General features: G+C 41.6%; 3 protein-coding genes across 10 annotated transcripts; 2 read left to right on the forward strand and 1 right to left on the reverse strand.

Annotated features, from left to right (window-relative positions):
• Window positions 1–22,331: 22,331 nt before the first annotated feature.
• On the forward strand, window positions 22,332–266,555 carry LOC126413773 (regulator of G-protein signaling loco). 7 transcript variants are annotated; one of them, XM_050083293.1, is made up of 14 exons: window positions 22,332–24,753; window positions 226,197–226,313; window positions 226,718–226,939; window positions 238,030–238,227; window positions 244,446–244,679; window positions 245,286–245,474; window positions 247,488–247,685; window positions 247,828–247,915; window positions 248,086–248,216; window positions 253,165–253,248; window positions 254,571–254,709; window positions 256,407–256,498; window positions 256,791–256,889; window positions 264,652–264,788. In XM_050083293.1, exons 1-13 carry the CDS (start codon window positions 22,747–22,749, stop codon window positions 256,866–256,868), a joined length of 3,777 nt encoding a protein of 1,258 aa, XP_049939250.1. In that variant the 5' UTR covers window positions 22,332–22,746; the 3' UTR covers window positions 256,869–256,889; window positions 264,652–264,788. The 7 variants fall into 7 exon arrangements, with proteins under 7 accessions (XP_049939250.1, XP_049939251.1, XP_049939249.1 ...); XM_050083294.1 differs by lacking the exons at window positions 256,791–256,889; window positions 264,652–264,788 and adding an exon at window positions 264,463–264,548; XM_050083292.1 differs by lacking the exon at window positions 256,791–256,889 and having other exon boundaries at window positions 22,335–24,753; window positions 264,652–266,555.
• A 16,989-nt stretch (window positions 266,556–283,544) lies between these two features.
• Window positions 283,545–384,551, reverse strand: LOC126413865 (probable 39S ribosomal protein L45, mitochondrial). 2 transcript variants are annotated; one of them, XM_050083301.1, is made up of 8 exons: window positions 384,440–384,551; window positions 384,283–384,349; window positions 351,221–351,337; window positions 350,540–350,743; window positions 313,688–313,839; window positions 313,543–313,591; window positions 301,848–301,997; window positions 283,545–283,924 (listed from the first exon to the last, which is right to left on the reverse strand). In XM_050083301.1, exons 2-8 carry the CDS (start codon window positions 384,334–384,336, stop codon window positions 283,661–283,663), a joined length of 990 nt encoding a protein of 329 aa, XP_049939258.1. In that variant the 5' UTR covers window positions 384,337–384,349; window positions 384,440–384,551; the 3' UTR covers window positions 283,545–283,660. The 2 variants fall into 2 exon arrangements, with proteins under 2 accessions (XP_049939258.1, XP_049939259.1); XM_050083302.1 differs by lacking the exon at window positions 384,440–384,551 and having other exon boundaries at window positions 384,283–384,391.
• Window positions 384,448–441,639, forward strand: LOC126413849 (protein krasavietz). The gene is made up of 11 exons (XM_050083300.1): window positions 384,448–384,594; window positions 384,994–385,065; window positions 386,278–386,454; window positions 397,416–397,519; window positions 398,537–398,719; window positions 415,115–415,236; window positions 416,217–416,319; window positions 427,892–428,032; window positions 439,182–439,401; window positions 440,703–440,825; window positions 440,945–441,639. The coding sequence occupies exons 2-11, from the start codon at window positions 385,005–385,007 to the stop codon at window positions 440,971–440,973; spliced, it is 1,263 nt and encodes a 420-aa protein (XP_049939257.1). The 5' UTR covers window positions 384,448–384,594; window positions 384,994–385,004; the 3' UTR covers window positions 440,974–441,639.
• The last annotated feature ends 34,743 nt before the right edge of the window (window positions 441,640–476,382 follow it).

The following is a 476,382-nucleotide window of genomic DNA, read 5'->3' on the forward strand; positions in this document are numbered from 1 at the left end:
ATTTCAATCAGGGAAAAGCACAGAATCAGCAACAGCACACCTCACAAAACACATTCTAGAAGCATTAGATAAAGGGAACTACACAACAGGTATATTTCTTGATGTAACTAAAGCATTTGATACAGTAGACCACAACATATTGTTAAATAAGTTAGATGAACTGGGAATTAGGGGACTTGTGAAAAAGTGGTTCCAGTCATATCTAAAAAATAGAAGACAGATAACTGAAATCTCGCATATTTCAAGTTGCTCAAACTATATTGTAAAGTATACTTCAGACCCAAATTATGTAAATATAGGTGTCCCACAGGGTAGTGTCCTTGGCCCAATACTATTCCTCATTTACATAAATGACTTCCCACAGAGCATCAAGCATGGACAAACAATATTGTTTGCAGATGACTCAAATGTTTTAATCAGTGACAAATCACCATATGCACTGAAAGAAAAAGCCGAACAAACAGTAAACAGTGTACGTGAGTGGGCATCCAATAATAAACTAACACTAAATTAAAAAAAAAAAAAAAAAAAAAAATGCTGTTAACTTTATGTCTGCAAAAACCCACACTATAACAACTTTAAGTTAAACGACGAAACTATAGAATGTGTGGACTACACAAAATTTCTTGGTATGCATGTTGACAGTCAGTTAAAGTCGGAAGAATATATTAAAATACTTAGTAACAGAATCGCAACAGCATGCTAGGCTCTTAGAATTCTGATTGCAGTGTGTGATACTACATGTGTCAGATCTGTACATTTTTCTTATCCACTCTGTTATGGAATAATATTTTGGGGAGTCAACAGTAAAAATATTCAAATAGTTTTCAAATTACAGAAAAGAGCAATTCGTATAATAACCAAGAGTGGCAGTAGGGCTCACTGCCTTGAACATTTCCAAAAGCTGGAAATCCTAACTGTCCCCTGTGCATACATTTTTCAAAGTATTATGTATGTAAAAAAAAAATTGACTGTTATATGAAAAATTCTTTAGTACACAGCTATGAAACTAGAAACCAGTACAATCTGCATTTAGAGAGTAAAAATAAAGTTAAAACTCAGCAGAGCTTATTGTACAATGCCATTAAATTATATAATAAATTACCCCAAAAAATAAAAGATATTGACACAATTGGACAGTTCAAAACAAAACTAAAAAATTTTTTATTTAACAAAAGTTATTACGCAGTAACGGACTATCTGAATTAAAACATGTAGTGTAATTAAAGTAGCCTGCATTGTAATACATGAGGAAATAATTATAATATGAAATCCAGAATTGTACAGTGCTATAAGAAAATTACAAATTACATCAGGATATAAAACTAATTTAAGATACCTCAAAAATGTGTGTAAATACTAATTTTATGTGTATAATTGTAGGTATATTGTTTTGTATATGATTTTGCTGACAAAATCCACACAGAGTAAATTGTTAGATTAATAAAGAAATAAATCAATATATAAATAAAAGCTGCAGAGGTGAATGGCACAATCTTCTGTTTGAGCTTTGGCAGTTCTGCTGCTTCTACTGGAACTTCCAAAGTGATGTTTGATACGATTATAAAGGATGGAATAACAAAAATGATCATGACGAGATACCACTGCCTCACATTTACAGATGCATTTGAGAACATAAGCTTTAAGAAACTGTGTTTTGAAGACATGAGGCCTCTCGCAAAAGTCAACGGATAGATTTCAGAGAATTAGTTTCATGCATCCTGCCAGGGGTGACTCAAGATGACTGTATGGACAAATTATCAGGTACCACTTTCCTTGAGGACAGGACCTCAGCTAGCTTCCACAGCACAGTTTCAAAGTTGAGTATACAGCTTATACACAGTTAGTTATGGCTGCTAACAACTTGCATATTCAAACTTATGTATGATGTGTCCAGAATTGGATCTCAATATGAACAAGAAGGTTCAGTGGAGCTTTGTAGTACATGACATCAGAAAACCTATCATTGAGGCTGATTTTCTCCACAACTTTATGTTGGCAGCTGATCTCTACAATGGGAGACTCCTGTCATTAGCACAAGTAATCAACCCTCTTTTCGACTATATTGTACCAAAATTTCTGGAGATCATATCCACAAAGAAGTCAGAGTGTACATGTAAACATGATACAGTGCATTATATTCAGACATCATCCAGACCACTAGTTCCACCTAAACCTTGCCAACTATCTTCAGAAAAAAGTTTGGCAGCACAGAAGGACATAAATAGGCAAATTCAGACAGGTATAATGGCACCCTCTGATAGTCACTGGGCCACACCACTCCATAACATTCTGAAGAAAAATAGAATACATGGTGTTTGTTCAGCATCTACAGAGTTCTAAATGCCTGGACAGTGCCCAATAAATATCCTGTTTTTAATGAGATGGACTTCAACATGCAATTATGACAGCACATGTATTTAGCATTATTGATTGTGGAACAGCCTACTCACAAATACTGGTAGCTTCAGAAGATGGCAAAAAGACAGCCATCACTACCCCATTCGGCCTGTTCAGATGTAACTACATGCCTTATGGGTGTAAATCTGGCAATGATGCAGCCACTAAGTCTTCGGGACTTGGATTTTGTCTTCTGTTACATGGATGATATTTTGGTGTTCTTGACTTCATCAGAATAGACAAGATTCAGCTCCAACGGATTTTTTAATACCAACAATAAAACATCAACAAGACCAAATGTAGCCTGGGTAGAGACAACTTGAACTTTCTCAGATTTAACATGTCTGCAGCAGGCATATCTCCTATGCCAGAAAAAGTCTCAAACATATGAGTAAATACCAGGCCGGAGCCGCAAACTTACAACAATCTGAGACATTTTTTAGGGATGCTTAATTACTACAGATGGTGTCCGTCCAAAGCTGCAGAACTGAAAGCACTGCTAAAGGAAATTTTAAAATTCAAATATACATCATGCAGAAGGTGAGTGAAGTGGACCCAAGAGAAACTGACTGCCTCCCATGAAATCAAGGAATATGAGACTCACATTGTGCTCCTCATGCATCCCCAGTATGGCACAACACCATCATTAACATGGATGCCAGCCAGATATCCACAGGAGCAGCATTACAGCAACTGCTAAATGGAACCTGGCAGCCTCTGCCCTTCCCCCCCCCCCCCCCCCCCCCCAAATGGTTATGCCAGACCAGCAAAAGTGGAGTGTGATAAATAGAGAAGTGTACATGATCTACACTGTGATACAACACTCCAGAGGCTGCATGAAAAGCCAATATTTCACTGTCTACATGGGCCATGCTCCTTTAACAGCTCTTTTTTCAAAGGTCAAGATACATGGTTCACCTAGACAAGTCAACACGCAGAGTACATCTCTCAGTTCACCACCGATGTGAGACATATCAGTGGCAGTAAAAATGTTGTGGCTGGCTCTTCTCATAACTGCTGTGCAAGCACAAAAGTGATTCCTTGGAAACATATAGCAGAGCAACAACAGGATGACAGTGACTTACATCTGCTGCTTGCACAACAAACATCCAGTTTCCACCTCTCACAAACTTCATTGTGGTGTGACACATCCCAAAACAAGCAGTGTGCATTTATACCAAATAGTATTGGTGCCAGGTATTTGAGGATTTCCATAACTTACAATTAGTGGAGCCAGGAGTAAGAGCTACTCTCAGGTTGCTTACACATCAGAACGACCAGCTACCATTCCACAACCAACAGGATGGTAGAAATGTTTCACAGAACTTTGAAGGCATTACTGTTGGTTCTGTTAAGACTGTGAACAACTCTTAAAGAGGATCTAGACTGTTCCATAACACAATTGGAAAACATCTATGACTTCTGGCCGAGCTAATTTCCAACAGACTTAGACATCTTCCAAACACAGGAGCACAAAGAAGTTTATCCAGTATCTACAGAAAAGAATGGCTCAAATTCAGCCAACAGCATTACAACTAACTGGAGATAAATCAATCTTCAACCATAAGGACCTGCTGACAATGATGCATGTGTGGCTGAGGAATGACAGTATACTGTTACCTTTAAAACCTCCATACATGAGACCATACAAAGTTCTCCAGTGACGCACCAACACATTAGAAATAGAATGGAAAGGTAAGGTCGAGACTGATTCCACTAAATGCCTGAAACCAGCCCTCTTGGTAGAGGATACCCCAGTCATGGTGTCTATCCACATGAACAGATTTACCAATGAACAGACAAGGTTGGTGTAGTGACCTCAGTGATCAACCTATCAGGCACGAACAATGAAACATACTTAGTGGGTGATATCTTTAAGATCACTGTCTTTAGTTCTAGCTGCTTGATGCACACTTCTCTCTGTTACTTGCTTCTGTAGATGTTAAATTGTTGTGAAATAAATGTGGGTTATTCAAGACAGTGTTTGATTTAGTTAGAGTAGGTGCCTGCTTACCTTAAAAGCTAAAAATCCTACAAATATATACACACACCCAGGCATTCCACTTTATGCACATAATGGGGAACAGCAGGGAAATTAATGAATTCCATGTCTCACATTACAATCAACAATGAGAAACCTGCTGCAGCTGTCATTTCAGTTTTTCCACGACTTAATATTAGACTGCCCACTGTAAAACTTGAGACATTTTCTGGAGATTTTGAGACTTAGGCTCATTTTTGGAAACAGTTCCAGCAACTGACTGATATCCACCATTTATAAATACATATTTTTGCACAGCTGCTTAAAAGAGGAGCCAAAATATTTAGTTGACGGAATCGCAGTGTTCTCCGAAATTATACAAAGAAACTAAGAGATTCCTCGTGGTACACTATGGCAATAAAAATAGAATTCTACAAGCTCACTTGGATTATTGGGAAGCTATTAAACCGATACACTTTCCAAATCCAGAAGCACTTAATTCTGCATTTATAAATAGCAGCTGCCACATCCAAGGTTTGTGTGTGCTTGCCAAAGATGTAAATGGTAACAGTATGCATTAGCAGGAACCTTTCCTGATGCTAGCTGTCGGTGCTGGTTTTTCATGCCAAGTAAACCTGTCTTTCAGAAGGGGACATACTTCAGTCGAATTAAAATAGACAGAGCACTTGCTTGACAGAAGAGCCACTTTGATGATAAAATGTCACCTTAAACTCCCATGGATGCAGCCCTTCATGTCTGCAATAATCTGAAACATTACCCAAGGGCAATAAAGATTACAGTCCATTTGGCATCTTTAACATGGCCATTGGGCTCAAGAATTTAATAAAATTATCAACGAACAAAAATAGAAACTGAAAAGTACTAACAGATGTTTTCTATGCATAAACAGAGAACATAAAGTGTCAAATTGTAGGAAGAAGGTTAGGGCATTTTGTGTTAATTGCAAAAACCTGCAAGATCTCAGCATCAAAGAGCAATGTTACCTCTGCTAATAAAACATATGCAACACCACACATCATTAAATTCTTGCAAACAGCTCAGGTGTGCATTGTAGGACTAATTAATCATATTCAGTGTGTGATAGACAATGAAAGTCAAGCATCCTTCACAGTGAAGTCATTAATAGAAGATTTGAAATTGCCTGCCTCTGACCAAAGACAACATAGTGTCTACACCTTCAAATCTCATACAGGTCCTCATGATGATATAGCCTTGTTACTTTCAAAATTAGAGGAGTGTGGACTAGTCCTATGACTTACATCAGCAAACATGAAAGTGACCACTGCCTCAGACCAGATTTCCATAATATATTAAGAATATGGCATATGTCTGCACGCTGCACTTAGCTGATCCACAGACAGATTCAAAGAACATGTGTCCATCGAGCTTTTAACTGGTAGTGACCATTACTGGAAAACTGTCACCAATAGTCTACTGAGTCGCATTTCTAAATCCATTGTTCTGTTCCCCAGCATATTCAGCTGGATCCTCAGTGGGAGCAGATCCTCCATCTATTTGAATTTAGCTATTATTAATTTTGTACTTCAGGTTCATATGCCCACTGTTGACCAGTTGAGACCATTCTGAGATCTAAGAGACATTTGGCATAACTGCACTTCATGTTACAGCAAAGACCAATAAAGATTCTGTCCTCCTTAAAGAATTGCAAGGCATCTTATCTTGTGAGTGATCATCAAAAAGTCATTCACCTGCCCAAGAAACAAAATATTATTCTGTATTGTACAAACTGACTGACGCCAAAAAGTAGATTTCATGATTTACGTAAAAGATTTCTTGTCAAACAAAGAACCATGTAGAACTTGTTCTGCAGTAAAGCAGGCAGGGACCCAATCCCATTTTGTTTTTTTTTACTTGCCACTTTAAAAGCTGTTTTTTGACTTTCTTAATCATTAGTGTAAGTGAGAGCTGTACCACAAGATAAAATTATTATCCTGTAACTGAGTATAAGACCAGGTGCAACTTTGCTAAATTGCATTATTCTGAATAATTTCCTAATTAATTTGAACCATTTCAAGTAACTAGTTTTGCTACAAGTCAGTTCAATTAACTGACAGCATTTATTTCCTATTCCAGTCAATTTGTTGACATTTAAATATGTAATTACTATGTTTCTCATAGTTAGGAAAAAAAATCCATAGAAATCCTTCAAGCATTCATGTAGCTAATTTCCAAAACATAGTAGGAACATTGGTACTTAATTAGTTTCTCGGTAATTAACACTTTCAGTTGTGGTATTGTTTATTGATCTATTTTTGCAGTTTTGCCATCAAGAAGGCTAATTTCAGTTGTAACTCTTATTGTAACATAGATTTCAGACCAAAACCAATTTTTCTGCGCTATTCAATTAATCTGAGATGTAAAATTCTAACTGTAAATTATTGAATTTTTGGAAAGCTGTATAAGCACTAGACCTCAAGCTATTTTAAATCAGTCTGTTCCAAGATTTTGATAGTAGACAGTGTGTCAATTAGAACTGTAATAACATAACTGTGTAATGATGTGGTGTTGTGAATAAGAAGACAGACATTGAAGTAGGACAGTTAACAATGCTTACTGATTAGCTTGTATATTAAAGGGCCACACATATTGTTCATTTGAGTCTGACTGTTGGTCGGTTAGGTTATACTGCACAGTGACTATTATCAAACAATTAGAAGCTGTAGTATGTGCATACCTGGTAAATGAGACTTAACTCTGTAATTAAGACACTAACTAGCCATAACTAATTCAACGTGGGGAGGTTTGATGTCTATGGAAGTAAGACCTGTGAAACCAAATAGGTGTTTTTTGCCCACATTAGTGGATATAGATAATGCTGTACCACCCATATTTACAGCCAATTTTTCATTATTATCACTGTCACTGAGGAACTACAAGCTGATTTATGACCAGATATGTCACAGCTCCTCCTGAAGACCTAAGTAATATCATATTTTACCTTCTACATCAAGCAGTTATGAAGGAAAAACTTGGCAAAATAGAAAGTGGATGACCATTTTCTGCATGTCTTGTCTTGATATAAATGCACCCTCTCCCAAAAACACTTTAAAGGTGTGACCAAATCTTCTACCAGAAATACTTGCTGTTCTGTTAAGGTTCCAGTAACAGCCCATGGCTATTATTAATAAGATTACTCTACGTAAATGATTACTCTAGACAACAGGAATATACTGCAACCCCCTATGTATCACTCACATAGAGATCACGAGGATAAGATTAGAATAATTGCTGCATGCATAGAGACAGTCGGACGTACCATCTTCCATGCAGCTCATGGTGGTTTGCAGAGTATGGATGTAGATGCAGATTTAATATTACACAACCATTCTTGCAGCTTGTCTTGCGTGAAGAAGAAGAGATTTGACAATTTCCTATGGCACAATATTTTTCAAGATAGTCACTGAAACTACCATACCATAAACGCAGTAATGACTTACCGTTTCACTTGATTTCCACTGAGCTTGACATGCATTCCATTCTTGGTGTTGGTAACACTGAAAGACTTTTAGACATGAGACTGCACTTCCCATCATCGCACAAGGACTTCTACACAACAGTAATTTCATGTATGACTTTGTATTTGGTGCAGATAATGACAATGAAGCTGTCACTATGTATTATGAACTAACAGCCCCCTGAAATTATTGGACTCTCAATTAGCAAAATGGACCAATACTTCAATACAGTTACAAGACATATGGAGGACTGAAAAGCAAGAGATTACTGTAGATACTCAAGATTTAAGTGTCTACTGGAACATGGCATTTGACAACTTCTACATTAACTCAGATGATGTCACAGAAAAATTACCTGATGGATATACTGCCAAAACGAAACTATTACAGACTATGGCTAAATTTTATGATGTACTAGGACTATTTTCTCCTGTGCAAATCATGGCAAAATTCTTATTCCAAGAAACATGGTGTACGGAAATCAACTGGAATGAATTGCTACCCAAGCATCTGGCAACACACTGGAATTTTTGGGTTTCCACTGTATTGTCTTGCATTTGTATCCTGGGTTGAATATCAACTACTAAAAATCATTATGTTTAGATTAACATATTTTGTGATGCTCCAGAACAAGTGTATGGCAGCTCTGTACATCCTCAATGTTTTACATACTGTTTGGTACATTGACCTAGGTTTCAACTCCTCTATCAATGTCTTCATCAGAATGAAATTCTGAGAAACTCTAAAATTACATTGTGAGGAAGCAATGGTCAGAATTAACGGCAGTTACACTCAACTCAAAAAATAAAATAAAACATGTTCCAGCCTTTGGCAGGCGTGCCTAGCTAGGAACATCAGTCTGATGTGCCCAGCTAGGAACAACACACGTGCCAAAGGCTGGAACGTGTTTTATTTTATTTTTTGACTTGAGCATATCTGCTCTCAATTCTTAGCATTGCTTTCTCACAGTGTAGTTTCACAGTTTCTCAAAATTTCATTCTGATGAAGACATCCATAGAGCCATCAAAACCTAGGTCGGTGTACCAAACAGTTATTCGCAACTGGTTAGCTATATAATCCTATGTTGAAACTAATATACGATTGCTGAGAAACAGCCATGTTTAAAACTGTACAGCCATGTCTCAAACTTCCAAGTACCCTTGGGAGAGCATGATTACTAAGATATTTCTGCACAGCTACAGGATACGACATTACTCACTCACTGTAGTGGACGGGTGCTCCAGAGATCTTAGGCTGAATATACCGTGTTGCTAATCAGTGGAAGACTTTATATTTAACAGTGTGACAGAAATTCATACATATACATTATCTAGTCTGTGGAGGCATTACCTTCGACATGATAACCCAGCAGATCACCTAATACAGGGACTTTCTGGCAATTTAATCCAATCTGCACATGTTTGGTAGAAAGGACTGCCCCCATGTTTGGCATCATGATCTCCTATAAGAGGAGAGCTAGGATTGCACATACTGTACTTCCCAGCTTCATAAATGTTTCCAAATTCAGTTCCTACTTGGGACTGATTAGTGCAACTGCTGGATCCTTTGCTTCACGCATATGATTCATCACAAAAGATAATTTTTTTGGAGAGTTGACAGCAGTTGAGCTCACAAGCACATGCTCTTACTGGATCAAAATAGTCCAAAGCCAATGCTTCATACAGACCATTCTACATCAAGTCAGCCAGAGGTCGCCACGTGAATGACTCCAATTTTGTTAAAACTTTTCTATAGCTGGAGGTGCTCCTCAAAGAAAATTCTGTACAGTTTTAGTTCAAGATATGGTGGCATAGTTCACAGCAATTCAGGTAAACTAGGAAAAAATCTTACCTTCACAGTCTCGGATATTATTGAATTTACCACATGTTAAAATGAAGGTCTAAGTAAGGAACATGTATTTTATGTTTTCTCCAAAAACAATTCTGCACCAAGGCCCTCCAAAGATTACACTGCACATACCATTTTAAAGATGCAAATTTTGAAAAAAAAATTAAAATGCTGTATTTCTGGAACAGTTCTAGATATTTTGTTGGGACTTTTTTTTATTTGAAAAATAATTGCTTTATGATTACAAAGAAATCATCCATTTGGACCTATCAATTAAAGTTCTATTACTATAGCATTCTGAACTTTTTTTTATAATTTATGGAAAAACTTTTCAAAAATGCCAATCCATAAAATGTTGATTTTATTTCTGTTGATTAGTACCATATAGTTCTACATTCCCTGAAAAGGAGAGCTTCCACTTTTAGGTTGAACAGGTTTAATGCACAACTGAAATTTTTGCCATACATAAAACCTGTTTTATTACCATATTATCACATAACGGGCTCATAAAAATCAAAAACTAGCCTTATTTAACATAATTTTAGTTTAGAAAGATGAGTAAGAGACTCATTTTTAAGCATTTTAAATGTTTCCAAAATGTATGTGAAAGGTCCAAAGACTTAAAAGTTTCAATTTATACAACTTCAGTGCACTCTGTTCTGTACTAAAATTAGTCAGTCAATTAACTAAAATGTGTTCCACTGCTTCAGTAGCCTCCTTTGATTTATAGTGATGCCTTCCTGCTGAACCAATAGGAACTGGAGCACTTACAATCTTCAAAACATTATGAACAGGAAGTGAGCACTGATGGTGTTGTTGCTGACCAGCTGGAAACCTACATTCCAGCAGCTGGTCCATGTGGTAGCATAAAGTTCACTACAATTTTGTTTAACTCATAACTGGTGTCTATAGTCTCTGCAATCCACCAGTCACACTCATACAAACACGCCACAAACAACCCCCTTCTCAGGTTGTGAAGCTGAATATTATCATGCTGTTTCTGAGGTGTTGGCCAAATGAAACAAATTTCTTCTTTCTTGCTCTTTAAAGTGCATGCAATATTTCACCCATCAATTTGAGTCCAAAAATGTGTCTTCTGAATTCCTTTCACAGGAGTGTTTTGTTTGGGCCATTTTTTCTTTTTTCTGCTCACGGAATTCTTTGCTTTCCTCTTTGGGCAAAAGAATGAGGGCTGTGGATGTGTAAGATTTCACGACTCTCGTAAAATGCTCAGTATTCTGAATCACAGCTGTATTTGGTCTGGAAAGATTATGTTTTGTAGCATGGTGCTTCAGCAGGCCTCCTACACCATCACAAGGCCTCTTCCCATGACCAGTAGCACTGTATACCCAGTCAGTTGGCACAAGCGACTCTCTTGAAACAGCTGGTAACGATTTTTAAAATGACTAGGAGTACCATCAGAAATAATGATGATCTTCTCTGCCCCCATTTGCAGCTGAAGAATTTGGTGCATTGCTAGCAAAGCATGTGCTGAGCCATGTCCTGTGTCATCACTTATAGCTGCAACACTTGTGGTCTTGTTTTGAAAATATGTCACTCCTATAAAAATTGAAACCCGGTCATTACTCCAATGGTACCCTTGTACTTCGTGTGGCAGAATTACAGACCGGTTCTCAGCAAAATGGCAGTGAAGCACTAAACATAGTTCCTAGCCTGTACACAACCTTTCACTTCTGCAATGTGTTGCTGTTGCAATTTCTTAGATGCTGGTGTGTTACTGCTTTCACTGAGCATTTACCAAGTTCATAAATGAAACTGTCAAAGGTAACAGTTTTCGTAATTAGTTTATTTTCCTCCCCTGTCGCAGATGTAATTTCTGCAGAGTTATCTGCTACGGCTTCTGGGCCAAGTGTCAGTAAAGACAGTCCCCCCTTTCCAGGGCAGCCACCAAATTCTTGAAACAAACTAGTCTCTTGTTTTACATCACAGACTACTAATGACTTCACACGCCCAACCAAGGTGTCATATGTCAAGTGTTCTAGTAAGTTCTTCAAAGTTACCACACAAAGTTCAAAATTCGCACAGTACACACATAAACAGACATATCTAGGTGGGTGTGGAACTACCCACTTAGGTTGTAGGGCATAAAATTTTGATCTTCCGATATATGAAGTTGTATAGTTGCTCTTATAAATAGCAAAAGTTTCTTTAATACTGCGAGTTGTGTGCCTCTTCACTTTCACTAATTTATTACCTTCAACTGATACAGTTATAGTGTCCTTTTTGTTGGCACTCAGGCTAGAACAGTCCCATTTATCTTCCAGATAAAATGACTGCACTATTTGAACTTGATCTGCTTCTACAGGATGATCATGATAGGGATCTGGTCTTCCAGAGGCTTCAACTGCTGCCTCAAAGTGGTAAGAAGAAGAAGAAGAAGAAGAAGAAGAAGAAGAAAAAGAAGAGCATACCACACCCACACCACTGCACTTTCAACCATTGATACCTTCAGTCTAAAACCTTTCTTTGTCAAGATATTTGTTTTTTTTTCCATCTTCCAAGAACGTTGATATAAAATCACAAGATAAATACTAACTGTCAAGCTTGTTTTGTTACTGAGATATTTGGACCTAGACCATGTACCTTAAAATTAATCATCAAATTTGGCCAAAGTTAGAGGACAGATATCTCAAAATGGTAGTCATGCATTTTTTTTTTCTAGCTAGTTCCAATAGAAAGAGAAGATTTTTCTCTCATAGACACTTGTTTTTGCTTGTTGGCATTTTTCTATGAGATAATATTTAGCTTCAAAGATAAGCAACTTTGACACAGTTAACAAATACTTATGTAAATCCAGACACGAGATTCAGTTTATTTTTAAGGATTTTGATTTCACAAATGAATAAATAATCATTATTTTTTTCTTTGCAGTCATTGACTTCCAAATTTTAATTGATAATTTACACTATTTAGTCACCTTAATTAGCAAGCTCAGTTATTGTGAATTCCTCATTTAACTGGCCCTACAGTCCCAAGATGTGGAAGAAACTCTGTCACGGATCCATGTTCAATTAGACTGGTAAGTGGTTCAACAAAGTGTCATTTGAAAGTGTTTTACTCAGGACGAAATCAGTTTAAAACAATTAGCGAATTTGTTGAAGATGAATAGGAATTGATTATGCATCACTCTGGAATAAAGTTTCATAAAGAGACAAAAATTTGCTAACATCATGAAGCCATATTTTTAACAAGATATGAATCTCAACAAATAAATTGCTGCGGCCCTTTTTCGAAGATGAACCACAATATAAGGAAAACCTATAAGCAATCAATGATACCAATGGCAAGAAGCTTGAAGAATTGACAAAGAAATGTTTGAAGCCAGACCAGAAGCTTTGTACAGCACCAACAGCAAGCAGAAAAAAAAGAGGCAAATGCTAAACTGATATCAATATCTGAATCAGATTACAATGATGATATGGAAATAGCTGAAGCAGTGAATGTAAGCTTGATAGGGCTTAGTGCTTCTCCCATCAAGTTTCAGAAAGTTAGCAACAGAGATTCACATGGTTAAGCAAAGCCTAAGACCATCCTTGAAGCACAAGCTCCCATTAGTAATAAAATTGCATATGCTGGTGGTTTTGATCTAGATGAAGTGATGCAACCAAGCACAAACCATGTATGCAAAAGCTGCCTTGATTTTGACCATATTATGGAAAGAAAACCTGAGTACCAAATCAAGGCAAACAGCTACAAATTTTGACACTATAACCAAGAAGCTGGACAATGGAAGAAAATAAGCATCCACTTTCAATGTCCCAGTAAATATGGTGAAGATTTCCAGAAAGTTAAAAAAGGGAATCGGAATTCTTGTACTACCTGAAAGGAAACAAGGAAAGAAGATTTCAGACCAAATAAAGTCAAAAGTTCTACAATTTTATGAAGATGTGGGGGTAGCAGAAAGTGTCCCAGGATTCAAAACTGTGCTTCCATTAGAGTGGAAGGACAGAAGACCAAAGAGCAGTAATGACTCTTACTTTGTGGCCTGAAGAACTATTCAACAACTATCAAGACTGCAATGGACCTCTCTAAATTACGTGAATTACATCCATAATGGAATGAGCCTGTTAGTTCTTCCAGAATATATTCAGTTTGTGTTTGTCCAATACATCACAATGTTAAGCTAATGATGGACAAAAGTCCAATACAAGAAGATTACAAGATTGCATGCACCATCATTATGAAAAATGCTCTGGGTGAGAAACATCAGAGCTATTTTTGATGGACGCTTTCAAAAATAGTGATCCTGAAGGTATTATTGAATTCAAGCAGTGGGTCCACACTGATAAAGAAACACTGGATGCAAAACAGCTTGCAAATGAAGATTTTATTTCAGAATGACAGGAAAAATATGGAACCTTTCATGCCGTCGCTACACCGTGAATAATCAAAGCCATCATTTGAAGATGATCAAACACAATTTGAAAATGGAAGGAACTGTTGTTTTGATGGATTTCACAGAAAACTATTCATTTGTGATGCAGAATGCTGTGCAGTCCTTCCACTGTGAAAAAAGCCAAGTCTGTTTACAGCCATTCGTAATGTATGACAGAAGTGCTTAAGGTATCCAAAATTTGAAAATCTGTGTAATCAGTGATCCCCTCATGAACGACACTGTTGCAGTGTATGTTTATTTGACAAGGTTGATCAAGCACCTGAAGAACACCATTCAGGAAATCATTTATTGTATTATGTCAATGATGATTCTGCTGCTCAATACAAAAATTTCAGGGACTTTAGCAACTTAAATCATTGTGAAAATTATTTTGTAATTAAGGCTGAATGGAACTTCTTCAGGAAAAGCCATGTGATTGGTGGTGAACAGCAAAAGGACCAGCATGTGCACGCTTTTGGTGGCCAAAGAAAAACCAAATTTTGACAACATTTGACTCATTCACGATTTGTGATGAGCACATGAATAGGATCGAGTTCTTCGTCATTGAAAAGTCTGAAGTTGAAACTGCAACGTTGACTGAAGAAGAAAGGTTTGAAAGTGGCCAAACCATCTCTAAAATGAGAGACAATCACCAATTTGTGTTGATCAATAAAAACTGAATTTGTAAAAGCAAAGTTTCAAATGAAACAACATCTTTTATAGCTAACATTGACCAGCCTACCGCAAGCTCCTTTGGAGAAAAGATTTTGATTCTCCAGCCAGGACAATACATAACCTGTACTTATGACAACAAATGGTAGATTGGAAATATCTACAATGTATCACTGAACACAATAACATGTTAATAGACTTTGTGCATTCCAATGTCATGCACATTTATTTTACTGGCCAGATAGATAAGACTACTGCTGTGTTTCAGAGCAGCATATTATCATCAACATTCCCACTCAACCCATAACTTCAACAGGACACCAGTACAAGTTCCCTGAACTAACTTTATTCACACTGAAGAAAATTCAAGTCTAGTCAACAGTAAAGAGCAGCTCAGGCTTGGGAAGCTGATAAGAAACCCAGCAGTATGCTTGGGAATCTGGCAGACACACACTTAGGCTTGGAAGCCTGATTAAAAACCCTGTAACAGGTTGGGAATCCGACAGAGTAGTCCAGTTCACACATGGGAACCTGTATGGAAAAGATGGTCAGATAGGGACCACTTCAAAAATTGGTTGATTTGACATAGAATGACCGTGTGGGAAATTCATGCATTTCATAATGGCAAAATGATCCTGTATGACTCTTTCAACCATTCATTGAAGAAGGATTTATTCATCTGAGAGGTAGATTACAGTTTTCAGACCTCACCAGTGAGCAATGACATGCAAATACTCCTTGATGGGTCGCATCACCCTCTGCAAGACACTTAATTGTGAACTGCGAGTAATCTTGTAGATGCGGACATAGATGAGATTTGTCATCGACAACCTCAGAGACCCGTCGCTTCCTTGCCAAAAATGTAATAACCCTGAAGTACATCGCACCATGAGTGTCTCGGTGGGGAAGATCCTGGGAGGACAGCAGGTAGCATTTCTGGTTAAGTTGATCAACCACCTGTAGATTAACCATCAGGGGAAAGATGTTGGAAACTGATGCAGTCAAGACATCTGTATCTGTGACTGGTAATGTTGATTCCTAAGACATAACTTGTTATAATCTCTTTGTCATATATGTTCTGTAACTTACAAATAAAGAGTTGTGTTGGACTGCAAATCACTGCCTACTGCTGTCATTCACCACATATAGTATTATTAGTTGGCAAATTTGCAAGTACCAACAGAATAATGGCATGATGCACTCTGTGCAAAACTGCTGCAAGAAATACAATCGAAGCATCAATCCCTGTTAAGCTCGTTTAGTACCGTTCACAAGGGAGCATATCCAGGACATGTAAAGGAATCTCGGGCCCTATGACAACATGCTACCAGTAGAGGAGTGTGAAGTACCGGTATCAAGGGGCTGATTGCAAAACTATCATGAACTCACAAAAGGTGCTCTTATGTAGCATTATCATAACTTTTTTTTAGTCCAGCCCAGGATATATTTTTTGAAATCATTTAGATCTCTAAACAGATTCCTGAAACATTAAACTTCATTTATTAAGTTGTATTTATCACTAAAAATTACTTTTTTCATAAAATGGTTTGTTTTAATTACATCATAACATTCATAAATAAAAAGTGCTGTATTAATTTTAACATTTAGCAGATGTTTAACAGTAAACCCAGAAAGTCTACTCCCTTTCTGCAGATCAAATGTTCCCAATGATTGAAAAAGCTTTTTTCAGCTGGGGCAAATGTCCCAGGCAAAGACACCACAGACTTATCCATTTTAGAAATATTGCAATATGAAAAATCAGTCTTTTGAAACACCTTCAAAATTACTCTTATGTTTGGTGGGGCAGTATCATTACTAGCAATCTTATGTTTAGCTGTTTCAAGTTGTCTTTAATATCACCCTTTCCTTTACGTACAACAGAAAATTGTCCAGTACATAGTGTCCAATGAACATGTTCATTGTTACGGTCATTACACAATTTCAAAAATTTGTATTCCTGTCGCACTGTAACATTAAACTCACAGTTTCCTTTGCCCATTTTTAAGTGATGAGACAAAAAGAGAATAGAGATAAAAATGATAAAAAAAAAACGAGTTACTTCACACTTGAAAACACTGTAACACATTGCCATTGTTGTGTTGCCAAATGACTAAAAAAATGTTGTGGCAGAATCAGTAGCCACACCTCACCATCAATCAACACTTGCTCCAAGGTCGCCTGAGAGAAGCACAGCAGTAATAATGTTTAAAAACGTTATGGCAAACATATAGGTCTAATATTTAAAAAATTCTCTCCAGTCACAAAATTCTCAAAACTGAACATTTTTGCAGTCCTGGACATTACCCAAGACAGCACTGAAAAGTCAAAACTGTTTGGGCTAATCCAAGACTTAGTAAGCCTGCTCTTATGTTCACTAGAAGGGCCTGTGATAAAAACTGGGGTCTAAGCCTCTGTAGATCAACAGGATATACACCTATGTAATAAAAAATAAAACAATTTTCTATGGTGCTACAGTATGGTGGAATAAAGTACAACAGAAGGTGGCTGCTGAGGAGCTTTGGAAGGTACAGAGACTTGCCTACTTAGCCATAACAGGTAGAAATACAAATAGGCCTGACCTTATCAACAGTGTCAGTATAGAGGCATGGATTAGTGATTATGATGTCTTCACAGTGGCAATGGTTTCCTAAGCCAATAAATCCATCAAGAAGGCTAGGAGAGTATTTGTGCTAGAAATAGCAGACAAACAGTTGTTAGCATCCCACTTACACAATAAATGGACATCATTTAGTTCTGACAATATTAGGAAAAGGACAGATTGTTACTCACCATAAAGATGATCCATTGAGTTGCAGATAGACACAACGGAAAGACTGCTACACATTATAGCTTTTGGCCAAAGCCCTTCTTCAGCAAAGGAAACACACACAATCACACAACCAAGCACACCTCAGACACACATGACCACAACCACCGGCAGCTCTGAATCAAATGCAACTGTCACATGAGTAGCAGTCTGGAATGGGGTAGTGAAGGAGGGTGGGGCATAGCAGGGTGCACATGGGGGAAGAGAACAGTGCTGCCTGGTGGGGCGTGCAGGCACCAAATGGTGACTTGATGACACTGATAGGCACAGTGTCAGGAGGTGGAGTGTGGGGGAAAAAAATTGGGAGCAGAAAAGGAGAGAAGCAGGGAAAGGAACAGACAGGCAGGTGCATTGGCAAAGGATGGTACACAATGAGGGTGAGGGGTCATGAAATGGGAGGAGGTGATAGGAAAGACGGAGCAGAAACTGTTGGGTGGAAGGTGTGGAAACAGTCGGTTGCCACAGGTTGAGACTGTTATAGCTTCGGGACTGGAGAATGTGTTGTAAGGATAACTACCATCTGTGCAGCTCAGAAAAGTTGATGATGGAACGGAGGATCCAGATGGCCTGGTTTGTGACACAGCCACTGAAATTAAGCACATTATATTCAGCTGCACGTTGTGCCACATAATGGCTTACTTTGCTCTTGGCAACAGTTTAGCAGTGGCCGTTCGTCCTGATAAACAGTTAATTGGTAATCATACTGATATAAAAGTATCTGCAATAGTTGCAGTAGAGTTGGTATACGAGGGCTGCTTTCACAGGTGGCCCGGCGTTTGATGGAGTAAGACAAGCCTATGTCGGGACTCAAATAGCAAGTGTTGTATGGGTGAATTGGGCAGGTTTTGCACCTGGATCTTCTACAGGGATATGATCCCTGTGACAAGGAGTTGGGATTGGAAATGACATAGGACACACTAGGATGTTGTGGAGGTTGGATGGGCAACAAACAGCACCATAGGAAGGATGGGTAAGATCTTGGATAGGAAGTCCCTCATTTCACACAATCTCAGATTGGAACAACTGAATCACATCCTTTGTCAGGGCTTTGATTATCTACCATCGTGTCCTGAAATGGAATACCAGTTCAGTTTTACAGAGAGTACACTGTACCATTGACCCCCTACTTAGCTTGCATTTATCGTGAATCTCTCAACCAGCACAAAGCCCCAAGCAACAGCAAAAAAGCATATGTGACTCTCGTATATAAGAAGGGTAAAAGAATGGATCCACGTAAGTACATATCATTATATCTAGCTTTGGTTTATCAAAGTCTTACAAGGATAGTAATTTTTTTAAACAAAAAAACTTCTGTCAACCAATTAGTACACATCTAGAAAGCACTGCTCAGGCAAAACTCAGTCTTTTCTCGCGTGACCTACTACAAACCATGTACGATGTGCAACAGGCAGATTTCATATCCTACATTTCTGGAAAACATTTGACACAGTGCCCCACAGTAGACCGTTATTGAAGGTATAAGAAAACAGAAGAGGCTCCTATATATGTGAACGGTCTGAAGACTTCTTAAGTAAAAGAGGACAGTATATTGTCCTCAACAGCGAGTGTTCATCAGAGACAAGGATATTGTCAGGAGAGCCTCTGGGAAGTGTGATAGGGCTGCTCTTATTCCTATATACATATATGACCTGACTGATGAACATCAATCTGCAGCTGTCTGCTGCTGATATTGTGGTGTATGGGAAGATATCGATGTTGAGTGACTGTATGAGGATACAAGATGACTTACATAAAATTTAGAATTGGTGTGGAGGGTGACAACTTGATCTAAATGTTGAAAAATGTAAATTAATGCAGATGATTAGGAGAAAAGAATCCCGTAATGGTCAAATAAGCATTAGCATTGTGCTGCTGGACACAATCACAGGGATTAAATCTTTGGTTTAACACTACACAGCAATGTCAAATCGAATAAGTACCTAAAAGCTGTAGCAGAGAAGATGAATAATGTAGTTGAATTCAGTTTCTTGGAGAATTTTAGGAAACTGTAACTCATCTATAAAGGAGACACTGTATACAACACTAATGCGACCCATTCTTGAGTACTTCTAAAGTGTGCAGGAACCCCTACCAGAGCAGATTAAAGGCATGTCCACACACAGCCTCTTTCTTTGTAAATAGTTGTAGATGCACAGAGATAAAAGGGCATGTACATAAATTTGTGGAAAGAGTGCATGTATGTATAGGTGTTCTCATGTCCACCTGTTGCCTCATTGCACAAGCTGTCTGCTATGGCGACCCTTATTTGCATAAGAGTTGATGCTGTGTTTATTGTGATGAAAAGGCAAGATAAAAAGAAATGTAAAAGTGATTGTAAGTAAAGAAGTATCTAAATAACATAGGTACCAGAAATACAAAGTGATGACAACATTTTGTTTGCAAATTTTAAAAGGAGATCACACCAAGATTTCAGATTTTCTGCTAGGAAACTGCAGCAATAAAGCAGGCAATGACATTTTGTTGGCTAGTAACTGGCGACTTACCTAACAGTCTGAACTAGTTATTTCGCACAAGTATTCATTTGGATGCTGATAATACTTTAAAGTGGTGTAAAGATTGGTAACTTGCTTTAAAACTGTGTATTACACAAAATGAAAAAATGTAGTATCTTAAGCTTCACAACTGGAGCCAGTTAACTCGTACAAATATCTGGGTGTAAAACTTCTTAGGAATATGAAACGGAGCAATCATATAGGTTCACTCGTAGGTAAATTGGGTTGCAGAGTTTGGTTCATTGGTAGAACACTATGGAAATGTAATCACATCTAAAAAGGAGATTTCTTACAAAATGCTTGTACACCCCATCCTAGAATACTGCTCAAGTGTGTGGGACACACATCAAATACAGCTCACAAGGTATATTGAACATATGCAAAGAAGAACAGCACGAGTAGCCACGTTTGTTTGACCCATCGGAGTATATCACAGAGATGGTGAAAAAATGCTTGACGACAGATGCTAACTACCCCACAAAAGTCAATGCTGTAAGAACCAGCTCTAAATGAAAAATCTTGGAATATATTACAGCCTCCTATGTATCACTCCCACAGGAATCATGAGGAAAAGATTAGTCTAATCACAGCAATCCTGAAGACAATTAAGCAGTCTGTCCTCCCATGCTCCACATATGAGTGGAATGAGCAGCATCCCCAATAACAGGTACAACGTGAAAGTACCCTCTGGCATGCATATCACAACTGTTTACAGAGTATGAATGTATTCATCTTTCTACGACATTGACCATATATGCAAAAGAGTAAGCTCCATTTCTTCTACATTATATAATATACTTAAGTACATATATAATTACAGACATTTCCTTGTACATTTTGTATATTAATGTACATCCATATCTGTAAATAAAAAAATTCTGTTATATTATAAAACAGAGATCAGCCCACCAGTTCTAAAATTTCCTTTGAAATAATTTCCAAGAAATGGACCATACTTAGTGGTAATTTATTTCTATTTTTTTGGGAGCCGACTCTTGATCGGCTGCTGGAAATTTCTAGACAGCCAGCTCCTAGCGGGTGGCCAGCTTGGAAAATTCATTTAGACGTAGAACATTGTATGATAAAAAGATAAATACACCTTTTTTCTTCACAATTTTGATAGCAAGGGGTACAGGATCATAACATATTGAACCCTTAAGTTACTTATCATTAAGTTACTGACTATAGTGCATGTATTTTGGGGCGATTCTGAGGTGCTTTAGTGTGTTATGTTTTATTCCATAGGACCAATGAGGAACTGTAGCAGGTTCCTGTATCATGTCATCAGTACCGAAGTATGTCAATAATCGCCAAATACGTATCATGATAATGGCTATGAATTAAAATTACTTATGTCTATCAGGGCATTTAAATCAGAATAGTTGAGACTATAGCCATGAAATAACGAAAGATAATAAAAACATTTATGTTAGTAGTTTTCTGTACGGTACTTTATTCCTTGATTATCATTCATTCTTGAATACACCTGTGTTGTTATCCAGAAATGCTAAAAACGAGAAATAATATGGTTCAGGGAAATCAGATGTAACTCTTTCCAAGGAGACGTCCTGTCTCTCAGTAACCGACATTTAATGAAATCTGTGTAAATCTTGCACTATAGAATCCTTCTTGCATAAGGGTTACGGCAAATATTATTTATTAAACATTAACTGCAGAAAAACTGCCACTGGACACGACGCTACAAGCAAAATTTCAGTCACGAAATAACTGGGCAGTTGTGTAGCGGAAAATGTGTCGTAAGTTCACACGAGACAATGAACATCTTTAACGTTGCATTAATGAATAATAATATCACGCGAAGTATCGGACGGTTAAAATCGTTAGCGTACATACAATATCAACTTGCAGTCTGCAGAATGAGTGTAGCACTGCAATCATTCAAATCATAATCTGTCATATCTTACTTATAGTGTCAGAAAAAACGGCCAAAATACCAGTTTACATAAAAGATGTAAGAAACAACTAAGTTTCTTCACAACGATTAATTTCCTTATTTTCTCAACAGCAAGCAGTTTTCCGTAAGTAAATCTATTTTCATCCGCAATGCCTGCAAAGCAGAATGTAAACTAACCAATGAGCAATGACTATCAGCAATATTTACGAGTGTTATATCTTTAGTGTTGAAAGCCTTGGTTTCGTGTCAAATATTTCTGTACAGATGGCGGATGTGGCCTTTTGTTTTTAATTGCCATAGTCTGACAAGTTCAAAATGGCTACAGTTGTATTAGATGACACAAGACGTAAATATTTCTTTTGTTGACACTGTGCAGTGCATGGATGGGAGTGGTGAAGAGGAACATCAAGAAGGAGATGAAAGATCAATCCAAATCTGGTTCGTCAGGCTAAGTGTTTGAAAGTCGTTTCAAATATGAATACAAATCATGTGTGACAGATGTAAGTGACTTAACCATTTATGCTTTCGTGCCAAGTTCAGAGACTGTAGCGGAAATTAAACACAGATATTTGTATTACGTGGAATGTGTGATGCACGTGCCGGTATTTCGTAAATCGGAAGCCCAAAATATTCCAGAATGGGTACGAGAATTTAATATTTCAGAACGCAGTGACATTTGACATAACCAGTATCCATCATGCATCCAATCAGGCGCCGTAAAAAAAGGCCAAACTACGGAGTGCGAACGGTAGAAGTATGCAGAGGAAAAAATGGATTTGGATTTACGATATCGGGCCAACAACCATGTATTCTCAGCTGCATAGTCACCGGTAGCCCAGCGGAGAAGGCCGGCCTAAGACCAGGCGATTATTTGGTTGCTGTCAACGGTCAGAATGTAAGCAAGGTTCCACACGACGACGTAGTTCGCCTTATTGGTGGCTCTTCTGGAATCTTAAAACTCCAGATTGCGGAGAATTATTATTCTGACAGCTCGGATGAAGATGTCATTGCACCAGCGAGACCGAAACCCAAATATCCGCACAAACCACGTAGTGGTGGTCAACATCATCGACCTGTTGCGATACCTCAGCAGAATCGTGCAGCCAAAGTTGTTAGAGATCTACGGACAGGAGCAATGTTTGAAGAACATCAACAATTGGAGGTTGCCGCCATCCCTTCTAGTGCACTTATCCGCCCAGTGAGTAAACCTAGTATTCCTCCACTTCAGCGTTGGGAACCACCTGTCCCATTCCCAGTACCACCTCCACGTTTATATCCTCATCCACAAGTTGAAAAACCTAGAGAAACGGAGAGAGTCGAGTATCAGGCTCTTGTCGGGTACCTGGGCACAATTGAAATGCCTAAAGAACTCCAGCCTGGATCCAGACTCCAGGTAGTACGTGGTTGTATTAGACGACTTCGTGCTGAAAAGCGAGCTCACACGTTAGTGTTGATGAGTGTGCATTCTCATAGTCTTACCCTGAAAAACTGTCATCAAGCAATAATTGCTGAGTATCCAGCAGAACGTGTTACATTCTGTGGCTCCAGTTCAGATGATGAACATCGTTTCTTTGGACTTGTTACAGCTGCAATTAGATGTGTGGATGATGAAAATGACAGTGGAGAGACAATAGCATCTAGTTCCTGCCATGTTTTTGCCATAGAGCTAAGACTCCATGGCGCACATTCCGTCCATGCTGCAAAGGCTGAAGCCTTTAAGCTCAATTGTAAGACTGACCCAGCAACAGGATTGTGCAGTGAATTTCCATCCTCCTCAGACCCTGTAATTGCTGCTATAAAGGTTCTGTACAGTAACAGGTATGAAAGAGGTAATGTTGAAAATGAAGAACCACTGTTAGCAAATTCACCCCAGCCAAGCAATGCCAGCAGCACTAACACAACAACATCAAGTAACAGTGATTCTGGTATTGGTTTTAGAGATGATTGTGGTAATCAGTCTGATCGCATACTCATGGTTGATGTGCAGAATCAACGATTACATATTCAGCAGGTTGGTGAGGTCCAGGTTCCCAAACCACGTGTTTATGCGCTAGCAGGAAGAGTCAAAGACAGTGCTAATGCGAGGTTGACTGTGCGTGCAATGCCAGATCCTGCTATGAACAGTGGAGGTGCAATGGTAGCAAGTAGTCGTAGCCGATCACCACTTAGCAGTAGTTCTTGTGATGATGGTAGTCGTAGAGTATTTGCAGAACGTGTGCCAAACATTCCAGCTTACAGTTTTCCTGTTGCAAGATCAAATGATGACATGAGTGTCAGCAGTGGAACAAACAGGAGTCAAGACCACTTGGCTTTACCATATAAGCCTGAACCTTATGAAACAGTGAGGGACTTTCACCCACATTTTTCAGATAAGTTAGATCCTGAGTGTTACTCTGTGCCTGGTTTCAGTGGTTTATGTGGAAAAGGTGTAAGATCAACTGAAGCTATGAGTATAAGTAGTGCACAAAGTCAGGATCCTCTCCTGTCATATAAACTAAGCCCAAAAGTATTTGGACTTCCTAGGCCTGTTACACACAGCCTTGAAGACCTGAAAGTTCCAGACCCAGCAGGGTTAGAGGACAGTGCAAGTGGGGTAGCTATACTTTCACCCAATAGCCAAAGAGGGCAGCAATGGGGCAGTCTGCAGGAACTTCGGAGCTTTGTTGCTAATTGTTTTGAAGCTTCACCAGTCCCAGAACACTTGGTGAGTAGATTTTTCCTTCACTATCGTTACTTTTAGTACTGATGTATGGGTATCTGTAACATGTACATGGGAACATTTTCTGTCATGAGCACAATCAAAAACTACAAAGATATGCAGCCATGTACTGGTATTTTGGAAAGGATGTCTGAAGTATCACATGAATTGAACTGCATTTCTTTTAAATATTTGAAGTGTACAATGAAAGAATTTTTAGGAGAAAGCTTATGCATTATCTGTTGTCCTATATTAAAATGTTTGAAATTTTCTTGGAAGGAAGAAAATGACTAACCACATTCACTATGAAATGTTTCTCTAAATTTTCTATATTTGCTTCACCAAGATACGATAAACTGTCTTCATTCATACTGGCTGACATCTAGTACCACTGAAACTCTTCAGTGTATACATCAGTGGTAGACCTGAAGGAAAAGACATCAAGTGACTGACTTAGATTTGTTGCATTTGGTGGCATACAAATAAATTTTATGTCTTGAACATTACAGAGCCTGAACTAAATAATAAATTGTCTCCAAGAATAATTTTAATGTCTTCTATATGTCTGGCATGTTGGAGAATAGATCCACCAAACCAGTCCATTAATGTTGTGTTATAAATCCACCATGTGAAGTTTGACTGTACTGAAACCCAGCAGCACAACATGATTTTTTGCAGCAAGGATGACATTGGTTGCCATTTTGTACCCAATGCTTTTGAATATGCTCACCACTGTATGTCGCCTAGAGAGTGAGGAAGGCACCAGTGACTGACCCACAGATTATGATTATGATGATGATGATGATGATGATGATGATGATGATGATGATGATGATATTCGTTACAGTTTTAAGATGACTGCATATCTTCTTCATTCAATCTCTGTAGATCACAAGTGATTTTCTGCAGTCATAACTTTTGCTGATGTTATAATTGGACAAAGTGGATGGAGGGACACAAGGTTATCTTAATAAATACAATATGGTTAGATGATTTGGAAAATGAATGTTATGACACATATAAAATGCAAAATACTAGCTATGTATGTATGCATTGCAGTATTTGTATTGCACTACAGTATGATCAGCCTTACCCCATAAGAAAAATGTATCACATTGGAGATAACAATAAAGATAACTATGATAATTAAGAAACAATAATATTAAAGACTATATTCAAACAACAGGACATAAAAACAATTTTCTCTTACATTCCGAAGTATTTAGCCACACAAAAACAGCTGAAATTGTAATCAAATTTTATCGTGTTATCACGTTACAAGGAGCAATGTTAGATTTGTTCGTATGTTGGATTCTTGTGTAAATACATTCATGTTGCCACCAAGATGAAGAAATCTTATCATCTGTCTTCATTTTAACGTGAAATTAATTACCTGACAGAGAACTGTTAATGATCAAACTCACTCCTTACTATCAGCCTCAATGACAAATGTCAACTTTTCAAAACACAAAAAATTTCTTTGAAAATGTGCAGCTAATATCTTGATGGCAACTGGAAATGAAGTTCACGTCTGATAGCAGTAGTGATATATTTATGTTTGTAGCCCTGACTGTTATGGAATGGCAGGAGATAAAAATATTTGAAAAATTTGTGTGAAAAATGAAGAAAATGAACACAACCAGGATGGTGCACTCTTTCACTAAATTTGCAGAATGGAAAATGGAGAAGAAAAGGGCCAACTGAACCTACCAACATTGAATGTCAGCTTTGCCATGTAGTTTAGTGATGATGTGGCATTTTTAGTGGCATAGATGGACATACTTGGATAGACAGAAGAAGAACAGAACACTGGCAATTTTTCTTTTACTTCTATAGTTTTTTTTAATGTAGGCTCTAATATCAGACTGATATGTTGCACAGCTCAAACCCTACATTAGGCTGGAAGGTGACAGGTTGGTTGTTAGTTAGGAAAGCCAACAAATGTGAACAATAAATCTTAGATATGATTAAATAATGATCTGTAGTGTGACCTGAGGTTTGGGTTGCACATTGAAATGTGACAGCTTGGTTTTGAATTGTCAAAGCTCTATTAATCTGAAGGAAAAAAAGCAGATTAAGGAATCAAGAAGGAAAATTGAGTAGACTCAGGGAAAATAAAAAAAAGAGTGAAAATGCGAACAAAAGAGAACAGATTGATACAAAACATAAAAAATAAGAAAACAGTACAGTCTTGGATATTACTATTTCTCAACAGAAGTTGCATTAAAGAGACTGCTAGAGGGGAAAGCAGTCTTTGTCCACAATATTTTGAATTGTAATATTCAGAGCTACAAATATAGGTGACATAAGAAGCTCTAGGATTTTCTGCTTATACTAAAAGAGTATTTGTTGCTTAAACAGTAACTTATTGCTATCACAGGCTGAAAGTATGCATTCATCATCCTCGCACCTGTCACTGTTCTGAACACTGTGTGTATGTATAGTTACATAAGAGCATATGCCTTTCACTGCTATGGCATTCATTTTAACTACTAGTGAAGAATATCAAGAACTACATAACTGTATCCACTGACATCTATTGGTCCAAATGATATGGTTCAGTACCATGTTTTCTTTACTTGTCAAAAAATAAACAATGCAGTTTTCTCTGCTCGCAGAAGAAGTAGTGAGACTGCATCTGGTTGAGCATTATAAGGTAGAAATGATTTGTGCTTGGTGCTTGCTTTCAATAGTAACATGCCATTGTAGAGGACAGGTGGGTCAGTCTTTTATTCTGTCAGCAGATGGTATCCTTGTCAGGGAATTGGAATGTATTGTAAATTATATTAGAAACAGGCCAATTAATATCATCAGAGCATAGTTTAGAAATAGAATTACATCTCATTAACACGGTACATGTGATTCTGTTAGAATGTAAATTTATTTCTTTATGCATATGTCCGATCAATTAAACTGCACTTTATTAGACTTTAAGAGTTCTGTGAAAATTGAGAAAAAATCCTTAAAGTCACATAATTTCTGATTTTATGTCATACTGTCATTATCATGATAGTAACATGTGCAGGCACTGCAATTGACATACATGTCCATTATAATTATCCGAGCTGTTATGCCATGGTCGGTTGATGAATTCTGTGTCAATTCCCAACGTTTCATCTCCGACTGCGGGAGACATCTTCAAGGGGGTCCATAGCTCGATGGAAGGTCCAACACACACACTGGCCAGTAGCGAGCCAGTGGGTGTGTTGGATTTGAAGATGTCTCCCGCAGTCGGAGACGAAACGTTGGGAATTGACACAGAATTCATCAACCGACCATGGCATAACAGCCCGGATAATTATAATGGACATGATATTTCCGGCCGTGAAATTCTACATTTTAGTATAATTGACATACAGTTATCGAATCAGAATATGACATTTATTTAGGCCTATTACATTTTGTGCTCACGAGTCCTAGATGATGTTGCTGATTCATGTTCATTGCTTGCAATCTACTTTTCTCAATGACATGATTTCTTTCTTTATAATGTATTTCTAGAATGTTCATTTTATGCGAAACACTAATTGATCTTGATCTCTAAGAAAATGGGACAAAATATTTTTTCCTCCCATAAGAGTGATGGTAAGATGACAAACATCTGCTGAAATATCATCTCATAATGACATGTACCACGGAACTTCAGTTCTGGTGAGACCAAGGGACGAGAAATCAGTTGCACCAGATGAGGAGAAATAGTGACCATCTCAAAACATGGTACAGTTTAAATCATTAATAAGTTGGTTCAGAGAAAAGTTGTGCAAAGGCCTACTGCTTGTTTACAAGTAGAATGGTTATGTAATGATGCACCAGTAGTTTCGAATGTTGAAATTTTAAGTTTTGACTATAGATATTCAACTGCTGTTTTGTCAAAATTACTAATGTTTCTCCTTTTCTTTTCATGCATCAGAAGCGCTTGCTTTTGTGGTATGTTGTAGCTCTTTAGGGAAATGTTTTGGAAATCTAAATTAAGTGTTAAATTGAATTAATGTTTCACTTTAATTAAATATCTCTAGTTATGGAATGAAAATGAGTGAAAGTAAAGAATAAATTAGTTTGATTTTAAGATAAATGGCATAGGATTTACTGTTCAATAAACAAGTTATTCTGGCGACTGGAATGAGGAATTTGAAAATGCACTTATTTTTATTCTAAATCTAAATGATGTCCTTCTAAAAACATAATTAAAGAAGAGAAACAGGTACTTTATTCTGCACTGCTCATAAATTTTCATTGATGAATAAAATACTAAATGTTTGTTTATTTTTTCATCCAAGGATCATCTCACAATGATCTAGGATTTGTCATCATAAGACAATGAAAATAAATACCACAAAATGTACTTACAAAATATATTAAGTCGTTATGAGAGTAGGACAGGTGGAATGGCATTGATGTTGCTGAAGGAACCATCCCAGCATTTGCTTGAAATTATTTAGGAAAAACCATGGAAAATGGGAATCAGTATGGCCGGACAATTCAAAGTCCATCATAAGACATAGCTTCACACTTCACATGTGCGCTATCTCCAGTTTGTTCTGTTTTTACTCGTCCTTTCTAATATGTGTTTCATGACATTAACTGTCCTTCTATTTTGCATATTATTATTATTATTAATTGCAGGATCATGCCCAAAGATATAGGAATTGTTAATGTAACACAATACAAATCAGTAGCTCCAAACATACAAGACGCACATCATGTAACTTGCTTCAGGAGGCTAGGCAGGAGCTCTGTGAGGATAGGACAGGTGGTCATCTAAGGCCTTGATTAAGGAATCATCCCAGCATTCGCCTAATTAGTGATTTAGGAAAACCATGGAAACCCAAATCAGGATGGGCGGACAGAGCACCTCCACTAACCTGTATATGAGGTCAGAGTCTCAATAGCTGCATTGCCCCACTCCCTTGGTCCCTATTGTGTAGTGTTCCTTGATATACATACAATTTAAGAGAACTTGTAGTACATAACACAGCTCCGTTCATCATCACCGAACACACCAAGGACACCCACTAGGGACTCCTGTTATACTGAAGTGCGTGTTTGAGCTTCATGCTTCAAATAGAGCATGTTATCGCTAAAGTGCCTTTTTTGTGTCCCCACAGCGAAGTACTTCTCAGTGCATTGCAGATTTTGTGTATTACTGACAGAGTTCTCCTCATTTGCTCTACTATTTTATAGTGGAACATGAGGTCTGTGTGCATATTTATTTATTTTTCTGAAGACGAGAGTACCAGAACTCCAGCGATTCGAGTGCATTAACCATGATGACTGTTTGGCACTCGACCACAAAACAGCCATTCCGAATCCCAAAAATTCGGGATAATATTCGTCATTGGATTGTGGTGTGCAAGATGAAGTTCCGTGCGGTTCCACACTAGACCTGAGCGCTTCCGTCACGAATCTCTGACATCTCTCCAGTCCCTATAGAGTGATAACCGCAAACAGTTAGCGATGACCTCGAACAGACGGTGGTTGTATGCTTTGAACCTTCCATGGTGATTTTAGGAGGGTAACAAAGACAATCGATCACTACTCGGATCTTAGCTGCGCAACATATGCTACACACACTCCCTCTTTCGCTCTTCGGAAACACCGCATCCAGTAAAAAAAAAAAAAAAAAAAAAAGCTAAAACATGATGGATTCGTTTTCGATGGCGCAGTTATACAGATGTTAAGTGTAATATTCTGCAGAAATTTTATGTATAGCATGGAAGTCAAAGAAATCTGTCAGCAAGTCGGACAATTATTCGTACTAATAACCAGACTAATTCCCACACAATGTGAAAGTTATCTGCACCTGTTGACTCTTGGTAATTTTTTATGTACTTCGAATCATTCTAATCATTTCAGGTGGCAATGTGGAGGCTTTTTTTTTTCTATTTCCGCCTTCCTCATCGTTACGCGTGTATCGCTGGACCATCATATTTGTATCTGTTCAGCAATTAATCCGCCTGTAATTTGCTAATTTTTTCCCCCTGCTTTTCATTTGCCAGTAGCCCGTACATAAAGTTACCTCAGCGCTTACGGAATTATGTTTCATTTCTCTCGCCCTTAACAACGTGAACATCGTCAGTTTCACCTCCTCGTCCGACTCTTCTTCCTCTGCTGCTTCTTTTTCTTCTACTACTCCTTAATCTTCTTACGCCTTTGTAGTAACACTGTAAAGCTCAGACTTTTACAGACAGATGCAAAGTTGTGAAATTAAAATAATTTCACGCAGAATAGTGAATGCTTAATGCATTTATACTTTAATGTACTATGGCTTTCAGAACACTCGCCATTAGCTGAGATTTAGTATGTGCAGACTGGGTTCGCTGATAATGCTTCAGATCCACTGAAAGTATAAAGACAGCCTATTCATATCGAGGGAAAACGTCGCGCACGAACTGTATGTTACTAGACCATGGCCTGTTTAGCTCCATAAACTGATTATACGTATATAAATTCTACTTTAGTTGTTTCAGTGCTACAGGCCCTTTTTTATTTCGCATACAATAAACTTGTTGTCTTTGTCCTGTCTCTCTCGACCAAATTATATTGGCCATCCATCAAACACAAAGTCTGCGCTTTTTACATAGTAATTACCTAGGCTTTGAAAATCACCCTAGAGACAGAGGCAAATTGCCAAGCATCTTATGTTTTGAAACAATACTACTACTCCTTGAGACACCCGCTGCGCCTTTCATACCAGTTACTGACTTCCGTTCCACAAGATTCGCTCTGCCCTTGCGCGCAGGAAGCAATTTGATTGGAGGCTGCCGCTCGAGTTTACTGTCACGCTTCATGTCATGCAATACGGACTTGCTTGCCTCAGGATTTGCTTTCTGACTCTTTGCCAGCACATCGCAGCCGAATAGTGCGTCCAATCCGACTTCACTCTTTCAGAAGTTGCAGAATTTTGCTATTACCCGAATAGTGAGCCAGTAATGTCCGTGCAATCGTCGCTATTGCAACAGCAGCATTTATCCAAAGACTTGAAGATTATGCAGTGTGAGAGAGCGTTATAAGCACCTAGTTTAAATTAGTGCTCTTCTACTTCTTCACCCGACGTATTTGAAGTGATTCATCGCCTTGAAGCCTACGGAAGTAAAACTACTGGAATGACAGAGAACTATTAACCGAAGTAAAGCTGAAAGGCCGTTGTTGTTCTCTTATGAGTTAGAAGGCTCAGATTGGAGTGAACAATACCATTCTCTGTGTCGATTTTGCCTAGATGTTCGAAATCATTAAGAAGCTGTACACTACGGTTTTAATAATAAAAGGTTTATAAATAATTTCTGCCAACACCTACGCGCTTTTTACGTTCAAAGTGACATTAACTCGTCTGAGCTTATGCAAAACGCTGGACGCATATGCGTAACGCACCCACCTCCTTTTAAGGAGAAGGCGATGGTTCTTTCATTACTCCCTAACGCTGAAGAGATGACCGCAAATACCTTTCGTAAACATAAAACTCGACGCGACCTAGTTGTGGTTTATACACTAGACTCGTTATTTGCAAGGAAACGATTGCATTCGCCGCTCCCCATCCCGTCTTGAGTTCACCGTGTTTTTATTGATTGCTTAAGTCGAACTCCAGGCGATTCCTTCGCCTTTCTTCTCCATCTCGAGTTAGCCGTCTCTGTGACGTCATCGTGGACTGCACACCAGAGTGATTCTCTTATTCATTGCAGTTTGTGATCTTTCGCGTAGATACAGACGCATTTTCATCTCTGAATTTCTAGACTTTGTTCTGACCTTTAAAGGACACTGTATAATTAGAAAGCCAGTATTCTTACCCCTTTCGCAGGCTTTAGTCATAGCGACTGGTTTCGTTTCTAAATTACTTGGACATTCTGCAACACTATCAGACTCATCATGCGATCCGTCTGTCTCTTAGGTCGTCAGGACACACTTCTGTGACCTTTATAAAGTGTAAATGCTAAGCATTTGGAAGACTCCCTATTTCATTGATTTTCATCTGTTGATAGATTTTCTGTAATTGGTAAGATAATTAGCTATTATTTTTATTAAATGAAACTATATCATTCCAGAGACCTTTTCAAATCTCAAACTCAAATGATGTATGTATGCAGACAAGGTACTAATGAAAATCGGTACCAAGGTCTGGATTCGAACCCAGATCTCCTGCTCACTAGGCAGATGCGCTAACCACTACGCCACCCGTCCCGGGTTCGATTCCCGGCCGGGTTGGGGATTTTGTCTGCCCGGGGACTGGGTGTTAGTGTTGTCCTCAACATTTCATCATCATCATCATCATTCGTGACAGTGACTAGATTGGACTTGGTAGAAATTGGGGCCTTGTACGGGTGCCGATGACCGCGCAGTTGAGCGCCCCACAAACCAAACACCACCACCACCACGCTACCCTGGCTTTGCACAATGGCGCAGACTACCTAGCGCGCCTCCCTCCTCGACCCAAGTTCCATTCGCGCCTCAGCCCACCTTAATATTCTCCCCTAAACTCGAAGAGCATTGCAGATTCTCTCCAGCCGTATTCGAATAGCACCTCAGCATCGAACGAAACGGGGGCTCATTCCTAAAGCCGAGGCACAGGTGCTTTAGTTCAATGAAACTAAATGGTTCCAGAGAACTTTTCAGGTTTCAGACATTTGTGGTACAAATTTTCATTTGTCGCTTCAGTCTGCATATATTCAATTAGCTATTGGTTTAGGTATTTGGAACTATGTATGCACCAGTCATATGTTATAAATCTCCCGTTGTCGGGATCCAAGCTTGGTGTTTAAAAGTCATTTCTTTCGTTTGCCTTTTAATGTTTTGGAGACACTCTGAGGGAGGGTATTAAATCGGTATTAGCCCGAACCAGGAAAGTGTATGCCTGGAAGCTTAGTAATCGATATGTAACTTGTATCAGATTGCACATTTTATCACTACTTACTCTTTGACCACAAGTGATGCGCCTGGTGAGCGATGAGACCAGGGAATAAGTGAAAGCAGTTGTGCACCGACGACGACAGGCGTTAGGCAGAGTATAATATGAGGCGATGTGATCGTGGACCTTGATGCTTCATATATGCTGAAATATTGTTTTATTTGTGTTTCTTTAAGCTTCCAGAAGTACAGACTGTTGTCGAAAATGTGACAAACTATCCTATTGCCGTTGCTAAAGCGTACACGCTCTAGTGCACAACTAGTTGCCAGTACTCATTAAATAGCTGTGCCTATAAGGGCGACGTTTCTGATGATTATTTTCCTTTGCCATACAGGAGTGGTACTGCGTGGTAAGAAGTATCGATCACTGATTTTTGCGGATGTTTTCAGTGGTCTTTGCTATATGTGGCAATGTCATGCTGTAAGATTCCGTGGGGATGTTCAGTCAAGTAATTGGGAAAGCTTTCTTACTTTGGCACATCTGTTTGGTACAAGCGAGTACCTGGAGTCCGGGTAACCGATACGCTGCAAGAGTATCCGGTCGTGAGATTGTAGGCTCGCAGTGTTTGGGATGGCGACCTGAGAGGCACGCGGGCTGGGGTCACGTCCCGGCAGCCGACAGTCCCGTTGCTGTTGCTTCGTGTTGCGTTTGTGCCGAATGCCAGCGGCCTGCCAGGCCCAGCTGCAAGGACACGCACTCTCTCTGCAACACGCTCAGTGCCCTGTGTCAGCGCTGATCGCTTTGAACAGGCGAGGCTCGCTGCCTGCAATGAAATGTGACGCCACTCCGAGTGCTTCAAAGAGAGCAAAAGTTTTAAGATACACTGACGGGAAATAAAGTCCCAACATCAAGAAGGGGCTGTGCGTCTTAAACGAAAGTTGGTAGGCGCATTTTTACCTCTGGAAGGTGACGACTAGTCAAATTTCACGCTAGTCGCATAAGAGCGGCGCTAGTAGCGCCAATATAGGGATGCATTGGAAATCAGGTTTGCTTGAAATGCACGCTGCAACGGTCGTAAGCATTAGTTACCTTTGAGACCGAGCGTGATGAGTTGATGTTAGTCAAGAACGCCACGAAGGCGACAAAGACGCCACTATCAACACCTTGCTGAGTTTTAATGAGGTCGTGTAATAGGTCAGGAACGTAGCCACTGTACATGATTGCTGGCAGCGATGGTCACGACAATCTACGGTCGTTACGAGACCAGGCTCAGGACAGCCACGTGGCACTTCCGAGAGAAAAGACAATCGTTTTCAGCTTATGGCCCTGTCGCATCATACTGCATCTGCAGTAGCAATTTGAGCAGTAGTTGGCACAACAGTGACACAACGAACTGTTACAAATCAGTTACTTCAAGGACACCTCCGAGCCAGACGACTTTTAGCGTGCATTCCAAGGACCCCAAACTATCGCCATTTGCGACTTCAGTGGTGTCAAGCGAAACCTCATTGGGGGGGCAGAATGGAAGTCTATAGTGTTTTCTCACTAAAGCTGATTCTGCCTCGGTCTCAGTGATGGCCGTGTGTTGATTAGGAGGAGGCCATTTGAGGGCCTGCAACCAACCTGTCTGCGTGCCAGACACACTGAACCTACACCTAAGAGTTATGGTCTGGAGTGCGGTTTCGTATGACAGCAAGGGCACTCTCGTGGCTATCCTGCTCACCTTAATGTCGGTCTGGTGATTCGACCTCTTGTGCTGTCATTCAGGAACAACAGTCTAGGAGGTTGTTTTCCAACAGGATAACTCTCGCCCACATACGGTGTTGTAACCCAACAGGCTGTACAGAGTATCAGCATGTTCCCCCTTGGCCTGCTGGGTCACCAGATCGGACGACAACTCCGGCGTCATCCACAAACAGCATTAACCGTCCCTGTGTTGACCGACCAAGTGAAACAGACATGTAACTCCATCCCCCAAATTGACATCCGGCACCTGTACAACACAATGCATGTTCGTTTTCATGCTTGCATTCAACATTCTGCCGTTTACACCGGTTATCAATGTACCAGCGTCTCACATTTGCAATGGCTTGTCTCGTCCTGACGTTAACCTATCATCTCGCAATGTTAATCACTAAATATGTCACCTAGACAAATGTATCCCCGAAATTTCATTACTCTGCATGACCTATTTTGTGGTGCTGCGATTTTTTACGCATCAGTATACATGTAATGTCTACTACTTCCTAGCATTACCCAGTGGTCAGAGGTTTCGGTTTGTGGATCAACATTCGCCATTTGTTTCGATACAGTTCGTCTTCTAGACGCCTATCTTCAGTAAATGTATCCATCCAACTCTTACTCCATTTACAATGAGCTAGGACTAAAACTTTCTCATGTGCCTTTTGCTGCTCTCTGTGCATTATAACAGTAAACGGCTCCACAAAATTATTCAAATTAAACTTTGTCGTGTATTGAGAGCAAACTCTGATTGCATCGTAATCACATTGGCACTCCACGCCATTTACGTTGTGTATGTGTTTTTTGTTCTGAGAAGACGTAACTATTTTAGCGAAACCTGTTGTTTAGTGTACGTTTTTAATTTTAGAATAGGGCAGTCGGGCTATTGAACACCAACAGGGTTCGTACGCCACCACACTAAGCGCTGTAATAATAATAATAATTAGTCACATACTCAGGCAATGACCGTAGGGGGGGTAGATGCAAGAATCCTGCATCGCTGCTCATGACAAAAAGAAACAGGAGTGGACAGAGAAGAGATTGTGTATCCAGTATTAGAATCATAAGTTAAAAGAGCTTTGGAAAAGATCAAATAAGGCAGAATGAATAGATAATATTCCATCGGAATTTCTAATATCATTGAGGGAAGCATCAATAAAAACATTATTCACGTTATTGTGTAGAATGAGATAAACATCAGACGAATTACCCCAAAAACTAATACCATATGACATAAGCGTATGAAAATATGCGAAGTATACTACTTTTCGTGTTGAAATGTCACTTATTTCAGATACTGTTCTAATGGTAAATAAAGCGGCATTTAGTTTCTGAACAAGATCCTGAACATGGGCTTTCCACAACAGCTTACTATCTACAGATCGAAGAAGCAGTGACAAAAATAAAATAAAGGTTCAGGAGTGGGATTAAAATTCAAGGTGAAAGGATATCAGTGATTTGCTGATAACATTGCTATCTTCAGTGAAAGTGAAGAAGAACTGAAGGATCTGTTGAATGGAATTAACAGTCTAATGAGTATAGAATATGGATTGAGTGTAAATTGAAGAAAGACGAAAGTAATGAGAAGAAGCAAAAATGAGAACAGAGAGTTAGTGATAACGACGTAGACGAAGTTACGAAATACTGCTGCGTAGGCAGCAAAATTACCCATGACGGACGGAGGAAGGCCAGCAAAATAACCCGTGACGGTCGGAGCAAGGAGGACATAAAAAGGAAACTAGCACTTCCAAAAAGCGCGTACCTGGCCAAAAGAAGTCTACTGGTATCAAACGTGGGCCTTAATTTGAGGAAGAAATATCTGAGAATGTACCCTTTGAGCACAGCATCGTACGCCGGTGAAATATGGACTGTAGGAAAACCGGAACAGAAGAGAATCGAAGCTTTTGAGATGAGGTTCTACAGAATAATTTTGAAAATTTGGTGGACTGATAAGATAAGGAATGAGGTGGTTCTCCGCAAAATCGGCAAGGAAAGGAATATGTGGAAAACGTTGACAAGAATAAGGGCCTGGATGATGGGACATATGTCAAGACATAAGGGAATAACTTCCATGGTGCTAGAGGGAGTTGTAGAGAACAGAAACTGTAGAGGGAGACAGAGATTGGAATACATCCAGCAAATAACTGAGGACTTAGGTTGCAGGCGCTACTCTAAGAGGAAAAGGTGGGACAGAAGAGGAACTTCTGGCAGTCCGCATCAAACCAGTCGGAAGACATATAACAAAAATAATATGAAAGGAAGGTAGAGGGTGAAACCCGGTGCCGGCACATAGGCTGCTCTTCTCAAAAAGCACCACGAGGACCGCCAAGCTTAACGTCCCCATCCTACGGACGGACCACCAACAGTCCCTCGTTTCATGAGACACAGGAGAGAGGTTTTCAATTTAATCCTGGACATTGGCGCAAAGAGTGGTGATCGGAAACCTTACGCCACGACCTCTCCTCTCCAGGCCAGCTAAATACTGGCAGTGAAAATTTCATCACCAGGATTCGAAGCGGCTTACCTCCGAGTCGAGCGCCACCCACAGATGTGTTCAAGTGACCTCGGCTAGAGAGGCGATATAAACCACCCGAATAACAAGGCAGCGACACACACAAACGAAAAGAAAAATATAAACTTATTACAACTCTTGTACTGAATTTAGATTACGCTGTTACTTAATTGCGGATGGCACTGACAGATTATTATTTAGAATAAAGTAATCATACTGAATTTTGATTACGCTGTTGCCGGCCGTTGTGGCCGAGCGGTTCTAGGCGCTTCAGTTTGGAACCGCGCGACCGCTACGGTCGCAGGTTCGAATCCTGCCTCAGGCATGGATGTGTGTGATGTCCTTAGGTTAGTCAGGTTTAAGTAGTTCTAAGTTCTAGGGGGACTGATGACCTCAGATGTTAAGTCCCATTGTCCTGAGAGCCATTTGAACCATTTGATTACGCTGTTGCTTAAGTGTGGATGGCACTGACAGATTATTACTATAAATAAACTCGTAATTCTTCAATCGAGAGGGTCATACAAAATAGAAAAAAAAGAAAAAGGCTCATTCATACACTTTCACTCGGATTTTTACTTCGTTAATAGCAGTAATTAATATCCCTTGTTAATGCCATTATAGTGCTGTGTGGATTACTGTTCATCATTCCATCAAACGAAACAAAATTAAAAAACATAGCTGTTCTCACATTTAGTAAATTAAGTAATGTATGGCAATGCAATTCATTAATTTTCGTACTGACAAAGTATTTCGTAAAAAAATACTTGAACAATTAGTTATTATTGTCAGCAATCAGGAATAGGCATTGTTAAATTTCAGTAGGGTATGTAATACTAAAAAAGTTTATTTTTATCGCAAGGTAATTAGCGTTGTAGCAACGAGTGCCTTCAGACACTGCAGGTGAACATCGCGTAGTCGTCCTCCAGTTTCCGTATATGTCGCTCGTGATGTCATTTGCCCATCATTTTAATTGCCCCATCTTGTTATTGCCACTACAGTTAACACCAGGCATTTTCTGGCCTTAACACATTGGCGTTTTTACGTCTGAAACTTGCACCTTACTGTTCTACAGTTACCACTCGACTGCGAGAGATCGTTGCTGTACTCGTGCCCTGAAACATTAACTATGGTCATTTTAACATTTCTTAGATACGTGTAACTCTGCCCCTCACGCAGATTACATCAGTCCATGTAAAGTACTTTTTTAGTCTTTCAAATATTATTACATTAATAGGTAATGTGTGAGTGATTTCCATATCGTGAATTCAAACGAAAAGGGAGAAGTCCTATTATGGGAAATGAAAGACAGTGAGGTTACATGTCCATACCATGCAAGGCAGTTCTCTCACGTTTTCGCGATGACAGGTGCCACGTTCATATCAGTTGTCTGACGATGATGTTTTTTAAGCAGTCTGTCAGTCAACTCTTTTATCCGACGCATCATTCACTTTTCCATGAAACTGAGGTCTTGCGTAGTTGTTCAGTCATTGGCCAACACTGTGCCATGCACAGCTAAAGGCCCGTACCACGGGCTTTCTAATTTCACTTGCAGTGGAATTATTCTGCTACATAGAATCCTTTGACTTTGCATCATTTGAGTTACGTTATTTAACAGAAAAATTGAACACAAGTATATCGGAAAAGGTACGTTCTATCGGTGCATATGGTGGCAATCTCGCGCAGTTCACATCCAGTCGATATGCTAGTTCTTCCCATACTTTGAGCCGGCCGGAGTGGTCGAGCGGTTAAAGGCGCTACAGTCTGGAACCGCACGACCGCTACGGTCGCAGGTTCGAATCCTGCCTCGGGCATGGATGTGTGTGATGTCCTTAGGTTAGTTAGGTTTAAGTAGTTCTAAGTTCTAGGGGACTTATGACCACAGCAGTTGAGTCCCATAGTGCTCAGAGCCATTTGAACCAATACTTTGATCAACAAGTATGAAGTAACTGACTGTTCCACGATTGTTCCAACCGTGATTATCCAGTCTCGTAGATCAGCTGGCAGCGAAATCCCATACATACAATTCATGAGAAGAGACAAATAAAGAAGTCACATGGCGTAGGATCGAGTGAACATGGAGAACACGGTAAGCGAGCCATGATGACAGATCTCTTGCAGCCAGACCCGCAGTTGTGCTTATCAAGATAAGCAATTCTATTCACATCTGCTTCAGTAGAGAAAACGGCCCATAAACTAGACTTTTGAAGTACCGGAATAAAAAGCATTCTGTTTTGCACTTTCGCATTGAAGAAACTCGTGGTAATTTTCTGATTCCCAGATACTCATGTTGTGAGCGTTTACTGTTCCATAAACATGAATTCTTGTTCCAGAACCAAAGACGATACGATAGAGTCCACTTCAAGCACGAACACTACGTTTGTGACAATGGTACACGAACCGTTGTCGTAGGCTTGAGAGCTAACGATTAAAGACGTTACGGACGTAGTTGCAAACGCTTCCTAAAAATTAATTTCCTTGTGCATGGCTTCATCGTTGCAGTAAACTATTTGAAGATTACAACCAGTTACCCACTTACAGCTGTTTAATACATTTAAAAAGAATTTTTCATTTACTTGGGCTTTGTTTGATCATTTCGGCGTATGACCACTATCAAGTGCTTTCGGAAGTATCCACCACAACGAGGAATAACGATAATGTAGTAGCGATGAAGGCAACGAACCCAGCTCCGCAATACTAAGCCCTCATATAACGTTATAAAGAAATTGTACCAGTTCCCGTTATCAGTGCTGTACAATTATATTTATTCTTCGTTGTGTTGGATGTTTCAGGAAGTACAGCGTAATTGCCAAGTATCGTAATCAGCTGGTACTGTACAAGGGAATGTGTTTTAAACATATTAAACAACGTAAAGTTACAAAATGGTCAAAAAGTTTTATTGGAACACCTCCACGTGGTACGAAACCCACTAACCCACCTCCCAAGAGATTTCGCTCAAAATACGGTTTCTCACGATCATTGCACCGACTGTTTTGAATGGATTACACCATGTACGGATGTTATCGCGCGGGGATCACACTCAAACGTATTATGGAACGCTCGCTGAACTATAAGGACGTAGTCGCTGATAGCGAAACAGAGAAGGCTTTCGGTTTACGACTCGCCTTCTTTGTTTACGACCCTTTCAAACGGCGTGCTGTGAGAATAGATTACGTACGTGGACACAATTTAACTGGCGTATGTGTCATTTTACGGAAGCGTTGAATTGTTACCGTATACCACATCTAAGAGGTGCAGAAAACTATGAACCTTCCATTGTCTTGAATTATCTTGTAGCGTTTGAAGCTGGAACGACGTTAGGGAGATAGGAACTAGAAATTTCATATTTTTCGACCTCATATTTGCCACTATTGGTGTGAATTAGTTTGTGAAAGTCTTGACACGAACGATGTGCTCCCTTAAGCACCGATATCAATTCTTCACGTTCCTTCATTAGTGCAGTCAATGACCAGAAGGGCCCAAAGGTGCTCTGTGGTTAGGTACAGGGATAGGGAGACGCGATGGTAAGTTAGGTGTTGTTATGTTCTATACTATATCCGTTCAAGATATCCATCAAGTTTTTATCTCTTAAAACAACTTTTCAAACTTCCTAACAGATTGCAGGTCGTGCAATTCGCGTAAATAACTGGCCGCTAATTTGCTTACGTGTTGATGGCGCCCGATAGCGACCTAGATGAGTTGCATAGGCTTTATATCAGGCGAATTTGGTCACCGAGACGTCAACGTGAGTTCACTGTAAAGCTCGTCAAACCACTGTAGCAGGGTTCTGGCTTCGAGACACGGGCAGTTATACTGCTGAAAAAGGACATCATCGTCGGGAGAGACAAAAAACATGAAGTGATGCAGTTGGTTCGCAGCTGTCAGCGTGACTTCGATTACTACTACAGGTTCCATCTAAGCGCAGGAGAATGTCTGTCATAGCATGATCCTGTTCCCAAGAGCAGCGCCCGTGGCGCGCTGCACGTTTCGAACCGCCTTTCACCTCGATGACGGCGTTCGTGGAGACGACCGTCGACCTAGTGTCGCATAACGTGATTCACCCAAAGAGCCGACATGTTTCAATTGATCGATGGTCGAATCCCGATGGTCCAGAGGGGGAGGAGATTAGTGTTTAACGTCCCATCGACAGTGTGGTCATTAGAGATGGAGCGGAAGCTCGGATTAGGAAGAATGGGGAAGGAAATCGGCCGTGCCCGCGGCTTTTGCCTGAAGCTATTAAGGGAAATCACGGGAAACCTACAGAAGGATGACCGGACACTGGTTTGAACCGTCGTCCTCTCGAATCCGAGTCCAGTGTGGTAACCACTGTGTCAACTCGCTTGGTGATAGTCCCGTCGCCACTGCAATCGTAATTGACGATGTCGTCGGGTCAACATGTGAACACGTAGGGGAGGTCTGCTGCGGAGCTCCTTGTTCAATAATGTCGGATGAACGGTGTGCCCCGAAACACTTGTGCTCTGTGCCACCGATGTCACTGATCACCATCATTCCTACTTTACATAGCAGACAAGCCTCCGAACCCCATGTTCTATGAGGAGTCGTGGACGCACAACCATCTAGCGCCTAGTGGTAGTTTCACTATCCTACCTCATTCCGTAGATTCTCACGACAGTAGCACTTGGAAAATTCGAGCAGCTTCGCCATTCTCGAGACACTCGTTCACAGGCTCTGCGTAATAATACTGCCCCTTTGTCAAAATCGCTTATCTTATGTTACAGCGTCACGTACTTGCAACGCCACCAGGCGCCATCCAACGCCACGGTGGGCAGTGGCCATAATGTTTTGGTGTATCACATGAACGTTCTTTAATGCAAAGATTGGGGCGTACCGTCGATTCCTTTAGTGACATCCAAGAATTAATAATGAAATTGTAGAACATTTTCTTGTATTGACCGTACAGTTTCCGTTCACGGTATGGAGAAGAGCGTGTTGTTTGTGACACGGCAGTACGCGTGAGAAAAGAAAGCGGCTGTGTTGTAGGAGTGTAAGCCACGGCGGCGCATTCCGTCCTTCAGCGATAATCGTGGCTCGTTGAGCCGTGTCAGAGGGCGGCAGTAGCGGCTCGGCGCCCGGCCGCGGCGATGCCACCATGTTCGGCTATGTTGTCTGCAGCGTACACGGCCTCCAGCAGCAGGTACGTGCCACACCAAACGCCTGTATTCTTCCCTCGACTTCTACCTGACACGACGCTTTGCCGCGTCATCGCGGGATACAGGTAATCACGCGCGCGGTAATTCGTGGATCCTGCTGAATAACATACGCGGAGAGCCTTAGGTTACTGCGTTCCCAAGTCGAAGAGATGTTCTCTGCGGACGCGAGCACGATTGCAATTTCTTGCTCGTAAATCCATTATATAGTAACCCCGCGCAGCTGCTGCGTCACGTTGTTGAGAGTCGCTGATGGAGAGGAACCTGTCATTCGTATAGGCGTGCTCTGGACGCGGTAGGTCTTCGAAACTGGCATTGGATGTTTCCGAATTGGTTTCTTTAGTGGAAAAAAAAATGCAGATATGGACAACGCTTCATTATCTGAAATAGTTACGGGCCGTTTTTCGCACTGTGCCGCGTGAAAGCCTATTATAGGGAACGTAGGATATTCAGTTTGTTAGTGCTATGTGTATAAGCTTCCAGTAATCACATTCTAGCTAACAGTTGTGAGCATAAGAAGCAGGTATCGCTTTTCACGTAATAACAGTTTTCTTTTATCGTCGATACTGCTTAGTGTAAAGAGACTCTATGTAAGAATGTGATAGAGATGCATCATTTGCAGTTTTTGAGCGCCTTAAAAACTTACCCTAACCATGGCTGTCGAAGAATGGCCATCTCCAATAGGCTCGCTGTTCAAAAAGTACTTCATTTTAACAGCAGCTTGCTTGGAAGTTATTCGTAAAAATCTTCATTGTATTTTATGCTATTAAGTAATTTGACCTGGTTTACAAACTGTGGCTTCGGGAAATTTTTACAATAGGAGTACTTCTGATCTACTATTTATACTCTTTAAAAACTCATCGCGAATCACACTTGAATCATTATTTAATTGTAGTTCGCGATGAGTTAGTAAAGAGTATAGATAGTAGAGCAGAAGTACTCCTATCGTAAAAATTTAAACCAGCGTTTTAAAATTTCCCTTTGCGGTAGCGTGCAGAATTGATAGATAGAACTTCCCAACAGCTCAGTAATGTTACATAGAGAAAATCTAGTTTTTGGTTTTCTTTTTTCGAATAGAAAATTATTACGAAGGGTGAGAAACTGCTCTCAGTACTTTAAATGAGAAACATCGCTTATCATATAATACTTTCGTTGCTTGATTGAAATCTCGTAGTGTGGTGCGATGACTATGTGTGATAAAATATGAAAAATTTCACGCTGGGTTTCAGCTCGAAGCAAGGCGAGCGCACTTCGTCATCGCAACAAGTCCACTAGAGCACGGTAGCGTTCGAAGCAGACGTCATATTCATGACTGCTTCCATTTTTGTTATGTCGGTAGTGCATTTTATTTTCCTTCGCATCATAGTAAAGCTGCCTGTTTAACAATGTGTGATTGATCTACGACTTGTAAGCAGTCTCAAATGTTATTGTTCAAATGGTTCAGAGCACTATGGGACTTAGCATTTGAGGTCATCAGTCCCCTAAAACTTAGAACTACTTAAACCTAACTAACCTAAGGACATCACACACATCCATGTCCGAGGCAGGATTCGAACCTGCGACCGTAGGAGCCGCGCACTTGCGGGCTGAAGCGCCTAGAACCCCTCGACCACAGCGGCCGGCTGTTATTGTTAATCGGAATAGAAGTATAAGCTTCACTTTCCAGCACTAGTTAGCATACAAATCAAAAGGCACTTTATAATTAGTAACAATATTTTTAGATAAACGTTAGAAGATTTCGGTCATTCATAAATAAGATTGTTGAATAAAACTGGAAATGTCTGAACTACTAACAGCGTCGATCTATTTTCTGTAGATTTTGAAACCAGTTAACATGTTATTCTAGCATCCGGGTTAAATCGTACGCTCTGTGTAAGTTTCCGCTAGTGAAATTGATTTCTTCGGACGGAAACAACTGCGCGTTGTCACTGTTTGGAAGTTCATATTGTTTTTTACATTTTGTTTTGTGCACTCGTAATGTGGTTTTCTCGTAGAAGCAGCCTGAACTTCCGTTCCTCACTGCTTTTCCTTTTGTCGGCAATGACCTCCATAAAACAGTTGTTCTTCTTCCAGGAGGCGTGATTCATACTTCCGCTGAAACGGCTAACAGCCTTTGTGGCCACCGACAGGAACGCCAGCTTCTCCGAAATGAAAATCAGGGTAGTTCATCTTTGCGTGGGAGCACTGCTGTTCGTAATGTAATTGCTGGCCATTGATAAACTTAGCGAACTCATTATATCCTCTTTGTTACACAAGACAACGGACTGATTGAGATGTTAACAAATCTTCATCCTGGGAGTGATTAGAAACTAATTGAACTTCGTACCTCATGTTTGCTAGAGTAGGCGAACACGATAATAAGAATCTGCCTCATAGAATGTTGAACTGAGACAGTCACTATTCAGATCGATGAGGATGCAGCTAGTATTTTATTTGGAAAAAATTTAACTACGTTTAGAAAAACGTAGTTAGGTCTAGTATCCAACTAACTGTGCACGAACTTATAAAAGTACACAGAATGTAGATTGAACCACGCAAATTAACAACCCAACGCAGACATCTTCAAATAGTAGAGTCTGTTCTGAAGTCGTTTGATCACTGCGCGATGCCGGCACCTGTGGCCGAGCGGTTCTAGGCGCTTCAGTCCGGAACCGCGCTGCGGCTGCTGCTGCGGTCGCAGGTTGCAATCCTGCATGGGCATGGATGTGTGTGATGTCGTTAGGTTTTTAGTAGTTATAAGTCTAGGGGACTGATGACCTCAGATGTCAAGTTCCATAGTGCTTGGAGCCATTTGAACCACTGCGCGATGTTACTTATTGGTAGCAGACGAAATAGAGATGATATTACAAGGGTCTCAACTAAATTTTCAACAAATGAGCACTAGATGACCACGTTTGGATGTGACAATACTATTGTTTTTAATTTTTTTATTATTAATACAGTGGCAGCATAGACACTGTGAATAGTTTGTTTATAATGAGCGTATGGGAACAGTATATGGCAGTCTCACAATTTCGTATTCGAGTAATCCTAATTCAACAATAATTCGTTGAACTGCTACATCCAAATGTTAGGTAATCAGTCGCCTTCAGGAAACACTACATACAATTAGTTTGCCTCTTAGCGTTACGAAGATCGATCACAATCGACTGGTTAAAAAAAAAAAAAAAAAATTGAAACTTGGCTCAACGTATTGTGTTGGTAATTATTACTTTGGACCATCTGTTATTCACAAGGCAACATCAGTGGCCTGAAATACATATACCATTTTGTCATACATGTTGAACATTGTTGAGGTTATGTACAGTTCGATATTTTCTGATTTTTTTTAATGACGTAATAATAGTGTAAATGAGTAACTACAGATTTTGTAAATGTTTCTCTACATGTGTTCTTGTTCCGGTTTAGAGCTGGTCTGCTTACTGCCATTCGAAATTTCACTTGCACAGCACTCACAAATAAACTCATTTACTTGATATGTGTTTCGGATGTTGATGCCAACTGTTGAATTGCGCCAACTACGGAATATGCCTGTGTGATATCTGTGCTCTCTCTCTCTCTCTCTCTCTCTCTCTCTCTCTCCGTGTATGTGTGTGTGTGTGTGTGTGTGTGTGTGTGTGTGTTTTATATTGGTACCTTCTGTCCTATTGTATCGTTTCTTTAATTAAGTTTAGCAAATGTTGATGTGTGTCTGGTCGTGTGTCACCTGTTTGCTCCCTGCAATGGCTTTCTGGATATGATAATTTTCTGCATTCCTGTGCTCAGCAGGATGAAGAGGGTCGGCACGTGACTTGCCGGAAGATACGGCAAGCTTCGGCATAAATCGAGGATTGTCGTACAGTCTAAGTTACATTAACATTTAAGCGTGAAAATGATTCGTTCCCCACAATTTTATACACGTCGACTGTAGCTTAAAACAGACTCGTGTCAGTTGGTGTTAGGAAACGCTCAAAAAATTCGACGAAGTTAATGCATAATCCGTGTACAACATCTTATGAGGCGGTAAAACTTGGATATATTCGTAGAGCCGAAAACTAAGCAGCAACAATTGTTTGGATGCTCCAATACCGAAAGTAACGCGAAATGTCCGTGCACATGCTTCCAAGAAAGTGATGGAAGTTTTCGTTGGTTACTATGGACACGTCGCAACCATTGCTTTATAGGATCAAAGAAGAGTTATTGCTGTGTGATGTATATATATTTTTCACATAGCACGACAAACATTTATTATTTGACCGAGAAAAACATTGATATCTCATTGCCTGTATTGACCTGATTTATCGCTTAGCTAATGCAAATCTGACCAAAAGTAACTGGTCACCATTACTGAACGTTAACGTGGAGTGTACCCATCCTTCGTCTTTATGACAGCTTATTTTTGCTGGGGACACTTTCAGTGCCGTGTCGGAAAGTCTGTGGAGGAACGGCATCCTCCGGAGCCGAAACCAGTGATGGTTGGGGCGTTGGACGTCGAGGTCTGGAACGATCTCGACTTTCTAACTCATCCCAAAGGTGTTCCATTTCGTTCTGGTCGAGAGTCGAGCAGACCGGTCCATTTTAGGAATGTCAATGTCTGCAAACCATTGCCTTTAGGACAGGGTGCATTGTCATGCTGATGCAGTTGTTGTCTCCTCTGCTGTACGCAATACACAGTGCTGTAAATTGTGTTCAAATTTTTCTGCATTTAGCGTTTTCTAAGCTCAGTAAAAGGACGATATCCTAACCATAGTATTGTAATACCACTTCGCTGTTGGTGCTGCACACGTAACGTTTCGCGGCATTCGCCGTACCTACACCTTTCCATCGGATTGTCACAGAATATAGCATGATTCATCACTCCACATCACTTGTTTCCAGTCATTCACTGGCTAATGGGGTCGCTCTTTACACCATCTCAAGCTTCACTTACCACTGACAACAGGAATTTGTGGTTTATGAGGAGCTGCTCGATCATTGTAACCCATTCTTTTAACTCCCTACGTACAGCCATTGTACTAGCTGGACAGCTGGTAGCGCTTTGGAACTCACGAACGATTCCTTCCTCTGACTTCAGGCGATTTTTTTACAGCCACTCTCCGCAAAGCTGTCCGCCAGTACATGAGATGCGCCAGGGCTTGGTTAAGCTGTGCTTCTTCCTTGGCGTTTCCACTTCACAATTACGTTACCAACTGTCGGACAGCTTTATAAGGGTTGAAATGTCTCTGATGGATTTGTTACTTGTGACGTTTAGTGACGAGTACACGTTCGAGGTCACTGGCGCTCCTGCTGTTACTGCGTCTGCCCTCCGGAGTGGCCGTGCGGTTCTAGGCGCTACAGTCTGGAGCCGAGCGACCGCTACGGTCGCAGGTTCGAATCCTGCCTCGGCCATGGACGTGTGTGATGTCCTTAGGTTAGTTAGGTTTAATTAGTTCTCAGTTCTAGGCGACTAATGACCTCAGAAGTTAAGTCGCATAGGGCTCAGAGTCATTTGAACCATTTGTTACTGCGTCTCTACTGACAACACAATATCACCGCGTCCCTTCATACTAGCCTCGCGTGATATCTAGTGGTCATTTCTGTATTACATAGGATGTCCCTATACTTTTGATCAGATAGCGGTTTTTTTTTCCTTTTCATCCTGCCTGTAGAATCTTCAGAAAGCTGTTTAATCTTTCCAAAACCGTATTTTTGGGGTACCAGTGTCAAAGCGAAAGAAAATGTTTCCAGAAATGGATCGAACCGATGTAAATGTATATAAATTTGAAAGGCGAATGTTTTGACACCATATAAACTGATTTGTACCAAAAATGTTTTCATTCGTTGTTTTGTAAAAACTTACAAGGGAGCGCTTTTGCTAATCCTATGTTATCTTCACCCAATCTGTACCCGGAGAAATGACGCGTCGTTCCGATGTTGTCATACCCACTCGACCCAGATTCACGGCGTTCTCGTTAAAGCCAACCGCAAGATGAAATTTCGAGGGTAACTTCTGCTTGCTCACATTCCCACTGTTCTTACAATGGCTGCTTCAGTCAATTAAGAATCCGGAAAGTGCAGGGAAACACAGGAAGTGTTTCACTGTTGTTTACAGGTGGGTGCGTCGCTAGCTGATTAGATCTGTGTTCCTGATACAGTCTGGTTCTTCTGTATAACCTAAACTGCGCCCGCGACTCTACGCTGTTTTACCCAGCGTTGAACTTGAAATGTTCCTGCGTGCTAGATCTGCACGTAGTAGCTGCACAAAAAATAATTTCGTCTTTACATTCCAGGCAATGCTCTACGCTTCCCTTTATTGTGAATACATCGTACAGCAACTTTCGCAAATCCAATAAAAGTGATACAGTCGTAAATTAATAACCACGCCACTTCAAAACCGTTGTGTACCCATCAGGCCAAAATTTTAGGAAACAGGTTGGAACATGGAACAGAACATAACTAATTGGTATTTAAACAAATGTTCAAATTACACGCACCTGCATGAAGGAGACATCAAACAACGACGAAGAAACACACTGCACGAGACGAACAGAAGATTAATATAGCATCTGCAAATAGTAGGTACCGACGTCGAAACTGACTATAGTAACGTAAGCTTTCTGATTAAATCTGTTAGATCTGTTTTGGCTCAACACTAGAGCGATGTCGGAGACCCTTTACCAGGGAAGAAAAGAAAAAGATAGATGCAGAGATCTTGCGGAAATTGAAAATACCAATAATTGGAAACAACATACAGAAAAAAAGCTTCGCGCAAAGAAATTAGTTGGGCCGGCCGAAGTGGCCGTGCGGTTAAAGGCGCTGCAGTCTGGAACCGCAAGACCGCTACGGTTGCAGGTTCGAATCCTGCCTCGGGCATGGATGTTTGTGATGTCCTTAGGTTAGTTAGGTTTAACTAGTTGTAAGTTCTAGGGGACTAATGACCTCAGCAGTTGAGTCCCATAGTGCTCAGAGCCATTTGAACCATTTTTGAAAGAAATTAGTTTGAACAGTCTAGCGTTTCATTATCGTAATGCAGCAAATCGATTTCAATGTACGTTGCTGATTTTAACATGGAGTATGGTATCCATGCATTCAGTGTCGTCGCAGAATGTTGTTTTGCTTGTGGCATTAGCTACAGAACCCACCTTTGCAAAGAATATTGTGTTTACAGAAATTTATCGTACTACTGTATCATGTTTATGGAATCATTGCGCAAAATCTTACTAACATACTGTGTCGGTCAGCCTCCTAAACGCTACGGGGAGACATTTTCCTGTGTGGGAATATTTTTCCAAACCTTAGGAGATGGTGTCGCTAAATTAATGTAGATAGCGCACTTTTGTCTTGTATATCTTTTTGTTCTGCTTTTATGTATTTTTCATTTTGTGTCCCTGCAACTAACTGCCACTTTTTAAAAATAGAACTGATGAAAAATCAGTATGTTGAACATTTTCGTTTTCAGAAGGTACAGAGACCCGTGGAAAGAATGATGTGTGATGTACTTCGGACGCCTATGAGGAATTGGCGCCCTGTCGTTGATTTAGACGTAGGAGTTTTACAGACATCGCTTATGGTGTAATAAAATTCAGCACGACCTTTAAAGCAGATGCAATCGTTCCACACTATGGTGGTGCTCGACGTAGTTGCGGTCTCGTGGTGTGTGTGCCTATCGATTAAAGGTTGATAGCCATTTTTCTTTTACTTTCTCATCAGAAGAAAACACGATGCTTTTTTTGTAGTAATACCACGGTGTATTTGGGGCTTATTGAAGTCACGTGGCTGTTTATTTTTGATGAGATTTAATGACGTTGGTTGGCTCGGGCTAATTTAAATATTTACAGGACGCAGATCGCTGAATCGTAATGAAGCACGAGGAGAGGCGCAATGTGTAGCTACACTGAGAAACTTCTCGAATTCATCATGCGTGCTATTTATGGATGGAAATCACTGCGTCGTGCACGGGGACGAGGAGACGTGATGCCCTCTGGTGCGGCGAGACTGCGGCAGGGAGGGAAGTGGTTGTTGTGTGCGGGATGTAGGTCGGGACCAATATCCTGTCTGGCCGTGCGTGCGACAGGGCCCCCACCGCCAGCCACGGGCCGCAGCCCGCAGCCTGCTGGGAAACGCCCACACAGCTGCCTGCGCTGCCGCCTCCTGGGAGCATCACGCAGCGCGCTCGTCTGCATTCCAGCGACCATATGCAACTAGTATGAGGCGTTTGGTTATTCAACATTACGTCGAAGGTTTACGCCGGGATGACAAATGTCATGGGGTAGCGGTATGCGCATATACAGATGGTTGTAGTATCCCGTACACATGGTGTAAAAGGGCGGTGTATTGGTGGAGCTGTCGTTTGTACTCAGGCCATTCACGTCAAATTATTTACGTCGTGATTATGGCCATACGGTGGGAATTCAAATGGTACAAATGGCACTGAGCACTTAACTTCTGAGGTCATCAGCCCCGTAGAACTTAGAACTACTTAAACCTAACTAACCTAAGGACATCACACACATCCATGCCCGAGGCAGGATTCGAACCTACGACCGTAGCGGTCACGCGATTCCAGACTGAAGCGCCTAGAACCGCTCGGCCACCACAGCCGGCACGACGGGAATTAACGGACTTTGAACGCGAGATGGCAATTGGAGCTAGACGCATGGGACAATCCATTTCAAAAATCGTTAGGGAATTCGATATGCAGAAATCCACAGTGTCAAGAGAGTGCCGAGAATACGAAATTTCAGGCATTACCTCTCACCACAGACAACACAGTGGCCAGCGGCCATTACTTAAGTAACGAGAGCAGCGGCGTTTGCGTAGAGTTGTCAGTGGTAAGAGGCAAGAAACGCAGCTTGAAATAACCGCAGAAATCAATGTGGGGCGTAAGACGAAGGTAGCGGTTAGGACAGTGCAGCGAAATTTGACTTTAGTGGGCTATGGCAGCAAGTAATCGACGCGAGTGCCTTTGCCAACACTCCCGATTTCAGTTGATAGGAGCTGATGGTAGGGTTCGAGTGTTGCGCAGACCCCACGAAGCCATGGATCCAAGTTGTCAACAAGGGACTGTTGAAGCTAGTGGTGGCTCCATAATGGTGTAGGCTGTGTTTACGTGGAATTGACAGGGTCCTCTGGTCCAACTGAACCGCTCATTGACTTGAAATGGTTATTTTCAGGTACATGAAGATCATTTGCAGCCGTTTATGGGCTTCATGTGCCCAACCAACGATGGAATTTTTCTGGATGACAATGCGCCATGTCACCGGGCCGCAATTGCTCGCGATTAGTTTGAAGAACATTCTGCAGAGTTCGAGCGAATGGTCTGACCACGCAGATCGCTTGACATGAATCCCATCGACCAAGCACATAATGCAACACCGGCAACGCTTTCATACTTACTGACGGCTGCAGATGCTGCATGACTCAGTATTTCTGCAGGGGACTTCCAACGACTTGTTGAGTCCACGCCACGTGGAGATGCTGCACTACGCGGGCAAAAGAAAGTCCTACACGATATTAGGAGGTATCCCATGACTTGTCACCTCAGTGTATTTCATATAGCTGTTCTTAGTGGCTCCCAAGCATTGAGGATTTCTTCCAACAGAATGCGATGTTGCTGAGAGGTTAAGTTGTAACTTGCAAGGGCACGGGTGATACATTCTGACCCGAAATCTGCGGCCGTTTGCTGATGATCCTGTGGACTACGGGAAGGTGTCGGTGTGGAGTGGCCGTAGGAGGATTCAAGATGACTTATACAAAATTTCTAGTTGGTGCGATGAATGCCAGCTAGCTGTAATGTAATTGTAAATTACTGCGGATGAGTGGGGTAAACGTTCCCGTGATGTTCGAATACAGTCGCGTCGATTAAATATCCAGGTGTAACGTTGCAGAGTGATATGAAATGGGATGAGCATGTGTAAGGATTGTACTAAGGAAGTTGAATGGTCGACTCCGGTTTATTGGGAGAATTTTAGGAAAATGTGGTCAATCTGTAAAGGAGGTTAGATACAGGACACTAGTCCGACTGCTCGAGTAAAACTTTTTACACTCCTTGGCGTAGTTATACAGCAACCAGTATGTACAGTGGGGAGAAGAAAACGGAGTTGATTGCGATGTTGAAATTACTGTTTATTTATTCATCAGTGACGCGTGTTTCGTCTAAGTGAAGGCATCTTCAGATTGGCTGTAAAATGTTAAGGTATGGATAACGACGATAAAGCATCCGCAAAAAATAAATTGCCCTCGTCATGCGCAAGAAAAATAGTCGTGGCAAATATATGCCCCGTCATTCATTAAAAGCATAGCACCCGATAACCTTGCTGGGACGCGTAATGTGGTCTGGCTTCTTTCACATGACGAGGGAAATTCATTTTTGCGGATATTTTGTCGTCGGTATCCATAACTTGCTTATCAACATTTGTCGGCCAATTTGAAGATGCCTTGAATTAGGTGAAACGTCCGTCATTTCTGAATAAATAAACAGTAATTTCAATACCGCAACCAAGACTTATTTCTTCTTCTCCTACTGCTCGAGTCTTTGGGATCCGCACCAGGTCGGATTAAAGAAAGACATCGAGACAATTCATGGGCGTGTAGCTGGGGTTGTTATCTGTAATTTCGATCAGCAAGCCTTACGGAGATGCTTCGTGATCCCAAACGGGAATCCCTGGAGGGAAGAAGGCTTTAGGACAGTCGTTTTCGTTTCTTCTTCTCTCTGTTTGGGAGTGGAACAGGAAAGGGAATCATTAGTAGTGGTACAGTGTACCCTCCGCTATGCACCGTAAGGTGACTTGCAGAGTACGTACGGAGATGTAGATGAAATAACATATGCTTATAGCTGTACATTCCTCGAATAATTTTTTGTTTTGACATTATGCCTTAAGCACCCTAGATATGTACATGGTGAATCAAAAAGGACATTACAGGTTTGGAATGATATAGAAATATATTGAGATAACTTACAGACTCGGTAGAAGTGTTCTTTTGCAGTAAACAGTCGCAAGTTTGTCCGATGTGACTACCATTTGTGATGCGGCAAACATATCATCGGTAATCAGTTTCATTCCACACTCGTTGCAGTAAATCTCGAATAACTTGTGCAGCGGCAGATTCAGTTTTCAGGTCGGCTAAATTGTTTGGTAGGGGGATAACATACAAACGGTCTTTAACGAAACCTCAGAGAAAGATATCCAGTGGTGTCAAGTCTGGGTGCGAGGGGGGCATGCGATTGGCCCTCCATGGCCAATCAACCAACCTGGGAAGCTGTTATCGAGGAAACCTCGAACCTCCGTGAGGGGCCGGCCGGTGTGGTCGTGCGGTTCTAGGCGCTTCAGTCGGGAACCGCGTGATCGCTACGGTCGCAGGTTCGAATCCTGACTCGGGCATGGATGTGTGTGATGTGCTTAGGTTAGTTAGGTTTAAGTAGTTCTAAGTTCTAGGGGACTGATAACCACAGATGTTAAGTCCCATAGTGCTCAGAGCCATTTGAACCATTTTTGAACCTCCGTGAGGAAATGAGGTGGTTCACCGTCTTGATGATAGTAAACCATCCCATCTCGGTCATCTTCATCGATCTGTGGAATTAAAAAACTTTTCAAACATTTCCAGATAGACAACACCAGCGACAGTTTTCTCCAGGAAGAAGCAAGGGCCGTACACTTTCAATTTGCTAAGGACACAAAACGGAGTAACTCTGGGACTGTCACGAACGTGTTCCACGGTTGCACGTGGAGGTTTTCTGCGTATTCGCTGCGAAATTTATTACTAATAATTATTGCAGAGTTCGTTTCATGAAACCAAAGCACTCAGGGCGTACCCTCCGCACCATTGAAAAGAGCTATTTTAACTGTGGACTACGCTGTCACTCCTGGTGGCGGAATGGGGTACTGATGGACTATGCTAATCAAACTTAAGTTTGTTTGCTACAAAATGACACATCTACCTTATCTGTAATTTATCTCATTAAATTTCTATATTTTTCCAAAGTTGTAATTTTTTTAAACTTACGCTGTAACCATCCGATCTTTTTCAGCCTAGCGATGAGCCCACGTGTGAAAAAGACCGAACTCTCACGGCCAGCCAAGTCTCGAGAAGCACTTCTTTCTGAAATCCGCCCTTCGCGCACCGTGACTTGTTCTCGCCTATTACTCCCACTCATGGTCTGACACTGATTCAGCCTCACCGCCTTCCACGGAGCACACGTTTCGGACCTGCCGAACGGTGTCGTCGGATCAACAGAAACCTCGTCAAGCAGAGAGGCTCGCTACCGCATCGGAATGCAGAATTCTGTCGAGTGTCCGCTTATTTTGCGCTTACTCTCTGTATGAGTGAAAAGTCGGTGCTGGTGAGACGGAGAGATAGTCCAGTAACGGGTACTTTATGCTTGCAAAAAACGAGATTTTATTTTTTAATGGTGTGTATATGTTTTAGAGTACGTTTAATCAAAGTTTTCTACCTTCAGTTCCCTCGGGACAACTTTTTGTGGCCAAAAAACCAAGAAATTTAGACACTTTTTTCAGGTTTTTTCCCTATTACTCGGAAAGTATGCGTCCTACCGGAAAAGGTACCATAACCAAAATTAAGGAACATTAAATTTTGCGTCGAATGACGTACTTAAATGTCAAAATCGGTGCAGTTGTTTCGCCGCAATCGGTTGTCAAAATTCGTTCATTTTTACCAACTTGGCTAAAATGTCGGCTCCAACGCCTGTAACTCATTAAAGGCTACTCCAAATAAAGAAGTCAGGTTATCAAAGTGGTAGAGCATGAAATTTCATGTTGCAAAAGCATCTAGTTTTCCAGTTTTAGGTGCTATTAAGTGGTCATACACTTGGAAGCCAAAGTAATTCTTTTTTTATGTCAAAGTTATTCACTAAATGAAATTTCCAGTGTGCAGACGGCTCTCTTGGAGCACATATGTTTCCTATATTAATGTGTATTTTTATTCATTTTTATGCACGCCAAAATTGGTAAGAGTGGTTTGCTAAAATGAAAACCAAGTACATAATAATGACCAATATGTATTTACGTATGACTAATATAAATATTTGCACAAATGGACAAGTAAAAGGGTATGACAATAGTAAAAAAAAGTATCAGACATTCATATTTTATCAAATTTCAATACCATCGACGTCGTTTAGGAGATTGCGGCAGGTCCCATTCCAGCATCCGATTTTCAGGATACATTGCGGCATCTTCACCAATATATCTTCGATCTCGTCCTCATACTCGTCGGACGCAATTCCTGTTGCCTTATAGCAGTGTCTTAACGTCGAAGAGCAATTCAGTCCACCTTGCGACAACCACATATAGTTATGAATCCTGTTTTGCATGAGCAGAAATCCATCTTCAGTAGCGTGTGGTGCCGCATCTTTCGTCATCGTCACGAGAAACAAGCGTGATAAATTTTTCTTCCAGCCCCACTGCCATGAATCAGTTTTCCTCCCCTGTCAAGACTACACCTGATGGTAGTATCACAATGATGCCATCTTCCTGCCTCCGAATTTGGCAGCAGCCTGGCAAGTTTGAAAGATTTTCTGGAGGCAGTATTTACAAATTCTCCTACCTGAGCTCGTCCAAAGTCGCGCAGTTGGAATTCCCATAACATCAGCTGTCTTCCTTCATGTGGATTACGTCTTGAGAGACTGCTGCTTAACAAATTCAGCAACTTGCACTTTGAGATGTGGCTGTTGCTCGATAAGGCTTAGTAATTTCCCTTTGGCCAAAAAATAGGATGTGATATCTCGTCTTGTGAAAGTATAGTTGAAAACGGCAAATGCAGGATCGAAATTGAAAGAGTTACTGAAGTACCACACTTTTGCTGATTTCCCTCTCCCGGCTTATGGAAGCAAAGCTGTTGCAATTGTTTCCTCGACCCGTTACGAGAATAAGCAGGTCAGCGTCCTCACTCACGATTGCCGGACTCAGCAACTTGGGAAATAGCTGTTTCTACAACTGAATGTTTTGCACGAAGGTCGTCATCACGGATACGTTCCAGTAATTTGCGAGCCTCATCACCTCGCCTTTCAGCTTCCCCAATGACAGTATCTCTTAATTGAAGTTTCATCACTTAGAGTTCGATGAGGATGAGGAAGAGATCAAAGATATGTTCCAGTACGAGGAAGTTGGTGAAGGTGCCGCAATGAATCCTGAAAATCGGATGCCGCAGTCTCCCAAACGATCTCGAAAGAATTTAAATTTGATAAAATATGAATCTCTGATACTTAAATTGTGTTTTTGTACTATTGTCATGCTCTTTTATTTGTTCATTTGTACAAATTTTTATACTAGTCACAAGTAAATACATGTTTACCACTACTATGTTCTTCGTTTTCATTTTAGCAACCCACTCTTAGCAATTTAGGCGTGGATAAAAATGAATAAAAATACAAATGAATATAGGAAACACACATATGCTCATTAGAGAGCCGTCTTCACACTGGAAATTTCGTTTCATTGGATAACTTTGACTTTAAAAGAAAAGGAATTACTTAGGCTTTCAGGTGTATGAACGCTTAATAGTACCTAAAACTGAAAACGTGCTCTCAACTACATGCACAAGATTAAAAAATGAAGTCTTGTACCTCATTTATTGCAAGCAAAGCTCCCTTTTTGTGATGCCGTTACTGGATTAGGAAGAGAGAGGGAAACTGCTCAAGCACAATCAGCAATTAACATTATTTCAATACCAAAGACTTCCTTTAGTTCACATCCAATATAAATTCCGCGTCTTCTTAAAACAAGACTTCCCAATAAAGTCACAGTGATATGTCACCGGACAAAATATTAGTCATCGCCCTTTTTGGTCGCTTTGCAGCCTGTAGGTGGTGTAAAACTATGCCAGATGCTCATGCAACGCTCCGCAGCTGCCGTGGGCAATGGCAGTGAAATGTGTATGTGCCAGCCGATCGGTCTGCGTAGTAAGAGACATCGACGTGAAGACGTGACAGAATGGCAGATTGGAGCTAGGGTGTTTGAACACACACACACACACACACACACACACACACACACACACACACAAAATTAGTCAGATTACGCTCTTGTTTTCCAGGGCTTCTCTAAATCACTTGAATGTCAAGGCTGTTGCTTTGAATAGGCCAACGCAGATTTCCTTCGACGTCCTTGTCGAATCTAAGCCCCGACTTTAATTACATCGTCATCGACCAGACATATAACTCTAAACTCTCTCTCTCTCTCTCTCTCTCTCTCTCTCTCTTGGTTCTGCTGTCTGATATTATATTCGAAACTTCGTGACGCCGCGCTCGCGAGGCCGAGGATATGAATTCTGTTAGCTGTATGCGTAATATGTGCTTCCTAACAACTCCAAAGAATAGAAAATTGTTTGCACGTACATGGGCTCGCGTTGGTGCCTTACTTTTTTTCTTGCCAGTCGGTAAACGGAGGAGTTGAAGATGGTAACAGTCCGTGTATCACAGCTTGCTACGAACCGTAAACGTGTGTTGGTTCCTTGCCTGCCTTTTCACTGCCTTGTTGACGGGCACCATATGGCTGCAGTTACGACCACTCGGAGTAGCCACGTGGCCCCTTCGCTCTCACGGGCCGGCCGTTCCATTCAGTGGGAGCCACTTGGCCTCATTTCCTTTACCAGTCGGTTGCCTGTTCTCGCGGCCTCCGCCCTTTCCCGGATACCTTGCACTTGGTCGCATTCTGCAAGGCTGCGCTGGTTTTCTAGTATCAGCAGTTGTAAAGAGCTCGGTAGTCTGTGCTGTTGTACCTGTGTAAAGCCGTTTGTCTTCGGCACACTTCATACCGTAAACTACTGTTTGTAAAAAGTGAAATGCTCAGAAGCAGTGGTCTGCTACACGCCATTATAAAAGAACGTTTAGAACCGCGGAACTATAATAAGTGATGGAAATGGAAATGAGCTTATGACATCGTTGGCCGGGCTATTCGTAAAGTTCGGCCGCCAAGTGCAAGTCTTATTTCATTCGACGCCACCTTCGGCGACTTGCGCGCCATAACACAACACCCAGTCCCCGAGCGAAGAAAATCTCCAACCCGGCTGGGAATCGAACCCGGGCCCGCTTGCATGGGAGGCGAGCACGTTGCCACCCAGCTAAGCAGGCGGACATAATAAGTGATTTGCATGGCAGAGAAGTGGCCTGCACGTAGGCCCACCAGTGAGCTCTTTTGTGTGACCGTATAGGTCAGTGTTACGCAACACTCAGTCGGTGCGGACCGTCATACGTTGTGGAAATGTGTAACCATGTGCCACTGTGCCTCGCCGACGTCTCGGAGTGGAATATCGGCATGTGCGTGCGTTCGAACGGGGACAGGTGATCGATCTCTGGGAGGCGGGACTGTCGTCCCATGACATTGCTGCTCGCACAGGCCACATTGCTTCAACAGCGAGGCGTATGGAGAACCAATGGAGAGAAGAGGGCCGAATACAGCGCCGACAGGGTATCGGACGACACAATGTGACCACAGCGCGGGATAACCGCCAAACGTAAAGGACTGAACGGCTTCGTCGACAGCGTTGGCGCAACGGGTGTGGACAGTTCCGCGTCGACGGTTCGACACCGTCTACTACGAACTGGATTGATGGCACGTATGTCACTGAGTCGGCTTCCATTCAGCAGAACCTACCAAACGCCGCAGACCGCAATTCGCACGTGAACGCCGATTCTGGTGTGCTGAGTATCAAAACGTAGTGTTCTCGGACGAGTCCCGCTTCAACTCGTCCTACAGTGACGGTCGCAAACGCGTTTGATGGCGCCGTGGTGCACGCACTCGGGTAGACTATTGCTGAGCAGCATAGCGGACAAACTCCATGTCTGACGATTTGGAAAGCTATTGCCTATAAAATGTGATCTCGCCTCCTACGTCTTACGGGCAATCTGAGAAGCTACCGCTAAATCAGTCCGAGGCACTGCCACTCCTGCAGGCCGTTTAAAATGCTATATTTCAGCAGTTGTGTAGTACCATCGGTGGAATAAATTTCATTGTGATCACATCTCGCAGTCTTGTTGTTTCACTTTTCCAAACAGTAGTTATTATTTGGGTCCGTCTGAATTGACATTCTTCTTCTTATTCTTGTTTATCAGCTTTTCCTCTTGGTAACAAATCGCCCATTTTCGAGGCGCAAATGGTTTTTGTCAACTTCTTCTCCAGCTCCCTTTTTACAGGTTTTGTTGGTTTCCCTGCTTTGAAGCTAGCGGAAAGAGCAGCTACACCAAAAAAATATTGTGGGCAGCAAAGCATGACAACATTAATAAAAAGATTTGAAAATGGGTTTAGACAAGGGTGACCAAATCATTTTCGGAGAAAACCGTGTCCAATGCTGCGGCCCGCCACCAAAAAAGTACCCAGGTTTTTTTATATTTTTAATATTGTTTTGTTAATACACTGTGTGATCAAAAGTATCCGGACACCCCCAAAAACATACTTTTTCATATTGGGTGCATTGTACTGCCAGGTACTCCATATTAGCGACCTCAGTAGTCATTAGACATTGTGAGATAGCAGAATGGGGCGCTCCGCGGATCTCACGAACTTCCAACGTGGTCAGGTGATTGGGCGTCACTTGTGCCAGGCGGCCGTAAGCGAGATGTCCACACTCCTAAACATCCCTAGATCCACTGTTTCCGATGTGATAGTGAAGCGGATACGTCAAGGGACACGTACAGCACAAAAGCGTACAGGTCAACCTCGTCTGTTGGCTGATAGAGACCGCCGACAGTTGAAGAGGGTCGTAATGTGTAATAGGCAGACATCTATCCAGACCATCACACAGGAATTCCAAACTGCATCAGGATCCACTGCAAGTACAGTTAGGCAGGAGCTGAGAAAACTCGGATTTCACGGTCGAGCGGCTGCTCATAAGCCACATATCACGCCGGTAAATGCCTAACGACGCCTCGCTTGGTGTAAAGAGCGTAAACATTGGACGATTGAAGAATGGAGAAACGTTGTGTGGAGTGACGAATCACGGTACGCAATGTGGCGATCCGATGGCAGGTGTAGGTATGGCGAATGCCCGTGAATGTCGTCTGGCCGGCCTCTGTGGCCGAGGGGTGCTAGGCGCTTCAGTCCGTAACCGCGCTGCTGCTACGGTCACAAGTTCGAATCCTGCCTCGGGCATGGGTGTGTGTGATGTCTTTAGGTTGGTTAGGTTTAAGTAGTTCTAAGTCTAGGGGACTGATGACCTCAGATGTTAATTCCCATAGTGCTTAGATCCATTTGAACCTCTTTTTTTAATGTCGTCTGCCAGCGTGTGTAGTGCTGCCAACATTAAAATTCGGAGGCGGTGGTGTTATGATGTGATCGTGTTTTTCATGTAGGGAGCTTGCACCCCTTGTTGTTTTGCGTGGCACTACCACAGCACCGGCCTACATTGATGTTTTAAGCACCTTCTTGCTTCTCGCTGTTGAAGAGCAGTTCGGCGATGGCGATTGAATCTTCCAACACGGTCGAGCACCTGTTCATAATGCACGGCCTGTGGCGGAGTGGTCATACGACAATAACATCCCTCTAATGGACTGGCCTGCTCAGCGTCCTGACCTGAATCCTATAGAAGACCTTTGGGATGTTTTGCAACGCCGACTTCGTGCCAGGCCTGACCGATCGACATCGATACCTCTCCTCAGTGCAGCACTCTGTGAAAAACGGGCTGCCATTCCCCAAGAAATCTTCCAGCACTTGATTGAACGTATGCCTGCGAGAGTGGAAGCTGTCATCAAGGATAAGGGTTTGCCAACACCATACTGAATTTCAGCATTAGCGATGGAGGGCGTGACGAACTTGTAAGTCATATTCAGCCAGGTATCCGGATACTTTTGATCACATTTTTGCTAACCCGATAACTGCTTACTTACTATGGGTAAAGAGGATAAAAGCAGATTTATTCTGGTTTATTTGTACAATATCTATTTAATTAATGATATCTAATGTACATGATAAAAAATAAATTTGATGTGATTTTTCAAAAATATTGCAGCCTTAGCGTTGTCAATAAACTAATATTAATATAAACGTTCACTGTTACTGAGCGCTTGTAGCTGAGGTTGATTATCCTTGGAGAATAGTGTATTTTTCACTGCTTCTAACCTTCTTGGAGAAAAGGATATTTTTCACTGGTTCCAACCTTTTTCATTATGTTGTTTTATTGTGGAATAGAATACATGCTGTTGATCAATACATATACTTGACGGAAAATATTAACCATCTGAAGATGGGCATGGTAGCCGAAACCGGTTATGGCACTACAAATAAAACATTTAAAAAATATTTGTAGCTGGTTGCGCCATTCACCGGTTTTTTGATCATGTCTTTGTTCCTTGAAATGTAGTGGTGAAATTCTGCACAGTCGATTTTGCAGTTGTGAAGGGTCCGTAGAATTCCTCCAAGAGAGAGCACGCCTCCATTGTGATCCTTTTATCAATACACTGTATAATCATGAACGAAGATATTCTTTCTACATTGACATTATGGGCTGGTATGGCAAATAAATACTTTGCAGTTATTACCATCTCAGAGAAGGCTACTGCTGAAGATGGTCGCAGCTTTTAAGAAACTCACCCATTTCTCGTGACACTGTAATGATGCTTCATCTTCATCCTTCCATATGTGAAGATTTTCTCAACGAAATTTGTCATTATCCCGAAGAGATCAAAAAGAACGGAGTCATTGATTTAAACTTTTTTCACCTTCAAATAAGAAGATGTCTCTTCAGCACCGTCCCATTTCGGCACTCTACCGCCACAGTATCACTCAAAATAATTACTCTTTCAGTGTCTCAGTACTTATGTTGTGATTACAATGGGACTATGGAGTTTGGAGAAATAAACTAAAATATGTTAATTTATCGTGTTGTATTCTGTTTAATCAATCGGAATGTCAGTAAACTAATAGAATTCCTTAAAATATATTTGAAAACCCGATTCCGAGGCTTTAGAACGTCCCGAAACAATTTTTCGGGACACCCTATGTTATGACGAAAATCCAGGACCGTCACGGTTTTCCGGGACGTTTTGTAACCATAGTTCAGACTGATGTTTGTGAACGACCTAACTGGCGACGACATGGCACAACCAATTGCAGTCTGTCGAGCTTTGTGGGCGCTATTTCCAAATCCCGTATCTCGCTCTATAGTGTTATTTTCCGATGAATGTGTGATATATCGCAGTTCACACAGTAGAAACGTGGTTTTCCGGTCCAAGGGCAGCCCTTATTATGTGCAAGAGTTGGAAAGGAGCCAGCCTCCTGAAACGATTTGATATGGGCCACGATGTGTTTATCACAGTACCTGTTCAGAACATATGCTTTTAAGAGGTATGCAAATGGAAATTGTTATTTGGACATATTGCTTAAGTGCTTAATACCACAGAGCGAAGGCAAAGGCCGGTAGATTTGCAAATTCATCAGCCCCATTGGACGGGTCTCCATGAAGCTCGGACGTTACCACGACTGTCAAGACATGTAGAATAATAAAGTCCCACGTGGCTCAACGTCGGCTGCGCTTAAGTGTTGAGCAAGTCAGATGTGCTCCGCCAGATGTATAGGAAATGAAGACGCATAGATCTCTGCGTAAGGCATGACGTGCATACAGATCCACTAGAAATATAGTTGTTAGGACTACTACTGTATGCAATATACTGTTTTCACTTGAGGGGACTGAGACGCTAGGACACATTTTATGTTTCTGTTGGTCATCTTTTTTCTCCAATTAGTTTGTAAATCCATATCCTCTTTCCACTCTGCTCTCTTTCTCAAAGTCTCTTCGCCGTCACATCCGTGCATTGTCAGACTTGTCTCCTACGTCTCTTACAATTCATTTACTTCCACTGTCACCGTGGTTAGCTCCCTTCTGATATTAATCATTCCACTGATTTACGTCAACATTAACGCGCAACTCAAGGCTTTTAAAACTTGCCGTAACTTAAAAGGGAGTTTCCTGTGTCATACCTCGGTGCCCGCTGCTAACACCAATGTACAGACCTTCACCTTCGAACTTTCTCTCTCTAGATTAAAGTTTTTTTTGCTTGCCACGCATTAACTCAAGTGGGAATCTTGACTTTCTGCGTTTTTCAGTCCGTTGAAGACTGTTACAAGCTATAATCTAGTCTGTGTTTATGTGAATATTCAGCTTTGCCTGTTCACTTTTTTGCTTCTCCCTTCTAGGGTCTCGTATCGTTATCCTAGTATCTAATTATTTCACTCTTTGGTCAGGCAAGAAGAACAGTGACAGATACTGATATTTTAACAAGTTAACTAAAAACGATATATTGAGCTGCAATACTCAAGTAGAACGGTGGCGCAGCGCCAACTGCTAAGTCTACCTGACATCAGTGTGTGTCTGCCGTCCGTTCTATATACTCGTAAATTAGCTTTTCCATTTTCTTCTGGGTGAGCACAACGGCCTCGATAAAGTTAGGAGACATTATTTCCGCAGCCTGTATTTCAAATAACTTTATTTTGGTTTCGGGCACTGCTCATTATCAAGTGCATCTAAAAACGTAACAACGCACTATAAAGAAAAAGGAGAGCTGCAGTATAAAAGTCTTACAGCTACATGTAAAACACCACATCTAACCGGAAACACTAAGAAAAACCTTGTAATGTATAGCTATAACAGGCACTCACACACACTTGTTCATGGAACTGAACGCGCGCGAAAATTATAACTGCCAATCAAATGGCTCTGAGCACTATGGGACTTAATATCTGAGGTCATCAGTCCCATAGATTTAGAACTGCTTAAACCTACTAACGTAAGGACATCACACACATCCATGCCCGAGGCAGGATTCGAACCTGCGACCGTAGCGGTCGCGCGGTTCCAGACTGAAGCGCCTAGAACCGCTTGGCCATACTGGCCGGCTAACTGCCAATCAGAGAGTGAAAATAAGCAACAACTTACATTACTATCAATACCATTTCAGAGTACGTACATTTGTGTCTTGCACTAACAGTTTTGTGGAAGACATGGAAACTTATCTACGAATCGGTGTCAGAAGCAAGCACTGGCACAGAAAAGTTTTTGTAGAAATGTCAAGACGTAATTCACAAACAGAACATGAGTATTTTTACCGTATACGCTGTCCAGTCATATTAATTTGGCTGTCACAACCTGAATAACCATATTTTGCAGCGCTGACCACTGCGAGACGTACAGGAAGAGAGTCAGAGAGGTTCTGGAAGCTGCCGACGGAAATGTGGAGCCATGACGACTCCAATGCCGTGGCCAGCTTCGCAAAGTTTCTCGGTCGAGCATCCAAGGCGCGGACGTCCAGATCGTTGTGGCCCCACAGATTCTCGACTGTGTTTAAATTCGGGGAGTTTGGTGGCCAAGGGAGTACGGTAAACTCATCCTGGTGCTCATACAGTGTAGGCTTTCACTGCCGGTACTACCTTGACTTAAAACTTCCGATGCTTAAAACTGTCTCAAAACGTTCAATGCGGGAGACACCTTCAGAGACAAAGCGGCGAACAGCAACTACAGCTTAAGGGAGTGCAGAATATATAGGCAATGTAGAGGACAGTCCATCACGTGAATTCGGCTACGAGGTTATCTTTAGTAATGCCAACCTCTCGATTGAAAGTAATCGATCGTCATTTTATACGGTGCAACGTTGACATTCAAATTTTAATCTAATTTAACACCCTCCACTTTTCTGTTGAAAGCAAGTGGACGCGTATCCTGATGAGCCAAAACATTATGACCATCTGCTTAATAGCTTATTTGTCTGTCTTTGGAACGAAATACATCACAGATTCTGCGTATCAGGGATCCGACAGTTTGTTGGTAGGTTTGTGGAAGTATGTGGCACTAGATGTCTACACACAGGTCATGTAATTCGTGTAAATAACGGGCCGCTGATTTGCGTGTACGGTGGCGGCGCCCGATAGCAACCCAGATGGGTTCCATAGGATTTACGTCAGGTGAATTTGGTCGACGAGACGTCAACATGAGTACACTATAATGCCCATCAAACAACTGAAGCACGGTTCTGGCTTCGAGATGGACAATTATACTGCTTAAAGATGACATCGCCGTTGGGGAAGTCGTCAAGCATGAAGGGATGCAGGTGGTTCGCAGCTATCGGTGTGTCTTAGATTACTACCACAGGTCCCATACAAGCGCGGGAGAATGTCTACTGCTGCCACCAGCCTCCGTACGTGGTGCGCTGCACGTTTCTATCCGCCGTTCACCTCCATGACGGCCTTTGTGGAGACGACCATCGACCTAGTATAGCAAAAATATGATTCACCCAAAGAGCTGACATGTTTCCATTGATCGACGGTCGAATCCTGATGATCGTGCGCCCAGTGAAATCGTAATTGACGATGTCGTTGTCTCAGCAAATGAACACGTAGGAGTGGTCTGCTGCAGAGCTCCATGTTCAACGAGGAACGATGTACTCCGAAACACTTGTGCGTGCACCAGCACTGTGCTCTTTCGGCAGAGATGTTACTTTACAGAGCACACAAGCCTGTGGACCCACGTTCTGTGAAGAGTCGTTGACTTCCAACCATTTAGCGCCTAGTGATAGTTCCACTGTCCTTCTACCTCTTTCCGTAGAGTCTCACGACAGTAGCAAGTGGACATTCGACCAGCTTCGCCATTTTCGTACACAGGCGTAATAAAAATCTGTCCTTTGTCAGAGTCGTGTATTCAATGGATTTCTCCACTTGCAGCTCATATTTTTGCTAGGGTGATTCCCCGTCCGCGTCTGCTCCGCTTACATATTGATACTATTATTGCGTCACTTGCCCGCAATGCTGCCAGACGATATCCAAAGTTGCGGGCAGTGATCATAATGTTTTGGCTTATCGTTGTAGAAAAGCCACGCATACTGATCGTTAATTTCATAATGAGCAGTGCGATTTAAGTCTTGGTAGATAGACGCACCAAATTTATGAACCGACCTTTTTAAACTATATTTGCTGTCGAGATTTAAAAAAAAATGGTCATTGTAGCAAGGAGATAGATCGACAACCTCGCCCTAGAAAGAGAATCAGGATCGACGAGGAATAAAGTCCTCCCAAGGGGAAAGTTTTCCTTCCGTTCATTAGTAAGATAACAAATCGCATTGGGAAAGTGTTGAGCAAGTATGGTGTGGAAACTATCTTTAGACCAAAAGAAAAGAATGTTGAAGATCGACGAAAGATATACGGCGTCCTTTGGCTACACGGGGTGTGTACAGTGTGATTTTTTTCCACCGTGTACAAACTAGGGATTGACCGATGAAAGGAGACGGAACAAAAAATATCCAGTGAACTTAGATCCAGAAATGCGTGGTTTCCATGCTAGAACCATTTATTCAATCATACTTTGTTACAGAGATTGCGGTCTAATACGCGCTGTACCTTACAGCCACAGTTAAGAGTAAGCATGCTTTCCTCCTAGAGGGTTGTACTGTTACTCATACGTCCTGCCCTAGCGCCCTCTCCTGCCATAGTAATTGGTAACGTTGTGTCCGATCCACTTCTCTTGCTGACTCACTTTGTAGTGGATGTGATACAGCGTTGTAGACAATGGTTCCGTATTTGAATCGAGAGGCTGCCGACACGGTGTTTGCTTACGGAAAGGCAAATGCCAACGGACGGTGGGCTGCAAGATAGTATCAGGAGCCTACCCCCGCCGACGACAACAGCCACAGCTTTCAGTGTTTGCAACAGTGTTTCGCCGTTTGTGTGAGACAGTGTCGTTTCAGGAAGCAGGAAATCATGAAGGACGTACCCGAAATGTTCAGACACCAGACTTGAAGAAAAATGCGATTAACACTGTGGAAGGCTACCGCCGTTTCAGTACCAGGCAGTTGGCCCGTCGGTACAGGGTATGCCAGACGACCGTGTGGAACATTTTCCATGACAATTGTTATACCCTTAATACTTACTGCGTGAGCAGACTTTCCACATCGGGAGCAGTGGTGCTACTGAATTGACAGCCAACATACTGTGCTATAGAAGCAACTGTTGACCACTCCAGTTCTGTAAACAACAAATAGGGTAAAGTGGTAACACGATGTTTTTTTTAATGACGAGTTAACACATGTTAACTAGAATCGGCGACTAATGTTTAGTGAAATATGAAGGAAATATTCATGGAACTGTCCATAACATTATCGTCAGTTGTAAGGATAAACAAGCATAGGCAATTTGACAACCCTCTGACACGTCCAAAAGTGGGAACATCACCGCACAAACAATGTATCAGAGATGAATAAAGAGGGAGGACACCACACCAAAAAGAAAAAAAAGAAACACTAGAACAGAGCAAGATACCAAGTTTTGTCGTCTAATAATGGTGCATAGGGGGTAATGCAAAAACTTGTGTCCCTAAACTAATCCACTAATTAGACTGAAATATCCGTAATCCATATGAGTTCGTGAGGCAATGGTGATCTGATTGCATCACACACACACACACACACACACACACACACACACACACACACACACACACGCACGCACGCACACACAAGCGCGCGCGAACAGTTGCACTAACGATATAACAAACAAGTTTATCAAATGAAAGGTTCCAGCTTGCACAAAATAAGAAAAAAAACGCCGAATAGGATACCCCTACTAGTCTCCCCGCCAACGCTGTCAACCGACTTTATTTTATGGTTCGGCGGCATCCTTTTTTACCGCTCTTGTAGGCTGTAGGAGGGGACGAGTTAGCAGTGATGTAAACATTTTTCTTGGCTGTCGGCTGGCTTACTGCCGACCCAAATGTTTATCTCGTTTCTCCGTCGTGACACAACACACCTGCAATGAACTTCTTGTTATACCCACAGCTGGCAGCTTCGTAGCAGGTGTAGAGCGCCCGGAGAAATGTGCGCCAGGTAGTGGGATCACATTATCGGTATTGTTCCGAGCCGTGTTCTCCAGAGGAAACCAAAAATTAAGTAAATGTTTAGCCGTAGGTGCCTTTCAGCTTTACAGAAGTCTCGTGATGAACTGCGTTATTCACATACTCGTATACAGGCGACTATCTTAATTTTCAGGCTCGAATATGGTACCTGACTACTTCTTTTATTACTCTCCCAGCCTTATTCACGTATATCTCCCCACACACGCACTGTTCACTAATTCTGTTATTGATGTAGAAGATTCGTAATTCTATTCCATTTGAAACGCGTTTCAGTGCACTTTTCCGGTCAACACAGTTGGCATGTAGAAAGAGGGATCAAGCAAAGACAGTTCACCTTAACATTACCGATGCTCTCCAGTTATTAAGAATACTAATGCACTCCAGTTATATATTTTAGTCAAGTTTGTCATTGCATCGTAACCAGTATCCAAAAATTTTTCCTTCAGACGTACCAAGTCTACGACTTCGTCAGTCATGCAGAGTACACTCGTATAAACATTACTTAGTTACATATACCTATGCCTAGTATTTTACCACAGTTTGTTGTTGCTTAGTTTAGCTTGTACACTAATGCGCCATGGACCCAATGTCTCGGTACGCTTCCCATACTACGTACATCAACGAGCTTACGTATTTTCGTTAGTATTACACAAAAAAAATCTCTCTCTCTCTCTCTCTCTCTCTCTCTCTCTCTCTCTCTCTCTCTCTCTCCATTCAAGGGAGCTGACTGATGTGCACTAGACTTAATACATATATACAGTAATCGAGGTGTCGCAGTGGTCAGACGTTGTACTTGTATTGGGGCGGACTGAGGTAGAAACATGAAAAAGAGTAGTTTTTACAAACCATACAAACGCTGCATTTTTACATTTGGCACTGTACCATTACAATATGAACACAATAGAACTCATCTGAAGCCATGTTAAGTGAATTGTCGCAAGAAATAACAAGACTGTTAAGCTGCCAAACCTACTGGAACTAATGCAAGCAGCTTTTTCAGGTGTCCCTGCTGAACGCTGGCGGGATTAGAACAGCATGTCATAAAAGGAGAAAATACGGCGCCTGGTTGGCTTCGTGGATTCCGTTGTCGATCGACTCGTTATCATTGTAACAGATGACAATTCCAGAATGTATATCTCGGATTCAGATATGGAAGGATCTAAAAGATTACCAGACGACTGACTGTAATTAATAACTTCAGTGGTTAAAGTATTCAACAGTACGGTTAAACCCCTGCAGTATGCTTATGCATCACACTTAACTCGCTCAGAAAAATTACCCCGTGTTTAAGTTAGGAATTTTCATCACTCGTGCTTGTAACTAGAGTACTATGTCAATGCTTTCCGTCTAATCACGTAAGAAGCGCGCCGTGGTGCTGGAGTTTTGCCGAATATTATTTCGTTCCCTTTAAAAATTAAATGACATTCGAAGCTATATTGTTTCTTTGCTTGTCTCGTTTTACGTCTGAACCGCAACTGCTCACATCATTGCAGGTTAGTAGGACCGCTGGCTGGCCAGTTTAATGCGCCGGTAAAGCTTTTGTCCCGCATTATAGCTCAGTCTGTGTGCGTGTAACACGGCATAAAACGTATCCTTATGGTCGTACTTGACTGTACTGGTGAAATCGTGGCTTCCGCTTCACGTGAAACGAAATCCAATGAGATCCAAGCAAACGCGGAAGAATACATGGTGTAATGTTTCCATCAGGTTTATTCTTATGATGAACAGATTACAGCGAGGCAGTGCGCATATTGACGAGCCAGTTCAGCAACACGTCAATAAGCACCTGAAGATGACGGGCAGCTGTCTCATTGAAATTTTGTGCAGCTTCCAGAAAATTGTCCGACGCGACGTCCGTGAAGCAGTTATTTAGGTCGGGAAAGTCACAAACAGCACCATATACAGTGCTGTTTTTGTACTACACCACCCAAGAAAAAACCACCCATCCAGGAGATGTGGAGGAAACAAAATGAAATTTGGCGGGTTGATACTCAAACGATAACTCACCCACTGCAATTTTGTCGGATTCACCTCTAGTGGGACTATCACATAGGCACTGAAAATAGCTGGGTATCTTAGATGTGTTACTCCCCCTAACTGTCGTTTTGTGCCCTCGGTGTTGGCGTTCTGCTGACAGTCTCTATGTTTATGCTACTCTGAATTCACGCTTGCAAAGGGTACAATACGCTTTAGAATTGTTTCCTTTGACAAGATTAACCTGTAAACGAGTTTCTTCCTATTTCTTCTGATACGTACAGAAGTACTTTCCTAGCTTTTTATGTGCAGTTTTGGATTCTTCCATTTCGCGTAACTCGGTTTAGGTGTAACGACAAAGAAACAAGATAACCGCAACGTGACTCGCGACACCATGTTATGTTTTGTGTTCCCTACATATAGATATACTAACTGTATCGATAATACTTTCTCGTATCAATTAATCGATGTTGTAACGAACGTCCAGCAACGAGATTTGAAAAGTATGCGGCAGGTTTAAATCTTAATCGGTGTCATTTTCTCAAATACGGGAGATTGTTTGTTATAAAGACGTTGCATCCTTTCCTGGCGCAAGCTGTAAATTTTGTTTGATGTTCTGCATGATAGCACTGTGCAGAATTGACGTCTGTGCTGGTCCCTCCCAATGTTCTGTTGGGGACAAATCTGACGATCATGCTGGTGACGAAGTACCTCTGCATCACGTATACAAGTCACAGAGAAATATGTCATGTGTAAACGCGCATTGTCCCATTGAAAAATGGCGTTAAGATACTGTCGCCTGAGAGGTAAGGTGCAGGATGTACGTGAAGTACGTTGTACAGTCAAACTTACTTCAAATCACTACCAGCCGTGCCCAGAAGTCATACGCAGTGGTCTTCACACCATGATGCCAGGAGTAACATCGCTGTGCCTCTCCAAAACATTGTAAGAATGGGACATCTACCCTGGCCGACGACGGTCATCCGGGGTATTGCAGAACCCGGATTCATAACAGAACACAATCCGCCGTCCTTTGTCAGCAGTCTGTGCGTCCCTTTCGCTGTACCACACCAGACTCAGCCGCTTGTGTTGTGACGTTGACGGCAGCCTACGCATGGGGCGGTAAGTCCCTAGTCCGGGTTCGGGTGCAGCTAGTCTCCGACCGGCACAGAATGCTGGAGTACATTACTTGTTCTAGCGTGGCAGGCGCTGCTGTGAAAGGATTACGATGCGTGCGGTGCGCTATACTGTGATCTTCCCCTGTGGTGCTTAGACGTAGTCGACCGGGACATTGACGACGAGCGTGCCTGCCTTCACGTCCCTATGCATTCCAACATCGGGCCACTGCCATATGTGATTGCCTCGCAAATTTAGATATTTCACGTTTCGAACAGCCAGCCAAATGAAGAAGTACCACAGAGCGGCCCATTTCAAACTCTTGCAGAAACTGACAACGCTGTCTCACACGAGTACGGGGCTCTCCGTGTCCATCACAGCGATCGTTCAACATCTGACGCAGTTCACGGTGCTTATAATATCCCACGAAGCCTGCTAACAGTAAATACGGACAGCACTGGTGCTCTCCTGGTAGCCGTTCTACCTGTCACAGAGAACTGGAAATGCAATCATATACATACCCACCGACGGTGTGTACGTGTAGGAAGTTACACCGACATCCGATCATGTCTTCTGGATGTTTCTCTTTTTTTTCAGTCAGTTTATTTTGTGTTCCGAACACCTTGCATGCAGCGATGCTACAACATCTAGACTATTTCTTCCGACTGTGCCCTAGTGTTCGCTGTTATTATTACCATTAAGTCATCGGCGTCTACTCCTGAAGTCTCGCTGCTGTCTACGAGCACGAATGCCGGACATTTGCCTTGCCGGACATCTGCCACTCGGATATTTGCCACACTTGCCCTTTCGCGAGGTAGCGATCCCTCAGGTAAGGAACGCCCTTCCTCGTGCTTCTTCTGTCCGGTTTCAAACCGCCGTCTCCACATCTTACTCGATACAACCAGTACCTAAGGGACCTTCTTCTTCGACATCTTGGCGAAATATAGAGCTTCTTTTCCGAAATCGAAATATTTATAACTTTTGGGAAACGAAAGCAATACCGGCGATTATGTCAGTATGTAATTAGTTCTGCCAAGTATAAATATAGATCCCTCTGTCTGTACGGTAGCTTCGTTTCACGCTTACTGATTGCAATAGAAACAGTCCGTCGGCAAGGGAGCAACAAGAAAGGAACGATGTAAAGAGAATGCGAATGCACGCTAATGGTTGCTTTTTGATGACTGCATTTGTGCCGAGTTCAATTACTACAACTGCCCTAGTTCAATTACTACAACTGCATGCCAAAAAGACAATAAGGAAAGAAGAAATTGGAATGTGAATGTTTGAAAAGAAGAACGACGTACTTGATATTAATTTAGTCTCTAAATCTGATATCCCTGCGGCGAAACATTAGTTGATAAAGTGTAGCGGGACAATGTTCAAAACATGACTGAAAATACGTTCACTAAATAGAGATAAGAACATCTATGATTGTCATGTCATCAAAAGTTGACGTACAATTTTAAAATGTTAGAAATAAGGAAATGAAGTAATACGGAATGCTATGCTTGTAACGTACGTTGTTGTTCTACATTGTTTAACTCTGGTATTTGCAGGGTCACAGAGAAAGCACCCTAGGTTTTGGAGGGAAAAGCCGTAATTGTAATGATCTGCACTACAGCAGAAACAAGAACCACTACTCAAGGAAAAATAATGTAATCTGTGTTTCAGCTCATAAGCGACATTGAAGCAGATAGTTCATGTGACTCGGTATCGGCAGAGGTTATATTCGACAACCGGAATAAATTAATAACTGGCTCCTTTTACCGAGCCTCGGTCTCACATGAAATAGTTGCTGAACAGTTAAAAAAAAACTTGAGTCTCATCACAAATAGATACACTACTCATACAATTACAGTTGGCAGTGACTTCAATCTGCCTTCCGTATGTTGTCAAAAATACATTTTCAGACCCTATTGTAGATAGAAAACAACTTCCGTAATTGTTCTAAATGCTTTTTTAAATTATTTTGAACAATTAGTTCACGAGACCATTCAAATTGTAAATGGTTAGGAAAACACACGTGACCTCTTAGCCACAAATAATCCTGATTATCACGACGGTTTCAGGGATTAGTGAACACACAGTCTAGCGAGGCTCAATTCAGACGCGAAATATATCTATTTATAAAAGCAGCTAAAAATTCGGTTGACGTCTTTCTAAGAGACAGTGTCCAATCCTTCCAAACTATGTAAGCGAAGACCATATGTGGCTTAAGTTCAAAGCAATAGTATCAACAGCACTCGAGAGATTCATACCAAATAAATTAATAAGAGACGGAACTGATCCCCCATGGTATGCAAAACACAACAAAAAGCTGCTGCAGGAGCACCGAAAAAGGCAAGTATAATTTAGACGAACGCAAAATCTGCAGGATTGGCGAAGTTTTACTGAGGCTCGAAATTTGGTTCTGATTTCAATGCGAAATGCATTTAATAGTTTCCACAACGAAAGTCTCTCTAGAAATGTGGCGGGAAATCCAAAGAGATGCTGGTCCCATGTTAAGTAAACCAGCGGAAAGACTCAGTAAGTACCTTTACTGCGCGACAGCGATGAGGAGGAGGAGGAGGAGGAGGAGGAGGAGGAGACAAGGGACCCAACCCCTCGGAGCAGGTAAAATCGTGGCAAACGTCCGGCGTGGCAAACGTCCGCACACCACGAGCGCTCCCAAGAGCAGGCGCAGGCGCGCGGGAGCAAGGGCCCAGGCTACCCGGGCGTCACCCGCCAGAGATTGGGCGCGCCAGGCGCGCGCGGCATGCGGGTCACTGGCATACCGGCTGAGGATCTCGCCGGGTCTGCTCCAGACTCACACCAACTCCGACTCCCTGTAGAGCCAGTGTTGCTCTCACTCGCCAGCCCGAATCCCGTGGCCGACGTGAAAGGAGCCGTGCGATTGCCTCGGGACAAATGAGAGGTTTCCAGTGGTGGGCCCCGAACTGTCTGTAGTGCCGTAACATCGTTAATACTTGGCAGACACCAAGGCGCCACGGCGCAATATCTATATCTACATACATACTCCGCAAGCCGTCGCATGGTGCATAGCGGAGTGTATCTTGTACTGCTAGTCGTTTCCTTTTCTGTTCCATTCGCAAATACACTGAGATGCAAAAAGTCATAGGATACCGTCTAATATCGTGTCGAGCCTCCTTTTGCCCGGCGTAGTGCAGCCAACTTTTCTCATAGTACGAGGGTCACTCCAAAAGAAATGCACACTATTTTTGTAAAAATACAGTTTTCACTCTGCACGTGTGAATAAATCCTTCCCGCTTGTTTTTAAACTTGGTTCAAACTGTTCCCGTGAGTGGCGCCGTCACAGCATGTCTTCAAGATGGCTACTACACTTGACGTTCGTCAGAAGCAACATGCTGTCATAGAATTCCTGTGCTGTGAAAACGAGACAGTGGGAAACATCCACAAGAGGTCAAAAAAGGTGTATGGAGATGCTGCTGTCGATCGCAGTACAGTTAGTTTGTGGGCAAGCAGGTTACGTGATGAAAGCGGGCACGGCAATATTGAGGATTGTCCTTGCAGCGGCAGGCCTCGTACTGCACACACTCCAGACAATGTGCAGAGAGTTAACAAATTGGTGACTGCTGACAGACGCCTCACAGTGAACGAATTGTCACGCTACATTGGGATAGGGAAACTGAAAGACTCTTTTCGTGGAACAAGGTGTGAAGATGATGACTCCCTTGTGGACGCTGCCAACAGTGGCTCCAACAGGTTGGTCCAAAATTTTACCGTGCCGGGTATACAGGCGCGGGTTCCAAGATGGCGTAAGGCAGTTTAGAGGGGTGGAAATTATGTGGGGAAATGAAAGTATTGTTCCTAAAGGATGTATCTACACACTGTAACACTCTCAAACATGTAGAATAAAAGATGGATTAAAAAAAAATAGTGTGCATTTCTTTTGGAGTGACCCTCGTATTCGTCTCGAGTGTAGCCTCGTACGGAAGTGGAACATGGACAATAAACAGTTCAGACAATAAAATAATACAAGCTTTTGATGCGTTGTGCTACAGAATAACGTTTGAAGAGTATGTGATTGCAGCGGTTATGCAATAAAGAAGCGTTGAATCGATTCGGAGAGAACGGAAATTTAAGGCGCAACTGGACTAAAAGAAAGGGATGTCACATCCTGAGGCATCAAGCTATAGTTAATTTGGAAATGGATGGAAGTGTAGGGGGGAAAGTCTTAGAGGGATGCCAAGAGTTGAATATGATAAACAACTTGAAATGAATATAGTTTACAGTAGTTATAAAGATAATAAAAGATGTGCGCGAGACAGACTAGCTTTGAGAGCGGCATCAAACCTGCCTTTGGACTGTTGATCTAATACAGCAGTTGCTATCGTTCTAAGTTAGACAATCCCGAGCAACATGTAAGAGTACGCGTGAGAGATATGGATACAAAACTCCACTAATACGCTGCATGTTACTTAACTTTCACGCACTTACGTAATTTCATAATGACTGAGCCCCAGGTCATTTTGCACCTATTGTCTCACATACAAGTACATGCGATGTTCCCTGAAAAGCGAATAGGAGGAGGTGGTGGTGCTGTTTCGTGACCATCTCTTTTACCTAATCCGACCCCACTTTATTTCTTCTTGTAGGCTCATATAAAAATTCTCCTGTATACATCGTGTGTCGTGTCTGAACCGGATATCCTGACAAGAAATTTTCTACTTGAGGCATTGTTCGATCAACACCGGCCGTTTGAACTGGCACGACAGAATTTTTTGTGATGACGCCGTGCTTGCATAAAACTAGCAGACACATCATTGAACAACTGTTGTGAATATGAAATCAACGTGTACGTTGGTCATATAAATGAAATTATTACGTGGATGCTCCTATTTTTATAATCTTGATCAGACGGTAAATATGAAATTTTCTTACTTTGCTTATAAGTGTTGGTCCAATAGTTTCCGGCCCGGGCTTCCCTGAATCAAATCCTGCATCAGCCCTGATAGTTAATCATCAATATGGAAATACCCTGCGTAAACTATTTTCTGCGGAACACTCTAAAATTCGTGGCAGAAGGTACTGCCTGTTGTCCCACATGCTGAGGCTGCTTTCCATTCACGGATGGAGTATGGGAAAAAAGTTGCATATTTATTCTTGTGCGAGCTGTTATTAGTCGAATTTTGTCGTCATCTCTCCGGTTTTTGTAAGTGGTAAAACAGTATTCGAAGTTTCCGACGTGAAAGCTAATTCTTGCAGTTTTGTAAACAGGTTTTTACGAGAAAGGGCGTCTTTTTTGAGTATTTTTGTCACACTCCCTCGTCAGTCAAAGAAGCTTGTTGCCACTTGGACACCCCTTCGTTGCGTACATTCGGTGTTCTAGGTTAGACCGACCTGATATAGATCCCAAACGCTTGAGTAGTATTCCAAAAATGGTTCAAATGGCTCTGAGCACTATGGGACTTAACATCTATGGTCATCAGTCCCCTAGAACTTAGAACTACTTAAACCTAACTAACCTAAGGACATCACACAACACCCAGCCATCACGAGGCAGAGAAAATCCCTGACCCGCCGGGAATCGAACCCGGGAACCCGGGCGTGGGAAGCGAGAACGCTACCGCACGACCACGAGATGCGGGCAGTAGTATTCCACTATGATTCGTGTGCACAGGCTGACATTTTGTTGAAATATGACTGAATATTACCAAACATTGTAAGGGATTAAAATTAGGTAAACACGAAATCTGCGGAAAACTGGAGGCTGCAGTTAATCAAACTCTACATGCATCCTCTATAGACCACTGCAGCGTGTGTTGCAGAGGGTATTTACCTTTGTATGACTCATTAAGGTTTCTTCCCATTCGTGTTTGTAGCACGGGAGGACTACTGAAATTAACTTCCGCCGATGCATGGGCATGATGATAATATTAAATACGACACGCTTGTCCTATGATCTGCAAAATGTTATATTTTGATCCCGAACCTGACTATGGCCTAAAAAGCCGAAAGCCGGTTTGTAATTAAATAAACAACAAATTTGCAGAACATCAGGATATTTTGCTGGAACGCCTCTGTACGCTCTGTGACGGGTCAAATCTTACCTTCGCGGATCCTACGGAAGCGATACGCAGGCCGCTGCAGCATGTTCCTTATTACTTAGTACCGATTTTTGAAATTTTTTAAATACACTTTCGTTGGATAGTTGACGTCTAACTGCAGGCGTCTTCTAGTTCAGATTTTTCAGCGATTTGTGACGCTCTGCCATCGATCAAACAAACCTGAAACCATTAATGCTGCCCTTCTTCGCATACGTTCAATATTCACTGGTAGTTCTGTTTAGTATGGGTATGACGAGTGTTCTGTAACGCTATCTTCTTTGTAGAGAATATTTCCGCAGTATCCAACCAGTGAACCGAACTCCGCCACTTTGTTTACAGCTATGGAACCTACCAATATTTCATATCTCGTCAAATTCTGTTACTCGAGTGTAAAACATCTTACAACATGAACTGCAGTAGTCCTGTTCCATGTGCCTACGACGCACCAAATATTACCTGCGCTTCTCTAGATCGTCTTCATCGAGGATAACGTGCTGCGTTTTGCCTCCCAAGTAATTACAAATCCAATAAAAACTTGATTCCATATCCCGTAGGAATGTACTTTAATTCGATGTCTCTGTGGTATTGAATCACTTTGCGGAAGTTTGGGACATCAAATCTATCAACTTACCTCTGCTAATGGGTCTTATAATATCTTGTGTAAATAGCACGAAGTAGATTCTATATGGTCGATATTATCGAAATCCTTGACGTTTTCCAAGCAGACTGTCACTTCGTCCCAGTTGCGGTAATAATGTTTGAATTCAGAATCTGTTTCTAGATCCTCCCCTTTATTTCAACCAGCTCGTTTCTAAACCCGTCTGAAAGAATCTGCAGTAGACTGTGAACGAGAATGTAGCCACTTTATTCATAAATTTTGCTTAGAACTTAGGAATTGCTTCGAACCCATGGCGTTGTTGAATTTTAGCGATTTCGGCATTACTGTTTGTACTGGTTACTCCACAATTCCTCTTTGCTGCGTAGCGTCAAACAAATGGCGGTAGCATTTTTTGAATTTTTTTTCTGTATGAAGAAATTCCTTTACAGACACTCTCGAATGTCGTTAAAATCTGCGTCGTTCGAACTAAAGTGTGACAGTGTTTGGCAAATTAAAACGTTACGAATATTAATAATATAGAATATGGGCAAATACTCTGCGGTTTGTTTAATAGTTATTTGTGGGGCTTGGTGGAAAAGATGAGTATGAAGCATGTGGCTTGAATCAGTACTCCAATATAAAATGATATCGTCGATATCACGCAACATGGAAAGTTGTATAGTAAACAAAGCAGTTATGGGTGACTCGTCGCAAAATTGGCTTATCTTGATGACTGCTGGAGAGCCTCTCGAACTACGCTGACGAGAAAAAAATAATTGAAGCACCAAGGAGGAGTTGTGCGTCACTATGAGGATGCAAATCAGTTCGCTTTAAATACACGCTGTAATGGTTGTGAACGTTAGTTACCTTTGACATTGGACATGGTGAGATGATGTTGTATGTTAACCGGGGACATAGCAACGACGGAGAGGCTTCGTCCCAGCCGCAGCCGCAGTGATCCTCAACCCCACGACGACTACCGCAGTCCACTTCACCCCTCCGTCGCCGCACACCTAACCCAGGGTTATTCTGCGGTTCGGCCCCCAGTGGACCGCCAGGGAACGTCTCACACCGGACGAGTGTAACCCCTATGTTTGCGTGGTAGAGTAATGGTGGTGTACGCGTACGTGGAGGACTTGTTTGCGCAGCAATCGCCGACATATAGTGTAACTGAGGCGGAATAAGGGGAACCAGGCCGCATTCATTGAGGCAGATGGAAAACCGCCTAAAAACCATCCACAGACTAGCAGGTTCACCGGACCTCGACACAAATCCGCCGGCACTCCTTCCCGCCCGGAAAGCCGTACGTTAGACCGCACGACCAACCGGGTGGGCTGTTGTGAGATGATGTTAGTCAAGAATGCCTTTAAGGCGACATGACACTATTATCGATACCTCACTGAATTCGAACAGTGTCGTGTGATAGGGCTACAAGGAGCTGGATGTACCGTCTGCGATATTGCATAAAGACTTGGCAAGAATTAGCCACTGTGCACGACTGCTGGCCGCGGTGGTCTCGACAATTTACAGTCGCAAAAAAAACCGGGCTCCAGACGGCCACGTGGCACTACCGAGAGGGAAGACCACCGTGCTCGACATTTGGCTCTGGCGCATAGTACTGCTTCTGCAGTAGCAATTTGAGCGAGAGTTGGCACCCAGTTACACAACGAATTTGGTACTTCAAGGAGAGCCCCAAGCCAGGCGCCTTTCAGCGTGCGTGCCACTGATCCCAGGCCACTGCCATTTGCGATTTCAGAGGCGTCAAGCGAGAGCTCATGGGAGGTGAAGGTTTGTATGTTTTGTGATGAAAGCTGTTTCTGCCTCACCGCCAGTGACGAGGGTGTTTGGTAAGGAGGAGGCCAGTTGAGGGCTTGCAACCAAACTGTCTGCGTGCTGGACACACGGGACCTACACCTGGAGTTAAGGTCTGGGGTACCATTTTGTATGACAGCAGGAGCAATCTCGTCGATATCCCCCGCACCCTGACCGCAGATTTGTACGGCTTGCAGGTGGTAAGACTTGTTGTGCTGCCATTCATGAACAGCATTCCAGGGGGTGCTTTCCAGCAATATAACGCTCGCCCACATACCGCTGTTGTAACCCAATATGCTCTACAGAGTTTCGACATGTTGCCTTGGCCTGCTCGAACACCAGATCTGTCTTCAGTCGAGCACATATGGGACATCATCGGACAATTCCAGTGTCATCCACAAGGAGCATTAATCGTCGCTGTATTTACCGACCAAGTGCAACAGGAATGGAGCTCCATCCGATGAACTGACAACCGGCACCTATACAGCAAAGTGCATGCACATTTACTTGCTTGCATTCAACATTTTGGTGGTTACACCGGTTATTAATGTACCAACATTTCACATTTTCAATGGCTTATCTCACGCTTGCATTCATCTGTGATTTTGCAGTGTTCAGTCAGTCAGTCAGTCAATCAATCAATCAGATCGGCGATCGAGGACCCTGTAGATCATGCGCCGACCTCACAATGCTCCTCCATGGACGGCGATGGTGTGTACTTTGGATCCACTGCTGCTGCTTTCATCTAATACTTTCCCCTCTTTGGGGAAGTGTGAGGGGGAGTTTGTAGCCTTTTGGCTTTTACTCCCCTGTGTACATGTGTGTGTGATTTTTCTATATATTTATGGTGTCTGTGATATGTGATGAATTGTTGTGAGTGTGTCTGGTACTTGCCTGAGGTAGGCGAGATGATTGGTGATATATGGGAAGGAACTGGATTAGGGATTGGGATTTTCTCTTCGACTTAATCGTCGAAGATCGTCATAGGGCGCTTGTGTTTATCGCGGGACATGTCATACCGACCTAGGGAGTGGATGAGTGCATTTCCGGATCTGGAAGTACCTTCATAGAAGGCCCTTGCCAGATCCTGGAAACGCTCTCTCAGGAGTGGGATTTCGGCTGCGGCGTGCAGGTCGTCTGTGGGGAGTCCGAGAGGTAGATGCAGTGCCCTTCTGAGGGCGCGGTTTTGCAGCCTCTGGAGTTTGTCCAGGTGCTGCTTTGCCGCGTATCCCCAGACAGGGCACGCATACTCCATTACTGGCCGGATCAGGGCCTGGTATACATTTACTGCTACTGGGCAGGGAAGGGAGCTGGTTGTGTTCAGGATAGGGTATAGGATGGACATTCTGGCGCAGACCTTCCTGTGGACCTCGTCTATGTGGGGTTTCCACGTAAGACGAGAGTCCAAGGTTACGCCAAGGTACTTGGCGGTTCTGCGCCAGGGGAGTTGGGTTCCATTTAGGTGGAGGTGGAGGGGGGGGACGGTGAGGAGGTTTGCGCCTTCCGAGCCTGCGGGTAATCAGCATTGCCTGCGTCTTCTCCGAATTGATGGTGATGCGCCAGCGACGGGCCCAGGTTTCTGTGTCGTCTAAAACCCTTTGTAGCGTACGTATGACCAGGTCCTTGTTCGCATTTCTCGTGTAGAAGGCTGTGTCGTCTGCGTACTGCGCGGTGTGCACCAGGGGGGCCGTTGGAGTGTCCGCAGTGTACAAGCTGTACAGTACGGGCCCCAGGACCGATCCCTGTGGCACCCCGGCACGAATACGCCTTCTGGTGGAGGTGGCAGTTTTTACTTTGACGGAGAAAGTCCTATTCGTGAGGTAGATCTTGATTAGCTGAACTATGCTCCCCGGAAACCCTTGTGAGTACAACTTGTAGAGTAGCCCTCTATGCCATACTGAATCAAAGGCTTTGGCTACGTCTAGTAGCACTATCCCGCAGTAGCCTCTGTGGTTGAAGCCCTCTGTGGCTGCTTCAATCATTCTCATGACCTGTTGTGGGGCAGAGTGGTTCTGCCGGAATCCAAATTGGAAATCCGGCAGAATTTGCTCTCTGGTAATATGTTCTTGTATGCGTTTTAGCAGGAGGCGCTCATAGATCTTGCTGAGTGTTGGCAAGAGGCTAACCGGCCTGTAGTGCTGCGGGAATAGAGGGTCTTTTCCTGGTTTGTGTATCGCGACCACTTCCACATGTTTCCAGCAAACTGGGAACTCGCGGGAACGAGTAATCTCGTTGAGGACGTTCGCGAGGTGTGTGATCGCTGTGGGTGGGAGTTTTTTGACTAACTGGTTTGTGACACTGTCGTGCCCTGACGCCTTTTTTGTAGGGAGGGACCTGATTACTCTTGCCACGTCCTCGGGGGCAAAAAGTATGGGTTCGTCCTCTGGGTCCTCCTCAGCATTGAGGAAGACGGCCAGTTGACGACTGACGACCTCTTCATGCTCTTCATCCTGGGGTTCTGCCGTTTGAAACTGCTTCTCGAAGGAGTCGGCGAGGGCGTTGGCCTTCTCAGCATTGCTGTAGACCAGTCCCCGCTCGCCGTGCAGTGGCAGCATCCTAGCGCGTCTTTTTGTGAATTGTTTGGTTGCTTGCCAAAGTGTATGATCGTCTACTTTGAGAGCTGTGAGGCGGTTTTGCCATTGCTGGTTTCTGTGCTCATTGAGCGCTACCTTCAGTTCTCTCTGTAGACGATTGAGCAGCCTCCTGGTGGCCTGATTTCTGGTGATCTTCCACTCTTTTGCCACTCTGTTCTTGTGACGAATTTGAGCTAGCAAGTGTTCCGGGAGCTGTATTTGTGGTGGAGGGCCATCCCTTTGTGGTGGGGTGGCCTCTTCCGCTGCCTGCAAGATGGTGCCTGTCAAGTCTAGTAGCGCTTGTTCAACTGTTTCGGCAGTAGGTGGCGGAGCGCGAGCGATAACAGAGGCGACAGTTTCTTGGTATCGCTCCCAGTCTGTGCGTTTGTAAGACGTCTGGTACCGTGGGAGTGCTACCCATTCTCCCACATCGACTTCTAGAATCACTGGGTTGTGGTCGGAGGACATTCTGTTGATTGTCCTTGCGGTCACAAATCCTGCGATCCTCCTAGTGAGTGCTATGTCTAACACATCGGGCCTGCTTCCGTTTTTCGGAAAATGTGTGGGCTCGACTGGACCCCATGTTTCGAAGTGGTGGGTGCGCGCTAGTTGTTGCAGTTTGGCGCCTGCTCTGGAGGTTACTCTAGAATTCCAGTCAGGGTGTTTGGCATTGAAGTCTCCCCCTATTACGAGTTTGCCTTCAATTTGCGCTAGAGCAGCTATGTCTCCCTCATCTATCTGGTCATGTGGGGGTCGGTAGACTGCAACAATTGTTAGGGGTCCAGTGGCAGTGGTTACTTCCACCGCCACTGCTTCGATTTTATTGGTAGCTGGTAAGAATACCTGGTGGTGGGGGATCCCTCTTTTTATGTATATGGCCACCCCTCCGCCTTGGGTTGGCCTGTCTTTGCGATAGCTAACGTAGTTGGGGACTGTCGCTTTTATTCCCGGTTTTAGGTGGGTTTCCCCCATCATGCATATGTCGATGGAGAACTCCTTCATGAGTTCTCTGAACTCGACCTCTTGATTAACAATGCCGTCTGCGTTAAAGACGCACATTGTCAGGCGTTGGATGTTTGGTCGTCTATTCATGATGGGGTTACTTTGGATCCAGTTGTCACGGACTCCTAGTTGGTAGAGGTCTTTGTGTAGCTCATCCTCCCATCGCTTCCTGAGGCTTCCGATTGGACGGGTACGATCAGGTCTTCCCATATAAGTACGGCTTTTGCCCGATAGGTGTCTGGTCTCGTAGCAATGTGGCCCCCCCAAGCTTATCAAATGTTCAAATGTGTGTGAAATCTTATGGGACTTAACTGCTAAGATCATCAGTCCCTAAGCTTACACACTACTTAATCTAAGTTATCCTAAGGACAAACACACACACCCATGCCCGAGGGAGGACTCGAACCTCCGCCGGGACCAGCCGCACAGTCTATGACTGTAGCGCCCTAGACCGCTCGGCTAATCCCGCCCCAAGCTTATTCTCCGCGCTTTCAGTTTTTGAACGATGTTTCTTAGACAAATGTAGTCCTGAAATTTCAATACTCTACATTAATTATTATTAGATGTTTCGATTTTTTTCTGTCAGCATATTTGCCGTTAACACCTTTGTGACGGAGCTACGTGTTTTTCTTTTGTAGTCAACGTCTTAATGGACTGCACGTGGGTCGTCGAAACATTTGTTTTTTATTTATCTTCAAATGACAGACGGAACATGTTTCGTTTTTCGTTGTCGTTTCGGACGTATCTGTTGACCCACTAGTTGTTATTAAGCTGTCTGGGTGCTGACCTTGTGCTATGACAAAGTTCTGACAAGATCGCCTATCCGTTATGCTACGTATGTTGCAGTGTTAGCTAACAGGAATAATCATTACACATGCCAGCATAGTATTTCTCAAAACAGCAGCATGCTTTTAAAATTTTTTACTTTAATTTTCTTGTGGTGTTTCAGTCTGCGCCGACATCCAGGAAATAAGAAAATACCCCCTGAATCAAGATTAGGACGCCAACGTATCGGACGCCGAAGTGGTTTATCGAAACCGTAGAAACGACGAGTATGGCTAGACAATAACTGAGTCACACTTGTTTCAGTAAGGCTTGGCTGTAAGGAAAAAGAGTCGAGCAAGAATGGCGTAAGTTTGAACAGAATAGAATGAATCACTCACTTGAGCTAGCATCTTTCTTTAGTGTAAAATCAAACTGTGAAAAGAGAAAAAAGTCACACCGTTTATCGAGTGTTTTATACTGATCACTTAACATTGTAAGAATTGATCATCAGTTACATTACGTAGTACCTCATCTGTCGTAGTACTGTCCTTTGCTATTGAGCTGTCTTTTAGGTATTTTTTCTGCTATTGGAAAATTATGCTCACCACTGAAGGAAAATTGCTATAACTTCCCGCCGAGAACCGCTGAAACAGATTCTGCGATTACGCTAAATCTTTCTGCTTCGAAAAGCATGATACTACATCTGTAAGTTAAGTAAAGTACAGCTGGTAATGATTCATAGTTTCTTGCTCGTATATGGTTGTAAACAGCCCTTGCTAAATTTTAAATTTATAAAACAACTCCCTCCATCCATCCATCCATCCATCCATCCATCTTTTTTGTAACTGCCCGGAGGAAAATACTGGCTCGCTTTGTACGAGGATAAATAGTCAAATTTCTATGAAATCAGACATCTCGGAAGTGACTGATAAGGAGAGGTCACAACGTTGGGCTCACAGATTTATTTCAAACTTTGTACACCTTCAGTAGGGCATTAAATAACATAATGAGCAAGTAGTAAGATGCACTACTCTCTCATTTCTGAGAAAATCGCAGGAGAAGTTTAACTCGTCTATTATGTAACTGTTCGTTGGAGTTTGTGGTGGTCAAGTGTTTAGCGTTAGAGCTTCGTAACACGAACGTGTGAGAGACGACTGTTGGACTGTCGCTCAAACTTAATTTTTAATCTATATTTTTTTCATCACTGGTCATATTATTTAATTTGTACGACATTTGAGGGATAACAAAATTTAAAAAACCCGCGTATTCCCATGAAGTTTTAGTGAATTTCTTGTTATTTGACTACTTACTATTTTTAATTAAATTTAATTGTTAGAACAAACATATTTATAACTATCAACAAGTGAACGAAGACACGGTTAGAGTTTTCCTGAAAATGTATGTATGTAGGGATTTGCGAAATCCCCTATACATGCAATCTGGTAAGGGACCCGGAACTATTTTTGCACTTCAACGCTTCGAGCTGCAGACACAAAGGCAGGCCCCATTTATCAGTTAACCTGCGCAGCGGTGAAACGTTAGTAATGTAGCAAGAAGGAATAGTGCAGGTGCAATTTTTTTTAGTATCACAGAATTTACACCTGCACTACAAAAATGATGGTTTGAGCGGGCGTCGAACCGTCGCCTCACACTCGTTCGTGTTACGAAGCGCGAACGCTAACCACTTGAACACCATTAACGTCCGGCACCTACGCACAGATACACCAGTTACATAGCAGACGCGTAAAACTTCTGCTGCGATTTTCTGAGAAATGCCAGAGTCGTGCATCTTACTAGTTGCTCATTATGTTGTTTTAATGGCCTACTAAATGTGTACGAATTTTGAAGTAAATCCGTGATCCCAACGTCATGGCCGCCCCTTGTGAGTAGCTGAAGAAAAAGAACAGTAACAATTCTTAATAAGAAAGGAAGGAAGATTTGTGACTGTGGCAGGAATGGGCGTCGTGAACCAGGAAATTAGATACACCTGTAACTTACTGTTAACAATACCGATCTGTTGCGGTTTATTATCGGTTGCCCGACGGAATTGTCTTCCCATCATGATAAGAGGCCACAAACATGTAATGAGGGACATGTCGTATCTCGAACTAACTATGACATTAAGCTGTATACTGATATATATATATATATATATATATATATATATATATATATATATATATATATATATACTTTTTACTAAGAGAATGCATCATTGTTCAGTATAAACAAATGTTAATATCCTGTTAGGGTCTGGCTACATATGCTTGATGAACGTGATTGGATGTACCTTTTAAAGTGTAAATATCATGTATTGGAGACTGGCTGAATGGTTAGTGTTCAAAGGCCACAATAAATTTTTGTAAAAAAACCTAATGGAGACACAAACATTGTGTTCTAGAGTAGTCGTAGGTTTCGAAAGCATGTATGGAAGAAAACTACAAGAAATAATTAATCTAAGGTGACTATCATTGCTCCTGATTAAAGCATTGGAGATCTTCGGTATGCAGGCATACATAAATGTTCATGTAGAAAGAAGGTGAGATGTTGTCAACAATAAAAACTAACATGTGGGAGGTTACGACTTGGGTGTAGTTTATCAGTTCTGTTTTTGATTTATATCTTGACAATACCATTACATAATGAGGGACGTAGCACGATCCTATAAAAGTTTTCTATAAAAATTATTGGACTGGACTGCTATGGGGGAAGAGACCAAACAGCGAGGTCATCAGTCTCATTGGATTAGGGAAGGACGGGGAAGGAAGTCGGCTGCGCCCTGTCAAAGGAACCACCCCAGCATTTGCCTGAAGCGATTTAGGGAAATCACGGAAAACCCAAATCAGGATGGCCGGACGCGGGATCGAGCCGTCGTCCTCCCGAAAGCGAGTCCAGTGTGCTAATCACTGCGCCATCTCGCTCGGTATATAAACATTATTGCAAATTTTATCTATAATATTTACAGCTGGTCATGTTACCACACCATATCATCATCAAACAATTTCACAACCAGTACTTCCTAAATCACATAATGTTACAGCCAAGCTCTGCCTCTCTACATGTAAAATTGTGAAATCAAGAAATGTCCTTTGCCCGATCTTTATTGGTAGGAACTACGCTAACTCTCGCAACAACTACTAGTGACTAAGTTAACTGACTCAATTTTCTGGGTTCCTGCACGCGTTTCGTTCAAGAAGTATATTTTGACTATAAACTGGAGTTATCAGATCACTGAGAAAAGAACTGGGAAATACACAATAATCGAATTTCACAAAATAATCTCTGTGACGAACTACTTGAGAACAACAACGATCACTAAAGAAAGTGCAATAGATTACAGAAACAAATTGTTAGATTATAGCAACAAATTGTTTTGCTAAATACAGAGGTTGTCCGATGGAAAATTATTTAACTGGTACTCCAGAACTATCCACAAGTAAGGAGAAAAGCTTTCAGAGCAAATACAAGATTTATACAACGGATGCAGAATTGAAAACGCAAGGGATCATTAGATCCCCTGCTTGCTGGAATGAGGAGGGTTTGAGAGGCTGTCTTCCGTTGCACAGTTCCGCGTTACCCTGCCGAGGTAGATATTCAAATGTTAACCATTGCTTTGAGCACTCATGTGCGAAGAATGTGGCTTGGCGCGATTCAGAAGGTCAAGGAGGACTGGCGCTCGGGCAAGGGGGCTCGTTAAACCGCGCGACGGGTACGCGGCGTGCTGTATGCGGCGTGTCAACAAAGAGCCGGCGACAACGTTAATGTTTTTGTCACGGTCTCGACACAACATTTACAATTGTCGGAGGAATACTGTACCAAAATTAATAATTGCTAAGAAGAATAAAGACGTCTCGCAAATGCGGACGCTAGTTGGCCATTGGATCGCTCGTAGTGTGGCTTCTTGAGGGACGAAAAAAGGGCAGTATGCAGCAGCTGTGATCGCGTTATTGCGCTCCCTGGCCTTCATTGGACCGCAAGATTTAAGGGGAGTTGGAATGCCCTATCTCGCCAATGTTAAATTTGCTAACTTTGTGTACCTTTTTCTTTGGAACTATTATCTTCAGAACTTTGAAATTCTGGCAGAGGTTTTCAGCATATATTGTGAGCCCACTGAACTAGAACCAATGTTTTCTTTTTGTTGGTATAGTATTTATGAATTTTTTACCATTAAGCCATTTTTTATTGGAAAAAGTATAACATAAACTTCCCTAGTTCAGAGAATAAGCCAGTTCTTGTCATGATTCTAGTTCAGTGGCCTCTTTGAACTGTTTTGCAGCATTTCTGAAAATTTGAATGTTGTTGGTTGAGTGGTTTATGAGATAAAGGTACATGTAACACTAAAAATGTCAAATGCCAGAAAATGCGATTAAAGTAATTTATTATGAAAATTCACAAATACCTTTTATTCTATTATCAAAAGTGTCCAGCAGAGTAATCAGGGTCATCTTCTAGTTCTTCTTCTTCACCTAGAAGCTTTCTTCTCCTTGCTGCCCTTGCTTTTTTTGTATTAAATTCAGCTGCATACTGAGCCTTCCTTACTCGCACGCTGTCCAGAAGCTGAAGACCTCTGATGGTGTTGATACCAGGAGCAATGCCGAGCCTTGCCATGACCTTTAGCCTACCCATATGACCATCATTGAATGAAATAACAGCATCACTGACTCCCCATTTCAATGTTTTTATCCCAACAAATACATTCTTAGGTACACGAGTCCAAATGAGGTTGTTGAACGACTCGTTTTGATTCTGGGTACAACCATGAAGACATTTTCGCAGAAGATCAGGATGCCCCAAGTCTCTATATATTGGTTTAATTACTTCCATAACAGCCAATGGAATATAATTTTTATGGTGATAAGGATCCCCAGTAGCTTGAGATTTTCTATAATTGCACCATGACTGAGGACCATCTGGACAAGCAAAATGTTGAGGATTATCATCAGTTGATGATCGATGTAAATATGTGGCCCATACAGCTTGTCTCATTTCCTGCAAATTATTTGCATTATTTCTTATTGCCATACCATAGTATTGTTGTAATTCATTTATAATTTTATCTGACAGGCGACCTCTAATGGTTTTACCATCTGACAAAATTTTGTCCTTCAGATTCTGTTTCAGTTTCCTTAGACGAGTGCCCATTCGTTTCTGAACATGACCGACACATTCTAGTTTAGTTATTGTCTTATTGACATATGGCATGGATTCTGTAACACTTTTGTATGCCTTGGAGTCCCCATCTCCAAGGAATTTTGTGTAAAATACTCCCCGTTCTTTTTCTGATCTGCTAAACATTTTCACAGCAGCGGCAGCCTCCATGCCTCCACTCGTACCTTCATAATTCTTGCTACATATGTGAGCTGCTTCTATCTTACCAGATGCACAATGGTAACAATGTTTAGTGAGCACTTCATAGTCCAAAACTTTACCGCTGTCCACACTAGTAACAGTAGCAACAGCATTTTTGGATGTGTGACCCCTTTTCTGCCAGGTTCCATCAAAAGCAACAGGGATATCTGGGTTTCCTTCATTTATATATTTTGCTTCACTGGCAGCAGCTTTCATTGATAAATCTGCTACAGACTGAACAGCATCTCCTATCACTTCAGTGTAATTGTCAATTTTAGCAGGTGGAGGTGGAAGATTCATTATGGCACAAAATGTTTGAGCAGCAGTATGTCCTTTACCAATTGCTCTCATTGCATACATTAGCCTGATATTACTCTCAAACAAATTGCTACTGCATGTTTTAGAGCTCCAAAAACAGGTCTCATTTTCACAACTGGCACAAACTATAGCAATTTTGCAGGAAAGTCCTATAGATTTTGTTATGTTCATATCAAAAGAACCTCCACAAAGATTACAACACAAACATTTCTTCATAAACTCAGTAAAAACAGGAAAGTCGACTAAAACATATTGTTCATTAGAAGCTTCATCTGTAATTTCACTTGCACAGTTTGATAACTTCTTTTTTGATGCACTGGTGGGCGTGTCTCCTTCACACATCTCAGCTGTACAAACGTCAGAACTTTCACCAGCATCAACAGGTGCTGAAGCAGAATCACTTGAACAAACGTTATTTGTAAATCTATTACCGCGAAACTTTCGCTTTTTAAATAATGATGCACTCCTAGGCATCGTAGAAACTACGCACTCACCACTGAAAGTCAAAACAAGACAGATAACAAACTCCAAATGAGCGACAAACTAAACTCGAGGCTCAAGACAAACACTCACAGATCAAAAACTGAACAATAAACACAGCTAGTCGTAAAAACAATGGTACCTATGGAAGGATCAAAGATTCTACAACTGAAGAGTGAAATCCACAGCCTTCTATATGTAATGTTTTCGGAAATGCGAAGATTTAAATGTGTACAAATCACAAGATGGGTAACTTTGCTGGGCGCACATGTAATTTTGAAAAATTAAATAAAAATACTTCCAATTGGAATTTCTTAACAAATTTTGCACCATTTTAAGCAGAAAATTTCAAATTAAGTTATAAGGTTAAAAACTGAAAATGTGAATTTTTTCCATTTTCCGGCATTCCAACTCCCCTTAAGGTGTGAAGAAATTAGACACTACCGGTTCCGATGCAGCTTTTAGGTGGGGACAAAACCTGGCACTGTTGCTCCGTGGCAAAGTGTCCGCAGTCCAATCCTCAGTCGATGCAGTGATCACTTAACGCTTCTTTCTTGTCTCACAATGACTTCTGTCGGTGAAAGTACAGAATTACATCGTGGTTCGGAGTCCACGTTTAACTGTAGTTACTCCGGTGATTACCTGGGCAAATAAGTTCAAATAACGGAGGAATGCAAGAGCAAACCAGTAGAATACTATCTCGCCTAGTAAAGCAATGTGCTGAAACGAACCTTCATGTTGATGTAATGACATCTATACCCTGAAACAGGGAAGATCATTGGTTCATCATTAGAGGAGCATAAGCCATGCGCTGGCTTCATTTTTGAACCCTGAATTTTTTCTAGTGGAAGGAAAAATTTTCTTTATGTGGCAATGCTCTTACGTGATTTTTTAATGATTTTACGTGCAAGATTTAGTCAAAAATATCTATCCCTTTTCGGAACATACTTTGTACGGTTGGCTTTATTTTGTGGACTAAAATAACTAATTAGAAATATTCTCTATTGTAATAAATAGCAAAACGATAATTCAATAATATCCATGCAAAATAACAGTAACAATATTCAGTTATACAATGGAATATAGCGAACTAACCACATCCGTGTATTTTGGTAGTCATGAGCTGCTGCGCAATGCTACATTGACTTGCTGATATTTTCGTAGTGATTCCCAACTGTTAGCACATGTGCGTGATGAAAAGTCTGAACATTCACAAATGTTTACCTCAGGTTTCCATAAAAAAAAGAAAAAACAAAAAAACTTCCCTTGCAGCTAAGACACGGTAAAAGTTAATGGTCTGAAAAGGTTAAAGTTATTCTCATTTTTAATTTGCATTTTTATCAGCGCTCGCATTGCAATCATTCTTACGAGCCAGTTCCATTTTCGACTGTGTACTGATTTCCATTAATCAAAGTAAAATTTGAATAATAAAAAAATATGTACCAGATATCATAAAATATTGAACGAATCGTTCGTATTTAAAGAAAGTCTAGATAGTTCCCTCAGTTGCAGGTCCAAACCGCTGTTAAACTGAGTTGATAACACATAAATTGGAGTTATCGTATGAAAATCACGACCTTATTCGTAGAAGGACTTTTGTTTGTGGGAAGGACTATGACATGATTGATATTCTTAAAATGATTGCCGATATCCAACTTTTACTCAGTGCAAACTAATATGTTGTAACATTGTTCACCGGCTTAGTTAATAAACATGATAACGTTCCGTTATTTCTCTTAGACTAAAACCTGTGGAGGTACCAAATTACAGCCGTCTTTCCGTAAAAGCATCTACGCGAGCTCTACAAAACATCAGTGACCGTAAAAACGCAAAATAAATTAAGTCATAGAAGAGTGAGCAGAGTTATTCCATAGGGCTTTATCTTGTAATCATCATAAATTTAACATAGTATTACACAGTTTGTAAAGTTATTGCAGTATACTGGAAAGGCATGTATTTACTCACAGATAGAAACACTAGGAACGTGTCAGTATGAAATAGGCCCATCGATGTCTAAACTATTGTCATATTTGGAGGTAAGTAGAGACAGCACCTCTGTAGTAAATCTTCAGTAGTCATACTTATTTACAGGCATTTTTTTAGTGTTTGCCGGTAACAGTGCCTCGTCCACCAGTGGAACTGGTTGGCCTTCCCCAGTGCCTCGTTCACCAGCGGAGCCGGTTGGCTCTCCCAGCTATCTTTCCTCGATCTGTAAGATAAATTACGGCCTATACTAAAAAAAAAAAATGCAGAGTTGTTAGCGGATTACAGTCTCACTGATTTCATGCCGTACTGCTACGATAGCAACACACTGAACTTTCGTGCCCTATGCTTTTGTTTCCTTAGTATTTGGTTTCCCTAAGTTATGGAAACCAATGCAGTATTTAATTTAGCTAACCTACGTAAGAACTACAGGTAAAGAGCAACCAATGGAGTATAAGTTTAATCACTTTCCGCCGCTGTTTCTGGCCTTAGCAGTGAGCAGTCTTTCGTAATCCCACAACCGCGGCGCTTTTGTAGAGAACACGAGGCGAACGTCAGAGCGACTTGTTAACCTTTTCACTTGAGTGATATTCACGTGGATCTCAATTAGAAGAGAGCCGCCGGTATTCCCTGACAAGTAGCCGAGATGTCAATTACGTGCACCGGTTGCAGACTACGTCGCGGTAATCAGCTGAGGCCTTCCGCCTCTTTCGGACGCCTCATCCACGTAATCCCTTAATAACACCTTCGCATATGAAATTAAAGCAGCGCTCGGATTGCACTCGAATCGCTGTACCCAGACGCCTGTTGCATGGCGGATTAGAGACAGTGAACGCGTCTACACGTGACTACAACTCTCTGAAACAAAAGCGAACTTCCGACAACGACTACCGGTATGTTAGACACACACATTAGGCACGCAGATCTTCCTGGATGTTCTATAATATATCACCTGAGTTACTTCGTAAGCAACGAATGTAAACTTTATTCTGAAGTTATACAACCATCAATAAAAATACAATAGTGCACAGAAACCAAATACGACATGGATTCAAAAACTAATGGATATTTTGTGATTTCACGTGTTGGATCAGTCTGACTAGCGCGATTTTTTTTTTTTTTTTGTGAACATACGTGAAAAATGTCTGTGCATTGTCAGTAATATCAGATATTTAATTTGAGAACGAAGTCTTTCGCGACGGCACTATTGTATAAAACATTCTCGGACTTCCTGCCGCGTCAGTTCAGGGTAAAACCTCGAGCTTTCGACGATTACCTCCACCTTCTTCGTCAGGAGCGGCTGACTGACAGTTGTTCCTGACGAACACGATGTAGGTAATCGTTGAAAGCTAGAGATTTTACCCAGAATTGACGCGGCAGGAAGTCCAAGAATGTTTTATATAGATACTAAATGTGTTGTCAGCTGTCAAAAAGGCGACATTTGGTTTCGTAACCTAGTATCCCTTGTTATTTGTTTTGAATAAAAATGGATTAGGGAATGTGTATTAAATTTTGAAATAAGAAGTGAGTAAAGAGCAGAAAAGTTTTAGAAATACGAGGAGTATTTTATAAGTACCATTTTGAAATTAAAAAAGCCGTGCTAAGATATCTCAATTTTATTTTTACATGAAAGCCTGTACCTTAATCTACCCACTGACGCCATTACAGTCTGATCCTTCCTTGTTTACGTTGTGCACTGAGTGTTTAAGATGCCTCCGATAATCGTGAGTGTTTAAGATGCCTCCGATAATCGTGAGTCCCGCCGACTGTGAAGATTTCTTACTGCTAAAAGCCTAAAAGCGATCGATATTCATCGTGAGATCTGTGCAGTTTACAGAGAAAACATTATGAGAGATGGAATGGTAAGAAAGTGGGTGAGAGCATTTAAAGATGGCCGCACAAATGTGCATGATGAACAACGGAGTGGGCGTCCTTCGGTCGTTAATGAAAGTTTGCTGCAGGAAATGGACAATAAGGTGAGAGAAAACAGGCACTTTACGATTTCCTCCTTGCGGGATGACTTTCCTAATGTTTCTCGTAGTGTTTTATATGGAATTGTGACGGAGCACTTGAATTAGCGAAAATTGTGCGCACGTTGGGTACCAAAAATGTTGACGGATATGCACAGAACCAAACGTTTAGGCAGTGCATTAACTTTCCTTTAGCGGTACCACAACGACGGTGATGATTTCTTAAGCCGAATTGTTACGGGCGATGAAACATGGGTGGCCTACGTCACAGCAGAATCAAAGCAACAGTCCATGGAAGTTGAGCAAGGGCATCGTTTTGCTGCAAGACAATGTCCGTCCGCATGTGGCGCATCAGACCAAAGATCTCATCACATCTTTTCAATGGGAAACTCTAGATCATCCTCCGTACAGCCCCGATCTTGCACCCAGTGATTACCATCTGTTCCTGCACTTGAAGAAACACCTGGGCGGTCAGCGTCTTCAAGATGATGACGAAGACAAAACAGTGGTGATGGAGTGGTTAACGAGTCAGGCGGCAGACTTCTGTGAGGAGGGTATTCAAAAACTGGTACAACGTTATGACAAGTGCCTCAATATTGACGGAAATTATGTAGAAAAGTAGATTAAGGTACAGGCTTTCATGTAAAAATAAAATTATTGCGATATCTTAGCGCGTCTTTTTTAATTTCAAAACGGTACTTACTTAAAAAACACGCCTCGTATTAAGTATTGCTTTTGATGACGCTGCTGAGTAAAACACGGATTTACCAACAGTAGAAGCGTTTCGAAGTGGGCCATGAAGGCTTTGAAGATGGCGAGTGCGCTGTACGCCCCAGCACATCATCAGCCGACGAAGTGGCGGAAAAAAAGAAAGAAATGATGATGAGCGATCGGCGAAACATGGACGGTGACAGGATTGAAAATTGTTGGATTTCTAACAACAGCAGCGGCAATCGCAAGTTGCTCAGTTGTCGCTAGATGTCGTCAGCAACGGGGCAGAAACGTGTCATAAGAGCCGATGAAGCTTGGGTTTACGGTTCAAATGGCTCTAAGCACCATGTAACGTAACATCTGAGGTCATCAGTCCCCTAGACTTAGAAATACTTAAACCTAACTAACCTAAGGACATCACACACATCCATACCCTACCGCAGAATTCGAACCTGCGACCGTAGCAGCAGCGCGGTTCCGGATTGAAGCGCCTAGAACCGATCGGTCAAAGTGGCCGGCTAGGTTTACGGATGTGAGGTCAACTAAGGATGAATTGTCCCGGTGGAAGCATTGAGGATCGCGAAGACCGAAAAAAGCTGGATAGCTGCCGTCAGATGTGAAAGTTATGCTCACTGTTTTCGTGAGTTTTAACGACGTGTTGAAACAGGAGTTCTTAACAGAGAGTCGAACGATGAATAAGGAGTACAACTTAGATGTTCAACGTCGTTTGCGTGAAGCAATCCGAATAAAAAACACCCGGATTTGGGGCGAAATAATTCATGGTTTTTGCACCACGATAATGCGCCTGCTCACTTTCCATTGTTTGCTCGTGAATTTTTAACTAAAAGCAATACTGCAATGATGCCCTAGCTTAAGTATTCGCCAGACATGGACCCATGGACCTTTTCTATCGCCAGAAGTAAAGATAACGTTAGAGGGTCGTCGTTTTACAAGCATAGATGAGATTAAAAACTAATCGCCAAGATAGTTAAAAGCTATCAGAAGCTCGAGTTCTAGAAGTGTATTGGAAAAGGCCCTAACACAAGTGTAGAATATGCAGTTGGGTCTATTCTGAAGGGTATTATAATCATGTAGGTGAATAAATGAAAAATAGAAACAAATTCCCTTATTTTTGAACAATCACCATCCTCTAAAGATTTTTTCACTTTTTATCTCTAATGTTACGCTCCTCACACACTTGACAGTCGTCGTTCTCCAAGGCCAGCTGATATGATAGGCGTTGTTTTTTTTTATACTGTAAAATTGATAAACATAATATGACGGGAAAATCCATGGTTTGTATTTCTTCCTTAGTTCGCATTTTCAGAATAAAATATTACTCTAGAACTTCGCTTTGGTTTCGTTGATGGAGTGCCTAAACTTGCAATTTTAGGACCCTTCCGTAATTTGTGTTGCGGGCGGAGGGACAGCAATGCCCAACTTATGAGTCATATCATTTAGAACTTCGTTCATCCAAGGAAATGCTTTGTGCGTAATAAAAAAAGGCCAGTTGCCAATAAGCCGCAACAAATCCGTCTTATTAAAGGCAAGTAAAAGGTGTACCTAATTTCCTGGATCACGGCGCCCATTCTTGCGATAGATTTCGCGCTGAGTTCTAGATCCCACTACGGATAGGTAGACAAGCCAGCTCACAGATCGGAGGAAGACAAGTGCATACTATGTCCAGTATAACCAGACCTAGTAAAGCTCTTCTGCGCGCAAACTAGTTTTCAGATTGATGGACAGCCTTCCTTCCCGGCTAGCAGATGGCCAGGTTCTCCGTGATAGTGTGATTTAAACGCATCATAACGTAATGTGCAAATGCATAAACGTCCTCAACGGTCTTAAAGCGAAGTCAGAGGGTACATTATGCTAGGAAGAATAGCCAAGAGTAAAATAGGAGGACACAGACTAAGGGATGCGCATAAAATTAGTAATGACATTTGAAATGAAGTAGTGGGGAGACGCTTTCAACGTATGGTCGTTGGGTATAAGCTACAGTAACTGGATTTAGTGTGTTGTCATAATACTGGACGTGAAACATGGTGTAGGATAAGGACTGGTGGTTTGCTCTTCGATAATTATTTCCCGAAAACACTGCCTTAATTTATTTAGCTACTTTGAATGAACAGTTTTTATATTAATTATAACGATGGATATTTGACTCCTTTCAGATAATTTTTTTGTTCTGTTACATAATGTTTGTTCTACTGTTAACAATATTCATATGAACATCCGAATTCAGACTCCAAACGGCGTTATTTGCTATCTCACAACATGCAACAGAGCTAAAAATCGACGTAGTCCTGATACGTACCTATTCCTTGCGTGTTCTATTGTCTCTTGTACAAGCAGCTTAGGGGAAATATTCAAACTGTCTACCTCAGGGCACCCTAAGACGTCAGACGAGTTCGGAAGATCTCCATAAATCGATCTGTTTCCAGTGAACACTGTACCTTGTGGGTATAAGGGATAATCAGCTCGATTACCAGCTTGCCAAAAACGATCAGCATCTCCCACCCCGTATAATATCCATTCCATACTGTCAGTACTGTTGACAGTTTGCAGTTTACGCAAAGGAGGAATCGTTATCGTTATGTAATGAGCAATTTAACTTCAAAGCAAGTTGCACTGAGCTGTCAGACAGCACAAATCTCATTCCCTGTGGTTTTGTAATTCTCTTCTTAAGCGGAACGAAATTGTCACCATTAATAGATTAAGAGCAAGCCACATGGCTACCAACCAGACGAAACACTTGTTACAATTAACACTCTCTCTGAATTGTGGTTCCTGTACAGACGAAGAGGATATCCTATATTTTTTATTGGTGTGTGTGTTATATATATAAAAAACGAAGGAGTAAAATACTCGATGCGGAACTCAGAACTGTTGATTACTTCCCATTCCGATTACACTTTATTCATCTCTTATGTGTAAAGTAACCACGATTTCATTTTGCCTCATGTGTCAGAATTTGTTACTCGGTTATAGGGGCTATTGCCCGAAGCTGTTTCCAATAAATAATAAATAAATTACCTATCTCACTGCCACATTTTCTTCAGTTCGATTTCATCTTCTCACAAACGGCTTCGTTACACTTCGGCATGCAATTGTGTCTGCTACGAAATATGGGATAGCGAAATTACAGCTGTGTGATACAGCGTGGTTCTGCTCGGTTACGGACCTTGACTGACTTATTGCTAATTGCGTAGCCATGCCCGAATGACTCACTTTCTTGCGCAGCAGTGGCTATAAAACTGGAACGATTTCATGTCCTTTCAGGCCAGTATCGTTCGGTTCCCGCAATCAGTTACAATGTCCATTATGTTGTTGTGGTCTTCAGCCCAGAGACTGGTTGATGTAGCTCTCCATGCTAACGTCCATTGTAGTAAGATGCCGGCGGGGATCCAAGCAAGGGTTATTGTTTTCATCTTACGTCCATTATAGTAAGATGAAAACAATAACCCTTGCTTGGATCCTCGCCGGCAATATGCTAAAATGTATGAGTTCACATTATCAACTGAATGAAAGTTCCGTAGTCGTCCTTACGCCGCGTGCTGTACATTTATGCACCAGTTGCCGACTTGGTGTCAGTTAGCTATGTGACAATCTTTTTCGTTCGCGAATGTTGCGCGAAAGAAGTGTTTTAAATTTCGTTTTAGTTGTCATTGTGATCGACTGGGGTTACATATGATAAAAACATGAAGTACAGTAACATAACCCGATGACAGCTTTAAATCTCACAGCCATAACTTGGTCCTGATATGAATGACATTCCTGCTAGCCCTTAACTCGCGAGGTGAATTTTCTGTAACGTACACCACGAGGTGGGCTCTTTGGGACCCCTATGTTCAAACCGAGATTTAAGGCAAAAATCATTTTAAATTTTAAATTTATGCTATATATCATTTATTTTTACAATTATTTTAGTGTTGTTTAAATGCTTCTAGTTTATTTTATTGCACTGAACAAAACTTACAGCATTTTACTATTTATCACACAAAAGCACATAATTTTGTGTGGTTCTTTTAAATAGTACACATAAATAGACTGTTAGAGTACTAAATTTTACATTCTGAAAAATTATACAATCTCTGTAGCAAATAAATTTCCAAATAAAACTAAACTCCAGGGTTTAAATTTGAACTTAAAAATTCCACCCGATAGGTACAAAAAGAAAGCCTGTCAAATTGACAATCATTGCTGGGAGGTACATTCTTACCAAAACTGAGAACACATTCGATTTTAACAGACACTTTCAGTATTTCATTGAAGAAGCAGACAGGTCCCCATCACAATTTTCCTAACGTTCTTCCTCTGAATTATAATCTTGTTCGATAGCAGAACAGTGATCACTGGCTAATGTAAAGTCGTCGTCTTCTTCGTTTATTTCTTGATCTATATCACTGACACCTTCCTCCATAGACCGGCACGAGGCGCGGTCTAGGAGACTCCAACACCTATCAATAACACGTGTCAACAATAAACACAGAAGGCGATAACGCAACTGACAACAAAACATTGTAGGCTTGGCAACTTAAGGACGGTAGGGGGAGTATAGAAGCATTCCACCACAACTTGCCTTGGAGAGCGAGTTCAAAATTTTCGCGCGGTCTGAGAGACCACACCTCGTGAGTTAAGGGCTAGGGAAGTTTTGCAATGCGACGCAACAAGTCGCTGCATTCTGAGAAGACTTGTAGCCGCTGTGCCAAGCCTGTGGCCGCAGTCGTTCACAGGCAGGGTTAGCAATGTTACCTGTCGCATCGTGGTCACGAAGTGAGGTTCGGACAGTTTTGCGATACAACTTCGCGCTTGGTTTAAATATAGGCCAGTGCTTTGAAGAAATGACTGTTGCACTCGGTGATGTTTGTCGAGATCGTACAACTATAGTCAGGTGGTACAGAGAACTGCAAAGAGGCTCTGGAGGACGCTGAGAGGACGGGAAGGCCACGATGAACAGTTACGGAGGAAAACATGGATGCTGTGAGGAAAATGCTAGACGAAGACAGGCTAGTGACCTATAAGCAGATAGAGAATACTTTAGGGCTAAATGCACCAGCAATTGGTTCGATTCTGCATGATCAGTTACAAGTAAAGAAATTTTGTTGTCTCTGGGTGCCTCATAGACTGACGGAAGAACAGACTACACGATGTGTGACTTGGTGCCGGGACATGTTAAAAAAATTTCTAAGGGACGTTTCCGGTATGTGAATAACATCGTGACTGGTGACGAGACTTAGCTGGATTGTGGAGCGTGTTTTGTACACACAGAAGACAGTCACAGCCAAGTGGTACACTGTGCAGTGCCTGCCCAAAGTCATCCAATTTTTAAGACTCTGTGACTGAAGTCAAGAATAGGTGCTTCGTTCCTCCATCACGACAACGCTCGATCTTACCGCGCCAAAATATGCCTCGAATATTTGCGGGGTACAGAACTCAAACTTCCTGAGCACCCTCCTTACAGTCCAGTTCTTGCTCACAGCGACTTTGCACTGTTCCCGTATGTGAAAACGAAACTGCAAGGAGTGCAATTTCCAAGTAATGAGTACCTCCTGAGGGCTTGGAACAACGAGTGTGCCTTACTCCCTACAGAAACTTGTGAGAACTGGTTTAGGGACTGATGTTGAAGGATGGAGAGGTTTATTCAATGTGGCGGAAATTACTTCGAAAAAATTAAACAATAGCTGTAATGCAAAACTGTCCTAGTACCCTTTGTTTTGTTCAGCGTTGAATACGAACATTAGCAGGACTTACTAATACGATTTTACAATCTTCTGTAAAAATCAATTATCCGTATTTTGTGAATAGTTCTATACGCCTTACACGACAACCTTACAAAGTCTTTCAATCGTTTGACAGAAATGGAGGCAGGTTGGGCTCGCATACGGGAGACCGGCAATTCAAATCCCTGTCCGACAATCCAGATTTATGTTTTCCATGGTTTCCCTGTATCGCTTCAGGTAAATTGCAGGATGGTCCCTTCCTAAAGGCTGCGGCCGAGTTATTTCTTCCAGTGCAACGCTATGCTCCGTCCCGTATTATCTTGTCATCGAACGGCTCGTGAAAATCTAACCTCCCTTTCCCCGTTTTTTCTTACTGTGTTTGCATTGCTTTTGCGCCTATAAAACAATAGCTTTAACTTTTCCGAGCCCTTTAAATTTGTTCAGTCTTGTCGAATTCGCAGGAATTTCAGACAAAAGCCCCATACACAATGATTGTACCTGACATCATTCATATTAAGCTCAACTTTCTCGAATTTCTGCCGGTGTACCGCAGTCAGGTATTTCCCTTCCCCAGCGGGATTCGTCTATCATACTGATTTCTGAACGATCACGCCAAAGTATTTGTCAGCGTCAGCAGTTTGCATAAGTTACTACTAACGCTGTGCCTAAACAATACCATCAAATTTGATTGCGCAAATGCGTACCGCTGTATTTGCTTGTACGTAGTTTACCAGTCATAACAGTAAGTATTCCCGAATTTCAAAGTAAAATTCTCGTATTCCACCCTCTAACTAGCAACATTGTATGCGATCTACATTAGAACCAAAAATATTATTTACAAAGTCATTGATCGTTCATGAAACAAAACAGCTGGTACATGTAGACGTTTCCAAGTTCTTGTCTTCTTTGAGTTTGGGAGATTTCCGAAGTGTAGTAAGTATAACAGAAAAGAAGTCTTACCAGTCTGTTAAAATAGAGGACAGCTCCTGCATTCGTATATTTGTGTAGACTTCGTTCACGCAAATGCAATGGACATCACTGTATTGGAGTGTCACACATAAACACCAGCAGTGCTCCCAGTTCAGGGTAGGTTTAATGAATCAAACTAATTCTAAACTGCGGAATGCAGACCACTTATTACCGTCTTAATTCTCTTTTTGTTTTAGACCTACGAAATCCATCGATAACAGTAGGGGCATCTGAACGGAGCAACGATTCTAAATTAATATGGAAACTGTTTGCCTTTTTTTCATGTTGTACTTGACTTCTTGTATACAGGGTGTTACAAAAAGGTACGGCCAAACTTTCACGAAACATTCCTCACACACAAATAAAGAAAAGATGTTATGTGGCCTTGTGTCCGGAAACGCTTAATTTCCGTGTTAGAGCTCATTTTAGTTTCGTCAGTATGTACTGTACCTCCTCGATGTGGACATGTGTCCGGAAACGCTTAATTTCCATGTCAGACCTCATTTTAGTTTCGTCAGTATGTACTGTACTTCCTCGATTCACCGCCAGTTGGCCCAATTGAAGGAAGGTAATGTTGACTTCGGTGCTTGTGTTGACAAGCGACTCATTGCTCTGCAGTACTAGCATCAAGCACATCAGTACGTAGCATCAACAGGTTAGTGTTCATCACGAACGTTGTTTTGCAGTCAGGCAGTAGAGGCGGACCAATTCCATGGCCTCCACGCTCTCCTGACCTCAACCCTCTTGATTTTCATTTATGGGGGCATTTGAAAGCTCTTGTCTACGCAACCCCGGTACCAAATGTAGAGACTCTTCGTGCCCGTATTGTGGACCGCTGTGATACAATACGCCATTCTCCAGGGCTGCATCAGCGCATCAGGGATCCCATGCGACGGAGGGTGGATGCATGTATCCTCGCTAACGGAGGACATTTTGAACATTTACTGTAACAAAGTGTTGGGAGTCACGCTGGTACGTTCTGTTGCCGTGTGTTTCCATTCCATGATTAATGTGATTTGAAGAGAAGTAATAAAATGAGCTCTAACATGGAAAGTAAGCGTTTCCGGACACATGTCCACATAACATATTTTCTTTCTTTGTGTGTGAGGAATGTTTCCTGAAAGTTTGGCCGTACCCTTTTGTAACACCCTGTATAGCTTCTATCGGGAACACGCTGATGAAGGGTCTGCACATCAGCAACTAGTTCAGCATACACAACGCTTTTCATATTCCCTCGGAGGTAAAAATCCAAGTGGTTTAAGTCCGGTGTTCTAGAATGCCATGCTACAGGGCTTCCGCATCCTATCTAAGGTACGGAAAAGGTGTTTCGGTGTCGGCGAACTGTAATGCGGAAGAGGGGTGGTGCTCCGTCATCCAGGAACCACATAACGTGCCGTATTTGCCAAAGGTACATTCTCAAGCAGCCCAGGCAGAATATTCCACAGGAAGTCCAGGTACTTTACTCCGTAGAGACTTTGTGGGACAATAACCGGTCAAGTGTGCGGTCGGCAAGAATCCTTGCCCACGCATTGATGCTAACGATGCTGATGAGACGCCTCAACCATTGTAAGAGGATTGTCTGTAGCCCACATATGACGATTATGCAGATTGGTGATACCAGTTCTGATAAAGGTTGCGTTGTCGTAAAGAGGACTGAAGACAGAAATCCCGTAATTGTGATGATCTGATGTAAAAACCATCGACAAAATCCTTTCCATAGACGGATATCCGTTGCTGATAACCCTTGCACAGGTTGCCGGTGATATGGATAGTAGCGGTTGCTGTGCAGGTTACATATAATCGTACTTTGGCGTACACCATGTTGGTGGGCCACATGCCTGGAGCTTGTACTAGGATTCGTCTCATTGTCCGGTCCTCCAAATCTTGTATACACACAGTCCTATATCCCAGCAAGTTCGTCTGTCTGAAAGGATCCATGATCACACATTCACTCTATTAGGACTTGGAATGTCGTGTGATGTGGTTGGTGTCTCTGAGGGTACTTGTTTAGGTATATCCGCGCAGCCTCTCAGCGGTTTCCATCTGCTTGACCGTACACAAACACTATATCGTACTTCCAGTTAGTTTTATTAATGTTCATCCTGTGTAGCTAACCATACTGAAGAGCGTTTCCTCTGAAAGTATTTCGTAGCTTCTACATTTCAAATGTATCTTACATGTTTGAAGCACTGTTACTTCTTTTAATCCACAGTCATTCACACATTCTCTATCAGTCATCAGTCAGATCATCACATCAGTCACTTCAGCTTCTCTTTGCGTCAGTGACACCTCTAATTTGCGAAGTACTTGCAATACCGATTATGTTTTATTGTCTCGTCCAAGATCAGTATTTCTAGTAAACTTCACTCTCCAAACGACGTACGAAGTGTGATCTCTCAACACGCCATAAATTAATGAAGTATTTGATTCAGTGTTTGTAAAAGTGTTTCTTAAAAATGGAGGGTTTTCTGCAGCGCACCAAAGAACAAGTATGCCGATTAACCGGACCACGTATCAGCTGAATAATTGATACAATATTGTTTAAGAAATTATATGTTTGTCACATTACATTGACCTTATATTGGAAATTGAAAGAAAATGGTTGACCTGCTGGTAGATTAGGATATTTTTCGTAATTAGTTTATTATTTTGTAATATGTTATTTAATCCATGTTGGGTCGTGTGAACTCCGCGGCCGTTAATAATAGTTGCTGAATAACGCAACAAGCCACAAATACTATTTAAATGCTTTCCTTTAGTGCCATAAGCGGTTTTGGTCCACCATACCCTTCTTTAGATGGCAAATATTTTCAGTTACATAGATATTTTGATCAATAGCATGTCGTGTGCTCGTACATTGCACAAGAATATTTATATTTTTAGTGCCACTTTGTAAGTTGTTTCATTAATAAAAATACGCGATTAATGAAACAACTTATAAAAGTAGCACTAAAAATTCAAATATTCTTCCTCAGTGTAGGAGCAGACAACATGCTGTTGATCAAAACATCTATGTAACGAAAAATATTAGCCATCTGAAGATGGGCATGGCAGTCCGAAACTGGCTATAGCATTAAAATAAAACATCTAAAAAGTATTTTGCAATATTTTATTCCAATTTTGTAGTACTTACTTATGCAAAACTATTGGAAGCGTTTAACTGTCTTCAAAGAAAACAAGTTTAAACTTTCAACTGTGTCATAATTAGGAATAAACATCTGTCTTTCACGATTAATTTTCAGCTTTGAGAGGGAAAGTTTGTCCTTTAACACAACGCACGCTCGCTTCGAGCTGTTGTTCTAGAACTCCTGCAATATTCCACTTAAGGCCGAACCATTAGTCGCTAATTTATTACTCTTCTGTCTTTCCCCTCCATTTACAATTACTTACCCACGATGTGCTGGCTGCTGTCTAATGCCCCCCCCCCCCCCCCCCCGCTCTTTTATTCACCATCCCCTAACATTTAACAATAGGGATCCCTTGCCAGGCCGGTGGTGGAAAGGGGAAAGGGTAGGGAGGGGGGAGGGGGATAGGACAGCTGCGAACCAGTTGCCAGCTTTCGATCTCGTGCTTCCTGACCAATGAACGCTGTGTGCAGTTCCCGCCCTGTTTTTCCCCTGGATACAGACAGTGTGTAATAGTCTTCATGACGAAGTTGTGAATATAACGCGATTAGTGTACAGTGTTTATTTGCACCAGGCCTCGTAGTTGCCTTTCGCTTCCGGAGGTGAGTTTTCGTTCCTTCCATTCGTGAGGCAGTCGCCCTTGATTTTCGCGGTAAAATTGTCGATAGAATCGTCGTTTGTGACTACCTTTTTCCTTAGGGTGATACGTTACCATTAGTACTACTAAGAGCAGACGTTTTATGTCGCTTTCAGAACTGGTTGTGGGAAATGGAGAGTGGAAGACCCAGTGAAGCATAGTGTGTGTTGTGATGACTTGTGCTGCGTGAAAGTCGTAGAGCTCCAGTCTGCCCACAGGATGTTGCCAACAGTGGAGAGGAATGGCGCTCACATTTTGTGCTCCGTTCACGACGGCTGCAGAGGTCGAGACCAACACTTTTATTGGAGAGCTATTTTATATAGTGATGGATTTGATATGCTATCCATCTCACGTAACTAAATTACGTTAGTGACATTTATTAATCATAAATAATGCACGTCAGCGTAGCAAACAGCAGTTGAGCAGGCCAGTTAAATTATATCACTTAAGTACCACATTTACAATGCTCAACTGCTGTTTCCTATATATATATATTTATGATTAATATATATATATATATATATATATATATATTTCATAACCTTTTTTCGGATCACAACTAAGCTACATAATACATTGCTCCTCAGTGTTTCAACAAAAACGTCTTTCAGTCACATATTTTAAAAACAATGATTTTCGGAGGGCTGTTCAGAAAGTAACGCAACGTTTAGCTACTGCGCCTAGGGAGATGGAGTTTGCTTCCCTATCTTGGTGTCGGAGTGTCTACTGAATCATTAGGCACCTGGTTGTGATCGTTTGCTTGCCTCAGCTTTGTTCACTGTGAACGTTTAAAATGTGTACTGCAGTAGAAAATGTCGCGAGTTGTGAAGTACGACCAGCGATTAGCCTTTTTTGTCGATATACTGAGACCAGTTATTTATCGGCAACTTTGTACGGTGTATGGAAACAGCGTGGAGCCACGCGAGTTCTCTCAGGAAACAAAGGTACTGTTTGCAAACATTGTTTTGCAAGAAAAATCATGTTGACTGTTTTTAGGGATACAGACGGCGTGATTCTGGTGTATTTCCTTGAACGCGATGAAATACTGAATAGTGAGATATGTTGTGGAACAGTAAAGAAATTAAGAAGGGCAAATACAAAACAAGCGTCCAGGGAAGTTGCGTTCCAAGACTTATCATCATTATCATTTTCTTTTTCATTTATAACAACCCCACATAACCATTCATACTCGACGGATCTTGGACAGTTTCGGAAGGGAGCACTTTGGTCACCCACCGTGTAGTCCGGATCTATCCCCGATCGATTTTAACGTGTTTCTACACACGAAGACCTGGCTCGCAACACAGCTCTTTAATGATCGTTAGAGACTGTATGCTGGCGTCTGTACATGGCCGCAGTCTCGGACGGCTACATTCTTTGACAATGTAATACCATTATCACGGCTGGTGTACTATTATGATAAATGTATTAATTTAAAGGATATTTTCGTGAAAAATAGCTTAACTGTTTGCCTGTAAACTGTAAGTAATGGAAAAGTTTCATTTTTACTTTAAATGCGAACATTTTAGGTTAGGCTTTACCGTGACTGTTATTGACATTAAATGAAACAACAAGTTTACTGTTACCAGCCACCGTTTTATATATTTCCACGACGCGTTTCAAAGGTTTAAACCTCCATCATCGGGTGGATTTACGTTATTTGGTATGACATTTGAGTGTGTGTGTGTGTGTGTGTGTGTGTGTGTGTGTGTGTGTGTGTGTGTGTGTGTGTGTGTGTGTGTGTGTGATTCCAGACGCCATATTTGTTTACAGATGTGACAGTATACATGTATGTCTTAAGACAGCGAATAGGAACCTGTGACCACTCGAGGCAGTGCCACAAGTTCCTCGAAAAATCGTAACACAACACACACACACACAAATGTCATACTACATAATATAAATCCACCCGATGATGGAGATTTAAACCTTTGGGACGCGTCATGGAAATAAATAAAACGGTGGCTGGTAACAGTAAACTTGTTTTATTTAATGAAAAATTCATTTCGTTTTATTAGTATTATTTTAATTCTAAAACATAAGCTATTTTCTGAATAGCTCTCGTATTAATGTTAATCGTAGGAAATTTTTGGTGGGTTTTAGTTATTACTTCAAGACAATCAACACATTAGCAGAGAACCTTTTACGTGGTTATTTAATTTCGTTACCTGGCTGTTTCTTCCCAGTATATTGGAATGATGATGACACAGATAACAGGCGTCAGCTGTTATGTGCTTGCTGCAAGTCGACAGGACTGCACCCGCCGCTTAGCAACAGTCACACCAAGTGATCGCGTACACTCACAGCCATAGTCTTGAGCGACCTTTTCAACAGGCGTAGTAGCAAAGCGTACCGCAAATTTGTGTCCCCTGGGATTCTGCAAAATTCTCCCTGGGTGTGGTGTTTATTTACGAAGGGCCTTCAGTAAGTAATGCAACTTCTTTTATTCTGAAAGCAGGTTGGTTTTATTCAGGATTCCAAAACACCATATTATTCTCCCCTCTTTTGTCTGAAAAACCCTATTTTTCAACATAATCTTCGTTCAATGCAACGGTCTTACGCCACCTAACTGAGAGGGCCTGTATGCCCGCATAATACCATTCTACTGGCCGTCGTCGGAGCCAGCATCTTGCTGTACCATAACCTCCCCGTCATCCGCCTACTGCTTCCTGTGCAGTGCATCTCTTATGGGCCAAACAGATGGAAAAGTCGGAAGGTGCGAGATCCGGGCTGTAGCGTGGATGAGGAGAAAGATTCCTGTGAAGTTTCGTGAGCTCGGGTGCGCAGGCTTGTATGAGGCACTTCGTTGTCGTGGAGATGGAGGAATTCTTTTGTATTTTGTGTTTCTTAGTATCCTGAGTGTAGCACAGTACACTCCAGAGTTGATCATTGCACCAAGAGGGAGGACATGAAACAGAATAATCCCTTCAGAGGCTCAGAAGACCGCAGCCATAAATTTACCGTCTGAGGATGCGGCCTCGAACCTTTCCTTCGGAGAATAAGTGGTGTCGCCGCACTCCATGGATTTCCGATTTGTCCCCGGTTCAAAGTGCTGAACCCATGTTTCATCGCCTTTGATCGTCTTCGACAAAAAATTATCAGGATCAGCCACGTAATGCGCAAACAATTTCGCACAGATGGTCCTTTGCTGCTCTTTATAGTGTTAGGCGGCGAGGAGGCCAGCAGGCATACACCTTTGAGTGCACCAATTGGCGGAAAAGTGTGTCAGCATTACCAAAAGAGACGTCCATCTGAGCAGCGAGGTGTTTGATTGTCATCCTTCGATCACCTCGACCGAGAGTGTCCACTAATCGCAACATTGCAGGAGTCGTAGCTGTGATCGGCCGGCCGGGACGTGGAAGATCGGACAGGTTTGCGCGACCTTGTTGCGATGATGACAGACGCCTTGCCCAACGACTCTTCATGGTTTTGTTCACTGCCACGTCTACGTAGACATTCTGCAAGCGCCTATGAGTATCTGCGATGCTCTCGTTTTCGCCAAAAGAAAATAACAGCTCTCTACTTGGAACGCACCTCTGTTACATACCCCATTTTGAAAACTACGTATAGCACTCTCCCACCTATTGGAAGTTCATGAAACTGTAGGTACTGAAGCGGGAATATTCCACGATGTATCACAACAAATTGCAGAGTTCTTTAAGCGAAACTGATCGAGAAAAACGTGTTGCATTACTTATTGAACGCCCCTTGTAGATTTGGCATTTCCAGTTTTTCTTCTCAGCATTGGACTTATTTTTATTAACAACTTTCGTTGCTCTTCAGCAGCGCCCTTTTTGCTTTTTGAAAACAACACACGTGCCAAAAGAGTGTCCCTTTAATAGCATTGCGAGGCAAATCTTTGCTAGCCGATGTACCTGCTGCAGTCAACGAATTCCGTGCCATATAGGATCGTTAAGCTGTGAGGTACTTCGGCCAGAACTCGACCCCATCTATTTTGCCTTATTGTTGCTACCGTACAGCCGAAACTAGTTGGGGGGGGGGGGGGGGGAGCGGCTGCGGGAGCGGGAGCGGGAGCGGGAGCGGGAGCGTGCCCTCCTACGTTGACACTTGGGGAGCCTCGCCTGTAGCGACGTTGTGTGTCGATATGTTTCCTTCCCTGTCTTCAACCATGCCCATGTAAACTGCGTGAACCCGAACTCCACCCACAAAATTTCGAAGATTGTTCAGGATTTCTGAGCATTTTGGTACAAGCGACCTGTGGTCTCCTGTGGCTCGTCACAGAGAAACTGCATTTCATTTGATTTCTTACCTCCTTTCGTCTTTGTGTCGGTACTACACTTAAAATATCCGCACACCGGCAGTTTCAGCAAGCCAAAGCGCCGGCACACTTTGCACTTCACAGCAGGAACCACATTGCTGTACGGTGTGAACATCAGTGGATTGACCACGGTGGTCCAGTTCCATGACCAACTCGATCATTACAGATGTCATCAATCGACTACATCTTCAGATGGCTTGAGTAGAGCATGGTTTACGAGACTCCATCGATAGTGACAAAGTTATTGCTGCTGGGATTGTCGCAGCCGCGGAAACTCCTGGGTACTTGAAGGCGTAAGACAGTCGATGACGCGTCGGTGGACGTTATACTGTGGTCATGTAGGACGACATTATGAACAGTACCTGTAAGGGAACAGTTTTACGTACTGAGAGAACTGATTGACAACACTAAGATGAAACTGTACGTGTTTCGCTTCACCTTATTACCGTATTTTTCACTGTTGTTAGGTATTTTCACATATTTGTTTTGGATGTAGACATTCCACAGCTACCTGTTTTTCTTTTATTCATTTATTTATTTTTTTTCTCGTTCCTGCTACTAGTTTCTGGGGTGCACTCACTTTCAAGCAATCCTGTATAAGCATAACACTTGAAGTGTGAGTCTCATAAAAATAGTATTTTCGTAAATTTGAATGTAACAGCATTAACGTGTCATTAATTTATGTAATAGACAATCGGAAGGTTAAAATATACAAAGCGTAAAATGTAGCTTCGTCGGAGTAGTACAGTAGGTATGATGCACTTACAGGTAGTGAAGCTATCAGGGACTGGTAATTTAAACCATACAGTCAAAATAAATTTGTAATAAGATGGCTCTGAGCACTATGGGACTTAACTGCTGTGGTTATCAGTCCCCTAGAACTTAGAACTAATTAAACCTAACCAATCTAAGGACATCACACACATCCATGCCCGAGGCAGGTTTCGAACCTGCGACGTAGCGGTCGCGCGGTTCCAGACTGTAGCGCCTAGAACCGCTCGGCCACTCCGGCCGGCTAAATTTGTAATCAACGTCAGCTATTCTGAGCTGTATTTATCGTGAACATCTTGACAGTTTACTACACTATTCAGTATCTCTTTTATTGATCATACGAAGCAAAGCTATTGCTCATACACTGAGTACTTGTTTGTTACCTAAATTACATTTAGTGTTGTCTGTTACGTAAACTGATGGCAGATTAATGTTGTTATAATCAAATTTACATTTTTATGATGTGACTCGGTTTTTTTACAATTTTTATACCGGATTGCTTGAAAATGTGGCACGACCGCAAAACTAGCAACAAGAACTTAAAACCATTTTGCCTGTTTTTCGACCGTGACTGTCTCAAGAAATATGTAAAGGTTTTTAACTACCGCTACCTGTCACAAATTTATTAGCTAATGTCGCACAATAAATAAATATATAATACGTTAGTTAACATTTTGTGACTGGTAGCGATAATTAAAAATCTTTACTAGCAGCAAGAACGAAAGTAAAATAAATGATGTAGCTTGTAGCTTCGATACACTTTTTCCAATGCAAATTCTTCATCAGGTACGGGCCCGCAAATGAGATTATCCTTGAAAAGTAATGGAGAGGATCATGTATATTCGCAGAAACAAAAGTAAGAGGGATATTGTTTTTGTTGTTATTGTGGTCTTCCGTCCGAAGACTGGTTTAATGGAACCCTTCTTGCTAGTCATTGCTGTACAAGCTTCTTCGTCTGTGCATAAGTAACGCAACCTACATCCATTATCCATTTTAACCTGCTTATTGAATTCAAGCCATGGCCTCGCTCTACAATTTTTACCCTCCCTCCCTCCCCGCTCTCTCTCCTCTCTCTCTCTCTCTCTCTCTCTCTCTCTCTCCTCTCTCTCTCTCTCTCTCTCTCTCTCTCTCTCCTCTCTCTCTCTCTCTCTCTCTCTCTCTCTCTCACACACACACACACACACACACACACACACACACACACACACACACTTCATTCCGTTACAAAATTGGCAATTCCTAGATGATGCCTCGGAATGTGTCCTATCAACTGGTCTCTTCTTTTAGTCCAGTTGCGCCATGAAATTCTTTTCTCCCCACTTTGATGTAGTACCTCCTTATTTGTTATTCGATGTGGCCATCTAATAATCAGCATTCTTTTATACCACCACGTCTCAAAATCTTGTAATCTCTTCTTGCATGAGTTGTCCACGTTCAACTTCCATACAAGGCTACACTCCACACGAATCTCTTCAGAAAATTTCTAACATTTAAAACTATCCAGAATGAGATTTTCACTCTGCAGCGGAGTGTGCGCTGATATGAAACTTCCTGGCAGATTAAAACTGTGTACCCGACCGAGATTCGAACTCGGGACCTTTGCCTTTCGCGGGCAAGTGCTCTACCATCTGAGCTACCGAAGCTCGACTCACGCCCGGTACTCACAGCTTTACTTCTGCCAGTATCTCGTCTCCTACCTTCCAAACTCGCGAAAGGCGAAGGTCCCGAGTTCGAGTCTCGGTCGGGCACATAGTTTTAATCTGCCAGGAAGTTTCATATCAGCGCACACTCCGCTGCAGAGTGAAAATCTCATTCTGTAAACATCCCCCAGGCTGTGGCTAAGCCATGTCTCCGCAGTATCCTTTCCTTCAGGAGTGCTAGTTCTGCAAGGTTCGCAGGAGAGCTTCTGTAAAGTTTGGAAGGTAGTAGACGAGATACTGGCAGAAGTAAAGCTGTGAGGACGGGGCGTGAGTCGTGCTTCGGTAGCTCAATGCTAGAGCGCCCGCGAAAGGCAAAGGTCCCAAGTTCGAGTCTCGGTCGGGCGCAAAGTTTTAATCTGCCAGGAAGTTTCATTTAAATCTATATTCGATGTTAATAAATTCCTCTTTTACCGAAATGCTTTCGTTGGTATTGCCTGTCTGCGTTTTATATCTTCCCCGCCTCGGACATCAGATATTTTGCTGCGCCCAAATAGCAAAACTCATCTATTACTTTTAGCGTCTCATTCCCTGATCTAAACCCCCTCAGCAGTATCTGATTTGGTTCGATTACATTCCATTATACTGGGATAACAAAGCGAATAAATCGTAATAACATTATTACTCTTTCATAGAACTTCGGTATAACACGGGTCTTTTATAACAAAATATGGAGAAAATATCCCTGACAAAATCCAAAACTTTGTCGGCCTAGGAGGGCTTACCTTCATAGCTGGGCACAAGACCGTTAATCGTTAATTAACGAAGTTAACTTTTCGAGCAACAGATTAACTTTTAAGTTAATTTTCTTTAACTTTCTTAGAGTTCGTTCATCATTAATCAGGTAGTTACAATTTACGACAAAAATGACGCCGCGACGATTGCGGAAATCATGTTCTGACAAGTTCGGATCATGTAGGTGTGTGGCTGCGCCGGGGCGCGGGCAGCTGATGTAAAAAATCGAAAATAACTACAGGTGTTGGTTGTTTGTTGTTGTTTCTTTACTGAGTTCGCGTTAAGTATTTCTTTTTGTTGGTAGATTGACTGAGGAAACTAAAACATAGAATGGAATTCTAGCTCCACAAGTGATGAAAATCAGTGGCCGTGTTTAAATGGTTACGTTAATTTTGTATCCAGATCGGGAGAACTGTTTAATACTTTTCGTTAGTAAAGTGTACTTGCGTAAAAAATCAGCAGTTAGGGCACACACTTTGGGCCTTAACAATTTGAAACAACACTTAAGGAAAGCACATGAACCGCTGTTATGTCCAGTTTGAAGAAACAGTGAAGACAGGGTCCGGCCGAGGAAAACCAAAAAGAAAAATCCATCTTTGACACTGAGATATCGGCAGCTACTGGCTCAGTATCAGTAATCCGGTTAAAAGAATACAACAGAGAAGTACTGAGGGTCTCTTTTTGGCATTGCAGCAATTGGCAGCGGTGTGTCTCATGCTAGTGTGGACTAATGCATGCCGGCCGGAGTTGCCGAGCGGTTAAAGGCGCTACAGTCTGGAACCGCACGACCGCTACGGTCGCAGGTTCGAATCCTGCTTCGGGCATGGATGTGTGTGATGTCCTTAGGTTCGTTAGGTTTAAGTAGTTCTAAGTTCTAGGGGACTTATGACCACAGCAGTTGAGTCCCATAGTGCTCAGAGCCATTTGAACCATTTGACTAATGCATAGCTGCTGCTGTTGTGGTGTTCAGTCCTGAGACTGGTTTGATGCAGCTATCCATGGATACAGTAAAGCTGCATGCCCTCGTGAAAAATTACGGCTGTAGTTTCCCCTTGCTTTCAGCCGTTCGCAGTACCAGAACAGCAAGGCCATTTTGGTTAGTGTTACAAGGCCAGATTTGTCAATCATCCAGACTGTTGCCCCTGCAACTACTGAAAAGGCTGCTGCCCCTCTTCAGGAACCACACTTTTAATGTATTTTCGATGTCCTTCGTGAATTTCCCGAACCAAAACATTTTTATTCCAGCAACCGTAATACGTTTGATTCACTTCTGATTTAACTACACACACAACATGAAATCTACTACACTGAAGAACCAAATAAATTGGTACACCTGCCTAATATCGTGTAGGGCCTCAGTTAGCACGCAGAAGTGCCGCATCATGACGTGGCATGGACTCAACTAATGCCTGAAGTAGTACTTGAGGGAACTGACACAGTGAATCTTGAAGGGCCGTCCATAAATCCGTAACATTACGAGGGGGTGGAAATCTCTTCTGAACATTTGGTGGCCAGCGGAAGTGTTTAAGCTCAGGAGAGTGTTCCTGGAGCCACTCTGTAGTAATTCTGGACGAAAGGGGTGCTACATTGTCCTGCTGGAATTGCCCAAGTCCGCGGGAATGCACAATGGACACGAATGAATACAGGTGATCAGACAGGATGCCTTACGTACGTCTCACCTGTCAGTGTCGTATCTAGACGTATCAGGGGTCCCATATCACTCCAACTGCACACGCCCCACACCATTACAGACCCTCGACCAGCTTGAACAGTCCCCTACTGACATGCAGTCTCCATGGATTCGTGAGGTTGTCTCCATACCCGTACACGTCCATCCGCTCGATACAATTTGAAACGAGACTCGTTCGACCGGGCAACATGTTTCCAGTCAACAGTGCAGTGTCGGTGTTGACGGGCCCAGGCGAGGCGTAAAGCTTTGTGTCGTGCAGTCATCAAAGGTACATGAGTGGGCCTTCGGCTCCGAAAGCCTGTATCAATGATGTTTCGTTGAATGGTTCGCACGCTGACACTTGTTGATGGCCCAGCTCTGCAGCAGTTTGCGGAAGGGTTGCACTTCTGTCACGTGAACGATTCTCTTCAGTGGCCTTTTGTACAGTTCTTACAGGATCCTTGGATCTTTTTCCGGCCGCAGTACTGTCGGAGATTTGATGTTTTACCAGTTTTCTGCCATGGGGGAAAATCACAGCTTCATAGCTACCTCGGGGATGCTGTGTGCCATCGCTCGTGCGCCGACTATAACACCACATGCAAACTAACTTAAATCTTGATCACTTCCCATTGTAGCAGCAGTAACCGATCTAACAACTGCGCCAGACGCTAACTTGTCTTCGTTAGGCGTTGCCGACTGCAGCGTCGTATTCTGCCTGTTTACATATCTCTGTATTTGAATACGCATGTCTATACCAGTTTCTTTGGCGCTTCAGTGTATTATGAGTTAAAAATTAACTTTAGCTTTAGATAAATCTCCTGTAAAGTAAAGCAACTACCTTTTTTTAGTAACGGATTAACGATTAGCGAAGCTATTTTTTTTTTATTAATGTTGACCGTCTCTGGTTACCACGTAGTGAGAGACACTACAAACCCAAACTGCCTGAATGCTTTACGTTTTAACGGCGAGGATAGCCGCGCGGGATTAGTCGAGCGGTCTAGGGCGCTGCACTCATGGACTGTGCGGCTGGTCCCGGCGGAGGTTCGAGTCCTCCCTCGGGCATGGGTGTGTGTGTTTGTCCTTAGGATAATTTAGGTTAAGTAGTGTGTAAGCTTAGGGACTGATGACCTTAACAGTTAAGTCCCATAAGATTTCACACACATTAACGGCGAGGATAGAAGTTGCGAGTGGACAGCCGCCAGCTGCTGGCCGAGGGTGCAAGCAGATGTGAAGGGGTGGGTAGTGTGAGAGGACAGGGCCGCGGCAAGTGCTCCTAATTGTGGGTAACGAGCGCCTTGGCGACGGTCCCGGGCGTCCCTATTGTCGCCAATTTGGCGGCCGCTGACGTGCCACTTGTGGCATGTTCTTGCGCGCGCCACTGCTGCTGCTGCTGCTGCGTCGCGGACCCGCGCCGCGTCGGTCGCTGAACCACAGCGCGGCACTGCACAGCGGGCGGTTTTCTATGACGGCTCACCTCGTCGCGAAAGGGGAGACAAAAAAGGCCGGTCGCGAACAGCAGCTCGGCTGCTCGGCCTTGCTCCTGCGATCATCGCCGGCGCAGTGCCTCGGCCGCCATGCGCGCCGTGCACACGCGCTGGTGCGTTACCAGGCTCGTCAGGGTCAACGGCTGGTTCCTCTTCTGGGTGAGTAGGCCCGAGGCCCACACACTTGCCTGTAGTTTCGTTCAGCTCTCGCATTCAAATTTTTTCGAGATTTGCCAACGTCAGGAGCGTACGTCACTGGTATTCATGCATACGCACTAATTTGCGCGCATTTTCCGCGCACAGAGAGGTGAATTACAACTTGTACTTCTGTGCTTGGGATAAACTTGTTGAGAATAACTACCTGCCAATTAAGAATGTTTGACGGTGGGAGGGGAGGAGGGGGCGACGACGGTTCAGTCCCGCTTCCGGACATACAGATTTAGGTTTTCTGTGATTTCCCGAAATCGTTCCAGGCAAATGCCGGGACGGTTCCTTTGGAAAGGGCACGGCCCACTTCCTTCCCCATCTTCGACGCACTCCGAGCTTTTGCTCCGATTCTAATGATCTCGATGTCGACGGGACGTTAAACTCAATCTTCTTTCCTTCCAGAATCTTTTCGTTTCGCGCGCAAATGCTCGACCGACTGAGTCATTTGTCAAGACTCCTAAACTATGGAAATCGCTTGGGGAGGGATCGGGACGGTTTGTAGGATGTATAAGGACTTCCCATCGAAGCTTCTGCTCGCCCACATGTTGCCGAGGCTGTTTCGAGTATACTGCTGAAGTTTCCTTGACCAAGCCATTTACACATTGCCCATTCAGCATCGATCTCTCCCCATGCGATTACCATACTTTTGGGGGCCTGGAGAAAGACATTCACGGACGTCGATTTGCTTCGAACGAAAAGGTACACGCCTGGGTACAGACACGGTTCCGTGGGCAACTGCAAACATTTTTCCATGAAGACATTGGCCGTCTTGTCTCGCAGACGGATGATGTTTTAATAGTTATGGTGATTACGTTTGAAATAATAAACAGTTTATTTACTCTTTTCCATATGGCTCGTTTTTATTTGATTTCCCCTTATATTTCTGACGATTGCCTATATAATGACTCATTCATCATCATCAAATGATGTGGCCTCTTCGAGTCGTGGATTCAGGTAGGCTTTCAGCAGTCTTCTCCAAGTGGGACGGTCTTGGGCAGTTCTCTGCCAGGTGATACCAGCGATCTTCATATGCTATAATGACTCATTGTAGCATATGAAAACTATATCACATTCCGTATTACGTTTTACAAAACTTCTTCATTAAAATTAACTGTTTTCTGCTCTGTTTTAGCTACATAACTCAATGTTATTGAGCGTGAATGATTTTTCGAATGCTGTTGGCAAGTTTTCAATCAGATACCTCGCTCCCTTTGTAGTGATTGTTTACATTACGTAACCTCCTACAGCAGACGAGTTATTTATTTAGTTGCTGTCAGTTGCTTCAGATTTTACTTCATTAATAGTAAAGTTCTGTGCCATAAATAAACATTGACTTACAGAGTTCTCAATAGCAGCAACGTACTTTCTTGAAACCGATAAGTTTCGGTCAAAGGTGAGAGAAATTTTAGAGAAGGCACACGATGCAATGACACAGTCTCGCTGATGCCGCAATAAGGTATGCGACCGCCGCTACACGAAGACAAAATGTCTACTGTTTAATAACCTTATATACTATTACTACTGCTACACTAGTGGCCATTAAAATTGCTACACCACGAAGATGACGTGCTACAGACGCGAAAAACGACACGAAGAAGATGCTGTGATGTGCAAATAATTAGCTTTTCAGAGCCTTCACACAAGGTTGGCGCCGGTGGCGACACCTAAACGTGCTGATATGAGGAAAATATCCAACCGATTTCTCATACACAAACAGCAGTTGACCGGCGTTGCCTGGTGAAATGTTGTTGTGATGCCTCGTTAAGGAGGAGAAATGCGTACCGTCACGTTTCCGTCTTTGATAAAGCTCGGATTGTAGCCTATCGCGATTGCGGTTTATCGTATCGCGACACTGCTGCTCGAGTTGGTCGAGATCCATTGACTTTTAGCAGAATATGGAATCGGTGGCTCAGGAGGGTAATACGGAACGCCGTGCTGGGTCCAAAAGGCCTCGTATCACTAGCAGTCGAGATGACAGGCATCTTATCTGCATGGCTGTAACGGATCGCGCAGCCACGTGTCGATCCCTGAGTCAACAGATGGGGACGTTTGCAAGAGAACAACCATCTGAAGGAACAGTTCGACGACGTTTGCAACAGCATGGACTATCAGCTCGGAGACCATGGCTGCGGTTACCCTTGACGCTGCATCACAGACAGGAGCGCCTGCGATGGTGTCCTCAACGACTAACCTGGTGCACGAGTGGCAAAACGTCATTTTTTCGGATGAATCCAGGTTCTGTTTACAGTAACATGATAGTCGCATCCGTGTTTGGCGACATCCCGGTGAACGCACATTGGAAGCGTGTATTCGTCGTCGCCATACTGGCGTATCACACGGCGTGATGGTATGGGGTGTCATAAGTTACACGTCTCGGTCACCTCTTGTTCGCATTGACGGCACTTTGAACAGTGGACGTTACATTTCAGATGTGTTACGACCCGTGGCTCTACCCTTCATTCGATCCCTGTGAAACCCTACGTTTCAGCAGGATAATGCACGATCGCATATTGCAGGTCCTGTACGGGCCTTTCTGAATACAGAAAATGTTCGACTGCTGCCCTGGCCAACACATTCTCCAGATCTCTCACCAATTGAAAACGTCTGGTCAATGGTGGCCGAGCAACTGGCTCGTCACAATACGCCAGTCACTACTCTTGATGAACTGTGGTATCGTGTTGAAGCTGCATGGGCAGATGCACCTTTACACGCCATCCAAGCTCTGTTTGACTCAATTCCCAGTCGTATCAACGCCGTTATTACGGCCAGAGGTAGTTGTTCTGGTTACTGATTTCTCAGGATCTATGCACCCAGATTGCGTGAAAATGTAATCACATGTCAGATCTAGTACAATATATTTGTCCAATGAATACCCGTTTATCATCTGCATTTCTTCTTGGTGTTTCTATTTTAATGGCCAGTAGTGTACTACTACTACTACTACTACTACGTCGGCTACGCAATCCGCAGTCGGTCTTCCGCCTCGCCAGTCAGCCTTCTTCTTCGACCCATGTATTCCTGCAAGTCCCATCGTACTCATGTCCTCTGTGATGCCGTCAGTCCGTCTCAGCCGTGCTTTTCTCCTCGCTCTGCTACCTCTGATGCAATCATCCTGCACCTGCCTGGTGATCTGGCCTTCTCGACGCATTACGTGCCCTTACCAATTGAGTCTCCTCCCTTCAGTCACTGCCGCAATGCCCAGCGATTTGTACAGCCCCGCAGCTCGCGGGCATATGGTAGGATCGGAATTTGATGTCCAGTTAGTGCAGAATACGCCTAATGCAGTCAGCAGTACATGTCTGTTTCAAGTTTATTTCAACAGAGCGTGCAAATTTACTTTATCCTGCACATACAAACACGTAATATTCGCGAATGGCCCGTACAGCCGGGCGGCTTCTCTCTCTCCAAGCGTCAAGCCTTGTTGCTTTGAGGTTTGGTGTTGGGAAGCCCTTCAAACGGTCATTAAGATTTCTTGTCTTCAGGTCATCCCTTTGTGTGCGTTCCTCACCGTGTTAATCTGCAATAAATGCTGTAATCATAATATATGGTCCGTAAGGTACTATACAGTGCACGGATGAGTGTGCATCGTACCTACGTTATGATTTCTTTTCCATCCCACTCGCGTATTGGGCCAGATAGAAAAGACACTCTACATGTCTCGGTACGAATCCTAATCTCATCGTATTTTCATGATCCCTATGCTACGATGGGGGCAGCATAATGATTGCATAGTCTTCTTCGAATACGGGTTCTCTACATTTACGCAATAGGTTTCGCGAGAATGACATCGTCTCTCTGTCAAGAATTCTGATTTAAGTTTCCCTAGTATTTCTGTTAATCTTTCAGAAGGGCTATACTACCCTATTTACAATCCTTGGAGCGCGTCTCCGAATTTGTTCTATGTCTGTTCTCATGTCTACTTCATTTAAGAGATACAATCGCTGGAACAGTACTGTAGTCCGGTCGCACTAGCGTCTCGTAAGCGTTTTCATTTACAGATGTAGCGCATTTTTCCCAGAACCCTTCCAGCAACGTAATACCGAGTTTACATTATCGTCCCATTTAATATCGCATCTTAGTATTACCAATACAAGCACTGTCTGATCAAAGGTATCCGGACATCTAGTACTGAACATTAATATAGGGCGTGTCCTTCGCCTTCCTGACGCCTTGAACTCTGACGGGGACGAGTCAGTCAGGTGTCTGCTTGTCTGTGGAGGAATGGCGCCCCATTCTTCCTGAAGAGCCGAGACGAAGGAGGTAATGATGTTGGACGGTGGAGTCTAGACCGAAGTGGACGTTCTAACTCATCTCCAAAGCGTTCCCTTCCGTTCAGGTAGGCTTTCTGGACAGGACAGTCCACATCAGGAATGTTATTGCCCCAAACCATTGCCCCGCAGATGCTGCGTTATGGTAGCGTGCAGTGTCAAGTAGATACGAAGGTCGAATGAAAGGTAATCCCTCCACCTTCGTTAATTGGGTTTGGATGGGAATATTTTAATAAATCAAACGCAGAAATTATCCTTACAATGTGATCTTTAATTACCAGTAATCACTTTTCCACATAATCACCAGCCAATTGGATACATTTCCGCCAACGATGAACAAGTTTTCTGAAGCCGTGACGGAAGAAGTCGACACTCTTTTTCCGCAACCACAGTCTCACAGTCGCTCAACGTCTTCATCAGAAGTATAATGATGTCCCCGCAGATCGTCTTTCATTATCGGGAACAGATGGAAGTCAGACGGTGCTAATTTGGACTGTATAGAGGATGCCGTACTGTGGTGAGATTCAGTCTCTGAAGTTCTGCTGTGGTGGCACGTGAAGTGCGTGGTTTGGCATTGTCATGCTGCAGGAAGCCTTTTCCTTTTCGTTTCGGAGTTCGCAGCGTGTGATGTAACGCTCAGAATTTATTATTGTTCCACGATCAAGGAGATCAACATGGATAACACCACATCTGCGTCCCAGAACACTGTGGCCATGATTTTTCCAGCTGAGAGCTGCGTCTTGTATTTCTTTTTCTGGGGCTAGTCTTTGTGTTGATATTCCATAGACTAACGTTTCGTCTCCGGGTCGTAATGGTGGTCTCCTGTCACAGTTGGATGTAGAATGGTGTCACATTCGTTCTCGTAACGCGAGAGGAGCTACTGGCAAATCTCAAGTGTGTGCACTTTCATTTCAGGAGTCAGTGTCTGGGGTACCCATCTTGCACAGATCTGCCGATAGCCAAGCAAAGCAATAATGTGACTCATACGTTCTTGTGAAATGCCGATTGTACTTGCAGTTTCTATCTGAGTGCTGCGACGATCGTCCTGAATCAGTCTGTCAACATTTTGCTTGTGAGACCCGGTGCTTGCTATCACAGGACGTCCAACTCTTTGTTTGTCCCGCAGGTCGGGTGTTCGCGCCTCAACATCTTTAAACTTACTCGCCCAACGACGCACAGTACTAACATCAACATAATCACCATAAACTGCTTTCATTCTCTGATGAATCTCCTGTGGGGTGACACCTTCTGCTGTCAAGAATTCAATGACTGCACGTTGCTTAAATCGCACTGACCGACCGTCTGCGTGGGGTTCCGTACTTCACACTGCTACAGCACAACCGTTCAATTCTAAGTCTTCCCGCCAACTGGAGCTGTAGAAAAGAGGCTACGGAACGGGCCAGTACCTGCCGCATACTAATGCTGCCAAGTGTTGAAGAGTTACGAAGGTGGAGGCATTACTTTTCAGTCATCCCCTGTACAAGGAATTATCGTCTCCGAACTGTAGCTCTACTGTATACAGTACACAGTGCTGTAAAATGTGTTCATGTCTTTCCGCATGTAGCGTTTTCTTAAGCGCAATAAGGAGACGACATCGTAACCACGAAAGGCACCCGCACTCCGTAACACCAACTCCTCCGCGCTTCATTGTTGGCACTACACATGATGGCTGGTAGCTTTCTCCAGAAATTCGCGTAATTCGAACCTTTGTGTGGGATTGCCACAGAGTATAGCATGATTCGTCAGTGTGGTTTGTGTTATATAGAAATCTCACAGCTGTGGCCACCCTGCTCAGCTTGCCTCACCAAGCGGCGGCTTATGTCACTTAGGCCCTAAATCGGCGCTTGTAATGGGTTTGTTTCTCAGGTGGCATCCAATGACTGAACCTCGTTTGCCGGCCGCGGTGGTCTCGCGGTTCTAGGCGCGCAGTCCGGAGCCGTGCGACTGCTACGGTCGCAGGTTCGAATCCTGCCTCGGGCATGGATGTGTGTGATGTCCTTAGGTTAGTTAGGTTTAAGTAGTTCTAAGTTCTAGGGGACTGATAACCACAGCAGTTGAGTCCCATAGTGCTCAGAGCCATTTGAACCATTTTTGAACCCCGTTCCAATTCTCTGATCTCTCCTGGCCAAACCAATTTACTGTCACTGCTTCTCTGCGCCTTCTTTTATAGTGGCGGCTCCACCTCTCGTGACAGGTAGTGGTCAACTTCACATTATATGGGGCTGTCCGGATACTTTTGATCAGATACCTTACTTACACGGTGTGACATGTTAAATTTGTTCGCTACTGATCTTTTAATCATATAGTATCGGCTTCTTTCTCTTCGTTGTACGCATTCTCTCACGTTTATCCACATTTAAAGGGATGAGCCATTCACTACACAATCAAATGTAAAATATGTTTTGCTTGAGGCTTTCCCGTCGGACTAGTTGTAAATATGGTTGTGGTGCGGACATAGGATGTCGTCGTGAAATTTCTACAGTATTTCGTCGGCGCATCTAACTGACATCTTCAGGTGCGGCGAACACACAGCGGAGGTTGTGACCGAAGGCTCCTGTTTATGGAAGACTCCTAATTATGACAGTCTGAGAAGAAACTGCGCTGGAGTGAACGCGCCAAATTCGGTGACAAACACCATATCTGCGCTATTGGGCACCAAATTTGGTGCATTCACGCCTGTGGAGTTTCTTCTCAGACTGTCATAAATAGGTTTCGGTCACAGCCTCACCAGAGTATTCGCCTCACCTGAATGGATCAGTTGCGCCGATGAAATACTGTATGTAGAAATTTCACGAAGACATCCGAGCACCATATTTGCAAATGTAAAGTAGTTGTTAACCGAGCTTGGGTCGGGAGCAGCACTGCTACCTGTGGCCAGGTGAGCGACACACTGGAGCCGAGTTGCAGCCTGCTGCGGGACGAGTAGCAGACAGGCGGCAGCGAGTTCCTTTGTTAGAGCAAAGACGCGCAGTGCAGTGCAGCGCAGCTGGCGACGGACGCGGACGGTTTGCGCAAGGCGCGCCGCGCGCCTGCACCTGATTGTCTGCCGTGGCGGGCGGGGCGTGCCCCACAGGCCCGGTTCCGGGGCGGCCCCGCCGCGTCCGGCCGCCGCGCTGGCTGAGGCGCAGATGCGCCACTAGCTGCGGTGCGCTCGCGTACTGCGACCCTAGAGCGAAAATATGCGAAATAGGATTTACAGAAGAAAAGCGAAGGAACGAACATCGAAAATACGGGAAGCATTGAATTAAAATTTGTGCCACAGCCGGGACTTGAACCTGGATCTGCTGCTTACTAGGCAGATGCGCTAACCACTACAACTACTTTAGCATTGTGGCTATCACAGCTGCACAGACCAGCGTAGTCCAGTGGCCTCACGAACTTCAGTTCACACCTTGCGCCCGTTTTCCATTTTTTTAATGGTCAGTATTGTCAAGGCTCTCCGACACTGGAATAGCGCCCCGGCTTTGTACGCGCCCCAGCTTTGTACGTGATGGAGAAATCGTGCTTGTACCTCAGGCACAGCTGATATTTTAGCAGAGCGATGTAAGAAGGGGAAAATGGGCTGAATGTGTGAATTGAAGTTCTCGTTGGGAAGGGCAATGGACTAGGGTAATCTGTGTAGTTGTGGTACCCACAATGTGTTGCGGTTACCACATCTGCCTAGTAAGCAGGAGACCCGGGTTCAAGTCGCAGCTGCGGCAATAATTTTAATTCATTGCTTCAGCTTCTGCTCTTATCGAAGACAAAGTTGGAGTCTCATATGTCACCAGGAAAATGTAATTCCGTCAGACCAACAGGACATTGTAGCATGTTATGTATATTATTTTTTAACACTAACGTTGTAGCAATAAAACTGATTAACTTATATTGCGTCCAACGTATTATAGTCGCAAAGGAGAACAGAAGCTTACAACTTGGCGTAGGTAATGAAAAATTAGGTGTCGTAATTTGTATGAAAACATGAAATGCGTGGACACAGTCCACGTAACACTGAATTGTAGCCCCGGTTTTCCTTTATCATTGATCCTGAACAATGCACGTAGCGGTTGCTTATAATTAAAGAGCAGCTACTCAGAGGGGTCCAGTGAAACTTGGTAGATACGCTAATGTCTTAACGTGCAACCGATGTACCTTCGAATAAAATTAGTTCAAGTTTTGGCCTCCAGGTGCAAACCGGGCGCTGCACAGCGTCTCATCGAGCGAAACATGCACTTGTTCGTCCGAAGCAAATCGACGTCCACGAATGTCTTTCTGCAGAGGGAGCCCACATGTTGCCAAGGATGTTTCGACCAAGCTCTAGAAGTTTCGCTGCGAAGCCCTTACACATCTTCCGTGCAGTCTCGATCTCTCCCCATGCGATTCCATGTTTTTCTAGCCCGAAGAAAGACATTCATGGCCATCGATTCTCTTCACTCGAAAGTTTGTACCCATGCGTACAGTCATACGTTCTTTAGGCAACCGCAAAAAATTTTTGCACAAAGGCGCTGACCGTCTCGTTTCGCAGTGGGATAAATACAGGGTGGCTTTTTCCACCGTGTAGAAACTACAGGGATTGATCGATGACAGGATACGGAACAAAAAAAGGTCTAATGAACTTAGGTCCGATAATGCATGGTGTCCATGCTATAAACCATTTATTCAATCCTGCTTTGTTACAGAGACTACAATCTAGTATGCGCTGTACCATGCAGCAACAGTTACAGTATATTTTGAAAATGATTTCCTTGTGTTCAGTCTCTCACGTTCACATCGGCCAGGCTGCATACGAACAATGCCAAAGGCAGCATGAATACCCTGCTCCAGTGTCTCCACATCTGGAATGGATACACGATACTTTTGAGATGGCCCCATAGCCAGAAATCGCGTGGGTTGACATCCAGTTAACGAGCAGGCCATGCAACTGGACCCTCTCGTCCGATCCATCGACCAGGGAAGACACGATTGAGATGCGTCCGGGCGTTATGGCGAAGTGGGCTGGAGCACCATCATTTAGCAGCCACATAACCCATCGAATCATCAATGGCACTTCACCCAGTAGGAGAGGTGAATCAAGAAGCGCCGATGGTTCCGGCTTGTTAGACGACGTGAAAGGAAGACTAGTCTCAAAATATCGTCGCCAGTTATCCCGGCCCACACATTCCGGCTGCACAGATGCTGATGATTCGCTATCGCCATACCATAGGGGATCTGCTTACTACGCCACAGATGACTGTTATGAAAGTTGAAGTTACGACTGCGCGTAAAGGTGGCCTCATCTGTGAATAGGTGGATGACGCAAATCCCGGAACCGTGGAAACCAGTTACAGAACTGCTCTTGATGTGGAACGTGTGTCGCTAGTAAGCCCTGCAAAGGCCGTAACTCATAAGGGTAGTTAACAGTTGTCATGGAGAATATTCCACACGGTCGTTTGGCTTACCCTGTACTGACGAGCCAATTGCCTGGTACTGACACGGCGGTCGCCTTTCACATTTTCTTCCAAATCTGATGCCCGGATATTTCGGGTACGTCCTTCATGATTTCCTGTTTCGGACAAACGGCGAAACACTGTTGCAAACACTGAATGCTGTGCGTGTTGTCGGCGGGGATAAGTGTCCTTATACAACCTTGCAGCTCGTCGCCCGTTGCCATTTGTGTTTCTGTAAGTAAACACCATGTCAGCAAGCTCTCGATTCGGATACGGAACCATTGTGTACAACGCTGTGTCACATCCACTACAAGGTGATTCAGCAAGAGAAGTGAATGGGACACAACATTACCAACTACTATGGCAGGAGAGGGCACTAGGCCATGACGTTTGAGGAACACTACCACCCTCTAGGAGGAAACCATGCATACTGCTACCATGGCTGCGTGGTACAGAGCGTATTAGACCGCAGTCTGTGTAACAAAGTATGGCTGAATATAGGGTGGTCTCAAGCATGGAAATAAGTTCATTAGACCTTTTTTGTTCCGTAACCTCTCATAGATCAACCCCTAGAGTTTGTACACGGTGGAAAAAATCACCCTGTGTATCAACAGTTACGGTGATTGCTTTTGGAGTAAAAAACGTTTATTTACTTCCTATCCATCTACCTCGTTTTCATTTGACTGCCCCTTATATATATTTTTTGTCAGCAACATTACAGTCTCTTCGGACCACTGCATCGCTCGTGCACCTCGTGTCAACAACATCAAAAGTATAGAAGATAGGAAAAAAAAAAATTCTGTGGCTGCTAGCGCCGAAGCTTAGGGGGCTCTAATTTCCTTTAATGATTCACTGATAAACGGACAGCTGGCGGAACACTAACGAGCAATTGCTAAAGCGAACCAAACAGCGAATGCTAGCTTTTACATAATGGAGAATCCTCGTTCGCTGTTGCACGTTCACGTGTGATCGCTTCGATGTAAAAAGAGGTTTTATGGAGAGCATAAACAACGTCGTCGGACAAAATATTTGTCGCCTCTTTAAAGGGGGACACTGGTCGCTTTGGAACGCTGTCGCTAGTGCATAACTTGATACTAGGCGGTCTCGTGGCCGCCTACAGCTGCCTTAACTCACGGCGCAGTAAGATGGGTCGATGTGGGGGCGTGACAGAAGGCAGAAAGCAACTGTGGTCTTCGGACGTTCCCAGGACCACACCGTGAATAAAGTCGTCCAATTTGTTGATGCATCAACGCATATTGTCCATCTTGTAGACAAGGAATGGTGTACTGTTCGCAGCCCTATAACACTGCGAAAATACACTAGTCATAAAAAGATCCTAGACGATTGTCGTATTCAGCCTAGAAAGGAACTGCTGCTGGTAGTTAATGTAGGTCGATCCCAAAACCAGCTGCCGAACGGACATTGAACTGGGAACTACATGCGATGGACATTTGGAGTCGGACATGGCTCACAGCAGCTCGTCTTCGAGGGTATAACAATGCAATTACCTCCGTTCAGTGCGACGACTTTACGCCGCCTTACTGGGAAGGCCTATACGCCCGTATGGTGCCGTTTTAGTTTTCGACGTCGGAGCCATCATCTTGCTGCATCAATAAGCTCCCTATCATCCACGTACTGCTTCCCTTCATTGGTCCTAACAGATGGAAATTGGATGATGCAAGATCGGGGCTGTAGGGTGGATGAGAAAGAAAAGTCTAATGAAGTTTTGTGAGCTCCTGTTGGGTGCGCAGACTTGATTGAGGCCTTGTGTTGTTATGTAGAAGGAGAAGTTCGTTTGCATTTTTGTGGCGACGAACACACTGAAGTTATTTGTTCAATTTCCTGAGGCTAGCGCAATACACTTCACTTCATGGAGTGCCGCTTTGCTTCCAGTTAGGCATAATGAACCCACGTTTCATTGCCTGTGAAGGTGTTTGACAAAAATTGTCACAATCGGCCTCGTAACGCGTAAGCAATTCTGCACAGATGGTCCTTCGTTGCCCTTTATGGTCTTCTGTTAGGCGGAGAAAAGTACCACAATTGGTAAACTAGTGTTTCAGCACTACCAATAGAGACGTCCAATTGTGCAGCGAGGTTTTCGACTGGGATTCCTCGACACCTGGAATGAGTGTGTCCGCACGTTCCAACATTACAGGAGACGCAGCTGTGTGCGGGAGATCTGAGAGATTTGTGCGACCTTGTTGCGATGATGACAGACGCTTCGCTCAACGACTCTACCGTGCTTTTATTCACTGCCAGGTCTCCGTAGACGTTCTGCGAACGCCTTTGATTATCTTCGATGCTCTGGTTTTCCACCAAAAGACATTTAATGAGAGCTTTCTGCTAGGAACGCACTCTGTTACAGAGGCCATTTTGAAAGTTATGTACAGCGGCCGCCACGTATGGGAACTTCATGAAACTATTGGGCCTGATGTCGGAATATTCCACGATATCCCACAACCCAATTTTCTCAACCGAAACTGGCCGAGATAAAAAATGTGTTGCATTACTTATTGAACGCCCCTTGTAGCTGTCTACATTCCCTCTGACGAGTTTTGCCCTTTCCTCTGTGGTCTAGCGGTTCTAGGCGCGCAGTCCGGAACCGCGCGACTGCTACGGTCGCAGGTTCGAATCCTGCCTCGGGCATGGATGTGTGTGATGTCCTTAGGTTAGTTAGGTTTAAGTAGTTCTAAGTTCTAGGGGACTGATGACCACAGACGTTAAGTCCCATAGTGCTCAGAGCCATTTGAACCTTTCCTCTGTATCTTCTTGATGACTATGCATTGGACCCGCTTGTCCTCCAAGATGACGACAGCGACAGCCGTGTTGACAGTGCTGCACGCATACATTCCTGGTTTGCGAACGTTCAGGCAAACAGCATCTCGACGTTCAATTTAGATTCCGTAGGAAATGTTTAGGACCATTTTAAACAACGGGTGAAACGCAACGATCAGCATCCCCGCAATTTTGTTGCTGTATAGTGTATAGGATGTGATCATCATCGGTTGGCTACAGCGGGATGTGGCACTGCTTTAGAAACTTATAGACTCTTTTACTCGCCTAATTCAGCACGTAATCAAGGGTAGAGCCGGTGTTACACAATATTAACGTGACATCTCCTGAGCGTAACTCTTTTTTCCGGTGTACTTAATTGTAACATCTTGGTACAATTTGTAAACAGTCAGTGTGTAAGCTAACATGTAAAGCTGTCGAGGAAAATATGCTACGCAGATCCATAGGACTACAGAAATCTAAGTGGTTGTCTTCCAGGGTTTCTGCCTAACTAAAACCGAAGCTGTCTCCTGAATTTCAAGCAAAGTCTCCGAATCGCGTCGTTTTTGAAGGGTTAAAGTTTAGTAACTGATTACGTGGTGTGAATTTATTTGTAGGTTAAAGGACGCTTCCATCTAGTGTTTCGTAAGTGTAACCTGATCACTGATGCTCAAGTGGTACACATAACGACTCAAACTATTTCAGTGCGGTTTTCTGTGTGAGGCGGTCGCCAAAGCAACGAGCGTTTTCCGGTACTGTCAACTTCCTATTTACCTGTACATTGGATGTGTCTCGTAAGAACTGTCGGGCGCATTTTTTCTATTTTTGCAAATTCGTTTTTGGTATGTGTAGATGACGTCAGCCCTAATAAACACTGCTTATTTCGCATTTCATACGACTCTCTGTGTCCAAAGAAAACGAAGGTTTATTTTTCGTTACATACAGTTTGTTTTTGAAGTGGAATTGTTTGTGATCTAGTAGTACACCGCCCCCAAAGTAATCTAGTGCGTTATTCAGTCTAACAATGTCTGAACCAGGGACAGCAAACCACGATAAATAGCCAGTAGTCGAGCAGCGCCTGAGTAACGTTACTGTGTGGCGTTACAGCAGACACGTAGTGCGGTGGGATCTGACATTCAAGTTGTGGCAAGTCGAGTAAGGAAGAGGTGGCGAACAAATCTTAGCCGAACTTTGCCTGTTGTTATGGATTGATTTAGAGTGTGGCGGAGCGCGTGCCACTAAGCCATAGCATTAGTACATTTCAGAGCAGTATCGCTTTCCAGACATTTTCGCAGGAAGGCTTGTTGTTTCATTCTCCATACCCCTAAGACGATATTATCTATTTTAGTGTACTGTTCTTTTAAAGAACAGCCGTCTCGAGCGTCCTGTAACACTCTCCACATTGGTAAACATTTGTTGCTCACACTGCCGTCATCTACTGTGAAACTGATGTAGCGGTCAACAATGCTGTTGCCAACACCTGTTTGTAAGTGATTAATGATGGTAGTGCTCTGTTCACTACTAAAATCTGTGTCAGGATGTGAGCGCCGGCGGCTGCCATACTTACGTGTACTGAGTGAAACCGAGCACCAGCGACAAAACTTTGGAAGCTGCTGAGGGACATTTTCTGAGTATTTTGGTACTAGTTCCCTGTGGCCATCTGAAAATATCTTCACAGCATTGCAAATGTCGACGGTATTCGCTGTGTTTCTTGTTGGCAAACAAACTTGGCCCATCCGCCGCTGCTGTTGACAGCAGTAATGTCCACTTTACTCTTCGCTTCTGTTCACTGCTGCTGGATTCTGTCTCGAGTTTGTTGTCCGATAGTGCTAGTACGTTAACAGTAATACGCAACGATATGTATAGGTTTACAACAGCTTTGTGTGGCTCAGTTGCCTGGTGCAAGGACGCCACTTCTGCTACTTGCGTGTCCCTAACCTACCCCAGTTACCCAACCGGGGAAAGGGGACGTACAGTTTAACGTGGTCTAGTGGCTAGCGTTGCTGCCTCTGGATCAGAGGGTCCCAAGTTCGGTTCCCGGAAGGGTTGGGGATTTTCTCTGCCCGGGGACTGCGTGTTTGTGTTGCCCTCATCATTTCTTCGTCATTCGTGAACGTGGCGATAGTGGACTGCGTAAAGATGGGAACTTTGTACAGGCACTGATAACCGCGCTTTTGGGCGCCACACAAACCAAACATCGTCATCGAACAGTGAATCGCTTCTGGCAACGCGTCACATCGTTGAGAGGTGATGGTTGTGTTGAAACCAGAGTGAAGAATCGAGGCCCGGCAGGGATTAGATCCCGTGATCTCTCGGTTAACAGGGACACGCTCCTGCCCCCTTTTTTCTCTGCATTTGGTCTGGGCGGATGTCACATGACGCCTCTTCAAGTTCATCGTTGACTACTTCAGTCATTTATTTATTTATTTATTTATTACGGAGCGTAGGCAGCACTCGCATCGAAGACGCCGAGCTACCGCGCCGGCTACCGCTAGAGCACCAGGCCCGACAGGTTTACTGATGAGATTCCCGATGTGCACCTCTTGTATTGCTTCACTAAATGCAGTGGAGGAGCATCTAAACGACTCTATGCTGAACTTTCCTCGCAACGAAGGCAACCGTATCACAGTAGTTTTGCATTGTTGTATTACTCTGTATTTTATGTTAACGCTTCTGTGTTTGTGTATTGGACACTTTTCCACTAGCGTGAAGGTATTTTCAGTGAATCCAAGTAATTGAGATAACAAACCGAATAAATTATTACTTTGTTACGAGCCACCGAAGAGCTTCTGGAAAAGCAGAAAGCGTCCCTGAATAACCTCTGAAATATTGTCGGAGTTTGGGTTCACCCTGTAATTGAAGATATAATTTGCACTTTACCTGGCTTTCTCTAACGTATCCGATCACTTAAAAATGGCTATAGAGGTAGCTATCACCTAATAGTGTAAGATATGTAGACCTTTGTCTAACAACTACAACAAAATAAAGGAATAATGACATCCCGTAATGATTCATTAGTAGTGTTGAATCGAGTCTTTTATTTTCACACGGTTCGAGCGGCTCCTCCCCGTCGGAGGTTCGAGTCCTCCCTTGGGCATGGGTTTGTGTGTTGTCCGTAGCGGAAGTTAGTTTAAGTAGTGTGTAAGCCTAGGGACCAATGAGCTCAGCAGTTTGGTCACAGAAGAATTTACCACAAATTTCCAAAAAATTTCACACACACACACACACACACACACACACACACACACACACACACGCACACACGCACGCGCGCGCGCGCGCGCGCTGACGCTAAAAAATATCGCAACACCAGGGAGTTGTGCGACATAAACGATAGTTGGTTGGCATGTTTCTGGATTTGAAAGATGATGCCTGTTCAAATTTTGCGCCAGTCGCATAAGAGTGGTGCTAGTTGCGCCAGGATGAAGGTGCAAATCAGGTTCGCTTTAAATACATGCTGTAACGGTCGTGAGCGTTAGGTATCTTTGAGATCGGACGTGGTGAGATGATGATAGTCAAGAATTTCTCTAAGGGAACGTCATTATCATCACCTCACTGAATTCGAAAAGGGTGTATAACAGGAGTACGAGAAGCTCGATGTTCCTTCTGCAGTATTGCAGAAAAACTTGGCAGGGATGTGGCCACTGTACGTGATTGCTAGCAGCGGTATTCACGAGAATGTACGGTCTCAAGGGGATCGGCCTGCGGACGACCACGTTGCAGCAGCGGTTGGGTTCAAATGGTTCAAATGGCTCTGAGCACTATGGGACTTAACTGCTGAGGTCCGCCCTGGTAGCTGAGTGGTCAGCGTGACAGACTGTCAATCCTAAGGGCCCAGGTTCGATTCCCGGCTGGGTCGGAAATTTTCTCCGCTCAGGGACTGGGTGTTGTGTTGTCCTAATCATCATCATTTCATCCCCATCGACGCGCAGGTCGCCGAAGTGGCGTCAAATCGAAAGACCTGCACCAGGCGAGTGGTCTACCCGACGGGAGGCCCTAGCCACACGACATTTCCATTTTTTCCATTACTGCTGAGGTCATCAGTCCCCTAGAACTTAGAACTACTTAAACCTAACTAACCTAAGGACATCACACACATCCATACCCGAGGCAGGATTCGAACCTGCGACCGTAGCGGTCGCGCGGTTCCAGACTGTAGCGCCTAGAACCGTTCGGCCACCCAGGCCGGCTAGCGATTGGGAAGACCATCGTATTCGGCGTATGGCTCTGTCGCATCGTACTGTATGTGCAGCAGCAATTTGATCAGCAGTTGGCACCACAGTGACTGTTAGAAATCGGTTGCTTCAAGGACAGCTCCTAGCCAGACGCCGTGTATCGTGCATTCCACTGACCCCAAACCACCGGCATTTGTGACTTCATGGCTTCAAGGGAGAGCTCATTGGAGGGCAGTGTGGAGGTCTGTTACGTTTCCTAATGAAAACTGGATCTGCCTCTGTGCTAGTGATGACCATGTATTGATTATGAGGAGGCCAGTTGAGGCTCTGCAACCAGCCTGTCAGCCGATTAGACGCACTGGAGATACACCTGTAGGTGTCGTCTGGGGTGGGATTTTATATGACAGCAGGAGCCCTCATGAGCAGCATTCCAGGGGTTTTTTTCCAACAGGGTAATACTCGCCTACATAGCCTTATTGTGACCCAACATACTTTACAGAGGGTCGACTTGTTTGCCTTGGCCCGCTCGATCACCAGATCTGTCTCCAATCGAGCACGTATGGGCATCATCAGACGACAATTTCAGAGTCATCCACAACCAACATTAAGCGTCCCTGCATTGACCGACCTAGTGCAACAGGCATGGAACGCCCTCTCACCGACTGACATCCGGCACCTGTACTACACGTTTGCATGCACGTTTTTTTGCTTGCGTGCGACATTCTGACCGGTACTGCGGTTATTAATGCACCATCAATTCACTTTTGCCGTAATTTATCTCGCGCTTTTATTAACCTTAGATGTTGCAATGTTAACGACTTAAATATGTTACCCAGACAAATGTGTTCCCCACTTTTCCATTACTGTTCATTGTTTATTTTGTTGGAGTTGCATCTTTCTGTCAGTGTATTTTCTAAATAATAGCATCCCCTTTTAGTGATGTAGATGAATCGACATGAAGAGACGTACGTTTTCGTATTTGTCTCGCTGTAGTATGGGAAGTAGTTTTGACGATAAACCGTTTCGTGTTTGCAAATGTAAATTAATGCAGGCGAGGACGTTATCTTGGCGTAGGCATTTGCCGTTTTATGGCGCTCTTTTTAATTGCCCGCAATGCTTCCGACGGTTACGGTTGCGGTACTGTAAAGCGTTCCTGCCGCGGACGCGCCCGAGTCCCCCAGCACTGAGGTGAGGTGAGCGGGGTCGAAGATCCAATTACTCGACCGACGGCAGGTACACGTGCGGTCGGAGTCTGTACGGCCTCGAGCGTCGGAGAGACGGCTGGTGCGTATCACCCGTTCCTCCATATAGAGGGCAGTGGCTCGCCTTTATCTCCAGGGCTGTTGCCCACGTCCTCCCGTCACCGCCTTCTTTTATTTCTGTCTGGCCGCGGACATAGGAGATTCCAGGAGTTCATTGGATACAAAGACCACTTTTTCTTGTAAGATGAAGATCTTTAATAGATCTGCCGCGACCTCGGGTAGTGTTACTTAGTGACTCAGCAAGGTAAATTTCCTAGTAGCCGATTTTTAGCGTAACAACCGTCTGTGGGATCGCTGAATATGTCGCCAAGAGGCAGCTGTGTCAGTCAGTCACCAGTGACTCATTTCATCGATGACCTTTAGAGAAACTGTACACGGCATGCAGAATATTATACGTTACACGCAGTTACCTGAAGATTGCTCTCTGAAGTTTTTAACTTCGTCCAATTTCATAGAAAATTTACTTCCGAATACCAGCTAATTTTTTCTTAGTTTCTTAATTTAAATTGCTCCTTTTTTCCAAATTATATACCACATCAATAACGTGTCGTCATGCCCTAAGATAACTAAATGTGTTTTCACGACATCTAGATGAACACTTCTCTAACTCCCTTACGTGTCCTGTTCGTTCCATTAGACAGCACAATTAATACCATTGTAAGTTGCGCGAAGTTACTGTCGAATCATACGCCTATTCACATCGTGACACCTGGGAAAGCAGCACGCGCACACACCCAGACTCGAGTAGGATTTCCCATGTTCTCTTGCGCCCAAAGACAGGCGTCGTGAAATTCACCATTAGAATGTAGTGTCGGCGGCATGATGTTATGGCGTGTCCTCAGTAACGATGTAAAAATAACATAGGCGTGTATGACAATAACAATTTCTTGAAGCTACTTCTTGTATGATACAAAACAGCTTGAGCAGATAATAAAGCCATGACTAAGTTTAAATCAACGTTGTTGTTGTTGTTGTTGTTGTGGTCTTCAGTCCTGAGACTGGTTTGATGCAGCTCTCCATGCTACTCTATCTTGTGCAAGCTTCTTCATCTCCCAGTACCTACTGCAATCTACATCCTTCTGAATCTGCTTGGTGTATTCATCTCTTGGTCTCCCTCTACGATTTTTACTCTCCACGCTGCCCTCCAATACTACATTGGTGATCCCTTGATGCCTCAGAACATGTCCTACCAACCGATCCCTTCTTCTAGTCAAGTTGTGCCACAAACTTCTCTTCTCCCCAGTCCTATTCAATACCTCCTCATTAGTTATGTGATCTAATCTTCACCATTCTTCGGTAGCACCATATTTCGAAAGCTTCTATTTTCTTCTTGTCTAAACTATTTATCGTCCTTGTTTCAGTTCCATACATGGCTACACTCCATACAAATACTTTCAGAAACGACTTCCTCATACTTAAATCTGTACTCGATGATAACAAATTTCTCTTCTTCAGAAACGCTTTCCTTGCCATTGCCAGTCTACATTTTATACCCTCTCTACTTCGACCATCATCAGTTATTTTACTCTCCAAATAGCAAAACTCCTTTACTATGTTAAGTGTCTCATTTCCTAATCTAATTCCCTCAGCATCACCCAACTTAATTCGACTACATTCCATTATCCTCGTTTTTCTTTTGTTGATGTTCATCTTATACCCTCTTTCAAGACACTATCCGTTCCGTTCAACTGCTCTTCCAAGTCCTTTTCTGTCTCTGACAGAATTACAACGTCATCGGCGAACCTCAAAGATTGTATTTCTTCTCCATGGTAATCAATATTGTAAGTGAATTTTGCGATATTCTTCCGTGTGTAATATGTGTGTGCGTGTTTTGGTTGGCAGCTCTCTATCTGGGTCTCTTGTAAGCTAATTTCTTTATTTCTGCATAATTAAAGACTCCGGCGTTATGTATAGCTTGTTTACAAATACCAGTGGCGGCATTTCTCGCCGTACATTAGTATTCCTTCTAGGACACTTGCAAGTAAATGGTTGTGTCGTATTATGTGACCAGTCCATTCCCGTCGTTATGGCTGTTATTCTCCTGAATGACCTTTCTTGACCAATTCTTTGCAGGACTCCTGGTTGATGGTATTATCTATACACTTTATCTGTAACAGCTACCTCCACTGCCGTACCTCAAGTGCTTCAAGAGATTTCATTTTATTTTTGCCTGTTGGCCATATTTCAGAGCCACACAGTGCTTCGCTCCAGATGCATGTCGTAACCACCTTTTTCCTCGCTGAAGTATATCTTTGTTAATATCTACGTTGTCGGGCAAAATATTTTTTTTTTCTCTTAGTCACGAACGTTGTTTTGCTTCACTGATTCCTTATGTATTTTTTATTTCTCCCTTCTTCAATCATCTTACTCCTTAAATATTTGTGTGATCATGTTTGTTTTGTTTTCTTTTGTTTCCTTTAATTGTAATGTCTTCTTTCAGAAATCGAATATTTAAAGTTACATTTTCAGGATTTATTATTTGAAGTGAATTGTATTTGTAATTTGTATGGCTGTATGGTATTTATCCAGAAAATTGCCAAATAAAATAAATACTTTCACTATAATTATTGGAGGTTTGCTGTGTACACGGGCACATTGTCATGACGTCATACGCCACGGTCATATTCTTGGCCGCCATTTTTGCAGCTTCTCGAAATCATTTGGTAGCCATACCGTTGTATGTAACATTGTAATCTGTCAGAGACAGTAGAAGACGTGGAAGAGCAGTTAAATGGAATGGACTGTGGCTTGGAAGGAGGGTATAATATGAACATCATTAAAAGCAAAACAAGGATAATGGAATGTAGTTGAATTAAATGAGATGATGCTGAGGCAATTAGATTAGGAAACGAGACTCTGAAAGTAGTAGATGAGTTTTGCTATTTGGGCAACAAAATAACTGTGATGGCCGAGGTAAAGAGGATATGAAGTGTAGGGTGGCAATGGCAGGAAAAGCGTTTCTGAAGAAGAGAAATGTGTTAACGTTGAGTATCGATTTAAGAGTCAGAAAGTCTTTTCTGAAAGTATTTGTATTGAGAGTAGCCGTGTATAGGAGTGAAACATGGACGACAAGAATAGAATGTTAAAATGTGTGTGAAATCTTATGGGACTTAACTGCTAAGTTCATCAGTCCCTAAGCTTACACACTACTTAACCTAAAGTATCCTAAGAACAAACACAGACACCCATGCCCGAGGGAGGACTCAAACCTCCTCCGGGACCAGCCGCACAGTCCATGACTGCAAACCCTAGACCGCTCGGTAATCCCGCGCGGCAAGAGAATAGAAGCTTTTGAAATGTTCTACTATAGAAGAGTGCGGAAGATTAGATGTGTAGATCACATAACTAATGATGAGGTACTGAATAGAATTGGTTAGAAAAGAAATGTTTTGTACGACCTGACTAAAAGGACACATTCTGAGAAGTCAAAGGGGTCACCAATTTAGTATTGGAGAGCAGTGTGCGGGATAAAAATAGTAGAGAGATACGAAGAGATGAAAAAAGTAAGCGGACTGTAAAACGTGTAGGCTGCAATACTTATTCGGAGATGAGTAGGCTCGCACACGATAGAGTAGGATCTGAAGCTGCATCAGCATCAAACCAGTGTTCGGACTGAAGACCACAACAGAAACAACAAGAATTATTGTGTATCACTAATCGACGACGGTCTTCTGGTTTTATTGAGGTGCAGTTCAGACACCGTCAGTTTTCGAGGAGAAATTTGCTGTTAAGTTTTCCCCTGAATTTAAACCGAAGTGTTCACGTCAGAAGACGAGCCGGAAACTGGCTTATCGAATTAAAAGCAGCCTTCAATGGTGACTGCGTGCTATCGTTTCAGTAGAGCATATAGACGTCAGCTCGTCTAGGTGGCCATTTAAGCCTTCGTGGAAGTAGCGTAATGGTGAAGTGACTGACGTTGACACTCTCCCCCCCCCCCCCCCCCCCCCCCCCCCCCACCCACCCGATCCCCTCGAGCGCGACCGCCGCCGCGTTTCCGCCCCGGCAGGTGCAGCAGCTGCGCTTTCGGGACGGCCTGGCGACAATTAGTATGCGCCTCGTTGCCAAGGCCGCCCCTCCCCTGCCGCGGACCACGTGCTGCGCTGCGTCTTCTTGGGGCGCGCCGCCGCCGCGGGCAGCCAGTGGTCCGCCAGTGCCCACCGCCGCCGCCAGCGGGATGCGCGCGCGAGTCGCTCTGCCGAGGCTGCGCCGGCCGCACTCCGTCTCCTCGCCCGGATACGTACGTATCTAGCAGGCGGGCGCCGCTGTGTCTGCCGTGGCGCAGCTGCGAGTCCACCCGCTACTGGTAACTGCGAACGACTGTAGTCGTACGTCGCCACCACCGTCGCATTGGGCAGTATAGATTGTCATCTCTACTACTAGTACAAGGGGACCTTCCGGACTGCTCTGCTCTCTTCCGAGTTTCTTCACAGCAATCGGATCTCAAGGTCTTTGCCCGGAAGTCAGTTTCCTGAGGCAGTATGCCGCAATTCTCAACGAAACTTTAGATGATTGCGTTTGAAGATAAGAAGTTTTCCGATTATAAAACACTTGTGCGTTATTAACATATTTGGTGGTAGCTGATTGCGTAGAAGACTTGTAATCGCAGACTCGCTGAATCGAATCTCGATACTAGAAAAGTTTTTTTTTTTTTTTTTTTTTTACTTTGATTTGAATTCCTGAATACTAACATGAAGAAATGTCAATAACCAGATATTGAATCATAATTCATTAGTAAAAATAGCGTCTTTTTATTTTTAATTGTTAATGAAACGAAAATAAATTAAATTTTGATATAGACATGCGAAATGTCTTATTGTTAAATGAAAAAGAGTTACATACCTGAGTAATCAATCTCTGGAAATTAAAAATTATTTTCTCTATGACGTTTCGCATTTTTGTACAAAATTTTTAATTACTGTGAATTCTGGTATTTTCATGCGATAAGTAATTAACATTAAAAGACGTTAGTTCTATGTAAAAATTATGGTTCAGTGCTTGTTGATTAATATTTCTGTTCTTTATCAATATCGAATTTAAATAAAAGTAAGAACAACGTTGCGATGAATGAGATTCGAACCAGAGAGTTCACCATTAGAAGACTTTTACGCTATTCGTGCAGATACAGACAATTGTGTCAGTATGGCAGAAACTTTGTTTGTTCTTTTACATCGAGACACTGACCTTCAAATCCAGTAATTATGTAGAAAACGACAGCCAATCAGGAAGTGAAATAGAGTGGATACACTAGGATAGAGTTCACCGAATGCAGCAAAATTTGACAGACCAGCAAAGGTCGTAAATGCGCCCTTGTGGAACAACGGCCATAAGGCGACAGCCTATCAACATCGCTTGCGTCGAAATGTGTGCATTTAAACTAACTTGACCCCGCTGATACTTATTAAGGTAAAGAGCGCAGTTACTCAGTAAACTAACTCAAGATAATGAATTCAGCTGAACCGTCAAAACGAGGCAAATTCGTAGCCCGTTAAATTAGACACAAATTATCTGTAATGATGATTGTTGGGTAAAACTTGGCTATGAAATCAACTACCATAACTATGACACAATGAGATTAATTTGTTAAGAAATATGTTGTACTATATAAACAGCATTGTAGTGAGGTATCGGACATGTGGTAAACCTACTGTGAGCTGCAATTTTACTGATGTCAAAAGCCCACACGTTTTCATTTTTGCTAATGTACAGAGAGCATGAGTGAACTACCATTCTAACAAGTACGGTATACCAGCTAATGAGAACTAAGACAACTGTGAAAATGAAAACAGAAGTGAGTTTTGAAATACTCATCACTTTTTTTAATGCTCTCAATTCCTGCCTGCAACAAAGTCGGCATCGTTGTAGAAATGACTGGCAAACCCTCTCGAAAATTCTTGTCATATTCCGAATGATGTCGCGGCCTCAGAAATTCTACACTATGCGCTTCACGGATATTTACTACTGCAAGCTCCCCGCTGATTGGCTGCTTTTTGTGGCTGTGACTCCACAGTTGTGCATATCCCGATTTCTTGCCTGCTGTTTTGTGGCTGTAACTTTATGATTCTGCATTTCCAGACTTTGGTATGTGCCAAAGCTTTGCTCAGTTCGACATCCCGTACCCCGAGGGGACATTATCAGGTGGTTTCCCTCCACCCTTGAACTTGTACATATTCACGTATATTACCTTTCAGTTCAGGATGGCGCGTGAGATGAGATGGACGATGGTTGATACCCCACGAGCTGAAGAGATTCGTAGCTTTAAAACTAAAAGGTGATTTTCAGAATATTCAAAGAAAAAGAAAACAAGATACTAGGTTTCTTTCTTCAGGTGACTAACAGACGAGATTTTTCTCATTTCTGTTGCACTCAGCCGCGTAACAAACAAGTCTCTGTGCATTCGCTGTTTTCTCCCGGTTAGTCCCATCACAATTTTCTCTTGCTTTAAATTTTTTAATGTTCGTCCTGTGATCTCTCCAGGGGCTTTGTTTCCACTTAGCTGTTTCTGTGCTCCGTTAAATTCTTTTCGCGATATTATACCTTCCAACTTATCTTTACCTTCTTCCTTTTCTCTTTGTCCTCACGTTTGTTTGTCGTCTACAGGGTGATTCCGTGAGGATATTAGAAACTTTGAGTGACGATGGAGAAGGGTGACTGTACCAATTGGAGGCAAGGGACCCTGGTTCGGAAGCGACCCAGTCAAAAGCGAAAATCGTTGTGATACATCCGACAGTAGACTACTTCTACCGAAAGCTGTTTGCTTTCCATATTTTCGGAGGACATAGTATGCGCCATAACAAGGAAAACTATCAGGAAGCATTGGATCTAAGAAACCTTAAGAGCTACGAGCAATTGTTCATCTTTGCTACTGTGAAACTCATCTCTTCTACTCAACAAGTGCTCATTGTTCTTAAGGTATGCACTTTAGAGGACATGTTTGCTAGGCAATATTTTCTTGTTTCGACACACATTACCTCCTTCCATGGACAGTAAAGAGCTTGCAGTAGAAATAGTCCACTGTCAGTGGTATCAGAACAGTTTTCTCTCATCGATTTCGACTCCGTCGTTTCCGGCTCAAATTGATAGATTTACCTATCATCTCTGAAAGTTTGTAACATCATCACGGAATCACTCTATGTAGATCCTCTTTTTGGCATAATACTTGCTTGCTATCTGAGCTCTTGATATTAATACAATTCTCTTTTCTTCAAAGGTTTCCTTAACAACTAATTTTTTTTCTTATAGACAGCGTCAGTGTTTCTTCTGGTCATGCAATTTTTTTTCATCTGTCTTCTAGCCATCCCTGTTTAGCCATTTTGCATTTTCTATCAATCTTCTTTTGTAGGCGTCTATAGGCCCTTTCGCCTGATTCATTTGGTACATTTTTATATTTCCTCCTTTCATCAGTCAGATTGGTGCAAATGGTTCAAATGCCTCTGAGCACTATGGGACTTAACATCTGAGGTCATCAGTCCCCTAGAACTTAGAGCTACTTAAACCTAACTAACCTAAGGACAACACACACATCGATGCCCGAGGAGTCAGATTCAATAACTGGCGTGTTATCCAACGATTTATGACGTTATTGTAGACTGTTTGTTTCGGAATATACGAGAAGGTATGAACAACAGTTTTGAAACAGTGTAAAGCTATGTAATGACCTTGGATCTCGAAACGTTGCTTGTGTGAAATAAAATAGTTGTGAAACATTTCAGAAAACGTTTTTTGTGTTAGAATTAAAGTATGTCGTCAAGAAGCCAAAATCAGCTCAAAATTTAAAAATATTTCCACCATTACAGTGCGTTACTGAGGATGGTGTAGAAGTGACATCTTCTGGCATTTTAACCGGGTTACTTCGACAGCTTGGCGAACGCACACTGTACATTTAATGTTGCCTGCAGTGGGATTTTTCCTGGGTTGGACAATACTATAATTCCAAAGGAAAATTTGGAGTACCCTGCTCGTAAATCTTAAATGCCTTTGCTGTCATTCCACCAGCGAATATCCTAAAAGGAGCAAAACTAGCCGTAAAACTTTAAACTCGATACCACGAGAAAAAATACCAGGATATCTGTTGTTCATTATGAAAACAGAACGATACAGACTGATTGCAACTTAACGTCGATATTTCTTCTTCTTTTTTTGCTAAAATTAAGATAATATGATAGCACTAATATCTTTAATGTATTTTACTGAGCTGCGCTGTCTGTTTACATTCGTTTGTAGTGTTTTTACTGTCGTGAACGGCTAGCGCAGTTAGCTCCACGAAAACATCTTCACAGGAAACAGGTTGCTGATATCTCTTCTCGCGTTACGTCAGTTCCTGTAATATCAGTTACACGCGGTCATGCGGAAACCGTGCGACCACTGCGGTTGGCGTTTGAGGGAAGAAGGTGCTCATACCGCTCCAGATGATAAACAAGATTTCTGTTTTAAAAAATGCGTCGTCATTTGTCATTTAGCTGTTTACTTGGTGCTGTCCATATCCTGCTACCTGGTGATAATCTTGTGATCTCGCATACGTAAGACTCTAGGTATTCTGCTTTACAATCTCCTTCAGTCACTAATAGTGTCTTGCAGTGCAGCTCCTTCCCATAGTAAATTTAGGATTCACTAATTGTTTATCCGTGCCTCTTTTTCTGGTGTATCTACATGTTTGCTCCGCAGATCACCTTTTTATACATTTGTCACTTCCCCCTTTCCTGTTCTAGTCACGAATGTTTCGCGGGAAGAACGATTTTTGGTAAGTCTCCGACTGAGCTCGAATGTGTTTAATTTTTGCGTCATGGTCTTTTCGCGAGATGCACGTAGACTAAAACACTATATCGGTTGACTCTTGCAGGTATGTACGCTCTCGGAATTTCAACAGTAAACCACACCGTCGTGCAGAACGCCCCTCTTTTCGTGTCTACCAATGCGGTTGGCTGAGCATCTCCGTGATAACTAAATGAACCCGTAACGAGACGCGCTGCTCTTCTTTGGATCCTCTATTTTTCCTCCAGGATACCCAGCTAGGTACGAATCCCAGACCAACGCGCAAATTCAAATGTTGGTAGAACGAAGGTTTTGTAAGATACCTTCTATATGAATGGACTACATCTCCTGAGGAATCTTGAAATGAATCTCTCTGTCTGCATCTGTTTTACCTATGATTAGTTTTATGTGGTCGTTCTACCATTAAAGGACTCCATACGAATACTCCTAGATATTTTAGGTGCGTGATTGTACTACAGTCTAGTAATCATACAGTAATGGGCCTTTCTGCCTATTTATGCGTAATACATTGCATTTCTTTGTGTTGTGAGCCAACCGTCTACATGCACCAAGCGTCGATCCTCTGCAAGTCTTTCTGCATTGCTTTAGAATTTTCAAGCGTTACCACGTCTCTGTAAACATCATCATCCACGATAAGTGTATAAGTTGTCCCCTAGGTCATTTACATACACTGCGCTGCTAAAGAAGTAAAGCACCCAGAAAAGCAGGAGAAAATGAAACTTCGTGTGTGTAGTGGGTATATGACGTTAATTCAGTGATTATAAAATAGTAAAATTTGCAAAGAACTTTGTATTAGGAAGAATACTGTCGGTGGAACATCCGCAACTGAGCATTATAACAAAGGTTGAAAAATAGCGCTACAATTGAAAGGTTCTTTTATTTATGACACGTCCGTCTCTGGTAGCTGAGTGGTCATAGCGACGGAATGTCGTACCTAACGGCCTGGGTTCGATTCCCGGCTGGGTCGGAGATTATCTCCGCTCAGGGGCTGTGTGTTGTGTTGCCCTTATCATTATTTTCATCCCCGTCGACACGCAAGTCGCCGAATTGGCGTCAACTCTCAAGACTTGCACCAGGCGAACGGTCTACCCGACGGGAGGCCGAATTTCCATTTAGAACACAGCCGGTTTCCGGCTCTTATACGCCCAGTTTCAGGTGTTATTAGTTCTTTCTGTGACCCTGAGCACCCCGGTAGACTAGTACAGGACGCGGTGTATTACCAGCGAGCGCAGAGCATTCCGCATCCTGTCTGTACTAGTTACCGCGACGCTCCGGGTCACAGCACGAACTAATAACACCTGAATATTGGCGTATAAGATCCCGAAACCGGTCGTGTTCTAAATAAAAGAACCTTGCAACTGTAGCGGTATTTTCAACCTTTGGTAGTAGGCGTTCAGTTGATCCCTCCTGGGCTGGCTAAAAGGACTGATCCGTATTGGTAGGGTGTCATAAAGCAGTTGTATCCTCTCCTGAGTCTAGCTGGCCCACAAGTGCTGTAACTGATCGTTGATACCCTGGTTACTGGCCCTGGGACGGAGTTGACGTCCGATCTGGTCCCACACGTGTTCAGTCGTGTACTGAGCTGGGGACCTTGCTGGCCACGGTAGTAACTCAACATCACGTAGACAGTTCATAGAAGGAAGCGTCAAGACAGGACGAGCATTGTCGTGTTGGAAAATGGCACTACGATACTGTCGCATCAGAGGTAACGCATGAGGACGCTGGATGTCCGTGTGGCATCGTTGGGCCATCAAAAATTCCGTCAATCACTGCCAGTTGTAACCTGAAATCATACTCACTGGCTCCCTACACCATGACGTCCGGAGTAGCACCGCTCTGTCTCTTCAAAACATTGAAGTGCATAACCGCGATTCATCGCTGAATACGGTGTGACGCCATGCGGCCCAGTCGCGGCAGCACTCCAAACGCAGCTGTTTCTGGCGTAGTGATAAACGGCAGCCTCCGCGTGAGACGATAATTCTCTATTCTGGCTGCTTCTAGTGTCCGGTCAGTAGTGCGGGATGACACAGAACATTGCAGGGAGTCCATTACTTGTTCTCGGATGGGAGGCGCAGATGAGAAATGGTTACGATGTGCTTGGTACACAACACGGCGATCCTGCCTTGTGGTGGTCAGATGTGGTCGACGGGTTCATTGAGGACAAGTATGAAGTCCAGCATTGGACCACTGTGTAGCCAGATGCCCCATAAATCTGGACACTGGACGTTGCACGATTCGGCCAGATGGAGACACACATTGAGGACATTTTCAAACTCTATCAGGAGCTGATAAGTCTCACACGAGTATGCGGCATCTAGTGTCTAGATAAGCTCAAGTACTGTGATATTAATGGGACAGCGCTCAAACAGTTTAAATCATACCTAACTGGAAGAGTGCAGAAAGTTGAAATAAGCAGTTCACATAATATGCAAAAAACTGGTGATTTCTCAAACTGGGGAACAATCAAGGGGGTGTGCCGCAAGGTTCGGGCTTGGATCCTCTACTGTTCTCTATCAATGACTTGCCATTATATTTTCACGAAGATGCAAAGCTGGTACTTTTTGCCGATGATACAAGTATAGCTATCACACCCAACAGACAAGAATTAACTGGTGAAATTGTAAACGATGTTTTTCAGAAAATCATTAAGTAGTTCTCTGCAAATGGGCTCTCATTAAAGTTTGACAAAACACAATACATACAGTTCCACACAGTAAATGGAATGACACCATTAATAAATATAGACTTCGATCAGAAATCGGCAGCTGAGGTAGAATATTCAAATTTTCTAGGTGCATGCATTGATGAGGGGTTGAACCGGAAAAAACACACTGAAGATCTGCTGAAACGTTTGAGTTCAGCTACTTATGCTATTAGGGTCATTACAAATTTTGGCGATATACATCTCAGTAAATTAGCTTACCACGCGTATTTTCATTCTCTGCTTTCGTGTGGCATCATATTCTGGGGTAACTCATCATTGAGTGAAAGAGTGTTCATTGCACAAAAGCGTGTAATCAGAATAATTGCTGGAGCTCATCCAAGATCATCCTGCAGACACTTATTTAAAGAGCTAGAGATCGTCACTGCACTTATGAAATTTGTTATTAACAATCCGAACGAATTCAAAAGTAATAGCAGTGTACATGGCTACAACACTAGGAGAAAGGGTGATCTTCACTATTCAAGGTTAAATCTAACTTTGGCTCAGAAGGGGTAAATTATGCTGCCACAAAAGTCTTTGGTCACTTACCTACTAGCATCAAAAGTCTGACAGGTAGCCATATAGCATTTAAAAGAAAAGGAAATTAAAAGAATTTCTTAATGGCAACTCCTCCTATTCATTAGGTGAATTTTTGAGTACAGTAAGTGGGTAATTTCCCCAACCCCCACAAAAAAAATATTAAGTGTCATGTAATATCTCGTGTAATGTAATATCTTGTGTAGACACCTTTTATTAACTTGACGCATTCCACATCATTACGAAGTGTCTTATTCATGATCTATGGAACAAGTACTAATCTAATCTACAGTCATCACTCAACGACTGACGTTATTCGTGTCTGGTATATACCTCACCAGGCCTGGTAACAACACTAAACACTAACAACACTAAAGCACTACCTGTCACAGAGAACTGCATCTCAATCATTTAAATTCCCGCCGACGGTGTGTACGTGGGCGAAGTTACATTGACATGATCTACTGGGTGCTTCACTTTTTTAGTCAGACAGTGTACGCTATGAAAAGTGGTGGTCCTGTAACCCTCTCTTGGGATACGCCCGAAGTTACTTCTACGCCTTAAGATTTCTCACCTCTGAGAATGACATGATGTATTCTGTTTGCTAAGAACTCGTCAGTCCATTCATTCAGCTTGTCTTACATTCCTTTCGCTCGGTTTTTTGTTCATTAGGCGGGAATGCGGAACTGTGCGGAGACTTGAGTGATGTTTTTGTGTGACGCTCTGCCTATTGACTTTCAGCTGAATTTCTCTTTTTTTTGTTGTTGTGATTTTAGGCAATAGTTATTAGCTAAAGTTAAAGACGGTGTGTAGAACTGCTAGTCGTGTACATGGGGAAAGATGCATAAATTGTACCACTTTTGAGATTTTATTTAGTGCTGCCCAAACAGTAAGCTACAAAATTATTTAAACAATGCATCCTCTTCTGTAGGACGTTGTTCTTGGTATTTGATTTAAAGAATGGAAATTCTGAGAAAAATAAGACCACTCCACTTCATTTTCTGAATGTCTTGGAAGTTCTAAGTGGTTTGCCACTTACTTTACCAGGTAGTTAACCACTTATTATTGCAGATACTAATTTGTCTACAACCTATATTTTTGCTACAGGTGGTTTGCTACATGTAAACAGTGACCTAAAGAAAGTTCTTAAAGTTACAGATGCTCTACTTTATAGTTACAAGCAGTGTTTACGGTTAATAACCCCTTTTAGTCATTCGCGGTCGGATAGTCAAACTTGTAATTATTTCACACAGCTTATGTTATATTTACTTCACGAAGCGTATTTAGGACTTCGTACACATTTCTGTACTTGGTATTCCACTGTAACAAAAGTATACAATGATGCCTATGTTTCCTTTCTCCTGTTATTATGTTTCACCCCTCCTTTTGGCCACTGACTAGGAATAGTTTCTCCATTTATACTCGAGTTAATGCTTCTCGCCCCTTAGTGCATTTCGAGCTCTGTTTGCGCGGCCGTTTTTCCTACTAGCGTCTTACTGACATCTCTACACCAGTTCAGCGATGTGTTCTAAAGTTTACGGTACCATACAATTGGTGTGAATGCAGCTAGTTAAAATTCTTTCACGAATAGTACTTTCGACCTGCATATATTCGTTGTTTCACTGTAATAGAACTATTCAATTGTACACACGCTCCCTTTCCTCTGTCGTCGCTTTCCGACACTTTAATATTAGCCAGTGATTGAGAATTGACTCTCTACTTAACTCCAGTTGGTTTCCAGCCCCATAATTTCCTTCGCACTTCGTTTTTGCTGAGAGTTTCCTTGATAGCATGCTACTGACGCCATTGTAGCTGTTTGGAGATAAGTTCCCAAATTTTCCAACAGTAGCGCCACTTGTCGTTGGAATTAACTTATTTATCATTAGGGATTTTTTGAATATATTACTTATTATGGCCGACCGGGGTGGCCGAGCGGTTCTACGCGCTACATTCTGGAACCGCACGACCGCTACGGTCGCAGGTTCGAAGCCTGTCTCGGTCATGGGTGTGTGTGATGCCCTAAGGTTAGTTAGGTTTAAGTAGTTCTAAGTTCTAGGGGACTGATGACCTCAGATGTTAAGTCCCATAGTGCTCAGAGCCATTTGAACTTACTATGCTGTTTATGTGCACTTCGTTTAACCTTATGCCAACTATAGCTGTATAAGGCTACGTTTTCTTATTGTATCGTACTTTTACCCCCCCCCCCACCCTGAGACCAACCTCAACGTATGCATTTCATTGGCTGATTGCCTCTATTTATAGCATGATGTGTGCACTGTTTTTAGTCTCCCTTATATCATTTTTGTACGGGTCGTATGAACCATATGTAATCATTTACAAGCTCTTCATGTATCAGTGGATTCATTATTGTATTACATATTTGCTCTTGCATTTTTTAGGCTGGATGCATCTTATTTTTGACACTTGCAGATAATGCGATAGGTATAAGTATGTGCCATTTTTTATCTTTAAATGTTTAAATTTTTTAAACTTCTTATTCTTAAATGTTGATATTCATATCCAATTTCTACTTATTTGTGGTTTACTGATCAGCCGGAAAACATTATGGCTACCCACCTAATAGCCCGTATGTCCGTCTTTGGCACGGATAACAGCGACGACGCGTCTCCGCATGGAAGCAATGAGGCCTTGGTAGGTCGCTGGAGGGAGTTCGCGCCACCACCTGCACACACAAGTCACCTGACTCTCGTAAATTCCGGGGAGGGGTGGCATGGGCTCTGACGTGACGTTCAATCACACTCCAGATGCATTCGATTGGGCTTAGGTCTGGCGAGTTCGGGGCCAGCACATCAATTGGACCTCGCGCATGTTCCTCAAATACTCCATCGCACTCTTGGCTTTGTGACATGGCGCATTATCGAGCTGAAAAATGCCACTGCTGTTGGGGAAACATGATCGTCATGAACGGCTGTACGTGGTCTGCAACCAGTTTAGGATACTCCTGGGCCATCATGGTACCTTGCACGAGCTCAACTGGCTCCACGGATGCCTACGTTAATGTTCCCCAGAGCGCAATGGAGCCCGCAGTACAGGTGTCAGGGAGGTGTTCCCCTGGAAGACGACGGATTCGCGCCCTCGCATCGGCATGATGAAGATATCGGGGTTCATCAGACAATGCAACGTTCTGCCACTGCGCAAACGTCCAGCGCCGATTGTCACGTGCCCGTTTCAGTTTTAGGTGCTCATATCGTCTTATTAATATTGGCACATGCATGGATCGTCGACTGCGGAGGCCAATCGTTAGGAGTGTCCGGTGCACTGTGTGCTGAGACACACTTTTACTCTGTCCCGCATTAAAGTCTGATTCAGTTTCGCCGCATGTCCTCTTTTACCAGTCTGCCCAGCCCACGACGTCTGGACGTGGTTTCGCCACGTGTTGAAGACGCTTACCATAGCACTCCTCGAACACCCGACAAGCAGTGCAGTTTCCGAATTGCTCGTGCCGAGTCTCCGACCCATCACAATCTGCCCTCGGTCAACTCAGATATACCGCGCGCCTTCCAAGATGCTCACCGATACTAAACCCACCGTGCGTCTGTCTGACTAGCAGTTATTCCTCACTACTATAACTTCGACGGGTTTATTTCGGTAGTGGTAATGTTCTGGCTGATCAGTGTATATTTTTGTTACAACCTTTTGAAGAAGGGCACTAGGCGCCTTAACCGATTAAGGAAATAAAATCTCTTCTTCGCAGCTGGTTGCTGATTATTTCAATAAATCTGAAAGTGGTACAGATTAGGAATCTGAATTCCTTATCTGTACTAGTGGCTGCGTCAGTTTTACCACTCTTACAAACTACTTCTCTGAGCAAAGAGGTCTACGAACAGCAGTCCAAGTTTGAGGAAATATTCCACATTTTAGTTCTTACATCACTATTTGCAGGCATGCGATATAACTATTTTGCTCCTTCCCCATCCTTACACACTTTGCAAGATTCCACATTTTGAATTTCATGGAGCTGTTCATTTATTCCATTCGATCTTCGTTGCACAAATTGCTACACCATTCCTCTGTTTTACGGATGAGCCTGTGCGGTGGCTTCCCCGCTGAGTCTCGAAAAACACTTCCGTGTCACAGGTGGAGCTGTAGTTCAAAATTTCTTCTCTTTTGCGTGGTTGGCTTTTTTGTATAGTCCGCTTGTCAGCTCACAGGTTCCTTGGCTAGGCCTTCAAGTATTGCGTGGAGCTTTCATCATTTCCCTCGGATTCGGCGGTGTTTCTTGCATACACACCTTCATCCCACTTTTTGCTTTCAATGGCTTCTCCTGCATTGAAATTATGGCGCAATCCGTTTCGTTCTACAGTGTCAAAAGCAAGTTTTCTTACGTCCGACGTGCTGAAACCGAACGCCATCTCTTCAGATATAGGAATACGCTCTTCGAATTCGGTTTCAGCTTCGTTAGAAAACACTTTACGGCAGGCAGAAATTTTTGTATCCCCATTTACATCTTCGTTTTTATTTTCATCATGCCTCTCGCTTGTTGGCTTAGGCACATCTTATATGTGTACACGCTAATTTACTGCAAGGGCTTCATTTAGATATATTGGGATAGCTAAATGGAATTCATCTCTGCTCCACTTCCATAATGACTTTCCGTTGCCACTCTGCAATAAAAAATAATTATTTAATTAATATTTTTGAATAAAGAACGCATTAAATAATTCACATCACTTATAAATATTATGGTACACTAATAATACTTAATACATTTTTCTAAGCTCACAATGCGAGCAAGCTTCTTAAATTTTGCTGGTACGGTATTGGAAATTTAACAGTGGTAAGCATAGGAAACGTCATGTTTTCTCTTTGTCAGCTTCCTACAAATGAACGACGACGAATGCACATTCATCTCTTTTGAAAAATAAGGTTATTTCTTTTACATTCACCCATAAATAAAACGTTATGTTGCCGCTTACCTTCTAACGAAACTCACAGAACTCATAACTGACAATATGACCCAAGAAACACACATTTCACGCTCTCGCGAAACGTCGGGTAATGCAGCAGGTACGAATTCTATAGCAGTGGTGCAAATCAGAAGTCTCCATCATTACAGCGCAGCGGGCGGATCCATGAGTCTTTCTGAAAGGAATTGGATTGCTACAGGACTCTGATATTGACATTAGAGTAGTGAGAAGTTTGACCATGCTTCGTGGTTCAAAGCGAGATTGGCGACCCTTATTTATATTGATTTGGTGGTGGAGCAGTGCAGACAGTTACTCCAGGTCCGCCAGCAAACGTTCGCAATTGAAACAGCACGTCGCGTAATTTGTGTCCGCCTTAGGGATGGAAAAAACTGACCAGTTAAAATCGATACCGGCATATTAGTTCTGAGTAACCTTTATTTTTCGGTATTTTTTTAGTCTCTTTCAATAACAGGTGTTTTTACTGCTTCTAATATCCGGGTAAAAATACCTAAATATTAATTAGCCATGCCAAGTGCTAATTCTTTTTGTTTTTAAATAAGCCTTTTTTTTAAGTAGGTAACGTTGCTTCGTAAAATTTGCATTGCTTTGAAATGTTGCGTCTTTCAAGAAAATGGGAAAAGCGATCAGTGCTGTTTTAATAACATTTATGACAGAAATGAGCAACAAACACATGGCAGAAGAATTGCCACAGATTTGCTGAGACAGTAAGGAGCCTGTTAGTATGTGGTGTGGCCTGTTAGATGGTACGCGTGTACATGCAGTGTGCAAGACTTGCCCCTTCTGTTCTGTGTGGTAGTCGTCCGTTGTACATCACAGCGGCACCAATCCTAGTGTGGAAATGTTTACGAAGTGACGCCGCAATGAAGTACAGTGCTTCATTTGCTTTTAAAAGATTAAACATTTGCCTGGCATTTCTATGATATAATGAAAGAGAAGGGAAATTATGGTAACAGTAATAAATTTGAAACTTAACAACCATTCGTTCACAATAAAAAACAGAAAGAAGCTGATCTGCTGCCTGTGTCTACGCGGCGTGCCCTTACCTGCTTGTAGCCATTGAAAACGGAAAAATCAACACGAAAAATAGTGTTCTTCAACCCCAGTTTTCATTCTTTCCCAATGACTATTCGTAATGCTCAAATAGTGGTATGATCCCTTGGCAGATTAAAACTGTGTGCCGGACCGAGACTCGACCCCGGGACCTTTGCCTTTCGCGGGCAAGTGCTCTACCACTGAGCTACCCAAGCACGACTAACGATCCGCCCTCGCAGCTTCAATTCTGCCAGTACCTCCTCTCCTACCTTCCAAACTTTACAGAAGCTCTTCTGCGAACCTTCAGAACTAGCACTCCTGGACCTGGAAGAAAGGATATTGCGGAGACATGGCTTAACCACAGCCTGGGGGATGTTTCCAATATGAGATTTTCACTGTGCAGCGAAGTGTGCTCTGATATGAAACTTCCTGGCAGATTAAAACTGTGTGCCGGCCCGAGACTCCAACTTGGGCAACTCAGAGGTATAGCACTTGCCCGTGAACCAGCGAAAGGCAAAGGTCCAGAGTTCCAGTCTCGGTCCGGCACACAGGCTTAATCTGACAGGAAGTTTCATATCGGCGCACACTCCGCTGCAGAGTGAAAATCTCATTTCGGCATGAACCCCGTTTACAAAATGATTTGTGGGCAGAGTTTCAAAAAATTGGAATCAGTTGGAGAATACTGGTGATTTTTTGTAATATTCAACCACGCATCACTTCTCGAGCAAATCAGCGAACGGTGGACGGATAAAGTTTTCTTTTATTTGCTTATTTAATCTATATTTTGATTCTGTGTGTCTTGAAACTGAGGGAGTCAAAATTTTTCTATCTTTGCTTAATAGAGATGGGGCCCCTCCACGCTCGCACCAACGTGGTGACCAAACCAAAAGTTCTGCTGTCACCTCCGTAAACATGTTGGTTATCTAGTAAGTGGCTCACAGGATGCTGGGCTGTGATGTTATCCGTGCGTCTGGGTAAGACTACGCATTAACACGGTCCATCAGGTGATAGATAGTGGACGAAACGCGAGTGAGGGTAGCGATTTGAAGAGCAGAGGGAAAAAGGTGCCATGGCTCGTGCCGTGGGAAAAAAACCTCTGCGACACTGGGATGGGTAGTAAGAGCAGTAGTGGCTTACTAGCTGCGACAGTTCATGCAAGGTTGGATTTGTTAGTACAGGTATCATGCATCATTACCGTGGCAAGCGATGGCGATGTATCCCAGTTGCTGCAGCCGCTGCATTCCTGGAACAATCAAGATCGTTAGACAGTAGTGGGAGATCGGCCATAGATCATCTCACTGTGTGGGGGATGTGTGGAGCTTGTCTGCATGCCGTGTACGGCACGGCTTCCCTGCGTGGGGCCAGTTATTCGGCAGTGTATTCCAGCTGGATATCCAGTAATGGCGTCTAATTAACAGGGGCTCGCCTGTACCGTTATGTTTGCGTATGCTTGGCCATAGATGTTAGGTCCTTACAAGTATGTCTTTTGGTCTTTTATGTTCCCATCTATGGTTGTGGTCGTAGTTCCCCAGATTCAGAATAAACGGGTTCTGCGAATGTCTGGAGTTTCTGTATAGTCTTGTGATGAGTTTGTGGATTACCTCCGTGAGAGTCTCAAGTCGGTATTCCCGGTGAAGGTCCGCGATGCGTGTGTGTCGCGGAGCATTGCTTATGATTTTGAGTACTTTGGTTTGTATGAGCTGCAGACGGCGCAGGCGTGTAGGCTCAGCGTATCCCCAGACAGGAGCTGCGTACGTCATCAGGGGTCGGATAAGTGTCATGTACATCGACCTCGACACCCTTCTGTTCAGTGTGCTACGCCTGTTGAGCATAGGATAGAGCTGTTTGAGCCTCGCGCTAGCTCGGTTGGTCATGTGTTGGATGTGGTCCCCCCAGAGTAATTTCCGGTCCAGCCAGACACCGAGGTATTTGACTTTCTCGCGGAAACGTATTGGACGTGCACGTAGAGTTATCGGTCTGCAGTAGCGGTGTTTGCGCAGTTGCTTCGGTCTTCTAGTGAACAGAACGGCTTCGCACTTGTCGACGTTAACTCTAACACGCCGTTTGTCCAACCAAGGCTCAGCCACTCTGAGTGCAGTCTGTAGGCGTGACGTAATGTTTGATGGTTTCCAATCTTGCGCAAGAATGGCTGTGTCATCCGCGTAGATTGTCATCGTTGTGTTGTGTGTGGTTGGGAGATCGTTTATGTAGAGGTTAAACAGTAGGGGCCCTAGGATGCTTCCCTGGGGTACTCCCGCGTGTATACCGTGTCGTATCTTTGCTTGATTTCTCCGTTTATTGTAGGAAATAATAGGAATAAAAAACAAAAAATCTGTTTTTTCAGAAACCGATTATTTTGAGCTGTTTCGACAGTTAGGTTATCTGACGTGGAAAAAAACAGGTTTTTTCAGTGAGAACGGCCATCCCTACATGTTCCCTGGTAATCGGCAGAAGTGCGCTGACTCAGACCGGGGCCACGAGTGTGGCTGCGCACAACACGAAGGCTCCGCGGCTCCGGAGAAAGAAACGTTTCAGTTTTGAAAATACATTTATGTCCGTATAGCGTAAAAACGGTGATTGTTTTTAAAGGACAGGCCTCTTATTTGCGTCGACAACGAGGGAATTGCATTTTTCATTCCAGTTGCTGTTCACTCTCCCGACGCGATCAGAATTTTATGAGCGCCTCAGGCCACACCCTAGAAGAGCGTACTAGGGCATTAATAGATTTATGGGGCCCAACGATTGTCCACTTATCTTGATATTGAAATGATATAATTGAGTCTCCGTAAAGAAAAAGTTGTGAAATAGTAATTACAGATTCGCTTTTGCATCACCCCTTTGTTGCCCGCATTCATCACAAATTGTTACTAGATATCCATCTAGTATGCCGTTTTCCTAATGTTTGCTTGCAAATAATCTGATCCAGCCGGCTCGCGCCGGCACATGTTAAGTGTAAAATGATCAACAGCGACATACAAAAAAATAAATATACACTGTCTTGATAGAAACACAGGCGTCTGTTGCGCCATGAATAATGTGGATGATTTGCAACATAACGGCGTCTGTTGCGCCATGAATAATGTGGATGATTTGCAACATAACAACAACACTCAGAGAGTATCTGATGTAAGATGAGTGGCATACATATGAAGCACATCTCATCGTTTGCATACATACGAAGCACATCTCATCGTTTGCATACATATGAAGCACATTACATCGTTTAAATGTTTGGGGTGGGTACTAAGAAGAGAGACGAAATACGCGAACACGTAAAATCTAGCTAAAAGTCTTGGATTTCCGGTAAGGGTTATGAAAAGACGCAGAGCATCACAGACGCCCTGCATAGAGCGTAACAGGTATACCTCACAGGAAATCGCAAGAAGTACGTTCGAGGAACTTGAATGGGAAGTTTTGGGAGAAATATGACGTTGTTCTCGCGAAAACCTGTTTGGTAAATTTAGAGACCTGGTATTTCAGAAAGACTGTGCGACAATCCAGCTAGCACCGTTGTTTACCTCGCGAACGGACCACGAGAGCACGATTAGTGTGCCGGCCACTGTGGCCGAGCGGTCCTAGGCGCTTCAGTCCGGAACCGCGCGCCTGCCACGGTCGCAGGTTCGAATACTGCCTCGGGCATGGATGTGTGTGATGTTCTTAGGTTAGTTAGGCTGAAGTAGTTCTAAGTCTAGGGGGCTGATGTTAAGTCCCATATGCTTGGAGCCATTTTTGAACGATTAGTGTGTTGACGCCGCATGCAGAGGAATATAGATTGTTCCTCAATACGTGAATGGAAAAGTGTAGGAAATCGCAGACGTTGTAAAGTACTCTTCACCGCGCACTGTGTAGTGGATTGCAGAATATATGTGTACCTGTGCACACTATATGGTCAAAAGCTTACGGACACGCCTATGTAATGCGGAATTCACCACTAGATGCCACGAAAGGCGCACCCGCCAGCATAAGAGATCGGGGATTGTGTTGTCGGTAGAGGAGCGATAACGGAAGAATGGGTCGGTTAGGGGAGTTCGGTGACTTCGAACGTGGACTAGTCATTGTATGTCACCTATGTAACAAATCCATCACAAACATTTCATCCCTCCTAAAGCTACGCATATCGACTGTCGATGTGACTGTGAAGCGAAAACGCGGAGACATAACAACAGCGAAATCAAGACCTGACAAACTTCGTGTATTGACTGTCAGGGCCCACCGGCCATTGCGGATCGTGGTTGTAAACAATCCATGAGATCAACAGAAGGAATCACTCGGGAGTCCCACAGCACTACTAGCTGTCCCCTAACACAATGACTGCTCGTATGTAGTAGAAAAGAATGGTCGAGCATCTCCTCATAAGACACACGGTTCTATACTCAATGCTAGCGATGTTTGAGGAGGAACAAGAGCGGTGCCTCTGGACAGTGGATGAGACTGGAAACGAGTGATTTGGAGTATTGAACCACGCTGTGCCCTGGGGCGTTTCAATGGAAGGGTTTTGTATTTGGCTAATGCTGGCAAGAGCAGTTCTACCTTACCTGGTTTCGTGTCTTGATGAAGGACAAGCTGCCATTGCTACACAGACATTCAGACAGCTCATTGAAAGTGTCCCCAGTAGAGTTCAAGCCCCCCTTATTAATGTCCACTGATAGTTGTCCGAATACTGTTGACTAGATAGTGTACATGTAGATGAAATATTAATCTGATTTATTGTGTACCATCATCCCTATCTAGTATCACAAGCCGAGTTGGAGCAAAGTGAGTCATGGGAAACAGATGCAGATGCAACCAGGACATTTTTTACACGCAGACAAACACACGCCCTATTAGGCAGATCCCATCTGGGAGATTCTCCAGTGACGTGTAAGAGGGATTTAGCGTGATGAGGTCCTGTGACGTGCTGGGCAAGTCAGCTGTTCCTGTCGCGTAAGCGAGTGGTGCGGAACAGTGGCACCGCTTCCAGAGAAGACAGTGGCCCTCTTAATAATGACGTTGCAGCTAAGCAGGGTAATCCCTGGCTGTCGGGACCAGCAGCGGAAGCGGTCGGCCGGTCACGTCTGCAGCTGCGGCTGCGGCGGCCTTCCTGCCTGTGGCCGGCGGCCGGGCGCGCCGCATCCTCCGCCGCGGCCGCGGTTCCACGCCGCTGCCTCGCGCCGCAGACGCGTCGTTCCCACACTCCGCCTGGCCGCATTCTTCCAATTCTCTGCCGCCCAGGCCTGCCGCATACTTGCTTTCCTCTCCTCTGTTATATCCACATCTACATACATACTCCGCAGTCCACCGTCCGGCGCGAGGCGGGTGCTACCCCGAACCACTACTAGGCATTTTCTTTCATGTTCTACTCGCAAATAGAGCGAGGGACAAAGACCGACTTTCTAGTATCTTATCTTGGTGGTCCTTATGTGCATTGTACACTACTGGCCATTAAAATTGCTACACAACGAAGATGACGTGCTACAGACGCGAAATTTAACCGACAGGAAGAAGATGCTGTGATATGCAAATGATTAGCTTTTCAGAGCATTCACACAAGGTTGGCGCCAGTGGCGACACTTACAACGTGCTGACATGAGGAAAGTTTCCAGCCTATTTCTCGTACACAAACAGCAGTTGACCGTCGTTGCCTGGTAAAACGTTGTTGTGATGCCTCGTGTAAGGAGGAGAAAATGCGTACCATCACGTTTCCGACTTTGATAAAGGTCGGATTGTAGCCTATCGCGATTGCGGTTTATCGTATCGCGACATTGCTGCTCGCGTTGGTCGAGATCCAATGACTGCTAGCAGAATATGGAATCGGTGGGTTCAGGACGGTAATACGGAACGCCGTGCTGGATCCCAACGGCCCCGTATCACTAGCAGTCGAGATGACAGGCATCTTATCTTCATGGCTGTAACGGATCGTGCAGCCACGTCTCGATCCCTGAGTCAACAGATGGGGACGTTTGCAAGGTAACAACCATCTGCACGAACAGTTCGACGACTTTTGCAGCAGCATGGACTATCAGCTCGGAGACCGTGGCTGCGGTTACCCTTGACGCTGCATCACAGACAGGAGCGCCTGCGATGGTGCACTCAACGACGAACGTGGGTGCACGAATGGCAAAACGTCATTTTTTCGAATGAATCCAGGTTCTGTTTACAGCATCATGATGGTCGTATCCGTGTTTGGCAACATCGCGGTGAACTCACATTGGAAGCGTGTATTCTTCATCGCCATACTGGCGTATCGCCCGGCGTGATGGTATGGGGTGCCATTGGATACACGTCTCGGTCACCTCTTGTTCGCATTGACGGCACTTTGAACAGTGGACGTTACATTTCAGATTTGTTGCGACCCGTGGCTCTATCCTTCATTCGATTCCTGCGAAACCCTACATTTCAGCAGCATAATGCACGACCGCATGTTGCAGGTCCTGTACGGGCCGTTCTGTGTACAGAAAATGTTCGGCTGCTGCCCTGGCCAGCATATTCTCCACATCTCTCACAACTGAAAACGTGTGGTCAATGGTGGCTGAGCAACTGGCTCGTCACAATACGCCACTCACTAATCTTGATCAACTGTGGTATCGTGTTGAAGCTGCATGGGCAGCTGTACCTGTACACGCCATCCAAGCTCTGTTTGACTCAATGCCCAGGCGTATCAAGGCCGCTATTACGGCCAGAGGTGGTTGTTCTGGGTACTGATTTCTCAGGATCTATGCACCCAAATTGTGTGAAAATGTAATCACATGACAGTTCTAGTATAATATATTTGTCCAATGAATACCCGTTTATCATCTGCACTTCTTCTTGGTGTAGCAATTTTAATGGGCAGTAGTGTATACTGGAGGCAGCGGAATCGTTCTGCAGTCAGCTTCAAATGCCGGTTCTCAAAATTTTCTCAATAGCGTTCCTCGAAAAGAACGTCCCCTTCCTTCCAGGGATTCCAATTTGAGTTTCCAAAGCATCTCAGTAACTTTCGTGTTGTTCGAACCTACCAGTAACAAATCTAATAGTCCGCCTCTGAATTGCTTCGATGTCTTTCTTTAATCTGACCCCAATCTTTCGAGCAGTACTCAAGAATAGGTCAGACTAGTATCCTATACGCAGTCTTCTTTACAGATGAATGAAACTTCCGTGGAATTGTCCCAATAAGCTGAAGTCGCCAATTCTCCTTCCGTGCTACAATCCTTACATGCTCGTTCCATTTCATATCGCTTTGCAGTGTTACGACCCAATATTTAAACGACGTGTCTTTGTAAAGCAGGACACTGTTGATGCTGTATCCACACATTACAGGTTTCTTGTTCCTACTCATCCACATTAAACACTTTCCCATATTTAGAGCTGGCTGCTACAGTCACTCAGTTTTGACACATTACCGTACACCTCAGAATTATCAGCAAACAATCGCAGATTGCAGCCCGCCCTGTCTGCCAGACCATTTTACACACAAAAAGTCGCCATGTCACACTTCTCTGGGGGACTCCTGACGATTCCCTTCTCTCTAACACTCGCCGTCGAGGACAATATACTGTCTTCTGTAACTTACGAAGTAGTCGAGACAGTCTTATATGTGTAAACCTGTTCCATATGCTAACAGCCCGCTATGGGGCACCATGTCCAACGCTTTCCGTAAATCTAGAAATGTGTATTCTGCCTGTTGCCCCTAATACATAGTTCGCAGTATATCATGTGAGAAAAGACCAAGCTGAGTTTCGCACGAGTGATGCTATCCAGTATCCCTCTAGTACTACACCTTATTCTTATTTAAATGCTGTTTTTGCTCTGGTACAAATTATATGCAATGCAGCTGGAGTAACTAAAGCACACAATTTAATTGCCTTCCAAAAGGCTCCGCAGGAACCCTTTGCGAAGTATTGATACGTACTCGTACGGAAAAGAAAAGTATTACACCATGAAGCACCTTTCCAAATTGAATCAAACTTAATGGAGATGTTCACCACATATAGTAGTAACGTTAATTCCATTCAGAAGTGATGTCCGTCAAAAACATGAATACGAGGTGTGACCGTCATGCGCGCGAATACTTGTTTGTATGTGCAGCGACCAATAAGTAATGCAATTTTTTTTTCTTCTGAAAGCAGGTTGGTTTTATTCAGGATTGCAATACACCAAATTATTGCCTAGTCCGCTGGCTACAAAACCTTATTTTTCGCCGTAATCTCCTTTCAATGTGACGGGCGTAAACTACCTTACTGGAAGGGGCTGTAGGCCTTCATGGTACTCGTCGGAGCCAGCGTATTGCTGCATCAATAACCATGCCACGGAGTGCTTCCTTCATGGGGCCAAACTGTTGGAAATCGGAAGAAGCGAGATCCGCGCTGTACGGTGAATTAGGAAGAACAGTACAATGAAGTTGCGTCAGCTCCCCTCGGGTGCCCAGACTTTGGTGATGCTTTGCCCTGTCATGGAGGAGTAGTAGTTCATATGCATTTATGTGGCACATCAAACAGAATAACCTCTTCAGAGTCCCAGAAGACCGTCGCCATGACTTTACTGACTGAGGGTGCGGCTCTGAACTTTTTCTTGGAGGAAAGGTGACTTGGCGCCACTCTGTGGATTTCCGTTTTATCTCCTTTTAGAAGTGATGAACTCTCGGTTCATCGGCTGTGACTGTTCCTCACAGATGGTCCGTCGTTGACCTTTACGGTCTTCTGTTAGGCGACGATTAACGCAGCGTGCACACAGCTTTGAGTACCCCATCTGGGGGACAAGTGTGTCAGTACTACCAACCGAGACGACCACTTGAGCAGCGAGAATGAGTGTGTCCACACGTTCCAACACTGCAGGAGTCACAGCTGTGTGCGTCGAGCGGTATGAAAGTATACGTCTCTCATCGCACTATGCGTGACCTGGACCGGGCAGCCAGTCAAGGATCGGTAGACACCACAGGTGGGTTGGTCTGATGTAACCCTGCTAGAATACACTGATACCGAAGTCACGAAGGCGTGACAACGGGATGTGTCATTTTGCTACATACTGACAAGCATCCAGCCTCTTTTCCACAGTTATCTAATGAGTCCTGTTGTAGTACCCAATCGCTGCCACCTGTGAGATTTCACTAGGTCGTCTATGGACACGTTGGCGTCGATCTGTCCGCCACAAACAGAAGCGAGGCTCATTGCTAAATATCACAGAGTGATACAATGTTCTTGTTGACTCTGGCTGTGCGCCACGCAAGCCTCTCTGGTACAATTTAAGCGATGAATGACGCATGTCAGGTTGAAATCTCAACCCAGCGTCCAGTAATCTATTTCCGAGGGTTCGCGTGACTACCTGTAACCTCTTCTGGGATTTCCGTTGTCGTCATCCACATATTCCTTAGTCAACCGAACAGTCCTAAGTTGTTCTACTGGTGTAGTCCCTTTGAAAGGACTCAGGCCTACTGTTCTTGCCAATCTGTTGTCCTGAGTCTATCCCGTTATCACTTGTTCTACAGTCGCCGCGTTACAACCAACTGTCTGTACCATCTGTCGGTATGACGCTCCCATATTTCTCATGCCAGTGATTCTCCTTTCCTCAAACTCACAAAGAGGCGATAAGTTGCATGTGCACAAATATTGTATGCTGCGATCTACATCTACATGACTATACTGCAATGGACACTGAAGTACTTGTCAGGGAGTTCTCCGAGCCACCTCCAGACTGTTTCTCTACCGTGTCACACACTAACAGCGCATGGGAAAAAGAACACTGAAATATATCCGTAATAGCTCCGATTTGTCTCATTCTATTACGATGATTTCTGGCTATGTAGGTTGGTGACAAGAAAATGTTTTCACATTCAGCGGGAAAGCAGGTGGTTGAAATTTTGTGAAAAACTCTCGCCACAACGAAAAATGCTCTTTATTGTATTGGTCGCCACACCAACTCACCTAACATGTCCGTAGCACTCTCCCCCTATTTCGCGATAATTTAAAGCGAGTTGCCCTTCTTTGGACGTATTCGAAGTCCACCGTCTATCCTATGTGATCTCTTTGAGAAACGGTTTGATCCCTTTTTGCAAATAAAAAGCTAATTGTGTTTCACAGGAACGATATTTTCCGAATCCGTACTGACTATTTGATAATAGATTGTGTCGATCACAGTATACGTTCCAAAATCGTACAGCAAATCGACATCGGTGATATAGATTTGTAACCCATCGGAGTCTGAAGAAGATATTCCGTTGTTTCTTAATTAAAATGAAATCTAATGTTTATATAAAGCATTGTCCTGGGGAACACTATCAGTGAAACATAAAATCATCTACCGCGAAACAACATAACGTTCCTCATTCCCTTTATTTTGTTTTTTGTCGTTTGTCGAATAAGTTGTGTGTAACATCGTTGTTAACGGTTATAGTTACGTGTTTTATACAGTAATTACCGCCAGTAAAACTGTAATTGTCGCCATCAATTGCGAACACTTCAATAACCCATAGTCGCTCCAAAACAAAACATATAGGCAAGGGAGAGCTGCTGCAAAGGACATTTAGCAACAATAGAATTTCGGGTTTCCAAATAGAAATAAGGTCTTTTTTTTATTCCGTAGCGTTCATTAGTACGACGGCTTGCTGAAAAGTAATGCCTCCAAATGTTTTATGTGAAAACTCTTAAAGCTTTTTGAATATAACAGACGTTCTTAACATTCTACATCTTTATTCTTCATGTCTAGATATTTGGAGCCGTCTGCCGCTAGAGGGCTCCGAATTGTAGCTTGTAGTATGAGGGTGTGTAACGTAACTACGTCAGTGCGTTAGAAATACAGTGCTACAATCGAGTTTCGAATCCGAAGAGTTCGTTCACACATGGGGCGCCCTCTCCTTCAGCATGACAGTGCCCGACCACATACGAGTGCTGCGACATCTGCAACAATCCGGCACTTTGAGTTCACTGTCATGGATCATCCTCCGTACAGTCCTGACTTGACCCCATCCGATTTTTATCTGTTTCCAATCTTAAAGAACACCTTCGACGACTTCAGTTTGACAGAGATGAATCGGTGTAGGTGCTAGCGAGGTGAGGTTGTGGCTCCTCCAAGTAAGTCAGACTTGCTACAGTGACGGTATCAAGAAACTGTTCTCTGATTGAGAGAGACTATGACGAAAAATAAATATGTATGCGTGAGGAATAAAGATGTAGAATGTTAATAAGGTTTGCTTTATTTAAAATACTTTAATGTTTTTCACTTAAAAATTCGCAGGCATTACTTTTCAGCACGCCCTCATATCTGTCAGTTCTTCAAGCAACTATTAAAGGTCAGAGTTAGCGACGACATGCAGTGTTCTTCGCTCGACTTGGGGCCGGAGATGGGTTGTCATCAGCTTTCCATAGATCATTTTCTGTATTTGTTAATGACTAGACACTAGCTTCTTAATTCGTGTGATCGGAAAATGATTAACGAGGTCTCCCACTAGACAAATCTTCGACTTTGTTACGACCAGTGTTGTTGTCATGCCCAGAATGCTGCTTTGTAAAAGGTCCCCAGTGGTCCTCCGTGAACTGCGACCGTCGGCGTGCAGCAGAGACGTGACGCAGGCACCGCGCCCCGCGGTGTTCCCACACTGGTGCACACGAGGCCCTCTGTCGGGCTGTGACCAGCAAGCAAAAAGGACGTTTCGTGTCCAGCTGTCGGGACCCACGTGACGGGGGCGCTAATGGCTGTGGCGAGAATCGATAGCCGGCGGGCGCTGCGAATTTTAAGGCTACTGTCTCGTTGACAGGACTGATGTCGAATAACGGCGTCTTTGTAACTGCTACCCCAGGTTGCTACTTATTGCGAACTAAACCTTGAAGAACCATTAGCTGAAAATAATTTACATACGAAAGCTAGAGAAGCTGGGAAGGAACAGAGGAAATATTTACACCACTAGATCCACACCTGCCGCAGCATATACAGAATAATACCTTAGAAATATCACCAATCGTCCTCACCCCATATTCTTTAAAGAATCGAATTCCCATCTGGAAAATAATTCAAATGTGTAATTACTTTAAAAATGAGTTAATGCGTTAGATACTTGACGATAAGCATGTAAAACCTTTATGGCTGAAGACGTAAAACTCTAAAGCTCAATGTTTATGACGTCGTATCTCCTGAACGATGTATCGTGCAGTGATATAATTTTGGAGAAGCTATCAGTGGTGTACTGAGAAACACATCTCTTCTACCGAACAAGTCCTCAAAGCTGTTAAGGTATGCCTTTTAGAGCCATGTTTGCTGGACTTCTTTTTCTTGCTTTGTCACATACTACATAGCAACAACGGTGCCGTTACACATATTCCACTAGCAGAAGTACCTGAACGATTTTCGCTTATAACTTACGACTCTGCCGCTTCCAGACCGATCCCTTGCCTCAGCTTGATACGTGTACCCTTGACCATAACCACTGAAACTTGAGACGGCCTTACGCCACCTTACTGGGAGGGCATGTATCCTGCAGTGATACCACTCTACTCGTATTGTTGCAGCAGTAACCTCCCCATCATTCACGTGCTGATTCCCGCGGAGTGCATCATTGGACCAAACAGATGGAAGTCGGAAGGTGCGATATCCGGGCTTTAAGGCGGATGAGGAAGAGCACTCCAATGAAATTTTGTGAGCTCCGTTCAGGTAGCAGACGTGCATGTCGCCTTGCGTTGTCATGGAGCAGGAGACGTTCATTCGCATTTTTGTGCCGACGAACACGCTGAAGTCGTTTCTTCAATTTCCAGAGGGTAGCACAGTACACTCCAGAGCTGATCGTTGCAGCACGAGGCAGGAGATCAAGCATAATAACCTCTTCAGAGCACCAGAAGACCGCACGCATGACTTCACCGCTTGAACCTTTTATTCAGAGGAGAGGTGGCGTGGCTCTACTCTATGGTTCCCCTTTTGTTTTCGGTTCCAAGTGATGAACCCATGTTCCCTCGTCTGTGACGGTGTTCCAGAAAAAATTGCCACGGTTAGCCTCGTAACGCGCAAGCAATTCCGCACAGATGGTTCTGCGTTGTTTTTATTATGGTCTTCAGTTTGGCGGCGAGAAACGCGTCAGGCACACATCGTTGAATACCCCAACTGGTGTCGGCATTACCAATAGATGCCCAGCTGAGCAGCGAGGTGTTCGATTTTGATCCATCGGCCTCCTCGAATAAGAGTGTCCGCACTTTCCATCATTGCAGAGGGTGATGTGAGAATATTCCACGATGTCCCACAACAAATTCCGCATTTTTCAACCTAAATTGGCCGAGAAAAAAATGTTACATTAGTTAAGGAACTTCCCTCGTATATACAGGGTGGGGCAAATAAAAGTGACCCAAATGAGTTACGTTTTACAGCGACGGTGCCTTTAAAAGGCCGAAAATTAAAAGGATACTACTTCGTGAATCTGAATTTACTCCCTTCGCACGTATTACGTTTTATAAAATTGGTTGTCTGTAGTTAGATGCTGTGGATAGTAGGTAAAAAGCTCTTACGAATCCATTGTAGAATGACCATCCTTTTTCACTGTTATATAGAAGCATCAGGATTGATGTACTATGTTATATAATCATTTTTAGGGTTCCGTACCACAATCGATAAAAACGGAAGGCTTTTAGGGCCAATTTGTTATCCGTCGGTCCGTCCGACCGACGGCTAAGATCTCTCTTTCTCAGGAGCATGTTAGTGTACAGAGTTGAAATTTGTGTTACATGCTCAGGGCTACGGTCCTTCAGTGATGTAACGAGCTTAAGCTTCTATAAGCCATTTATGCCTCGTATTTCGAGACTCGGAAACTCACTCGTCGAAATCTGGAGGGTACTTCCCCTTGATCTACAATCATGAAATATGGCGAGAAGTAAAGCTTCATACGACAACTAAAGGAAAAAATCCAACAACACAGAATCATGAAATTCGGCAGGAAGCAAGGTTTTACAGTAAAAGTAAAGGAAAAAATCCGAAAATGATTAATTTGTAATTTCTTTCACCATTTGTTATCCGACACCAAACTTAAACCGTTGTGGAAAGTCTTGGAATTATTAATGTCGACAATAGCCAAAAACGTCGATTTCTGCATCCCCGGGATGGATGAACTGCTTGTACTCGTAATTAATTTTATACGGAAGTCTCAGAGCGCGGGTCCTGCAGGCACGTGGCAAACTTTTTCACTCGCCCATCATGATACGAAAGTGTGTCCAGTGCCCACTCTTGGCCCGCATTACTTCACGAGGTAATTTTGCCATGCTCTGTCAGTTGGTGATAAGACGTCACGATGTAATCGATATACATGATAACGTCCGCGGGGGATGTGCGTATATTGGGAATTCCGCTTTTAACCGTAACTAAGCACACTCCTTGACCACGGAAACTCAACCTAATGAAGGGTCTGCGACATGGAAGATTGAGTACGTTCAGCGAGTATGCCCCTGTCTCTCACTTATACATGTACTTTTATATGTATGCGTTGGACATGTTTCACCATTTCGATTAATTTGCATCTGGAGAATGAAATGGCCATTTTCTGTTTTATAACAATTTTAATCAATTATTGAGATAGTTACATGTTCCATAGTTCCTGTTCATAATGAACTTGATGTGCAACATGCTATTTATGTAACTTCTACACACATTGTATTGAAAATTACGTGGTTACATGAGTTCTATTGCATGTTCATAACTGGTTAGTTACTTGTGGCAAAGAACTCTTCTACGGTGTACAACTAGCGGTCAAGGAAAAATAACTTCACTCTGATTATAAACATATTTCTGCTGGCTGCCGCAAACACACACACGCACACGCACACGCACACGCACACACACACACACATACACACACACTGATTTTTCTGAAAGTAGATTATCAGACCTTTCTAGATTTTTACTTCGCTCCATTCCAAATCAAAGTTAGGTACCAGATTGATTATTGAAACGCGATAAATACGCAGATTGAAACTAAAAACATACATTGAATCCGATCAAAAGAATATATATGCAGAGGTTCAGCTGGACGCTTTGAATTTAATTGTAGAGAAAGGTATGGTTCATAATTTCCTCCATTATGAATATTTCTAACTTTGCGAATGTAATGATTATTTCTCGTAAGGCTGGTTGCTGTGACAACTTTCTTCAAGAAAGATCTCGGTAGTATGGAAACTGCAATAATGTACACACATTTCAGGAGTACAAGAAAACAGTTCAGATACAGTAATACTAAAGTCACCTTCGACTGACACAGTTTCTCCTCATTTTACAGACACTGTCACTGCTGCATATTCTTTTTCAGTCGCTGTCCAAAACTATGATAGTGTAACTGATTTTCTGCGGTTCATAACATCCCCGAGAAAGAAGTCCAGCGCTGTTAAGCAGTGTGAAGGATTTCCAAACGCAGTCCTATTCAGTGTGCTAGAAGGTAATGAGAGAGGCAAATGACTTGGCGACTGAGTTCACACTGGCACTCAGTAACATGTCACATTACTGCTACTGTCTTTCGTAAGATCAAATTATTTCCCCTACGAAGTTCTTCCTCGCCCATTCACCTACCTGGATATCGCGCAAAATTCTGCATACTCTGACATGGCCACCGTGCATTTGATGCATGCGAAAGTCTTGGGACGTACGTTTTACTGGCTGCTTATTGAAGAAGTAGCTTCAGTTGGTTCTGCTAAACGCACTCTCAGGTACTGGTGTTGACTGTGCAGAATTGTCTGACACAGCCGATGACGCGGGACTTTTTTCCGTAGAAGCTAATCTAGGTCTCACCTAGTCCGAATTGTAGATGGCGCCATTAGTGTCGAACTTCTAACGACCGAATATAATTTTTTATCGTGATTGTGCGCTAATATACCATACTCTCACGATAATTTTTGAACTTTCACAACATTTTCAGTTTTCCGAACCACTTCAAAATTTGTTCTCGTTGTTCCAAAGACAATCGTATCGATTTACCATTCACACTGCAACGCTACTGCATACTGTTTAATTGATACCTGTTAAGAAAACATCATTCTGCGAATTAATGTAAAAGTTTGTGAAAATTGCGTCAGAAAGAATTATACACCTCACTGAAAGGAAGTCTATACAGATGACTAGGATTACATAACTTTACACAATTTTTATTTTATTTTTTATTGTTTATCCATTTTCCACTTACAGCCTAAAATCTAGGGAGCTAACATGAACTATACATTTTCACCATTTACAGTTTTTTGCAAATCACAGTCAAATTGTCTGATGTCCTACATATTCGTAACGCCTCGTTTAGTAATAGTGTCTAGTAGGGCACTATCGATGGATCTGTCATCCGCTTGACCTCATGGTAAACCTGGTGATTTCTAGTTTTGAGGTTGGTAATTGCGATAGCAACTTCTTTCCGAGCAGAAGGTAGCACAAACATTTAATTGTATATTACTTATCAAGTTTGTTTCGGAGCTTTAAATTTCTTTTCAGAATCTGTGTGTGTATTATCATCAGGAAGTAAGGCTGTTAGCTGGTGTTCAGTTGGCTCGTTCCATCCGACCGTCATAGCGGCTTCCTCTGTACAAATTGTGGACCGCTTAATCTTTTCAGTCGACAACTTAAACAGCCTTCTCCATATGTCAAATTGCAATTTTCTCTGGAGAAACTTTGTCCAGTGTATCATTTTGGTATCATGTGGCAGTGCATCTGAACAGCTCTGTATTCATGGAGCCTCATAGTGCCCTCTGGTCAGTTTAAAGTGCGTAGATAAGCTCGTCTTCTCGATCTTCCTTCCACGCCAAGATGGAGAGTTCTGGGCTCCACAGGATTGTAGCGTGACTGTTTGTCATTTTCTTAGGGATGTAAATGTCCTGTGATCTTTATAAGAGTTCGGGTAGTAGCTGCTTGCCAATGTCTGAATAGATTGGAAGGGATTCCGTTGGAAATGCTGCAATAAAGGCAGTTAAGCCATCCCAATCTGTTTTCTTGGTATCTAGGCCAATCATGGTTTCCTCTGCTTGTCTCCCTTTATTGTTGCCACTTATCGCTTGCGGGCAATTGCATTATGGTCATTGCATTTGAGCACTCGCCAGCTATTAATCTTAGCTGCTGCCATCCGGTTTGCTCAAGTGAAATCTGTGTTCACGGTAACACCTGCTCATCCTTCGAATTCATTCGTCTGACTCTCTAGATTTAAAACAATAAAGTCCATTTCCTGTATTGCATTCCCAGTATCTCATCTAGTTCGTCAGTTTGCCTACGGAGTGGATTTTTCATTCGCATCTGGTGCCACATGGAGACACGCACCTCATCCATAGAGAACTACCTCCATGAAACTTATCTGGAAAAGGTTCGATAGAATAAGATAGGATGGTTACTGCTACCCATTTTGTCCTTCACGTCTTTTGTGACTATAAACTTGTCACATGGCTGTGCTACGTTTATCGCACTGGGTTTCCTACTTTTGTAGTCCGATCCACCAATGATAGCGATTCGCGCAGCTGGAGACACGGACAGGGATTGCATTGCTGCCCGTCCCAAGTTACTGTTACAGTACGCGCATACACGTGCTTCGCAAAAATTCGCGCTTGGAGATAGCGTGTCCACAGCAAATTGTCTCTCTCGCTTTCTTGTGCAGAATTTGTCGTTTACCACCACCATCTGCCGTCACAAATCGCAACAAATGGAATAAAAATCCACTAAATAACTCGCTACGATCACATTTCAATGCCCATAATGGGTACGACATTCACAGCAAAGTGGTGAAAACATTACCGAACGCTCATTGGTTACCGTAGAATGCGTGACGTAGATGCACAGAGCAAGCCTAAACTCGACCACCATAGTTAGTGGCCCCAGCTGATAATAACCTCATATCCGCAGGATATTGTAACAATACTGTTTGTGACTTAGATATTTCAGTATGGTGAGAAGCTTTAACTTTGCTATCATAATTTCTGAACGTGGTAGCATGAAGTCAAGGGGAGCCTGAACATGATTCTTTGGAACCTCCCTCCTTACGGTTTGTATCTGAATCTACGAGACAAGAACTGAGTTTGCTCGAGTATCGTGATGAACAAATGTCCCGCCAATCACTTCTTAGACATCTTCTCTGGGCAAGGTGGTAGGCGTACATTCGGCCATGGAATCGGCAGTGCCGATCTTTCTTCGAAGAAGGCTTGCACTTGTCCATCCACATATGGCTGGGCATTTTCTAACTGAAATATAGTAATCGGAGTTGCCTGAAGGAGGGTCAGTATCCCAGGTGCAAGAAACTTCTTACTATTCAGAAAGCCCTCAGTATGTAGAAAAGCCCGCCCAATCGGCCGCACTTGATGGCTGGCTTACCATATTCCCCAATTATGCACGCTACTAGACTGAGAACATTTACGGTAACGACCAAACTACGCTGTAGAAAAAATTGAAACGGAATTAGCGTTTTACCACTCAGCGCGTTGTCTGTGGCGATCCTGGTTCCCGGACAGTGAAAGCTAACGCAGTGAGATGGATACAATCAGTACAGCCCCCAGTAGATTGAGTCGAACTATCGACGCAGGCGGGTCCAAGTCAGTTGCAGTGCTCAAGAGTCGAGCCGACACGAGTCAAGCTGTACAGATAGTTACGGTTATAAGAACTACGTTGCGACAATTTCGCGCTGTCGTCACATTGTGTAGGTGCCATGCTCGCTCTTGGCTGTGTGCGACCATCTCCCATCGGTTGGTTCTACAAATGCGTAAATCACCAAGCAACATATGTGCAGGAATGCCCTGAAATGGTAGGTAGAGTTTCCATAGACCCTTCAGCCCATCATTATATCCCGTATAAAGACACGTGCTGATATTATCTCCTACGATATCGACGGAGGCGTACTGGCGTTTGCTTTCGCGTTCCCATATCGTTTGGCGTGTCTTCAGTGACTAAGCTTAAAGGACAATTATCTTTATCGTGAACACAAGAAAGGATGCAGTATGGTCCACCTGTACGCCATTTCTCTATCTGCCACAATGCCTCCGAGTTTTGATTCATCCAAGACAGAATATGCAGCTTAATGAATGATAATTAAAAGCTTGATGCAGCTGGCATTCTGTACTTTAAAGATAACACTTTAAATTCTGGGAATTTAGGTGCAAACTAATTGCTCTGTTGAATCTCCGAGCATATTTCGCCATATTTGTGCCATCATCAGTGGTTACACTTATTCAGGACTTATTCTCTGGAATTTTAGCTACTGTAGAAACTTCTGTAAATTAAGATTTTTGATGAGATGGGGCTTTACAGCTGTCAAATAATTGTGAAACTTCATTGTAGGTGAAGATCAGCTGCTTACTTTTATGCCCACTGCTACCGGTTTCGATCAGTAGACCATTATCAATCCGAAGCAAAGCTAACCAGCTTATCACTGCAACATTTGAAGTGAACAACTTCAATGTAGGTGGAAAAACATAGCTTATGTTACAATAAATAATCTCCAAAAGACTGATATGCAGGAGATGCACACAAGACGATCATACATTTCAAACATGCTTTACTGTCATTAACATAGGAGAACAGAGTAGATTAGTAGATGATAGACGTTGTTGGCAGGTCCAGTTTGTAGGCCAAATGGCTTTTCATTTTTTTTCGTGGCTCTGTGGTATCGTGTGCGCGGAGAATTTGTATTGGAACTTCGGAACGTTGAAGGCGATGATGTTACCGTTGAGGAGTTCCATATTTGGTATATTTGTGTTTTTCTTGTTCAGTCTAGTTCTGCTTGTTACCTCGATGAGTCTTTGTTGCAGTGGTATGGTGTTTGCTGTTTCGTAAATGGCGTTGTTTGTTATTCTTGGGGCCGGCCGAAGTGGCCGTGCGGTTAAAGGCTCTGCAGTCTGGAACCGCAAGACCGCTACGGTCGCAGGTTCGAATCCTGCCTCGGGCATGGATGTTTGTGATGTCCTTAGGTTAGTTAGGTTTAACTAGTTCTAAGTTCTAGGGGACTAATGACCTCAGCAGTTGAGTCCCATAGTGCTCAGATATTTTTTTTTTTTTTGTTGGGCTGGATCTCGTTACTACTCGTAGGATTTTCTTTCTGTGTTTAGGATTCTGCTTGTCTGGTAGTGGTTTGTCATCCTTACAGGTGCTGTATATTCTAGTACAGGTCTGATTAATGTTTCGAATGTGTACACTGGGAAGTCGTTCGAGGCTCCATTTATATGTCCTTTTATGATTTGTTATAAACTTAAGTCATCTTGTGGCTTTTGTTATTGTACGTGTAAGAGGTGTTTCCAGGATAATGTTGAGTAGATATTTAGTCCGAGGTACTTGGCTTTCGTTTTGGCAGTATTTCTTACTCTCAGCGTTTTAATTTTACGTTGTCTGGTGATTTTTGTTTGTTGCTGCTGAGATTTGTACGACTAAAGACAACTGGGTGCTTTTTTCGGGCATTTGGTTAAATTACCCTTTTACTGAGCCATTGTTGCAATTTGATTATGTATTGCATGTTTGTATGTTGCAATTCGTTTGTTGTCTTTCATGACACCAATGTAATGTGTCATCAGCATACAATAATAGGCCTTCGTTCAATCCTGTAGGTTAGGATACGCCCCCTGTATGTATGCTGTATGCCAAAGGTGACAATATGGCTCCTTGGAGCACCCCTGTTTCTGGGGTGAAGATGTCTGATAGCTTGCCGTCTATCGATACTGTTGTGGGTCTGTTGTCTAGGATGGTTCTCAATAGCTGCGTTATGTGGAAAGAGATGGCAAAAGTCTTCAGTTTGTAGTACAAGCCTGGGTGGCAGCTTTGTATAAGCCCTTTCGATACCTAGAGAGAGGGCTGATGCGCAGTTTGTAATATTTATTGCTCTTCTTATAGTGCTGGAGGTCCTTAGGACTGGGTTTGTGGTGGAGTGGTGTTTTCGGAATCAGACTTGTATGTTGGGAATGAGTTTTTGGTCTTCTGTGTGTTGTTGTAGGCGTCTGTTGAGGATGGTTTCAAAGCATTTGCCAGTTACTAGGAGAAGCGTGATGGGTCTGTATGACGTGGGATTGTTTAGGGGATTTGCCAGTTTTGGCAGCATTATTACTTCCGCAATTTTCCCTTGAATCGGTATTTGTTTCAGTGTCGGTGCTCGTTGAATAGGTGGTTGAGTGCTTTGTTGATCTCTGGTCTTGGTGCCATGTAGGTGTCGTCTGCTTATTCCGTCGGTGCCAGGGACACAGATTTTTCCTGTGTCCGGAGCAAGGTCTATTTCCTCTTCTGTTATGTTCCTTATGTGTGCTGCTTGTTGGCCGTTTAGTACTTCTGCTTCTGTTAAGATTTTTTCTGTGTTATTTGTTATTGCATGTCAGTGTTCGCTGTCGAAAAATGGATCGTCTGTTACCCTGTGGGTTTCCTGGAGCACATCAAGGAAGATTTGAGCTGTTCTTTGGCTGTCAGTGAACCGCCTTATTGTAGTGGTGGTTCTGTTTTTACTTTGGAGCCTGTAGTGTGTTTGAAGGTGTTCCAGAATCTGGTTTATTTCTGTTTGGTGCAAGGTTCCACATGTTTACATACATTTTTGGATACGGAATTCAGCTAGTTGTCTTTTAACTGGGTGTTCAATCGGTTCCGTTCTATCCTAGCTGGGTTCTTTTCGTACGTCGGTATGTTTTATCAGTTAGGCGGCGCTGCCTCCTTCTTTTATAGCAGCCGGCACATTACACTTCCGGCGAGTGCGGGGTCCGGCCCATTTATCCGTTGTGCTCGCCCCCTTCCGCTCGGCGCCCGTACCCCCTCCCTCCCACGCAGCGGCGTGACGTCACGCGCCGTGAGTCAGCTGTGGCCGCAGAGACGGGCGGCGGCGCCACCAGTTGCTCGCCTCCTAGACCCACGGCTGGCCGCCCGCAAGCGCTGGCCGACGCCGCCGCCGACGCCCGCCATGGGCCCCTTCCTCGCGCTCGATGTGCCCCGACACGTGAGTTTCCGCTCTGTTTCTCACTCCGTCTCAGGCAGCGACCTGTGCGGAAGCCCTCGTATTCATCGTCTGCCCGCCTTTTCCGTAAACAACACCCGTCAGTGCTCTACGCTCACATTGCGCCCACAGCGTTTCTTCGCACCTTGATGTTCCTCTTGTTCGACTTGTTGGCTCGTAAACTGTGTACAGTTGTGAAGTCGTCTCGTCTTCCTGAAGGATTCGGCGTAGCAGATAAACGCAGTGCGTGCCAGTTCTTCATCACCAACTGTTGAGGTGCTTATGACGTCTACTCGGATGGCGAATTGATCTGCAAAGATAGAAGATGAAGTAATGAATTAAAATTCATACCATTGCCGGGAGTTGAACACATCTCTCCTGCTTGCTAGGCAGATGTGCTAACCACTTCATCACCGTAACATTGTGGCTACCCACGCTGCACGGACTGCCCTAGTCCAATGCCCTCCGTAATACAAACTTTAATTCACGTCTTTAGCCCATTTTCCCCTTCTTAAGTCGTCACTATTGCCGAAGCTTTCCGATATTGGAATGCCACCCCAGCTTTGTAAGTAAAAGGGGCAGCCTGAAGGGGAAAATGGTCTGAAGGCGTGAATTAAAGTTTGTATTAGGAAGGGCGTTGGACTAGGATAGTCCGTGCAGTTGTCGTAGCTACATTGCTACGGTGATGTGTTGGTTAGCACATCTGCCTAGTAAGAGGGAGACCCGGCGTCAAGTCCCGGCTGTGGTACAAATTTTAATTCATTACATCAGCTTCTATCATTATCAGAGATTCGTATGCCTCCAGGAAAACGTAATTCCATCAGAATTCCTCTGTGTTGGGAACGTACTTCATCTCAGCCAACTAAGCTGCCATACGAGCTTCCGCTTTCAAGTGTCTGCTGTAGTGCACCCCTGACAGTTGCCGCGCGTGAGTAAAGAATTGCATTGAGTAGCATTTCCTTGTAGCGTGACGTCGATCACTAGTGCCGACTGCAGAAGTCACTGTGGTAGTCGGCGGAGTGTATGACGCTCACCGGGAGGAATCTGAATTTCATTCGTCCTTGAATTCGAGCGAAGTCGCTCGTGTGTCTGCCGCGGAAATCCGGTCTGTGCAAAGGCAGAGCTTTTGCTCGCTTGTCCTGTAGCCGACCACGATGTAGAAGCAATCGTAGTAGTGTTACTCATCCGTGGATCGCTTTTACAAAGGTACTGGACGTGTCATGATATTACAGATTAAGAACAAAAACCATGATTCATATACACAAGCAAATCTGGTTTGACAAGAATGGAACAGGTATCCCGGCGTCGATTTAGAGTAGAAACCATCCCGCCAGTTGCCTGAATTAATTTAGGAAGTATACCGAAAACTATATAACTCTTTTCAGAAATCAGCAGTTCATCTTTCGATGAATGTCATCAGCTATGACCTTATAGCCACATTTAGTGCGGTAATAGTTGAGGATTTTTTTTATTGTTAATCAGTTTGTTTTGTAGGAAGTGTGTCGAAGGAAATTACTTTCCACGATAATTTATCCTTATTGTCTAAGCAGTTCTTTCCGTTTCAGCCATTCATCTGTTATTGACCGCAATACATTTAAATTACAAAAATGGAAACAAAAGGTTTCCATTTCAAAACAAATAGATAGTTTCATTAACTATTTCATATATAATTCCTTAGTTGCTAAAATTGCACACTTACGCTACGATAGTGTAAATTCGTAAGATTAGTGAAAGACGTTGGATTATAAGTGGAAATTTAGGATTAAGCAACTTATTAGCTAACTTACGTTATTTCCTATATCGAATCAGTGTATCAAATAGCCAATCATTGCAGGATGACTTCTGTGAAAATTTCTTTCTAACCAAATCAGTATTTAGTCGTCAGTCAATGCATACTTTGAGGTAATAGTAAAACAACAGTAATATATGTAAAGAACGTTGCAAATGCTGCTGTGGATTCTGCAGTCGTTAAGTAAGTATCCGTTCAAGTTTAAAACAGTATTTGCACTCCCTTTTTTTTTCAGAAAACGAGCTTTAGCTATGGAATTTGTGAATCTCTGGGACTACAGAAAACATGACGATATTTTCGACGTTTTACGGATTGGTAGCAAAGCGAAGAATCTCAAACTCATCAACAAACTGGAAGCTATTTACAAAGAGTTTTTAGTAATTTAGCAGAAATATTTTCGAATAACAGGGATCTTGACAAGAAACCGTCAACACGTAACTGATAAGACACATTCCGAAAGGTTACTGTCAAGCTGCTATCTCTTCCCTGGAACCAACAAGGAAAGAAAACCTTTCGACAACTGTTTTACGACCGGTAAATGGCATCTCGACCGTGTGTAAGAACCGACAAGCTATGTGAACTTCAGTACTGTAATTACCTGAGCGTTCTTATATTATAAAGCCACCAAAACTCAAAGTAAATAGTGTCGGTGAGCAGAGTTGCACCTGTCAGGTTTGAAATCGCTTACATTAACATAACATATGTATGCAGTAGTGAGAGCGATTTTTCCTAACAGGTAGAGAAACTGTACAGATCCAATATATATTTTCGTTTTTAATACAACAAATGCCTCATTTGTGTATCCAAAGGGTTTAAAACGCATTGTGGAGCAGTTAAAAAAAATTGTCTGAAATCGACGTTCATTTTTCACCGAAATGTGTTACAAAGCCACTTGTTGTAGCTCTTGACAGCCTGATATTTACTCTATGGACAAGGTGGAAAGCAGGTTATAGCACCAATGTGTCAGTCTTACGGAGTATGCAAATGTAATAACTAGCGTGCGTAATTACAAATTAAGTTGATGAAGATGTTTCAAAGCAGTATGACATTCACATAGACTTCTTTTTTTTATTTATTGAATCCTCACATAGCAGCCTGTTAGCTGTAATTGAAATACAGGCTATATTCATTCATACATAGGTAAATAATATCCACAGTTAATATTATTTTCCATACTGCATTCACACAGCGGCAAAGGCAAATACTGAAAATACTCGTACACGTATGGAAACGTAATGGAGGGGACTCCTTGGTGAAGACCTAATCAGCCTAGAAATTACTTTATTGATAGGGCAAAAATATGCTAAAAATTTTTAAACTAATAATTGCACACTTTGTTTTCATAAATATAAAGACACTGAACGTTGTGACACTCAAGAGTTAAGCTTTTTATGAATTAATAAATTCAGGAGCCAAATGGATGATAAATACAAACATAAAATATTTTTAAAGATCCCTTCTGCAAAGTATAATGATTTTATAAACACATTTGCAGTTTTGACAGTTCAGCGAACTTAGAACTAACCAGGGTGAGAATTAATCAGCAGTTTGGAGTTGTTCATATAGAGTTTTCTCGCTTCGTTTTGTATATTTTACACACTCCAATAAAAATGCAGGGTATCTTCGTCAACTCCGCGATGATCATAATTTGGAGAGGATACTAACTTTAACAGTTGTTTCGTTTTGTTGGTACCCTCGTGGCCTGTTCTTAATCTATGAATAGTATCAATTTCCCTTCGCGTGAGTCCGGAATTGAACGAACGCGGGAGCTTGCTAAAAACAGACTCCCGAAACCTGCTGGAAGTATTTTACAAAAGAATCGCACGACTGCTTCAGTGTGGAGGGCGACGGAAATGAGGAGCAAATATTAGACTTTACTGGGCATGTTGCCCGTGCGTGTGTTTGTTCCTGCAGAGAGGCCTGCGACAAGAACGCTGTTGAATGTTAGTCTAGTGACTGTATGATTTACGGCCCGGCCACATGCTCGTCAGAGGACCGTGTTTGGCTCAGCCATTGTTTATGATGCGAGTTCCGGGCGCCGGCTTTGATTATTCCGCGCAGGTGTGTGCGCTTCTCCAGAGCCGATTCACGGTGTGACGTGCGAGCTGAAGAATGGATGCGCAGCCGTGTCTAGTTTTAAACGCAATGTACGCGCCGAGCCCAGAAAGGCAGACCGACGTCACTCGCCGCACTCGTAGCACGGGATCATTCACCGCCACTGCACTGTCATCCCCCACTCGCGTGTTGCCACGCTTCTCGAGACCTTTGTTTTAAAGGGCGTTTGTTTGTGGTCGCGAGTGAAGTAATACTATAGGATGTGCAGTCTTTGTCTTTTTAATGCACGTTGTTCGCGTGCATACCTTCATTTTGCTGTTCTCCGAGTCACATGTTACCTTTCTGCAGCACCACTTATGTGTAGCCTTAATATGTCTGCAGGTGAGCAGTTTTTAATCGTTAATCACTTTCTTATATCTTTGTTCAACCTCCAACGAAATGGGTGAATATGAGGAAGATAGAAAAGTGGCGTATCTTCCTAGATGTGTTCAATACCAAGATTTGATGCTACAGAACATTGTAAAAACACGAATATTCTGCCTATTGTATTCTCCGTCTGTGCGGTTGTGGGAAGCAGATCGTAGAAAAAATCCATGCAACATGAAAGTAATTAACTAACTTATCTCGTTCATAACTTCGGACTGCTTTGTCGCGGCAGAATTCGCCGTGACCTGGATCTTCAATTCCATTGTCATATAATGAGGTGGAATGCAGATTCGATGCAAAAGATAAGGTCGAGGCAACAATACCACCACCAAAAAAATTTGATAGATCAGCTGAAAAAGAAAACATGGTTCAACCTCTTCGTAAGAAGAGCTGAAGATAGATAGAAGCCTCTGGAAGGCTTCATATAGAATGCTTGGGTCATGTCGCTCAGATGTGGGTGAAGCGAACGTAAAGAAAGAGTTCGGCACACGTGTAACTGCTAAATCCTATGAAATGCAAATGTCCGCTTGTAAGGAGTGTCAGTTATTTATTACTCTTCTCGTTTACCTCATGGAACATAAAGGACGACTCCCTGAAAGGACTAGTTTTCGTAAAAGAAGCTCTGCTTCGGGAAGAGGTGTTTCACAGACGTAGGTAAAAACAAACACATTTATCCGCAACGTAGTGTGTTGATGTCCAATTAAAAACTTGTTAAAAATCCTGAAGATCTACAAACCTTTTTTCAGGGAAGTCAATTATTAACTTAGTGGCACAACAAAATTAAACTGGATCAACCCAGTTTACTGCTCGCACGGCTTAATTCATTGTACAATATTCGTTTGAAGTCACTGAACGGGAAAAAATAATCGTGTTATTACTAAACTACTTAATTGTATTCTCACGTTTAGATTTGCTACGCTGATTCCTAGAGTTTGGCCTCTCTTGAATGAGATCTAGACATTCCTGGTTGTGATTTTTTCCCCATAACTTTTTCAAATTATTACTCTTTACACACGCATCATCTGTTCGATAGACGCAAACTGTTTGCCATTTGACCTATCTCAAAGCTACATAGTACTCCTAACTCACGTTCACGTTTGCATATTTTATGGTAGTGGTGTTAACCCCGCTCCCAATTTTCTCAGAAAAGAGGAAACCTACTTGAAACTTCGTAACACTTTGGCGTCGTAAACCAAACCGGTACTAGAACCAGCCTTCCGCGGCTCATGTGTTAACAGACAACTATGGTTCAAATGGCTCTGAGCACTATGGGACGTAACTGCTGAGGTCATCAGTCCCCTAGAACTTAGAACTACTTAAACCTAACTAACCTAAGGACATAACACACATCCATGCACAAGGCAGGATTCGAACCTGCGATCGTAGCGGTCGCGCGGTTCCAGACTCTATTACCTAGAACCGCTCGGGCACTCCAGCCGGCTACAGACAACTATACCAGCATCTCTAACGGAGCAAGCCGGAGCTTTCTTAAGCCAATACTTCTGTCTCCGTCTTATCAGATGCCTTTCTCCGCATACCTACGTTCGAGTCCCTGTTCGGTGAAATCAGGAAGTTTCCCTGCAGTGTGTTCCATAAACATAACAACTTAAACGCAGTGTTTTTTTTTTATTAATATGTAGCGACCGCATATGCTTCATATATATTTTTCTTGCGTGTTCGTGGCCGCAGTAGCCGTGCAGAAGGAACGCAGCAATCAAGGAACGAAACAGGTGGCTCCTGCTTGACGTGTACCAGCCGGTTGAGGACGTGTAGTGTTCATCTGTTGAAGCTCAGTGCCAGCTGAGCGAGTAGAAACATCTGCTCAGAGTTTCGTTTGAAAAACACAAACACACACACACACACACACACACACACACACAGAGAGAGAGAGAGAGAGAGCGAGAGAGAGAGAGAGAGAGAGAGAGAGAGAGAGAGCGCGAGCGAGCGACAGCGCCGAGGCGATTTCCCACCGGAAGTGCGCTAGGCTGTGCGGCGGTTGCCGGTTGCAGCCGGCCGCACGACTTCCTGCGCTCTCTCAACGGCCGCACCTGACTGCTTTCGCTCCTGGTAGCAGAGCACTTGCGCCTCGACAAAGGAATCTCAAGCCACGGCCAGATAAACGTTAGACTATAACACGTTACGTGAAGGACGTACTGTAAATACGAGGGGGCGCTGGCAAGTCCTTGGCTTTGTAAAGAAAAAATAATGTTGTTGCTGTTCTCTTTAATCCAAACACTGGTTTGATGCAGCTCTCCATGCTACCCTATCCTGTGCAAGCTTCTTCATCTCTCAGTACCTACTGCAGCCTACATCCTACTGAATCTGCTTAGTGTATTCATCTCTTGGCCTCCCTGTACGATTTTTACCCTCCACGCTGCCCTCCAATACTAAATTGGTGGTCCCTCGATGTCTCAGAACATGTCCTACCAACCGATCCCTTCTTCTAGTCAAGTTGTGCCACAAGCTCCTCTTCTCTCCAATTCTATTCAATACCTCCTCATTAGTTATGTCATCTACCCGTCTAATCTTCACCATTCTTCTGTAGCACCACATTTCGAAAGCTTCTATTCTCTTCTTGTCCATACTATTTATCGTCCATGTTTCACTTCCATACATGGCTACACTTCATACAAATACTTTCAGAAACCACTCCCTGACACTTAAATCTATACTCTTTGTTAACAAATTTTGCTTCTTCAGAAACGCTTTCCTTGCCATTGCCAGTCTAAATTTTATACCCTCTCGACTTCGACCATCATCAGTTATTTTGCTCCCCAAATAGCAATACTCCTTTACTATTTTAAGTGTCTCATTTCCTAATCTAATTCCCTCAGCCTCACCCGACTTAATTCGACTACAGTCCATTATCCTCGTTTTGCTTTTGTTGATGTTCATCTTATATCCTCCTTTCAAGACACTATCCATTCCGTTCAACTGCTCTTCCAAGTCCTTTGCTGTCTCTGACAGAATTACGATGTCATCTGCAAACCTCAAGTTTTTCTTTCTTCTCCCTGGACTTTAATTCCTGAACCAAATTTTTCTTTTGTTTTCCTTTACTGTTTGCTCAATATGCATATTGAATAACATCGGGGAGAGGCTGCAACCCTGTCTCACTCCCTTCCCAACCACTGCCTCCATTTCGTGTCCCTCGACTCGTATAACTGCCATGTGGTTTCTGTACAAATTGTAAATTGCCTTTCGCTCCTTGTATTTGACCCCTGTCACCTTTAGAATTTGAGAGAGAGTAGTCCAGTCAACATTGTCAAAAGCTTTTTATAAGTCTGTTACGGGTTTGAAAAAATGTATTTACTCAGCGTCTTCCTCCCAGGGGATTGTTCCAGCTTCTTTAGCCCAAAAGATTTCGATTGTGCCGCAAACCACTCATCCGCAGTGTTCAAATGTCGTCTTACCTTGAGATGTTTCTTGAGGTTTGGGAACAGATAATAGTCTGAGGGGACCAAGTCAGGTGCATGGGGTGGATGTTTGAGGATGTTGAAGATCTGCCGAGTTCTGCTGCGTGATGCCCGCCTTGTGAGAAGGGGCATTAGTATCACACGTAATGCAGAGAATAAGGTTTAATTCTGATCATTAGAGTAATCTAATTCATGTTAATCAGGAAAAGCTAAGAACTTAACTGGGCCCCCTCTTATTATTACTGTCATGATAGTCTGTTGCGAGTTTCTCTTATCGGTAACGTCCGCCTTTTCGATGGAGTAAAAAGCTAAAATGATACATTATGTTCCGTCATCTTCGAAGTAGCTTATGTCATTGATCGCAGCATTCACAGTATTTCGAAGCACAGCTGCACCGTCAGATCTTGAGTCGTGTGCAGCTTCTTCGCACGTGGCAACACATGACTCTCGCAGTTACCCACTTCAATCGCTTTGCATCAATAGTAAACTGGAAACATGCTGTTGAACATGTGCTTCTAAATAACCAGAGCTATTGCAAAGATATTACAGTTTAAGGCTGTCGACAGCTTTCTCTTTCAGTTCTTCGTATATCTCACTGACCTGACTGTACTGCTACTAATTTTGAGATGTGGGAGAGGTTGCTATTCAGTTATGCCAACTTCCTCATTTTATTTGACACGCTCACAAGATGTACCAAAATTCGTGCACAGCGTGATCTGTTTCAAACTAACAGTACAAAGAAGTAACAAAAATTCGTTCTGTGCATATTTTCGGTAGAAAAAGGACATCAGAGGAATCCAATGGCAACATTGTACTCACATATACGACAGGTATATAGTTTTGTGGCTGTGTTGCTTAGTTAATACAGTGGGTAAAGTTTTACGTTAGAATACTCGAGTTCGAGAATTCGATTCCAGGTCTAGATGTAACTTTTTAATTTTCGGCTGCATGATATGACATCTTGGTTCCTAATCGTTGTGTTACATTGTACAGCAATTGTAGCACAACTTACACAAAGCACATTCTTTTATTATTCTGCTTTTAAAGACGTATTTGCTCTGTAACACTCCATGTTTTCAGGTCCATTGTTACCATTGCCTCCATTTCTTCAGTTGTATCCCTTCCCCCCAAGGTTAAAAAAAAGCTTCATACTACATCTTCTTTTTCTTTTTGGTCTCTCTCTGCTTCTTTTGTCCTAGTAGTTCTAGAGCCATTCAAAGCACATAGCCGTTGTTTCGCACTGCTACATCGACTACATTCAAATCCAGCTTCCAGTATACCATCCTGCCATTTGTTTTGTCGATTAGCACAAGTGTCATACTTATCGCTCTCATGCCTATTACTTTTCTCTAGGACTTCTTGTCACCTGTAGGTGTAGCAACCCGCTTAATGAGTAACTGTTCCGTTTACTCTGCTCCGCCGATAAATGAGCAACCCGCTTAATGAGTAACTGTTCCGTTTACTCTGCTCCGCCGATAAATGAGAAGAATTGGTAGCGCGCTCTTGTGACTGCGGACCAACTGTGCTGTGAAAAATTCAGTGAAGCATGATCCATAGAATTGCTAAATGTTTGAAGGTGCATGGAGGTCTGTTTGAGCATCTGCTGTGAAGATTTTATGTTTTGTGAAAATCATGCTTCCCCTGCTAGTATATTTAAAATATCACAACAGGTTGCTCTTACTGAATCTAATATTTACGTTGAAGATCTCTATATTGATGAGTTTTGTAGGCTGTACTATGACTGGTAATTTATTTTTAACTGATTTTCACTCTTCATAGATATTTATGACTAAAAATTATTTTCAAAGTTGAAAAAAAAAAGTTGTCGTAGGCTGTTCATTGTTTAAGAAACCCTATCTCCTACGGATTATTGGGCAGAAAAAAAATACACCTAGATCGGGAGTCGAACTCGGGTACTCTAACACAAAACTGCGCTAACTGGACGGTATAGCTATAGTGTGTACAATAAAGATACGAGGGCTATTCGGAAATTAAGGTCCGATAGGTCGCGAAATGGAAACGACAGTGAAAATCCGATGAAGCTTTGCAAAGCTGTTTGGGGTAGTGTCTCTAGTATGCCAGTCGATCGCGTCACATCGTTGTTTTTCAGTTCTGACCACAAATGACCTCGTAAAGGTGTCTAGAACAGGTGTGCCTCCCGCCAGGTATAGATGTCCGCCGAGAGGTTTCGCCCGATTTCATGCAGCCCCACATAAAGTAACTGTCATGCATTTCCTTCTTCATGACAATAATTCACGGCCGCACACTGCAGGCGCCATGAGGATTCCCCTGCGAAGTTTTCGGTGCGTAGTATTTATTCACCCACAATAGGTAATGTTTGGTCACTCACAATAGAGCTCGGGCTGGGCTCCCTCTGACGTTCATCTCTGCTCACATGAACCGCTGGCTAAGAAGACGTTTTGGTGCAGGCAACAAACTGCAGGCCCACGTAGAGAAGTGGCGGAAAGCACACGCGGCTACCTTCCGTGAGGAAGGTATTGAAACGTTGGTACAACGCTAGGACAAATGTCTAAGTCGGTGACTATCTAGAGAAGGTGTAGCAAACTGTTGCAAATATAACATTTATTTTCTCTGTGGTTTCCATTTCGCACCCAATCGGAACTTACTTTCCGAGTAGTCCTTGTACTTGTCGCACGCGTGATGCTGTAATTGCGAAAGTTCCTTTCCTTGACGTTAATTTTCTACCGAGACTATGCACAGAACGAAATTATGGTAACGAAATGTTTGTACTTAAGCAAGGAATCGCCCTATGTCGTCCAAGCCTCAGAGTTTTGGTTCGTCCTGTATAATACGCGTGTAATAAATTAAACAGCACACCAGGCATCTCCTTTAACAGAACTGAAACGTAATCGCTATTTGCATCCACAAAATCATTCGAACTTGTAATACATTCATCGAAGATAAAGTTGCTTACAGCAGTCTGAACTTCCGAAAATCTCCCAGTAAAATGTGTATGAAATATGTATTCATTTCTCGTCGTCTCTCTAAAATCCAGGGACCAAAGAATCGACAAAACAACTTTCAAGTGTTGTACTTAGAACTTACTTGCTGTATACTGGAACTTAATAAAGAACATGGAGGTGCATTATGCCTCCCTGGTAAATAATATGGTAATACAATCGTCTCACAACACTTCCCGCAAACGCTCCGTCATTTTGACAATCGATGCGGTAAAATCGACAGTCGATGCGATAGGCGTCTTATACATTTTGGCATATTTAGTTGTTTTGTTTTATAACGTGCAATTTGCCGCTTCAAGACAATGGCGCATCGAAAATGTATCGCAAACACGTCACCCTTATCATTAAATGTCAGTTAATAATGCATCAACGATACTAGCCGTCAAGATATATTGTGATACGCGAGACATGAAACAAAAACGAAATGACTAAGATAATATGGTTTACTTAGTTGAAGGATGTAGGTTCGCATTCTGATACACGCTACTATTTGTTTCATCTTAGTATTTTTAACACATTCTGGGAAAACGTATGAAAGTGATACAAGTATGTTGTGCAATATTCGATATTATTTAACATTTGAGTCTGATTAAAGAACGAAGGATGAAGTAAATATTTAGCTGTTTATTTTTGAATATGTGGTGATTTCCGAGTGTGTGATTAGGCAGGAACATAAGAGGACAGCTTTAACTGCTGCTGAAACGAGCAGAAATAAAATTCATATTCTTCCTTGTTATAAATATTACGCTGTTTACTTCCGAATATGTGGCAATTTCCTACTGTGTATCCAGAATGAAATTTTCACTCTACAGCGGAGTGTGCGCTGATATGAAGCTTCCTGGCAGATTAAAACTGTGTGCCGGACCGAGGCTCGAAATCGTCACCTTTGCCTTTCGCAGGCAAGTGCTCTACTGTATCCTTTCTTCAAGAGTGCTAGCTAGTTCTGCAAGGTCTGCAGGAGAGCTTCTGTGAAGTTTGGAAGGTAGGAGACGAGACTGACGGAATTAAAGCTGTGAGGACCGGTCATGAGTCGTGCTTAGGTAGCTCAAGTGGTAGAGCACTTACCCGCGAAAGGATAAGGTCCCGAGTTCGAGTCTCGGTCCGGCACACAGTTTTAATCTGCCAGGAAGTTTCCGCCTGTGTAGTTAGGTAGGAACATAAGAGGAAGGCTTTTATTGCTGCGGGTGAAACAAGGAGGAAATTCATTGATATTCTTTCTTGTCACAAATATTTCGCGGGTAGCACTCATCTTACAAGCTTTTCTGCAAACAAGTGGCACTTACAGTTAGGATATTTGTTCTACTACCAGCAACACGCGTGAGCTGTTTGCCAGAGAGGCCCGCGTCAAACGCTAACGAAAGGCGATAGCAGTTCGATATTGTGAGTGACGTCAGAATTACATCACATTTGCAGGAAATGAGTGTTACTCCTCCCCCCTCCCTTAAAAGGCGGGAACCAAAGAATCTACATAACTTTTGAGGGCCACTTAGAACTTCCTTTCTGTATATTGGAACTTAGTAAATAACGTGGAGGTATATTACACCACTCTGGTAAATAATATCATGCTGAACGACAAATGACAATTATGGCATGTTCAATAATATCTCGATTTAACCTTTCTCTGTCAGCATCCATCTCCATAAGGAGATATATTCTTTTGTACGGCGTAGAATTTGTTCTTGTGTTAACGGTGCATCTTACTAATTTTGTGTAGTACATTTACGAGTCTCGTTGTTTATAATGTTACATGTGACTAAGTTATATGTCAAAGATTGTTTTAATGGATGCATTCTGTGTATATTTGCCGGCAACATCTTCCAGGAAGAGGATTACACTACTCAAGCTGATAGAAACGTTGTAAGCAAAGTATCAACTCTGCATGCCCTGTCTTGCTGAGGAGGTACCTCACTCGCATTTGAGAGGAGTGGGGTTCAAGGTTTTGAAGATCCGTGTTTCAATTTATCTGTGGCTTCTGTAAACCTCTTATCTCAATGTCGACCGCTCTCTTAACACCTTCTCGCCGGCGCTGAGAATTAGATTTCTCCCTATGGGACGGTCGCGTACGAGGGTGATTTGATAATTCTGGTAAAAAAAAAAGCAAGAAAAAATGTTTGTTTTGTACACAACTAATCTTACTTAACGACATAGTGTCTTTGAGGGCTATACGCGTGGTTCAGCGACCCTCCAGCGTTTTGATTCCAATGGAAGTATAGGTTCTGTCAGACTCTGCAAAATACTCGTTGACTGCAAATATCACTTCCCCATTTGATGAAAATTTCTTCCCAGCAAGCAAAAGTATTAAGTTCCGGAACTGGATGAAGTCACTTGAGGGCTAAGTCTGGTGAATAGGGTGGATGAGGAATCTGTTCAAAGCGTATTTCATGCACTTCCGCCATTGTTATCGGTGATGTGTGGGATGGTACTTATCATGCTGAAAGAGCACTTTTTTGCGTGCCAACGCAAGTTTCAAACAATCCAACAGTGAAGCATAATTGTGTCCAATTATGATTATTCCCTTTTCCAAGTATGTATGAGGGTTATTCCTTGAGAATCCCAAAAAAAAAAAAAAAAGAAATCATCTCTTACTAGCTGACAGAATGGTCTTTCACCAGCCTTTGTCCATTGTTTTGGCTGTCATTTGAACCCTGGCCTGAAATGATTGGTCCGCAGAAAGTCGTGCGGATTAAGATTAAACATCGCCAGACATTGTCTTTAAATGTTGTGCCGGGTGCGCTTTTGGTCGAGTGTGAGCAACCGCAGCACCCACCTCGCTCACAGCTTCTTCATAGCCAGTTCTCCGTGCAGGATATGCACTCTCAGCAATCTTATGAATTTTTCTTCGGCGGTCTTGCTTTACCGTATGATGGATTTTGTCGATGGTTTCCTTTGTGGAGACCTCAGTTGGACGGTCTGAGCGCGCTTCACCTTCTGTACTTCTGCGACCACGTTTAAATTCATTAATCCAAAAATAAATGGTCTTCAGTGATGAGGCAGAGTCTGCGTGAACTTAATCCAATTCTGTTTTGATTTGTGCAGCAGTCCAACCTACATATGAAAGTGTTCATTAACAGCACGGTATTCGGTTTTCTCCGTTTTCAATCATAGTCGACACACTATTTCAGACGGGTGTCAACAATGAACCGTACGCTGTACGCTGTTGAAATTCTTCATATGATCCACAGAGTAATCAGGCTTGCGGAACCATGACGGCGCAACAAAAATGTTTCATCCTTTCAAGGAAGTAACGCCCTAGGTTACTATATTAATATTCAGTACTGACCTTTTATTTCGGGAATGGCATACTCGTAAGTCAGTTTCATTTAAAACACGGAGAGATCACAGAAGACAATTTTACACTAAATTAGTCACAAATTGTGCGATATCTCATTTGTTCAGCTATCTCTTTCCTTGGAGCCACACAGAATTATATTCGCAACTGTTCCTTGCACCTAGTTAATATTTAATACTTCATACCGTAGTGTGTTACTGGTAGCATAATTGGTAGAGTGGGGAGTGAGCAACCGGTGGTATAAGCCACCCAATAGAAGACTCTAGCGTGAGCCACCGGTGGGACACGCTGGCGTGAACGTGTTACAGCTCAGACCTTTCTTTCTGTGTACTGCGGCGGTAACATATCGAGGCGCAACTTTTTGAGAAGACTTTGCTGTTAATAGGACCGTCCCCTCAATCTTTGCTTTTTGAGCGTACGACCGGTGAGCATCGCACATTCCGCACACTGCAAAAGCTTTTGGAAGTGGTTGTGAAGTAATATATAAGGCGCTCGGGATGGAATTGGAAAAAAAGATCACTCTTTTCCCATTATTTTTATTTGTTTTATTTGATGTCTTCGTTTTTACTCACCTGATTTTTGGGTCGCCTTATTATTCTTATCATATGTTCTTTCAGAATCATACGATTTGATATTGTTATACAGAAGGTCATACCTTTACTCATTATCAAAGTCTGACACCGTAGTTTTAGCGAAGAAATTTGCTAGAAAGCATCCACGTGGTTCACTTCTTACTACGAGGTTCATCCCAAACTAAGGACTAACTATCTAGAAAAGACACAGTTGCTCTTCGTGCGCGAATTGCTGAAGACAGTCGTATTACATCTTTTCCTTTGTTGGCTTACGAATATAAACTATCGCACTGTTTAATTTCATTTATTGGTGTTATTCACGACCTGAACAAGCATTTATAAATGGCACCACTACCAGTGCTTGCGTGTTAGGTTCCTTCAGCGCAAGTGTTTAGCGCAGACTTGCGGAGTATGTTGTTGTTGACGATGATGATGATGATAATGATGATGATGATGATGATGATGATGATCATCATCATCATCATAATAGAAGGTAGAGATACCAAGCAATACTCTGAGGATGCTTCCAACCTTGCAATCCCACACATGGATTAATAATTTCTGAAATTGTAACAAACATTAAATGATAATTTAACCTCACGAAACTTGGGCTACAAAAGTTGTTTCTCCCCTGAAAAGCAAGATGTTAACAAGAAAGAAGTATGCAGTAACATGTACAGTGTGTTCAGAAATTCAATGGCGAAATAAACAGCGATGACGGTGACAAAAACAAATATATTTCGTAAAGGAGCCATATGTCGGAAACGCACATTGTTGGAGTAATAAATATGCAGGAGATTATGGCGTGTGATTGAAAATAAAACGGTGTTAAACGTTTTCAATTGCTTTATTGTTCTGATCACTATTGCTTTACAATGAATGTTCGAAATGAGTACCATTGACCTGAGCGCAGAGCCGGTATCGACGTAGCAGTGTGTTTCGTGTTCGCTAGAAAATGCGTGATGTGTTCTGTAAGTGTGTGACTGCCACAAGAATTCTTGCAACTAATTCCGTCTCCGAGTCAGCAGAGGTCACGTGGCCCGGAGAAAGAAGTCTAATGAGATGGGGCCCGGAGATCTTTCAGGCCGATGTACAGGTCCTCCGCGGCCGATCCTCCGATTGCCAAAAGTATTGGTTATTACTACTCGGACTGGTTCTGCAAAGTGAGCTGGGATGCCATCATGATGAAACCACTTCCTCCTTCTGGTACCTAGGGGTACTCCCTCCGATAACGTCGGAAGGTGAAGTACCAAGAACACACTGTAATATTGACCACCAGAGCCGAGCAGGCAATGTGCAAAAGAACTGTAATACGTGTTTTTTTTCGACTATACATGCGAATTATGACTTTTAAATGCCTTCCCGAGTAAACTGAGCCTTATCTGTAAACCTAACAACTTCAGGAAAACCAGATTGCTCAGTAGCCTGTTGCTGGAACCAGTGTTTGTATACTAAAGACATGAAGTCATCTGGCCCCGTGGCCTGTACTCTCACAAGCCGATAAGAAGGAAACAGCTGTTCGTGCAATACATCCCATACTAAAAGTATGGTGAATACCGAGCAAGCCGGCCGAAGTGGCCGTGCGGTTAAAGGCGCTGCAGTCTGGAACCGCAAGACCGCTACGGTCGCAGGTTCGAATCCTGCCTCGGGCATGGATGTTTGTGATGTCCTTAGGTTAGTTAGGTTTAACTAGTTCTAAGTTCTAGGGGACTAATGACCTCAGCAGTTAAGTCCCATAGTGCTCAGAGCCATTTTTGAATACCGAGCACAGCAGCAATTGCTCGTGTACTTGTCTCTGGATTGTTCTTCCTCAACGTCATGTGTAGGCTCCGCATTAGCCCTGCTTGCCATCAGTGTCCTGGTTTTTTCCACCCGATTGTACGACTGTTACCTTCAGCCCCACCATAAACAAAGTGTATGTCTCGCAGTTCTCGCAGCGCTCCATGTTGACATTTCAACTGTAATGCAGGCACTAGTACTATCCGCATGACATCACAAAGGACTTCGTATCTCAAACTAACGTTTGGTGTAACGTTAGACACGACGACTTGTTTCTGCTCCACTCGTGTACTACCTACGCATGCTCAGTGCTCACGCAATACGGGTTCCCGATAAATTGTTGCTTTACGAAATATATTTGTTTTATCTCTTGGATCATCCCTGTTAGTTTGGGCACTATTTTTGAACACACTATATACTAACATCACTATTATCATATACCGGGTGGTTATAATTAAACTTCCCTATTTAACACATTATAACACGGAAACTAATTACCGTAGGAGTACAAAACGTGGTAGCATTAATGTCCAGAGTATGGAGGCATGATTTCCATGCGTCACAGCGCCATCGTCTAGTTCCAACTATTGCCAGCAGGTGCCGTGATCAGTCATTGTGCTTCATAATCTCACACTCCTGACCAGTCTCAGTGCACTTGTTGATGTATCAACATGAGCTTTGACAAAAGGGGCAGGGCGTTATTGGTGAAACTCTATGATCAAAACAACTGTAATGCTGCAGCTAGACTTCGAGAATATCGCCGGCTGAAAGGATTACGGAAGCGTCATTTTCTCCAACTGCTGTGCGGAACATGATGAAGTAGTTCGAATCAACTGAAGAACTGGGCGTCTCTCTGGGAAGAGGCCAGACGCACGGTTGCACCACAGGTGGTTGATGAAATCGCTGTTGCTATGGCAGACAATGCTTCACGCAATTTCCCGTAGTCAGGCAGTGCGCGTGCTGTGTCACGACAGTTGAACATACCGTAGTCCACTGTACGGAAGGTGCTTCGAACCATTCTAAAATGGTATCCGTACATGATCCATATTATACAGCAGCTCGCACCACAGAGCGCACAACGGCGTATTGTCTTCGCTCACCACTTTCTCGCAAGGATTGAAGTTGATGAGGGCTGTCCTATGGACAGACGAAGCTCATTTTTCTCTGATGGGTGAGATAAACACACAGAATTGCCGAGTGTGGGGATTTTCATCTCCAGTCACGGTGCATGAAGTTCGTCTGTATGGTGAACGTGTCAGCGTATGGTGTGGCCTCACGGTTACGTTCATCATTGGCCCATTCTTTTTGAACAAGTTGGCGCTCAAGGAACAAAACGTGTAATGTGACCGGCCAGTGTTACTGCGATACGCGTCGCCAGCATGTCATACCCGCCGTACAGGAGAGAGACGCATTGAATTCAACTGTTTTCATGCAATAAAGAGGCCCCAACGCACATCGCTCGTGAAATTCACTTGCTTCTCCGAAACATAATTGAAAGCGATCGAATTATCAGCCGATCGTTTCCAAATGCTTGGCCGGCACGATCACCTGATCTCACTCCCTGTGATTTCTGCTTGCGGGGCTACCTGATGGACAGGGTTCACCAGGGGAACATTCGCACATGTGCTGATCTGAAGCGCAGCATATCAGCAGAGGTAGCCAGCGTACCTGTGTTGTATTGTATGTTAACCGGGGACCTAGAAACGACGGAGAGGCTCCGTCCCCGCCGCTGCCGCAGTGGTCCACAACCCCACGACGACTACCGCAGTCCACTTCACCCCTCCGTCGCCCCACACCGAAACCAGGGTTATTGTGCGGTTCGGCCCCCGGTGGACCCCTCCAGGGAACGTCTCACACCAGACGAGTGTAACCCCTATGTTTGCGTGGTAGAGTAATGGTGGTGTACGTGTACGTGGAGAACTTGTTTGCGCAGCAATCGCTGACATAGTGTAACTGAGGCGGAATAAAGGGAACCAGCCCGCATTCGCCGAGGCAGATGGAAAACCGCCTAAAAACCATCCAGAGACTGGGCGGGTCACCGGACCTCGACACAAATCTGTCAGGCGGATTCGTGCAGGGGTCCAGGCGCTCCTTGCCGCCCGGAAAGCCATGCGTTAGACCGCACTTCCAACCGGGCGGGCGCCAGCATACCTACTCACATGCTTCGTTCTGCTGTGCAGAATTCAATCCTGCGCTTTCAGACTCTTCTGGACACTGCTGGGCGGCATGTTTGAGCCCCTTTTGTAGCAGTAATGGTACCGGTATGTAATGGTATGATGTACTATAGCAGCACATTAAAAGTGTTTCAATTGAATTGATTCTGTATTATTTCTCTTTCCCATGTCCTTGACATTAATGCTACCAAGTTAGGTACTCGTACGGTAATTATTTTCCGTGTTATAACATGTTAAATAGGGAAAGTTCAATTATATTTTGCAGTAAACATATGATCTGATATCGTGGGCGACCACTTACTTTGGCCTTACACGTTGCCTGCTCGGCTCTGGTGGCCAATATTACAGTGTGATCTTGGTACTTCACCTTCCGACGTTATTGGAGGAAGTACCCCCAGATACCAGAAGGAAGAAGTGGTTTCATAATGATGGCATCCCAGCGCACTTTGCAGAACCAATCCGAGTAGTAATAACCAATACTTTTGGCAGTCCGAGGATCGGTCGGGGGGACCTGTACATTGGTCTGCAAGATCTCCGGGCCCCATCTCATTAGACTTCTTTCTCCACGGCCACGTGACCTCTGCTGACTACATAAAACAAATTTATGTTGCAGACCACTGAAGATGCCTCACAGATAAAAGAAACGAAACGTGTGTGGCACAAAACAGACTGCCTTTCATTTAGTTACAAAGACGAAATACACCTTCATATTTTACATTCAGTTTACGAAATGATTTCACAGTTTTGATGTGAAGCACAGGCGATTTATATTTCAGTGGCTGCCACTGTTTTGCGCAGCGAATTGACCCCGTGACGTAGACTGACGGAGCAATTAAAGAAAGCCGGCGGACGGAAATGGCTGTAGACGTGTCACGCTGCCGAGTGTTCCGGCGAGACATGCTGGTGGTCACGCGAGCTGCCGCAGTTGTGCAAGAGCTGGCGCGTCCGCAGGAGCCGCCCTCGCTCTTCGTGCAGCATACTGTGAGAAAATACAGACCACGTTCGCACCGTAGTAGCGGACCTGGGGTTCTGTGGGTCGTGCTGCCCCACCCCAATATAAATTGCCAGCACCCTACTTTTAAGGAGCCACAGGTGCCTAACATTTGAAAAATAGCAACACTACAGTGTTATTACAACAACAAAACATGTAATATAATTTGTTTGCATCAGTGCCTTAGTGTAACTTCCAAGAATTTGCAGTTCTTATTCTTAAGAAATTGTTTTTAAGAACTGTCGAAGTTCCATGCAGCTTTTCGCGGATGATGATGTAGTATACAGAGAAATTGCAGCATTAGAAAATTGCAGCGAAATGCAGGAAGATCTGCAGCGGATAGTCACTTGGTGCAGGGAGTGGCAACTGACCCTTAACATAGACAAATGTAATGTATTGCGAATACATAGAAAGAAGGATCCTTTATTGTATGATTATATGACAGCAGAACAAACACTGGTAGCAGTTACTTCTGTAAAATATCTGGGAGTATGCGTGCGGAACGATTTGAAGTGGAATGATTATATAAAATTAATTGTTGGCAAGGCGGGTGCCAGCTTGAGATTCATTGGAAGAGTCCTTAGAAAATGTAGTCCATCAACAAAGGAGATGGCTAACAAAAAATGGTTCAAATGGCTCTAAGCACTATGGGACTCAGCATCTGAGGTCATCAGTCCCCTATACTTAGATCTACTTAAGCCTAACCAATCTAAGGACATCATACACATCCATGCCCGAGGCAGGATTCGAACCTGCGACCGCAGCGGCCGCGTGGTTCCAGACTGAAGCGCCTAGAACCGCTCGGCCACCGTGGCCGGCCGAGATGGCTTACAAAACACTCGTTCGACCTATACTCGAGTATTGCTCATCAGTGTGGTATCCGTACCAGGTCGGGTTGACGGAGAAGATAGAGTTGATCCAAAGAAGAGCGGCGCGTTTCGTCACAGGGTTATTTGGTAAGCATGATAGCGTTACAGAGATGTTTAGCAAACTCAAGTGGCAGACTCTGCAAGAGAGGCGCTCTGCATCGCGGTGTAGCTTGCTGTCCAGGTTTCGAGAGGGTGCGTTTCTGGATGAGATATCGAATATATTGCTTCCCCCTACTTATACCTCCCGAGGAGATCACGAATGTAAAATTAGAGAGATTCGTGCGCGCACGGAGGCTTTCCGGCAGTCGTTCTTCCCGCGAACCATACGTGACTGGAACAGGAAAGGGGGGAAATAACGTATCTTCCTGACTTTTCCACTGACGTTCGGAGACGTAAATCTTCCTTTTAATGTTTCTTAGTGCAGCATCTTGTCTTGCCTTCCCTCAACTACCTGTGGTTTGTTGGCTCCACCTGTGCAGTCACGAATAGTGTCAGATTTGTTGTTGGTAGCAGACATGCTCGGTGTCCTGCAAACAGCGCCCAGTCAAATTTACTCCTAGTGAAATACACACGCAGAAGAGGTCGAAGGAAGGTCCACTACCTGTCCTGTCCGAACTCTGCAACTTGCACAGCAGCTACAAGAGCCGCGTGCTCTTACGTGTGCATTGATGAGGAAGACTGGAGATGCCGCCGGCCGGTGTGGCCGTGCGGTTCTAGGCGCTTCAATCTGGAACCGCGTGACCGCTACGGTCGCAGGTTCGAATCCTGCCTCGGGCATGGATATGTGTGATGTCCTTAGGTTGGTTAGGTTTAAGTAGTTCTAAGTTGTAGGGGACTGATGACCTCAGATGTTAAGTCCCATAGTGCTCAGAGCCATTGGTACCTCTCAGCGATATAAATACGTATATGCCTGATGGTTGCTTTGATCAGTAAACTTTAGAGTTCGTAAGCAGTTAATTTCTTGGGTAGCAGAAAGGCCGCTGTACATTTTATACTAGATTAGATACAGTGCACGTTTTATAGAACCATAGTGAGGAAATACTCGAGGACGAGGAATACGTCAGAAAAACAAAAATCTGTAATACGTATTTACGAAGGAACTGATATGCTAATATTACTTCCACAGCACTTAAGTGAGATGGGCCTCAAGACTATGTAAAAAGTGAAAATTTTACTATTTTGTTTTTCGTTTGCATATTAGTCGAAACCCGGAGGATCGTCAAGATGGCTGTTCAAATCCACGTCAAGTCATCCAGGTATAGGATGGTTCACAAGTTTTTGGATTTGCAACAGCTTGTCATTTTCTCCGGCACGATATTTCGACAAAATCCTTAGTTGTCTTCGTCAAATTTGAGCAGATCTCGTGTTTGATTGAAGCTTGTGCTTCGTCTCTAATAGCCTCGTCATCGACTGGACAGACTCTGATCTCTTTCCTTGTTTTCAACCAAAGAGCTAGGTTGCACGACAATGCTTGATTACGTGTGGTCCTATTTGATGTGGTATGCCCTTGCCTTTCTGCAACCTCTGAACTGACTTAACCAGCCATTTATGGGTGAACTGCCAGTTTCATGTAGACTCCCAACTGCGCTACTTGACACTTTTTTCATTAAGAAATCATTGCCACAGCTTAAAGAATCAAGTGACAAAAAGTAACTTGGGGCCAACTGGATATCGAAAAATACGTACATTGCAAGCTACTGTACAGAGTGTGACGGAAGGTACATCGAGCAATTATTATTATTATTTTTTTTCCTACTCCAATCACGTACTTAGCGACGAAAAAATTATTGTTGATATATTTATGTATGAGGGGGAGAATCGGAAAGTAACGCACAGTAATTTTTTTTTTCTCCCGTTGTATTGCAGCTGGAATGTTGAAATTTCACGACAATATAATTTGAAGTTTGCGCTGCAGACGGTGTTTTGTTTTCATGTGCATCTCTAGCGAGAAAAGTCTGAACTACGAAACAAACGTGGTGCGCATGTTATTGTCCTCCATTTGTAAAGATCAGTGAAGTGTAGTTCGATATTTGTGCGCCAAAAGGCATAAACCGAATGATAGAACTGGAGCCAGGGACAGAGACTCTTGTGACATTATCCTGACTGCCTTGTCCGAGAATTACTTCGAGCAGATAGTTAGAGAACCAACTCGTGAAGCTAACGTTTTAGACCTCATAGCAACAAATAGACCGGAACTTTTCGACTCCGTGAATGTAGAAGAGGGTATCAGTGATCATAAGTCAGTGGTTGCATCAATGACTACAAGTGTAATAAGAAATGCCAAGAAAGGAAGGAAAATATATTTGCTTAACAAGAGTGATAGGGCACAAATCGCAGAATATCTGAGTGACCACCATCAAACGTTCATTTCTGAGGAAGAGGATGTGGAACAAAAATGGAAAAAATTCAGAAACATCGTCCAGTACGCCTTAGATAAGTGCGTACCGACTAAGGTCCAAAGCGAGGGGAAAGATCCACCGTGGTATAACAATCATGTACGAAAGCTACTACGGAAACAAAGAAAGCTTCATCATAGGTTTAAGAGTAGTCGAATCATAGCTGATAAGGAAAAGCTGAACGAAGCGAAAAAGAGCGTAAAGAGAGCAATGAGAGAAGCATTCAACGAATTCGAACATAAAACATTGGCAAACAATCTAAACAAGAACCCTAAAAAGTTTTGGTCATATGTAAAATCGGTAAGCGGATCTAAATCCCCTATTCAGTCACTCGTTGACCACGATGGCACCGAAACAGAGGACGACCGAAGAAAGGCAGAAATACTGAATTCAGTGTTCCGAAACTGTTTCACTGCGGAAAATCGTAACACGGTCCCTGACTTCAGCCGTCGCACGGACGCCAAAATGGAAAATATTGAAATAAACGATATCGGAATTGAAAAACAACTGCTATCACTTAGTAGCGGAAAAGCATCCGGACCAGACGAGATACCCTTAAGATTCTACAGTGATTATGCTAAAGAACTTGCCCCCTTTCTATCAGCAATTTATCGTAGATCGCTGGAAGAACGTAAAGTACCTAGCGACTGGAAGAAAGCGCAGGTCGTTCCCATTTTCAAGAAGTGTCATAAATCAGATGCGAATAATTATAGGCCTATTTCGCTTACGTCAATCTGTTGTAGAATAATGGAACATGTTTTGTGTTCTCGTATTATGACGTTCTTAGATAATACAAATCTCCTTCATCATAACCAACATGGATTCCGCAAACAGAGATCATGTGAAACTCAGCTCGCCCTATTTGCCCAAGAAATTCACAGTGCCGTAGAGACTGGCGAGCAGATTGATGCCGTATTCCTGGACTTCAGGAAGGCATTTGATACGGTTCCGCACTTACGTTTAGTGAAAAAAATACGAGCTTACGGAATATCGGACCAGGTTTGTGATTGGATTCAGGATTTCCTAGAAGAAAGAACACAACATGTCATTCTTAACGGTTCAAAATCTGCAGATGTAGAGGTAATTTCGGGAGTGCCGCAGGGAAGCGTGATAGGACCTTTATTGTTTACAATATACATAAATGGCTTAGTTGACAACATCGGTAGCTCCGTGAGGCTATTTGCAGATGACACGGTTGTCTACAAGAAAGTAGCAACATCAGAAGACTCGTACGTACTCCAGGAGGACCTGCAGAGGATTAATGCATGGTGCGACAGCTGGCAGCTTTCCCTAAACGTAGATAAATGTAATATAATGCGCATACATAGGGGCAGAAATCCATTCCAGTACGATTATGCCATAGGTGGTAAATCATTGGAAGCGGTAACGACCGTAAAATACTTAGGAGTTACTATCCGGAGCGATCTGAAGTGGAATGATCACATAAAACAAATAGTGGGAAAAGCAGGCGCCAGGTTGAGATTCATAGGAAGAATTCTAAGAAAATGTGACTCATCGACGAAAGAAGTAGCTTACAAAACGCTTGTTCGTCCGATTCTTGAGTATTGCTCATCAGTATGGGACCCTTACCAGGTTGGATTAATAGAAGAGATAGACATGATCCAGCGAAAAGCAGCGCGATTCGTCATGGGGACATTTAGTCAGCGCGAGAGCGTTACGGAGATGCTGAACAAGCTCCAGTGGCGGACACTTCAAGAAAGGCGTTACGCAATACGGAGAGGTTTATTATCGAAATTACGAGAGAGCACATTCCGGGAAGAGATGGGCAACATATTACTACCGCCCACATATATCTCGCGTAATGATCACAACGAAAAGATCCGAGAAATTAGAGCAAATACGGAGACTTACAAGCAGTCGTTCTTCCCACGCACAATTCGTGAATGGAACAGGGAAGGGGGGATCAGATAGTGGTACAATAAGTACCCTCCGCCACACACCGTAAAGTGGCTCGCGGAGTATAGATGTAGATGTAGATGTAGATGTAGATTCACAGGGACATGCTGGTGTGTATGAGGACGACGTTGCGGACCGTAGCAATGTCTCCAGGTGCTGTGCATTCTTCGAAATGGACCGTATGAACCTTAGCGATTCGCCACGCTCCAGCTACAACCCATGGAATACGCATGGTGTGTTATTGGTGGACTTTGCTGAACACGAGACCATTGTGAATTGTGCAGCCTACATTAAAACTCTAAATTGCGCCGTGCCCCATCGTGACAAACGCCACAATATTAACGCTGACGGTGTTGAAATTGTTTGATAATGCTCGCCTCCGTTTTGGTGCTTCTGTTAGTGAGAAGACCGCTAAATTTGGGTGGGAGGTGCTCCAGCATCCACCACACAGTCTGGACCGTGGGCCATGAGACTTTTTTTCTGTTTGGTCCATAGAAGAAACTCCTCGACGGCCAACGCTTTGCAACAGTTGCGGAAGTGAAATCAGCAGTTCGCAGGTAGCTGTACTCCAACCCAACGAACTTCTGCGAACAGGGCATATTGAGACTGGTACCACGATGGCAGAAATGTGCTGAGAACGTTGGTGACTACGTAGAAAATTAGGTAAAAGATGTAAATTGTGTTTTTTTTGCCTATTTAACTTTTTAGTAATAACATTATTGTGCGTCACTTACTCTCATGATGCCTACGCGAGACATACTGTTGCGGCTACATGATTATCGCACGTTCTTCGTCGAACATAGGTTTCGCGTGAAGTACTTTGTCTTTCTTCCGAGGATTCTCATTTAAGTTTGCCCGATCATTTCCGTTACCTTTCGTATGGGCTAAACCGACCTCTTACGAACCTAGCAGCGCGTTGCCATGCTCACTTGATAAGGACTCCAAATATCCAAAATGAAATGGTCGCACTAGCTGCTTCTACGTGATTTCATTTGCACTTTCCCAGAATCGTTGAAACAAATCTAAGGCTTCCATTTGCCTTCCCTATTACTAATTACACTTACTCGGCACATTTCATATCGCTTCTGAGTTGTTGTGGTCTTCAGTCCAAAGATAGGTTTGATGTAGCTCACCACGCTAGTATAGTGTTGCTAGTATCCTGTGCAAGTGTTCTCACCGCTGCCGCAACCTGCTCACTGCAGTCAAGCCGTGGTCCTCCTCTTAAATTTTTCCCGCTCACACTTTCCTCCATTACTATATTGACAATTCCGTATTCGCTTAGGATTACCCCTATCAAGCGACCCCTTCTTTTAATCAAGTTATGCCATAAATTTCTTCTTTTCCCCAATTCGATTCACTACCTCCTTTTTATTCGGTCAGCCCATATGATTTTTAGCACTCTTAGTACCACATTTGAAAACCGTCTATTCTGTTCTTGTGTGAATTTCCTGTCGTCCACGTTTCATCTCCATATAAGGCTCCGGACAAATACCTTCAAAAAAGACTTTCAAACACTCAAGTTTGTATTAGAACGTAAAAGATTTCTCTTTTTCAGAAATGAGTTCCTTGCTTTTGTTAGTCTGCGTTTCGCATCTTCCCTGCTTCGACCGTCACCAGCTGTTTTGCTTCCTAAATAGCAAAACTCTCCCAATACTTTTGCCTAATCTGATTCCTTCAGAATCTCCTGATTTAATTCACTACATTCCATTACCCTTGTTTTGCTTTTGTGTTAATGTTCATCTCTGATATCCCTCTATCAGGTTCCGCTTTCTGACCCTAGACGGAACAATAAGACCGACCAAGGAAAAATTACAGTCAGTACCTGGAATCAAAGCCGGGCCCCTTCATGACAGTCAGACGCGCTGACCACACAGCTGGGGAGGCGGACTTACTTCCTTCCTTCCTTCAACTGAACTTCCAAGACCTTTGCTGCCTATGACAGAATTACATTGTCGTCGGCAAACCGCTAAGTTTTTATTTCTTCTGTCTGAACTTTTAATTCCCTTTCCAAATTTCACCTTGGTGTTCTTCACAGTATACTCAAATCTTCGAATTGAACAACGCCGGGAATAGGTTGCAACCGTGTCTCACTCCCTTCTCAACTGTGGTTTCTCTTTCATGCCCTTCGTTTCGTTTAACTGTAGTTTTGTTTCTGTACAAGTAGTAAACACCCTTTCGGTGCTGGTATTTTGTCTCCGCTAGCTTCAGAATTTCAAAGTGTGCAGTCCAACCAGCATTATCAAAAGTTTTCTCTAAGATTACAAATGCTATAAACGTGGGTTTGCCTTTCCTTAACCTATCTGCTAAGATGAGTCTTAGGATCAGTTTGCCTCGCGTGTTCCTACATTTCTCAGGGACCCAAACTGATCTTCCCCGAAGTCGGCCTCAATGAGCTTTTACATTCTTCTGTCAATTTTGCATCCACGACTTGTTAAACTGATAATTCGGCGATATTTTCACCTGTCAACACGCTCCTCAGTATTACTCCTAAATACATATTTCGAGGTGACGGGCTCAACATGGTGACGGCTAATATTATAATCAGATGATATCAGGTTCGTTCTCTTCATTTCTGTGACACCCAGTGAGTCACCGAGGCACAACCTCATAGCGTACGTCGCTGTACTGGGGGACGGTACATCCGTCGCCTACCGATGACCATGTTGTGACCGGTAGACTGCCGTCGCGTACCGCCTGTATCCTGGCTGCGGTCTCTGGGGCCCAGGCGCCGTTGCGCCGCGACCGGCGGACAAAGCGGAGCCTGTTTCCACAGCTGCCGCCATTCATCAAGCTGCTTGAGCTAATTGCCTGTGATACAGTCTGCCTTCCTCGCACGCTTTCCCCGGGAATTCTCTTACACCAGGCCTCCGTCTGCCGCAAGACCACAGTCTCCGGCGTGCGTCTACCCGCACTTGTGTTCCCACTGTTGCAGTAATAGACACGTCTGCTTTGTTACGCCAGCGGGCTAATAGAACTGCCGGAAGCTCGAGTAACGGAGACACAAGCAGACGTGGCGATAATGTCTTTGCATGAACTTAACTTTACAAAGGAGGCACGATCCTGTAGTATGCCTTTCTCAAGAGAGAAGCCGTTAAGAAGACTTCGTGTGATAACATGTTCACTAACACTAGTTATAATCTGTGAACGACAAATGCCATGTAAAAGGGGTCACACGTGGAGCTACATATGCTGCCCGATCTTTATATACTCACTGACACCAGATGGAGAATCTACTCTGTACGAACAGTGTGTGTGTGTGTGTGTGTGTGTGTGTGTGTGTGTGTGTGTGTGTGAAAAAGTGTACAGGGCTGGGCAAAAATGTGGAAACGCTGCTACAGATGCCTGTTGAATTTGACCACGAACGCCAGCTGTTGTGGCCGAGCGGTTCTAGGCGCTTCAGTCCTGAACCGCGCTGCTGCTACGGTCGCAGGTTCGAATCCTGCCACGGGCATGGATGTGTGTGATGCCATTAGGTTAGATAGGTTTAAGTAGTTCTAAGTTCTAGGGGACTGATGACCTCAGATGTTAAGTCCCATAGTGTTTAGAGCCATTTGAACCATTTTTGACCACGAACGGCATCTGTGCAATGTCCTAAATACGTTACAAGTTTCATTCGTTGTCAGAACAGTATTCTGCGTAGTTGTGAGTGCAATACGTGGTAGCCACGTGAATTCACACCTGGAGAAATTGTTGGTGCTCGTATGTTGGGTTCTTCCGTAACCAAGATGGCTTGAGTGTTTGGTGTTTCAAGAGGCACCGCATCGAAGATTTATACCGCATACAGGGAAAGCGGAAAACTATTAAGCGCTAAGCCACGAGGCGGACGAAAGGGTGTGTTGCTTGATCGTGATGGACGGCTATTGAATAAGATTGTGACGAAAAGAGGTCGGCAGCTGCAGAAATCAGTGCAGAACTGAATGCCGCACTCACGAACCCTATCAGTAAAAAAACAACACGAGGGGACCCCCAGAGGCAAGGAATTGCAAGCTGAGCTGCAGTTCCAGAAACACCAGTGATGCAAATGGCGGAAATAGAAAAACGTGCTGCCGAAGCCATAAAACCTTGATAGTGGAGCAATGGAAAAAAGTCATTTGGTGGGATGAGTCTTGTTTCACACTGTTTCAACTTCTGGCCGAATTTACGTTCCGAAAGTGAATCTTGATGATTTTGGCAGCCATATCGTGGTATTCCGTGGGCCCAACGATAACTCTCCAAGGTCGCATTACTTCCGAGAATTACGTGACAATTTTGGCTGATCAAGTCCATCCCATGACACAGTCTTTGTTCCTCAATGGTGATGCTGTGTTCTAACATGAAAGGTCCCCCTGTGAAGACAGTTTGCATCGTCCAGGACTTGTTTTGGGAGCTCGAACATGAGTTGTGGTATAGCCTCTTGCTACCACAGTCACCAGATCGCAGTATTATTTAACCTTTCGGACGTACTTCGGAGAGAAGGGTGCGTGATCGCTATTCAGCCCTATCGTCATTACCTAAACTTGTCATCATTACCTAAACTTGCCACTATTTTCCAGGAAGAATGTTATAAAATTGCCTTAAAAACCATACATGACCTGTATTCGTTAGTTCCGAGATCACAGGAAACTGTTTTGAATGCCAGCGTGTTTCCTACGCTGTGTTAGGCACGGTAATGTGTTCCGTTTTTGGTGTTTCCAGATTTTTGTCTAACCCTGTAATTGCTGTACTTTGACCTCTACTGCAAACATTGTTTCTATCTTGGGAGAATCTTTAAATCCTTTTTGTGTCGGATAATGGCGACTGAGCACTGCGCTTGTGTATGACAGCAGTTTAAGAAATAAATGCGTCAGTCATCCCCCCCTTTTTTTCTTTTTAGTTTATTGTGCCATGTCACGTTTTGGGGTTTCGCCTGTATTCGCCTGCCTCAAGGCAGTTAGCAAAAGTACCAACAGTGGGATTACCTTGGGTAGTGCCGGCCGTTGTGGCCGAGCGGTTCTAGGCACTACAGTCTGGAACCGCGCGACCGCTACGGTCGCAGATTCGAATCCTGCCTCGGGCATGGATGTGTGTGATGTTCTTAGGTTAGTTAGGTTTAAGTAGTTCTAAGTTCCAGGGGACTGATGACCTCAGAAGTTAAGTCCCATAGTGCTCAGAGCCATTTTTGAACCTTGGGTAGTAGGTGCTTCTAGTAATGGGACCCCATAGATTACGTATGTCTCGTCTGTATGGATTTGATAACTCACTCACAAGCCAAACAGGAGGAGGGATCAAAATTCACTTACTAGCTCTGAAACCAGCTTTATAACCTGGTTAGAATTTACTGGCGGATACAACACAACACGTTGTTCTTGAAGGGGAAAAAGGTAAAGTTTCGCGTTCTGGCCCTAGGCCCCACCGACTGCCGTGTCATCCCCTGCCAGTGGCGTCACAGGATGCATTATGGAGGGGAATGTGGTCAGCAAACAGCTCTCCCGGTCGTTGTTGGTTTTTTTGGCCTGGGAAGCGCTACTAATCATTCGATTAGTTCCTCAGTTTGCCTCACATGGCTGAGTGCATCCCGTACCAATTCTCTTAAGAAGGAAAAATCCCTGCCAGTAGGGGGAATCGAAGCCGGGTCCTCCGCACGGCGGTTAGCTGCGCTGACCACTCAACAACGGAGACAGACATTTCGTTCTCAACGGACAAAATAGTTATAAAAGTAACTTCGAGAGTGTCCCAAGAAACGGCAGGGAGTCGTGCGGAGGATCGCCGTTTGGTGCAGGGATTGGCAGCTGTACCTCAGAAGAAATACACGGTACTTTTTGCTTATAAATAAGTACCGTTCAACTATGATAAGGTTTGACTTAAATAGCAGAAAACAGTAACAGTCGTAAAACGTCTAGGAGTACCCGTTTGGAGCGACTTCAAGAAAACTATCACATAAAGTAGACGTAGGTAAAGCAGATGCCCGATTCTTGAGCAGTGGTCGTGATTTCGGAAGTCTTACCTTAATAGAGGAGATTGACAAGGTCCGAGCACCGACGGCACGCTTCGACACTGGTTCTTTTAGTATGCGCGAAGTGCTCTTCAATTGCAGTGGCGGACGCTAGAGGAGAGCTCTTGTTCACGACGAAGAGATTTAGTGTCAAAATTTCGAGAGCGTACGTTCCAGGAAGCCAAGAAACATATACATTCCTCCTGACAGGACGAGCGGATTGTCTTTCTTCCATAACAAAAAATTATTTCTAAGGAACGGTGCTAGATACAGCTTTGTGGTTTGTTGCCAATGGTAGCTTAATTCACAAAACTTTTTACGGATACACTTATACAAGTCTCCGTTTATTGCCCGTAGGACATACTCAGTCTCTCTTCATATTTTTGCCAGCATCTCTTCCATCACCGTCTCTACAGCATCTCGTATTAGTGCTGCAGGAATATACATGTGCACATCGGGAACTGGTGAACGGAACACTTTATCCTTACGTAACCCAGGAAAAAAGTCAAGAATGCTTACGTCTCGTGAACGTGGTGGCCATGATGTTGGGCCGTCTCTACCGATGCCTCTTGTCCGGGTTTCCTTAGTACATGCCATTGAGACAGCAGTACTCCAGAATTACGCTACCGGCAATAAGGCAGAGAGAAAAGAAATGAAATGCTGTCAGAGCATGTATAGAAGTGTATCCATAAAAGAACTACATGAGTTAATCTACCATTCGCAAAAAATTCGCGTGAACTGTGCCAGTGTTTTTTTATAAGGGGCAATCAAAAAGTTCTCGTTCGAGGACTTTATAGTTCACAGTCGGTATGCGAGTCAGGCAAAATCGTCGTGAGCGTTAAGGCAATCGTCCAACCGACGCACGAGGTTGAAGTTGCCCGTTTGGTAAAACGCCGTGTCCTGCTGCGGGAAGAAGTCTGAACTGCCTGCTGCACTTCCTCGTCCGACAGGAATCGCCGACACTTCAAGGCCTTTTTTAATGGACCGAAGGCGTGATAATCGCATGGGGATAGATCAGGACTGTAGGGCGGGTGCTCGAGTGTCGAGTGTAATAGACGAGACTGGCCTCCCAGATCGATCGGCGTCTTTGTCGAATCGCGACCAACACGCAAATTGAGGCAACCATTCCACGACGGTGTTTGTCCACAGACCTGCTGCCTCATACTCATTTTTATTCTCCGATGGATGTCTGCCGGTATTTGTCCTTCGGCAGTTAAGAACAGAATAATAGCACTTTGGTGCTGTTTGGATGTATGTGGTAATAACGTCGCTATATTCCACGTTACCGCATTTACCGAAAGACGGGAATGCCAGGCTGATCCCTTGCCTACGCGCTACGTTGCATGTACGCAGCAGCAGCAACGCCGCCGGCCGGCGTGGCCGAGCGGTTCTAGGCGCTACAGTCTGAAACCGCGCGTCCGCTACGGTCGCAGGTTCGAATCCTGTCTCGGGCATGGATGTATGTGATGTCCTTAGGTTAGTTAGGTTTAAGTAGTTCTAAGTTCTAGGGGACTGATGACCATAGAAGTTAAGTCCCATAGTGCTCAGAGCCATTTGAACCATTTGCAGCAACGCCCTCAAATGGAGACTTTTTGATTCCCCCTTGTATGAAAAATTGTATGAGTTAAGCTGCCATTTACAACACACCCCATAGCTGCATCTAAAATAGTTACATAGAAAGAAATCTTTGTAATCAGGGAAAGACTTCATATTCAGCCCGAACAGTCGCGAAAGAACCAGTATGGAAACGTCAGAGAAATTAGAACTCATACGGAGGCTGTCAGCAGTTTTTTTCCCCACACACCAATCACTGATGAAATGGGAAAGGGGACCAGTGGTTCTAGCATCAGAAGTACACTCCGCCACGCACCGTCAGGTGGTATGTTCAGGATAGGTGTAGGGCTATAGAAATAAACAAGGTGTTTATCTCATCTTCTACAGCTCTATTTAGATTGTTACTACAAGTCCTCGGTAACCTATTTTATATTCATTAGTGCGCATAAGAGCGAAAGTGCACAGATGACTGAAAAATACCTTAGAAGCTTCAAAAACTGTTCTTATGTACCAACGTATACTTTTGTCAGTTCGTTAGCGATAATTCTTTCGTGACAAAACAGCAGCCAAACCTCGCTTGCATCTCTCTTTTCTTCGTCTTTGACTGTAACCAACCGTATCCGGCTCTATCTGCCGCTTTCAAGAACACGGATTATTAGCTGGAAACTCGGCGTCATGTGTCGCGCAGAAACGCTGGCTGTGCTTCCGTATTGGTACTGTGAAAAGCCAGCTACCCTCTTCCTGCTTGTAGTGCTACAAATAAACTGTTTGTATGAGTGTACCGTAGAAGAAGCAGTATATGTTGTCCCTACTTGCCATTGTCCCTACTTGCCGTAACGCGAGCGTCCTGGAGCTCGTTCACGATACGTGCATCGGTTGTAAAATAAATGTGGAGCAGTGGCGAGTGTTCTTAGCTACAATGTTGAAATAGGGACGTAGAATTATTGTTTGCTGTGCCAAAGCTTCTACGATTTCCGTTTGAATAGTGGATTACTGATAGACCACCGAGCTGCCTTACGTCTGCGTTGGATGCAGTGCAGTTTCATGTGATTGAATGTAACTCAGTTGGTACATATCCCTTGTAGCAGGTTCCTCTGGTGGTCCTGTTCCGGAATAGAGAACCTCCAGTTGCCTGTGCGGAAGTAACCTCTTTTTGGAGAGTTCTACATAAATGACTAACTTTGTTCCATTTGCTCTCTGTAAATTTCAGGTTGATGATAATATACGGTTTGTTGCACAACTCCTGTTACTTCTAGAGGTTGTAGAGGGGACACAATAGATAAAAATGTTGTGGGAATCCATGTCCAGGAATGTACTGTATAACGAGCAGTTTTCAATAAGTAATGCAACACATTTTTTCTGAAAGCAGGATGGTTTTATTCAGGATCCCAGTACACCGTATTATTGCCCCCTCTTTGGCTACAAAACCCTGTTTTTTAACATGGTCTCGGTACAATGCGACGACATTACGCCGCCTTACTGGTAAGACCTGTACGCCCCTATGGTGCCACTTTAGTTTTCGGCGTCGAAGCCATCGTCTTGCTGCATAAATCCCCACCATCCACTTACTGCTTCCTGCAGAGTACATCCTTCATTGACCCAGAGCGATGGAGGTCGGAATGTGCGAGATAGCCGGCGGGGGTGGCCGAGCAGTTCTAGGCGCTACAGACTGGAACCGCGCGACCGCTACGGTCGCAGGCTCGAATCGTGCCTCGTGCATGGATGTGTGTAATGTCCTTAGTTAGGTTTATGTAGTTCTAAGTTCTAGGGGACTGATGACCTCAGCAGTTAAGTCCCATAGTGCTCAGAGCCCTTTTGTGTGTGTGTGTGTGTGTGTGTGTGTGTGTGTGTGTGTGTGTGTGTGTGTGTGTGTGTGTGCGCCGTTACGTGGGAGAACGGACAGGTTTGCGCGATCTTGTTGGGCTGATGACAAACGCCTCGCCCAACGACTTACAGTGCTTTTGTTCATCGCGAGGTGCCCGTAGCCGTTCTACAAGCACCTATAAATATCTGCGATGCCTTTGTTTGCCGCCAAAGAAAACGCAATGATAGGTCTCCGTTTGGAACGCACCTAATTAAAGACGCGATTTTGAAGGCTACGTGGAACTACAGAGATTGAAAGAGGAATATTCCACTATGTCCCATAGCAAATTCCACGTCATTTCAACCGAAATTGGCAGAGAAAAAAATGTATTGCATTACTTATTGAACGCCCCTCGTATATGTAGTAAGTCTGAACATCGGATCCCTTTCAAATCTCCTGCTTCACCATACAGTATATTATGGTAGAGCAACACGACGCGTGTATCGATGTTTCTCGGGTTGCCTCTATCATATTACCTTCGTCCGACTAATAGAACTAATAGAACCTAGTACATTCGAAACTAGAGGGGTTAACTATGATTCTCGACGGCCGCGCACCAGGTTTCGGGGAGAGCGACGGTTCAGATGCCGCCATTGACATCCAAATTTAGGTTTTTCATTATTTCCCTCAGTCTTCTAAGGCGAGTGTCGGGATGGTTCCTCCCTATCCTTCCTCAGTCTGAGCTCGACCTCAGTCTCTGATGACATCGTCGTCGACGGGACGTTAAAGCCTTCCCCTACTATTCCGTCTCTCGTCGCTAGGAGAGGTACGTGTGTGGGTGCGTGCTTGGCGACCAGCGCCCGCTGCAGCGCGTCACGCCCCTAGACGCTGAGCAGGCGTGTAAACAGATCTCTGCCGACCTGACGCGGCGCGGCGTGGCGCTGATAGCCGGAAGCGCGCCCGTAAATAAAGCAAAGACAGCCGGCCAGTCCGGCGCTGCGCTGCCGATGCTATGCCTACAGACAAGTCTCTACGTTGCCTCTCCTACTCCGCACGGACATTCACTCGCCCTGCTATTCCACCTGCTGTCTTACAGGAACGTTTTACCGCGTTCCGCGTGTTTAACCCCTTTTACACGAGGAAGCATCACCAGCTTAACCTCATGTTTTAAATATTTAGGATAAATGTCTTTTATTTGCGTCAATGACAACAAAACCTTTAGTCCTGAGACTGCCGGTTTCGGTCCGCAATGAGCGTCTTCAGATCTCGGTGCCGATTTGCTACTTCTGTTTACAGATATTTTTGCCTCTGAAGATGGTAGTCGCTGAGCGAGACCGATAGTCTAAGGATCAAAAGTTTGCTATGCGGGATGGAAATAAAAGAAATTTGTCCTACGCTTTGTGGATCAGTGTTTTAATCTGCGACCGTGTCACTGCTTGTGAATTAAATATTTGACTTTAAGCATGTAAGCGAGAAAAAGTATAGTAAAGGTTTGAAATTGTGCTTAATGTTTATTGGAAATTGCTAAGTGCTCTCACTGTAGTATACTGGACGAATAAAATCCGGCCGGGTTACTCTGGCACTAGGTAAAACACACAGTTCCTGTGATGTATACATGAAGACTGAAGGGGTGAATGAAAATTTGTACGAAGGCCGAGATTCGAACCCGGGTCTCCTGCTCATTAGGATGCGCCAAATACTAGGGCACCCTGGCACTGTGGCTTCGCACATCTGCTCGGACTACCCTAGAATGTCCCCTTCCTCGATCCAAATTCCTATTCACGCCTCAGCCCACTCGAACAGCATTGCAGAGCCTCTCCAACCGTATTGCAGCAGCACCTCAGCATCGAACGAAACTAGGGGGGGGGGGGGGGGTCGTCTGCAACGATACTGTTTCATTGGATTAAAGCACCTATGCTTGGACCTCGGGCAGGAATACCAGTGGACTGAGGCGTGAAAGCGAATTTGGATTGAGGCGGGATGCGTGTTGGAGCGGTCCATGCAGCAGTTGTGCAAAGCTAGTGAGTAGGAGACCCGCGTTTGAATCCCGTCCTTGGCACAAATTTTCATTCGTCGCTTAAGTTGGCCTATATACATCATTGATGTTCGAGACTTGAAAAGGTTTCAGGAACCATAGTATCATGTGACAGTTTTAACTGTGACAGTTGTCTTATTTATTAACATAAGATTATACCTGCCAATGAACTCGCTCAGTAATTTGAAGCTCAAACAACACATCTGGACGTAGATGCAAAGAGATCGGAAAACTAGTATTTACACGAAATATTGAAAATCGAATTTCTATTGCCCCTGGAAGGCCGTTAGATGGGCAATATATAACTGGTACGGGATTCCAGGAGAGTGGCTTGGTAATATATATAAGAATTTGCGGAAATGTGGTGTAGCACGGTGTGTTCAGCCCGGGAAATCGAACGAATGCAAAGAGAAAAGTGTCGCAACAGGTAGACCGTAATTTGATGCTGTTGGTAGGAACTTCAGAAACCTGCTTGTTCAAGCTGCAGAGAACTGGTCAAGAATCTCGACAAACAATATTGTCAGCACAGTAGAATTTGAAGAGATTGTGTGTGGGGGGGGGGGGGGGGGGTGAAGATTTATCAACAAGCATCCGTCAAGTTGTCCATAAAAGGCAAACTTCGGAGCGTAGAGTGCTGAGTAGGAGAGTTAAGACCTCTACTGTAAACAACGCGTGCAAGCAGTGGAGCCAAGTGACTTTCAACTCTGCGTTCAGTTCTTCCAGTCGAATATCCAGTACGGATCGGCAGTGTCGAACTTCGTACCGTATGTTTTGTTCACGAATGAGATCTCTTGCGACCGTGATGTTGTGTTTCCACTGCCGCAGTAAGCACACACTTGTTAGAACAGCAGCGACGGTATTCTGTTAACTTGTGTGCTGTAACTATAGAAGAAGATTAATAGGCACTTATATTACTGTCGCACGGATTGAATCGTACACGTTATTTGGTCCTAATTCGAGAATCACTGTCACAGATGTTGGACACTGTACCTTTCTCTGTCCGTCAGTAGATATGGATCAGTACGACGCTGTGGTGCGCCGTTCTGCTTCGATATTATTTCCCGTGAGCACCGAAGCACTTCAGTCTGGAACCTCAGATGTTAAGTCCCATAGTTCTCAGAGCCATTTAGAGCACCTAAGCATTAGATACCCTCGTTTTTGCGTTGGAAGTCTCTGCCACACGGCCAACGCGATCGTAATGTCGCTCCAACGGATTTTTTTCTCGGAGGTTATGTAAAGTCTACGATTCTGAAAGCTCAGTAGAAACTCTAAGAGGAATTGGTTTGTAGGGTTGTAGCTCTCTCTCTCACTTTACATCAGACAACAGGGGTATTTGACAGAGTGCGGAAAATTTACTTGTTGAAAATGGTTCGAATGGCCTTGAGCGCTATGGGACTTAACGTCTGAGGTAATCAGTCCCCTAGGACTTAGAACTACTTAAACCTAACTAACCTAAGGACATCACACACACCCATGCCCGAGGCAGGATTCGAACCTGCGACCGTAGCGGTCGCGCGGTTCCAGATTGTAGCGCCTAGAACCGCTCGGCCACCCCGGCCGGCATTTACATTCAATTGAGGTTTCTGTACAGTGTTTAATTCTAACCCTAAAGTGTAGCGCCGCGCTGTATACTTCGTAATGGAGGTGAAACGGCGCTGTGGCGAGAGCCTAGACTTTCACTTTTGGTCTGTTTTGTTTTTGCGGCTTCACTGCAGACATCGATCAACGTAACACCATCACACTCAAATTATCGAAGACTGTGGAGAGCCATTAATACTTGCCCAGGGACGCATCTGTATTGTATTGTGAGGCGCACCCCGTATGACCTCTTGGCAGAAAAGAAACAGCTGCCGCCGGCCGAAGTGGCCGTGCGGTTCTAGGCACTGCAGTCTGGAACCGCGAGGCCGCTACGGTCGCAGGTTCGAGTCCTGCCTCGTGCATGGATGTGTGTGATGTCCTTAGGTTAGTTAGGTTTAACTAGTTCCAAGTTCTAGGGGACTAATGACCTGAGAAGTTGAGTCCCATAGTGCTCAGAGCCATTTGAGCCAGCTGCTCCTGTACATTCTTATATGGCTGTGTTTCATCTCAGATCACTTTCTAGGCTTCTGCTGTGTTCGAAGTTAATTTCCGCTTCCCTTATACTCACTGCGATCCCGTTCCTCCCGTTCTAACTTTTCCTATTCGTTGTTTTCTCTTTAATCTTCTTTTCAACTTCTCACCATTTCAGCCCATATACAGGGTTATTACAAATGATTGAAGCGATTTCACAGCTCTACTGTAACTTTATTATTTGAGATATTTTCACAATGCTTTGCACACACACATAAAAACTCAAAGTTTTTTTAGGCATTCACAAATGTTCGATATGTGTCCCTTTAGTGATTCGGATGACATCAAGCCGATAATCAAGTTCCTCCCACACTCGGCGCAGCATGTCCCCATCAATGAGTTCGAAAGCATCATTGATGCGAGATCGCAGTTCTGGCACGTTTCTTGGTAGAGGAGGTTTAAACACTGAATCTTTCACATAACCCCACAGAAAGAAATCGCATGGGGTTAAGTCGGGAGAGCGTGGAGGCCATGACATGAATTGCTGATCATGATCTGCACCACGACCGATCCATCGGTTTTCCAATCTCCTGCTTAAGAAATGCCGAACATCATGATGGAAGTGCGGTGGAGCACCATCCTGTTGAAAGATGAAGTCGGCGCTGTCGGTCTCCAGTTGTGGCATGAGCCAATTTTCCAGCATATCCAGATACACGTGTCCGGTAACGTTTTTTTCGCAGAAGAAAAAGGGGCCGTAAGCTTTAAACCGTGAGATTGCACAAAACACGTTAACTCTTGATGAATTGCGGATTTGCTGCACGAATGCGTGAAGATTCTCTACCGCCCAGATTCGCACATTGTGTCTTTTCACTTCACCATTAAGAAGAAATGTTGCTTCATCACTGAAAACAAGTTTCGCACTGAACGCATCCTCTTCCATGAGCTGCTGCAAATTCAGAGCGTTTGACTTTGTCATCGGGCGTCAGGGCTTGTAGCAACTGTAAACGGTAAGGCTTCTGCTTTAACCTTTTCCGTAAGATTTTCCAAACCGTCGACTGTGGTACGTTTAGCTCCCTGCTTGCTTTATTCGTCGACTTCCGCGGGCTACGCGTGAAGCTTGCCCGCACGCGTTCAACCGTTTCTTCGCTTACTGCAGGCCGACCCGTTGATTTCCCCTTACAGAGGCATCCAGAAGCTTTAAACTGCGCATACCATCGCCGAATGGAGTTAGCAGTTGGTGGATCTTTGTTGAACTTCGTCCTGAAGTGTCGTTGCACTGTTATGACTGACTGATGTGAGTGCATTTCAAGCACGACATACGCTTTCTCGGCTCCTGTCTCCATTTTGTCTCACAGCGCTCTCGAGCGCTCTGGCGACAGAAACCTGAAGTGCGGCTTCAGCCGAACAAAACTTTGAGTTTTTCTACGTATCTGTAGTGTGTCGTGACCATATGTCAATGAATGGAGCTACAGTGAATTTATGAAATCGCTTCAATCATTTGTAATAGCCCTGTATGTTTAGTACGGTTCTGATCAGGGCTTTGGCAGTGCTTTTCAGCTGCTTATAAAGTATTACACAGTAATTTGTGATGCTCGATTTAACCAATAATTTGTACATGTGGCTTTTCTTCTTTTCCTTTCCTTTGTACATGTACCATGACTCCTAGATTTTAAAGATGGATTCCGCAAATGTTATACAGCTTCCTGCCGCCTAGTAGTTTTATCCTCGGTGCTTCGTCCTAAGCTGACCAGAGCAGAACGATAGAAGTGTGTGTGTGTGTGTGTGTGTGTGTGTGTGTGTGTGTGTGTGTGTGTGTGTGTAGGGGGGGGGGGGGGGGGGAGGGGGTTGCGCTTGCGCTCTACTCGAGTGACCTGGAATGTGCACCGTTCGCACTGCTCACCACAGATAACTTTTCCTGCTCCTCGTAAGAGACGCAGCAGTCTTTTACGGACAGAAGTAACGCAACAAGTGGTACTTGGCTAACAGAGGCCTGTTTGTCGAAACAATGCTATTTCGAGACAAACTTCGTATTTTGTCACGAAGAACCAAGGTTCTTTCAGCGGACTGGAGGACGGAACGACCAAAATGGTAGGTGCGTATCGTAGCGAGACGTAAGAAAAAATCACGCCAACGCTCCCCCTCCATCTCTCTCTCTCTCTCTCTCTCTCTCTCTCTCTCTCTCTCTGTCTCTATCTATCTGGCTTCATCTGCAGTGACAGGACCCTGTGAACCTTTGTATGCAACTGGATAAAGATGTTATTTTAAGAATGCTCGTCCTTAGGGGCGCCTTCTCTAACTATCGTTGTGTCACAGATCGTTGAAACTGCTTTGCCCAGGACGTGCCGTAGCAGCATGACCAATTTATGTGTGAAATTAACTCGTAAGCGGCCGCCTGAAACTTATCGGGAACAACGACAGTCCGTCCGCATCAAGTAGATGGGAAATCATGGCGTTCGTCGACCCATTTTCGTCACATATCTCATAATGAAACATTCTCTTTCGATTGCGTTACAAATGTTTTCGTAATTGCTCGCGGTCTTTGCATTGATATGACGGATAAGATAAGATCTACGGTGCGTGTGGTACGTTTCCGTGGTGCCTGCGCGATCAGTTCGCGGTGTGCGCTGTCGCCGCGTTACGAAATCTGGATCGTTGGCTAAATTCGTCCCTGCCAATTTTTTGTGCAACTTTCGTCATCCGTATAATATAGGGATGAGAGCTGCAGCAAAGTGGGGCAGATCGTTCCGAAAGACGTTCGCTCTCGCCTGTATGGTCTGTGACATATTAGTACGCATCACAGAGCAAGTGAACACTAAATTGCCGTGCTGCCGCGGTGTGCGCTTTTCATCCACGGGAATTTGGTTTTTGTTGAGACTGGCATATTAATAGCAAAAATACCGCTATTGCTCTGAAATCCGTTTATGTGAACAGCCTTGCGATGGCGTGGAGTTCGTGCTTCGTGCTTCCTGCAATTTTCAAGGTAACTACTGACGTCCGCTATCTATAAGACGTCGAAAGTGATACATTACAGACCGCAGAAGCACCTCAGAAGGCGCGGCTTTCCTCGCAGTTTATTTCTTAATACATTGTAATACAGAAAAGCTTGAATTCTTCCATTTCCGTCGGTAAAACAATAACGAACTGTGGAACTCTTCATGATATTTACTTTTAGAACCGAAAAATCGAACTTCTGCTTTGGCTCATAGCAAAACCTCTGTGGTCAGTTAGTGCTGAGTCTCTTGTGAACTGCGTGGGAAGGTAAGAATGTATCTAATTCCTCTTTCTTCTTCCGTATTTTGTTGTTCGTCTTCCAACAACGGAGCTATCGCTTTATGTCGAACACACTAGGCAGTGTTACCTTGAAAACCTCTTTCCTGCGTGCGACTGCTACGGTGGCAGGTTCGAATCCTGCCTCGGGTATGGATGTGTGTGATGTCCTTAGGTTAGTTAAGTTTAAGTAGTTCTAAGTTCTAGGGGACTGATGACCACAGCTGTTAAGTCCCATAGTGCTCAGAGCCATTTGAACCATTTTGAACCTCTTTCCTGTAATTGTTACCACACAACGAGGTCCAGTTGTTTTAAGTTGTCGGATTCTTTGTATCTCATAGTTATAAGATTCTCGTAAATGCTCTTTAACATGTCCTACTGCGCCCACGTTTTGTGCGTGACTAACGGGTGTGCTACAGGAAATTAAAGAATGTTCTTTTCCAGAGCTTAAGTGGTCGTTTGGCCTCCTAACTAAAGGATTCCTTGCCTCGCTACATTGGCAAGTTTCCTTCCAAAAATATGGGAGATATATATATCATCTCTCTAGTGTAGTAATGAGCACATGTGGAGTGTTGTGTTAAGTTTATCTGAAAAAAGACGAAAAACCATATCGTCGTGATCTCTACTGCTCTGTAATAGCACCAAAGGGGTCACCAGTGCTACCGTTCTCATTACAAAAAACGCAAAGAAAGGTTTCCCGTTTAACTGGTGAACAGTCTGGTAATCAGGAATTTAACGGCTTCACTTCTCCACATCGGGCCACCCAAATCGTGCGAAAGGAAATTTCTTGCACCACCGTAACTCGAATAGGCTACCTCCAGACGGAGAGCGACTGAGTAGATTGCGTTACCGAGTCCTGTCGTAGAGAGAGATAGTTGTGACGAAATCATAGGACACAGTGACCCGACATACAAAACTTGTAAAATACAAATCTGTCTTTGGTCAAAAACTGTTTTTCTTTCGCTTTATGGCCGGTTCCTGTCTGTACGATCATCATCATCACCATCATCATCATCATACATGCAGAGAAAAATCAATGGGAGCATTACAACAGCATACAACAGTACCCGAAGCAGCATTTACGCAAATTACGTAATGAGCGACTAAGAAGTAACGTACTCCCTGTCATTCTATCTAAACTTGTATACAACTCATAAAAAAAAACCTTGTAGCCAAAATAATTACCATCAAAAGATGAAAAATCGTAGTAAGACTGTGAGAAACAAATACAATTGATATGTATTTTGCCTCTTACCTGCTTCTCATGTAGTTCACTTAAACACGGTTTCCAGTACTGTTCCATGCTGTCACTGACAAATTTTCACGTTCTTTTTGTCTTTTCTAGGTGTATCTGATGATGGTAGTATAGATAGAAACCAGTCATAAAAGAAAAGAAAAAGTGTTCAGATAGATTTTTTAATAATATTATCATGCTGTCTTTGAACACACACATTTCACAGAAGTCCCTTGGAATGTGGCTCAATCAGCTTGCTGTAAATACATCCAAATCTATACTGTTACAAGGAAGTACTGTATTGCATCATATTTCTATCGTACTTTCGGACTGATTGCATGTGCGATTTGTTCAGGGCATGTTCCCCACTCCTCTCTTTCACCCCTTCGGGATTTCTAGTCCGCACAAGATGAGCAGTCACTGTGACGCGTGACGCAAGCAGTGTACCCGTTTTGTCGCCAGGGCGAATTCTGCAGACCTCTCGCGATAATATCGCACGCAACTGTTGCCTCTCGATAACGTCACTCACCCTTCCGTCTATCCCAGCGATAAGACGGCACGATATGATAAAGCCAGTCGATCGTAAAGTGCACCTGTGTGCGCTAATAAATTTAGCCTACGTAATACAGCGAGTCTAAATTTAGTCAGGACGTAGAGTTCCACCTCAGGATTCCCCATTGCAACTCTGAGATAAATAAAGTGATATTAACCAGTGTTTCCCCTATACACTGTTCAACTGAAAATATTCAACTGTGATTGGGTCTGGATTGTGTGTTAGTCTGGTGCCCGTGTAACAGGTCTTCCAGATACGGTTGTTTTACAAGTATGCAATGAAATTTTGACGAAAGAATTGCGAAGCCATGAAAATCGAGCTTTAGCCCTTGTATTTACAAACAGTTGATCCTTTTATGATAAATGATAAACACTTTCTTTATCCAGCTCCCACGCATGAAATGTCATTCAATGAGTAAAAAATGTAAATGAACAATATTTTTTTCTATCTCTTTGCATCCACGCCCGTATGTGTTGTTTGAACTTAAAATTTGTGGTCACTTTATTGTCCATTTGTTAGACTTAATGGTTAGCGTCTCTCTCTCTCTCTCTCTCTCTCTCTCTCTCTCTCTCTCACACACACACACACACACACACACACACACACACACACAAAGTAGCAGTGAAATGCGTAAACAAGGAGCCCACCCTGGTGGGAGAAAACAATATGTACTACCACTGAAGACGTTTCTGTTAATTGTCTTCCGTAAATGTCCCCTGCATTGCCCCCTTGAGTGAGGTACTCTGAACTGTCACATAATAGGACTGCCCGTGTAACATCTAGAGCATTAGTTTCCAAACTTTTCCTCTGACGGAGCACTTTGAGAATCCTGGTACCTTTATGGAACACCTTATTTATTTTGAAGGCTAGTAAATTTTTTTAAAAAATGAGAACAACTTGTTTTATTCAGTGATTACTTCAATTTTAAATCATAACTGATAACACAGAAAGCATAATATCGAAAAAAGAAGACGCCATGTTATTAGTAGTTTTTCGCGGAGCACTTATGGTATTCACTACCCGCGGAACACAGTTTGGGAAACCCTGGTCTTGAGCGTTACATTCGTTTCGGTATTTTCATATCCGTAGCTAGTCTCAAGAAATGTATTTCTGTATTATTGTCATAAGGTGAGGAGCTGAATCCAATAATTGCCGCAAGTGTGACCGTGCAAGGTGAGGTTTCTCTCGCGTGATTACTACAGTTTCTGATTTTCCCAATAAGTAAAGCTGTTCAAGACACGCAAGTACTTCAGAATTAAAACGCAGTTTCCACCGTTTCCTGTGCCGGTATCGAGCGAGATGATGCAATGGTGATTAGGACACTAGACATTTATTCGTGTGGAGCGCAGTTCGGATTCCCATCCGACAAATCAGATTTATGTTTTCCTAATTCGCTTTAGGCAAGTGAAAAAAGGACAAGGGAAGTTTCTTTCCTTGTATTTACTTAGCTCGTACTTGTAGTCCTTCTCTAATGACCTCGTAGTCAGTGTGACGTTAAAGCCTAATCGAGCTCCTTTGCTTTCTTCGTCTGTCGGAATTCCTGTTTTTTTTTTTTTTTTTTAAGGATTTGGTATGTTACGACATCGAAGGAAACAAGTGATTGGCATAAATTTCGCAACACCTTAAAATGATTTCTGTGACATCATGATACTGACAGTGACGTTAGTGAATGACTAATTTGGCATCAAATCGGTGAGATCGCTGTCACTGAGCAAAGTGGAGCAGTAGTTGAAGACACTGACTGCACGGGTATTCTAATAAAGCAGCGTTCAGACATCTGTCCGGCTACACTAATTCAGTTTGTGGGTGAATTCCACAAATCATCATAGGCGAGTGCTAGGATGGTACCTTCATCCTGTACTGTGGGATTCTGCTCGCAATTCCTCGCCTTCTTGAACTTCGTCGTCTACAGGCTCCCTGCGGTAATGATTGCTGTTTGAACTGTCCCTTGCCAGTTGTCATTGTCGGCCGTCAATCCTAGTTGTTTAAGACCTATGTGTAAATAGGTCGCAAATATTCAGAAGATCTAATAGCTGTCGTTCCATTGCTGTAGTCTTGGTGGGCACAAATCATGGGTCTTCTTACAGATGTAGGTACTGCTGTTAATTGACATCTGACGGTTTGAATGAAACATGCCACAGTCTCCGTTTTCAAATTTCCGGACGTTACTGGTATGGTTCGTTGGGTAATTGTTGACAAACAAGTGTTAAGTTGGTCCACAATTAATCCGTGCGCACCAAAAAATTGTGGTTCAAGTTTAAACTTATAATAATTAGATAAGCCGATTGTGAAGAGCAGAAAGAAATTCGTGACAACACACATCGCCAATTTGTGCTGCGTCATAAGTATGGGCACCACAAACTTGTTTATGTCACAGATTCATCAGCCCCTGACGTCAGCATGACATGCCTTGTACAAACAGTATTACAGCTTACGCCCTAACAAGAATGCCATTAGAACTAGCGTCCATTTTCCGACAGTGCAGACGCCTCTGAGACAAGTGCATACCGTTTGGACTCACTGAATGTGTATTTAAGCTTACCTATCGCAAATAAGAGAATGTAAATTGCATTAAGAGACCTGTTATAACTCAACACAAACAGACAAACGATGTTAGTATTTGCTATTTCTGTCAGGAGAAATAATAAAAATTACAATAATTTTATTTACACGAAAATTCGGCAGCATACCACGCTAGAGAAACCTCACCTCACCTCACCTCTGAAACAGCCTCGCGGAGTGGCCGCGCGGTTAGAGGCGCCATGACACGGATTGCGCGGCCCCTGCCACCGGAGGTTCGATTCCTCCTTCGGGCATGGTTGTGTGTGTTGTTCTTAGCATAACTTAGTTTAAGTAGTGTGTAAGTCTAGGGACCGATGACCTCAGCAGTTTGGCCCCTTAGGAATTTACACACAGTAGAACACATTTTCTGATATAATCGATTATGGCAATCATTTGATTGAGCTCTTTTACACACATTTTAGATTTTAATTCCTCACCCTAAGAAAGTGAAATAAAAATTCTTGCCTGAAAATTTGCCGATGATGTGAAAATACGGTAGCAAATGTGGCACTCTAGACATCGCACGGGCAGAAATATTTGTGGCCGTTCAGAACCATTATACTCTTGTGTCATTCTTTTTCAGTCCAATAACATTTTTCCGTATCTGGAGAATAATTCCAGATAAAAAGGTTGTAGGTTCAAATTTCCGAGGCAAATATATAATTTCTCTTTTTTCAGAAATATTTGCATTTCGTACACTGCATTGTCTAACTATTCCAGTGATACAGTATTATTCATGTGCAGTTTTTACAAATCATCATAGGTGACAGTTGCAGAGTTTTTTCGTCTTTCTATAAGATCATTATTGTCAGATGTACTTGCATGTAAGGGAAGAAACTTTGAAAACATTCCTTGGTTGGTTCATTGTTAGTATTAAGATCCTGTCAGATGAGAGAGAGAGAATCTGAACCTAGGCCGGGGACCGCACCTGCTCCTCATCAACGATTTGTCCAAATTTGTGTATATGCAGCGCTTGGCCAGGAATGAAAGCAACAGAAGTGTGAGCTTCAGATGTCCAGGCGTGTAGAAAAAATAGCATTTCTAATGTGGTTCGGGCGAAGCATGAGCCATTTATGTTACCATAGCTTTGAGGCAGTGGTTGGCGCAGCAGAATATATTGTCTTTAAGGACATGGTTCTACACTACATCTTCTTTATTACAGCTGTTTTTTTTTTTTATAATTTAGGAGAGAGTCGTCGTTGTTGTTGTGGTCTTCAGTCGAAAGACTGGTTTGATGCAGCTCTCCATACAACCCTCATCTGAGAGTTACTACTGCAACCTACATCCCTCCAAATCTGCTTAGTGTATTCATCTCTTGGTCTCCCTCTACGATTTTTACCCTCCACACTTGCCTCCACTACTAAATTCATGATCCCTTGATGCCTCAGAACGTCTCCTACCAACCGACCCCTTCTTCCAGTCAAGTTGCGCCACAAATTCCTCTTCTCCCGAATTCAATTTAGTACCTCCTCATTAGTTACATGATCTACCCAACCAGTCTTTAACATTCTTCTGTAGCACCACATTTCAAAAGCTTCTATTATTTTCTTGTCGAAACTGTTTATCATCCATGTTTCACTTCCATATGTGGTTACACTCCATACAAATACTTTCAGAAAAGATTTCCTGACACTTAAATCTATATTCAATGTTAACAACTTTCTCTTCTTTGGGAATGCTTTCCTTGCGATCGACACTGTACTTTTAGAGTTATGATGCAAATAATTATTCTTGTAGGATCTGCAATTTGCCAGGAAAGACTGCCCCTGCAGCTTAGTGATGAACATTTATCATAATGATGTGCAAAACTCTATTCCAAATTCAAACCTTAGGGTTATCTGTGTTGCAGATTTCTGGAAAATGGGTAAAAATTCTGATGGGAGCAAGTGAAAATCAGCTTGAATAAGTGTTCGTAAGAGATCCACACAAGTGTTGAATCAGATTACCAGCCACAAAGCATTGCTGCTGTTTTTATTGTTCAGATCGTGAGAACATTGACAGTCATAAGTACTAATAAAAGATATCTGTGTTATTTTTAGTTAGTTAGTTAGTTACATGTTCAGTAGATCGTTTTGCACGATAGAACATAATGGTGTGGAATGAGTCATTTTACATTCACATTGCAAATTGATTTGTACATATGGTTAAATTCTGAACATTTTTAAGATATTTTTTTGTTTTCCACCCAAAAGAAAAAAGATATACAGTTGTGAGTTAGTAATTCATACCCATCACCTTTTACACATTGCAGTAATAGAAATTCTTCTGCAGAGTAGAAGGGGCTGTCAAGGAGAAAATTACTCAGTTTTCCTTCAAATTCCACTTTGCTGTCTGTCAAGCATTTTATGTCACTGAGTAAGTGATCAAAAATTTTTGGGCAGCAGTGTGTATCCCTTTTTGTGCTAAAGACAACCTTAATGTGGATTAATGAGCATCACTTTACTTTCTGGTATTGTAATTGTGTGCATCATTGTTGATTTTGAACTTGGTAGATTATTTACAACAAACTTCATGAGGGACTAAATAAACTGTGAAGCAGTAGTCAGAATACTGAACTCCTTAAACAGATGTCTACAAGATGATCATGGGTGGGCACCACATTTTACTCTTACAGCACACCTTTGTGCAATGAAAACTTCCTTCTTTAAAAATGAGTTACCCCAGTCCATTATTCCACATGACATTATTAAATGAAAATATGTCAACTTACTGATTTGTCTGTCCCCAAGATTTGTAATAATTCTAAGTGCGAATGTGACTGAACTGTATTAGGAGTTTCAAAGTGTCCTTTTTATGGTTTGAATTCTCATCAGTATGGAGACTTAAGAATATTGATCTTTCCACCCTATTTATTATTTCCTTACCATGTGTTACATTTATCATTGGTGTAGTACCTCAAGATGTGCAGAACTGAACTTATTGTGTCTTATTAAAGTTGAGAGTAAGACTATTTGCAGAAATCAGTCAATGAGTCTTTTAAGAATTCTAGAATACATCAACGTCTCAAAAATTGTGGAAAATGATGTCAGCGGAGTTGGTCATTTCATGTTTACCTTCTCCTTTTCTTCTCTCTTACAATCTAGCCAAGAACTTCCTTAGTCTATCTAGTATTCACACAAGTATCCACATGTCTTGTCCACATCCGTTTATTTAGTCATATTTATATCTTTCACTCTAGTCCACACCTAGATTCATTTGTTTGTATTCTCATCTTTTCTAATAATTTGCAGAATGCATCTCTCCATTGTTCACTGAAAACTTTCACTTTTTGATTGATCCTTGACTCACTGTAGTGAGTCAGAACTGGCAACACTCATTTGTTGTAAACTTTCTGGTTCAGTCACTGCAGAAACTTTGCATCAAAAATTCTATTTAGTTTTCCAGTAGAATTTTTACTCATTACATTTACTGTCTATCCAGTTATTTTCAGTTGCCATGAAGTAAAAACTCATCATGTGGGTCTACATTGTCACTGTTGATCCATACAATTGTTTTTTAGTCTGATTATCCATTAATTTAGTTTTATTATGGTTGATTTTCAGGCCTTCTTATAACTTGATCTAATTGGCTCTTTCATTTGTTATAGAAGTTTGTTAGTACTGGAGGCGTATAGTAAAATGCCATCAGAAAAAAATGTTTGAGGGTTATTGCATTAATTCATATTTCTGTTTTTATCTCCATTTAAGAACTTAAAAACTTCCTAAATTGCTGAGAATTTTTGTGGTCACACAGAATCTCTTTCGGTTCTGAGTTTTCCACTATCTCAGTGCAAAACTCATGAAAGCTGAGCTTTTATTCCTAACATATTAGCTTGTAAAGGATGAATGTCCGCCCCCAGTAGCTGAGTGGTCAGCGTGACAGACTGTCAATCCTAAGGGCCCGGGTTCGATTCCCGGCTGGGTCGGAGATTTTCTCCGCTCAGGGACTGGGTGTTGTGTTGTCCTAATCATCATCATTTCATCCCCGTCAACGCGCAGGTCGCCGAAGTGGCGTCAAATCGAAAGACCTGCACCAGGCGAACGGTCTACCCGACGGGAGGCCCTAGCCACACGACATTTCATTTTTTCAAAGGATGAATTTGTGCAGTACTTATCAGTTGAGTGTGTAGCAACAATGCTATTACTGTAACTGTGTTCATTAACTAAACTTTACATGTTGTGAATAATTTAGGACTGAAGGAGATGACTCGTGTAGCAGAAGTCTTAAGTCAATCGAAAGGCACACAAAAAAAGAATGAAAACTTTGTAACCTTTCAGGCTAATCTTTTAACAAGCTGAACTACAAATACATACAAGTGTATATGTACTCCAGCTCCTTAAAATGATTTATCTAAAAACTAGTGAAATTTTCATTATTTTTCGTTTGCCTGACAATGATTCAATGCTTTACTCCTAAGTTGTCTTCTTTGCTCCTAAATTATTTACATTTTGCCTGACTTTTCCTTGCCATATTTATAAACTTTACATTTTGTTGTATACAGTAGTGATTCCATAATCTTTCATATCATTGAACTACTCCGAATTTAAATAACTCAGGATGTGAAGATTTCTAATGAACATTGCATTACCACCAGACAGCTTGTTTAATGTTACCCAATTATCAGTAAATTCATGTAGAAAAGTCATGCTACTGCAGTTAGTTTTTCTGAATTAATTCAGTTTCAAATTTGATACTTTTTTCATAGAATCTGTTTGACTATCATGGAATGCGTTGTGTTAAACTGTAGGAGCTGCTGTTATGGAGTGGATGCATAGCTCTGCTGATGCAGTTCTTACCAGTTACACTTAAGCAGTTGATCATGAAGTCTCAAGTCTGCACAAGATTACACTTACGTTAAATTGGAAAAGCACACAGGCTCCAGTTAGATGCAGTACATATACAGTATTAAATTTCCGTCAGCCTCTTCCATTTATGGATAATGTTTCTACAATAATTTGCGAAAGTTATCTAATTTAATTAATTAGAATTGCTGTTGGTTGTTTCCTTTGGTCAGTCATCTGTGTTTGTGAAGAAATTTTTTTTTTTTTTTTAAATAGAGATGCTAGGTGATAGGAAGTACACACAAATCATAAATGAATCAAGTCATGAGAACAGTGTAGTAATTTAGTACCAGCAGTTAATGAGCTTGCACTGAGAATGCTGATAAACCGTCATCTCTCTAAAAGAAAAAGGAGGCAGCAGTCAGCTATCTGGTTGTGGCTCGGAGTTTCCTGCTGATTTCCTCTGCTGACGAATCGTGGTGCAGATACTTGCACAATTCTAGCTGTCTACTTCCTCCATGTTCTCAGTTGTTAACTGTGCAGTCTCAGGAAAGTTCATTCATGCACATTTTTACAGCAGGCAACATAAATGAAATGAAAACGTGCAGTAATAGAATACTACATAATGAAGAATTCAAATGTCACTTGTCTAATTTACTTAGAATTAAATCAGCTTCACACCATGATTTATACAAAATAAAGGCAAGTAATAATTTTGTTGTATTGTTTCTGTAAATGTAAACAAATCATATTCAAGCAGAGCATTACCTTTCAAGTGACTGAGTTGGATGTAGAACTGTTTTAAATTGGAAAATTACACTGTGAACTCTGTTTGATGGGAAATGAGATATTGTGAGTTGTGTACTGTGTACTAATAAGAATTTTGAGGCATTTTGTGTGTTTATTTTCTACTTATCTGATACTGGACAACGAGTGATTTTTGTATTAGTGAAGAGTCGTGCTCTAGTAATGTCAGCCTGGAATATTTATAATGATTATATGATTTTATTTAGGGTCACTTTGTTTTTTGTAGCAGTCCATTTATATTCAGTAAAACATGATGTTATTTTAATCTCAAAATATGTAGGTAGTTAATAAAACGTGTCCTCATTACATACTCTGCACAATGTATTTTCTTTGCTGAAAACATGTCAGTGTTACTAAAAAAGTTTTGAGTTTTTCTGTGCAAACTTCTACGTTGCCACATCTACTGTGTGTTCGAATCAAAAAGCTGTGTAATTGATTGTTTTACCCTTATTCTTGCAGCATTCTGATCAAGAATCGACAAGCTTGGAACAAGAAGAGCCTGAGAAAGGTGTTGCAAGTTGGGCAACAGCATTTGAGAAACTGTTGGAGGATCCAGCAGGTCTTCATACTTTTGCTGTAAGTGGAAAACAAACACAAATATTTTTACTCATCCTTTGTTAAAAAGATTGATTTCTATTATGTAATCAATGAAATAGTAGTCGTGTAACTATTGGTAGTATTCTTGGTTCGTGTTATTATTCAAAAGCCCTAATCTGTTTTCCCTCTGAAGTGCTTGTTGAGTATTTACACTCATGTTATTATTCAAAAACTCTAACCGATTTCCCCTCTGAAGCATTTGTTGAGTATTTACACTATTTAATATGACTCTATAATAACTGAGTGATGTGCATTTGCTGCGTGTGAAATAATTTTGGTAGTATCCAAATGCCATGCGCACATTTCTAAGACGATCTAATCCTCACCTTTGAAGCCGTATTAACCTGAAACACTATTAAAAATATTGTTTCGTATTCCAACAGGAATTCTTGAAGAAGGAATTTAGCCATGAAAATATTTACTTCTGGGTGGCATGTGAAAGGTACCGTGAACTGAAAGATGAATCGGAGAGAAAACGAGCAGCAAAGGAGATATTTGAGCGGCATCTGTGTCTTGGAGCCTTAGAACCTGTAAATGTGGATTCTCATGCACGGCAAGTTACTCAAGATGGGCTGGAACAAGCTCCAGAGACTTTGTTTGTTCAGGTATGTTATAATTTATCTATAAACAAAAGCAGTGACACTATTAATTATATTTACATTAAGAGAGCATTAGTTTCAATGTTTTGAGCCTACCACTGTTCAAAAGACTTGAAAACTAATGACATCATTAGAGTGGGTTATCATTCGTGAATTCCATTTAGGAGGACTGTATTATATCAAGTATGGTGGTATATATCATTTTCGGCATAACTCAACAGTTTGTGTTCTAAACTGTCTGTTAGTAATATAAAAAATGTAGTTCCACACAAACAAGTGCTTGAACCTTTGATAGGCAAGAATGAAAACAGTCTTATAACACGGAGATATGGCAGAAGTACTATGGTTCCAGTTTCTGTAATGAAACAAGTATCATTCATTTAGCAAGTTTAATACTTTTCCATGTCAGATACTTCATATTTTATTGCCAATGTTTGAAATATTATTCATGAACTATTTCTGCACATAATGCAGAAAGTAGTTCAGTAGTTCCCTTCTAGCAGCAGTTTATCGTATATTTCTGCTGCAACAGTATTTTTCAAGAGATTGAGATAAAGCATGCATTATTTCCATTTTTATTGGACAGATGGACATAACTGCAGGCTTATATTGGTGACAACAGTCCGTTGTAGATGAAAAAAGAAACACATTTTATGCTTGTGTGTTACAACCCTTCTGGAGACCGAAAACCTGCTTTGCAGGAGTCAACATGGATTCATAAAGCAGCAGTCATGTGAAATTTGGTTCCCTCTGTTTGTACATGTTATTTAGAAGTACAGGTTATTTAGAAGTACTTGATAACAGTCCTTCATTTCCGTTACACATTTGATACTGTTCTGCACTTTTATACAGTCCACCAAATATTTGCACACTGGAACCAAAGTATTGGAATGCGTGTCGATGCTTAGTTGTCGGAAGTATTTTCAATTTTGATAGAAGTTCGCCAGGGCTGTATACTCTCCTCATCACCTGTATTTTGAAAACTCCTCCTATCTACACTTGATGGAAATTATATAGGAATGCTGGGTAATGGAGTTATCATCAATAACATCAGGTACACTGATGAGACTGTCTTACTTGCAACCAGGCTGAAAGATCTGCATGAACTAGTAAACACTGTTACTGAAGAGGGCAACACTGTGAGGTTACATTTAAATCTCAAAAAGGGCAAAATGGATAGTTGTCAGCAGAAACCAAAATGAAATTCAGGGCATTTACGCACACGGTAATTATGAGATTGAAAAGATTTATCATGTAAATATTTGGGGTGTCAAATCAATGATAACTGGGATGTCTCTTCAACAAATTCACACCAGAACTAAACAGGCCAGGAGTTCTTTCCCAAAAATGAAGAAAGTTCTTAATAGCAGCGGCTTAAGTATTACACTTTGCACTCACCTACTTTGACGCTACATGTTCAATATCCCATCCGATGGAGTTGGGTTGTGAACATTTACCACAGTATTTGGTAAGAAGTTGGAGGCATTTGAAATGTGGATGAATTGAAGGCTAATAAAGATACCATACCATCGACAGATAGTCAAAAATCTTGCAGTACTGCTGTCTACATATAAAAATATAGAAATTCTCAATATCATAAAGAGAAGAAATTTTCAGAGACTTTCACCATATAATGTGAAATAACAAATACCACCTGTTGCAACCAATACTTCAAGGAAGACTGATGGCAGCCATGGTCCACGACATACAAAATGATGTTGGCTAAAGAACTTAAGTCAGTGGTTTGGACTGAACACAAAATTACTGTTCTGAAAAGTCATGAATATACATTAGATCATGATACTGATCAATAATGCAGGATGAGTCACTTAGAACAGAATATTATAGCCCAACTTTATTAATTGACTGAAATTTTTTTAACAAGTGAACTTAGTATGTTACTCTAAAACTTTTTTGTGGGGGCAGGGGGCGGGGGTGGAGTTATAGGTGAAAGTAATGTTAGTTGGAGTGTTACAGGACATTACTGTTCAGAGTACCTGTAAATGACATGGTGGATAACATCAGAAGCCCCATGAAGGTGGTCATGGACAACATATTTAGGGGTGCCACTTTACCAGCAACTTTGAATGTTTGAAGAACTGTGGAGGGCTGACACTTTGTCTAGGGACTTGGAGGTGACCCTTAACATAAATTAATCTTTTGTATTCCAGGTAAGTAGGCAGGAAGTGCTATTACAGTTATCATTTACTGGAAGCAGTTACAGCCATAAAATATCGAGAGCTGCATGTTCACAGACATTTAAGCTGTAATGACCAAGTAAAACCAGTATCATAAGTTGAAAGGCAGATGTCGTAGGAATAGTCCTAAGGAAATATATTTCAAGCATGAAGGAGATGGCTTTCAAAAATTTCATTCAACCAATTCTTGTGTATTGGCCATCAATTTGATAGCTGTATCAGGTAGGATTGCTGGAGGAGATGGCAAAGATGCAAAGAAGAGATGTAATAATTTGATTAGTCACTGCAAAAATAACACAAGTTACTTATCCAGCTGTAGTGGCAGACAGTACAAATGAGATATGTTGATATTTTTTATTGTTGAAATTTCAGTAGTTCACACTCTGCCATAAATATTTTGTGAAATAACCATTGAAATTCCAGTTTACACAGAGGCTTACAGAGTATAACATTGGAATTGATGGAGATATAACTGCATCAGAATTTTCAAAAAAATTAAGCTGTGAAATGGGACAAATGAAATTACTATAGTGTGATAATTCAGATTGAGTTTCTGTTAGAGTTCACATGCATGTGACTTGGAGAAGATTCATGTGTTTAATCTTCCTACCAAGGAAAGTAAACGAAGGTTACACAGCATAATTTTAAAAGTAAATTAACTTCGTGAAAGTCATAATATTGTTTTTTTATTTCATTGCATTTTATCAGATACAGACAAATAAGTTTGTTTATTTGAATTTTTTCACACTAAAGCACAAAAAAAGTCAAAAGTGTTAGAAATAGTCAATAACAAAAAACTAGTGGAAGATTTTGTGAAATTGTACATAATAGAGGAAAGTGAAGCTAATGTGATAACCAAACTAATTTAAAATCAAGGATTCGACTGTGGACTAAAAGGAACAAAATCTTCGTATGAGAAAAAAGAAAAACATGAGTCAAAGTAAAGTAGAGCAATGAAAAATTCATGAGTCTGTGTTGCTTGAAAAAGAAAAAAAAACATGCAAATTGACTCACATTGTGTGGGAAACAATGACTTTATTACAAAATGATGCAGGAGAGTTAAAGATAATTTACAGAAAAGATAAAATTTTGACTTTGGTCACCACAGACTAGGTGGCTCCAGACAAGAAGCAAACCAACAGTAGTGATGTTTGTGATACACTTTCAGCAAATTAGTTGCCTGTGAACATACAAGAAATATTTGTAAGTAACTAGCAAACCCGAAAATGCTTTGAAGTTGCTATATACATATGGGAATTGGAAATACGTCCCAATTTCCTCCTTCCCCCTTCCTTTGTTCATCTCATCTTCCTCCCTCCCTATCTCTGTCCATCACCTTTCATCCCCCACCCCTCTTCCCCCAATCTCTTACACTACACTCACTCTCCACCCATCCCCTCTTCCGTCATCTCTGTCTCTATCCTCCTCCCTCTTCTTTATATCCATTTCCTACTCCATTCTCATATCCATTTCTTCCCCCTTTCTCTGTCCATTTCCTCCTCCAAACCCCTCCCTCTGGCCTTATTTATTCTTACTGCAAACAGGAATTGCATGGGAGTAGAAGTCAAAAGAAAAGGGTAATTTGGTTGGAATCATTAGTCTGTGGAGTGTGAGAGAGACCTTTCCAGCTGCTGAATGTGTGAGGATAGGAGCTTTAATCACAGTATTTTGCATGGTTTTAATAAACAAACAGGTAGGATTATAAAGTTGGGCATAAACATAACTGTCCTGTTTTCTATTAATAATGACTGTGAAAAGAAAAACAAAACCACACATTTTTATAGCACAACTTAGCATGTTCTTTCATGCAGCCAGTTTAACAGAATGTGTTTATTGTATAACTCTTATTCAGTTTGCCTCCAAAGGCTGTCTACTTTCCTTGTCAGTCACATGGACTCAACGATCTTGTAGTGGGCTGACATTGCGCATACATGAGCGATATTTCAACATCTCACTGGTGGCAGTTTTCCCGAAGAAGTAAATCACAATCTGAAATCAACTGAATGTTCGCAACACACCAAATTACCTCAGACTGACATCAATTTAATCTTTGCAACACACTAAAGATGTCATCACATGTTTGACCGTCTGTTTTGTTAACATTCCAGATTATTTTGTGCGTAAGCTCCAACTGACTGAGTCAAACTCAACTGTATCTGTCATTCTGGAGTCACACTGGATTTTGCTTGAGAAATTCTTATTCGATTTGCCTCCAAATGCTGTCTATGCTCTTCATTAGTCTCATTGACTTTGTGATTATATAGTTGGCCTGCAGTGTGCACACACCAACCAATATTTTGACACCTCATTGGTGGCATTTTTGCCAAAGAAATAAACCACAAAGTGAAATCAATTGAGTGTTTGCAATGCAACAAATTACCATGAACTGACTCCAATTCAGTCTTGGCAACATACCAAAGATACGATCAACACCGATAAAACACTGAAATATCACTTTCATTAGTATTCTTGTTCACAAAATATGAATACTCAGTGTAGAATTTGTTGCTATGAAAACATGCCACAGCATAACTTTTAAATGAATGTCACCTTTTTTGTGTGAAAACATGTGATAGCAGAACTGTCAAACCAACCATCACAATTCTTTCATTGGGATCTTCATATTAAAATACCATCCAAATTTTTTACTTTTCTGGTGCATTTTTCAAAAATTTTCTGTCTCACAAACCTTGCCCTGATAATTACAGAACAAAAAACAGTAAGCCAAATTGGTTGAATTGTTCTCAAGTGGTTGTGTTTCATATATGTGGCAATTGGTTTTTATTTATACAGATAATTTGAAATTTTTAAAACATGGCACAAGTATTTTGGTGTGTCATTAGGAGTACTGAACAATAGTAGAAGCAACTGTTGTTGTTTTAGCAGCAGTGTTACTAATAACTAAGAATGTGATTTAATGGTGACCATACTGTGTCATAATATTTTAACATTAATCCTTCAGGTAGTCACATGAATGAAATGAAAATTGTTTCCTCATCCTCCAGGACATCATCATGATGATGTTAATTATTTTGCTTTGTTGTACCATTTTGCATGATCTAACATTTACAGTTTTTTTGCCGTTTTCTCAGGTTGCCATGTTCTGATGTAAGTAAGAACTGGACACCAGTATATAAAATGCCCAGTAATAATAATAATAATAATAATAATAAAACAAGGTATCACATATTGTATTAATGTTTTACAATTTGCATTTTGTGTGAGCAGTACAGAAAAAGTATTTCAGTTTCTGTACATCCACATTAGTTTTGGGAGTTGCTTTGCCTGTTCTTCTAAACGTACATGTCAAATGTCTGAATATTGTTGCCCAACTAATAGGAACAAAACCAGAATATTCCAAAATACAAAAAAACCATCAAGTTAAATTAAAATTTTGTGTTTTATGGGCACAATAATATTAGATAACATTAGGACCAAATAAAAAGTTTACTGAGGCAGTAAAAAATTAATTTCTGTTCTCAGTTTCTACACTGAATGTTGTATATGGCTTGATACAGATTTTACTATATAATTATGAGTTAGATGCTGTGCAGCCTAATTCAAAGTGAACTACTGCAATTTTCAATTTGAACATTATAACCATTTCTGAATAATTACTAGTGTTTGCTGCAGATCAGCTAATCAGTCTTCAGGCACCAATTGCATTCTGCCCTAAATCTAACAAAAACAGTTTTACAATGCAATTGTAAAAGACAACTTGTTATTCATAAGCATCCTCTGTTCCAATCAGTTTTTCAATATTTGTCATTTATGTTCTTCTTTCTGTTGTTGTCAGACATTATATAAGCAGTTACTTACTTCAATCACAGTGGCAAGACACTAGTCTTACGTTTAGGAGAATGGCAATTCAAAATCCCATCTGCCTATCATATTTATGTTTTCTGTGACTACCCTGAGTTGCTTTATGCAAAGTCTGGGATGGTTTCTTTGAAAGCGACAAGACCAATTTCCTTTCCAATCCTTCCCCAGTCTGAACTCCTGGCTCATCTCTAACGGACTCATTACTGACAATTTGCTAAACCATAATCGTCCTTCCTTTAACCCTTTGACTGCTGGAGGCGCACCATCTGCTTGGCGCACTGAGCCGGCACAGCATGCAACGTAATCCGGCTACCTGTGCTAAGTGCCTGTCCCTTGGAGCTGCCGCGGGGACCAGAGCAGTTCGCACTGGTCAACCCGCCCTGTGCTGAATACTTATGGACTGATTACAACTTGTGCAGAGCCAGCATGAATTTTTGGAGACTTTGGGCAATAGTTTTTGTAAAGAAATCAAATTTGGTCATCTTGTACAACTTTATGCATTTTCTTAAGAATAATAATGAAAAGAATTTTATGAGCCATACTGAGCCAGAAAATTGTAGGTAAAATCAGCCAAAAAAATAGGCACTTGAAAAAATTTCGAAGTTTGGCTTCTTGCATCTCTTGGGTGAATGCGGTGGTGAGCATGAAACTTGGCATGTAGTAACCTAACAATTCAAGGTTCTCAAATATAAAGTATCATTTGCGTAGCTCTCTCCAGTACTGAATGAATTAAGCACAAAATTGAACATTTTGTAAAAAATTCGAAAATTCCATATTTTCGTTCTGATTTTGCTAAAAAACTATGTTCTATAAACCATTCCAAGCTGTGTAATTGGAATGAAAGTTGAGTGCAAAAATCGGGCCTGAAAACAATGTAAACTTCAGATTCACATATCTAGTATAGTGAATGCATGATGAAAATGAAATTTAGATTGCAATGCATTGATAGAACAAACGTATGGAATAAAAATTTTTATTCCCCTACTATTTCCCAATAATCTACAAATTAATTGAAAAGATGTTGATTTTTATGAAAAGATGAAGGCAACTTTGCCTTCTTTTCATAAAAATCAACTCAATATTTCTTATACAAATACCGTTTTCTATTAATGCCTCAAAGCTAATCTCATTCGAACAACCAATTTTAATCCCCCCCACAATCCCCAGAACAGTGATTTGATTTCCAGTATTGGCTAACAACAGAGGCAAAGTAGCAAGAAAAATCTCACTGAGAACAGAAATTTAACTTTGGCATGTTACTTTTCATTCATCAAAGGCTTTTGAAATCAGTATGGAAAACAGGTTTTGTACAAGTAGACCAAATGTAATCTATATTTGCACTACTATGGATGAAAGAATACAACTGTCTATGTTGCATGTTAGTAATTTAAATGTATTGTACATAGATTAATATATGGGTTTTGTTATACTGGTGCAATGTACTCGATGTAATTACATTTACCACAACACTGATGTTGCACCATCTCAGTCACTAAGTCCCTTCATTTGCCAGCAAACTATCTGATCAAAAATATCCGGACACCCCCAGAAACATACATTTTTCATATTAGATGCATTGTGCTGCCACCTACTACCAGGTACTCCACATCAGTGATCTCGGTAGTCATTAGACATTGTGAGAGAGCAGAATGGGGCACTCCGCAGAACTCACGGACTAAGAATGTGGTTAGGTGATTGAGTGTCACTTGTGTCATACATCTGTACGCATGATTTCCACCCTCCAAAACATCCTGATGTGATAGTGAAGTGAAAATGTGAAGGGACACGTACAGCACAAAAGTGTACAGGCCAGCCTCGTCTATTGACTGACAGAGACCACCGACAGTTGAAGAGGGTCATAATGTGTAATAGGCAGACATCTATCCAGGCCATCACACAGGAATTCCAGACTGCATCAGGATCCCCTGTAAGTACTATGATAGTTAGGCAGGAGGTGAGAAAACTTGGATTTCATGGCCGAGCGGCTGCTCATAAGCCACACATCACGCCGGTAAATGCCAAACAATGCCTCACTTGGTGTAAGGAATGTAAACATGGGACAATTGAACAGTGGAAAAATGTTGTGTGGAGTGACGGATCACGGTACACAATGTGGCGATCTGATGTCAGGGTGGGGGTATGGCGAATGCCTAGTGAACATCATCTGCCAGTGTACGTAGTGCCAACAGTAAAATTCGGAGGCAATGGTGTTACAGTGTAATCGTGTTTTTCATGGAGGGGGCTTGTACCTCTTGTTGTTTTGCATGGCACTATCACAGCACAGCCCTACAATGACGTTTTAAGCACCTTCTTGCTTCCAACTGTTGAAGAGCAATTTGGTGATGGCGATTGCATCTTTCAACGTGACCGAGCACCTGTTCATAATGCACAGCCTGTGGCTGTGTGGTTACATAACAATAACATCCCTGTAATGGACTGGCCTGCACAGAGTCCTGACGCGAATCCTATAGAACACCTTTGGGATGTTTTGGAACGCCGACTTCATGCCAGGCCTCACCAACCGACATTGATACCTGTCCTCAGTGCAGCACTCCATGGAGAATGGGCTGCCATTCCCCAGGAAACCTTCCAGCATCTGATTGAACGTATGCCTGCGAGAGTGGAAGCTGTCATGAAGGCTAAGGGTGGGCCAACACCAAATTGAATTCCAGCATTACCGATGGAGGGCGCCACGAAATTGTAATTTTCATCCAGGTGTCCAGACACTTTTGATCACTTAGTGTATGAAGTAGTCAGGCACTGTTTGAATAATTTTGCATCTGCTTCCCATCCTTCTTTTCGATATGGGCTTTAGGTTGGCTCTGGTGAAGTTAAAAATATAAATATATTTTTTTTACTTTTTTCGAATTCATACAGAAGTGTCAATAAATTTTCTCAGATTTAGTTCCCAATGATTCTTTGTATGTTAAGTGTCAACACAGGGTACAACACATAATGGAACATTGCAAGTTTTGCATTGGTATCTAGTTTCTCGGTGCACTTTGTTTAGTGCAAACCGCACATGAGCGTACTTTTCTGTGAATGTTCACTCACAATAATAGCTGGAAAGTGTCTCCCTGTGAATCGCAGAGGATTCTCATCATTGTAGCACTGTCCCCTATCAGCTTTTTTCCGTTCTGTAGCATATTTTTATACAGTACCCTTTACGAGAGAAAGGTGAAACTGTGCGAGTGCCATTTTTCGCCCTGTTACCGACTGGTGGAGAGAATGAGCATTTAGAATGCACAAATCCAGAATGTGGAAAAAATATTTATTGTACCATTTCACTGTCTTACGCACTGATCGCACCGAGCTCAGTTACATGTCACAATGGTCAACTGCACCCATACTCTAATTTTAATCTACAGTACACTGCAGTTTTTTTATTTTTTCGCCACTATTTCTGTCAGTCTTCTCTGTTTCAAACATTTGTGTTGTGTGACTTGTCAACATGCACACTTGTCTCTTATTGGACCACTTGATAGCAAGGATGTTGTCAGTGGACTTAAACTCAGTTTCTTCTGCAGTTTTGGTATGTTGCGCCTATTCTTACAAACAGTGCCACATGTGGCTGTTCCATGGTTGTGAAGCCAGAGGAACAGGTCCGGGCTGGAGTACCAAATAGAATACATATAGAATATGACCCTGTTCTACATATGGTCACATAGGAGTACCCACTACATTGCCACTTTTCCTTAAATTGTGGAACCCAATTTCTGTTGTTGCGCCTGTATATACAATAAAATCCAAACTATACCCACTCTGACAGTCAGACAGTACAAATGTCTTTATTCTGAATCTACTTCACTTTGTTGGATTAAATTGCTGAAAAGATAATATCGTTCTTTGAACAGCAAGAGACTTTCATCAATACAAAGCTTGTGATGTGGATGAAATGAATTATAAACTGTCTTATGAATTTTGTCAACAATCATACTAATTTTGAACAGACTGTCACCGCCAGTACTCGCAGAGTTACCACTGAAGTGCAGCGTTCTCAAAAGCAGACAAAAACAGTTTCGGAACATAATTTTGCTGAAAGCTGGTGTGTTCAAAAGTGTGTCTCTGGACCATTAATCACTTAATTTTAAATTCTTAACTTGGGACATTAGAAAGAAAATAGCAACAAACCAACACATTTCCTTAAATCCAGTGTCTTTCCACTTTGACAGTCATGAATTCACAGATTCTGGAAAATTTTTTCTGGTGTAAACACAAAAACAGATTTCCTTCATCTGCAATAAATTGCAACAGTTCTTCAGACATAAATACCACAAAAAATGAAAGAATGCTTGGGTCAGTATGTAGTTGACATTTGTGTCCTGAACTTGAGTCATCAAAGTAATGGTTTAACAGATGGAAATCGGTTTCTTTCCAGTCAAACGCATCACTTAAGTGCGCTCTTTTCCAAACCACTTCACTGTCACTTTCTGATTCCTCAGAGGAACTGCTGACTGTAATTCTTGCTCTCCCCTCTGATGTAAAGGGCTAAGAACTATAGCTTTGAGTGTCTGTTGAAGACTCATCACTGCTTGCAAAATCAGATAATTCACACTCACTGTCGCTCCTAGTGAGCGTATCCAGGATCTCTCTATCTGTGCAACTACAGCGACATGACATTTCTCTGGTAGAAAACTGACTAAAACACGGGAAGTGAAGACGAATTCTGCTAAGAAGGAACATAGCAACAAACACATACACACTCTTGAACTATACAGTCAGACTATCAGACTACTGAACATCTACTGGAAGAACAGGGTGGAAGGACAACTCTGTGTTTACATGTCCCTCGCGCTCAGGAGGCTGTGACTCAGCGCGCCTAAACTCATCCCTAGCGGTGAAGAGGCTGGTGGCACAATAGGCATCCTTAGCACTGCAGGGAAACCCAAGGGCTGCGCTTAGACACATTGGGCATGCCAGGGGAATGGCGAGGCATGACGAGTTAACATGTCCCCAGCAGTCAAAGTGTTAATGACAGGATTTGTGAAGCTTATGTACAGAATTCTGAGATTTATATTTTTCCTACAGTACTTTTTGTGTGTAATCTTAATGTAATCATTTTTGGTTTCTTTTTAGGCCCAGAAGCAAATTTTTGACCTTATGAAATTTGACAGCTACCCACGTTTCATCAAGTCTGAGCTTTATAAGGAGTGTTTGTTGAGACAGCTCTCAGGACAAGAGCTGCCGTACACTGGTGGTGAAGACCTAGATTCAGGTTTACAGCTGAAGCCCAAAGCAGAGGGTGATGGTTCACCAAGCGGAACACGCACCAAGGTAAACATATAGTGGAAGATTAAATTACTTGCCATGTGAATAGTGTTGTTCATGTTCCATTTTTTGATTATAACTACGAGGGTCATTCAACAATGACTTGAGGCTAGGGCTGAAAAAGCTTTATTACTATATAATCAATCAAAATCAATATTTTCTCCCTTCAATATAGTCACTGTTATGAGCAGTGCACTTGTCCCATCTTCTCATCCACTTCTGAGACATATTCCAATACATTTGTTGATAATTGCAGCCTTTGAGTTTGAGTTTGTTGTTCACAGTAGAATACAGGAAAAAGTTGTTTGGGGCAAGATCAGAGCTCTATAGGAGGAAGATGTTCTCAAATCCATTTGACAACCACTTCAAAATCACCTCTAAAGCCTTCAGTGTATTATTTTTGGAACTGAATCGACATTCTTTGAGATCCTATTTCACATTAGTATAAAGAAAAAAGTTGCAGAGGGCAAGAGCAGGACTATACAGGGTGGGGGACCAACTCTTGTTGAGCAGATTTTTTATCTATCCAAGTAAATAATTTTATCAATAATTGATTATTCTTGGCTGTATTTGTCATAACAGCTACTGCATCATAAAGCCACATGTTATGGTGCACCTTCCATTTTTCGTGTAGTTCCCTCCATTTCGTCTGGATATGATCTTTTATCAGTGTTCGCAGTGCTCTGCATTTCCTGCCTGATCTTCCGGAACTCGATGTGTGTACACGGTGCTACAATAACCAAAAAAATGTGTTCACTAAGGCCTTATTGGCAGATTTCTGGGCTCATGTTTTTTTTTTGGCCAAGTCTGCCCCTTTTGAACCTGCTTCTGTACTCTGTGTTTTCATTTCGTGGTTGTAACACTAGACGCAAAATTCATCAGCACTGTTGTTGGTTTTCTGCCAATTGTCCCCTTCAAAGTTGACACAATATTTCCATAAAACATCAACTCTGTTCTGTTTTTGAGCTGTTGTCAGTCTTCTGGGAATCCAGCAAGCTCGCGCTCATGACATGTTAAATGGTCCTTAAAATAGTGTGAGCACTTCCCACTGAAATTTTGAAATTTCCAGTATTTTTGTGAGTTTTCTAGCATTCACCTGAGAGTCCTCGTGCACGATTGCTGCCACAGAGTTGATTGTTGTCACTAAGGACTGTGGTGGAGGCTCTATCCCCTCCTTTCGCCTCATACCTCACTCTTCCACCTTTGAAAGCTTTATGCTGTTGGAAACATGCAGAACAAGACATTGTTGACTCGCCATTAGCTCTACATAGATCTTGCAGCATTTGTTTCCAAAGCAGTCTTTTTCAGCATAACACAAAATTAATTACAAAATGTTGTTTTCCACATTCTGGTATTGTTAACTTTAGAGGTGGCTCAAACTACTACCACATTCAAGATGCTGCTGCCAGAGAACGATTGAGATCAGACATGGGTAGTGCCTGGTGGCAGTTGAGGATACTTAGTTGTACACAAAGCAGCCACTAGGTGGCCATACAATGGTCTTTTCGATATGTTTGAAAATGGTGAGGATTAATGATACCACCCTCAGCCGTGTGTTTCTAAAATTTCTTAATTTAATGTGACCGGTGTGTGTGCTACACTGTGCCATCATCAGACTGTCAGTACCTAATAATTGGATCTATACCCAACTATCCAATTATTGGCTAATGAAGGACTGATAATGGTGCAGTGTAACACTGAAACCAGTTGCATTGGATAAAGAAATTTTAAAAACACGTAGCTGAAGATGGTACCATGAATCCTCACATACTGACCAGCCCTTGTCCCATGTCCCATAGGAGATGGATATATGAACATTTGAAAATTAGTTGCAGTCTTAGCTAAATAACCATCACATAAAACTTGTTTCTATTTATGTATGTATGAGGGAATACCAAAAAAAAACATAGAATTATTTTTTAAAAATATAGATTTTCAAATTCTTTACAAAACACCCTTATCCCCTTCAAAATACTCTCCATTACAATTAACACATTTGTCCCACCAGTGCCTCCACTGTTCCAAACATTTTTTGTAGTATCTTTAGGAATGGCTGACAGCCCCTCCCTCATTTTTTTGACTTTTTCAATGTTGTCAAATCAGTGTCCTTTCGTGCCCCTTTTCATGTGTGGAAATAAGAAAAAGTCACACGAAGCCAGATCAGGTGAGTAAGGTGCTTGAGACATGGAACCATGCCACTTTTAGCCAAAAACTGGCGTGAGTAAGGTATATGGGGCACGGAACCATGCCACTTTTTGCCAAAAACTGGCTAACAGAAATGGCTGTGTGTGTAGGTGTGTTGTCATGATGGAAGAACCAATCTCCTGTGTGCCACAAATCAGGTCTTTTTTGACAAACACCAAGCTTCAAGATAACTCACTAATCATTTGTCTGTTGACAGTTTGTGAGCACAAGCTCTCAAATTTTTTCATTATTTTCGTTGATTCGGGCAGTTGATGGATGTCCAGAACGAGGTTTGCCATCACATGTCGCCATTTTTAAATCAAGCAAACCACTCATACTCTTGAGTTTTTCCCATAGTGTCATCCTGGTAGGTTGTTTCCAACATTAAAACAGTTTCAGCACCATTTTTACTGACCAGAAAACAAAATTTCACACCTGCATGTTGTTCACTTAAATTTGCCATTATAAAAAATAAAACAAGAACAAAACAGCACTAACCAAAAAAAAATCACTGCAGATGAACAGAACAAGCAGGTGAACAACAGAAGCGGTACTGAACTGGCAATGAGTTGTGTTATGCACTTCAAGCGGCGGAAATGCATACTACCCAAGATCCGTCCATGGCAATGCCTTTCCCCCCATATGTATGAACAAAAATGACGCTAATGAATTGAGTAGTTTTTGGTGGTGTTCTCGGTATATGAGTGGTGAGAATATACCTGATCAAGGACACCAGCAAGATTTGTCCCTGTTTTCTCTTTGCTACAACATCTGCTTATCAGTGTCCCACTGTAGGCAATCCATTTCACTGGATAACAGTGTCAGAGCTTGCACTAAAACACAACAATAACAGTTTGTCTGCTTACTGCACTTACCGTGTGGTATGACTTTTTTTCCTTTGAACTCACTGTGTTTGAAACACTATTACCGATTGGTTATAATTAAACTGCAGCTGTTGAAGTGATGCTGCAGCCATAAAGTGATGTGATCAGTAGTTGCTCACAGCAGTTGCTGTGGAACCTTGAGCAATGTTCTGCCGCATATTGGCCTTCAGGTCAAGTAGGGACTGAACATGTTCTTGGTAAATGCATTCTTTTAGGTATCCCCATAGCCAAAAATCATATAGATTCAGATCGGTTGATCTTGTGGGACATGCATTTGAAAAACCCCTGGAGGTAACATGTTCGTGAAAGATTGCGTTAAGCAGATCTTTCACTGGGCGAACAACTTGAGGTGTTGCCCCGTCTTTAATGAAAACAGTGGTTTCCACACAGTTGCACTCTTCCAGAACAGGAATTTCATGCTGTTCGAGGTGGTCTCAATAACGTGCAGATATCACGGTACACCTGACAGGCCTCGTGGGTGCATTCTCTTCAAAGAGAGAATAAAGATGCTTGTTAATCCGCTCTACACAATCACACACAGGAAGTGAAATAGCTCTTTGAGCACAACTCGTGGTTTAACAGTACCCCAGATGGCTTAACAGTACCCCAGATTCAGTAGTTCTGTGTTTTCACAGCACGCTGTAGTGTAAAATGTGCCTCATCACCCCATAAAATGTTGCCCGGGAACATCTCCGTGTCAGAAACCAAACAGCAAATTTGGAACATTGCTGCAGATCATGGGATTTCAGTTGCTGCATCATCTAAATATTCTATGCAAACCAGTGTAAAATAGGGAACAAAACTTTTCGTACCCTTGACCATGGGATGATCAATTCTCATGACACTGCACAAACATTACCACTACCCGGAGCACATGGTGCGGCATCATTTTCAGCAACAGTAAGCTTGTCAATAACTTCCACCCGGATAGGACTCCTTCCTTGTACAGGTGTCACACCAAGCTCACCCGTGTTTTTGAATTTCATTATCATCTTCTTTAAACCATATAATCACATCATGCCCTACTCAGACCTTTCAGTCGCCGATAGTCTCAATGCAGCACTGTAATAGCTTCCCTTCACATATAATTGTTTCACTGACAGTGCATGGTCTCTCTTCTCAAAAGCTGTAGTGTTCACTCATTTTATGGCTTGTCAAATGACAGCATGGATGTCATACCATCATACAGTGTACAGCACCAGATTTGCACCTCGTGGCCACAATTGGAACTAATTTTTCTTCCAGCTTAAATGGGTTCTGCATTAATGCTTTAACATATCTACCAAGTTTTGCTGCCATATGATAATTAAGCCCACACTGAATATCCATGAGTAGCTGCACTTTAATTATAAGGACTTTAATTATAATGTTATTGTTATACCCCATTTGTTGCAGTCTTCAAACCTCCATCTGATCATGTAGATTTAGCTTTTACGTAGTTCTTCAAATCACTTCAGAGCGATAGTTTCTTTGTGTTGACCAGAGCCAATTTACTTAACATTTCTTGACCAGCTGAACACAATACCTATTCTAATGGCTACTTGTCCCTCTTACTTGATCCCTATGTTTCCTCATGCTTCCCATAGTCATATTCCCTCACTCACTTATTGCAGTAGCTTTTTGTTCAGCTTTGCACTTGCATGCCCTCCCTTCAACATTTTATTTACTTAAATTCAACATTTATGATACATTTGTGTCTGTTAATATGTATTTCTAATCTTTATTCTTATTTTTATTGTTCCTTCATCTGCAGTAAATAACCTGGCAGTTTTTTTTCTGTATTTTGATTTATTTTTTTAAATTCAGAATAACGATTCTATTACTAGGCGGGAAAGGGAAGAAACAATTGGAGAGAATAGTGAGAAAGTTAATAATTTGACATTAACCGTATTTTTTATTGTTATTTATAGTGCTCAGTTTTGTGACTCGACTGTTAACAAACTACATGGTGAAAAATGGGGCTCAGTAACAATTGTTTAAACAATCTTAATTTACACTGATGAGGGGGCTTCATGGGCTGCTCTGCCCTCTTCGATATCCTTTATAATTATGGGTGTGGAGATCATGCCCGGACACACATTACCTACAGCAATATGAGGGAATTCTAAATAAAATCTGGGAAAAACCACCTTGTCCTGTTAACTATCAAACATTTTCAGCTCATTAATGTATTTAGTGGAATCTGAGTGAAAAGTATAATGAATTGGTACTCGTGAAGTTGCTCGGTCAGATTTTGGCAGTAGCAACTTTTTTATTTTACTTTTATTTTAGTTACATATTTATTAACAAATAGAAATTTCAGTGTACAAGTACTGGATCATAATGTCTCAATAAAGGTAGCATATTTTTTATTTTTAATAATTGTTCATATGGAAGTAAATTAAATATGATAGAGTTATGCAAAATCTCTTTTGTTAAATGGAAGAACTATATACATCAGCAACCCTATTAAATCTCTAGAAATAAAAAAGTTTTTTTATTTTCTACTTGTTGTTTCGCATTTTTATACCAAATTTCAATTTGTTGTGAATTTTCTTGCATGTATAATTAAAAATAAGATAAATTATTTTTAATAAAAAATTATAATTCAGTATTTGTAAACTAACATTGACATTTGTTAAAATATATAAAATCTGAAAACAGGTAAAAAAATAAATATGCTGGTAGCATGATTTGAAATAATGGCTTCGTGACTATAAACCTATTACATTACACACTCAGATACCAGTCAATATATTAATGAGATAGAAATGTTGTATACTCAGCTTTGATAGGAAATCTTTTAATCTTCATGTACGACATCTTCAAGGTGTTTTTTTGAGGGGGGGGGGGGGGGGGGGGATTTATCACACTGCTTAAGAAAAAACGAGGAGGACAAAGCATTCCATTAGTTCCCCTTGTAAGTTAGTAAAGCCTTAAGGTCATCTTGTTCACACTACATTAATGTCAGTAGAGAAATAGACATAATTTCCTTTTTTAAATATAATATTCTATAGTAGAATTCATATCTGCAAATTGTTTTACTGTTTTACCCTAGATCAATCTCCTTTCACTAGTTCCCTCTTTGATTGTGTTCTAATTATAAATATTTTTGTACAAGTTTCTGTCACAAAGCTCGTAAATTTTTATGAAGTGCAATGTTGAACATTTCAATAGTTGAAGAAGAGCCGCAGTGATGCAGAAGATCGGCGGCGTAAATCATTGTTGCCATGGCATCGCAAGAATCGTTCAAAATCGAAAGACCGAGGAGAATCTGAATACAACAAGATGAGAATGATAAATCAGCAGAGGGAGACAGAAGATGCAGTTTCTGTGCGAAGTGATGTTACGAGCAGTAGATCATCCCTAGCTTCATGGGATCTTGCACTTAGAGGCTCATTTAGCAGACAGGTGAAAAAGCCTTTTTTTTCCTCATTTGTATTCAGATTAATACAACACAGTAATTAATAATCTTTATATGAATTCATTTTTCTTCTAATTGCAAGTTGCTATAATTGCACTTTTCGAAAGTGTTATAGCTGCAAAAGTGGCTTCCCTCTGCATCAGCAAAAAGAACAACCTCATTACCTCTGCCAAACAAAGTTATATCTCCATCTGTATGTTATGGAGACTAGAAATGGGTTTCCTCTAGCCTAAGGACTGTAAACACCTCACCTGGCTCAAGATACATACACCACATTGATTCATGATAAAACTGAACTTTCTGCATTTTAATTTGTTGCCACAGATAAGATTCATTTGGTCCTATGATGAATCTTGTGTCATCTTCCTTTCTCAGTGTTGATGGCTGTCTCTTTAATAGTTACAAATCAGACTGATTTCAAGTTATAATGCAGCAATTTTTATTACTGGTGATAAAAAATATTATTGCACAAAAGAAACACAGTCTATACTATCAGCAAAAATTGTATATGTTAATAATTTCTTTTTAATGTAAAAGAATAATAGTTTTCTTGCTCGGTTTGCAGTTGGTTTATGTTGTATGTTTCATTACAGTCTGTAACATCAGGAGAACTAGGAGAGCGTGAAACATGTACTTTATGTCGTGTGATTCTCGCTGATGGAGCAACAACAGTTGTCCAGACAAGAAAGCATGAAAATGTGAAAGACATGGTTAAGAGGCTCTTGGATAAAAGAGGCCTTCATTACTCGTCGTTTGAGGTGTATGTTGGAAATTCAACGAAGGTAAAAATCAAATCCTCTTAATAAAGAAAACACTTGAAACAAATCTTAATATTTAGAAAACACACACACACCACATCACATCTTAATATTTACTATTAAAAACAGTCTTGATCACGATTTATTTATCAAGGTGGCCAGTTTTGACCACTACTGTGGTCATCTTCAGACCATTGAGTAGGAACCTCTTTCTGTTGGAGAATCACTACTCTTGAGAAATAAATCGTGATCAAGACTGTTTTTAATAGTAAATATTTATAAGACATTGATCACTGCTGTTCCCATAATGCATTCAAAAGTAATACATCTTAATATGTTCAGAGAAGGGAACTTTCCTACTGTTAAGCCTATTTGCTTAGTACAATAGAGACAGGATAATATCTTTATTTTACCTTTCCTGATTCGGTGTAACAGAATGGAAATGAGTGACACAGTAATTAAAAGTACTGTATTATATGTTTGAAATGCCACATCTCATTTTGCAAACAGAATGACTCAAATTTTTATTTGTTGTGCTATTTTTTGATTTCTTGATTACATGTAGTATAGGATGTATATTCAGTTTATTGTCTTTGTAATTCACAAATAAGGACACTTCATAATTGAAGACATAAAGTCTGAAGGCACCATGATGACCACGTTTAATATGACAAAAATGGCAAACAAAGTCTGAGTCACTTTCTATATATATTCAGATTAACAGTTTTTGACTCTTGCATGTCGTTATGTCAACCTGTGATTGACAGTAATTAAATTTAGATCTGAAGATGACTTCTGGCAATAGTAGAAATGGGTAATTCAAATGATACAAAATGTGGCCCAGTGTGTGTGTGTGTGTGTGTGTGTGTGTGTGTGTGTGTGTGTGTTTTTCTTTAATACACATGACACAATTCATGCAAACTGGTGGACTGGGGTCATGTAATATATGAATACAACATTGAAAAATGCTTGAGTTTATTTTAAAAAAAGAACTTTTAAAGAAATCTTTCCAACTACAACCCATTTTGTAGGATTGTTGAGAGTATGGAGTTTGATAGTAACAGGAGTGACCCACTCATATATCTGACAGAAAAGCAAACTGAAGCATGTTTATTAATTTTAGATTACTATTGGATTCAACAATATTTGGAAATGGAACAAATTACACTTTTAAGAGATTTCTTTAAAACTGTTTGTGAAATGTATGTCTGGAGACTATTATGTGTCGTCACTTACTGTTGTTATAACATTCTTCTGCAATGAATATTGTATTTTTAAATTATCTTTTTTTTTTCCCTAAGATAATAAGGCTTAGGACACAGGACCTACAGTAGGGTCAGCAAAAGAAGATCCCCGACAGCTGGCAGTGCTCTTGCTGGCTTTCAGCTGCGAAGCATGAACTGCAGCAGGCAAAAAGAATAGTCATCTATAGAGCTGTGAATACTCTGAGGCATTGCTGTAAGAGATATACACAAAATTGTGTTACGTGCTTGGTTGAGGTAGACACGTGAAGCAGGCCCTCTGCAACTGTCGGGGATCTTCTTTCACGTACTCTCCTCTAGCTCATGGCAGGTGAAGAGCACTTATTTCACCAAACCTTGCAAAATATAAGTAAAAAATATTAAATGTCTAAATGAACTTGTCAAAGTCCAGTTTGTTGTGGCTGTGCGATGTTACTATTGCATTAAGCTGCTGCTGTTTAATCACACTAGAGAGTGTCTTGTTACAACACAGTAAGATCTACATTACAAAGCTGTAATAGCTCATCAGAATATTAGGCATTTCGAAAAGAATGCCTTTCATGTTTTTTTATTTTTATTCTAATGGGCTCATAGGAGTGTAAATATTGTACAATAAATTTAAGAATTGGTCACACAGTTAAGGCACAATGAACATTTACGCATTTACGCAGATCTGAGAGCCAAATAATGTGAAAATTGTCCTGTACATGCTATACGTGTATTTCTATTGTACTAATGTACTGTATGTTGTGTGGAGGTATTGTGTGTGTTAATTATTGCTATTGATGTTATATAGCCTGTACCATTGGATGAAGAATCATCTGTTCTTGGTGGAAAAGAAGTCCAAGTGGAGCAGAAAGTTTCATTTCGACTCGATCTACCCAACAGAAAAACAGTGGGTGTGAAAGCAAAATCTTCAAAATCTCTTGGTGAAGTTCTAAGGCCAATTCTACATAAATATGGCTACAATGTGGAACTTGTTACACTCTGTCTTGTAAGTTATTTTGTCAGTTGCTGTGAGTTCTAGATGACTTAGTTTGAAAAATGAAATATGTTGTGAATATTAGACCTACATGTTGAATTACAGTGTTTATTCGTTTCGCCACTTTTAATTCCATCTATTTTCCAATTTTTAGATGAGTGAAAATGAAGTACTAGAATTAAATTTACCAGTATTAGCAGTTGACAACCAACGTCTGCAAGTTCTGACAAGAAGTGCCGAAGGTTTGTTAAATGCTCATGTCAGTGATCATCTTTCGCTAAAGTGGATTTATGTGGATTTTCAAAACCCTTTTTAATTAATTCTGACCAATGTTTTATGTGAGATATAAATAATAGTCTTTGATTGATACCAACATTGTTGTATTTAAGTGTTTTCTTCCTTCTTCTTTTAGTGTGGAAGAATGATGCAGTCCACAAAACAAAATCAGGTCCAACATTGGATGAAATAACGAACAGGGTTTTTGAGGAGTTGCTGCAAGGGAAAGCTGAGGGCAGGACAACACCTGATCAGGGATCTGTTAGGGTGTGTATCATGTTTACAACAGAATAAATTTAAGGCTTTACATATGCAAGTATTCCTTATCCTGTCCCGCAAGTCTCCCCTGACCCAGAGCTCTGGGTGACTTTTCCGAACTCTATCCCTTTTCCTAAACCTCTCCAGTCCTTTTCCTTCTCCCCCTCTTGCTTCCCCTTTAACCTTTCTGCCAGAAGAATAACTTTTCTTTGTATGTGTGTTCTCCTGCCACTGCTTGGTGAGCAGATTTTTTTATCTATCCAGGTACATCATATTGCTACTTACCATAAAGAAGACACGTTAAGTGCAGACAGGCACAATTAAAAAGACACTTACCTAGAGCTTTTGGCCACAGCCTTCAATCAGCAAACGAGGAACACATATCATTCATACCCACAAGTAAGCGCACCTCATGCACATGTGACCGTCACCTCCGTGGGATGCAGCAGCAATTTGCAGGAGACGGGGAAGGGGAAGGGATAGTAGTGTCTGTGTGGGGAAAGAGATGAATGCTGTCAATCACAGTGTGCAGGGGCTAGAATGCCAGCAGGTGCTACATCAGGAGGTTGTGGGACGGGGAGGTAGGGGGGAAAAGGAGAGGAGTGGGGAAGGATGGGCGGGTGCATTGGTGGAGGGCGGCAAACAAAGAGAATAGGAGATGATAGTACTGAGGGGGTGGAAATTTTGGAGGATGTGAGGACAATATGTTACCATAGGTTGAGCCTGGGATGATTATGGGAGCAGAGGATGTATAGCAAGGATAACACCCGTCTGTGCAGTTCAGATAACTGGTGGTGGAGGGAAGATCCAGATGGCTTGGATAGTGAAGCAGCCATTGAAATTAAGCATGTTATGTTCAGCTGCACCTGACCTAATCATCCTACCTGCAGACAAAGGTTTCACCACTGTTGTTATGAACCACAGTTACTACCTGGCAGAAGGCCTCCGTCAGTTATCTGACTCCTCCACCTGTAAACTCTGCCACAGTGATACCATCCCAGAAGTCGAACACAACCTCTAATCCCTGCTTAAAGCCTTAGGCCCTTCCCAGAATTTCTCCCCTGAGTCCATTTCCCTCCTCACCCTTATGACACCCCACACATCCACTTTCTATGTGCTCCCCAAAATCCACAAACCCAACAATCTTGGATGTCCCATTGTGGCTGGTTATTGTGCTCTCACTGTAAGAATTTCAGCCCTCATTGACCAACACCTCCAACCAATTACCCATAATCTAGCCTCACATGCCAAAGACACCAACCACTTCCTTCACTGACTCTTCACCATCCACATCCCTGTATCTCCTCGATCCCTACTCATGACTGTTGACACCACCTCCCTATGTACCGACATCCCAAATGCTGGTCTTACCACCATTGAACACTACCTTTCCCAATGTCCTTCAGGCTCTGAAGCCACTACCTTGTTCCTCATACACCTTACTAACTTTATCCTAACCCACAACTACTTCTACTTTGAAGGGAAGGTATACAGATAAATCCATGGCACAGCCATGGGTACCTGCATGGTACCCTCCTATGCCAACCTCTTTATGGGTCATCTAGAGGAAACCTTCCTAGCCTCCCAAAATGCCAGCCCCTAGTCTGGTTCAGTTTAATTGATGATATATTCATTACGCGGACTCAGGGCCAAGACACCCTATCTTTATTCCTTCGCAAGCTCAACACCTTCTCTGCCAGCTGTTTCTTGTGGTCCTGCTCAACCCAGCGTGCCACCTTGTTAGTTGTTGAACACCTCCTTTCTGAAGACTCCATGTGCACCTCTGTCCACATTAAAACCACCAACAGTACCTGCATTTTGACAGCTGCCATCCCTTTCACACCACAAAATCCCTCCCATACAGCCTGGCCACTCAGGAACAGAATATTTGCAGTGACAAAAACACTCTTGCTGTGTATGGCAAGTTTCTCATCAACCTCCACAACATCCTATTCCATCCCTGTGCCATTGTCAACCCCAATCCTTTGTCACAAGAATCATATCCCTGTGGAAGATCCTTGTGCAAGACCTGCCCAATTTACACAACCAGCACTTCCTATTCCAGTCCTGTCACAGGTTTATCCCATCAGGAGCCAGGCCACCTATAAAAACAGCCATGTCTTTTACTGACTCTGCTGTAATCATTGCACAGCTTTTATATTGGTATGTCCCACACCCAGCTGTCCACCAGGATGAATAGCCATGTCAAACTGTGGCCAAGATCAAAGTGGACCTCCCTGCGGGACAACATGCAGCTGAACATAACATCTTTGATTTCAGTGGCTGCTTCACTACCCAAGCCATCTGTATGATCACCCCTCCACCATCAGCTTTTCTGAACTATGCAGATAGCAGTTATCCTTACAACTCTGCTACAGTAATTATCCCGACCTCAACCTGTGGTAACATACTGTATCCACACCCTCCACCAAACAGTTTCCACCTCCTCTGCCCTATCATTTCCTCCCCATTCTTGTCTCCTGCTCTTTGTTTGCTGCCCTCTGTCAACACAATCACCAGTCTTTCCCACTCTTCTCCTTTTTTTGTTCTTTTCCCCCCACCTCCCTGCTTCACAACCTCTTGATGCTGCACCTGTTGGCATTCTAGTCCCTGCACATTCCACCTGACAGCTCCATTTCTCTCCCCAACCATACACTACTATCCCTCACCCTTCCCCTCCCCGTCCACACTGCTGTTTGCATCTCACATGATAGTCACATTCTGGCACGAGATGCTGGAGGTGGCTGAGCAATGGTGTGTGTTTCTCTTTTGCTGATGGAAGTTGTGGCCGAAAGCTCTACACGTCTTTTAATTGTGTCTATCTGTAGCTTAACATGTCCTTTTTTATGGTAAGTAGCAAAATGTCTTTTCCTACATCGGTGATATTCCTGCCTGGAGTTTCCATTGTTCAGTTACATTATGCTGCAATATTCTGATGTAAGTGGCAGTTGTTTGAAAACTAAGGTCATCTTTGCAACAACACTAGTTTATATCAGTAATAACTACAGCACCTCTATCCAAACTTTCTCTTTTTAACATAAAATTTTTTTGAAATTTTATAAATTTATTTTTTTGTGACATTTCATATTGTAACAAGTTAGATAATTCCGTGCACTTGTAATTTCATCTGTCCCTGGTAGCTGAGTGGTCAGTGCGACGGATTGTCAATTCTCAGGGCCTCGGTTCTATTCCTGGCTGGGTCAGAGATTTTCTCCGCTCAGGGACTGGGTGTTGTCGCCGAAGTGGCATCAAGTCGAAAGACTCGAAGGGAGGCCTCAGTCACACGAAATTTACATTTTACTTGTAATTTCTACAACTAATACAACCTCATGTGACATTTGCATGTTCATCAGCTCTATATATCAGTTGTAACTTTGGAAATAGGCACACAAAGCCCAAAAGAACAAGTCTCATCTCCCTTGTCGTTCAAAAATTGTTGTACTTTCTTCATAGATACCCTGTAGGTCTTCCCTGGGATCACATGGACAACATGTAAGCAGTAATCCATTTCACACCATATATTCTGAAGCATATGTAGGGTGGCTGACATGGATGCATTAGAAATATGCATTTTGGTTTCTGGAATTGTTTTTTGCAAAGGAGACACCTAAACAAGGAATTTTACATAACCCCATAAAATGAAATTCACCAGTAACAGGTCTAGAGATCTAGGTGGCCAGGAGAAGAACACAGTATCATCATGCCCAGTACTTATAGTCCACCATTCAGAAAGAGGTAGATTTAAAAATAAACGAACCTCCAGTTCACTGCTTTTGTACAATGATAAAAATTTTTAACTTTCTTTGATATTCTCTATAATGCTTATCGATGTATCACTTTGCATTAAATAGTAATAGCTGTTTATAATTGGTACATTTATTTTGAATTGCCTTGTATTTCATTTCAAGAACTGCTTTTACAAAGAAACATCAAGAAAAGGACATCAGTCAGCAACATTTCCTTCAATTTAATGCTTTAGTTTGACATGTTGATTTTGAACTTCTGCCGTTTACTGATGTTGGTTTATGTCAATTTTCACAGGCTATGCTTTGTGGATAAATCATTGTTTTTCTATATTAGCATAAATTACAATACTGAGTGCACCCAAAACAAAGTATGAACAGTATCAAATGTAAATAAGAAAGAACACTTCCTCATCGCATGACATTGACTGCCCTCCCTCCCAACCCCGCTTCCCTATTTCACATTTCTTTACTTTCTCTTTTTGTTACACACCTACATATATTTTTCTGTTCCTCTTCAAATTTTGTCCCCTGTTAAGATTTCATTGTTCATTGTCTGTGTTGTTGTCCTGCTCTTTCTGCCTTGAGTACATGGAAACACTTTCTTATTGAAACACTTTCATCTTTCTTGCTCGCTCCAAAAGTTAACATCGCTCCAAAAGTTAACATTTTTGCCATGTTAATTTGTGCTTGTAAAGTGAAATTTTGTGCATCATCATACAGAAACACAGGCAGAAAAAGCTGACTTGGGTTATCGGGTACCTATGAAGTGACTCAAGCAGGTGTCATTTTGACAATAGACTGAAATTTTCCGTAGCAAAATTTTTGCCTGTGAAATGATACAAACCAAAATTACATATATAAATAACACCAGTTGTCTCTACGGTTAATAATAAAACTAATAACTATAGTTATAATAGGTTTCTTTTATGTCATGGGATCTAAATGGGCTATAAGAGCATATCATATTCCAACTAGGAAGTGCAGTTAATACTAAGAAGCAGAGTAGTAAGAATCACATTGTGTGAAACTAATATCTTGTGAATGTATATTCATCAACACAGATAAAACTTGCCTATTCATATAATCATTGTTTTCTCACATCAAAATTTTAATGCATGAAATGCACCTCATACAGTTATACACAGGGTGCCATCTAACCTGTTTACCATGTCTGAATGCAGACCATATAGATCGTTCTACTTTATTTTCAGTCAGAAGATTGGGGTTCTGAACATTCATCAGGAATATTTGGCCGCTTCTTAAGAAGAGATTCAGGATTATTGGAGAAATCTAGGGTGAGTAGAATTTTCTCCCTGTTTTACATATAACGTAAATTAAGTTCTGTGTTGAAGCACAACTAAGCATGAGTGGCGAAGAATACAGTCATCTTGGAAATGTTTTGTATTCAAAGAAAAAGAACAAGGAAAGAATCAGAGGATGATGCTGAAACAGCAGTAGACACTTTTTCGTCCACTGTTGTTATACCTCCTTCCTGAACTGTTCAGACTTTCCATTTTTGTATGAAGTGTTGTGCTACTTAGAAAGTTGTGTATATTTTTTATTCTTTCTCTTCTCTTGAGCATCTTCTACCTCTCCTGGATCAACATTGTTTTCAGTTTTGATGAAAAGCAATATTTGTGGCAAAACTTATGAATCTCATGCATATAAACAGCTCCTGCACTTTGTAGACTGCATGATCATGAGTCTCCATATTGGTGTGATGCTAGGTAACAGCTATGGTTCTAGAGATACAAGTTGCTGCTTTTACAACATTTTTCTGCATCTATATCAGTATTTGTGTAGACCATGTGAGAAATAATAATGATGATGATGCCACATCAGGTAGTTCATGTTAAAGAAAAAAGTTTGAGGAGGAAGGTGATCATGTGAGTGCTGGTGAATAGGATCATTCTGGATTATAGGGGGATTGTACAATGGCCTGAAACACTAGAATTACATTTCATCCCGTAGTCCAAGAGCTCCTCGAACTCTTCTTCTTTTTCATCTGCGTCTTGTCCCTTTTAGTTTTCTTATTATTATGCTGTACTTGATTAGGTGGTAATTCTGTTTCCTATGCTCAGAGAAAATAATCCATCTTGCGAACAGTTTTGTAGTTGTTCTTCAAAGTATACAAACAAAGCAGCAATTCATATTTGCTGTAAAAGTTTTTACTTTTATTTACTGAGTCCTTTGTGGTATCTTTATTGTTACCTCTGGTGTTGGAGAAAATACGCTTGTAGCCACTTTTCTCACATGGTGTCACAAACACAAACATAAACAAGAATGCATAAAATGTTCTCAGGTTTCCAGCCACGTCAAATGGACAGGCACAACTGGAAACACGAAAACATTTAATTCAGTATGCTAGTGAATGAGTAGGCTCTTGCTCTCTTGCTGCTTTTCTCAGTATTACATTACCTTTTGCATTTGTTCACAAATCAACAATTTATCATAATAAGATATTTCAGTCAGAAAGATTTATTCAAGAATAATTCTCTCATTTGCATTTATTAATGATTGCTTTGTAGTGAGTCTGCAGTGCTCTAATTACTGGTATTAAAAGAACTGATATTACCTGCAATCAGTAAAATAAATATTATTTTCTCTGTCTGTGTAGGATGCACGTGGGAAAAGCAAGAAGAGTGGCATGAACAAGCAGGAAGAGCCTGAGAGTAAATCATCAGTTGTCACTCGTGCGCCTCTTATTGCAAAGTGGAAAGTTGGTGTCAAGTTGCAGGGCCGATCTGAAAGTGATGGTAATAGATGTTTTTGTTTCTGCTACATTATTTTTATCTCTTTGAAACATATCCCTCTCGGTTTACTCTATAGAAAAATACACAAGGAAAATTTTTATGGTCATGGCTTAAGGGAGGAGGAGTTATTCTGTATGTGTAGTTGTTCCAGTCCAAGTTGATTTAAGGTAGTGAGAGTTATGATCCTTTTCAGCTAGTTCATTGGAGGGTTGGAGAAATAGGGGCATCTGTAGATAGGGCATGGGAGATTTGTGTATGGATCAGGTTTGGGAGACTCCGATTTTCAGTGTACCAGGCGGGGGATTGCTTGTCACTGCAGATGCACTATCCACAGCTGGCCAGACAGTATAGGACAAACTTTTCAGCGTGAGGGGAAGAGCAGCTGTTATACTGTAGTTGTTGTTGATGTTTGATGGACTTGATAAGGAAATGGGTTTTATGAAGCCACTAGAGATGTGGAGGTCAACATCCAAGAGAGAGAGACACCAATTTGAAGAAGGCCAGGTGAAACACAGAGAAGGTTTTGAGACTGTGGAGGAGTGAGAATAGTGTGCCTTGGCCATAAGCCCAGAACAGGAAAATAGCGCCAGTCACTGTGGACTGGACAAGGGTCATACAGTCTATGGGTAGGGAGATTTCCTCTAGATAGTACATAAACAGTTTGGAACGTGAGGGTGTCATATGTACGCCCATCAGGATGCTGCAGGTGTTCATATGTCTTCTCCTCAAATGAGTAGTTGTGGATAAAGGTATAGTTGGTCGGGGATGTAAGAAATGAGATGGTGGTTTGGAGTCAGCAGGAAATTAGTGACAAGTGAGGATCCAGGTGGTATGGGGAGGGGACCGTTGAGAGATGAAGAAGGAAATGGTTTATGTCTTTGATATAGGAAGCTTGATCAATAATATTTGTAGGATTTTAGTTTAAGCCTTGCAAATTAAATTACAAACAAAACACACTAAATTCAGTCCCCCACGTCTCCACCCCCCAATCCCCAAATCACTGAAGTATAGTTGAATTTTGTGGTATTTGTACAAATGAAGTAGCTGGTAACTGTTTTCTGGGATTTTTTGATTACTTTTCTGAATGTTACATCCTTCAGTGGTTACATGTTATTATATTCAGCTTAATTCCAATCTCTTGAGAACTATAAATATTTATTTTCTATTACTGAATTTTGTTCATAGTCATATGTCATCATGTACTGCAGCACAGTCACAACTCAGTAGCAAAATGACAGTTCTGCCATGTTAACATTAAAACTAGACTACACAAGTTGTTCCATCCATATAAGCTTTACATCTAGTCACAAAATATCATTCTTTAACATTTAATTGTTATTGCATTGATTGACTGTAATGTAGGTTCTTGGTATGATACTTTGTGTATTACGAGTGAAAAGACACATGATACAGGTGTAATATTTTACAATATGTATTATTTTCTTTTACAAACCAGTTCTCGGATATTAAGCCTTCAACAAGCACAAATATATTTCATCAGGTGCAAAGATATTTACTTTTGTGCCTGATGGTGGCATAACAGCCAAAAACCGGTTTCCAAAAGAAAGTAATAAATACTGTAAAATATTGCATCACTGTTGTGTGTGTTTTCATTCATAATTTAATTATTGTATTACAAACTTGCTTGTTATCCTGATTTATTGTGACAGTGCACTTACAATATGATAAATTTATTTCAGAGTTGTATGAAGGTTTGAAGAGAGCACAGAGAAGTCGGCTAGAAGATCAAAGAGGAACAGAAATAAACTTCGAGCTTCCTGACTTTCTGAAAGTAATAACAATTTTTTCAGTTTTTTTATTTGCCACATACATTTATATGAATTTACTTACTTTTATTGTTGTGTAGAGTAAGATGTCACAGTAACAGAACAGTCAGCAACTTGATAAAAATTCTCAATAGGTTTCTCTGTTTACAGATTGTTATTTTCTGTAATTACTCAACTTAGTGCAGTTAGCTACATCTCAAACATGGCTGGTTTCTGATGAAAAAAAGTAATATTTTAAAAGTAATCTCATGGATGACAGATATTAATATCATGCATTTGTACATATTGATTTGCCAGGTAGAAACCAACAGTTTTAGGTGGGATCAGGCAAATGGTATGAAGAACCATGCATTGAAAATTTCTCACAAGACTTGACAGCAGTCAACTTATCAAGAGGTGAGACATTAAGCAGCATAAGTGGTGAACCTCAGCTCCATCTTCCACTAATAAAACACGCACAAGTTGTGCACATTTGTAATTTTTTGTTTATGTACCGGAAAGTAATACATTGTGCCAATGTAGTATTGAATAGTTATGATGTGGGACAAATGCTTGCATGTATTGCCAGTTGTTAGGGCTGAATACTGTGGAATAGTAAGCAGTTGAAAACTAGATATTTGCACTAATAATGAACTGATTCAGTATTGTAGTTGTTTTTAGAAACCCTGTGCTGTTTGATTTGAAACAGTAAATACAAGCTGCACTGTGCATTGTGACTGCACATTTTTAGTTCTTATTTTCACAGTACTACAGTGTGGTTGGGAATGGATTCCATATTACAAATTGCCTACACATTCTGTAAGTTTTAATCAGATTTCTTATGATAAAGGATTTTGTTCCTTACAGTGGTACATATTTTATGCGCTAATGCTAAAATCATCTGTAATCACTATCATTGCCCATTAGTCATTATAATTGCTGCAATTTTGGTGACAGAATTTAGCAGGTACTCCAACAGTGTGATAAAAAAGTAATGGGAATTTTACTTTTTCTTAAAGAATCTTTATTTATTCATCAATATCAACTTTGTCCCCTTCAAAGCAATTCCCCTCAGATACGATATACTACTGCCAGCACTTTTTCCAATCAATCTTTGAAGCACTTCTGGAACTCATCTTTCGTTATGGTGTTCAAGCTCCTTCAGCGATTCTGTTTTTATCTCATCAGTTGTGGCAAAATGACGCCCATTCATGGTTCTCTTTGGCCTCAGAATAAAAGGATGTCACAGGGGGCCATGTCTGGTGAATATGCTGGTTGAGGCAACATACGTAATGTCCCCGACTTAAAAATATGACAGGAGTGTACAAGTAGTATAAACTTTTCGAAAGAGGGTCAAGAAGACATTGAAGATGACAGCCATCCTGGATGCCCTGTACATAAATTACTGATGAAAATATTCATGAACAAGCATTGAGGTGTGAGCAGGAGCATTTCATGATGCAATTTCCACAAGTGCTTTTGCCACAATTCTGGACATTTTCTTTGGATTGCTTCTTGCAAACAGCTTCTAACTTCCGAGGTAGTATCCCTTATTGATTGTATGACCATTAGAAAGGAACTCACGATGTACTATCCCATTGTAACTGAAGAAAACAGTGAGGACTTTCACACATGATCTAACTTGCTGATTTTTTTTTTTTTTTTTTTTTCCATCTTGGCTCTTCTGACAGTTTTCATTGGAACTGTTGGGCCTTTGTTTCAATGTCATACCCATATACCCATGCTTCATAATCTTTCATAACCTTCTTTAAAAATTCTGGATCATTGTGACTTCATTCAGCAATTCCTGAGCACTGTCATTTTTGGTCAAAATTCAAAGATTTCAGAACAAACTTTGCTGCTACACATTTCTTGCCCAAAAAATCTGAAAAAATTGCTGACATCATCATTAACCTCTCTGATGGTGAATCAGCAAATTTCTGGAACCATTTTCTTCAGTTCTTTCACATCGTCGTCAGTAATTAATGTGCAGGGCAACCAGAATGGTTGTTGTCTTCAACGTCTTCTTGACCCTCTTTCGAAAAGTTTATACTGCTTGTAAACTCCTGTCATATTCGTAAGTCAAATGCAGTGCCACTCTTTATGCCATTTTTCAAGCAACATTTAGAGCAAATTCTTTGATCCATCTTTTTCTACAGTAAAAATTTGCCAAGAACTCGAAAAAACACACAACTTTTCGAATTTCAACAATACAGTAAATATTGAAAACAGCTGAAAATGCCGATATACATGTGTACCAAGAAGATATAAAAATAATTTTGAAAATTGGATGTATAAAGCCTGTGAAATTAAAAAACTAATTTTACTTTTTGATCACACTTTGTACGCTTCCAAAGATTTTACAAAACTATTCCTCTAATTCACCTGGGTTTGTTGCTATACGCCCCAGAGGAAGTCACTGGGAAATGGATTTTATGTTGATGTGGCCCATACGATCAAACCAACATACTGAAAGGAGCTACTGAACCAAGCTTAACATACACTAGGAAGTGTGACGGGGGGAACATCTGGCATGTAGATTAGCTCAGAGAGTTGTTACACATTCCATTCACTCTGTGCTTATTAAGTGTGGATGAAATATCACCTCACACCGTAACATTTATTGGAGGATCGTTCCATATAACAGTACTATTAATTTTACAAGCCTACAAATAGCAAGCTCTACTTCTGATTAAAAAAAAAAAAAAAAAATCAACTAATTTTTGTATGGATCAATGAGATCTTTGTGGATGAAAGTGCAACTTTTATTTCAAAGAGGTTTGGATTTTGGATGGAGTTAAACCACTTTCAGGGTGTTTTTGTGTTTCTCATTCCAGAAAACACATTCTACTTGCGTATTTTTCTTCATGAATTTTATAGTGTGAACACATCTCTTAATTTCTATGACAGAATTTGTATCCATTAATTTGGATACGAATCATTTGTAGATTTTGCATTCTTTGGGGCACTAGATTCTCACACACACATCTACATCTATGCTCTGCAAGCCACCATGATGTGTATGGCATAGGGTACATCCCACTGTACCTGGGGATAATAAAGGATTGATTGAATGCCTCTGTGAGTGCAGTAATTATTCTAATCTTATCCTCAACAATCCCTATGTGAGTGATATGGTGGGGACTGTAGTATATTCCTAGAATCATCACTTAGAGCCAGTTCTTGAAACTTTATTAACAGACTTTCTTGGGATAATTTACACAAGAATCTTCCAGTTCAGTTCCTTCAATATTTCTGTGACACACTCCCATTGGGCAAACAAACTTGTGACAATTTGTACTGCCCTTCTCTATATATGTTCAATATCACTCATTAGTCCTATTCGGTACATGTTCCCCAGACTTGAGCAATATTCTAGAAACAGTCACACAAGTGATTTATAAGCCATCTCCTTTGTAGACTGATAGCACTTCCTCAGTATTCTACCAATAAACTCAAATCTACCATGTGCTTTATCCACGACCCAGCATGTGTAATCACATTCTAATTCATATCTCTACAAAATGCGACACACAGGTATTTGAATGAGTTGGCTGATTCCAGCTGTGATTCTTTGACTTTATGGTCATAGAATACTATGATTCTTCATTCTGGGAAGAGAACAATTTTACATTTCTGAACGTTTAAGGCAAGTAGCCAATCTTTGCACATCTTTGAAATCTTATCAAGATTTAACTGAATATTTATGCAGCTTCTTCCATATGGTACTTCATTATAGATAACTGCATCATCTGCAAAAAGTGTGAGGTTACTAATAATATTGTCTGCAATATCAACAATGAACCAGGCTTTATCACAAATATATGCTGTAAATTAAATGTGTTATTACAGTCTACCGCTGTAAGGAAAATGATTAATTATTAGAGTTACTAGCAGTTTCCAGTACATAGGTAATTGACCACCATGTATACATTAGCCCTTTGTTCTGCAGTGTTCTTTGAAAATACACTCCTTTTTTTTTTTTTAAAAAAAAAAAAAGAACATTGAAGGTAATGAATCCACACTATATAGTTATCCATTGCCAATCTTAAAAGCTTGAGACAGTTCCTACTTTCATTTCACTTAATGTTTGATGTCTTGTAGTAGCATTGGTCTATCTCTTATGCTGTATTTTTGTTTTATGTGTATTTTGAAAAATCTGTAGCTTGGCCCATAAATATTGTTAATTGTAGAAACACACTGAAAGTTGTAGTAAGACTGGGTTAATATCCTGTAGCATTGAGAGTAGTTTGATTTTTTTTCTCTTCTTTTGAAGTTGCTGACTCTTCTAATGACAGATCTGGATCTCATGTGTGTGACTTCATTATTTACTCCTAGTCATATTAAATGGTTCCTGTGGAACTCTCTATTTTATGTAATATATTTTGTTATATCAATCTCTTGAAATTTTCTGTGAGTAACATAAGAAAGGTTTGTGAGTTTTAGTTATCACTCAGCTTCCTGTACATTGTTTGAATCTTTTATTGAAATAAAACAACCTATAATCTGCTGTGATGAACATAATCAAATATTTTTTTAGTCTAGTCCATGATACACTGTATGAATTATGGCAGATACAAAATTCCTAATAAACTGCTTATAGTGTGATTTTTTTCCACACATCTAAAAGAAACACTGCATTTCATCAATGTACGGGGAAAAAGAGTAAGTTACAAACATGAACAGAGGGAGTCTACATAAGAGTTTAGTGCACTGTCAGCATCAAAGTCATTAGAGGTGGTGCCAGCTCAGTTGGATCAGGAAGAGTGAAGAAATTCCATGTAAAAAAAAAAAAAAAAAAAAAAAAAAAAAAAAAAAAAAAAAAAAAAAAAAAAAAAAAAACCCCTCATGCTGTTCACCAAAAATGATTTAGGAATAGTGAGGTGAACCTTTACGTCAGGCTGGCTGGATAGGGATTTGAACCCTGTTCCTCCAAATTACAAATATAGTGCTCTAATCACTTTTCTGCCTCACGTGGATGAATTCTAACAACAGATAAAAAAGTAATAGTAATAATATCGCCAACTAACTTAGCTGAATGTACAGGATTTGATCCAGATGTTTTTTATTCAATTCCTACAGTGAGAAACGGTGGGCCTAGAGGCCTTAGAAAGGCAGTAATATGGGTAACACTCCCTTGGATTCTAGGTAACATACTGCTACGAGAACCATAAGCGCAACAGATTGTGAAAAAGAAAATATTTAAATATGCGAATATCAAAGTTTCTCATGATATATAAACCAAGACTGTTTTTATAGTACTGTTCTGGTGAGAAAAAGCAGGTGGTTACAAGAGCTTGAAGTTATGAGTTTAGTACTTAAGATTATAGTGTGTTTAAAATGCATTAAATTATGGCTCAACAATGCAGCATTTACACAGTATGCTGATTGGGAGAATAATCATGAAAACAATTCAAAGTTGTAAACTGACAAACATAAACAAGTTTCATTTTTAAGATTGCCATATACTATTTAGAATACTCTGGATTGTTGTTTTAGACACTTCCTGGTAGTGTGTGCTAATTTTTGTCATAAATGCTACAGCAAAATTGCAGTATGTAAGAGAGAATACTCCTCTGTGGAATTGAAACCGTCATATAAGTAAAGATAACCACTTGCTGTGAAGAGCCACTGTTGACTAGGGCATAGGTACATAAGAAAGGTGCAGAAAAATGGAGCACACATTTCTAACATGCATTCTTTTTCAAAGCATAGCATACAATCACACATTCAGTTCACGAGTACTGCAGTTTGGTTAGGCCATGAGAGAATGCATGTACTTGTTCACATGCCATGCATTCAAGAAGAATGCAACTTTAGAAGTTGAGCTGCAGTATTCTACTTCTTATTTATGTGCCTATCAATACTGCCAGATGCTTCCACAACACTGTATATGACAGAGTAAAATCATTCAAAAACTGCCAACCTTAGCCCAGGTGCCAATAATAACTTCTCATTTGTGGCTTAAATTGCCCCTTTAACTATGACATTCACCCAACATCAAATTTAAGTTGTTCATATAACTATACAATTTGCACTAGACAGGGAGATTAGCCATATGAGGTTGTAACCATACCTTCATACATACTTTTGATCCAGGAAGTTGTAGATACTATGAGAAAAAGGTGGTTTACTTAGAAAGCTACAGTAGTGACTAAATGCAGGTTTATTTTGTTAATGAGAACCTGTGCAGGTGTTTATAATGTTTTAACAGAACTATACTTTCAGGTATTTTGCTAGTCAAAACACACAGTGTAGATTACATTTTTAACTTCCATGTGTTCTTTGATATTACAGAAATGTGACATACATGGATACATGGTAATCATTCCTGCCTGCCCACTATAATTTCAGGCTGTCTGGAATGTGTAGTGTCTAATATTTGACATCGGAAAAACAAAACAACTAATGTTACAAAAATAGAGTAAATGTGTCCACCTAAACCTTCAACTGTTCTTCACTGGAGTTCACTTCTCTCTCTCTCTCTCTCTCTCTCTCTCTCTCTCTCTCTCTCTGTGTGTGTGTGTGTGTGTGTGTGTGTGTGTGTGTGTGTGTGTGGGAGGGGGGGGGGGCAGATATAGATGCTTCATCCCTTTTCTCTAGATTTTAAGTATTATGTTATTATGCCAACTGCATTCATAAAGAATTAGCCCGTCACCAAAGTACATCATTTTGTCATACTTATTGAGATGTGACAACAGTCATAAATAATGAAGATAAATTCGAGACTGAGTAATTCCTTTCCAGTAGTTGTGTCTCTGAGATGTGTGTAATGTACTTATTACATTATACAAAAAACTTTTAATGTTATATGTGTGATTTAGTTTGGGAATGTAGCAACAGTATTTATTTCGTAACCTGTAAAAAACTGAAAACGAAGTATCTGGCACCCATGGCACTCCAGTGTCAGTTCAAGAAGCTTAATGTTCTTCTTTTATACACTCTTCAACAAAAACACATGTATAGGCAATAGAACATAAAATTAATTACATCAGCTGGTCTCTTTCATGGCCCAAATCTACACATACTTATCACTAAAGTACTATCCATTTTCTGTAATACACGTATCAACAGCCAAATACAAATGACTGCTACTAGTAAAACATTTGCCATAATAAATAACTTACAAGGGAACCAAGCCTGCTCATCACATTTTGTCTGAATTTATAGTATTTGCAGGACTTGGCCAGAAACGAAAGTGACAGAAGTGGGAGTTCCAGATGGCCAAGCATTTAGAAAAAATAGCGTTTCTGGTGCAAGCCGGGCGAAGCTTGAGTCGTTATGTTAGCATAGTTTCCAGGAGCAGAAAGACTTCAGAACAGTAATCTACGGGCCGCGATGTCGTGTCCGTATGTGGAAACTTTCTCACTTATTTTTTATTTTCAATTTTTACATTAGTTACTCAGCAGATAAACCAAAATAAAAATTTGATATATTGATTAAGGTGTGAAAAGCTGTGAAGAGGAAAGGCAAAAGAAAATTTTGGGGTTGCAAATAATTTCCAAGGTCCATGGGGACTTTATAATTAGCTGTCCAAGAAGGAATAGTAATTAAAGTGTACAGGACTTTGTATTCCATTTGTTTCATTTTGACCTTCGAGTAGTCCTCGGCAATTGCAGCGAAACTGTAGGTTCTCCTGTTTTTTCAATGAACATCAGCCCAGCGTGTGTAAATTATCAACTATAGTATAAGAATTTAATTTTATATATTAAATTCTCGTGTATGCCTTTGCTTTTCATGTTTTTAATGAAAATATTAATAAGTGCACTATATTGAGCATTATTTAGGTTTATTTGCAGTATATATAACGTAAAAACTGAAAATTAAAAAAGTTCCCACATAGGAACTCAAACCCACACCCCTCGTATTACCATTCAGCAGTCTCTCCATTGTGCCAACCACTGCCTGGAAACTACACTAACATAACTGGCTCATGCCTAGCCTGACCTTGCCAAAAATGCTATTTTTTTAAATGCTTGGCTTTCTGCAGATCCCACTTCTGTCACTTTCATTTATGGCAAAGATCTGCATATATCATAAATTTGGACGAAATCAGTGATGCCAAGTAGGTGCAGTCACCTTGTTAGATGTAAGTATATTCAATTTTTTTATTCTTCATTTGTTTATTTTTAAGGTATTGTGAATCATATTGTGTAAACTTATGTTTATCCTTTTACAGGATAAGGAAAATGCCCCACAGACTGGGAAGAAACTTCGAAAATTTAGGCGGAGTGAGGACCCAAGCCAAACAAAATTTTATGATTCTACAGAAGTGCCGACAGCACAGGCAGTTGGGAGTAGCCATGAAAGTTTGCTGCTTGAACCAAACACTAAAAACCCCCTGAACATTGATAAAGAGTCAAGCACAGGCTTGGTTCCACACTTCTTAGACAGCAGTTTTAGTGCTGACAGTGTTGTTCCCAGCCCTAGGCAGGCAGAAGAATACTTTTTAGGTCGATCTGCTGGAATTATGGAGTTCAGTGGGTGCAAATTGACAAGAAGTGAGAAAATTGGTGTCAGTGGAACTGATAAGAACAGTGAGGCAGTAAACAGAAACTCTTCACCCGATAACACACTGGTGGAAGCAGATCTTGGAGATGTGACTCTTACATGTGATTCAACAGATGAGAACAGTAATACTGCATCTGTAACAACACGTTCACGGCAATTAAGTGATCCACCACCTTTGCCTCCAAAACCTAAGCATTTACCTTCAAAAGCTTCTTTATGGGGAGTAAGCAATATCCCTCCATTTCGAGCATCAACAGATGCTCCAAATCCATGTGCAAGGCTTGTTCGTCCTAATGATGTAAAAAGAGATGCTAAAATATGTCGAAGTCGAAGGGCAGTATATCTTGATCAACCAAGCAGCAGCTTTGTGTGATATTTGTAAATATGTATTCATAGTATATAAAATATGAAATGTATGGTGCAGAAGAAAGTTCTGTTTCATTTAATTTTCAAATGAATGTTTATACCTTCAAGTACAAACTTCAACCAAACTTTACACAACTGGGCAAGATTTTGTAATTGTATTGCAAATGGCTATTGTCATCAATTAATCCTTTCCTCTTCCCTCTATACTGGGAACCTTATAATATTACATTCACATTTCAGGGATTACATCATTTAATCACCTTAAAAATCAAGTCACAAATGACTGAAAGTGCACATTGAAAAGAGGTAGATTATACTGTAGTGTCGAAATTAACACTACTACCTTTTAAATGTTGTTCCCCCTGATTTGGTCTTTAGGAACATTCTGTCCAATATGCTCTGTTACTGTGCATACTTCAGTTTCCATTAGTATTGCAAACCTGAAGAGTGGAAAGGAAACATTTCTGTGCAATACAGATGTTAAAACCAAGGAAAATATTAATAAATAATTTTATAATGCGGCTTCAGAATTCAATTGATATTAAAGTTTAAATATAATGTAAAATTGCCATTTATATAGTTTTTTGTGTTTTGAAATGTACAGTTTGTCAAATGTTTGAGTTTTTGTTCTGTATAGCAGCAGTAGTTACTGCTTTTTAGTAAAGTAGAGCCTTTAACTAATTCCATTACTGTTGTTAAATTTTCTGTTGTACCAGAGTTTATTGTTAATTTTCTATATCTTGTTATTCATGTGAGGTGTATAATGGACACACATTAACTTCTCAGACAATCATTCTGTTATATCTTTTCATGTGATAACTGAAGCTTCCTGTACATTTTTTATTACTATTATTTACATTCCGGTGGTTCAGTATTCAAGAAATCTATGTAAGTGACAGTATTTTATGATAGTTATTTTGGGTAATGTGGTAACTAAATAATTCTAACTGTTGTTGCTGAGTTTTTTGCTGTTTGTAGGTTATTGACAGCTTTCTGTTCAGATACAGTATTGAAAGTGAGTGTTATTAGGTGTGTGTGTGTGTGTGTGTGTGTGTGTGTGTGTGTGTGTTTTTGGAAATGTGTTAAATGTTATACTGAAATTTCAACATTATGTACAGACTGTAAATTTTCATCTTGCATATTTATGCAAAGAACATTTCTCATTTTTATGTATTTTTAAAATAATCATCAACCATTTTCTTCATACTCAGAGAAAAATTATGTCTCTTTCTTTTCTGCTCACACAAAAGAACTGAAATATAAATGATTCACAAAATTTACTGCGAACAAGATGGAGTAGAAAATGGCAAACCTTTTAAGCCAATTGTTATTCCATAATTTAAATTGTCAAGTTGTTTGGTATAATAATGCTACAGTTGTGTAAGTTACACTTTACAGAAGAAAGAACACTGTAATGTTTAAATTGTTGCTCACAGCTTCGGAGATTTTTGTGAATATTTCCAGACAGCCAGTATTTCAGTTGTGTTCCATCCTGCTGTCTTTGACTCATCCTAAGAGTAGATGGATGATACACACCTGAAATATCTGTCCTCCAAGTACTGGAATACATGGCAGTATTCCAGAAATCTCATTGAATACTCAAGACACAAGGGAAACTTAAATAATCATATGGACAGCTCTGTGCTGCTACAGTGGAGAACTGTAAAATAATAATGACAAAATTTGATAATATTATTGCATCACATACTGCGCACAAAATAAAAATGATTATCAGAAAAATGAAGAAGAAAATCTAGTTTCTGTTTACTTCAGTGCATTAAATTATCCTGCATCTTTGTATTGAAATGAGATGATTTATTTTGTCAAATACCCAATTATATTACACCAAAGAGATATCAACATACATTTATTAAAAAATCCTATGTCAATGGGCTATAATAGGCAAGCAAATTGCATGTCTCATGATGAGGACAGCACTGTGCAGAGTTTAGCTTCAGGTACTCAGAGTTGCCATAAGTTCTGGGTGCTGAATCCCAACTCCCTCATTCTTACTGTTTCTCCCCCTCCTGCTACTCCCCTCAAGTAGCAGTTAGTACTTCTTGCCACTAGCCTAGCAGCTGCCGATGAGGGGCAGGGGGTGGTTTGTTTGCTTCTGATTCTCGAAAGATTGTTGACACAGCAGCCGGAGACAGCGGTCACTTGTGCACAAGTTGTCTGAGTGTTTGTATGAATGTGTGTGTGCCCTTGTTTTTCGACAAAGGCTATAGCCAAAAATTTAGTTGTGAGAGTTTCGTCGTCTTTTCTACATGCCTGTCTGCAGCTCAGCAATCATCTCTACAGTGGATTGCTACCTTCCTCATTAGTACCGATTCTCAGAGTATTTGCACAAGTTACCTTTTGCATGGATTGATCACTGCAGTCTCATTTCATTAACATGGTGTCTTTGACACGTTAATAGCTGGCCACATGAGTGGACTTCCACCATGGGCCAAAGCCACAGGCCATTTCTGCCAGTATCTCTAACGGATTGGGCTTGCTGATCTGAAGCCCATTGTTTCCCATTAATGTGCAAGCCCTACCTGTCAGATCTACCCGCAGGCCGGGTCTGTTTGTGGCATAATGCAGTGGATTTTTGTGGTTGATCCATGGACGTAGGACTGTGGTGCTCTTTGTACACTATGTACTAATATATTTCTCAAAAGAAAAATTCCACAATACCTGTAAAATAAAAGATATAACACAGTGGGTAATAACCAACAATAACAAACATAGTAGAACCAGCATTTTATTGGCAGTTACCTATACTATTGGCTTACACAACTCTTCCTCGCCTTATACACTTCTTTCAAGATGCCTACATTTTTCTTAGGTTATTTCTGAAATCAAAAAAGTATTTTAAATCTGTCTTGTGGCTCCAAGGAAATGCGTATTTTTGTCATCAAGTGTTTTTTCGTTTTATTGAAATAAAATAACTGCAGTGATCTTAATGAAACACACATACCATTTGGCATGCTTTTTCCATCTAGAAACTGTTCATTACAAAATATGTTGATGTCAGTATTAAGAGTTTTGCTTACAAGGTAGAGAAATATAGAAGCCTTACTTTTTTTTATGTCTTTACTTACCCTTGAGGTCTCAAAATTTGTCAGGGAAAAATGCTAAAACTTGTCTGGAAATCAGGAAATTTCACTTGGGGAAACTTGTGGCAACCTTGTCAGTGCAAACATTCATTAGAACATTTCACAGTCATGGTGACAGAGTACAATGTATAATAGACAAAGGTGAGTCCACTGGAAACAATGGAAAAATTATAATTTATTGAGAATAATGACAAATAAAATGCTTCATTCTTAAACTTTTGTCAGTTATGTCTGTTGAACGAACACCTACAATGAACTTAGCAGAAAGTGTTTCACTAACTGGCAAATGTTCCCGAGTCTTTACTGCTTTCACATGCCACTTTTCTTGCTATATCTTCAAAGTCAGTTTCAATCAATGCAGGTCTCTTCTGGTACCGGCAAGTTTTTTTCTACACATAAATGACAACTGCTTTATGGTGGCTTATGATGCCATGGCCTTTAACGTTGAGAGTTACACGAGACAGATACCTTTCCACATATGCTTTCTTCACCATACTCCATACTGATTCCATTGGATTTAGGCACGAGTATTATGGAGGCAATAGTAGGCTAAGGAAAACTCTGCTTGGCAATGTGCTGGGCAAATGAAATCTCCCAACAACTAAATCCTTTCATCTGATAGGCGCATTGCTGCATGTTTCATAGTCTTGTGAAAAAGTATTTGTAGCCCTTAACCTTTTCTTATTGCAAAACCATTTAATACTGTCAGCAATTGACTTTCATGGCCACCACCCCACCCCACCCCACCCCTCCCCTCCCGCCAAGGAGCTGCCATGTCTCACCTTGAAGTCATCACATTAAAAATTACTTTGCATTTTCTACTGTGTACAGTTCTAGATGGTCAGCACAACTGTCGGGACTAGCTACACGGCTCACTGTTGTTCCAAAAGTCACCACTGTTACACCAAATCCATATTTCACTTGGTCGTGTACTGTAATTTAATTATAAATTACTGTAACTTGTAAGCCTAACTAGTAATAAATACAATCAACAAAATGTGAAAATCATTAGCTCAGTCAGCAGAAACTGAACCATTCTCCAAACTGTTTCTTTTACAAATATGCAGAATCTCAGGATTTACTCCCTTCTACCTCTCTGCTCATAACTTTCAAGCATTACAGCTAAAACTAAATAAATGTGACATCAACTTTAATGCTGATACGCTTTATTGCAAGCGAGAAACACAATATAAATGTGGAGGTTGCCAAAGGAGAGGGTTTGTAAGTAATGTACAGTTTCCCAAAGCAAGACCAGAACTAGTTATTAACCAGAAATCACAAGCAATCAGAGAGTAACAGTGGTCATGCATAAACTTAAGCTGGAGTAGACGGAAAGTGACCTATGACAAAAGTGATAAATGTGAGACCTATATTGAGAAAACAAAAGAAAGATTTATATGTACAAGTGGAAGAGAGTATTAAAGGAAAGAACATATGTTAATGCTTCATGAGAGCCATTTGTATGATGGTAATACCCCATCTTAAATCATGGATTATAGAGATATAAATCCAACTGATAAATTTAGAAATGTGCATAAGTGCTTTGTCAAGTTTCAGGACTTTGCTGAACAGCGTACAAAATGCTGCAAGTGCAGAATGGTTAAGCTATTTTGTCTCCCTTATCAAAAGTACAAAGGCTTTCATCCACAAAAGCATGCTGAACAGTGCTTGAACAAACAAATGTTCAAAGTGGACATTGCAGATGGCTTTCTTAACTACATATGTGATGACAGTCAAGACCTGGTACTGAATTACGGTTTATTTGTCTAATAATAATAATAATAATAATAATAATAATCTAAATCATTTGATTCAGGTATAGGAGACACATCAAAACTGCGGTAAAATTTCACCGTAAACACAGAACAGCTGATGTTAAAAAAACATAGTAGTAGTAGCAGTAATAATAATAATAATAATAATAATAATAATAATCATAATAATACAATTCTGTTATGTGTACATACAGTAAAATCTAATATTTAATTACCCTTTGCTCAAATTATCATTTCATCCTCTACAAATTCTTTTATCGAATAGTAGCATTTCTATCACAAAATCTGCTGTAGCCTCATTTTTGAAATTTCTGGCTTCATATACTATGGAGTCCGTGCATATAATTTCAACTGGTGTGTGAGTAGCATAAAATTATTTTCATTTCTCATGTTATGTGCTGTAGGGAAGGTCACAAAAACATGAACATTGTACATTGAATTTTCTAGGAGACTGGGTTTCACAGGAATTTCATGTCCTCACGCACTTTAGGTAGTGGATCAAACAATGGAAAATCCAAGATGGAATGTAACAATATGAGAGAAGGAAAGTTGCTACTTACCATGTAGCGGAGATTCTGAGTCGCGATAGGCACAACAAAAAGATTCACACAATTATAGCTTTTGGTCATTAAGGCCTTTGTCAGCAATAGACATACATACACACACGCGTGCGCGCGCACACGCGCGCGCGCACACACACGCGCGCGCGCGCACACACACGCGCGCGCGCACACACACGCGCGCGCGCGCGCACACACGCGCGCGCGCGCGCACACACACACGCACGCGCGCACGCACACACGCACGCGCGCACGCACGCACACACACACACACACACACACACACACACACACACACACACACACACACACACACACACAACTTGCACACGCGTCTGCAGCCACAGATAACCGAAACCACACTGCGAGCAGCAGCACCAGTGCACAATGGGAGTGGCAACTGGGTGGGGGTAAGGAGGAGGCTGCAGCAGGGAGGGAGAGGGATTGTATGGTGGCGGTGACAGACAGAGAAGTGCTGCAGTTTAGACGAAGGGCAGGAGAGAAGGTGGGGGTCGGGGGGCCAGATAGGAAGTAGTGGAAAGGAGAGAAATAAAAAGAAATTAAAAGACTGGTAGTGGTGGTGAAATGACGGCTGTGTAGTGCTAGAATGGGAACAGGGAGGGGGCTGGATGGGTGAGGACAGTGACTAACGAAGGTTGAGACCGGGAGGGTTACGGGAACGTAGGATGTATTGCAGGGAAAGTTCCCACCTGCGTAGTTCAGAAAATCTGGTGTCGGTGGGAACAATCCAATGGCACATGCTGTGAAGCAGTCATTGAGATGAGGGATATGTTTGGCAGCATGTTCTGCAACAGGGTGGTCCATTGTTTTTTGGCCACAGTTTGTCGGTGGCCATTCAGGCGGACTGACAGCTTGTTGGTTGTCATGTCTACACAGAATGCAGCACAGTGGTTGCAGCTTAGCTTGTAGATCACATGACTGGTTTCACAGGCAGCCCTGCCTTTGATGGGATAGGTGATGTTAGTGACCAGACTGGGGTAGGTGGCGGTAGGAGGATGTATGGGACAGGTCTTGCATCTAGGTCTATTACAGGGGTATGAGCCATGAGGTAAGGGATTGGGTGCAGGGGTTGTGTAAGGATGGGTGAGTGTATTGTGAAGGTTCGGTGGATGGCAGAATACCACTGTAGGAGGGGTGGGAAGGATAGTGGGCAGGACATTTCTCATTTCAGGGCACGATGAGAGGTAATCGAAACCCTGGCGGAGAATGTAATTCAGTTGCTCCAGTCCCGGATGGTACTGAGTTATGAGGGGAACGCTCCTCTGTGGCCGGACTGTGGGACTTTGGGAGGTGATGGGAGACTGGAAAGATAAAGCACGGGAAATTTGTTTTTGTACAATTTGTTGGGAGGATAATTACGGTCAGTGAAGGCTTCAGTGAGATGGACTGCTCATCACTGCAGATGCAATGACCATGGGTGGTTAGGCTGTATGGAAGGGACTTCTTGGTATGGAATGGGTGGCAGCTGTCCAAGTGGAGGTATTGCTGGTGGTTAGTAGGTTTGATGTGGACGGAGGTACTGATGTAGCCATCTCTGAGGTGGCTTGTTGGGTTGAGGAGGATCAGGTGAAGCAAATGGGGAAGAAGTTGTTGAGGTTCTGGAGGAATGTGGATAGGGTGTACTCACCTTTAATCCAGATAGCAAAGATGTCACCAATGAATCTGAACCAGGTAAGGGGTTTAGGATTCTGGGTTTTTAGGAAGGATTCCTCTCGATGGCCCATGAATAGGTTGGCATAGGATCGTGTCATGCAGGTGCCCATAGCCGTACCCTGGATTTGTTTGTAGGTAATGCCTTCAAAGGAGAAGTAATTGTGGGTGAGGATATAGTTGGTCATTGCAACTAGGAAGGAGGTTGTTGGTTTGCAATCCATAGGGCATCTGGAAAGGTAGTGTTAAATAGCAGTAAGGCCATGGGCATTTGGAATGTTACTGTACAGGGAGCTGGCATCAACAGTGACGAGCAGGGCACCGTGTGGCAAAGGGACAGGAACTGTGGAGAGTCGGTCGAGGAAATGGTTGGTATCTTTTATATAGGAGGATAGGTTCCGGGTAATAGGTTGAAAGTGTTGGTCTATGAGAGCAGAGTGTCTCTCCATTGGGGCTCAGTAACCAGCCACAATGGGTCATCCTGGGTGGTTGGGTTTATGGACTTTAATAAGCATGTAGAAGCTGGGGGTGCGGGGAGTGGTAGGGTTAAGTAGAGAGATGGACTCTGGGGAGAGATTCTGGGAGGGGTCTAAGGATTTGAGTAGTGACTGGAGATCCTGATGGATTACTGGAATGTAGTCAGTGTGGCAAGGTTTGTAGGTGGAAGCATCTGACAGCTGACGGAGTCCTTACACTAGGTAATCCTTGCGGTTCAAAACAACAGTGGTGGAGCCTTTGTCTGCAGGTAGGATTATAAGGTCAGGATAAATTTTTAGATGGTGCACTGCGGTTCTTTCTGTGGATGTGAGATTAGTTTGCATGTTGACGGATTTGGAGAATGATGGCGAGGCAAGATTCGAGGTTAAGAAACTCTGGAAAGTTAACGGGGTGGTTTGGAGGCAGTGGGGGTGGATCACGGTTGGATAGAGGAGTGAACTGAGTTGGGCAGGGTTCAATATTGGTCTCTGGTTGAGTCTGGCTGGTCGGGTTGGTGGCAAAAAAGTGTTTCCACTGTAAGGATTGGGAGAAGGAGAGAAGGTCTTTAACAAGTCCTGCATGATTGAAAGGTGAGGCCTTTGGAAAGGACTGATATTTCTGTGGGACTATGGCTTCTGGAGGAAAGGTTCATGACTGTGTCTGGGTCTGTTTAGGTTCTGGGTTCTGTGTCGTAGTGGGAGGGAGTTTTCGAGGGTAGGGTAAGTGTAGTAGATCTGAGAGACGGTTTGTCAGCTATGAGGGGACATGGAGGAGATTTGGAGATTGTTGTAGAGGTGGTGGACTGTGGTACTCCGAGGCCGGGAATAGGAAGTGAGCAGGATGGAGAGTTTTTTGAGGTGGCATTGTACATGTTGCTCAAGTTCCTTCAGGGCAAGAGTTTCAATGTATGTTATGGGTTCCAGGAATTTGGGATTACATAGCAGGATAATTTTGCGGATGGAGAGAAGGTACTGTAAGGAGGCTCGGGCATGGATGATATGGTTTTGCAGGACCATGTTGGTAAGGGCTAAGGATTGGGGAATCTGAACAGGTGGAGGTCATTGTGGAAGGAGTGGTGGCAACCAGAGATGGGTAATTTGATGGTAAGGCCATTAGGGGGGATTTCATTAGCCAACCAACGACATGGGAACAGTATGTGTGACTGGAATCTGGCTAGGGATAAGGAAACTTTTCTGTATTGATGCGGATGGAAGGGGCAAGGATCCATGGTGGCCAACCCCGTCGCCACTCCCATCATGCCTGGTGCTGCTGCTCACAGTGTGGTTTCAGTTATCTGAGACTACAGACGTGTGTGCAAGTTGCATTCGTGCATGTGCGTTTGTGTGTGTGTATTGCTGACAAAGACCTTAATGGCCGAAGCCATAATTGCGTGAATCTTTTTGTTGTGCCTATCACAACTCAACATCTCCGCTACATGGTGAATAGCAACTTTCCTTCTCTAATATTGTTACTTTAGGTAGTGATTATTTGGTGTAGAAAAGCTAGCAACTATCAAGGACATTATTGCCACATATTGATTGATTTGATTAGTTTAGTTGCAGACTAATATTAAGACTTTTAATCCAATTTTCAGAATTTAAAAAAGTAGTGTATGTGTATGTATGTGTAAACATCATAGACAAACTTGATCCTTCCTCCTAAAGCAGAAATACTGACATTCTTCATAAAGCAAAACATGCTCTTCAGTACGCACTTGGTTTCTTCCACACAAAATAACCAGTAAGTGACTCGACTTCCGTTTCCTTCATGTTTCCTGTGTGCATAGGTCTCATTTTGTCCATCTGTCTTGCATACCCTTCACTTATCTTTGCTACCTTCTACCTCTTCCTTTTATCCCCCTCCATCTTCTCATTATTAACCATTTGCAGATGGTACAGTCCTCTTCCTGTGATTCCCATTTATTTTCTTCAGCACCACTGTCTTTCTGTCAACTATAGGGAAATGGTCATCAAATTGAAATGACAATCAGATAAAGGCAAAAAAAAAAAAATTCTTGCTAAGCAGATTCATGCACAATCAGAATTCAGATAAATGTTGTCTTTTAGGACTGAGTGTTGCATCAACTGCAAAAAGATTAGAAAGTAATGGTGGAAAATGCATTAATGAGGAAAAGCATTTAGAGCCTCCAGTCTAGTGAGACATACTAGAATAGGAATTTCCATCTTCTACTATCTTGAGGCAGCAGGAAGTTCAGTTGAGCAGGCAAGGACATCTCTAAAAATAACCCAGTCAACGACACCAAACAAGTTAGACCGGATGACAAAATTCGTGCTGTTGCAAATTTTTACATAGTGGTAGCAGGGACTGTCATGAAGAAAATATGAAAAATCATGACCTAAGGGGTCAAAATCAAACTACACTACATTTCCTACAAAAAAAGGTCATACTTGTTTTTTCTTTAGGACTAATGGTTTCTGCATTGCAGGGGATGGAAAATCACAAATTATTAAAACTACTCACCAAGTGGCAGCAGGAGAATACATGTATAAAAAAGTGCCACAGTCTGAAAGCTTTCAGGGCCAATGGCTCCTCCTCCTGGCAGGAGGGGTACAGGAAAAGTGACTGGTGAGGTTTACGAAAAAGAAGTAGATTTCGGAAAATTTGCCCAGAACCCCGGGTCAGGGGGGACTTACTGGAAGGGATGAGAAGGAAAGACTGATTGTTGGGGACTGCACCAAACAAGATTGAAAACCTGACCGCTTAAAGGTGGAAGATAGGTAATTTGCAAGGCAGAGATTTACTGCTAAAACATCGTGCACAAGTCAGAAAGCTAAGTGCATTGTATCTTATGGAAGTGGATGGGGGACTGAGAAAAATTGACAGGTCAGAAAATGAAAGACATAGAAAACTAAAAAGGAGTGAAGAAAGGCACAGTTACTGTGGAGAAATGCTGGGACCAAAGAAATTAAGGCCTGGGGGTGGCTAGAATCAAAGACATGCAGCTTTGTGAGTAGATTTTTTATCTATTCAATTACTTGTATTTTCAAAAATTGTTTATTTTCGTTGTTAGGAACATAAACTTAATGTTTATCTTAAAATGACGTGAGTTAAAACAAATATTAAATGTGTGTACCATGATTGAGTGTAGGAGAACAGTGTTAAGGGATACATTGAGTTCCGGGGGTGTAACTGGGTTGGGAACCGGGGGGGGGGGGGGGGGGGGGGTAGAAAGTGCAAGGAAAAAAGTAGGTCACTGGATTGTGCTCATGCACTTCCCTGCTTTATAGGTCTGCAAACTTGAGATCAAGCAGGCGATTCCCCACTCTACCTCACTGCATCACACAAAACAACAACATGATGTTTCCCACAGTTACACCAACCATCCACAGCATGCCTTAGCAATCACTGGCAATACATGTTTATTTTCCACAAAATACATTAACTAGTAACACTAATACAAGAAATGCATACAGATAGAATCTGCTTAAATCTCGGCACACTGTTCTACACTGCTAGAGGGGAAATTGATTCTTAGTCATCCTCTATGGCAGCTTAATGTTCTTCTGGTAAAGGAGAGTTCCCTCACCATAAGCACTGCTCACTTTTCAGTTTACAGATAGACTATACCTCCCTAGTATTTTGTGCCCCAGTTCTCTTATGAGTAGACTTCACTGAGTACATGTTTATGTAGTGAAGTTATACTCACAAGGGGAGGCCGCCAATTGTGAAATTCAGACTCGATTCATACTGCGCATAATAAAAGCTCATGGCCAGAGGTGTAATGCTGTAGAGAACTATTAATCGTAGAGAGTATTTCACCGAAACGGTTTCTTTTAATTGTCGATTTTCTCGACAACGGCTGAGAAGTGTATCTTGGTGCTTTGCCACATTACACCTCTGGCCATGAGCTTTTATTATGCGCAGTATGAATCGAATCTGAATTTCACAATTGGCGGCCTCCCCTTGTCAGTGCATTAAGTGACTACTTATTTTTAGTGAGCTATTATGTAAAATGGCTCAACCAATGGAACTGTCAACTGTCCACCAAACTGAAGAGCCTGTTCCAAGTGTAACATACTGTCAATATGTATTTGACAATGTGGATTTCATTGTCTCCAATATCACTGTCAGTAATACTTTTTACAGGATGAGGGGTACCAAATGCATCATCCCAGCCTCGGCTCTCCCACCACCTGACGAGGCCCAGAGACTTTTAAATTGTCTCCCTCTGCAACACAAGCAGGTCACATATGTGCTATAGAACTTCAGATATTTTAACATAAGTCAAGTGAAGCATTACAACTGATTGCTGTTGTAGACTCGAATATGATTAGTCCCATTCCATCAGACATATTCACACCCATCTTGCAAGACGAACTGTGGATGTGTGATAAGTGGATACACACAGTGCAGCCCACTCTACAAGTACCAACAGTCCTTGAATAGAAAAGATTTATGCAGACTACCAGTAACAATTAATGGTGAGAGAAATGCAGTAACTTTCTGGTCATTAATTAATTTTCCACCAAGTGACTACATGATGTTGTAATACACTGCCAACAATATACAACAGCAAATTACTATGTTTACCAATCCAGTCCCTTTCCCACTGACAGTACATATGTCACTGACATCATCACACAAATTAAACACTTCTCAACCATTGTTTACATGAACATTTTTAAATAAAAGCTCACTTAACAACTACAAATACATACTCATATAACAAACTGACAATAATTCCACAACATAAAGGCTCTCCTGCATTTAGTAATGGTACAAACATTTAATATTTGCTTTGAACCTGCTTCATTGAAAGATAAAAATTAATTTTTTACTGGTTTCAATCATCTGCAATTTTTCCATATCCTGCTTCAAATTAATCCAGAAAAACATAAAAATCCTTCAGTTAATCAACAAAAAGAAAATACACAAAAATTGTCACAAAAATAAAGAAACACAGCAATTTAACTCTTAAAAATTAAATCAATAGGAAGTGCAAGGAAGCTATCACAAATGGTCTGCAGAAAATTTGTGAAGAAATACAAGAGAAATGATTGTCTGAAAATTCAGGAAATAGTAAAATAAAAATAATTTTTGGAGAATGTAAGGGCAAAGGCTTCAAAAAATTCAGTTGTTAAAAACAGAGGAGAGAGCTGATAAATGGAATGAGTATACTTACGGCCTCTGTAAGGGGGAGAAACTGTCTGTGGACATTATAAAAAATGAGAAATGGGTGCCAATTTGGAAGAGAAGGGACCCAGTGTTAGAGTCAGAGTCTGACAAAGCCTTAGACGGCTTGTGGTCAGACAAGGTACAGTTAACACTACTTCAGGATTTCTAAAGCCACTGGAGGAATTGGTAATAAAACAATTATTCAAATAAACATACTTCAGGAGTAAAGGAACCACACTGAATAGCAGGAGCATTAAAGTTGTCACCAGTCACAAATGAAAGGGAAAGAAAATGTGCTAGCTTTCAGCACATATCCTTCGTCAAGCTCAACTACCCCCCCCCCCCCCCTCCCCCCCACACACACACACACACGCTTTCAGAACATATCCTTTGTCAAGCTCAAGTACACCTCCCTCCCCTCGCCGCCGCCTCCCCCCCCCCCCCAAACACACACACACACACACACACACACACACACACACACACACACACACACACACACACACACACCGCTACACTGTGCCAGTTGGACAGGGTGTCACAAAGTCAACTATTCAAGTTAAACTGGACACTTACATTGGACTTTCAAAAGAATGTCATCTGCACAATCCTGAACATAGAATGGTCAGATGAATGCAAAACCTTTAGTACAATCCGCTCTAAAAATCTAGCATGAGTTTCTGACTACAGTAATGTATAAAAGAATAGAAAAGAAAATTAAGGATCTGTTAGGTCACAATAAGTTTTGCTTTATGAAAGATGCAGTTGTGACATTACAAATGATAACTTGGGCTTAAGAAAAGTGAAGTCTCTCATAGGATTTGTCACTTTACACGAAATGTTCAGAATTTTGAAGTGCTGCCAGATGTTTGAAATCCTCAGAAATATAGGTATATGTTACAGTGAAAGACAGGCAAATATACAGGGTGAAGCAGACTTCCACCAACAAACACTCAGAGATTGCTCAGGTATAACTTCTGAGTATTTTGATATATGGGACCCACAGTCTCTGGCAGCTGGTTACTCGGTTGTTATGTTTCATTTACTTTCTTGCCCCATTTAGCTTTGTGTTTGTATTGCACTGAAAAAAGTGCACAACAGTACAGATGTTGACATAATGAACGGTGTCCTGTCTGGAAACAATGATGATGATCCAGTCACTCACAGTACTTGCTGTTGTGAACAATAATCTCCACTTCACTCTTCACCTTCAAGTTTATATTCAGTTCCGACTGGTTCTGTCTACAATTTTTTGTTGCAACAGTGTTAGTACTATGTTGACAGTGATACACAGCAGTACAAACATGGTTACTGATGGAGAATTCATTGATATGCACCTTGTTATACTGATCTGTTCCTGTAACAATGGCAACATTTCAGTACTTTTGCATTTAAGGGTTCCTGCATTACTCTGTGTTGTTTGTTGTACACTTTGGTTATTGCGTAATACAGGCTTCTTTGCTGTTATGAAGGTATTTTCACAGAAATAAGAATCCCTGAACAACCTCTAAAAGTTTGTTAGTGGAGTTCTGGTTCGCCCTGTATTAATGTACAAGAACTAAGTGGGAACAATAATGACGAAAGACCAGAAGAGAAGTGATTACATAAGACAAAGATACAGACTTTTCCCTCTACCATTCATGCTAGACATAAAAGAAGCAAAGACTGAACTGAATGAAACATTCAGGACTGTGATTAAAATTCAGGATGAAAGGATATCAGTGACAGTATTCACATTTTATACTCTGTGAAAGTGAGGAAGAACTGCACAATCTGTCAAATGGATGGAACAGTTTACAGGGCACAGAATATGGACTTAAGGTAAAATAAAAACTTGGCCAGGTGTGAGTAGGGTTCGTGCACAGAATTAACTATGTATACAGAAAGTTCATCCATTCCAAGAATCAGGAATCTTGACCAGTTTGTCGCTTACCGTCACTGATATTGATCCTAGGAACTCCCAAGATTTTCAAGAATGTTTTACTTTCAATAATATAAATGTGAGATGTCATGCAGGAGGCAGTTGATCATTATTGTAACAATCAATCGTTCTCCATTCAAGCTGACTGGGTCACAAAGGTACATGTCAAACGTTAGGCCAGGAATGACTTTATTGCTCATATGACACATTACAGAATTCACCTATCTTCAGATATCCAGGAATGAATGCTGCACATAGATATTGGATTTGGAGCTGTATGTGAAAGACAGACTAGTCTGTGAATGGATGTTTGACATACAATTTGAAACACCATATCTATGTGCAGTAATCACTCCTGGATATCTGATAATGGATAAATTCATAAGAGCAATACAGTCTCTCCTTGCCTGACGTTTGACTTTACCACTGTGAACCTCACTCCTTGCCTGATGTTTGACTTTACCACTGCGAACCAGTCAGCCTGTATGGAGAAGTATTGAGTGTTGTAATTGCTAGTTTGACTTCGGATAACAAATGTAAAATTACAAATTAACAATTTTTGGATTGTTTCCTTTAGTTGTATAGTGAAGCCTTACTTCTTGCCAAATTTCATCCTTACAGATAAACGGGAAGTAACTCATAGGTTTTGATGAGTGAGTATAAAAATGTGTGACATAAATGGCTGTACCTTCTGACTGCACTGACTTAGAAGCTGATGTTTATTACACCACCAAGAGACCAGCGACCTTAGCATGTGACACAAAATTTCAACTTGATATGTCTACTCACTCCCGAGAAAAAGGGGTCTTAACAGATGGACGAACAGACAGTGTGTCAAATAAGATTTTTTTTCATATGATACAATAACAAATTTACCCTTTTTTAGATTTTTTCCCTTTGGTTGTACTGTGGAACCTTCCTTTTTGCCAAATTTTATAATTCTAGGCCATCATGAAGTATACTATAGGTCTTGATAAGTGAGTTTATGAGTATTAAAATATGTGACACAAATGGCCATACCTTGTGATAGGATTGACTTACAAGATTCAGTTTTTTACACCACCACATAACCATAGACCGAAGTACATTACATAAATTTTAACTTGATAAATCTACCTGTTCCTGAGACAAAGAGTTTTTAACAGTCAGACAGAATGACAACAAAGCAATCTTGTAAGGAATCCATGTTCACTAACTGAGGCATGGAACCCTAAAAAGGATAAAAAATATTAAGCAGCAACAGAAATGAGAGTGGTGCCAAATGTAACATAAAAAACGGGTGCCATGTAGTATATAACCCGGATCAAAATAATGCATGAGGGACAAAAAAAGGATGAAACAAGAGTGTTCATCACCAAACATAGACTCTTAATATAATATTTCCATCCTGTTTTATTGCTTTATATCTAGGAAGTTAGGTGACTTTACCATACAATCTTCAAAATACTAGACACGTCTCTCCCTCATCTTCAAACCTAAAATAGGTACATCTTATAAATTCATTGCAGTTATGCGATTAGTGGTACACATATACTGACACACTTCTGAGGTGAAAACGCTGAACAGTACTGATATGAAGTAACTAAAAATCACATTACTGTTTCTTTCTCACCTGAAACTGTGTTGCAAGACACTTGATGATTTGTAATTTGGCTGCAGGTAAAGTTCCATCTACTCTGTCAAATGTTACAAGGAACCAAGGCAGCCTTTTTACACCCACACATTTCCTAATCAAGTCTTTTCTGCTATCAAACATATATACAGGGTGTACATCAAGACTGAGAACACTTTCAATTATTTATTGCACAAGAACTAAACACTGTACAGATGTCATACATATTGCATTTTGAAGAGAAGCTCTGAAAGCTTTGTTTTAAAACAAAAATTCGATATGCGAACCATTAGTGGCCTGGCAGATGTCAATACGGTAATAGAATTCTTGCCATACTCGTCCCAACATGGCATCGTTGACTGTGGCATCGCTTTCCGTATTCTCCCCCTCAGTTCTGCTACATCATGTGGTAAAGGCGGTACATACACCAGACCTTTAATGTGTCTCCACAGAAAAAAGTCACGTGGGGGTGAGATCTGGTTTTTGTCAAACTCCAACACACAGAAAGCTCACTCCGCACCTGAACTCACCATGTTTGCTACTAACACTGACTATCAGCAAATTACCAAACTATGCTGTGGCGGCATACATGATAAAAACTTTCAGGGTTTCTCTTCAAAATGACACATGTATGATATCTGAACTATGTTTGATTCTTGTGCAATAAATAATTGAAAATGTTCCCAGACTTTATTTACACCTTGTACTATACTTCCTTGTTAACAGAAGAACTCATGAGATTAGCTCAAAAACAATAGCCAAATGATATACTGTCACAATCTAGTAATGAGTGTCAGTTAATTTATCAAGTGTCATAAGGCTTGTCTTTTCTCAAAAAATAATTTCTTCACCATAACTTTTCTTGCAAAATCTGTTGTTGACAGTGCTTGCAGAATCAATCAATCAAAATTTCATCAAGCTACAAGAAACAATTGTTCAAAAATGTCCACAAAAATAAAATATTTACAATTATATTCTGCAAATATACCAACAAAAATAATCAATTTCTGAAAACATACACACAGTATAATTGGATAGGTAAAAAAATCCTTGTCTGTCTAATAATATTATATTAGCATTCTGAAAAGATTAATTTAACACTGTTGTGATCATCAGTGAAATATTCCACTCTACATCATAGACAATAAAACAGATGGACAGCAGCTGGACTGGGAGGACAATGGTTTGCAATAGGCAATACTGAGGATACTCTTCTCAAGAAAGGCCACTCTTTTTGTATTGCTTTCCACTTTAGCTGACTTTTGAAGATGTTATTTAAGTGTGCAAGGTACAGGCATGGAGAGCAGGGAACAACAGCACAAAATCATAAACTAAACTATAGCACAAACATAATGCTGTGATCTGGTATCTGACTGACTAGTTGGAGACAGGATACATGCTGCAACACAAGGATACTAAATACCCCATTCCACATATAAAACAGTGGAGAGTCAGTTGGTGCACTTGCTGTGGGGACTGTTACACATCATATTGAGGACTATTTTAGTAAGTTACTAAATGTGACAAAGGTTGGATGTTGGATGTTGATATACTACCACATTGAAGTCCTTAAAGATAAAACACTTGTTCAGCTGGAAGTTTATGGGGGAAGGAACTGATCGTGACCTTACCTTAAGTGAAACCACAATAATTAACATCACAAATGAGATACCACATGTCATAATGTCCTCCATTAAATATGATATTCGATGAATAAATCCATCTGGTAGTTTCCCTCTGTACTGATAAAAGACAGGACACTGAAATAATAATGTCCCCTGTTGCCTCATTAAGGCATGTCATGGATCAAATCATTGTTCAGAGAAAAAAAAAAGTGTCTTCCAGTAGGGGGCACATTATCACACAATCACTGTAAGCTGTATGATAACAATATTCCAAATTTTTAAAAAGCGCACCTATTTCATACCATAAGTCAGAAACATCCAAATAAATTTGTTTATTCACTTACACAAATTCATTTTTTTTCTTCAAATATTCACAGACAGTTTATAAAACACTGCATAAGTACACAAAATACAATTGGACAATAAACAAAGATCATACATTTGAAACTGTTTCTTGTGCCTTGTTTTCAGGAACAGTCTGCACTTGGGTTTCAACTGGTGGCTCTTCAGTCTTTACGTAAGTTTTTTCCATTGGTTCTCTTGGGGGCATCCAATCTGGTATGATTTTATCATGAATTCGCCAAATGCCATACTGATTAGCCATATGTTTTTCGAAGACAACATACTCCAATACATCTTTTGCTAAAATTTCACTTCCATGCATCAGGCGGCCGAAACGATCATATACTGCCAGGATCTAAAGAAAAATAGTTTATCTTTAATTAAATGACACAGTATACATAACAGGTTGCCAAAATTATTGTAAAAAAAATAAATAAATAAATAAATAAAATAAAAAAGTGGCAAATCATCAGCCACTCTTCGGAGAGCTGCTTCTAAAAATATTGTTGTTGTTGTTGTTGTGGTCTTCAGTCCTGAGACTGGTTTGATGCAGCTCTCCATGCTACTCTATCCTGTGCAAGCTCCTTCATCTCCCAGTACCTACTGCAACCTACATCCTTCAGAATCTGCTTAGTGCATCTCTTGGTCTCCCTCTACGATTTTTACCCTCCACGCTGCCTTCCAGTACTAAATTGGTGATCCCTTGATGCCTCAGAACATGTCCTACCAACCGATCCCTTCTTCTAGTCAACTTGTGCCACAAACTCCTCTTCTCCCCAATTCTATTCAATACCTCATCATTAGTTATGTCATCTACCCATCTAATCTTCAGCATTCTTCTGTAGCACCACATTTCGAAAGCTTCTATTCTCTTCTTGTCTTAACTATTTATCTTTCATGTTTCACTTCCATACATAGCTACACTCCACACAAATACTTTCAGAAACGACAATTCTAATTCCCGCAGCATCACCTGACTTAATTCGAATACATTCCATTAGCCTCGTTTTGCTTTTGTTGATGTTCATCTTATACCCTCCCTTCAAGACACTGTCCATTCCGTTCAACTGTTCTTCAAGTCCTTTGCTGTCTCTGGCAGAATTACAATGTCATCAGTGAAACTCAAAGTTTTTATTTCTTCTCCATGGATTTTAATACCTACTCTGAATTTTTCTTTTGTTTCCTTCACAGCTTGCTCAATATTCAGATTGAATAACATTGGGGAGAGGCGACAACCCTGTCTCACTCCCTTCCCAACCACTGCTTCCCTTTCATGCCCCTCGACTCTTATAACTGCCATCTGATTTCTGTACAAATTGTAAATAGCCTTTCGCTCCCTGTATTTTACCCCTGCCACCTTTAGAATTTGAAAGAGAGTATTCCAGACAACATTGTCAAAAGCTTTTTCTATGTCTACAAATGCTAGAAACGTAGGTTTGCCTTTCCTTAATCTTTCTTCTAAGATAAGTCGTAAGGTCAGTATTGCCTCACGTGTTCCAACATTTCTACAGAATCCAAACTGATCTTCCCCGAGGTCGGCTTCTACCAGTGTTTCCATTCGTCTGTAATGAATTCGCGTTAGTATTTTGCAGCCGTGACTTATTAAACTGATAGTTTGGTAATTTTCACATCTGTCAACACCTGCTTTCTTTGGGATTGGAATTATTATATTCTTCTTTAAGTCTGAGGGAGTTTCGCCTGTCTCATACATCTTGCTCACCAGATGGTAGAGTTTTATCAGGACTGGCTCTCCCAAGGCTGTCAGTAGTTCTAATGGAATGTTGTCTACTCCCGGGGCCTTGTTTCGACTCAGGTCTTTCAGTGCTCTGTCAAACTCTTCACGCAGTATCATAATTCCCATTTCATCTTCATCTACTACTCTTCCATTTCCATAATATTGTCATCAAGAACATCGCCCCTGTATAGACCCTCTATATTCATGCAAGTGGTTCTCCTTTCACCAAAAGTGTCTTTAATTTTCCTGTAGACAGTATCTATCTTACCCCTCATGAGATAAGCCTCTACATCCTTACATTTGTCCTCTAGCCATCCCTGCTTAGCCATTTTGCACTTCCTGTCGATCTCATTTTTGAGACGTTTGTATTCCTTTTTGCCTGCTTCACTTACTGCATTTTTGTAACTTCTCCTTTCATCAATTAAATTCAGTATCTCTTCTGTTACTCAAGGGTTTCTACTAGCCCTCGTCTTTTTACCTACTTGATCCTCTGCTGCCTTCACTATTTCATTCCTCGAAGTTACCCATTCTTCTTCTACTATATTTCTTTCCCCCATTCCTGTCACTTGTTCCCTTATGCTCTCCCTGAAACTCTGTACAACCTCTGGTTCTTTCAGTTTATCCAGGTCCCATCTCCTTAAATTCTCACCTTTTTGCAGTTTCATCAGTTTCAATCTACAGTTCATAACGAATAGATTGTGGTCAGAGTCCACATCTGCCCCTGGAAATGTCTTACAATTTAAAACCTGGTTCCTAAACCTCTGTCTTACCATTATATAATCTATCTGATACCTTTTAGTATCTCCAGGGTTCTTCCATGTATACAACCTTCTTTCATGATTCTTGAACCAAGTCATGCTCTGTGCAAAATTCTACCAGGCGGCTTCCTCTTTCATTTCTTAGCCCCAATCCATATTCACCTACTATGTTTCCTTCTCTTCCTTTTCCTACTGTCGAATTCCAGTCACCCATGACTATTAAATTTTTGTCTCCCTTCACTACCTGAACAATTTCTTTTATCTCATCATACATTTCATCAATTTCTTCATCATCTGCAGAGCTAGTTGGCATATAAACTTGTACTACTGCAGTAGGCGTGGGCTTCGTGTCTATCTTGGCCACAATAATGTGTTCACTATGCTGTTTGTAGTAGCTTACCCGCACTCCTATTTTTTTATTCATTATTAAGCCTATTCCTCCAATACCCCTATTTGATTTTGTATTTATAACCCCGTATTCACCTGACCAAAAGTCTTGTTCCTCCTGCCACCGAACTTCACTAATTCCCACTATGTCTAACTTTAACCTATCAATTTCCCTTTTTAAATTTTCTAACCTACCTGCCTGATTAAGGCATCTGACATTCCACGCTCCGACCCGTAGAACGCCAGTTTTCTTTCTGCTGATAACGACATCCTGTTGAGTAGTCCCCGCCTGGAAATCCAAATGGGGGACTATTTTACCTCCGGAATATTTTACCCAAGATGACGCCATCATCATTTAATCTTACAGTAAAGCTGCATGGCCTCGGGAAATATTATTAATGTTCTGAAAAAATGAGTCACAACTGCTTCAGATATGAATAAATTCACAGGACAAAATGAGGTGTCCAGAAACAAAGTTTCCACATTGCTCGTAAAGGTACAAGGAGTACTTTGGAAAAAAACTGAAGTTTCTTACAGAGAAACAGACAAAAAAAAATCCTGGGTAAACAAGCAAAGTGAGAAGAAAGTCATAAATGAAACTCTGGGGAGAGACTTTCATTACAGGTGAGAATCTGGGGAACACAATTTACATGGAAATTAGTTTCCCAAATCCAGCGGTTACTCCCATGGTCAGAACACAATTAGGTGCTCAGAAAATAATGAATATTACAACAGAAGACAAATGAAAAAGTGACAGAACAAATAAATTATTTAAAAATCTGTTCCAGAAGATGAATAATGGCACTGAGTTAATAGGTTCATTCAAAACTCTGGTTTGTACAGAATCACAGACAAAGGTTGTGTTAATTTGCCCATTTGGAAACATGGTACAACTTTACAATCCCCACAAACTAAAAATCTTCTTCCCAAATAATATTCATATCAATTCCTACCCGTAATTCTAATCATGTAGCTAACTGCTTCGCATTTCTGGGCAGATCAGTCCATACACTATATCTGTTTCATCACACTTTCTATGTTAGAAATTGTCTGGAATGCAAGTTTCACATCTTATGTTCTCATGTGTGCAGTCCTGTTCTTGTGCATTGTGCAAACGTAATAGAAGCTCAGTCGACAGAATATTAATCGTCCCCCTTAAAAGAGCATACTGGTCATTTAATATTGCTGTAGACAGTGTAGAACTGGTACCAGGCAGTCATGTAACCCACCATCACCAATGTAAATCATGGTGCTGAAGAGGGTGTGTATGAGACAGCCTGTTGTGCGGAATTAGTGCAGTTAAGTTGGTTCGACATCAAGAAATGAGAGAATGATATAAAAGAGCTATGTGTTTGGAAGTGCTCGAAACCACATCATGAATGAAGTTGCCTAATTTGTTGGTGTATCAGCAGGGGCTGTCCAACATGTCTGCAAGGAATGGTGTACCACTTGCAGCCATATAACACAGCGTACAAACAGTGGTCACTAGAAGACCCTAGACTGTTGGGACTGGAGGTGAGTACCACCCCATGTCACTGATTTAATCAAACAATGGAAAATCCAGTATGAAATAATGACAACATTATTAAAACTATAGATTGCTTCTCACCATATAGTGAAGAAGTTACAAAAAGATTCCTAAACAAGTGAACTTTTGGCCAAAAGGCCTTCTTCTGAGGAAGAAAACACACATTCATACAAACACAAATCACACACATATGATCACTGTCTCTGGCCACCAAGGCAGCCAGAAACAGTGGTCATGAGTGAAAAAGTTGTCTACCTCAGAAGAAGGCCTTTTGGCTGAAAGCTTATTAGTTTAGCAGTCTTTTTGTTATGCCTGTCTGTGACTCAAGTTGTCAGCGGTTTCAAACTTGACAGGAGTTCCTGCTGTCAGGGAATGCAGACTCATCCCAACCAGTTTCCAAGCAAACAATGGGAAGAGAACTGCATGCAATGAACATTTGGGTGATACCTCGCAAAAGGCAATTGCTCACAGTGGCACATAAAGCCGCATTTCTTCAGTGAGGCTTACAATGCAGACACCGTACTGTGTGAGAACAAAGGGATGTACCGACTACCAACACCAGGTCTGCATGAGTGACGAGGGGAATGAAAGGGAGGAGGAGTGGAGGAGACATCTTTCTCTGTGTGTGCTTGCATATGCTGGTGTACACAAACAGGAAGCATCCACTTGAGAGAGAGAGAGAAGGAGAGAGGGAGAGCAAGTGTTGCCACTGCCTGAAGCTTTTGTTTGGGGGATTAATGCGACTTCCGGTCCGCACGCTGCACGAGTCGGCTGGCTATGCAGCAGCAGATGATGATCGCTGGGCCTGGGCATGCAGGAATATGCCATGCAGCTGGCACGTGGTGCAGCCTGGTAGACGGCGTATGGCGTGTGCCTCATAATCGAAAGGTTTTTAACAGTGTAATTACCTGCAGCGAGTGTTTCATGATGGTACTCCCACAATTTGAATTAAAACACGTGATCTATTTAGTTACTTCTTTTCAATGTATTTTACAAGACCTGCATCTTCCCAAACAGCAGAGAATGATGAGCAACACAGATCCCACCCTCTGCAAACTGAATTTTATAAATAAACAGTACATCCTTTCCTGTAACTTGAATTTTCCTGTTGTGAGATCCCTCCTGTCCAGCAGAGACCTGTCAATTTCCAGGTGGTGGGTGGGAGGGGGAGGGGTTAATTAACTGATTGATTTAATTAATTAGTCAGTCAAACTGATAGAGTGGGAGGGGACTATTCAAATAACTCAGGCCTGAAAGTGTACTTGTATCAGCAAGGGGGAGGGGGGAGGATTGGAGGTTTCCAGAGGGATAGGCGAAGGAGGAGGGGAAGGGGTGGGATGGGGAGGGTTCTCAGAAGGATAGATTATCCCCAGCAGGTCATAAATCAAACCCCAAGAGGTCATAAACCATAAAGCAGAACAAGGGGAGGGGATCATAAATCAATAAGGTTTGTCCCTGTTACCCCACTACTGTGAGACAAGTGGCGTGTCCAACGAGCTGCAATTTGTTTCTTTTCAAACTATGCATGACTCGAAGTATACCAATGGCCCAAAGAGCCATTTAGCCCACAGTGTAAGGAGGGTGATTCTGTGATATTTTAAGGAGTGTTTTTTTACCATGACATGTACCCACTCATTCCGGTTACCATGAACAAAAGGGAGTGTCTATTTCTACATCTTCTATGACTAAGTATTATCCTTTCCTCCACATCTTTATGATAAGTATGCTGTAGACACTTCCATCTCCCAAGATGATGACAGCCATCTTCAAAGGGCTGCAGATATACTTTCCTGGTTTCACAAACACTGGCAAATCCTACCTCACCTAAATGTAGCAATCAACAAACCCACAATTTGGTAGCTCAATGGGACCTAATAATCAAAGGTTGGCATCAGCTACATACTGAACAGCTGAAGAAACTTGTAGAGTCTATTTCTCACTTAATTGATGCTTTGCCATGGCTAGAGGTATTAGCATGATGTCTCCTGGGGTGACTAATCTTTTGCCTCCTGTGCTTATTAAAGAAAAGTAACTAGAGTACACCACAAAGAAAAATTATTGTTTTTAAATATAAACATTTACTTGCTGAAAAGGGCTACGGCAGCTCAGTTTACTATTCTAGATCTTCAATGAGCAAAAATTCAAAATACTGCTACAGTAACATAAAATATTTCAACAAATTCAATGCATTTCATGGCCTATGGGGAAACTATCAAATAATTAATTACTTTCTGAAACCTATTGGAACTGGGGTGTCATCACATATTTTTCATAACTAACAGTTCAACCTAGCCCTTACTTTTACTCACAGTTTGGCGAGATTTCTATAATTACGTTTGATGAGTTGGCACTGAGGATGCTTGCATATTACCTCTACTGTTCATCTTAGCTATCAGCATACATCTGTAGCCAACATGGGAAAAATTGGTTAGTCCATAGACAGCTTTAAGGCTGCGGACTGTTTTATACTTTCAAGGAGCTTTATTGCAGCCCAGAAAGGCTCTCAGTTAATGACTCTCACAAATTGTATGGCCTAATACCTCAAATGGCCGTTCTAGCTAGCATAAACAAATAAACATAAACAAATGAATCATGTAACAAACTGAAGAGCAAAACACTATTCTGATGCATTCATTTATGTAGTCACATTGTGCATAGTTGCTTTATAATTAATGAAGGTATTTCAAATCCATTTTTATAACTACAAGAAAATGTTTATTTTTGTCTCTAAACACATTTTGTTTTTACTGAAATAAAACATTATAAGTGATCTGCAATGAAATATATTTACAATTTGGCTTGCTTTGCAGTTTATTTGTTATAAAAGACGCCGATTTTACTTACAATGTTTTATGCCTGGTTTTCACTCACATCAGGAAACTTTGTCTACTTGCAAGTTTTGAGGTATTCCTTTGTTTATCACTGTTGATTCTGACCTAATCCCACCTTGCTTTATGGAACTATGCATTTCTTGAATGCTGCATCACAATGTTTCTGGCTAAATATGTCTCATGTATTTTAAATATGTAGGATTGTCAAGTTTACTGCTAGCTTTTCCTTTATCTAAAAATGCCCTCTTCCTCTGCACTTCGTCATGTGTGTGTTATGCCATTCAATTATGTTACTCTGTATAAACATAAACAAATGAATCATGTAATAAACTGAAGAGCAAAACACAATTCTGACATATTCATTTATGTAGAAATATTGTCCATAGTTGCTTTATAATTAATGAAGGTATTTCAAATTATGGAGTAATGATGGAGCTGAAAATCCAAAGGGTGATTAGGTCAGAGTGAGGGAGGAGACAGGAGGGAGGGGGCAGGGGGCATGATGGGTTGGGAAGCAAAAGGTGAAATGGAAGGGAGAAAGGCAGAGTGAGAGAGAGTGAGGGGTGTGAAAGAAACAGGTTTATTTATTTTTTATTACATGATTCTTCGTTTTCCAATTATTTCAGACAGTGTCTGGTTTCCAGTTATTTATCTGGTCACTGAGTAACTGTTTACTGTGTTTTAATGCTTTGTGTAAATGGGAGTTTTCTTGAAAAGGGGGGGGGGAGGCATCAGTCTTTACTGAATCTTCATATCTTTTTATATTGTGCGTGGTCTATGGTCTTTCTGTTTAAGGTTGTCTGCAAACACTGAGTGGTTTGTACTGTATTTCCATGCCCTGATGTGCTTTTTATATCTTGTGTCAAATGCCCTGTCAGTCATCCCAAAGTAGATTTTTTCACAGTCCCTGCTATTCAATTGGTAGATACCAGATTGTTTGTATCTTGTCTGGTTGTGGTCTTAGTTTAGAGACGTGTTTCTGTATTTATTCAGCTATTTGTTTTGTAGGCAATGTATATGTCCTTTTTTAAAATATATTACTTATTTTGTATGTGAGTTTACAGTGATAGGTCACTGCAAGCCATTTTCCTGTGATTGTGATGCATGCAAGCATTAATGTGATCACTCCATAGGTTCGACATCAACATACAATAACCACTCACAGGCGGTAGGTGACAGCACTAGCAGTGAAGTGTATATAGTGTGTGTCTGGGGAACATGGAAAATAGTGCATTCGTTGTTATAACGCAGAAATGGAGCAATTTATCTGATGTCCAAAATGGCACAATCTCTGGCTTTCATGCTAAAGATGGAAGCACCTTGGGCACCGCTAAGTTTGTAAACTGTTCACATGCACCCATCCCTGCTGCTGGCCACTGGTGACGAAAGCTGGCGTCTGTATGCCAGTACTGCAACTGGACGACCAGTGAGAGATGACAGGGGGTCCTTTCTGATGAATCATGTTTTATGCTCAATCAGCTTGAAATATCTGAAAACAAACATCCTGTAAGAATCATCAGAAGGACCCAGGACAGCGAAGGTACATGTCAAAGAGTATATAGCATACATGCATGGTTCAAAGAGCATGAGGATGAATTTGCCGTCGACCCCTGCCCACAAAACACCCCGGATCTATACCAAATCAAGAATCTATGGGACCACATTGATCGGGCTATTCGCGCCATGAATCTCTAACTGAAAAACCTAGCACAGCTGGCCACGGTACTCGAGTTAGAATAGCTCTACAACTCTGTGTATGCCTCTGCCCACCAAACTCCCAATTGTGAATCTGTGGAACCACCGAGACTGTGCTGTTCATGCTCTGGATCTTCAACTGAAAAACCTAGCACAGCTGGTCACAGCGCTAGAGTCAGCATGGCTTCATGTCCCTGTTGGTACCTTCCAGAACCTCAAAGTCTCTCTTCCTGTAAGTCTCGCACCAGTCCGCGCTGCAAAAGGTGCTTATTCATGCTTCTGACAGATGGTCACAGTAATGTGACTGGACAGTGTATGTGTTAGCCTTTTTTCTGTTAAATTTATCTGCTAGTGCTTCTTTCTGCCAATTTTTAAAGCTATTTGTTTTGTAGTGGCTAGCTCTTTTTGGTAATCAGAAGAGTTTAGAAGACTCTCATTAAGTCTGTTTAGCATGTATCTGACTGCCACTTTTTTGTGATTCTCCGGGTGGTTTGAGGCTGTGTTTATTGTTGTGTCTGTTGTGTAATTTCTGCATACGAGGGCTGTATAAAAAGTAAGGTGACTTTTCAAATTGCACACGTGTCGTACATTCGATTATCGATCTTTTTTTTGTTATGCTGGTACACATGTCCCAAACATATGTTTACAGTTTCAAGGTCAGACATGTTTTAGTGTGCTCAGAAATTTTCAATCATTATAAAAAATAGAGCAAAGAATTTTCATCAAATTTTGTGTGAAATATTTAATCAAGTGCTCTAAAACACTTGAAATGTTGACAGTGGTATACAGTGAGTCTGTTCCAAGTAACAAAAAATGTTTACAAGTGGTACAAGCTCTTCGAAGATGGCTGAGAAGATGCCATTGATGAACCTCGTTCTGGACACGCTAGCACATCAACAACAGATTATAACATCGAAGCTATGAAGAAAATTGTTTTGGAAAATCGTCAAATTATCATAAGAGAAGATGCTGGGGATGTTGGGATATTGGATGGCTCTTGTCACGCAATTTTTTTTATTTTTTTTTATTTTTATGTTTTGGGCAGGAGATATATGTCAACGAAGTTTGCTCCAAATCTTCTCAATTTTGATCAGAAGAATCGTTGCATGAGCATCCTTCAGGAGCTGTCGAATGACGTCAATGACAACCAAATTGCTCAAAAGGGTCATAACTGGTGACGAAACATGGGTTTACTGTTATTACATCGAAACCAAAGCCTAGTTGTCCCAATGGAAGCATCCCAGAGTGCCAACACCAAAATAAGCATGCCAAGTTCAATCAAATGTCAAAGTTTTGTTCACAGCTTTTTTTTTAAGTTACTGTGGCAAAAGCATCATGAATTTTTGTGTCGAGGTCGTGCGGTCAAACAGGATTATTACTTTGAAGTTTTGCGCCGTTTGCGAGAAGCAATATGCAAAAGACATCGGGAATTGTGGAAAAACAACCCATGGCTTTTGCATCACAACAATGCACCTGTTCATTCATCGTTGCTTGTGAGAGGTTTTTTGGCCAAAAACAACATGACAACCATGTCTCAGCCACCATATTCATCTGATATGGGCCCCTGCGACTTTTTCCTGTTCCCAAAACTGAAGAGACCTGTGAAAGGACAATGACTTTCAAAGATTGGGAAACAGAAACTGCATCGCTGGAAGTACTCAAGACTGTACCAAAAAGTGCTTATGACAAGTGCTTCAAGAATTGGAAGAAGCTTTGGCACAATTGTATTGTATCTGAGGGGGATTATTTTGAAGGGGACAACATGAATATTGATGAATAGTTTTTCATAAAAATATAAAGTCATCTTACTTTTTGAACACACCTCCTATTTGAAAGGTATGGCTGTGATTGTCTTTTCTTAGGATTATATGTAGAAAGTTGAGTGTGTTTTCTTGTTATTCTTCTTCTACTGTAAACTTTATGTTCTTGTGAATGGTATTTATGCCTTTGTGTAGTTGTATTTTGTTTTAAGGTTCATCTAACATGCATATTATGTCATCCATGTTTCTGTATCAATAAATGATGTAGCTTTTCTTTGTTATTAGATCTTCAAATATAATTTCTATATAATTCATGAGAATAATGGCCAGTGTTCCTGAAATAGATGAAACCATGATTAAGTGTTCTTCTTATATATAGCATTGTTGACTGAATTCGAAATATTTTTGTTGTGTTATCAACTGTCATAATTTTATTGTTTCATCAATATGCCTGAGGTAGCTGGTTGTACGGGCATAAATAATGTGTGTGTGTGTGTGTGTGTGTGTGTGTGTGTGTGTGTGTGTGTGTGTGTGTGTTATTTGTACAGCATCCTTTACTCCTAAATTATGTACATTCTACTAGCTGAGTGGTATTTCTTATTGTTCTTTTGGGTGAGCTGTGATTGCATTTGTTTTGTTGATAGGTATGTGGGAGCTGTTCTGAAATTTACTATCAGGCAGACAGGAATGTATGCCTTATGGAGTTTTGGTTGGCATCTCATGTTGAGTGCCTGAGGATTTTTTTGTACAGGTCTCTGTTTCTCCCTGTATACCCTATGTTTTTGTGTTTCGTGTGTTTTCAACAAGTGTTTTAAATTTGTTTGTTGGTTTCATTTTAACTATTCTATGTTGTTTTTGGTGATAAGTTCTCTCTGGTTTTTTTTCTATGTATTCTTTTGTTTCCAGTAATGTCTTTGTCAGTTTTAGTTCTTATAATATTTTCTGCTTGCTCGTGTATCTTTAGATTTTTTAAGCTTTGATTCATTATAATCATGTTTTAATTTTTTTCCAATCTAGCAACCAAGCCAAATTGTAAATGCCTCTTATTACAGACCACTGATGATGTTTTATTTCAATAAAACAAAATGCTTTTGATGACAAACATACACATTTTCTTGCACAGTAGAGCGTCGATTATCCGAACGTCGGTCAACCGAACGACCGCTTAACCGAACTGTGTAATCACTCGGACCTGTTACTCTCCCACCATAGCATCCATCATCCCACTCACTCCCAAACCAAGTTTCCCACAGTAGTCACCGCACTGGACCACCGCTGGCGGAACATTGCTTCTAATGGCTTCACAAGGCGCTGCTGACCGGCCAAGCCGCCAGTCGCTGTGTTTCAACAATCAGCACACTTCTGTCGGCTTGGCACTGGCAGTAGAAGTAGCGGCAGTATCAAAGCTGTTCACAGCAACAGCTGCTCCAGCTTAGAGTTGAGGTGTGCCACTCCGCGCAATTTGAAGGATTGCGCGCCCCCAAGAAGAGCTTCTCACGGTGCAAACAGTCACCTTCTGTTCTCTGTTACGACCACTTGTGTGCTGCTGCGTGAAGAAGTGAACTTGACGATACAAAATGCTTAAACGTAAACGTGTTGTCCTTTCTATGAGGGACAAGTATGAGATTATTAAAAGGTTGGAAGAAGGTGAATCTGCAACCACTTTATCCAATGAGTATAAGGTGGGGAAGTCGACAATTACGGATATAAAAAAACAAAAGACGAGCATAGCAAATTTTATAGCTATGCTTGATTCTACTGATGGATCAACAAGCCGTAAAACTATGAAGCTCGCCACTAACACAGATCTAGATGATGCTGTTTACAAGTGGTTCACATAAAAGAGATTGGAAGGAGAACCTATCTCAGGTCCCATTCTATGTGAGAAGGCAATGCAGTTCAACAAAAAACTTGGAGGGCCTTCGAACTTTAAAGCGAGCACGGGCTGGTTAAAACGCTTCAAGTCAAGACATGGCATTCGTGAGCTTAAAATACAGGGAGAAAAGCTGCCGGCTGATTCTTCAGCAGCTGATTCTTTCAAAGTCAAAGTAAGGGACGTATTAAGGGAAGAAGATTATGCTCTCGAAAATGCTGACAAAACTGGACTTAACTGGAAAGCTTTACCGAGAAAAACTCTTGTTTCACGTCATGAATTTGCAGCACATGGTCATAAAACAAGCAAGGACCGTATTACAGCTTTGGCTTGTGCTAATGCTACTGGAAGTCACCGACTGCCTATGTTCGTCACTGGTAAAAGTAGAAAACTGCGTTGTTTCAAGCATGTTAATATTTCAGCCTTGCCTGTTGTGTACACCACACAAAAGAGTGCCTGGATGGATAGTACGATTTTTATGAAGTGGTTTCTGGACGTTTTCGTACCCTCTGTAAAAGCTCATGGGAAGAGGGAGAAAACACTACTTCTCCTTGACAATGCATCAACTCATCCGTCATGTGATATTTTAAATGAAAAAGACGAGTTCATAAAGGTAATATTTCTTCCATCTAAGGTAACCTTCTTATTACAGCTCATGGATCTAGGCATTATTGAGACTTTCAAATGATATTACAGGAAAGAATTGTTGCGTAAGTTATTGTTAGAAAGAGAAGAGGATGGAGAAGAAAGTCTCTTAAGAAATCATAAGAATATTGACTTGAAAGGCGCATCCTACATGATCAGCGCAGCATGGAATAGTGTAAAGGAAGAGAATTTGAAGAAAGCCGGGAATAAAATTTTGGACACAAGAAGAAAATTCACAAGGTATGATTGAAAATGACGAACAGAATGATAAGTCCAAAATTCTCGGTCTGCTAAAAGAAATGGATTGCCACGAATGTGATGAAGAAGAAGTTCATGAATGGATGAATATCAATGATGCAGATCCAGGACACCAAATCATGCAGGACAGCGAGACTGTAAACGTCGTCACTGATAAAGATGATGCCGCCAGCATCTCATCAATAAGTGCTCCAGAAAGTGAAGATGAAAGTATACCAACAGCTTCTGAGGCATTCACTTGTTTAGATACTGCCTTGCAATGGTTTGAAGCCCAAGATGAAAGTGACCAGTTTCAGATATCTGTAATGAAAAAAGTACGTGACTTAGCTGCTCGTAAGCGTGTAGGCTTGCTTAGACAGACCAAAATAAAGGATTTTTTTTAAACATTAATTTTGTATACTGTGTGTATTGTTCATGCAAAATGCGTATGTAATATGTATATATTTTTTGTTTAATAAACTGTGCCACATACTATATATTCCTACTGAAGTTGCCTTTGTATGTTACTTTGTAATACTAAAAGAGATGCCTGTTTCTATGAATAAATTTACCGTACAATACTTCTTTTTGGCAAATATACATGTACAGTTTGATTATCTGAACAAACCAATTTTCCGAACACCCATGTCCCCCAATTACTTCAGATAATCGACGCTCTACTGTAGTTGCAAAGACAGAATTGAAATACCTTAGATAGTAATTATGACTTGTCATCATTATCATCATCATTTATGGCACATACACAGGCTATTTAGGCCCATGGCAGAAGACAAAAATACACAAATACAAAACACACATAGAACATATGAAATGATTACCACATCAAGTCCACGAATCATGACAAAACAGTTGTAACATCACAGAAATTTATTACATATGTTTGCCGGTTTACGTCTGTCTTGGGAATCTTGAGTGCTGGCTGTTGAATCTGCTTCTTCCAGGGTCGCTAAGGATCTGTCTCTCCACATCGTTCGTGGACAACTTCTTGGGTGTTTACCAGTTGGCTGGTTTACAAATACTCTGTTAGGGACAGCGCCCTCTGCTCGTAGAACATGTCATGTCCACTGTAGCCTTCTTCTTCCAATCACTCTCCCAATATTAGCTTTCTTCAACCACTGAAACAGATCCTGATTGTGCTTTTCTTTCCCATCTTGCAGTTTCTGCATTGTATACTGGGCCATAAATTTTCCTTAAAATCTTCCTCTCAAACACACATTCCATTGTCTGTGTACTTGCCCATATCTCACAACCATACAATACAATCAGTTGCACTAGTGACATGTATAGCAGTATCTTGCTTTCCTGGGATACGGCCCATGACTTATATAAGTGGTTTAAACTGTAGTACATCAGATTATTCTTTGTCAAATTTCTCTCTCTATCTCACTTTTATTGACACTGCTGCCCACAGGTACTTGAATTTATCAACTCTTTCAAAATTGTGACCATCTATATTGATGGCGCCCATATCATTTTGTCGATGAGAGACTACCATATACTTTGTTTGCTCATCACTGACCAGTAATCCTAGTTTGCTCACTTCTAGCATAAATCAAAAGGTATCTGCTGTCACCTCATTCATAGTTTCGCCCACAATCACCACACAATCTGCAAATGTAAGGATTGTATCACTTCCAACCATCTCCACCACCCTATCACAGCCAACTACACATCTCACCTTCTCCAGCACTATGTTGAACAGAACTGGTGAGAGAGGATCACCCTGTCTCAACCCATTCTTAACTGTGAAGGGTGCCAACAACTGATTTGCAAAGTGTACTTGGCAACTTGATCCGGTGTAACAAGCTGCAATCAGCTTAATGTACTTCATTGATATGCTGAACTCCTGCATGATCTTCCAGAGGGCAGTTCGATTAATGCTATCACATGCCTGCCACAAATCAAGGAATATAAGGTGCAGGTCTTTATCAAATCCATAAAACTTCTCCATCATTTGTCTCAATATGAAGATGTGGTCGGTGGTTGAATATCCAGGGGTAAATCCACACTGGTATGCGGCCACAGTCCCACCGAGCAATGGTTTTAGTCAACTCAGAATGGTGTACACTTTATATCCTATCTCAAGCAATGAGATCCCTCAATAATTATGCACTTTTGTGACACTGCCTTTTCTAAAAATCGGGCATACCATTGCCTTTTTCCAATCTGCAATGATCTCCTCTGCTGACCATATTTTGGCCATAAGCTGTCTAAGACCTTCTATTACTGTTTCCGCCCCTCCCTCCCCTGTACCAAAATTATTCCACAATGATGTCAGGGCCTCCAGAATGGTTTTTATCTCATCCAGTGTTGGCTCAAGAACTACTTCTTCTTCTGTCCCTTCTAATCTCTCCAGTTTTTTTGTTTCTATCTGATCTTCATGATTCAGTACTTTGTCAAAATATTTTCCAAATGCATGTGCTTGCTCCACTGAAGGAACCACGCTTTCTTCTTCATCCATTAGGATTAAAGTTTGCGGTCTATAAACACCTCTCACGAATCTTGTCCACTGAAAGAAGGATCAGGTTGCTTTCCTTGACTCCTCAATTTGTCTCAATAACTGTTTACCATATTCTCATTTCTTCTGTTTTATAATTCTGTCTGTTAGTCTCCTTTGCATATGCTATCTTTGTGTTGTCAGTGGGATTCTTCAGCCATTCTAATCTTCTTGCTGTCCTATCTTCGCCACCTCTTTATACTCATCATCAATCACCATCAAACCATGGCTTTTCCATTGGCTTTGGTTACTGTCCCAGTTCCTCACTTGCAGTTTGATTGACACCCTCTCTTTGTGACCGCCTTTTCTCTTCAACTCCACCTGCGATCCTGGACAATAGGCGAGTCATGACTTTTTCTTGATACCACTATCTCACTTGTACATTTGCAAGCATGTCTTTGGCATGACAAGCCACTGCCTCATTTCTCTTTCACGATTTGGTGGATAATTTCAGTCACAGCTTCAGAATCACTAGAAGATGGTCAGAATTCATATCAGCCCTGCAAAATGTCCTTACTTCTTCAACACACCCACAGTGATTCCAATCCACCAAAATGTGATCAGTCTGGTTTTTAGTCTGGCAAACATGTGATTTTATGTATCATCTTGCGAGGGAAATACATACTCCCGGTGGTCATTCTTCTATTGGCAGCAAAATTATTCAGTCAAGCACCACTTTCATTGCTTTCCTCATGTCGACTATCTAGGTTGACAATCGTCCAATTTTCCTCCTGCTTCCCAATTTGTGCACTAAAGTCTTCCAAGACTAGGTGGGCTGTATGTTCTGGTAATCTATCTATGACTTTCTCCAACTCTGCATAAAAGTTGTTTTTCGCCTCATCATCTGTGTCCTCTGATGGTGAATGGTAATTGACGAACAAATTTTTTATGGAGATGCATTTAACACTATTGTACATAAGCGGTAACATTTCGACATCCACTTGGTTAACACCTGTACATACTGAGGTCCATTCTGGGTGTGACTCATTGCTGTTAAAGAGGGTGTACTGATTACTGATCTTCATGATCCCTTGGGGAATTCTTGGAGGACTGTCACGATGCATTTGTAGTTACTGAGCATCTCTTCCAATTATTTAATGCCTCCTGTTCGACACGCAAGTCGCCGAAGTGGCATCACCTGAAAAGACTTGCACCACGCAACCGGTCTACCCAACAGGAGGCCCTACCCACATGACATTTCCATTACCATTTCTCCTGTCATGAAGGACCTGATGTTCCATGTCCCAATTCAAAAACCATTTCGCAGTCCCTTAATCAAGCCTTTGTCAACAACAATATTATCCATTTGATATTCCTTTTTGTCACTTTCTTTGAGAGCATTATTTAAAGCTAGTAGGTTATCAGCCTTCTGAGCTCAATGACTGTAATGAAAATTAAATAGAGGTAGGTGGAACATGTAACCAGGCAAGTTGACGAACCAAGGAAATTTTTGCTGGGTTTTAAAAGGCAAGAACAGCATCAAGAATGATGAATTGAAAGATAGACAGACAGCATTAGAAAACATGCAGGAGCAATGTGGGTAAGTAAAGTTAAATACTGTACTCCACTGATATTTCTGAGCAGGCCTTTCTCCAGCAGCACGTTGTACGCCTGAGGATGATTATAATTTTAAAATTGGTTCTGTATCAAATACTATGAAATGACAGGTGATTGTATTAGTATCACCAAATAAGCATACTGAAATAAAGCATTCTCATTTAACATTTATCAAGAGCATCAACATTATAATGATCATTGAGATTTTACTTTATTTACTATGTGTTTATAATCAGAATAGCCATAAACCCAATCTTTCCTACAAATTTTAAGTTCCACAATGCACCTGAAATGCTACCCACAAACAACTACTCAAATATTCAGTCATATTGCAAGAACTAGCTATTTCACTGAAGTACTAAGTACAGATCAGTTGATAGAACATGTCCTGAGGCATCAAGGAATCTTCAGTTTGGTAATGGAGGGAGTGTGCAAGACAAAAATGGTTGAAGGTGACTAAGGATTGACTACAGTAAGCAGGTTCAAATGCATGTATGTTGCACTAGTTATGCAGAAATGAAGAGGGTTTAGTACGGACTAATGCAGAGAGCTGCGTCAAACCAGTCTCCAGACCAAAGACCACAACACTATTACTACTTGAATGTCTCTGAAAGCTACTATAACTCTTAGAGGTGAAAATGTTACACACACAGTATTTCAAAACAATGTTAGTTTAATGTTATTCAGTTACCTGAATCTGAGATAAAATTTTTAACCCTTCACATGATAACATTAGGTATCAAAATTTCATTACCTGCTGAGTATGAAATCTCACAGTCACTTGTGCAAATACATTTTCCTTTGAGATGATGTCTGTACAACGAGCATGAACAACTCTTGGTGCTTCTAATGATTTAACAAATTTCCAGTGTATTGTTTTATCTTCTGAATTATGCTTAATTTGCTGAAAAGAGAAAACGATGAGAACAAACCATATGTACATAGAGAGTGTTTGAGGTATACGTACAGATATTGTCATCATTGGTACTTTAATATGTACCCATTTCAGTGTGTTAATTGTTTTTTCTCTGTGTCTAACAGACACATAATTTACTACCTGATGTTTTCTGCTCAGTCGTAATTGCACCGTTAAGTGAACTACACCTGTCAATATAGAGAATCCATTTGCATCCACATTTCAATACTTCACCTATTGCCTGGGGAAAACAAACATTAAGGCTTGCTAGTGCCTTGTGTGCTTGGAGATACTAACCAACCTAAAGACATACTACTCATAATAGCTATAATTATTAATCTGCAAATGAAGTAAATATTGATGTAATGTTGTTCAGTGCACTCTCATCAGTCACCAATAAAAATATCTGCATTTATACTTAATAATACCCGGTATAATGATGTCCATCTAAGTCAGCAAAATCAGAACTGCATTCCACATAAATTATTTTCTATTGTTTGCTTCTTTTGATCTTAAACAAGTTTCCACACAAATCTTCCTTCCTCCTATACCTGCATTACACTGCAAAAGCCACTACACAGTTCACTGCAAGGAATATATCGTAGCTACCAGTATTAGTTATTCCCTGTCCTAAGCCATCTGCGTACTAAGAGAGTAAAAAATTACTGTCTATATGCCTCTTTATGTGGCCTAATCGCCCTTACATTATTCTCATGATCCCTATGTGAAATATATGATGGTGGCAGCAAGTTGGCTGCACAGTCTCTCTTGAATAAAAGTTCTCTAAATTTATCCAACAGGGTTTGATGAAAACTATGCCATCTTTCTTTCAAGGATTCCCACTTATGTTCCCCTAACATTTCTACAACACTTTCATGCAGACTATCCCATCCTGCAATATTTCTCTGAATTCATTTGATATCTGTTGTCAGGCTGTAAATGTGAAACAATATTCTAAAATTGGTCTGACCACTGTCTTATAAGAAATTTTGTTTACAGATGCACTGCTCTTACCCAGGTCCCTTACAACAGACCTGTTTTCCACTTGCCTTCCCTAATAACAATTTTATATGATCGTATTAATTCATATCAGCTCTTAGTATTATCCTTACTTCTTCTACTTTCTTTGCACAGTGGGGGACTTTGGCTTTAACAGTGACTTAATGAAAGGAGACTTATACATATTCAAACTGCAACAATGGTGTTAAGACTGGTGTCACTCCCATGCACTGTTCGCCAAACCATTTCTCTCTGAAATCATTACTAATGAAGTACTACTCCTTTTTTATTGCGGTCTGCAGCTTAAATTCCTTGCTTTACTGTTAAAATAATTTAATTGTATAGATAAAAAAAACTATTCACCAAGTGGCAACACATAAAACAGTGTTGTAATTACGCAAGCCTTTGGAGCTAGTGGCTCCTCCTTCAGGCAGATTCAGTCTTTCCTTTCAAAGAAACCTCCTGGCATTTGCCTGGAGCGATTTAGGGAAATCATTGAAAACCTAAATCAGGATGGCTGAACTGTCATCCTCCCGGATGCAAGTCCAGTGTGCTATCCACTGTGCCACGAATGGTGTCTTGTAACACTTTAAGCCTGCAATGCGGGATGTTTGCTTAAGTCTAGCTCCAAAGTACTACCAGGCAAAGAGCATGAGAATTATGTATCTAGTAAGTGAAATGTTATTCAGGTTTTTATGGCCCTAGGTTTATTATTATTTACATTTTATGACATTCATTTGACAACTCTAGCCAACTTTATACAAAGAATTTTTCAGTTTCCCGTCAGCCCAGTACTTCTTCATTCTCTCGGATCTCATCCTTCTTTCTTCATCAGAAATCACCCTTCCTATTGTCTGTTTGTTGATTCTCATTTGCAATCTGGTTTGTTTATCTGTCAGTTTCCTGATTTTGTCAATTTTGTTTCCTAGGTCTTCCAACTTAATCTGCAGCTCATTCATATCTTCCTTGATTTCTGTAATCCACTTAATGTTGCACTTACTATTCCACAATTTTTTATTATTCTCCTGATGATCCTGTTCTCTAGTGTTCTTATCAGATGTCCGAAAAATGAAATCCGTTTCTTCCTGATTGTACTCATTACTGGTTCTATTTCCTTGTAGATTGTTTCATTTGTAGCTACTCTCCAGTGTCCATCTTTCTGGTACGATTTGTTGATGCACGTTCTGATGATTCTTCTCTCTATTTTGAGTATTTTGTCTATTTGTGCAGTGTTAGTCGTTTTGAAGATGGTTTCACTTGCGTATGTTATTTCGGGTTGAGTGGCTGGTTTGTAGTGTTTTAATTTTGTTGCTATTGACAGGCTCTTTTCATTGTAGGCGTTCTTGGTGATATATTGTGCTCTAGTCAACTTGTTTATTCTGTTATGCTATGTTGGCTTTGCATTGAGGTTGCATGTTATAATTTCTCACAGATATTTAAATTTATCTACAATTTTTATTTCTTGGTTTCCTATGGCAATTTTGTTTATGAGTGGTGGGTCAGTTAAAATGATGACTGTTTTTTCAAAGGATATTCCAAGACCAATTTTATGTCTATTTCCTGTAGTGAGTTAACTTGTTGTTTGGTTTCCTGAATACAGTTGGACAAGAGAGCAAGGTAGTCAGCAAATCCTAGACAGTTTAAACTTATTTCTTGATGCAATAATTTACAAACAGCCATGTGTATCGTAGAAATTTATTTTATGAACTTCTTATGTGCTACCCCTTTCGGCATTACATTGATGCGATCTTCAGGCCCCTGTACAATGAGTAGAACAAATATACTATTATAAAAATTATATAGAACGTACGTTAAATTGACAGGTATCTATGTTAACTTTGTAAGTGGCTCAAAAGGACATATTGTATATCATTAAAACTATATATAACATTACAGCAAATATGCTTCTGCCTATGTCACACTGTTGTTAATAGTTTTCACTGTTTTACTCAAATATAGCAATGAACATATGTAAACGCTATTATTCATAAATCCTTACCACACAGTTGTAATAGGTCATGCAACACAACAATCAAATGCACTGCATACAATCATATGTCCAGTAGAAGAATTTTTTTTTACATAATTAACTAATATAAAAAATAATAAAATAAATTAAAGTACAAGAAAATGTGAAATAACCATGTCAGAATTCATAAGTTACATATGTGTAGCCTAGGTTGTATTATGTATGGTATGACAAATAGCTGCCGCAATACAAATGATAAAAAGTATAAAAGAGTTTGTCTTAAAACCCAATTGCATTCACAAATTAAACCAATGCAATAGTACTATAAAAAATCATCAAACACCCGGTCACTGTAGGCACTTCATTAGAACCCCTATGTAAGCCCACCCCGCACTGTACTGAGTGGATTAATGCAACGACAGAAGTGCCTCATATAGTCATAGTTATGAAGAAGATTCTCAATCGCTGTATATCAAAAAATGTCTATCTCCCTACATATAAGTTCTATACAATTATGTAGGATTATACCAAGTGGAATCAAACGAATAAAAAGGAAAGGAAGAAAAAGAAAAAATATAGGAGGCCACCTATAAGTCCAAACATAAACCTCAAAATGAAATGTATACCATCCCTAAGACTAAGGGTACCACCTAAAACCATGTCAAATCATTCTCAAGGTTGCATTAAGGCCGGGTGTAGTAACGAATGAGATGACTATCAGGATCTTAAGTACATCATCCAATGTCATCTATTCTGTCTAATGACCTTAATGAGTCGGAAACTGTCTGCATGGGTCAAAATGTCACGGTACCTAAAAACTGGTCAAAATATTTGACTAGCTAAAATCAAACAATAATGAATTTATACTCATCAGCTAAGTGTCTAGGAAATGCAAAGCTACGTCAAGTATAAAATTGGTTAAGTGGCAACTCAAGAGTGCAACAACAGGAGAACAGTACAGTAATCCAAAGGGGTACGAAAGTGATGTTGGACACATTTGCAAGTTATGGTGGTGGACAACTTCCACAGGAGGGGAAAAATTGTACTGTTGACCCATATGTGCGTTGTTGTTGTTGTTGTGGTCTTCAGTCCTGAGACTGGTTTGATGCAGCTCTCCATGCTACTCTATCCTGTGCAAGCTTTTTCATCTCCCAGTACCTACTGCAAGCTACATCCTTCTGAATCTGTTTAGTGTATTCATCTCTTGGTCTCCCTCTACGATTTTTACCCTCCACGCTGCCCTCCAATACTAAATTGGTGATCCCTTGATGCCTCAGAACATGTCCTACCAACCGATCCCTTCTTCTGGTCAAGTTGTGCCACAAACTTCTCTTCTCCCCAATCCTATTCAATACTTCCTCATTAGTTATGTGATCTACCCATCTAATCTTCAGCATTCTTCTGTAGCACCACATTTCGAAAGCTTCTATTCTCTTCTTGTCCAAACTATTTATCGTCCATGTTTCACTTCCATACATGGCTACACTCCATACGAATACTTTCAGAAATGACTTCCTGACACTTAAATCAATACTGGATGTTAACAAATTTCTCTTCTTCAGAAACGCTTTCCTTGCCATTGCCAGCCTACATTTTATATCCTCTCTACTTCGACCATCATCAGTTATTTTGCTCCCCAAATAGCAAAACTCCTTTACTACTTTAAGTGCCTCATTTCCTAATCTAATTCCCTCAGCATCACCTGACTTAATTAGACTACATTCCATTATCCTTGTTTTGCTTTTGTTGATGTTCATCTTATATCCTCCTTTCAAGACACTGTCCATTCCATTCAACTGCTCTTCCAAGTCCTTTGCTGTCTCTGACAGAATTACAATGTCATCGGCGAACCTCAAAGTTTTTATTTCTTCTCCATGAATTTTAATACCTACTCCGAATTTTTCTTTTGTTTCCTTTACTGCTTGCTCAATATACAGATTGAACAACATCGGGGAGAGGCTACAACCCTGTCTTACTCCCTTGCCAACCACTGCTTCCCTTTCATGTCCCTCGACTCTTATAACTGCCATCTGGTTTCTGTACAAATTGTAAATAGCCTTTCGCTCCCTGTATTTTACCCCTGCCACCTTTAGAATTTGAAAGAGAGTATTCCAGTCAACATTGTCAAAAGCTTTCTCTAAGTCTACAAATGCTAGAAACGTAGGTTTGCCTTTCCTTAATCGTTCTTCTAAGATAAGTCGTAAGGTCAGTATTGCCTCATGTGTTCCAGTGTTTCTACGGAATCCAAACTGATCTTCCCCGAGGTTGGCTTCTACTAGTTTTTCCATTCGTCTGTAAAGAATTCGTGTTAGTATTTTGCAGCTGTGACTTATTAAGCTGAAAGTTCGGTAATTTTCACATCTGTCAACACCTGCTTTCTTTGGGATTGGAATTATTATATTCTTCTTGAAGTCTGAGGGTACTTCGCCTGTTTCATACATCTTGCTCACCAGATGGTAGAGTTTTGTCAGGACTGGCTCTCCCACAGCCGTCAGTAGTTCCAATTGAATATTGTCTACTCCGGGGGCCTTGTTTCGACTCAGGTCTTTCAGTGTTCTGTCAAACTCTTCACGCAGTATCATATCTCCCATTTCATCATCATCTACATCCTCTTCCATTTCCATAATATTGTCCTCAAGTACATCGCCCTTGTATAGACCCTCTATATACTCCTTCCACCTTTCTGCTTTCCCTTCTTTGCTTAGAACTGGGTTTCCATTTGAGCTCTTGATATTCATACAAGTCGTTCTCTTATCTCCAAAGGTCTCTTTAATTTTCTTGTAGGCGGTATCTATATTACCCCTAGTGAGATAGGCCTCTACATCCTTACATTTGTCCTCTAGCCATCCCTGCTTAGCCATTTTGCACTTCCTGTCGATATCATTTTTGAGACGTTTGTATTCCTTTTTGCCTGTTTCACTTACTGCATTTTTATATTTTCTCCTTTCATCAATTAAATTCAATATTTCTTCTGTTACCCAAGGATTTCTACTAGCCCTCGTCTTTTTACCTACTTGATCCTCTGCTGCCTTCACTACTTCATCCCTCAAAGCTACCCATTCTTCTTCTACTGTATTTATTTCCCCCATTCCTGTCAATTGCTCCCTTATGCTCTCCCTGAATCTCTGTACAACCTCTGGTTCTTTTAGTTTATCCAGGTCCCATCTCCTTAAATTCCCACCTTTTAGCAGTTTCTTCAGTTTTAATCTACAGGTCATAACCAATAGATTGTGGTCAGAGTCCACATCTGCCCCTGGAAATGTCTTACAATTTAAAACCTGGTTCCTAAATCTCTGTCTTACCATTATATAATCTATCTGATACCTTTTAGTATCTCCAGGGTTCTTCCATGTATACAACCTTCTTTCATGATTCTTAAACCAAGTGTTAGTTATGATTATGTTGTGCTCTGTGCAAAATTCGACCAGGCGGCTTCCTCTTTCATTTCTGTCCCCCAATCCATATTCACCTACTATGTTTCCTTCTTTCCCTTTTCCTACACTCGAATTCCAGTCACCCATGACTATTAAATTTTCGTCTCCCTTCACAATCTGAATAATTTCTTTTATTTCATCATACATTTCTTCAATTTCTTCGTCATCTGCAGAGCTAGTTGGCATATAAACTTGTACTACTGTAGTAGGCGTGGGCTTCGTATCTATCTTGGCCACAATAATGCGTTCACTATGCTGTTTGTAGTAGCTTACCCGCATTCCTATTTTCCTATTCATTATTAAACCTACTCCTGCATTACCCCTATTTGATTTTGTGTTTATAACCCTGTAGTCACCTGACCAGAAGTCTTGTTCCTCCTGCCGCCGAACTTCACTAATTCCCACTATATCTAACTTCAACCTATCCATTTCCCTTTTTAAATTTTCTAACCTACCTGCCCGATTAAGGGATCTGACATTCCACGCTCCGATCTGTAGAACGCCAGTTTTCTTTCTCCTGATAATGACATCCTCCTGAGTAGTCCCCGCCCGGAGATCCGAATGGGGGACTATTTTACCTCCGGAATATTTTACCCAAGAGGACGCCATCATCATGTAATCATACAGTAAAGCTGCATGCCCTCGGGAAAAATTACGGCTGTAGTTTCCCCTTGCTTTCAGCCGTTCGCAGTACCAGCACAGCAAGGCCGTTTTGGTTATTGTTACAAGGCCAGATCAGTCAATCATCCAGACTGTTGCCCTTGCAACTACTGAAAAGGCTGCTGCCCCTCTTCAGGAGCCACACGTTTGTCTGGCCTCTCAACAGATACCCCTCCGTTGTGGTTGCACCTACGGTACGGCTATCTGTATCGCTGAGGCACGCAAGCCTCCCCACCAACGGCAAGGTCCATGGTTCATGTGCGTTATATTGGCAAATATCAAAATAGCATCTAAGTACAGTACACAAAATTCCAAAGTATTATACTGAAGTCCCCATGATCATCAGTATTCAAGTATTATAAGTATGTCATTTGAAGATGTATGGCATCATTGACCTAACAATATCTATAAGAGTATAAGTAATTTTGCTGGTACATCACTGATGACCTGGGTTGTTGTTTTGGGGAAGGAGACCAGACAGCGAGGTCATCGGTCTCATTGGATTAGGGAAGGAAGTCGGCCAAGCCCTTTGAAAAGAACCATCCCGGCATTTGCCAGGAGCGATTTAGGGAAATCACGGAAAACCTAAATCAGGATGGCCGGACGCGGGATTGAACCGTCGTCCTCCCGAATGCGAGTCCAGTGTTTAACCACTGCTGATGACCTGGACCAACAAGTTATAATATAAGTCACTGCCTATTTATGCATACCGATATCATTAAATCTTGACAGGGTAACACCTATAACTTTGTGTCTGTAAACTGTTCTTCCATCCTAGGTACCAGCTAACCACATACTCACTGTGGTAAACGCCCTCTTATAACTAAATTGTAGTAAGGTTATACTAACAACTAACAGGAAAATGTTATCAGAAGTAAGTCTAAAACATCATCTCTAACGTTACCATATAGGTGTAAAAACTTACTGGCCTCAAATGTATCAGAGGCCAAGTAATTCAATGGGGATGCAGTGGTTCAATTAAGGTCAAATAATACAGATCTGATGCAAGCCAAGCCCAAACACTCAACATATACAAGTCAAAACTGAAAACATAAAATACGTGAACTTCAGATAACAACCCCCTAACTTAGGTGTCGATGGCTATCTACACCTTAGTCTAAACTACTAAATACTGTCCATGTCACTTATATCTACATCAGGCGTTGCCATGATATTAAAAGTTAATACGCAAATTTACTAGGATTCATATAGGAAGAGGTTGACAGACGAAATGCAAATATTGCGTAAGCCTACTGCCCAATATGCCACAGTGGTGTCAGAAGTAATTGAACACAGTAAACATTATGAAAAAGTTGTAAGAAGAATCACCGCCTACAAATTTTTTTTGTATCGGGTGAGATATTTATACACCAGAATCTAACTCTCACGCTACTTATAACCTCTCAAGCACCTTCTCTAATACATTACTACAATATTACGACACATAATCAAAGAAGATTGTAATTAGGGTGGTATAGAGTAAAATATATCACTCACGACATGTCATAGTTGTAAAATCGCTATACACGGAAGGAGCCATATAACTGGATCCATGAATCAAATCTAAAATACAAAACAATGGGGTAAATGATAGAGTTTCAAGAAGACATCAACACACTACGTTTTATGCTTGACATACCGTTATGCAACAGCTCTTGGTGGCCAGGTGACACAGACTGAGGCGGTTTGCAAACATCAATGTGTGGTCAAAGATGAAACCATCTGGAGTCAAAGGTTATAGGAAGCGTTGCTGGTAAGAATTGATAACATATCCAGGGACTATTAATGTTCTTGATATCAGAATAATAGGTCGTAATAGTTTCATCTATCTTTTTTGAGTAAAACAGTGAAAACTATTAACAACAATGTGACATAGGCAGAAGCATATTTGCCCTAATTTTACATATAGTTTTAATGATACCTGTCAATGGTTAACTTACATTCTATATTTTTATAATAGTACATTTGTTCTACACATTGTACAGGGGCCTGAAGATGGCATCAATGTAATGCCGAAACTGGTAGCACATACGGAGTTCATAAGATAAATTTCTACAATAAATACAGCTGTTGGTAAATTATTGCATCAAGAAATACATGCCAGTCATTGTCCCACGGTCCATAATGGATCAACGAAGAGTTTAAACTTATGTTGTCTTTGGGTCTTCCAATTTGGACGTTCTTTGGGTTAGTCTTGTACCATTCCCTCACTATGTATTCTAAAGCACAGTTGAACAGCAGGGGTGCCAAGCAATCACCTTGTCTTAAACCTGTTTTTATAACGAATGACTCAGAGAGTTCCCCCCTGAACTTGACTTTTGATACAGTATTGGTTAAGGTGAGTTCTATCAATTTCATTAATTTTGTATGGAGCCCGAAATTTCTTAAGATTTTGAACATTGGAGGTCTATGGATACAGTCATATGCTTTTTTAAAGTCCACGAAGGTTATTACAAGAGGTTTATTTCGTTTCTTGTAATATGCTATGGCTAATTTTAAAGTGATGATCTGTTCTGCACAGCCTCTCCAAGGTCTGAAGCCTCCTTGGTATTCACCTAATTCTTCCTCTAGTTGCTCTTTGAACCTCCTATATAGGACTCTGGAGAAAAACTTGTATGTGCAGTCTAAGAGAGAGATACCTCTGTAATTATCTGGGTTGCTTGTATCTCCTTTTTCGTGGAGTGGGTGGACTGTGGCTGTGGTTCAACGTTCAGGAAACTTTTCTGTTATCCAGATTTTTGTTAGAGCTATGTGTAAGGATGTTTGAACTGTATCATTGGCATATTTCCACATTTCTGCAAAAACTTGGTCTTCTCCACATGCCTTATAACTTTTCATCTCTCTGAGTGCTGTTTCCACCTCTTGGATTGTTGGAGGATTTATGAAATCAGGTGGAGTCTTGATAGGTGTGTCTGTATTAATTGCTAAAAGTTCCTGGGGTTCTTCACAATTCAATAGTTTACTAAATGTTTTTGCCATGATTTCGACATTTTCCATGTCATTATGTGCCATTTTTCCATCTTCACTTTTCAGCATTAACATGGGAGGGGCAAATTTTTGTAACTGTCTTCCAAACATTTTGTAAAAGTCTCTGGAATTGGTTTTGTGGTTATTTTCTTCTACTGAGTCAATTAGATCTTTCTGTGATTGTCTCTTGGTTTGCCTGATAATTTGTGTGAACTTTTTCCTGATATTTTTGAGATTGGTTGCATTTTCTTCTGTTTTGTGTGTTTGAAATTCGAACCATGCATGATGTCTTTCTTCATGAATTTTGTCACATTCTGAGTTCCACCAGACATGTCTTTTATGTGGGTTCAACGGGGATAAATTTTCTGCTTGTTGCCTGAGAATTTGAACTCATGTTTAATAAAACAAAATGCACTCTATTATCATGAGTCAACACTGAAAACATTAATGACATGAAATTGTATGATCTCTAGAGTTCTTACACAAACACTGCACATAAATAATTTGAGACTTTCAGAAAGCTATCTTTTTGGTGAAATGTTACCTTCACCCTTATTTACATTCCACCAAGAACTTTCCATATGTGCACACATTGCACTAATAAGATTTTGTTCATTAATAACAACTCCATAGAGCTATTGGCATTAAGAAATGGTTGTGCAGCTTAGCATTTTAACAGCAATAAAATTCTGTCCTACCCTATGGTGTACTATCTACAGATGCTTGTTGTCCCACAGTAAAACAGTTAAAACCAGCCAAAATTTTTATGTCTTTCATTTTGTCAAAATTCCACAGTTTTAACCAGCAACTTCCCCTAAAATGAAACTGCAACTCTTTGGTAGTGTATTTACTTGTGTTGACCCATCTGATAGATAAAAAGTGTGTGACATATCAGATCTCAAATCTGGATCCATGTTCACATCCATGCCCAGCATACAGTTTTAATCTGTCACATGAGGCATACAACTTTCTTTCACTTCATATTTTAGAAGTTTCAAATCATATTATGACATTTATTATTACAGCCTTTTTTTAAGTTTGTCCTTTCACACTAGTGGCACATTTTTCCTCTTCAAATATTTACTCCTTTCTTCTTTCTTGCTCTCTTTTTTGCTACCTGCAGACTACTGTCAAAATTTATTATTTGCATTTTACTTTCTTTTCACACTTCACTGATCATCTTATGCAATTGGTGTAGATCACATCAGCAAACTTTTAATTGAAAGAGATACATGACCAGTTAAAGTAAGATTATAAATTATCTGGAAACTTAGAAATTTCAGATAGGCAAAATAAATATAATTAGATGTATCTACTAGATACTCTGCTATTTCACTCTAGAGTGAAATTCTAGCCAAAATGAATAATGAGATTCAAAAATTCAACCTCTGTGTGTTCCATAAGTTTCTAGATAAACAGAAAAAAAAACGAGATTTCAAATGAGTCTATTTAGCACAAAAAAAGAAAAATGAAAAAAAAAGAACAAGTTTTCTATTGTACTCACTGGATAGGCACGTTCAGTAACAAACTGTTGTAACTTCACAAAATCCTTGCTGTATAGACAGAAAATAAAACAACTTTAGTGTATTGTTACATATTGGGGTCTTGTGTTTTAAAACTATGATATAATACTGTCTGCACATTTTTACCTTGCCATGCAGTTGTGAGCATTTATGTAAATTTCTTGTGCAGCATCTGTGAAGACCTGAGTGTTGAACTCTTCTTCAAAGGAGCGGATCTTACGAATGGCCATCATTGACTTGCTTTTCTTTTCAACCATTTCAAATTTCTGCTTTGCTCCCTAAAACACAACACCCAGAAGCTGAAAAGCTGTAATGTTTTGGGTACCAACCTGTACGCTGTGTTAACAGATATACGTGTCATTAAAATTTCCTGGAGTCATATACTTCAAATCAAATAATGTGTTCTATCACAATGGTGCGCACATAAGAAGGCAGGTAGTGGGGCGATGTGTACTGGTGAGGAGCAGTGTACCCTGCTATGCTCCAGCCAACACTGTCATTCTGCTGCGTCTACCTGTACTGTGCACTTCAAAGTGTGTACTGTTCACTTAGTGTCTTTTATGTTAATATATGTATGGTGAGGGCATTTTGTCAGCCACTTTTGAATTCTTTTATGGGTGGCATAAAGCAAGCACACCAAATATTTCATTAAGAAGTGACAGTGATATTTTTCTGAACATGTACACTCATCTAGGAAGAGTCAGAAGCAGCAACAGTTGCCCAGTGTCGCACTTACTTCAGTGTTGCCAGTTACCAGGGTAGGTGACAGCTGGGGTATGTGGGATGACGGGAGGCGGAGAGCGCACTGCCCATGCCGCAATGTATTCTCCATCCCTCTCTGTGCAGAACCCATCATTCAGCTGCCTTCTTAGTTGCACACGACTACAACAATATGCAGTGTAGATAAAAGAAAATTATAGATCTTTTGTTGTTTACAGCCCCCCCCCCCCCTCTCTCTCTCTCTCTCTCTCTCTCTCTCTCTCTCTCTCTCTCTCTCTCTCTTTCTCCCTTTCCCCCTGTCCTTCCAAATTACTCTTCTGCAACATATCTATCCACATTTTTACCTGGATTCTGCAAATCACCATGAAGTGCATGGTATAGGGTACTTACAACGGCAACATTTATCTCAATTTGTGCCGGGAGGTGGGGGGGGGGGGGGGGGGGTGGGGGGGGGGGGGAGGATGGAGGAATAATTGTTTAACAGCATCTGGATCACTTTAATTAGGTCCACTCTTGTCTTTGAGATCCCTATGAGAGACCGATATGTATTGTGTAGTAATATATTCAAAGCTTTGTAAGTAAGCTTTCATGGTGTACTCTGCATCATCTTAATGTATCTGCCAATTCAGTTTTATCAGCATCTTCGTGATGCTCTGCCATGGATCAAATGAACCTGCGACTGTTCATTCATGCTGTCCTTCTTTGTATATGTTCAATATCCCCTGTCAGATCTATTTCTTACAGGTCTCACACACTTAAGCAGTAATCTAGTATTTAATGCATAAGTGTTTTGTAAGCAATTGCCACTATATACTGATTTAATCCCCCCCCATGAACCATGGACCTTGCCGTTGGCGGGGAGGCTTGCGTGCCTCAACGATACAGATAGCAGTAGCGTAGGTGCAACCACAATGGCGGGGTATCTGTTGAGAAGCCAGACAAACGTGTGGTTCCTGAAGAGGGGCAGCAGCCTTTTCAGTAGTTGCAGGGGCAACAGTCTGGATGATTGACTGATCTGGCCTTGTAACACTAACCAAAATGGCCTTGCTGTTCTGGTACTGTGAACGGCTGAAAGCAAGGGGAAACTACAGCCGTAATTTTTCCCGAGGGCATGCAGCTTTACTGTATGATTAAATGATGATGGCGTCCTCTTGGGTAAAATATTCCGGAGGTAAAATAGTCCCCCTTTCGGATCTCCGGGAGGGGACTACTCAAGAGAACATTGTTATCAGGAGAAAGAAAACTGGCGTTCTATGGATCGGAGCGTGGAATGTCAGATCCCTTAATCGGGCAGGTAGGTTAGAAAATTTAAAAAGGGAAATGGATAGGTTAAAGTTAGATTAGTGGGAATTAGTGAAGTTCGGTGGCAGGAGGAACAAGACTTCTGGTCAGGTGAATACAGGGTTATAAATACAAAATCAAATAGGGGTAATGTAGGAATAGGTTTAATAACGAGTAAAAAAAAACAGGTGTACAGGTAAGCTACTACAAATAGCATAGTGAACGCATTATTGTGGCCAGGATAGACATGAAGCCCACGCCTACTACAGTAGTACAAGTTTATATGCCAACTAGCTCTGCAGATGACGAAGAAATTGACGAAATGTATGATGAGATAAAAGAAATTATTCAGGTAGTGAAGGGAGACAAAAATTTAATAGTCATGGGTGACTAGAATTCGTCAGTAGGAAAAGGGAGAGAAGGAAACATAGTAGGTTAATATGGATTGGGGCTAAGAAATGAAAGAGGAAGCCGCCTGGTAGAATTTTGCACAGAGCATAACTTAATCATAGCTAATACTTGGTTTAAGAATCATGAAAGAACGTTGTATACATGGAAGAACACTGGAGATACTAAAAGGTATCAGATAGATTATATAATGGTAAGACAGAGATTTAGGAACCAGGTTTTAAATTGTAAGACATTTCCAGGGGCAGATGTGAACTCTGACCACAATCTATTGGTTATGAACTGTACATTAAAACTGAAGAAACTGCAAAAAGGTGAGAATTTAAGGAGATGGGACCTGGATAAACTGAAAGAACCAGAGATTGTACAGAGTTTCAGGGAGAGCATAAGGGAACAATTGACAGGAATGGGGGAAAGAAATACAGTAGAAGAAGAATGGGTAGCTTTGACGGATGAAATAGTGAAGGCAGCAGAGTATCAGATAGGTAAAAAGACGACGGCTAGTAGAAACCCTTGGGTAACAGAAGAAATATTGAATTTAATTGATGAAAGGAGAAAATATAAAAATGCAGTAATTGAAGCAGGCAAAAAGGAATACAAACGTCTCAAAAATGATATCGACAGGAAGTGCAAAATGGCTAAGCAAGGATGGCTAGAGGACAAATGTAAGGATGTAGAGGCTTATCTCACTAGGGGTAAGATAGATACTGCCTACAGGAAAATTAAAGAGACCTTTGGAGAAAGGAGAACCACTTGCATGAATATCAAGAGCTTTGATGGAAACCCAGTTCTAAGCAAAGAAGGGAAAGCAGAAAGGTGGAAGGAGTATATAGAGGGCCTATACAAGGGCGATGTACTTGAGGACAATATTATGGAAATGGAAGAGGATGTAGATGAAGATGAAATGGGAGATATGATATTGCGTGAAGAGTTTGACAGAGCACTGAAAGACCTGAGTCAAAACAAGGCCCCGGGAGTAGAGAACATTCCATTAGAACTTCTGACAACCTTGGGAGAGCCGGTCCTGACAAAACTCTACCATCTGGTGAGCAAGATGTATGAGACAGGCAAAATACCCTCAGACTTCAAGAAGAATATAATAATTCCAATCCCGAAGAAAGCAGGTGTTGACAGATGTGAAAATTACCGAACTATCAGTTTAATACGTCACAGCTGCAAAATACTAACGCGAATTCTTTACAGACGAATGGAAAAACTGATAGAAGCCGACTTGGGGGAAGATCAGTTTGGATTCCGTAGAAATGTTGGAACACGTGAGGCAATACTGACCCTACAACTTATCTTAGAAGAAAGATTAAGGAAAGCATTTGTAGACTTAGATAAAGCTTTTGACAATGTTGATTGGAATACTCTCTTTCAAATTCTGAAGGTGGCAGGGGTAAAATACAGAGAGCAAAAGGCTATTTACAATTTGTACAGAAAGCAGATGGCAGTTATAAGAGTCGAGGGGTATGAAAGGGAAGCAGTGGTTGGGAAGGGAGTGAGACAGGGTTGTAGCCTATCTCCGATGTTATTCAATCTGTATATTGAGCAAGCAATAAAGGAAACAAAAGAAAAGTTCGGAGCAGGTATTAATATCCATGGAGAAGAAATAAAAACTTTGAGGTTCGCCGATGACATTGTAATTCTGTCAGAGACAGCAAAGGACTTGGAAGAGCAGTTGAACAGAATGGACAGTGTCTTGAAAGGAGGGTATAAGATGAACATCAACAAAAGCAAAACGAGGATAATGGAATGTAATCGAATTAAGTCGGGTTATGCTGAGGGAATTTGATTAGGAAATGACACGCTTAAAGTAGTAAAGGAGTTTTGCTATTTGGGGAGCAAAATAACTGATGTTGGTTAAAGTAGAGAGGATATAAAATGTAGACTGGCAATGGCAAGGAAAGCGTTTCTTAAGAAGAGAAATTTGTTAACATCGCGTATTGATTTAAGTGTCAGGAAGTAGTTTCTCAAAGTATTCGTATGGAGTGTAGCCATGTATGGAAGTGAAACGTGGACAATAAATAGCTTAGACAAGAAGAGAATAGAAGCTTTCGAAATGTGGCGCTACAGAAGAATGCTGAAGATTAGATGGGTTGATCACATAACTAATGAGGAGGTATTGAATAGAATTGGGGAGAAGAGGAGCTTGTGGCACAACTTGACTAGAAGAAGGGATCGGTTGGTAGGACATGTTCTGAGACATCGAGGGATCACCAATTTAGTATTGGAGGGCAGCGTGGAGGGTAAAAATCATAGAGGGAGACCAAGAGATGAATACACTAAGCAGATTCAGAAGGATGTAGGTTGCAGTAGGTACTGGGAGATGAAGAAGCTTGCACAGGATGGAGTAGCATGGAGAGCTGCATCAAACCAGTCTCAGGACTGAAGACCACAACAACAAGATTGATTTAATTTCTCTAGCATTCTACTAATAGGCTACAGTCTGCAACATGATTTATATACAACTGATCTTACGTGATTGTTAAACTTCATATTCATACTAATTGTTACACCGAGGCATTTGTGAGAGTTGAATGATTCCAACTGTGATTCGTTGATACAGTAGTCATAGGATATTATGTTCTTTCCTATTGCAAAATGCATAATTTTCCACTTATCAGCACTTTAAGAACTGCTCATCTTTATACCACTTTGAAGTATTATAAACACATGACTGAATATTTGTGCAGTTTTTTTCAGATAGTGCTTAATTACAGTTACCTGTGTCATTCAAAAAAATGTTCGAATGTGTGTGAAATCTTATGGGACTTAACTGCTAAGGTTATCAGTCCCTAAGCTTACACACTACTTACAAACACACACACCCATGCCCGAGGGAGGACTCAAACCTTCGCCGGGACCAGCCGCACAGTCCATGACTGCAGCGCCTTAGACTGCTCGGCTAATCCCGCGCGGCTGCGTCATTCAAAAGATATTCGAGGTTAATATTGTCTACAAAGTCTTTAATACACAGCATGAACAGCAAGGGTTCAAGCACACTTCCCTGCAGCACTCCTGAACTTATTACTTGTTTTATGTATTTATTTATAATATTCTGTGGGCATACATGGATCAATGCTACCTGGTCACTGAAGAAGTGAGCATATAGTTAACGGAATGTTGATTAGAAAATTCATAAATGAAAGAATTAAAGAACAAAACAAAACAAAAAAATAGAGAGAATATATACATAACATATCACAGAAAAATGTTCTCATCTACTGTGAGGAACTCTTGCACACAAAAGAAGAAATGTGTCACAAGGAAGCTATACAACTCTGATTTGAGTATTTGTTTTTATAACTCTTTTTTTTTTTAGTTCTACTGAAGGCCTACTGGAAATGAAATCTGCTGCATAGTGCACACCTTGCTGTACAATTCTTAAGGAAATATTGTCCAAGAGTGTGTCATCTTTCCATCTAGTGTTCACTGATTGGATGTTGCAGTTCTATCTGAATGAGTCAATGTTCTCTACAACAAATTCCATTACGGAATACACCTGAACAACGACCTACATGAAGTTTGCGAATTGACACCACAGATCACTCTGACCATCCTTTTCTGGGCTAAGAATATTCTTGGCGAGTGCACAGTGCTGCCACAAAGTAGAATGCTATACAAGATAACAGAGTGAAAGCAATCAAAGTACACAAGCCTTCATGTTTCAATGTTCAAGACAGTGGAGATCATTCATAGTGTAGATAGCAGCATCCAATTTCTGCACACGATCTTGAACATGATACTTCCAAAAATGCCTTCCATATATTCTCAGTCCTAGTAATTTAAAGTGGTTGACTTCTTCAAATTTTTAACCATCTTGAGACAATGAAACTGCTTCTTACACAAATCCCTTGTCAGAAATTGTATGTATTCTGTTTTGTTGCAATTAAGTGTCGATCTGTTATCAGAAAACCACATGCTGATGGTTCTGATTACCATGTTAGTTACATAGTTTATCTTATGTTCCACATAATAACGATTGATATATGTCAAGATAAGCAACAGGCACAGAACAGAAGGCTGTGGCATACCACACTTAGGGTGACCCCAGTTAGATTCAAACCCACTTCCTGTTTGTTGAGATTGGAGGCCAACTTTCTGCTTCCTACATTCCAGATACGATGTGAACCATTGTTTAACTTTTTCTCTAATCCCATAACATACCATGGTCCATACAATCACATTCTTTTGTTCAATCAAAGAAAATACTTACTGTCCTCAACCTATAGTCATCGTAACTGCAGGCTCCTTCACGTCTCCTGTGCAGCAAGTTACGTAAATTTAAGTATTAACTGTGTTTTTCTTACTTGTCACTTCTTTTTCTGTGTGTTTTTGCTTTTAGGAAGCTTTAATTTTCGAGTACTAGTAACAGTGTTCCATAGATTTCATGTTTGTTTCGAATACAGTCCAGCTTATTTTCACTGTTTCCAACAAGAAGTGTCCAGTAACCACAGTTTAGTCAGCTATCAGCCGCCTTTAGTGAATTAGCAGGTTTGTTAAAAGTTGATTACTTAACTCTCTACAGTAAATTGTTGATTTCTTAGGTTGGATAGGATGTGAGACTGCTGTGTATGGACGCAGGAGGAGCTGGCCACTATTCACGAACAGCTGAACGTGCTGATGCCCGCAATGAGCCGTCTCCAGGCTGCTGCCTCGAAGTGTAGCGGCAGTGGGGAGTCTGGTGCGTCGCATGGTACACCCCAAGTGTTACATGCTTCTCCCATGGTCCCTGCTGTCGAGACGTCTTTGCGAGTACCAGACGTGGTTGGGCCACCCGCTCCCTAAGGGGAGTGGCAGGTTCAACGGCGTTCGCGTTGCACGAGACGGAGGGTCAATGTGGAGGCTGGCAATGTGGCATTGCCCGCTCAGCCTGTGAGTGGACATGTGGCCACTCCTTCAGCAAGGTCTGAGCAGGCACGCGCGGGGAGGGGGGGGTTATTAGTGATTGGGAGCTCCAATGTTAGGCGGGTGATGGAGGTCCTTAGGGAAATAGCGGAAAGGTCGGGGAAGAAGGCCAGTGTTCACTCTGTCTGCTTTCCAAGGGGGGTCTCATCCGAGGTGTGGAGGAGGCCCTGCAGATGGTGATAGAGAGCACTGGGTGCATACAACTGCAAATTGTTGCTCATGTCAGCACCAATGATTCCTGCCATCTGGGTTCAGAGGTCATCCTCAGTTCATACAGGCGGTTGGCAGAGTTGGTGAAGGTGGAAAGCCTTGTTTGCGGGGTGGAATCTGAGCAAACTACATGTAGTATCAGTCCCAGAACCGATCGCGGTCCTCTGGTTTGGAGCCGAGTGGAAGGCTTAAACCAGAGGCAGAGACGATTCTGCAGAGATCTGGGGTGCAAATTTCTCGACCTCCGCTATCAGGTAGAGAAATGTAGGGTCCCCCTGAATAGGTAAGGCATGCACTACACACAGGAAGCGGCTACATGGGTAGCGGAGTATATGTGGAGTGCACATGTGGGTTTTTTAGGTTAGAGAATTCCCTCCCTAGGCCCGACAAGATGCCTCCTGAGACGTGACACGGTAGCAGTAGGCAAAATGCAACAGGGAATGACAATATTAATGTGGTAATAGTAAACTGCAGGAGCATCTATAGAAAGGTCCCAGAACTGCTCTCATTAATAAACAGCCACAATGCCCACATAGTACTAGGGACGGAAAGATGGCTGAAACCAGATGTAAACAGTAATGAAATTCTAAACTCAGATTGGAATGTATACTGCAGATACAGGCTGGACAGTGAAGAGGGAGACATGTTTATAGTGACAAAAAGTGCAATAGTATCGAAGGAAATTGACGGAGATCTGAAATGTGAAATAAATTGGGTGAACGTCATGGTTAAAGCAGGCTCAAACATGGTAACTGGATGTCTCTATAGGCTCCTTGGCTCAGCAGCTGTTGTGGCAGAACACCCGAAGGAAACTTTGGAAAATATTTCGAGTAGATTTCCCCACCATGTTATAGTTCTGGGTGGAGATTTTAATTTATCAGATACAGACTGGGGGACTCAAACATTTATAACAGGTGGCAGGGACAAAGAATCCAGTGAAATTTTTTTAAGTGCATTATCTGAAAATTACCTTGAGCAGTTAAACAGAGAACCGACTCATGGTGATAACATATTAGACCTTCTGGTGACAAACAGACCTGAACTATTTGAAACAGTTAATGCAGAACAGGGAATCAGTGATTATAAAGCGGTTACAGCATTGGTGATTTCAGCCGTAAATAGAAATATTAAAAAAGGTAGGAAGATTTTTCTGTTTAGCAAAAGTGACAAAAAGCAGATTTCAGAGTACTTGACGGCTCAACACAAAAGTTTCATCTCAAGTACAGATAGTGTTGAGGATCAGTGGACAAAGTTCAAAACCACCGTACAATATGCGTTAGATGAGTATGTGCCAAGAAAGATCATAAGGGATGGAAAAGAGCCACCATGGTACAACAACTGAGTTAGAAAACTGCTACGGAAGCAAAGGGAACTTCACAGGAAACATAAACATAGCCAAAGCCTTGCAGACAAACAAAAATTACACAAAGAGAAATGTAGTGTGAGGAGGGCTATGCGAGAGGCTTTCAATGAATTCGAAAGTAAAGTTCTATGTACTGACTTGGCAGAAAATCCTAAAAAATTTTGGTCTTACGTCAAAGCGATAGATGGATCAAAACAAAATGTCCAGACACTCTGTGACCAAAATGGTACTGAAACAGAGGATGACAGACTAAAGGCCGAAATACTAAATGTCTTTTTCCAAAGCTGTTTCACAGACGAAGACTGCACTGTAGTTCCTTCTCTAGATTGTCGCACAGATGACAAAATGGGAGTTATTGAAATAGATGACAGAAGGATAGAAAAACAATTAAAATCACTCAAAGGAGGAAAGGCAGCTGGACCTGATGGGATACCAGTTCGATTTTACACAGAGTATGCAAAGGAACTTGCCCCCCTTCTTGCAGCAGTGTACTGTAGGTCTCTAGAAGAGTGTAGCATTCCAAAAGATTGGAAAAGGGCACAGGTCATCCCCGTTTTCAAGAAGGGATGTCGAACAAATGTGCAGAACTATAGACCTATATCTCTATCGTCGATCAGTTGTAGAATATTGGAACACGTATTATGTTCCAGTACAATGACTTTTCTGGAGACTAGAAATCTACTCTGTAGGAATCAGCATGGGTTTCAAAAAAGACAATCGTGTGAAACCTAGCTCATGCTATTCACCCACGAGACTCAGAGGGCCATAGACACGGGTTCCTAGGTAGATGCCGTGTTTCTTGACTTCCGCAAGGCATCTGATACAGTTCTCCACAGTCGTTTAATGAACAAAGTAAGAGCATATGGACTATCAGACCAATTGTGTGATTGGATTGAAGAGTTCCTTTATAACAGAAGGCAGCATGTCATTCTCAATGGAGAAAAGTCTTCCAAAGTAAGAATGATTTCAGGTGTGCCGCAGGGGAGTGTCGTAGGACTGTTGCTATTCACAATATATATAAATGACCTTGTGGGTAACATCGGAAGTTCACTGAGGCTTTTTGCAGATTATGCTGTAGTATATCGAGAGGTTGTAACAATGGAAAATTGTACTGAAATGCAGGAGGATCTGAAACGAATTGACACATGCTGCAGGGAGTGGCAATTGAATCTCAATGTAGACAAGTGTAATGTGCTGCAAATACATAGAAAGAAAGATCCTTTATCATTTAGCTACAATATAGCAGGTCACAACTGGAAGCAGTTAATTCCATAAATTATCTGGGAGTAGACATTCGGAGTGATTTAAAATGGAATGACCATATAAAATTAATCGTCGGTAAAGCAGATGCCAGACTGAGATTCATTGGAAGAATTGTAAGGAAATGCAGTCCGAAAACAAAGGAAGTAGGTTACAGTACACTTGTTCGCCCACTGCTTGAATACTGCTCACCAGTGTGGGATCCGTACCAGATAGGGTTGGTAGAAGAGATAGAGAAGATCCAACGGAGAGCAGCGCGCTTCATTACAGGATAATTTAGTAATCGCCAAAGCGTTACGGAGATGATAGATAAACTCCAGTGGAAGACTCTTCAAGAGAGACGCTCAGTAGCTCGGTACGGGCTTTTGTTTAAGTTTCGAGAACATACCTTCACCGAGCATTTATTGGAGGGCAGCGTGGAGGGTAAAAATCGTAGAGGGAGACCAAGAGATGAATACACTAAGCAGATTGAAGGATGTAGGTTGCAGTAGGTACTGGGAGATGAAGAAGCTTGCACAGGATAGAGTAGCATGGAGAGCTGCATCAAACCAGTCTCAGGACTGAAGACCACAACAACAACAACAACAACAACAACAACAACCTTCACCGAGGAGTCAAGCAGTATATTGCTCCCTCCTACGTATATCTCGCAAAGAGACTATGACGATAAAATCAGAGAGCCCACACAGAGGCATACCAACAATCTTTCATTTCACGAACAATATGAGACTGGAATAGAAGGGAGAACCGATAGAGGTACTCAAGGTACACCGCGCCACACACCGTCAGGTGGCTTGCAGAGTATGGATGTAGATGTAGATAGTTTAAACCTGCTGGTGCCTCAGACAAAGAATAAAATACATTTTCTGTGGATACTCCTTCACTGAAGCCAATCTCTGAGTCTCAGAGCAAATTATGTGTAATGAAATGTGCCACTACTATCCTATACATTCTTTTTAAAAAACCTTTTGAAAACACTGGTAGTAAAGAAATTGACCAGTAATTGCCTACATTATCTTTTTCTCCTTTTTTTACACAGTGATCTCACTATGTAGTATTTCAATCTGTCTGAAAACTGACCACACCAGAAAGACACTTGCACAGGTGACTCTGAATAGAGGACTAATATATGACACACGGATCTTCTCCTACATCTCACTAATGGGAGTATTTACTTTTGGATGACTTAGTAATTGATTTAGTTTCATCTAAACCACAGTCAAATACAAATCTGAAGCCAGGGCTGTCAATGAATTTCAATACTGTAATGTTCAACAGATTGCTGAAAGCATGTTTATTATAGACTGCAATGTACAGACAGAATAAAACAAATATTGCAAGATGCTGTTATTTATACAAACCTCGAATATTCCAGAATATAAAAAATAAGACATTTCAAGAGCCTTCCAAAAATGATAAATTCTAAATTACAAATAATTTGTAGCGACTGTGTTTGAACCAGTGACACGCAGCATGCCAGCCAGCAATGCTAACCATTACGCAACACAGCATCCACCACAATTCATGGCATTGTTCTCTCTCCTGGAGGAATAGCAACCCACTTATTTCATAAGTTCTACCCACTTATTTCATAAGTTCTCAATGGATCTGGATCTTGTCAACGGTCCTCTGTATGGCAGTGCTGGTAGACCCTCACATTCTGGTTGTGTTGTTACATCCTTTTCACTATGATGAACACTCAAACTAACCCCTCCTGTCGAAAGTTTTGTGATCGTTGGTGGATCTTCAACTTCCTTGAACCTCCCATTATCGATCTTCACCTCTGGACTGTAGTAGGACTTCATATAGAGGACACAGACGATGTCTCTGTTCTTTTGTCTTCTTGGCGAAGGGTTATAATCCTCAACTTCATATGTGACATCTGACAAGTGTCGAAGGATAAGATACAGCTCAAAGTAGTGCTTTAGTAACTTTTCCAATAGTCAACATTCCACACATATGTAAAAATCCATATCCAGTCTCCTGGACTGTATCTCACTGGCCGGTGCTTGGCATTACAGTGCTCTCAGTCTTTTTCCTGGGCACCCAGGGCCTGTATGCATACCAGCCACCTTGCTTCTTCAGTTCTGGTGATTCTGCGTACTCATCCTGAGTATGATTTGATTGAAATGGGAACAGTATATCCATTGTTGTTTCAGTTGCACGACTGTGGAGCAGGAACATTTAAAGCCTATAGTGTCTTCCTTCACTGTGTTGTATGTGAATGTCACAAAGGGCAGTATTGTATCCTAATTTGTTTGACATACTGTACATTGAGAATATATCTGTGAATATCTTGTTAAAGCATTCTGTGAGACCATTTGTCTCAGGTGGTAGGCAACTGTCATCCTATACCTGATGCCATAATGTGAAATTATCTCTGATACTAGTCTCAGCTGGAAAACTTTTACATGCTCAGATATCACACAGGGTTCTACATGCTTCAAAATTATATCTTCTACAAGGAACTTTGCAATTTCATGAGTTTCAGCAGTTGGCACAGCTTTGGTGACAGTGTAATGGGTGAAGTAGCCAGGGCACACTATTATCCACTGGTTCCCAGGTGCTGACTCTCCCAAAGAGATTGATTCCAATTCAGTGGAATGGAGTTGCTGTAGGCAAGATTGATGCCAGGTGCCCCAGAGGTAATTGCAGTGCTTGCTTCCATTGTTGGCATTCCTTACAGAGGCTCAGGTAATGTCTAAAGGATCGATAGACCTAGCCACTGATACCTTATCCTGTCAAGAGTCTTTATGAATTCCAGGTGATCAGATGTTGAAGCATCATGGAAATATTGCAGGATATAAGTCTAGATCAGTACACGACAAGCTGCCTGACTGTGTTCGACAGAGGGTACTTCTGGTACCATTAAATGCCCTCCTACTTCCTTGTTCCACTAGGGAATGGTGGAAGAGAAGAATGATTGACAGTAAGCTTCTATATTAGCTCTAATTTCTCAAATTTTTCATCATAGTCATTTCACAAGATGTATGTGGGAGGAAGTAAAAGTTGTCTTCCTCTTGCCGGAATGTACGCTCTCAAAATTTCAATAGCAAACATCTTCGTGATGTACAACATGTCTCTTGTAGCGTCTGCCTCTGGAGTTTGTTGAGCATCTCAGTAATGCTCCCGCACCAACTAAATGGTCCCATTGCAAAATGTGCCACTCTTTGTTGGAGATTCCCTATGTCTTCTTAGCAGTTCTACCCGTTGAGTGTCCCAGATTAATGAACAATATTCAAGAATTGGCCACGTGAGTGCCTTTTAAGCCACTTCTTTCATGGATAAGTTACACTGCTGACATCCCAACTTGCAGTATGTGAACTGGAATAACAAGCAATTATTTCTGCTTCATTAGATCATAATTCCTCTAATACAATTCTCTGTTTATTAGTTGCAATTTTCCTTTAATCAGATCCTCATTTTCAAGATTTCTTTGATTTTCAACCTGCTGGCTCTTCCCTCTGTTCAGCAGTAATGTCATTTAATGTAGCAATGACTGAGATTTCATCCACACTGCTGTGGTCTGTCATAGGAGTCCTTGAAGAACAGTTGCAATACTTGTGTTTACATTCACTTTTCTGTCGGGTAGCTTAGATCTTCTTCAAATGTCTTTGAAAAAACAACAGTGTCATCCAGTTAGCAAAGACAGGCTGCCCATTTAAAATCTTGAAGCAGGCTGTCCTTCTTACATTCAAAGGTTGCTGCAGCATTACACAGTCCAAATAACATAATTTAAAACTCACAGTGGCCATCAGAAGTTATGAAGGCAGTCTTTTCCCAGTCAGACTCGTTCGCCACCTACAATGTTTATGATCATCACTGGCATGTAGATTTCTTTTGTGAGGTTGAGCAGCTTTTTACAACTGACAAAAACTTTACAGTTTAACTGAGCATCTTGACTGATGACTAGAATTCCTCTCACCGATGATGGTGGGATAAAAATGCCTGCAAGAAGTCCAACTCAGAAATAACATTACAACTGCATTCTGTTAAAAGGACACAGTCTAAGGACTTTGTTCTGCCACTGATAATTATTATTGCAATACACGTTCCTGTTGACTGGTCGTATTCCCATTTTCAACTTTCAGCACAATTCCTTTCTTATCACAGAACAGTGTTTTTTACCTGATGACAGTAAGCATCTGATATTACTGAAAAGGCAGTACCTTAGTGGACTAGTAGCTGGACAGGTTAGCAATCAGTGATGATGTCAATGATATTTCCTGACATCTTGGTGACTACCGTCCTGAGGATTTTCATCTGCAGCAGCCTCACCTCCATACATGGTTACCTTGTTCAGTTTTCTTGACGTCACCAGCTAGCCAAGTGGACGGTATCTCTCATAGCAACAGGAAATGGCTACAGGAGTTGGGGATTCATCATCTGGGGTATGGCGATAGGCTTCATACCAAAGGGCAACTGCATTTGCCTGGCATGAATAGGATTGTTGTGATGGTTGATATCTGGCAGTGCAGCAGACATAGAAAAATTTCCTCCTTTCTCTGCAATAGTGTACAACATGTTCATGGCATCCACAATGCAAACACACCAGTGTGTTGTCCTCTGTTCTCCAAATGTTTGTTCTTCTGTGGGGCGATCTACTTGGCTGTACCTTGGTTGTTTCTGCATTGGTCGGTTGCTGGGTTGTCATTTGATGGCTCTGGTATAAATCCAAATTGGCTGAGTCCATTTTTCATGGCACAGTCAGGTAGCAGCAGAGACTGATGCTAAAGATCAGTACACCTTTTCTTCAACATTTACCTCCTGATGTGTTGGATCAGCATTCAAAGCTAAAATCTCTTGTGTACTTGATTCCACATTTCTGACTGCCACATGCTGTTGAGTCTCTTCTCTTACTATCTGTGTATGAGAGAGGCAAGCTTGTGGTAGCACTCCACGATTGCCATAGGGACCACATTTAGCTGTCATTCATACCTCTTTCATCTGACTCTTTTTCTGCTGTATTTCCTCGATTTCCTGGCATCAATTGAAGAATTCCTCTGTCATTGTGACATCCTCTACCAAAAACAGCTTGGTACATGTCTCCTATGACTCCTTTCATCAAACGTGAGAAATTGTTGACTTTTGTCATGTTCAGATTCATGATGCAGCATAGGACCGAAGCATTCTGTATGTATAACTCTATCATTTCCCACAATGTTGCACCCTGTTCTTCAACTGTTCTTCCACTAAGTGGACTTGCTGCTGATTATCACCAAATGTTTCCTTCAGTGCAGCCTGGAATTTGTGTCAGCTATTGAGCTTCTCTTACCCCAAGACAACTTCATCAGCATATCCCACATTCACAATGTGTAACTGTTTGGTGTACACTATTGCAAGTTGGAATAACTGGACCATAGTTTTTTGAAGAAAACAAATGGCAGTTTCAGTGACTTCTGACCATTATGTCCACTGATTCATGAGTTTTTCCTGCCAACACTCAACAAGATGGATGTGGGAGATATATGTTACCAGCAGGACAGTATCGAGGGGCACACAGCGTGTGTGTCAATAACTGTTTTGCGGCAACACTTCCCAGGACACATCATCTCCTGGAGGGGTGATCTGCAATGGTCGGCACAGTTACCTGATTTAGGCCCCTGCATCTATTTTTTATGGGGCTACTTCAAATCACTCATTCCCAACAATCATTCTAGGTCCTTGGCTCACCTAAAGAACAATATTCGACAAGCTGCTGCCAAAATACCTGAACGAAACTTCTTGAGATCAATTAACGCAATATATTGAGAATAATGGATGTCATTGCCTGATACCTTATTTAAAACTGTGTAAACATACAACTTAAATGTTGTACTTGAGGTTATTTGTATATCTGCATTATGTTTTTTAATTGAATTTCTAAGTAAGCAAGTTGGAATAACTGCCGCCCCCTCCTCTGCCCCCAACCCCCGCCCCGTATTTGGTCAAATTCTTTCAGTCATTTTGTCAGGTCCTGACCAGCACCTCCAGGAAACATGGATGGATGCCTGACATGCAGCTGACTTATTGTTGTTTTGGAATCCATCTGTCTCCTGCGTATACAGATCTTAGGAATGATGTATTGCTTGTACTCTGGGTTTTGTCCATATAGATGATGGCTTTTACTTTGCCTAATTGTAGCCATGGTAGCGATGATTTTTTTTTAAGCATCTCCACTAGACAATGTCATATCAAAACCACAATCAAGTCCAAACCCGAAGGCAGGATCATCAAAGAAGTTCAACACTTGGTACTGAAAGCACATTTACTACTGACAGAAACATACAAACAGAACAGAACAGACCTCATGGATTGAGACTGCAATTATTTATACAAACACTAAATATTCCAGAATGCTGTTATTCATATAAAAATGGATTATTCCAAAATATACAAACATAAGATATTTCAAGAACCTTCCAGAAATGATAAACTCTAAATAACAAATATTTGGTCACGGTTGGGTTTAAACTGGCAAACCACAGCACGTCAGCCGGCAACACTAACCTCTACTCCACACCGTATGCACCACAGTTTGCAGCAATAAGTTGTACATCCAGATTCTACCTTGATACTTCTTTCACAATTCATCATTTAATTTTAATTTTGTTCTGAGAGCTTTCTATTCTCTTGGCACAATTCACTACTTTAGCCTGTCTGAGGATATTCTTCAATACCTACAGTATTGTCTATAGTAAAATTCTGTTACCGGTATCTGACTGTTCTTCATAATAAGACACAACTTTCATATTCTCCCACATCTCTCAATGAATTTCCATCTAACATAAATAGACAACTTCCTTTTGGATGCTATGATTTAGCACATATATGCCATCTTCATGATTCTCTGATATTATATATGTAACAATAAAGAGCTAGTGTGTGGCACAGCAAGTGTAAATACTTCCAGTCAAGATTTTTTTGAATCTACATGACAAATAATTATTTATTAGACACTAGATAGATTCCATAACAAGTTTCTCATTGTGACTTTCTTGCAAATAACATGTTGGTGCAGTATGTACACTAATGTTTGTGGAAACAGCAGCACTAAGGAAGACTAGCTGAAATTACAATAAAATTGGAGTACGTAAAAGGAAGCTTAAGGTTTAACATCCCACTCATCATGAACTCATTACAGGCACAGCACACACTAGAAATATAATTAAATGATGTGTGAAAACATGGAAAACTTAAATCTGGATGGCTGGGTGGAGATCTGGACCCTTCTCTAAACAAATGCAACTCCAGTGCGATAACTAATGTGCCACTTCACTCAATGAAGACAAGTAGATCAGAGTACCAGCAATAAATCACTAAAGTTGCAAAGAGATGGCGTACCCAGTGACACAGCCACACACTTTCAAGTGACTCAAAGGTTAGTGTTACACTCAGCCAATGAAGAACCATACAAGTGAAAACATAAAAGTAAGTGCTGATATGTTTTATTGACATTAAAGGGTGCAATATCGGCATATGAATCTTGACTGAATGCAGCAGAATGACAAGTCTGTGGAAAATGAGTTGTTTACACTGTGATGTGGTTTATTACAGGGTATACTGTTGTAAAGCTGATTCATGTGAAACCAGTGGATAAAATAAGGTCATATGCAACACAGGTGTATTAAATCACTCAATATGACACACCACAGCTTGGTTGTCTTTTCCTCTGTAGCTATAATGGATCGTATCGCCTTCAAAGCACTGCAATGTGCGTGGACACATCTACATCAGTGGCTGGATGCCACTTGCTTTGGAATAAATTGGTGGTCTGAATTTTTTTTAGATGGCTTCCACTATCACAGATAATATACATCTTTAATTGTAATAAGCAATAGAATGCTGTCATAATCGTGCTGAACAACAAAATTTAGTGTTTTGGACATGTCCAATTCAAACTGTCCTACGGTTAAAGCTTGATGGGCATGCACCATCAATGCTACTATGCTAACTGCTTCCTGGAGGCTTGCAATGCTAAGCAGCTTGGCAGATAAAAGCAAAGTTTGATGATTTGGTTTACCACTGGATAAATGTGATCTGGATTCCTATATACTGAGGAATAACTGAAGAGAAATTGCTACATTGCAGAGGATTTAGAGCCATAGGTACTGCTCTTACGTCAAGCAACCCCACATTATATTTGAGCAGGACAACTCTCTGCCACACAGAGTGAGGAAGTGCAAGATGCCTTTGAAGAATGATAGGTGACACTGCTTATCTTGCTTGAATGTTCTGGGGGTAAGTTGGTAATAAATTTTATTCTTCACACTCCCCCCACTGCCACTGTTGGTGCTTTGTAGACTCCGCTACCAACAACATTGGGAGATATTCTCCACACACATACTTGACTCTCCTCTCTTTTTGATTCCATCTTACAATGCATTTAGCCCATGATTGCAACATGTGTTGGTTTGCACCATCCTGAATACCTGAAATCACAGTTCTGTAATCCCTCCCACGAGGCACTACTGTATTGAAGGCACCTTCCACCTTGGGTGGGAGAGTTTGTGTGCTTCAAGGAAGCTGAGGGCCATTGAAGCCAGACAGGCCTCAGAACAGGAGCCACACAAAGTTCCAGGAACACTGAAGTATGCAGTAGTTAAGCCACTACTCAAAAAAGACTTAAAAGAACACACGGGAGACTATTGTCCAGTCTCTCTTCTTCCATCACTGTCAAAAATATTTGAGAAGGTAGCCACCATACAAATTCCAAAATTTCATAGAAAAATTTAAAATAATCTCAAAAAATCAGTATGGATTTCAAAACAGCAAAACCACAATATCTGCTACAAATAATTTTGTTGATAAAATTAGCTCATCTCTAGACAACTCATTGCATGCCACAGGAATTTTTTGTGACCTATCAAAGGCCTTTGATAGTGTGAATCACTCCTTGCTACTCCGTAAACTGGAAAAGTATGGAATTAGGGGCACGGTATTAGAATGGTTTAAATCCTATCTAAACAACCGAAGACAAAGAGTGGTTATAACATCAGAGAGAGGAACTTATACTTCAGAATGGAAAACCATTCACATGGAGTACCCCAAAGGTTCTGTCTTAGGTCCCATTCTGTTTTTGTTTTACATAAATGATCTGCCACTTAATATTGAATGTCACTCAGTTTTATTTGCAGATGACACATCTTTAATCATTGAAAGTAACATTACAGATCAAATTCCACAAACTGTATTAAATACTTTAGAAAACTTAGATACCTGGTTTGACTTAATGGGTTAAAATTAATCATGGAAAAGACTCAGTTAATGCCGTTTAAAACAGAACAAGCAAAATTAAATGATATTCAGGTCAGTCACAGAAACCAGGATTTGCAGGAAGCTAGCTGTGTAAAATTCCTAGGAATGCAACTAGATAAAAATCTATCGTGGGGGTCACACATACAGTACCTTGCAAATAAATTAAATAGCCTAGCATATGCAATGACAATGTTGTACAATGCTACCAGTATGGGCATAAGAAAAGTAGTATATCACAGCTACTTTGAGTCAGTAATAAGGTATGGAATTGTATTTTGGGGTAACCCAAACCATATGTGTCGAATACTAAAACTTCAGAAAACTATCATTAGAAATATGCACAATGTAGGGCGAAGAAAATCATGTCGCCTACTCCTAAAAAATCTGAGTATACTAAGTGTTCCCTCACTATACATACATGAGCTGATTATCTTTGTACACAGTAACCCTGATTTATTTGAAGCAAATCATTTTCAAAATGATTACAACACCAGAAATCAAAATAATTTTATGCTGCCCATCCACCGTTTAAAATTTTATGTTCAAACTCCGCATTATATGGGTATGAAAATTTATAACAAAGTGAAAAGAAGAGAATCATTCAGCATAAATTTAGAAACACTGAAAAAATCCTTATATGAGAAACTAGTGCAGAAATGTTACTATTCATTAGAAGAATTCACAAATGACAACCTGAAAATTTGAGCAGGAGAGAGCAGCTTCTTAGGACTGTTAATCATAAAAGTTTGTTACTTTTGAAGAAAAATTATTAATTGCTTAATTAATTAATTATTCAGTACTGTATATTATATTACAGGTATTATAAGGAAAATTGTAAACCAGTTTTTGTGTTTTGGCAAGTCTCCTGTACTTTTAAGTCAATGGCTTGAAACTGTATGTTATGAGACAAAAAACTTCTACTTCTCGTTAAAAAAAAAAAAAAAAAAAAAAAAAAAAAAAAAAAAAAAAAAAAAAAAAAAAAAAAAAAAATAAAGATGATATGACTTACCAAACGAAAGTGCTGGCAGATCGATACACACACAAACGCACACACAAAATTCAAGCTTTTGCAACCAACGGTTGCTTCGTCAGGAAAGAGGGAAGGAGAGGGAAAGATGAAAGGATGTGGGTTTTAAGGGAGAGGGTAAGGAGTCGTTCCAATGCCGGGAGCGGAAAGACTTACCTTAGGGGGAGAAAAGGACAGGAATACACTCGCACACACACACATATCCATCCACACATATACAGACACAAGCAGACATATTCAAAGGCAAAGAGTTTGGGCAGAGATGTCAGTTGAGGCGGCAGTGCAGAGGCAAAGATGTTGTTGAATGACAGGTGAGGTATGAGGGGTGGCAACTTGAAATTAGCGGAGATTGAGACCTGGTGGATAATGGGAAGAGAGGATATATTGAAGGGCAAGTTCCCATCTCCAGAGTTCGGATAGGTTGGTGTTAGTGGGAAGTATCCAGATAACCCGGACGGTGTAACACTGTGCCAAGATGTGCTGGCCGTGCACCAAGGCATGTTTAAACCACAGGGTGATCCTCATTACCAACAGACACTGTCTGCCTGTGTCCATTCATGCGAATGGACAGTTTGTTGCTGGTCATTCCCACACAGAATGCGTCACAGTGTAGGCAGGTCAGTTGGTAAATCACGTAGGTGCTTTCACACGTGGCTCTGCCTTCGATTGTGTACACCTTCCGGGTTACAGGACTGGAATAGGTGGTGGTGGGAGGGTGCATGGGACAGGTTTTACACCGGGGGCGGTTACAAGGGTAGGAGCCAGAGGGTAGGGAAGGTGGTTTGGGGATTTCATAGGGATGAACTAAGAGGTTATGAAGGTTAGGTGGATGGCAGAAAGATACTCTTGGTGGAGTGGGGAGGATTTCATGAAGGATGGATCTCATTTCAGGGCAGGATTTGAGGAAGTCGTATCCCTGCTGGAGAGCCACATTCAGAGTCTGATCCAGTCCCGGAAAGTATCCTGTCACAAGTGGGGCACTTTTGTGGTTCTTCTGTGGGAGGTTCTGGGTTTCAGGGGATGAGGAAGTGGTTCTGGTTATTTGCTTCTGTACCAGGTCGGGAGGGTAGTTGCGGGATGCGACAGCTGTTATCAGGTTGTTGGTGTAATGGTTCAGGGATTCCGGACTGGAGCAGATTCGTTTGCCACGAAGACCTAGGCTGTAGGGAAGGGACTGTTTGATGTGGAATGGGTGGCAGCTGTCATAATGGAGGTACTGTTGCTTGTTGGTGGGTTTGATGTGGACGGACGTGTAGAGCTGGCCAATGGACAGATGGAGGTCAACGTCAAGGAAAGTGGCATGGGATTTGGAGTAGGACCAGGTGAATCTGATGGAACCAAAGGAGTTGAGGTTGGAGAGGTAATTCTGGAGTTCTTCTTCACTGTGAGTCCAGATCATGAAGATGTCATCAATAAATCTGTACCAAACTTTGGGTTGGCAGGCCTGGGTAACCAAGAAGGCTTCCTCTAAGCGACCCATGAATAGGTTGGCGTACGAGGGGGCCATCCTGGTACCCATGGCTGTTCCCTTTAATTGTTGGTATGTCTGGCCTTCAAAAGTGAAGAAGTTGTGGGTCAGGATAAAGCTGGCTAAGGTAATGAGGAAAGAAGTTTTAGGTAGGGTGGCAGGTGATCGGCGTGAAAGGAAGTGCTCCATTGCAGCGAGGCCCTGGACGTGCGGAATATCTGTGTATAAGGAAGTGGCATCAATGGTTACAAGGATGGTTTCCGGGGGTAACAGATTGGGTAGGGATTCCAGGCGTTCAAGAAAGTGGTTGGTGTCTTTGATGAAGGATGGGAGACTGCATGTAATGGGTTGAAGGTGTTGATCTACATAGGCAGAGATACGTTCTGTGGGGGCTTGGTAACCAGCTACAATGGGGCGGCCGGGATGATTGGGTTTGTGAATTTTAGGAAGAAGGTAGAAGGTGGGGGTGCGGGGTGTCGGTGGGGTCAGGAGGTTGATGGAGTCAGGTGAAAGGTTTTGTAGGGGGCCTAAGGTTCTGAGAATTCCTTGAAGCTCGGCCTGGACATCAGGAATGGGATTACCTTGGCAAACTTTGTATGTGGTGTTGTCTGAAAGCTGACGCAGTCCCTCAGCCACATACTCCCGACGATCAAGTACCACGGTCGTGGAACCCTTGTCTGCCGGAAGAATGACGATGGATCGGTCAGCCTTCAGATCACGGATAGCCTGGGCTTCAGCAGTGGTGATGTTGGGAGTAGGATTAAGTTTTTTTAAGAAGGATTGAGAGGCAAGGCTGGAAGTCAGAAATTCCTGGAAGGTTTGGAGAGGGTGATTTTGAGGAAGAGGAGGTGGGTCCCTCTGTGAAGGAGGATGGAACTGTTCCAGGCAGCTTCACACGTCCGTCCACATCAAACCCACCAACAAGCAACAGTACCTCCATTATGACAGCTGCCACCCATTCCACATCAAACAGTCCCTTCCCTACAGCCTAGGTCTTCGTAGCAAATGAATCTGCTCCAGTACGGAATCCCTGAACCATTACACCAACAACCTGATAACAGCTTTCGTATCCCGCAACTACCCTCCCGACCTGGTACAGAAGCAAATAACCAGAGCCACTTCCTCATCCCCTGAAACCCAGAACCTCCCACAGAAGAACCACAAAAGTGCCCCACTTGTGACAGGATACTTTCCGGGACTGGATCAGACTCTGAATGTGGCTCTCCAGCAGGGATACGACTTCCTCAAATCCTGCCCTGAAATGAGATCCATCCTTCATGAAATCCTCCCCACTCCACCAAGAGTGTCTTTCCGCTGTCCACCTAACCTTCATAACCTCTTAGTTCATCCCTATGAAATCCCCAAACCACCTTCCCTACCCTCTGGCTCCTACCCTTGTAACCGCCCCCGGTGTAAAACCTGTCCCATGCACCCTCCCATCACCACCGACTCCAGTCCTGTAACCCGGCAGGTGTACACGATCAAAGGCAGAGCCACGTGTGAAAGCACCCACGTGATTTACCAACTGACCTGCCTACACTGTGACGCATTCTATGTGGGAATGACCAGTAACAAACTGTCCATTCGCATGAATGGACACAGGCAGACAGTGTCTGTTGATAATGAGGATCACCCTGTGGCTAAACATGCCTTGGTGCACAGCCAGCACATCTTGGCACAGTGTTACACCGTCCGGGTTATCTGGATACTTCCCACTAACACCAACCTATCCGAACTCCGGAGATGGGAACTTGCCCTTCAATATATCCTCTCTTCCCATTATCCACCAGGCCTCAATCTCCGCTAATTTCAAGTTGCCGCCCCTCATATCTCACCTGTCATTCAACAACATCTTTGCCTCTGCACTTCCGCCTCGACTGACATCTCTGCCCAAACTCTTTGCCTTTGAATATGTCTGCTTGTGTCGGTATATATGTGGATGGATATGTGTGTGTGTGTGTGTGTGTGTGTGTGTGTGTGTGTGTGTGTGTGTGTGTGTGTGAGTGTATACCCGTCCTTTTTTCCCCCTAAGGTAAGTCTTTCCGCTCCCGGGATTGGAATGACTCCTTACCCTCTCCCTTAAAACCCAAATCCTTTCGTCTTTCCCTCTCCTTCCCTCTTTCCTGACGAGGCAACCGTTGGTTGCGAAAGCTAGAATTTTGTGTGTATGTATGTGTCTGTTTGTGTTTCTATCGACCTGCCAGCGCTTTCGTATGGTAAGCCACATCATCTTTGTTTTTAAATATATTTTTCCCACGTGGAATTTTTCCCTATATATATATATATATATATATATATATATATATATATATATATATAGAGAGAGAGAGAGAGAGAGAGAGAGAGAGAGAGAAACATTCCATGTGGGAAAAATATCTAAAATCTTTCCCTCTCCTTCCCTCTTTCCTGATAAAGCAACCATGGGTTGCGAAAGCTTGAATTTTGTGTGTGTGTTTGTGTTTGTTTGTGTGTCTATCAACATACCAACACTTTCGTTTGGTAAGTTACATCATCTTTGTTTTTAGATATATTTTTCAAACGTGGAATGTTACAACTAATACTTTTGTCCCACCGGTGCTTCCACTGCTCGTAACATTTCTTGTAGTCATCTTCAGAAATGGCTGACAGCTCATCCCTCATTTCTTTCTTGACTTCTTCAATGTTGTCCCCTCATGCCAAGTGAGGAAATAAGAAAAAGTCGCACGGAGCCAGGTCAGGTGAGGTGAGTAAGGTGCACGGGGCAGCAGAAACATGCCATTTCTAGCCAAAAACTGTCTAGTAGAGATGGCTGCGTGTGCAGGTGTGCTGTTGTGGGGGAAGAACCAGTCTCCTGTCTGCCACAAATCGGTTCTTTTTTGACAAACACTGTTGCACAATCTTCTTAAAACTCCCAAACAAAAGGTTTGATTGATGGACTGACCTATGTTTTGAAGATTTTCATCCGATTTGGGCAGTTGATTGATGTCCAGAATGTGGTTTGTCATCTATCAACATGTTGCCATTTTTAAATTGAGCAAACCACTCGTACTCTTTGAGTTTTCCCACAGTGTCATCTTGGTAATGTGCTTTCAACATTAAAACTGTTTCAGTGCATTTGTACCAAGTAGAAAAGAAAATTTCACATCTGCATGTTGTTCACTTAAACATGTCATCATAAAAAATGAAACAAGAACAAAACAGCACTAGCTAAAACAGTCACTGCAGCTGAATAGGACAAGCCATGTTGATAACACAGACGGCACTGAACTGGCAATGAGTTGCGCTATACATGCCTAGCGGCAGAAATGCACACTACACCAGCTCCACCCACAGCAGTGTTATTCCTGTTTCTTTTTTGGGCATCCCTTCATATATCATAAATTTGCTATGCCAAATGATGAACTACTTTTTTTACAAAAGCGGTTTAAATATATCAGTTATGTAAAACTCACTTCTTATCACACCATACATCCACAGTGTCGTCTGTCTTCTGTTTTTGTTTTGAATGGCCAGTGTCGGTTCGTTACAGCCACTGTGCTCCCTGCTGCCGCTGGATAAGCAGCTGCCAGCAGCAAGTCGTATACTCCTAGCTCACTTATTTGTTACATAGTTTCGTATAGGAGGTGTAATTTCGAGTTTTAGTTACTGTAATCGTAAATTCAGGCAGATTGTAGCGCAGTCATTAGGCATTTGTACAGGGTAGTTTATACATTCTTTGCGTGTTTCCCTTGCATTATCTAGGCACGGACTCTTGTTTCAGTAACTGTTGTTCAACATCGATTAGAATGGACATGGACTGTGGTTGCTGTGTTCGAATGAGGGCTGAGTTGGCATCCCTTTGCTCACAGCTGCGGGCGGCGCTGACTTCGGTCACGCAGCTTGAGGCTGTTGCCAATGGGCACCACTGTGGAGAGCCGGACTTGGGAATCACGGGGATGTCAACCTCGTCCCGTCTGCCTCCAGATCGGTCTGCCGTTGTGGTTGCCCCAGTTGCTGCCCGCATTGGGGCTGAGCCCTCGCCTGTGGTTGATTGGGAGGTTCTTCCAAGGCATGGCAGGCAGCGAAAGACGTCCCCAGAGGCTGATCAGAAAGACTCCCCGGTGCATCTGACAAACAGGTTTCAGGTACTGTCTCTGGCTGACCCAGATGCAGCTGCCTGCCCTGTTTCAGAGGATGATTCTCAGACTTCAAGGTACGGGCAATTGCAGGGGGTGGCCAAAGGGATATGGCGGCTAAGGAGGGGAAGAAATCCAGTGTGCACTCCGTGTGCATTCCAGGTGGACTCATTCCTGATGTGGAAAGGGTCCTTCCGGATGCCATGAAGAGCACAGGGTGCAGCCAGCTGCAGGTGGTGGCACATATCGGCACTAATGACGTGTGTCGCTTTGGATCTGAGGAAATTCTCTCTGGATTCCAGAGGCTATCTGATTTGGTGAAAGCTGCCGGTCTTGCTTATGAGATGAAGGCAGAGTTCACCATCTGCAGCATCGTTGACAGAACCGACTGTGGACCTTTGCTGCAGAGCCGGGTGGAAAGTCTGAATCAGAGGCTCAGACGGTTTTGCGACCGTGTTGGCTGCAGATTCCTTGACTTGTGCCATAGGGTGGTGGGGTTTCGGGTTCCGCTGAATAGGTCAGGAGTTCACTACACTCAGCTGGCGGCTACACAGGTAGCGGAGGCTATGTGGCGTGGACTGGGCGGTTTTTTAGGTTACAAGGCCTCAGGAAAGTACGGGGTGGGCTGCAATCTCAAAGGGTGCATGGCAAATACAGGACGTGCTTGGATCAAGGAACAGTTGGAATGGTAGTTGTAAATTGTTGTAGTTGTGCTGGGAAAGTCCCTGAGCTTCAAGCGCTAATAGAAAGCACAGAAGCTGAAATCGTTATAGGTACAGAAAGCTGGCTAAAGCCTGAAATAAGTTCTGCAGAAATTTTTACGAAGTCTCAGACGGTGTTCAGGAAAGATAGATAACTCAGAATTGGTGGTGGAGTGTTTGTGTCTGTCAGTAGTGGTTTATCTTGTAGTGAAGTCGAAGTAGATACTCCGTGCGAACTGGTATGGGTGGAGGTTATACTTAACAGCCGAACTAAGTTAACAATTGGCTCCTTCTACCGACCCCCAGACTCCGATGATATAGTTGCTGAACAGTTCAGAGAAAATTTGAGTCTCGTAACAAATAAATACCCCACTCATACGGTTATAGTCGGTGGAGACTTCAACCTTCCCTCGATATGTTGGCAAAAATACTTGTTCAAAACCGGCGATAGGCAGAAAACATCTTCCAAGACTGTCCTAAATGCTTTCTCCGAAAATTATTTCGAGCAGTTAGTCCACGAACCCACGCGAATTGTACATGGTTGCGAAAATACACTTGACCTATTAGCCACAAACAATCCAGAGCTAATAGAGAGCATCATGACTAATACAGGGATTAGTGATCACAAGGTCGTTGTAGCTAGGCTCAATACCGTTTCTTCCAAATCCACCAGAAACAAACACAAAATAACTTTATTTAAAAAAGCGGATAAAGTGTCACTAGAAGCTTCCCTAAGAGACAATCTCCATTCCTTCCGAACTGACTATGCAAATGTAGACGAGATGTGGCTCAAATTCAAAGATATAGTAGCAACAGCAACTGAGAGATTCATGCCTCATAAACTGGTAAGACATGGAACTGATCCCCCATGGTACACAAAACAGGTCCGAATGCTGTTGCAGAGGCAACGGAAAAAGCATGCGAAGTTCAGAAGAACGTGAAATCCCGAAGATTGGCTAAAATTTACAGACGTGCGAAATTTGGCACGGACTTCAATGCGAGATGCCTTTGATAGGTTCCACAACGAAACATTGTCTCGAAATTTGGTAGAAAATTCGAAGAAATTCTGGTTGTATGTAAAGTACATAAGCGGCAAGACGCAGTCAATACCTCCGCTGCGCAGTGCCGATGGTACTGTTACCGACGACTGTGCCGCTAAAGCGGAGTTATTGAACGCAGTTTTCCGAAATTCCTTCATCAGGGAAGACGAATGGAATATTCCAGAATTTGAAACACGAACAGCTGCTAGCATGAGTTTCTTAGAAGTAGATACCTTAGGGGTTGCGAAGCAACTGTTACCGACGACTGTACCACTAGAGCGGAGTTATCGAACGCAGTTTTCCGAAATTCGTTCACCAGGGAAGATGAATGGAATATTCCAGAATTTGAAACACGAACAGCTGCTAGCATGAGTTTCTTAGAAGTAGATACCTTATGGGTTGCGAAGCAACTCAAATCGCTTGATACGGGAAAGTCTTCAGGTCCAGATTGTATACCGATTAGGTTCCTTTCAGATTACGCTGATACAATAGCTCCCTACTTAGCAATCATATACAACCGCTCCCTCACCGATAGATCTGTACCTACAGATTGGAAAATTGCGCAGGTTGCACCAGTGTTTAAGAAGGGTAGTAGGAGTAATCCATCGAACTACAGACCTATATCATTGACGTCGGTTTGCAGTAGGGTTTTGGAGCATATACTGTATTCAAACATTATGAATCACCTTGAAGGGAACAATCTATTGACACGTAATCAGCATGGTTTCAGAAAACATAGTTCTTCTGCAATGCAGCTAGCTCTTTGTTCGCACGAAGTAATGGCCGCTATCGACAGGGGATCTCAAGTTGATTCCGTATTTCTAGATTTCCGGAAGGCTTTTGACACTGTTCCTCACAAGCGACTTCTAATCAAGCTGCGGGCCTATGGGGTATCGTCTCAGTTGTGCGACTAGATTCGTGATTTCCTGTCAGAAAGGTCGCAGTTCATAGTAATAGACGGCAAATCATCGAGTAAAACTGAAGTGATATGAGGTGTTCCCCAGGGAAGCGTCCTGGGACCTCTGCTGATCCTGATCTATATAAATGACCTGGGTGACAATCTAAGCAGTTCTCTTAGGTTGTTCGCAGATGATGCTGTAATTTACCGTCTAGTAAGATCATCCGAAGACCAGTATCAGTTGCAAAGCGATTTAGAAATAATTGCTATATGGTGTGGCTGGTGGCAGTTGACGCTAAATAACGAAAAGCGTGAAGTGATCCACATGAGTTCCAAAAGAAATCCATTGGAATTTGATTACTCGATAAATAGTACAATTCTCAAGGCTGTCAATTCAACTAAGTACCTGGGTGTTAAAATTACGAACAACTTCAGTTGGAAAGACCACATAGATAATATTGTGGGGAAGGCGAGCCAAAGATTGCGTTTCATTGGCAGGACACTTAGAAGATTCAACAAGTCCACTAAAGAGACAGCTTACACTACACTAGTTCGTCCTCTGTTAGAATATTGCTGCGCGGTGCGGGATCCTTACCAGGTGGGATTGACGGAGGACATCGAAAGGGTGCAAAAAAGGGCAGCTCATTTTGTATTATCATTTAATAGGGTAGAGAGTGTGGCACATATGATACGCGAGTTGGGATGGAAGTCATTAAAGAAAAGACGTTTTTCATCGCAGCGAGATCTATTTACGAAATTTCAGTCACCAACTTTCTCTTCCGAATACGAACATATTTTTTTGAGGCCAACCTACATAGGTAGGAATGATCATCAAAATAAAATAAGAGAAATCAGAGCTCGAACAGAAAGGTTTAGGTGTTCGTTTTTCCGGCGCACTGTTCGGGAGTGGAATGGTAGGGAGATAGTAAGATTATGGTTCGATGAACCCTCTGCCAAGCACTTAAATGTGAATTGCAGAGTAATCATGTAGATGTAGATGTAGATTGTGTCATCTCTTGAGGAAATAGCATAATTACCAATATTTCAACACTACACCTACTTATTAAAAGTTACTGTGGATAATTCAAGACTGCAGGTAATGGGCATCACTGCAACCAACTTCTGATGGTAAATTATAGTTGGGTGCAGCATGTATTGTCAACAGATACTAGCAGGGGCTCTATATTGCAGCCTAAAGCAGCCCCTCCCCATCTCCATGAAACACTCATCCCAAACTATTTGGAAAAAGCTTTAACTCTACACAATATGAAATGCTTTCTGTAGAAATAAAATAGTTTGACTGGGCACTGTAAATCTTGTTGTTGTGGTCTTCAGCCTGAAGACTGGTTTTATGCAGCTCCCCACATTGCTCTGTCCTGTGAAAACCTCTTCATCTCTCAATAACTGCTGCAACATACATTCACTTGAACCAACTTACTATATTCACTTCTTGGTAAATCTCTACAATTTTTACCTCCACACTTCCTTACAGTACTTCACTGACGATTCCTTGATGTCTTAGAATGTGTCCTATCAACCAGTCCCTTATTTTAGTCAAGTTGTGCCATAAATTTCTGTTTTCCACAATTTCACTCAGAGCCACCTCATAAATTAATCATAATATCAATCTTATACTCAGCATTATTCTGTAGCACCACATTTCAAAAGCTTCTATTCTTCTTGTCTGAACTGTTGATCATCCATATTTCACTTCATTCCGAGGCTCACTCCAGACAAATACCGACACAAAGGACTTCGTAATACTACAATTTATTTTCAGTGTTTACAAATTTCTCTTCTTCAGAAACACTTTTATTTCCATTGCCAGTCTACATTTTATACCCTCTCTACTTCCACCATCATCAGTTACCTTACTGCCCAAACAGCAAACTTAACTGTGACATTCCACTGGGCTACCATCTAGACACGGGGCACCAGATGATGTCTCCAATGTCAGCTGTAATCACCCAACTGGTACACATGATGCAACTGTCACTCCGTGTCCACTACTGCAAAACAAAAGAGGGGACACCACACCTGAGTGACTAGCATGGAATCTACCGAAGTGCCTCCTAGTGCCACCTGCGACGCACCACCTAAGTATGAGATTGCTGCCAGGCAATCACCCTTGGTCTACTCTTGCTCATCTTGCTATTTACTAAACTAACTAGAACTGTACCTGTCTTGCCACATGGCTACACCACACATTGTATCAGCTGTGAACTATTTTCCTGAGAGATTATTAAATATACTTGTTCTGGAGGTGCTATCTCCTGCTTCTTTTATGTTGCGAGTTACAGCGTAATTTTATTTGTTAGTAATCATGGACCTTGTACAACAGGCTACCTTACAGGGTACTTCGATGGAAATTGAGTTACAGCAGTTTCTACAACAGCAGGTAGAGGGACAGAAACGTCAGGAAGCTTTGTTGTCGGCATTGCTCTCTCGGCCACTGGCTACAAATCTGTCATTGTTCCCGCCCTAAAATGAGAAGGTAGAAGGGTGGGAGGTACATGAGAAGTGCCTCCAGCAGCACTTTGCTGCATACCAAGTAATGAAACCAGCCATGGTAAAATATCTTTTCCTGTTGTGGATCTCATCCAGTACGTATCAGCTTTTGTGTAAACTGGCCCGTCTATGCAATTGACACACCTGACCTTTGACAAAATGTGTGCTCTGTTAACTACCTACTTGCATTAACACTGCCATGTCATTGGATCCTGTGTGGGATTTATCAGTGTCATAAACAATCAATCAGTCATACTCAGCACTGGTGGCTGAATTGCAGGGAGACTCAGTTGGAAATGCTGCTTGTGACTCCAAAAAATAAGGAAATGGCAATGCAAAAATGTTGTAAGAAACCTCACATTTTTGGGGGTTCACAATATGGATAGAGACAATCTATTCAGCCTTGATGCTTTTTTCCTCTTTGGGGATCGAAAACCCTCAGTATGGAGTCGCCTTACATTTTCTCTGGGAGTCTAGAGAAATTGGTATGTCCTTACTTCTTTTGTGCATGACCTGTGCCTCTCACACTGCAGAATGCTATCAAGAATGATATAGATAGATAGATAGAGAGATATATAGAAAGCCTTGGATGTCACTGAACCCAAGCCTGTGAGTAGTAACACATTTACTTCTTGCAGAGAAAACTTTGCAGAAACTGCATCTTTGTGGAGATTCTAACGTTACCGTCATTTCCCAGTCAGAGATTAATATGTGTCCCATTCTGAAACAAGACGAGCTTTTCTTTGCACTCATGGAGGTCACTAGTTTTCGAAGGTTGATATCTCCAAAGCTTGCTTACAGCTACCCTCGATGAGGAATCATAGAAAGTCCTGATAGTAAACATGCCACATGGATTATAAAGTTTCAAATGCCTGGTTTTCAGGGAGCCAGTGCCTTGGTAACCTTTCAAAGGTTCCTCGAGCAACTGCTGCAAGATGTTCCACGCTGCATAAATCACCTAGACAACATTGTGGTGAAGGAGGCCACAGCTTAGGAAACTTGTGGGTCACAGGCACCTGAACAAGCATTCCGAGAACCTGAACCAGGCCCTCCTGTCAGCACCATGTCTTGCCATACTTCAGTTGGGCAAACAGTTAGTGGTAGCAGATGCCTCTGAACAGGACCTCGAGGGCCCTGCCAGCATGTAGAGTTGTAGATGGCTCAGAACATCTGATCACATTCGTGTCAAAGACATTCAATGCTACGTAGAAAACACATTCATAAATTGTTAAAGTGGCTCTGGCAATCATCTCTGCACTGAATAAATTCCATGTATTCGTATACAGAGCAATGTTTCACCTCTTTAGAGATCATGAGCTGTTGCTCTCCCTCTTCAGTCCTGCAGCAATGTTAACTGAGAGGCCTGCCGACCAACTCCAGCCCTGGGCACTTTTTCTCGTTACGAAATTCACATCCACAATACCACTCACCATGTCACTGTCGGCAGCTTGACCCATCTCCTGTTGGGGCCCAACCCAGAGTTCAAACAAGGGGATATCTTGTGCTTCCAGGCAAACGAAGAGGCTCAACAGGTGGTGGATCCTTTCCCTGTTATGGGGGTCTGTGTAGCTGTGGCCATGGCCAAGAACACCATCTTACAACAAGTACTCAGGTATTGCAGTACATACAACAGCACTGACTGGACCGGATTCCCGATTGGGACTCCCACCCACCATGACATTACTTCCACCTATGATATTGGCTAATCCTGGTGGATGAAGTTATCCTATTAACCGGGGGTGAAGGGTCTCTCAGGGTAGCCTGATACTATATCTGCACCTGGCAATGTTACAGCTATTGTACCAAGGTCACTGGGGTGTCTCATGAACTCACATGCCCAGCGCCCTGTGTACTGGCAGGGGAAAGACCAGCAGATCAAACATCTTGCCCGCAACTGTCATCAGTGTGAACAACAGCAAGTGACTCCCTGACAAACATTCTCACCCTGGTCTCATGCCGTGCAGAAGCTATGGTTGCAGTAATCAGCAGAATTTTCACTATTGAAGGACATCATCTCACGCTGGTGTCAGACAATGGGCCACAATTTCACTCCCAGGTTTCTGGTGAGTTCTGCTACAAAAAATAGTGTTCAACACCTGCTGTCTCTGCCTTTCCACCATCAATCAAATGGTGAGACCAAAATATTCATGAAAACTTTTAAAATACAGATTGACACCAATACAGGCGATGAGTCCAGAGGAAATCCTCCATGGCCATCAGCCCTGTACACTCCTCCATCTCATGCTCAATGCATGGAGGCCTGTCTGCAGTGTGATCTGCTGCATGCTTCTGGCCAGGCACCCACATTTGAGCAAGGGGCTTTGGACGCCAGAACAAGTGGATTCTGGCGGTCATCTGGCAGCAGTAGGGAACTGCAAGCTGACTCTGTCTACAGGGGACCAAACAGTAACATGCCATGAAAATCAGCTCCATCTGTGGTGGGTGACCCAGCTGCCACCAACCTCCAGGCCTGTAGCAGAGAAGCCACCTTTCATTTCTCTTTCACCATCCGTTGCTATCTCCGCTTCTGCTCCCAATCCATTCCTGCCCTCTGGTTCAGTGGTGTTTTTCCCTAATCCCAGCTACGTCCTCTCCTCTCTCTGTTTATAGGTCACCTGAGATTGACTGGAGGTTGGAACAAGATCATGCAGCAGTACTGCCCAACCAAGAATGCCTGCACTGCTGCAGCTCCCTAGCGTGCCAGGACCCATCTTAGAGATGGAAGGGTCTCCACTACCAGCATCGGAGTCACTAAGCCCTTGACTGTGCTGCCAGGAGGGTACTTCTGGCTGCAAGCTCCTGTCTGCGCTGACTGGGAGCTAGTAAAACTGGAGGCCATCTGACAGTCCCGAAGACATAGGTCTGGTTAGGAGCATTCCCAGGGTGCCCAGATAGGTGAGGATCAACTTGCTGATACGCAACTTGCCATTTCCCCACAGGGCTACCACCTAGTTACTGGGCACTATCTGTCATCTCCAATGCATAACTGGCTCATGCAATGCAACAGTTACTCCACATCCACTACTGCAAAGCAAGGCCTCCTTGGGGGAGACACCACGGCCAAGCAAACATACATTAATGCTGTGTATGTGCCTCCCAGCACCACCTCCTAGGTACGATCATTGTATGTGATCACCGCCTGGCAATCAACCTCAGTCTACCCTTGCTCATCATGCTATTTACCACATTAGCTAGAACTGTACCTCTCCTGCCATGTGGCTATGCCATACATTGTATCCATTATGAGCTATTGTCCCGTACGACTGTCCAATATTCTTGTTCTGGAGATGCCACCTCATGGCTTTTTTGTTATGAGGTACAACATTCATTTACCACTTTTAGTGTCTTGTTTCCTAGTTGAATTCCCTCAGCAGCAGCTAATTTAATTTGACAACATTCCATTTTACTTGTTTTGTTTGCTTTTGTTGTTGTTTTGCTTTTTTTGTATCCTCCTTTCAAGATACTGTTTCTTCCCTTCAAATGCTCTTCTGAGTCCTTAGCCATTTTTGATAGAAATACAATGCCATATGCAAACTGTAAAGATTGTGTTTCTTCACACTGAAACTTAATTTCTTCTCGAAATTTTTCTTTGGTTTCTTTTAATGCTTGCTCAATGTACAGCTTGAATAACATTGGAGATAAGCTACAAGCCTATCTCACTCCCATTTCAACCACTGCTTCCCTTTCATGCCTTCCCACTGCAGTCTGGTTTGTGTGCAAGTTGTACATAATTTTTTTTCTCCCTGTATTTTCTCCCTACTATCATCAGAATTTTAAAGAGTGTATTCCAGTCAACATTACTAAAAGCTTTCTGAAAGTCTACAAATGCCATAAACATAGGTTAGTTTTCTTTAACCTATCCTCTATAATAAGTTGGAGGGGCAGTATTGCCTTGCAAACTGATCATCCCTGTAGTTGGCTTCTACCAATTTTTCCTTTCTTCTGTAAATGATTTGTGTGATTATCTTGCGATAATGACTTATCAAATTGATAGTTTGGTAATATTCACCCTTGTCAGAACCTGCTTTCTTTGGAATTGGAATTATTACATTATCCTTGATATCTGAGGGTGCTTCCCTAGTCTCATACATTTTGCACAACAAGTGGGATAGTTAAAGTGTGGCTGCCTTCCCAAGGATATCAGCAGTTCTGGGGAATTTCACCTACTGCAGAGGCCTCGTGTCGACTTAGGTCTTTCAGCTCTCTGTTAGTTTCCTCTTGCAGTGTCATATCTCTGACCATCTATTTCCTCTTACCCTCTTATAATATTGTCTTTAAGTTCATTTTCCTAGTATAGCTTCTCTACATATCCCTTCCACCTTTCAGTTTTTCCTTCTTTCCTTAGATAGGTTTTCCATCTGAGCTCTTGATATTCATACAGCTGCTTCCCTTTTCTCTACCAGTCTCTTTAATTTTCCTATGGGTGGTATCTACCTTTCCACAAACTACACATGCTTCTATGGACTTGCATTTGTTCTCTAGCCATCCCTGCTTAGTCATTTGGACTTCATATTTTAGACACCTGTATTCCCTTTCACCTGCTTCATTTGTTGCATTTTTAAATTTCACCTTTCAACAATCACATTAAAAATCTCCTGTAATGACCAAGTATTTCTCCCAGGCCTTGTCTTTTTACCTATTTGATCCTCTGCTGCCTTCACTATTACATCTCTTGAAGCTGCCAATTTGCCTTCTACTGTATTCCTTTCCCCTGTTTCAGTCAACCGCTCCCTAGTGCTCCCCTTTGAAGTTCTCAACAATCTCTGGTTCTTTCTTCCTGATCCCATCTTCTTAATTTCCTACCTTATTGCAATTTCTTCAGTTTTAATCTACAGCTCAAAGTCAACAAATTATGGTCAGTGTCCACACCTTACCCGGAAATGTCTTACAGTTTAAATCTGGTTCTGAAATCTCTGTCTTACCATTATATAATAAATCCAAAACCGTTCAATGTCTCCAGATCTCTTCCAAGTATACAACCCTCTTTCATCATTCTTGATCCAGGTGACAGCACTGATTAAATTATGCTCTATGCAAAATTTTATGTGGCGGCATTCACACCCCCCCCCCCCCCCCCCCGTCCCCCCTTTTTCCACTCAATATGCTATTCCTCGTTCTCTTCCTTTTCCTACTACTGAACTCCAGTCCCCCACCACAATGAAATGTTCCTCTCCCTTTAACTATCTGAATAATTTCTCTTATCTCATCATATATTCTTTCAATCTCTTCCTCATCTGTCATCTTAGTTGGCAGATAAACTTGTTCTATTGTGATGGGTGTTGGCTTGTGTCTATCTTGGCTAAAATACTGCATTCACTATGCTGTAATAGTAGCTTACCTGCGTTCTTATTTTCTTATGCTTTATTGACCTACTCCTGCAGTATCCTTATTTGATTTTGTATTTGTACAATGGTAATTACCTGACCAGAAGTCCTGCTCATCCTCCATCGAACTTCACTAATTCTCACTATATCTAACTTCAACTTCTCCATTTTCCATTTTAAATTCTCCAATCTACATCCCGATCAACGTATCTAAAATTCCACACTCTAACCTACAGAATGGCAGTTTTGTTTTTCCTGATGATGATATCTTCCTGAGTAGTCCCTGTCTGCTGTTCTGAATGGGGAACTACTCAATTGCTGGAATGTTTTACCCATTAGGATGCCATGGTCATTAAGCCAAAGAGTAGAGCCACATGTCCTCAGACAGCTGTAGAGTCCCCTTGCCTTTTGCCATTCACAAAAAGAATATGTTACAAAAATAGTAACTGAGATCCTTTGCAAACAGACATAAATTTTTTCATTTATTATGATGGATACATGAAGTTCTAGTTATTTAAATCTACTTACTGGAACAGAAATTATGGACATTTTCCCATCACCTTCTGGTGGAACATATGGTTCAAATGCACCACCTGTGCAACTTATGAAAAATGGTCTTTCTACCCATGGCCTTGGTGGGAGAAGACCTCTTTCCTTAAGTCTACTCCGTACTTCTTCCTCAGACAGTTCGTCCGTGTCTTCTTCAAAATTTGGTAATTCAATTTTCTGAACCTGAAAGCCAAACAATGAAACTTTACTAGATAACTGGGAGAACCTAAAAAGGGCAGCATCAGGGTTTGTTAGTGACATTCATCAATGAATATTGTATACTGTAATTGAAACATGATGAACAGAATTTTCATAATTACAAATTACATACAGGCAAGCAACATTCCACTTTGTTTTCTCTTGCCGTGAATTTTCTTCCAACTTTATGACCCAAGTACCTGTTGTTATGCACATTTTCTCAAGCTTCTCTATCACTTCTCTACACTATTTTTGTCTTCCCCTTTTTTTATTTTAGTTCTGACAAATTATAATGGAATGCAATGTACATATGGTTTGGTCTCAGTTATTTGATATATCCCAATCTCAGTCTGCTATTAACAGGCAGGGCTTTTTAACTACCTGACACTTACTTCATTTATTTTTCATTTTTACATTTAAATTACCAACGAAATTTAAATTTAGGTAACTGTAAGAACTCACCTTAAGCCCCCTAAGCCTCTTAAACTTTGGATTCCAGTGTTTATAACACCTCGCATGTTGTGAATTCAATAAAGTACATTTAATGCCACATGAATATGTTCCAGGGATGATACATTTCTGAAATAAAATGTAACAGTTATTTTTCCATCTTCCAAAAACACAAACTCAAAGGACAATTCATAAATTTATCTGAAAGTAGTGAATTTAACACATTACATTAAATATACGATAAAAGTATTGACAATCAATAGTCTGGGTGAACACACATTTTTTTCTGATGAACTTGGTACAGCTGCTCAAGAGCAGCAGCTGAGTTTTGATGTAAGTCATCAGTAGTTTTGATATCTTACTATCAAGTAATTTGTTAAAATTCATTATATCTCTTGGCCAGTTATAGATGGGTTGTGATACAGTGTTACTATAAATGATTCATTTGTTTTCATAGCTCTGTATTTCCCAAAGTGTTACACAAACAAATATGACTGAAGCCTAAATAGAACTGTAAACTCACAATGCTTTTTGCCCCCTCTAGTCTCACAACCCATGTCCAAGCAGTAGTCAGGTTTGTTCCATACCTTATGTAGCAACATCCTATCAACACTCAGCACAACAACACTGATGCATTCTCAGAAGTGTTGCTTGCTATGGTGGTACGTAAACACAGCCCTTAATGTACCCCAAAAGGAAAAGGTCACAAGGCATCAGGTCATGTGATTTTGGGAGGGCGCAAGAAAGGGGCAAGATCGACAAGGGAACAGAGCCACGTCATCTTCACTACTACACCCAATCCAGTGATATGAAGGTAAGAGGTACATGTCACAGATGTAGATGTATTCTCACACAAGTAGAACGCTCCATACAACTTTGTTGGTGACACTGCGCAGATAAGCTTTGGATAATCTGTTCATGCACCACAATTTGATGAGGATTTTCAGTGCCTCACACTCTCACATTGCAATGATTAACCTTTCCAGATAAATAGAAGGCATTTCATCATTGAATATCAGCTTGGAGACAAAATGTTCTGCCTCAAGTGCTACCTGCATTGTGATGCAAAACAGAAACTGCCATTTAAAACTGTTGCATGAGCTACAGACAGTGCAGTTTGAAATGTTACCACCATCGAAGAATCTTCCTCAGAATTTGCTGTGGTATTCTAAGTTCGTGACTTGCATGGGCCGATGATTTTTTTAGGACTGCATAAGAGACTTTCCCTCACTCTCTCCATGGTTGCATCTGGGACACTTGGTCAACTAGTAGTTTTTTGTTTACAGAGACAACCAGTGTTCATAAACTGTTGATACCAATGGACAGTGCTCTGGTTGCATGGCAGTTCTTTTCGATAATTCCTTCTGAATGAAAACTGCATTGTTGTAACACATAAACATTATACATATTCCAACAAAAAAACTGTTTTTGTGCTTTGTCATCATTTTGTCGAGACACCATCATATCGCCAACAGTGGACACAGTGTAAACTCTGTGATTTTCCCAATTTACTCATGAATCAATCATATTTGGAAAATTGAGAACTTTGTAAAAAATGAATAATTAATATACACTCCTGGAAATGGAAAAAAGAACACATTGACACCGGTGTGTCAGACCCACCATACTTGCTCCGGACACTGCGAGAGGGCTGTACAAGCAATGATCACACGCACAGCACAGCGGACACACTAGGAACAGGGGTGTTGGCCATCGAATGGCGCTAGCTGCGCAGCATTTGTGCACCGCCGCCGTCTGTGTCAGCCAGTTTGCCGTGGCATACGGAGCTCCATCGCAGTCTTTAACACTGGTAGCATGCCGCGACAGCGTGGACGTCAACCGTATGTGCAGTTGACGGACTTTGAGCGAGGGCGTATAGTGGGCATGCGGGAGGCCGGGTGGACGTACCACCGAATTGCTCAACACGTGGGGCATGAGGTCTCCACAGTACATCGATGTTGTCGCCAGTGGTCGGCGGAAGGTGCACGTGCCCGTCGACCTGAGACCGGACCGCAGCGACGCACGGATGCACGCCAAGACCGTAGGATCCTACGCAGTGCCGTAGGGGACCGCACCGCCACTTCCCAGTAAATTAGGGACACTGTTGCTCCTGGGGTATCGGCGAGGACCATTCGCAACCATCTCCATGAAGCTGGGCTACGGTCCCGCACACCGTTAGGCCGTCTTCCGCTCACGCCCCAACATCGTGCAGCCCGCCTCCAGTGGTGTCGCGACAGGCGTGAATGGAGGGACGAATGGAGACGTGTCGTCTTCAGCGATGAGAGTCGCTTCTGCCTTGGTGCCAATGATGGTCGTATGCGTGTTTGGCACCGTGCAGGTGAGCGCCACAATCAGGGCTGCATACGACCGAGGCACACAGGGCCAACACCCGGCATCATGGTGTGGGGAGCGATCTCCTACACTGGCCGTACACCACTGGTGATCGTCGAGGGGACACTGAATAGTGCACGGTACATCCAAACCGTCATCGAACCCATCGTTCTACCATTCCTAGACCGGCAAGGGAACTTGCTGTTCCAACAGGACAATGCACGTCCGCATGTATCCCGTGCCACCCAACGTGCTCTAGAAGGTGTAAGTCAACTACCCTGGCCAGCAAGATCTCCGGATCTGTCCCCCATTGAGCATGTTTGGGACTGGATGAAGCGTCGTCTCACGTGGTCTGCACGTCCAGCACGAACGCTGGTCCAACTGAGGCGCCAGGTGGAAATGGCATGGCAAGCCGTTCCACAGGACTACATCCAGCATCTCTACGATCGTCTCCATGGGAGAATAGCAGCCTGCATTGCTGCGAAAGGTGGGTATACACTGTACTAGTGCCGACATTGTGCATGCTCTGTTGCCTGTGTCTATGTGCCTGTGGTTCTGTCAGTGTGATCATGTGATGTATCTGACCCCAGGAATGTGTCAATAAAGTTTCCCCTTCCTGGGACAATGAATTCACGGTGTTCAATTTCCAGGAGTGTATATATATATAAAAACTGAATGATTACTTTCTCTCTACAGTATCTGTTCAAAATGTCAACAGTCTAGTGATCTCAACAAACTTTATAGCAATGTATCATGATCTGAATCTACCATTACAAGATATTCGTGTAACTCTTTGACAAATTAATTTTGAGCTCACATCTGTGAAATCCAAAGCATTTCCCATCGCTTTCAGCAACTCTAGAGCTACAGTGTAATACAGTCACAAACAATCATATATATACACAGTACTGTCACATTAACCAGCTAAGTGCAATAACCACTCACAGATGGGAGGTGTCAGGAGCAGATATAAAATGTGTCAGGGCAATGTGGAAAACAGTGCAGTCATTGTCATAATACAGAAATACAGCAATTTATCTGATTCCCAAAAAGGCATGATCATTGGCTTTCGGGCCAAGGGTGGAAGCATTTCCAAAACAACTAGGTTTGTAAACTGTTTGCATGCTGCCATGGTTAAAGGATACCAATGACAAAATTGTGCTATTCAAAACAGGTGCTGAGGCAACTATGGTCCACCACGGGCCACAGATGATAGAGGTGAATGATGGCTAGAGATATGTGTATGGGAGAATAGGCATGCAACTGTTGAGTAAGTGAACACATAGATGAACCAAAGAGCTATCAACAGCGTCTCCCCAACGACTGATCTGCAAGCCCTGTTGTGTATGGGTCTCTGCAGCAGATGCTTGGTTCATAAACCCTTTCTGGCCACTGTTCATGGGTGACAGAGGCTGGAATTTGCATGCCAATACTGCAAATGGACATTCACTGAGTAGTGAAAGGTGGCCTTTTCAGATGAATCTCGTTTATGCTCCACAGGACTGACAGCAAACATCCTGAAACAACTGTCAGAAGGTCCAGTCTGGAGGAGGGAGCATTATGGTCTGGGGAATGTTTTCGTGGCATTCTTTGGGTGTTATTGTCATTCTGGAAAACACAATGGATCAACACAAGTATGCAGTTATCCTTGGAGATCATGTCCATCCCTACATGCAGTTTGTTTTTTCTCAGCCCCTGTCCTCCCCTGCCCACCAAACTTGCTGGCTTTAAACCACCTCAATCAGGCTGTTCAAGCAGTATATCTTCAACAGAGAAACCAAGTGCAGTTGGCCACAGAGCTGAAGTTGGCATGGCTCCACACCCCTGAAGGCACCTTTCAGAACCTGACTCTTTTTCTGCAAGTCGCAGCATTTCACACTGCAAAAGGTGATTATTCAGGTTTTTGACGAGAGATCACACTGATGTGACTGGACAGTTTATATATGTGTGAGAATTTTGTAATGAATAGAAGTCTGTACCCAAGATTCCAGGAGGGAGCATAGGTCCCCCTCTCACCCTGCCTCCCCTTGCAAATGCCTATACTCCCAACATATAACCATTTGGTTCACTCAATAGACTCATATAACTGATTTTGAGTTTTGGACAACTGATGTGTGGTTCATTCAACCAAATGAAAAAATCTCAAACATTTTTCTCTCCCATTCTGTGACCAGATATAAAGTTATAAACACAAACTTCAACTACAATATCAACACTGGCAGCAGAGGACCCCTTTGCTGGCAGCAGAGGACCCTACATTAGCAGCAGAGAAATCTAACCGATAGTCAGAGGCTCAACCCAGCAGCAGTAGAGCACGACCCTTTGCTGGCAGCAGAAGAGCCTCCCTCACCTGTAGCAGCGACAGCGAGCATTATAATGCAGCCAAAGAAAGACATACAATGTGCAGAAAATCTGTAGTATTCAAGGATTTTTGGCACCCCACCTCAAAACAGGATCAGATATGACACAGTAAAGTGTAAGTACAACTGTTATCATTCTCTACTCTACATATTTTCATATTGTAAGCTATAATTCGCAGAGCTTGGGAAATTAATCTTTTGAACTTCAAGTTTCAATTAACAATGACAATAATAATATTATGTGTATTATGGAGGACTGGTACAGGGATTCTGAGTTCGGGGTTGTTAACATTAATCATTATAATTTGGCAGGTCAATTGTGTAGAAAGGATGCCCAAAGTGGAGGATATTGTATTTTTTTTAAATCTAATCTGTACTACTTTGGCAAGTTGTCGTTTCACATTGTTGCCAAAAAGTACTTGACCGATATACTTATAAATAATTATCATCCAAACAGGCTTTGAAGACCCAACGGCATTGAACGGCCATGATGCCATCCTCAGCCCTTAGGCATCACTGGATGCGGATATGGAGGGGAATGTGGTCAGCATATGCTGTTGGCAGTTTTCATGACCAGTGTCACTACTTCTCAGTCAAGTAGCTGAGTGTACCCTGCTTGCCAACAGTACACGACAGACCGAACGGTGACCCATCCAAGTGCTATCCAAGCTATATTTTGGTCAAGTACTTTTTGGCACTTTTTCATAACAACTTGAAATGATTATTCACTTATATATAAACAGTTTTCTTTGCCGTTCTGTGGCCAGGTTTAAACACATAAATGCAAGCTTCAACTATGATATCAACAACTTGCAAATTAGAACTAAGTGAAAAACTGTCATTGAAGCTACTACTCTCACAGATCCGGCAACTGAAGGGGTCTCTCTCGTACCCCATATACCATTATTTACCAGATATTTAAATATCTGGGCATAATGTTGCTAAGCGATATGAGGTGGAACGAGCATGTGAGAACTGTGGTAGGGTAGGAGAATGGTCGACTTTGGTTTACTGGGAGAATTTTAGGAGAGAGTGGTTCACCTGGAAAGGAGACCACATATACGATGTGTTGCAACCTATTCTTGCGTACTGCTTGAGTGTTTGGCATCCATACCAGATCAGATTGAAAGAAAACAACAAAGCAATTCAAAAGCGGGCTGTTAGATTTGTTACCTGTTGGTTCAAACAACGGGTGTTACGGAGATGCTTCAGGAACTCAAATGGGAATCCCTGGAGGGAAGGCGACGTACTTTTCGAGAAACACTATTGAGAATATTTAGAGAACTGGTGTTTGAAGCTGACTGCCAAATGATTCTACTGCCACAAACATACATTCCATGTAAGGATTACAGAGATAAGATATGAGAAATTATGGCTCACACAGAGTCATAAAGGCAACCGTTTCTTCTTCGCCCTATGACAAGTAGTGGTACTGGGTACCCTCCGCCATGCTCCATACTGTGGCTTGAAGAGTATCTATGTAGATGTAGAATGATCCCAACCGATTTACCCATTCATTTTAAGAAACATCAATTCCCAATCAACATTTTGTTTGCAATAACAATAAATAGGGCTCAAAGTTAGAAAGAGGAGAGAAGAGGAGACAGGGAGGAAATGGAGAAAGAGATGGGGGAGGAGGTGATGCACAGAGAGAAGGAGTGGAGTGGAGGAGGAGATGGACAGAGAGAGGGGGAAGGAGTTTAGAATGTATATTCCCACATACATATATTTAGCAATATCAAAGCATTGCCAGGCCTGCTAGTGTTAAACATAAAAGGCGGTGTGAGGCAGAAACATTAAGTACTGAAAAACATTAAATACTGAAAACCATTTTGAAGTTGCTGCTGTTTACTTGCATAGGAAGCTGGGTAAAGCAATAATTATAGCAGGACGTAGATGATACAGTGTAGACACAGACACTTGCATAAATAAATCTGAGTTCCTGCTGAACTTTTAGTTTACTGAAAAGCCACTATAATTGTCTGTAGGGATTTTGTTATAAACCTTGTGAATGAATGTGCACCAAAGGAGTTATTTCTTAATGTAATGCACAGCTTCAACAGGTTTCCTCTTATAAACAGTTCCACAAGAATAACAAATAGAATGGAAAATCTTATAGACAATATATTTTCAAATATGGACACCACAGAGAGAGAAATTATTAACACTGATTTACAGCAATCTGATTATAATGGAGAAAGAGATGGGGGAGGAGGTGATGCACAGAGAGAAGGAGTGGAGTGGAGGAGGAGATGGACAGAGAGAGGGGGAAGGAGTTTAGAATGTAGGTTACAGTACGCTTGTTTACCCACTGCTTGAATACTGCTCAGCAGTGTGGGATCCGTACCAGATAGGGTTGATAGAAGATATAGAGAAGATCCAACGGAGAGCAGCGCGCTTCGTTACAGGATCATTTAGTAATCGCGAAAGCGTTACGGAGATGATAGATAAACTCCAGTGGAAGACTCTGCAGGAGAGACGCTCAGTGGCTCGGTACGGGCTTTTGTCAAAGTTTCGAGAACATACCTTCACCGAAGAGTCAAGCAGTATATTGCTCCCTCCTACGTATATCTCGCGAAGAGACCATGAGGATAAAATCAGAGAGATTAGAGCCCACACAGAGGCATACCGACAATCCTTCTTTCCACGAACAATACGAGACTGGAATAGAAGGGAGAACCGATAGAGGTACTCAAGGTACCCTCTGCCACACACCGTCAGGTGGCTTGCGGAGTATGGATGTAGATGTAGATGTAGATGTAGATGTAGATCCTTACAATTCTAGCTATACCTGTGAGAGAACAGGTGCACATCTTTCTAATAGAGGAAATTTCTACATCTACACGATTACTCTGCAATTCACAATTAAATACTTGGCAGAGGGTCCCTAGGTGCGAGCTCCGATTTCTCTGATTTTATTATAATGATCATTTCTTCCCATGTGTGTTGGCTTCAACAAAATATTTTCACATTCAGAGGAGAAAGCTGGTGAATGAGATTCTGTGAAAAGATTTGACCACAGGAAAAAACGTGTTTGTTTTAATGACTGCCACTCCACTCGCGTATCATATTGTCATGTAGAAGATGGTGTAATTAGACGAATCATGAACACTAACTTCACTTAACGAAGGTTTATTCAGCACCTGCACATACAAGAGCGCGGAGTGAACTGCCTCCGGCCAGAAAATATGCGGTATATATACAGTTACAGAACATTCCAGTACAATGATTCTCGATATTTGGGATACTTCTAGAATGTCATCGAACCGAATATAGAAATTAAAATTTTACAATTCAGGTGAGTTTTGAACTCGCGACCCTCCATGCATCAGTCTAGTATCATAACCGCTACACCATAATGACAGTGCTACTCAGCTTCTTCTGCGACATTGCTCCCTCCTTAAGAGAACAGTGTCTCGGTGTTACGTCCTCCTAGTCCGGGAATGAGTCATCGGTCCTGCATACCCTGACTCCCGATGACTGATGTTCATCCTGGCGATGATCTTCTTAGAACTTCCTTTGCCACTACGCTCTTCATCACTTTTCTACTTGCTGCCTGTCACTGGAGCTTAGAATTTACCCTGGGTTGCAGGATCCTTATAGGGCTTCATTTGAAGAACGTGGACTGTACCTCTGATCTTTCGTCGTCTTGTGTAGGGGTCGAAATCTTCAACTTCATAAGTAATATCAGACAACTGTCTTACAACCTTATAAGGTCCAAAGTAGCGCCTGAGGAGCTCCTCAGAGAGACCAACCTTCCAAACAGGAGTGAAGATTCAGACAAGGTCACCAGGCTGGTAGACAAAAGGGCGGTGGCTCGCGTCATACCTTCAGCAATCGTTTTCTTGAGCCTGCAGCATGCAGAGTCCAGCTAACTGCTGAGCTTCCTCAGCTCTGGTTAACACATGGCCGATTTAGTCATCAGGACGTAACGGAAACACAGTAACCACTGTCGTAGTCGCCTCATGCCCATGCACCAGGAAAAATGTGTAAATCCTGTGGTGTCTTGTTTGGCAGTGTTGTAGGCAAACATCACGAAAGGTAGCACCTCATCCCAGTTGCTCTGCTCAACACTGACGAACATTGATAGCATGTGGGCCAAGGTCTTAATAAGGTGTTCAGTAAGCCCGTTAGTTTGCAGATGGTAGGCAGTCGTCATGTCATCAGTAATGTTGCACCAACGGTTTATCTCTGTCACAAGATTCGATTGATAAACTTTCCCTCGATTCGCAATTAATGACCTTGGGGCACTGTGTTTTAATACAATGTCTTCCATGATGAATTTGGCTACCTCGAATTCTTCAGCTGTTTTCACGGCTTTTGTAATGGCATAGCATGTCAAATAATCAGTGCAAACAATAATCCATCTATTGCCACTAGCAGATGTTGGAAATCATCCCAGGAGGTCAATCCCAACACACTGGAAAGGCATTTCGGTGGTGGAATTAGTATGAGTCGGCCAGGTGGTTTCTGAGGAACTGCCTTTCTCCTCTGGCACTCTCGACAGCGCAACACATGGAGACAGACACTCCTAAATAAACCTGGCCAGAAAAATCTCTTGTAGATCCTATCATACGTCTTAATAAATCCTAAATGTCCGGCCTCAGGTGTGTCATAGAATTTCTGTATAACATCTAAGCGCACATGCTTAGGAATCACTGGTAGCCACCTCTTTCCACATGGATCAAAGTTTTTCTTACAAAGTAATCCATTAATTACCTTAAACTGTCCTTTCACATCCTCTGGCCGATTTAAGGCAAGCATAATGTGAGATATCTTGGCGTCCTTCTTCTGCTCAGCAGAGAGATCCTGGAGTGCGGCGAGACAGTCACTATCTTCATCAAAGTCTTGATGGTCTTGCACAGGGTTTCTTGAGAGACAGTCAGCATCTTGGTGTTTTCTTCCACTTTCGTACACAATGGTGATGTCATACTCTTGAAGACATAGTGCCCACCTGTCGAGTTGTCCTTTTGGATCCTTAAGACCCGTCAACCAACACAGTGAATGATGGTCTGTAACAACTGTGAATGGCCTTCCATAGAGATACTGTCGAAATTTGCACATGCCCCAGGTCACAGCAAGATATTCTCTGACGTTCTCTTTCTGAAGTTGAGTAGTTTCTCTCAGCTTTTGTAAGTGTCTTAGAAGCATAGGCTATAACCTTCTCTTTTCCATCCGAAATTTGCACCAGAACAGCACCAATCCCTTACCCACTGGCATCTGTGTGTAGTTGTGTAGGTGCTCTCTCATCGTACAGACCAAGTACAGGGTCAGTCGTCAGAGCTTTTCACAGCACATTGAAAAATCTGAAAAATCTTGTTGAGCACCACCCCAGATAAATTTAGCACCGGCTTTTAACAACTCTTGGAGTGGCTTGGCTCTGATACAAAAGTTTTTGATAAAACGACAGTAATAAGGACATAATCTGAGGAAGCTTCTCACATCTCTAATACTTTTACGAATAGGAGATTCTGTTACAGATCTCCCCTTATCTGGGTCTGGCCACACACCTTCATTTGACACAAGGTGTCCAAGTATTTTGATTTCTTTTGCTCCAAAGAGACACTTTCTTGGACTAAGTTTCAGTCCACCTTGTTGGAGACACTTACAAACGGCCCTCAGTCTTTTTACATGTTCATCAAATGTCTCTGAGAACACTATAATGACGTCTAAATAACAAAGACACAGCATCCACTTCAGGTGACTTAGAAGATTACCCATCATCCATTCAAAAGTTGTTGGTGCATTACACAAACCAAGCAGCATTACCTTAAACTCATACAGGCCCTCAGGGGTGACGAATGCAGTTTTCTCACGATCAGCCTCATCTACTTCGATTTACCAGTATCCCGAGTACACGTCCATGGTTGAGAAAAACTTAGCCCCCTTCAGACACTCTAGTGTATTGTCAATTCGTGGAAGAGGGTAAATGTCCTTTTTAGTTACCTTATTAAGCTTCCTGTAATCAACACAAAAGCGCCAACTACCATCCTTCTTCCTGACGAGAACCACTGGTGACGACCATGGGCTCTGCGAAGGCTGTATGATGTCATTCTTCGTCATTTTCTCTACCTCATCGCGAATTATTCGACGTTCCGTTGATGACACATAGTATGCTCTCTGGCTTATTGGATGATGGTCTTCAGTGCTAGTCAGGTGCTTCACCGTCGATTTGTCTAATTGGCTCTTCACCTGTGGATTGAAGCATTCAGAGAACTCTTGAAGAATGGCAAGCAGTTTCTTCTGTTGTTCCTTAGTGAGATCTGGTGATAGTCGAGCTAAGTGAACTTATCTCATAGTGGTAGCACTAATTTCGCCCACAGACTAGGCATGGGAGGTTTCTATGACACTCAGCTGCTCTGCAATTAACGGCTCAGTGTTTGCTACGCACATGCGTCTTGGAGGGACCTGTGGTTCTCAGCGACAGTTAACTATCCACAATCCACCAAATCCATTCTTAAACAAGACGACAGAGGCTGGGATCACCAAGTTATTCTTCTGTGGTATGCTTCTCTTACATTCCACTACAAGATCCATGGGTTCATGTATGGCATGACACATGACAGTTACCTTTCTAGCACTGACTGCAGGAATGATCACTTCATCCAGCACACATAGTCTCCACACACTCGGATGCGCATCTTCTTGTCCACAGTATCTCATCTCGTATAGCATAACCTTTGAGCGACCACAATCTATAATTCTCTGAGAAGCTTTCAAAAAGTCCCATCCGAGAATGACGTCATGACTACACTCTTGTAAGAGGATGAAATCTAAGGGCTGTATATGGCCACTTATACCCACACGAATGACACATCTTCCTGAAGGTTTTTCATATTTCCCATTAGCCACCTTCTGCAGAGATGTTTTGCTGTCGACGAATACGGTTTTCTGCCAAGTATATCGAGACAACGCATCAAAAATAAATTACACACAAAAAGTTTGAACGGCTTCTAAACGTCGTATCGATGTCTGTGATGGAGGAAGCAACTGATTTCACAGGTGTTCTTCATCAGATAGTGAGAGAGGAAGTTCAGAAGGCACTTGGATTGCACAGCGAGCAAAAAACCGTACCATTGTTGTCGACAAATATGGTTTTCTGACAAGTATATCGAGACAATGCATCAAAAATAAATTACACACAAAAAGTTTGAACAGCTTCTAAATGTCATATCGATGTCTGTGATGGAGGAAGCGATGGTACTTCTCTGAAACGACTGAATATGATGCTCCAGAGTCCACAAGAGCTTGGGCTGGTTGACTATCCATCAAGATATCAACATAGTTTTCTATCATTTTTGTAGTGATCGACAGAGGAGGATTCTTCTCTTCAGTGGCCTCACCTCCAAGGAAGGTCGCACCCTTTAGCTTTCCAGGTTGTGGCAGCTACGTGATTGGCTGGAGCTTCTAAATGGCGATGGTGACCTACATCGTCCTGCACCCGCATCATCTTGTTCATCTTCGTCGTCCTGGAGTCGGCATCAGCTAAGATCGGTCTGCTGTCTTCTGGCGTGGTCATCATCAAATATCTGGCACCTTGCTCAACAATAGCGCACCACATGTCCAAGTTGTCCGCAATGGAAACTTACAGGTTGGTTATCGTGGGTCCTCCAGATGTCAGTCTTCCTTGGTGCCCACACAGGTGCCTCGTGTGGCATTGTAGGAACGTAACTTCACCTGGGTCTCGACTTTTTCACCATTTTAAAGGGAAATGAAGGACAAGAGATTGGGTTAAATGTCTGTTTCACTTCCTCCCTTGTGACCTCTTGAAGCGTCTCGGTTTTTTGCTCGCTGTGCAATCCAAGTGCCTTCTGAACTTCCTCTCTCACTATCTGATGAAGAACACTTGTGAAATCAGTTGCTTCCTCCATCACAGACATCGATACGACGTTCAGAAGCTGTTCAAACTTTTTGTGTGTAATTTATTTTTGATGCATTGTCTCGAAAAAGTGGCACCATTTTATGAAGTTGTCTGCTGTCGAAACTTCCTTCAGGGAAGGCTTGATACATGTCCTCGGCAACAGCATTCATGAGATGTGCAACCTTGTCTTCCTTCTTCATTCTAGGATCCACTGTTTTACACAGCAACAAGATGTATTGAATGTAGGATGCTGTAGTTTCTCCTGGACATTGTGCCCTGCACTTTAATTTATCTTCAGCCTTGCACTTCTGTCGATGTGTGTCGCCAAAATACTTGCGCAGTTCCACCTGGAATACTTCCCAGCTTGTGAACTTCTCCTTGTTGTTCTCATACCATTGCTTGGCAGTGCCCTCCAAGTAGAAAAATACATTAGCCACACACGCGGTGTCATCCCATTTGTTAAATTTGGCTATATGCTCATATACCTTCAGCCACTTGTTTGGATCTTGGTTGTCACCACCAGAGAACTCGGAAGGATGTCTCATGTGGTGGCACACTGTTGCTGTCATCGTAAAGCCTTCTTCTTCTTCTGTCTCTGGTAAATTGTGATCTGTTGAATATGGCTCAAACTCGGTTTTCTCGCCACAGAAACAGCGGCTCTGTCATGGCCTGATGAGAGCCACTGCGTCATCGATAATGTGCGATATCACGAGTTCTAATACCCAGCATCTCCACCAGAATAACGTCACGTAGAAGACAGTGTAATTAGATGAATCACGAACACTAACTTCACTTGACAAAGGTTTATTCAGCACTTGCACATACAAGAGCACGGAGTGAACTGCCTCCGGCCAGAACACATGCAGTATATATACAGTTACAGAACATTCCAGTATAATGATTCTCGATATTTGGGATACTTCTAGAATATCCTTGAACCAAATATAGAAATTAAAATTTTACACTTCAGGTGAGCTTTGAACTCCCGACCCTCCATGCACCAGCCTAGTATCATAACCACTACACCATAGTGACAGTGCTACTCAGCTTCTGCGACAACATTTCTGGCACTCTCTCCCCTATTTTATAATTATACAAAACAAGCTGTCCTTATTTGAACTTTTTCAGTGTCTTCTTGTCTGGTATAGATTCCATAGAATGCAGCAATACTCCAGAAGAGATCAGACAAGCATAATGTAAGCAATCTCTTTAGTAGACCTATTACAGCTTCTAATTGTTCTATCAATGAAGCGCAGTCTATTGTTCTATCAATGAAGCACAGTCTTTTGTTGACTTTCCAAGCAACAAGGTAGGAGACGAGATACTGGCAGAAGTCAAGCTGTGAGTACCGGGCGTGAGTCGTGCTTCGGTAGCTAAGATGGTAGAGCACTTGCCCGCGAAAGGCAAAGGTCCGGAGTTCGAGTCTCGGTCGGGCACACAGTTTTAATCTGCCAGGAAGTTTAACACTATCTACGTTTTCATTTCAGTTTAAGTTATTTGTAATTGTAATCCTCAAGTATTTAGTTGAACTGACAGCCATTAGAGTTGTGTGATTTATTGTGTAACTGAAATTTAACAATTAGTAATGATGTGGATGATTTCACACTTTTCATTATTTAGATTCAATTACCATTTTTCGCAGCATAGAGATACCTCATTTAAATCATTTTGCAATTGGTTTTGATGTTCTGATGACTTTTCAGATGTCAGATCCCTTAATCGGGCAGGTAGGTTAGAAAATTTAAAAAGGGAAATGCATAGGTTAAAGTTAGATATAGTGGGAATTAGTGAAGTTCAGTGGCAGGAGGAACAAGACTTTTGGTCAGGTGAATACAGGGTTATAAATACAAAATCAAATAGGGGTAATGCAGGAGTAGGTTTATTAATGAATAAAAAAATAGGAGTGCGGGTAAGCTACTACAAACAGCATAGTGAACGCATTATTGTGGCCAAGATAGACACGAAGCCCACACCTACTACAGTAGTACAAGTTTATATGCCAACTAGCTCTGCAGATGAAGAAGAAATTGATGAAATGTATGATGAGATAAAAGAAATTATTCAGGTAGTGAAGGGAGACGAAAATTTAATAGTCATGGGTGACTGGAATTCGTCAGTAGGAAAAGGGAGAGAAGGAAACATAGTAGGTTAATATGGGTTGGGGGGAAGAAATGAAAGAGGAAGCCGTCTGGTAGAATTTTGCACAGAGCACAAGTTAATCGTAGCTAATACTTGGTTCAAGAATCATAAAAGAAGGCTGTATACATGGAAGAATCCTGGAGATACTAAAAGGTATCAGATAGATTATATAATGGTAAGACAGAGATTTAGGAATCAGGTTTTAAATTGTAAGACATTTCCAGGGGCAGATGTGGACTCTGACCACAATCTATTGGTTATGAACTGTAGATTAAAACTGAAGAAACTACAAAAAGGTGCTAATTTAAGGAGATGGGACCTGGATAAACTGAAAGAATCAGAGGTTGTAGAGAGCTTCAGGGAGAGCATTAGGGAACGATTGACAAGAATGGGGGAAAGAAATACAGTAGAAGAAGAATGGGTAGCTCTGAGGGATGAAGTAGTGAAGGCAGCAGACGATCAAGTAGGTAAAAAGACGAGGGCTAATAGAAATCCTTGGGTAACAGAAGAAATATTGAATTTAATTGATGAAAGGAGAAAATATAAAAATGCAGTAAGTGAAGCAGGCAAAAAGGAATACAAACGTCTCAAAAATGAGATCGACAGGAAGTGCATAATGGCTAAGCAGGGATGGCTAGAGGACAAATGTAAGGATGTAGAGGCTTATCTCACTAGGGGTAAGATAGATACTGCCTACAGGAAAATTAAAGAGACCTTTGGAGAAAAGAGAACCACTTCTATGAATATCAAGAGCTCAGACGGAAACCCAGTTCTAAGCAAAGAAGGGAAGGCGGAAAGGTGGAAGGAGTATATAGAGGGTTTATACAAGGGCGATGTACTTGAGGACAATATTATGGAAATGGAAGAGGATGTAGATGAAGACAAAATGGGAGATAAGATACTGCGTGAAGAGTTTGACAGAGCACTGAAAGACCTGAGTCGAAACAAGGCGCCGGGAGTAGACAACATTCCATTAGAACTACTGACGGCCTGGCCTTGGGAGAGCCAGTCATAACAAAACTCTACCATCTGGTGAGCAAGATGTATGAGACAGGCGAAATACCCTCAGACTTCAAGAAGAATATAATAATTCCAATCCCAAAGAAATCAGGTGTTGACAGATGTGAAAATTACCGAACTATCAGTTTAATAAGTCACAGCTGCAAAATACTAATGTGAATCCTTTACAGAGGAATGGAAAAACTGGTAGAAGCGGACCTCGGGGAAGATCAGTTTGGATTCCGTAGAAATGTTGGAACACGTGAGGCAATACTTACCTTACGACTTATCTTAGAAGAAAGATTAAGAAAAGGCAAACCTATGTTTCTAGCATTTGTAGACTTAGAGAAAGCTTTTGACAATGTTAACTGGAATACTCTCTTTCAAATTCTGAAGGTGGCAGGGGTAAAATACAGGGAGCATAAGGCTATTTACAATGTGTACAGAAACCAGATGGCAGTTATAAGAGTTGAGGGACATGAAAGGGAAGCAGTGGTTGGGAAGGGAGTGAGACAGGGTTGTAGCCTCTCCCCGATGTTATTCAATCTGTATATTGAGCAAGCAGTAAAAGAAGCAAAAGAAAAATTCGGAGTAGGTATTAAAATTCATGGAGAAGAAATAAAAACTTTGAGGTTCGCCGATGACAATGTAATTCTGTCAGAGACAGCAAAGGACTTGGAAGAGCAGTTGAACGGAATGGACAGTGTCTTGAAAGGAGGATATAAGATGAACATCAACAAAAGCAAAACGAGGATAATGGAATGTAGTCAAATTAAATCGGGTGATGCTGAGGGAATTAGATTTGCTATTTAGGGAGTAAAATAACTGATGATGGTCGAAGTAGAGAGGATATGAAATGTAGACTGGCAATGGCAAGGAAATCGTTTCTGAAGAAGAGAAATTTGTCAACATCGAGTATAGATTTAAGTGTTAGGAAGTCATTTCTGAAAGTATTTGTATGGAGTGTAGCCATGTATGGAAGTGAAACATGGCAGATAAATAGTTTGGACAAGAAGAGAACAGAAGCTTTCGAAATGTGGTGCTACAGAAGAATGCTGAAGATTAGAAGGGTAGATCACATAACTAATGAGGAGGTATTGAATAGAATTGGGGAGAAGAGGAGTTTGTGGCACAACTTGACTAAAAGAAGGCACTGGTTGGTAGGACATGTTTTGAGGCATCAAGGGATCACAAATTTAGCATTGGAAGGCAGCGTGGAGGGTAAAAATCGTAGAGGGAGACCAAGAGATGAATACATTAAGCAGATTCAGAAGGATGTAGGTTGCAGTAAGTACTGGGAGATGAAGAAGCTTGCACAGGATAGAGTAGCATGGAGAGCTGCATCAAACCAGTCTCAGGACGGAAGACCACAACAACAACAACATGACTTTTCTACAGGAAACTGTGGTAATTTTATAAATAGTTAAACAATGAATCCTAGTTAGAAGTGCTTTCACAATCAGGTACTATTAATGCTTACAATGCTTCTTCTTCAGATTGCAGGACGCATTTTGGAATGTTCTTTCGAAACAAATTTACTAAAGTTCATTCATGTGGCATAACCAAATCTAATACCTGAACTTTGTCAGGAATTACAATTTGCTGCAGAACTCTAAAAAGGCTCAGTTCATGAATGAAAATATTCACAAATGCCCAGTTTATAGAATATATAAATACTTATTGGAAAATATATTGACAAGTAATTCCAAAGACAAAACTGCTCAGAAATGATAGCATAATAACACTATCGGGCAATAAATCAAGACCTCTATAGTATGGGAATTTGTAAAAAGTGAAACATGGGAAACCCATGAAGAGCAGGAAATCACACTTAGAAATGCAATTTTGTGAAACAAAGACATAGTTCGAGACTGTGGCTGTTATATGAAATGTACTGTTGGTGTACAGCTACCAGTCACAAACTGATTTTAGGTTAACTTTATTAATAAAGTACCGTTATCGGTTTAAAATTTTTCACAATCCATCATTAGGTGGTTTTTTCATGCTTTTATCCAAAAAAATGTTACACTGATTTCCTGTGAGTTGCCCTAGGATAAACAAAAATACACAATTACAAAGGTGTAACAAAAAAACTGTCTAATGATGAAATGTGACAAATTCAACACCAGTAACTGTACTTCTTGAATAAAATAACCTAAAGCCAATTTGTGGCTGGTTGCTGTACACCATCAGTAATTTGCACTTAGAAGTGCTGACAATATTAATGTTGGCAAAAAGAACTACACAATTACATAAATGATTGCTTTACAAAAGCTTCTCAAACACTAAGCTGGGTTTTTCATGAATCAGAATAAACTTAAATAATGCACACCTACATACACAACGAGATTAGTTCCAGTTAGTGAACATGAAATAGCAAACATGGCTAAAATCCTCAAATGCAAAATGTCAGCAGTGTAGATGAAGTATCCGAGCCACATAAACCATACTGCTTCACAAATTGCAAAACCCTTGGCTCACACTGTTAATTTATTATTCCTCCACAGACTAAAAAGACCTTTATTCAAGAGTAGTAATAGGTACGAAGCTGAAAATTATCAACCCCTATCATTCCTTTCAACATTCTCTAAGACATTTGAGAGATTAATTAAACAACAAACCAAGTACCCAAATGGCCAAAACCTACTGAATAGATATCAATATGGATTTTGAACAGATAGAAGCACAGAAGTAACAATAATGGATTGCGTAGAGAAAATAATTAGAAACCTAGAAAACAACAATAGTGTTGTAGGAGTTAATTTAGACCTTTTGATACTGTTAGTCAAGAAATTCTTTCAAATGAGCTGGGAAACAATAGGCATAAAAGGGACAGAAAACAAGATGTCTCAATCATATCTGCAAAACAGATCACAGGTTGTGGAACTCAAATCAGCTCATTCTAATCGTAAACTCAGATTAGTATCTGATGCAAAGATTGTCAAAATAGGTGTACTGCAGTGAAGTGCATTAAAACACCTTCTGTACATCAGAAACTGCACCTAAAATCATGTAGTTTGCAGGCTGATGCTAGTGCAAGTCCACACAATCATGGTTCAAAGCCAAAAAGCTGACCCTTAATGTGATGAAAATAAATTATATTTAACTTGGAAAAATTGATCAAAACCAAGATCTCCAACTGGTACTGGGTAGAAATGCACTAGAATGGGACAATGCACAAAACTTTTGGGAACATATGTTGATCCAGACTTAAACTGGGAAGACAATATAATAAGACTCTCCCAGAGAATCAGTTGGCATGTTATTCTCTGAGAATCAGTTCAAAATTATGTTCCTCAGAAGATGTTAGAATGGCTTACATTGATTACTTCTAGTCCCTTGTAGCTTATGGAATAGTTTCTTTGAGGTACATTACTGAAAAGGGCTATTTGAATCTTATCACATATCTCTACTAGGTCTTACAGAAGCTCCCCCATTTAAAAAGTTGTTTGCACTTACACTACCCTCCCTAAACATACATTAATGTGTGTTATAGCAAGAGAGAAACTTGGAGACCTAAAAACTAATACTGATTACCATAGTTACAAAAACAACCAATTATTGATAAAATTGTTTAATTGGATAGATAAAAAAATCTACTCACCAAGCGGCGGCATAACGCACACTTAAAGGATTGTTGTAATTGGCAAGCTTTCGGAGGCAGTGGCTCCTTCTTGAGGCAGAAGGGTTGAAGGGGAAGAAAGAAGGGTGAAGGAAAAGGACTGGAGAGGTCTAGGAAAAGGGGTATATTTTGGGAAAGTCACCCAGAACTGTGAGTCAGGGAAGATTTAATGTACGTACCTTCTCATCCCATACGGTAAGTCTCCCCGACCCGTAGTTTTGGGTGACTTTCCCAAAATCTACCCCTTTTCCTAGACCTCTCCAGTCCTTTTCCTTCACCCTTCTTCCTTCCCCTTTAACCCTTCTGCCTGAAGAAGGAGCCACTGGCTCCGAAAGCTTGCCAATCACAACAGTCTTTTATGTGTGTTTTCTGCCACCACTTGGTGAGTAGGGTTTTTTATCTATACAATTAAATAATGATTATCATAGTTGGAACACACACACCTGTGGGCCCCTCCTTGCACAGTGAACAAGAACATCTCATGTTCACAGTCATGAGAGCCACTTCGCTGCCTGCCTTTCTCTATAATGTACTGCCAACATTCATAAAGAGGTTGGACAAAGATTTGGCTTTTAGACCAGAATTAAAAACATTACTCATTGAGAAGTGTTTGTTGCAAGGATAACTCTCACGTGTGTAGTTCAGGAAAGCTGGTGGTGGATGGAAGGATCACGCTGTGAAGCGGCCACTGCAGTCAATCATGTTGTGCTCAGCTGCATGTTGTTCCACTGGGTGGTCAACTAAGTTTTTGGCCACAGTTCGGCAAGGGTTATCTAATCTGGAGAAGAGCTGGTTTATGTCATACTGACATAAAAAGCTGTGCAGTGACTTTAGCGGAGTTGGTATATGACACAGCTGCTTTCATAGGTGGCCCTACCTCTGACAGGGGTATACCTGTAACAGGACTGAAGTAGGAATTGCTGGGCAGGTGAATTGGGCAGATCTTGCAGCTGGATCTTCCACGGGGATATGGTCCCTGTTGCACGAGGTTGGGCATGGGAGTGACAGAGGAATGGACTAGGATGTTGTGTAGGTGGGCAGGTGACAGAGTACCACTTTACTCATGAGAAGTGTCATGGATACGACATCTGTAATTTCAGGACACGATAATAGATAATCAAGGTACTGGCAAAGGATATAGTTCATTTTTTTTCCAGTCCTGGGGGATACCAGGTAACAAGGGAGCCATTGCTTTGTAGCTGATTCTAGTCCACAGACAGATTTCCTGTGCCATAATCCTCCCATCACCCTCAAGAATCAGCAACACCCAACATCACCCTGGACTGGAACAATTGAATCATATAATTTACCAGGGCTTTGATCATCATGCCCTGAAATGAGGGACATCCTACACAATATCCTTCTCACCCCTCCTAGTCATATTCCATCGCCCACTCAACCTACACAACATCCTGGCCCATCCCCATGTCACTCCCATGCCCACCCCCTTGTCACAGGGATTGATTTTGTGTGTGTGTGTGTGTGTGTGTGTGTGTGTGTGTGTGTGTGTGTGTGTGTGTGCGCGCGCATGCACTCTACAGAGAGGAAGGATTTATTCCAAAAGCTAGCAAGTTTTCTTTCCATATTGCGTGTGCCAGTTGATGAATCAACACTTCTGCTATTCAGTTAGTGGTCTCCTTTACTCCTAAATTATTATATTCACACAGAACTTTCCAACTATATTTATATTCCCAAAATTGCCCATTCACGGGCACCTTTTATAATTCATTAGCTTACCCATCAGTGTATCTTTACCCAGAAATCATTCAATATTATGAATGTACTTGCATGTGTGTCACATTAGAGGTAAACACTTGCATCTAATTCAGATCCATCAAAAATCAAAAAAACTGTTCAACTTTTGGAGGGCCTTTAACTCAAGATCACTGTCATCATTGCAATCATTAATCACTGTTTCTATGCAGGAGTAGTGAGCATTTAGGAAGGTGGACAAACAGAAGTATGCCTTGTGATGCGACAGCCAATCTGCTTATTCCATGTGTTAAAAGCACTTTGGAGTATGGGTCGAATGGTTAACAACGATTTTCAGTTTAGTGCATGTTTGGTGACAACTGTCTTCTTATCATAGATAGTATAGGGAAATGGCTAGCATTATACACAAAATACCATCACTGTTGCTTGATTCTATTTTCAAGTGGAGTATCAGAAGTAGAAACTGAGTTCCCGTATGGAGTATCCTCCAGTGTTATCAGATGCAAGGAGAGCAGTTGAAGCACATGTTGTAAGGGCTAAGAAATCAAAATAATGAATTGCTGATGTTGTTCGTGGTTCATGGTGTGGGTTCCTGTAGTCATGTCCTAGTTCATGAACCACGGGCAACGTATGAGTGGCCAAGTAAGTGGTCCCAACAGTTGGGATACCAGTTACTTTGGAATAAGGCTGGGCATCTCGGACATATTCTGAGTCGTGGTCACCTTTGTGCTCATACGGCAAAGACTACCAAATCCACCGGTTAGTCCCTCAAACGTTAGGGGTAAAACCCTATGGGACTCGGGGCAAGTAAGGCTAGCAACCTGCTTCCCTGGTACTTTAAATATGATGTTGGCAACAATCAGAGCAAAATGCCTCGGACCTTTGGAAGTGACAGAGTCCCACCTCTAATTGACAAACCAGGGACTCTTAAGATATGACTCAGCAAACGAATGGTAACGAGATGGGGAGCTATTAATATCAATGGGGGCTACTCTGGGAAGAAGGTGGAGTTGGCAGAGGCTGCAAGAAAGATGGGGTTGGATGTTTTTGTGGTGTCACCGCCAGACACCACACTTGCTAGGTGGTAGCTTAAATCGGCCGCGGTCCATTTAGTACATGTCGGACCCGCGTGTCGCCACTGTGTGATCGCAGACCGAGCGCCACCACAAGGCAGGTCTCGAGATACAGGATAGCACTCGCCCCAGTTGTACGACGACATTGCTAGCGACTATACGGACGAAGCCTTTGCTCTCATTTGCCGAGAGACAGTTAGAATAGCCTTCAGCTAAGTCCATGGCTACGACCTAGCAAGGCGCCATTAGCCTTACATAGTTTGATAGTTATCGTATGAAATGTCTCATCAAGAACGTTGTAAACCAACAAAGAATAAAAGTTAAGTATTCGTGGAGCTGCATACTTTTCTTATTAGAATTCACTACTTATCCTGTTCCAGAATTCACGCCAGTCGGCGTGTGTGTACGCGTGCCTTTCTTTCGGCTACCCGTCACTGTGGACTGGCTGCCTTGTCAGTCCACTACAGTTTTAGCTGTTAGTGACATTCGGGTAAGGGGTGAGAAAGAAGAGGAAGTGGGCGAATACAAGGTTTACCTGTCAGGAGTCAAAGCAGGAATAGCACAAGGGGGTGTAGGGCTTTACATCAGAAAAGAAATGGAACCCAGCGTAGTTGCAATAAGGTATGTAAACGAACGACTGATGTGGATAGATTTAACAGTGTCTAGCAAGAAAATTAGGATTGTGTCAGTATATTCGCATTGTGAAGGGACAGATCAAGATTAGATGGATAGTTTTTATGAGGCACTCAGTGATGTAGTTGTTAAAGGACAAGGACAGTGTTCTGCTCATGGGTGATTTTAACGCCAGGATTGGAAATTGAACAGAAGGGTATGAAAAGGTTATGGGTAAATTTGGAGAGGATATGGAGGCCAACAGGAACGGGAAACAACTGTTGGATTTCTGTGCCAGTATGGGCTTAGTAATCACAAACTCCTTTTTTAAACATAAGAACATTCACCGGTATACTTGGGAATGCAGGGGAACCAGATCTGTCATTGACTATATAATAACAGATCAGGAATTCAGGAAGGCTGTGAGGGACACACGTGTATTCTGGGGATTCTTTGATGACACTGATCATTATTTAATCTGCAGTGAAATTGGGATTGTGAGGCCGAAAGTGCAGGAGGTCAGGTCCATATGTAGGAGGATAAGAGTGGAGAAACTTCAGGATAAGGAAATCAGGCACAAGTACATAACAGTGATCTTTGGAAAAGGAATGGACAAGGTACAGGGACACAGTAGTAGAAGTGGCTAAAGAATGTCTTGGAACAGTAGTGTGTAAAAGTAGGATGAAGCAAACAGCTTGGTGGAATGACACAGTCAAGGCAGCCTGTAAAAGGAAAAAGAAGGCGTATCAAAAATGGCTACATACTAGAACTCAGGTAGACAGAGAAAGTTATGTTGAAGAAAGAAACAAAGCCAAACAGATAATTGCAGCATCCAAGAAGAAATCTTGGGAAGACTTTGGAAACAGGTTGGAGACTATGGGTCAAGCTTCTGGAAAACCATTCTGGAGTGTAATTAGCAGTCTTCGAAAGGGAGGTAAGAAGGAAATGACAAGTCTTTTGGACAGGTCAGGAAAACTGCTGGTGAATCCTGTGGATGCCTTGGGCAGATGGAGGGAATATTTTGAAGAGCTGCTCAATGTAGGTGAAAATACGATCAGTAATGTTTCAGATTTCGAGGTAGAATGGTATAGGAATGATGATGGCAATAGGATCACATTTGAGGAAGTGGAGAAAATGGTCAATAGATTGCAGTGCAATAAAGCAGCTGGGGTGGATGAAATTAAGTCGGAACTCATAAAATACAGTGGAATGTCAGGTCTTAAATGGCTACACAGGATAATTGAAATGGCCTGGGAATCGGGACAGGTTCCGTCAGACTGGACAAAAGCAGTAATCACACCAATCATTAAATAAGGAAACAGAAAAAATTGTAACAACTACAGAGGTATCTCTTTAATCAGCGTTGTGGGTAAAATCTTCTCAGGTATTGTTGAAAGGAAAGTGCGAGTAGTAGTTGAGGACCAATTGGATGAAAATCAGTGTGGGTTTAGGCCTCTTAGAGGTTGTCAGGACCAGATCTTTAGCTTATGGCAAATAATGGAGAAGTGTTATGAGTGGAACAGGGAATTGTATCTATGCTTTATAGATCTAGAAAAGGCATATGACCGGGTTCCTAGGAGGAAGTTATTGTCTGTTCTACAAGATTATGGAATAGGAGGCAAACTTTTGCAAGCAATTAAAGGTCTTTACATGGATAGCCAGGCAGCAGTCAGAGTTGACGGTAAATTGAGTTCATGGTTCAGAATAGTTTCAGGGGTAAGACAATTGCAACCAGTCTCCACTGTTGTTCATATTATTTATGGATCATATGTTGAAAACAATAGACTGGCTGGGTGAGATTAAGATATGTGAACACAAAATAAGCAGTCTTGCATATGCGGATGACTTAGTTGTAATGGCAGATTCGATTGAAAGTTTGCAAAGTAATATTTCAGAGCTAGATCAGAAATGTAAGGACTATGGTATGAAGATTAGCATCTCCAAAACGAAAGTAATGTCAGTGGGAAAGAAATATAAACGGATTGAGTGCCAAATAGGAGGAACAAAGTTAGAACAGGTGGACAGTTTCAAGTACTTAGGATGCATATTCTCACAGGATGGCAACATAGTGAAAGAACTGGAAGCGAGGTGTAGCAAAGCTAATGCAGTGAGCGCTCAGCTACGATGTACTCTCTTCTGCAAGAAGGAAGTCAGTACCAAGACTAAGTTATCTGTGCACCGTTCAATCTTTCGACCAACTTTGTTGTATGGGAGCGAAAGCTGGGTGGATTCAGGTTACCTTATCAACAAGGTTGAGGTTACGGATATGACTGCAGGTACTAGAAGATGGGAACAATGGCAGGAGAGTGTCCACAATGAGGAAATCAAAGAAAAACTGGGAATGAACTCTATAGATGTAGCAGTCAGGGTGAACAGCCTTAGATGGTGGGGTCATGTTACACACATGGGAAAAGCAAGGTTACCCAAGAGACTCATGGGTTCAGCAGTAGAGGATAGGAGGAGTCGGGGCAGACCAAGGAGAAGGTACCTGGATTCGGTTAAGAATAATTTTGAAGTAATAGGTTTAACATCAGAAGAGGCACCAATGTTAGCACTGAATAGGGGTCATGGAGGAATTTTATAAGGAGGCTATGCTCCAGACTGAACGCTGAAAGGCATAATCAGTCTTAAATGATGATGATGATGATGATGATGATGATGATGATGATGTTGCACAATGTGGACTTTTCTGCTATGCTCTAACCACAGCAGCAGCCACTTTAATATATGCACACTATAAACGTAGAGTTGAAAAGACATGATCTACTCAATGACATAAAATTCCCAAAACGTTCATCACAATTCTACCACCTTACAAGCCACTCATGCATCAAGAGCATTATTGCATGAAAGGCTCAAATGCTTCCCTTGATTTTGTTTGTAGAAACTGTAAGCCATGGAAAAATAAAGGTACATGTAAATTCCATCTGTGAAACAATAGATTTAAAAGTCTGCTTCAGCGTCCATTTCACTGAAAATAATCTAAATACTTTAGGATTAAGTAAGACAACTCCCCAAAAAGCAGAAGTGTTGAGCTGGCGATAGGCACACACTAAAGAAAGAAAACTTGGTAACTTTTGGAATTACCCTTTGACGAGCCACACACACACACACACACACACACACACACACACACACACACACACACACACACACCAGCATGCGTGCAAGCATGTACCTGGATCCTCACATGGTGCGGGTTAGACTAGCAGTGCCAAAGATATTTTTCTGCGTGTGGACTGGTCGAGATGGGTATAATATCAGATGGAGTGGGTAGATGGAGAACGAGGCAGGAATCAAGGAGAGGGATTGTGGATTTGTGGAAGTGACTCGGAGAGAGGCAGCCAGTTTGCCGACTAAGAATGTGGGAGGGAAGGGCGGCAGGTATAGGCTGGCACGGCTGTAGCAGCCAATGAAAAGCAACATACACTGAAGATGACATGGGGAGAGTTATTGGGAGGGGAAGACACGATAGAGGAGGGTAAACTGTTGCATGGAAGATGTAGTGGGTTATCTGAGACTGAGGCCAGGATGATTGCCAAAGCAGAGGATGTGTTGTGAGGATACTCCCATGTGTACAGTTCAGAGAAGGGGAGGGGAGGATCCAGATGGTTCAGTTTATGAAGCAGCCACTGAAATTGAGCATGTTCTCAGCTGCATGTTGTGCCATCAGGTGGTCAACTTTGTTCTTAACAACAGTTTGGCAATGGCCATTCATCCTGGTGGACAGCTGGTTGGTAGTAACACTAACATACAAGGATGTGCAGCGTTTGCAGCAGAATCGGTTTATGACATGGCTGCTTTCACAGGTAGTCCGGCCTCTGATTAGGTGGGATAAGCCTGTTACAGGACTGGAGGAGGAGGAGGAGGAGGAGGAGGAGGAGGAGATCAGTGTTTAACGTCCTGTCGACAATGAGTTCATTAGAGACAGAGCACAAGCTTAGATTAGGGAATGATGGAGAAGGAAACCGGCTGTTCCCTTTCAAAGGAACAATCCTGGCATTTGCCTGAAACGATTTAGGGAAATCACGGAAAACCTAAATCTGGATGACCGGAGATGAGTTTGAACCATCGTTCTCCTGAATACAGGACTGGAGTAAGAGGTGCTGGGTGGGTGGACTTGCACCTTGCTCTGCCACAGTGATATGATTCCTGTGGCCAGGGGTTGGAAGTGGGTGCGGTGTAGGGGTGGACTAGGATGATGCGCAGGTTGGGTGGGCAATGGCACACCACTTTAGGAAGGATGAGAAGGATCTTGGGTAGGATGTCCCCTATTTTGGGGCAGGATGAGAGATAATCAAAGGTCTGGCAAAGGATATGGTTCAATTGTCCCAATCCAGGGTGATACTGAATGATGACAGGTACACTCCTTTGTAGCTGATTATCACCCTGGACTGGAACTACTCAACCACATCCTTTGCCAGGTTTTTGATTATTGTCATCCTGCCCTGAAACGATGGACATCATGCCAAGATCCTTGCTGCCCCTTCTAAACTGGTGTTCCATTGCCCACCAAATGCACACAATATTCTAGTCCATCCCTATGCCACTCCCAATCCCAACCCCTTGCCACAGGAATCATATCCCTGTGGCAGACCAAGGTGCAGGACCTGCCAAATCCAGCCACCTAGCCCAATCCAGCCACCTAGCACCTGTCACAGACTTATCCTATCCCATCAGAGGCTGCTGCAAGCACAGCACAGCCTTTCATGTTTTGTAGGCCTACCAATCAGCTGTCCACCAGGATGAATGGGCACGCCAAACTGTTGTCACGAACAAAGTTGTACATGCAAGGGTATACCATGCAGATGAGCACAATATGCTCAATTTCTATAGCTGTTCCACAACCTGAGGCATCTGTATCATTCCCTCTACAACCAGCCACTATGAACTATGCTGATCGTAGTTATCCTTACAATACATGCTCTGCTACTGTAACTGTCCTGGCCTCACTCTCAGGTAACTCACTGTTCCTGCACCTTCCACCCCACGATTACTCCTCCTCCATCCTGTCACCCCTACTGATACATGTCCCCATGTTGTCTTCAGTGTGTGGTTCTTCCCATTGGCCGCTACAATCATGCCACCCCTCTGTACCACATTCCTAGCCAGCAAACTGGCCACCTCCCTCCGAGCCACTAGCTACCCATCCCCAGTCCCTCTCCCTGCCTCCTGCTTGCCTCTTGCTCTACCCATGCCACCCAGAGGTAAATGGAGAAGGATTGTTGTGGTGTGGTGAGCGGGAAGTTGGGAATGTGATTCTGACAAGAAGCATGTCCAGACAGGCTGGATGGTTAAGGAAACTGTTCTAAAGATGCAGATAATTTGGGTTCAAGTCCCGATCAGGCAAATTTTCAACTGTAACTATTGCACTGCTCCAATGCCCTGTGCGGCTGGAAGTATTATTTTCTTCCCATTTATTTCCCATCCTGTTTACTTCCCATTCCTTTCACCCCAATTATTCATGTGTATGCCTCAGCTGCTTCATGACAAGTGGTGTCTGCTCTGTCAGACATGCCCAACAGAACCGACACCAGCCATATCGATGGTTTTATGGGAATCATGGCTGTCTGATGAAAAAGTTTCAGTATGGACACGGGTCCAACATCAAACTCCTATGGGAATCAGACATCTGTGAGCAGGAGGTACATGGGTGAGGACTGTCACGGTACAGTGAGTGGTAAGCTGGGAATTTGGGCCAGATGGAAAGTGCATCTGGATGGCCACAGCAGTTAAGACAACTGTTCTAGGGAAGCAGAAAGTTTGGGTTCAAATCCTGGTCTGGCACAAATTTTCAACTCTTGCCATTGCATTGCCGCAATACACTGTGCAGCTGGAAGTCAATATTTCCTCCCCATCTCTTTCCCTTCCTGTTTCCTTTCCATTCCTTTCACCCCAATTATTCATGCTCAATATCAACTTAGAAATATTGAGAACAGTCTCAGATGGCAAACTAGTGCAGAAATGTTACTATTAAAATGAAGAGTTCATGAAGGACAACTCAAAATCTGAGCAAGAGAGAACACGTATTTAGGATGTTATAATTTTTTATTAAAAAAGAAATCAGCTGTGTGTAAATTGTGTATTCAGTACATTAATGATATTTTAAGAAAACTGTACAAAAATGTTTCTGTTTTGACAAGTCTCCCATACACTGAGTCAATGACATGAAATTATATGTTATGAGACAGTAAACGTCTATTCAGATTTCAGTATGGGATGCTTTTTCTGTCCTAACAATGAAAGGCTTCTTTTTTTAATTTGACAGGAAAACCAATCCTCTGTGCTTTTTTTCTCCTGTTGTTGCTGCACACTATGCATACAGATTGGTTATACCTAAATTCTATTTTTTACATTTTTTGTCAGCTGTATCAATATTTTTTATGCGGTGGCTATGATTCCTTTCATATGTAGTGACTCTCGTTATGTTTACAATTAGGAACAGGCTTCCAGTCATGCTCTTTTAGCAGTATTATTTTGCCCTTATTACATGTCATCATGTGCCATTAGTCTTGCTATCCATTAATTAATGCCTATGCAGAAAATCCCTCCAACTAAGTTACTTTCTACCATCTCACAGCATGAGGAGTCTGAAACTACATTAAATAAGCACTAATCAACCTGAGAAGGCTCTTTGTATTAATAAAAAAAAAATTTCAATGATTACTAGATGTATATGATGGGAGGTAGCAGGATGAAGGGTACCTTATGGCACACAATGCAATACTGCCATGCTATCAATTCTAATAAATTAAGGGACCATAATTATTTTCAGGAGGCAAATGTATAATACTGTCAGCAAACACATATAAAAGTAAAAGTTATACACTTCCTATCTTTTGGCACTAATAGTTCCTTCCTAGGGGAGGAAAGACATGTCCATAGTTGGTCCCTCTCACCTTGGAGTGTAACTGACTTGCCCTCCCTTTTAAACCTTCCACAACCTGTTCCTCTCTCCTCTCTGAGTTCCTAAAGCTAGAAAGTGTATCACTTCCACTTTTACACTTGTCTATCGGCAGTACTACACATTTCATCTCTTGAAGGTAGTACTGGCTAGCAATGCTGTCCCACAATTTATTAATCTTCTTGAATGAACTCTCCTTTGATGCAATGTACTATCAGCTCTATCTGTTACATGCACTTTGGAATCAACATCCAACATTTACCTTTTATTAAATGACAAAGAGTATTTAGTGACACCTATTTTCTTATCAAGTATTCGTACATATTCAACATTTAACTTTTATTTAAATGACAGCGAGCATTTAGTGATACATATTTTCTTATCAAGTATTCATAGTTAGTCAGTAAATTGCACATTCCGCAGATAATTTGCACAATTTAGGTCTAAATCATGTGGAATGTGTCAGGTAACAGGCCATATTTACATGACTGATGTGTGTGTGTATGGCCACATGCAGGTCATTTACAAATCACTAAATATCACAGAGACTTAAATGACACAAAGAAAAAATGCTGAAAGTCTCAGAAACATGTTATAAATGAAAATGCATCCCCATATGGATCATCGCTCACTGCTGTAGGTCATTTACAAATTACTAAATATCACAGAGACTAAAATGACACAAAAGAAAAAATGCCAAAACTTACAGAAACAAGTTATACATCAGTAGAAGACAATGCATCCCCACATGGACCATCACTCATTGTTGCCTATCACCAGTAAATGGCAATTGAAGCTTAAGACCTGGGATTAAACATTATAAGAGAGATAGAGCAAACCAGCAATGCCAGAGAGGTCATAGGATGAGACAGTTTCACCTGACAAGTGAGTCTTTCATCCTGGGGTCTGAGTGATCTATTTTTCCTTTCTAATCTTCTCCAACCTTTCCTTCTTCCTCACTGGGCAAGGAAGTATTAGTTCCAAAAGCTAAGATAGTATCATCTACGTTTAGGTAAATACTTCGCCTCTTGAAGGTAAGTACTGATCACCACTGCAAGTCCTTCAGCATTTCTGTGATGTTCTCCTGGAAGTTGAGCAAACCTGCAACCATTCATGCTAACCTTTTTCATATACATTCATTGGGCCCTGCAGTCCTATTTGGTATGGGCCTCATGCACTTGTGCAGTGGTCTAGTTGGGCCCAGCAAATGTTTTGTAACCAGTCTTCTTTGTAGACTGCTTGTATTTTTGCTGCACAGTACCAATGAACCAAATTTTGCCACATGCTTTACATACGATTGCACTCAAGTGATCATTCGAGCTTGTATTCCCAAGTATTATTCTACTAAGTATTTGTATCAATTGACTGACTGTAAAGTTACTACAGTCTTGTGTTTTGTGAAGTGCTAAATTTTACATTTTTGAACATTTAAATCAAGTTGCCAATCATTGTGCCACTCTGAAATCTTATCAAGATCTGACCAAATATTTATGCAGCTTTTCTCACACACTACTTCGTTCAGTATAATTGCATCATATTCAAAATGTCTGGTGTTGCTATTAATATTGTCTGTCATTTCATTAATATACAACATAAATATCAAAGATTCCAACACACATCCGTGGAGCATGCCTGAAGTCTCTTCTACATCTGTTAATGACTCTCCATCCTCGATAACATGCTGGATCTTTCCTCCGAGAAATCCTCGATACACTCAAAAATTTCATTTGATACTCCACATCATCACACTTTCAGTTAATTGGCATTGGAGTGGTACTAAGTTAATTCTTTTTGAGTGTCAAGAGATACTGCATCTACAAAATTCCCTTGATCCACGTGTGAAAAGTAAGAGCAAGGTTGCACATGGCCAATGTATTTGGTATCCATGCTGGATGGCATGGAGGTGGTAATTCCATTCGAGATACGTGTTCAGAATATGTTCTAAGATTCTACAATAGACAAATCTCCCTCCCCCCCCCCCCCCCCTCTCTCTCTCTCTCTCTCTCTCTCTCTCTCTCTCTCTCTCTCTCATGCTTCTCTTCCCAGTCTATCCTTATCTGTGAGTTGACTGACATACCTACCACTTATTTTATTTCTGGCAGCTCATTATTAATTTCCATGCAATTTTATCCTTTGTCTCCCCTTGTTCTAAAGTATTCCTTTTCTTAAATAGTTCTAATAGTTCCCCATTCCTTTGCTCATTCACTCCAGTAAGAGACTACCTTAATCCTAAAGATGTTACCCATTTCTACTTATGGTTTTCAGAGTATCACACTTTTGTCTGAACTGATGTCTGCAGAATAACTTTCTTAATATGTATCCAGTGTTTTGTATAATCCACTGTCCAGTACTGTTACAATCTTGTGAGTTACCACAGGCACTAGCATCCCTTGATAAATTAGTGCTACTGCCACAGATGAAAATTATACAGCGCACAAATATTTCGCTACAGCTGTCACACAAAAGAGAATTCTGTAACGTAAAATAAATAGGCCAAAACTATCACAGCAATTGACTGAAATGACACTCAAGAGACATTTTCTTACTGCCACCATGTGTATATTTCTCCCTAGTTAGGGCCTTAGCGCTTTTTCACACATGAAAATAATGGAATCTCGATACAAAGTAAAATATGCAGCATTTGATACATGATGGTTCTGTAATGCAATTCAGGATTCATATTATCTACAGAGCAGCAACTAGATCTAAAATGTAGGCCTACTTGATGTGTTGGAATTACTTGGTTATTGTCTGTTTTATGAACAGCATTTCGTAAGCCATGTTGTACTTTCTCGACACTAAGCTCCTGGTGGCGTTTATGCAAGTGCTTTACGTTGCAGTTACGATTTTTTTCAAAAAAAATCTCTCTCTCTCTCCCCCCCTCCGCCTTCAAGACTTGCACGCGATCCTATTTTTTTTGTCATTACTTTCGTAAATAGCAGTAACAGTTATTCAGAGTTTCGCACTAGTTAATTCTTAAGGGAAATATGAAATACAAGCAACACATTGGTATCAGCGATGCAACGATTCTGTTTGTTTATTCAACAAGCACTCCATCTAATGATAGATGGTGTCATGAACCTCTTTACGATTTCCCAATCGTTGTAATATTTAAGAAGTCTTTTGGTCAGGTTTATAGCTTGAAAGGAAAGAAGGGAAATACGTAAATGATATTATGCTTTTACGGTTAAGTAAAAAAAATAAACATGTTCTTACAAACTCACTTTCATTCATATACACTGCATAACCAAATGAAAAACGTCATTTTTTTATTGTTTATTCTTTGCTGTCACATTTAGTGCCATACCCTAAGTCTATTGTTTCAGTTTCTTAGGTTAAGTCAGGAATTATCTAAAATTATACAGACAAATTGATTTTTCCTATAACTATCGTAAGTTTCGCGTCGCTATATTTCTATTTAAATCAGGCGGTTTGATGCTGCATCCAAAAATTTTCTAACCTGCAGAAATCGTAGTCGACTGATCCGCGAACTCAAGCCACTCGCCACCGCCATTTCGCATTCCTTCCTATAAGTGATAAAGGAATATTACACCTGTCATTTCTTATTTTTTTAATTTTCGTGCATTCTCATAAGCAATCGTGTAATAAATACTTACCTCAAGTATTTCTTTGCTGATCTCCGATCTTTGCAAATTATCAGTTAATTTGACTAGTATTTAGTTCCGCCTCTATCGTCACACGTTGCTCAATACTCTCTGAACATCAAAGGCCTCACGAGGGGTTTGGTGCTGCAAGTTTAACAAGTAATTTTGTAAGTATTTTGAAGATCTTGTAATTTAAGCATCTCTCACTTTTTCTTACGGTGGCAGACGTTTGATGTGCATTAGAAATAAGTGTAATTTTGAATTGTCAAGAATATTTAAAAGTTAACCTTGATACAAACTCATTAGTCATTCGACATAGTTTGTAAGTATTTAAAATGTGTGTTTTATTTTGGTTTATTCTAGTGATATGTTGAATTTCCCTAGCGTCTCGTACATATCATTTCTTCAGTGAAGTTATAAGATCCATGCTACCGTAAGTTATTGTCGAATGAATCTGTCTAACAAACCCATAACGACGGCTTTCGGATGTAGACAGATGTTTATCTTAGTTAAAGCTTTCGAACACTGGAAGTAATTTCTAATGTAACTATTTTCTTTAATTTCAGCCAGTTATTGTATGAGTCAAAAAACAGAAAAGCCAGTACTGTCAGGGCAGCGAATCAAGACACGGAAAAGAGGTATGTCAAAATCCCGTCGTTACTAAGTGCCTCCTCAATAAAAGTCGAAACACAACTATTCTAAAAAGTGTATCTCTAAGGTTTTGGGAGTTCCATTTTCGTATCAGTATGATGATACATGTAAAGTTAAATAACCAACAAGGAAGTTTTCCTCCATAAATCTTTTAACACATTTACGCATTATGCTGCGAGTAACATTGGGGTACTATTACAAAACCAGGAAACAGTTCAATTAAGGGACACCATGTGTGTTAACGGTATTGTAATAGAGGTGAGGAATCGTGGTATTTCGGCTGTACCTCTTATTGCACAACGTTACAGTTACATACAGAAATCCGCCGGAAGTTCATACCTACCACTGTTGTTAAGTTCACAGTGCAAGTTGGGTAAATACAATTCATAGCACCTCCAGATCGCCGTGTGTCAGTAAATACAATAATTTCAAGAAAAAAAAATTCCATCCAGACAGAAAAAGATTTCATCACTTCATCTGTACTGCTGTCGTACAACTTTTTAGTAGGTCACTTAAAGTATTGTATGTATCGTATTTGAACCTTTGTTTACATTCAGTAAAATGTTGGTTGTTGGACCCTTCTCGCACATAGAGCAGGTTTTATTTAAATGAGAATGCAAATTACATGGAAAAAATATATTACATGTCAAATGTGCGTACTGTATATGTGTGTGTGTGTTCCTAAAATCTGATTCAGTACCATACATTTTGTTGTACTTCATTTGTCCCTAATGACCTTGTTGACAGGATGCTAAACACGAATCTTCCTTCCTTTTTTCCCCCTCATGGAATGTACCAGGATGAATGTGTGTCTTTGTTAGTAAATAATATTAGATTTTATGTACGTTGTTTTTTGAAAATTGGCCTCTTGTGACCCAAAAGAATTTCAGTTTCCAGCGTAATTCATTTTCATGGTTAGTTTCAGTGGCCTACATGAGGAGAAACTTAAATCATTGATATTCTATGAATGGGTGGAATTCTTGTATTTTTCCATACAAAATCATAAACATTAGACTTATTTGTTGAAGACTAAATTCATTTTTCATCACTGACCACACAGCGGGGCCATGGCATAATAGTGTTGTTAAAATGTTAGACGAATTTTGAGTACTTTTAAGTAGCTTCTACTTACAAAATATTACTTTGTAATACATATAAATTATTGTTGCACAGTTTCACTGTTAACTTTTTGTTTCCAGATGAAAAAGAGAAATATGATCCAGCTGGGTTTAGAGACGCTATACTACAAGGGCTTAACAAAGCTGGGACTGACTTAGAAGCTGTTTCCAAATTTCTGGATACTGCCGGGTCTAAACTGGACTACAGACGTTATGGGGAAGCATTGTTTGATATCCTCATAGCTGGAGGTCTTTTAGGTAAATATTTCTTGTGAAGACCAAATCAAATTTATATTATTGCACAGAAGACTGTATACTTTTTAGTTGTTTTGAAGTAGTTTATCACTTTATTATGGGTAGCTAAACCATTTACTATTACCTGAAATTAATAAAGTAATTTATCTAAACATTTGTGCAATACAGAAGTGTCTAATTAAGATAGTGATACATAAACTCCTCCATCACAACTATAAAATCCAATATTGGGAAGTTCACTTTACTTATATCAGTCAAACCAACCCTACGATAATGAGAACCCACAACTAGCAGAACTATGTATATTAAGAATTATTTATTAATAATATTGTCATCAGTGACACTTTTTTATTTTTTTAAATTGCTGTCCAATGTGATTCAGAGCTGGAGCTCCATTTTCAAGGACTTTGTGGCTGTAATGGGCATTACATCCACTTCACTTTTTCACCTAATAGTGACAGAATGACTTAGCTGTTAGATTTAATGAGAGTTGCTGTGAGAAAATTATAGATGGGATTTGCTATTTCTGTTTACATAATAGTAAATCCAGTCCACCATCATATCACTGTAATACAGGTTGTTTATGCAACATTTGAGTCATGTATTACTATCTTAAACGTGTTAAATAGTTTCAAAATGTGAGTGCAAATATGGAAGTTTTTCACCACGCAGAAGATGAAAGTTTATGTGGTCAGTAATGTGATACTAGACTTCACGTCTCATATTCCTCTAGAATTTTCTCATTAATTCCACCTGAGGTGCAGTTTACCCCATTAAATATAATAACTGTTTTGTTCTCTTAATATTAGGTACAAAATTGAACCAGATTCACTGCCCATTAAAGCCATACAGTCCTTGAAAATGAAGTTGTAGCTTTGAATTGTGTTGGACTGCAAGTAAAAAAAAATAAATAAAAATTGTTACTGATGGCAGAATATTATTAGCTTGTTGATAATCCATAACATGGAAATCAGTCACAGACAGCCCTCGACTTAAGCTCTGTTAATAATGTAGCAGAACTGTTATCGAAGCCTAACAAGACCAAAATAGCTACTCCACAATACCTAGAACTCTAAGCTCCTAACTTTGAACTTGAGTTGGCAACACAAACTGCAAAATCATAAGAAACTTCTCCAATATATATTTCAATACCTGCATATCAAGGAAACACACACACACACACACACACACACACACACACACACACACACACACACTTCCTCTTCCACCCCCACCCCCAACCTTCCCCTCGCACATAGCAGCAACAAAAGAATGAGTAGTAAATCACGTTAAGATCCATATGCAGTACCAAATGAAATTTGCACGAAAAACTTTCGAACCATTAGGAATGCAATGAACTATGAATTAGAGATGGGCAAACTCGTTCGTCCTTGGGAACTAGTTCACTGCTGATCGTTCTTTTTTGGGAACTGTTCACTTTTACTCGTTCACCGTTCATTTGTGCTTGGTATATGGTTCTTAAGAAAAACTGAAAACTAGTAGTGTAGGTGACTGAAGGATGGAGGGCACCAAGAGGGGGCACTTGCCTCTCCCCCTGGAGTATGAGCAGATACAACAAACAAACATGTAATAATTAGGCAGTGAAGAAATAACTAGCTAATGCAAGGAACAGTTGCGAAACAATCGATGACGATGTGTAGAGAGCCGGAGAAGAGAACATGAAAATCTCGCGTGACGCTCATGTAGTTGTAAACCTGTTGGTGGCTGTTACCCAACTTAATAGACCACAAGTGTCTTGTATAAAATTCTTCATAGCTATGCTATGTTGTAAACCATAATCGTTTACACCCTATATATACTTCACGTTGTCTCTGAGTTCATAGGCGAAGTTGAGACTTTATGGAAGCACAAAATAAAATGTGGTTTTCTCATCATACTTGCATCACACGCTTAGTAAAAATTAGGTTTTTGTGTTGCATTATTAAAGTTAGTGCAGCAATAATAATAATAATAAAGTTCGCAGTAATAAAGTTTTTGATTTGAAAGCTCCTTCTGAACAAATGTTTGAGACAATAAGTAAATGCGATTTTATGGCAATCTATGTCTTTTCAAATGGAGAGGCACTGTTCTTCCTACTGAGCCAAAATGACCTACAACCCACTTCCCTCCTCCCCCCAAAGAAATCAAACTAGCAGGCAATGCAAATTAGAAACAACCAAACTTTAAAATAATTAGAGCCTTCCTAAATGTAATGTTTTGTATATGAAGGTACATGAAAATCGCTTTATATAAATTTTCTTACACTAAAAATTAAGCAAATGATTGGAAGTTAGTTGCTAAATCAAGTCGATGAAACCAAAAAATATATAAATAATAAAAAAAAAAACTTGCCTTGTTGTAAGTATGTCTTCTGCTGTTCGATATAATGAAGTGAGCTGATATGCCCTTTTGTTACCTGAAAAGACGTACCTATTACATACGACATAATTTTTATGTAATTTACGTAACAATAAAATACTTTTTGATTACCGGTCGTGGACGCTGAATAGCCAGAACCAAGTGCAAGAACAGTTTGAAACACATGTAAAAGGAGCGAGCGCAGTGATCGAAACGAACAACTGGATACTGAACTAACTAGGAGCAGTCTGCAGTGGAACTGAAACAGATGGTCATGCGAAGAACGATGAGTGCGGCCGAGGCAGACCGATACTGAGACGAGCACGCGACCGAGGCTGGAACGAGAACTGCCGAAGTGACCGCCGCGATTGAAGTTAACTAGTGATCTATGAACCGATCATTCCTCGTTCCCGGGAACTATAAGTAGACCGCCGCGACCGAAGTGAACTACGAACCGATCGTTCCTTGGAATTCGTTCCTCGGTCCTTTTGTTCATCTTCGTGAACCGTTCCTAAGCACCCATTCGTTTGCGAACTACCCATCTCTACTATGAATATCAAAACCAAAATTAATCAGTAGCCAATAACAAACAACTTGAAAGTAAGTGACTGTCCGGCCAACAAAAATTCAATTTTCCAAAACATTGACACACAATACTTAGTCCAATGCCACACTAATATCACTCTCAAACAGTTCAGAAATATATACGGCCCACACCAGTGCGCACCACCACTTACTCAAAACACCCTCTGTAAACAGTCTTTCAGACAGGCCCGTCTCAGTGACATTGCTCAACACAACACAGTTAAGTCATGGTTCAAAGTGGGCAGGTGGAATCGAACACATCCATTGACCCAAGTAATGTGCCACAGTTATAGGCCTTATTACTTGAGTTATGTTGCGATACAACTTGGCGCATTTTTGTAAGCAGAGGAACTGGTGCAATTTGTACGACTTCATGCTAGTATGGTTTGTTTCACACCATTGTCAACTTTAGCAAGGAAACAATACTGTGTGCTATAGCATTGTAGTAGATGCTGTGAATTCATTGTTGAGGAAGTAGGCCTTACAGATTTTGGCAAAATTGGAATATATTGTAGGAGGTGAAATTTCTGATGGTATATCTGGCATATTCACTGGTTCCTACCAAGGATGTGGAATGAGTCCGGATCATTGGCTTTCTATTCCATTTCCTTCTTGTAGGACTATTAGCACTTCTTTTAGTACCCTTCAGCAGTTACTTTACTTTGGAGTCCTTACAATTTAATTCCAAGAATTTGCCAATTGTGGTATTGAATTTACCATGTCACAGGCTTCTGTGATAGACAACTTTATGAACGGTGTAAGCATTGGTTAATATCCTGTCTCTGATATTGATCCTTACGACAATTTTCTCCTGTGCCTTTATAGTCTTCTGGTAATGCAGTAAAACTATGCTTTTGCACTTTTCAAGGGACTTGGAAAAAAGTTATGTAAAATATGGGAAACAGCTTTTTAAGCTGTGCAGGCTATGTATAAGGCCACCCTTGCCTTTTTGTAGTTCAGTATGACACATACATAATAGACATCAAAATACTTATCAAAGATAGTTTAGTATCTAGTAAAGATTATTAGGGTTTTGCAGCTGACATGACATTTACGGACACTGTAGCACAACAAATCACACTAAAATAATGCAAACCAAGCAGCTACAATGTTGATTTACGTGTTTGCAAAGCTAAGGTGGTACTTGCAACCTATGAAAAGCGCAGTTAAAGTGTACACTGCATTGAAGATCTCTCTAAACCACATCATTTTTAGTGTAACTTTCCTGCAAAAGTGACGTCAGCAGATGTGCACAGTATTCGCAACTTCAGATGTGAGGAGTTTGTAAAGAAATGTGCGTGAAATATTGTAATGCTGCACTACACTATGGAACAGTCTCACTGCAGCCTCAAACACACTTGCTGGTTTCGTCAGCTCACAACCAAATTGTCACCTTTGAATCCACCTAGATATCAGGGCTATGATACAGATCAGTCTGTATCCATGATGTTTACAGGGGTGGGTACCATACTGCACTTAAGCCTCTTAAGTTCACATTTTATAAAATATTAATGAGCCATTTTTATTACATTAACCTTTGAGTGGTCTTACATGACTGTGATGTGAAGAGATGGGTACAGTAGTACTACTTTTTGCATAAAAAAAACCATAAGCATTTTAAATATTTTTATTTCCATTCCTACATTTAGGCCTAAAACTGCAATTGAGGTAACATTACTATCACTTTCTGCACTTTAAGGTTTTCATGTGTATAGAAGTCAATCACATCATCAGCAGATACTCTTTCCACAGTGACAACATTGCTGATGCCAATGTGTACGAAATTTTGAACCAGATTCGCAAGCTGCAACTTTTCCATGATGAAGCTAGTAGTTTCTCGTTGTCGTCATTAATACTCAGTTGTTGTGTGTCAGATCCATTTCCTTTGTTGGCTTCAGTGAATCCCGCTTTTCAGAAGCAATTTGAGATGGTGGCCTGTTTAACTTATGTCTGTGCTTTGGCCTTATAATGCAAAGCATCTAAAGAGGACACTTCAAAACAGACTGGGTATTTCCCAGCCTCCATCAAAGTTGATGCTTTCTGCACGGTCTCCTTCCTGTAATATGTTTTGAAGGCATGAATAATACCCAGATCCAAGGCTGTAATTTGCTTGTATAGTGTGGTGACTGAAATGCTAGTTGCACATTATGTAAACTTATGTTTTTAGGATGCGCAGGGCAACAATCCACTAACGAGAATTTTCCCGTTGTGCATTTCCATCGTTGCATCAAGGCAACATAATTGCTTCTCAAATAGTTCTGATGCTTTGTTGACAGTGTTTTTATATTTTTAAAACGACTTGGGTTTTTTTGTTCGCCAGTCATGAAAGTTAAATTTTTTGTGGAAAGATCCGTGTTTGTGCCGCCTTCATGACAGTTTTCACCTTTGAAGGCAAGCTTTTTGTTTGGCAAGCTGCTGAAAAAGTGATAAGTTTTATCACTGTTTAAAATATCCTTCGGTTTACATTACTTCATAAGTTCCTGTAACTTGCCACTCTGTCATTTACTAACAGGTTTTGTATCTATACTGTTTTCTTCACCATATACAGTTTTGTACACAAAATTGTACCACTTGTTAAACCTACCAATCCACCCATTAGATGAGGTAGAGTCCTCGATACCAAGCACATTGGCAATTTTCAGTGCCATTTTGTGCAACATGAAACTTCACTAGAATGTTCAAAGCAAATGGTGCCTGAATTCAGTTCTTCATAATTCCTTCTAGATCTGCATTTTTTAGAATAACTGGGCCTTTTTTTTTCCCTGAGAATTTTTTTCTTTGCTTCCATAGAAAGCTGCAACAGAGAAAAACTTGAAAGAAATGACTAGCAGTACATTTCGATCACTTAACACAAGGCTATGGGCATGCTGCAAAGTACACAAACTCCTGGCATGGCAGTTAATAAGAGTAACTGTGTCGATTGAAATCAACTCGCCTCCATTGTAGAAACAGTTACGTCAGTGCTGCTGCCAACATTGTCAACTTTAGCAAGCAAATGACACTGTGTTCAGTGTGTGTGTGTGTGTGTGTGTGTGTGTGTGTGTGTGTGTGTGTGTGTGTGTGTGTGTGTGCAAACTATAAATGAAACTACCATATGTCATAAAATTTAAAATACTGGGAAATGGACATCCTCTGCATATGATTAAAAACATAGGGCGAAGTTAATGCTGAAAAGAAACAATATGACTACAATAGTGTAAGGGTACTACATACTGTGTGGCTCACAGTACTGAAAGATTAAGTTGGTAACGACGAAACAGACAGAATGTTCCTCTGAAGTCGCATCTTCTTCACACTTTTCTTGAAACAATTACTCCCATCAGCCACCACGTAGAGGTTGGCAGTAGCAGAAGAAAAATTACAAATTGTTCTGACGTTTGCCAATTGTGATATGCTGAGTAAAGCGCCCTGATGTCAAGAAAGTCGACCATGTAACATTTGTAAACACTACTTGGAGGTCAACACAGTGCCTGCTTCATTCTATTTCAATAATGCAAGTTTTTTTCCTCCATGAACAATGTTTCATAAAGTGTAAATTATGGGAAAATTATCGTTATGTTAATGCAAAAATGGGTGCAAAGCAACATCGTGAACATAGGGAATTTGACAGGAGCGATAAAAAAAATGTTGTAAATAGCAGGAAAATGTTTATTCCCTGGATGTAAAAGTGAGGTTACACTGTGTAATAGTAGTCATCGTGTTAGAATTTCAAGGAACAACAGTCCTTTGGCATAGTACCTCTAGAAGGAGAGTACAAGAGAATAGTTAAACTTTTCTTTGGGTTCTAATTTTGATACTGCTTTCTTGAAGAATATGACCTAGACAAAAACATTTCAATATGTTGTTATTTTTGTGGTCTTCAGTCCAGAGACTGGTTTGATGCAGCTCTCCATGCTACTCTATCATGTGCAAGCTTCTTCATCTCCTAGCACCTACTGCAACCTGCATCCTTCTGAATCTGCTTAGTACATTCATCTCTTGGTCTCCCTGTGCAATTTTTACCCTCCACGCTGCCCCCTAATACTAAATTGGTGATCCCTTGATGCCTCAGAACATGTCCTACCAACCAATCCCTTCTTCTAGTCAAGTTGTGCCACAAATTTTTCTCCCCAATTCTATTCAGTACCTCCTCATTAGTTACGTGATCCACCCATCTAATCCTCAGCATTCTTCTGTAGCACCACATTTCGAAAGCTTCTATTCTCTTCTTGTCCAAACTATTTATCTGCCATGTTTCACTTCCATATATGGCTACACTCCATAAAATTCTTTCAGAAACTTATTCCTGACACTTAAATCTATACCTGATGTTAGGAAATTTCTCTTCTTCAGAAACACTTTCCTTGCCATTGTCAGTCTACATTTTATATCCTCTCTACTTTGATCATCATCAGTTATTTTGCTCCCCAAATAGCAAAAACTCACATACTACTTTCTCATTCCTTAGCTAATTCCCTCAGCATCGCCCGACTTAATTCGACTACATTCCATTATCCTCGTTTTGCTTTTGTTGATTTCATCTTATATCCTCCTTTCAAGACACTGTCCATTCAGTTCAACTGCTCTTCCAAGTCCTTTGCTATCTCTGACAGAATTACAATGTCATCGGCAAACCTCAAAGTTTTTATTTCTTCTCCGTGGATTTTAATACCTACTCCGAACTTTTCTTTTGTTTCCTTCACAGCTTGCTCAATATTCAGATTGAATAACATCTGGGAGAGGCTACAACCCTGTCTCACTCCCTTCCCAACCACTGCTTCCCTTTCATGACCCTCGACTCTTATAACTGCCATCTGGTTTCTGTACAGATTGTAAATAGCCTTTCACTCCCTGTATTTTACCCCTGCCACCTTCAGAATTTGAAAGAGAGTATTCCAGTCAGCATTGTCAAGAGCTTTCTCTAAGTCTACAAATGCCAGAAATGTAGGTTTGCCTGTCCTTAATCTATCTTCTGAGATAAGTCGTAGGGTCACTATTGCCTCACGTGTTCCAGCATTTCTACGGAATACCAACTGATCTTCCCCGAGGTCCGCTTCTACTAGTTTTTCCATTCGTCTGTAAATAATTCGCATTAGTGTTTTGCAGCTGTGACTTATTAAAATGATAGTTCAGTAATTTTCACTTCTGTCGACACCTGCTTTCTTTGGGATTGGAATTATTATATTCTTCTTGAAGTCTGAGGGTAATTCGCCTGTCTCATACATCTTGCTCACCAGATGGTAGAGTTTTGTCAGGACTGGCTCTCCCAAGGCCAGGCCGTCAGTAGTTCTAATGGAATGTTGTCTACTCCCGGCGCCTTGTTTCAACTCAGGTCTTTCAGTGCTCTGTCAAACTCTTCACGCAGTATCTTATCTCCCATTTTGTCTTCATCTACATCCTCTTCCATTTCCATAATATTGTCCTCAAGTACATCGCCCTTGTATAAACCCTCTATATACTCCTTCTACCTTTCAGCCTTCCCTTCTTTGCTTAGAACTGGGTTGCCATCTGAGCTCTTGATATTCATACAAGTGGTTCTCTTCTCTCCAAAGGTCTCTTTAATTTTCCTGTAGGCAGTATCTATTTTACCCCTAGTGAGACAAGCCTCCACATCCTTACATTTCTCCTCTAGCCATCCCTGCTTAGCCATTTTGCACTTCCTGTCGATCTCATTTTTGAGACGTTTGTATTCCTTTTTGCCTGCTTCATTTACTGCATTTTTATATTTTCTCCTTTCATCAGTTAAATTCGATATATCTTCTGTTACCCAAGGATTTCTACTAGCCCTCGTCTTTTTACCTACTTGATCGTCTGCTGCCTTCACTACTTCATCCCTCAAAGCTACCCATTCTTCTTCTACTGTATTTCTTTCCCCCATTCCTGTCAATTGTTCCCTAATGTTCTCCCTGAAATTCTCTACAACCTCTGTGTATGTCAGTTTATCCAGGTCCCATCTCCTTAAATTCTCACCTTTTTGCAGTTTCTTCAGTGTTAATCTACAGTTCATAACCAATAGATTGTGGTCAGAGTCCACATCTGCCCCTGGAAATGTCTGGTTCCTAAATCTCTGTCTTACCATTATATAATCTGTCTGATACCTGTAGTATCTCCAGGCTTCTTTCATGTATACAACCTTCTTTCATGATTCTTGAACCAAGTGTTAGCTATGAATAAGTCATGCTCTGTGCAAAATTTTACCAGGCTGCTTCCTCTTTCATTTCTTAGCCCCAATCCATATTCACTAATATGTTTCCTTCTCTTCCTTTTCCTACTACCGAATTCCAGTCACCCATGACTATTAAATTTTCGTCTCCCTTCACTATCTGAATAATTTCTTTTATCTCATCATACATTTCTTCAATTTCTTCGTCATCTGCAGAGCTGGTTGGCATATAAACTTCTACTACTGTAGAAGATGTGGACTTCGTGTCTATCTTGGCCACAACAAGGTGTTCACTACGCTGTTTGTAGTAGCTTACCCACACTTCTATTTTTTATTCATTATTAAACCTACTCCTGCATTACCCCTATTTGATTTTGTATTTATAACCCTGTAACCACCTGACCAGAAGTCTTGTTTCTCCTGCCACTGAACTTCGCTAATTCCCACTATATCTAACTTTAACCTATCCATTTCCCTTTTTAAATTTTCTAACCTACGTGCCCAATTAAGGGATCTGACACTCCACGCTCCGGTCATAGAATGCGTTTTTCTTCTCCTGTTAACGATGTCCTCCTGAGTAATCGCCGCCTGGAGATCTGAATGGGGGACTGTAAATAAGGTAAAGGGAAGTTCTTGAGGGGAATGTAAATAATTCCAAGAATAAAAGTGTGTGTGTGTGTGTGTGTGTGTGTGTGTGTGTGTGTGTGTGTGTGTGTGTGTGTTTAACTTCCTTTCTGTTTTAATATTTGTTGGATTGTACTTTCAGAACAACAAGAGTGTAAAAAATGCTTAGTTTTTGGCTCATATAGAAGACAGATTCATAGGTGTGATTTAGAGCTTTCAATTGATGTTTAAATAAAATTACAGAAACAACTGTGATGTGTTTCAGGCAAAAAGTTGTTGCTGCGCACACACATCAGTAGCCTAATAACTGAAAAAACAGTGGTCACACTGAATCCCCTCAGTTGCCACTACAGAAGTCCTGATTTGTGGTCCCAGTGTCAAAAGCTTTAGTTTTCTTGACAAACAATTCATGCCATTTCCCATAAATCCTAAGTTCCCTCACAACAAGAGGTTTAAAATCTAATTGTACAACATTCAGAAACATTAAACTTGGTAACACATCACGTTAAATGTGGAAGACAGGGATTTTCTCACCTTCAATCTTTTCTTTCTTTCTTCCTTCCTTTCTTTCTTCTCTTTTTTTACATCCTTGAGGGTATCCTCACCATGGATCTACCAAAAGAACAGTCTGTGTAATCTAATCAGAATTAGAAGAAAAGTCTACATCAGATTTTCTTAATATATCTCTGGTGATAGAATATCAGAATGCCATGTACTGAAGTTACAGCCATGAGATGCAGAATGGTTAATGGATACGTTAAAGTGCTAGACGTACTGGTTAGTGGCTTTTAACATATGGAAAAGGGTATTTCTGTGTCTTTTACTGATGAAGACTGCGGGCTAAAAGCTTTATGTTCATATCTTTTAATAGTGCCTGTCTGTAACTTGATGTGTTTTATGTACAGTAAGTAGCAATCTGTCTTTTTCACATTGTTAAGAGTGAATGATTCTTCCACTAAAATCTCTCAGCTGTGATGATAGCATCTTCCACAATATTTGTGTTGTGAGTGCTAATCCAGAATAGTGTGCAGGAAAGCCTCTGTTTGGTGTGGAAAGGTAGTGGGAGGCCTGTAACTGTGGGGCATAACATAGAATATACAGTTACCAAGAGCTCTGCATGCAACAGACAATTTGGTGCGTACACACTTTCGTGCATTCTGAAATGTTAAATCTCCTGGGTGTGTAGGATCACAAATCTTGTACCATTGTGTGATCAACAGTTATATCAGTTATGCAAGAATATATATTGTTTCAGTGCCTGGTGGGTCGATAGCACAAGATGGCGACAAACCTTGCAAAACCAACGCTTGCGTGTTTGAGGCCTCTGAAGATATGGAGTCGATGCGGAGTTTTGAACAGGTATATTTCCAAAAATGCTTGTGTAGTTGCCATGTTAAAAGTTCCTTATTCATAATACTAGTATGAAGTACATATGCTACAAGTTCCTGAGTCAGAATAGTATGTAGTAAAGTTTGAAGCAGTGTGTAGTAAATTTTAAGCTCTCTTTAATGAAGTTATATGTGAACATTGGCATACTACTTACTTGATTTTGTTTTTTTCATATTATATCAACTTAGGTACTAATAACTTAATACTGTTGAGCAGCATTGCAATTTTTTTCCCCCCCATGGAAGTTGTTTCTTATGATCATCCTAGACAGAAACTTCAGAATCTTCCAGGAGAGAATTGAAAAGTGCACATGAGAGCTTACTAATTCTGCAATAATAGGTTACAGCATCAAAGCTCATGTTGTGTCTGCAATCTGAAAACTAGTTAGATGCAACTCTACAATCTAAACCTTATGTGCTGCTTCTCACAAGGGAACAAGATAGAAGCATTCGAGCATATGCAAGTATCGTAAAATCTCTGAAAATCAAATAGACTGTCTTTGTTCAGACAGGTGACTTCGAAGCATTAGGTGGGTGTGAAGACATTTTTTGGGAGGGTCAGAGTTTGAAAGTACTGTGGGGGTGGGAGATGGAAGATGACTTTCATAGATAGTTGGACAGTTTGGATTAATACAGATACCACAAAACAGCTGGGAGAGGGCAGGTGTTTGCAGATGGGACTAGAGAGCTGTTTTGTGTAAACTGTAATCATCCACAGATGTTGGGTTTGGAGCAGGAATACCTTGGGGGTGGACTAAGATTGTGCATAGGTATGGTGATGGCAGAATAAAACTTTAAAAATGAAGGTAGTATTTTGAAGAAGATATCTCCGTTACATCAAAACTTTTTTGTTGGGTAATTTTCTTTAATATAATTGAGAGTAGGGAGTGATTGTGTTCATAGTTGAATTTGAGTATGTAACACACAAATTTTCATGGTTATCACCTATAAGTTACAGGTAATGATAGGATTTTACTTTTTATTGTAGGTATTTATCAAGCTCATGCGACGTTACAAGTATCTCGAGAAAATGTTTGAAGACGAGATGAAGAAAGTGCTTATATTTATAAAGGGATTTTCTGAACTAGAACGAATAAAACTGGCTCGAATGACAGCTCTTTGGATCTCAAATGGATCTGTCCCTCCGTCGGTGCTGCTTGTACTGATTAATGTAAGTAAATTTTGGCTTCTATAGTGGTTCCATAATAAATTATGACATAGAATTCTTTTGTGTGTATCAGTACAATGTTCTGAGATTTGTTACCTCTCGTACGTGGAGCATACACATGAAGAAGAATCTTCGTAGTAATTAAGCACATACAAGGGCTGTTCAAAAAGTATCCGTTTATTTATAAAATCAACCTTTATTCAGATACAATTGTTTGACTTTCAAATTATCCCCCTTCGTCTTCTACATAACTCTCCCGACACTGCTGCTACTACTGGAAGCATTGCAGGAAAGTCCCCTTTTGGTATGGTGCGCCAGCTGCTCCATCAAATTCTGCATAATGTCATCCCTGTTTTTTTTGAAATCTCATCCCTTTCAGATGGGGAATTTGGGTGTTTTTTCTCCCAGTTAGGGAAAAGCCAGAAGTAACCTGGTGGTAAGTCAGGCGAATAGGGATGCTGACAAACCACAGCTGTGTTGAAACTTCCTGGCAGATTAAAACTGTGTGCCGGACCGAGACTCGAACTCTGGACCTTTGCCTATCGCGAGCAAGTGCTCTACCACTCACTTGCCTGCGAAAGGCAAAGGTCCCGAGTTCGAGTCTCGGTCCGGCACGCAGTTTTAATCAGCCAGGAAGTTTCATATCAGCGCACACTCCGCTGCAGAGTGAAAATCTCAGTCTGGCACAGCTGTGTTGTGTTTTTGGCCAAAAAACTCGGAATTAATTAAAAGTGATGAGCAGGTGCATTATTGTGGTGAAGGTGCCAGCAGCCCACAAGGCTGACTGTTTGTATCTCTCTGCTTTATGAAGACAATGCAGGACCTCTTGGTAGTATTCTTATTGACATTAGTACCTTGTGGGGTGTACTCATGATGGACCATGTCATTTTAATAAAAAAGATGATTAGCATGACTTTCACATTGCTGTGGACATGCCTCACATTTTTGGGTCTCGAGGATGATCGATGCTTCCATTGTCATGAGTTAAATTAAATTCCAGGTCATACCCATCAACACAGGACTGATCACTAATGATCAGAGTATGAAGAAAGCTGGGATTATTGTTCACAGTATTCAGCGTGTCCTGTGTGATGTCCAAACGAAGTTGCTTTGGCTCAGTTGTTAGCAACTTTGACACAAATTCTGCCGAGATCCTCCTGAGGTCCAAAGGTGCCATTAAAATGAAGTGGATGGATTAAATTCTAATTTTAACCTCCTCTGCAAGTTCTCTTACTGTAATTTGCCTGTCCTGCATCACCAGTCATTACATAATCAAATGACCACCTCATTTGTGGATGTTGAGGGCTTACTTGAATGTACTTCACTGAAGAGAGGTCATCTTTTAAGTGGTTGTGCCACTCCTTTGTCTGTGTGCTACCCATTGCGTTGTCCCCACGCACTTGACGAATCTTGTGGATTGCTTCAACTTGAGAATCATCATGCTTAAAATAAAATTTGATTGAAAATGTTGGTCCACGTTTTTGTCTGTTTGTCCACAACACATGTGACGACTACCACTTACGTGTGTTTACTTGTCAGTGGCTAGCCAGCAGCTTGTTGATGAAGTTGTGGAAAAAATCAGGCATGCACACTATATATGCCTAAAAACGGAGAGCATGTGTGCTAGGATACCATTGTTGGTTTCAACTATAAAGAATGAAGTGTTATATTTCGTGAACAGCTCCATAATGACAGTGAACACTGATGTTGTTTGCCTCTGTTGTTCGTTAAACTGTCAAGATACCTTTGATGTAACTGTTGTAAACATTCACACTGCCTCTTATGGACAGGAGTTTGATTGGCCCACTCATCACCACTCAAACAGTTTCTACTTCACACAATTATTTTCATTGTTATGTTATAGTCTACATACTGTTACATATAAGTGCACTTTGAATTTAATTGCTTATATTAGTCCCGCTACTTTCTGTGTCATTGAAAAGGGGTGTAGTACTTCTTGATGCAGATACCTTGGTAGTTAGCTTCAAGGGACCCACAGCTTTTTTTGTTAATACGTGTGTGGTGCACACAGGACCCCAAGCTATCGCAGCCTTTCTTCTGTCGTGGGCTGCACTCCCTTCCCTGTATCAATTCCTTCCCATCTTAGCTGCTCCCCCTCCTGTCCCCACTCCTCCCACTTTCTCCCATTTTTCGCACTGTTTTTTCCTTTGACAACCCGGCTGTTTCCTTCTGCTCTTGTCATGTCTTTCAATTCTACATTTTTTGGCTTTTTCTGGTCCCTTGTGAGGTTTGACCTCTCTTTCTAAATCATTTCCGTAGTGTGAGCCATTGGGAAGAACTCCCTCCCTAGCATCTCTGGCATGGGGTCGGTTCCTCCCTCCTCCCCTCCCCCCCCCCCCCCCCCCAACCCCTCCTCGCTAGGTCACAAGCATGTGTAGCCAGTCCATGTGATGACGCTGTTACGTACCCATCTTGGTGAGCCCCATGAACACAAATGAATCACACTTCTGGTACCTGAGCTGTCATTGCCTCGTATATGCCGAGGAGTGGTTGCTCGTCTTTTTGGGGGGCACTCCCAGCAGTGACTGCCATGCCAGGTGGCCCTTGTTGCAGCCTGGTGGCACTTAAGGGATGAGCCCCTGATTGGGGTGGGTTGTACTAGGGTGCACGCTTTGCAAATGAAGCATGCTAAGCTCCATACTTCTTGCCTCTCTGCTCCTACTTTTGCTTCCTTTGCCTTCTCTCCCCGGCCACCCTTTGGGAGGAGTGCCAGGCCTGCTGGCTTGTTGCAAAAACCTTTCCCTGTTACTTGGTTTATTCCAGAAAAGATGGGGAGAATTTCACTGATACCATACCATTATTCTTTGTAGATTCACTTAGCAAGATGCAGTGTGTTTCCCTACTGATTAAAACACTGGTTAAAAACTCTTCTGCCAGACAATCAGCTTCCCATTCTGCTTGCGACCACTTGGGAGATACCATGGCGAGCAGCACTCGTCAATAGCACAGGCCAATGAAAATTTTTTTATGAAAACGTTTTTTTTACTTTCAACCTGATCTTGATAGATTTTTGAGCTGAATCCAAATCTAGCCTTAGTTTTCTTATATCACCCATAGTTTTTGAGCAATGTGCTTTTTTATTATATAGTATAAAAATCCTATGCTATACAGTAAACGGGGAAATTAATGCAATGCTTCATTACAACATAAGCATGGTTTGTATTTACAGTAAGCTACTTAAAACAATGATATGTGTTAATAAAGCTTTCACTTGCCAGCTGGAATTGTTTTGTATTTATTTATTTTTCTATTTTTTCTTCGAAGCTTCTTGTGTAGCTTTCTCTACGATGAGTCGCTTGCGGAACTTCTTGATGAAGTGACCGACAGTAGTCCCCCATCATGTTGGTGTTTTTACATCTACATGATTACTCTGCAATTCACTTTTAAGTGCTTGGCAGAGGGTTCATCGAACCACAGTCATAATATCTCTCTACCATTCCACTCCCGAACAGCGCGCAGGAAAAACGAACACCTAAACCTTTCTGTTCGAGCTCTGATTTCTCTTATTTTATTTTGATGATCATTCCTACCAATGTAGGCTGGGCTCAACAAAATATTTTCACATTCAGAAGAGAAAGTTGGTGACTGAAATTTCGTAAATAGATCTCGCCGCAACAAAAAACGTCTTTGCTTTAATGAATTCCATCCCAACTCATGTATCATATCTGCCACACTCCCATATTACATGATATTACAAAACGAGCTGCCCTTTATTGCACCCTTTCGATGTCCTCCGTCAATCCCACCTGGTAAGGATCCCACACCGCGCAGCAATATTCTAACAGAGAACGAAAAAGTATAGTGTAAGTTCTCTCTTTAATGGACTTGTTGCATCTTCTAAGTGTCTTGCCAATGAAACGCAACCTTTGGCTCGCCTTCCCCACAATATTATCTATGTGGTCTTTCCAACTGAAGTTGTTCGTAATTTTAACACCCAGGTACTTAGTTGAATTGACAGCTTTGAGAATTTTACTGTTTATCGAGTAATCGAATTCCAATGGATTTCTTTTGGAACTCACGTGGATCACCTCACACTTTTCGTTATTTAGCGTCAACTGCCACCAGCCACACCATACAGCAATCTTTTCTAAATCGCTTTGCAACTGATACTGGTCTTCGGATGACCTTACTAGACGGTAAATTACAGCATCATCTGCGAACAACCTAAGAGAACAGCAGAGGTCCCAGGACACTTCCCTGGGGAACACCTCATATCACTTCAGTTTTACTCGATGATTTGCCGTCTATTACTACGTACTGCGACCTTCCTGACAGGAAAATCACGAATCCAGTCGCGCAACTGAGACGATACGCCATAGGCGCGCAGCTTGATTAGAAGTCGCTTGTGAGGAACGGTGTCGAAAACTTTCCGGAAATCTAGAAATATGGAATCAACTTGAGATCCCCTGTCAATAGCGGCCATTACTTCGTGCGAATAAAGAGCTACCTGCGTTGCACAAGAATGATGTTTTCTGAAACCATGCTGATTACGTTTGAATGCAGTATATGCTCCAGAACCCTACTGCAAAGAGACGTCAGTGATATGGGTCTGTAGTTCGATGGATTACTCCTACTACCCTTTTTAAACACTGGTGCGACCTGCGCAATTTTCCAATCTGTAGGTACAGCGGCCTTGATATCATTTTTCCATCACTTTAATGTCTTGGTGAAATCCAAACTCATTCATCAGACCGGGAATGCCTGAGCCGTACACTAAGTCACCTTCTTTTTGAAAAAACTTGGAAAATTGCTGCTCTCTCTTTTTGTGCATGTGTATGCTGGTGCCGACTGCCAATTAATTCTTTTCTTTTAATCTAGAGCCAAGCAATTCAGCTTTTTCTTCCATTACACCCAGATCCATAACCAAATCGTTAAACTTGTCTGCGTAAACATTTTTGACTCTAGACTTTCTGTATTACAATGGAATTTATCATCATCTGGTCCATGTAAAGCAGATCGTACATCAGAAAATACTTCTGTTGGAATAGGGTTTAAATCATTTGGTGGTTCAGGAACCGGCAAATCTACACCATGCCCTACTGACTGGTTGGCGGACGGAAGGTTGGGGTAGCTTATTACTTTCTTGTTTTTTGAATTATGACTAATATCAACACTGCAAAAGTAGCAATCATCAGAATGATTTCTTGGCTCCCTGCATATCATAAGCACAGCAAATCTAAAGGCTTTTTTCCTCCTTTTTTGGACCACTTTCTCAGATCTTCAACACACACATAACATACCTTATGCAGCACCCAAGATTCATCTTGATCACAAAGTTTACATCGAAAGTATGATAGATAAACCTTTTTCACAAATCTGTAATGTTTCTTTGGTGTGTTTTAATCACAAATTCACCGCAAATATAACGAACAAAATCTGTCAGCAGAGTTCTTACAACCACGATTAAGCATTGCACTGAGCACATGTACAGGAAACGGAAAGGTGAGGTTAGGTTGACAGTAAACAAAACACCATCTGTTAACACAAAAATAGAATTGACCTTTTTTTGCCAGCAAATGTTTTTCACACCTCCTTTTTAAATTATTTTAACTATATAAAAGCTGTTAAATTCTTTAAAAAATTGCTTAATTTAATAAATTTAACTGTAAAATGTGAAGAAATGGTGGGTGATACAGTTTTTTAACTATCATATTTGGATTTCTCATCCTAAAAAACATAAGAGTAAGGTATTTTCAACAAAAAGTTTTTCCGCTGTTGGCCTCTGTAGTCCTTAAGTATGATCCAGGGCCTTATGTTCTGTAGAGATCGCCTCCTTCAATCTGACGATGAACTGGCGACTAATCTGGCATGCCGCAGCGTTCATTTCGTCTGGCAAGTCCTGTGAGGTCCTAAAGACAATCGTTTTGGTACAAACACGCCCCTCAGAAAAAGTCAAAGTTGTGGTTTACCATTGTGTGATGTGAAGCACTCTAACCAACCTGTCACGTTTTGTTTCCAGTGTCTCCATTTTGGTCACATTTCTCTGTGATGTGAGGCGAACACTATTGTGAATGTGGCTGCCATCTCCAAGTAAATGAGCTGTTCTGGTCCACGTTCTTATTATTCACTTGATTTCCTGATCTATGAAAAGGAAAGGAAGAATCAGGAGTTCGAAACTGTCCTATGAGACCTGACAGATTCAAACAACACCCCCCCCCAGTATCTATAATACCAAACTTTGCTTCCATTTCAACCTTTCCACCTCCTTCCTCTTTGCCTTTGTCTTGTCCTCTTTAGCTTTCTCCCTCCCGGTCATTTCCTGTTCTTTCCACTTGAAGAACTGCTCCTCCTCCTCAGTCAGAGTCCGCAGGTTGTGGTCTAGTGGCTAGCGTTGCTACCTCTGGCTCATCAGGTCCAGGGTTTGATTCCCGGCCAGTTTGAGGATTTTCTCTGCCTGGAGACTGGGGTGTTTGTGTTTCCTCATCATTCATGGCTGGTTAGATTGGACTGGAAAAATAAAAAGAAGTACTGTGAAAAAATTGGAACTTTGCACGATTGCTGCTGACCATGCAGTTGAGTGCTCCACAAACCAATCATCATGATCATCACCACCCTCAGTCAGAGAAAAATCGTTAATAGCACTTGCCGGGGATGGGGCTTCCTCAAGAACCTCCTACCCAGGTGGGGTAGATAGCTGCCTCCACAACGCCAGAGCTCCCACTCACTTTAGTGAGGCACACGGCACTTTCTTGGCCATTGCTCCTTCCATATGTAACCATAGATTCCACCCCTACGTTCAGTGGAGAGTTCATGAAGATTTGTGCAACAGATCATTTTCCGATCGCATATCTTTCCTCCAGCATCACTTGCCTGGATGCCCTTCCAGGTCAGCTTTTAGTAATGTGGATTCGCGTGCCTTTCCCTCGGTTTTCATCTCAACTGCTCCACCACCTGGGGCATTGATGAGTCAATACAGAGGGTGACAAGCGCCATACAGCATCAGACACTTCTAACTTTAGAGTCATAAGGCCAACAAATACATTTTTAGGCATACGGCACCACACAACATTATTGAAAGGACTCATTCACATTCTGGGTCTTCCCATGTAAACACTTCTGTAGTGGCTCAGGATTTGCCAAATCTCTGTAAATAGGTTTGATTGCCTCCATTACTGCCAAAGGAAGAGAATGGTTATGTGTAAACTCATGCAGGGTGTCAGAAAAATTCGGCTGCCTATATTTACACCAAGTGTTTGGTGGAGGTGAACACAAAGCATGACATGGTTTTTCATTGGTTGATATTCGATGAAAGAAAGTGCTCCATACAGCTCTTTTCATCTTCTCTAAAGTGTCTTAGTTATCTCTACTGGCCTTCCCATAATATTCCTGTAATTCATCAATTACTTTGTCTGTTAGTCTTCCAGCACATTTTGTCGTCTTGCCATCAGACAGTATCAGAAACAAAGGACTGATTTGTTTATTCGTAATGACAAGTTGTGAGACATAGCAGTAAGCACAAAACTAAGCAATTTACAGCCTTCTAGACTGTGTAGTTCCCAAGATATAACTGCTCGACTGTGGCAGTATATGCGTAGCCACTAAATTTGACAGCCACGCGTCAACTTTCAAAACATTATTTGAAGGTCTCACAATTTTCTGATTTTGATGTGTTACATACCAAAATTTTCAAGAAAGTCCAAAGTACATTATGGAGTAGAAAACAGAAAATGTCAAATTTCAGTGAATTTCACATACAATGTCTCCTTAAAGACCTGTGTCTTTCCCTCCAACACTATAAACGACATGCATCTCAACCATCTCCTAGCCTTTCAACAGCTTCGTGTCCAGTGCCCTTTATCTGATTAAATGTCAGAAATGTATTTGTATTTGTTGGGAACAATACATCCCTGCCATAGATCCACATACTCCCTCTCCACAGTTCGGGCAAAGATCAAGCAGATTTTAGGCAGCCCTCCTCCTACGAGTGTCCTTATAATTTCCCTGAAAGGTATTGTCCTATCGCTGAGCATTCTGCTGCCCAAGCCTTGGTGTCTGTCCACTGTGTGCCTGCATTCTGCCTTATCAAACACCATCTGGAGTAACTCCCTTTATCACCAGTTCCCTCACTCTCTGCCCGGACACAGCTCATGGACTGGAGCAGGTACACAACCAAAGGCTTCAATACCTATTGGTGGCTAGGCAGCATCATATACTTGCCTTTTCTGATAGACTCTGGAGTGAGTGAGAATTCCATTCCCAGTGGTGAGAGTGTCTCATCCTTCCAGTTTTGTAATTGGGTGATCCACTTCTTCATATGGACAGCTACCGTCCTATCATTTTAACCAATGTCCTCTGCAAGTTCATTGAATATATGTTGTCAAAGGCTGCATTGGATGCTTGAAGCCCAGAACCTTTTGCTTTGACCCACATTGGTTTTCACAGATGCCACTCTACTGCATATAGTTCAGTCCACCTGGAGTCTGCTATCCAATCAGCTTTTACCGTGTATCAGTACTTTGTTGCAGTATTTCAATCTGCATGAAGCTTAAGATATTTTATGGCACCAACACATCCTTGCCACCTTATATCTGCATCTATATCTGTACTCTGCAAACTACCATGGAATGCATGGAAGAGGGTACACCCCATTGTATTAGTTATTAGGGTTTCTTCGTGTTCCATTCACATGTGTAGTGCAGAAAGAATGTTTTGTTTGAATGCCTCTGTGTGTAGTGCAGTTATTCCTACCTTATCCTCACAGACCTTACATGAGCGACACACAATACAACCCCTTATGTTCATAGGGTCATCATTTAAAACTAGTTATTGAAACTTTATTAGTAGACTTTCTCGTTATGGTTCATGTCTATCTTCAAGAGACCGCCAGTTTAGTTTCTTCGGCAACTCTGTCGCACTCGCCCGTGGATGAAACAAACATGGGAACGTTTGTGCTGCCCTTCTCTGTATATGTGCAATATCCCCTGTTAGTCCTATTTGGTACAGGTCCCACACACTGGAGCAGTATTTTAGAGCCGGTCACACAAGTGATTTTCAAGCAATTTCCTTTGTAGACTGATTTCCCTTCCCTTGTTTTCTACCCATAAACCGAAACTACTGCCTGTTTTACCCACAACTGAGTCTATGTGATTACACAATTTCATGCCCCTACAGTGTTACATCCGGTATTTGTACGAATTGGCAGATGCCAATTGTAACTCATATTCATACTAGTCATAGGATATTACGTTGTGTGTGTGTGTGTGTGTGTGTGTGTGTGTGTGTGTGTGTGTGTGTGTGTGTGTTTGTTTTTTTTTTTTTTTAAAAAGGTTGCACAGTTTTACATTTTTAAACATTTAAATCAAGTTGCCAATCTTTGCACCACTTGGAAATCTCAAGATCCAACTGAACATTTGTGCAGCTTCTTTTAGACAGTACTTTATTATAGATTACTGCATCATCTGCTAAAAGTCTGAGGTTACTGTTAATATTGTCTGCAAGGCCATTAATATACAGCATTAACAGCAAGGGTCTCAACACACTTCCCTAGGGCACACGTGAAGTTACTTATATGTCTAACAATGACTCTCAATCCAAGGTAACATGTTGAATCCTCCCTACCTAAAAGTCCGCAATCCAGTTATGAATTTCACTTTCATGATCTCCCCCTGCGGGTCCGGGGATTAGAATAGGCCCGCGGTATTCCTGCCTGTCGTAAGAGGCGACTAAAAGGAGTCCATCCCCCTCACGGGGGTAGTTAGCGCCTGCGTCCGGAGACGGACGGTTCCACGACCTATAATCGTGGTCTTTTTGGAATTTCACTTCTCGTTTCTTCCTTCCATTTGTTGGTTCCTTTCCTTGCTCTTCTCGACCTCACTGTCTTCCTTACTCATTCCCTTGACTTCTCCTTGCCTTCTCATTGCCTTTTTCACCTTGCCTTCTCATTGCCTTTTTCTCCTTGCCTTCTCATTGCCTTTTTCTCCTTGCCTTCTCATTGCCTTTTTCTCCTTGCCCTCTCATTGCCTTTTTTCCTTGCCTTCTCCTTGCCTTTTTCTCCTTGCCTTCTCATTACCTTCTTCTCCTTGCCTTCTCTGGTCTCCGCCTCGGCGTTTGAGACAGTCTGTCCTCTTTCTCCCTCTCTCTTCTTTTTCCTCTTCTTCCTTCCTCCCTGTGCGTGCCTGAAGGCCGACCCACGCGTTCGCACGCGTAGCCGGTGACGGGGTAACGCGTAATTCCCCGCCCTGGGTAGACATGTAAGGCACGCGCGTACCCCCTGGTAAAGGCCAGGCCCGGGGAGGGGTGATTGCCTGAGCTGATACCTTCTGACCATGCCGATTGGTCCCTCCGTCTGTTTCTCGGGAGGTGTGACCTGAGGTGTAAACATTCACCTAAGGCGGGAGTGCCCTCTGAGAGGGTCCCCACAAGGAAGGAGCGCGCCATCGGAGACGCTGGCAATCATGGGGGATTCCTCCGCAATGGATTCTACTCCATCTCTTTCGACTTCGACTCAAAAACGGAAACGTGACCAGCCAACAGTGACAAAAGTACTACCGCCTGCCCCACAGTTCCTCGTAGTTTCTCGATCTGAGGACGGAAAGGATTTTTCCTCTGTCAACCCTTTCGTTATTCAGAAGGGCGTAGATGCCATAGCCGGATCTGTCAAATCTTGTACCAGGTTGCGAAACGGCACCTTATTACTAGAAACTGAGAGTGCCTTTCAGGCACAAAAACTGCTTCGGGCCACCCTCCTGTACACGTTCCCTGTCCGGGTGGAGGCCCACCGAACTTTGAACTCGTCTCGTGGTGTAGTGTATACTAGCTCCCTCGACGGATTGACTGATGAGGAGCTTCAATCATTCCTCGCTGAGCAGGGCGTGACGGCTGTCCATAGGGTCATGAAAAAGGTCAACAATGACCTTGTACCGACCCGGACAATTTTCTTGACCTTCGATAGTGTTAAGCTGCCATCGCGCATCAAGGCGGGCTACGAGGTTATTTCTGTTCGCCCCTATGTCCCGACACCTACGCGCTGCTACCAGTGTCAGCGTTTCAATCACACTAGACAGTCTTGTTCCAATGCGGCTAAATGTGTCACTTGTGGCAGGGATGCCCATGAGGGTGACTGTCCACCTCCGTCTCCTCGTTGTGTGAACTGTCAGGGTGACCATGCCGCATCCTCCCGGGACTGTCCTGTCTATAAGGAAGAACGCTGTATCCAAGAAATTCGGGTCAAAGAGAAAGTGTCCACCTCGGCTGCTCGCAAGCTATTGGCTAGTAGGAAGCCCACGCTTCTCCCAGCGGGGAAATACAGTACTGTCCTCGCCTCTCCTCGGACTACCCGGGAGGTAGCAACCCAGACATGCGATCTGACCTTCAGCACCACGGTCGTCCGTTCGGCCAGTGCTAAGATCGCGCGGTTGACGTCTCCTCTTCCTCCCATCACCCCACAGACACGAGCACCTTCCTCAGCTTCTGCTAAGACGAAGACATCGAAGTCAGATGCACGGGCCTTCAAGAAGGAACCATCCCGTGCAGACTTCCTCCGTACCTCGACCTCCCAGCCTTCGACCGGTACTTCCACTACACGTCCTTCCAAAAAGGCGCATAGGAAGCACAGTTCTCCTTCTCCGCCACGGCGCATTCCTTCTCCTGCGCCACCCAGCGGTTGCCGCCCCAGGCCGTCATCTGTTTCGCCTGGCCGCACCGCTGGTAGCCGTACATCTGGCCGTTCACTGGTGAAGGAAGCTCCCCCTCCCGGCCATCCTCCCGAGATGGCCGATGACCCTATAGACCACATGGACGATGACTGTCCGCCTACTGATAGCGGCGGCAGTGCTCGCTCGAAGCCAGGCCCTAAGCGGCCTTCGAGGTGACCACTTCTCTCATCTTCCTTTTCTTACGATGGCACTTATTCACTGGAATATTCGCAGCATTCGCTCCAACCGAGGGGACTTGAAGTTGCTGCTCCGCTTGCACCGTCCGCTCGTCGTAGCCCTCCAGGAAACGAAGCTACGCCCATGCGATCAAATTGCCTTGGCACACTACACCTCTGTGCGTTTTGACCTACCCCCTGTGGTAGGTATCCCAGCTCATGGAGGGGTTATGTTGCTGGTCCGGGATGATGTTTACTACGATCCCATCACGTTGCACACCGGCCTGCAGGCAGTTGCCATCCGCATTACTCTCCCCACTTTTACGTTTTCCTTTTGTACCGTTTACACTCCATCGTCATCTGCCGTTACCAGGGCAGACGTGATGCAACTTATTGCTCAGCTACCTACACCATTTTTGTTAACTGGAGACTTCAATGCCCACCATCCCCTTTGGGGCTCTCCAGCATCCTGCCCGAGGGGCTCCTTGTTAGCAGACCTTTTCAACCAGCTCGATCTTGTCTGCCTCAATACTGGCGCCCCTACCTTTCTTTCGGACACATCTCACACCTATTCCCATTTAGACCTCTCTATATGTACTCCCCAACTTGCACGCCGGTTTGAGTGGTATGCACTTTCTGATACATATTCGAGCGACCACTTCCCGTGTGTTATCCATCTCCTGCAGCATACCCCCTCTCTGTGCTTCTCTAATTGGACCATCTCCAAGGCAGACTGGGGGCTCTTCTCTTCCAGGGCGACCTTTCAGGATCAAACCTTTACAAGTTGCGATCGTCAGGTCGCACACCTCACGGAAGTCATTCTCGCTGCTGCTGAATATTCCATCCCTCACCCTCCTTCTTCTCCACGTCGCGTACCGGTCCCCTGGTGGACCGCGGCATGTAGAGACGCTTTACGTGCTCGTCGACGTGCTTTACGCACATTTAAACGCCACCCTACAGTGGCGAATTGTATCAATTATAAACGATTACGTGCTCAGTGTCGTCGTATTATCAAAGAAAGCAAGAAAGCCAGCTGGGCTGCTTTCACAAGCACCTTCAACAGTTTTACTCCTTCTGTTGTCTGGGGTAGCCTGCGCCGGCTATCTGGCACTAAGGTCCACTCACCAGTTTCTGGCTTGAAGGTCGCGAATGACGTCCTTGTAGCCCCTGAGGCTGTCTCCAATGCCTTCGGCCGCTTTTTCGCAGAGGTTTCGAGCTCCGCTCATTACCACCCTGCCTTCCTCCCCCGCAAACAGGCAGAGGAGGCTAGGCCACCTAACTTCCGCTCCTCGAATTGTGAAAGTTATAATGCCCCATTCACCATGCGGGAACTCGAAAACGCACTTGGCCGATCACGGTCCTCTGCTCCAGGGCCAGATTCTATTCATATTCAGATGCTGAAGAACCTTTCTCCTGCGGGTAAAGGTTTTCTTCTTCGTACATACAATCGCATCTGGATTGAGGGACATGTTCCCGCATGCTGGCGCGAGTCTATTGTTGTCCCGATTCCTAAGCCGGGGAAGGACAAGCACTTGCCTTCCAGTTATCGACCTATCTCGCTTACCAGCTGTGTCTGTAAAGTGATGGAGCGAATGGTTAACTCTCGATTGGTTTGGCTGCTCGAGTCTCGACGCCTACTTACCAATGTACAATGTGGATTTCGTAGGCGCCGCTCTGCTGTTGACCATCTGGTTACCTTGTCGACCTTCATTATGAATAACTTCTTGCGGAAGCGCCCGACCGCGGCTGTGTTCTTTGATTTGGAGAAGGCTTACGACACCTGTTGGAAGGCGGGCATTCTCCGCACCATGCATACATGGGGCCTTCGCGGTCGCCTCCCACTTTTTATTCGTTCCTTTTTAATGGATCGACAGTTCAGGGTACGTGTGGGTTCTGTTCTGTCCGACACCTTTCGCCAGGAGAATGGGGTGCCACAGGGCTCAGTCTTGAGCGTCGCTCTCTTCGCCATCGCGATCAATCCAATAATGGATTGCCTCCCAGCTGATGTATCAGGCTCCCTTTTCGTGGACGATTTTACCATCTATTGCAGCGCGCAGTGTACACGTGTCCTGGAGCGCTGTCTTCAGCGTTCTCTTGACCGTCTTTACTCCTGGAGTGTCGCCAATGGCTTCCGTTTTTCTGCCGAGAAGACGGTCTGTATTAACTTCTGGCGCTACAAAGAGTTTCTCCCACCGTCCTTACGACTCGGTCCCGTTGCTCTCCCAATCGTGGAGACAACCAAATTTTTAGGCCTTACATTTGACAGGAAACTTAGCTGGTCTCCACATGTGTCCTATTTGGCCGCCCGTTGTACCCGTTCTTTAAATGTCCTCCGTGTCCTCAGTGGTCTGTCGTGGGGAGCGGATCGAACCGTCCTACTTCGTCTATATCGGTCGATCGTCCGCTCCAAGCTGGATTATGGGAGCTTCGTATACTCCTCTGCACGGCCATCCATCTTACGCCGCCTCAACTCCATACAACATCGGGGTTTACGACTTGCGATCGGAGCATTTTATACCAGTCCCGTAGAGAGTCTTCATGCTGACGCTGGCGAATTGCCACTCACCTACCGGCGCGATATACTGCTTTGTCGGTATGCCTGTCAGCTACTGTCAATGCCCGACCATCCGTCTTATCGTTCCTTTTTTGACGACTCTCTTGACCGTCAATACGGGTTGTATGTCTCTGCCCTGCTACCCCCTGGAGTTCGCTTTCGTCGCCTCCTTCAACACCTTAATTTTTCACTCCCTGCAACCTTTCGAGTGGGCGAGAGCCGCACGCCACCTTGGCTCCAGGCTCAGGTCCGCGTTCACCTTGACCTCAGCTCGCTCCCAAAAGAGGTCACCCCCGGTTCGGTCTACCACTCCCGTTTTTTGGAACTTCGTTCGAAGTTCATCGACATGACATTCATTTATACAGATGGCTCTAAGATCAATGACAGGGTCGGGTGTTCCTTTATTGTCGAGGCACAAAGTTTCAAATACCGGCTCCATGACCATTGTACTGTCTTCACAGCTGAGCTCTTTGCCCTCTACCAGGCTGTTCTTTACATCTGCCGCCACCGACATTCTGCTTATGTCATCTGCTCAGATTCCCTGAGCGCCATCCAGAGCCTCAGTGATCCGTACCCGGTTCACCCTTTCGTACACCGGATCCAACGCTCTCTTCAGCAGCTGGTGGACGTCAGTTCTCCAGTTAGCTTTATGTGGGTTCCTGGCCATGTCGGTATCCCTGGGAACGAAGCTGCAGATGCCGCGGCCAAGGCTGCGGTCCTCCAGCCTCGGACAGCTTTTTGTTGCGTCCCTTCGTCCGATTTTAGCAGGGTGATTTGTCGGCGCATCTTATCTCTGTGGCATGCCGATTGGGCTGCACTTACCGACAACAAGCTTCGGGCCTTAAAACCTCTTCCCGTGGCTTGGACGTCCTCCTCACGCCCTTCTCGGCGGGAGGAGGTCATTTTAGCCCGGTTAAGAATTGGACACTGCCGGTTCAGCCATCGCCATCTGCTGACGGCTGCGCCGGCGCCGTTCTGCCCATGTGGGCACTTGCTGACGGTTAGACACATTTTACTGTCCTGTCCAGATCTTAACACACTGCGCCTCGATCTTAACCTGCCAAATACTTTCGATGCCATTTTAGCGGATGACCCACGAGCAGCTGCTCGTGTTCTTCGTTTTATCAATTTGAAAAACCTCGCTAAGGACATTTGATGATGCTGTTTTTTAATCCTATGCCTGTCAGTCTGTCTTTTATCGTGTTTTCCCTTTTAGTTGTTGTGGTCAACTTGTGCCTCGCGGTGTATTCTTAGAGTAGTCAGGGCGCTAATGACCATTGAAGTTGTGCGCCCTAAAATCACAAAAAAAAAAAAAAAAAAAAAAAAAAAAAAAAAAAAAAAAAAAACAAACTTTCATGATCGTACTTTTGACAGTAAGCATGGGTGTGGTACGGAACCAATTGCTTTTTGGAAACAAAGAAATATGGCATCACCTGCCTGCCTTGATTCCAAGGCTTTCAGTATGTCGTGTGAGAAAAGTGAATTGTTTCACATGGTTGATGTTTTCAAAATCCGTGCTGGTTGGCACTGAGGTGGTCAACTGGGCACTTTTTAAAATTTTATTTTAATATCAAGGGATGTGGGATAGATTATGTTTAATTTTAACAATTTCAGCAGTTTCTAAACACCACTGATACTAATACTTAATTCACTCATCTTTGCAGTGGTATGAGGATTAGACTTGGGCAGTTCTCCTGAGTTTTCTTTTGTAAAGGAACACTTTTGAAAACTGAGTTAGGCATTTCAGCTTTTGCTTTGCTACCCTCAATTTCAGTTCTGTCTCATTCGCTAGGGACTAGACACTAACGATCTCTGATAAAATAGTTCATCTGGATAAAGTTCACTATGAAATAACATAAATTTTTTTAGGTTCATTGTTGCTGTTTGTTGTTCTGATTATTGAAGATTATTAACGGTTCCTTTAGAAAAGTTTGGTGTTCATAAATTTGTGTACAAATGTTTCTCTTTAAATTTGCAACATGTGTATAAGTAAAGCTAATATTTTTCCCCATAGGAACATCTTATAAAGGACAACCTGGCACTGGATTTCTTGTTGGAAGTATTTGTGACATGGAAACAAGAAAAAGGGCTCAGTAGCCTAATGGCTGCTCTGAAGAAGGGTGGAATTGAAAGCAGGTTAGTTTAGACATGAATTCTTAGTGTTATATTTCAAATTAGTAGTTATTGGTTTTAGAGAATCAGTTGTGCAATTCATATTGCTAGGGGTGTTGTCTTGCAAATTGTTTACACTTCTAAAATTGATAAAGGTACCAACCAGCCGGGAAATAGTTTAGTGAATAGTCTTGCAGAAGCTGAAATTCACTCATATTTATAATTATTTCATGGTTACTGACTTTGAATTCTATGAAATATTATGGGAAAAAAAACACACACACACACACACACACACACACACACACACACACACACACACACACTCACACTCCTCCCAGAGAAAGGAATTAGCAGTAGTTTTTTCTACTTTAAATTAGTGCATATGTAGTACTGGAATTTTGGCTCCTAAAGGTAATTACTGGACAACCATTCTGCCTCTTTGTGAAGCAACAGATACTTATTTGATAATTCTAGCCAGTAGTGACTAAAAATTTGCACTTCCACATAATAGTCATTTGCAAAGTTTCTCATATGATGATATCCTTTTGTTTTTCACATCAGTAATGATGATTGTTCTTCCTTGGATGTCTGATGGGATTTGTATCAATCAAAAATTGGGAATATTATAAATGACAGCTTCGGACATGGTAAATGTTGTTCCATACACAAACAGTTAAATGTGGAAATGCATAATTTGCTGATTAAATGTCAGATTTTAAAAATTGCCATCAATGTATCACAAGAATTTCCTTCCAAACAACAGCAGTATTTTAAAAAAATTGGTGACCAGCAACATTGTCTAATTGGTATAAATTAATTCATTTTCTAATTGCAAAAGTACCCCTGTTGTCAAAATTTTTCCCCCTAAGTTAATTTCTTTTAAATGAACTGTAGCTTTCTTTAAAGAGTAAAAATTATTTTTAAGATAGTTGAACAATAGATAGTTTCACAGATTTTAGAGCTACAAAAACCTATTTACATTAAGAGTTGAATTTTTTTAGGTTGATGGAATTTGTACCACAGAACAAGCGTACAGAAGAAAACTTCAGAGCAGTGTTTGAGGAAAAGGGCCTTGTTGACATAGTCAAACTGCATAAAGCTCAGGTAAGTCCACTCATGTGGCTTCTGTAATAGTACCTCATTAAAATATGTATTCAGTTGTCACTGTGTGCGTGTGCGCGCGCATGCCTGGGGGGGGGGGGGGGGGCGGTCGTTGGACTCGCTGTAGATTCTAGCTTCATAATTAGTTCTATTTGTTTAGTAATGTGTAGTTTTTGATCAGTTAGGTATGTACTTTAAAATCATGTTGATCACAGAAGAAGCTTTGAATGTATTAACAAGTGCTTGATTTTTAGCAACAAATTTCAAGTTTATGTGATACATTTGTTAGTTGGAAATATCGGCCGAGCGGTTCTAGGCGCTTCAGTCTGGAACCGGGCAACCGCTACAGTCGCAGGTTCGAATCCTGCCTCGGGCATGGATGTGTGTGATGTCCTTAGGTTAGTTAGGTTTAAGTAGTTCTAAGTTCTAGGGGACTGATGACCTCAGATGTTAAGTCCCATAGTGCTCAGAGCCATTTGAACTATTTTTAGTTGGAAATATCATGCAGAATTCTGTTATATACGAAGTGTGTCAGCCTTGAAAGATCAATGAAACTGATACCCGGAACAAGGTTCAAGGAATAAGGAAACTTAAATTGGACTCTGGTCTACTGTTAAATACTGTCTAATTGTAAGAGAAATAACTCTGACCAGATGTCGTAAAACCATAACAGGTCTAAAAGTTCGGAACACAGAAATGGTAAAACTTCTGTGCAGCAAATTGAATTGTCACCTTGAATTTTAAAAACATGGAAATTTGCTTTGCTACTAAAGGATAAATTTGTTATTGAGACAAACAGCTAACTTTTATTTTCTCAGTTTCCTGGAAAGTGTATGGTCCAATGCAATACTTAAATCAAGTAAGTAAAACATGTTGTTAACTAGGCAGTGAAATTCATAACAGCTTGAATATCTTTTCCACATGCAGCACTGGACAGGCAGTCATCAGAAGATCTGTAATCTCAGGTGTGTGTCTAACAGAAATAGTAGGCCCACTACTCAACATACATTATTTTACCAGAATAGGTGGCAATATTGGTGATGTTATTGTGTTCACGGATTATGCCTTTGCATTTTGCTTTAGAGACAATGTGTGAAGGATTGTCAATTTAAAGTACATCACATTATCATTGACATTGTGGCAAGGACAAACTTGCTTTAATATGGTGTGCATATTTGTCTTATCTGCCACTATACTCTATATGGTTTTAAATTTTCCTTCCTTGGAAAGATTGTGACTGGACTGATGCAGAGATTTGGCTTCATTCGTCTTGCTGCCACACAAATTTCAACATAGTGTACATATTTTGTCAGATTGCAGTACACATTTTTATGTCTTTGTTGGGGCTATTTGACACACACAAATAAGCTCCTACAATTGCATGATATGTCTGTGCTCGTAACCCATATTAATGGTATTGAACAGCTACAGATCATAATTGCATTGTTGTGTTGATATTTTAAAATGTAAAAGACAGCAATAGAAATTCTAAGAAATTTACTTCAGTAACTCTTTAGTATCATATTAGAGATGAACTCCCTCTCTTTTTAAGAGTTTTGCAGAAAATTTTATTTTCAACATATTCTGTCTAATCAAAATTACAAACTGTTTTATTGTTACAAGATATGTGCCTAAAGAAGTTAACTTTATACCTTTCCTAAATTCATGCCATTTATTAGTTGTCTGTATGGTATACTACTGATTATTTGTTTGTGTATTATTTGTGCATAAAAAAAGTAGAATTTATTTATTGAGCAAAACTCAATAAACAACTCACCACATGACAATAAGTGCCATTTCCATCGTTTAAATGACTACCGTCTGACAACAGAGTACCGTTTCCATTGCTAAAGCCAGCCTGTTCTCTATAAACAAAAAACACACTCTGCTTTCTGATGTTCATCGGCATATAAGAGTTGCCAGAGCAAGTTAAAAGAAATTTGTAAATGAGATAATGGAGAAACAAAAGAAATTTGTTGAAATTAAAACAAAAATTAGACTGCCATTATACAGCCAATGGACCACGACATAATTGCATTGGTGAAATGGCATTACCGGGTTGGTCTACTGAGAATGCTAGTTGACGAGGGTGATTTTGTGGCATTCTTTAAGAAGTTACCAATTCTAGATGCCACACATGAGATTTCTGATGCCTGGCAGGAAGTCAAGCCATATACAGTAGTTAGACTGTGGAGGAAAATCCTTCCAGATGTAGGACAAAGTGATTTGCAAGGTTTCCGTGGTGAAGAAATAACTGAGCAAATAATTGCTCTGTTGACAATGGTTTTGATGATGTTGATGAAGAAAACTTGAATGATTAGCTGAAGATAGATGCATGTGAACCCAGCTTCCAGCACATGAGTGATGCTGAAATTTTGACTGCTGCTTCACAGCAAAACAAAAAGACAGTGAATGTGAAGACATCGACCATGTCAGTCACCATATTGCATTTCAATGTGTTGATACCATTCTAAGAGGGTGGTTTGAAAAGTACTCAGAACGGAATAGAAAAAAGTACTTGCGTCACTGAAACGCTTCTATTTTTCAGTGTAGTCTACTTGTAGATTAATGCACCCGGTCCAACCATGTTCCAGTGTCTTGATCCCATCTCGAAAATGAGTTTCCTCCAGGCCTGCAAAATAGTTGTCAACTCCGGCTATCAGTTCTTCGTTTAAAGTGAATTCTCGTCCACCAAGAAAAATTTTTAGTTTTGGGAAGAGGTGGAAGTCTGACAGAGCCATATCAGGTGAATAAGGTGGGTGTGGCAACAATTAATACCTTAGATCGTGTAATTTTGCCATGGTGATGGCACATGTCTCTGACCCATGGTCAAGATTTGCAGCATCCATCTTGCAGATAATTTTGTTTGTTTGTAATTCTTACGTTAAAATGTGATATACCCTTTCAGATTACATCTGGCAAGCATGAGCAATTTCACGCACTTTCAATCGGCGCTCCTCCATGACCATTTTGTGCACTTTCGCAATGATTTCTGGAGTAGTGACACATCTTGGCCGACCACTGTGCAGATCATCTAAGCTCTCCCAACCAAATTTAAATTCATTTGTCCTCTTGGCAACAGTTGAATATAAAGGAGCAGAGTCCCCTATAGTATCCTGGAAATCAGCATGAAAACCCTTTGCTTTCATACATTTCTTTATGAAGTACTTAATCACTGCTCGAATCTTGCTGACCTCTCGTAGTGATTCTGAGAACTTTTCAAACCACTCTCGTAAATTATATGGACCACAGAAGATTTCAGTACAATAAATTTATTACTGCAATACATATTGACATGACATGTGAAAAAATGTTATTTCCTCTCAGAACAGACCAACATCACAGACTACTTTAAGAAATAAACAGACCTACAGTACCTGTGCACAGAATTTGGATAAACTTTCAAACAAAGAATACATGTCAAAATACCAATTATTTGTGCATGTTCCCCACTCAAATTACCCCAAATAATTGAGAGTATCATATAATTTGATAACACAAAGAGAAATGAAGTAAACAAAAAAAGTGATTTACATTAATTTTTTTCTTCGCTTTCTTTTTTTGATTTTTAAGTCAGTCATCTGTTATCTTCATAGTTGGTATCATTATTTGGGTTGATAGTTTTGTTTAACCAGTGAGCAGCAAGGAAAGAAGCAATATCTTTCTACAGTGTATTAAGTGTAAGTGAAGCAGTGTAACAAGCCCCACCTAACATACTTCCTGCAATAAGGCTTATGCATCCATGAAAGCAAAAGTCGCTCATGGAAGTAAAGGTCACTTAAATGTTGTTCATAATCAAAATGGAACTTGATATGTGTATTGAAATGTTTAATGAAAATCATAACTGCAACAATTACGTACACTTACCACCAGGAAAGGAAACTGTATGAAATAGAATAAAATACAACACAATAACACAGCAGTCGACAATAGTATCTCATACAACATTGTTAACAGGTTAAGGTTGGCTGTAGCCACAACAGATGACTACTACCCGAAGTATCCAGATGCCTATTGACTTCAGAACTGGGATGCTCATCGGCAAATTAAAGTTGTCGCACTGTATACAGGGTGGTCCATTGATCGTGACTGGGCCAAATATCTCATGAAATAAGTGTCAAACGAAAAAACTACAAAGAACGAAACTTGTCTAGCTTGAAGGGGGAAACCAGATGGCGCTATGGTTGGCCCGCTAGATGGCGCTGCCATAGGTCAAACGGATATCAACTGTGTTTTTTTAAATAGGAACCCTCATTTTTTATTATATATTCGTATAGTGTGTAAAGAAATATGATGGTTTAGTTGAACCACTTTTTTCGCTTTGTGATAGATGGTGCTGTAATAGTCACAAAACATATGGCTCACAATTTTAGACGAACAGTTGGTAACAGGTTTGTTGTTGTTGTGGTCTTCAGTCCTGAGACTGGTTTGATGCAGCTCTCCATGCTACTCTATCCTGTGCAAGCTCCTTCATCTCCCAGTACCTACTGCAACCTACATCCTTCTGAATCTGCTTAGTGTATTCATCTCTTGGTCTCCCTCTACGATTTTTACCTTCCAAGCTGCCCTCCAATGCTAAATTTGTGATCCCTTGATGCCTCAAAACATGTCCTACCAACCGATCCCTTCTTCTAGTCAAGTTGTGCCACAAACTTCTCTTCTCCCCAATCCTATTCAATACCTCCTCATTAGTTACGTGATCTACCCACCTTATCTTCAGCATTCTTCTGTAGCACCACATTTCAAAAGCTTCTATTCTCTTCTTGTCCAAACTAGTTATCGTCCATGTTTCACTTCCAGACATGGCTACACTCCATACAAATACTTTCAGAAACGACTTCCTGACACTTTAGATACTCGATGTTAACAAATTTCTCTTCTCCAGAAACGCTTTCCTTGCCATTGCCAGTCTACATTTTATATCCTCTCTACTTCGACCATCATCAGTTATTTTGCTCCCCAAATAGCAAAACTCCCTTACTACTTTAAGTGTCTAATTTCCTAATCTAATTCCCTCAGCATCACCCGATTTAATTTGGCTACATTCCATTATCCTTGTTTTGCTTTTCTTGATGTTCATCTTATATCCTCCTTTCAAGACACTGTCCATTCCGTTCAACTGCTCTTCCAAGTCCTTTGCTGTCTCTGACAGAATTACAATGTCATCGGTGAACCTCAAAGTTTTTACTTCTTCTCCATGAATTTTAATACCTACTTCGAATTTTTCTTTTGTTTCCTTTACTGCTTGCTCAATATACAGAGTGAATAAGATCGGGGACAGGCTACAACCCTGTCTCACTCCTTTCCCAACCACTGCTTCCCTTTCAAGCCCCTCGACTCTTATAACTGCCATCTGGTTTCTGTACAAATTGTAAATAGCCTTTCGCTCCCTGTATTTTACCCCTGCCACCTTCAGAATTTGAAAGAGAGTATTCCAGTTAACATTGTCAAAAGCTTTATCTAAGTCTACAAATGCTAGAAATGTAGGTTTGCCTTTTCTTAATCTTTCTTCTAAGATAAGTCGTAAGGTTAGTATTGCCTCACGTGTTCCAACATTTCTACGGAATCCAAACTGATCTTCCCCGAGGTCGGCTTATATCAGTTTTTCCACTCGTCTGTAAAGAATTCGCGTTAGTATTTTGCAGCTGTGACTTATTAAACTGATAGTTGGGTAATTTTCACATCTGTCAACACCTGCTTTCTTTGGGATTGGAATTATTATATTCTTCTTGAAGTCTGAGGGTATTTCGCCTGTCTCATACATCTTGCTCACCAGATGGTACAGTTTTGTCAGGACTGGCTCTCCCAAGGCCAGGCCGTCAGTAGTTCTAATGGAATGTTGTCTACTCCCGGCGCCTTGTTTCGACTCAGGTCTTTCAGTGCTCTGTCAAACTCTTCACACAGTATCTTATCTCCCATTTTGTCTTCATCTACATCCTCTTCCATTTCCATAATATTGTCCTCAAGTACATCGCCCTTGTATAAACCCTCTATATACTCCTTCTACCTTTCAGCATTCCCTTCTTTGCTTAGAACTGGGTTGCCATCTGAGCTCTTGATATTCATACAAGTGGTTCTCTTCTCTCCAAAGGTCTCTTTAATTTTCCTGTAGGCGGTATCTATTTTACCCCTAGTGAGACAAGCCTCCACATCCTTACATTTCTCCTCTAGCCATCCCTGCTTAGCCATTTTGCACTTCCTGTCGATCTCATTTTTGAGACGTTTGTATTCCTTTTTGCCTGCTTCATTTACTGCATTTTTATATTTCCTCCTTTCATCAATTAAATTCAGTATTTCTTCTGTTACCCAAGGATTTCTATTAGCCCTCGTCTTTTTACCTACTTGATCGTCTGCTGCCTTCACTACTTCATCCCTCAGAACTACCCATTCTTCTTCTACTGTATTTCTTTCCCCCATTCCTGTCAATTGTTCCCTTATGCTCTCCCTGAAGCTCTCTACAACCTCTGGTTCTTTCAGTTTATCCAGGTCCCATCTCCTTAAATTCCCACCTTTTTGCAGTTTCTTCGGTTTCAATCTGCAGTTCATAACCAATAAATTGTGGTCAGAATCCTCATCTGCCCCTGGAAATGTCTTACAATTTAAAACCTGGTTCCTATATCTCTGTCTTACCATTATATAATCTATCTGATACCTTTTAGTATCTCCAGGATTCTTCCAGGTATACAACCTTATTTTATGATTCTCGAACTAAGTGTTAGCTATGATTAAGTTATGCTCTGTGCAAAATTCTACAAGGCTGCTTCCTCTTTCATTTCTTCCCCCCAATCCATATTCACCTACTATGTTTCCTTCTCTCCGTTTTCCTACTGACGATTTCCAGTCACCCATGACTATTAAATTTTCGTCTCCCTTCACTACCTGAATAATTTCTTTTATCTCGTCATACATTTCATCAATTTCTTCATCTGCAGAGCTAGTTGGCATATAAACTTGTACTACTGTAGTAGGCATGGGCTTTGTGTCTATCTTGGCCACAATAATGCGTTCACTATGCTGTTTGTAGTAGCTTACCCGCACTCCTATTTTTTTATTCATTATGAAACCTATTCCTGCATTACCCCTATTTGATTTTGTATTTATAACCCTGTAATCACCTGACCAAAAGTCTTGTTCCTCCTGCCACCGAACTTCACTAATTCCCACTACATCTAACGTTAACCTATCCATTTCCCTTTTTAAATTTTCTAAACTACCTGCCCGATTAAGGGATCTGACATTCCACGCTCCGATCCGTAGAACGCCAGTTTTCTTTCTCCTGATAACGACGTCCTCTTGAGTAGTCCCCGCCCGGAGATCCGAAAGGGGGACTATTTTACCTCCGGAATATTTTACCCAAGAGGACGCCATCATCATTTAATCATACAGTAAAGCTGCATGTCCTCGGGAAAAATTACGGCTGTAGTTTCCCCTTGCTTTCAGCCGTTCGCAGTACCAGCACAGCAAGGCCGTTTTGGTTAATGTTACAAGGCCAGATCAGTCAATCATTCAGACTGTTGCCCCTGCAACTACTGAAAAGGCTGCTGCCCCTCTTCAGGAACCACACGTTTGTCTGGCCTCTCAACAGATACCCCTCCGTTGTGGTTGCATGTACGGTACGGCCATCTGTATCGCTGAGGCACGCAAGCCTCCCCACCAATGGCAAGGTCCATGGTTCATTGGGGGGGGGGGGGGGGGGGGTGTAACAGATAGGTTTTTTAAATTAAAATGCAAAACTTAGTTACGTTTGAACATTTTATTTCAGTTGTTCCAATGTGATACATGCACCTTTGTGAACTTATCATTTCTGAGAACGCATGCTGTTACTGCGACATTACCTGTAAATACCACATTAATGCAATAAAAGCTCAAAATGATGTTCGTCAACCTCTGTGCATTTGGCAGTATGTGTAACGACATTCCTCTCAACAGTGAGTAGTTCGCCTTCCGTAATGTTCGCACGAGCATTGACAACGTGCTGACGCATGTTGTCAGGTGGTGTTGGTGGATCACGATAGCAAATATCCTTCAACTTTCCCAACAGAAAGAAATCCGGGGACGTCAGATCCGGTGAACGTGCGAGCCATGGTATGTATGGTCCTTCGACGACCAATCCACCTGTCATGAAACATGCTATTCAAAACCGCTTCAACCGCACGCGAGCTGTGTGCCGGACATCCATCATGTTGGAAGTACAACGCCATTTGTCATGCAGTGAAACATCTTGTAGTAACATCGGTAGAACATTACGTAGGAAATCACCATACATTGCACCATTTAGATTGCCACCGATAAAATGGGGGCCAATTATCCTTCCTCCCATAATGCCACACCATACATTAACTCGTCAATGTCGCTGATGTTCCACTTGTCGCAGCCATCATGGATTTACCGTTGCCCAATAGTGCATATTATGCCGGTCTACATTACTGCTGTTGGTGAATGACGCTTCGTCGCTAAATAGAACGCGTGCAAAAAAAATCTGTCATCGTCCCATAATTTCTCTTGTGCCCAGTGGCAGAACTATACACGACGTTCAAAGTCGGCGCCATGCAATTCCTGGTGCATAGAAATATGGTACAGGTGCAATCGATGTTGATGTAGAATTCTCTAAACACCGACGTTTTTGAGATTCCCGATTCTCGCGCAATTTGTCTGCTACTGATGTGTGGATTAGCCGCAACAGCAGCTAAAACACCTACTTGGGAATCATCATTTGTTGCAGGTCATGGTTGACATTTCACATGTGGCTGAACACTTCCTGTTTCCTTCAATAACGTAACTATCCGGCAAACGGTCCGGACGCTTGAATGACATTGTCCAGGATACCGAGCAGTGTGCATAGCACATGCCCTTTGGGCATTTTGATCACAATAGCCATACATCAACATGATATTGACCATTTTCCGCATTTGGTAAATGGTTCATTTTAACACAGGTAATCTATCATGAAGCAAATACCGTCTGCGCTGGCAGAATGTTAAGTGATACCACATACTTGTTTGTGACTATTACAGCGCCATCTGTCACAAAGCGAAGAAAGTGGTCCAACTAAAACTTTCATATTTCCCTACGTACTACATGAATATGTAATTAAAAATGGGGGTTCCTAGTTTAAGAAAAAATTGAGTTGATATCCGTTTGGCCTATGGCAGTGCCATCTAGCGGGCCAACCATAGTGCCATTTGGTTTCCCCCTTCAAGCTAGACGAGTTTTGTTCTTTGTAGCTTTTTCGTTTGATGCTTATTTCGCGAGATATTTGGCCTGGTCACTATCAATGGATCACCCTGTATACTAAACAGCAGTGGAATTAATAATCATCGTTGTCACAAATATGACTGATTCCTCCATATATGTTGTGATTACAATGGAACCTGAGCGCATAGCTTCCTCTTCCCAAATATGTAGCAGATTTCACATCTATATTGCCATTGGAGTTTGAGACTATATTGTCCAGACATGTCCTTTGCACTCTGCTTTCGCATTGGCTCCACAGAATCATCATACCTCACAGCAATCGTTAATAACAGCGCGTCATGAAACAATTACGCCATTGGCTCATACCTATACTTCTATCTCCTGCAGAAATGTATTCTGTTGTTGAGTATTTATCCAGTTTTAACATGAATTTTATTCTGACCACAAATGGATTAACACAAACTGCAGTTTAACCATGCTAGATGTCCCAAAAAACCAAAGTACGTGATTTACATACTCATGGTTGCCGCCACAATGAAATATGCTGCTCACCCACCATCCACTCGCCACGTTTGTCCTAATTCTCAGCCAAGCTGGTGTCACTGTTCCTCATCTAACCTTTCCATATTTTTCAAAATAAATCTGCATGTGACATCAATTGCCAAAGTTTCCTCTGTAAAAGTAAGATTGAATCCTATATTAAGTTATTAAACAACGTAAAAATATTGATCTGACACTATACCTGAATTAAAAATAACCCTGTATTTTTGAGGTGACAAATTTAGGAGAACCTCATCTTATTGAGTAAATACGGTACAGGGGCTATTCATTTCGAGCAAAATAAGTTTTTTTCCCCCCCAAATTTTGGGGCGGATCAAAATCATGTGTTTTGGGACTCAATACAGGGACTAACTCTTTATTGACAATGGTGGACATCACATCACGTGTCAGAACATTTTCCACAAACAGCACAGTAATTTGTGCACTATGAGTATAATTCAGAGGACTTACTATATGTTAAAAGAGCAAATGTGCACTGTAGAAGAGCGTGTCCCCCTCCCACTTGCTGTACATGGTGCTTTTGAATATTTCTAGATTAATTTCTCCCACAAAACATTAGTCCTTATTCCAATCAAACTCCCTTATTATTCTCTCTTGCTGCTTTGTCTGTGCCATTTTCCATTTGTGTCTGCCAGATTCTCTCTCCTATAAAAGTTAAACATGTTTGTGTGAGACGGTTGTTGTTAAACTAGATAAGAAAAATTCCTAATAAAGCTTATTATGCATTTTAACTGGAGGTAATTGAATTGGGAAAAAATTGTCTTAAAAATACAATGTGATGTGGAAGTAGAAATGTAGAAAATACCAGTGGATTACAAGATTACTTTCTCTCTAAGATTTACATAGCTCCGCTTCTAATGGAAAACGTTCAAGCATGAATACAGGAACAGAATGAGAGATCAGCTCATCTTGGTATTCATAAAGGAGACTAAGAAAATTATAGGTATTGAAACATACAGAAATCAACAAAAAAAGAAGAGGATTAGTCAGTCAGAACCCAAGATTGGAAGATAAGCACATTGGAAAACAGGACAGATAATTTATAACAGTAAAAGATTTTGAATTATGTCACACACTTCCATTTCCGAGCAAATTGTGATCAATATCTCAAAGCTGACATTAGTGAGAAACACATGGTGAAACAATATGTGAAAAGGTGAGGAAGGGGGAAAAAGTGAAAGAAAATTATGGGAAGAATAACCAGGACAGAATATCTTAGTGATACTTTGCTGTTTTGTGATTACCAACCCTGGCTGGTATCAGTTGCAGTACTTTCATCTTTTGGAGTTTCCTAAATCCTCCCTTCTCTAAATACACACAGTTTCCAAGGTGAGGAACATAGCTATACATGTGTCTGTCTGCCTTAACTGTTCCAAGCAATTTAATTCAGTTTTGGAGCATGTATGACCATTGTCAATACTGGAAGCTTACTCTGCAGTCTTAACACTGTTAACTAAGTAAGTCGAAATGCAAAAAAAAAAGGGGGTCTGCCACAAAGGGTATAGTAACAGGAAAACTTGAAGCATTATTTTCCGCACTAAAAGAAGATAGTTAATTTTAACATGAAATCATTTGGAGTCTGGCAGCTTATATTATAGCTCTGTAAGTAAAACAGAAGTGCAATTTGCACTGTGTGTGTCCACATGTTGCATTCAGTTAACAATGTTTTTAGGTATGCACGTCTCAAATATTGCATTTCTATGCGACATTTTTTTTCTCCTTAAAAACTGTAAGAGCAGTTGATGTTTTATCCAGTAGAATAAATAAATGAGACAAGGGCTTAAGAAGCTAATGAATTTGTTCCAAATACTCCTTGAAGGCAAGTCAAGAGGCAAAACGTGACCTGCAGCAACAACTGGAGGAACAACTTTCAGAATATCGACCCATCAAAGAAATTATTGCAGATATAAAGGAAATGGCAGCAAAAAGTGGAATACCCGAGCATGAAACAATTACATTGGTGAGTAATGTTTTCTTCCTGATTGAATGTCATGAGTTAATCACTTTTATGATATTACATTAATATTAATTATTATTAGAAGATAATTTCGTGTTTGTTGTTGTGTAAATTGTTTCCCATTGGGATGCAGATGGCAAATTCATAGCAAGTGAGAACGGTAGATAAAATTATACTTGAGCTGTCATTTTGTTTTTGTTAATTGGTGTGTATAGTAGTCTCACTAATCAAACTGTTCAATAACATTGTTCATGTTGCGAACTAGTAAAAATGGTCGTCCTATAAACATGGTTTCAGAAAGAAACATTCGTAGATAGCCACCTGTCTGTTGACATTCCAGTTGGTATTCATGTGTTTACCAACAATGCTTGAACATCCTTCAGCCCCCTCCTCTTGCATGAATACATTCAAAAATACACAATGGCACTTGGATGGGATGCATGCTCGTGTGTACGAGTGTCTTAATACAAGTAAAGAATTTTTCGATCAGACGAGCCATGCAGTTCTCCCCATCCCTCTGTGTGAAAAGTTACTAATCATTGGTGCCATTGTGACACTAACAGAAAGGAGGGGTGGTGTTTGTATGTGAAATGTGAATACTTCTTGTGGATTGTACTAACTGCTGTCTATAAGGCAGTAAAAGGGACGATCTGTGATGTGGGACACGTGATCAGCATGTTGCCAATCCCTCTAGCTGTTATGCCAGTAGATAATTCCTGACGTTGACACTGCTTCTTGTTTCAAGCAGCTTCTCATTTGACCTCATGAGGCCAAGTGAACACTGTTAGACCTCCGTACCTAATAATAATAAATACATCGGCTACACCACTGCAATTTCATAACCACTTCTACAACCCTTTAGATCACATAACATCAACAGATACGAAGTAAGTAAATTGGAAAAAGAAAACACTACATGGCAAGCACCCGTATCATCTAACACAGCCACACATCGATCAAGACGCACCCAACACATGGCTAAGAAAAGGCAATATATACAGTGAGACGGAAGGATTCATGGTTGCAATACAGGCTCAAGCAATAAACACCAGATATTACAGCAAGCATATTATTAAAGATCCCAATACCACAACAGATAAATGCAGACTTTGCAAACAACAAATAGAAACAGAAGATCACATCACAAGCAGGTGTACAATACTAGCAAATACAGAATACCCCAGAAGACATGACAATGTAGCAAAAATAATACATCAACAACTTGCCATACAACACAAACTAATAAAACAACATGTTCCCACATACAAGTATGCACCACAAAATGCACTGGAGAATGATGAATACAAATTATACTGGAACAGAACCATTATAACAGATAAAACCACCACATAAAAAACCTGTCGTCATACTCACCAATAAGAAGAAGAAATTAACACAACTAATCGAAATATCCATACCCAATAAAACAAATATACAGAAGAAAACAGCAGAAAAAATTGAAAAATACATCCAGCTGGCTGAAGAAGTCAAGGACATGTGGCATCAGGATAAAGTTGACATTATACCAATTATACTATCAACTACAGGAGTCATACCACACAATATCTACCAGTACATCAACGCAATACAGCTACATCCAAACTTACATATACAACTACAGAAATCCGTAATTATTGACACATGTTCAATTACCCGAAAGTTCCTAAATGCAATGTAACATATACCGTACAGTTAAAAGGAAGTCACGCTTGATCAAAGTCCGCGTCACTTTCCATTTTTGACCAGACATAATGCCTGAGAAAAGAAAGAAATAATAATAATAATAATAATAATAATAAATCTGATGAGGTACTGGTAATGAATGAACCCAACTCCTTCTGCACTGAAGACAGCGGCACTAATCATTCAGCTACAGACAGAGTGCAATTTTAAAATGAGTGATAAAATTAACGGTTGTTTCTGACTGCAATAAAAGTCTGCTCTGTCAAAATTAATACCGTATTTACTCGAATCTAAGCCGCACTTTTTTTTCCGGTTTTTGTAATCCAAAAAAAACCGCCTGCGGGTTAGAATTGAGTGCAAAGCAAGTGGAAGTTCTGAAAAACGTTGAAAGGTGCCGCCACAACTAACTTCTGCCATCGAATATATGTAGCACTACACAGGCATGCTTTGTAGGCACAAAGATAAATACTGGCGCCAAAACCTCTGCGTCAGTAAATAAATTTAAAAAAAAAAGGTGGAAGACGAGCTTTTTTCCTCCGCCCCGAGTTTCGGCCACTGCATTTTCATACATTATCCAACAAAGTAAATACAAATTCCGTATTGTTCATCTTCAAATGTAGCAGAATTTCAATGTACTACGAAAATCCGACTGGTAAGACTGTTTGGGATTTTTGTCAATATGGCCAACTCTACGTTCTGAATTTTTTCCTACCTGTGAGAAGAGATGGTTGCTAATAGGAACCTGATGAAATGTGAATCACAAGCAGTATTCTCTTCATCATAATAATATGAATATAAACATTTTGCCATGTATTCTTTCGTGTTTGCTGCTATCTCATTTAAATTTAAATCCCGTCTGCCTAATAAACTACGAAACTAGAGTGAGACAACAGCAAACGCGGAAGAATATACATATCGTGTCATGTTTATATTCGTATTATTCTTATGCCTAATAGTGATAGTCAGAAACGAAGCACGGCAACAGACTAGATTTTTAAATCTAAGATGACTAATTTCTGTGCAGCGTTTGATGTACTAAAGAAGCGGCCGCAAAGATTTTCAAACGCAGAAAAATTTTCGCCTAACTCTCGTTCAGAACATGTTCTATCATGCGCAGTCTTGGTTCTTGTTGATCATTATCAAAGAAAGCAGCAGTGTAAGTAACAACAAATAGAGTCTCTTGCCATTGTTTCGCTAAATGAGACGATTCCTCTCTTTAATTATTATTTTTTTTTTTGTTTGTTTTTTATTTATTTATTTATTTTTTTTAAATTGTAAGCAGCGGTAGTGCGCACAAAAGCAAGTCATGGCGCGAGCGATGACAGGCCGTAAACACGCACTGTCATAATGTGACAAACAATGCATGACGCAGTACAGTAATGCATTTTCAGCTTAGAGTGACGTAAACACCTATAACAAAGAAAACGGCACTTATCAAATCAAAGCAAAATAAGCAATCGATTCAAACCAGACGAAGCACGTGAAAAAGGAAGGGTATCCGTATAAATACGGACGGAGCGCCTGACTCATAGCAATGGCTACCTGGTAAAGCTTAAGACTCGAGCCAAACTACTGTAGCTTTATCGTCATTCATTCGACCTAAATTGTGTCTCATATTACAATGGACCAACTTTGTTTCGATTTGGAGGTGCAGCCTAAAACTTTTCTCTCCCGTTGAATTTCGAGTCTCAAATTTCAGGTGCGGCTTGGATTCGGGAATTTACCCCCCCCCCCCTTTATTTAGAGTCTCATTTTTCAGGTGCGGCTTAGATTCGAGTAAATACGGTAGATATAAAATGCAAATTCATGGAAATGTGGTTTGTAATGTAACAGGAAATTGTGGATCAAGTCTTGCTCCACTATTTGAAGAATTGTTGCATCAGCTAAAGATGTTTCTTATGTTTAAGTAAAATAGGGGGGGTCAAATATTGACAGAACTGCTGTCCATACAGAGAGGACGTACAAGGGAAGATGTAGCCCGGTGTATGGAAGCCAGGAGAATGCTGATTATGTTGGACATTTTGTATGCTGTACATTGACCCAGAAGACACGCACAGAATAAACGGGATTATGGAATCTCTTGGGCGAAAAACAAGTTGTGATTTGTTATTTATACTTTTTATGTAGGAAAGCTTTTGTATTGCTGTTAGATCGGTGGTGCTCTGGTTCGAGTTCTCATAGAGAAAGAATGTATTAGCATCGTGTTAATGGACTGAGTTGTAAATGCAGTTATGCAATAAACAGCTGGTAATGGGTGGTAGAAAGTGAATATACAAGTTCAGTCATCATTTGGTAGCCGTTTCCTGCAGCAAAGAAGGTGGTTCAGAGAAGTCCAGATGGGCATCGCTGGTCCAAAAAATTCTACACAGTGACCAGAATTACATAGTCAGATTCATCATAAAAGAGAGAATCCTTTAACAGAACATTGTGATGTTTACAGGATGCAAGTGAAATAGTACCAGTGATCCAAACTAAACTGAACCAACTAACACGACCAAAACCCAATAGAATATTTTATTTCTATTTTTGCCATGTGTTCCAAAATGGTGCATCAAGTTTATTTGTAGATGAATGAACATTAGTGATAAAGAATGCTCTAGTGATAAAGAATGCTCAGGCTGGCCATCATTTGTGACAGTCTCACAGAAGTTTGTCCTTTCCAAAGATCTTACCTTTTGCCCCACTCCCAAGTTCAATTATGCTGGGGTTGAGCCCCAAAGTGGAAACAGTTTTTTTGACACTAATCTCACTCCAGAACCAATGTTGAACCCTGTAGAACCTGGTTTACTCTTCCATACAGTTGGGTCCACTCTCACTGCCTGAAAGCCACGCTGTTAACTTTCCAGAGTTTCCTAACATTGGATCTTGCCTCACCATCATTCCCCAATCCCTCAACATGGAAACCAACCTCACATCTGCAGAGCGAACCTCAATCCACCATCTAAAATCTAATCCCAACCATATAATCCTACCTACCAGAAAAGTCTTCACTACTCTGGTTATGAACTGTAGAAACCGCGTGGCAGAGGGACTCTGCAGATACACCTACGAGCCCTCTTCCAGAAATGCAGCATGATCTCCAGTCCCTCCTGAAATCTGTAGATCCGTCCCAGAACCGTTCCCCTGAGTCTGTCTTTACTCCCCCACAACTCTACACATTCCTACCTTCTATGTGCTTCCTAAAATGCCGAAAACCAACCACAGTAAACCCCCCCACCCCCATTTTGGCTGTTTACTGTGCCTCCAGAGAGACAACTACTTCTCTTGTCAATCAGTGCCTTCAGAGTATTACCTGTAACCTACCATCCCATATAAGAGACACCGACCATCTCCTCCACCAATTCTCCACAGTTACTCTTCCTTTACCATCTGGCACCATGCTTGTCAATGTCAATGTCAATGCCAATGCCACCACCCTCTACACTATCACCAGTGGTCATGGTCTTGCTGCTATTGAACACTATCTTTCCCATTTCCTGACTTACTTTAAACCTACAACCTCATTCCTGTTTACTATAACTGTAGCTAACTATATCCCCACCTACCTTTGAAAGCATAAACAAACAAATTTGTAGTACATCAGTGGGTACCCACATAGCACGACCGTATGCAAATCTGTTCTCGTGCCATCTAGAGGAATTCTTCCTAACCACCCATAATCCCAAACCCCTCACCTGGTTCAGATTTGTTGATGACATCATTGTGATCGGGAATGACAGTGAAGACACTCCAGAACCTGAACACCTTCTTCACAGTTCACTTCACCTAGTCCCCTTCAGTCCCAACAAGCCACTGTAATCGTTGTCAAGGATGGCTATATCAATACCTCCGTCCACATAAAACACACAAACTTCCATTTCGACTGCTATCCATTCCACATCAAGTCCCTTCTATACAGCCAACCACCCATGGTCGTCACACCTGCAGTCCCCCTCTGTTGTAACTGCGACCGGAAGGGTCGTGGGGTTGTGACGGAAAGCACGGCGGGACCCACGGAGCAGCCCACAAATAATAACACAAATGGGAGAGGATGGACATGAACATCAAAGGGCCTTACAAACAACAACAAGATAGAAACAGCAGAGTCACAAGAAAACCTAACTAATCAACCACATACACTCCTACACAGTACAAGAATGTAAACACGCTGTCGAAGCCGAGATGTCGATAGATGCACGCCAAAATTAGACCTACTGACTGAGCGAGAGGCAGGCGCTTAAATACGTGATTGGGGGTGCCGCTATTGGATGCTGGGACATGTTCCACTGTGGTGCCCTCACATTAAACATGGACCAGGAGACGCACGCCGCCACAGGTTACGGCACAATGGTCTCTAGGGGTCTTCAGTGTCCATGCTGTCTGGCGCGGATTCAAAATCTGCGGCATGCGGTATCAGACCCTCCAAATATGTCAAAGATCTCCCTGATGCCTTCACACATCAAAATTATTCTCTGAACCTCGTCAGAAACGGACCTCTCATGCCTTGTGTCTCCAGCCAGCTGCTATTCCCCACATACTCACTGTCCAGCCTAAAGGAGCACGACTCTTATGGTTCAGTACCACCCATAACTGGAGCAACTGAATCACTTCGTCTGCCAGGCTTTTGAATACCGCTTATCATGCCCCTGAAATAAGAAGTAACTTTCCCACCCCTCCCACAGTGGTCTTTAGCCACCCACCCAACCTACACAATAGCCTTCTCTCTCCCTACTCACCCCTGCTCCTAACCTGTTGGCCAATGGCTCATATTCCTTCAATAGATCTAGGTGCAAGATGTTTCCCATGCATCTTCGGTCTATCTCCTACTTCAGTCCTGTGAAAACTGGGATGTGAATTACCATTTTATCTGCAACAGTTGTGCCGCATTCTACTTCCACATGACAGTTCCACAAGCTGTTGGTATGCATGAATGACCACCGTCAAAATGTGTTTGATGACTGCTTCACAGCCTGTGCCATCTGGATTATTCCCATCAGCTTTTCTGAATTGTGCAGGTGGAAACTCTCCCTACAACATTTTCTTCATTCCCGTAGTCCTGCTTGCCTCAGGCTCTGCTAGTCCCTGTCCTCCATGTGCTGATTGCCTTCTTGCCCCAACTCCAGTACTACATAATCCTATCCTTTTCTCTACTTCTCTCTTCTCCCTTTTTCCGTGGGCCCCAATGTAGGGCTAAGCCTAACAGTCATAAAAGTCCCTGCATGCTGCAAGGTCCCACAGGCAGCACTATTCGCCCCTACCCTGCTATCCCTTGCCCTCCCCATCTCATGCTCATTCTTACCTCTACTACCCACTTCAGCTAGATTGTTGCTCATGTCAGATGCAGTCAGACCTTAGTGGCTAAAGACAGTGGCCACATATGTGTGATTTGCAAATGTACGTGTGTTTTTTACTTCTGAGAAAGGACTTGTCCGAAAACTAAAATATGTAGTGAGTTGCAGTCCCTCTCTTCCATATTGTTATTGATCTAATTTGATTGAAGAAAAAATCAATGGTATAGATGTTTCACTATTGATGGACTAAGCTTGTGATTTCTTGAAGTTTCAAAATCAGTTCTTTATCCAATTGTTAGTTGTGATTTGGGTTCTGTAAAAGTGTGTGCCATTGGGTTCTCCTGAACATTTGATAAATTTACACAAATAACAACAAATGAAAGCTGCACTGACTTTTCTGACTCTGTACAACAAGAATGGCAAGAAGTTCCTTAACCAAATTTTTATTGGTAACAAGACCCGGATTTCTCATAAAAAATCTAAAAACAGTGCCAGTCATTGGAAAGGAATCTTTCACAACCACCAACAAAATCAAAAATGACAGGGTCACACTGTTTTGTGATTGAAAGGACGTCTTATTCACAGACGTTATGCCAGAGGTGAGATGATAAATGCAGCAACTCACTGTCAGGCTCTTTAGACTACACCATGTCATTCAAAACAATCTGCATAGATTGTGTTAATCAGAATTGTGCTTCTTCATGATAAAATTCACCCATATTCTGCTGTGTTAGCGAAGAATTTGGTTCTGCAGTTTAAATGAGTATTTTTTGAACACCTGCATTATAGCCTGGACTTGACTCAGGTGATTACCATCTGTTGCCAAGTTAAAAGATTTTATGGACAGAAAATGCTATGGAAATGACATTGAGTTGAAAGAGGTTGAGTGACTGGCTCAACAGCTTCATGGCAGATGAGTATGCAGGCCTACAAAAATGCATGAACCACTATGACAAATTTTAAAATCTGAACAGTGACTGCACATGAAAATAGCTGAGATATGAAAATGTGCTGTAAAATAAATTTCAAAGCATTTAACTTCAACAGGGATACTGTATACACCATCACATACTGCAAGTAAAAAGGCCCCTATCTCAAAAGTATTTGTTTCTGGATAAATGTTTATTGTAATGTTTCTTCTAGTTCTACCTAGTATCATTTCAGAGAAAGTGTTTTTTACCACCTAATATGAAAAGTTAAAATTTGTTTATTGAACAATACTATGAAAAGGACAGTCACAAAGAAAAGACTGCTGTACATTTAAGCTTGTGACCAGAAGGCCTTCTTCTGAAACACACACACACACACACACACACACACACACACACACACACACACACACACACACACACACACACACATATCAAATCCCTAGTTTTCAGTGTTGCTAGATTTATTGGTGACTGTCACAGTAATGCTGAGTATGAGTAATGCTGTTCCCCCTAGAGTTACAGGTATGCGATTCGGGTGGGGGGGGGGGGGGGGGGCAAAAACAGGGACTTATCAGAATATCTCTGAAGTTTCTGAGGGGGAAAAAATTCCACCAAGATTTGCCCACGTATCACTTGCTACCTGGAAAACTTCCCTGTGACAATAAGACATCCTTAGCATCTATATGACTGAGGGTTTGGGGGAAAAAGCATAGTTCAGGAACACCTGGAGTGTCTCCACCAAATTCGGCGTATACATGGCTCATTATTAGCATAAAAATTATGTGGGAGTAACATGACCCCCACTACACTAGAGGTGGTGTTCACAATGAGAAAGAATGACATGTAGAAATGTCTGAAGACGACCTGTTAGTATTTCTTTCTCGTAATTAGTTGACTTTGAATATTATAAAAGGATGTCACATAATCTCTCTTATTTGTGTTGTTTAGTGCAGCAACCACATGAGAATTGAGCTTAACATCCTTTGTAAACTTGTGTTATGTAAAACAGTAGATGATCGGACAATTACCAGTGATAATCCTTTTTCTCAAAACTACTACTAATTACTGGAAGAATGAAGTTTCCTTAGAATACAGGTGAAACTACAGAACAAAGTTCACCACAGATACAGGAAATATGTGTGTAATATGTTGTGTATGTGAAATAAATTCGCATGTGGTTTTTGTGTGCATGTGTGTTACGTGTGATGTATGTGCACTTAGGCAAAACTGCAAGCAAAAACCTGGTCCTGTATATTTTTAAGATTTTATACTTCTAGTGCTGTCAGTTGTATGTGACACACAACACATAATACCTGTGTAGTGAATGTACCTCTACAGGAGGTAACCTAAAATATTTTTAAAAAATAAAAAAAAGGTCCCCGCACAGGCCATGAAGGCCCAAAGGTACTGACTGCCTGCCATGTCATCCTCAGCCCATAGGCACCACTGGATGAGGATATGGAGGGGCATGTGGTCAGCACACTGCTCTCCCGGCCGTATGTCAGTTTCCAAGACCGGAGCCGCTACTTCTCAATCAAGTAGCTCCTCAGTTTTACCTCAAAAGGGCTGAGTGCACCCCACTTGCCAACAGCGCTCGGCAGACTAGATGGTCAGCCGTCCAAATGCTAACCCAGCCTGACAGCGCTTAACTTCGGTGATCTAACTGGAACCGGTGTTACCACTGCAGCAAGGCCGTTGGCTAAAATATTAATAACTAGGCTCTAAATTTCAGAATTCATTGATGTTGCTGTTAAAAGAAAACAATGAAATGTTTCTGTATACAATAATAATAAAGTGACGCATTTTCAAAGCTTGACACTTCAGAAGAATTCTGTCAAGAGGACCTCTTGTTACATAAACTGTCAAAAATTCTCAGTACTCTGAAACAGTTAATGTAGTTAAGTATGTTGCATTAGTTTTAACAAAGTTCAGAGACCTATATTGCTTGCCCGTGTGGGTAAATCTGTTTAGCTATTAAAGTTTTATCTTATTCATGCCATTTATTCAAAGGAAATTATATGTATAGTATTGTGTACTTTATTATTCACGATACGTAACTAATTCTTTTTTACTAGGGAGCTATCTATGGCCATTGTTTCTGCTGACACATGTGGCGAAAATGTGACACAGCGTTATCGTCAAATAATTTGTTGTGCGCATAGCCACTGCTTTATTAGGGTGATGAGTTTCAAGGTACAATGCAACTGATTCCCATGCTTTAAGCATTTCTCTTATTGTGCCGGAAGATTGCTGCCTTACTGTTACTGTCTCCTCCTCCTCCTCCTCCTCCTCCTCCTCCTCCTCATATGAAGAACTCCTCTCCACAGCTTCCTGGTGTGAAAGCTGTGAAACCCACTGCAACTCCTCAAGCTCTTTGGTAGTCTTTTCTTGGCCACAATCTTTCACAAGCACATCAATATCAGCGTTAGCCATTTCTGGTTCCATGCTCTTGGCCATAGTCACAATCTTTTTGACTACAGGTTCCACAGGTACTGACTCAAATGTCTGTCAGTTTTAACAATGCACACTGGCCAAAGGTTCTATCAAGCGGAAGTGAGAGGTCTCTTGGTGATCCCTTCCCATGCCGTTTCAATCATCATTGACAAATGCAGTGATGTTGAAGTGATATATCCAGAACTCTCAGAGTAAGATTGGTAGCTTCAGTCAACTGAAAGCAATGCTCGAATTGTACTTTAGTGCAGAGCTTCTTAAAATTAGAAATCATCTGTGGTCCATATGCTGGCATAACGGAGTGATGTTGTGAGGCAGTAATTGGATCTTGATAAATGGAAGTTCTTCAAGGAGGTGATTTTGTAGGCTTGGGGAAGGGGCAGGAGCGATTTCCATAACAAGCAAGGCATAGAGTTGAAGATTCATCTCGAGCAAATATTTTTTTCACCTGAATCCCAAAGTCTTCATTGATGCAATCACAAGAGAGATCATGCATCACCTAAGCCTTGCTGTTGGACCTCAACATCACATTTAACCTGCTCTTCTTGACTTCGTACTTATTGAAGGTTCTAAGAGTTTCTGAATCCTAAACAAGCAGCAGTTTAATTTTCAAATTGCTGCTTGCATTGGCACAGAATAGCAGTATGTGACAGTCTTTCATTGGCTTGTGACCAGAAAATGAATTCTCCTCTGCTGTTGTAAAGGTATGCTTCAGCATCTTTCTCTGTGAAGAATATTTACCAGTGGGTTAGTGTATTGTCACATGTTGCATTTTTTGAGTTCATTTACAAAAAAGGACACATTTTGTTATTGTAGGTGTGGACAACAGTTATGTCACAAGTTGAATGGAATAAAAAGGAAGAACTGGTAGCTGAACAGGCACTAAAACATTTGAAGCAGTATACGCCTTTGTTCGAAGCTTTCACAACCACAGCACGTTCTGAACTGGCACTGATGCTCAAAGTGCAAGAGTATTGTTATGGAAACATGAACTTTATGAAAGTTTTCCAGAAAATTATCCTGTTATTCTACAAGAGTAAGTAGAACATTTTGTGCGTGTTAATTTAATTTTAGTAGCAATTAGACGCACAGATGTGTTCAATAATAAACTACCTAAGTTTAAAGTGAAATTATTTTATTCTTTTTCTTCAATCTTGTCATCCAGAAATGTATGCACGCAAGAGGCATCATACATGGGCTTGCTGGCACAGCTTCTAAAAAGTTAGGGACGTAGTCTTAATTACATGAATGAACTTCCTAGTTACTAAGATTAGACTGTCATATTTAAGGCACTATAAAAATGATGATATGAGTAATTTCTGAGAATTTTAATTTTTGATCTTATTTTGTGGAAGACCAGTCTTTCTAGAAATAACTGCTTTTGGCAGTATTTTGGACAATACTGCCATTTGTTCCTCTTACTGTCTTTTGAGAATTTGTGTTTGAACAGTAGAAAAACAACCAACCATGACACCCCCCCCCCCCCCCCCCCCCCCCCCGCTCTCTCTCTCTCTCTCTCTCTCTCTCCTGCCTCTGGAAGTCGTTACAATTGCCTGTTAATAGAACCAAGTAACACACACAAAACAAAGAAAATCAGGGATGCATGTGGCCACGCAGTTTGGTTATTTGCAGTCATTTTAAAGGCATCACAACTAAAGTAAGCCAATTTTAAAATGGTGAGATACATTACACAAGTCAGTTCATACTCATATGCCTTATGGAGTTTCACGGTTTGGATTGTAATTTTTTTTTTTTTATTTTATTTTATTTTTTTTTTTTTTTAATATCACACTAGGTGGACACAGGGTTTTGGTTTTGCAGGGTAGACAGAATCAGATTAAATTTCTTGTATCTGTCAAAATTGTTTTATCGCCCCAACTTTTTAAGTGTGGCTGGGTGACTCAGTAGTGAAGTGCCAGTCTTAGGATTCCTATCTTTCTATCACATCTTGCACCTCAGAAAATATTTGTTAATGTGGAAAATGCAAACATGCACTGTGTGTCGGAGTCACCACTGAACTGTGGGTCCCCTTAAAATTGTCAGAGTAAGTACTGTAGTTAGTGTGGTAATGGCATACCTCTTCTAATAGGACTACCATGTTCCTCAAACCAACCTTTGGGTTGATGAAGCTTTACTCTTAGGATGTCAATTGATAAAATAAAAGAAACATCATGTTGTAACAAATGATTTTGTGACAGACCTGAAGTCTAATAGCCATTTCCAATACAGTATATATCCAGAAACAAGAATTTAAATTTCATTTTCTGTTCAGTAATGATATTTGTCCTTCAGTTACAGGTATATAACAGTTTTTTGTTTTATTTTTGTTTCATGTAGCTGATGTATTGTCAGAGGGTGTAATTTTGAAATGGTATAAGGAAGGTCACTCAGTGAAAGGAAAAATGATGTTTCTGGACCAAATGAAAAAATTTGTTGAGTGGCTACAGAATGCTGAAGAAGGTAAACACTTATTACTGATACTTATGGATATTTATTGATATTTTTGAAGGATTTTTATTGAAGATATTTTTGAAATTACTATTATTCCACTGATGTAACATCCTGCACTACTATTACAGAATCCGAATCTGGTGAGGAGGAAGACTAAAGAAAAGGAACAATTGTGGAACTGCTGTTGTTACAGAATTAACAGTTTTCTGGAAGGTCATCTCGGTGTAGTGTTCAAGGATGCAGTGAAATCGCAGAAATACTGAACTCTTGAACTGAACAACAGTTGTGAAAAATTGTTTCCATTTCTTTACTGCATATTACTCACAGGATTAATTCATAACTTACTTTTAAGGAACAACGAGAATGGTATATTCATCTCTGACTTGCGGTGCCTTATTCTTCTCTTGTACAGTAGTAGTCATATGTCAGCGAGATAAAGGAAAGTTCATAGTCTTAAATTTCTTCTGAGTTCTGAAAGAGAACACTTAAGATCATTTATTTGTTATTGATTCACTGATTAAAATTTTTTATTGCATTGGTATTTTTAAAAATGTAAATAAATTCGTTAGAGATGAAAATACCACACCACGTTAGAAGGTAACTCAATTCTAACTGAAGTTTATTAATTATCACCTTCTGTTTTTTATATATTTGTTTATATGGTATAGTCTGTCTGGTGAAGTTATCGGCCGTGTCTGCCAATGTTTATATCATGCTGCCAAATAGAAAAGAATCTTTGTAAATGAGATTTATTTTATCTACAAGATGGAAGTCTTTCCCAAATTACCTCAAGGAAAGGGTTTAATAAACATATTAATAGAAACTGATGTGTGTTTATTTTTTGTGTGTACTCCCTTGTATGCACGAATATACCGGTATATATTTCTTTGTTGGAATGATTTCTTTTGTTTTAAGCAAAAGAGAGGATAAAGTATTCTTTAGATAAAATCTGCAATACAAAGCAGTGTATAAAGTCTTAATTAAATTTACAATATAAAAGCACTATCTTAGTTGGCAATTGATATATGTATTGCATTATTGCGTAGTGTCAGGTTTTCAAATAAAATTTATTGCACAGCTGCATTCCTTTACATGTCAGATGCACAATGTGAGTTTCAGCTGTGAGGCATACACTTGATCAACTACTACACCTTTTTATCAACCTATTAAATGCTTTCAGTGTGAAGTGAAAACCTATCAGTGCAGGTTTGCTTTTTACTATTGCTCATGTAAATATGTTGTAATTATAAGGAAGAGTCCAAAAATGTACTTCAATAACTCCTAAGTCAGAGGGTCCTACATCATCATTATTATTGCCTTTGCAGAGTTTGCAATAATAGCAAAAAAACTAACTGTATTTAGGTGAATTTTATTTGGTTTCCTAAGTAACATAGTGAATTCATATAGTTTGTAATCTGTAATGTTCATTTTATTGTACTGCAAATTCCTCAAGAGTAGAATTCGTCATCTGGTTGTTCGTTGGGCAACCATTCTAGGATACCATTTAATTTCCTCCATTATACTTTGATAAATTCATGTGTCAAACTGGGATATAAATTAGAAACTGCAGCAAACTGTTGCCTTTTTTGAGCCCTTCATTCTTCTATGGAAGAATACAATGTTTTACTCGTTGCTGTACGTGCAGTAATGATCAACCTGTGATAAGACATTTGCGTACAGTATCTTTTGCAGAAGCTTTTCAATGGTTTTCACAGTATTTTCTCGTATACAGTCCTGCTCATATTCCCTTAGTTTCACACACACACACACACACACTTAAATTGTAACTGAAATTTCTCTGTTCTTTTAATCTAATGTCAATTTGAGAAATTGATACCACATGTGAAATTTTGTGCAAATACTATAAAATAGTTAGGTTGCTAACAGAATGCTGGAGGGCTGTGTGGGTTAGCAGTTCCAGAGTAGCAACATTTAATTCCATTTATAAACCGGTTAAGAAATTTTATGTAGAGACGTTACCGATATGATACAGCACGATGTAATAGGTCTAAATCATATCCTTGACATTTTGCATCAAGCCGTGAGAGAGAGAGAGAGAGAGAGAGAGAGAGAGAGAGAGATGGGGGGGGGGGGGGCGGTGTTTGTGTTTCAGATACTCCTTCACATCCATGCGAAGGTCACTCACAGTCCACATAGTTCAGTCTCACATGCTTTCAAGCAGGCAAGTTCTCTGCAATTGCAACCTAAAATGTGGCGCCTTCTAATGCTGCTGAGGAAACTTGGCAATAAGCTACACCACAATATAGTGTGAGGCCAGTGGAATAGTGCACACTGAAACTTAGCACCTATGTGCCTTGTGTAAGGATATGCAAGCTGTGTCATTAGGCGAGGTAGTGTGGTCATTTTCGGCAACTTACACACCATAGGTGAGTAAACACAGGGATCAGGCATGTGCTTGCAGTCAGCTAGTAACTGATTATTTAAATCAGTAATCTGCAACTGTTATGTAGGACGTAAAATGGTCAACAATTTACAGGTACACCAAAGCTCCGAAAATGTGCCACCACATCTACACATGTAGCATCTGGGATGAGACGCAGACATTCATCGTTGTTGTTGTCTTCAGGTAGAAGCCTGTTTTCATTGAGATATCTGTGTTAGTCTATTTCTGCAAGCCAGCATAACTACTGCAATTGACATTGTTTTAAAGTGCTTACTGTATTCAAGCCTTTGTCTCCCTCTACAGTTTTTATCCCGTCCCACACACCTTCATTGCCAAATTGCCAGCTTTTTCGTACCTCACGATATGTCCTATCAACCAGTCCACTTTTTAAGAAAAGTTGCACGATAAGTTTCATTTTATCTGATTATATTCAGGATCTCCTGACTAGTTATTCAATGTACCCACCTAATTTTCAACATTCTTATATAGTGCCACATTTCAAAAGTGTCACTTCTTATCTGAACTGCTTTTCGTCCACAATTCTTTTCCACACACTCCATACAAATATCTTCGGAATATAATAATAGTTTCGAGTGACTCAACAGCCTGGTATTTCAATTGGATGCTACTTTGGTGTCTTGCATGTTCCAAACCTACCATTTAACCAACTGAGGAAACGGAACATTAAGTTCCATGTGGGATCTGAACCATGTGTTTGCAACTCCTCACATTGTTGGGATGTGGATGCTAGGTTAAAACACAGACAGAAAAGCCCTGGGTCCAGCAGGGATTCAATCTAGTAACCTCTGTTTCCAGGTAAGCACTTTACTAGACCACCAGGCTCTACTTACCTTTAAACAAAAAATTCCCCAACATAAAATTTATGGAACTTTCTGGCAGATTAAAACTGTGTGTCCGACCGAGACTCGAACTGGTCCCGAGTTCAAGTCTCGGTCGGGCACACAGTTTTAATCTGCCAGGAAGTTTCATATCAGCGCACACTCCGCTGCAGAGTGAAAATCTCATCCTGAAACACTTTCCTTGACATTGGCCGTCTACAGTTTTTTCTACTTCAGCAGTTTACTGTCTCAACAGTAAAACTTAGTACTTTTACTGTCTTTTTTTTTTTTTTTTTAACTAATTCCCCTTGGATCACTTGATTTCGGCTACCTTCCATTATTGTGGTTTTACTTCCTTTGGTATTAATCTTTTAGTCTCCTTTCCAAGATGCTATCCATTCCATTCAATGGGTCTTCCAAGTCCTTGGCTGTCTCAAAGAGAATTGAAGTGTCATTGGCAAACAGCAAAGTTTCTTATCTCCCGTCCCTGAACTTCAACTCAGCTTGCAAATTTGGTATTAGGTTCCTTCACTGCTTGCCCAGTGTGTAGATTGAATAGCATTGTGGGTAGGGTACAACATTGTCTAAGTCCCTTCTTGACTACAGCTTCCCTTTCATTTCTTTCGACTGCAGTCTAGTTTCTGTACAAGTTGTAAATAACTTGTTGCTCCCTGTATTTTTATCCCTGATACTTTCATAATTCAATGAGTCTATTCCAGTTTTGTATAAATGCTATAAATGTAGGGTCAGTATTGCCTGGTAGGATCCTACACTTTTCTGGAACGCAAACTGATACCACACAGTCAGATTTCACCAGGCTTTCCACTTCTCTGTAAGTAATCCTTGTTGTACATTACATCTATGACAAACTGTTAGTTTGATATAATAGAGGGAAACATCCCATGTGGGAAAAATATATCTAAAAACAAAGATGATGTGACTTATCGACCTGCCAGAGCTTTCGTTTGGTAAGTCACATCATCTTTGTTTTTAGATAAACTGTTAGTTTGGTTATATTCATGTCTGTGGGTCCTTTTATGCTTTGGTATTACTATATTCTTTCGAAATCTTGGGTGTGTCTGATCAGTCTCATATTTTGCATACCAGGTGGATCTCAATAATTCAGAGAGATAATGTTATCTTCTCCAGGCACCATGTTGATTTCGGTGAAAATTGCTCTGTGAAATTCTGGACACAGTTTCATACTTCACAACTCATTTTCAGCTACTTTGTCTTCAGTTTTAATAATGTTATCAAGTGTGACACCTTTATTTATAGCTCTTGTATGGACAGTATTCCTTCCATTTCTATGTTCCCTTCTTTCCTTAATAGCGGCTTGCCGTCTGAGCTTTTGATATTCATACAGCTGCTTCTCTTTTCTCCAGAAGTGTCAGTTTTCCTACAATTAGCGTCTGTCTGTCACATCATTGCGCAACATACTACACATATGTATTTATCATCTAGCCGTTCTCACTTTGGCATTTTGCATTTCTCATCACTCATTTTATTAACATCAAACAGTGGAAAATCCAGTATGTAATGTAATAACATTATGAAAGGGATAGCTGCTACTTATCATATACAGGAGGTGCTGAGTCGCAGATAGGCACAAGAAAAGACTTTCACAAAATAAGCTTTCGGCCAATAAGGCCTTTGTCAAAAATAGACAACTGACGCGCACACTCCCTTGCTCGTTCAAAAGCTCAGCTCACACATACATGACTACAGTCTGTGGTAGTAGCCACACTACAAGCAGCAGCAGTGCATGTTGGGAGAGGCAACTGGAAGGGGGTAAGGAGGAGGCTGGGGCAGGGAGGGGGATGGATAACAGGGTAGGGGTGAGGAATGGTTAAGTGCTGCCGGGGAGCATACCTGGACAAGGAGGAGAGAGGGTAGGCCAGCTAGGTGCAGTTGGAAAGTAGACAGAGCAGAGGGAAAAAATGGGGGGGGGGGGGGGTTAGCGGAAAAAGAGAGAAGTAAAGAGACTGTGTGTTGGTGGAATAGAGGGCTGTGTAGGGCGGGAATGGGAACAGGGAAGGGGCTAAATCAGTGAGCACAATCACTGACGAAGGTTGAGGCCAGGGAGGTTACAGGAACATAGGATATATTGAAGGGAGAGTTCTGTCCTGCACAATTCAGAAACACTGGTGTTATGGGAATGACACACATGGTACAGGTTGTGAAGCTGTCTTTGAAATGAAGGATGCCATGTTGGGCAGCATGCTCAGGAACAGGATGGTCCACTTGTTTCTTAGCCACAGATGCGGACGGACAGCTTATTGGTTGTCATAGTCACATAAAATGCAACACCTTGGTTGCAGCTTGGCTTGTAGGTCACATGACGGGTCTCACAGGTAGCTCTGCCTTTGATGGACTAGGTGATGTTTGTGACCGGACTGGAGTAGGTGGTGGTGGTGGTGGTGGTGGTGGTGGTGGTGGTGGTGGTGGTGGTGGTAGGATGTATAGGATAGGTTTTGCACCTAGGTCTATTACAGGGATATACGCCCTTGAGGTAAGGGGTTGTGTAGGGATGGATGTATATTGTGTAGCTTCGGTGGATGACGGAATACCACTGTTGGAGGGGTGCAAAGGATAGTGGGCAGGACATTCCTCATCTCACGGGACACAACGAGAGGTAGTCGAAACCCTGTCAGAGAATGTAATTTAGTTGCTCCAGTCCTCGGTACTGAGTTAAGAGGGGAATGTGCCTCTGTGGTCAGACCCTGAGACTCTACGAGAGGGTGTGTGATTGTAAAGATAAGGCATGGGAGATTTGCTTTTGTACAAGGTTGGGAAGATTATTACGGTTTTGGAAGGCTCCAGTGAGACCATCAGTATGTTTCGAGAGGGACCACTCGTCACTGCAGATATGACAACCACGGGTGGCTAGGTTATATGGAAGAGACTTCTTGCTATAGTGGCAGCTGTCAAAGTGAAGGTATTGCTGGTGGTTAGTAGGTTTGATATGGACAGAGGTACTGATGTAACAGTCTTTGAGGTGGAGGTCAACAATAGGAAGGTGTCTTCTTGGGCTGAGTAGGACCAGGTGAATTAGAGATCCTGCTGGATTTCTAGGATGGGGTCCTTGTGGCAAGGTTTGTAGGTAGATGTAGTGTTCAATAGAGGTAATGCCATGGGCAATAGGGATATTAGTGCAAAGAAAGGTGGCATAGATAATGGTGAGCAGGGCACCAGGTGGTAGGCAGGAACTGTGGACAGTCAGTGGAGGAAATGATTGGTATCTTTTACATAGGAGGATAGGTTCCGGGCTGTAGGTTGAAGGTGTGGGTCTATGAGAGCAGAGGTTCTCTCGGTGGGGGCACAGTAACCGTCCATAATTGGGTGTCCTTGGTGGTTCAGGAAGCATGTAGAAGGTAGGAGTGTGGGGAGTGGTAGAGGTGAGGAGAGAGATGGACTCCAGGGAAAGGTCCTGGGATGGACCTAGGGATTTGAGTACACACTAGAGATCCTGCTGGATTTCTAGGATGGGGTTACTGTGGCAAGTTTTGTAGGTAGATGTGTCTGACAGCTGGCGGAGTCAAACTGCCAGTCAATCCTTGCCGTTTAAAACAAGTGGTGGAGCCTTTGTCCGCAGGTAGGATTATTAGGTTGGGATCAGTTTTTAGGTGGTGGACTGCAGTTCTTTCTGCTTATGTAAGGTTAGTTTGCATTTTCAGGGATTTGGGGAATGATGGTGAGGCAAGGTTAGAGAGTAAGAAGTTCTGGGAAGTTATTGGCATGATTTGGGGTCATTGGGGGGTGGATCACGGTTGGATGGAAGAGTGAACCGAGTCAGGCAGGGTTTGAGTCTGATTGGTAGGGTTGGTGGCAAAAAGTTTCCACTGTAGGAACCGGGAGAAGGAGAGGAGGTCAAGCATGATTGAATTTGAGAGTGGGCCAAAAGGTGAGGTTTTGGAAAGGACTGATGTTTCTGCGGTGATAAGGCTTCGGGAGGAATGATTCTTGATTGTGTTTCGGGTCTATATATGTTCTGGATTCTGTGTGTGGTAGTGATGGGGAGGGGGGTTGGATGTTGTTCTAGAGGTGGTGAACAATGGTACTCCAGAGTGGGAAGTGAGCAGGGTGGAGAGTTCTTGAGGTGGCGTTGCGAATATTGCTCTAGTTCCTGGAGGGCAGTAGTTTCAATGTGTGATTTGGGTTCCAGGACGTCGGGATTGCATAACAGGAGAATTTTACGGATGGAGAAAAGGTATTGCAAGGAGGTTTGAGCTTGGTTGATATGGTTTTGCAGGACTATGTTGGTGAGAGGGCTTAGGATTGGCAGAATGTGAGCAGATGGAGGTCATTGTTGGCGGATGGGTGGCAGCCGGAGATGGGTTATTTCATTGTGAGGCCATTTGGGAGGATTCTATGAGCCAACACAGGAACAGTGTGTGGGACTGGGTTCTGGCTAGTGATAAGGAAACCTTTCTGTATTGACACAGATGGAAAGAGCGAGTATCCATTGTGGTGGAAAAACACAAAAAAATACATAAATAACATAGAACTACACCCGAAAAAATTGGCAAAAATACACCCAAATACGTGAGGAAAAAAAATGAAAAGGATGAAAAAGGTGGAAACAAGATGAAATCTGAGGGAGTACGATGATAGTGAAAGGCAAAATGTCACTAAAATTGGCATGAAGTCACAATGAGATCAAAGAAAAGATATAAATAAAAAATATTTTAGTGTGGGTTGCAGGGCTGAGGGTAGATAAGTGAAGAAGGGTGGAAGGGTGATGGTAGATGTGACTGGATCAGGTGAAATGGTGGGAACTGAGATAGAATGGTGGATTAGTGGTTGGTAGGATGTGATAAAACGTTGTGTGGCACCAAAAAGATACAGGAAATAACACACAGAAATACTGGAGAGTGACACAGGGAGAGCAGTCTTCGAAGGTACAGGATTAATGATATTGGTGGAAGCTTATTTTGTGACAGTCTCTTTGTTGTGCATATCTGCGACTCACCATCTCTGCTATTTTATTAACATCTTTATTCTGTTATGTCTGCTTCTGCTCCATATTATACACTCCTGGAAATTGAAATAAGAACACCGTGAATTCATTGTCCCAGGAAGGGGAAACTTTATTGATACATTCCTGGGGTCAGATACATCACATGATCACACTGACAGAACCACAGGCACATAGACACAGGCAACAGAGCATGCACAATGTCGGCACTAGTACAGTGTATATCCACCTTTCGCAGCAATGCAGGCTGCTATTCTCCCATGGAGACGATCGTAGAGATGCTGGATGTAGTCCTGTGGAACGACTTGCCATGCCATTTCCACCTGGTGCCTCAGTTGGACCAACGTTCGTGCTGGACGTGCAGACCGCGTGAGACAACGCTTCATCCAGTCCCAAACATGCTCAATGGGGGACAGATCCGGAGATCTTGCTGGCCAGGGTAGCTGACTTACACCTTCTAGAGCACGTTGGGTGGCACGGGATACATGCGGACGTGCATTGTCCTGTTGGAACAGCAAGTTCCCTTGGCGGTCTAGGAATGGTAGAACGATGGGTTCGATGACGGTTTGGATGTACCGTGCACTATTCAGTGTCCCCTCGAAGATCACCAGTGGTGTACGGCCAGTGTAGGAGATCGCTCCCCACACCATGATGCCGGGTGTTGGCCCTGTGTGCCTCAGTCGTATGCAGTCCTGATTGTGGCGCTCACCTGCACGGCGCCAAACACGCATACGACCATCATTGGCACCAAGGCAGAAGCGACTCTCATCGCTGAAGACGACACGTCTCCATTCGTCCCTCCATTCACGCCTGTCGCGACACCGCTGGAGGCGGGCTGCACGATGTTGGGGCGTGAGCGGAAGACGGCCTAACGGTGTGCGGGACCGTAGCCCAGCTTCACGGAGACGGTTGCGAATGGTCCTCGCCGATACCCCAGGAGCAACAGTGTCCCTAATTTGCTGGGAAGTGGCGGTGCGGTCCCCTACGGCACTGCGTAGGATCCTACGGTCTTGGCGTGCATCCGTGCGGCGCTGCGGTCCGGTCCCAGGTCGACGGGCACGTGCACCTTCCGCCGACCACTGGCGACAACATCGATGTACTGTGGAGACCTCACGCCCCACGTGTTGAGCAATTCGGCGGTACGTCCACCCGGCCTCCCGCATGCCCACTATACGCCCTCGCTCAAAGTCCGTCAACGGCACATACGGTTCACGTCCACGCTGTCGCGGCATGCTACCAGTGTTAAAGACTGCGATGGAGCTCCGTATGCCACGGCAAACTGGCTGACACTGACGGCGGCGGTGCACAAATGCTGCGCAGCTAGCGCCATTCGACGGCCAACACCGCGGTTCCTGGTGTGTCCGCTGTGCCGTGCGTGTGATCATTGCTTGTACAGCCCTCTCGCAGTGTCCGGAGCAAGTATGGTGGGTCTGACACACCGGTGTCAATGTGTTCTTTTTTCCATTTCCAGGAGTGTATTTTCACAGTCTGTCAGTTCTATACCTCAAGTGTTATGAAAGAGTTTCTACTTTCATCTATTTGATCCTCTGCTGCCTTCATTACTTCGTATGTCAAAGCTATCCATTCATCTCCTGTTGTACTTCTTATCCGTATTTTAATCAATGATTGCTCCTAATGTTCTCTTTGAAATTCTCAAATATCTCTGTTTCTGTTAACTTATCCAGGCCCTATCTTCGTACTTTTCTACCTTTCTGCAATTCCTTCAGTTTTAATTGGCAGTTTATAATGAGTAAATTTTTGTTAGTCCATATCTGCCCCTGAAAATGCTTTCAGCTTAAAGTCGGGTTTTGTTATCATTACACACATACAATTTGTCATACACATTCTAGTGTCTGTCTACATTCTTTTAACGTCATCATCTAATGAGCAGTCAGTGTGGCCATTCATTGTTATCTCAGGATAATAGTGAAGCTAGTCCTTAGTATTTGTTGCTGACAGCACTCTGCAGCTACCAAAAAATTTTACTTATGATTGAGGAGAAAGTGGAAGCAAGTCTTAGGTCAAGTGTGTGGAAGGATGTTGTGGCTACTTATTTTTATTCTGTTTATTCGACATGAAATGAAACACTGATTGCAAAATGAGTTGTGAAGAATCCGGCATCAAATAAAATGATAGATCATATGCTTCACTCAGGTAGAGTTAAATCGAATTCTGATTCAGAAATGTTATTGATCATAGAAAATGTAGATTAATTGTTTTATGAATGTAAAGAGATATTGTCATGTAAGTATAGATTCCTTTTGCAATAGAATCTCTGATGGTTGATAGTGTTTGCCAAAGCCAGAGGTATTTGCACAGATTGTATCTCAAGGCAAGAAAATACTCAGCAGTACAGCAGATGATTCCGAATTCTGTCATTTACAGTCTTTCTCTGCATTTCAGTTGCTACAATGGAAAGAAAAATTGTAAAACAAAGTGTTTTGCACTCTGAATTAACTGTGAACAATGTACAATCAGTACATGCAGAAATGTACTGAGTACCAAAAACACTATCCAAAACAAAATATTATAACTATAATCTTTGTGAAGAATTTAATCTTCATTTCAAGATGCCACTGATAAATTTGCACAACTATTGTGATGGGTGTAACAAAGATTTCTGTTGGAAGAAACCAAGGAAGACTAGTTCGTTGAAGTTTGTCAGAAAGGTACACCCAAGAAAAGCTGAACAGGTTAGAATGAGGTTGCAGTTTGAAGCAACTAGAGACTTCAAGGAACATTGTGTCTGCAGTTTTGACCTTTATTCTTTTAATGGGTAAAATATTTGTATAAGGAAGATGATCCCAAGGTTTTGCCTTTAAAGAATATACAAAACATGTTACACATTCAGACTGCTGCACAGGGCAGAGCCATGATATAATAGTGGCACTTCCATTGATGAAATTTGTACAAGAACTTGGTGTGCACATTGATGATCAGTCCAAAGAGTTATTTAACACAGTTCTCCATTCATATCATTTGCCTCTTCTCCATTTCAGCATATGGGCTGCATATTGCATCACCAACAGTCTGTATTGTATACTCGTTCCTAGGTTTGCCCCAGTGATTCTTTCCTTCCAGCATATCTTTCAACAAAAATCCGTGTTTTAATCAGTGCCCAACCATTCTCTCTACAGCACATTATGTCTTTTATTACTTATTTTCTCTTTGACATTTTGCAGGAAATCATTTGTAACTTTGACAGGAAAGGGGGAAGGAGTACTGGTAAATAACTTACCTTCATCAGATGCCACAATGTGGCATGTGAAGCATAGATGTACTAGCTGTAGTCAAAGTTTAAGTTGTCTTTAAAAAAAAATTGAGCAGCACCTATGCAACTTGATGATGGTGCTAGTTCTTTGTTACATAATAACCCATCAGTGCATCACATTATTCCCAGTGACAGACGACTTGGTTGTTTCAGCCTGTATTTCGGATGTTGAGGAAACATTCCACTTGAGGAATAACTTGGGCATTGTTCTGGAAATGCATACCAAGCAATTGGTTCTTCATCCAAGGAAAGAGGAAGATTTCACTGCTGCCACATCAGGAGAATCTGTAGGGTAAGGCAAAATTGATAATCCAAAGAAGCAACATGTTTGACTGTATTCTAAGCAGAATGGGCTGGTGTGACATCATCGAAGAAAACACCAGATCACATAAGAAAGTATATCTTACTATATCTATCTCCAAACCCCAGTGATGGTTTGTCTTGACAGTCTCCCATAACATCAGGAGATTTCAGGAGTATTACCTTTGAAAGTTTGTCCTCTTCAAGCAAAATCTTTTTGCTTCATTCCATGACAGTTCCAAAAACCACTCATGATCACCATGCCAGATCATGGTTGAGTTTGTGCTAGTTTTGGCAGTAGTGAATCTCCATGCTGCCACAGATTTGTCTTTAGGTCATAGTGATCGCACTGATCCATGGTATTGGTTAAAGAAGTCATGAGGATAGGCCTAACACAGCTGCCAACATTTCTGCCACTGCCTCAGTTTAGTGTGCCTTTAGAATGTGTGAGATTGGTTGAGAAATCTAATGGACAGTGACCTTTGTCATGTTGAAAATGTCGTGCAAGATGTTGAAAACTGAAACTTCCTGGCAGATTAAAACTGTGTGCCCGACCGAGACTGGAACTCGGGACCTTTGCCTTTCGCGGGCAAGTGCTCTACCATCTGACCTACCGAAGCACGAAACTGATTTACTGAATCCTGTATTGCATTGAAATTGATATACCAATAGCACAGCAGCAGGGCTACCATTGCTCGTTTCATTATTGAAGCTTGTTTGACCACACTGGACGTGTCTGTACCACCTAGCCACTGATCTGATGATACTACATGTAGACAAAAGTTCCATCACTGTCATAATGAATAGCAGTGACTAACTGGTGGAAGGCCTCAGCCAGTTGTCTGACTCCTCCACATATAAACTCTGCCAGGGTGATCTGATCCCCGACGTCCAATGTAACCTCCAAACCCCGATTAATGACCTAGGCCCTTCCCAGAACCTGTCCCCTGGGTCCATGTTCCTACAAACACCTTTCACACCCCCCACACACACTTTCTTTGTGGTCCCTAAAAGCTACAAACCCAACAATCCTCAATGCCCTATTGTAGCTAGTGATTGAATGGAAAGAATATTGACCAACATCTCCAACCTATTGATCAAAATCTAGCCTCCAGCATCAAAAGTATAAACTACTTCCTTCACTGACACTCTACTATCCTCACCCCTTTACCTCCTGAATCCCTTCTCATCACTATTGATGCCACTACCTTACTCATCAACACCACTCATGCCCATGGTCTTGCTGCTATTGGGTACCACCTCTACCATGTCCTTCTGACTCCAAACCCACTACCTCATTTCTCATACACCTCACTAACTATATCCTAATACACAACTACTTCTTCTTTTAAGGTAGACAAACAAATTTGCAGCACAACAGTGGGCACCCACGAGGTATTCTCCTATGCCAACCTGTTTGAGCCATCTGGAGGAAATCTTCCTAGCCTCCCAAAACCCCAAACCCCTGATTTGCTTCAGGTTTATTGATGATATCTCCATGACTGAACTCAGCTCCAGAACACACTATCCTCATTCCTTCACAACCTCAATACCTACTCTCCCATCCATTTCACTGGCACTTCACAATAGCATGCCAGTTCGTGGATATTGACCACCTCCTCTCTGAGGGCTCCATCCACACCTCTCTGTCCACATTAAACCCACCAACTGCCAACATAGGTGCGCTTCGACAGTTGCCATCTCTTCTACACCAAAAAAATCCCTCCCATACAGCCTAGCCTAGCTGGTGTATCTACAATGACAGCGGTGCCATTGCACAGTATGTTGAAGATCTCACAAATACCTTCACAGGCAGGCACTACCCCCAGAACTAGTCCACAAAAAATTTCCAATGGCCTAGCCCCACACACCCCAGATCCTCCCAACACCCACAAAAACTGGCTGCGTAGGAGCGCCTCCATTTTCACCCAGTGCATTACCACCCCATACTGGAACAACTGAATCACATGCTTCTTTAGGGCTTTGATTATCTATAGTCATGCTCTGAGATGAGGGACATCCTACTCAAGATGTTTCCCACCCCTCCTAATGTGGTTTTCTGTCACCCACCCAACCTCCACAACATACTGGTTCATCCCTATGTGTCACTACCAATCCCAACCACTTTCCACAGGGATCATATGCTTTTGAAAGATACACAGGTGCAAGTCCTGGTCACTCAGCACTTTGTATTCCACTTCTGTCACGGCTTATCCTACCCCAGGCTTATCCTACCACCAGTGAAAGCAGCCACATCATGTACCAGGTCCACTGCAATCATTGCTCAGTTTTTTAAAATGGTAACACTTCCAACAAGCTACCCACCAGGTTGAATGGCCACTACCAAACTGTGGCCAAGAGCGAGGTGGACCACCCTGTTGCACAACCTGCACCTGATCATTACACACTTGATTTCAATGGCTGCTTCACATTGCAGGCCATCTGGATACTCCTTTCCACTGCTACACCTGCTGATCTTATCCCCCTCTCCACTCCTCTCCTTTCTGCTCCCCTCTTTTCTTCCCTTCATACCCTTCCCCACAGCCTCCCGATGGTGTACCAGCTAGCCTTGTCTGCCACCTCTGTCCCTGCATGCTCTGCCAGGCAGCACTGTTTGCTTTTTTCCCCACCCGTACTCCGCTATCCCCGCCCCTTCCCCACTCCATTAAAAATGGGTGCTCATGTTTGACATGTTTCAGTTTCAGTCTGGTCTGAGCAGCTAGAGATAGCAGTCATGTGTGAGGTGTGCTTGCTCGTGTGAATGTGTATGGATTTTACTTTCCTGATGAAAGCTTTGGCCAAAAGCTTAATGTGTAACAGTGTTTTTCATTGTGCCTGTCTGCAACTCAAAGTGTCATCTGTATGGAGAATATCAGTATATCCTTTCCATAACAGTTGATATTCCAACCTGGACTTTCCAATTTTTAGGTATGAAAATTTTGTTTCTATGGTCATTAAATATAGGCATACCATATTTTACACAAGCTATTTTCACTTTTCTGTCTTTACCTCTAGAAAATGAATAATGACTTCTTGATTGCTACTGCAGTTTTCTGGATCTGCAGTTTTTGTTGGCAAAGTTAGCAGTGTTAGGAGTTTTCAAAATGTTTTGAAATTGGGTTTTACTTTACATAGGTGCTACTTTTGTGTATAAAAATCCATTTTAATCTTTGATTGTGTTTGTTGATGATTCATCACCACCAATGTTTCAAGCAAAGTATCCTGGTAGGAGACTCCCCACTATCAGTACTGTACTTCATGCCAGATGAGGTCTAGTTTTTCAGGTTACGTGAACTCCCAGGATCCTTTTAGAATGTGCAGAGGAATAGGCAACCAATTACTAGGGAAGTTAACGTCATCACACCTGCAGAATTACAGCATGTTGCTGGTAACGTCATTGCACGAAGTCAGCAGTGCCTGGATGCCCATGGTCACCACTTCCAGCATCTCTCAACAGGTAACTGCATGCCTTTTGCTGTTATCTATTTTTTTAGTTAGTTCTTTGTTACTTGAATCTCAGGTGTGAGGTGTACCAGTTTTATGTGGGACACCCTGTATTTCTAAATTATCTTCCTCACTTGAAAATAAGTCATGTTCACTGCTCTTGTCATCATCTTCCTCAAAAACACTTCCCACAAAGTCCTCAAATCTTAGATCATTCACATTTAAGTTTCCATACTTAAGTTACCAAGGCAAGCAAAGAAATTTCAGCTTCATAAATAGTTAGTGAGGAGCTATGTAAATGGCACAGCAATGTAAGGCACATGGGAGTTGTTCTTTGGAATAAGCAACTTCAAATCAAACTGAGAAGTCTAAGGGAAAACATTATTTCAGAGGAACTACTTCTATACAGAAGAATAATTTCTGAATGCTAGTCAGAATTAACTAAGTTAAATATTTTATTATGTCCTATAAGTTAATAGCTGATTTATTTCAGTTTATGGACATAACTGTTATTTTTATTGTTACAAATTAAAGAGTTGGTCCATATTGTGTGTAACAACACAAAGCAGGATTCATGGGGTCAAATAAAATCAAAATCCTAATTTAAATCTCAATGCTGACCTTTCTAAATCATTCCTGTTTTTGGTATTGAATCTCCCTTTATGATTATATTAACCTTGTCATTTGTTATTTATATTAACATTTTTTAGAGGCCAGTGGGAAGTATACTTGCCACTGAAGTATTTTTTTTATGAGATATGGGAAGTATACTTATACAAAATTAATACTGTATATATTTATTTTTCGGACTGCAGGAACCAGTTAGCATATTTCCGCCAACTTAATGTTTTACTTTGTTTATGGGAATAAGTCTTGCAACCTCTGTATGTGCCTGATATCTTGTGCCAGTACACAGTACCAGGTGTGTGGAAACTGCACGCCTGACATTTTGTGGTGTATAAAAACTGCTACAACAATCAGTTTGGTTGTTGTGCAATCACCACTGTTGTCACTTATGAAGTCGGAGCACATTGCTCCATTTCTACAGCACCAATAAACACCCAGTTCTTTAAAGAATCACACTCCTGTGTATAAAACAGTTTCAAATATCTGATTATCATCAAGGGTACTTCAAAGTTTGTGTGATTGCAAGCCATAACTGCTCACAAAAGGGCCTCTGGATGAATACTTACCACTGTAGTTTTTGGTCTTAAACCATAAAAATACAATTATCAAAAATTACCAACAATACACCAAAAAAGTTAATTTCGTTGAGTCTCTACAAAAAAAAATGCACCCACAAAAGGTTTATTTGTAGAGATTGTTGCAAAATTTAATTATTTATTCATTCTTCACAATTACAGCCTACATTACATAACATTACATTAATACATGTTCCATAGATCATGAATGCAATATTTCTTAATCTTCAATTACTACTTCATAGAGTACAATGAGTTGTCATTCGGAAACACTTTTAATTTGTTGGCTGGCTATCTGTCAGACTTTTAAAGCTATTTGGTAAATGACCAAAGAATTTTGTGGCAGCATAATGCACACCTTTCTGTGCCAAAGTCAGATTTAACCCAGAATAGTGAAGATCATCTTTCTTCTAGTGTTGCAGCTATGCACTTTGATATTATCTTTGATTTGGGATTGGTTATTAATAACAAATTTCATAAGTGAATATCTGTCTTTTGAAGGTACTCTGAATATCCCTAGTTCCTTAAATAAATGTCTACAAGGTGATGGTGGTTTCAACAGATTATCAGTGTGTTTCTTCCAGTTCAGTTTCTCATAAATGCAAACAGCCATAAATTTTGACTATTCTGCATTAGCAACAAACTTCTGATCAAAGTCCATATTCATCAATGGTGTTACGCCAAATAATGCACAGTACTCTATACAGGGTGAAAAGTATTTAAACCAACAAACTCTGGGAGGTTGTAGGGAACATCAAAACAAATATTTTTCCCTAACGTCATTTTTTCCGATGAGGATTATTTAAACTGGTGGAGGCTGTATTACGATCTTCAGTTGTTACAGGGCGTATTACCCTCGTCAGTTGTAGTCAACTGCTGTCCACCAGTGTAGTAGTGCATTGTCTCTGTTTACTAATGGAGCGATACATCTGGAGTGAGTACACTGATATGGTTGGTGCGTACTACGTAGCGCACCACACCGGATGAGCTGCACAGCGGGTTTATCAACAACAATATCCTAATCGCCATATCCTGCATCATATGACCTTTGCTGCTGTGTACCAACGTTTGCATGAGACTGGGTCATTTAGCAGGTTACCTGGACAGGGACACCGTCACATGGTAAGAGCACTGCAATTTGAGGAAGCTGTCTTGCAGCATGTGGAGCGAGATCCTTCAATCAGCACTCGTGCAGTTGCACGTAACATGAGGATGAATCAGACAAATGTAAGAACAGTCCTCCGAGAGCAATTTCTACGTTCATTTCACTTACAGTGTGTCCGCAACTTGGAACCAGTTGATTATCCACTCAGAGCAAAGTTTTCGCAGTGGTACTTGGAACAGTGTGAAATGCCTCCTACATTTCCATCCTCTGTGTTGTTTACCGATGAAGCAACATTTGGGTGTGATGAAGTCTTCAACATGCACAATTCACATGTTTGTAGTGAGGATAACCCACAGGCCACAGTTAGTAGTGCTCATCAAGTGTGGTTCGTTAATGTGTGGATCGGTCTTGTTGAGGGACTGCTTAATTGGGCCATATCTGCTACCTAGGCCATTAAATGGCAGGCACTATTACAATTTTCTTGCCAGAGCATTGCCAGAATTGCTGGAAGACGTCCCGCTCCCTACAAGACAACGCATGTGGTTCCAACGTGACGGGGCGCCGGCACATTTTAGTCGTAGTGTGCATCGACTCCTCGACCAATGGTTCCCAGAAACATGGATTGGCAGAGGTGGTCCTGTACCATGGCCTGCTTGATCCCCAGATATGTCCCCTCTGGACTTTTTTGTGTGGGGAGAGATACGCAACCTTGTTTACACAACTCCTATTGCAGCAGAAGAGGATCTGGTTGCCCAGATAGTAGCAGCAGCAGGAACAATTCAGGATACTCCTGGGGTTTTTGCCTGTGTCAGACAGAACATGATCCGATGCTGTAACCTTTGTTTACATGTCAATGCAGGCATTTTTCAAAATCTACTGTAATTTAAATTGGATTGTGTTAATATGTTGTCTCTTTGTCATAAAAAAATGCATAAGTGTGTGTTGGTTTAATTAATTTGCCGCCAAGAAATATTCCTCTACCGGTTTAAATACTCTTCATAGGGAAAAATGACATTAGGGAAAAATATTTGTTTTCATGTCCCCTACAACCTCCCAGAGTTTGTCGGTTTAAATCTTTTCACCCTGTATACTGTGTTTTCTAAAAATATAGTGAGAGTCCATTTGCAGAGAACCACTTAATAATTTTCTGAAAGACATTATTTACAATCTCCCTAGTTAATTTTTGTTTTTTGTATCTGATTACTATACTTGTATTGTCAACAAAAAGAACTAGCTTTGCATCTTCATGAATATAAAGTAGCAAATCATTGATATATATTATGAACAATGTGAGATCTAAGACTGAACCCTGTGGGACACCGTTCTTGATATCTCCCCAGTGAGAGGACTCTGCTGATTTTTGCAGACTATCCCTGCTGTTAATTTCAACCTTTTGCATTCTTCCAGTTAAATATGAATTAAACCATTTGTGCACTGCCCTGCTCACACCACAATATCTAGAAGAATTTCATGACTCACACAGTCAAAAACCTTTGAGAGATCACAGAAAATCCCAATAGTTGATGTTCAATTGTTTGGAGCATTTAGTATTTGATCAGTGAAAGCATGTATAGCATTTTCTAGTGAAAAGTCATTCTGAAAACCAAACTGACATTTTTACAAATATGTGAAGCCATTCTTGAATAAATACTTTTTGACGAATTTTGGAGAAAGATGTCAAAAGTAAGATTGAGCAGTAGTTCTAAGCATCAGACCTATTCCCCTTTTTATGCAATGGTTTGTTGTTGTTGTTATTGTTATTGTTGTTGTTGTTGTTGTTGTTGTTGTTGTGGTGGTGGTCTTGAGTCCAGAGACTGGTTTGATGCAGCTCTCTATGCTACTCTATCCTGTGCAATCTTCTTCATCTCCCAGTTCCTACTGCAACCTACATCCTTCTGAATCTGCTTAGTGTATTCATCTCTTGGTCTCCCTCTTCAATTTTTAACAATGGCACATTTTAGTCTATCTGGAAAAAATGCTCTGTTACAGTGAGCTACATATGGACCTGAGAATCCTAATTACCTGTTGGGAATAAGCTTTTAGTACTCTGTTGGAGATGCCATCAATTCCATGTGGGCTTTTACTTTTGAGTGAATTTATTATTTTCCTAATTTCGACAGGAGAGGTGGGTTGCATTTCAATTTTATCAAATTGCATTTGTATTGTATTTCCATATACAGCCTGGCATTTTCTAATGAAAACGTGGATCCTATTTTCTCTGCAACACTTAATAATGATTATTTAAAAATATTTTCTACCTCTGTTTTTGCTAACAAACTTTCCATTGAGTTTCATAGAAATACAGTCTTCCTGTGCTCTCTGTTTCCCTTGTGGCAGCATTCCAAATTATTTTAATTTTAGTACAAGAGGTGCTAATCGAGACATAATGCATATGCTTCTGGACTTCTTAGTAACTTTTCTTAATACAGTGCTGTAGTTTTTATAATGTTTGACTGTATCTGGATCATTATTCATTCTAGCTGTAAGATACATGTCCCTTTTCTGTTTAGAAGCTATTTTTATCCCTTTTGTAATCTACAGCTTTGTAGATGGTTTCTTATAATTATGTTTCACTGTTTTCTTAGGAAAACTGTATTCAAATATACTCACACAGGTATCATGCAATAGATTAAATTTTAAATTAGGGTAAGGCTTCCAGTACACTTCATCCCAGTGTAACTGTTGCAAGCTCTCCCTAAAATTTGCAGTTGTTAAATCATTAATTGAGCACACTATTTTGGAGGACTGTTTTGTGTTACTGTGTGGAGCGAAGTCATATATTGTAACTAGCTGTTCATCATCATCAGAAAGACCATTCTTAACAGAAAAAGTTGGTATTTGATTAAATTTATCTTGGTCTATAAAAACATTATGTATCAGTGAACTGCTTTCCCGTACAAGTAGTAAAATCAGTAACTGATGACCAACTGAAAGACACAAGTAATACTGTAAGGCATTCTTTCTATCAGTCTCTTTCAGAAAATCTGCTTTGAAATCCCCACGAACAATAATTTGCTTCCCCGTGTCTGACAGATGGCACAACAAAGAATCAAAATTTTTCAGAAACAGCTGAAAATTTCCTAGTGGGGATCTATACACAGCTACATTTAGTTTAAGTTCACTGGCATATGCTTCTACATGTTGCTCTACACAAAAAATTTTTAGTTTCTAAATTTTTCACACTATGCTATATTCAACATACAAGTACATGGCCACTTCTCCTCTCTTCATAGCATCACTATTTACATATGCTGAAAGTTATATCCATCTACATTTACCTTTCCCATATCTGTGACTATATGATGTTCAGACAGGCAGATTACATCTGTTCCACTCCCAGTTTCTAAATCTTCTAAGCCAACAAGAAGCTCATCTACTTTGTTTTATAATCCTCTGATATTCTGACACTTATACTTACGTTATTTTTCACTATACTTTTATGAGAATCTTGTGATATTTTCACATCTCTAGTATCTGCTTGTCTTATCTTCTCATTAAGCTTAATTTCATTCAATGTTGAATCATTGAAGACTGATCTTAGACTAAAAAGAGGTACTTTCATGAGTTTCAGTGCACCCCCTGCCCCCCTTAAAGGTTTTGCTATCATCCCAGCCAATTTACCCTTCCCTTTCCTTCTGAGATGCAGGCTATGCCTCATGAAGTCCCACCTACCAACAACATTAGCAGGAACCAAACCCATGCCTGACAAAGTAGCTGCCCGAAACAGCTGACCTACACCATATTGACCCTTGTGATAGAGCTATAGAGCTATTCAATTGAGGCTGATCGTACAGCATGAAATATGGAACAAACGCAACATATTTATGGTTCATTGCAGATGCTATTTTTAACAGGTCCCATTCAATATTGTAGCCCTGATCCCTGTCAATACTGTTTACTGCTCCACCTACTATCGCAACATGATCCTGCTTTGCAAAACCCTTGCACAAAACATGCACTGGGCTTTAAAAAAAAAAAACCTTGTGACCTGGTACGCGTCAACTGATTTTTCCAGCAAAATCTGGCCCACACTCGTTCTTTGGCTACTAGCTAGCAACAGAACTTTCCTCCTATGTTCTACTTTTTTTTAAAACAGTTGGTTTCCTGGTGAAAGTCTGCTGAGTATTAATTACACTTAAGTGTACTTGGGCCTCTGCCTTATTTCACTGAGGTAGGTAGGTAAATCTGTTGTTTGTGCAAATGATGAAACTGTCAGATACTGCATTCTTTCTGTGTCCTCTGTTCCTTGCTACCATTTCCCACCTGTCTTCACCCTTCTCCCCCTTTAACCTCATCAGTTCCTCCATAGTGCTACCCAATTCAGCCTTGAAGGCTGTAATCTTCTGTTTCTGTTCAGCTGTTTTCCTGTCCCTTGAACATACTACTCAATACCATGGAAGAGACCCATATTTCTCTAATTCCCATACACTACATTCCCTCAACGTAACTGTCACAACAGCTGCATAGAACCCAAGAACTAACTTACCTACGGCAGCCCAAACACTTCTCACTCATGGTTGTTTACAATATTTTTACAAAATGTATCTAGACAATAACAGTATTATTTAATTGGATAGATAAAAAACTACTCACCAAGCAAAGCGACGGCACAACACACACATAAAAGGCTGTTGTGACTGGCAAGCATTTGGAGCCAGTGGTTCCTTCAGGCAGAAGGGTTGGAGGAGAAGGAAAAGACTGGAGAGGCCTAGGAAAAAGGGTAGATTCTGGGAAAGTCACCCAAAACCACGGGTCAAGGGAGACTTACCGTACAGGACAAGAAGTCATTTCCCCATTTTATTATCACATTTATGTACTAATAATTAAAAACAATTTAAATTTGAAACTTGAAAAAAATACTGCAAGTAAATTAATTGCATTTCTCGTAAACCAACTGGATAGAACTATTGAATAATGTGTTGTGAATGTACCTAAAAACTCTATAATGTGAAAATTGGAGTTCTACTACCAAAAGTTGGTTTCCAAAAATACCATTAAAATCATATTAAAAATTCAAAACTAAAAAAAAAAAGCAATGGAGGTCTGGACTTCAAAGCATGAGTATTGCTATGTATTTTTGGACGCAATCTCCCCTGAAGTCTTCTACTTCTGTTTCTTGAATTTGGATACTACACAGAAAACTAAACATTGCACTAATTTTCTCCAGTGTCTTGAACCTGGCACTCGGCTCCATTATCGCTCTCTCAGCTATTTCTAACAGGGGCATCCTGAACAAATCTTGCTGTGAATGCTTGGAGACTTCATCATCACAGAGCTCATTGGCCATTTTTTGTTTGTTTCCTCTAATCCTTTTTTTCTGATCATTCCATTGATATGTCATTATTCTGTGCTTATACTTTGGCCTCAGAGATGGCTTCAAAGGTACAAGCATCTCTGACCTTAAAGAAAGCTCAAAAGGCCTTGAATATTTCCAGTTATTTTGTCTACTGTAAGGTCTTCTCTCTGTAGAAACTAATTGACATTATTTTTTAAATATTTCATACCAGAAAGAAAGCAATGAATTTGAGTTTTCTCGTGCTCATTAAAATAGCTTTTGCCTCAGTTTTTGTTTCTGGTGTTGACGGTTTTTAAATTTCAACTTCCTCCAAAGCCTTCTATGTCTTTTCAGAATGATTGTAAATGGCTTTGACTGCCTCTGCTTTTGCAGACCACCTTCTCATACTCTGGGATTTTATTGTTACGAGTACATGTTTTTGTAAGATTTCCCATCTTGAAGTTGATGCCACAAAGAATAGATATAAACAATGGATAGTTCCAAAAACAGTTTGAGGTTTGGGAGATGTGTCAGCTGCATGTGCTCCTCATAAATTCCGTGAGCAACATATGGTACAAAACAAGGCAGTTCATTCTTTTGAAGTTTTCTTTACTGGACCACTTAGTACTTCCCAGTCAAGTTTGCCCCACTGTCGAAAGACTGTCTTCTGCAATATTTAATGTACAGCCCATCTTTTTCTGTTTTATGCAGTCTCTCTTAATTAACACCTTCTCCTCTGTTGTCTCTAACTATTAAAAAAGCCAATACAACCTTCCACAACTTCAGAGTCGTGTAACTTGACATAGCAAATTACTGGAGTCATCATCTCATTGTGGCTGAGATCTGGAGTGCAGTCAAACATCAATGAAAAGTAGTTAGCATTAAAATATCTTTAATTATTTCTTGTTTTATTTTGTTGCCAATTACGTCAATGTTCTCGTCTTTTATATTTGTGGAAAAATATCAAATCTGCCCCTTCTTGTGGCGTTTAATATGCTGATGTGAGATCAATTGTACACTCCTGGAAATGGAAAAAAGAACACATTGACATCGGTGTGTCAGACCCACCATACTTGCTCCGGACACTGCGAGAAGGCTGTACAAGCAATGATCACACGCACGGCACAGCGGACACACCAGGAACCGCGGTGTTGGCCGTCGAATGGCGCTAGCTGCGCAGCATTTGTGCACTGCCGCCGTCAGTGTCAGCCAGTTTGCCGTGGCATACGGAGCTCCATCGCAGTCTTTAACACTGGTAGCATGCCGCGACAGCATGGACGTGAACCGTATGTGCAGTTGACGGACTTTGAGCAAGGGCGTATAGTGGGCATGCGGGAGGCCGGGTGGACGTACCGCCGAATTGCTTAACACGTGGGGCGTGAGGTCACCACAGTACATCGATGTTGTCGCCAGTGGTCGGCGGAAGGTGCACATGCCCGTCGACCTGGGACCGGACCGCAGCGACGCACGGATGCACGCCAAGACCGTAGGATCCTACGCAGTGCCGTAGGGGACCGCACCGCCACTTCCCAGCAAATTAGGGACACTGTTGCTCCTGGGGTATCGGCGAGGACCATTCGCAACCGTCTCCATGAAGCTGGGCTACGGTCCCGCACACCGTTAGGCCGTCTTCCGCTCACGCCCCAACATCGTGCAGCCCGCCTCCAGCGGTGTCGCGGCAGGCGTGAATGGAGGGACGAATGGAGACGTGTCGTCTTCAGCGATGAGAGTCGCTTCTGCCTTGGTGCCAATGATGGTCGTATGCGTGTTTCGCGCCGTGCAGGTCAGCGCCACAATCAGGACTGCATACGACCGGGCACACAGGGCCAACACCCGGCATCATGGTGTGGGGAGCGATCTCCTACACTGGCCGTACACCACTGGTGATCGTCGAGGGGACACTGAATAGTGCACGGTACATCCAAACCGTCATCGAACCCATCGTTCTACCATTCCTAGACCGGCAAGGGAACTTGCTGTTCCAACAGGACAATGCACCTCCGCATGTATCCCGTGCCACCCAACGTGCTCTAGAAGGTGTAAGTCAACTACCCTGGCCAGCAAGATCTCCGGATCTGTCCCCCATTGAGCATGTTTGGGACTGGATGAAGCGTCGTCTCACGCGGTCTGCACGTCCAGCACGAACGCTGGTCCAACTGAGGCGCCAGGTGGAAATGGCATGGCAAGCCGTTCCACAGGACTACATCCAGCATCTCTACGATCGTCTCCATGGGAGAATAGCAGCCTGCATTGCTGCGAAAGGTGGATATACACTGTACTAGTGCCGACATTGTGCATGCTCTGTTGCCTGTGTCTATGTGCCTGTGGTTCTGTCAGTGTGATCATGTGATGTATCTGACCCCAGGAATGTATCAATAAAGTTTCCCCTTCCTGGGACAATGAATTCACGGTGTTCTTATTTCAATTTCCAGGAGTGTATTTAGAAATTTGCCATTCTCTGGATCACAATATTGACCAACTTATATTTCATCTAAACGGACTCCCTTGCTTTGTTATAAAAAGAACAGCATCAACAATACAGTGTCACATTGCTTTCCTTTGAGGTTTTTTATCTGGTCTTGCAGCTCTGTGTCAATTCCCTGTGGTTAATCCCTATAAAAAATGACGCATAAAAAGATACAAAATTAAGCTATTGTCTCGTGATTTACGGGTTGGGATTTAAAACTGCAAGGTTAGCCCTGCAGGTCTCGCAATAGTATTTAGTGCCCTGCAAAATAATGCTTTGTACTAAATGAAACACAAATCACAATTACTTTATTCCAAAATATTATTGAAAAAAAAAAAAAAAAAAAAAAACAAGTGTCAAACAGTGGCAACATTAATATAATAAATCCTTGGCATATGTGACTTATGGGGCAGGAGGAAGATGCAGATAGTGGGGTAAGTGAAATAACTATAATTGAAAGGTGCCCAGTGATTGTCCTGTAGTTAATTGAAAACGGACAGGACTACAGAAAGGAATACGTCACACCTGTGGTCAGAGGTGAAAGCACACTGTCCAGTGACATTAAAATACGATCTCCAGAGTGAAGTTTGAAATAGCCAAATTATATGAAATGACTTTAATGTCCCTACGCAGTTGCAGCTCGATCTCATTATAGTATTGTAGGTGGAAGCTGAAGTGGGTGCAGAATCAATGACCCTCACCAGTGGCTAAGTGCGGCTCAGCTCGAAATTTTTCCAAGTCCCTGGCACATCAGTTCAGGCGGCGCGACGGGCCGGCGGTGTCGGCTCTGCTCTCAGTGTGGAAGTCTGGCGCTGAAGGTTCTTAAAGTACGAGTGATTTCTGAGAGATTGTTAATTAAAAGGAAACATTGCATCTTGCGTCTCGTACTAGATTCAGATTGGCTGGGCTCCAGACCTTCCGACTGCGTATCGATAAAATGCTCCTTACAAGGGAACCTCCCCATCGCACCCCCCTCAGATTTAGTTATAAGTTGGCACAGTGGATAGGCCTTGAACAACTGAACACACATCAATCGAGAATACAGGGAGAAGTTGTGTGGAACTATGAAAAAATAAGCAAAATATACAAACTGAGTAGTCCATGCGCAAGATATGCAATATCATGGATAATGTCAGCTCAGGAGTGCCGTGGTCCAGTGGTTAGCGTGAGCTGCTCCGGAACGTAAGGTCCTTCATTCAAGTCTTCCCTCGAATGAAAAGTTTAATTTTTTTATTTTTAGTTTATGTGACAAACTCTTATGTTTTCATCACTTTTGTGGGAGTGATTATCACATCCACAGGAAAACCTAAATCGGACAAGGTAGAAGAATCTTTTTACCCATTGGCCAAGTGTACAAGTTAGGTGGGGCAACATTCCTGTCATGTGACGCACATGCCGTCACCAGTGTCGTATAGAATATATGAGACGTGTTTTCCTGTGGAGGAATCGGTTGACCTATGACCTTGCGATCAAATGTTTTCTGTTCCCATTGGAGAGGCACGTCCTTTCGTCTACTAATCGCACGGTTTTGCGGTGCGGTCGCAAAACACAGACACTACACTTATTACAGTGAACAGAGATGTCAATGAACGAACGGACAGATCATAACTTTGCGAAAATAAAGAAAGTAAAATTTTCACTCGAGGGCAGACCTCCCGTTCCGCAGCTGCTCACGCTAACCACAGGACCACTGCACTATTGAGCTCATACTCTCCTTGATATGGCTTATCTTGCGCATGGACTACTCAGTTTGTATATTTTTCTTATTTTTTCATAGTTCCACACAACTTCTTCCTATTTTCTCGATTGATCTGTGTTCAGTTTTCCAAGGCCTATCCACTGTGCCAACTTATAACTAAATCTGGGGGGGGGGGGGGGGGGGGGGTGCGATGTGGAGGTTCCCTTGTTAGAAAGCACTTGTCCCTTTCCTCTAGGTGGTTAATCAGTAACATACGATCTACCATTTTCCACAGAAAAAAGCCACTTCCATCCCTCCCTCCGCCCCGTTCCTACGCTCTCTCGCTCTCTCTCTCTCTCTCTCTCTCTCTCTCTCTCTCTCTCTCATTTGTGTGTATGTGTGTGTGTCCAATGGGGTTGTCTTCGTCTTTACTGTCCCATTTTAAGGTTGCATTAATCAGTTACTGGTGATCACTAGTACTGCTGGTTATCTTATTCCTCAGTATCAATTAAATGTTCTGATCAAATGGATCATTTATTTTGAATTTGCATAAGTTGCATGACTGTTTCCGGGAAAAAAAAAAACGGTCAGGTAACAGTTCATCAGTTAATGTAAAATCTACACAGTCGCATGAGACAGTGCAACCAAAATCAGTTGCTGTTTCCTTCAAGCTTAGGTACATATTTTCATTCGTAATTTTCTGTTTATGTTTATACTCTTCATCTTCTATTTCGTATCTATACATCAAATTTTTTGAACATTCAACAGTCAAGTACGTTGTTATAACCTCTATATTTAGATATGAATAGATACATTTATCTAAGTATGTATATCTGAAAACAGAAGCTATTTGCTACTTTGCATCGGTCTAAGGCGCTGCAGTCATGGACTGTGCAGTTGATCCCGGCAGAGGTTCAAGTCCTCCCTCGGGCATGGGTGTGTGTGTTTGTCCTTAGGATAATTTAGGTTAAGTAGTGTGTAAGCTTAGGGACTGATGATCTTAGCAGTTAAGTCCCATAAGATTTCACAAACATTTGAACTTTTTTCTACTTTGCATCGTTCAGGTCTTTCACATACACAAACATAATGCAGACTCGCGACTTGAACAACCAATAATAGAAATAAAACAAAAACGTATGGCTTAATGTTTTGTTTACAGTGCGTCTTTCTATTTCCCGCACGTAGTATCCATTTTGATCACTTGAACTCATTAAAAAGACTTTATATCAAATGATAAAATCAGAACAGAAACAATTACAAACATGATTTTTAAACATGTAAAATACAAATGTATTTATATAGTTTCAAATGTCCATTACTAATTGTATTTATATAATCTTACATGATATTATATATATATATATATATATATATATATATATATATATATATATATATATATATATATATATATATAATTTTTTTTTTTTTCTTTTTTTCTTTACTAGCAGCAGGCTTTGTGAAAAATGAATCCAGTATTGGGGCAACATCTCACTTATTTTCTTCCTCTTTTCTCAGTACACGAAATTGTTTTCGACCATCCATTATTATAAAAGTTATTAACAGGTTTAAATAGACAAATAGCTTACAATGGAATGTCACATTACGGGAGGGGATAGACTCTACATGCATTATGTTTGATACCATTTCCCCGTCAACTTGGAGGGACTTTAGTTTTATTAATTGTACCACTTTTTTATTGCACTTGTTTTACACGTTATCAGAAATAAAAATATACACGTTAGCAAAAATAAAAATATTTTATATTTAACCTAAAAATACAATTTATATTTAACCTAAAAATACAATTTCGCCCAAAATTTGCTACCCACTAAGTTCTGCCACTCAGGGCAAGCACCCCCTTTGCCCCCCTCCCCCTCCCTCTCATCCTAAATCTGGCCCAGGCTCTTGTGTTTTTTAAGACAGGAAGTAATGCCCCTTTTTGTAGTTGCTATGTACATTTGGCTGCAAATTCAGGGAATTTTATATACACTTGCTGTGGCAAGCAGCAAGCGTAGGTCCTTTGCACTGTTTAAATCTTGGCGCATCTTTTTTATTTGTTTAAACGCTGTATCAATACCATGTTTTTTGAACACTCTGCTGATGAGATCTGTTACAGGTTTTACAAATGGAGGGAAAATTTTCCCTTTAGTTGATGCTTTTTCATTACAGATTTCATTTTAAGATGTAGTGTCCTATTTATCTCTTTGCCGGAGTAGCTTTTCCTTCTAAGCAGAAGTACATGGCCAAATCTATACAGGAATTACAAAAAGGGGCATTAAGGGAACCCGGAACCTAAAAATGATGAAATTTTGGGTTTTCAGTTTATTGTGAAATAAAATACTACAGATCTTCCTCTTTAAAATGACATATTAATCTTACCTGTAGCTCAACTCCTAGTATTGAAAATATTATTTTCAATAATGTGCTGTAGAGGACTTGTCACGACATTGAATTTCCATGGATACATGTTAATTGAAAACATCGTTTTTTAAAACTTCCGGTCTTTCCAAAGACTTTATATTATGTTGGCAACACGATTTGATAGGCAATTGTTTTGTCTGCGTATTGTAGTCTTTGGATACTGTTGTTTACATTGAGCATTTGGTGGTTATTGCACGATTTGTTTTGTATTTCTATTGCGTAACTGGAACTTATCAAATATGCCTCAATTTAGTAACAGAGTTTACAAGGGGAAGAAGCCTCCTCCAAGGAACACTAGTGGAACTGTGACAATTTCTCTGACCTTGGGAAATGATCCTGAAAATAGTGAGGTTATTCATGAAGTGAAATCTACTCCTGTCTCTAGCACAATCAAGAAGTTGCATGGATCAACTGAAAAATACTGCAGTTTATTGGAGAAGTGTAGTGAGTATAATGTGAACGAAATAATTAACATTTCATTGCTCTCAAAGGTGATTGAGAGTTCAGTACTGTGTAAGGAATATTGCAAATTGAGTATGTCAGTAAATGTCAAGCGAGACATAGGACTGGCAGCAGAAATCTGTCTCCATTGCACTAGTTGTCATTAAAGTGTTTCATTTTGGAACTCAGAATATGTCGAAATAGGCCAAGGTGAAACTATTAGTGAGAAAAGCAAGTACTATGGTGTAAATATTAGATGTGTTTCTGCTCTAAGGTCAATCGGTAAGGGATACTCTGCTGGTCGAATGTTTTGTGGTGCAATGAATCTACCACCACCACCACCACCACCACCAACGAAATTCTCAAAATATAAATCGGTTGCTGGCCAGAGTGGCCGAGCGGTTCTAGGCGCTTCAGTCTGGAACCGCGCGACCGCTACGGTCGCAGCTTCGAATCCTGCCTCGGGCATGGATGTGTGTGATGTCCTTAGGTTAGTTATGTTTAAGTAGTTCTAAGTTCTAGGTGACTTATGACCTCAGAAGTTAAGTCCCATAGTGCTCAGAGCCGTTATAACTCGGTTGTTGGATCCTGTGTTGAAGATATTGCCCAAGGATCCATGAAACAAGCAGTGGAGCAGGCTGTGGCAGTGAATGAAGAAATTCCAGATGTTCAGAATCCTCGGGACCTGACTGTCGCACTAGATGGTACGTGGCAGAAGCGTGGGCACACTTCACATAATGGGGTAATAACGGCAACAAGTGCTGATACTACAAAAGTTATAGATGATGTAATTAAATCCAAGCACTGTAGGTGTCCTAAAAGAGTGGAGGATGAGCATGCAGAAAACTGTCGAAGGAATTACAGTGGGTCTAGTGGGGTCATGGAAGTTTCCGGTGTGAAAGACATTTTCAGTCGCTCTCTTCTGTGGTACAAGGTCAGATACCTACAGTTCCTGGGTGATGGTGATTCGAAGTCTTTTGCTGCTGTATCTGAGCTGAAACCTTATGGAAATGATGTTACCATTACTAAACAGGAGTGCATAGGTCACGTTCAGAAACGTATGGGAACAAGGCTGCGTCGACTGAAGACCACAATGAAGGGCCAAGTACTCAGTGATGGAAAACCTTTGGGTGGAGCTAAAAGATTGACAGACGAGGTAATAACAGATTGCAGAGAGACTATGGACTGGCAATGAGACAAAATACAGTGTTGATGCAATGGAAAAGGCTGTAATGGCACTTTACTACCACACCTTATCGACTGACGAGGAACCACTACATGGACTATGCCCACAGGGACCCAATTCCTGGTGCAAGTACAACAAATATCAGGGATCTGAACGTATATACAAGCATCATCACGGTCTACCAGAAACTGTCATGAAGGCTATAAAACCAATTTTCAGAGATCTTTCTGCAACTGAACTTTTGAAGAAATGTCTCCATGGACGTACACAAAATCAAAATGAGAGTGTGAATAATGAAATTTGGCCCAGAATCCCAAAAAATGTGTTTGTGGAAATTCATACTCTTCATTTTGGAGTATATGATGCCATTTCTACGTACAACAAAGGTAACATTATAAAGTGCAATGTGCTGCAGAAGTTTGATGTGATGCCTGGAAAGTACATGGTGAGTGCAATGATGTCGATAGACAATGAGAGGAAACAGGATGCTGAAAGGAAAGAAAAGGAGTGTGAGAGGCAAGCCAGACAAAGAATGAATGGTGTGAAAAGAAGGCTAGATGGGGAGATGTCTAGTGACAGTGAAAACCCCTCTTATGGTGCTGGACTCCACTAAAATGTTAGTGAAACTTTGAAACTCGTTTTCCACAAGTTCACTTTTTTGCCATATAAGGAACATTTTCTGCTAAACTATTAGAGATAAAGACTTAAAACTTTCAAGGAATGTAAACAGTGCCAACATACACCTTGTATCATAGCCTTTTTGTGATACATAATTGATAACAGATTTTATTTCAAAGATACTACGCCAAAAAATATGTCAATTATTTTCAGTAACAAAATAATTAATATCTTCCCAAAAAACACCAATAACTTGAAATCCATGTGGTGCATCATATTAAATATATGTAATATTATACTGTAAAAGTTTCATCATTCTCGTGTTAATAGTTCATAAGAAAATGTTCCTTACATTTAACATTGGAGGTATAGGGCGTTCCGGGTCCCCTTAAGGAATACCAGCAATTGTCGCCTGGGCAAGATGGATAAATCAGCAGTACAGTCCATGCCCTAACACCAGGAAACCACCAAATTCGTTTATCTGACACTGTGGTTGTAGCAAGATCTAGTAATTACTGCGCTAGGATGTACAGAGTGGCCATCGAAATTCAAAATCACAAAAACAGTTTCAACAGAAAAAAGGAGGATGACTGGCTTGATGTTGTTAAATCGGTCATATACCGCTTTGGTTACTGCAGGGGCGGTTTCCGTACATGTACTGTCGCCTGTATTTGTCACACTTACAGCACGAATGGTTTGAAAATGGACACAGGTGTCCGAAACTAGTCACCATCAAGAAATAAAAAATAGATACTTCTCAGTGCAACTTATGTCGAAGCTACAATCATTTATTTCAGTTGTAAGACAAGCTGGTGACCTATTTTTCACCTGCAAATTCACAAATTATAATAGTACCGGTAATGAATGTTTAGATATTTTAATTAGGTAAGCTGAAAATACTCCGGCAGCACATTTTGCGCACTTTATTTTCTAAAAATGGTACTTCAGAAACTAGTTTTATTACACAGGGATGTACATGGCTTGAAAGCTTCTTTAAGTCATAACAAAAGTTTTTATTTTACAAAATTAATTAATGGTAGGGGGTATTTTGCAAAATTTCATATTACAAAAGTTGATTATATAGTTTTCAAGAACATTAATTACATATGAACTTTTATATGAAAAACATTTCTTTTATTTATCATCGTTTCGAAGATATTCCCTCTAAACCTAAAATGCGAAATTACTTTCTGGAGTGCGTTTTACCCCTTGAAAATGAAATTGGGCACAAACAAAAAAATACGTATTGCACTATTTCGCCCCTTTACACACTCGCCCAACTTCATCATGATCGTTTATTGACACTTGGGAATGTTCCCTTGTGAGAAATAATTGGCAATCTGTTGACTAATTCACTTGTAGTTTTTTTCCACAGAAATTTATGCATGTTTAAGAGAAAATGTCGAGTAGAAGTGTAATGATGTGTCGTATTTACTGAACTTGATAAACTGTACAAAACGCTTTACGCCGATTGAAATGGAGACAGAATCGGTAGCTACATTTACAGCTTTAAGTGAGAGCAAAGACGAGAGCTTTAAAGACGTAACTAAAAATGAAAAGGTAGAACTAAAAAAACTCTGTCACGATTACAGGAAGCGTTGGAGGCTACAAGTAAAGAAACCATCGGAGGCTTCCAAGAAACGCTTCAAAATGGAACGTCATATCGTTGCACCCACTTTGGGCCATAAATAAAAGAGGCTGTCACGATTAAGCGAGTGTTGTAGGCATACACCAGACAAAATCTCGAGCTAAACTAATAAATGCAAGAAAAACTGACTGGAGAAAACGAAATGAGTATCGTAAAACAAATTTTGTCAGCTGGAATGGTGATCATAGTACAGATTACAAACCACTTATCTCTAGTACGAACTAAAACAAAAAGCATGTACATCGAAAAATGTACGAAGCTAATTTCGGAAACGAGAGATCTGCAGAGAACCCATGATTATTAGTTTTGCGGTGAATGACGAAACACTTTCGAGATTTCGCAAGAAATACATCTGTTTGTACTTGCTGCCTATCAATATCCGTAACAAGTTCTGGCTTTCTTCAAACTATTTCTGAATGGATACGCTTGCCTTTCTAGCGAAGATTTTTTTTTTTTTTCCTGTGTTGTGAGGGGGGGGGGGACCTGCCTTCCCCTGACCGTTGCTGAATATTCTCTTGGTCCCAAAATAAACTTCAGCTTATTACAGCTCAAAAGGATAGTACGATTCATAGTTATGCGTGTACGTATAAATCAAGAGTAAAATGAAATGGTTATCGCGTAATAACTTTAATCATTTACCAGAAAAAAAACGAATCGATCATCATAAAATAGACTTTGTAGTTAGAATTGACTCAGTGACACATTGCTCTAATTAAAAACAAAATGCCGTCCTAAGAGACAGTTGCGAGTTTACGTCAAATCATAAGAAATTTCTCGGTAGTTATCCGATACACTGCGCCGTTTCCGAGTTAATTAGCACTGAAGTTAGCCTATCAAGCGACCCACCAAAAACAGTGTAGCCAAAATTGTTCTACGTTTGGTTTCCTAAAACTGAACAAGAGTGATACAAGACTCTACAGGGGCGGTACTGAGGCTCGAACCTGGGCATCCTCGTGAGCTATAATCTACGCTAAGAGAACAATTGACACTAATTGTATGTGGCGGGGGCCGGCCGGAGTGGCCGTGCAGTTCTAGGCGCTACAGTCTGGAACCGAGCGACCGCTACGGTCGCAGGTTCGAATCCTGCCTCGGGCATGGATGTGTGTGATGTCCTTAGGTTAGTCAGGTTTAATTAGTTCTAAGTTCTAGGCGACTGATGACCTCAGAAGTTAAGTCGAATAGTGCTCAGAGCCATTTGAACCATTTTTATGTGGCGGGCCGCTTGAATTTGAAAATGCTAATTAACTCGGAAACGGCGCAACGCATCGGATTTTCCCCCCCCCCGACAGTTATTTCTCAGCACAACAGACTCTACAACACCCTTACAAGCTTTTCACACTGTTTCTGACCACCGTGTATAAGTACTTGCATGAAAAAATGACTGTAAAATACACAGTAGATACTGTCACTAGCTGATTACCCATAAATGCATGAAAAGTTGGTTGGAAAAAGTTGATTTAGGACTGATAATGCGTTGTAATACTTTGAGCAGCTATATCAAATGTGGAACAGAAAAAGAGTGGTTTACACAAATGTACCAAACTGAAGAGACTATGGAATAAAGGAAAATTGATCTTAGCACTGTATCGTAGCAGACTAAATTATAATATAACTAACTTGCATAAAGAGCAAATTAGAACTCTGATGTTTGTTAATCTATGTGTAGGAATTTGTGGTAACTTGGTCCGTATCTACATTCATTCCAACATTACGTTTTTTCTCAGCAAGTAGAAGCCCAGACTTACTATGATTTCCAACAATCTGCACAGATGATTTTGAAGTTGCAGAAAAACATGTCAGTGTCTCAATGACCTTTACAAACAGACAAGAACAATATTTTTGGAAATAAATGGACATCTTCAAAATACACCGGAGTCCAATATTAAAAGTAACAAACGGAAATTTTGCAAGGTTGCCTTTATTTTGCCGCAAAGCAATATAAACAGGTGATAGTAAGGTAGAAAGAATGTAAAGAATACAGAACGTAAACAACTGCAACCTGCATAACGGTAGACAAAAATGATCTTCGTTTTTTCTAACTTAACGGATTTCCACACACATTCCGACAACTGGTTAATGTGCTCAGCAGAGGGTGTGACCACCTTTGGCAGCAATACAGGCCTGACAACGACGGGGCATGCTGTGAATTATGTCATCAGTCTCATGTTGAGGCAATAATGCCCATTCTTACTGCAGAGGTGCTCGTAGTCCGGAGAGTTGTTGGCGGATGCTGAAGTGATGTAAGCTGCCTCCAGACATGCTCTGTGGAATTCAAATCGGGAGAGC

This window comes from Schistocerca serialis, chromosome 1, assembly GCF_023864345.2.
Source record: "Schistocerca serialis cubense isolate TAMUIC-IGC-003099 chromosome 1, iqSchSeri2.2, whole genome shotgun sequence".
NCBI lineage: Eukaryota > Metazoa > Arthropoda > Insecta > Orthoptera > Acrididae > Schistocerca > Schistocerca serialis.

What these genes read in the sequence shown, in the direction of transcription:
- LOC126413865 (XM_050083301.1), bottom strand. Translation starts at nt 384,336, where the DNA reads ATGGCGGTGGCGAGTGGCTTGAGTTCGCGGATCAGTCGACTACGATTT. An exon ending in TTACTGAACGTGCCTATCCA is followed by an intron (nt 301,998 to 313,542) that starts GTGAGTACAATA and finishes TTCTCTTTTCAG; the next exon opens with CAAATTAAGCATAATTCAGA. An exon ending in TGAGATTTCATACTCAGCAG is followed by an intron (nt 283,925 to 301,847) that starts GTAATGAAATTT and finishes ATTTTTCTTTAG; the next exon opens with ATCCTGGCAGTATATGATCG.
- LOC126413773 (XM_050083292.1), top strand. Translation starts at nt 22,747, where the DNA reads ATGCATCCAATCAGGCGCCGTAAAAAAAGGCCAAACTACGGAGTGCGA. An exon ending in ATGTTGGAAATTCAACGAAG is followed by an intron (nt 245,475 to 247,487) that starts GTAAAAATCAAA and finishes GATGTTATATAG; the next exon opens with CCTGTACCATTGGATGAAGA. An exon ending in GGGCCGATCTGAAAGTGATG is followed by an intron (nt 254,710 to 256,406) that starts GTAATAGATGTT and finishes AATTTATTTCAG; the next exon opens with AGTTGTATGAAGGTTTGAAG.
- LOC126413849 (XM_050083300.1), top strand. Translation starts at nt 385,005, where the DNA reads ATGAGTCAAAAAACAGAAAAGCCAGTACTGTCAGGGCAGCGAATCAAG. An exon ending in TCAAACTGCATAAAGCTCAG is followed by an intron (nt 416,320 to 427,891) that starts GTAAGTCCACTC and finishes TACTCCTTGAAG; the next exon opens with GCAAGTCAAGAGGCAAAACG. An exon ending in AGCATGAAACAATTACATTG is followed by an intron (nt 428,033 to 439,181) that starts GTGAGTAATGTT and finishes TTGTTATTGTAG; the next exon opens with GTGTGGACAACAGTTATGTC.